General features: G+C 38.8%; 7 protein-coding genes, 1 long non-coding RNA gene and 1 other non-coding gene across 12 annotated transcripts; 4 read left to right on the forward strand and 5 right to left on the reverse strand.

The window, feature by feature from the left end:
- The first annotated feature begins 8,881 nt into the window (after positions 1-8,881).
- Positions 8,882-58,283, forward strand: LOC127621272 (KN motif and ankyrin repeat domain-containing protein 3-like). Of its 2 annotated transcripts, XM_052094795.1 has the most exons (12): positions 8,882-9,036; positions 38,208-38,289; positions 38,368-39,966; positions 41,931-42,039; positions 42,738-42,962; positions 45,247-45,337; positions 45,437-45,656; positions 47,339-47,481; positions 49,118-49,318; positions 53,099-53,197; positions 53,409-53,478; positions 54,251-58,283. In XM_052094795.1, the coding sequence occupies exons 2-11, from the start codon at positions 38,253-38,255 to the stop codon at positions 53,445-53,447; spliced, it is 2,763 nt and encodes a 920-aa protein (XP_051950755.1). In that variant the 5' UTR covers positions 8,882-9,036; positions 38,208-38,252; the 3' UTR covers positions 53,448-53,478; positions 54,251-58,283. The 2 variants fall into 2 exon arrangements, with proteins under 2 accessions (XP_051950755.1, XP_051950752.1); XM_052094792.1 differs by lacking the exon at positions 53,409-53,478.
- Positions 58,284-58,483: 200 nt separating this feature from the next.
- LOC127621273 (dipeptidyl peptidase 9-like) lies at positions 58,484-103,289 on the reverse strand. 3 transcript variants are annotated; one of them, XM_052094798.1, is made up of 21 exons: positions 103,129-103,289; positions 90,371-90,464; positions 90,046-90,284; positions 89,521-89,633; positions 89,183-89,356; positions 88,348-88,516; positions 87,222-87,332; positions 86,032-86,160; positions 85,482-85,543; positions 85,299-85,399; positions 74,925-75,102; positions 71,359-71,518; positions 69,924-70,003; positions 69,680-69,832; positions 67,846-67,981; positions 67,614-67,759; positions 64,911-65,057; positions 64,482-64,634; positions 60,848-60,990; positions 60,474-60,585; positions 58,484-59,129 (listed from the first exon to the last, which is right to left on the reverse strand). In XM_052094798.1, exons 2-21 carry the CDS (start codon positions 90,424-90,426, stop codon positions 59,037-59,039), a joined length of 2,655 nt encoding a protein of 884 aa, XP_051950758.1. In that variant the 5' UTR covers positions 90,427-90,464; positions 103,129-103,289; the 3' UTR covers positions 58,484-59,036. The 3 variants fall into 3 exon arrangements, with proteins under 3 accessions (XP_051950758.1, XP_051950756.1, XP_051950757.1); XM_052094796.1 differs by having other exon boundaries at positions 88,348-88,519; XM_052094797.1 differs by having other exon boundaries at positions 88,348-88,519; positions 90,371-90,461; positions 103,129-103,281.
- A 4,453-nt stretch (positions 103,290-107,742) lies between these two features.
- LOC127621274 (probable glutamate receptor) lies at positions 107,743-155,267 on the reverse strand. Its single transcript, XM_052094799.1, has 10 exons — positions 155,219-155,267; positions 154,907-154,987; positions 126,626-126,657; positions 126,022-126,201; positions 123,121-123,341; positions 116,936-117,033; positions 116,383-116,600; positions 112,536-112,755; positions 111,638-111,882; positions 107,743-108,743 (listed from the first exon to the last, which is right to left on the reverse strand). Exons 2-10 carry the CDS (start codon positions 154,965-154,967, stop codon positions 108,648-108,650), a joined length of 1,371 nt encoding a protein of 456 aa, XP_051950759.1. The 5' UTR covers positions 154,968-154,987; positions 155,219-155,267; the 3' UTR covers positions 107,743-108,647.
- A 2,915-nt stretch (positions 155,268-158,182) lies between these two features.
- LOC127621271 (1-phosphatidylinositol 4,5-bisphosphate phosphodiesterase eta-2-like) lies at positions 158,183-401,803 on the reverse strand. The gene is made up of 23 exons (XM_052094791.1): positions 401,623-401,803; positions 389,094-389,570; positions 244,870-245,016; positions 228,032-228,277; positions 226,597-226,724; positions 218,249-218,419; positions 212,646-212,739; positions 210,717-210,920; positions 210,109-210,229; positions 202,592-202,763; positions 199,654-199,761; positions 198,821-198,976; positions 196,298-196,396; positions 191,901-192,001; positions 191,682-191,767; positions 187,164-187,349; positions 185,525-185,632; positions 185,006-185,130; positions 183,579-183,663; positions 182,499-182,645; positions 181,683-181,762; positions 177,557-177,887; positions 158,183-161,174 (listed from the first exon to the last, which is right to left on the reverse strand). The coding sequence occupies exons 2-23, from the start codon at positions 389,263-389,265 to the stop codon at positions 159,562-159,564; spliced, it is 4,680 nt and encodes a 1,559-aa protein (XP_051950751.1). The 5' UTR covers positions 389,266-389,570; positions 401,623-401,803; the 3' UTR covers positions 158,183-159,561.
- Positions 356,703-363,085, forward strand: LOC127621275 (uncharacterized). Its single transcript, XR_007967840.1, has 4 exons — positions 356,703-356,855; positions 357,880-357,978; positions 359,875-360,101; positions 362,636-363,085. It is a non-coding gene; the product is annotated as an uncharacterized LOC127621275 (long non-coding RNA).
- A 62,081-nt stretch (positions 401,804-463,884) lies between the features above and the next one.
- si:ch211-40k21.9 (THAP domain-containing protein) lies at positions 463,885-474,224 on the reverse strand. The gene is made up of 4 exons (XM_052093704.1): positions 473,873-474,224; positions 472,026-472,718; positions 469,881-470,037; positions 463,885-464,796 (listed from the first exon to the last, which is right to left on the reverse strand). Exons 1-3 carry the CDS (start codon positions 473,959-473,961, stop codon positions 470,034-470,036), a joined length of 786 nt encoding a protein of 261 aa, XP_051949664.1. The 5' UTR covers positions 473,962-474,224; the 3' UTR covers positions 463,885-464,796; positions 469,881-470,033.
- Positions 474,225-476,908: 2,684 nt separating this feature from the next.
- On the forward strand, positions 476,909-476,980 carry trnag-ucc (transfer RNA glycine (anticodon UCC)). The gene has a single exon. It is a non-coding gene; the product is annotated as a tRNA-Gly (tRNA).
- A 19,193-nt stretch (positions 476,981-496,173) lies between these two features.
- LOC127621355 (methylenetetrahydrofolate reductase-like) lies at positions 496,174-513,399 on the reverse strand. The gene is made up of 12 exons (XM_052094917.1): positions 513,293-513,399; positions 510,874-511,123; positions 508,806-509,044; positions 507,929-508,039; positions 507,588-507,781; positions 505,254-505,504; positions 504,992-505,126; positions 504,692-504,872; positions 503,827-504,009; positions 500,762-500,863; positions 500,554-500,673; positions 496,174-498,095 (listed from the first exon to the last, which is right to left on the reverse strand). Exons 2-12 carry the CDS (start codon positions 511,110-511,112, stop codon positions 497,877-497,879), a joined length of 1,974 nt encoding a protein of 657 aa, XP_051950877.1. The 5' UTR covers positions 511,113-511,123; positions 513,293-513,399; the 3' UTR covers positions 496,174-497,876.
- Positions 513,400-514,317: 918 nt separating this feature from the next.
- On the forward strand, positions 514,318-549,888 carry clcn6 (chloride channel 6). Its single transcript, XM_052094913.1, has 23 exons — positions 514,318-514,472; positions 515,234-515,302; positions 516,743-516,808; positions 516,892-516,957; positions 517,117-517,183; positions 517,273-517,379; positions 519,964-520,090; positions 520,172-520,239; positions 521,024-521,082; positions 522,368-522,500; positions 522,888-523,001; positions 526,196-526,362; positions 526,511-526,622; positions 527,818-527,944; positions 528,304-528,457; positions 530,244-530,400; positions 530,675-530,781; positions 532,161-532,347; positions 534,016-534,173; positions 539,017-539,173; positions 543,837-543,944; positions 546,954-547,079; positions 548,045-549,888. The coding sequence occupies exons 1-23, from the start codon at positions 514,401-514,403 to the stop codon at positions 548,123-548,125; spliced, it is 2,589 nt and encodes an 862-aa protein (XP_051950873.1). The 5' UTR covers positions 514,318-514,400; the 3' UTR covers positions 548,126-549,888.
- The last annotated feature ends 10,670 nt before the right edge of the window (positions 549,889-560,558 follow it).

The raw sequence follows: 560,558 nt of genomic DNA on the forward strand, positions 1-560,558 counted from the left end.
TAAATTCCACTCAGATTTGAATTGTTGAGACAAAAAGAGAGTCCACTAAGCACTAGATGTAAAATGTCACTATCCTTAGCTGGACTGTCACTATAAAATACATAAAAATACATAAAACAAAAATAAAATTAGAGCTCACATACAGGCACACAAACAAAGGACATGACTGGCGGCCATCTTGGATTTTTGCATTTTACATAGCGGGTGTGCACGGAATAATACACAAATGAAACAGTAGAAAATCAGAAGAATGCAGTAAAATGGCAAAGGATAAAACAATGAATGTATAAGAATAAGAATAAGAATAACCAATACTAAGCAGGGTAGCTCATACAATGTGCCGTCAACAACAGGAACAGGGGAAACGTAATGTCCAAACCACTCCTATTTAAATAAACCAGTTTATTTAAATGTTACCACATGAAGCACATTATTGGGTCACCTGACAAAACATATTTAGTGGGATCATTCCAACAAAGGAACTAACATGGGCAATCTAACTAATTGGATTATGCTTCAATGGCCTTTTTTGACAAATTCTCCAACAACTTTTATCTGACCTTGAAAGGCTGGAAGGTTTCTTTGGAAAAGAAGGTTTGTCTGCTACCTCAGCATGCTTTGTGTCAAGGTGTCTGTGGAGTCAATAGCTAAAATCTCCTGACAAATTACACATAGAGGTCATGGTGCATCAACTGATCCTGTCCATGTAAATCCTAAATTAGTATTTAAAAAAACGTAAATACTGCTCATCGTATTGTCATCTTTTGGGTTTGACCCCTGAAACTGAAGGATTCAAATTTGGTGGTCTCAGAACCTGACTAATAATAACAGACTTGTAATTAACTTGTAATTACAGATTAATATGTCATGTCTGCTTTATTGGAGGGCTTGGCAAATATCAAGTCTTGACAAAGATTCTTTACAAATATTCTTGATAAATATATATATATATATTTTTTTTTATTATTTTCATAACTTTTAAATAATGTTTTAAATATAATATAATAGTTAAACTCAATACACACACACACACACACACACACACACACACACATATATATGTATATCTATACAGTACTGTGCAAAAGTTTTAGGCACTTGTGAAAAATTATGCTTAGTGAGGATGTCTTCAAAAATAATGCCATAAATAGTTTTCTTTTATCAATTAACATCATTCTAAATCCATTAAACATTAAAAGCTAAATACATTTTTGGTGTGACCACCTTTGCTTTTAAAACAGCACCAATTATCTTAGATACACCTGGACACAGTTTGTTCTTGATTCTTGGTTGTTGGGAGATTGGATGTTCCAAGCTTCTTGGAGAATTCGCCATAGTTCTTCTATCTATTTAAGCTCTCTCAGTTGCTTCTGTCTCTTCATGTAATACCAGACTGATTCAATGTTCAGTGGAGATCTCTGTGGGAGCCATGCTATCTGTTGGAGAGCTTCCTTTTCTTCTATTCTATAATATTCTATTATAATTTTTTTACAAAAGGAATGTTTGGGAGTCAAAATTTAACATTTCTTATTGACACACTAAAGCTGAACCATCTGAAGACAATTGTTTTTGTGAAACATCTTATGTGCCAAAGAATTTTGCACAGTACTGTGTATATATATATATATATATATATATATATATATATATATATATATATATATATATACATATGTGTGTGTGTATTTATATAAACACACATTAACCCTCCTATTGGGTTCGGGTCAAATTTGACCAGTTTCAAGTTAAAATATTTCATAAATAATATCCATATAATATATATTTCATAAATATGAACCCTAACCCCTAACCCTATAAATCTGGGGAACATAGGACCCTAGGGAACATAGGATCCTGGGAACATTGGACCCTGGGAACATAGATACGCTCCCGTGTTTGACGCACCCATGGTAATAAACATTCTTTATTCCTGAGTCCCGAAAAAAATTACACAATAACCGTTGATTATGTGCCATATACATATGGGGAACATAGGACTCTGGGATCATAGGACCCTATGTCATGTGTTCATTATGTGCCATATAAATATGGGGAACATAGGACCCTGTGAACATAGGAACCTATAAATCTGTGGAACATAGGACCCTGGGAACATAGGAATGACCCCTTAAACACAATCTCAGATAACAGGGAATAATGTGCACAGTAAGCTATGAGCTTAAGCAAAATACATAGATCTTCATATGATAAAATCACATTCAAGTCGAACAAAAATAATCTTGGTCACTGCCTGCAACATAGTTGGCCTATTCTTAAAAAATGGAAATGGAAAATGCATAATTCTACCTGGGCAGGTTCACTTTCATGAGGCAGCAAACGCTAAGGATTATAAACCTCCTTGGGATGCATTGATTTTTAAATGATTCAGCATTTATCTTATGTAATTATTGTCTGCACACCAGAGCAAAAAGGGAAAAATACATTGGCTCACCGTTTATCAAGCACAGGAACTTCGGCAGGCAAAAAACTAGAATCATGTGTAACAGTCACCTTAAGTCCTCTTTGCAACCAGAACTTCGTTATAATGCCGATTTGTGAAACCAGTGCTGAAAAAGCTTGATGCAGCACAACAAATTGTGTAACAGAACACAGGTGTCTCAAGATGCGTTAATAAATATTAAAGTTCTTTTAAAGTTAACATTGTCTAAAAAAATGTGATGGACCTGCACGGAATGCTGAAAAGATATGTGTTGCCTGTGGCACAATGATCAGAGATGTCCGTTAGTGCGTGTTTACATGGCCTCGAAGCACGTGTGAACAGCCTGTAACTTGCCCTTTAGCCTACTTGAAAAACTGACCCGAACCGGGCCCAAAATCTGTAGGTTTGTCGGGTACAGTCAGACTCAGATCAGGTTAAAGACCTCTATACATGTGCAGAATAACCAAATAGTGATTTTAATATTTGAATACCATGCACATCCTTATTAATAATGCATGATTTTGGATTGGTTCATAATTAAAAAGTACATAAACGTTAAAACGCTAAAAAGAAATGTCCCTTTTTCAGGACAATAAAGATAATTTGATAAAAATCCAAATAACTTTAAAGATCTTTATTGTAAAGTGTTTAAACAATGTTTTCCATGCTTGTTCAATGAACCATAAATAATTAATGAACACGAACCTGTGGAACGGTCATTAAGACACTAACAGCTTACAGATGTAGGCAGTTAAGGTCACAGTTATAAAAACTTGGCACTAAAGAGAACTTTTTACTGACTCTGAAAAACACCAAAATAAAGATGCCCAGGGTCCCTGCTCATCTGCGTGAACATGCCTCAGGCATAATAAATTACAATGTCCATACTGTGAGACGCCTAAAACAGCACTACAGGGAGACAGGAAGGACAGCTGATTTTCCTCGCAGTGGCAGATCAAGTGTAACAACACCTGCGCAGGATCTGTACATCCGAATATCACACCTGCGGGACAGGTACAGGATGGCAACAACAACTGCCTGAGTTACACCAGGAACGCATAATCCATCCATCAGTGCTCAGACTGTCCACAATAGGAGAGAGAGGCTGGACTGAGGGCTTGTAGGCATGTTGTAAGGCACGTCATTACCAGACATCACCGGCAACAAACCCACCTTTGCTGGACCAGACAGGACTGGCAAAAAGTGCTCTTCACTGACGAGTCATGGTTTTGTCTCACCAGCGTGATGGTCGGACTCGCGTTTATCGAAGGAATGAGCATTACACCAAGGCCTGTACTCTGGAGCGGGATCGATTTGGAGGTGAGCGGTCCGTCATGGTCTGGGGCGGCGTGTCACAGCATCATCGGATTGAGCTTGTTGTCATTGGAGGCAATCTCAATGCTGTGCGTTACAGGGAAGACATCCTCATCCCTCATGTGGTACCCTTCCTGTAGGCTCATTCTGACATGACCCTCCAGCATGACAATGCCACCAGACATACTGCTCTTTCTGTGCATGTTTTCCTGCAAGACAGGAATGTCAGTGTTCAGCCATGGCCAGCGAAGAGCCCGGATCTCAATCCCATTGAGCACGTTGGGACCTGTTGATCAGAGGGCGAGGGCTAGGGCCAATCTCCCCAGAAATGTCCGGGAACTTGCAAGTGCCTTGGTGGAAGAGTGGGGTAACATCTCACAGCAAGAACGGGCAAATCTGGTGGCCACACCAGATACTGACTGTTACTTTTGATTTTGACTTCCCATTTCTGTTAGTCACATGTCTGTGAAACTTGTTCAGTTTATGTCTTGCTGTTGAATAATTTTATGTTTATACAAATATTTACAAATGTTAAGTTTACTGAAAATAAAACCAGTTGAAAGTGCGAGGACATTTATTTTTTGCTGAGTTAATAACTGGCCATGTAAGACATTGCACCAAACTTTTCTTATGTCAATTGGAAAAATCCAACCAAATCTGCCAAGTGTCCTGTAGCACATAAAGACCCAAACATACTCTACCCAAGTACATGAATGGAGACGCACTTTGCTAGGCAAGCTCAATTTCAGGCATCATTGTGTTGTGAAATGTGCTCAATTCAAAACACAACGCATGTACGGCTTGCATTCTCAGCATTGTCGCAAAGCATTGTAGCGACTGGGGGAATCAATGAAGGAATCATTAACTCGGCAGGTTCCGAACAAACAAGAACTTACTGTTGAAACTCCCCTAATTACTGAAATAGCGCCAACTAGTCTCCACAAGCACAATAAATGTATTGACAAAGAGACAATGAACCATTGACAGAGAACCGCATGTGACATCCGCATGCTCACCACGTGCTTATCGTGTAGACCGGAAGGGGGAAACTTTTGAACGTAAAAATGTGTGTCTTTCTTATAAAGCCTAAAAGGGCTTAGTTTTAATGAAATATGTTGTAATCCCTGTGTGCTATGTATTTTGGTGTAGATCAAAATTAGTAGAATTGTTTAGTAGTGTAGGAGAACTCATTATATCTAATAAGAGGCTTTATATTTAATAGCCTGAGTGTAAGAATGTTAAACCCACTTTTAAAGGTACCAAATATACCTTTCTTGGTATCAAATTAAACCTTACGATTTGTCCGAGCTGAATTCGAATATAAGATCTCTGTAGAATGATATTACGCGATGTTTTACTATCTTTTGAGTCATTCAGCCCAAAATCTCTTACTGTCATAAACATGCAAATGAGCCTTGACAAAGGAATCATTCTCCTGTCCCAATGGAAGGAGAATTTTACGACCTCCAAAGGAATGTTCAGAGAAGTGCTGACCCTCACTTCATTCTCTTACTGAGAAAGAGAAATGAACCCTGTTAATCCTATATATATATTCTATATATCCATGTGATAAATATTGACATGTATCTAATGTGCCATCTCACATTTTCCCTTAAATGTGCTTGATCTATGTTTTCTTGCAAACTAATGGGTTAATGTTTCAGACTTTGCATACTATGGTTAACCAAAATCATATGTGTGGCATATTTGGTCTCTATAACTTGGTATTTTGAAGATTGAAATGACTGTGTACATGATATGTCGATAACAACAACATATTGGTATTACAAGTATATTTCCTATTTTCTTTCTTGCACATGCAATGGGCAATTTTACAACAAAGAGCAATAAACCAAATTCCCGCCTAGAACTCAAACCCTTCTTATTGGTCGAGCCAATGAGAGGTGGGACATGTTTCTAAGGGTATAAAATTGCTGCGCCCACTTCTTAGCCCTCTCTTAGCCCTCTCTCGTCTCTTCGCTCTCTTATGCTCCTCTGGCTTCCTGCCTCTCTTGCCCTCTGAGCCTTGTGCTCTCTCACTCTCTCGCTGAATGATGCCAAACTAGAAGGCCCCAAGGACTCCCAAGCGTGCGCCAGGCTACGGCCTTGACTTTCCATTCACCAAAGATTCTCTGACTCCCACTGGTTCTCTCTCATCAAGACAACATCATCAAAGATCAACTGGAGCCTCAACAAATCGCATCAGGACAGTTTAATTCAAATGGGACATGCAAGTATCAAACTTAGTCTCATTATTTGATACATTAAGTATCCTTAACCCCTTTCTAAAAAGGGCGTGTCAGAACTAATATGATGGTTTGCTCAGGCTGTTGATCTGCTGAACTTCAAACAATGCTATAACTTCTTGCCTTCCTGTATTCTGCTTCAGCCCTCTTTCCCTTGGTAAACTGTATGAATGTATGTATATGTATGTTAGAGTAGTTTAAATGTTTAGTCTAGTTAATAAAGTCTTGTTCATGTCACATGTAAAGTTGTCTGTGTCTCAAGCTCATATCTAAAGTCACTAATCATAGATTTTGACTACTTGCTCTTAATACTTAGTAAGAAAGACATTTCCCTTGCCCCGGAAATATACATTTCTATTAATTAATTAATTAATAACCAAAATTGAGTGTTCACAGGATGAACCGAGTATTTGGTTGTAATGTTAATGTAGCTACATCAAGTTAACCCGATTAACTGATCCAAATATTCATAATCGATTATAACAAGTTATGATTGATTATTAATATTTCATAGAGCTGATTCGCTACCTAATGGTGGAAGAATATAGAGCTGATTCGCTACAGCATGATAGAGCAGATTTTCTTCTTTCAATCAACAAATCACATGGCGGACACAGACAACTACTTGAGTTTAATCTTTTCAAAAAATATATACAACTTTTTGTCCCCACTCCATGCAAAAAAAAATTCTCTGTGTCTCTACCCACTCCTCAACTATTGACTCATCTACCACATCCGGGCTGCATCCGAAAATGTAGGCAGCTGACTTGTGACCTAATCAATTAATGGCTTAACAATGCTGTTTTGAATGAAGGGAACTCATAAGGAACTGGTCTCCTAACAATTTGAAAAGCACCTTATTTACATTCTGCCTCCATATACAGCCTCCAAAGGCAGCATTTTTCTGGTTTCGGATGCAGCACCGGTTTCATGGTCTCTCCTAAAAAATTATATTGCCCTCTTGTGGTCTGAGGTTTGTTTGGAGGTACGTTGGCCAAGCACTCGCGTCTGTGTTTGTGTACTTTGTAAAGTATGTTTCGCCTTAAATGTGAACGTAGTAACGTCATGTGGGGTCTCCATTCACATAGAGTATTTTTTTTTTCCTTTGCGAACTCTCTAATTCATCTCGGATCTTCATAAATACATTATCTCAAGTAGAGCACTCGTTTTGTCATGTTTCCTGAACGCTTTTGATGTCTGAGAATTTTGTGGGTTTTTTATTGTTGTTATAGAGTGAAGAAGTACTCCTTGCTGCAGACGGTAGCTACTGTTGTTGTTTGGGAAACCTTTACCATGGTGACGAAACATTATCCAGCATTCTGTCCCCTGATGAAATTGGTGCCTGTGTAAAGACCAGAAAGCTTTTGGGGCCAGTGCTTAACCAGGTTTTCGGCCCCGGAACGGCCTTTTCTGCAGTGGAAATACGCAGAACATTTTGAGAATTCAGTCAGGAACCAGTACCTGAACCATGTAAAAAAAGCCAGTGGAAAAGGTCTATTAGTCCTTTATCCATCCTTGCATGTATGTATTAGGGCTGCTACTAACAATTATTTTTTGATAATAGACTAATCTAACGATTATTAGTCGATTATTGCAACGATTAATCATTAGCTCTTAACTGACTATTCAGCTTGTGCCCGACTTAAAAGGTTGTATTAAACGTGCTTGCTAACAATAAAGAGGATAAAATCATCTTTTAAAAAATCCTCTAAATAACATTCACTGAATTACAAGGAAAAAAATCCTATTTTAATCAAGAGTTTTTGTCTTGTTTTCCATTTAAATGATCTACAAATCCTTAAAACAAGATTAATTTACTAGAGAATGCATCTTGAAGAAGTGTATTTTGTATATAAGTGTATTTTTTTAATTGTTCATATTTCTGCCAGTGTAGTAAAAACAAAATATACTCATATACAAGATATATTGTCTAAAAGCAAGTCTAAATATCTTATACGTTGCTTCTCAGGTAATTGTATCTTGTTTAAAAAAATATTATTAAGTCATGCCAAAGTGCGTGTGGAGGCTTCACGCTATTCTCCTCGAACTTCACGCAAAACTTACCACAGCTTAATAGAGCTGCATATCGCCAGTTTTCTTCACAATAAGATACACACCGTGACACATAGCCTACAGTATATTGTGATTCAATACGTTGCAAGCTATCACGTTATAATCTAGCTGCAGCAAACATGCAGGAGATACGAGCGCCCCTTTTTAGACACTTTGACATGCAAGCTTTGCTTTTAATGCCATATCCGGCTCTGCTTTATTTCACAATGAGAGTGCTTTTGTATTTACTTATTTAGTATTTTTGCATTATAATTACGTCATACTTTGTAATCTACATCATTTGAAGCTGTTTGGAGAGTTTAGAGTGTGTCTGAACTGTGAGCTGTGTCTACTTCATCTCCTCAGTCAGGCACAAGCTGCAGTGCTGCTCTCAGGCTTCATCTTTAGAGTTTCATCTGATCTCATGTTAACGCTAAATGACATCAAACGACTATTCGACAACGAACAATTTTGTCAACTATTTTGTATTGTTTAATAATTTCAGTCCTAGTATGTAGGCTATGTATATGGTGCAGTACAGTCCATAAACCAGATACCCTTTCTAGTCCAGCCATTCATCCATACATACAGTAAAAGGATAAGTGAGAGTCTGGGCCTTTGCATTTGGGTTTCTAGGGGAATTCCCGTTTGGGACGTTCAATATGTGACTGACTCAGGCGGGTCTAAATGTAGGAGACGAGCTCATGAACTTGAAGACCACGACGTAGTTACATGGGTGGGAAGAAATCAGGACCACCCACTGAATACAGAGCCAGCAGATGAGATGACATGCAGCACCGCCCATGAGCTGTAGTTAATGCAGATCATTTTAACTGGATCCCGCCACAGACTGTTAAAAAGACACTAACGCGGAATGAACTGCAACGACACTTGTAGACTGGTCGTCTGACGGCGGAAAATAAAGCAGCACATATCCGGATCATTAGAGCGCGCAAAAAAACAGTAACAAAAACCACCCAAAGGGTAAGACAAAGTTTCATGACTTCCGAAAGGTTGGACGTAGCCTGCATGTAGACCTCTGTTTTTCTTCTTCGTAGGCAATTACCAGATTTTTTTTTTCTCACGTAGTAGTTAAAAAAGTCCTTGCTTTAACATAGATAAAAGCTTTACTGTCACTGCCACAAAGTTTTGTCTTTCATGTTGTCCCGCAGTATTACATGAGAAACGTGTGCTACAGGACTTTATTTCGAGATAACATTTGTGTTTGGGCATGCTAGTTATTTAACAGCAATACAATTACTTTGACACGAGGCTTCACGTTAGGATGAATACATGTTTGTGTGTTTTTATGAAAATGAACAGCAATTACAGCACATATCCCATATTCGTTGGTGATAGATCAGTTATATAAACTCATTTATACATCTATTATCATAAAAAAAGGTAGTACACATTAAAAACAGCTAAACACAAATATGCCGCCACACATAAAATTGCATTTTTTTCATAACTCACTTCAGAAGTCTTGCCCTTCTTAACTGTATTAACTTATTAATTATGAATATGAATTACAACAAATGTTACTGTGCAGATCTGTTTCTACATTATGAACCTGTTAATTTTTCCATTTAAAGAAAAAGATTGATGCAGGCCCAATGTATTTTAAACAATTAATTAATTCATGTATTTATTTAGTTTTTTTTTTTTTTTGCATACAAATCTGTCTCTACATGTCGAACCTGGCGATTTTTTTTTCCTGTTAAAAAAAGTAGCCTATTGATGTCGGCCCAGTGTATTTTAATTAATTAATTAATCTATTTATTTATTTATTTTGTTAACTCTTTTAACTTAGGATTTTCTTAACATTTAAAATCTTTGATGTTTGTTTAATGTTTATTGCTGGAAAATAATGAATTCACAGAAAGCAAAGTTTAACTGTATTCAGACACATATTTCATGGGATGAAAAACCATGCAAACCATAAATACAATAAATGTTAAATAAAACTGTACATATAATCTGGGCCGCATTAAGGTACTCTGGGGCCCCGGGGCTTACCGTCTCCTCTGAACGCTTTAACATACATGTCCTCCCGTAAGCGTAGTTTGGGGAGAATACGGTGGTGTATGCTGTGACCAGGCCACAACTCATGGGAGTGCGGGGCCCCCCTGCAGGCGCAGGCCCCGGGGCTTAAGCCCCATAAGCCTGTGCGTTAATATGGCCCTGCATATAATATATAGTTGACATTCTTTCTTAAGATTGAATGCCTCCTTGCACTGATACTTTGTTTAAAGAGAATGAAAATAACTTTTTTCCAGCCCTATTTTCTACGTTTTTTTTTTTTTTGTGGAAAGTACCAATAGGCTATACTCATATAATTGTGCACTACTTGCAAAAGAAGTAGAAACAAATTAATGAAAAAAAAAAAAAAACAGATTATCTTCCTGAGGTACTGATCTCTGTAGACAACACTACAGTTAACAATACAGCATGCTGTTGTTGTCTCAAAAACAGCTCTGTTTCTTGAAATTAAACTTGCCTCCGAAACACTGAAGAATCACATGCTGCAGGTCTCATGATTCTATTTACAGGCCACTCGGCTGTCTGGGTCGCCCCACCACCATATACCCCTATCCTACATCTATGTATAGAGGAACATGTTTGTGTAAATTATGATATACTCAGAAAAATACTATAAGTGCCTTGTGTTTAACAAAGTTACATTAGACATGGTATATGGTATAATATAATGGTGAGTATCTGGGAAAGTCCTGCTGCTGCTCTTTATGTTCATGTGATCGTATTCATAAAGATATAAATAGTAAAAATGGATTTCAAATCAGCCATGTAACACAAAAAAATTTTGAAAAAAGGTTAAGATTCCTTGATACACAGCTTGTCTTTGAAGTTTTGCACTGCAAAGCTATCAAACAACGTATTAAACATGATCTAATAGACTTATGCTTAATCTAATTTTGGTAAATAGCTGGACCTAATTTGACTGACTTCCTTGACAACACTTCTTTGTTAATCTAAGTTGTTTACAGACAAATAGAGACTACAGTGTTCACAACAGCATGTTTGAGAAAGTTTCTCTTCCTCTAAACCACATTATTTGCCCGTATGAGGATAATACTGAGCATTGTTTACAAGACAGGGAGACAGAGCGCAGTCGGAAAACGTTAAGGCAATTTGAACGCCACAAACAAAGACACTGTCTTTCTTTTGGTGTATTTAAATTGGCTATTGATATAATTTGACCTGAGAAAATGGAGTGGAGTGAAATTAGCTGTAATGGAGTTCAGCGAGTCAGTGAATTGTTATTGGTCTTCATACGTGAATTGAAAGTACAGCACAACAGAAATTATTATTTTTGGTATGATTAGTATCTGTAGCCTGTGTAAAGAAAGTGTAACTCAGTTGTTCTCAAATGGTATTGTTTCACTGGACAACAAGTGACAACCCAACTTAAATTTTATTGTACATATGTAAATAACAAAATGTCCTTAACATTTTTTTTTTTTAATAGTTTCATGCACTTGGCAACCAATAATTAATTGCACAAAACACGTTGTGACGAGCACAATTTTTTTTTCTTGTCTCAAGTAAACCCATATCTAAAGCACTCTAGGTTGTAGTTTCTTTTACCTTGTGTAGTTTTGTTCATGTTTTTCAAGAATAAGGGAATTTTACACAACATGTAACCGTGTTGACTCAAAAAAAATAAATAAAAAATGCGATGCTTGTTCAGTTTGTTTAATAAAAATGCACTAAAGCAACACAGTTCTAGAACATTTTGTCACAATTTTATTTCATTGCATTCTATCTATTTACATTTGTAAAATGGAAGTTTACTTAATTCATTTGAGTTGGTACTACATGAATGCTTTTTGTGGTGTTAATTTATTATTGATGAGACTGGGTAGTGGATTTTGAATTCCCAGCATGCCTTGCATGGGACTCGATAGGGAGTGTTTTTGTGCAAGATGAACATGAAGGGGGATACTTGTTAACAGTGTTGGGAGTAACGAGATAAAAGTAATGCATGTTACATAATCAGATTACTTTTGAGTAATGAGTAAAGTAACAATCTTTTTTATTTTAGACCATAATATCAGAGTTACTTTTTAAATAAAGTAACGTGTTGCTTTTGTACACCTCTACTGGCCATGTATTGCGAGAAATCAGGAGTAAAATTGTGCAAACTTCGGGGAGGAGATGTAGTGCATGATGGACATTTTATTTCTATAGAGTGTGAGGCCAGAGATTATTTAGCAGAGGAGATGATTCACTTCTATTTAAATGAATGGGAGAGGGGGCCTGGGTAGCTCAGCGAGTAAAGACACTGACCACCATCCCTGGAGTAGCAAGTTTGAGTGCTGAGTGATTCCAGCCAGGTCTCCTAAGCAACCAAATTGGCCCGGTTGCTAGGGAGGGTAGAGTCACATGGGGTAAACTCCATGTTGTTGCTATAATGTGGCTCTCGCACTTGGTGGGGCACGTGGTGAGTAGTGCGTGGATCGGCGAGAATAGTTTAAAGCCTCCACAAGCGATGTCTCCGCGGTAACACGCTCAACAAGCCATGTGATAAAATGCGCGGATTGACAGTCATAGACACGGAGGCAACTGAGATTCATCCTCTGCCACCCGGATTGAGGCGAGTCACTACGCCACCACGAGGACTTAGATCACATTGGGAACTGGGCATTCGAAATTGGGGAGAACATTTTTTAAAAGTGAATTGGAGAAATTGGAACACCCAACCAAGAAGCTAATGATGAGAACAGGTAGATGACATTGATGGCTTGCTGTGCTAACCGTAGCATAGTTAAACTACACCCTTTAGTGCTTCCAACCCAAGGGCATAGCAGACGCACTGCTCCACTGCACATTTTAAAAGGGTGATATTAGTCCCCTGCACTTTTCCAAGCAAAACTCATACTGAGTCCAAATGATGGATTTGTATACAGTATTCTTTGCATCTTGTTACTTTGGGCTGATTGAGCAACCATCCAGCCAATCACAGTTGAGTTTCATGAGTCGAAACAACCTTTATGTAATAGGCCGTCAGTCAGACTGTCTAATCAACGTGGCTCCGTTAATTTCTACAAAGCTGCTTTCAACCATGCTTATTTATCCAATTGTTTTTTTTATTGGCATTGATGTTGCTCTAAATTAATAATCTAGAGATGAGGAACACACAAATGAGAGTTATTTATTGGCACATCATTCTTGATTGGCAGCATTACATGAAATGCACTGTAGAGAAAAAAAAAAGGACAATCCTTATTTAAAGCACACATTTAAGTGGAGTTTATATCAGTGTCTGAGTCTTCATTAAATTATGCTTTTTACATTATGTATGTGAGGTAATAGTTTAATGTTTTTTTTTGCCAATTTAAGCTGATTACTAGATCTGTGTTAAATATGTAAATCTATTTTTAATATCAGCACCTGTTATTTCCTCTGTTGGTGTGCATTCGACAAACTGTAGGAAAAAACAATAGATCTGCTTTGTTCTTAGAACACTTTACTGAAGTGAAGAGATATGTAGACACTCTTTTTTACACATGAAAATGTAGGGACGTTATTGAAAATAATATAAGACTATTATTGTTGTCTTCTGATAAAAGTCATGCTCTGCAGCTTACAATCTGTAGGAAAATTATAGATTTGTTTTGTTGATTCAGTGACTAATTCAGTGACTAACTCATTTCACACAAGACACTCATTTTTCACAACCTTCTGGCATCACCCGAAATATTTACTGAATCATTAAATGGATATGAACGAATTACGGTGAACATAGTCAAAACACTAAAGCCACTTAAATCCCACAATGCACAAGTACAGAGTAAAAAATTATTCTGTGCACATGCACAACTGTCATTATTGTAATTAATTCAGGACCAGATTGTGCTCAGTCTTTTTTTGTCATGTGTGAAACAGAAGCAAGTGCTACACAAGATGCCCTTTAACTTTGCAGCTAATTTAGCAGAATTTTGCAATTATTTTGCAATACTTTAATCTTTAAAATACTACAAATTTAAAAGTAAATAATATGTATAGATTAATATAATACTTGTACCATACTTATTAGAATATACTGTAATATATTAATACTGCACTGTAAGTGTTGGGTCTGTGCGAGCCACCTACTGTCAGCTGTATCCCCCTGACTGCTACGCCCCTGTTCCAACCGGTATGTATTTAGCATGATATCACTAGTTAGTACATAAGGAAATAAAAGAGATTTATTTGAGTTGTCATTGAGTAGTACATTGAGAAGTCTAATTTTGTTGGCTTTACCCAATTGACATTTACATTCCCCCATTGGCCCTTCTCAATCATGGCCTCCTAATAATCCCCATCCATTAATTGGGTCTATAACTCTCCACCAATAGCTGGTGTTTAGTGATCGTACTGGTGCACTATGGCTGCCATCGCAGTGGTGGTGGTGGCGGCTAAGGAGATTCCCCCTATACTACGTAAAGCACTTTGAGTGCCTAGAAAGCGCTATATAAGTGTAAGGAATTATTATTATTATTTACTCATTTGGCAGATGCTTCCAAAGCGACAAAATTAGGAACTAGAACTAGGTTATTTCTAAACAAAGTGTTTGTGTTGAGACTACATAGTAATTTTATGTTAGGAAAACTCATTTCAAACATGTGAAACCACTGGCCATGATTGAATAAAGTTTTGCTGAAGAGCTATTTTTGAGTTTTGGCATCTGCCTAATTGAACTAGCTCATAACAATTGATCAGTTGAATTTGTGACAAAACACCCCAGAGTTTGATGCCGTTGGATGTAGTCTGTAACCTTAACAACAAAAGATATTGGTTGATATTTTGATAAAACAGTTGATAAATCAATTTATTTTGCTATCCTAACAATGCACAATTATATGTTAATTATTTCAAGTTTTGCGCTTGCTGACATCCCTTTAGAGGGTAGGGTTTGGTAGAGAACATGTGTATTTTGAAGGGATGGGGGGGCGGTCTTGTACAGAAGTATGGCTGATGTTTGCAAAACGTCACCTTGAAACATTCAGTGGAGAATTCAAAATATGCCACAAACTTTTACTCACCCTCCTGTCTTTCTTCCATGGAACACCAAAGAGAAGTTAAGCAGAATGTTTGCATTGCTTTCTTCCATAAAATGAAAGTGAATGGTGACCAGGGGCTGTCAAGCAGCAAAAAAGGACATAAAAGCCTCATAACACTAGTCCATTTGACTTGTGCATTATATACAGTATATAGCTTTAATGTATAGTTTTTCTTTGGTTTGCCATGGATAACAAAGTGAGTTTTCAGAATTGCAGCTCAAAAAATTAGAAAAGAACTATAAAATGATCATACAATTGTGCACCGTATTCTGGATCTTCCAGTGCCATGTGATGGCTTTGTGTGAGGAACAGGTCCAAGCCTTCAATATCCCCATCCAACATAAAACTCAAATTCAAAACTCATTCGACATTCAAAATTGCTACCTCAACAAGGGTTACGACAGCTTTGAAGTCAGTGATGTCACAGGCCATTTGTTCTCATGTGTCTTGTGACCTGTTACATGCTAAGACTTTCAGAAGACTTTAAATGCAGCATAAGTCATTTGAATACTTTTATAGTGCTTTTTTTGTAATTAGTTATTGTGTTTTTACTTGTTACATCTTTTATAATGTTGGTTGGTTATATTGTTGCTATATTAATGGTAAGATTTAGGCGCAGAGGTAGGGTTAGGTAAGAAGTAAGAAACATGTATGCAATGGATTTGCTATGGCAATAAAATGTATGGATTAATTAATTCAACTTGTTTTTTTTTAAATAAGCTTAAACAACTAACCATAAACATTTATTCATCATACATTGCATGCTGGGAGCTGGCAAATCAGCAACATTATTCAATATTAAATAGTTTGTTCAGACAACTTTAAGCTTGTTGGGGCAACATTTATTGTGGTATTACTCATCTAAAGTGTTTTTAGATTCATAGTTACATTTCTTATTATTAAAAATCTAATTTAATTATGTGAAGTTACCTGGCACCTAACGTAGTTGTTTCAACAATTTTCTTTGAGTTGAGGTGTTGTTAATTCAACTTAAGTATACAAATTGTATACAAATTTTAAGCAATGTCAACTCAAAAAAGCACTTTCATATAATATAAGAGATCTTGTTCGTGTCGTTGCCATTGATTGATTTAAAACAAAAACTCAAACACTTAAAGGTGCTGTAAGTGATGTTTAGATGCGTTATAGACAAAGAACTAAACCTTTTGTGTTCAGATCATCTTTATTTACAAATGTGAGGTCATATAAGACCGTATTTCACATATTGATCTGTCATGATTAATATTGATGCATAAAAAATGTATACAAAGGATCAGAGAAATTGATATGTGTATGTTTTTACTTGGATAATGGATGAGCTTGTTGGCTGTAACTTGATTTTAAAATTTTCTGAAACTGTAAGTGGTGATTGTCAGTGCAAAATTGGTCTCCACCACCTTGATGCATGATGCAGTTGCTAGGGCGTTGCTGGGTAGTTTCAAAATATTTGCCCTTTGTTTAATTTATTTACTTAAAATGAGCTAATGTAACACAATTATTACATTTTTTGTCACAACTTAATTTCATTGTGTACAATCAATTTAAATTTGTAAAAGGATAGTTCACTTAATGTGTTAATTTGTATTGGGACAATTTAAATAATTTTCGTTGGCCATAACCAGATGTACTTGTAATGTCAGGTTCCCAGTATATACCGCAGCATGAGTAAAAACTGTGTTAATGTCTTAATATTTTTTTTTATGCAACATTTGCCACTAATCGTGACCATGTGGAGTTTACCCCATGTGACTCTACCCTCCCTAGCAACCAGCCCAATATGGTTGCTTAGGAGACCAGGCTGGTGTCACTCAGCACACCCTGGATTCAAACTCGCGACTCTAGGGATGGTAGTCAGCATCACTACTCGCAATTTATAGAATGTTAAAAAAAGTCTTTCAATGCTATGACAGGCACCAACAGAGGTCCAAAATGAAAAGAATTCCAGATTCAGTCTAATGTGCAACCAAATCCCAATAATGGCAGAATTGGCTTAGTTAGAATGCTCTATATTTAAGTATTTACCAAATTAAGCTTTTATAGCCTATATTCACCAGACTGAGGGTTTTATATATCACCAGATGAGGTTTTTCATTGTTATTAACAAGAAAGTTGGAGAAATGGTGCACATTCCTACATAGTTACAGTTTTCTTTTTTCTGCCTTCAATTTAGAACACTTGTTGATTTATCTAATACAAATAACAAAATATGCATTTGTGGCATGGGGCGTGGTCATGTGTCGGTCTGCGGGAGAGAGACAGTTGTTAAAGTTTATTGTGGTGACGAGCCTTACCACTCTCTCTCTCCCGCAGGCCGACACATGACCACGCCCCCCATGCCACAGCATTGAAGTGAGGATAAAAATATGGAAGTGAGAATATCACCTGGTGATATATAAAACCCTCAGTCAGGTGAATATAGGCTATGAAAGCTTAATTTGGTAAATACTTAAAAATAGAGCATTCTAACTTAGCCAATTCTGGCCATTATTATCAATGATGAACAGAGGCTGCTGTTATACTGAAGGAATAAAATAATATTTTGTTTTGCCGATAACACTAATTCCAAAAAGCAACAATCGGCACTGATTAATCATAAAACCAATATATGGTCTACCTCTAATTTGCACTGGTGGTGTTGTGTTTGTATGAAGGTAAATCTGTTGCAAAATTCGAGAGCTTGTGGATTTGAATTTGAGAACTTCAACAATAAATATTTGTACTTGTAATCAGTGACGGATTAGCCACCATTCTGATTGGGCCCAAAGAGGCCCGAGCTCTAAATCAATTATTTATTTATTTTGAGATACCTAGTATAAATCCAGGTAAATGTCAGCCTTATGTGAAATACCATTTGTTTGGCCATGTGCATGCTGGATTACAGCAGCGCGAGCACAGCCACTCGAGTGCATGCTCAGGGAATCTGTGTCTCACAAGTACAACGCGTTTATTTGGAGGATTACAGAGAATAGTGTATGATTTACATAACGCTTCCAAAACACAAAGAGCAGTTTACCCTGGCTTTGTACAAAGCTGATGGTTTAAATTCATATAAGTGATAGAGTTTGTGCAACAGTATGGAGGACTTTAAAATATTTAAGTTGTGCATCCATTTAATGTTTAATGATAATATGCCTTAATACCCTAAATATGTGCACGGTAACCTTTTGTAATATTTGGTTATCTGTGAGAGTTCACGAATAACTGACCCAAACCTGGCCCAAAATCTGTAGGTTTGTCAGGTACCATCGGACACAGATCGGGTTGAAGAGCTTTAAGCATGTAAAGAGTAACCGAATAGTGATTTTGATATTTAAATATGTGCACATCCCTATTAATAACACATGATTCTGGATCGGTTCATAATTAAAAAGTACATGTAAGACATTGCTCCAAACTTTTCTTCCGTCAATTTGAAAAATCCAACCAAATCTGGCAAGCGTGACACGTCACGGGGGCCTCCATGGTGTGCTGGCAATTACAATTACAATTAAATTAAAGTGCACATGACCGTGGTAATCTCAAATAATCATGATAAAAGCAAGTTATCATGGTCAGGCTTTTGACCATGCCAATTATCCAACATAATTTAATGTCTTTTAAAGCATATGTTACATATATTAATATACTTTATAACGGAAGTTTTAGATTGTGAAACAATCTGGGATTTTTAATAACCACAGAAAGTCTGGACCACAGTTTAACATCTCATCGGAAAGATGGTACTTTTTACAATATAGTGTCCCTGTCACTATACTGGTGCATTAGGACCCACACAGACCACAGGGTGAGCACCCCCTGCTTGCCTCCGTAATACCTCTTCCAGCAGCAAGCTTAGTTTTCCCCAGGAGGTCTCCCATCCAGGTACTGGCCAGGCTCAACCCTGGTTAGCTTATTGGACAACCAGGCAAGACAAATGGCTCAGGATGAGTTACACGCTGAAGTTTAAAACTGAAGTTTAGTGTTTTTTTCAAATCCTGAATGATATGCATGAGCTGTGATAGTGATCCTTGCCTCAGCAAACACCATTAAATAAATAATCTGTTAGCAGCTAGTGCATGCTACTGGCCTTGATATTTTGTTTATGCTCCTGTAAAATGTAATCAGCTGTTTTTCACAGGAAGAGTACATTTTCTGAAGCAGCTTTTAGAAACAATGGCAAGATGTTGGTATTTTTGTTGATGTTGATATACCAAATTGTGTTGTGTCAAAAAGCAGTGGATCCCTCCTGGGCTTTTTTTTTGTTGAAAGGAAATATATTTTTTTCCACAGATGTTTTCCACTTAAAGAAATGAATATTGCTTTCAACAAATTGATGTTCACACTCTAAAATCAGTGGCCAAGACTAAAGTACTCTTTATAGGCATACCTGCCAACAATCCCGATTTTACCAGGTTTCTCCCGTTTTTCCACCCCTACTCCCGCTGTAATCGCGATTTACAATTTCTCCTGATAAACTCCAGATTTTCCACATGCACACTTTGCTCATGAGAATGTAGCAGACCTTCTGGTAGAGTTGCCACCACCCGTCCTGTAAAACACGGGATCGGCCCGTATTTAAATTTGAAATGATGCTTCGCGTGTCGAATCAATACGGGACGCAAATTGTCCCATAAGTTCAGATAGTCTTTGAAATGCGGCGGGGTCTGAGACTGCCGACTGTGAGCGGTGAGGGGCTCACTGCCGATCGCCTGGAGTGGGAGAACTGCTGCCAGGGGCGGGGAAGACCCCTTCTGTTCCTTGAGAATGCGGGGGGTGTTTTCCTTCCGCGAGGGGCTGGAGGACTGCCTTTGATCCGCCAGGGGAGGCACGGCTGTCGTCCACTAGAGGGTGGAGGAGTGGCCGAGGACCAAGCTACGGCGTATCGTATTTACCGGCGAGTAAGTGTTTTTCTTTCTCTCTCTCCCTCTCTCCCACTGCTGCTCCACATTGGCCTTTTCCCTCTCTTTTAAATTTTACTGTTTTTTTTGATGGGGGGGTACTGCACTGTTACAGGGAGTACCCCCCCATTTTTCATTATTGTTTCCCTCCCCCTGTCCCCTCCCAGATTCAGAAAGGCGGGGCTGACCTGCCGGCAGACAGGGCATAAAGGCACGCACTCCCCCAGGGAAAAGGGGGGGGGTGTACGTCATGCTCTCGGGGCTTCCCGGCCTGAGAGAACAAGGGAGGAATGTGACAGGAATGTGACTTGATTATCAGGCTAATCAAGCCTCCGAGAGGGATAAAGGCCGACTGCGGACAGTGGTGCGACAGAGAGAATGTTTCCGGGCAGCTGTCCGTCTTATGTGTGTGTTTGTGTCTTTTATTTCTTTATTAAACTATTATTTATATTGTCAAGCCGGTTCTTGCCTCCTTTACATTGAACTCATTTACACTGCTTTTGGCTGGTATGGTACTGGGTAATGTCGCTTTAAAAATTATATCTCACTTTGTGCACTTGGTGATCAACACCATTGTTATTCAAAGCCATACAAAATACTTCTTGTTTTGCTTATAAAATAAATATGTGTCACAAACCCTGAACAGTTGATTTGGATCTGGCAAGAGTACTGTCATTGTTAACATGTTAAATAGCATGTTATTGAATGCCTCTTGATTTATTGTACATGATGTTAAATGCTGTGTGCTGCATGCTGCGTATTGGAATGCATTTCCTTCCATAATGCTCTGGGATTTTCTTTAGATGCTATTAAGTTGTGTGTGTCATACTTGGTCTTATTTATTTAGCTTTTTAACTGCAAGCGGTTAGTGGGATAAAAATTCTAATTTATTCTAATTTGATTGGCTTAAGAAAAATGTAACCCATTAATCAGTTAATCTATATTATTTTTATATGAGTTGAAATAAGTATAAAGAACAAGGAAAAGTAGGATAATGGTTCATTATATAGACGTCAATGTTTCTTTGAAGCAAGCAGAGATTGAACCAACTTAAAGGCCAATTCATGTTGAATGAGAAGTTAATATTTGAGTTTCTTCATAGACAGGCTTCCAACACATCCTGGACAACTGGAATTTTTTAATGCAGTTTTTCAGTCATGGAAAATGAGAAAAATACCAATTCCCTGAAAATATTTTAGTATAATGAAACTGTTTGACTAACTAACAAGATTTGTGCTACATATAGGCCTACAAAAACATAGTAATGATCGAGACTCGGGTGTCAAATACACATTCGTATTGTTTTGACACATCATTGCTTTGTAAAACAACATCAACGGTTGAGTGTCATGAATGAAGCAGTATGATTTCACAGACAAAATCACTAAATCCATTCATAAAAATGGCATTATACATGGAATGTATGGTAATTTTACATACTTGGGATTAATGTTTGAATGCACAATTAAATAAAAATTGCAATATGTGCTAGTGTTATTTATTAAGTCGTAAATGCTTCTGTTTAATGAGTAAAAATATAATCTGCATGTGCTGTGTGCTGCAAAATGAATGTGTGAAGCCGGCCACTCATACATTAAAAGCACCTCATCATGATCATCATGCATGCTTGTGTGAGTGTTTATTCCGAGCACTCTGAAGTGCACTGCACATAAATACTATATAATTATTTAGTTAAATCACAGCTTTTTGGGGTTTAGTAATCACACTGGGCCATGTAGTCAACCGCTTATTTGGAGGTGAGAAAATACTGTCAAAAACCCACAAATGCAAAAATAAAAGCTTGAAAGAAATGGTCATGTAAAATGACAAAAATAATATTAATAAAATACTATATATTTCTGCTGTATAGTAATGTTTACTGGAATTAAATGTAATTAAATAATAATAATAACAAAGCACTTAATTTAACAAAAATATCTCCAGTATTTTTTTGGATTGCACTGTAAGGATTTTGTATGAAAGCACTTGATTTGATTATAAATTATGCAATGTAATGTTGAAAAATTACTGTGTAGCGGAGGGGGGCGGGGCCGGGTCGGAATATCGCACGACCGTTCCCCAATCGGCCTGATGAGGCGCGCGAGGGATAAAGGCGGCCGGAGAGAGAGAATTACAGGCATGTCCGTCATGTGTGTTTATGTTTGTGTGCTTTTGGTTTAAGTTTTCATTAAATGTTATTTATGTTGACAAGCCGGTCCTCGCCTCCTCCTTGCCCATCCTTTAACTGTTTTACACTGGTGGCGCGCGAGGGATAAAGGCGTCCGGAGAAAGAGAATTACAGGCATGTCCGTCATGTGTGTTTATGTTTGTGTGCTTTTGGTTTAAGTTTTCATTAAATATTATTTATGTTGACAAGCCGGTTCTCGCCTCCTCCTTGCCCATCCTTTAACTGTGTTACACTGGTGCCGAAGCCCGGGAAGGAGGAGGGATATGCCGTAGTACAGTTCTCGCCACTACCGTCCACCCCAACGGAGCAGCCGCGGCCATCTGCCGGGGGACGAGGAGCCCAGCCGCCTGAACGAGGACGATGGCCGCTGACCGCGAGGGGAGAAGGGGCTCCTAGCCGACCGCCTGGAGCGGTCAGGGCCGCTGCCAGGGGCGCAGGAGTTGCCTACCGGCCACTGAAACACAGCAGGGTTTAAGACCGCCGACCGCGAGCGGGGAGGGGCTCACTGGCGACCGCCTGGAGTGAGAGAACCACTGCCAGGGGCGGGAGACCCCTTCTGTTCCCCGAGAACGCGGCGGGGTGTTCCGTCCGCCAGGGGCTGGAGGACTGCCTCGGATCCGCCCGGAGAGCCACTGCTGTTTGTCCGATAGAGGTGGAGGAGTGGCCGAGGAACAAGCTGCAGGGTATCGGAGAACTGGCGAGATTTTCTTTTTTCTTCATCCCTCTCTCTCTCTCACTGTCGCTCTGCGTTGGCCTTTACCCTCTTTTACATTTTACAGTGTTTGGGGGGGTACTACACTGTTACAGGAAGTACCCCCATTTTAATTATTTCTATTTCCCTCCCCTTGTCCCCTCCCTCGTCCAGGTAGATGGGGATGACCTGCCGGCAGACAGCGTAGAAGCCGCGCCCTCCCCCAGGGAAAGAGGGGGGGATGTACGTCAGGCCGGGGGCTCCCCAGCCTGAGAGAACGTGGGAGGAATGTGGCAGGGCGGAGGGCGGGGCCGGGTCGTGATCATACACACCCGGTCCCGTATCAGGCTAATCAAGCCTCCGAGGTATAAAGGTCGACTGCAGGGTGTTGTGCGGGAGAGAGAGATCGTTAGCGGACATGTCCGTCGTGTGTGTGTTTGTGTCTTCTTTTAAGTTTATCATTAAAACTATTATTTATATTGAAAAGCCGGTTCTCGCCTCCTCCTTTCCCATCCTTTAACTGTGTTACAATTCCAATTTTTTTTTTACAAATTTGATATAAAGACACAAATAAAATTTTTTATTATATTTTGATAATAAAATAAAATGAAACTATCAAATACAGAATTACTAAATAATGCCTGCTGATAGCGTTGTTTATTTCCCTGCGCTGTCTGTGTTGTTTTAGCAACCAATTCAAATGAATTATGCAAATCAGATAATGGTGCAGAAAAGTTAAAAAACATTTGTGCTGAGAGTAATTTGCACGGCAAAATTGCCAATCTTGCGGGTCTGTTCTTAGTGCTGTTGTGGAGGATGTAGCAGACATAACATTCAGTATGACTCACTGTGATCCTGCATTACTTGAAGCAGCTCTTTAAAATGGTGTGCATGTTTGGATATGAACGTTAAAAGTGGCTCAATTTACATTAATTAACCCATAGGTTCACTAAATAAGGTTGACTTTTATCCATTTTCACATACACAATGTTTACATGGACAACAGGGTTCTCATTTACATACACTATATAATCGGCGTATTCTTTACTCCTGTTTACATGCGGCTCGGTCAGTAAGAAACTTTCTGAAAAAACCATGGAATAAACCGTATCTTAAGTGCTTGCAAAAGTGGTCAATGATTAATGTTCATTAAATAACATGTTTTGGTAATTTCCTGCATGCTGCTAAAATGTGAAACAGTGGCTTTGTATCCTGGAAAATGAGCTGATGCCTGAATGTCACATTTGCTCTTCGTTTCCTTGTTTATTTTCTCTTGACTGGTCTTTGAGGAGGCAACTTTTGCTCCATTGATCAACTGTCTGGCACTCAGTGTCCTGAAAGACAATAGCTGCTGTTCCAAGAGAGTACAGGGTGTTATCACACCAGCTTCCCTTCAGGAAAGAGCAGCTGTGCATGAAGTAACACAACGTTATGCACTTACTATTTCTGGAATTTGAAGAAATAGTTCACCATTGGATTAGTCCCCTGTTTGACTTACTTTCTTGACTTACAGAGAGGGAAATGTTAGGCAGAAGGTCAACGCTGCGATTTCCCATGTACTGTAATAAAACAGGCCTGGATCAAGACCACAACCACCCCACCATCATATATCATTGCCCGCCTAGAGTACCCGTTCTAGGGTGACTTCTTTTGATGTAGATAATGGGGTTAATTTGAGCACCTTCCTTGATCTGGCCCTGTAATAAAAACATACAATAACGAGGGACTTTCAAATTCCTAAGAGGACAAACAAGCACGATAGTAGTAAAGTACCATAAAATTAAAGTAAGTAGAGGGGAACATTTTCAGGGACTATTAGGAGTAAAGACTTTGTGTTCCTCACACTAAGCTATCAGATGTCTTCAGAAGACTTGAAATAGAGAAGAGTTGTGCTACTTTGATGACTCTTATACAGTGCATTTTTGTCCTTTTGTCGCTCAGCAGGACAGCAAAGCCCTTTCACTTTCATTTTATGAAAAAATAAATTTTGTATTCTGAAGAAAAAGAAAGTCATACAGGTTTGGAAAGATATGGGGGGTGAGTAAATAATGAATTTTGATTTCAACTATTACTTTAAATCCTGCGATTGCAGACAAATTCTTTCTGAAGCAGCTGATTACTTAAGGCTGGTGTCAGCAGGCTTTAGAACAGATTTTTACATGACCACATACTCGTGAAACTGTGTTTTAAGTGAGATTTGTCCTTGCCCAGCGTGCAGAGTTCACAAAACATAAAATGTGAATTCAGACCTTCAACTTCCTCTGCAGGAAAACAGGAGGGAGTGCTATAAGGTCACTGTCAAAACATGACTCCCATTCACCAAACGGCACAGTGGAAGAGAAATTTGACTCCTATGTCCACAAAGCAGTGAATGTTATTTACAAATATCTTATTTTGTGGACCAGAACTGAATGAATAGGTGAACGTTAGAATGTTGATTTCTTCTGATTGGATTTAGGAAAGCATTAAAAAAGATGTACATTAATTGTCATTATCTTAAAAACCTTTTCATCTGAAATCTTATGCTTAAACGCTTGAAATATGTTTTGTAGATGAACATAGACTGCGCCTTGCTTCACTAGTGAGTATAATCACTTGCATCTGTTAGTTTAAAAGCTTGATATCTGATAGGGCTGTGCAATATAGATAAAAATTCATACCACAATATATTTGATAGATATTGCGATTTTAATTGCAATATTGGCCCTATGTTTTTCCTTGCATTTAAAATGCATGTCAGTGTTTAAAAACACATTTTAGTTGGGGGGAAAATTGTCTTTTTGTTTTTCACTCACTGGCACCTTTTTTGCCATTCTGAACTCATAAAATGTACGTGACAATGGTAACATATTTGCCCCCACAAATTACATGCTTCATGACACGTTTGGCTGTAGTTTCCAAAAGCAAGTGAAATGATGCAATCAGACAAGGTTTTTAAGGTGAATATTAGATGTTTTAATGAGTAAAACATACCTCCCTAACATAAAACTTTAGCCTAAACCTAACCAATACTGTCCTAAAAGATAAATGAGAGGTGAACAAAATAGACATCCTTATCCTTAACCAATGCCTAAACTTAACCAATAGTGTTTTAAAAGCAAATTTGACATGAAAAGCACATGTACTGAAGCAACCACTTTATACCGTGTTGCTTCTTTGGCACTTTCGCTTTACTTTCACTTTTGTTTCGATCGTCCTTGGCTGGGCTTGAGGCTCAGTCTCCGAGTCAAAATTCCAACACACTATCAGGTAAGGCTGAAACAATTAGTTGACATTATCGACAACATCAACAACAAAATAAATTTATTGTAACATGAGATCACATAAAACTCTAATAATGATGCATGAGAGCAGTATTGCAGCATGTGCCTGACTGAGAAGAAGAAAACAGCTCACAGTCCAGATGCCCTCCAAACTTTCCAAACAGCTTCAGGTGATGTAGATCGCAACGTATGAGGGAATAATACAAAACAAGTAAATACAGAAGCACTCTCATTGTGAAATAAGCGGAGCTGGAGCTGCCACTCCGCTGAAACAAAACTTGCATGTCAAACGTCTTTAAAGGAAACACCCTGGCATTACATCTTTAATGCAGTTATATTTAATGCATTATATCTTAATTAAAATAATAAGGAAGTAGGTCATGTAAATAACTACAAACTACAAAATTGTCATTTCTCTGTGCTGTGTGAAGTGTCCCGATCTAAGGGGGAGAGATTGAAACTGCTCGGTTAAAAGCTAATGATTAATCGTTGCATTATATGCAGGGATGTAGTGGAGGCTAAACGCACGTAAACGCCGTTTACGCACCTCCCAAAATTCGGAAATAGCGTTTACCCACCTCCAAAGTGGGTTTATCCACCTCTAAATTGCGTTTATCCACCTCTAAACAGATAGTTCCTAAGCCATTTTAAATTAAGCTTATGTCGTTTTAGTTTCATATTGTTCATTATTAGTTTCATAGGTTGTTAAACCTAAGACGAAGTCTTTCATAATGCGCTGCTGCCAGTGTTTCCCATGCGCGTGCATCGATATTGACTACTACCAGCTATATACAGCATGCTGACCTCAAAAATCCAGCTGTATTCTAACAATAACTTAGCTCTCCTTATTAGCTAGGCTCCTTGCATGCTGGCTAATAAGTAATAACTGACAGTGCTGTGTTGGACAGATTTATGCAGCGGTGTTCCATGACGGAGAGAGAGCACGAGAGGTACGCGTGAGAGAGAGAGAGAGAGAGGGACGAGCGAGAGGTAGCCTAGTGCTGCGCGAATGCGCTACGGCTCTCTGCAATCAAATACGATTTTAAATAGGCTTAGTAAAAAATAAAAAATACATCGAAAATCAATGTGTGGCGGTCAGCGTTGATATTGTGGCGGGCCGCCACAAATAAATGAACGTATGGGAAACCCTGGCTGCATTACTGTCAGTGTTGACCAATCAGCAGGAAGCAGCAGACTGCATCAAGATTCATCCGTCACTCACTAGCCCAAACGTCTCATGTAAAAATGGATATCCGGCAATTTTTTTTAAATATGTGGCACCAGATTCATTCTTCTGTCGTTAATCTGCACTATTTTACTATCTAAACTATTTTGATAATCATTTAGTCGGGTTGAGTCATTTTTTAAGACAAAAGTAAAAAATTATTTGATTCCAGCTTGTTAAATGTGAATATGTTCTAGTGTCTTCTCTCCTCTGTGACAGTAAACTGAATATCTTTGAGTTGTGGACAAAGCGAGACATTTGAGGACGTCATCCTCCTGGGCTTTTGGGAAACACTGATCCACATTGTTCTGACATATTATAGACCAAACAACTAATTGATTAATCGAGAAAATATTCAACAGATTAATCGACTATGAAAATAATCCCAAATCCCTAATCATTATGTACAAGTGCATTGCATTGGAAGCCCTGGATATAAGCCTCCCTCTCTATATCTCTTAAATATTTTTGTTCTCTCTGTTTTGTCATTTAGTAAACTTTATAGATTTCAACCATATTATTCCTTCTTGGGTCTCTTTAACAAGAACTTAGATTAATGTATGAATTGAATAGTGATTGTGTGACCTATGATGAGGGAACAACCAGTGATACCCTTGGTAGTACCATCAAATGATAGCCTATAGCGATGTCATCAGGATACACATACACCGGTAGGCAGTGGCCCACCTTACCGGGTGACCACGTCGTGGTCCACCAGAATTTATAGTTTACCCACCTCTTTTTTTACCACTACACCTCTGAATATATGGTATATATCAATAATAGAATAATGGTTCTAATAATCTGTAGATTAGTCGATTATCAAACTAATTGTTAGTTGCAGCCCTACTATCAGGTGAGCTAGAATGGAAGCTGCTCATGTTGGAATACAGTATGTGTGTAAATGTAGGTGGGCCTGTAATAAAAGTGTTAAAATTGATAGTTTTTCAAATGATGCATAAGAGTAAAAGTGTTTTGATATCATAACATAGCAGGGTGTGAGTAATAGAGTGAAAAATAAGTGTTTATAAAGTCTTAAACTGCAGCCATAGTAAATAAAATGCACAGTTGTTGTAGTAGGGCTGGGCGATATCAATGATAAACAAAAAAGTAGTAATTTTCGACAGTTAGGCTATATTCTACATCTAGACAATTAGATCTGGTGCATGTTGCTAAAAACGTAAAGCTGTTCGGCAAAGTTATACAAACAGCTGTCTAACTGAATCACAGACAGGAAATCAGCCTGTTAGGAAGTATTAGCAGGCTAGCAGCTACATAGCCCTGCTGTCATGGAAACTGGTAATGAGGCTTGGTAGCTGCTAGCTAGCAGCTAGCTATCCGGCTAAGATGATATCGTTGTGTACCAAACAGGACAGCACCGAAAATGCAATACAGCTATCGACAGAACACAACAACAGCTCCAACATCAACAACATTGCTGTTTATTTATGTACTATTTACAAAAAAAAAAATTATGCTGTCACAGGCAAGAAAGTGTTTCTTCTTCTTGTGATTTTAATTGCCAGTTGGCAATTCATCTTTTGGTCCATTACCGCCACCAACTGAGCTGGAGTGTGGAGCGTCACAAGGGAGTCTCAGCGGAATCAAACGTCAGCTGAAGATGATGAAATTGGCTAAATTTCATCGAAAAGAGGTCACACAACTCATGCAGGATTAAATCCTAAACTGAGTGACGTTCCCCACTCCAGCTCAGTTATGCTTTATTAATTCTTGAGGTCCAACAAACATCTGGAATGCAGTTACGCCCCAATTAATGGAATGCAATGTATATCGTGATAAATATAGGTATCGAATTATATGAAAAAAATATTGTGATTGTTTTTTTTGGCCATATCGCCCAGCCTAGTGCTTCTAGTGTTCATTTCACCAGGAAACTGCAGCAAAACGCAGAAAGCTTCATGTAAAACTCAGTATGCAAAAATCTAGTTATAGTTACGTTCGATCTGAGACTAGGTTGCTTTTTGTGCAATGTATTCTTTTTGGCGAGATCTTGTCAAAATATGACCATTTAGCACATGCTCATGTCGCACGTTGTTATGTCCAGCCTACATTAGAACTCCTTTAATACTGCTTAAAAGGCATCTCAGCATACACCAACTTGGTTTAGAGAATGACTAAAGTGTGCAGAGCTGGAATCTACGTAGACAAACAAGCTTAAATATAAGATTTTGATTCGTTTGATATTTTTTGGTCGCTTCATAATTCCTATAGTTCCATTTGTGATATTGTATTGTTTTGTCAACTTTACTGTTATTCTTAAATGTGGAAAATATTAATAAAAAAGACTGAGTTGGTTCTTTCAAACTATTGACTGGTAGTATACATATGAAGTTTTCAGACAAATGGTGGACAAGCTTTTATTTTTGTGTGGCTGGCATGTTTGTAGCATGCTGGTTGAAGGCGCAGGAGGTAGACAGGAATGTGTTTTTCTCCCTTGCCTTGTAATTAAGCTCTTAACAGCAGGCAAACATCGTGATACCTCTCAGTTCACAGCTGGAGGGACGGGGAAATCCTGCAAGCTGAAAATCAAGGGAGCCTGCATTAGGTTTACAGACTAGACTTCAGTCACAGTGACTGGAAAACTGATCAGCTTCATGGAGCGTTATAAGAAATTGAAATTTTGTTTTTATTTCTGATTTATTTTCAATTTGTCCATATATATATATATATACAGGTGAAACTCGAAAAATTAGAATATCGTGCAAAAGTTCATTAATTTCAGTAATTCAACTTAAAAGGTGAAACTAATATATTATATAGACTCATTACAAGCAAAGTAAGATATTTCAAGCCTTTATTTGATATAATTTTGATGATTATGGCTTACAGCTTATGAAAACCCCAAATTCAGAATCTCAGAAAATTAGAATATTGTGAAAAGGTTCAGTATTGTTGGCTCAAAGTGTCACACTCTAATCAGCTAAACACCTGCAAAGGGTTCCTGAGCCTTTAAATGGTCTCTCAGTCTGGTTCAGTTGAATTCACAATCATGGGGAAGACTGCTGACCTGACAGTTGTGCAGAAAACCATCATTGACACCCTCCACAAGGAGGGAAAGCCTCAAAAGGTAATTGCAAAAGAAGTTGTATGTTCTCAAAGTGCTGTATCAAAGCACATTAATAGAAAGTTAAGTGGAAGGGAAAAGTGTGGAAGAAAAAGGTGCACAAGCAGCCGGGATGACCGTAGCCTGGAGAGGATTGTCAGGAAAAGGCCATTCAAATGTGTGGGGGAGCTTCACAAGGAGTGGACTGAGGCTGGAGTTACTGCATCAAGAGCCACCACACACAGACGGGTCCTGGACATGGGCTTCAAATGTCAAACGTCTTACCTGGGCTAAAGAAAAAAAGAACTGGTCTGTTGCTCAGTGGTCCATAGTCCTCTTTTCTGATGAGAGCAAATTTTGCATCTCATTTGGAAACCAAGGTCCCAGAGTCTGGAGGAAGATTGGAGAGGCACACAATCCAAGATGCTTGAAATCCAGTGTGAAGTTTCCACAGTCTGTGTTGGTTTGGGGAGACATGTCATCGGCTGGTGTTGGTCCACTGTGCTTTATTAAGTCCAGAGTCAACGCAGCCGTCTACCGGGACATTTTAGAGCACTTCATGCTTCCTTCAGCAGACAAGCTTTATGGAGATGCTGACTTCATTTTCCAGCAGGACTTGGCACCTGCCCGCACTGCCAAAAGTACCAAAACCTGGTTCAATGACCATGGTATTACTGTGCTTGATTGGCCAGCAAACTCGCCTGACCTGAACCCCATAGAGAATCTATGGGGCATTGCCAAGAGAAAGATGAGAGACATGAGACCAAACAATGCAGAAGAGCTGAAGGCCGCTATTGAAGCATCTTGGTCTTCCATAACACCTCAGCAGTGCCACAGGCTGATAGCATCCATGCCACGCCGCATTGAGGCAGTAATTAATGCAAAAGGGGCCCAAACCAAGTACTGAGTACATATGCATGATTATACTTTTCAGAGGGCCGACATTTCTGTATTTAAAATCCTTTTATTTATTGATTTCATGTAATATTCAATAATAATTTTCTGAGATTCTGAATTTGGGGTTTTCATAAGCTGTAAGCCATAATCATCAACATTATATCAAATAAAGGCTTGAAATATCTTACTTTGCTTGTAATGAGTCTATATAATATATTAGTTTCACCTTTTAAGTTGAATTTTTTGAGCTTTCACCTGTATTTATTTATATATATATATATATATATATATATATATATATATATATATATATATATATATTATTCAGTCATGACAACTCTCGAAATATATTTAAGATGTTATGAACATGAGGTTAGTAGGTTTGGTCTTTGCAGACTAGATCTGCTTACTGAAAATTTAGCACTTTTATACACTGATCTTTGCAGCAGTATCAGTGTCATCATAAATTACAATAACAGTGTAACCGGTGCATATTATGGCCATATAGCATGTTAGCGCATTTGCGCCATGAGTTCAAAATGTAAACAAGACTAATTAAAAAATTTCGACTGCATATTTATTACTTTAAACCATCATCGAGTGGTTAAAGTTTATTTTGCTGACCTCATGTGAATTCTACTTACAGAATGAGGCATAATGTCATTGATAAAAGATTGTAATGTCACATTAGCGTTCTCATACGTAAATGTGCTTCTAAACGCAAGTGGCGGTTGTCTGAATGTTCGCAAATAGTATACTGTTGCTTGGCTGTTTATAACTTATTTTTACCTCTGAACGAAGAATGAATAAGAACTTCTCCAGAACGTGGACGGATAAACGCAGGGGCCTAACTGACATTTGCCCAGGCCCTCCGACCAGCAGGGTGCCCTGGCGAGCTGCAGGAACTTTACATTAAACAGAATTAAACGATTAGAGAATTAAAAAGAGCATTGTCGAACTCTTAACATATGATTCCTTTTAGAGGTGAGGGGAAATAATTGTGTTATACGAGCGTTAAGCAACACAAAATGGAAAACCACAACCAAGTGGATCTATTTAAAGAAAAACTCAAACAAAAAACAAAGCAACTTGCTTTCTGTAATTGCTATAAAAAGCAAACTGGTGAGAGAACCGAACTTTAATGATGTTGTGGAACACTTTTCTTGAAGGGAAGCAGTAAAGAGACCCATCAGCTAAGGATAAGAACACCTACATGTATAATATAGTGTTTAATGTATTGTCTTATGATTGCACGATCAATAGTGGATATTGATAATAAATTTAATAGTACATAAGCCGGTGTGTTGTCTTATCATTAAAATGCTGTGTGATGTGATGTGTACATTTTCCCCCATTGCGTATTCTTGTCATTAAATGCGGTTTAAAGGGCAATATACATGTAAACAATGCAGTGGAAAATGTGCTTCTACTGGTGACATACATTCATCTACATTCCACTTGAAGAACATGTCGCGACGTAATAAAGATCGCTCTGATTACATTAGAATTAACAATTTCTACACTGCATGTGCGTGACAGAACCGTTGAGATAAATGGAGAGATACTTGTCATATTGTGATGTGCCACTCATTTCCAGAGTGGGCCCTTTAATCATCCATGCCCAGGGCATCCCGACGTCTTAATCTGTCCCTGCTTCCGAAGTAGATCGAGGCCTTAGTGAGAACTGTAATAGTGCACTGCTGTAAAACTGGTTTACCTGCAAACAACTGTGGCAATTTAGTAATTTAGGGCTGCCAACGTTAATGCGTTAACATTTAAATGAATTTGTTGTCATTTGTATTATACCTTAGATTTAGAGTCATGAAAATGTATTTTAGTTTAGATTCAGTTTGTCCAAATACTGTATGTAATTTCAGTTAATGAAAATGCGTTTGTTTTAGGTTTTGTTCACAATAATAACACTGGCTGCATGCATGGCATGCTGAATTGTGCCAGTCTCCACATGGTGCCTTTACTATCAGTGGAAAAAACGGCTTTTGTCTGGTAGTTGCGATCAAACGGTATGCAGTGTGTTTTTAATTAGACGCTGTGTTCAGCAAAACTCTTAAAGCAATGTAGTGCATCTGGTTTTTTGTTCTTTGGCCCAACAGTCTGTTCATTATATCCTGTATTCAGGCCATTTGCCGCCCTTCTGCAGTTTTTGTGTTCGAATGACATGTCCGAGCCTGGTCACGTTAGTACTGTGTGAAATAGGAAGTGTCTGTTGGAATGTGCATGGGGCACTGTAAAAACTGTTATGAGTAACATGCTCTCTCTCTGCGGTGAGGGGCTTTGTTCTTTCTATATATCCATGACCTTCCGACCAACGTCGGAACTATGTTTACGCATGTCAGTGGAGGAATAGCTGAAAATAACCTTAGAAATATTATTGATGAGTTATTCATGTTTGCCTTGTCGTATCATGCCTGTTTATTTACTGGGAACTTTTAACATTTGAAGGGCTCTGGAAGCCCAGATATATGTAGTAAGAACTGTCAAATAATAAAATGCCTCAATGCAGAAAATGACTTGCAATATTTTTATTAAACATAAATACAAATAGATAATATAGCCTGGTTAGCTTAGCGAGTATTGATGCTGACTACCACCCCTAGAGTCATGAGTTCGAACCCAGTGCATGCTGAGTGACTCCAGCCAGGTCTACTAGCCCGGTGGCTCAGCGAAGGTAGAGTCACTTGGATGTTGACATGTTCACGCACTCGGTGGGGCACATGGTGAGTTGTGCATGGATTCCACGGAGAATAGCGTGGGCATGCACTACGTCTCCTTGGTAACACGCTCAACAAGCCATGTGATGAGATTCGAGGATTGACGGTCTCAGACGCAGAGGCAACTGAGATTCGTCCTTCACAAACCCGGATTGAGGCGAGTCACTACTCCACCACTAGGACATTGGGAATTGGGGAGAAAATCTAAAAAATGTATAAATAAATAGATAATATAAACCAGTGGATTCTAGGATTTCAGTCTTACGGGGATCAGCCCACAATGACACTATAAGATGTGCACATTTAATGTATTCCACTCTGTTGCGAGTGTTTTGTTTTTTAAACTGTTTTTACATTATTTAAGATAGCCAGCAAATATTCATTCAGAATATTATCATTTACTGTAATAAACATTTATAAAGTTATAAAAAAAACTAAATCGCTTGAAGAAAACAGACAAACCATATATTATTGTAACTGTATGTTTATCGGCAGTCCATTTAATCTGTCCAATATATTCCCATTTGTGCACCATTTATTAACTAAATATATTTATTAACGAGCACGAATGAATAATTTCACAACATCTATAATTTAAAGTTATATCAAACACCACCAAAACCTTTTAATAAAATAAATGTCGCATTTATTTAGTGGTGTGAATTAACACTTGATGATGTTTCTCTGACTGTTATTCAGATTTGTTCACCAATGAACATCTTTTATGTGTTTTGAGTGAGTCATTAAACCATTGATAAATCACAGTCGGTCAGAACTGAAACAAGTCTAATTATACTTATTTACAAACCTACTTGGAGAATTCAGCAGTGTTTAAGCGTCATAAGCGTTTTCCCCACAAATGACAACAAAGCATAGATAACATTTTGTGATTATACAAAAGACAACAATATTAGCCTAAAAACATTAAGTGATTCAATTATGTCCTGATGTCATTTGTAATGTCCTCACTCACTTTTACACATAATTCATCAAGAATCTTTCTCTCCTTGATGATCGTGATTACCGAATTAAATGAACAACATACCTCCTCCTCAACAAGCCACATGATAACATGGATTGATGTCTCGGACGTGGAGGCAACTGAGATTCGTCCTCCGCCACCCGGATTAAGGCAAGTCACTACGCCACCATGAGGACTTGGGAATTGGGTATTCCAAATTGGAGGAGAAAAGGGGAACGAAACATCCTTACTGAGCACAGTGTAGAAAGTGTGCAGCTGACTGGGCTGCGTCAAGAAAATTAACGGACCATGTAAAATTTTAGCAATGTGAAAATTTGGTATACCACTGCTGAATGCATATTGGGAAACACGGCTAACATACCTTTAAAAAGTACAATAGTTTTATTTTGATGTATATCATGGTACTTAATATTCATATGCAATGGTATTTACATGGCACTTTAAAGAAAACCACAGTACATGATACTTATTGCTACTTTTTTGTTGTTGTTGTTAGCAAGTTGGTGTTTTCCCTCAATAGTAGATTCAGTAGAATCAGATTCAGAGAATTCTGTAGGTGCACTGAATAGCAGAATTTGAAACCTTTTCGAATACATTTTTGGATTTATTTGCTTAAAAAATATGAATAGTGCCGCAATAACAATTTTCAGTTGTAAACCTAAATAGTGCAAACTCAGCTAGAGTGGAAGTGAATTGAGAAAATAAGATTAAAATATATAGAGATAAATGGTCATAAAATTACCCTTATTTATGGTGCATTATGAATTAGTCTAGTGCTCAAGGAAAAGGGGTGTCTTCAGTCGTTTTTAATAATAAATGGAAGATAAAATAACAATGAAAACTGAAATTCCTTCAGAGGTCAAAGATAAGACTGGATATTTTGAACAGTGTTTCCCTTAAAAACAGACTAGGGTTTTATATCTTACACACATTAGGAAATGAATATCTATTGTTTAGTAATACAGACTCAACAGTGGCTTCCACAGATGTCCCTGAATCAGAGACAGAAAATGCAGATTTTTCTGCTAAGTTGGTAAACAAAAATAATAAGAGACCACAGAGTTTCATAAGATGATTATCCATATGCAGGACCACATACCATCTAAGAGTTAACAGGTGGCCATGCGCAACTCCTACAAATGGAAAAGATTATAGTGGTTAATTTGCTCAATGGTGAAGCCTTAGCTATTTTCAGATTCCCCATTAGGTACACTGTCCAACTAACCACAATTCTCAGGTGACTGCTAAAACCTCAGCACTACGTGCACAGTCAAAACATATATTTCTATTATGTGAATGCAGAGCATGCTTTAACTAGAAACTTCCTGTTTGCTATCATTGTGGCGACCTAACAAACTTTACTCTTCTTGCAACACTACAAGGAGTCGACACATTAACCTTCAGTCTAAAAAAGCAGACAGTTACTCATCTTTGCCAACCAACCATTATCACCTGCAAAGAGACCACTTATTGGCAAGGTATGTACAAGAAGCCCATGCTAAAGGATCAAATTGTCCTGGGATGGGTTTGGAAGACAGGATTCACAGCACATGACCTGAGACTCACTAAACAAAATCATGTTACATAGACAACACTTGACGAGCAATAAGAAAGAACCGAGTTCTGTAAAGGAAGACCCAAGGACTGTAAAGGAAGACCTAAGGACTGAAAATAAACATAATTCCTAATGAGTTAATAAGACACAAGTGTACGAAAACTAGCAGTAAAGGGTAGAGACCAAATCAACAACATTCAGGAATCAGGAAGTGAGAACACAAGAACTGAAGATTACCAAAATTTCAAAAAACAAACAAACAAAAAATGACAGTTTTAGGTTCAACTTCTTGCAGGTCAATGTTTCTGACACAATGTTTTCAGTCTTTTCATGTCATCAGTCTCTTCCGAAAGTAAACAATGAAAATTATTTCTAACTGATATATAACTTTGTAATAGAGAGCTGGTATTTTTATCAGTTGTCTCATTAGACATCAAAAAGAGAATGTTGTAAATTTGAAGATGAGGTAAATTACAGTACTTTTTACTGGGTATTCCCAACTAGTTATTATAAGAAGCATTTAGATGGAGTTGAAATCCAGATTGATAAACAAATTTCACCTATTTAAAAGTACACTACATAGGATTTTTTTTAGAAATTAACAAAATATAATTATTGAGCTAGTGCATCAAAAATCTGTGCTTAAAACCACATTATTGCCTTACCCTGAGTCACTACGATAAGCCTACAATAATGATTTTATATTCAGAGCTGTTTGGTTCGATTTGGTGAGAAATTAAATGCTTCCTGAATGTCTGGCTACTTATTTGCTTAGACAAAATGTTCTTCAGATATACGTCTTGTAGGAATTTCTTCTTGCTATTTGTAGCCACATTTCCACTGTCGGGTCAAATGAGGGTGTGCTAGTGTCTGCCAGGGCCAGTTGTGTTCCCACTGTCACTTCTGGGGCTTCGTCGTGCCTCCTCAGGGCTTTCTCTGGGCCAATGGCCTTTTGCTCCGCTGATTACCCATGGACCAAACAAGGCCAGCCTGGGATTGAGGTGGTTTTAATGTCTAAGGCGGAGTTCCACTGAACTTCCCTGGTTGTGTATCACAATGGTACAGGTTCTGGAAGTAAATATTTAAAAACAATGCGGGCATAGTACATATCCGTTAAAATGCCCAGCGGTGCCCAAAGAAATGACTTTCCTTGGTTCAGTGAACATTCATAGATGGTGTGCTGGGATATAATCCTGCTGATCACAACTTATATACAACTTATCTTGTTGTTTACATTCAATATAAACTCAATATTCTAGATAACTAGATTAAATTATACCTCAGCTTAAACTTCCCTCTTTCTTGTGAAATGGGCAGGGCGTGTGACGTTGATACTGCAGCATTTCCCAAAACCTCCCCTTAATAAGCTGCTGAGTTATTGACCCGATGGTGGGAATGCAGATCGATATTGTTCTTGTGGCTTGAGGTCCGAGGCTAATGGCCCCAGCTGGCCAGTTGATTGCCCAAAACAATGTTCCTCCGCAAGTAACTTGCAGTTTTATGTTTGAAACACAGATGTCAATAGGGAGCACATAATTCCAGAGTGTGCCTTTCATGTTAAAGAAATCAACTGAAATTTCTATAGCACTTACAGTTTTCATCTTTTGTATGCAGGTGTTCTGATTTGTCTTCTGGAGGGGCACCTGAAGGCTCCATAAAATGACCCAGTCTGTGCACATAGCTTCCAAACTGCCAAGTAAGTAGTTGTTTTGCTTCTCTTAGAAAAGTACAACTGTTTAAAGATGATCACATCTATTATGCTTTTTTTTTGCAGATCTTAGTGCCCCTTTTCATTGCTCTACTGAGGAAGAAACAGATCAAGGTAGCTCCTATTCTGTACAGACACCCTATGGATTCCACCTGGACCTTGATTTTCTCAAGTATGTTAAAGAAATAGAGAGTGGGCACAGCATCCGTAGGCCTAATGTTAACACTCGTAAAGGATCAAGAGGCGACCGTGCCTACCAGAGAAATCTGGTTATTGGGGGTAGGACCAGTGGCTGGACCTCCACTGAGTCACTTTCATCAACAACAAGTGAGAATGGCCAAGCTAACCCACCTTTTCTCCAGAGCCCCATCACATCACCCAGCAAATCACAACCACTTTCTCCATCACCAATGATAAGTCCAAGTCTACCTGCTTCCTCGAAAGTGCCACCACCACCTCCACCGCGTAACCCCAGGGTAGAGCGAACTCTCCTTGAAACAAGCATTCGATTGCAACAGGAGCAAAGTCAGTTTTCCAATGGATTAGGCTCCAATTTTCTTGACCTTTCCAAAGTGAGTTCCAAAGCTGGCGGATCTAGTAGTGACTTCTCCATAGCTTCTTCCCAGCTTTCTCTAGATGGACGCATGCTACAGATTTCACCTGCTGTGCAGAACCCCCTTACTAGTGGCAGGACCAGAGCTAGTCCTCAGACTTCTGGAAGGTGCACTCCAGCCTCCAGCTCAGGAACATCTTCATTGCCTCCTGGGCAGCTTCAGACTGTTCGAGAACAGATGGCTGCTGCCCTTAGGCAGCTGAGAGAGATGGAAGAGAGAGTGAAAGGAGTACCAGCCCTAGAAAGAGAAGTGGCATTGCTCCGTGCCGAAAAGGAAAGGTTGACTCTGGAACTTCAAAAGAAAACTGAGAAACTTGATGCTACTCTCAAACTGAAAGTCTCCACTGCATCAGTAGTGGAAGCAGGAGTAGTAGAGGAAGTAAATAACCCTACTATCATTACTATAGACAAAAGATCCATTGCAGTAGGTGGTGAAATACCTCTTGAGACAGTAAGAGTCTGCAAACATCAGGTAGTCAAGGATGCTGCTGTTGAAGCTTCTGTTGAGGTTTGCCATGCAGCTGTTGAGACTGAAGACAATGCCATGCTTGATGAGGGAATACAGGCTGTAGTGGATACAGAAGATGTTGCTGTCTGGGTAATAGAATCATTTCTAGGGCTTCAAAGTGAGACAGAACGAGAAATTGATACACTGCAGCATACCATCAAATTTCAACAAGAATCAATTCAGGTTCTAGAGACCCGATTAACTCAGGTCAATCAAGACCTGGATGCATTAAGGTTGCAAGAAACAGAGAGGACATCCAAGATTATGTTGGACAAAGCATCACTAGCCAAACCAGAGACAGTCAATGCCCAAATGGAAACTTATCCTGAGGTTTGTTCAAAAACATCAGTTGGAGTGGGGGTTCCAGATGAGACTGACATGGATTACTTTTCAAAGACAAAAAATGACCAAAGCGTACAAACAGACCCTGTGGAAACTTCAAAGGAGAAAGCTGTGACACTGATAAGCACAGGTATTCAGTGGGAATCCAGTCTCTACGTTAGTGATACACAAGACAGTGAAGAACAGACCTCTTCTCCAGAGGGTGAGCACCAATTAATTATCATGTTATAGTTAACATGAATTAAAAATGGACCCTGTTTACTTTCTAAATAAATGTTCTTGGCCTCATTGTGTATAAATCATTAGTGCATGTCAAAAAGGTTTATCTTTGTAATCTTTTATCAAAATGTAATAATTTACTCTACCTTCCTTCTTTTCTGAAGTCTCCCACACGTACTGTAGTCTGTTGGTAAACCAATGTTAAGCAATAGCCAAATAGCTATAAAATGTTTTGTTTTAGGCTGCCGTTGTAAGTACTTCAGCCTTTCTAAAATCCTGCCAATAGTCAATACAGTTTGTGGCAGCGGGGCGTGGTCAAGCGCCCGTCCGGGAGAGAAAAGCGGTAAGGGCGCTCACACCTGAGCTAAAATGATGACTAACACCTGTGTCTAATTTCAGTAACATGAGGAGAGCGGCATAAAAGAGCAGCAGCGAGAGGGAACAGGGGGGGGGGGGGAGAAGCAGGGGAAGACACAGGGGAAGGGGAGAGAGAGAGAGAGGGGGAGGGCTCATCCGCCCTCGGTATCGCCGCCAAGTGGTCCTCCGCGAGCTGAACAGCTGCCTCCAGCGACGCCGGGCGGTGGCACTGGACCCATTCCGCCGTTCTCCTGGGCAGTCGTTGCGCGAATTGCTCCAGTACCACCTGATCGATGACTCCCTCGACGTCGCGGTCCCCCGCGAGCAGCCACCGCCGACATGCGTCCCGGAGCCGTTGAGCAAACGCAAACGGGCGGTCGGACTTCTCAAGCTTCATGCTCCGGAAGAGCTGGCGATTCTCCTCCGGGCTCCAACCAACCCGTTGCAGAATGGCCCTCTTTAGGTCAGAGTAAGCCAGGAGGTTAGTCGCCGGCAGTTGTTGTGCCGCGAGTTGTGCTTCCCGGACAGGAGAGGAATTAGACGGGCTGCCCACTGTTCGGGCGGCCAGCCCCAGATTTCAGCCGTCTTCTCAAATAAGTCGAGGAAGGCCTCAGGATCATCTGCTACCCCCATCTTCTGTAACGTGGGCGGGGGCAGCGTAGCGTGAGTGTCCAGGGTCGCGGCTGGGGCCGACGCAGCCTCCTGGCTGAGGAGGCTCCGGATAGCGAGTCGGTCCTCTGCCTGAGCCCGCATGATCTCGAAGAACCGCCGATCTTGATCCTGCCGGAGCTCAAGCAGGGATTGTTGGTGGCCTTGATGGAGAGTAGCGAGGGACTGGAGGATTTCCGCCAGCTGGGAGGACTCTATGGGGCGAGCTTGTTCCATAACTCATAAAAAAAAAAAATGTTCCTGGGTTTCAGCACCAATGTGACAAACGCCAAAGGAAGGGACGGAAACAGGCGTCAGCTTAAGGGGTAAGCTTTTTATTTCTCTATTAATTATACACAATATCGGTGTTGTAGGTTTTTTCCTTGGACGGATTGTCGGGCCTCTCATGCTCCGTCGCTGCTGAACTTTTATGCCGCTCTCATGTTACTGAAATTAGACACAGGTGTTAGTCATCATTTTAGCTCAGGTGTGAGCGCCCTTACCGCTTTTCTCTCCCGGACGGGCGCTTGACCACGCCCCCGCTGCCACACAGTTATTAAATGCAATTGACATTAATCTAATAAAAGTTACGTGATTAATAGCAATTAATGATAGATTTAAAGAAGAATGCATTTCAACTGGGATACGTGGAGATGCTCTTGAGAACCTTTTAGCTTTCACGTCTTGGTCAAAAAGCCCCTTGGTGCCAGGGGTGTTTCGGAAGGGGAGTAGTCCTCAAATGTGCATTCAGCTGTGGCTCCAATCTGGTATGGAATGGCCACTTTTCACGATTCAATCAATTCTTGATGGTTTGAATCCTCCTCCTCTACCTTACATTTTTTTCATTCCTCTCCACCTTCAGTCTTTGTAGGAGAACTTCATATTTTCAGAGTTGTCCACAAAATAACATTTAAAAGTTGTTGTTTTTTTTTTCAATAAAAGCTGTAGGACCTCTGAAGTCTATCATGAAGAGGAAGGATGGGAGTGGTTCTGGTGCAGCTTCCAGTGGTGGCAAAAAGAGTTTGAAGTTTGTTGGAATTTTAAATGGAGGGTGAGTTTCTAGACCATGTTCTCTAATAAGAGGTCATGCATTACAGTGATTTCACCACAATAAGGGATTTAGAGCACCAAAAACTTCCTTAAAAGCAATAAAGTCACCGCGGTACACTGAATGTTGTGATTTATTAGTTTTATAAAATGCTGGCAAAAGGAATATGATAAAAGATAAAAGAAATATAATAATAAATTATTACATTTAATAATGGTGACAAGCATCGCTGTTACTATTGCTCAAATGGAGGGTTAGGGTTTTGATTTTGGAGAGGTATGCTAGTACTTTCCTCTTAAGTGATTGGATTTTCACCTGTGGACAATAAAATGGCTGAAAAAATCCCAAAGACTTGCATTGAATATCCATATACAGACCAAAATATCACAGAGACTTTGAAGTAAGATCTTTTGATTGCAGCCATCCTAGCAATGTCTTAACATCCACCAACAACACCCTATTACTGTAGGCAACAAATGTCTGGTTAATCATAATAATAATCACATAAAAACATTATTCTACCAATTACACTAAGACTGTAGGCAGTTTACAGTTGCCAGATCATCCTATGCATCGTGCTGCATTCGTATTCCATAACGAACGTCCAATCAGATATTAAACTATCACATATTTTTGAGACCAGACTATTATATTGTTAAAGTATAATATAATAATGAGTTCCTCTTCCTAAATCCCTTCAGGTATGAATCGACCTCTAGTGAGGAGGATGAGGAAGAGGATAAGGAGAGTTCCTCAGATGGAAGTGAGGCTGGTTTGTGTTCAGACAGCAGTGTGGAAGAGGAGGCAATTCTGGAGGACACGTCTGATGAGGAGATTAACATAAATGTGGATGAAATAGACAGTGATGAGAACACAGCAGCTGGAACTGAAGATCTGATGGATCAGGCAGAGGCAGTGAAGGAAAAGTAAGTTCATTTAGATATTCCTAATGACATTACACAATTTCCCTAATGTGTGAGATGTTTTACTTATTGGTGAAAGCAGAAGACTGTTCCATAAGTTAGACAGCAACATTATGCTGCATTCTAACATACCTTGTTTAGGCCAAAAATTTGAGATGGCACCGTATGTATCCTGTGCAGATAAGGCAAGTCTTTTTATGCTGATTAGTATTGTGTATTGTGTTGTTAGCTTAGCCACATGCTAACTTCAAACTATCTATTGGAATCCCCTGTGCATGAGGAGTGCTATTTGAGTTGCTGCCTATGAAGACTGTTTCATATCAGTCCCTTATGAGCAGACTGTCACTCAAGCCAAGTCCATCACTGCTGCAGCATACAACCCTTCAAAGTGAAACAATTTCTTTGCTCCGCACAGTGAAAAAATTCAGTTTTGTCATGCGATGTCTTAATGTAACACTAAGACAAGCGGATATTTCAAGATTAAAATTGAGGCTCCAACTCCAACGAAGGTTCTGGAAACTATTGCAGCTATTTCAGGCTGATTAGTGCAGAGAAACATCCTTAACATGTGGATTACACTGACAACTGCATTTCTGCGTGTGCACAGCAGTGCGTGAAAGATGTACAGGCACGAGGCGATTGTATGGCAAAGAAAGTGTTCAGCGACCGGGGTTGGTGCCCTTTGCAGGCTGCGTTTAGGGAGTGTTGGTACTGCTGTACAGAACTAATGATCTGAATTATTTTGAAACTGAAACTACACTGAACAAAGAATCCACGCAGGACATTAAAAGCTATAAAGTAGTGAAAGTAGGCATTAATAAATCATGATCTTGCTTTGGTTTATATTTCAGCATTATATATAATGTCCCTGTGGACATGGTTCACATTTTCACCATAATAATTACTAGAAATGTTTCCAAACCTATTTCTTATTGACAGATTCATCCAGATCTGACAAGAGCCCTTAAAGGGATAATTCATCTAAAAATGTAAATTCTCTCATTATTTACTCACCCTCATGCCAGATGTGTATGACTTTCTTTCATCTGTTGAAATCAAACTAAGATTTTAGAAGAATTTATCAGCTCTGTTGGTCCATACAAAGCAAGTGAATGGGTTCCAAACGTTTCTTAAGAAATCTCAAAAATGAGAAATGTTTCTCAAAAATCACTTAAGTTTGCATAAAAGTAATCCATAAGACTCCAGTGGTTAAATCAGTATGTTCTGAAGCGATGTGATAGGTGTGGATGAGAAACAGAGAAACAGATCAATTTCACATTCTTATTCTTGTGTTTTTGGTGATTCACAGTCTTCTCTGCATATCACCCCCTGCTGGGCTGGGAGAAGAACTTCTAGCAAAAAATTACTTAAATGTTGATCTTTTTCTCACCCACACCTATCATATCACTTCTGAATATATGGATTTAACTACTGGAGTTATATTAATTACTTTTATGCTTCCTTTAAGTGCTTTTTGGAGCATCAACATTTCAACACCCATTCGCTTGCATTTTACTGACCTACAGAGCTGAAATATTCTTCTAAAAATATTAATTTGTGTTCTGCAGAAGAAAGGAAGTCATACTAGGATGGCATGAGGGTGAGTAATTGATGAGAGAATTTTCATTTTTGGGTGAACTATTCCTTAAAAGTGATAGCTCAGCCTTAATTTAATATTCTGTCATCATTTCCCTACCCTCACGTTGTTCCAAATCCATGTGACCGTCTGTTTTCTGTGGAACACAAAAGATGTTAGAGACTGACAGTCTCAGTCCCCATTCACTTTCAAAATATGGTGAAAATAAAACACATTTACTGAAATTAAATGGTGACTCAGGCAAACAGTCTGTCTAAAATCTCCATATTGTGTTGCATGGAAGAAAGAAAGTCATGCAGGTTTGGAACAACATGATGGTGAATGATGCCATAATTTCCATTAATAATAATAATAATAATAATTCTGTTATACATCAAATGTATATTATGTAATGGAATATAGGGGAGTTAATGTCCATTATGTAATTTGTGAAAGTAACGAGTTACTCGCTACTTGAGTACTCTTTTAATTGGATATTTTCTAACTCTTACTCAAGTTATGTTAGCACTTTTACTTCTACTTGAGTAAGAATTTTTTTTAAAGTAATTGTACATTTACTTGAGTACAGTTTTTGGCTACTCTACCCACCTTTTTAGACACCAATATTATTAGGTTTTGGAACAAAGCTTTATGCATTTACTGTATACATAACATATAAATATACAATAATAAATGGACATTATCTTACAGGTTTGAACTAAGTACCAAAATGCGTGAGGCTTGTTTGATTTTGAAGAACCACCTTAATGATGGATCCAAAACAGTGAAGAGTAAAGAAGTGGTGAGGACAAATGACAATTCATTAAACATTTTATACACAATTTGGTGAAAAGGCCAATAAACATTTAAGCCTGTTGTTGCTCTGTTTACTTGTACTTAGCTGTCCAGCACTCATACCATTCAGCTGGAATGGTTCAGAATATCCAGTGCAAAGATGGCCCAACTGTCACGTGTATCAAATTACCTGATGGCTTTCTCAGAGGTGTCCCCCGTCCTACTGCAACACATAGTCAACATGACGGACGGCAATGGCAACACTGCTCTGCACTACAGCGTCTCCCACTCCAACTTCACAGTAGTGGACCTACTGCTGGACACAGGTTAAATGGAATTTCACTTTTTTTTATTTTTTTGGCTATATCAGAACATCATGGTAAAATAATGCAATACCAAAGCTGAGATAATAATAATTCTAGTGCTGTCAGTCGATTTAAAATATTGAATCAGTTTTAATCGCATATATTGTTTTGTTTTTTAGCGATTAATTGCTGTTTTGAAAGTTCTGAAATGTGACTATATATATATATATATATATATATATATATATATATATATATATATACTTCTTTTCCTGTCAGAATGCATTTATTTTCATCTTAGGAAAGAAAACAATATGTAACAGTATAACGCTTTATTAACATTTTTCAAACAAAGTCTTCCACAGTGTAAAGGTAGAAATGTACTAAAATAGCACCATTTCAAGTAACATGAAACGTTTCCCAAATTCTAATAGGGAGTTTAGAAGGACTAGTCCCCTCATAGGTTGCAATGGGTATTAAATCTCTTAAACTCTTATCCTGCACAATATTAAGCAGCTGGCAGACTGTGGCTATCTGCTTTGTTACAGCAGTCGTGAAGCTGCATTCATGATTCGCGTCAGCGCCAGCGTTGAGCACCACTTTCATTCTGCATTTCGGTGAGAGTTAAGACTTGATGTGCTTCTGTGGTAATTAAAATGAACCTTACATAGGCTGAAAAATACTTGCTTTCTATCACAAGTCACATCTGGGCTTGTTTGGTACATCAAATAACGTTAAGAGGTTTTTTTCTCCATTTTAACAATGACACGGAAGCACTGTTGTGTATGTGTACATCAGTGTAATGACTCCAGTTTATGACTCTCTGTTTATGCGGGTTTATGCTGTATTAACGGTAAATGTGTTAATCATGATTAAGAAAGATTTACGCATTAACTTTTTTTAAATAATCGTATGCGTTAACGTGTTAATTCTGACAGCTCTAAATAATTCATGTATTAAGTTTAAGAACGCAACACCTTTTGTGTTCTTAAAAAATAAAGTAATTTTTTTTCCAACAATGTTCTAATACAGAAACTTAAGGAAAATGCATTTACATTCTTGCATATATATTGTTGATGCTGACTATGTACTAGCTTACTACTTACTTAAAACTGCAGTATATATTTTGCACTGCATGTGAAACAGAACGCATTTTGCAAACGTTCCACACAGTTGTATGCCACTTTGTCACATGACCTCAATACCTTCTGTACATGTTTAATTCAGCAAGTGTCATCCAGTTGCTGGATTCAATTGTTATTAAACTGTTCATTTTTTAAATAATGAGTCGAGAAAAAAAAATCACTGCATTGCTTCTGGTTTATTCGTCACATTGGAATTGGAAGGTCAAATCATTTTACATCTTATATTCAGAGTATGTTCACAATGATTTAGCTAGTGATATAAAATTACGCAGCATTGTGAATATCGCAACGATTTTAATTAGCTTTTTATTTGAATATTAATTGTGGGTGAGACAGGAAATAAAGTGAGTAGTATTTGGCTGGCCATGTGATATAATAGGGATGGCCAAATCACATGAGTGAGTGTACGTAATGTTAGACAAACTTAGTGCACTTTTAAAAACAATGGACTGATAAGCTGTTCCAAGTTACCAATGATTTGGACCACTGTAATGATACTTTTGAGTAACTTCATTAGCAATTCTCCTTCAGTGCAGTTATGTATGTGTTTGTGTTCAGGCATGTGTAATGTGGATCAGCAGAATAAAGCAGGTTATACTGCTGTGATGCTGGCAGCACTTTCAGCAGTGAAGGAGGAAGACGACATGGCTGTGGTCCAGAAACTCTTCCGTCTGGGCAACGTTAATGCCAAGGCCAGCCAAGTAAGTCACCCAGTTATTCAGATATGTTTATGATTACATTCTTGGCTAATTTGAATATGACGTTTTAATGTACACACTTCTGGACCTTATTCCGGACCCTTTACTCTCAGTCCTAAGTAATCAGTTTAAAAAGGTAATAGAAATAGAAAATAGGAAAAGACATACTTTACAGAATATTTTGTCTGCTTTCATAAATGATCTCAGCATTATAGTACTATGATGGTGAATAGAGTGGCCATTGTCTTATGTTCAGCAAATATATTGCTGCCTTTACATAACAATTGTGCTCTAAATCAGTGACTTTCAACAGGATTTGTGACATAAATCGCCAACCCAACAAACTACCAGAATTGTTTATCATACAAAAGTATGCAAACATTTTCAAAATAAGCCCAACAATATGCAAAATTATTAATATGATATAGGTTGAATGGGAAAATTGTCCATTTTTGGATCTGAATATCTCTTTTTGCTGTCAGCATACAATAATTCAACACATTGTTTGTAGTCAGAATCAACCACCATGCAACCTGTCCATGTCTTATTTGACTAGCTTTTACCAAATTACATTTAATTATTTAAATGTCTTTACTTATTTTAGCGATGGGGAAATTTAACACTTTAATTTCTGTGATTGATAGTTGACTGTTCAATGCGTAATTTGTTTTTACCACAATTAATGCAGTCTTTGTTTTTTATTTTATCTGGGGGTTTTTTGTTTTGTTTTTTTAACCAAAGTTTTTCTCCACTTTCTGTGGCTAAAAGTGGCATTTTTAAATTTACAGGTCTTGATTGCACATCCTATCACAGAAACTGATTGTGTGGAGCAGTGCACGTTTATTCATTACGTGTGACGCATTACGTGTGACACGTAAACACATTTACTGTACAGATAATGGAGACTTCACCCGCAAGTGGTAAACTGTATCATCTCGTTGCATAATCCGAAAATGCTCACTCACTGTCATCTGATTCTGAAGAGAGACCCAGCGTGTGCGCGATTGAGGGCCACAGAAATAATAGTTTTGAGATTTTAAACTTCCGAAATTAAGCTTCAGCATTCAATTTGATTTACATCTATATGTGTAGTGTCTAATGATGCATTGGCAATGTACACTTTAAGTTTATCTTGCCAAATAACCTTAATATGAACTGAATCTTCCCATTTAATCATATTATTAAAAAAATTGTCCTCTGTAAATGGCAAAATATTTTGGCCAACTTTTAACAGCATCTTGTCCACCGATTTGATGAGATGTAAACTTATGGTATACTTATATCAAAGATTTATACTTGTAAAAATGTGTCTAATTAACTCTTAAGACTATTTTAACTCTTTTAACATAAAATAAATTACTAAGTTATTTAAGACAAAAGTATAAAGTAAATATATTAATTATTATATTTTAATGTACCATGAATAACTGCGATTATTTAGTTAAAAATGTCTAATCATTTTTTTATTTGAACTCAGCATTGTTTTTTCCTGGTTGTCCGTGACCTTATTGAACAGTCTTATGGCCTATTTTTGGGTTGTGACCTACCAGATATGAACCACTGCTTTTTATTATTGCTGGTCAAAAAGAGCATTCTCAATGGATGACTCGTGAATGTGTTTTGGTGTGTTTGTGGTTAGGCAGGACAGACGGCTTTGATGCTGGCAGTGAGTCACGGCAGGCAGGAGATGGTGCGAGCGCTGCTGGACTGTTGTGCTAATGTGAACATTCAAGATGATGAGGGCTCCACTGCTCTGATGTGTGCCAGTGAACACGGCCGAGCTGAGATCGTCTCTTTGCTTCTGGATCAGCATGGTTGTGATATTACAGTCGTAGACAACGTATGTACATCACCACTTCATGCACTTTGACATACTGTATGGATTATTCCACGAATATAGTACACTTGTGACCCTTGACTTGTTTTTAAAGCATTAGAGGCACAAATCCTATGTTGTGTTGCAAGAACTATTAGATATAGAGCGCAACGGTATGGTTCCGCAAGAAAAAATCCCATTTATGTTCTCCATAGGGGAATTGATTATGAACAATCTCTTAGATTGTTAATCAATGGCATATGTTTCCATTGAAGCCATTAGTCCACGTTATCAACTCCAAAAAAGTTATGTTTAATAGTGGAATATCTGGTGAAGAATTACACTACTCATGATGGTGAGGGGGAAATCCAAATGAGTTTTGCAGTAACCACCCACTTCCGCAACACACTGTGAATGACGCAGACGAGTCAGTTTCCCTACACTCTCAAATATTTAACAAATATCTGAATATTTAGCATGTAACATAAACTCTATTGTTTCTATACTTATAATAAACACCTTTTAATCAGTTTGATATCAGTTTAGTTTAATATTTTGCTATCGTTTTTATTTTGATTACATCATTTGCAATGCTTCATGGGATTGTAGTTAATTTCCTTATTCAAGACGTTAACCTCTTCAACTCTGCAGACCAGCCGGCAGGTCCAATAGGGGTCGCTATGTTGCTAAAAACGTTTACGCTTAATTTTCAAGTCATATTGTTTGAAAGCTTAGAATCTGAACTTTTTATAGATAATCATCACTTCTGTAACAAAATAAGGCCTGAAAACATTCACGTCGCAAACCAGCACCACCTAGAGGTCATGTGGAAGAAATATTAATATAAACATATAAGTCTTTCAAATAGCAATTAAATAGACAAATCATACATTAAGTGAATGCTCTCATTCTCAGGAATGCGACTGTACAGTTTATTTTGTTGCCCTAATACCAGTTCTAAATATTTTCAAAAGAATCACAATGTGAAATTTGATCTCTGTAAGACATCGAATACAAACATCTCTTTTATGTGCCGATCACTGCTGCTGTAAGCCCCTAATAGCTAAAAACTTTGTCTGCTTTTATCATAGGCTGTTCTCTTTTTATACTTGTCTGTGAGTTTGTTTGTGAGAATAATCCAATGTTATATCTTAGATGTGCAGAACAAAATATGTGATTCAGCAGGAAAAGCATGCTAAACAAATAATCAAAAATATATGTTCGCAAACATTGATGATAAAATCGTATACATCGCAAAAGGTCTCAGCTTTCTAATGATACTCAAATTTAGCTTGTAGTCCACTCAGAGGCCGAAATATTCTATGAAACAATGGGGGTGGTACATTAATTGAAAATTAGACCTCTTTGAGGGCTAAAATGTGTTAGAGCACCACATTAGACCAATTTTTGGGTGAAACTTTTGGGTAATTTTTTGCGTGAAACATTGCAGGCGGCAGTACAGTACCTTTGTCTTTTTAAAGATTTTTTAATAACTTTTTGCTTCATATACAGTCAGGTCCATAAATATTGGGACATCGACACAATTCTAATCTTTTTGGCTCTATACACCACCACAATGGATTTGAAATGAAACGAACAAGATGTGCTTTAACTGCAGACTTTCAGCTTTAATTTGAGGGTATTTACATCCAAATCAGGGGAATGGTGTAGGAATGACAACAGTTTGTATATATGCCTCCCACTTTTTAAGGGACCAAAAGTAATGGGACAGATTAACAATCATAAATCAAACTTTCACTTTTTAATACTTGGTTGCAAATCCTTTGCAGTCAATTACAGCCTGAAGTCTGGAACGCATAGACATCACCAGACGCTGGGTTTCATCCCTGGTGATGCTCTGCCAGGCTTCTACTGCAACTCTCTTCAGTTCCTGCTTGTTCTTGGGGCATTTTCCCTTCAGTTTTGTCTTCAGCAAGTGAAATGCATGCTCAATCGGGTTCAGGTCAGGTGATTGACTTGGCCACTGCATAACATTCCACTTCTTTCCCTTAAAAAACTCTTTGGTTGCTTTCGCAGTATGATTCGGGTCATTGTCCATCTGTACTGTGAAGCGCCGTCCAATGAGTTCTGAAGCATTTGGCTGAATATGAGCAGATAATATTGCCCGAAACACTGCAGAATTCATCCTGCTGCTTTTGTCAGCAGTCACATCATCAATAAATACAAGAGAACCAGTTCCATTGGCAGCCATACATGCTTTGAAGCATGAGCAGTTCCTTTCCTTCTCCATACTCTTCTCTTTCCATCACGCTGGTACAAGTTGATCTTTGTCTCATCTGTCCATAGGATGTTGTTCCAGAACTGTGAAGGCTTTTTTAGATGTTGTTTGGCAAACTCTAATCTGGCCTTCCTGTTTTTGAGGCTCACCAATGGTTTACATCTTGTGGTGAACCCTCTGTATTCACTCTGGTGAAGTCTTCTCTTGATTGTTGACTTTGACACACATGCACCTACCTCCTGGAGAGTGTTCTTGATCTGGCCAACTGTTGTGAAGGGTGTTTTCTTCACCAGGGAAAGAATTCTTCGGTCATCCACCACAGTTGTTTTCCGTGGTCTTCCGGGTCTTTTGGTGTTGCGGAGCTCACCGGTGTGTTCTTTCTTTTTAAGAATGTTCCAAACAGTTGATTTGGCCACACCTAATGTTTTTGCTATCTCTCTGATGGGTTTGTTTTGATTTTTCAGCCTAATGATGGATTGCTTCACTGGTAGTGACAGCTCTTTGGATCTCATATTGAGAGTTGACAGCAACAGATTCCAAATGCAAATAGCACACTTGAAATGAACTCTGGACCTTTTATCTGCTCCTTGTAAATGGGATAATGAGGGAATAACACACACCTGGCCATGGAACAGCTGAGCAGCCAATTGTCTCATTACTTTTGGTCCCTTAAAAAGTGGGATTTGGACGTAAATACCCTCAAATTAAAGCTGAAAGTCTGCAGTTAAAGCACATCTTGTTCGTTTCATTTCAAATCCATTGTGGTGGTGTATAGAGCCAAAAAGATTAGAATTGTGTCGATGTCCCAATATTTATGGGCCTGACTGTAAACGTTTGTAATGTTGTGATTCACCTCGAAGCTCCATTTGTTCCAAGCTGATTTGTTCCATGGTGCACAACTCTTTTATGAAAGATTTTTTTAATCCATATGGACAAAAACATTTCAATTAATGGTAAAATACTTTTGGAACTGAGTCCAACATTGACAGGCACTGTTGTACTCTATTAGATAGATTAGAGAATAATAAAAAATTAGCTAACTGCATCAAACTGTATGTATCAACCCATTAAAATGGTTGATACTTGACTGTATCCAACAATTTAATTCTTACAAGTATATTACAAGTATTTATTTCTTTTGCATCATTGCTTTTTGACAATCTATTGAATTTATATTCAATTCAATGGATCAAAAACATACTTTTAGCTGCAGACAAACCTGTTGCTGCATGATTTCCCCCATTATAAAAGGGGGTAACATTCCTCAAAATTGTGAAACCCAAAAAGTAACAACATTTGGACTTTTCTACAGCATGACAGGTAGATGAGTAAATAATCAGATCCTTTTTTTTTTTTTTTTTTTTATATTGTTATGGTCCAAAGTAATTCTGTATGCTTCAAATCTAGTGTGACTGATGGAATTGCACTATAGAACAAAATTATATGTATTACAGAACAAATGAGTCCCATCTTAAATCTTGCTGCACTCAGTATCCAGTGTTAAAGCGTCTAACCTCATCAGTTTATTATGTGTAAAACCATACACTTTTTCTTCTGTCCTTTAGGATGGCAGTAATGCTCTCTCCATTGCCCTGGAGGCGTCCCACAATGACATCGCTGTCTTACTGTATGCCCATATGAACTACTCGAAAACACAAGGAGATGTAAGTCCTCTTACAGATGTCTTCCTGGCCACATGTGCAGCAAGAGTTGCCTGTTTACAACTCATAAAAAGTTAATCAGCAGAATACCAGGGGTTAGAGCATTGCAATTACTTTTAGTTTAACACTTCACAAGACTTGGAGTTTAAACAGTTAAATGGCATTTAGAGCCCATTTTACATTCATAATGTGGAATATCTCTGATATATAACAGATATGGTCCTCTAATCCGATTGGACAAGAATTCCAATAGTGCTGATATTGGCTGCATCTGAAAGCTGAAGGCGAGTTTAACATTTATAATTAGCATAGCATGCCCTAGATGACATAAATGGAAAACATTTTGATTAAAGATTATGAGGAAAATCTTTATTGGGTAAATGGGGTCAGTTTTGACTTCTTGCTGACTTTATCATGATTTCATCAATTTGCTATGCTTTACAAAATTACTAGTAATTAAAATGTGCAGTAAAAAGTAGGGCTGCACAATATATCGAAATATCGCAAATGTATATATATCGCGATATGCATATCGCGACGGCTTGCAATAACTGGGTCATGAACAAAAGACAGAGAGAAAATCACTCACTGCTCTTGGCTGAATAACTTTTGTAACTTTAATAAGAATCAGTATATATTTAATTCATACAGTGAAAACCAAGCAGTGTTTTATATTTACATGTGATTATTCAGTTTCTGTTGTTAAATAATCCTAATGTAGGATAACCTGAAACCCTGAACCCTGTGGTTTACACTGATGTTAAAATAACACTTCTTATGCTACAGTAAAACACTGCTGATCTTTCAGAAGCTGCAGGGATGTTTTCTTGTCACAAAAAGAATGTGAAACACGTATGTAGGTTATATAATTTTAAATATAATTTAAGTTTATTTTACACACTTTAAGCATTATCATATCGCATATCGCACTTTGCTTCAATATCGTGCAGCCCTAGTAAAAAGTTATTTTTGTTTATGGCTAGAAATACAATTATGGTACTATAGCATACCTTTCCATTAAAAAATGTTTTTTTTGCTTTGTTGTTTGTTGTTCAGGTAACACCTAAAGCAAACCCCCGGGGCCCATCCAGTCCTAGATAAACATGGCCCTCAGAGTGAGACATGGATACAAAAGGATATAAAACTAAGACTAACTAGCTTTACTGGAAGATTAACAATGTATATGTTACAAGTTTATATGTATTTATATTGTATTCACTGAGTATTAAGTCTTTATTCAAATATTTAATGCAATATACTGCAGATAGAATAATATGTCTCCACATTAATGTAAGACAGATCATATTTCTCATTCATGTCCTACAGGTAGGTTTAAAATCTGGAAACAAGTTATCTGGAATAATTACAGTTTATGTGCAATGCTATCATGATTACATGGTGTGACTTAACTGAAATGTTAGGCTATGTATCATGATGCATCATCTTATTTCAGATTTTGTTGTGGAATGCTGCCCTAACCTTCAATAATCATTAAAACCGCACACACAAACACACCGCGGTTTCCCAACAAGGGCAACCTGTGAGTGGTGTAATAACATGCTGTTTGTAAAAGGGCAGAAACAAACACCTACATTTATTCTACACGGACTCCACCCTTGTTTTCCACCACAGTGCTTTATTTTTTATCTTCAAATCTAATTGAGGCATGTGGTGATCTGATGGTGGTCTTTTAATGGAGCAGTTTTATCCTCTCATGATCTTTACTTTATCCCAAACATACATTCATTGGCAAATACAGTCCCCAAAGTATTTGAGCAGTTAAAATGTGTTAATGAATATCATTGTATTAAATATCAGAATATAAGATAACACAAGCGTGCTTTTTTCACAAAGGTACTTGGACTCTTTATGGTTGTGAAATAGTTCACCCAAATATGAAAATTCTCTCATCACCATCTCAGATGTGTGACTTTCTTCTGCAGAATACAAAGATTTTTAGGTCCTCACATTGCAAGTGAATGGTGACCAAAATATTGAAGCTCCAAAAGAACATAAAGGCAGCATAAATGTAATCCATAAGACTCCAGATGTTAAATCCATGTCTTAAGATATGATAGGTGTGGGTGAGAAACAGATCAATATTGAAGTCCTTTTGTACTATAAATCTCCACTTCCACATACTGCTGCTTTTGTTTTTGGCAATTTGCATTCTTCATGCATATCGCCACCTACTGGGCTGGGAGAATTTATAGTACAAAAGTACCTCAAATTGATGTGTTTCTTACGCACACCTATAATATAGCTTCTGAAGATTTACATTTAACCACTGGAGTCGCATGGATTACTTTTATACTGTTTTTATGAGCTTCAAAATGTTGGTGCCCATTCCCTTGCATTGTATGGACCTACAGAGCTGAGATATTCTTTTAAAAATCTTCATTTGTGTTCAGCAGAAGAAAGTCATACACATCTGAGATGGCATGAGGGTGAGAAAATGATGAGAGAATTTTCATTTTTGGGTGAACTATCACTATGGATATGCTTCTAGGACACCTGTGTGAACTTTAGGGGAACTGACTGAATACATCCACTAAAAATGCACCAGTTGGTTAGAAGTCATTGAAACAATGGCTCAGAAGATCAAAGTTATTACTGAGATAATTTGCAACTTGCGTTGATATTTCATTATCATTAATGCCATTCAAACATTTTATTTGTGACTTAAATATTCAAATACTTGGCAACAGTAGTCTTAACAGACAGACATAGGGAGCTAAACTTAAGGATACTGTCTGTTTTATAAGATTCCCTTTCCATTGATGATTGTTTACTGACCGTTAGTGTTAGGCTGGATCATTAACAGCATTAAATAATTGAACAGTGATCTTTGCACAAACAGTTGAATTATGGTTGGTCAGAAACCAGGTGTTGCGTTCAATGCCTGCTAAAACTAAACTAGTTTTTATTGTAGATTGCAAATTCAGACAGACAAGTTTTAGAAAAAAATTCATTACAGCCACATTTTATTTGCTCCGTTAAATGTATTTTAATGTATTCAATGGTTCTATTTTTTCCATCCTTTTAAGTAATATTGTCTACTGTTTCTGCTTTGTCAGTATTGTTTGAACTGTATTTTACACAGTATGTGTGCTTTGATTTAATGACTTATTGTATTAAAATAGTATCATTTTATGCAGCTTTGGCCACTTTAAGGAATATTCCGGGTTCAATAAAAGTTAAGCTCAATAGACTGCATTTGTTGAACAATGTTGAAAATCACAAAAACATTATTTCATGTTGTCCCTTTTCTTTAACCTCAATTTTTCCTTTTTGTTATTTATTTTAGAGTGGAAGTGAATGGGGACAGTTTTTGGAGGGTTTAAAGGCAGAAATGTTTAGCTTATAATTTTATAAAAGTTCTTACATGAATTCTTCTGTTTAAACTCATGTATTATTTGAGCTGTAAAATTGTTTATATCATAATTTATACAGTTGAAATTTACATAATTGTCCATAACTTCACACAGAAATGGTTTGTAAGTCATTGTATCACATTGTTTACACACATTGTCTTGTGGTTATACTTTTGAATCAGTATTGAATGTTTATGGATTGGCTCCCTTCACTTCCATTGTAAGGGCTTCACTGTAACCCAGATCTTTGCCTTTTTTTTTTTTATATACATATAAAAAAGGAGGGACAAGTCATATCTTTATGTGGTAATCAATATTACGCCACAAATGCTGTCGATCGAGCTTAACTTGAATTGAACACGGAACATTAAGTTAACTTTTGCAAAATGTACAATAAAAAGTTTAATTGTATTATGTCATGCAAAGGTCAATAGGTCGAACTGAAAAATAATAAGGAATAATGGATATGGGTTGCACTAGCAAATACATACTATATATATGGGACATTTTCTAAATACTGAACTGTCTCAAAGTAAAAAGAGAATATTTGGTCATGACATTATCTGACCCTAGATTGTGTGTTGTGGTAGCTACTTTCCAAACCACATATTACTCAAGATAGTTAGTCAAACAACAAAAAAAAAAAGTTATGGATAAGTTAAAATTACACTACAATTTACTAACAAAAAGTTGCCAACTGCGTTTAAGCTATTTAAAGAAGAAATGTCAAAAAAGTAATTACAATAATTTAAATTCAAAATGCCAAGTCAAGGATTTCAGCAACAACAACAAAAAAAAAAAAAAAGTTGAAATTAAATTTTCCACATTTTCTCTGACCCTTTAAAGTTTTTTAGACTTCTACATGTAAATGACATCTGTTTTGATTGGTAAACCTCGAGTACATGCACATTCACCACATTGTGAGTGGTGGTGGCGTAGTGGGCTAATGCACACAACTGTTAATCAGAAGGTTGTAGGTTCGACTCCCACAGCCACCACCATTGTGTCCTTGAGCAAGGCACTTAACTCCAGGTTGCTCCAGGGGATTGTCCCTGTAATAAGGCCACTGCAAGTTGCTTTGGATAAAAGCGTCTGCCAAATGCAGAAAAGAGTAATAATGTGGTATTACAAACTTAATGATTTCTAAATTAGACATTTTTTCATATTTAGTACATTAAGTACATTAAAGGAATATTTCAAGTTAAGCTCAATCGACAGCATTTGTGGCGTAATGTAGCTTACTGCTAAATTAATTTCGACTCATCTCTCCTTTTCTTTAAAAAAAAAAGCAGATTGAGGTTACATTGAGGCACTTGCAATGGGGCCAATCCGTAAACATTAAAATACGGAGTTTAAAAAGTATAGCCACAAGATGTAAACAATCTGCGTTAACATGATTTTAGTGTGATAAAATAGCTTAAGTGACTGAAAACAGCGATTTAAACAACTTTACAGGTCAAATAATGCACAAGTTGTGAAAGACGAATTAATGTTAGCATTTTTATAAAATGATAAGCTTCACATTTCTGCCTTTTTAAACACTCCAAAAATTAGCCCCATTAACTTCCATTGTAAGTGCCACACTGTAACCTTGATTTTTTTTCTCACAGAAGGGTAAGTCAAAATTATTTTTGTGGTATTCAATATTTTTCAGACTGAGCTTAACTTGTATTGAACCCGGAATATTACATTAAATGTGCATTTTGTATCATTTACCATTTTTTGGTAAACTAGGTGCCACTAGGTTTCAGCGCAACAAACAAAAATACTCTGAAAGCTCAAGAAGATTCCTGTTCTCCATGATATGAGCCCTTTACTGAGGCTCTATCTGACTAAGTAAATAAAAAGCATGATACCTACCTGATTAAAACTACATAGGATTGCACTCAAGTTCATACCAATGATAACAGACCAGGACATCATAAAAAATATGTTCCTTTAATACACACTTAAAACTGCAGGTAGTAGTGTGAGGTGTCCTTGTGTGAGAGCCACACTTGCGTGGCTAACAGTGACGCTGGAATTCATGTTGGACCGAAACACGACTGCACTCATAGAACTGAAGAAGCTTAAGTTAAATGACCAGTTAACAGGATAAGAGCATGTTTGAATGTGCATGTAGAAATCCAGTCTCTGTGTTCTGATAGAGCCACTAACTAGAAATATTAAAAATAAAGACACATTTTGGCAGCTTAACAAGTGTTTTAAGGGGAGTAGGAAAAGAATGTCACCTATCTGTGGCACATCATTTGAAATAAAAAGGTTTAATGAGGATAATGAGCTAAAAGCCTCTTCTCCATTTGTTGGATGTTGTTCCTGTTAAAAGTGTGGTGACATGCACAAATTACATTATGTTGGGGGACATTGAGTCTGTATGTGGCTGTTGCAAAAACACTCTTTCCAGAAAGAGTACGTGAGAGCAGAAGGCGGGTCAGGGGAGGAGGGGTAGTGAAAAGAGGAGGTCCTCATCAGAGGTGCTGCTGGAGGAAGTACAGTAGCATGATCTCATAGTGCTCTCCAGACTCTGGACAGCGGATGCTGTGCCTCTCATTGGGGTAGATCTACAGAGAAGACAGATCACAAAGTTATGAGAAAAACGAAAGGAATAAAATCCTTCATAAATTTCTATTTTTAATAAAACAATGAATATATTACGAGGTGCACACGTGACATGATATGTAAAATCTGAATATATTAATGTAACTAAATCTTTTAAAATGCAACTTTATGCTCAGAGAATATTTGGTCATGACATTATCTGACCCTAGATTGTGTGTTGTGGTAGCTACTTTCCAAGCTACATATAACTCATGATAGTGACCGCTTTGCGGATCCTTGTTATTCTAGCTGTCAGTTTGTTCAGATACTCAGGTGACATTTCACCCCACACTTCCTGTAGCACATGCCATAGATGTGGCTGTCTTGTCGGGCACTTCTCACGCACCTTACAGTCTAGCTGATCCCACAAATGGTCAATGGGGTTAAGATCCATAACACTCTTTTCCAATCATCTGTTGTCCAATGTCTGTGTTTCTTTGCCCACTCTAACATTTTCTGTTTCAAAAGTGGCTTTTTCTTTGCAATTCTTCCCATGAGGCCTGCACCCCTGAGTCTTCTCTTTACTGTTGTACATGAAACTGGTGTTGAGCAGGTAGAATTCAATGAAGCTGTCAGCTGAGGACATGTGAGGCGTCTATTTCTCAAACTAGAGACTCTGATGTACTGATCCTCTTGTTTAGTTGTACATCTGACCTCCCAAATCTCTTTCTGTGCTTGTTAGAGTCAGTAGTCCTTTGTCTTTGAAGACTGTAGTGTACACCTTTGTATGAAATCTTCAGTTTTATGGCAATTTCCAGCATTGTATAGCTTTCGTTCCTCAAAATAATGATTGACTGACAAGTTTCTAGAGAAACCAGTTTCTTTTTTGCCAAATTTGACCTAATATTGACCTGAAGACATGCCAGTCTATTGCATACTGTGGCTTCATTTAATGAACCAAATAGCTTTCAGCTGTGTTTGATATAATGGTGATTTTCCAAATTACTCAAGGATAAGGTGTTGCAGAGATGGCTGCTGGAAATGGGGCCTGCCTAGATTTGATCAAATTACTTTTTTCAAATAGTGATGATGTTTTTACATCAATAATGTCCTGACTATACTTCGTGATTTGCCGAAACAGCAAAATCTGTACATTATTCCTAACTTTTGGCCGCCAGTGTATATGTAAATCCTGAATATAATATCATATTTAGATTTTACATTGCATAATCAATGTTAAAAACAAGTCTGTCAAAATTATTTAAGCTTGTGTAATCTTAGCCTCACTGTTATGAAATGTGTGCAAACCAAGCACAGAAATTCACTCATAACTGTGATATTTCTATACATTTGAGTTTTTTCCCAACCTGTAGCTGATATGGCTTTCCTGCGCGGATAAGTTGAGACACTAGGAAGTTGGTGTGGAAAAAGTGCACATTTTCATCGAGGAACCCATGTAAAATAAGTAACCGGTTTGGCCTGCGGGGGAAACAAACCCAAAACAAAACAGTGGTCAGTGCAGTGAAAAGATGCATCCTGGGATTGAAATTCAATGCTAAAAATGTGAACAGCTAAAAAGCGGAGCAGTTATCTTTGATTGAATTGGAGAGATTTACCGTGTCAAAACATAATTTACTTGGCTGAAATACATGGGAAAAATGTGACAGGTATTTTTGTATGGAGCAAATCAGTGAGATGACATTTTGTGTCGAGAGAGTGCAATGCCACTGCAGCAACTCACTCATTGGGGAGTTTGTCGACGTGCAGTGCCACAGATCCTGCCTCATAGCCTTGCTGGTTATTTTCAGGCACGTCCATATAGCGTTCAGTGTAGCCAGTATCGTATGCCATCCACACAGTCACAGGAGCTCCTGCTATAGCCACCTAAAGCACAGAATGAGAACATTCTCTTCACACTTGATCAAATCACTAAATCATACAAATACAGTGCATTCAGAAAGTATTCAGACCCCTTCATTTAAAAAAATTAAATGTATGTTGTAGCCTTGTGCTAAAATGCTTAAAAAATAAATAATCAATCTACACTCCATACCCCATAATGACAAAGCAAAAGTATTCAGACCCTTCGCTATAACTCTTTGACATTTAGCTCAGTCCACCTACGACAAATTCAATTGATTGGACATGATTTGGAAAGGCACACCCCTGTTTATACAAGGTACCACAGAAAATGCATATCAGACCAAAAACCAAGCCATGAGGTCAAAGGAACTGAATGTAATGTACTTAAATGGAAGTTTGGAACAACCAGGTCTCTTCCTAGAGCTGGCCAAATGGCCAAACTGAGCAATCAGTGGAGAAGGGCGTTGGTAAGAGAGGTTACCAAGAACCCGATGGTCACTCTTATTGAGCTCCAGAGATCATATGTGGAGATGGGAGAAACTTGCAGAAGGACAACCATCATTGCAACACTCCTCCGATCTGAGCTTTATGGCAGAGTGGTCAGACGGAAGCCTCTCCTCTGTGCAAGACATGCCCATTAAGGACATAAAAAGCGCATAAAGGACTCTCAGACTGTGAGAAACCAGATTTTCTGGTCTGATGAAACAAATGTAACTGTTTGGCCTCAATTCCAAGCATCATGTCTGGAGAAAACCAGGCACCATTCATCACCTGAACAATACCATCCCAACGGTGAAGCACGTGGTGGCATCAAGCTGTGGGTGTGTTTTACAGCAGCAGGGACTAGGGGACTGGTCAGGGTTGAAGGAAATTGAACGCAGCAAAATACAGAGATATACTTAATAAAATCCTGGTCCAGAGTGCTCAGGACCACAAACTGGGCTGAAGGTTCAGCATCCAGCAGGACAATGTCTCCAAGCACACAGCCAAGACAAGGCAAGATTGGCTTAGGGATAACTCTGTAAATGTCCTTGAGTGGCCCAGACTTGAATCCAATGTAACATCTCTGGAGAGACCTGAAAATGGCTGTCCACTGTCGTTGCCCATCAAACCTGACAGAGCTTAAGAGGATCTGCGGAGAAGAATGGCAGAAAATTTCCCAAATCCAGGTGTGCAAAGCTTGTCGCATCATACCCAAAAAGACTTGAGGTTGTAATCGCTGCCAAAGGTGCTCTGAAATATCACATTAACATTCTGACCCTTTACAGTTTTTTCTTTTTAATAAATTTGCTAAATTATCAAAAATGTGTTATTTGCTTTGTCATTATGGAGTTTAGATTGATGAGAAAAAATAAATTATTTTAGCATAAGGCTGCAACATAAAATGTGAAAAAATTAAGGGGTCTGAATATTTATGAATACACTATATGAAAGCAACTTAACAGCCCTTTAAACATGATGCAAATACAAAAATACAGCTATTGTTTTTGTCTCAAAAAGTGTAAACATTTGAAATGTTTGTTTGCTTATTTAAAATGCTGCTATGATATTGTTTTGGTAATTCAATTTTCAAGGATTTGTCATGTTTTAGTAAGAATCTGTAGAGAAATGTTCAACAGCACCAGCAATTTACATCTAAATCTTGTGTATTTGACATGCCACCTGGTGGTCAAAGTAAGTTATGTTCTTATCAATGTACAGTTGAAGTCAGAAGTGTACATTCACCTTAGCCAAATACATTTAAACTCATCCTGAAATTTAACATAGAAGACATTCCCTGTCTTAGGTCAGTTAGGATCACTATTTTAAGAATGTGAAATGTCAAAATAATAGTAGAGAATTATTTATTCCAGCTTTTATTTTGTTTCATCACTTTCCAGTGGGTCAGAAGTTTATATACATTTTGTTAGTATTTGGTAGCATTGCCTTTAAATTGTTTAACTTGGGTCAAATGTTTTGGAGAGCCTTCCACAAGCTTCTCACAAGAACTTGCTGGAATTTTGGCCCATTCCTCCAGCCAGAACTGGTGTATCGGAGTCAGGTTTTTAGACCTCATTGCTCACACACTTTTTCAGTTCTGCCCACAAGTTTTCTATCGGATTGAGGTCAGGGTTTTTTGATGGCCACTCCAATACCTTGACTTTGACTTTGTTGTCCTTAAGCCATTTTGCCACAAATTTGGAGGCATGCTTTGGGTCATCGAACATTTGGAAGGCCCAACTGTGACCGAGCTTTAACTTATTGGCTGATGTCTTGAGATGTTGATTCAATATATCCACTTAATTTTCCTTCCACATGAGGTCAACTATTTTGTGAAGTGCATCAATTCCTCCAGCAGCAAATCACCCCCACAACATGATGCTGCCACCCCCATGCTTCATGGTTGGGATGGTGTTCTTTGGCTTGCAAGCCTCATTCTTATTTTTTTATTCTTATTTTAATCTCTTCTATGTAAAGCACTTCTTGCCTCAACCTTTTTCCTACAAACATAACAATGGTCATTATGGCCAAACAATAACATTTTTGTTTCATCAGACCAGAGGACATGAGGACATGGGGACAAGAACTTTGTCCCCATGTGCACTTGCAAACTGTAGTCTGGCTATTTTATGGTGGTTTTGGAGCAGTGGCTTCTTCCTTGCGCAGCAGCCTTTCAGGTTATTTTGATATAGGACTCGTTTTACTGTGGATATAGATACTTGTCTGCCTGTTTTCTCCAGCATCTTCACAGGATTCTTTACTGTTGTTCAGGGATTGATCTGCACTGTTCGCACCAAACTATATTCATCTCTAAGAGACAGAATAAGTCTCCTTCCTGAGCGGTATGATGGCTGCATGGTCCAATGGTGTTTATAATTGCGTACTATTGTTTGTACAGATGAACATGGTACCTTCAGGCATTTGGAAATTGCTCCCATGGATGAACCAGACTTGTGAAGCTCCACAATATTTTTTCTGCGGTCTTGGCTGATTTCTTTTGATTTTCACATGATGTCAAGCAAAGAGGCACTGAGTTTGAAAGAAGGTCGTAAAATATATCCACAGGTGATACTCCAGTTCATTACACCTATTATCAAAAGCTAATTGGCTAATTGTCTAAAGGCTTGACATAATTTTCTGGAATTGTCCAAGCTGCTTCCAAAGGCACAGTAAACTTGGTGTATGTAAACTTCTGACCCATTAGAATTGTAATTTAGTCAATTCAAAGTGAAACAATCGGTCTGTAAACAAGTGATGGAAAAATTATTCATGTCATGCACAAAGTAGATGTCCTAAACAACTTGCCAAAACTATAGTTTGCTAATATTACATCTGTGGAGTGGTTAAATTTTTTTTGTTTTAATGACTTCAACCTAAGTGGATGTGAACTACTGACTTCAACTGTATATGGATGGAATTGAGGGATAGTTCACCAAAAATAAATAAAAAAAAGTAAATGATGGAATTTGTAATTTTGGGTGAACTATCTCTTTAAAACGAAGACGTCACACTAGGGCAGTTGTGAATCTCACCTTAAAGATGTTTGGCCTGTGAATGAGACCCATGAGAGAGAGGAATCCACCGTAAGACCAGCCATGGATAGCAACACGACTCAAGTCTACGAACTTGTACTTCTCTGCCACAAACTGAAGCCCCTCCACCTGATCTTCAATCTCTACCTGACCCTGAAAGACAGAAAAAAACAGTAATTAGAACTAGATAAGTAACATATACCATCTACTGTGTGGTATGGTGCAATTATGTTTAAATGAAGTTAATTATTTTGAAAGGTATTCAAAGATTTCGCAAACAATGAGCACCATAAAAACGCCTGTATATTTTTTACTTTGCTCTTACGGTTATATTGAATTTAATATTTACTCTCCAAGTTCTTCATTAGAATATGTGGACCTGCTACGTGGACCAGACTTCATGCCAATAGTCAAATCAGTTCTAATTACCATTTTGTTTTTTAAGGCCCCTTCAAACTTGAGGCCTCTTTGGCATGACCCTCTTCCATCAATTACCACCACTGCATAACCCAGAGATGCCAGTGTGTTCAGACGCAGGTACTTCACACCCTTGTAGGAGTTGTTTACTAACTGCACCTAAAAATAAGAACATGTTAAGAGTACGGCCAACTTTAAGCACATTTTTATAGATGATCAGAGGTAGGGTAGAGCTGTATGAGGAATACATTGTGAGACAGTAGAAATTTGGCTGTACCATTTATAAGGCAGTTGATATATTTGTGCCACAAGTGTTAACATTCACGGTTTATTTTAGTACATTTTTGTATTTTGACGAACATGTCTTAGTAACTTTTCAGTGTTAAAAGACTTTCTTTTAGTCCAGCATAATATGCAGAGACAAATATAAGTAAGCCATTCATAGGTTCAGACACACTGTGTCTCTGTGGCTCTATGAAAATTCTGGTGTTTTACCAGTGGCGGCGGGACGATCTCTTTTGTTGATTAACGGCAGGTGAGGGGCGTATTTAGAAAGCAGCTTTGGCAACATTATTTATTTTTGCAATCCCATTTGGTGGCGCTGGTGTTGCAAACATTACGTACTTCAGTTTTAAATGTAGTCAATATATCATCAAGACATTCACTACCTTGTCAATTTTTTTTTACTTCATTTTATTTGACAATGAGGTGCAAAAACAAAAAAACATGCATCAAATTGATGAACTACTTTCAATTATTGAATTATGTATCAAGCATATTAAAGATCAATACGTTTACAATGTAAGTATAAACAACGTTTGAAAACTGCCCTGAATAAAGGAGTTCCTGAAATAATAGCTTAAAATGAATATACTTAAGTATTAGACACTTTCTACAAGTTAACTGTTGTGAATTCCTCACATTTATGTGTAGCTTTTAAGGAAATGGCGTATTCACAACGCACGTTACGCATTCTGACTAGTGCAAAACTTAAGTTTTAGTTCACCGGTTTATTGGCTTCATTGTCTGTGCAGATGTAAGTTGAAATATTACGTTTATTTTTTGGATATAAAGTGGCAAGAAAAAGTATGTGAACCATTTGGAATAAATTTGTCTTAAAGTATACATAAATTAAGGTTTGATCTTCATCGAAGTTACAATAATGAACAAAAACAATGTTTTAATTAATAACACACAAATTATTGTATTGTTCTTGTACATATTGAATACATAATTCAAACATAAGCAGTGTCGGTTATAAGAGTCAGGAGTTGGCAAAACTATTCACAAGAAGCATCTGCAGACGTGGACCATGCCTCGCAAAAAAGAGAGCTCAGGAGATCAAGAATTGTTGCTTTGCATAAAGCTGGAAGGGTTATAAAGTTATCTTGAAGAGCTTGGATATTCATCTATCCAAAGTTAGACTTACTGTCGATAAATGTAGATGATTTAGTACTGTGAATACTCTCCCTAGATGTGGCCTTCAAACCAAGATGACTGAATGCTCAATTAGGTAAAAAAGTACCCTAGAGTGACAGCTTAAGGCTTAAAGGAATCACTGGAACTGGTTAACATCTCTGAACATAAGTCTACTTTACGGAAAACATTAAACATGCATGGTGTCATGGGGGCCTGGTTAGCTCAGCGAGTAAAGATGCTGACTACCTCCCCTGGAGTTGCAAGTTCGAATCCAGAGCGTGCTGAGTGACCCCATCCAAAACTCCTAAGCAACCAAATTGGCCCAGCTGCTAGGGAGGGTAGAGTCACATGGGGTAACCTCCTCGTGGTCACTATAATGTGTGGTTCTCGCTCTCGGTGAGGCAAGTGGCGAGTTGTGTGTGGATGCCGCAGAAAATAGCGTGAAGCCTCCACACGTTGCAGCTTAACGTTAACGCGCTCAACAAGCCGCGTGATAACATGCGACACAGATTGACAGTCTCAGAGGCAACTTATATTTGTCCTCCGTCACCCGGATTGAGGTGAATCACTACACCACCACAAGGACTTAACAATGCCACATTGGGAATGGGCAATCCAAATTGGGGAGAGAAAAAAAAATACAATTATATATATATATATATATATATATATAAATTGTATATTTTTTTCTTATTGTATATATATATATATATATATATATTTAAAAAACAGGCATGGTGTCCATGGCAGGGCACAACGAAGGAAGCTGCTGATGCAGTCCTAAATTCCTTCTGAACGTTGTGCATGTCTAATTAGAAGCTACTGGAATCGATTGGTTAAGGTTATTGCTGCCAAAAGAGGATGGACCAGTTTTTAAATCAAAGGGTTCACTTACTTTTTCAACAGCACTGTGAATGTTTGATGGGATGTGTTCACTATAGACATGAAAGTTTATAACTGTTTGTGTGTTTTTAGCTTTAGCACATTGTGTTTGTCTGTACTTGTGACTTTGATGAAGATGAGATTACATTTTATGAACAATTATTGCAGATAAACAGCTAATTCCAAAGGGGTTCACATACTTGTTCTTGCCACTGTAGCCGATTAATCTCACATATACCATGTGTGAGTGAGGTAATTACCGTAACCCTTTAGTCAAGTTCATTGTACATATTGTAATAATAACAGTTAATACTGTTATTAATAGTTACCATGAAATAAGATTTTGGTCATATTGCTCATCACTTCAAAAAGGTAAAGAAATTCTTTCAAGAGTAATGATTCATCCAAACAAACCTGTGGACCCCCGTACACAAACAGGATAGTGGGGTATTTTATGCCTGGTTTCAGGTTGTGTGGTTTGTACAGCATTCCATACAGTCTAAAGCCAGACTCAGCATGGAAGCTAAAGATCTCTGGAGGAACATAATCAGCTGGACAACCTGCACAGCACAGATACAAGCCAAACTGGTTAGAGCACCAGTTACTCGTCTATTCCTGTGTGTGTAACTTACAGCTCGGCTCTTACCTGTGGCCTCCATCATACTCGCCCAGAACTCCGGCTCTTTGTGTAGCGGGTCGCTGACAGAGCCCGTCAGTTTGTAGACGTGAACACACGCCGGGGTGCTGACATTACTGTAGTGGCTAATGAACATGTCAAAGTTCTAAATTGAAAAGGAAAGGAGGGATGAAAAATAGACAGGCCAACATATATCTATTGGTCTAACATAAAGAGACAGAGTGACTGTTAAGGCCAATTCACATAAAGTATAACGTTTTCGACAAAATTATTTTACATCCAAAAACCCCCCTCAGGCAAAGTGTACAATTAGCAAATTTGTCATGATCTTTTTTAGAAACATAAGTCATATTTTCAAAGGTCAATTTGTGCAATAAACTTATCAACCAATAAGATCCAAGCTGAAATACAAATTTGCATCATACCCAGAGAGTATGATTACAGAAAAACAATTTGAACCCAAAATTGTTGCCATTATTTTGTATGTGTTTTGCACTGTTTTGTAACAGTGTTGGGGAAGCTACTTTGAAACAGTAGCTTTCTAAGCTACAAGCTACTCATGACTAAAAGTAGTTAAACTTCAGTTTACTAACAAAAAGTAGCAGACTACATTAAAACTACATAATGAAGAAATATTTTTAGATATACTGTATAACATTAGCATGGTATTATTTTCTGCAATCAGAGTTCTGATAGCAGAATTCAATAACATCACCTGATAGTTGTACATTTAATACGTGTGTCATTCCCTTATGAAAACCATTGTTTAACTACAGTAACATGGTTTAACCGTCGATTTTGTAGTAAAATCATAGTAAACACAAAATGAACCATAGATTTTATATTACTAGTTTGGTACAACCACTGTTCATTTTCCTAAGGATTAAAGGTGCAATAATTATTATTTTATTTTTTTACACATAATATACACTAATAAACTAGAACAATATTTTTTAAAACTAAATCGAAATATTGTGAAAAACAGCAGAAATTAACTAAATATTTTGCCTCAAAAATAAGGTCTGCACGGGAGCTTTAGAGCTCTTTGCACAAGAGCAACAGTACTTACGCAGCAAGTGTGAGATGGGTCACTCAAGCTAAACTTTTTGTTTCACTTCAACAGGACCACCACCGGTATTAACCACAGAACTACAACATAGCTGCACGCAAACCAGAGAACAGCACTGGTGCCAGTTCACAGCTAGAGTTCTAGCTAGAACACAGAGTTACCCGCGCGCTTCTGAAAATAGAATACAAGCAACTGATAGAATGTACTGTCGCTTGTCACTGCTGGTTAGGACAAAAACTCTGATTACCATAGAAAATATACCCTTTATTGTGTGTCACTTGCGTCAGGTTAAGACATGGTGTGACTGTGTCTGTCTGTAGCCTCCTCGACGTTTCTGTTTGATTTCAGAGTACTCCGTTAAAAAATAAGGCTGGGCATGGAAATGCATCAATTCTTCGACTACAAACTCTTCAGACATACTTGGAAGTTCTGTTCACTGTTTTTTGTGCAGCTGTATTGTGTTCTGTTGTCGCAATCGCTGTGGAGGACCTGTTTTAGATTAACAAAACGAGTTTTCGCTTGAACGCCCCAATATCGCGAGGGTGTTGCGTGAACTGGAAAAATCTAATTTTTTAATACCACAGCGCTACTCGTTGGAAAATGAAACTCGTTACCAAAAAAAGCTACACTATTGTAAAAATAGCTAAATTTCTGTCAAGCTACGGAAACATTTTGTTAAGTTAGTAGCATCGCTATTTTTAGCTAGGTACTGCCCAACCCTGTTTTGTCACATCAGATTTGGCATAAACATCTCTGTAGCATCAGCACACACACCTGGCTAACAGAGCAGCTATGAGAAAAGCCCTGCTTTGTAAGTCTGATGATTTCTCCAGGAGATTCGTAGCTAACGACATACAGATGGTGTTCCAAGGGAGTGTCTTTTGTGCCCTGGAAGTACACTAGCTTGGTATCTTCATTTACCCAGATCTGCAAATAAATAGATAAATGCACAGTGTTAAGAACGACAGTATATGGAGTATGTATTTGTATTTCGCCTTCTTTGACTAGCATAACAAACCTTTGAGCCGTGTCTGGCCAACACTTCCCACTCTCCACTGGTTAAAGCCACCTCCTCCTCTATCGGGCATTTGAAATCATCTAAACACACATGAGGAAAGCCATTCATATTAGAAAATTATTTACATTGTATCGGCGTGAAATTCGGATAGAGACCAGGCATGTGATAGGCCAAGCACAAAAAAGATGAAAAATGTACCAAGAAACATGGGGGACAGTGAAAACCCCCCCCAAACCCCAACATTAATTAATGCACTAGGAACTAAAGTGAACTAAAAATGAAAAAAATAAAAACCAATATTAACAAAGATTAATTAAGCTTGGCAATTTGGATTGTAATATTCGTTATGATGCTGTCATCGGATTGTGTCCCGCACACGGCCGCTAGATGGTACCATTAGTTTGTGCAGTACTAAATGCAGTCAACGCAGGCCGTTTTAAATGTGGATATGGCATGCAAGGCTACATCGCCATTTCGTCTTAATTCATTCCATAATGCTCCATTAACAGGTATAGAGCATTATGGAATTAATTAAGATGAAAGCGCATGTCTCAGAGGCCAAGGTTTGTGGTTTTAAAAGATTTTTGGATGGGTTTCCCCTCCACAATCCAGAAATAGAAGCCACAGAGTAAAGATAGGTCAGCACTCTTAAAAGCATGTAATATTACATTTCCATTCGTTGTCATTTTCGCATAATGTGGAAAAACATGTGTGACCATTGAAAAAAGCAGCACTTACAGTAAGTGGTCTCCCAAAAACTCATGTCTAATTTTATTCCATCCGAACCCAAGTTCATTTCCTGATCTTAACAGGGAGAAAACTCATTTAGACTTATAATTGCCTAATGTATGGACTACATCTGCAGGGCTTTATGATTATACATACAGGCGGTTCGATATACTGGCAATAAGTAGTTTATGCATGACGATACTTGTCACGACTTCACTGCAAATTTCAGGTCAGTAAAGCTGTAAATGCAGGCTATTTTTAACCTGTCAGCATCAGGGGTAACGGTTCAAAGACATTTTATATGTCACCATTTTATTTCTCTTGATTAATTCAAATAAACCTGTCTGTCTTGAATGAAGTCCTGACAGCAAAAATCAGGAGCATCAGTCTCGTGCGTTCTCTACAAAGTGTGTGTGATGCAGAAGCAGCTGTAGTTTGTGAGTGAAGTAATGAGGGAAGGTTGAATGACACTTGTTTGGGTGAAAAATGCTTATCGAGAATGCACCACACAGGATATTGTCGATAAAATGTGAACAACCGATTAAATAAACCCCCCCACCCCCTACCTTTTTTACAGATTTAAACAATTCACATGGGTCACATTTCAAGGTTGGGGGAAAAAAAAATAAAATACAGCATTCTGGAAGAATCTCATCCATAAGAGACACACAAACAGTAGTTTAAAGTTTAAAGTGCCTTGCTTGACCTTCTGAAGTGCTGTATTCTCTGGACCACTGCTGGCAGCTGGACTGTAACAGGCTGGTTATTCTGTACAAATGGCAGAAGCCTGTTTGTGACTCATTCACCCACAGGAATGTGATCTTGTCATTAGTTGTCTGAATGAAGGGGTAGAAGATATCATGGACCTATTGGAAATAAGAATACTCTTAAACACTACATTCAGAAAAAGCACAATCTCTTATTATTTCTGAAGTATATTAAAGATTAATGTTTAATACAGCCCCTTTCCCACCTAGAGTACTGGTACTCCACAACTGGAAGGACAACATTTTAGGGGAACTTTATTCCGGAAGAGACATTTCTCTCTTGCATTCGCACCTACAAAATACCCCAGTGATGACAATGTAGTGTTGACCATTTTTCTTCTGACGTTGTTTGCACGAACAGAACAATAGCAACAACAACACTGATGGAGGACGCCAGGATCTAAGCTTCGCTTTTGTTAGGGCTGTTTTACACAAATGGTGCCTGCAGGTTACGGCCTTTACACAGAGCGTGCGAGTCGCGCTATGCTGTGCCCCTAAAGGTGCAGTTAGAGGAGAGGTGCTCAGCTTCTTTTAACCACGCAGCACATACTGAACCTCAGAGGGAAAACATGTTGAAAATGCACTATAAACCAATTTATCTACACAATCTTTTACAATAAAGGCTTTTATGTCTCAGCATTAAATACTGTACTGAACTATTCACCCACTGACTGAAAAAAGATGCCTTGATGGAAGTAAAACACCCACTAACAGGAACGCAACACTTTCCTCATGTAAATTAGATTTCAAGATGTTTACCTTTATAATAGTTCTCAATTACCCACTCTCGGTAAACATATTATTTATGTCTGTTATCACAGGAAAAACTCAATGTAGTAATCAGAAATTCCTTTATTTTCAGTGTAGGGCTGCAACTGTCAGATACATTGAACATTTTCTGATTATGACTGTAAACTTGGTTCCCTGAATGGAGGGAACAAATGCTGCGTCAGTGTCTGGCACCATGGGAAACTCCTCCCAGGACTGAAAATCTCTCAAGCCCTTTAGAATTATGGCAATATTATCAGAGATGGCCCTTGATGCTCTACCCCAATGCGTGTGCCTTTGCTGGCATATAAACTAGAGCACAACACCATTTCATCAAGATTTTTAGACTAAAGGTAAGTGCATCAACTCATGGTCCCTTGAAGAGCATATGAAGCACCTTGTTCACTCCTTTCAGGGAACCAGGGTTGCAGTCGTCACCACAATGTTTCCTTTCAAGTTGGTCACTTTGACGCTGTGTCAGTAGCTGACGCTATGAGAAAATGCGTACCACCATGCCAATCTTCACCCAATTGACTTAAAACAAAACGCTCCAAATGTGAAAGCAACAGGTCCCTTAGATTGCTTGCTTGTGCCTCTGACTGGTACTGTCTCTATTGAATCTCTGGGAGAAAGACCAGCCAGTCCCACACCATCATGGTTTAGGACATAACGCTGTTGAAGCGAGGCAGCTGTCTAGTGAACTGTAGCACATAGCCTTGTTTGACTGTGTTGCAGCACCCAACTGGAGATGCCCGTAAGACCAAGCCACGCATCCGTGTAATGGGCCAAAGGACACAAAGGCTCACCAGTGTCAATCGGGCTATAAATCCCGCCCACCCTCATGGAGCGCTCGTGAAGTGCAACCGTTTTCACATGGAAAGGAGCTCATTTTGTGCATGTTTGAGCATCAAGCATTTGCAACAAGTTCTGCATGTTTTATTGGAACGTGAAAAATATCTGGCATGGAGCTAACAATACCACAAACATTAACAGTGTGAACATCTCGATCCCAGCAATCGGTGGCAGGTAGAGGAAGGGACACTCTGCGGGAACATTGAGGAAAGTTCTGGGCCTTCATCGGAGCCGGAGCGAACAGTTCTGTGAGCTCTGGTCCCGGCTTCATGGTACTCGAACCAACAGGAATGCTTGGCTTGCCCGAGAATAAGGCTTTCCGCTGAGAAGAGGGCTGGAGAGCACAATTTATTTTGCTTAGACCACGGCCACTGGGTCTTCATTTTCTGGGAAGCTGGAGGGATTGAGGCACTGAGCTTTGAAAGTGAGCGAGCGAGTCTGTTGTGCAAAAGGGCCACCTCACCTTGGGAAGATGTGCTTAATTATTATGAGTGCTTCTTAGCTCGTGTTCGACTGTACGCCAAATTGGAAGTATACTCAGGACTTAAGAGGAACAGTAGTTCCACATGCCCGAAGGTGACGAAAACACAGTAGTTCCTCAAAAAGTACCTAAAATAGGCTTTAGTGTCTGCACTTAGAAAGGGCCTTATGGAAACCTGAAAAAATTAGCTCCTAAAATAATAGCATATAATGAAGCATTAGCTCCTTTTTACAAGTTGCTCTGTAGTGAATTCCTCACATTTTGTTATTTTAGGATAATTAAGCTTAGCGTATTAAGGAAACGGCATGTTCATACCGCAAGTTACGCATTCCGACTAGCATGTAACCAAATTCACTTGTTTTCTCCCCTTTTCTCCCCAATTTGGCATCCCCAATGCATAATAGATCCTCATGGTGGTGTAGTGACTCTCCTAAATCTGGGTGGCGGAGGAGTTGCCTCTGCATCTGAGACAGTAAATCCGGGCATCTTATCGCGTTGCTTGTTGAGCGCATTACCGCGGAGACGTAGCGTGTGTGGAGGCTTCACGCTATTCTACGTGGCATCCACGCACAACTCGCCATGCGCTCCACCGAGAGCGAGAACCACATTATAGTGACCACAAGGAGGTTACCCCATGTGACTCTACCCACCCTAGCAACCGGGCCAATTTGGCTGCTTAGGAGACCTGACTGATGTCACTCAGCATGCCCTGGATTCGAACATGTGACTCCAGGGTTGGTAGTCAGCGTCTTTACTCTGAGCTGAGCTACCCAGGCCCCTTTTCATTCATTTTATTGCCTGTGCAGATGCAAGTTGTAATATCATGTTTACATTGTGGATATAGCTGATTATTCTCACATATATAGGACATGTTTAAGTGAGATAATTAATCTCTAGTAAAGTTCATTGTACAGGTGTTCAGGAGTTCTTGCAGCTCAAGTGGGCAAATCTCAGATATACTGTGACTGGATTATTTGAATAAATTCTTTCTAGATTTTTATTTAAAAAAATAAACAAGTACTTTTATCATATTTTTGTCAATGATATATTTTAATTAAATCTTTTTATTGTCAAGAGATTTCTTTTTCGTCTTGACTTCATTATCGTTGACAAAATCAAAAAAACCCTCTCTGCAAACTGGTTATAGGACATTTGAACATAAAATAATCAGTATCTGTTGTTTATAAAATAATGGCTGAACTCCATTATCAGCCAATATTAGCTGTTTTGGTCTGATTCAGCCGATATTAGATCCAGCTTTGTTCTATGCCAGACAAAAAAAAAAATAATAAAAAAAGATTAAATCAGCTGCATCGTTTATCAGTATAAAATGCAAAAAAATTAAATCACCAAAATTTCAATACAAGTGCATCCCTGTTGTTTAATTTCACCGAAGGGTCTTACATTGATCCAGATGTCAGTGAGCTCATCATAGATGATGAAGGGCTGCACTCCCTCAGGCATGGCCTCCACATGCTCCTCCCACTGTGGGTCATCCACACCCACAGGTATAAAGAGCGCGGGTGGTAACAGCACTAACTGCAGCTTCTGTTGACTGCGGTCCAGTAACACTGCCCAAGCACTGGAGAGAGACCATTTCAATATACAATTAAACCTGAAAACACACTTAACAATGCTAGATAATAACAGACTTGTTCAAACTTGGGTTGAAAACGTGTTGCACCAGGTGTGACTAAGGATGCAACGATCCGATACCTGGATCAGTATTGGCTGATACTGATGTTTTTAACCAGATCGGGTATCGGTCTGACAAGCCCGATCCATATCCAATACTGTGTGTTAATCACGGTTGTTACAATCAAGCTCCAAAAATGGCATAAAAGAATCATAAAAGCACCATTAAAGTAGCTCATATGACATGTGCGTTTTATTTAAAGTCTCTTGAAGACAAACGATATCTTTGTGAATCTCAAAAATCTGCGTTTAATAAAAAAAGTAATTGTAATCTGCATGTGCAGCACTCTTCCGTAATTGAGCGGTGCACTGTTGTGTCACACACACCGCACGGGGTGATGACGAGTTGTTTTCAGCTCTCAGAACGGAGAACAATATGTGACTGCCCTACAAAAACTACATCTCAGATGTACAGTGGCAAGAAAAATTATTAGAATTAGCTGGTTTTCTGCATTAATTGGTCATAAAATACGATTTCATCTTCACAAGTATAGTCAAAGAAAATGTGATTAAGCTAACAACACACAAACAAATATAATCTTTCATGTCATTATTGAAAATGTCACATTGAAAAGTAACAGTGCTGTGGAAAAATTAAGTGAACCCTTGGATTTAATAACTGGTCGATCCTCCTTTGGCAGCAATTTCCAGGAGCTACAGATTAGACCTGCACAACATTCAGAAGGAATTTTGAACAATTCTTCCTTAGAGAACTGTTTCAGCTCATCCATATTCTTAGGATGTCTGGTGTGATCGGTTCTCTTGAAGTCATTCCACAGCATCTCTATTCGGTTAAGTTCTGGGCTTTGACTGGGCCACTCCAAAAGGCGGATTTTAATTTTTTAAGCCATTCTGTAGTGGATTTACATCTATATTTAAGGTCATTTTCCAGCTGCATCACCCAACTTCTACTGAGCTTCAGCTGGTGCATAGCCACACTGACATTACTCTGTATGATATCTTGATAAACTTAGGAATTAATTAATGATGGAAAACGGTCCAGGCCCCGAAGAAGCAAAGCTGCCACAAATCATGATAATCCCTCCACCATACTTCAGTGTTGGAATGATGTTTTCATTTTGGTATGTGGTGCCCTTTTTACAGTGCTGCGTGCACTTCCCAAACAATTCAACCTTGGTTTCATCAGTCCACAAAACAAGTTTTTGTTGGAAAGCAGTGTCTTTCTTCCTTCCTTCATGGACACCATGCCTGTTTAATGTTTTACATATCGTAGACAGTAATTCTTTCAAGTCTTCAGCTGTCAATATAGGGTTCTTTTTTTACCTCATTGAGCAATGCGTGGTGTGCCTTTTGAGTCATCTTGGCTGGGTGGCCACTTTAAGGGAGAGAAGCCACAGTCTCCATTTATAGACAATTTGTCTAACTGTGGACAGATGAATGTTTTTAAGCTCTTCAAGGAGAACTTTGTAATCCTCTCCAGCTTTATGCAAAGTAACATTTCTTGATCGTAGGTCTTCTGAGATCATCAGTAGATGCTTCTTTTGAATAGTGAACTCAAAATGTTTGAGTGCCAAGTACCTCTAACAAACATCTCCATTCTCATTTCATTAATTGAATGCCCAGTTTGCCAACTCCTGGCCCTAATTAGCATTTCTTATTATTGTATTTTTATTTAATATTAAATTACAATTATATTTAAGTTGACTGGGTTCCAATTGTATTATTTTTTTTTTTTTAAAGGATTGAAAAGTGGACTGATATCCTATTACAACCAAAGTGGGGAAAAAAGGTCTCAATCCAGATTCAAGTTTAAAAAATGTTTAAAGAGAACTGGCTTAATTTCTACTGATAATTTTCACTGAAATGATGGTACATTTGGCTTATGCGCTATTTATATACATTTTTCTCAATAGGCTACACATTTTTTATGTAATCCTTTTGTGTTTTCTCATTTATAATTAAATAATGTGTAGTTAGTAGAGCTGTCAGAATTAAGGCGTTAACGTATGTAATTAATTATAATAGTTTAACAAGTGAATTTTTCTTAAATCGCAATTAACGCATTGACCGTTAATACAGCATAAACACTGGTGTGAAGGGCAGAACCTTTATAATGTGCCAGCTCAGAGTCATTACACTGACACACATGCCCCAGCGAAAGAGCCCTTCTACTAATAGAGCCTAAAAGCTTAGCATAAAACAGCATAACAAAGCAGTCTCAAAGAAATTCAACATCCTAGTTGACCGTTAAACTGTCTTCTATAATAGTGACGCAGAGGTTGTTATCTCGATAAATAAAAGAATCCTGAAGCTTCCCTGTCAGTGATAAACTGGAGAAAGGTGCTCTTAGCGCCATCTGATGTAGGCTACAAAACAAGCCCAGATGGGACTTTTGACAGAAATCAAGTACTTTTCAGCCTTGTTTGCAAGCGCTTTTCATGGTGAGTTCAAAATGCTGTTTCATGTTGACGCCCTGACGCGTATCAAGAACGCAGCTTCACAATTGCTGTAGCAAAGCAGATAGCCACAGTCTACTGGTAGATTCATATTGTGCAGGATGAGAGTTTAAAGGATTTGATGTCCATTGCAATGAAAATGCAACCTATGTGTGGACTAGTTATTTTAGTTAGTCAAACTCCAACTTAGACTTTGGAAAACATTTAATGTTACTTGAATTGGTGCTATAATAGTGCATTTCTATCAACATTGTGGAAGGCTTTGTTTGACATTTTTAATAAAGCATTATATTGTCACATATTGTTTTGTTTTCTTTCATAAAAGTGAAAAATAAATTTTGACAAGAAACGAATATAGTGTCAAATTTCAGCACTTAAAATCTGCGATTAATCGCAATGAACTACAAATGATTATGCAATTAATCGTGATGAACTGCAAAAAAATGTATTAATCGTGATTAAAAATTGTAATTGACTGACAGCACCAGTAGAGGTTTGGGTTTCTTTCCATAATGGGACGGACTGGGGCTAAAAAACAGCCCTGGACTTTCTCCCAAATAGGCCCATCATCCGGCCATTCGCCACTAGCCTCTTTTCTTTTACTTATTCCCATCCACGCTTTCTCCTTACGTTTTCTGCTAGCCATTCTGCAGCGATTTAACCCTTTCACATAAATGTAAAATATTCTGGCTGACTATTATTTGGACCGTTATTTACTTTATGGTTTCCATGGTGACAGCGTCATTGCTTGTCACGTGACACACCGCAGCCACAACAGCACTGAATGAATGATGATATGTTTTATGCCGTCTTTCCTTTGTTATTAAAAATATTCACACATTTGTTAGCATGTTAGCATGAAATATCTGATATTCAGATTGTCAAATAAATGCAAGTGGGTGAGTTTTGTTGTCTAAACACCTTTATAACGATCGCGTTAGTTGAGCTGTGAGCGATGGAGCCGTCATAGTGCCACAGTTCAGAGAATCGGATCTGTTGGATTTAGGCTACAACACGTTAATTCATCCACTTCTCCCAAAATACATGAAAGTAAGTGACCGGTGAACTGGGAGAAGAATAGAGTAAACTTTAAAGTTACTTTCACAATGTGTATCTGATTGATATGAATAAACGTGTCTAATTATTATGGAAAGGAATATTATTGCCGTTTCCATAGACATCAGTGTGTATTTTACAAACTCTATGCCTCTCTAAATGTATTGTATTGTTTGTTTAGTACCTACATTATGTGAAATGTAATTATATGTCTGAAACCTAAAACCTAAAAGAAACATTATGTGGTTGAAAACACTGAAAACTAAGTTGTGATATGACAGCTGAGCGTCCGTCTCTGGCTCAGCGCCAGCCAGCGTCAAGCACATTTAATATTAGCAGCTAATCACGGTGCACTGACCGTTCTAATCACACTGGTGTGTGTGTGTGTGTGTGTGTGTGTGTGTGTGTGTGTGTGTGTGATCGATGCGTCTGAAAGGGTTAATTTACGTCCTGGCTGCAGCTCATGTACAAAACTGTACATTTTTCTAAACTGACCTGCTTCCATTACAAATCTGACTGCTGCGGGGCTAATCACAAACTGGCTAGTAGGCCGACTCTTCTTCCTCAGTTTTTTTTTACACGTTGCATATAAGTGATCATATTTGTGTCCCTACTGTTGGCTGTTCATATTGCTTTATTATACTTTTTTTTGTGCCGACGGACGGCCCTCGGTTGGACGGCCGTTCTGGACTTTTCCCGAACGCACAGATTGTCAGTCCGTCCCTGGGTCACATATAAAAGAGTAAACACAATCAGTTTCACACAGGTAGGTATAGATATTCCAAACCGATTACGAAAAAATAACACTGGTATCGGATCGGGAGAAAAAAAAAATTTTGGTGCATCCCTAGGTGTGACTTCAAACACCAAAGGTTCTCACATGTCTCAACTTACCATGACATGCCAAGTTTGAATATCTGCATGTTCAATTTGTAATTGAGATTTGAGAATTACAGTTGAAGTCAGAAGTTTACATACACTTAGGTTGCAGTCATTAAAACAAATGTTTTAACCACTTCACAGATTTAATATAAGAAAACTATAGTTTTCTTAAGTCGTTTAGGACATCTACTTTGTGCATGACACGTAATTTTTCCAACAATTGTTTACAGACAGACTGTTTCACTTTTAATTGACTATATCACAATTCCAGTGGGTCAGAAGTACAAACAATAGTACACAAGTATAAACACCATGGGACCACACAGCCATCATACCGTTCAGGAAAGAGATCCTAGATGGTGCAAAAAGTGCAAATCAATCCCAGAACAACAGCAGGACCTTGTGAAGATACTGGATGAAACAGGTAGACAAGTATCTATATCCACAGTAAAACAAGTCCTATATCAACATAACCTGAAAGGCTCCTCTGCATTGAAGAAACCACTACTCCAAAGCCGACATAAAAAAACAAGACTACAGTTTGCAAGTGCACATGGGGACAAAGATCTTGCCAGGAAGTTAAAGCTTGGTCACAAATAGGTCTTCCAAATGGACAATGACCAAAAGCATACCTCCAAAGTTGTAGCAAAATGGCTTAAGGACAACAAAGTCAAGGTATTGGAGTAGCCATCACAAAGCCCTGACCTCAATCTGATAGAATATTTGTGGGCAGAACTGAAAGCATGTACAAGCAAGAAGGCCTACAAACGGGCCAAAATTCCAGCAAGTTTTTAGGAGAAGCTGGGTTATTGGGTTAACTTGACCCAAGTTAAACAATTTAAAGTCAATGCTACCAAATACTAACAAAATGTATGTATACTTCTGACCCAAGGGAATGTGATGAAAGAAATAAAAGCCTAAATAAATCATTCTCTCTACTATTAGGAGACTGGACTTCCAGTTACGGTTGCTGATGGCATGCTGCACAAGTGTTTGTAGCAGGCTTAGCATTGCTGATTCTTATTCTCATAAGTTCATCGTTTTATCCTTTGTCATTTTACTACGTGTTTCAGGTTTTTCGTCTTTTCTACAGTTTCATCTGTGTGTATTTTACCTGTTGCTGCTGGCATCTAGCTCGAGTCAGTGTTTGTAGCCTGCTAGCTTTTTTAGCATAGTTTATCCGTTTTCAGATTTTAATCCTTAACATCTGCCATTTTTCAGTGCATATCAGGTTTTTACCCGCATTTTTCTCTTATCACGATTCAACTGCGTGCATTTTACAGCGCGCACCCATTTTTCACCTCTGTGTTACACAACGTGATGCATCGATCTCAAAGCACCGCTTATCAAGAACAACCATAACAACAAACAATTGGGTGAGAAATTCAGCTTTGATTACAAATTGCATTTTACAATATATTCAAATAGAAATATCTTTTAAATTGTAAAATGAGTTCACACAATGTTTTTACTGTATTTTGGATCAAATAAACGCAGTCTTGGTGAGCAGAAGATACTTCTAAAACTTTTAAACGGTAGTGTAGGTATAAAATTAAGTAAAGTCTTTATGTAAAGAACACGTATAGTCAGATTACTTCTTTTAACTTAAAACGTGATTTTGATCATTAAGTCTCCTCACATTCATTCTATTTGTGTCACATTCCTCAGTGATAGGCCCAGGGGAGGGGTCATTATTTATTTTTTGTTGGAAAAGCACTTTCTGTATTAGCTTAAAGCCCCCAAGTTTACAATAGTTACTGTATTCTTTCAATAGTTCTAAGAAAGGGTAACTGGGTGACCTTTTTATTTTTTTATTGAATGCTAGACATCAGAATGCATTATTTTGCTCTTGTACACCTTTACTTGAATTTTATTTTTGAATTTTGAGTTTAAGAAAAAGGTGAGTGGCAGAGTGTATTACTATGTTGTTGTTATTTTTATGTGAATGAAGACTTAAAAGATGCAATTTTTTCAGTAAGCTAGGAATATGTGTTTTCAACATAAATGTTCAATTCTTTTGGTTCAGGAAGGACGAGATGACAGGCTGCTGGCTCCCACTGTTGCTGTTCATTTTTATTTATTTTTTGTTGGAAAAGCACTCTCTGTATTAGCTTAAAGCCCTCAAGTTTACATTGGTTGCTGTATTCTTTCAATTGCTCTAAAGTATTTTGGGTGACCTTTTTATTTTTTTTATTGAATGCTAGACATCAAGTTGTTGTTATTTTAATCTGAAAGAAGAATTACAAGATGCACTTTTTTTCAGTAAGCTAGGCCTGTGTGTTTTCAAGGCTTCAAAGTTTTATTGAATGCTACCTCTGACTAAGAATGCATTACTTTGCACTTGTATAGTCTTTTATTTTTGGAATTTTAAGAGCAATAAACATATTGCAATGTTAAGGAATTCATGTTTTTTCATTCAGATATGTAAATCAACATGTATAAATTGCTATTAGTCAATTAATGGGGAGATAATCGAAATCGAATCGGACTGAAAAAAATTCATCGTTAGATTAACCGATGCATCGGAAAAAATTATCGCTAGATTAATCGTTTAAAAAATAACCGTTTATCCCAGCCCTAGTTTTGTATGAATAAGTGATCAGGATGGTTTTCACATCATTTTGTAGCAAAAAATCTAGGCTACAAGATCCAGTTCTCAAAAGTCTTGTGGACAAATGTTTGTATGTATTATATGGCCTTATTTCAATTACTTAATTTTGTCTTTTCAAAAAACATGCATAAACGTTATTTTCTCAAAAATACAAACATGTACACACATGTTGCTCACACATTATTGTAGCCCAGTTTGTGCTGAATACAGTGTTATCAGACTTTAGCTATTATTATGTTTTTAAGCAACTGAAAAAAGCACAAATATCAAGGCATGTCAAAACTTCTCCAGGGCCCAAAACACCCTCAGACCCCAGAGGGTTAAACCGGATGAATATATACTTTTAAATGAATCTATTCCCCCAGGATATTATTATAAACATGAGCATCCTCTGAAGGGTCGAGGAGGAGGTGTTGCTACAATTTACAGTTACAATTTTGGTGTTACTCAGAGGACAGCAAATAAGTTTGTCTTTTTAACTAATAATGCTTAATGTGACACCGTAAGATATAAATAAATATATCTTGCTACAGTATGTAGATCACCTGGGCCTTATTCTGATTTCCTTAGTGAATTTGCAAATCTTTTATCAGATCTTGTATTTACTGTAGAAAGATTGTGACTTTAATTGATGGTGACTTCAACAGATAAAGAAAATGACACACTGGGATTAGCATTTATCGAATTTCTCAACTCTCTTGGAGTAAGCCAAAATGTGACATGACCAACTCATCACCATTATCATACGCTTGATTCAAGTCATATGGAGTTGATGTTGATACAATAGAAATCCTTCCGCAGAGCGATGACATCTCAGATCATTACCTCGTCTCTTGTATGCTGTGATCAGCTAAGGTTACTCAATCTATACCATGCTATCGTTCAGGTAGAAATATTCTAATAAATATTAGATGAAATGATTATAGACCGATTTCAAATCTCCCGATTATGTTGTAAATACTAGAAAAGGTATTGTCCTCCCAACTATGTTAATTGCTACAGAGAAATAGTATATATTAACTATTTCAGTCAGAATTTAGGCCCCATCACAGTAGAGAGACTGCACTTATCAGAGTTACAAATGACTTTCTCTTATCATCTGATCGCAGCTGCATTTCACTTCTAGTCCTTTTAGATCTTAGTGCTGCCTTTGACATGATAAATCACAACATACTCTTGAATAGGCTAGAGAAATATGTTGGCATTTGTGAACTTTGACTCTTGATGGATGTACTGTTACATCGTCTTCAACAGCAAAGAGCTAGGTGTTATATTTGATACAAATCTGTCCTTGACAATCAAATTACCAATGTTTGTAGAACAGCATTCTTCCACCTAAGAAATATTGCTAAATTACATCACATGCTCTCTGTTGCTGATACTGAAAAACTAATGCGTTCATGACCTCAAGACTAGATTACTGTAATGCATTACTGGGAGGATGTCCAGCAAGATAAATAATAATAAATAAACTTCAATTGGTTCAAAATGCAGCAGCCAGAGTGCTGACTAGAACCAAGAAATGTGATCAAATTAGCCCAATTTTATCATTGTTACATTGGCTATCTGTTCAATTTCGTATTCATTTGAAAATTCTGTTAACTACGTACAAAGCTTTGAATGGTCTAGCTCCACAGTACTTAAGTGACCTTCTACCACTCTATATTCCATCATGTTCATTACGATCACACAATTCTGGTCTGTTAATAGCTCCTAGAATATCCAAATCCACAAAAGGAGGTAGATCCTTTTCATATTTGGCTCCCAAACTATGGAATATTCTCCCTAACACTGTTCGAGATACAGACACACTCAGTTTAAGTCTAGATTAATGAGTCATCTTTTTAGCAAGGCATACACCTAATTTATCCTTTAACTCACAATTAAGCTGCATTAGTTAGGTCTGCAGGAACCAGAAACATTGATCATGATCTATAACTCTGCAATAAATTGAATGGCATCTATGCTGATATTATTCTATCAGCATAGATTTGTATCCCGGTCACAACCTCAGGATTCCTATACTGAGGTCACCAGAACTGGCTGGATCCAACTCCATTCCTGCTTCGTGTTGGACTCCACTGCTATGTGTCTCTGAGTGATGACGACTAATTGCAGCCAGTGCCAGCCAAACATCACTTCAGTCTATTACGATGGACTTCAGAGGATGAACTGATGCCAACTCCAACCATAAGACAATGGAATACATCATATGTCATTGCCTGAACCTTTGACTTATGATAGACCTCACCGAAATTACCAGCCGGTTGAACTGCGATGCACCTCACTGATCTCTGCCTGCATCACCTCGGTCTAATGATGGACTACACTCTTATAATGGAATGCATAGACTATCAATTAATTGCCAACAAAACCCTTCATCAGCCAACTAACAAAAGACAATGCATCTATGTGAAAATCTGCAGTTAATCAAAGGCATTATTCATTAATCTTACTTTGTTTCTTTGTTACAAAATCTTTGTTTAAACACTGACCCTTAACACTTACTTAAATCATTTTAAACCATGACTTGCACTATACAAAAATAATTAATATTGCTATTATTTTCATGATGTTATCCAGAGGGGAACTGGCCCCACAGTGAGCCTGGATTCTCCCAAGGTTAGTTTTCTCCATTAAACATCATCTTATGGAATTTTGCGTTCCTGGCCACAGTCGCCTTTGGCATGCTCACTGGGATTCTAAATACAATTACTATTTCATTACCTATTTTTAAACACAATTCACAATCGTATTTTATCAAATTGCACAATGATGACTAAGACATTATATAAATTACGGTTTCAATTTCCGTAAAGCTGCTTTGAAACTATGTGTTTTGTGAAAGGTGCTACACAAATAAAAATGACTTGACTATTTTTCTGACATTTCATATTCTTAAAATAAAGTAGTGATCCTAACTGACCTAAAACAGGGAATGTGAAACAATGAGCTTAAATGTATTTGGCTAAGGTGTATGTAAACCTCTGACTTCAACTGTACAAAGGTATTGTATGGCTTCAGATGACTTGGAATATACCACACAAATTGCATGGCTAACTTTTATGAGGCTTTTTCTGGCATTTTTGGAGCTTGATAACAATTATGAAAACTTACAATTTGCCATCTCTTGTCCATCCAGCTCTAGCGATGTACTCAACCCCAGGAAACAGTGTTGTGAATGGGAGAACAAGCTCTTTGTTTTGCGTGTTAACAATCTAGAAAACAAGGCATAAAACGACATTATTAGTCTCTCAACCAGACCTAAATATGAAGCGAGCTCTGGCACTGGGCACCTACCTTCCCATGCTGGTCAGTTCGAATCTCTGCTATTTTCAGGCTAATTTGAGGGTTTTTACTCCCTAAAAGCAAAGAGAAGTTCATTGGCATTGGTATCTATAGTATCGATTCTATTAAATAAACCCTTTTTGTTTTTACAAGTACCATTTATTACAACAAACCTCTGTTGTGAATGTGTATCTTTAACTAAACACTGTTATATGAACAGCCAGTCCATTTTTAAACTGATTTAAGTCTCACAAACTTTAAAACAACTCAGTTTGCTCTTTATTAATGTGTATTGTTTCATGGTTCATATTAAGGAAAACAATGTGGGAAACTCCATTTCATTCCTTGCATAATGTTTTTAAAAATCTAATTGGAAACAGCGGCTATTTGGTTGAAATGATGGTTCCTCTGATTAAATAAAAAAACCTTAAAGCCTATTCAGAGCAAATACATAGAGATATACATTGAATATTGTTGTTTGGCTATATCGCTCTATCCAAGAATGGGAACAAGTTTTCAATTCCATAACCTAAACACCTGTGTGTTGTGCATGTCTGGTTACCGGTGCGGGGGTATCTGTACACATCTGCCTTCCGCTCCTCTAGGGCTGGTGAGGGCACATGAATAATCTCCACTTCTGACTCATCAACTTCCTCATACAACAACTGCAGCGTTCTGCATCCATCTGTGTCTGCAATGCAAACATAAACAGAATGATATGGGCATGCAGGGTTCAATAATAACAGCTATAATGGTCATTATAACTTTAATAACTTTTTATATAGCACCATTTAGCAATTGATCACAAAGTGCTTCACAAAACATAAAATCAATACACTCAGTAAAGACAATAAGTTTCAAAACAATAAGTTTCAGCAGGGTGGAAACTATAAATGCTCTTTTTAGACTAGAGAGAAAGTTGAGTTGTGAAATGTACAGTATGTTTTTATAGTACAGTTACCTCTAGGAAACTGGGAACATTTTATTCTCCATTTCACGCATTTGAAAAAATGCATTAAAATAATCTAGGCAAGATTAAATAATGGCATGAAGAAGCTTCTCTGTATCCCTAAAACTCAAAACCTGTCTCACCTTGGAAATGTTCCTTAACTGATAAAAACAAGACTGAACTAACTTCCTGACGTGATATTCACAACTAAATTTGTGTCAAAATAGATACCCAAATTTCTACTGACCTGCTGAATATTCAGCACCACTTGATTAAGTGCTAACTCAATAAAAAACATTTTTTTAATCATGATCAACTCGAACAACATCTGTTTTATCAGAATTTAACTGCAGAAAATTACATGCCATCTGTTGCTTGCTTGCTTGCCTTCTTAAAGAACTGATTATTCTAGACAGGTCATTGGGACTCAACGACAAATATAACTGTAGGTCATCTGCATGGTAATTAAAATTAGTTGTATTTTCGAATCACAGAACCAAGATAAAACTAAATTGGCCATAACAGGGATCCTTGTGGGACACCACAATTTATTGTTGAAGAGGAGGACATCTCATCTTCAACAGACTCTACAAATATCCTATTTGACAGATAGGAAACAGTCTAAACCCATCCCAGATATTCCCACCCATCTCTTTGTATCCAACGCTGCAGTTAATTCAAGCAACACTAAACTGGAGCAATCAATAAGTCATTGGTAACCCTTAGAAGGGCAGTTTCTGTGTGATTTGGTCTAAAACCTGACCAAATAAAGTCAACACACCCCTACAAAGTGTTCAACAAACCTTTAGGAGCAGCCGGAGACCACCAGTATCCTGTGAAGCGATCAAACTCTTCCTGAATCACAAACGTTGCGACACCAGCAGACTTTGGGTCATCCTTGACGTTATTCAACCCTGTAAGTGTAGAAGACAAATCATAAAGCATATTCTTAGTGCTTTCCATATCACTCTTCAAGTTTTAAGAAGGGGGTTACATTTCAAATATTAGTTTTTTTACTCAAAACCAGGTCCAAGGAAAAGTCTTATCAAACATTTGAAGAATTCTAATATATTTTGTATTATTATTATTATTTTGAAACAAATTTATCAATAATAATTCATATTAAAAATATGTTTTCTGAATGGCATTTGTTTTTTGGTCCCACTTCATATTAGGTGTCTTTAAATATGTACTTATATTAAAATACATGCAATACAATGTATTTATTGTGTAACAACATCTTGTTCTGCAAAATCCTCAAGATTTACATTTGCTGCTTCAGATGTTGAGGTACGGGTAGATTTAGATGTAGGATTAAGGGTTAAGGGTTGGGGTTAGGGATAAGGTTAAGCGAACTACAGATGTAATTAAATGCAGGTACTTTTAATGCAAGTACAATACAACAACCAAATGAACAAAAGTTCATTGTATCAAATACTTAATTACATAATAATAAAAAGAGACCTAATATAAAGTGGGTCCTTTTTTAATCTAAAATGTATAAACTAAAAAATGATCTTTAGTCTAACATAAGTGTTTGATTTGATTCTGAAGCAACCCTCTCCATCATGCATTTCTTTCAAGTTTTGTATATAGCTTTCCCAGAAATACTGCAAACCTGTTGGCTTTATAGTAAATATAATAACATGGTTAATCCAGATGCTATTTAAAAATTCCAAAGATAATTTACTTAACCTGATAGCTTCTCTTGGTCTATGTTTGCAAAACCGTGAATAAAAGGGTTTCCAGAAAATGAAAACACAAATGTTCACTAACAAATTTCTACCCGTTTATTGTTTCACCATACTGGTATACATTTCCCACCCCTAGTAACAGACATTTATTACATAGAAAATTACTTTTTATCAAGGAACATCATCACAACAACTACTGCTGCTGCTGCTGTACATGAATAGATCCAACTCAAACCTTTATGACAGAAAGTAAGTCTTCGCTCCTCTCCAGTTTCGATATTCGCCACCCACAGGTCGTTATTATTAATGAAGGCAATGAAACTGGGGTCACCGGGCGAGATCTTGGGGTCCATGCGTATCCCTGTGCACTGAGTCTTTATTTCCACTGGCTTCACTGAGGCGGCCTGCTAAACATCACATGACCTTCAGGCATGGACACACAGAGCTTCACACACATATGACTGTTCACTTTTTTGCATGTCATTACAATGAATCGAGACAAAAGCTTTCAAGCTTCAAAAAGGATGCAAAATCACCATATAAGAACCACGAAAGAGGTCCAAACAACTAGTACGCAATATTCAGAGTACTCTGAAGACATATGACAGCTTTGTGTGAACAGAACTAAATATTTTGCACATGAAAATTAGTGAACAAATAATGTTTTGACTCAGATATCCTAAAGTATCAGTTGATTTGGTATACAAACCATTTGAATGATTTGTTTACAGTTCTCACTGAAAAATGATAACACTGCAGTGGTTCTTGACTTAACAGTTCACAGGAGGGGCAGAATAACGGCAAATAATTCATGCAATTACTACATTTTGTTTCTCATATAAATTTGTATTGACTACTTTTATGATACTTTATTGGTGCTTTTGTGTTCCTATTAAAGCTTCAGTCCCCATTCATTATAATAGCATGGAAAAGAGCAGCCAGTACATTATTCAATTTCTCCTTTTATCTTTCATGAAAGAAAGTCATCCATTTATGGAATGACATAATGGTGAGTAAATGGGTTTACTATCCCTTTAAATTGAGGAGAGCAGGAAAGACAACTAACTCACAATGAAACCGTTATGGCCGCCATCACGGCAATAGAAAAGGCTGTTGCTTGCTTGGAAGAGGAAAAGGCCGCTTTGTGGGTGATAGTCATAGGAAGTGATGCCAAACACCCCCAGACGCTTCCTCTCACGGAGAAGTTCCTCCTCGCGGGAATACAAGCCATGATACGGAGTCGCCTACAGTCACAAATTTAAAATACAATTGTGTACAGGATTCCCACCCTTTTTGACCAATCAATCAATTTCCATGACATTTCCAGGCATTTGTGATTACTGGATAAGGGTTAAAAAATTCTAATGAATCAATCTCTCATCAGTGAACCAGTTCAAAAGAAAGATACCTGAAAGTGATCTAACATCTGTTTCCATGATAACACCAAGAGGGCTTCTTTTCGTATTTTTTTGGGAATTTCAGAGTAGAGCAATGAGTTTTCTCTGCTACCATAGGGCATTCCTGAGTATGACAAAGTAGAAACATTAAAGAAAAAATACATTTCAAACAAAAATGAAAAAATAAATCTATGCAAATCATCGAACAATTAAGGGTGTGTTTACACTTATGTGGTTTTTAAAAGATCCAAACCCACACCTAGGGATGGGAATCGTGAGAAATTTTACAATTCCGTTTTATATTTAATATTTAAAAATAAAAATGACATTTATTGATGTGAATGAAGTTACAACTACACTGGACGCATTGTGTGTTTCATGCTTTGGAATCAGTAGCGTGGCAGTACTGCTACTGAATTGCACTGCAGGAAACACTGTCAGAGTATTTTAGTGTGGTGTGCTGTCCGCATATGCAGAAAAATGCCGTTCAAGAATCATTGATGGAAGCTAAATGCAACCGGTTCTAAATAAGATACCTAGGTAGTAGAGGCGATGCGAGTGAGGGCCAGACTCATCGTGCTTCTGAACAAACTGGAAGTCGTGCGGCGCCTTGTTTATGATCATTCCAGAGTACTTGCGGCTGCCGTGAATGATGTCACGTAAGCCATCCCACGAGTGCTTCTCCACAAAAAACTGGGATGGAACGTCATCCATTTCCACAATCTCTGTGCTGTCTGAGATGTCATTGACTGCAGTCATTCTGACAGCTGCAAAACTGAACACAGCAGCAACCCATCAGTCAAACAGTCAAAAGCAGTTTAATATTAAACTGGAAAAGAATATTGGAAAATAGTGCCGTACCTTTTCCAACTACCTTCAGTTTCGTCTTCAAGTTTCACCCTTTTTCTTCTATACATTAACCGGCACACAAACCTCAACAAGATCTGGCAACCTGCTGAAGAGAAACAATTATTTTGTATTAATCATGCACTTGAAACAAACTTTGCCAAAAGTAACTTCATTTTAAATAATAGGACTGGGTAATATAGCAATATGGCATAATTTTCAGCCTACTGATGCGATTCAATATATATCTTGATAATTTTGTGTTTGATCTGAAATGATATAAGGCAAAAACCTTATATCAACCATGATTCAACCAAACAGACATTGTAGCAAAGTAGATTCAAAATGTTTTTGTTTGATATAAAAATCTATTTAATTAAAATTGAAGGCCTGTTTACAAATTTTTTCTCTAAATGAACACAAGAATAATATTGCGATAGTAAGGTGAATATGAAAATGAGAAATAATAAAGAATTTTCACACAGAATTTCCCAAAACACTATAAAAGTACACAAATCTCTCCTGTGCTTGCGTTTAATTTAACCCTTCTATTGTGTTTGGTCACTTTTAACCAAAATACATTTTTCTGATGTTATTAAAATGGTTATATAATAGTTTATCTGAGCGGTACAAGACTTTGTGACTTTTCCACAACATGTCATCTGAACACACACAAAAAATGTGGACATGATTTCATAAATCTAAGTGACACCTTTGCGGTTCACAGTCAAAAGAGACCTACCAGAGAAAATGAATGGGTAAGACAAAAAAAAAATGCAATTTATTTTTTTTTAAATGGTCAAATACAATATCTAAATTAGCTACAGAAAAACAAACACAGAAGTAAAAGGGTGAGACTTCACAACAGAGTTTAAAACATACACCCTCCCCACACACTCAAATGAACTGGTGACACTATAAAACAGAGCAATTTTATTTATTTGTCAAAGAAAATCAATAAATCAGCCACAATGAACAACACACACATAAAGAGAACACATATAAATAAGTGGGTAAGACCATAAAACACCTATAATGTAAGCACATAGGGATGGGTGATGTGACCAAAATCTTACATAATGACATCACTAATTGTATATCACAATAGCGATACATCACAATATAGTTACATTTAAAAATAAATAAATAAATTACTACAAATTGGTTTACAAATTAAATACATATATTGTAATGCCAAGTTTTGAAAAATCCAGTAATTTAATTAAATACTTTATATATGATTCCTCATAATTTTCTCTTTATTTTGAACTTGACATAGAATTGGTAAGTAGTCAACAAGTGGTAATCAACCTTACCACAATGCAAATTTTACATTTCAGTCTGATGTTGTTGACTAGTATTATTATAATAAAACTTTCCTCAAGAAACTTGGCATCTTCTGAAAGCAATGCAAAATGGAAATAATTAATGAGTAAAAAAAATATTGCTCCTATCCTTGATAAAAATCACTTCATTAAGCTCTTAAAGTCATCTCTGTAGACTATATTTGAATATCTGAAAGCAAAACCTGTTTGTTTTCTAATATCGAACATCATTCCCACTGAATTTTACTAAGGATGATGATGTGCAGTTTAAAAAATCCAAATGACATTTAATTGTTGGCGCATGACATTGTTTTAGCTGTTTTCCTCATCAGTGTTGGTTAGAGTGTCAGGCTCTCTTGCAGTTTGAGATGTTTGACTTCATATTGTTTTAGGGTAAAAAGCTCAAAACTCAAATGTGTCACGCAAGTTTTGAAGTTGCGCCACAATAGAGAGAGAAGTGCCAGTGATCACACGCTCTGCGTTCTCCTGTCTGTGGAGCACAATCTGGAAGCCTGCTGGAGTGGACTCGCGTGCGTGATACACAGCTGTGTGTGTGAGATGAGAAGCATATTTAGAATGCAAGAAGAATGTAATTGAATTTGCTTCTGCGGTTCGAAATTTCACAAGGTGGGCTGATAAAAAAAAAATAAAAAATTGTCAGTACCTGAAAAACCCTGTTTCTTCATTTCTCCCAGTCTCACATGAAGCCTCCGACAGAATGTGTAACGCATACATGTGACGTGAATAGAATGAAGTGCACATATTTTGCATTACCGCAATACAGATGATAATCAAACATTTATACTGCTTGGCAAATTTCTACAGGTTTATCATACTGGTATATCACCTTTCCCTAATAGCACACACACAAACACCAAAATATATGGGTAAGACTGACACAACCAGAAGGCAGAACACAACACGCAAGCACGCGCACACACACACACACACACACACACTCAAGCTAGGTCTGCTTGATTATGGCAAAAATCATAATCATGGTTATTTTGGTCAATATTGAGATCACAATTACTCATTGACTTTGACATCATGCATTTACTGAACTTTAAAAAAAAAAAAAAACTTGTCTTTTTAACAGTGGATTTCCTTGAACTTGAGGAGGCTATTGTCATATGATCATTATTTTATGTCACGTATGGTAGTCAAATAAAGGAAAGCCTCCATCACAATCATTTACAGTAGGGATGCTCACACGTCTATGGAATGAGATCTACTTTTTCATCATGTTATTGCAGCGTGATCTTCCATGTACAATAAAGAGGCTATATCTATATTATCACAATACCAAAATTTCAGTAGTTGATTCTCAATACCAGCTTCAAAACCACAACAATTAATAACACTAACTAATATGTTAATTATAGAAGAACGGTTTCAAGTTCTTAAGTAATAATTCAAGACTAGTAAACAAACAGTAATTAGATAATAAAACAGCAATGAATAGAAATAGATTACAAATAATAGAAAAATAAAATACAAAATTCAGTGCTTTTTAACAGCTTTTTTAAATATTCCAAGGAAAAATTCAGAATGAAATGCAACAAAAATACTACTGGTCTTTACGGCATGATTATAATACATTCATACTATTTAAATCTACTAAAGTTACTCAGTCAAGAGCAGTGAGTGTTTTCTCATTACGGTTGTTTGATAATTATAATGACACACTAGACAGCAGCAGGTCTATTAGCTTAAATTTACACTTACAAGTCTGACATTTTAATACAAATCTGCTTTTTTTCTCTCCGCAGTTTACATTCACTTTAGACATCACTCTCTGTGTTTACATGAATACCTCACCAAGATGGGCATGTTGGCAGAATTTTGAAATGTATTTGACCATTCAAGTGCACATTAGCGTGAACTTTTCAGAACAAACGCACATGTTCAGCGCACACATATATACCGCCTGTCAATCAAACAAGGTGCAGCTGTTACTAGATCGTTAAATAATTATAAAATGATTCAATTCAATTCAATTCAATTTTATTTGTATAGCGCCTTTCACAACACACATCGTTTCAAAGCAGCTTTACAGAATATAAGCATTAACAGACGATAAAACTGTAATGTCTATAAAGTCAATTAATCATAATTATAAAATGATGTGCTCTGGATTACATTTAACAGCAGAATATGAACTTTCTAATAAGTGACACAGGCCTAGGCTGACACAAATTTTGTCTAAATGCCGCTATTGATCTGATCAGCTGCACGTGTGTGGCGCGCTCCAAATGAACGTGACAGTTTAACAACATGGAGAATGATATAAAAGACAGCGGTAATTTTCCCAGTAAGATTGTACACAGTGTAACAGTAGCTCAACTTCATCCATCATGCAGGTATATACCGTATTAAGACCATAACTGGCCTCGGCGTATGCATGTTGATGAACGGTCGCCTTTCTTTTCTTTTTAACCATAAATAAACGTTAGTTATGGGCGCTTCATTTCATATCATGGAGAGGCTATGTATGGGTGAATCAAACATATGCTGCTCCTTTTGCCATGATGATTCAGATAGATGGCTAATTATTGCTTTGTTCTGTTATGCGTTTCAAGTGTACTGCATCTATAGCCAACATTTGGAAAGCGATCGTTTTGACAAACTTTGCTAGTTGAATTGTAATGATAAATTATTTTATATTGCTGCGCTGCTCAGCGTGAATCGCTAAATGGTGCCTCTCTATCTGCAGGGGTTTATGAATATTCACACAAATTGTTTGATATACAAGGAGTACTTTCTAGATAAACTTGACTTGATCATTTATAGATATTGATTTCTAGATAACTTTCTAGATAGACTTGCTTAGATAAAATGTATACCAACACTGGCAAAGAAGTCCTCTGCAGTTTTCTTATTCTATGAATTCTAAACATCTGGGTTTATAAGATTTTAATTTATTTTACATTTACACTCCATTGACAACTTTCCACTGTGGTGCATTTGTAAATTTTTCTTGCTCACCTTTTTTTCCTATAATGAAAAGAACTTGGCTTTCTCTAACCAGGTTGCCTGGCATTCTAATAAAGAACATACATACAATTTGAATCATGTTGGAGTACACTTAAAAGTTGAAAAAAGAAATTGAATCATGAATCCTCCATAGGTTTGATAAAAATCGAGATCTTTTTTTTTGCCTAATCACCCAGCCCTAGTTTCAACTAGGTTTATACAAAATTTAAGTTACATACATTTGCATATGCAAATGAAAGTGAAATTAAGAAATGTATTTGTAAATAATGAACTATATAATTCTATGGAAAAGATCTGAATGAAGCTTCCTCAAAATTTGTGTTCCAAGGAAGAAAGAAAGTCACACAGATTTGAATGGTGAGTAAAAAATATCCATATCGATTGTTTTGTGCCAAAGTGATAAGAAATAGATACATGCAACAACCGTTCATAACTCTGCACTTTCAACCCTGGCAAGAATTTTCCTACTCTGCGGTCATTCAGAGAAGCTTTTTTTCTCAGAACTAACAAAGCACTGGCATGAGGAATGTTCAGCTGCATTTCTGAGCTCTGTGTGTGAAGAGAAGTTGGTGACAGAGTGATGTCACTGAGGAGAAAGTAGTATTAGTACTAATATTCCTAATCTATTTAATAAATGCAAGTAAATAATAATAATATATGCCTGTCCTTTCTTATATGTTATAATTAGATCTTTCCCGTGCCATTACTTATAATAAATGCTCTTTTTTTTTTTCCTTTTGCATTTTTTTACTCACATTTTATTTATTCTTCTTCTGTTTATTCCTTACCTTTGAGACTCAGTGAGTGTACCCTTACATTGTTTAATTTGTGCACTATTTAGCAATTTATTGAAGAAATACATTTTGTACTGTTCTACATTTGTCAATAAATAACTTTTTTTTTTATGTGGCCTAGAGGTTAAAGCTCAGGGCTGATGACGTGGAGGTTGCTGGTTCAAATCCTTGCAAGAAACAAGTCGTGAGCTATTGACATTGTGCCCTTGAGATGTCAACCTGTAGAGATTTTTCTATACCGTCTATATCGCAAATGTAAATATCTTTGCGCGACGCTCCTCCTGGTGGCACTTGTGTCTGACAGTGAGAGACAAACATGAAGAAAGATGAACACAGAATGTGGGACGACTCCAAATCTAGTTAAACTGGGGGGGAACAACTTTATTTTTAGCATTAAAAGGTGCCGTTTTCTCAAGTTCATGGATGAAATGGTTTCTGAGGAGTGTGCATGGGTGAAGAGAGTGCATGCCTCAGGTTCTAATCACTTCACATTCTGAGAGAAAATGAGGAAGAGCTTGTAAATAAAATGCTGCGTTCTCCGTGGTGTGTAATGGACCCTACGCTTAAAGCCCAGCCACTTTTTATAGTCAACCGTAGGCTTTATAGTTGCCAAAAAGGTTATCAGTATCCAGTGGAAGGCTAAAAATCAAGGGGGCTAAACTGGGACATAATTTCAGTCCAGGAGTCTCGCACTCATCCAGGCCAACCAATAAACCAACAACAAATTGAAAACCACAGCTGTTAGGGATGATTTAACAATATGTCTACACTTTAGCATGTAACTACTAAATGAAAAATAACATCAGCTGTGTGAGCTATTAATAATGAACATATACTGTAGGTGCGTGACAGCACATCCAGACTGCTCTTGTCTGTATCTTTAACTCAGTGGTTTTCAACTGGTTTTGCTTCAGGACAGATTTTACATTGGACATCAAGTGGCGACCCACCATAGATTAAACATAACCTGTATTTAATGTATCCTGGGTCGCATTTCCTTTTATGTTGCATAGTTTTGTTTGTGGTTTTCCAGTACAAGGATATCCATCAAGTGACATTATTTTTGTTGTTGATGCCAACAACCAAATCTACAGGAAGTTGGCTCTCCGCCTTTTTAAAAATCGAAGAGCATATTTATTTATATGAGGCCATTATTATCCTGTTTGTTTCCTAATTTCAAAAATAATTCAAACAGAACATACATATTACACAGAAGGAAAGGCTCCTCATTACCATGGTTAGGTCAGTGTAGCTAGTCTTAAATAATAGTAATAACAACAAATTATAGCATTTATTAAAAATAAATACTAGCTGAAACACATCTTGAAACTTTAACTACAACTGCCACTGTTGATATAAAATTAGGTCTAATAGATTCTACCTTTTAGATTATTTCATATGAAACTATAACATTTTGTCAAAATATAACAGTAATTTTACTCAGGTAAAATTGCGAAATAATTTTGTAAAAGTGAATATGTGTAATGGTTTTATTTTTTAGCACATAACACAGTGTTGCTCTTTTTCTCCTCAGTGCTGTTTGGTATGTACGGGCTGTCTACATTTCGAGAGGTTCAACAGTAATGCTTTAAACTAGAAAAGTCTCACTAGAATTGAAATTGGTCACATCAGTTTTGATGTCTGCACTCCGCAATATCGAGGGAAGCCCAGTTGTTGCACGCGTGTGCCAGAGAGAAGAGCGGATCATGATCGTGTGAAAGTGCAGATGAGAAGTCTTTAGTTGTTTGCGAGATTATCATTAAATCTGCCTCTGCAGTCCTAAATAGGCTATCACTTGGGAGGCCGTCGGAATATTTTAAATGGGAAAACCATGGCATTGTTCTTTCCCTGCTGTCCGCGTCCCAGTCCGAATAGACCAGTTGAGAAACACTGCTTTAACACACACACACACACACACACACACACACACACACACACACACACACACACACACACACACACACACACACACACACACACACACACACACACACACACACACACACACACACACACACACACACGTCAGACCCCCCTCGCCTCTCCCTGACATTTTCTCCACTGTGTGTGATGCAAGTTGAGGAGTCTGACAAGCAGACAAGGGGGAAAGGTGATGCACACATGCATGTGAGATTCTCCATCCGGTTGCATTTTTTTCTCAATACCGTAGTTAAGCAAATGTACATGGTTTGATAACTGTCAAATTTCATACTGTGGTCATACCGGTATACCGCCTGCAACCCTATATATAGTGCTGACTAGAACCAAGAAATATGATCATATTAGCACCATTTTATAGTCATTGCATTTGCTAAAAAATTCTGTTAACTACATACAAAGCTTTGAATGGTTTAGATCCACAGTACTCCAGTGACTTTCTACCATGCTATATTCCATCACATTCATTACGATCACAAAATTCTGGCCTGTTAATAGTTCCTAGAATATCAAAATCCACAAAAAGAACACTGTTCGGGATGCAGACATACTCAGTTTAAGTCTAGACTGAAGACTCATCTATTTAGCCAGGCATACAACTAATATATCCATCAAATCACAATTAGGCTGCATTAGTTAGGTCTGCCAGAACCGGAAACATTTCTCATAATCTATAACTCTGCAATAAATTGAAAGGCATCTATGCTAATATTATTCTATTTGTTTCCCTTTCTCAACCTCGGAATATATTCCAGAGCCAGCCAGATCAGCTTCATTCCTGTTTGGTGTTGGACTCTACTGCTACGTGTAGCTGAGTGATGAAGAAAACTACAGCCGGTACTAGCCAGACATCACTTAAGTCTTTTACGATGGACTTCAGAGGATGAACTGATGCCAACTCCAACTGTAAGACATACTACTTCATATATATATACTTCATATGCCACTGCCTGAACATTTGATTTAGGATGGACCCACCAAACCTCACAGAGATGACCTTCCGGTTGAACTGTGATACACATCATTGCAGGATTTGATCTCTGCCTGCATCACCTTTGTTTATTGATGGACTACACTCTTGAAATGTAATGCATAGACTATCAATTAATTGCCAACAAAAGCCTTCATCAGCCAATTGCATCTATGAACTTCTGCATTTAATCCAGGATGGACTTCAAAGACATTAGTCATAAATCTTACAGTTCTTACAAAATCTTTGTTTAAACACTGGCCCTTAACACTTACTTAGTTTAATAATTTTAAACCATGACTTGAATACATAAGTAATATTGGCTTTATATTCATGCTGTTAGCCAGAGTGGCCCCCACAGAGAGCCTGGATTCTCCCAAGGTTATTTTTCTCCATTAATAAACATCTTATGGAGTTTTGTGTTCCTTGCCACAGTCACTTTCGGCTTGCTCACTGGGGTTCTAAATACAATTATATTTAACTATTTAATTATTTATTTTTATAAACAATTTACAATAATATTTAATCAAACTACACAATGATGACTAAGACTTGATAGATATTACGGTTTCATTTTCTGATAAAGTATGATTTTCTGTAAAGCTGCTATGAAACGATGTGTATTGTGAAAAGCACTACACAAATAAAAATGACTTGAATTTATTTTATTTATTCAATATTCTTAATTTGATCCAGTATGATGTGAGAGGATTTATCTGTTTTTCATTTCAAATAAAGCACCACAGTTTTGTTTCTTTTTCTTTCTACCATCAAGGATGATACTCAGAGCATCTAGAGACTAGAACTGTGTGTGAGAGACAGTTTGAAACTATGATCCAAACTAACAAATTAACTCAAAACATACTTCCAAAGGCGTAAAGTAAAAAAAGCAGAAACACTTAATTTTAGATTCTATTCAGATATTTACAATGAACTCAATAGCAAGTATAAATTGAAAGGAAAAATGAAACAAAAGTGTTGCCTAATAAAAGAACAAAGATAAGCTAAATAAAGACAGCTAAATGAAGGGCAGTGGATTCTAATGAAACAAAAGTACATCAAAAATAAAACTGCCTACACTACTAAAAACAGAGGGGTAACACTCCCTACCTACCGTGGAGAGAAAATAGTCATGACAATCTGAAACATTATAACATAAAAAATTTAGTGAATGACCCCTTCAAAATTACACCCAAAGGACACAAAACAAAGCTATATATATAACAAAACTCTCAACAATTTATGGAAAGTGAATCCAAAATATACAGTAGTTTGGCTGATTTTAAAGGTTACAAAGTAGTAAAACCTGCTTGTTAAGAAATATGAGAAACACAATTTACAATGATTTCACATGCCACGTAAACCTCTTTTTTAATTTGGGAATATATGGTGTTGCTCTATGGATGGTGAAATGATCAAAAGACTACTGGGATGGGCATTTATTGTTGAATTGATATGAAGCGGTTTCTTGTCCCTAAGGTCATGGGGAAAAATTCAGGACTGGATAAAAATATCTTGATATTGATTCTTAAATCCCAAGATTGATCTTGTACTATATACACAACTCTCTTCAATGCGAGTAAATCACTCGCATGAGAGACCAAATCATGACTAAAAATGTCTGTGATTAGTCACTGGCTGGTAAATGTTCATATTTAACTCACCAGTGATTGAGTAGTATAGTGCAAGTAGTATTCAGCATTCTTTCCAGGCATGTTGAGATTTCAAATTTGATTTGACTCATTTCGTGAAATGTGTCCACAGATGAGATCCACGCAATTACATTTTTATTAAATAATGTCTCTTAATATTCTTTCAGTTCTTAGTAAATTGTTGATCAAAAACATGAAAACACAACCATTTTATTCTAATCACGAATAGCAGGTAAGGAAGCCACTCCTCTCTTGTTAATATGCACTCATTTACAGATACTCTCTAAAGAACTGATGGTTTTCTTAAAGAGACAATTCCTTCTAAAGATTGGCACTGTCCAAATATACAATGTAAATACTTGTAAATAGTGTAAGTTATGCATTAATCAAACATATTACAAAATATATACAGTATAATAACATATTTATTGATGGAATACATGGATTTGTGCATTTTGAAAAAGCTTAAATGTGACCAAAATGATGAAAAACAAATAAAATATAATTTGTAAAATGTACATTTTTGTAATGTACCTAGTAAAAAAGTCCCCTGTATAATTAACAGCATTAGCTGGGAAATAATTTCTTTCATTTTTCATTTCATTTGCAAGCAAAAATTTATATAATAACTGAAATATACCAATATGAACTGATATTGAATCAAAATCAGAATCGAGATCCTGTGAATCAGAATTAAATCAGGAAATCTGTTTCAATACCCAGCCCTATTACAGATGTATTCTAACAAAAGCCGATCTTAACAGTTTTATCAAGTATAAACTCACTAAAATTGAAAAACAGTGCCTGCTCTGAGGCGTTGTAAAGCTAATGTTTCCTGTCAAACCGGTTTGAGTGTCGCAAGTCAGACAGCGGCTTGGTCTCAAAATCAAATGTGCTGTCTACTTAGACAGCAGTTTGGGGCATCATAGTTTGACTAGGAGCATTTAAGCATTATTAGGCATCATAGGCGTGTTCTGTCCTTATAATTTGATTTGGGTATCTCAGGTTCAGGTTTTTCAAAATGTCTGATTCAATCAGGGCATTTGTTGTATTTTCCATATATTTGATTCTATTCAACAACATAGCTACACTCCGAACATTTCTTTGGATTTACATAGGTATGTTCCGATTTGGCTGTTGTAGGTGCATTCCAAACATTGAATTTGTTCACTTGCCAGACTGCAATATAAAAAAAAAATCCCAAATGGCCAACTTTTTGTTGAACTGAGCTAATAACTAGAATTATGAAAGTTGTCCGGCTTGATGAGAACTATATATGTACCAATTCTGCTGACTAGGTGAAAATGGGGGTGCTACAGATGCCGTCTTACATGTCCATTTTAAAGGGGGTGCTACAGATTTTTACCAACCGGACAAGTAGCCTGATTAAAATGTTAATAACTAAAACAATAACCATCTACATTTGTGATATAGCCTAGGCCTGTGTCACTAATAAAAAATGTCATATTCTGCTGCTGAAAATAATCTAGAGCATGCAATTGATTTTTTTTTTTACTTGGACAAGGGAATGACAAATGTACTTGTCCATAGGACAAGCACATGACAACGCTTAATGTTGAGCCCTACATTTTTTGTTCGATATGAAGACATACGCATAAAGTACAATAAAAAAAACATTTACCAAATAAATTCCTAGATGTGCATCAAAAGACACGTGACTGAATTTGCTCATAACTGGACTAACCAATGGACCAATTTCATAAAACATTTCAAATGTTGCCAATTTTGTGCAAATTACCCCAGAAGGGATGATTTTGTTCTCTTGAACAAATGGAATAGAAATGTTGCTGTATTTGCAAGTTATTGTTGCGATATTTAGATTTCTCACAAAATTCAATTCGAAACTTGGATGGAACCATAGCTAATAGGTGCTTTCCGAACATTCGATTAATTTAGCAGTGCACTGTTTTGAATTGTTTTTCTATATAAACATGGGCTAGATGGACGTCTTAACCGTTGTGTCATGTTTTTTTTTGAGTGTCTAGATAAAAAAAAATATTTACATAAAATGTGTCTCAAGACACCTGCAGTCTGTTCTAATTCATTTCGCTGCATCTAGCTTTTTTTCATCGCAGGAACGTGTTCGGTCTGAACTGAGACCCTTATGCCTAAAAATGCACCTTATTAACCTTATTCACAGTAGTGCCATCTTTATATTTTTTACAGAAATGACAACGAGGCAGTGAGGAATAGTTGTAGCCTACTGTCTCTTCAATGGGTTATACTGATGTATAAAGCGTTCTGCTGCCGAAACATTTTTTTAAATATCTGGCAAAACATTTTATCAACATGAGTTGTGAAAAAGTATAGCTTTTTGGTAGCTGTAAGTCTGTCCTTCTCAGCCTCGTTTTCATTCACGTCAAAAATCAAAGATGGAGTTACTGTGAATAAAGGTCTAAAACGGCATACTAAGTAGATAGCCTACAAGGGTTTGGGACAAAGCCATTATGTTTTTAGCTCCATTACAGCTAAATGAACAGCTGTCACTATCGGCTAACGCACATTTACTGAACAATTATGTGGTTTATGAGGAATAGATCTATGATTTATGTATGTTATGTGTCTGGGTTCATATGTTTTCAGTCTGAATTAGCTGAAGTATGTAAATGGCATGTTTGATCTGACAGATGTGTTTTTGTTTGTGCTAATAGTTAGCTGAGCTGCTAATGAAACAGACGACGGAAAGTCAAGTCAATTTCAGTATTACACCTGATTACACTTATATTAACATTTATGGAGCATGTTTTTAGATGCCTCATCTCATATAGACCAGGAGTAATAATAAGAATGATAAAATAAGAAGGTAATATCATGTTAGCACACTATATCTGCGCTATTTACCAGCATCAGCTGATAGTGTCAAACACAAAAGCACCTTCATCAATTCTTCATCATCAATGCATGACACACGATGATATTTATGAGTATGTGTCAGTCAGTGTTTATGGAGATGATCAGCTGGTTTCAGGTCTGCTCGGCCTCTACTGCAGACGGGCCGCTCACATAATACCGTATTATTATTATAAACACTATTATTGAAACTAATAATCGCTCAACATCACACGCGGGTACTTACAGGTAGACCCTCAAAGATCAGCTCTCATCTGTGACGTGTTGATTTCTTAAGTGCTTTTGCAGGTAATAACAGAGTCCATAAGCCAGAGAGCAGCACAAAGCGACAGTCATGAGTGCTGATGAAAACCAACAGAACAGACACACCGGAAGTGCTACCAGACTCCAGCTTCCGCCTGTTCACATTAGAGTCACGATCGTGTCTAGAAGGGATCCCTCTCTCGTCAATCTCGCGAGATTCTTACACGTCGTTAATTTGAAGTCGCACAGCTAGGGGTCGCTCGTAAAAGATCATTTTAAATGGTCTGTTTTGATGATCAGTTCAAGCTTGAAAATAAATAATTTTTATAACTTTTGCTCTACGTCTGCTACTTTCTGTCATGAGATATTGCTGGTCACTGGTGAAGTAAATCAGTCAGCTCAATTAATGAGAGTCCGTCTGGGTGTTTAAGCGGTAACATATTTGCTCCTTGTAAAAAAAAGTCCTGTATTATAATCCATTTAGAAGCAACTTTATATTTTAATAAACAAAGGTTGGAAATGAACAAAATATCCACAAGATTTGTTTGACATTTTCCATTTTTAAAAGCGATAAACGTCTTAAAAGAGCAGCTAGTTTTTTTTCCAACACAAACACTTTTTAATTCATTAATCAATATTAATATAAATTAAGTCACAATAACATAATCTAAAATGTAAAGTCAAATGTGCCTTAAAGGTGGAGTAAAACATTCCTGGAAAGACATTTGATATTTGAAATCAACAGCCAAACAAACACACCCCTCCCTTCAGCAATAGTATCAGAAGCTCCGCCCCAAATTCATGCATGCGCCTTGAGTGGATTGGTCAGATCGACTTGCCTATTCCAAGCTCATACACAGAAAGGACCGCCAGCGGGTCTTGAAGAGATATTCTCGGAATTTGAATTAAAATGATTTACTCCACCTTTAACATTAATTTATGTCAAAATATTACTGTATCCAAGAAACATGGGATGCTATATGAGATTTCAAGAAGACAACAAGATTTCTTAATAATAATTCTGAAAAATTCTAGACTATTTCAGTGCAAATAGGCACACTATGTGGCAGGTATTTAAACCTTAGTGCAAACAAATAATATAACATTATCATCATTATAAGTTTCTAATACTTTCCATCATTAATACGCTAAGATGCGAGCAAAAAAGCACAGGCGAAATATATATATATTGCGAAATTATGCGAGTTGCACTCCGCCAGTGTCTAGCGCTGCTTTGAAAAATAATTATATTTTTATATTAATTATATAAAATATAATTTTATAGGTAATCTAGAGATAATCTAAAGAGATTACAGTGGTTATTACAAATTTAGCCATGCATTTCTAATCAGTACCAGATTCCAATTAAGAAGTTACCTACCCTGCACTGCTTCCATTGCATAATTTTTAAACATCTTTATGGTCATTGTTGTTTTTGTGATGTTTCTTCCATGTTTTAAAATAAGAAATGTATCTCTCCGATATATTTATTTAATTCAGTTTTTATAACCTAAATGTATAAGATGTACAATTTAAGTATTTTGCATTTATGACACTTTCAAAATTAAAAAGTAAAAGTAAAAATCAGATGACAGCTGGGAACATTTTAACTTGTTGTGGGGTAAAAAGGCCTCTTTTCCTGATTTTCAATTTTGTGCTAATTAAATTAACAAATGTTTCCATTCATTTACCCTTTTAATGTGATGGATGATGCATCATGATGCATGTTGTAATTTATCAGTAAATGCACACGGCTCTTAAAGGAATATTCCAGGTTCAATGCACAAGATTAATTACCACAAAATTAATTACCACATGACAATTTAGTGTCAACAAACCCTAAAATGATATTAAAAACTAAAGATTTAAAGAACTTTACAGCTCAAATTATACACAAGCTTTAACAGAGGACTTCAGAGGAATATAAGTGCTTATAGCAAATTATAAGCTTCACATTTCTGCCTTTAAACCCTCCAAATACTTGGCCCCATTCACTTCCATTGTAAGTGCCTCACTGTTACCAGGATTTTTGCTTCTCTTAAAGGAAAAATACATTTTTATGGTAATCAGTACTATGCCACAAATGCTGTCGATTGAGTTTAACTTTTATTGAACCCGGAATAATCTTCTGTGGGTCTCTTTTTCCTTGACGGACTGTGGACGACTTTTTACGACAAAAGAAAATGCATACTCTAGAAAAATAAACTGGAAATCGTTTTTATTTGTGGCGAAGTGAATATAAATAAGCTAGTATACTGTAAGTGTGAACTTGAAAATATGAAGTACATTTTACATTTGTACTCAATTCAATTATATAAAATTGATGTTCTAGTTTACAAGTAAATATTATTTATGATTGTTTACTATCTTTACAATGCATCATGTATCAATCGTAATGTAGAAAACTGTGTCATATTTGTTTGCTAATTTGAGCAAAGTCAAATTTACTTTTTGAAGCTGGCGTTCTTAGCATGCACCTGGATTGGATAATTAATGAGCTTGCATGGTTTCATTGTTTACAAGTGGATTTACATTGGTTTTTTTGTTGATTTTGTTGTTAAGTTGGGTAACTTCTTGTTTTGTGAAGTTTGAAGTTCATTTTCTACAAAAAATTACCCATTTATGATAATAAAAAAAAGGATCTGTTGATTGTTACCATCATCGTGTTTTGTTTCTTTTGCCATTTTGCTTTTTCAGTGTTAAAATACTTTCTTCTATTCCAGCTTAATATGCAGAGACAACAATAAGTAAACACTTCATAGACCAATTTTCTCAGTTACACTATAAATAAATAAATAAAAAACAATTATAAAAATAATTAAATGCTAGTACACTTTTATAAGCATGGCTTGATTCAGTGCTACATTGCTTGAGTAAAATGTACAAAGAGTGAGCAAAATGTACTTAAAATATAGCATTGCAAAATATGGTCTATAAAATGTACTAGCAATTTCTGAGTGGAAATTGTTTCCTATTTTTATTTTATTAAGTAAATCCCACTTTTATTTTCAGTGTACTGCCAGAGAACCTGTTTCTTATTCTTTGAGCTGGACACAATGAAAGTCCTGATCTACATCTAATAGAGAAACTGAGGAATAATTGTAGTACACACAATTACCTGAATAAGCAGGAACAAATCTACCAAAAACAATGGGGCTAAAAATCACACCTGGGCTGTATGTATAACAATTCTGAGAAATGCTCTTAAGAATAGTCTTAAGTTTGACTTAAGAGCAAAGAGTAGGACTTGTAGAGTAGGACCTTTTTTATAAAGATGCTAAAAGCAACTTTCAGTGAAGTCTAAGACTGATTCTTAACTGCTGACTGAGGTGACATTAAGTGTTGTGAAACAATGATGTCGACCCAAAATGGCTGCCCTCAAACATTGAATAAGCCAATATTGAGCCTGCAAGGGTAATATGTCCCAGCTGGTATGACAACATTCATTCATTCATTCATTCATTCATTCATTCATGATTTAATACAACACATTAAAAAACAATATTTTGATAATAGGTTATTTTCTGTTGATTCATTCTTTGATTAACCAAATGAGAAACCAAATTAAATTTCCTGTATTTTTCCCCCCATATCTTGCCAAATGTTGTCCTCAAACATTAGGCAACTTGATGGCAACAAAAAAATCTAAATGCAAAATCTTGCAATATAAATTGTAAATACTTTTCACGTTACCAAAACAAAATTTTGCAGAGTTTTAATGTAGAAGGGGGCGATTTAAATCACAAAATGGAACGATAATAAAACACTTATGTGGCAGGGCAGGCGGGGTCGTGATTCTACACACCCCGTCCCTTATCAGGCTAATCAAGCCTCCGAGAGGGATAAAGACTGCGGAGGATGGTGCGGGAGAGAGAGATCGTTAACAGACATGTCCATCATGTGTGTGTTTGTGTCATTTATTATTAATAATATTATCAAGTCGGTTCTCGCCTCCTCATTTCCCATCACACACACACACACACACACACACACACACACACATATAAATGATCTCTCTCTCCCGCATAACCGAGAGGCCTTTATCCCTCTCGGAGGCTTGATTAGCCTGATAAGGGACCCGGCCCGGCCTCCCACAACTTATTACAGGGACAATCCCCCCGGAGCAACCTGGAGTTAAGTGCCTTGCTCATGGACACAATTGTGGTGGCTGTGGGGATCGAACCAGCAACCTGGTAGGCTTAAACAATTTAGGAGCGGAGATCAAATCTGAACACTTACGAACATTTATGAATTCACATGTCTAAGAATAAGAGTAAAATTATGTCAGTGACAGGAACTGAGAGGGGTAAGAGTGGGAATGGAATCAGGAAAGTATCCCACGAGCCGGTACTCAAACTCGTGTCATCCACAATGCATCAGCACCACCATTATGTGTGCAGCACTCTAGGCTACGGCTCAGACAAATGACATCATTCTTAGAATTTTTTCACACTTAAGACTAAAATTATACTCGAAGTGGCAATGCATATGACCTATGATCAACATGCCAATCTGGTACATACTCAAAAGACTTGGTGTTAAGGTGACAAAAGTGGGTCTACAGAACATTGAAATGTGAGAAATGAACACTGCAAACTGCAGGAAATAAATATGCAGATAGCATATTTCAGCATTTTTATTTTTTGTTAAGAAAATTCTCTAACAAAAGCAGTGGCACAATAAAATAAGGGTCAGAATTTTTTTCAAGACTGTGTATCCAGTATATAGAGTCATTGCAGAAAGAAAGTATTCAATAATTTGCATGTTTTTACTTAATAACTGAACAATACAGATCATTAAGTTCTCAATAACCCCAAAATAAACATGCTGAATATAACAACTTTGTCAGAGTTCTGGTCATTTTCAAACTCTTAGGTATTCTGCTCCAATTAAACTTTTTTAAACATAAATGCAATGTAAATAATATTGTATTATACAACAGTTAGTTCCAGTCCTCTAATCTGATTGGACAATGGGCATTCCAAGAGTTCTGATGTTTAGTATAACAGCACTGGGACACTTCATGGTTTGTAACACTCTGCTTGTCTGTGGTGACATGCAAAGCTTTATGCTTTGGCTTCTTTTGGAATTATTTTCATTGCGCAGAGAACAAATGAAAGAACTAACTGGATACATTTTGTCTGAAATATATGTTAATTTACATTAATTTCTCTATTACAATACTGTTGTATAAACGCAATAATCACATTCACCACTGTGCTGTTGTATTGAATATCAGCACTACTGTGTGATATCGCTTAAATTAAAGAACATGTTATTAATGTATCATTGAATTATTGTCGTATCCTTCATTTTCTCAGCTAACCCTAAATTAAACTAAACCTTAGATTTGTTTAATTAAATAGGGGGAATTAATAGTGCCATATATGGTCTATAGCTAATGAGTATTACCCAGCCGTATTAGTAATACGTATAATAACTTTGTACTAGACATACTGAACATTAAGTGATTAAATGAACGTGTCAGTGCTTTGATGAGGTTCAGGCTTTGCTTTTGTCAGAAGATTCCGATGACATCACCACACCACCTCTAAAGCGCTGGCTGAGCTCAGCAGACAACACGGAGCAGCAGGATGTCTATGAGTGAAGAGGATGTTGAAAGTCATTTTAATTTCAGAATCTGTGCATCATAGTCACAACTGACATTCCTCAAGACATCAGATGGCCACTTCATTTCATTTTTGATTAGTACATTTCAATATTCACCTATTATCAAAGTGGTTTTAATTGAAATAGGACACTTATAGCACTGTGAAATTTAACGTAATGTCTCAATAAAACATTTTTCACACTCACTTTTTTCACACACATTTTTCAATGTCCAACAGTGTACAGTATATACACATGCATCACAGGAGATTTAGGTCTTTTTTGCCATATTTGTTCTGGAAGTAATGAATATTCCTACCACAGTGTCATTTCCAGCACATCTCAAATTCTGTATAGTGTTTAATAGGATTCTTTTGTGGAATGAACAATGTTTTTGGAATAAAATGACCAACTAATTTGTCTTGCCAAGGCAAATTTCATAGATAACATTTTATTTATTTATTTTCACACCTTTGCATTATTTTGCAAAATTACAGCTTGATTGGAAATGACGCCCAACAAAAATATTCTACTTACAAGTGATATTTAACTTGAATATGCTTCTCAAATTTCATCTTATGCATACTCTTCAATGACACATTTGTTGACTTGGTTAACAAGTACACTAACATTTGAAGGGCAAATGTGTTTATTGTGGTGGAAGTTACACCACGACTGTGGGACAGGTATAATTTAGCATTAGCATTTATTATTTTTTTTTATTTATATATATATATATATATATATATATATATATATATATATATATTTTTTTTTAAGAAATAATGTCCACACAACAAACATTGAAATGGTTTGTTTATCTCAATATTTTTTAGATTATAATATTTTTTTTAAATTTAAACATTTATATTTTTATAATGGATTTTCATAATATTGAAAGTCTGGGTCTGGGACAAGGCAAAAACTATCAAATCTGTGTATGCATTGCATTAGAAAAGTAACAATAAAATAAATGATGGCCTGGTATCGGAAGCCATTTAGCTGCCATTATAAAAAATATATTTCCCACTCTTTTTAAGGCACAATTTTCCAGGACATTTTACAGGTATGTGCCCAACGGGTGAAATATTTAAGCAAAAATACACGAGACCATAATGTATATTAAGGTTATCGGATTTTTTTTCCATTTTATTACCAAAATAGAATACAATTTTATTTGTGTCTAATCAAATAAATTGTTTAAATCCCCACTCCCCCATTTTACACTTCCATTTAAAATCAAGCTTTTATTTTTTGCATCTGTGTGTTTTTGACAGTAGTTTCTCACTTCCAGATAAGCAGTTTGCTACATGGTCCGGTGTGATTATTAAACTCCAAAAATCTGCAATTTAATTAAATAATTATATAGTATGTATGTATGTGCTGCTTTGTCTTCTACTAAACACACAAACAGCATTTTTAGTGTATTAGAGGCTTCACACATTCCTTTTGAAGCACGCAGCACATACAGATCATATATTTATTCAATTAAATTACAGCATTTTGCAGTTTAATAATCACACTAGGAAATATTGCAATTTACTTTGTTTAATGGTGCAATCAAACATTCCTTTTCATCACAAATATGTCAAATTCCTTAACATTCCATGTTTTATAGCTAATGGCATTATTATGTATGGATTTAGTGATTTTCTGTGTTTTTTGAAATCACAGAAATCATAGGGCCCTACATGTGCTAACCGTGGATTAAGTGGACTCCAGTCATTTAATTATTACATATTAATTCACATCCCGAAGTGTAAAGGCCACCCTACCACCTCTGGGTATGAATTAATTATAATTTGTTTTTAAATCAGCAGTCTGACCATCATCATTGAATGTACGTGACAGGTCTTCATTCATGACAGTCAACAGTTGATATTGTTTTATAAAGCACAGCTGCCGGCATTGACAAAGCAATACTAATTTGTGTATTTGACAACAGATATCCTGAGTCCCGATTGTTACTATTTTTTTTGTACATGTAGCAAAACCTTGTTAGTAAGTCAAACTGTTTCATTACACTACATTATTTTCCAGGATATTTCAGTATTGTTCTCATTTTCCATGACTGGAAAACTGCATTGCAAAATGCCAGGTTTTCCAGGACGTGTGGGAACCCTGACAAGTATTTCCGAGAGTTGTGTAATAAGATAAGATTTACACTCACTGACATTTCTGCAAATAGCTTCTAACTATTATATAACTATATTGTGGTGGTGGTTCAGATGGTAATATCATGGTACTTTAATATACAGTGCCAAGGTCTTACATGTCTTACATGTTAGTGTGTCAATATGAAATATCAATTTTAGATTTCCAAACATTCCTTTAACAAATAGAATGGAAATAGATCAAGGAGTCCTGCAAAGTCAGTCTGACATTACACAATTACAGAAGCAATTGAGCCATAGATAAATACATAGAACTGTGTTCGCCAAGATGTTTGGAAAATATATCTGCCAACAACCTTGAAAATCTGTGCACATAGTAGTCTAGATGCGGTTTTAAAGGCATAGGGTGGTCACACCAAATACTGAATTAGTGTTTTATTTATTTTTACTGCACTTTGTATAAAGTTAACTGACAAATAAAAATGATTCATGGCATTATTTTTGAAAACACCCTCACTATACAAAATTTTTCACAGCTGCCTAAAATGTTTGACCGGTATATATAAATACTATAGTGCTGAATGAGAATCATGTTAATACACAGTACCATTGTATCGACATGGTACTTCAAGATCTTTAAAAAGAATACTGTAATATGGTCCAAAAGTTTGTGGTATGGTATAAAAAAATGTAAAAAAAATATATATTTTTGAAAAACAGTATATTACATGGCAGTTTTTGGTACAATGGACATAATATGCAACTCACCTGCTTAATGTTAGCTATGTTGCGTGATTTTGCAGCCAGTTCCATGAGAGCCACGAAGAGTCCCAGTCCCAGACCCAGCGCCAGTAATAAGAAGATTCCCTTCAGACTGGCAGGCGTCAGTGGAGAGCTCTTGCCATTTTTAGCCACACAACTGCTCGCCCACCACTTACTTCGGAAATAATCCAGATCACCAGACTCACTCAGATGGAGAATAGCAACACTGAGGTTTTTTATCAAAGGAGAACCTGAGGACATCCACACACATAGTAAGACCTTACAAAAACATGGATTTAACATTGTACAAATCACTCTTTTGTTAGTGCATTCCCCTGAAATCACTGTAATGAACGAAAAGATGCATAAATTCAAATGTATAAGTAGATTAATTCTTATAAAATCAGCTTAAAAGCAAACACATGTACAGCAAGCACAAACTCACAAATACTGTATATTATTCATTAAATAACATTCTCCACTGAACATTGTGCATCATTCTGTATTTTGATGGGCTCTTTAATTACATTTGTATTTTGTTTACAGTTTTTACATGGACATTTAATTTCAGAATCAGAATCAGCATCTGAATGAGCTGTATTGCCAAGTCTTCTCAAATACACCTGGAATATTTTTTTTGGTGATTGGAGAAACAAGCAAGTGCACACAGAACTTTACAGTGAAACACAGAATATAAAACATGGTAGGAGTATAAGTAGACATACAAAAAAAATAGGACATATATCATAGAATGGCTTATTTACATGTGCAAATGGTAATATATGTGCAAGGTATGGGTATGTACAGTTTTTGAATTAAATATGAGTGAATTTAGTATCTGTAAAGCTATTTTGTTTTTTCCCTCTCTATCTGAAGTGTTTGAGGGATAGTGTAATGTACCCACCCAAAGGTGCAGCAATGCTGTAGCCCCTCATGCTGATGATTTCCGGGGCTCGTGTGAGGTTACAGTACTTCGCCACTGCCAGATCCAGAGACACAGACTCGCCAATGAATGCATAGTTTCCTTTTAGCGCCTTGCGAATGCCTTCCTCCGTACTGAGAGAAGCACTTTGGGCTTTCTTCATGTGCTCGTAGATTCTGTGGAATGTCGGGTTGTTGGAATTCTGTTCAAAGGCAGATAATAATTGAAGAATGATTGACATCTGTTGAGAGCACATCATATAGTTGTGGACACAGTTTTCATCATTTTGTCCTTTATACAGAAATGACTGTTAATCTATATAAACAGTATATATATCTGTACAGCTATAACAGATCTTATAGAAACGTTTGTGACTTATTTGCCTTAAATCTAATATTTTATCCAAGGATGTTTTAATTTTTTATCAAATTAATTAAGCTGCTGATTAAATAATCAAATAAATCATACATTTCCTGAAACTATAACTAATATATATATATATATATATATATAGGGACGCAATAATGTATTGGCTGCCAATTTGTATCGGCCAAATATTGACCAAATTAAAGCCATCAGCATATCAGTTATTAGCATGTAAACAGATATGAAAAACTATATTTTTATTTATAATGAATTAATAACACAATTAATAATCCAAATATTGGATTTAATTTCATATTTCTTCTCATTCTCATTCTGCCATAAATGAACGTGACAGTTGTGAAAGCGGCACTTTCCTATAGACTACATGAGGATAATCTGAAAAGCTTTAAAACTAACAAACTGTGACTCTAAGATCGGTATGATATCCATTAATGCTGCATGATTGATCGAATTAAGATTGAAATCACAATATGTCCTTGCCATATTACCAAACCCTAAAAGGTTGCATTTTAAAATATAGTCTGCATTCAGTGCTTCAGTTAGGGCTTTTTTTATTTTATTTATTTTTCTTACATTGTGGCTCTTTTAAAAATTTTGGCCTGTGATCCAATCCATGTTTTAATGGAAATAATTTATTGTCAGAACAGTAAAAAAAGCTTTTGTACCACTTAGTAACTTAATTCCTTGTTATATCTGTGCATCCCTAATAATAAATACAGTAATGCAGATAATTCAAAGACATTAAATTGTGACACGTGAGTTAAGCACAGAGTTCGTCAATCTGTCTGAATTAGATTTGGTTTGTTCTTAACCGAATGCTTAGCGTATGCATACAGTTGAACGGTCAGCCTTTCAAAGTATACTCCATATGACTGGGCATGCATCCACATGTGGTTGGCACATGCACGCTATGAGATATTGGACTATTTCTCTTCAAGAGTTTAGACATAAACACGTCTTCATAGTCCTTCAGCCTCGAGTTATACAAATGCAGGTATCTCCTGACCTCATCACACACGCTCTTAATGTGCACATCCACTGTTGTTGTTTCCACCTTCGTCTCCGGTTGTTTACATATTCTTGCACTTCTTCGTGAAAGCAACGGCTTTATTGTGAGTGTTGCCACCAAGTGGACCCACAAATTGGTGTAAAAATTCCAGGCGCATGCACGTTCAGAGTACATGCTGTTAGAAAACTCGGGCCACAGACAGACAGACATGCTTTTGGAGCATCTCACTGTGTTAGCATCGCATTTCACTTTTTAGGACTTTGTCAAGTTAAATGTAGTTTGAAATGTAAAAAAAAAAAAAAAACGGAAGACTGCACTCTGCTCCGAACCGCTGTCTTTGAAGAGCTGCCAGTTTGTTGTCTTTTCAGCTGTGTGTTGCCTGTACTGCTGGAGCCGAAATAACTCGCAAAAACAGATATGGTACTTAAAGCTTGAATTGCTCCATTGGATGGACTATTTCTTATTACAGAATTTACGTACGGTTAGGAGGTATGATAAAGTGACTGAATTAATGTGTTAAATCGACAGCCTTAATTAATGAAACCACAGTCAAAGCCATTAACTTGTGTTTAACTAGTATTGGGTATAAAAGTATTGGGTATCAAGTGTATGAATAAACTTGAGTATAATGTCGAATGAGTGGTGCAATAGTAAAAGCGCTGGACTACAGGTCCAAAAATAGTGAGTTTGAGTCCAGAAAAGGATGGTTTTAGGGTTCCTGTAGCTCTTCTTGTAGAGAAAACTTATAAAAAAAATATATATACCTTGAATGCACTGTAAGTTACTTTGGATAAAAGTGAAATTACCTGAAACTGATAAGGGTCATTCCTACAATTTGGTGGCATTTATTTGCCCAGTACAAGTTGTGGTATTTCTATCATTTGTTTTCACCTATTTTTACCTAAAAAATAATAATTAATTTCTACAATGGTTTCGGATACCATTGTAGAAATTAATTATTCACAGTCAGCCATGATTATTTTAAATCAATGAGTGAAAGTGTCAAATAACAGGACAGTTACAGAGATAAAGCTAGATGTATTCAGTGGGTCATGGGATTCTAACATGGCAGCCCCCATGTGCGGACCCTCTCCATGTTGAATAAAACAGCTTTTATAAGGTTACTGATATGACTGGAGTCTTCATTTTAATGTGAGTTGTCATGATTTCCTACATATATTGCAAAATTACAATTAATGTCTTTAGGAGTTTACATTTTTAATAAGGAAATCATTACGGAGGTCACCTTTAATCAGAAATGAGATTTATTGCCAAGTGTTCTAACGTTCACAAGGAATATATAGGAGAAACAAGTGAACGCAGAACATTACAGGGAGACACAGAATACAAAACAAGGCAAGAGTAATGTATTTGCAAGGTAGGGGTATGTATGGTTATTGAATTAAATATGTGAATTTATATATGTATTCACATTATTGCACTATGGGAGTCCTGAGGCAGTTTAACCGTTCATGTGGAAGATGGCCTGAGGGTAGAAACTGTTCTTGTGCCTGGATGTCCTGGCGCTCAGTGCTCTGTATCACCGACCAGAGGGCAACAGTTCAGAGATGGAGTGGGCAGGGTGTGTGGGGTCCAGAGTACTTCTACACTTCCTCACTCTGGAGACGTATAGGTCTTAGAGGGTGGGTAGGGGGGCACCAATAATACTCTCAGCAGTCCGGACTGTCAGTTGTAGTTTCCTTCTGTCTGATTTGGTGGATGACACCAAACCAGACAGTTATAGATGTACACAGGACAGACTAAATTAAGAGTTCAGGATTACATTATTTGTACTACTAATTTTACAAATAGTGTAACTGGAGTAATTTAACACTGATAGTCAAGGTTTTTATGCACATGCCTAAATGTATCCACTCTGTTATGCCATTGAAGATATATGTTATGAAATGACACACACCGTGGAGGCGACATAAGCCATTAACCAGAATTATTTCCATTTATTTAAAGTACATAACTCTTTATGTTTTCCTTTATTGTGGGATGATAGTTATATGTGGTAAAGCATTACATGTCCACCCCATTATGGGAAGAAAATGGGAAAATGTATGTAATTTAAAAAGGTCAATATATTTATGTTCACAGAAATTAATTCAGCAATAAATGTACAAATATGTTCACCAGATATCATTTACAGACCATGTAGTGGATAATTGTATTAACGTCCACCCTGTTATTGTCCAGGCTGACCCTGCCTATTTAACCAAATGTACATCAGATTTTTTTTTGATCTGATAAAGATCAAAATTAGGCATTGAGCATGGCATATAAAATCTTTAACATGTCCCTTTAACGCTGACAAAAATATTTATAAAATTTCAAAAAGCAGAAGTGTAGAAATTACTTAGAAATGCGTTGATATATAAATATGTCATTGAATGTGAAAAGATGATAATGACTTAAGTTCTGTCCTACCTTGAAGAAGGCAAAAGATGAAGAATCTTTAATGGTTCCATACTCGATCAAGTTTTGATTGGCAAGGTCTTCAAAGCTCTTGATTGACAGTTGATCGTTGTCTGTATGCAGCCATGAACTGAGGTTGGCAAAGTAACAGGCAAGCAGCAGTATTGAAAACAGCCACCAGATGGCGGTAATAACCCGTCCTGACAGGGCCTTGGGGTGAGGACCAGCACCTATCACACAAGCCAAATTTAGTCAACTTTTACAGATTCGCTTTTTGGGGTAACCAGTGGAGTAAACAGCAGGGTCAGACCCCCCACTCCCAAATATCCCTATGCCCCCCCAAGCATCAAATCGTATTGTCATACTGTTAGGATGCTGATGAAATGTGCTGGAACTGAAGATGCACAATCAAGCTGGTCCATTGGAATTAAACTGGTCCAAACACATTAAGCTGTTCCAGCAGGGCTGACTGTATCTATGAAGTTGATTTGTTGTATTGTTTCTCTCATTCAGAAGGGTGTATGTGAGGGTGTCTTCATAACCTCACTCACCAAGGGTACATTACCTTGAAGTGTCAGCGCTCCAACAGTATACCAGAAACTGTGTGACAGTGTGAAGGAATTATGTTCTTTCTCTGGTTGCTCCCATTCACAGGGGCTAATCCTAAAAAACAACATCATAAAACACATATTTCACAAGCCTATGACTGTTATATTATCCTATAATCTGCTTCTAATGATGCTCTACCACATGAACCTCAAAGCTTTATTGTTTGTGCCACTTGCATTGAATAGTTATGTAGGGTTGGGGAGTAACAAAATACATGTAACAGGATTACGTATATAAAATACAAGATATAAGTAACTGTATTCCACTACAGTTACAATTTAAATAATTGGTATTTAGAATACAGTTACATTCAAAAATTATTTTGATTACTGAAGAGACTACTTTGCATTTTATGGTCATTTGTTTCATTTAATATTTAGTCCTTTCAGATGGAAAACATTTATACATATAAATGATGCGATCCAAAGTGCATTTGAACAGCAGTGAAACACTTTCTTATGATGTGTACATTCATACCAGCAGACAGAGAAGTAAGTTTGAAATAAGTTTGGAGCAGAAGAAATAGAAATAAATCTTGTGTAAATTGTAAGCTTTATGCTAAGCTAAAATGCTTTCCCCTTCTGTCACTCACTCAACATTGTGTCGATGATGTGACACTAGGGGTTGCTCTTTTACATGCACGTTACCAGATACGATCATATATTTCTATCAAGAAAATTTACGTTAGATCAAAATGTATTTTTTCTAGTACGATCTTTGATATTAGGGTAAAAGTCGTATTCTCGATAATAATTTTTGTATTGTTTTCCTGTAAAAATATCTAAACAGCCTTAAAAACAAGATCAATTCGATTTATCTTGTTTTAGAAACAACACTGCATAAGATATTTAGGCTTTTCAGAGAATGTATTTTTAAAATGTGTATTTTGGCTAACTGTGAGTTTTTATAGTCAAAACAAGTGAAAAATTCTATCACTGCTGAAGAAGTAATCCAAAGTATTTAGAATACGTTCCTGGCCTTGAGTAATCTAACAGGATATGTTACAAATTACATTTTACAGCATGTTTTCTGTAATCTAGTGATATACATTTAAAAAGTAATTCCCCCTGTAGTTATGTTACCATTAACTTCACTTTGAAGTTGCTGTACATGGTTTTAATGGGATAAACTACATGAAACATGGCAGATATCACTGAAGCAGGTGTCCTCATAAAATCACACCTGTCTCTGAGATAGTGCTAAACAGCAACAAAAAAAAAAAAAAAAGAGTCTGGTGGCTGGCCCACACTTTTTAAGCCAATTTGAAAACTTGTCGAACAGAAAACACTATCTGGCTGTCAATCTTTTTGTGTGTTCATGAGTTAGCAAAATGTAAGTTCCATCATGACAACTCTCTGAAAGAATTAACATGTTAATGTGGGTATGACATATTGATAGGATACTGGTCTTCATCTGTATGCTGATGCTGCAATGCAAGTATGGGGACTTGCTACTGCTAGAACATGCACAGACATACTGAGTCAAGCATGTTGCTGCACAATTAGAAAAACACAAGACATGCTGCATCAAGCATATATGGCATGCGGAATCAAGCATGTATGACATGCTGCTGCACAATTAGACATAAATACAATCCCTATGTATAAGATCTAGACATGGCAAGGTGGAGGGTTTCGAAAGACCAGGGCTTATAAAACTAGTGACTTAGCCTAGCTATGTGTGGACTTATTATAACTAATGACTTAAGATAGGGATGTGTGCCAGTGCCTGATGTGTGCAAGACGCACTTCAGTGTGTCATAGTCAAAAGCAGATCTTACCGTGCAAGCTGATAGAAGAAAAATCCCCAGCAACCACCAGAGCAATTTGCATTTTTTTTTTTTTTTGTTTGTTTACTTGCAAACGGAGCAAATTTAAATGTTAGACAAAGAGAGATTATGCAAGTTAATTGGCAACCTGATTACACATCAAAGGCTCTATCAGCTTACACCATGTGAGCATTTTGGCTTAACATATTAAATGTGAGCGAGGTAATTGGCTAACAGATAACATCAGCTTGCACCATTCAGAGTTTCATGCCTGAACTTGGTCATTTAGCAAATTGGCTAAAATCACTTTTTATAATAGCTACAAACAAAAATTACTATATATTATGAATGTTTTTCGGGGGTATATGGCAACATGGTAACACTAATAATATTTAATAATAATATTTTAAAATATAAATTTTTATTGTATTTTTTGATCAATTAAATGCTTTGGTTAATAAAAAATCAATTTCTTTCAAAACATAAAAAATATCTTAGTGCTTCCAAACATTTGAAAGGTAGTATAAATAATATAATAGGCTATATAAATATGGTAATCACTCAGTATATGTAGTATTCCATTTCTGTAGTGTGGCAATGACAGGTCTCCACGATTATATAGGAAACAAACTACAGAGGTCACTTGTATACATGTGAATAGAATAAATAATTTCACTCAATAAGGTAGCTGTAGTCCCGCTTTACAGTTGGAAGAGCAAATCACATTCCTGATAGAAGCACCATAGAGCTGGAACTCCCGCCTTACATTTAAAAGAACCAATTGCCTGTTGATTTACTTGAGAATGTGCATGTGCAGTAGCTAGGTTAGCCTGAAAGATTGCAGATCCCTTTGAAATCAGTAATTTCAATGCTGTGTCACTGATGCTTTGGGTTATGTCCAATGGTGTAATCAATCTCTGAAACTATTTATCTTGCCAATTTTAATTGGCAGATAGCGTTTTGTGCTCTGCCTCCCCATGTGTATCATCGTGAATATATACGGTGATCTCCTCAGAATTTCTTTTTCAATGTACCTTTATCTCTCCCTTGTATTCTGCACTACTACAGAATTTTTCTGTACTGAATCGCCGTCAAGATCTGCACCTTTACAGCAGGTGGATCGGAGTTCACATCTACTCCCTTGGAGCTCTGGTGATGGCTACATCCTACATCTGCTGCTGAATGTCAGATGTTTGGAATTTCCTCCTGTGGGACAACGGACAGACAAAACCGGCGCTTTCTTTGCCTCACAGCGATTATTCTAAAGCTGTGGGCCTCAATGGAATGTATCCTTTGAATTATTGGAATTATTGGAATTTCATTGGAGTTTTCTGTAGCGTGTAACATAAGCGCTACAGCCTAATTGCATTTGTGTGTATTTTTATAATGTTTACAAGTATAAAAGAGCCTTTTGCTGAATGATGTATTTATAAAGATAGCATTTTGTAAATGTTTCCACAAGCACATGAAAACAAGCACATATCCCTCTGTCTGACGGGCACGAGTGCTGTTTTATGTAAAGCTCTGCCGATTGTGTTCACTGTGAATATCAAGACACTTTGCTCTCGGCTCGGTTTTCATTCAGAAAGATGAAGCTGGTCCCTCTCCTCTCACCATACTCCTTCTGCAGCTTCCTAAGAACCGCAAGAGGGAGGTGTGTGAGGATGGGATAAAGCACAGATTTGAGAAGGATTTATCACTGACTCAGCCCTTCGTGCCTCCCACATCAGGTGTCTTTGCCTGTTCAGTACAAGCACTGTGATTGCCTTGGCAGAGCCCACGCTGACACTGCGCTCGCCAAGTTTTATTGTATTTTTAATTAAAAGGTGGAGTGGTCCATTTTTGGGGTGTGCTTTCACCCTCTGTTCGGACCACACCCCGCTCCAGTGGCTTCATCGCATGAAGAATGCTAACGTACAGTTCACCCGTCGGTATCTAGCTCTCCATCCTTTTAAGTTTGATATGGTCCATAGGCTGGGGGTGCAGATAGCTGTGGCAGATTTCCTCTCTAAAAATGGGGGGCAAGTCACAGGCCGTATGATTGTATGTGATGAGTGTATGTGGTGATGTGGGCATGAACGAGCTGGAGAGAGATAAAGGAGCAGCCAGAGCCACAGTAGGGGGAGAGAGATGCACAAAGCTGACTGTGTGATTCTGATTGTGCTGAAAAGCCATTAGTATGTGTGTTACACTGAAAGAGTTTTTTAAATAAAAAGACTCATGTTGGATTTTTATTCAAGCTCCCGCTTCCTCCTTAATAAACAGAGCAAGAGATCTGTCACATAGATCTATTTGCATACCCAGAGACAATGCCTTGTCACCTATGGTATTTCCTGGCTCATGCTCTGCTGTGTCTGGATGCTCTAGACCACAAATGGCTAGCCGGACACAAGTATGCATTCCATCCCATCCACTTACTTCTGAGGACAAGGAACCTGTACTGCTATTTTCTCCTCAATGTCCCAACTGTGTTTTCCACAGTTAATAGAGCTCTTGAATTCCCCTCTGTGGAGGATTCTACTGAGCAGGGATCTGCTCATGCAGGCAGGGGGCACGATTTGGCATCCACAACTGGAATTGGGGAAACTTCACATCTGGCCCCTGAACGGTGTCCATTTTATGCAGAAGGGCTCTCAAAACCAGTACTCGACACCATATTATAGGCCAGAGCCCCTTCGATGAGACGTTTATACACCTTAAAATGGAGAGACTGGGTTTTTGCTGACTTGTTTTTCTTGAGGCAAGGTACCTATAATGCGCTTAACAGCCCACACTTCACTTTCAGCAAGAGCGCTTGGATGCAGGTCTTACTCCGTCTAAACTTAAAGTGTATGTCCACTAGGTGGTTGAGACCATCTGGCCATGTTACTTATCTGGTTTGGGACTTAGTACTTGTATAAAAAGCCCTCATGGCACTGCCGTTCGAGCTGTTGGATACTGTGAGTTTACGCATTCTCTCATTAAAGACAGCACTGCCTCTCGCTTTGGCTTCATTTAAACGTGTCGGGAACCTTCAAGCAATATCAGTTAATAACTCTTGTTTAAAGTTTGGACCGGGTTTGTCAAAAGCTGCTCTTAAACCCAGAAATGGTAACATGCCAACAATTTTGACCACTCCCTTCAGAGCGCAATTTAATTCGGAAGAGGTTAAGAGGCTTCACACACTATATCCCATAAGGGCATTACATGCAGATGCTGATCATACAAGGCAAATGAGGCTATCAAATCAGCTTTTTGTGTGCATAACAGGTCGCTTCATGGGCTTGGCATACAGTGCCCCATTGGAGTTAAAGCTCACTCCACTAGAGGCATGGCCTCTTCATGAGCATGATCTAATGGTGTTTCCCTTGAAGAAATCTGTCTAGCTGCAGGTTGGGCTTCCCCCAGCACTGTTGCTCAGTTTCACAACCTGGATGTCACCTCTCTCTCTCTTCCCAAGTGTTTATTTTGAAGGAGAGCTAGACTGTGTATTCTGTTGCTTACTACCAGCTTATTTATACATGCTCATTCCATAAGCCACAGTCAGCTGTCACCCTATATGAATTTCCACTACACATTCGGTTAGTGCCTTCACAATACATATTCACATATGTTAGTGATTTAAATCATCCTGCGATGCTGTGGTACCTGAATCGGCTAGCATCCTCACCATGTTTCATCATTTTACTTCTCCCTTCTTATTATGAAACGAAGAGTCGATTCTGTGGGTGTCAACTACCCTTTTGGCTACTAGGTATTGTTTTGTATGTGAATCAGTAGTACAGCATGATTGCATACATTCCCCAAAGCATCTGTGATACAGCATTGAATAGACAGACTTGAAAGGGAACGATAAGGTGACATTTGTAACCACAGTTCCCTGAAAGAAAGGAATGAAATGCTGCGTAAGCTAGCCACGCTACTGAATCATCGCTACAAGGACCGAGTATCACTCTGTACCCTTCAGTCAAATATACTGAGTAGATAGCGCTGTCCGTCACAGTACTTATGCCCGATCATATGCACAGGGAGGCGGAGCACTAAACGGTATCTGCCAATTAAAATTGGCGAGAGTTTAAAGCGTTTCAGAGATTGGTTACACCTGCGGAGATAACCCAAAGCATCAGCGACGCAATATTTTATTCCCTCCTTTCAGGGAACCGTGGTTACAGTCATAACCTTATTGTTTTTTTAGCATGTAATGTAAAGAAGAAACATTTAGAACAAACCATGATTATCAGATTTTATTGCATATGTTATATGAACTTAATATTGTTGTGATGAGATTTTGGTCTTTCTCTCTCTATTCAAGAAGATTGGAGCTTTATTTGTACCTAGTGACCTGACTTGCCTGAAAGGGACTTTGGTATATCTAAGAGTAAATTCTGCCTTACCGTGCCACTAAGAAGATACAGACAGAGGTCAACAGGTAAGCGACCAGCACACCGATCCACATCTCAGTGGAGAAGAGGTTGATCAGACTGAGGTAGTCTTCAGAGACCAGATCTTTTCTCAGGATGAAGCTAATGCCAGTCTGCATGTAAGGTTTTGTCATGTCCACTGCTGCCTCACGTTTTGCCAGAAGTGTGAGCGGTGCCACAGCGATGTCTGCTTCCTGTAGAGACCAACAACAACACGCAAACAAAGAGGGTTTTTGCAGAACTAAGGAAAATTAAGCTATTCCTGAATATAAAAGCCACAAACTCTCATTATCATTGCTTAACGTAATAAATTATTACAAAATTGAATAAATAAAAGCGAATATTAATTTTGGGACAACCTAGGTGAAAATTCAAAGATCCTGATATTTGTTTTCCCTTTCCTTTCCATTTTTCTTTTCCTAATTTGTTTTTCCAATTATACACACATTTACTGTATTTAATTTTTCTTCTCATTTAATTTGAATTGTTTCATAAGAGGGGCTCTATAATAAATAGCCTGTGCTAACAATTGTCTAAAGTGATTTGCAGCGAAAAAAGCGTCTGGAAGTTCAATTCAATTCAATTTTATTTGTATAGCGCCTTTCACAACACACATCGTTTCAAAGCAGCTTTACAGAATATCAGCATTAACAGACGATAAAACTGTAATGTCTATAAAGTCGATGAATCATCATTGTGTAATTTAGATAAAATAAGATTTTAATAGTGTTTAAAAATAATTAAATGATAACTATATTAATAACCCCAGTGAGCAAGCTGTAGGCGACTGTGGCAAGGAACACAAAACTCCATAAGATGTAGATTAATGGAGAAAAATAACCTTGGGAGAAACCAGACTCACTGTGGGGGCCAGTTCCCCTCTGGCTAACATTACGAATGTAATGTAAATATTAATTATGTATAGGTAAAATCATGGTTTAAAATGATTAAACTAAGTAAGTGTTAAGGGTCAGTGGTTAAACATCGATTGTGTTTGATCTGTATGATTAATGACCAAAGTCTTTGAAGTCCATCTTGATTAATTGCAGAAATTCACATGGATGCAACTGTCCTTGTTAATTGGCTGATGAAGGCTTTTGTTGGCAATAGTTAGTTTAAGCATTCCATTTCAAGATCGTAGTCCATCAATAGACCGAGGTCTATTGATGTCCGACTTGGGACAAGGGAAAACACTAAGCCTCATGGCCCATTTCTATTGGCCGGGCATTCACGGGGATGCTCGCCAGTGGTGTGCAGCATGCCGTGAATGTCAGCTGGTGAATCCGCCAGCTGCTCCAAAAGCACAATTGTTTCCCCTCCCATGATTGAGGTCCCCTTCGAATTAGTTGCATGGATCTCATCGGGCCATTAGAATGGATTGCACGCTGACATCGCTTTGCGCTAGTCCTGGTGGATTAAGCAACGCAATATCCAGAAGCAGTGCCTCTGTGCAACATCTCAGCACGTAGTGTTGCAGAGGCACTATTCAGAATAATCTCCCGTGTTGGGATTCCGAAATAAATTTTCAATGATCAGGACACTGCTTTTATTCCATGTACACTACTTGAGCTGTACAAATGATTGGATATTAAATTGATTCGGACAAGTGTATACCATCCACAAACGGACGGCTTGGTCAAAGGATTTAATAAGACCTTAAAGAATATGATTTGGAAATTTGTGCACGAAAATGCTCGGAACTGGGATAAGTGGCTCAAACCCTGTTATTTGCAGTTCGAGAGGTCCCACAAGCCTCCAAAGGGTTTTCCCCATTTGAATTGTTACATGGACATAAGCCCCTGGGCGTGTTAGACGTCATGAAGGAAAATTGGTAGGAGGGACCTTCACAGAGCAAAAATTAATTTCAATACGTTCTTGACCTGAGCTCAAAACTCCACACACTGGGATGACTTTCACAGGAGAATTTGTAACAGGCGCAAGAACGTCGTCCCGGCTGTATAACAGGGGAGCTCATCTACGGGAGTTCCTGTATTTGTACTTGTATTGCTGCCCACATCGAGCTCGAAATTACTCGTGGAGTGGCAAGGGCTCTTTGAGGTCACACGGCGAGTTGAGGAAGTCAACTATGAGGTAGTGCATATGGATAGGGGCAGGGCATGTCAGATTTACAAAAAAATTATCTGATGTGCTTTCGCCTCTCCCTGGCTGCACTAAACTCATAAAACAGCACATCGAGTGGTTTTTAGTCATTCTCACTGCTTACACGACACAAGAAACAGGTATTACAGGAAGAATTAAAGGCCATGCCTGATTAGGGGGTTATAGAAGAATACCACAGTATTTGGGCCAGCCTGGTGTTTCTGGTACCTAAGAGTGTTGGTTCAGTCTGGTTCTGTGTGGATTATAGGAAAGTTAACGTGGTGTCAAAATGTAACGCCCTGAGTGGAGGTGAGGGCGTGGTCGAGCGTTCGTCTGGGGAGAGAGTAAGCAGTAAGAGTTTTCACTCTGATGAGTTGCTGGTAATTTCCGTTTCTATGTTCGCAGTGAGTGACGGGGAAATAAAAAGGGGCAAAACCCTTTTTTTGAGGGAAAAAGAGAGCCCAGCTGACAATATTTGAGTATGTTGGCCATTACCATTTCCATGAGATTACCGTTTGAGTGATTTATGTGAAGCTATACCATTGTGCCGTCAAGCAAACATGTTATGTGTTATTAATAAATGTACCTTTGAGTTGGATTCACTGTCTCCTGCTTCCTCATTCCTTGAATCTGTTACATACACACTGTTGTAACCTAATTTTCAAATACTATTAGCTTCAAATCCAAATAAAATTTCACTGGAAGATTGTGTCACACCTGGTTGGACACAATAAGGTTAATTTAAAAAAAAAAGGTAACAGTTTGTGAACTCACGCCTCTGATAATCTCTCCAATCATGCCGTTCCAGTTGCCACTGTCATCAGTTTTGCCATATCGGCTGTCCTTCACCATGTGAACATCATATTTAAAGTCCAGTTTCTTAGAGAGAGCTGATAGCAGGTCAATACAGAAACCTTCCAGCTCAGAGCCTTTAGACATCACATACGGTTCCTCCTGAACAGAATTGTGGAAAATATTATTCAGTTACACATCATTAAAAATATCAAATATCAGAGTGGTATATACAGTGGCATTTATGAAAAAGCTTAAATTTAGCAGTTTTTTTATTACAAATTTACAACCCTACATATCAACTTGATACTGATTGAAAGATCAATATGAATTTCAGAATGTATTAGTTTTAGGTATGTCCCCCCATTGTTTTAATGACAGCATGCACTTGCACTGTCATGAACAAAACCTGATAATCCACGTTATATAGAATGTTACCAAGAGTGTTTTGGAAAACCTGAATCCCACAATGACCTCTACGAGCCTGCTGCTCAACTCTCATAGTGAATGAACTGAAAATGTCTGCTCCATTCACTTCTTGCCAATGGATAGTGGTGATAAATAAGATTAAATTGATTTAACTCACCTTGATCGTTGTCACCCTTAATGGTTGTGGTCCTAAAAACAAAACATTTATTTAAACTTATTATAAATCCATAATATCCCACACCACTGTAACTGTAATTAACTATAGGGAAGAGCATATTAAACGCTTAACTCAGTCTGGCTTAATATTGTCAATTGTAAACAAATATAACAGCATAGATGCTGTTACGCTTGAGTAATGAGGCTGACGAGGAGGTGCGGATCCAAACGCAGTTGAACTTTATTTAACTGAATAAACAGGGCAAAAACACAAAGCAACAACCCACGATTGGGAAATGAAACAAACTGAATGAGCTGACCGAGGTTGACACGAACAGGGAACTCGGGAAGGAAAGAAACATCAGGTTAAACGTCAAACGACGATTGACAAAGACTGAACAAAGACACGGGGTATAAATACACAGACAGGGAAAAAAGGGACCAATGGAAGAACAGAACTCAAACAAGATAACAATGTGATTAACAGAAACCAAAGGCAAATTAACAAGGGCAGGTGAAAACAATGAACAGAGGAAAACACGAACGCTAACAAGGACTATGGAATTACATAAGGGACTAAAGTGAAAACTGAGAAATGCAAAAGTGACAACAAATGGTAAACAAAAGGGCAACAGAGAAACAAGACAGGGTAATCGTTACATAGCACCCCCTTTAAAGATCGGATTCCAGACGATCCTAAAAAACACACAACAAAAGACAAAAGTCCATAAGAACAACATGAGGGCACCAGGGGCAAACAGACAGTACAAGTGGGCACATAGGTAGACGGGCAGACCAGGGGGGAACACTGGGCAGGCAGGAAGTCCGGGGGGGGGCCATGAGGGGAAATGAGACAGTTCACGGGGGTACAAGGGGCACTGCGACAGTCCACGGGGGCCATTAGGCAGTCCAGGGAGGTGGAGAGGGTAGACAGGTAGACCATGGAGGCCGAGAGGGCAGGCAAGCAGTCTATGGGGGTGTGTCAAGGGACCAGGGTCAGGTGGCCTGGTGGACATCCACTGGGTAGGGACTAGGTCAGGAGGCCAGGAGAGAGGACTCAGGACGGGAACAGGGGCAGGAGGCCTGGGTGGAGGCCACAGGACGGGAACAGGGTCAGAAGCCCTGGGAGGAGGCCACAAGACAGGGACCGGGTCAGGAGGCCTGGGAGGAGGCCACAGGATAGAGGCCGGCTTCGGTGGCCTGGGAGGTGGTCGTGGGCCAATGGCCGGTTCAGGGGACCTGGGAGATGACCACAGGGCAAGGGCTGGTTCAGGGAACCTGGGAGGTGTGGCCACTGGGGGAGCTGGCGGAGCCGCGTGAGGCGGAGCCAAGGAGGACCTCTGAGGTGGGGCAGTCGAAGACTTGGGTGGCGGCGCCGCAGGAGGCATAGGCAGGGCCGCAGGAGACCCTGGGGGCGGAGCAGTAGAAGGCTTGGGAGGCGGCGCCGTGGAAGGCTCGGGAGACGGAGCCGAGGGAGGCTCGGGAGGTGGAGCCGAGGGAGGCGATGGCGTAGAAGGCTCAGAAGGCGGAGCTGAGGGAGGTTCAGGAGGCGGAGCCGAAGGAGGTTCTAGAGGCGGAGGCCTGGAGGGCTCTGGAGGTGGAGCCGAGTGAGGTGGCGCCGTAGGATGCTCTAGAGGCGGAGCCCTAGAAGGCTCTGGAGGCGGAGCCGTAGGAGGCTCGGGGGCGGAGCCCTGGAAAGCTCAGGAGGCGGAGCAGAGGGCGGTGGCGCCGTAGGCAGTTCTTGAGGCGGAGGCCTGGAAGGCTCCGGGGACGGAGCTGAGGAAGGCACAGGAGACGGAGCCAAGGAAGGCTCAGGAGACGGAGCCGCAGGAGGCTCTGGAGGCGGAGCCGCAGGAGGCTCCGGAGGAGGCTCGGAAGGCGGAGTGTGGATGGCTCAAGAGGCTTGAAGGGTGGAGCCCTGGGAAGCTCGAGGGGCTTGAGAGGCGGAGCCCTGGAAGGCCCGAGAGGCTTGAGGGGCGGTGCCCTGGAAGGCTCGAGAGGCTTGAGGGGCGGAGCCCTGGGAGGCTCGAGAGGCTTGAGGGGCGGAGCCCTGGGAGGCTCGAGAGGCTTGAGGGGCGGAGCCCTGGGAGGCTCGAGAGGCTTGAGGGGCGGAGCCCTGGGAGGCTCGAGAGGCTTGAGGGGCGGAGCCCTGGGAGGCTCGAGAGGCTTGAGGGGTGGAGCCCTGGAAGGCTCGAGAGGCTTGAGGGGCGGAGCCCTGGAAGGCTCGAGAGGCTTGAGGGGCGGAGCCCTGGAAGGCTCGAGAGGCGGAGCCCTGGAAGGCTCGAGAGGCGGAGCCCCGGGAGGCTCGAGAGGCTTGAGGGGCGGAGCCCCGGGAGGCTCGAGAGGCTTGAGGGGCGGAGCCATGGTAGGCTCGAGAGGCGGAGCCCTGGAAGGCCCGAGAGGCTTGAGGGGTGGAGCCCTGGAAGGCTCGAGAGGCTTGAGGGACGGAGCCCCGGAAGGCTCGAGAGGCTCGAGGGGCGGAGCCATGGTAGGCTCGAGGGGCGGAGCCCCGGAAGGCTCGGGAAACTCGGAAGGCGGAGCTCTGGAAAGCTCGGGAAACTCGGAAGGCGGAGCTCTGGAAAGCTCGGGAAACTCGGAAGGCGGAGCTCTGGAAAGCCCGGGAAACTCGGATGGCTGAGCTCTGGAAAGCTCGGGAAACTCGGATGGCTGAGCTCTGGAAAGCTCGGGAAACTCGGATGGCTGAGCTCTGGAATGCTCGGGAAACTCGGATGGCTGAGCTCTGGAATGCTCGGGAAACTCGGATGGCTGAGCTCTGGAAAGCTCGGGAGGAGGAGCCCTAGAAGGCTCGAGAGGTGCTGGCTCTAGGATGGGCACGACCACTGGCGTTGGCTCTTGGACGGTCATGGCTACTGGCACTGGCTCTTGGATGGTCATGGCTACTGGCACTGGCTCTTGGACGGTCATGGCTACTGACGCTGGCTCAGGGACGGTCGTGGCTACTGACGCTGGCTCAGGGACGGTCGTGGCCACAGGCGCTGGCTCAGGGACGGTCGAGGCTACAGGCGCTGGCTCAGGGACGGTCGAGGCTACAGGCGCTGGCTCATTGACGTTTGAGGCTTGCGGCACTGGCTCATTGACGTTTGAGGCTAGCGGCACTGGCTCATTGACGGTTGAGGCTAGCGGCACTGGCTCATTGACGTTTGAGGCTAGCGGCACTGGCTCACTGACGTCTTAGGCTACAGGCTCTGGCTGGGTTACCGTGGTTGACGAGGATTCGGGCTCGCTCACGGTGACATGCGTGGGCTCTAGCTCGCTCACCGTGACATGCGTGGGCCCTAGCTCGCTCACCGTGACATGCGCGGGCCCTAGCTCGCTCACCGTGACATGTGCGGGCCCTAGCTCGCTCACCGTGACATGCGTGGGCTCTAGCTCGCTCACCGTGACATGCGCGGGCCCTAGCTCGCTCACCGTGACATGCGCGGGCCCTAGCTCGCTCACCGTGGCAGGCGCAGGCCGGGAGGTGGAAGCCCGTCTTCTCTCCCTCCTCCGAGCAGATGCAGTGGGCCGCGCTGGCTCGTGGAAGGCGCCTGGCGTGGGGACGGGCTCGCTGACAGGTGGGGCTGGCGCGACGGGAAGCGCCAAGGACGACTGGGGAGTCACCACAGTGGGGGGAGAGGTGGAATCCTCCTCGGCGAAGACCACGGTGTAGGGTGAGCCGCAGACCAGTAAGGTCGCCTCCAGGAAGTCGTGGAGAGTCCACCCAAGCGTTGCCGGCGGTAAACGCTCCCTGAGCGAACTGTGTAACGTGTCCCTGAAGAAAACCACCAGGGCTGAGTCCGGGAAGTCCGTGAACTTCGCCAGCGCGAGGAAGTCGCTGATGTGGTCTTCAACAGGGCGGCCTTCTTGTGTGAGGTTGAGCAACCGGCAGTTGGCCCGTATAACTGCTGGATCCATGGGTGGTCAATCGTTCTGTTACGCTTGAGTAATGAGGCTGACGAGGAGGTGCGGATCCAAACGCAGTTGAACTTTATTTAACTGAATAAACAGGGCAAAAACACAAAGCAACAACCCACGATGGGGAAATGAAACATAAACTGAATGAGCTGACCGAGGTTGACACGAACAGGGAACTCGGGAAGGAAAGAAACATCAGGTTAAACATCAAACGACGATTGACAAAGACTGAACAAAGACACGGGGTATAAATACACAGACAGGGAAAAAAGGGACCAATGGAAGAACAGAACTCAAACAAGATAACAATGTGATTAACAGAAACCAAAGGCAAATTAACAAGGGCAGGTGAAAACAATGAACAGAGGAAAACACGAACGCTAACAAAGAGACTATGGAATTACATAAGGGACTAAAGTGAAAACTGAGAAATGCAAAAGTGACAACAAATGGTAAACAAAAGGGCAACAGAGAAACAAGACAGGTAATCGTTACAGATGCCAAGATAAAAGGTAAAAAATAGTACAAAAAAAGTAAAAATCGCAAAAAATTTTTTTTTATTAATTCATATGTTACCAATACATTGTAACATTTCTGTGGATATGTGGGTGATTGCCAGGGCATTGCTGAGCAGTTGCGTTCTGAGTGGTTGCTAATGGATTGCTTGGTAGTTGTTAGGGTGTTCTGGTGGTTTCTTACTGGCCCAAGCCAAGAGGCAAAAATCGTTATCTCTGATTGCTTAATAGAGTGCAACCAGGGTTGGGAGTGTTACTTTAAAAATGTATTCTACTACAGATTGCAGAATTCATGCTGTAATTTGTAATGTATTCTGTTAGATTACTCAAGGTGAGCATCGTAATCTGAATACTTTGGATACTATTTTTTTCCACTTTTTTTGACTATAAACACGTCAATAAAAAGTGAAAAGAAACATCTATAATAATTTACATTAAAAGGACTGTAGCGCAGAAGAGGGCAGGGCTGGGCCAGAATGACGCATACCCAGACCCCAATCGGCCTGATGAGGCAACCGAGGGATAAAGGCGACCGGAGATTGCAGTTCGAGAGAGAGAGAGCTACAGGCAGTTGTTCAGCATGTTTGTTTGTTATTTGGCTTTTGCTTTAAATTCACCGTTAAATTATGAGTTACACCTTCAAGCTGGTTCTTGCCTCTTCCCTTTCAACCCCTTTACATTGGTGCTGAATGTCAGGAGGGAGGAGGGATGCCTGTCGTAGAGTCCTCGACACTACCGTCCACCCGGGGGAGTGCCGCTGCCATTCACCGGGGGACAGAGTAGCCCGACCGCCCGGATGTGGAGAACGACCACCATCTGCAAGGTGAGGATGGAATGGACTCCCTGACCGCCTGACGCGATGGAGCCGCTGCCAGGGGTGCAGGAGTACCCTGCTAGCTGAAATGCGTAGGGGTCGAGGGAAGACCGCCGTCCTTGAAGGGAGGAGGGAATAAACTACCCGACAGCCTGGAGCAGTAGGGCCGCAGCCAGGGGCGGAGGAGTGTCCCCAAGGGGGGCCAGAAACACAGAGGGATGTTCTGTCAGCTTGGGGTCAGAGGTTTAACTCTGATCCACCCGGGGAGGAGTGGCTGTCATCTGAGAGGGTGGAGGAGTGATCGAGGACCAAGTGACGGCGCATCAAAGAACCAGTGAGTGATTTTATTTTTCTCTCTTTCATCCTGTAAAAGGGTTAAAAATAGCATTTTAGGAGGTTGCGTGGCGCCATGTGAGGTTCGGACATGTGAACGGCGAGCTCTGCTCACTTTCCAAGTTTTAATACTTTTTGTGTCATAAACCGGTAATATTAGATACACCCTGATACATAACTGTTCTAGGTAAACAATATGTCTAATAGTTCAAAATCCTCAGGCTCTGGAGATATTAAAAGACATTTATGTGCTCAAGCTGAAGCCCCTGAGCAGCAGGCCGAAAGCCTGGGAGTCAATTTGGAAGGTGAAGTGAAGGAAATTCTGATCAATTGATGAATGTGTTGGCAATGCTGACGAAGGTCATTGATGACTTGGAGGATCTTGCTGTAATGCATCAATCGATCACTGCCATGAAGATGAAATTCACTGAGATGGTTACAAGAGTGGCGGGTATCGAGAAACTGGAGTCATCGGAGAGGGAATTAGCTGCTAACCCACCAGCGACTAAGGCAGACTTTGAGCATGTCTGGGAAAAGTTGGAAGACTTGGAGTAACGTAACCGGCAAAACGACATCCAAATTGTTGGAATTTCTGAAGACAAAGAAGGCCGAAATATGGTGAAATTCCTAGACGGGCTATTCCCGAGTCTGCTCGACATAACAGGCCATAAGCTGGAAATCGAGCGAGCTCACAGAGTAATGGCTCTGAGATCTGCGGAGGGAGACAGGCCCCGATTAATTCTGGCCAAATTTCAGAGATCATCCGATAAAGATCTTGTGTTACGCAAGGCTAGGAGTAAAGGAAGGCTTTCTTGGAAGAACCACAGCATTTAATTTTCCCAGACTTTGCAAATTCGACAAGAGAGAAAAGTGATCGATTCAAGGAATGCAAGAAACTCTTACATCAACGGTCGCTTTTGTTCCCGGCAAAAATGAGAATAGATGCTAACAATGGATGCAAAATATTGATATACCCACAGCAAGCAATGTCCTTCATAAAGTCAATGGAGTGAGTATGTCATTGTGTGATATTCACTTTGCAGCTGAGTGGGCCTCACTCACTAAACATTCACTTGACTGTCTGATGAAAATGAGTGCCTTTTTGTTTCTTTTTTTTGTGCTGGTTCCACCTAGCGGCTGGAGTTTATTAGTAGAATAACACTCCTTCATGACAGTTTGTGTATGAATCTGCACATTCTTTGTGTTTGTCCCACCTATTGGCTGGAGTTTGTTTTATAGATTATCTTTTGTTGTGTAATTCTGTCTCACAAAATTTGTATAGAAACTCTGGACTTGAGCAATCTGACAGCAAAGTTGTTGCAGGGGCTCTCATAGGTGTACATGGACTGTTTGAGTTTAGAGAGATGGACACTAGTTGGCGCTGTCGTGCATGGGGTTAATGCGCATGTTTTTTTGTTCTGGGGGATGCTCGGGGTTTGATTGTTGCACTAATGTTAGAATGTGGTCGTTATAATTTCTGTTTGACACACAATCTATTTTTTTGTAATATGTCAAAATGTAAAATGTTAACATGAGCAGATTGTCTATCTTCACGTGGAATGTGAATGGGTTTGGGCACCCCATAAAAAGAAGAAAGGTTATTTCTTTTCTTAAATGTAAGAAAAATTATATAGTGTTTCTTCAACAAATGCATATTTCCACCTTAGGAAGCTGAAATATTTGGGAAGATACAGGGTGGACATGTTTTCTTTAGTGCTGGATCAAGTAAGAGCAGGGGAGTCATTACATTGATGAGTGACATCTACAATTCAAATACCTCAAACAGATTAAAGATATATTAGGAAGAGTAATTATTGTTTTAGCAGAGATTCAGGGGCAAGGGTTGATTTTGGCTAATATTCACGCACATAACGCTGATGATCAAGGCTTTTTTATAGATCTCGAGGGGATGTTGCAAGCTACTGGCACCCCCCATGATATAATATTGGGAGGAGACTTGAACCTTTTGATGGACTCAGTCCTTGATTGTAGTGAAGTAAATGTGTATACGTCCCCTAGCCTAGAGCAACAGTGACGGTTCACAGCATGTGTAAAAATGTTGGTCTTACAGATTTTTGGAGACTGTTGAACCATCTGGTAGGGACTATAAATGTTTTTCATCAGTCCATAAGATTTATTCTAGAATAGATTTAAATATATATATATATATATATATATATATATATATATATATATATATGTTCCTCATTCCATCTGTTGTTGATTGCTCAATTGGAAATATCTTAGTCTCAGGTCATGCCCTGGTGAGTTTAGAGGTGTTGCCTCATAAGGAGAAAAATAAATCATGTAGTTGGCTCTTTAATATATCCCTTTTGTAAAAATAAAACGTTAAAGGCCGAAATCAATGTTTAAATGGAGACCAACTGGTCCTCAGTATCCTCTGTGGGCATGGCTTGGGAGGCACTTAAGGCGGTTCTTAGGGATCAGATCATACGGTATGCCTCATTCGTCAAAAGATCCAAAGTACGAGAACTTGTGGAGTTGGAAGGGAATATTAAAAGTGCAGAGGCAGAGCTGAAGTGCTGAATGTCGTCTGATGGCCTCAGAGAATTGATCCAATTTAAATACAGATATAATACTATTTTGTTGCGGAAGGTGGAGTCATACTTTGAGTCAGGGGACAAAGCAGGAAAACAGGAAAACAGGAAAACATCTGGCTAGATATATAAAGCAGAGAGATTCTTTTTCTACCATTCCCTCAGTGAAATCTGCTGATGGTGAAATATTTACCTCAGCCATTGATATTAATAATGCTTTTAAAGAATTATATCTTGATCTCTATAGTTCCACCACTTCTTCTACTGATGAAGATATTAGAAACTTTGTGAAACCATTAGAACTCCCTAAACTGATGAATGAGTAAATTATTCGGAGATAATCTTGGAGGATCTTGGCAAGGTAATTTAGGCTTTGCCTACAGGCAAGTTTCTGGGACCAGACGGCTTTGCCACTGAATTTTTAGATCTTATTCTACAGAACTGGCTCTACTACTCTACTACTTCTGCCAACCAAGACACAAGCTGGATCAGTCTGATTCTTAAAAAGGACAAAGATCCAAGCGAGTGTAAGAGTTATATCTCCCTGATCCAGCTAGACATAAAAATATTATAAAAAAATTTGGCTAACCAATTAGGTAAAGTTATGACATCTCTTATACATATAGATCAGGTGGGGTTTATTCATGGCTACAGCTCTTCTGATAACATTAGGCGTTTAATCAATATCATGTTGTCAGTGGCGAATGATCAGACTTCAATCACTGCCATCTCGCTTGATGCCGAAAAGGCATATGATATGGTAGAATGGGATTATATTTTTAAGATTTTGGAAATGTACAGGTACGGGAATACTTTTATTGGTTGGATTAAGTTACTTATAGACACCAGGTAGCGGTGGTACAAATAAATGGAGTATTTTCAGATTGTTTTACACTGGATAGGGGCACCTGGCAGGGTTGCCCTCTTTCCCCATTATTGTTCTGCCTTGCCCTGGAACAATTAGCAGGCATGGTAAGAAAGGAGGATTATTTTCCAGGGGTGTTGACGGGAAGTGTGACGCATAAGCTTTTGCTTTACACAATGATATTTTATTATTCGTCTCTGACCCTACTAGATCTATGCCTTACCTCCACAGAATTATTATTTCCTTATCTAAGTTCTTGGAATACAGAATTAATTGGTCTAAATCCAAAGCTTTGGCTCTGACAGTATACTGCCCGGTAACGGCTTTTCAGCCTGGCGCCTTCCAGTGGCCCAAACAGGGCATTAAGTATTTGGGTCTTTTATTCCCAGCAAATTTGTGTGATTTAGTTAGAGTTAGTTTTGACCCTTTAATAAAAATTATTAAAGAGCGATGTGGGTAAGTGGGCTTCATTACATTTGTCTATGTTTGGGGAGGTTAATGTAATTAATATGAATTGTATTCCAAAATTCAATAACCTGCAGTCTCTCCATATCGATGTCCCCCTCGCTTATTTCAAGCAATTTGATAGCATATAAAATGTATGTAATGCATGTAATAGTAAATGTCCCAGACTACATTTCAGTTAGTTGCATAGTTCGATTGACAAAGGTGGACTAGGCCTACCCAAGAGTTTGTTTTATTATTATGCATTCGGTCTCAGACATATGGTGCATTGGTTGCTTCCACCTGAGAGAGCTCCTCCCTTTTTTTGTATTGAACAGGAAGTTCTTGCCCCTATGTCACCATTGCAAAGCCTTTCTATCAAACTAATCAAGGAAGTTAAGTTATACCCCATTATCTCGTGTTTGCATTTGATATGGACACAAATGTTCAGAGTGTTTAATTCTGACATTTACTTAAATATTGCCTCAAGCATATGGCTGAACCCAGAATTATGTATTAATAAGTCCCCTTTCTGCTGGTCAGAGTGGATTGTGAGGAAGGTTAATACACTCGGTGACCTATATGAAAGTTGAGTGTTGAGATCCTTTGAAAATTTGGTTCAACATTTTGGGATTCCCAGATCTCAGTTCTTTAGGTATTTACAGCTGTGCCGCCTACTCTGTACTATCTTTGGGAGTAGCATGCACACTAAAGCAGCTGATTCTCTGGTGATTACTGCCTTTGGAAAAGGTCATGAGGAATCAGTGTATTACTCCCTGCTAATTCAGAGTCTGGGGGAAGGAGCATTAACTTCTGTCAAGAGATTATTGGAGAAAGATTTAAACTTGGTATTGGAAGAGGGAGCATGAGCTAGGATTCAACAAAACGTCAAGTCCGCAACTAGAGATGCAAGGGTTCGCCTTATGCAATTCAAGATTTTACATAGATTCTATTAGACCCCCTCTAGATTTTATAGTCTTAGTCTTAAAGACACTTACACCTGCTAGCGATGCCAAACAGAAAATGGAAATACAACCCATGTTTTTTGGTGGTGTGTTACAATTCAAGAATTTTGGTTGAGGACTCAGAGTTTTATGTGTGCCATATTGGGCACTCAAATTTCATTGTGCCCCAGACAAAGAAATATGGATATATTTTTTGGGAAATGGGGCAGCTATTTGGCATTCTTGGAGGGTTCTCGGGGTGGAGTAGTGGAGAGAGAGGGGCGGTTGTTAATGTGTATATATAATTTATTTTTCTTTATTTTTTTTTCTTTGTGAGAAAAGTGAGAAAAAGGAGTGAAATGTTGATTCTGTGTGTAAATGTTTTTCTTTTCTGTGTTCGATGTATGAATAAAAAAAATGTTAATCATAAAAAATAAATATAATTTTTGCTTAGCACAAGGTTAATTATTTCTGCTTCTCCAAACTTACTTCAAATTATATACACCTGTTAAACCAGAGGTTCTCAACCTTTTTCTGATGAATGCCCCATTACTGACATATTTAATAGAGCTGAAGTAGTGATATGATAATATGTATTATGAATCTATTTCTGCATAAAGTACAGTTTTTGTTATTATATTAAATTCAATGGTGGTCATATATCATTCTGTGCCAAATTAAAATGGTTTCCTTGTCTTGCGCCATGCATCTCACTGGTTCTGACAGTGCTGCAATGATCAGAGGTGAGCATTTAAGAGCTCGAGACCGGTCTGTGATAAAAAAAACCCCACCTGTCTGTGCTCATGCTGCTCTGTAAATTGAGCCGTATCCACTTACAGAGCCATACAGGTGCGTTAGCGGAGGTTGTAAGGTTGCATGTCTATTTGACGCTGCTAAACCAGACACTTCACATGCGTCGCTAGACTTCAGAATCAGATGAACTGCGGTACAAATGCATACCAACCCGTATAATGCAGTCTATATAAACTTTTTAATGCAACTTTTATGCAAACAGGAACTTGACAATAGATTTGATTAACATGACTGATAAACGGCCCCATTTGTAACCTAACTCACCCATCTGTACTAATTTGCTCTCAGCACCCCCTGGCATCCTATGAACGCCCACTGGTGGGCGGTAGCGTCCCTGTGAGAACCCCAGTTTTAAACAGTGTGAAAGCGCACTCTGTTTGCTTGTATGTATATAATACATTATAAGAAATTGTTTCACCGCTGTTCAAACATTCCTCGGATTGCATAATATATACGGATAAATGTTTTCCAACTGAATAGACTAAATATTACATGAAACAAATGACAATAAAATGCAAAGAAATCTCTTTAGTAATCAAAATACTTTTTGAATGTAACTGTTTTCTGATTTCCAACAAATTGTAACTGTAGTGAAATAGTTACTAATATTTTGTATTTTAAATACGTAATCCATTACATGTAATCCACTACTCCCCATCCATGAGTGCAACAGTCCCTGTTTGTTTTTTCCATAGGGGAATTTTTTCAAGTGATAACTTATAAACCTTTAAGACAGACCTACTGTCAGCGCCGCGGTAATTCATTTATGGTTTACACTTCTGCTGATGCCATCAGTCAACATTATTTTAATTAAAATAAATAAAATACATTTATTAGCAGAATTTCTGTTGAAGAACTACACAACCCATGATCCTGCAGAGAAAGATCCACCAATCAGAGAATCATGGCCAACAAAATGCGACAAAAGTGCCCCGCACTGACAGCCCAATACCATGATGCACTGTTAATGATGCAATCGAGTCGGTCTGCCTACACTTTTAAACTACTTATATATTTGTATATATCTGAATAATTTGCAATACAATTAAAATATACTGTTATAAAAAATAAATTTAAAATAAATAGTTTTATATTTTTCTATCGTTTTTAATTTTTTTGCATGATTCACAATGCTTAATGGGAAAGTAGTTCATTCACTCATTAAAGATGTTAAGTCTTATACCTTTTGTCTTATTTTCTTATTTGCATCAAATCAATGTTTGTAATGTTGTGATTGATTCACCTCGCAGCTGGTCAGTTTGGTTAATGCATTAGAACTCTTTCATGAAGGAGTTTATGAAATTCCCATTGAATAAAAGAATGGGAAAAATACTTTCAGAACCGTGACGAATAAAAAGTGGACGAGCACTGTGCTCTATTGCAATATCAATTGCGTTTGTAGAACAACAACAATGCAGGATTAGTTACATGTCTAAGATTAATACTAAAATCCCAAACCCTCAGTATGAGCAATAATAATAGTGATATTTGCCTATAATTCTAAGAACATAATATAATTCCTATTGTTTCTAATTGGCAGTTAGATGTCAGGGCTTTTTTGAAAGCTAATCAAATTTTCCAGTCAGTGATTAGAAACAGGCGGAGAACACCTCATGGGTATAGTAAACAGAAAAAAAAAAATCACTGCTTGTCTTAATTTCACGAGGGCAGTACACTTGGATGGCATTTCTGGCTGCTAATTAAGCCTTCCATCATGCTGTGATGTACTTTGCAGTCTACTTCAAACAGCCACTAATATTCCCAAATTTAGCAGATGCAGACAATGTACCACTTGTGTTAAAGCTTCTGCCTCACGACCACTAATCTTACTTTGACCAAATGAGACTTAAAAGGAGATAGCTGCGGATAAACAAAAGCTTGCATTTTAGTGTGCACTGCCTCCTGCAGCGGAACGGATGCGTTAAGAGTTTGTGAAAGTTCCAGCAACTCTCTAAAGAGAGTGCTTACAAAATGATGGGAAAGTGCCCCCCCTTGTCTGGCTAAAGAGTCTTAGTGCTCTTGTAAGTTGCTCCCGTTATTGTTTTGACCGTCTTTTTTCATGCAGAGTAGTTCACATTAACCAGCAGACATCTTGATTCGTGAGAGATTTATGTGTATGGGAATTCTAAAACAAGAATGAAGGTTTAATCTTTCATTTGGTCTCAACTTCAGACAGCATGCACACAGACTGCCCGCAGTCAATTTACTGACATAAAACTGGAAATTTCTTTCCCAAACCGGCAAGCTCTAATCTCGATGGCTGACTTTACCAGATTGATCTCACAAAAAATCGGTGACAGGAGGTCAAAAGTTTTGACTGTGTTTGCCACAAGTTTGCAGCTCTTCACCAGTAGTGGTGAACCACTGGCAAAACTTTGGCAACAATGGACAATTTGCCTCAAGTTTGTCGCAATGCACATTTGCATGTGAATATTATAAGTGGCGAATTTGCTAATTTTCGTAAGGGTAGTGAATAAACTACTCATCCCACGAAGCATTTTGAATCACGTAATTGAATCTGAAATGATAGTAAAGTATAAAACTATACTAACTATACAAGCTATTGATTATAAGTATAAAATATTATAGTTGAAGTTTATTGCAAACATGCAACTCTAATATAAAAATACAGTATATAAGTAGTTGAAAGTGAAGGGAGACCGAATCATCTGTGTCATTCAGTAACTGCTGTTTAGGAGTGATTGCAGAACCCTGATGTGGTCTATAACAAGTTGGACATTTTCACACGACTTTCAAATTACATTGCTGTTCATTCATGATTTTTTAATTAAATGTGTGTTTTAAAAAAAAAACTTAAAGGGATAGTTTACCCAAAAATTAAAATTCTCATTTCATTTACTCACACTCATGACGTCCCAGATGTGTTAGACTTTCTTTCTCCTGCAGAACACAAATACATTTTTTCGTAGAATATCTCAGCTCTCTAGGTCCATACAATGCAAGTGAATGGGTGTCAAAAATGTTCCCTCAAAAAAGCACATTAAGGCAGCATAAAAGTAATCCATAAGACTCCAGTGGTTAAATCCATATCTTCTGAAGTGATATGATTGTTGTGGATGAGAAACAGATCAATATTTAAGTACGTTTTTCTCAGAATTGTTCTCCCAGCCCAGTAAGGGGCGTATGCATGAAGAATGTGAATCACCAAAAACACAAGAAGATTAATGTGAAAGTGAAAGTTAAAGTGGAGATTGACAGAGCAGGGAGGAGAATTTATTTCTCTAGAAATTTATTATATATTTCTAAAATATTGATCCATTTCTCATCCACACCTATCATATCACTTCTGAAGACATTGATTTAACCACTGGAGTCCTTTGGATTATTTTTATGCTGACCTATGTGATTTAGGACTTGAACTAGGTGATCAAAATTTGGGCACCTATTCACTTGCATTGTATGGACAAAAACGGCTTAATAAATTCTTCTAAAAAAATCTTCATTTGTGTTCTGCTGAAGAAGGCAATCATACACATCTGGATGGCACAAGGGTGAGTAAATGATTAGAAAATTTACATTTTTGGGTGAACTATTCCTTTAACCAATTAAAATAAAATCTAAATTGTAAAAATGTATTTTCATTGACAAAACTGTTTTATATAGAATATACATCTAATTCTTTGCATCCAGATACACATTCTAAGAGGGAAAAGTTATAGTTATGCAACTGTTTCAGCAATCATGAATAAGTCCTGCTGAAATTCCGTCTCTTCTGTGTCACTCAGCAGGTGTCCATCTGTGTCACAGCATATCACTGACACTCCTCATCCTCCCATTCAAGCCATGAAAAACTTACATGCCATAAAAACTTAAGTCACGCCATGGCTTGCCCCACATTAGTAACTACTTGGTTAGCAGTAGCTAATTGATTAATCCCACTCATTATAGTGAATGGCAGCAGTATTCAATGGACTAGACTGCTCCACGCCAGGCTTGATGCCATGAGAGAGTGCCAGCGCAGTGCCATGCCAGTGTCTGAAACAAGCAGTGTCAGATTAATATTGGCTCTGTCTACATCCTGCTTGGTCTCAGCCTCAGATGCCACACCCCTGGTCTGCTCACAGTCTGTTCACAAACTGTTGGATGTATGTTGCACAAAAAACACCAATCCCTGATCTGATTGGCTAGCTTTATGCAATTTCCTTAACTCAGGTGGCTGTAACATCTGAGGTTGTTATCCATCCTACCAACCACCAGATGGAGCCCTCTCCCGAATAATGATCTTCACCTATTTCTTCATTGCTCATTTCCTGTTTATATATAGCCATGCAGTTCCATTGTTCATTGTGAAGTATTGCCAGTTTACCATGCCTTACCAAGCGTTTTTCCCCATTGCCATTGTTTCTTGATTCATGTTATAACCATTGCCTGTTTTTCCTCGATTTACTGCTTCTTGGATTACCCTTTTTTATTTGCCTGGTTGGACTGCCTATTTGGTTTACTGGATTTATCTGCCTGTTTTATGACTATGTCTCACTGCCTTATGTTTTGGATTGTTTACTTGTCTCTTTTAATAAACTTCCTGCACATGGATCCTAACACCGTCTCCATGGCCAGTTCGTTACAGAATACTTCGCCTACTATGGATCCAGCATAAGTCTCACAGCTCTAGTCTGCATTTGCACACCAGTGCGAGGGTTATCAAGACCAGCTGAAGAACCTACGAGCCGCCAACAAATGTTTGACTCACTACATTCACTCACTGCCAGTTCCCCATGCTGAACCGGTAAGCTTTGCTCTTCCTGACAAGTTTGATGTTTCTGCTGAGAAATGTAGGGTTTTTGAATCATTCAACCTGAATAATTTTTTCAAGACACCAACAAATGTACCTTTTTGATGTCTCTGCTTACCGGTAAAGCACTTGATTGGGCCACCGCTGTTTGGGTACTCAAATCCAGACCTCGTTTGACTACTTCGTTTTCCAAGACGTTTTCGAGTATCCAGCGGGTGGTCAAGATATCTCTGTTCAGCTGCTTCATTTTAGCAGCCCCATTTTCACTCTGCTTCTAAGTCTGCAGGCTCAGTACCGGCACAGGCATCCACTGAATCACCTGAACCTTAGCAAGTTGTTTACACCGTGTTTCTATGGAGGAATACCAAAGTCGATGTTCGCTATTACTGTGGTGAACCAGGTCATCTCAATGCTGCATGCCCACACATGAATCAAGGCTGAAAGTGAGTAACGCAAAATTTGTATCACCTATCCTTCAGTTATTTGTTGCCTGTAGAGATCTCCACTGGTGATCATATAAAATATTTTACAGCTTTAGTGGATTCTGGGGCTGCTGTGAGTCTCATAAATCAAGAGATCATACAAGAACTCAATATACCCACCATTCAATTCATTACAACACTTAATATCACCACAGTTGACAATGCTCCCATTGGTACTGGTATAACCCAACAGACTGTTCCCTTAACCATCAAGATTAGACTATTTCATTTGGAGAACATTTCACTGTATGTCATAAACTCACCCAATCACATTCTTATCCTGGGTGATCCTTGGCTGGCCATCCACAACCCCTCTATATCCTGGAACCAGGGTGAGCTCACGCATTGGTCCAGATTCTATCCTGAACAATGTCTCTGTGTTGCTGTCTCCATGCCTTGTCTTACCACTAGCATAGAAAGCCCTGAATTCCAAACCGTAACCATGATTGCCGAGGAGTATGCAGAATTCAATTACGTTTTTAGTAAAGTCAAAGCTACTCAACTTCCTCATGGTCCATGGGGCTGCGCTATTGAAATTCAGTCTAATACAGCTCCACCAAGAAGCAAGGCTAATCCATTGTCACGCCCCGAGACCCTAGCTATGGAAACTTGCATTGAGGAAGCCCTTGCCTCCTTTTACATCCGTCTCTCCAACTCTCCAGCAGCTGCAGGTTTTTTTCTTTTGGAGAAAAAGGATGGAGGTCTACGTCCATGTATCGACTATTGAGGCCTGAACTCTGTCACCTTGAAATACAGTTACCCACTGCCACTTATCCCCTCAGCTCTTGAACAACTCTGTGAGGCTAAGATTTATACTAAGCTTGTTCTAAAAAGTGCTTATAACCTCCTCAAAATCAGAGGAGATGAGTGGAAAACTGCATTCATCACCACCAGGGGGCACTATGAATATCTGGTCATGCCGTATGGACTTGCTAACTGTGTTTTCCAGTCTTTTTGTCAATGAGATTTTCAGAGACCTACTGAATCAGTGTGTGGTGGCCTACATTGAGAACATCCTCATCTACTCTCAAAACAAGGAACAACATATCCAGCATGTCAGAACAGTCATATCATGTCTCCAGGAATATCAACTATTTGTCATGGCAGAAAAATGTGTTTCATATCTCCCATACCATGTTCCTATGTTACAAAATCAGCCACCAAGGTGTAGAAATGGATGTATCTAAAATCACAGCAGTTACCGAATGGCCTCGACCTTCCACAATCAAGGCACTACAGCGGTTTCTGGGCTTTGCCAATTTCTACTGCTGCTTCATCAGAAACTACAGCATTGTTGCAGCACCACTCACATCATTGCTCAAGGGAAAACCCAACAAGTTGCCATGGAACGATGCTGCATACCAAGCCTAGTCAAGTCAAGCTTCACGACCACTCCTATACTGCTAAACCCCGACCCCAATCTTCCTCTCACCGTTGAAGTAGACTCCTCTGATTGTGGGATTGGAGCGTTCCTGTCACAACGTCACGATACCCCAGGCAAGCTTTACCTTTGAGCATTTTTCTCCAGAAAGTAGCACAATGAATAACTTTCCATGAAGGCAGCACTCGAAGAGGTTAGAGGGGGCAGTCCATCCATTTCAAGTTATCACTGATCACAAAAACCTTGAATACATCAAGGCAGCCAAGAGACTGAATCCACATCAAGCCCGATGGTCATTGTTCTTTACCAGGTTCAATTGTACTGTCACTTACCGCCCTGGCAGCAAGAATAGCCAAGCAGATGCACTTTCACACAGACATGATCCACCCCACATCCAACCTCATCCTGGATCAATCCTACCACCATCTGTCATTGCACCAGTTAGTTGCGATATCATGGAAGAAATACAATATGGACAACAGCACGATCCGTCACCACCTGACTGCCCACCAAGCCAAGCACTTTGTACCACAAGCTCTACGTCTTCGAACTATCCAATGGGTTCACACTTCATTGAACACAGGACACCCTGGCATCCAAAGGAAAATAGCTCTGGTATGTTATTCTTTTTGATGGCCATCTGTAATTTGTGATGTTACAAACTATGTGAAGTCTTGTCAAGTGTGTGCACAATCTAAGACAATCAGGGAACTTCCCGAGGGATTACTCTAACCACTGCCAATACCCACCAACAATAATGTAGGCTTGTCCCTCTCAAGGGTTTACCAACAGCTATGGAAACTGCTAATACTCTATTCCACCAAGTATTCAGAGTCTATGGATTACCAGAAGACATTGTGTCCAATCGAGGTTCACATCCCGAGTTCAACTATCAACCCCCAATATTCCCTTGGTCAGGAGAACCATCTACAGTGCCAGCGGTGGACAATTGAATTAGGCAGAGCTAGAGGGTGTGGGACAGCGCACATGTTCGGCTACAGTGAGCAGTCCGAGCGCAACACTTTCAGGCTGACCTGCGGAGGTGCCCTCACTCCAGAGGAGCCATCAGCCTGGACAGTGATTATCCACAAGGGATCTCAAGCTGCGGCTACTCTGCAGGAAGCTCAGTCCAATGTATGTGGGTCCATTCAGAATTATCCATTAAATAAACCCAGTTACTTGCCGATTAGAGCTTCTTGCTAACTTTAAATTTGATTAAAATAAGAAATAAACAACAACAGTGTTTTTTACACCGCCTATTCGATATATACCATCTCGATAATTATGTATTTGCTCTGAAAATACTAAGTGATATTTTTAATTACCATCATTTCAAGCAAACAGGCATTCTAGACAAGCAGAATTAAAATGATTAATGCATGAAGTAAAAAAAACTTCCAGTAGTTAAAAATAGTGAAGGCATGTTTTCCACTGAATCAACATGATTCAGAAAATATTTCATAATTTTCATTTATGTGCACAAATATACAACATTACAGAAATAAAATGCAGTATTTACCTACAGTACATATAGTTTTACTAAAACATGCTTTCTGTGAATTAATTAGGTGTGCAAATACTAACTGGACTTATTTTTGAACTCTGAATAATTATTGTATTATTTTGAGGATTAGATTTGTTTTAGCCTATGCAATAGTAATTTATAGCATGCAAATCAATTCATGAGCCCCACGTTTGAAAGGAGAAAAGCGCATCACTCACTCATTCTGAAGCACACACAAACCATGTAGGCTGTTCATTAAATTTTTTTTGTGGTTTAATAATCACATTTCCAATAACGATTTTGATGTTATTTTGATTACATGTGCAGCCCTGAGGAATTATGAATTTAGTCTAATGATGCGCTCCATTTTATTTAGCCAAATAAAAACCACTTTAAATTTGTGAAATTCACAATTGGTGAATATAATTTTTATCACCAGCAAAATCATTGTGATGGCCTAAACAGGTCTGTGTTCATTCTTTGCAGATTTCTTGTGATTTGCTTTGTTTTAGAAAGAAATTGATCTTATTGTTCTTATTGAAACTTCACCTCTCCCTAAGAGCTGGTTGATATGGGCAAAAATATTATCACAATATTCTTTTTATTGTTTGATATACATTCAAATTTGCACTTTAAAAAAAAAAAAATTATTTCCAAGTTGCAAGCAGAAAAGGGTAAAAAAAAAAAAAAAGGTCTATTCAAAACTGCATTGGGGGCCAGAGCAGTAGTGACTGAGGGATCTTTTATCAAAATATTAATTATTTTATATAGTTTATCAATCGAGTCTTTTCAGGGGTGGAGCCAGGAGTTTTTCAAAAGGGTGGCCAGGCAGGGGCAAGCGATCAGCCTGTGGTGGCACAAAAATATTCGGGCAGCATTTTTATATTGTCGGATTGTGAATGCAATGATTTGATACAATGATACCCAGGATGGAGAGGTGTGCGCAGATATTACGTTTGTGCCAAAAAATGACCCAAAAAATTACTAAAACCGCAATTGCGAGTTCGGTGGCCAGGCTTCGGTCCATGGTGGCCATGGCCAACCACTAGCTCCACAACTGGTGCAGTTGGATATGAAGGTTAAAAGATCATCTGTTAGTTTTGAAGCATAAAGACAGCATATCATATTTACATTCAAATAATTTTTATATTTCGTTACATTCAGAGACCCACGTATGAGGGCATACAAGCCCTTGTGACTGAAGAATGATACTAATGTGGGATTCAGGGGTATCCCGTAAAAGACAATTTAGAAAATTTAAAAGTCAGAATGTACCATTTTTATATTTTCAATAAAGTGAAAGACTACACTACAAACTAGTAATTTGATTGGCTTTCTTAATTTCACATAATTAGTATATTATTATATAATTAGTATAGTATATATTCACATAAGTTATGTGTTTTATTATTAACGACTCGTAACATGCTGATTAATAACGTTAAATTTGGAAGTAAAAAAATTGTGGTCTAAAGGCGCTCTGGAACCACGTTAACTTATGCACTGCCTCATGTCTACTCGTATACAAGGAAAATCTTTAGCAAGGCAGCTATCATTAGCAACTTCATACAGTCTGAGAAAGCCGAACCGCTTGCTTTTTAGACATGCGCCCGATCGTCTAGATGTAGAACACAGTCTAAATATAAAAAAATGACACAAAAGCTTATCAATATCGAGGATTTTTTTAATTGCGTTTAAATCTCAATATTGTTTTATTACCCAGCCCTACTCTCCCTCACCTCAAACGTACTGTGCTACAAAAGGGTTTAAACATTAGCATAGACATTTAAAAAAGTGGAAAATATTTAGTTAATACTTAGTATTAATGTAAGTTAATGTTACAGCATTTTTATTCACATTTGCCAGATTTTAATGCTAGACATTAATTATGTAGCATAGTGGCCTGGGTAGCTCAATGAGTATTGATGCTGGCTACACCCCTAGATTGGCGAGTTTGAATCCATGGTGTGCTTAGTGACTTCAGCCAGGTCTCCTAAGCAACCAAATTGGCCCTATTGCTAGGGAGGGTAGAGTCACATGGGGCAACCTCCTTGTGGCTACGATTAGTGGTTCTCGCTCTCAATGTGGTGTTTGATAATTTATGCATGGATTGTGGAGAACAGCATGAACCTCCACATTTAGAGTCTCCACGGTGTCATGCACAATGAGCCACATAAGATGCACGGATTGACTGTCTCAGAAGTGGAGGCAACTGAGTGTAGTCCTCCTCCACCCAGATTGAGGTCAGTAACCGCACCACCACGAGGACCTACTAAGTAGTGGGAATTGGGCATTCCAAATTGAGAGAAAAGGAAAAAAAAAACGATGCAGTGTGAGAGGTCGACCAATATATTGGTTTTGCTGATGATCTACTGTTGATGACATACTGCTCATATTTGTTATAAAACAATGTTTCAGCGTTTTCACCTAAAAAAATCTGGTGCTGGCCAATGTATCCTGGAATGATAAAGTTTGCCAGACAAATTGGTAAAATCTCATTTCGGTTTTTATTTTGTGCCACGGTGATGGACCATGCATAATAATGCGACATAGGCTAATAATGACACTAAAGTCAAGCTATAAACATTTGTTCATTATAGCTGATATTCTGTTATAAAAAAGTCTGTCATGAAATTAGCGTCTAATTTAAAAAAAATTCAACAATGATGGCAAAACAAAACAACTATACTGCAATTTGTCACATACTGTTTCTTTCCATCTATAAATAAATATTAAATAAAAAATTGTTAGGTTTATGTCTCTCTATTTTTAAGAGGTTTTTTCATTGCACAAAAGCGTTTTGCTGCGATGTGAACAAATGTGTCCAGTGTTTCTCTACAATTTGAGATTCAGATAAGACTGTTGTCATTCTCTCCAGAACATGACACCGCAAGGCTGTTTCTGAAGTGAGAAGCTTTCTTTTGTTTTCTTCAAGAATTTGATTTCACAATAAACTGCATCTGGGATTTCATTCAATTTGGACTATTGTAGCCTCTGTCTTTGCCCATCACAGTAAGGAAAGACTGAGTTAAAAACAAAAACAAAAAATTCAATAAATCAATTTTAAAAACTATCGGTCGATTAATCAGTTTTCAGCTTTTTCCACTCCTTAGTTATGAGAGGTGTGTAGTAACTCGTTACATATACTTGAGTAAAATTTTGGGGAAAATGTTACTTTTAGAGTAGGTTTAAAAGTGGGTAGCCTACTCTTTACTCTCACTCAAGTAAATTTCGAATGTGTGTTGTGTTTTTTTTTTTTTTTTTTTTGGTACTTTTACTTCTTTACAATGTGTTATGTTACTGTCTTTACATTACTGGGTTTAATTTGAATGAATGTGTAATTTATTGAATGGGACTTTTACAAGAGCGGAAGTTCACTGTGCGCGATGAGACGCTTCCACTTTGATGAGACTCACTCAAGTCATCAGTGCAGCAGCATCAAAATCTTCAAAACTTTCTTCGCTCCACACAGTGAAAAAAAATAATAGTTTCATCATGCAATGCCTTCATTTAACACCAAGCTGATATTTCAAGGGCTTTATGCCCAATAGACACATAAGCAATAACATACGTTTAATTTTAGACATGATAGATTACAGCGACCTCCTTTCGAATGATAGCTTCATACTATTTATTGACTTTTATAAAGCTTTTGACACCATCGAGCATAAATTTATATTAAAATCTATTTCCTTTTTTGGCTTTGGTAACTGTTTTCAAAAGGCAATTCAAACCTTATATAATGGGTGTTCTAGTTCTGTTAAATTGAAAACAGGCACATCAGAAAGATTTAGTATATCACGTGGTATTAGACAAGGCTGCCAGGTGTCTCCATTTTTGTTTCTCTTAGTTGCTCAGACAATGGCTACACACATAAAAATGTCTCCCTTTTTAGGAATTAATGCTGTTGGTAAAAAGTTTAAAATTTGCCAACTTGCAGATGACAAGTCTTTTTAAGTGACCGTAACCAAATTGGGACTGCAGTAAATAGTATCAAAACATTTAGTGAGGTATCAGGATTGGTAATGAACATTAATAAATCAGTTTTGTTCCCCCTCAAAAATTGCAATCTGGCCAGTCTTGATGGAATACCAATTAATGAAAAAGTGACATATCTTGGAATTGTACTTTGTAAAAATATAGAGGAACGTCATAAGTTAAATTTTGATCCAATTGTTAAAAAAAATACAATCTAAACTAAATTCATGGTTAATGAGAGACTTGTCTCTATTTGGCAGGGTCTTAATTTCAAAGGCAGAAGGTATATCACGCTCCGTATATGTTGCCTTATCTCTGGATATCCCAAAAAATACAATTAAAGAATTGGATAAAATACTGTATGATTATATCTGGAGGAAAAAACCCCATTATCTCAAAAAAGATGTTATCACAGGATGTAGAGACCAAGGTGATCTGGAAGTGTTGGATTTTCATACTATAAACAATACTTTTAAAATTAAATGGATTATAGAATTCTTGAAAAGCCCTGACAGCTTCTGGAATGCTTTTCCATCATATTTGTTCAATAGTCTTGGTGGCATACATTTTCTACTGAAATGTAATTTTTCTATTGATAAAATTCCCTTGAAATTAGCTGACTTCCACAAACAAGCCCTTCTATCTTGGATATTGATTTATAAACACAACTTTAGTCCACATAGATACTTAATTTGGAATAACAAAGAAATCCTTTATAAAAGGAAGTCTCTGTTTTGTCGGCCATGGTTTGATAGAGGAATTCAGTTGGTAGGACAGTTACTGAACAAAGATGGTTTGCTCATGTCATATTCAGAATTTCTTCAAAATTTTAACTTCCCAGTGACACCAAAAGAATACGCAGTTGTATTTGATGCAATCCCTACAGGTTCACTTCAAATTCTAAAACACATATCATTCACAGATATTAGTGTTGAATTTAATAGAATTTTTATTGGGGATACAGACATTACAAAGAAAAAATGCACCAATAAATATATTAGAAATGAAATTTCGTGCTCGGTTCCACCTGCTGCAAAGTTTTTTTGGTGTTCAACCATGGGTGATTTAAATTGGAAAAAGGCAAATACTACTATTCATAAATACTGTATTAATAATAAAGTAAAAGAAGTTTCATTTAAAATTTTACATCAAATTTATCCTGTTAAAGATACGTTAAGAAGATTTAAAATAAACTTAGAAGAGTCTTGTGTTTTTTGCCAATCTAATAAGGAGACTATTTTTCATTTATTTTATCACTGTATGTACACAAAAACATTTTGGTCTGATTTGGAAGAATATATAATCACAAAATTGAATGTAAACATCAGAATCAATATTTTTGATGTCATGTTATACTTTGATTTTTGTGGTTTGTCGAAAAAATTAATTTTTGTTATTCAACTGTTTATTATCCTCGGAAAATACCATATTCACAACTGTAAATGGTCTAATTCACAACCTTGTTTTAAGGCATTTCATCTGGACTTTAAATCATATTACAAAACAATAGAGAACATGCAAAACATGAAGGCTACAAGAACATTTCATCTCTTGAAGGAACTGCATAATTTTTAATTTTCCCCTTCTATAATTATATTAATTGATTTGTTATTGTCCTCTGGTCTGTACACTGTACATTTAATTTTTGTTGAACAGGTTACAGTATTTGTAATGTTCTCTGTACCTATTGTCCTGTGTATTGTTCCTTAATAAAAAAAATAAAAATAAAAAAAAAAGCTGATATTTCAAGATTAAAGTCACAGCTCCAACTTCAGGTAGCATGCTGAGGTAAGTTTTGGCTACAATTCTAACGCGGGCTTTTCTGTGTAATGAGATGGTGATTCTGTTACTGGGCTCTTATAACATCAGTTTTTACGTGTCCATTTTTAAATCAGTGCAGCAATATATCAGTGTGCTTTGTCCCGCATGCCATAAGCAGTATTTATTCATTTACTCCGCAGCCTCGCGGGGGTACTGGAAACTATCGCAGCTACATCAGGCGCATTAACTGTATAAATCCATATAAACATCCAAGTTAATCACTGCCATTCGCGTGATCGATAACTGGAGCGCGAACAGCTAGGTGCGCGGGGCGGAAAGGCAATTTTCGCGACGAGAGTTCCTGTGTCCGCAATCGTTCACTCATTCACTATTTCCTATATAGTAAATGGCAGGTGGTGCACTTCATCTCAGCAGTAAGTGAACGAAATTAGTGAATTCGGACGTGAGTGTCAGAGCTCTGGGGCTGGTGCAGAAACGTCACATATGAAATTATAAAATACTTGGACCTTATTTGTTATTCTTAATAAATAATATATTTATACAATAAATCTTCATTCTGTTTTGTAATTTTTTTTTTTTTTATATGTACTGTGCGTTAATATAAAGGGTAAACACATTTGATCAAATAAAGAGTACATTTTCTGTATGTTTTGTCTCTTTATATGTTATGATGTTATTTTAATCCAGTAATGATTTGTCAAAGTAATTTACTACATTCAGAATAAAATAAAACATTGCAGGAGTGAAGGAAGCATTAAACTCCCAGCTTGTCTTCCCCATGGTGGATTGTGGGAAATTAACCATCATTGAGTGTACTTGAAATGTACACTTGAAATTAGTGCATTGAGGATAAGAATGAGTAAACAAAAGTAGAGAACGAGTGGCTCACTCAGAATTCAGACACTCCTACAAAATAGCAAAATCTCGAAATAGTGCACTATATAGTGGATAGGGGGTGGTTTCAGACACAGCGAGTGTTCCACGATCAGGGTTGGTGCCCTAGGCTGAGTTCTCTGCATTTAGAGAGCAGCGATACTGAGTATTTAGAACTAACAATCTAAATACTTATGACACTGAAAACAGTAACTACACTGAAATAAGAATCCACACAGGACTTTAAAAGCTATGAAATAGTGAAAGAAGGCATTCAATTTCAACATTATATATAATGTCCTTGTGGGACATTTTCATGTTTTCACTGTAATAATTAAATGTTTCTAAATCTCTCTTCTTATTGACAAATTCATCCAGATCTGACAAGAGCACTTAAAGGGATAGTGCACCCAAAAATACAATTCTCATTATTTACTCACCCTCATGCCACCCCAGATGTGTATAACTTTCTTTCTTCTGCTGAACTTAAATGAAGATTTTTGGAATAATTTTTCAGCTCTGTGGGTCCATACAATGCAAGTGAATGGGTGGCAACATTTTAAAGCTAAACAAACAAACATAAGTCAGCATACAAATAATCCATGAGACTCTAGTGGTTAAATCAGTATCTTCAGAAGTGATGTGATAGGTATGGATGAGAAACAGAGAAAAGGATCACTTTCATAATCTTGTGTTTTTGGTGATTCACATTCTTCTCTGCATATTGTCCCCTGCTGTCTAGCAAAAATGACAAATATTGATCTGTTTCTCTCCCACACCTATCATATCACTTCTGAAGACGTGGATTGAACCACTGGAGTCTTAAGGATTACTTTAATTCTGCCTTTATGTGCTTTAGGAGCATCACAATTTTAGCCTACAGAGCTAAAATATTCTTCAAAAAATCTTCATTTGTGTTGTGCAGAAGAAGGAAAGTCATACACATCTGGGATGGCATGAGGGCGAGTAAATGATGACAGAATTTCCATTAATAATAATCATAATTCTGTAGTACATGTTCAATGTGTATTATGTAATGGAATATAGGGGAGTAAACATCTGTTATGTCATTTGTGAAAGTAACAAGTTACTCACTACTTGAGTACTCTTTTAATTGGATACTTTCTTACTCTTACTCAAGTCATTATTTATGTTAGTACTTTTACTTCTACTTGAGTAATTATGTTTTTGAAGTAATTGTACTTTTACTTGAGTACAGTTTTTGGCTACTCTACCCACCTCTGTTAGTTATCAGTATCTGCAAAATCCACTATTGGTCGACCTTGAGGAGTAACTAACTAATTCCACGTTCACAAAATACATTTTACTCTGAACAATTTTCTCTATATTTTGGCCTGAGACTGCGTTTTTGACAGCAAAAATTTAGCTTTTCTAAAACGCTCTGCCAAGTGGATACATTGGAAACCGTGGATACAAAACGCAGTCATTGCATAGAGATATCTGAAAACAAAAAGTATTTGTTGTGATGTGTTGCAGTCATGTCATCTATTCAACTTAAATTAATCAAGAGTGCAGCCCATGTTGTAGCATTGTTGTTGTGCCTTCTATTCACTTTTATAGCATTGTTAAGGATAATTGTTACTTTGTACAACCTTCACATTGCATTACTTCAAAGGTAACGGTAAGTTTACTCTGAATTTCAGTCTGGTGACGGAACATGAGGACAACTGCATTTCAGACCGTACATGGAATGGCATTTTTCAAATTTTTTACAATTGGGATTTCATGCGTTTCAGTTTAGACGAGAAACTTTTGGAAAACTCTTGAAAACGGCAGTGTGGAAAGAGAGCATTTCGAAAACGGTGTATCCGGATTAATTTGGATGGTGCCTAAATGTAGAAATGCAACCATGTTTCAATAGCATGCCAGTTTGTCAGCTCTTTTAAAAAATTATTTAGCTTTTCTAGTAAAGAGCTTCTTTCTCCAACTAGAAGAAATGTATCATGACAAAACGTTACATCAGACAGTTCATAATTTCATATAAAGTGCCTGCAAATTTTTAATTTTTTTTGCAAAGTATTTAATGTTTTTCTGCTCATATTTAGTAAATTAGTGTCTAGTTTTATGTGTTTTATGTATAGTGTAATTTTTATGTAAATGTAAAAGCTTCCACTATGAAGTAGTTAGCTTTGTTTTGATGGTAGGTTGTAGTGTAGATAACTAACTTATTTTTAAGAGTAGCTTGCCTGTAGTTTAACTATTTTAAATAATTATTAGGTTGTAGCGTAGCAAGCAACAGCTTCAAAGTAGCTTCCTCAACACTGAAACTACAGTATGTCTGATTTTGATATTATGTAATGACATTACCTGCAGCGCAGACCCCGGCCAGCAGTGCTGATGTGATAAAGATGATTTCTAATGATGCCATATTACTGCCAATGAGTTGCCCTAGAAATACATTGAATTGCACTTAATGTATCAAAGCATACTTTATTCAAGAATCTGTTACAGATATGCAATTAGCATTTCCAAAGTAGGTCAACTGACCTCTAGAAAAAGTTTGTGTTTTTTAAACTTTTATTGTTTCCAGGTTTATTTTTATATTTATATCACAGATCAAAATGCATCAAGTTTTTGGATAAAAAGTTTAAATTCAAATAAGAAAAAATTCATGCTTACCCTAAACTGTGGTCAACCCCTCTTTATTGCACAATGCACAAAGTAGCTCAATATATAAACGTGCACAAACCCGCAAGAGTCTGGAAACAGCCAATAAGAGTACAGGGGAAGTTCTTGAGTTGAGTAAAAAGGGGTGGCCATGTCTGACCACAACAAATCTACCACGATTTATGGCTAGGCAAGCAAGATGAGGGGGATTGAAATTTGAACAAAGAATAACAAGCATGTGATCCAGCAAACAAGGGATTTGAGGGCCATGCAGTGCACCGGGCATGCTGAAATGATTTTGTGCAGACGCTCCAAGAAAAGCCAATGGTTAGCTGAGTTTTTATTGTTCGAATTCCTTTTGCCTCCCTAAAATGGCCTGATCATAATTTATAACCCCATAGAATGAACACTGGCATGATACATACAAGGTTTTCAACTCCTACAGCATGGCTCCATTACAAAGAAACTAAAATGTCTCTAAGGCAACCTAAAAACGAAGACTGAACTACCATGATAAATATGCATCCAAAGTGAGTGCCTTTGCCTCTTGAATCCTAATGAAGAGAACTTTTGTTCGGGAGACAACTGCCTACAATCACTGTCACTCAAACAGTCATGTAAATCCCAAGGTGTTTTTTTAACCACGCAGAAGGATTCAGCTATGGTCCTCTCACCAGCCATTGTATCCGTGGTAACCATGGCCCTCGGCATGCCCCTGCTTTTATCCAGCACATCACTCATAAGTGACCATGAATAGGTCTTAACAGTAGTCATGGTGTGATCAAGGGTTAAAACAAGGGGGCTAATCTCGGTGCATGTCAGCAGCCATTTATAGTCAAAACTGGCACTGTGAAAATGAAAAATAATGAACAGAAGGCCTTTTAATGGTGTTTTGGTTTGAGAAGTAATTGGACATCAAGTGTAGGGCAGGGTTTATTACAGGACATTTTTTCTCAACGGGAGTCCACAGTGCAAGGCCAGAGAGGTTCTGTAGGGTATGCATGAATAAAATCTGTTCTTCTCAATATAAAGACCATAATTACCGCTCAGGAGGCGACATTTTTGGACAGAACTTTTCTGTTTCCTTTATAGAGATATTAGCATTAAAGACACAGTATGCAATTGCTGAGACAGTGCCACTGATGCCCAGAAACTAGACTGTGTCTAATTGCAGAAATATTCAGATGGGTGTGTTTAATGTTAGGAATATTTAAAATCTCCACTTTCACATTTAAATTATTTAAAAAGTACTTCAATACCATATCACTTCTGAAGATATGGATTTAATCACTGGAGTCAATTACTTTTTTATGGCCTTTATGTGATATTTGAAGCTTCAATGTTCTGGTTACCATTCACTTGCATTTTGAGGACCTACAGAGCTGAGATGTTTTTCTAAAAACCTTTGTGTACAGCAGAAGAAAGAAAGTCATACATATCTGGGGTGGTATGAGGGTAAGTAAATGATTAGATAATTTGTATTTTTGGGTGAAGTATCCCTCTAAAACCATTAGTTGCAGCGTTTTCAGGAAACCCAACCCATAACGGACATTTTAACAATTCAGTCATTCTACGTCCCTCTGTTACAGATATTTTTTTTGTAGTGCAATTCCATTCGACATGTCATTCACCACCAACCATATTTCATTTTAAATATTTGAATTTAAAATTGCAAGCATATTTTTTATATTTTCATAAAAATCAGTTGATAAAATTGAATAAAAAAATTTAAATTACAAATTATATAGACTTTAAGAGACATTGCTCATTTGTATTTACACATCACACAACATGCACCATCGCACCCTTACCCTTCTGGCTATCAGTTCGAGAAAGCAGAATAGAGGCCTAGTGTAGCTAATTATTCCTGAACACCAAAGGGGACCTATCTGGACTATTTTTAATTACTTTGCATATAAACATGCACTACACAGACATCTTTGACTGTTGTCTTGTATCTCGACACTTTTAAAATACGTGGTGTGAAGTTACAACTCTAAAGAGGAAAAGCCATTCTCTTTCATTCAGCTGCTCTGCCTCTTGTTGTTTTGAGCACAAACGTGCCATGATTGCATTTTTTTTGCATTAAATTGTTGGAGTATGTAGACTTGATGGACGTCTTTGACCATTTTGATGTTTCTGGCGATGTGGGCCTCTGTGGGCTAATGTGTTTGCATCATTTCACCTTGCTTTGGACTATATGTGTGGGTTTTCTTCAGCTCATTTCAGCATGGATTGCTTTGCAAAAGAGCTGTTATTGAAGGATTGGGCAGTTAAAACACTTGGACCTGATCAAAAACGTAAGTAAATCATTTCATTCATGAATATTTCAAATGTCATGACTTTCATATTTAATGGTGCTTTTGTGTGTACAGTAGGTGAACAGTTTAATATATTCAGATGCAATGTGTTGGATGTGCATTATGTGTAAACCCTATAATGTAGTTTTATACTGTTGTTCATTCTCTTCCGATTGAGTTTCAAATATGGCTGAATTTGAGGGGCTTTACGATGTTAGCCAATCACAACTGTGGACATTTACACTGAAGTATAAAGGAGGCGCCAACGCCAGATTGAGGGCCAGAGACAGGGGTGACAATGAGCATATTACTACATTATGACTGTTTTGGTGCAAAAATGCAATAACATTATCAGTGGACCTAAAGGAAAAATATTATTTCATGACCCCTTCCAAATATCTGACAATCCATCGTTCTTTCTGACCGGTCAATTACGCTGACTTTATGCTTGTGACGGAGCGATATCAGAGTGGTCTTTGAGCAAGAGAAAACAGTCTGACGCTCTGACTTTCAGAAAAACTGTGCTTCTCAAGGCAAAAACATGCTCCCACTTCTCACATACACTGTTTGGGGCCCCCCTACATATCAGTGCAGAGCCTGTGTGTAAGTCTGGCCCTGGTTAACTTGTACCAGCACAAATACTACAGCAAGAAAAGAAAAAGATATACTGTACTTGGTAAAAATTTATTTCCCTCTAGTTGAGTAGCTTTATTTAAAAAATTCATAAAAGTTATTAGGGCACTGACATTGAATAACATCTACATAACTCTTCACACCAAGACTCCAATAAACTGTACATTTATAAATCATAAAACTTTTCAAACTTAAGAATACAGTAGACTATAGGTGAAATAATGACATACAGTAAAATTCAAAAGGTCAAATACTGTACATAATGTGAAGATAAACAGTGAAGACTGAGTACACTTTGAAACATAATTGTTTAGTTCATCCTGTTAGATGTAATTTAAGTTAAAAGCTAAAATAATTGAAAATAGCACTTATTAATTTCACTAAAACTATTTAAAAAATAATATAAAACATTTTAATTTCAATGGACAATAAATTATTGTGACATTCCATGCTTGGTTACAAAATTGTTCTCATACAATTAATAGTAAAGACACAATGCATTTGTATTTGGCCGCAAACTAATAAATATGTAAATTCAGGGAATTATTTTTAATTGTGGTTTATCAGTAGTGCTTACAACTCAATATGCATTTTATTATCTATGGCTGCAACTGATAATTGCACCATCCACCATGTCCTAACCAAGTATGACAGTACAAAGAAATTTCCAGTGACTGTAGAAATCTTGTCCATAGACATTTAAAAAGAAAATGCTGTGTGACACGACACATTCAGAGGTAATCAGAACACATTTGAAGTTGAATATACAGTTACGTGGAGAGAGGTTTTGGACTAATGAAATTGTGGACAAGACTACCTAGCACGATGCCACAGAAATAGACAACAAATGGCTGAAAAATGTCCTTTCATTTGTCACAGTTTGTTAGGACAAAAACTCAGAATTACATAAAAGTTTTGCACCTGGTTAAGACATGGTGTTCTTGGAAAAAAAAAAATACTTATCATATTACAGTACTGCAGATGCCACTAGCATAGTCTAATTTTAGAACATTTCAGTTTTGTATTTTATTCTAAATTAGGTGCAAACATATTTTTAATATACTAATGCAAAAAACTCCTATGCTCTTGCAACTTTGGCTTTTTTCAACAAGTGCATGCTCATTTACAAATAATCTGTACAAACTAGCAAACCGTTGCATCCAAAAGTTTAAAGCTTTATCCACTTTGACTGCCCATTATTCATGGTTGGGAGAAGGTCAGCAATGTATATGAAAAAAAAATATATAGATGTGCAAATTATTCTATCAAGCTAAAATGGAAGGTGTATTACAGTAGGTGCACTTAAGACATGTCAACATTGGTTTTACAATGAAATATCTTTAATGAATGCTAGATGGATGATTGTGTTTGGATTTTGTGTTTGTCAGCTACCCACAAAACACTCAACACACTCTTGTTCTTTCACAGCCTGAGCATGAAGAAGACCTCATTGTCCGGGCTCAGCGGGCTTTGTTGGGGCGGTCCTGGAGGAAGCTGGCTTAAGAGGTCCAAGCTAGAACAGGGACTGTGGGGTACACTACAAGCTCCTTCTGGATTGCCACGCTCTTCGATGGGGCTGCCAGTCATTATGAGGCTTTGCAGCCGATGCCTCTCCTGGGCTTGCTTTGCACGGTTAGCGATGTATCTCACCCGGCTTTGGCTCCGCGAGGAGCTTCTACGCAAAGGGGGCGTCCTCTCCTCGTCCTGTTCCACCTCAGCCTCACTCCTGCATTGAGCAAAGTCTTTGCTGGTGAGGGGCTCCACATCAGTGAGCTTCTTGAGCTGCTCTGTTAGGTCATTCTGTGGTTTCTTTTGAAGTTGCCCTCGTTGGCGACTGGGCCTCACAATGAAACTGCGGCTAATGCTGCGGTACTTGCTCTCAAAGTTAGAGACAAAATCGTCTGAAGTGAGATCTCCAAGACTCTTGGATTTGGAGCTGCTGTCAATGTCTTTTGCTAAGGGGGTGGTTAACCTCTTGGAGCCAGCAGAAGCGAGGGTTGATGACTGCATTAAGCCCTCCATGTACAACCGGCTCCACGTGTGGCGTCTCTGCATGAGCCGGTTGGCGTCTTTCTCTGTCACCAGAGGCCTGGGCTGTAACTCGTCCTCTGGCTCGCACATTTCACCATCTCGGAGGTTGGGGTTGGACTTACTCTTGCTGACCCTTGGGACATTGCGTGGCACAACAGTTGACCTAGGCTGGATGCTCTTGTTGGCCATCGGCACCTGGTTGTCCGAGTAGTCCCGGGTTGCATTGAGGAAGGTAAGGCTCTTCCTGGAAAGGTTGGGCAAGGACAAGTCAATCACAGTGTCATTGGAGGAAATGCTGGAAGACGATGATACACTGTCCCGATGGCTGCTGGGGTCGAGTTTGCTCCAGAGCCTGTCGTTCAGGGTGGCGTCGATTGAGACCTCCGGGACTGCAGACGGTTTGTCCACTTTATTTACTGCCTTCATTTGTCCTTCACTTTTGGTCCTCCTGACTGGAGTTCTCAGTCCTTGTGAGGAGCTTCGTCCAATGTCTCGGTCAAACACAGCCTTCAACACCTCAACCCTCTGAGAGCTCTGAATGATGGCTGTTTCTTTTACAGTGTCTATCTTTAGAAACTTTCTTGAATTTATTTCAGCAATGTTGGGTTCAATGGTTGTGTTTCTCACAACCTCAGCATCTGCCTGGTCAGGTGGTGGGGGTGTATCACATCCAATGTCAAGGTAATTCATGGAGAGTGAAGAGTTGATGTGGCTGTTCCCCAAATCTTTGCCACCACTGCTATATGGACTGAAACACTGGGCTAGCCCAGATAGTTTCAGAATGGCCTCATTGTTTTTCACAGGGCTAAGATTTTCCCCATTGGAAGAAGCTGTTATTGCTATGAATGGTGAAGACAACATAGTGGAGTGACTGGGACAGGGTGACGAGGTATCCACAGGACTATTTGTGGAGGTCAAAGGGTTATTCTCTGGAATTTCCTCGTTAATGGATTCCAGACATGAGGCGTTCATTGAAGAAATTGGACTCTGCAATTCAGAATGTTCTGTAGGAACATGACAAGAAGACAAGGAATTAGAAATAAATATGGATGTAATGACAATTGAAATGCTTTTTGAGAAAATTTAAAAAAGAATGAAACATAAATATATAGTGACACAAAATACTGGACATTTTGGACACAAGACACTCTTAAAAATGCATGAATGATCAGAGGTCCTCAATACTGATCCTCAAGAACACTGCACGCTTTGGATGTTTTCCTTAGGAGCATCTTCTTATGAGTTAGGGTTAGTATAAATCAGGTGAGATTAATATAGGCAACATACAAATGTGCAGTGCTGGGGGACTCAAAGACCAGAATTGAGGACCAGTGCAGTAGATAACAAAATATCAATCTGTGTGGCATCTACAAACAAATGATGCTAGACCTTTTCTCAGAACTAACTTCACACTTCTGAGCCAATAACTTTTAATGCGCAAAAGGTGTGACCAAGTGCCATTTAATTTTGAGGTTCTACTCCGGTTATTCAACGTCATCCTATTATATTGTCCATCCCCTCAAGCACCAATGACAGCACATGTCACATATGAAGTTGCTAGTGTAAATAGACTGAATGCAATGAATTAGAAGAATTGAAATTATGTTTTTCTGTGCATTAACGTGTCCTTGATGAATGTAAGGCTTATTTCTATGACAGCGACATGCCCCTTTTATACGCATGGGAAATTTGATTTTTGTCAGCATTTGGATGCATGCTCCACTAAATTAAGTTATTATTATTAATAATTTTCATTTACTGACACAGCTAGTAAATCATGGCTAGTATAAACAGTGATTGTATCGGCACACTTCACTTCTACCGGTCGATTTTGATTTTGATTTTTTTATTTTATTTATTGAAACAAACAATATTAAACCAAAAATATTTCAAAATTCAAATGACACTTCAAATGAATTGAAAATATTATAAAAAATGTTTTATTATAAACATTTTACTCTCTCCAACTTGTTCCACCGGCCCCTTTTGCAGTGATTAAAAATCACTCTATGACAACTGGTAGAAAATTACTAGTCAAAATTAAACATTACAATAAAATAATAATTTAAAAAAATAAACCATGACCTCTAGAATGTTTATCACCAGTCTCATAATTTTTGTTTTGTTTCAGCAAATGGCTTCAACAGCGACTGAATGGACATCATTGGATGTTCTGTACTTTCAGAATTCGGACATGAACTTAATTATCAACTGCTGGTGAAATCTCCAAACTGCAAATGCAGGTACTGAATTATGACTTTGCACTGAGTTAAGACGTGGTATTGAAAGGTCTTGGCACAACGACCAAATTGCGTGACTTATTTACATACAATACACCCACAGTAGCTCAAACACTCCCACCCACACAAACTGCACTTAGAATTAGCGCTCATGAAAATTGTATAAGATGTTTCCCATGGTCGTAGCAAGTTGCACTGCGCTTTGCGCACTCACAAAAATAGAGCCGCAAATATCTATTATTTTTAAATATTAACCCTAACAAAATTCTGAAATGTTTGTGCAAAATATCTTTAAAATAAATGCCACTTGTTTTGATATTTTGTTATGGGCTATATCATAATGCAAAAAAAGATAAACAATGTTGCAAATGAATTAAATTATGCAAATATTTTTTTACACAGCACATTTAGTGCAAAAAAACAAACATACAAAAAAGGAACAATTAAGCACATTCTGATGAAACTAAATACAGACACCAATGTGTTGCAAACATGTAACATGCATATCTAAACATTTTACTGTAGCAGAAATGGAAAACTGAATGAAGATTTTAATGAATGATTTGATAAAGTTTTTATTTATATTACAACAAAACTGGGCAAAACACCACATGAATAAAAAAAGAATGTAATAAATTATACTGCAAAACCTAAGGCACATAAAACATACATTATATATGATAATATATGATTTTATATTTGATATGATGTATATATCTTATATAAAAAGAGAAAATTATTCAGGAGTAATTACTTTAGGCCTAGATATATATAAAAAAAGCCCCTTATCATTTAAAAGAATATGAAAAGACAATACACTTGTTAAAATTCTCAAAATATGTTTACCTGGTTATTTGTCAGCCCCTCAGTTTTGCACTAGGGACAGAAAGCATGCAAGAAGAAAGGAACAAACAGGCAATTTAGCAGGAGAAGTGAAGAATGAAACAAAAGGATTCAGAGTAAATGGGAAGGATAGATTACACCAGGAAAATGTACTGACAAAACCTGTATGTTCTGCTATGTTCCAATATAAATATTATGGGAAGGTCAAAAGAGTTAATTAATTCATAAAATGAACATTCTGTCATAATAATGATTCTCTTTCATTGCATCTTTTGTCCATACAATTATAAGTGACTGAGACAAACATTCTGCCTAACATGTTTTGTATTCCACAGAAAAAAGAAGGTCATACAGGTTTGGAATAACATGAAAGTGAGTCAATGACACAATTTCAATTTTTTTTTTGTGAACTATTCCTTAAGCTTTTAAAGATATCTAAATTTTTGTCAGGACTAAGAGGATTAGCAAACATGATGAGGAGCTGAAAACAAACAATGTGAATGATACCTTCAGGAATACTAATATGCAGCTGCACTCTGTCATACATAAATCACATCACACATATCCCCCACTCACACATAAATATGCACATACACAGTAAGTGTATAGTATTTTTCCCATACAGTAGACTTGAGAATGTATGATCTGCCCCAGTGGTGAAGCCAAGCATCTGGTTTATGTTAGCTCAAACACAAGAGACAAGAACACATCCATAAGACTTACATAAGAGTCTTGTTACTGTGTTGCAATATGTTTACAAGACATGTTCACAATGTTAAAATTCCCTGATATTTCCAGGAGCATAGAGGACAATGTTATTGCACAGAGGTTGCTTTTTCATAGCTTAGGAGACTTAATGGAGTTCTCATTTATGCTTCATTTAAGAATATAATTAACTTTGATGTTCCTCCTAAAATTCTTCAGAAGAAATAAAAGTAGATACAAATGAGACAACTGTAGACATACAGCGAAGGTATAGAGCTATACATTTTATGTGGCTTGCTTAGCCCAGGCCATTGTGTCTTTGAAGAATTTGTTGAGAAATTTGTTTAAAATGAGATCTCAGATTTTAACTTCCTGTTACATGTTATCTTGGCTAATCTTTTTTTAGAGGAAATTCTGAGAAGCAGGAGTCTCCATTTGCTCCCCTCTAATCTCATTGCAGTCTATGGGAAACAAATGAGAGAATTTTATTTCTCTTTGGAGGATGTTTTTTGTCAATATTCTTTTTCAAAAGTTATCTAATTAGGTTTCATTAAACTAAGGGATTTTTAGATCATGTATTTTTATATTTATAAGAATTGGCAAAAATTTGTTCCTAGAAATAATTCACAAATCAATTGCTTCAAAATACCAGAGAAATATGGATGGATCCCCTCATTGTGTAAGTTGTCCACACTGCCACTGTGCAGCTACGTTTGTATCTAACTCTGGGCCCGTAGTCACCAAAAATCTCCTAATGCAAAAATGTAGGAGCAACTCTGATAAATTAGGGCGTCTCCTAATTTTCACCTAAGAGTAATTCGTGAAGCATTTTACTGCTAAAAGTAGTTCCTAAACCCCAGACAGCTTTGAAGTACTTCTGATGCATAGGGGGAAATTGCGGGGGGGTCAGGACCCCCCTATCTGAGGGTTGTCCCCCCCTAAAATATCATTAAAGTATGTGTATTGTAAATAATATAATGATATATTCTTAAAATAATTGTTTAAGAAATAAAAGAATACAAACGCAAATGGGGCAACAACAAAACAAAACTTCAAAAATTGCTCTTGAGAATTGTTACGTTTATTGTCCCCCCCAACATTTTGATGAAATTTTCGCCCCTGTTCTGATGACTTCTAAATCCCTAAGAATGACTCACAAACAATCCGAAGCATGCTGTCTTCAATCCAAATTAAAAAAAATTTTATTATGACATTGACCGTTTAAAAAGGTATTGCCTGAATTACAATTGAGTTGATGTATTTTAATATTATAAATATTATAATGTTGAAATTGATCTTAAAAAAAGTGTAACCTGAATCGCAAGTGTGTTTTCAATATTGTAAACTTTGTTAAAGATGCAGGTAGGTTACCTCTCCAACTAATTGAAAAAACAAATTACACTGGAAATAAAAGTTGACATCTCTGTTCTCCCTGCCCACATCAAAATGAAACTGTGTAGGCTGTGGAAATTTCTGTTATCCTTCAGAAGAATAATCTATATATATACTGGAAGCCAAACGTTTGGAATAATGTACAGATTTATTTGTTTCTGAAGGAAATTGGTAATTTATTTCACCAAAGTGGCATTCAACTGATCACAAATTATAGTCAGAACATTACTGATGTAAAAAACAGCACCATCACTATTTGAAAAAAGTAATTTTTTATCAAATACAGGCCCCATTTCTAGCAGCCATAACTCCAACACCGTATCCTTGAGTAATCATGCTAAATTGCTAATTTGGTAACAGAAAATCACTTGCCATTATATCAGAACATTGTCTTTGTGTTTGTTTCGGAGTTGCCACAGTATGCAAAAGACTGGCATGTCTAAAGATCAATATTATGTAAAAAACATCATGTTACTGTTGTAACCTCCGTTCCCTGATGGAGGGAATAAGATGTTGTGTCGATTGTAGTGACACAAGTGGTCTTTCTTGAGAGCCTCGCGTACCTCTGGATTTGAGAAAAGGCCAATGAGAAATTGGCAGACAGAATTTGCATGTCCCGTTCCCGGAAATACGGGTATAAAGGGAAGCGTATGTGCCTCTGTCAGTCAGGTTTTTGCACTGAGGAGCCAAGAGTAAGGTTCGGCCATTTACAGCGGTAGGTCTAGTGTCTAGTGCCCATTTAAAAACATCATGCAATAAACCCTGTTACGTAAGCTGTTGACACAGGTGCAAGCAAGCTGCTGCATGCTAAAAGCAACTGTATTGGCCGCACATAACCCTCCCCAACGCCCCAAAAAAGTGTAATATACAGTTCTTAGATTTCCAACACTCCTGAGGGGGGGAACAAGTGGCATGACTATCATGGGAGCAAGCCGGCTGTGGCTATCTTAACGCTATAAAACGGAAGGCGTTCCTATTACCTAAAACTTTTCTGTTTTAAAAGGGGGGAAAAGACTCTGCGGAGACCACATCCTGCCCAGGCTGGGGGGAGGTTACATGTGGCCAATACGTCACATGGGTTGTCAAGCCACACGTGGAAGTGGTGCGGTGGTAGGTCCTACCTAGTAAGGGAGGAGCTCTACAAACACAGCAGCCAGGGCAGAGAGACATTTTCAAAGGGAGACGTGGGTCCGCCAACAGGGGGACCGTACCGCGGAAAATATATCACAGGGAGTTGCCTGAAAAGGGAATTAGGCCTGTGGAGCCCTATACCAGAACAGAGCACTTGAAGCTCATTGTGGGTCTGGACGCAAATTCCTCCGCTGAATTTGCAGGCCAGAAGGCTAGGGAGGAGCCATCCAGGGAGCCGAGTTAGTGGGATCTCCTGGGAGAAGAGCACACATGTTCGCCACAGTGGAGGGGAAAGTTCACCGTTACCGAGTTCTACCTGCTCGTACCTGATAAAACACTGGAAGAGACCGACTCAACCCTGAGATTATAGAATCTTGGGTGTTGTCTGCTAGGGAGGGGGTGTTTGCCAGTGCCCATGAGGATGCCACACTTCTTGTCAAGTGTGCTCGAACCTGCAAGTGGGCGGGTACGGCCCGGGTCTGGTTGGCCAGGGAGATGGCGTCGACGACCCAGTGACAGCGTTCCCTTTCAGCTGTCCGCCAAATCAGACAAAGAGCTGCTCAGAACATCTAAGGCTATGCGTGTGGTCCAAATAGATACGCAAAGCACGTACCGGACACAGCAACGAAAAGGCTGGGTCTGCCTCCTCCCGGGACAGTGCTTACAGGTTCATGACCTGGTCCCTGAAGGGGGTTGTAGGAACCTTGGGCACGTAGCCCGGTCGCGGTATTAGGATAACATGAGTATCTGCAAGACCGAACTCCAGGAAAGTGTCACTGACAGAGAAAGCTTGCAGGTCCCCATCCCTCTTGATGGAAGCTAGCGCTATCAGGAGGGCCGTCTTTAAGGAGAGGGCCTTGAGCTCTACTGAGTCAAGCAGCTCGAAGGGGGTTCTCTGAAGGCCCGTGAGGACCACTGAGAGATCCCAGGAAGGAAACTGGCTTGGCCGGGGAGGATTCAGTCTCAAGGCGCCTCTAAGGAACCTGATAATCAGGTCGTGCTTACCCAAGGACTTAATATCCACTGTGTCGTGGTGGGCTGAAATAGCGGCTACATACACCTTCAAGGTCTCTTACAGGAATGAAAGCACTGACCGAACTGCACATCTCTGCGGGTCTTCAGACAGAGAATAACACCAATTTGCGAACAAGCGACACTTTAGGCCGTAAAGCTGCCTGCTAGATGGAGCTCTGTCTTGGTTGATCATATCTACAACCACCAGTGGTTGGTCACTCAGATCTTCCGCATCCTGTCCAGGGGCCAGACGTGGAAGTTCCAGAGGTCTGGGCGCAAATGCAAGAGGGTGCCCTGTCCCTGGGAAAGAAGGTCCTTCCTCAGGGGAATTTGCCAGGGAGGTGCTGTTGTGAGGAGTGTGAGAACCAAGTCCGAGTGGGCCAGTAAGGGGCCACTAAGGTGACTTGTTAGAAGAATTGAAATTATGTTTTTCTGTGCATTAACGTGTCCTTGATGAATGTAAGGCTTATTTCTATGACAGCGACACGCCCCTTTTATACGCATGGGAAATTAGATTTTTGTCAGCATTTGGATGCATGCTCCACTAAATTAAGTTATTATTATTAATAATTTTCATTTACTGACACAGCTAGTAAATCATGGCTAGTATAAACAGTGATTGTATCGGCACACTTCACTTCTACCGGTCGATTTTGATTTTGATTTTTTTATTTTATTTATTGAAACAAACAATATTAAACCAAAAATATTTCAAAATTCAAATGACACTTCAAATGAATTGAAAATATTATAAAAAATGTTTTATTATAAACATTTTACTCTCTCCAACTTGTTCCACTGGCCCCTTTTGCAGTGATTAAAAAATCACTCTATGACAACTGGTAGAAAATTACTAGTCAAAATTAAACATTACAATAAAATAATAATTAAAAAAAAAAAAACCATGACCTCTAGAATGTTTATCACCAGTCTCATAATTTTTGTTTTGTTTCAGCAAATGGCTTCAACAGCGACTGAATGGACATCATTGGATGTTCTGTACTTTCAGAATTCGGACATGAACTTAATTATCAACTGCTGGTGAAATCTCCAAACTGCAAATGCAGGTACTGAATTATGACTTTGCACTGAGTTAAGACGTGGTATTGAAAGGTCTTGGCACAACGACCAAACTGCGTGACTTATTTACATACAATACACCCACAGTAGCTCAAACACTCCCACCCACACAAATTGCACTTAGAATTAGCGCTCATGAAAATTGTATAAGATGTTACCCATGGTCGTAGCAAGTTGCACTGCGCTTTGCGCACTCACAAAAATAGAGCCGCAAATATCTATTATTTTTAAATATTAACCCTAACAAAATTCTGAAATGTTTGTGCAAAATATCTTTAAAATAAATGCCACTTGTTTTGATATTTTGTTATGGGCTATATCATAATGCAAAAAAAGATAAACAATGTTGCAAATGAATTAAATTATGCAAATATTTTTTACACAGCACATTTAGTGCAAAAAACAAACATACAAAAAAGGAACAATTAAGCACATTCTGATGAAACTAAATACAGACACCAATGTGTTGCAAACATGTAACATGCATATCTAAACATTTTACTGTAGCAGAAATGGAAAACTGAATGAAGATTTTAATGAATGATTTGATAAAGTTTTTATTTATATTACAACAAAACTGGGCAAAACACCACATGAATAAAAAAAGAATGTAATAAATTATACTGCAAAACCTAAGGCACATAAAACATACATTATATATGATAATATATGATTTTATATTTGATATGATGTATATATCTTATATCCATCCATCCATCGTCAACCGCTTATCCTGTGTACAGGGTCGCAGGGGGCTGGAGCCTATCCCAGCTAACATTGGGCGAAAGGCGGGGGACACCCTGGACAGGTCGCCAGTCCATCGCAGGGCCACACATAGACAGACATACACTCACACCTAGGGTAATTTTTTTGGAGACACCAATTAACCTAGCCTGCATGTCTTTTGGATGGTGGGAGGAAGCCGGAGTACCCGGAGAGAACCCACGCAGACACGGGGAGAACATGCAAACTCCACACAGAAAGGCTGGGGCAACCAGGGTTTGAACCCACAACCTTCTTGCTGTGAGGCGACAGTGCTAACCGCTGCACCACCGTGCCGCCCTTATATATCTTATATAAAAAGAGAAAATTATTCAGGAGTAATTACTTTAGGCCTAGATATATATAAAAAAAGCCCCTTATCATTTAAAAGAATATGAAAAGACAATACACTTGTTAAAATTCTCAAAATATGTTTACCTGGTTATTTGTCAGCCCCTCAGTTTTGCACTAGGGACAGAAAGCATGCAAGAAGAAAGGAACAAACAGGCAATTTAGCAGGAGAAGTGAAGAATGAAACAAAAGGATTCAGAGTAAATGGGAAGGATAGATTACACCAGGAAAATGTACTGACAAAACCTGTATGTTCTGCTATGTTCCAATATAAATATTATGGGAAGGTCAAAAGAGTTAATTAATTCATAAAATGAACATTCTGTCATAATAATGATTCACTTTCATTGCATCTTTTGTCCATACAATTATAAGTGACTGAGACAAACATTCTGCCTAACATGTTTTGTATTCCACAGAAAAAAGAAGGTCATACAGGTTTGGAATAACATGAAAGTGAGTCAATGACACAATTTCAATTTTTTTTTGTGAACTATTCCTTAAGCTTTTAAAGATATCTAAATTTTTGTCAGGACTAAGAGGATTAGCAAACATGATGAGGAGCTGAAAACATACAATGTGAATGATACCTTCAGGAATACTAATATGCAGCTGCACTCTGTCATACATAAATCACATCACACATATCCCCCACTCACACATAAATATGCACATACACAGTAAGTGTATAGTATTTTTCCCATACAGTAGACTTGAGAATGTATGATCTGCCCCAGTGGTGAAGCCAAGCATCTGGTTTATGTTAGCTCAAACACAAGAGACAAGAACACATCCATAAGACTTACATAAGAGTCTTGTTACTGTGTTGCAATATGTTTACAAGACATGTTCACAATGTTAAAATTCCCTGATATTTCCAGGAGCATAGAGGACAATGTTATTGCACAGAGGTTGCTTTTTCATAGCTTAGGAGACTTAATGGAGTTCTCATTTATGCTTCATTTAAGAATATAATTAACTTTGATGTTCCTCCTAAAATTCTTCAGGAGAAATAAAAGTAGATACAAATGAGACAACTGTAGACATACAGCGAAGGTATAGAGCTATACATTTTGTGTGGCTTGCTTAGCCCAGGCCATTGTGTCTTTGAAGAATTTGTTGAGAAATTTGTTTAAAATGAGATCTCAGATTTTTTTTTATTGCAGACTTCCTGTTACATGTTATCTTGGCTAATCTTTTTTTAGAGGAAATTCTGAGAAGCAGGAGTCTCCATTTGCTCCCCTCTAATCTCATTGCAGTCTAGGGGAAACAAATGAGAGAATTTTATTTCTCTTTGGAGGATGTTTTTTGTCAATATTCTTTTTCAAAAGTTATCTAATTAGGTTTCATTAAACTAAGGGATTTTTAGATCATGTATTTTTATATTTATAAGTATTGGCAAAAATTTGTTCCTAGAAATAATTCACAAATCAATTGCTTCAAAATACCAGAGAAATATGGATGGATCCCCTCATTGTGTAAGTTGTCCACACTGCCACTGTGCAGCTACGTTTGTATCTAACTCTGGGCCCGTAGTCACCAAAAATCTCCTAATGCAAAAATGTAGGAGCAACTCTGATAAATTAGGGGCGTCTCCTAATTTTCACCTAAGAGTAATCCATGAAGTATTTTACTGCTAAAAGTAGTTCCTAAACCCCAGACAGCTTAGAAGTACTTCTGATGCATAGGCGGAAATTGCGGGGTCGGGGGGGTCAGGACCCCCCTATCTGAGGGTTGTCCCCCCCTAAAATATCATTAAAGTATGTGTATTGTAAATAATATAATGATATATTCTTAAAATAATTGTTTAAGAAATAAAAGAATACAAATGCAAATGGGGCAACAACAAAACAAAACTTCAAAAATTCCCCCAACATTTTGATGAAATTTTCGCCCCTGTTCTGATGACTTCTAAATCCCTAAGAATGACTCACAAACAATCCGAAGCATGCTGTCTTCAATCCATATTAAAAAAAAAATTTATTATGACATTGACCGTTTAAAAAGGTATTGCCTGAATTACAATTGAGTTGATGTATTTTAATATTATAAATATTATAATGTTGAAATTGACTTAAAAAAAAGTGTAACCTGAATCGCAAGTGTGTTTTCAATATTGTAAACTTTGTTAAAGATGCAGGTAGGTTACCTCTCCAACTAATTGAAAAAAACAAATTACACTGGAAATAAAAGTTGACATCTCTGTTCTCCCTGCCCACATCAAAATGAAACTGTGTAGGCTGTGGGAATTTCTGTTATCCTTCAGAAGAATAATCTATATATATACTGGAAGCCAAACGTTTGGAATAATGTACAGATTTATTTGTTTCTGAAGGAAATTGGTAATTTATTTCACCAAAGTGGCATTCAACTGATCACAAATCATAGTCAGAACATTACTGATGTAAAAAACAGCACCATCACTATTTGAAAAAAGTAATTTTTTATCAAATACAGGCCCCATTTCTAGCAGCCATAACTCCAACATTATATCAGAACATTGTCTTTGTGTTTGTTTCGGAGTTGCCACAGTATGCAAAAGACTGGCATGTCTAAAGATCAATATTAGGTAAAAAACGTCATGTTACTGTTGTAACCTCCGTTCCCTGATGGAGGGAACAAGACATTGTGTCGATTGTAGTGACACAAGTGGTCTTTCTTGAGAGCCTCGCGTACCTCTGGATTTGAGAAAAGGCCAATGAGAAATTGGCAGACAGAATTTGCATGTCCCGTTCCCGGAAATACGGGTATAAAGGGAAGCGTATGTGCCTCTGTCAGTCAGGTTTTTGCACTGAGGAGCCAAGAGTAAGGTTCGGCCATTTACAGCGGTAGGTCTAGTGTCTAGTGCCCATTTAAAAACATCATGCAATAAACCCTGTTACGTAAGCTGTTGACACAGGTGCAAGCAAGCTGCTGCATGCTAAAAGCAACTGTATTGGCCGCACATAACCCTCCCCAACGCCCCAAAAAAGTGTAATATACAGTTCTTAGATTTCCAACACTCCTGAGGGGGGAACAAGTGGCATGACTATCATGGGAGCAAGCCGGCTGTGGCTATCTTAACGCTATAAAACGGAAGGCGTTCCTATTACCTAAAACTTTTCTGTTTTAAAAGGGGGGAAAAGACTCCGCGGAGACCACATCCTGCCCAGGCTGGGGGGAGGTTACATGTGGCCAATACATCACATGGGTTGTCAAGCCACACGTGGAAGTGGTGCGGTGGTAGGTCCTACCTAGTAAGGGAGGAGCTCTACAAACACAGCAGCCAGGGCAGAGAGACATTTTCAAAGTGAGACGCGGGTCCGCCAACAGGGGGAATATACATCACAGGGAGTTGCCTGAAAAGGGAATTAGGCCTGTGGAGCCCTATCCCAGAACAGAGCACTTGAAGCTCATTGTGGGTCTGGACGCAAATTCCTCCGCTGAATTTGCAGGCCAGAAGGCTAGGGAGGAGCCATCCAGGGAGCCGAGTTAGTGGGATCTCCTGGGAGAAGAGCACACGTGTTCGCCTCAGTGGAGGGGAAAGTTCACCGTTACCGAGTTCTACCTGCTCGTACCTGATAAAACACTGGAAGAGACCGACTCAACCCTGAGATTATAGAATCTTGGGTGTTGTCTGCTAGGGAGGGGGTGTTTGCCAGTGCCCATGAGGATGCCACACTTCTTGTCAAGTGTGCTCGAACCTGCAAGTGGGCGGGCACGGCCCGGGTCTGGTTGGCCAGGGAGATGGCGTCGACGACCCAGTGACAGCGTTCCCTTTCAGCTGTCCGTCAAATCAGACAGAGAGCTGCTCAGAACATCTAATGCTATGCGCGTGGTCCAAATAGATACGCAAAACACGTACCGGACACAGCAACGAAAAGGCTGGGTTTGCCTCCTCCCGGGACAGCGCTTACAGGTTCATGACCTGGTCCCTGAAGGGGGTTGTAGGAACCTTGGGCACGTAGCCCGGTCGCGGTATTAGGATAACATGAGTATCTGCCAGACCGAACTCCAGGAAAGTGTCACTGACAGAGAAAGCTTGCAGGTCCCCATCCCTCTTGATGGAAGCTAGCGCTATCAGGAGGGCCGTCTTTAAGGAGAGGGCCTTGAGCTCTACTGAGTCGAGCAGCTCGAAGGGGGTTCTCTGAAGGCCCGTGAGGACCACTGAGAGATCCCAGGAAGGAAACTGGCTTGGCCGGGGAGGATTCAGTCTCAAGGCACCTCTAAGGAACCTGATAATCAGGTTGTGCTTACCCAAGGACTTAATATCCACTGTATCGTGGTGGGCTGAAATAGCGGCTACATACACCTTCAAGGTCTCTTACAGGAATGAAAGCACTGACCGAACTGCACATCTCTGCGGGTCTTCAGACAGAGAATAACACCAATTTGTGAACAAGCGACACTTTAGGCCGTAAAGCTGCCTGCTAGAGGGAGCTCTGTCTTGGTTGATCATATCTACAACCACCAGTGGTTGGTCACTCAGATCTTCCGCATCCTGTCCAGGGGCCAGACGTGGAAGTTCCAGAGGTCTGGGCACGAATGCAAGAGGGTGCCCTGTCCCTGGGAAAGAAGGTCCTTGCTCAGGGGAATTTGCCAGGGAGGTGCTGTTGTGAGGAGTGTGAGAACCAAGTCTGAGTGGGCCAGTAAGGGGCCGCTAAGGTGACTTGTTCCCCGTCCTCCCTGACCTTGCACAGCACCAGTGCAAGAAGGCTCACTGGGGGAAAATGCGTACTTGCGCAGCCCCCGGGGCCAGCTGTGTGCCAGCACGTCTGTCCCCAGAGGGCCCTCCATTAGGGAGTACCAGGGCAGGCAGTGGGAATTGTCTTGGGAAGCAAAGAGGTCTACCTGTGCAATGCCGAACCGGTCCCAAATCAGCTGGACCGCCTGGGGGTGGAGCCTCCACTCTCCGCTGAGTGAGACCTGTTGCGACAGCACATCCGTTGCCAGGTTGAGGTTGCCCAGGATATGGGTGGTGTGCAGCGAGTCGCTGCTGACTCCAAAAGGAAGAGATGGTGGGCAAGTTGTGACATATGACGAGAGCGCATGCTGCCTTGATGGTTTATAACGGTTATATAGAGCGGTTAGTTTCTAACAATTGCATCCCTTATTGCACGTCCAGTTAGTCCCTCATTCAGAGAGAATGACAAAGGCATCATAAATGTTATCACAGAGAGGGATATTTAGCCTTTTTATGATTTAAACACATGCTCAAAATATGTGAGCCACAATGCTGTCTATTCTACCTGTTGTTCTTTACATAGTAGCCTACATTGTGATATGTAGTTCCATTTAGATTACTGGTAATCTTGAAAAGTTTGTATCTGGATCAGGGCGATCCAATCCAATGTTGCTTTGAAAAAAGTAAGATAGATTAGATTACCTGATACTGGGTAGCAAAACGTGGGATTCACAAATCCGGTCATTCTGATCCAGATTAAGTTTTTTAAACAACTGGGCCCAGGACACACTCTTAATCCGACAAGATAAAATCACAAACAGGTAAAACAATGATAACAAAACACTCTGCAACATGTACAGTTGTCAGATGACAATAACTAAAAATATTTTGTTATTGTTGTTTTATGATTTTTGATATTTAATTGTAATAATTTGTAATGATTATTGCCCAGATTAACAGTTAGATATGCATTTGTATGCATTCAGTAATTTGTTGCATTTATTATTTAATTTAATTCTAAACAGTACCTACTGAAAATATATTATTCATTTGCAGTTTATTTATTGCCATTTTGTCCAATACTGTCATTTGTTTTGCCACTGTCAATTTCCTGCATGCATATTGTCAATGTACATTTCCTGCACACCAAAAGCTATGCAATTAGTAAACCCTATTTAGTACTACAGTATGTTTTACAAATAAAAAAATATTAGTAGTATCAAGCACACTGTTGGACTAATTTGCACTTAGGCAAATTAACAAACAGTTGGCACATCGAAATTTTGAACGTGTACTTATATCCGTTTGCTGCATTTGTGAATGTCACAAAGCATAAATATAACTTTAGCCTACCAAGTAATTACAAATCATATAAAACTACATTGAATCTGGTGTTTTTATGAAACTGGCTATAATTTATTTTCCTGTATTCTGTATTTCCACGTACATTCATCTCCGCAAACTCTGTGGAATGGTGCTCACAGAGATGGTGCTTAAGTTTCAAAGTGTTTCCTACCTGAGCCGAACAACAAACTTTACAGACTGTGTAACCATCAACATGATGGTGCCTCATGGGTCTTCAACATACCCAAAGTAATCCCAGACAGTGGACTTCAACTGCTTTGGTGGATGAAATAAAGCTTCAAGCTCGGACATGTCTGTATGATGTGCTCATGCTGCGCTCTGATAGTGCTGCACTTCTGATGTGCTAGTGATGCGCTCGTGACACCTGCATGTCAATGTAACATGAGGAAGGTGCAACTTAAAGACTTCTTTTATCTCGCCAAGTTTAAATGATGCTGTGTAAATTTAGCTGATTCTGTATTAATTAAACTGATTTGGATTTGAGAAAAATTCGGAAAAAATCTGTCTTTTATATTTATGCAATACCGTCAATTCGAAGATTTCAACGGTATGATAATGGTCCGTTTTAAAATTGAGGTATATTGTGAAACCTTGAAACTGTTACATCCCTAGTTCCATCACAACCTACAGAGATCTACCCAAGACTCCTATTGTTTTCGATTTTCTTATTACTTTTACAGGATGTCCCTATTGACATGGTAGAGTCCTAGTAGAGATCAGCATTTAATAAGATGATCCACACCATCCGCAAGGTCTTAGGAGGACAAAGGTATTTCTTGGGTTCTATCACAACCTACCAAGATCTATCTATTAGGACTCTTAATATTTTTGTTTGTCTTGTTACTTTTACTGGGGGTCCCTAATAAAATTGCAGAGTTCTAGTGAAGATCAGCCTTCAACTAGATGATCTTCACCATCCGCAAGGTCTTTGGAGGGCAAAGGTATTTGTTGGGTTTCATCACAACCTACAGAGTTCTACCCTACTGAGGCACTGGGAAAGATTTTTATTTGGGATCCATCCAACTAAGAACACCTTATCAAAACAAGGGGGATTTATAGTGGATCTCTCCATTTTCTGGGCAAACAGAGCATTCATCTCATGCTGCAGTGTCCCTGCAGCTTGTATTCGGTTCTCCATTCCCCATGGTGGGAACATGGCAGGAATATCAAGAATTGCCAAACTGTCACAGCAGTTGGAGTTCACGGTCAGATAAGCTCTTGACATCATTCACAGATCTAGTCACGTAGCAGTTGCTGCCCTAGTTGGGTGGGGCGGGGCATTGTCTGCACAGGCTAGTTTTGTTGTTTGTTATTGGAGGAGTTGGAGTGGATGGGGAATGGAAGAGTCGCCATGGAACACTGCAAGTGCCAAAAATTTGAGAACCCCAAGAAGGGTCCTCAAGAGGCTGACTGGGTGGTGCACCCAACGTTTGCCTGACCTTTACCCTTGATCTAGATAAGGGTACAGGCTTGAGTTGAACCTTAGAGTTTGGCTTGGGGTTTGAGTCAGTTTGGGCCAAGGCTCTGGCTGAACATGTCTACAAGATGTTGGAGACCTAGATGCCCTTTCAGGCCTGACGGGAACCTGTGGTATGTTGGGTACTGGTACTTGTAACCTTCCTCTCCAAGACAGGTCTTTCGTTGGAGCCAATTGCACACTTTATGCAACTGGAATTCATCCCAACCTGCCTGTTGATTGCTACACATGCAAACACACCTTGCTTCTTGTCCAATAGATCTTGGAGCTGCAACTTGTTGGCTTGCTTCAGAGGTTCACTCATTGTTCCCCTGTTTCGGTAAGGTTTGGCACAAGGCTTGTGATTAAAGAAAGCACTCTTACCTTTACTGTCGTCAGGATGAAGCTGCCCGTTGGTGCCATGGCCCCAAAATTTTGCTGACGCTGTGTCTCCATTGTTTTGGACCATTGGCCCAGCTTCTGATTCACGCTCCTCACTGGCGCCCTCTGAGCTGCAGTCTTTTGTATCAATGGAGATCTCTGGGAAGTCCCTCTTGACTTTGGGTTGGCCCTTGGTGGGCACACTGGCTGTGCGGCGCAGGAGGTGAGCACCGAAGGTGGGCTTACGGCTGAGCAGAGCAGCAGCATGGCTGTCGAGAGATGCCTGCTTTGGGTTTCTGTGAAACAGACCTTTTATACCACTGACTGCTCGCACCTGCAACGTGACAATCAGAGAGGCAATATGAATCTAAGACATGATAATGGAAATCACCTAAACAAATATGTAATTTAGAAACTAAGAACAAGGCTATATCTGTTCATTGTATCTGTTTACAATATACAACTATTTATAAGCAGCAACTATTTCCTCAAACTCCTTCACAATTAATGACAAGTTGCATTCTTCCTCACACTCTTAAACCAAAGTAAAACTGCTAATCATATTACTTGAATGACCAAACTCGTGCCCAGCTGAAAAAACTAAAACTTAAACCAGTCAAAGGCAGTTTGCTGGTTTAGCTGGTTTAACTGGCCTCTCAGCCTGATCAAGCCAATGTTCAGCTGGTATAGCTGGTCTCCAAGGATGGTCAAGCTGGTGTTTAACTAGTTTAACTGGTTGGCGAGCTGATCTTTCAGCCTGAACAGATGACAAATGCCCCAAATCCCTCCAAAACTATCTAAACCCATCAGCCTGACTAGTAACACTAGCATGGTGGCAAGCTAAAACCACCAAACTACCTAAGGCTTTAAGCAGTTTTTTTTCATCAGGGTGTAGAGAAAAAAAGACAAAGATATATAAATCTTTCACACCAGCTACAATGATCAAAATACATAATTTGATAGTTTTATTAGGAAACAGAATGATAATTTCAAGTTAGCACAGATGTTGGAAATGTGACATTATTGAAAAAACATGGGTGATCAACACAGATCTTTAGAAATGAACATGAATACAATGTAGGGAATGTATGGTGGTAATGTGAAAAACTTAAAAAATGTAAGGTGAAAGGTGAGAAAACATTCATGTCCATCAATATATAAAAAAATGACACTGGGCTGTCTGTTTTGATGCAGGCTAGATTCATTTCACCTTGTTATGGATGTTTGAACCTCTATTAGATTACGTTTTGATCCATTAAGAAACTTCTACAACTTTAGTCTAGTAAAATAACCTACTATGAAATATCGAATACTTGAAGACATTTAAGGCTTATTTGCTCAAAACAGAAGACCACCAAGCTAGATCTAGCCATGTGCTCTGTTTTGTAATCTGCACAACACCCAATGTCATTTCATGGACCACATCCAAGTAGATCCATCCTTAGAGACTCTCAGGCTTTATTCACACTGCATATTCTGATTTGGTTTGCAACTAATAATCTTCAGGATCAATGATCTTTAGGACTGACTGTATGTACTGTAAATTTGCAACTGATGAAATCTGGTCCATGTATTCAGACAGTGTAGTTCTATCTGTATCTGGTGTATCTACATCAGTTGCCATAGTAATAATTTAAGCCACAATACAAATATAATTTACTTTTTTAGGCACAATCTACAGTCATGTTTTTATCAAACCACACAATGATGACTCGACATAAGCATTACAGCTTAATTTTCTGTTATAATAGAATTTTCTGAAAAGCTGCTTTGAAACATTGTGTGTTGTTAAAAGTGCTATACAAATAAAAATGACTTGACAACAATGCCAAGATACTTTTTCATACAACAAATGAGATTAGCTGTTAGTGTGAAAAAAGAGGAAGAAAATATGGTAATTTTGCCTATTTTGATAATTAACTAACGATACACATGAGAAAACTTCAGCAATAGAGATATTTTATGCATTCATGCATATTCTGTACAAGGTAAATATCATGTAGTACGCTATATTAGTATACACAGTATGTGAACATCACACAGTTCGAAAGAGAGAGTGAAAATGAATTATTTCAGCTTCAGACAATATTACACAATTTGTATGACGTACATACACGTTGTGTCTCGAATGAAGAAACTATTACTTAATAATGACTAACACATAAATTTAAGTTAAATATATTAAGTTCAAGCATTTTTTTTTCCATTTATAATGCATTTATAGAATTCTTGACCTTGGATGCCAATCCACATTATAAAGTTGACTAGGTCTAAGAAACTATTTACCTAGCTTCAGAGAAGGATGAAATAAAGTACCTGCTAAACCGCAGCTTTCACAGCAGACCATCATAGTCCCAAATAAATAATAAGCAACACACTCTATAAACCAAGAGTAGCGTGTTTTTCTCATCTCTCAGCATCTCATAAGCTTGAGTGCTCTGTTACTGCGAATGGCAGCCTAGAGCCGATCATGGACTTGAAATGCCCTGAGTTCAGTGAAATAGGAGTGATCTATGTCTCCCGCTGTAGGGACACTGACACTGGATCTGCTGTAGGGGTCAATGAGAATGCAGCCAAGGTAGGCAATCACAGTTATGACACAACTCATGTTGCATGAGTTGCTAAGGTGAATGCTAGCAAATGAGTCCGGGTTTAACTGGTCAGTTTGGGGGGTGTGCAAGAAGCATGCAGGGAGCTGATTGGGTCTCACTACACCTGAGTTTTGCACGAGGATCCTAACAATTTCCTGCCTTTATAGACAGCACTAAGATGAGTGCACTGAAATCACAAACATAAAGAGAAAGAGAAGTAAGAAAAAGAGAAAGAGAGAGTAATAGACAAACAACACACATAACATTTGTCGTCCACACCGAATGTATAGGGGACAAATTATGGACTAAAGCATGATATGTAATTCAGCAGTGAGAGTGTTTACAAAATCATATACCATTTTAAATGTACAAACAAACAGCAAAAAAAAACAAGACGCTGTTACAATTGCAGGATATCTTATTAAGGAATAGTTCACCCAAAAATGAACATTCTGTCATCATTTAATTACTTCATATCATTCCAGTCTTTATGCGGAACACAAAAGTATTTTTATGGATATTGTAGGCCAGCTTTTCAATACAGTGGCAGTTGATAATGACTCATTTTAAAACTCTGCAACCTCATGAATTATTTATGCAAATTTATGATGTAATGTCTATAACGTCTCAAAAACATGAATAGCCAACACTCCTGGAAAAAACTAAATTTTTATAGCTCGGTATTATTCAAAACTGCGATGGACTGGCGACCTGTCCAGGGTGTCCCCTGCCTTTCGCCCAATGCTGGCTGGGATAGGCTCCAGCCCCCTGCGACCCTGTACACAGGATAAGCGGTTGACGATGGATGGATGGATGGATGGTATTATTCAAAATGTAAATCATAGTCCCGCAGACCACATCTGTGGACATACATTTTTAGGAAAACTATTTGGCTACCAAAAACTAATTTTGGCTACCAGTTACAAATAAAAAAGGGGAATGGAAAATGCACACAGCAGTCATGCTAAGGGTCTCAGGAGGTTATGAGTATCCTGTTTTAAGCTTTAAAGTGAGTCCCTATCAACTGCTATTTTATTGAGAATACGGACCGAAAAATTGATGAAATTTCTCCTTTTGTGTTACGTAGAAGAAAGAAAGTTATACGAGTTAGGAAAAACATGAGGAAACAAAGTAATTCGAGATTGGAACAAAATGAGGGTGACTAAATAATGACCGAATTTTCCTTTTTGGGTGAACTACTACTTTCCTTTTTGGGTGAACTATTTCTTCAATTAAGTTGTCAATTATAGTTTGTTAATGTTGACAATGTATGATACATATCAGCCATGCTAAGAACATACTGTGGCGATCGAAAATAAATTCCTAATCATTATTAAGTCTTGTATTAACTGACTAGAATGAATAATAAGAACACTTTCACATTTTGTGTTTTAGCACATTATCTGAGTTATTGACAGATTAACATTAGATATGCCCAATACACAATGAAGTGATTAAAGCCTTTGTAAATACTATTCAACATTAAAAGTAAAAAAGTAAGCCAACTGCTCTCGCCAAACAATGCATGAGTTGCCCACCTTACTAGTGATGTCATTAACTGCAACATGAACAAAGATGGAAGCTTCCTCCATGCCTTCCAAATGCACATGCCGATAACCTGAAAAACAAATATTTAAACTAATAAAACAAAAGAAAGTGTCTGATATACTGTACATTGATTTAAGTTTCTTATTTAAAGGGATAGTTTATCCAAAAATGAATCATAATTTTCCCACTGTCATGTTGTTCCAAACCCATATGGCTTACTCCCTTCTGTGGAACACAGAAAAAGATGTCAGGCAGAATGACTGCACCATTCACCATAATTGCATGTTTTTTTTCTTCCCATACAATGAAAGTGAACGGTGACTGTCATTTTGCCTAACATCTTTTGTGCTCAACAGAGGAAAGAAAGTCGTATGGGGTTGGAACAACATGAGGGTGGGTAAATGATGACAGAACTATCAATTCACTGGTTAAACAATGCCTTTAAAGGAAATTGGATCCCACTTTATATTAAGGTCTTTACTAATGTACTAACATTAAAATACATAAAATACAACGTATTTATTGTGTAACTACATGGCTTTCTGCAAAATTCTCAGAAGAATTACATTTGCTTTTTGATCGAGGTTGCTGTATGGGTAGATTAAGGAGTAGGATTATGGTTAGGGGGTAAGGGTTGGGGTTAGGGGTTAAGGTTAACAGTGTAACTACAGATGTAATTAAATGCAGGTACTTTAAATGGAAGTACAATGCAACAACAGATATATACATCGTATCAAATGCATATAGTAATTAAAGACACCTAATATAAAGTGGGTTTAGAAATTGTTTAAAATGAAAGATGGTACCAGGGATCATGCTGTTAAAGGCAATGGTCCTCTGGCCAATATAATCCTGTCCAATTGGGTCGTGATCCCAAACTAGGAAGCGTACAAGAGCAATCTCTGGCATGTGAAGAGTGAAGACAAGAGTCTCTTCCCACATCGGATTAAATCCTAAGAAAAAAACAGAGAAAAAGATTAGTGAATTTATGCAGAAGAAATGGAGTGAATGAAGGAATCGGAGGTGTCAAATTACTTGAAAAATTCACCTGTCTATCTCACTTTCATATAATCACCTGCTTGACCTTCCCAAATGAGACAACACTGGCCACTTAACTGAAATTGCTCTCCTCACATTGACTGAATAACTTAAAGCAGCCAGACTGTTATTACCTTTGATCATATATATACTTTATGGACATGCACTTCTAAGCAAAGGTGTGCTTAGTATTTATTTTATGTCATCTTGGACATTGACACCTAGTGGTGTGGGTGCAACACAACAGTTTTCATTTACAGATGCCATATAAGGTTACTGGTATGACTGAAGACTTCATCTCATGTGAGTGCTCATGATTCTATACATATGTTTCCAAATTACAATATAATATCTTCAGGAGTAAAACTTTTTAAATGAGGAAAAAAATATGGAATGCACCTTTAACAGGTTTGGCTTTTCCATTCATTACAGTGAAGACCGTATTCAAGAGACTTGTGTGCTTCCTTTTTTATTTTCAATGACAAGATTGTCTTAATGGTACTTTCCCCCCAATTTGTATATTTGTGTATATTTTTATAATTACTTTAGGGTCACTTTGGAAAGAAAGCGCCTGCCAAAAAGATAAATGCAAATGTCAATGTAAGCCAAGTTCATGAATTATGGAATTGTTTAGTAGCAACGGGATAGATGTGGTGTGAGTATACATAAATTTACAGCACCTCTTCCAAACAAACACACATTCAGATGTAGTTTACACTTCGAGTAATGACTTCAAAATTTAAAGACACTTTAATGACCAATTCACCAACAATTACAGGTTAAACGTTAAAAGTTAAAGTGTTGTTTGTGTGCGTGTTGTAAAAGATGTCAAGGGATCTGGCTCTCACCATTGTCATCAACCACTCTGGTTTGATCCTTGCAGCAGTCGACTGGTAAACCGATAATCTCAACTTCCACAAATGGGTCAATTATCTAAAGAGAAATGTTCAGAGAGCTTTAAAACAACTCAAAATATCTAACTGTTGGGTAAGATAAAGGTTTCAGAAAGACATCTCTAAAAATTCTTGGTTTCACTTAAATTCAAGGAACGGAATAAAAGCAAACATATTGGCTATCCTTCAAACTCGGCATGTCAAAAAATATAAATAAATAAATCAATTATTGATTGGCACGTTATTTTATCCATCAATTTTTGAGGCATCGATATATTATCATTAGCCGACATTTAAATTAGAAGCCTAATTTGCATGCTTTCCAATTCACTCAGTTTGGATTCTGTTGGATTCTGTTAAATCCAAACTGGATTCTGTTTGAAATAGGGTTGGGATATTCAATATTCTGTTGAAATAGGGTTGGGAGACCACAATGGGGGGATTAAACATTCACTGAAGCAGGTCGCAAGGCACAGGTATCACAACATATGACAGGTGTTTTACAGCTTCTTGCACAGGATGCATACACACAAAAGTTATTTTGAACTTCTTCAAGAATGAAAGAAACATTGATGAGTTTGCAGGCTAGTGTAAACTGGTTTGACAGTCCAAACTGAACGATTAAACATTATTAAGCAATTTCTCTCTATGTACTTTGAAGAGGTTCCATTCAAGCTGTCAAACTACATAAAGACATACTTGTAACTGAAAACACATTCTGTAGGCTATATGAAAGATGCAAATACACAATATATCATCCACTGATGGCTAGCGTAAATAATCTTTGTCCTTTGAGAATGATTCAGGTCGAATTTAATGGAAAAACATGCTAAGTTCATTGGTGTGTGTACGTATCTTCATAGAAAATAATTATTTATAATTTTAGAACGCGGTATGTCATCCACCAGACGCATCTGGTGTGCGACACCCTTTAATTTACACTGCCGCTCACACTATACCAAAGTTGTACTGTGAAATATGTTTAAAGAGACAAAGACTGTTGTGCAACAAGCAGCCGTATTTATATAAGAATAAATGCTGATATATATCCATTATCATCGGTTACATTTTCTGATTATCGATGCGCGAAAAAGGCATCGATCCCAAGCCTATAGTTCACCCAAAAATATAAAAATACTCATAATAATCATGTCATCATCTACTCCCTCTCACATTGTTTCAAACTGGTTGAAGGAAAGTAAACGATTACTGAATTTTCATTTTGGTTACACTATCCCTTTAAATGTGTTGCAAAATCTATTTCATGCTGTCTTCAGGTAATCATTTAATTGCACAGTACAGCGTATCATCTCACAGAACCAAAATGTAGTGCACATTAATATCCAGTGAACTTAAAAGTGTGTGCTCAGGTATTCAGTCACCTCTCCTCGGTCGCCAAGCATGGAGTCTTTGGGTTTAGGTAACTGCTGACCACTGATGATCTTAAGAATCAGCTGTTTCTTCAAGCGGCCGGGTAATGGATCCTCAGCTACTGGATTGAAGGAACCTGACAGAAGAAAGGAAAGGAACGACTTCATATTCAATCTCTGAATGTCAACAACTCTTTTAGGAAGTTCACAGTTTGGCTTCCTAACGCTATTTCAAGTGTTAATAGTTTTTTTTACATGGTATTGTGAAAAGTCTTATTAGATAAATAAAGGGCACATTATTAGATGCTACACAACAACATTTTACTTTTTTTATACTGGAATATCTGCTGTTTAGTGTGTCAATAGGAAATACACATTTTAGATTTATATTTCATGAATAAAAACCTACATGCCATTATTTTTCACAATATCCTCACTATACAACATATTCACAACTGCCTACAATTTCTGCACAGTACTGTAAATAAAATTAATGACCCAAAACAAGCAAATGTTTTTGAAAATACACACCTTCACAAATGCAGAGAGGTTTCTGGATGTAGCCACAGTTGCCGTTGCAGTAGAACTTGGCTCGGTTGAGCTGCAGTACTCGGCCCTCCGACTGGTAGTTCAAAGCCACTGCACAAAAGCATAAAAACTATAAAATTATTCAAAAAATTAAAAAACATTATTTCACAACAATAATTACAATTATACAACAGTTAGCTCCAGTCCTCTAATCTGATAAATAAACTCAGATGAACTGCAAATGGTTTACATGACTATTTACATTTACATGAAACACCTTTATACAAGAATTTACTTCACAACTAGATTTATAGGAATGGCATGTTGTATAATAAACATATAACCTCAAACTTCTGTAAATAAAGTCATGGATGCACCTGCCCACCAACATCTCAATGTGTTATGTGCATACAGTAGGTTTGATTCATTTCATTGCCATTTTTCCAGATGTGTAGGAATTATTTTTCTCTCTTACTCAAGAATTTTTAAAACAAATTATTAACCCTCCTATAGTATTCGGTCATTTTTGGCCAAAATAAAATGTCCTAATTTAATCAAAATGGTTTCCTTTATCTGAGCAGTACAAGACTTTGTGACTTTTCCTCCATTTGCCATCTGAACATACAAAAAAACATTTGGCATGATTCTATAAATATATATATATATATAAAAAAAGAAACACCTTTGGTATTCGTGGTCAAAATTGACAGATCATTGAAAATGAATGGGAAAGACAAAAGAACAGTGCAATGTTTTTCTATGTAGAATACAATAAATACATCCACAATAAATAAAAGCCAGAATGCAGAAAAATGTAGACAAGTTACAGTGTGAGACTCTAAATAATCCTCAGTGCAAAACATACACACCCACTCACACACACACACACACCTTCTGGTCATTGTTGGTATTACAAGTCATCTGTTGTTTTTCAGCAGTCTGACATATTTTGCACTTTGACTTAATACTCATTTTCTTGATATTATTATGCATTTACATTGAGTTATTACATTTGTTCTTCCACATATAATCTTTGATAATGTCTAAATATATATCCAAAAACATGTCTTGTAACAAAATATAAAATTAGGTAACAACAAGCCATCAGACTATACAGTAGGTGGCTACAGCCATCTACTGGCTGTTACTGGCATGACATGTTTTTCAGGTCATGGTATTTGTATTTTGTTTACCAGATGGCAGCAATCTGCCTCCAATTTATGTCACATTCTCATATTTTATTCACGTTTCAACCTATAGAAGTGTAAGTTCTGAATTAAAAAAATAAATACATTTTGTTTGCTTGTTTGAATATGCAAATTAATGGTAAAATTTACATGTAAAAAAGATCAAAATAGCATAAAATCCCAAAATAAATGAATAATTTTATTGTTCTTACTTCAAGGAAGAAATGGTATCATTATCATAATAATAAAGGGTTATACATCTGACCCTTCCAGTCAAAATTATCACAAATACCAAAGGAGCTGCCATTTTTCAATACCATAGGAGGGTTAAATAAAAATAAAAATCTGCAGTGCTGCAATGAGTAACAGGTTCCTAGTATGTTTGAGAAATGCTGTTTATCTGCAATAAATGTGTCTCTGCAATAAATGGTTGTTTGTGGGTGGGACTGGTGTACCCAGATGGCAGCCAGCATTCCAGAAGGGCTGCGGGTTGAAGTTGCTCGAGTCCACACGGTACGGGGAGGGGTATATACGTGAGAGCTGTCGCTGGTTGAATCGTATGAACTGCACAGGCTTCTGCTGCATGAGCTGATGGGCTTTGGTCTCACTCATCGACGACACCTGCCAACTGCTGCTGCCCACTGCAATGCAACACAACACACATGCATCAGATACAATGACATACTGATGGACTGCACTCCAAATTTATTTGTGGGACTTAAGCCATATGAAGAGTGAGTGACATTTTGGTGTTAAAATACTTTCCCTTATTCCAGCTTCATAGGCAGAGACAACTATAAGTAAGCCATTTGTCATAATTTTCTCAAAACCGTAAACACTGTCTCTGGCAACATAAAATTCCTGTTTGTGTTGAGCCAGAACCGCTCTACCAAGGGGGAGCCTAAAAGGATAACAAAACAAAGCATAACGCGGCGGTACACTGGTGAGGAGACAAGGCCGATATCTTTGAATGCATGTCTATTGAGGGGATGCTGGAGTGTGCTGAATAGATTTGGCAATTTATCCAAAGCGACTTACAGAGCCCTTATTACAAGGACAATCCCCCTGGAGCAACCTGGAGTTAAGTGCCTTGCTCAAGGACACAGTGGTGGTGCCTGTGGGGATTGAACTGACAACCTTCTGCTTAACAGTTTAGTGCTTTAGCCCACTACACCACCACCACACATTTGTGAGGAAACAGGTCATCACTTAACAAATTGACTGCCTGTACACTAATCTTCAACGTGTTTTACACTACACAATCCTTTTGGAGTTATTAAGTGTGGAGTTTACTATGATAAAATAGCTGAGAAGTCATGGATGATTTTGTGACACGTAGGTGTCAGTTTACAGCTCAACCCATTCGTATTTATTTATTTATTTTGTATTAATGCTTAAAGAATACATATTAAAAACAGAATGAACAAAAAATGTAAAAACGGGAGTATTTAAATATAATACATTTAAACTTAAAATAGATACACTTTAGAGAATTCCAGTAAATTACAAATTGGAAATGAGTTGCAAACACAATGTTTTCACAGATTTTTTGTTCTTAGACAAGTCAACCAATGTAAGGTATTGCTCAAATTCCTTTTAAAAGACAGCAAAGAGAGGTCTTGAATACTTCGCAAATGTGTGAACTTAGCAAGCAACAGAAGCAAATTTATTATATAAAACTATTTATTATATAGTCCTTTTTTTTTAGATTGGTCACAGTCCACAAATCCAAGTACCACATCCTTCCAAAATAATGCAAACTCATAATAAATGTAACTTTTAATAAATCCTGAAATATCTTGACAAAACTTTTTAGTAAATAGACAACGCCAAAAAAGATGAACAACAGTTTCAGCAGATTCACCACTAAAAGAGCAATTGGAACAAATATATTTTTTTATACTTTCTCATATAATGGTTTGCAGGGTAACACTTGTGAATTATCTTGAAATAAATCTCCTTTGCATTATTTTTCAAAAATAATTTGACAAAAAATAAAGTAACAATATCCTGTTGAAATAATTATTAGACTAATCTATTATTATTTTTACAGAAAGAAGCAAAACACAATCTGCCAACAGGAATATCAGCCAGATCAAGTGAGATTTGGTAACTACGAATCAGTATATTTCAATAAAGCAACCTCACCTGATGGAATAGAACCAAAGACTCTGAAGAATCTGTCACTCACTCAACGTTGTGTCAATATAGGGACACTAGGGGTTGCGCTTGGGAGCCCCAAACACCTCTGATATTTGAGAAAAGGCAAATGATAATTGGGAAGTGGAATTTGCATGTCACACCCCCGGACATACGGGTATAAAAAGGAGCCAGCTTGCAACCACTCATTCAGATTTGTTCTTCGGAGCCGGGCGGTGTTGAAGAAATCCACTGCCGTTCCATTCACCTCTGACGAGAGCAAAGCGAGAGTGTTGAGACTGCTGTTGGATATACGGAGCATTACAAAGGGTTCTCCCCCTCTCTTACAGATAAGTGCAGAGAACACCCCTGGGCACTTCAGCAGCCACACTTGAGCATATTAAGAGAGTATATTTTCTCTAAAAGAGTAGCACTGATGGAGAGCATCTTTTTATAGATGCCTTTCCGTTTATGTGCAGTTTCTGGATGCAGTCGTTATCTCTCCGCCTCTGATGGCCACAATTGCTGTCTTAAGTGCATATGCCGTTGGCAACGTTCGTGGATGGTGTATGTTCTCATTGCGAGAGCATGACCACGGCAACGTTGCGGTCGCGGCTTTCTTTCTTCAGATTGTAAGCCACTCCAGCTGCTCCCCGTCCTGGTTTTTCTGAGTACGGGCACAAGGCTGTGATTGTTAGCGTGTCAGGTGGCTCGCCCCAGGGTGAGTTTAATGTCTCATTTGGGGCTCAGGAGGAGGATGAGCTCTTTATTGCAGCATCGGAGTGTGGGCTGTTACAGTCGGATTCTGAGGCCTCGGCTGGGCTCCCACCTTTGTGTGTGGTCGCCCAGTCTGAGGCCGTCACGGAGCTGATGGCCATGCTCAAGTGGAAGCCTCCACCCTGCCCTGAGCCCTCGCGGCTGTGCTGCTCACAGCCATGCTCTGCCCCAGTTCAGTTCTTCCCGGAGGTGCATGAGGATCTCCCAAAGTCGTGGCACCTTTTACTGCCCGGACCTGTCTTCTGAGTTCCTCCGCTCTCACTGCCCTCGATGGTGGGGTGGGCAGGGGGTACACGGAGGTTCCTCAGTTGGAGCAGGCGATTACCTGTCCTAGGTTTGTAAGTCCACTTCATCCCTGACGGCCAAGGCTTACAATACCGCTCGCCCACCATCTCCTCCTTTGGAGTCAGCAGCTACTGAAGTCATTGCGGGCCACTTACATCCCGGGCGAACTCAATCGCGCAGTGGATGCACTCCAGGGGAGAGTGGAGACCACCCCCAGGTGGTTCACCTGATTTGGAGTTGATTCGGCGAAGTGCAGGTAGACCTGTTTGCTTCCCAGGAATCCTCCCATTGCCCGCTGTGGTACTCCCTGGCCGAGGCCCCCCCTCTGGCCCCGGGGTTTGCGCAAGTATGCGTTTCCCCCAGTGAGCCTGCTTGCACAGACTTTGTGCAAGGTCAGGGAGGATGAAGAACAGCTTGTGTTGGTAGCAACAGAAATATAATTGTGCCACCATATTAATTTATTTCATTACAAAACAAACATTTTATAAAAAAAAGTTTTTGAAATTGATGACTTGGACCAAATTATAAAGAAAAGCAGCCAATAAGTGCCCAACATAGATGGGAACTCCTTCAATACTGTTTAAAATGCATCTCAGGATGATACCTGAGATGTCTACAAAATTAGGCAAAGGGTGACTACTTTGAAGATGCTAAAATATAACAAATTAGTCACAACATAATTCCCTTAGTTCCATTTATGTTATTCCATAGTTTGGTGAATTTACTATTATTCTAAAATGTGAAGAAATAAATTATAATAACAAATAAGAGTTCCAAAACTTTTGACCAGTAGTATGTATATTACATATATATATATATATATATATATATATATATATATATATATATATATATATATATATATATATATATATAACGATTCATTTGACCAAAAATAACGCGTCAAAAAAATTTACGCAATTTACACACCATAATAAGGAAGATTCCTGAGAAATGCAAGCTTGTAGTACCACCTGTTTACTCCAGAGGGCAGTAAGTGAAATTTCAGCTGTATGAGCAACGCACAGTTTATACAGTGAAGAAAACACTTCAGTAGGCAGAACAACGCAAACATGTGTTACATTCTTGCATTCAAAACACTTGAAGGAGCGCAAATGCGAACTAAGGGATCTGAAGATGTGTTTAAATATTGAGTATTAAACTATATTTAACTTGAAACAGTGAACTAAACATTTTATGTTTATATGCAACGCACCCGAGATGCTACACAAGCATGTTTGACGCAGGTGTAGATTGACGGGCTCTTAAACAAGCCCTCATAATAAATGCCAATGATTGACTTATGATCAATAATATGGTAGTAAACAATACATTGTATTCTAAAGCCGCTGTTTGTATTGTCTTATCAATGATTAACTCTTCTGCTACAAGAATGTAATGCATTTTAATTATCTGAATATTTTTATAATGTATATATATATATATATATATATATATATATATATATATATATATATAAGTTTTTAAATATTTAAAGATAACTATGTATAATTATATATTGATATAAATATGTATAATCTTTATATATTGAATTATTGTTATATGAGGGGCATTCTCAGCTAATATTTGTATATGCGATTAATCGCGATTAATTAATCGGGACACCATGTTATTCATTTTATTAAAAGTTTTAATCGATTGACAGCCCTATATATATATATATATATATATATATATATATATATATATATATATATATATATAGTATTGTCATGATCCCTTTAAGAGATATTCTCCTGTTCTCGCCTCACCTTGTGCCTCTAAGTCCAGCATGCCCACAGATTTAGTGTAGACCAGATCTGAGAGCGCTCGCGACAACTTCATGGTCTTTTTCTTTCTGTTAGATTGAATAAAAGCTTTAGACATTAAAGCTGAAACATATTCACACAACATATTTATCCACATTTATGACAATATACAGTATTCTGGACAACAGACACAAATCCACACATGATCAAATCCAGTGTTACCTGCTGTGATGCGGGGGGCCTTTAGACGCCCCACTCGAGCTCTCTTGATCGGTATCTGTGTCCTCAAAACTGGAGGATTTTCTTATTTTTCTCGTCTTTTTCTACAGCAAACAGGTGGAGGTGAGGTGATGTAGTGATAATACATTATAGTGGTTCTGTGTTTACAAAAGTACATGTCTGTGTTTACAGTTGTCAATTTTCCTACTCAGCATATGTCAGGTTAATCATTTTACATTTTATTTGGTCTATACAGTTTATGGTAACACTAAGTAACTTTCATGTTTAATTTATTAATTCATTTTGATTTACAATTTTTTGGGACATCCTATCTAAAACATCTTGGTTACTGTCATAACCTCCGTTTCCTGATGGAGGGAACGTGATGTTGTGTGGATGTAGTTACACTAGGTGTCTCTCTTAAGAGCCTCGGTTACCTCTTATCTTTGAGAAAAGGCCAATGAGAATTGGCAAACAGAATTTGCATGCCCCTCCACCAGACATACGGGTATAAAAGGAGGGAATCGTACATCTGTTCAGACAGGTTTTGAGCGGAGGAGCCGTAAGTAAGGTCCCGGCCATTTCAGCAGCTTTGTAATGTTATGGCAAGAGGGACACAAAGTCTTGTTTCCTCCATCAAGTTCCTCTTCTGTCACTCACTCGTCGTTGTCGATGTAGTGACACTAAGGGTCTCTATTTAAAAACGCCACAACCGTGAACATGTTACGTGGACTGCTTCTGCAGGTGCAAGAAAGCTGTTGTGACTGAAAATAGCAGGTGCATCAGACTGCACATAACCTTCCCCAACTCCCCAAGCGACGTCATATAGTTCCCCACATCCCTGAGGGAGGGAAGCAACGTAACTAGCCTGGGAGCAGGCCGCGTCAGCAGCAGACTTTTCTCTCTCTATGTTTTCTCTCCATAAAGTGTTAGATGCAGCTGGGGCCATCTAACACTATAACACGCATCGGGGAAGGCCCTGCAGAGACCACATCCTGCCCAACAGGGGAGGTTAACATGTGGCAAATACGTCACATGGGCTTACCAGCCACACATGGAAGTGGCACGGTAGTAGGTCCTACCTCAATGGGCCTCTACAAACACAGCAACTGGGGGGGCAGAAGGAGCTCTGCCCAAGGGAGACGCAGGTCCACTGACAGGGGAAAATACATCACAGTAGATATTGGAATAATCAGAACCTGTAAAGCACCTATTCCAGCACAGGCAATTCGGTGCCTGCGGTGGGTCTGGCTGCGAAATTCCTCCGCTGAGTTCAGAGCCAGAGGGCTAGGGAGGAAGGACACCCAGGACACGCAATACACCCAGCCAGCTGTTGTCACCGAATTACTGAATTTTACATATTCGGACCTGTCAAAACACAGGACAAAACCGGCTCAACCCAGAGATTGTAATACCTTGTGATGGTATTGAGTGTTGCCTAGCCCGCCGCTCTGCAGATGTCTGCTGGAGAGATGCCATGGCCAGTCCATACGAGGATGCCACACACCTTATAGAGTGTGCTCAAACCCGGAAGGGTGTCTAAAGCTCTGCGTGCGATCCAAGTGGGTGCGCAAAATACGCACCGGACACAGCAATGCTAAGGCTGGGTCTGCCTCCTCCCGGGGCAGTGCTTGTAGGTTCACTACCTGAACCCTAAAGAAAGGGGTCGTAGGAACCTTGGGCACGTAGCCCGGTTGGGGTCTCAGGAAGTCGTGAGAGTCTGCTGGACTGGGCTCCAGGCAAGGGTCGCTGACAGAGAATGCTTGCAGGTCTCCAACCTTCTTGATGGAAGTAAGTGTAATCAGGAGGGTGGTCATTAAAGAGAGGGCCTTTAGTCCGACTGATACTAGCGGCTCAAAGGGGGCTCTCCGAAGGTCCAAGAGGACAACGGAGAGATCCCATGAGGGGAACAGGCATAGCCTAGGAGGGTTCAGCCTCCGGGCGCCTCTAAAGAACATGATGATCAGGTCATGCTACCCAAAAGACTTACCGTCCACTGCATCGTGGTGAGCTGCTACGACAGCTACATAGACCTTCAAGGTGGAGGGGGACAGCCACCCCTCCAGCCTCTCCTGATTATTCCAAGGGAGCACTGACCGACTGGGCACCTCTGCGGGTATTCAGATTGGGAAGAACACACATTTGTTAATAAGTGCCACTAGGCATAAAGTCTGGTAGAGGGAGCTCTGGCTTGAGTGATCGTGTCTTTGACGTCTGGTGGTAGACCATTTTAGACCTTCCACATCCCGTCCAGGGGCCAGACATATAGGTTCTAGATGTCTGGGCGTGGATGCAAAAGGGTTCCCCATCCCTGAGATAGAAGGTCCTTCCTCAGGGGAATTTGCCAGGGAGGTGCTGTCACGAGGAGCGTGAGATCCGAAAACCATGTCCGAGTGGGCCAGTAGGGGGCCATGAGAATGCCTTTTTCCTCATCCTGCTTGACATTGCACAGAACTTGTGCAAGTAGGCTCACTGGGGAAACTTGTACTTACACAGCCCACGGGGCCAGCTGTGTGCCAGCGCGTCTGTGCCAAGGGGGGCTTCTATCAGAGTGTGCCAGAGTTGGCAGTGGGTGGAATCTTGGGAGGTGAACAGATCTACCTGTACTGTGCAGAATCAGCTGGACCAACTGAGGGTGGAGTCTCCACTATCCGCTGAGCGTTACCTGTTGTGACAGCGCGTCCACTGTGGCGTTTAGAGTGGGATATGAGTGGCATACAGCGACCTCAGTCAAAGGAGGAGATGGCGGGCAGGTTGCGACATAAGTGAATAAGTGACGGCAGGAAGGGGTGAAGGTCACACGGTATGTGCTGCGGTGCCATGCCCATCTCGTGACTCAAGTCTGAAGCAGTGCTGAAGCCAGTGCTGAAGCAGTCTTATATACATCAACTCGAGCTGCGCGACCATCGCTGAGGATGCCATATGCCCCAGGAGCCTCTGAAATTGTTTCAGTGGAACCACTGTGCCCGGTCTGAATGTACTCAGGCAGTTCAGCACCGACTGCACGCGCTCGCTCGTGAGGCGTGCAGTCATTGAGACTGAGTCTAACTCCATGCCGAGAAAAGAGATGCTCTGAGCCGGGGAGAGCTTGCTCTTTTCCCAGTTGACCTGAAGCCCTAAAAGGCTGAAGTGCGTGAGAAACAAGTCCCTGTGTGCACAGAGTAACTGTCGAGAGTGTGCTAAGATTAGCCAGTCGTCGAGGTAGTTGAGTATGCAAATGCCCACTTCCCTTAACGGGGCAAGAGCTGCCTCTGCGACTTTCGTGAAGAAGGGAGGGGACAGGGACAGACTAAAGGGGAGGACCTTGTACTGATACGCCTGGCCACCGAAAGGGTCTGTGACGGGGTAATATTGAGACGTGAAAGTACGCATCCTTCAGGTCTACCGCCGCGAACCAATCTTGATGCCGGACGCATGTCAGAATACATTTCTGTGTCAGCATCTTGAACTGGAGTCTGTGTAAGGTCAGGTTCAGTCCGCCATGACACTTTTCGATGCAGTGGCGAAAATTTCATCCAGCTCGGGTGGTCCAAAAGAGACATCAGACTGGCCGTAAGGTGAGCCGGTCTCATCATGGACCCGGACGGAGGCAGACGAGCGTGCTGGGGAGTGGGTTGTCCATGGGGTTTTACCTGGCTAAACCACGAACGATGAACTCCCGAAATCGCCCCCAGTGTCAGCCGCGCCGGCCCTACATCCGTGGGTAGAAGGTGCGACATGGTTGCGGCTGGAGTGGCTTTCCCCCGGAAGAAGAAAAGCCACAACCGCAACATTGCCATGGTCATGTTCTCACAATGAACCATCCACAAATGGTGCCTCAGTGTGTTCTCTGCCCAGACACGTGAGGCAGTGCGTGTGGCCATCTGAAGCAGAGAGGTAACGACTGCAGCCAGAAATAACACAAGGACGGAAAGGCATCTTGAAAAAGACGCATCTTTAAAAAGATGTTCAAGGGGAGACGCACAGGGGAGTAGACTGCACTTATTTGCACCATATCTCCAACAGCATACGCTCTTGTAGAGGCTAGTGGAACACAACCGCTCGGCTCCAAAGAAAAAATCTGTCTGAACAGACACAGCTTCCCTCCTTTTATACCCGTATATCCGGCGGAGGGGAATGCAAATTCTGTTCGCCAATTCTCATTGGCCTATTCTTAAAGATAAGAGGTAACCGAAGCGCTCAAGAGAGACCCCTAGTGTCACTAGAGTATTCCAGAATGCCGTGCAATTATGCATATTTTATTATTCATCATTCATTAAGTATGAATAATTGATTACACAGATATGCATCAGCGAAGAGAGTACGTATAAGACACAAACATATTTTTTGGTGTATGTTCAGCTTAAGAGGAAATGTTGTTGTTTTAGTGTGTGTGCATACATATGCACAGTAATCTATACCTTGCGTTTGGAGAAGCTCCCCATGAACGATCGAGCCAGACGTTTGTTGCCTCCAATGTTGGCCTCATCTCCAGTGTCAGTGCCATCTTCCTGCTTTCCCTGAATTCAAAACACATTCATTATACTGTAGCATAGCCTACTATAAAGTCCATTGAAAATCTGGGCAGGGGCATGTGGAAGAAATATACAGAAACATGCAATAGACACTGATTATGACAAAGTCAATTTTACACAGTCACAATTATAATGAACAGAATAACACAGGATTTTCTGTAACACTTTACAATGAGGTTATATCTGTTAACATTATGTGATGCAATATTAAACATGTACAACCTAATGCTGGGTAAGTATAGTTAGTTTATGTTATAAGTTAACATGAACACTGAACGACAGTATATTTAGATGTTAACACTAACCAATATTAATAAATGCTGTAAAACAAATTGTTCATTGTTAGTTCAGAATCAGAATCAGATTTATTGCCAAGTACGCTTACACATACAAGGAATTTGTCTTGGTGACAGGAGCTTCCAGTGTACAACAATACAAACAATACCAAAAACCGCAGCAAGACATAGGTAATTAAAACAAAAAAGAGAAGAAATAAATAATTATACATAAACGTACATACACTCACCTTCATACATACCCACATACACACACACTTTGTGCAAATCTATTACAATCTGTTATATAAGAACAAAAATAGAGTATATTATGTACAGAGCAATGTAAGTAATGGCAGAAGGGGATATGTTGGATAATATAAATAGACTTAAACTGTGTATTGCACATAATTATTGCTCAATGGGGCAATTGAATGCCCCATTGTACATGCTACATGCTAACTCTAATGCATTAACAAATGTAAATGTGTTTTTGTAAAAACCTTATTGTAAAGTGTTACTGAAATTCCATGATAAACATTTGATAAAGACATTTAGTGGTTTGTTCTTGATTAAAGCAGAATATATGCATACAAACAGATGCTTTATAATTAATAAAAGAATGCTTGATTTAAAAAAGTCTGGAAATGGATGGAAAACCTGTACATTTTTAACCATGCTCACTAGGTGGCGCAAACAACCTGTTAAAAAAATAATTTGAAGGGTCATATGGTGGAAAATTTGATTTTTCTTGCTTTCTTGAAATTAAATTAAAGTATGTACTATGTAGACATATTCTAACATTCACAATACAAATCTGCCTGCAGTTCACTCACACTATTTATGAAAAATAAGCTGCAACACAATGAGAACATTAATACATGACCATCCATATTTACACATAAACACCTATTCAGCATTTAGCAACTTGCCCATGGAGAATAGGCTAACTTTGCCTTCCAGCATAGTTCACAATATCACAACAGAGGTTATTTACTTTACAGAAGTCCTAAAGGTACAGTAAAAAAACAAACAAAAACAGCCTGCTTAATTGAAAGTGTCAGGGAGAGTGTGGAAAATGGTCAGGAGAAACTAAATACTATTGTCTTTGGTGCAAAAAACTTTAAGCAACCTTGCCAGGAGCACAACAATGGGCCGTCAAGGAGAGAGGTGTAATAGTGCTGTTTGACTAATAAAAGCCTTTTGAGTATGTGCTCAAATAACCACACACATCTGTACAAGGGTACAAGGAACTTTATGAGTGAAAGGCAAAAGGACAGTTAGGAACTGAAGTAAATTATGATACCTTTCAGTGTTGGGGAGAAGTTATCAAAAGACAAGGGCTTGCTACTTCCCTGAGCCAAAAGATCCCACCCCCATGTCTCTACAATGTTCTGATGCACTTATATAGGTGTTGCTATATGGTTGCTAGGGTGCTCCGGATGGTTGCTAGGCAGTTGCCAATGTTTTATTATGTAGCTAGGTGTTGTTAGCATTTCTTAGCATGTAGCTAGGCATTGCTTGCATGGTGTTGCTAGCATGTTTTAGCATGCAGCTAGGCTTTGCTAGCATGTTTTAGCATGTGGCTAGGTATTGCAAGCATGTGGCTAGGTATTGCAAGCATGTTGCTAGGTGTTTCTAGCATAATTTAGCATAGTGCTAGTCATTGCTAGCATGTTTTAGCTTTAGTTAGTTAAGATTTTAACCTCCTTGACAGATTTCAGGAAATCACTGATAATAATAATATTAATAAAATACTTTTATGTATATTTTGTTTTGAGACGCTGGAAAACCATTCAGGGCTGCAACATTTCACCATTGTTTTTATACAGTAAATTCTGAATTTACAACACAATTCAAAACACATAAGTATAATAAGAAATTATGTATTATAAGCAAATGAATGAACAGTTAATTAATTATTTTAACCATATACAACATCCATCTATCCATCTATCTATCTATTCATCCATCCATCCATCCATCCATCCATCTATGCATTTGAACATACAGCACAGTGCAGACATCTGTAAATGCTGCTTTTGTGTGTAAATCAGGTAATATTTACTGTCCTGTTACAGAGTAAGACTGTTAATGTTGCATTATAACTTATGTACAGAGTGGTAACGTTTACCTTCAAGGCCGACTTATCAAGAGGTTTTCCTGTGGGCGGCAATGCAGTGATGGTGAAGCTGTCTGGATCTTCTCGGTCACGAATCTTTGATTCCTTCATGAGATTATCCAACTTTTTCTTTGCAACATTTTCGGCCTGTTTCCTGTTCATAGATGTCTGAAAAATGAGAGCGAGCGAAATAGAGACAGGGAGTTAGCTGTGTGAAATTTTAACCTAATTTTACACAGAATTCATGACAAATGTTTACTTTCCAAAATACCCCCTTTATTTTTAAATGGAGCACTTAGACGGAAGGAGCTTTCATTCCAAATGTATGAATCTTTCAGGTTTTACTAAAAGCCTTGTGCATATGATTGAATTGTACAGCTGAACTAAGAGCAGAAGGACTTCTGAAGAATTGACAGTTAGGGTGAATCTCATGAAAGCTTTCAAGAAAATATCTGGGCCATATTTCAGCCCAAACTAATAAAAAAATATATGAAGAAATTATATTTTACTATACAAAAAACAAGAATCATATTTTTAGCACAATTTAGACTGTGCACAATAAGATATTTATTAATGAAGTACATAGGATCAATGTTGATTTGTGTTGACTTTAAAACCAATATCAAGATAGTTCTGAGACAGAGAGAAGTCTGGATATAATGAGAATTGCGTTGTTTTTGGAGGCCCCCATCGACTTAGCGTACACACCAAAGGCCCTGGTATTCAACTTTCTTTCGGGCCGTGCGGACTGAGGCTTTGGCTGTTTGAGGCCCCAGAGGTTGCCCTTTCTCTCCAGAGAGACATAACTCAGTAAAACAGCACTGTGGCAGGATAACATCACTTACATCTCCGTTCATGAGCTTACAGTCGTCTTCCATCTCATCTGCACTATCTTCATCTGACACGTCCCCCTCCTCCGCATTCTCATCTATGTTTGGAGGCAGTTTTTTACCCTATGAAACCCAAACAAACATACAGAAACATGTAAAGATGTTTAAATGCATCTAATTCATATCCGCACTAGTGAAATTATGTGCACAAAACAGACTGTAAAAGACCCGGGAACTGATTCCACTTCATTAATTTGCTTGATAAAATAATTTTTAATGAAAATATGTGCCCTTAATGTTTTTATTATGTAGTAACAGTTTTTTAAAAGCAAGAAGGCACTCAAGTTCATGCTATATCGTGAATATAGTAACTCTGCTGCGCATCATGCCTTACAATGGCCTTTTGCTGTGACAATATTCACAATATACATCACATTGCTTAAATATATTACTTAATTGTTGCACGCTCACAGTGCGGACAGCTTTGTTGATTATATGTGAGCCTTCTAGTTGAGTCACATTACATGTGACACGGCATTGTAGATACAGTTTAACACATCAGTATTAGGTTTGATGTTGCATTAACAATCCATTGGTAATAAAGCAATCTGTATATCTGTGCTCACTATAGCCACATGCATGAAGATCCACAGCCTGTGCCGAGCAATTTATCAATACCACCGGCTGGCCCAGTTTGCAGTTCAGGATTTACTCTCTATTGGGAATGTCAGTCTGCCTTCCAATTATAGCGCCAACTCGCTTATTTGCAGAGCTGCTCCATCTACTACCCGGTTTTCAACCCTCACACTTTATTAAAAGCACAGGAGAGGTGCTGCACTACAGCAAACACATCTCAAGTCATTAACATACTCCTCTGCTGTTGCTTTAAAAGCATCTCTGATGGAAAAAAAAGTCAAGCAATTGCACAAAATAAAGAGAAACACAAAACAAAACAAAATACTCATATCTGAATCTGATATTTTTGTAATACAGTGGCAAGAAAAGTATGTGAACCCTTTGGAGTTAGCTGGTTTTCTGCATTAATTGGCCTTAAAATGGCATCTTCATCAAAGTAACAAGTACAGTCAAACAAAATGTGCTTAAGCTAACACAAACAAACAATTATAATCTTTCATGTCTTTATTGAACACATCCCATTAAACCATCACAGTGCTGTGGAAAAAGTAAGTGCACTTTTGTATTTAATTCCCCAGCGTGAGTTTGGCGATGGGGTTATGTGGCGAGCAGGGCGGGGCAGAACGGCGTCTGGGCAAAGCGAGGCCGGGAAGATAAGTGGTGAATGAGTTCCACCTGTGTGCCACACCGGTCTCATGTTCCAGTGAGGGGCGGCAGGAGTATTTAAGGATAGGAGAGACGCATGAAGCTGTGTGTGTGTGTTCGGCTTGTCTGCGGGTAAGCAGCATGTGAAGTTGTTTTATGTTATGTTTAAGAAATAAAAGTCTATGTGTTTGTCAAGACGGTCCCATTCCTCCTTCTCCTTACGGATGACAGTGGCTCCTCCACTTCCCGGCGTACAGCAGCGGTGAGGACTCCACGACAGCGCATCCTTCCTCCTTCCCCAATTTTGGCACCAGTGTAACAATTCAAGGATGGGAAAGGAGGAAGCTAGGACTGGCTCGACAAACACGTAGACATTTATTTCTTAAACATAACATTAAATAACTTAACGTGCTGCTTCCTCGCAGACACAATGAACACACACACACACACACACACACACACACACACACACACACACACACACACACACACACACACACACACACACACACACACACACACACACACACACACACACAGCTTCATGCTTCTCTCTCTCTCCATCTGCCGCTGTCTCCTCTCCTTATATATTCCCGCCACCCCTTACTGGAATGCGAGACCGTGTGGCACACAGGTGGAACTCATTCACCATTTAACTTCCCGCCCTTGCTCTACACAGATGCCGCTCGGCCCTGCCCTGCCCTGCCCTGCCCTGCTTGCCTCACTGGTAATTATTACCAGCAATAACCTCGACCAAGCATGTGCCTTTGAGTCATCTTGGCTGGACAGCCACTTCTAGGGAGAGTATCCACAGTACTAAATTGTCTCCATTTATAGACAATTTGTCTAACTGTGGACAGATGAATATCTGCTATTCAGTTAGTTATCTAAGTTATCAAAGAGAAATAGCATGGTTCACGTCAGCAGATGCTTCTTGTGAATAGCAAACTCAAAATGTTGAGGGCTTTTTATAAGTCAAAGTAGCTCTAACCCACAACACCAATCTTGTTTCATAAATTGGATGCCAGGTTTGCCAACTCCCGACTAAAATAGCTTTTGTTGATGTCATTAGCCTAGGGGTTCACATAATTTTTCCAACCTGCACTGTGAATTTTTGAATTATGTTTTCAACATGTACAAGAACAATACAATAATTTGTGTGTTATTAATTAAAATATATTGTATTTGTTCATTATTGTAACTTATGTTTATTACAAATTGATATATAAATGCAGGTAATTCCAAAGAGTTCACATACTTTTTTTGCCATTGTATTTAAAATAATGTTGCACTCATTGTAATTTAATACAGGGTTCCTAAATGTTTTTTTCATCTGAACCCCAATTGCATAAACTATATACTTGAGATTTTAAATAGTGTTAACCTTTTGAAAACTAATTAATTTGATCAAATTCAATCTTTGAATGTTCACTTATTACAAAATATTTCTATGGATATTTTTCTCATTCCTATTATAATAACTTGTTACATTGTTTAACAGTAGTTTGACAACTCTATATTTTAAGTTTTATAAAAAATGTAATTATTAAAAACAGCATTGTGTAGGAATTGTGACTGTCAAATAAAGTCATTTAAGCCGACTTACAACATGTTTATCTGAATGAAACCTGACCATTTATTATCCGAAATGAAAATGCATTTGGACGTTCACCTTTATGAGAATTTTGCCTTTCAGGGCCTCGGGTGAAGGCAGAAGTCCAGACTGGTCTGTGGGAATGAAGGACACGTCCAGTTTATCACCCAACACTTCAGTCAGATACTGAGCCATCTTTTTCTGTTGTGGGACACTGCAGTGATTCTCGATGGACAGAATCACTGGATACCTAAGAAAACATAGCACATAAATGCACTTCAACATCTGTGATGATAGTGAGGTTAAAACACTTACTACAGAGGAATGGAAAGACTAATACTGCATGTTGTTCAAAACCCATCTGACTTTCTTCTGTTTGAAACAATAGCAGAAGTTATGCAGAATTTGTGTATGTAACACAGTTAAAGGATGGGCAAGGAGGAGGCGAGAACCGGCTTGTCAATATAAATAATAATTTAATGAAAACTCAAAAACACATAAACAAACACACACGACGGACATGCCCATAATTGTCTCTCTCTCGAACAATCGTCACCGGCCGCCTTTATCCCTCGCGTGCCTCATCAGGCCGATTGGGGACCAGGCGCGATATTCCGACCCGGCCCCGCCCCCCTCTGCTCCACAGTGTACAATGAAAATGAATGGTGATTGAAGCTGTCAGTCCCATATATATCTATATGTAGATACTGCATTCGGCTGGTCTGGATATGTCAATGGCGCCACAATCTTGAAACAGTCAACAAGGAGATTTCAGCTGTTCAGCATTTTATTTCTAACCAAATTACATAGTTTCACGGCACATCAACATTTTATTACCATGTATTTATTTATTTGGTTAGTAGCCATGTAAAGGGGTTACAGAAATAAGCATAACCCTATAATGTACTTAAAGGTAATTAAATTAATTGAAAGTCAGTAAATTGAATCTGATTACAAGAATTTAAAATGTAATGCATTACAGTTAATTTTTGAATTACTTTGCAATTGGATTACACCCAACACTGTTTATAATATACAGTATATGGATACAACTTAGTGTTTGAATGATTGGTACTATATGATTTAGTAAAAAACAAACATATGATTTGAATAAATAAATATATTATGGATATTTTTGGAGCTAGCTTTATTTATGGATATGACCTGTCCAGCACGTTGCGTTTATGATCATTTGTCCCACTGATGTCATTAAAAACTCAAAGCATTAGGCAGTGCACAGATGATCAGCATTATTTCTGAGTGTATTACCAATACTCTGTTTAACAACAGGGGTTCTTAAACCCAAACTCTGATAGACAGTAATTGCATATTTCTGCTTATCTTCACCGCTACAGTACATCAATTCTGATCTATTTTCCTGACTGACTTTTCGTCTTGTTCTGACTGAATTTTCTGTCAGGACCTCTCGACCTGAGGGTGCCGCGTGAGGTTATGTCATCTTATTAAGTGTGACTCAAAACTTGCCCACATAATGCTTTGTTGACAATCCTCAATCTATCTGATTATAAAAGTTTAAGGATGGGCAAGGAGGAGGAAGGAACAAGCTGACAAGTTAACAAAGTTTAATGATATATATGAACTTAAAACAACATAGAAGATTAAACATAAGACGAACACACATGCAGCGCAGCCACGTGCGTCTCTCTCTCGAACTGGTGCCTTCGGCTCCCCTTTATCTCACTCTCCTGCTGATCAGCTGATTCAGCACCGGCCGTGCACCATCACGGCCCGGCCAGGCCCTCCTCCCCGTCACATTCCTCCCCCACCCGATTCAGGCCGGGGCACCACTGGACTGACTTACCCCCCCATCTCTAGAGGGGAAATGCTGCCCTTCCGGCCATTCCGTCAGCTGGTGGTCCACCCCGCCTCCTGTGAACCTGGAGGAGTGACGAGGGGAGGTGTGAGGAGAGGGAAAGTGCAAGCGGATACACAGAGATAGAGAGAGAAGATAAGATCCCCTTCTTTGGCAGACCGCAGAAGTTCCTCCGGCTTTAGGCACCACTGTAAAAGTTTAAGGATGGGCAAGGAGGAGGTGGGAACTGGCTGCCCAGTCAACGTAAAGTTTAATGGTATAAATTAACTTAAAACAAAATAGAACATAAAACATAAGACAAACTCTCATGCAGCACGGCCGTGTTCATCTCTATCTCTCTCCAACTGGCACCTCTGGCTCCCTTTTATCTTGCTCTCCCACTGATCAGATGATTCAGCGCTGGCCGTGCACCATCACGGCCCGGCCACGCCCTCCTCCTCGTCACACTTATACTTTGTCATCTTTTTATTTGGCGAGTGTGCACGTGAACAGCGGTGTGTGTGATGTCAAGTGACCTGTTGTCCGCATTTATATCAAAGTCTATCAAATTATATTGCGGAAAACAGCCGAAAAACAGTCACGCCAGGGCAACAGCGTGAAAGTGTGCACTGAACAGAGAGCATTTGCTCTTAACAATTTCATTTACTTTAACTTAGGAAGAAATACATACACGTACATCAAAATACATCGTGAAACAACATGTATGGCTATGCGACCCAGAGTTTAAGAAACGCTGATCTACAAGATAGTCTGAAGTTTATGGGAAAACAAATCTATGTGTTGGCTGTAAAATACTCAAGACTGTTGCAGGCCGCATCTGTCAATTCACTTTCATGTGTTTACGGATGACTCTTGACCTTTACAACATGGCGGACTAGGGACAGCTGCTAATGTGTTCCTAGTCATATGTGTTTGAAACAACACGAGGGAGATTAAATAATGACAGAATTTTCCTTTTTGGGTGAACTGTCCCTTTAAACCACAATTTCTACCTTACCTAACCCTTAAAAAAAATTTTTTGTAACCTATACAAATTATGTATTAGTAACCTGTAGATTTTTGTAGCTGATAAAATATATTATTGACTGATTTCCTACAAAGTTTCGAAACTTGTATCACTCTACACCCTCTTTCTTTCACACACATGAAAAATCTTTTCAACACAAATCAATATTTATAGCATGGTGAGGACCTTGACACATCAACCTCCAATCAATTCACATGAAAGGGATTAGCCAATCATAATAGAAGTCATACATATAGAAGTCTTAAAGGTACAGCAACAAACAGAATTCTGAATTAAGCAACTCATGTCTCTACACCTTATGAGGCCAAAAACTATTTTCAGTAGTGAACAGACAGGAAATATTACATGAACATATAGCCCTGGATACTGTTGACAGTCAGATGTTTGTTGTACCGTCTTACTGTCATTGCCATTTATACTTAAATTAGAGTTAAAATTACAAGCCAAATAGTCACATATCACATCTGACATATGAGTGGTGTTGAGAGACAGCATCTAAAAATAGCTTTTCGCTGACTGCGACCTCAGGAACAACGACAGCAGGCGGCTTAATTGGATTATCACCTTTAGCAACAGCAACACCAGGAAATCTTAGAGAGGGAGGAAGTCAAGTAGAAACACACACGAGGACATTCATGTTCACACGGTGTCTGGACCTCTGCTCGCCAGCTTGTGAGAATAGGACACCAACAAAACTTCAACACTGCTATTCTGGCCTGGCATTGAGCAACATTCCCTGCCTGTCAGGAAAGCTAGACTTGAGGATAAAACCTCAATTTGAGAGCGCAACTGTCAAATTCAAGCTACTAAATCCAGAAAATGGGCATAAGCGTACAGTGTCATCATAAGTACAACATTTACGATTCTCGCAAAAGTCCATGAAATCCAACACTAGGAGATGTTGATATAAAATTTATAGAGGCCGATACCAGAGAATATTTAAACCGAAAGGTGCACTTGTATTAAAATAAATGGAAGAAATGGGAACACCCAATATGGCGGATGTAGAAAACTCGAAAAAAAAAAGGAATGTGTTAGCAGCATTATAAATATTTAACTAATTTCTATTTAACCATTTCCTTGTATATACAGCATATACTGTACATATTTTTTCACAAATAAAAGCCTATTCTGTTATATTTGTCACAAAAAGCACCATGTTAAAACACTTATTTATTTATTTATTTTCAGACATGGTCTGTGATAACCCAATGTTTATGACATAGTAAATAGTGTCATAGTAAAACCATGGTATTTTTTAAAGTACCTTGGATTGCCATGACAGTATCATGAAATATGAACATGATCAATCATTTAGTACCATGGCATTACCCTGGTAACATGGTGTACGGTTTGAAGGTGCTATAAGAAAGTGCGAGCGAATGCTACAGGGTCCTTACTCTTGCGCCCCTGCTGCCCCCGTTCTGTGCACGTCAGTGATCTTCACAAAGAATTTGTTTTTAAAATATTAAATTAAACCCATTTAAAATAATAATTTAAAAATGTAATTATTTTATTTTATTTCATAATTTATTCCTAATTTAAATTGTTATATGTAAATTTGAAAAAATTAAATTTTTAAAAACATTTATTTAATTAAATAACAAACAAAAAATACATGTTTTGTAACTTATTTATAATTTACTCATTTATCATTTTAATTTAATAATGAAATGATATAACTTAATACCAAATACTGCCAGTTTATCGGATATGTGTATTTAATAATTATAATAAACTTTATTTTATATAGTGCCTTTAAAAGTAGCTTCTCAAGGCGCTTTTTATAGTAAAACAAACATAAATAAATACAAAACTTAAAGATGAAACACAATAAAACATGCATAAAAGAATACAAAACATAAATATTTATGAAATGTCTAAACATACATATTAAAAATACAACTATAATAAATCAGAAAACAAAACTAGATAAATTGAGTGATAAAAGACATCACTGAAATACAATAAGTGTCCTGAGATACCTCATCGGTATATATATATATATAAAATAAAAATCTAGGGCAAATAGTTTTACTAAAAATGTATGTCAACATATGTGGACACTGGGACTAAGTTGTGACATTTTAAGTAATTACTTTAATACCAAGCTATTGAAAGTCATATTTTTTTCACCAAATATTTATTATGTGTCCAGGAGTGTTGGATATTCATGTTTTAGAGACATTATAGACATTACAGCTGATTATCTATAAAGCTGAATAAATATTTCTGATTAAAAGTAATGGCCAGAATCCTCCAATCACTGCCAACAATGTTAAAATAACATCTGAATCTATGTACTGATTATCATTGTCCCATGTCGAGCACCTTCATTGATTGCATGCTCAACCCTGATCCTGCCCATGCAACTTAATCTTGCACATGCACTCACATGTTCATTGCTCTTTTCATGTCTTTTATATGCCCTGTCAAAGTTAGACAGATCTCCAAACCCCACTTTTGACAAAACAACACATCCGTGAGATGGTTTCATCAAGAGGCATGGCTAGCAGTACATTTTATTTGTCACAGCACTTCCAGTCAGCCAGCTAACTTTGTCATACCAGGAGAGCTGAAAAGACCTGTTATTTTTCCCTATTTTTTGCACTAAATCAATCTTAGGTGTTGATCTGCCCTGCTGTTTAATTCTAATTTTTTCCTCGTAAGGAAGACTTTCAAATGGCTTCGCCAAAATCAGGTCGACAATATTAGCACCGTCTGCCATCGTGCGCAGTTTCACCCGTACAACGCTAGCCTAGCCTACTGTATGAATGAATGAATGAACGAACGAACGAACGAACGCTCTAAAACAAAATATATTAAACTTGGTAAAACTGAGACAAGGAATGTGGTGTATAATTGTGTGAAATGTATTATGCAAATTGACTAGCAATTTCGCCAAACAAATATAAAGAAATAGGTTGCAGCAGTTTGTCTTTCGACTACACTTGTGAAATCCGTGATGGGACTGAGCGCGAAATAGCTTCAGTGACTTCTTATAGTACAGATTCGCTGTCAATCAAAAGGAGATGCAGTCTTTCGACAGATCCTCCAATCAGAAGCCCGGGAGTCCGGGCCAGCCCACTCCCTCATTCACCCCCAGAGACGCTGAGCGTCCGTGGGCGGGACATAATCGCAGCATTTATCCAATGACCGTCTATTTTCGGAGCACTGAAAAAAACTGTTCAGAGCAGCCCCATGAGCTCAATGGACGCTCGGCTTCAACAGGGAAATGCACTGACGCTACGGGAATGTATGAGAAGTAAATCGAGTCAGCCGACCTGCTATATGTAATGTAGCTGATTCTGAACGAACTCGTCTTCGAGATGAACGTGTTCTAATGCATTTTTAGTCAATAAATTGTTTACACAATAGTACATATTTGACCATTATTTTTTTGACATTATAGGGGAAGCTGAGCTTCCCTTGCAGTCTTAAAGAAATCCCCACTGTTTTGCATGAATACATTTATTATCAATTTGAAAACAGTTCAATTTGCACAGTGAATATATAGGAATGGATTTACATATGTTAATGAATAGAACCGTATTGTAGAGTGATAACAATATATATATATATATATATATATATATATATATATATATATATATATATATATATATATATATACAAATTAAGCTTAATTGCCCCAAAGATGTGTTCATTTTTAAAACTAACATGTTTTTTCTTGTCAACTTTTGAGGGAATGCAGTCCTAATTTCCATATACAGTATGTGGACGCATGAAAAATTAAAGGATTTTTTAAAGCGGCATATAAAAAAAAAATAGAAATGCTAGTCTATACAAACAAACAGGTTTAGGTAAACCTACACTACAGAGACACTTATGTTGGAGCAGCGCCCATAGTAGCTCTTCCTGAACAGTATTCAGTCAGTTTTAATTCATTGAAATGATGCATTGCATATAGCAAAGCCAAAATACAACGTCCACACATGTGAATGGAGGGTCACACAAGGTTAATGCACTTTTCCTCCATCAATTGACCTTGAATTAACTACCGTATATACAAATGAATACACAAAAAGTTGACTTTGCATGTTTCAAGAAGGCTTTGATCAACTTTTAAATTTGAAAAGCTTTTAGATTTAGAGTATGTTGCTAAATAAGGTGAAAACGAGTAAACAGCTGGATAATTTTTTTAATTTGATTTATTTATTTACGGGTTTCAACGTGCATCATCATCAACACTGTGCATTGTTGAGTATAGTGAGTGCTGTGCTCGTTGAAGCAGCGGCGGGTGGCAGTGCAGGCTGAGCAGCAATCTGAGAGTACACGGTGAAATCCCACAAAGCTGTCCAAGCGGTTTGGCTCACTTTCACCTGTTTATAAACTTGTGTAGGCTCATAAAACCATGGAATATTCCATTACAGCCTGATCTGAGGGGGAAGGGGGTTGCTTGCATCTATGGTGCTGAAAATAACAGCGGTATCAATCATATCGGTGTTGTAACATCGATATTTAAAATGTCAGCACAATTTATTTAGCATATTGCATGTATTTTTAGGGGGTCTCTGGCTGCTGGTGGCCCTTGGTGGTTGCCTACCTATGCCTAGTGCTAAGTCTGCCCCTATGCTTTGGGGTGTATATTGTTATAAGATCAGACAAATACTGAGGAGACAGTTATACAGATATACAGTATATCAGTTGATCACTTCTGTCTAATAACCCTCAATTCATATCGATTAATAACAAACATCAGTAGTCTCTTACTGGTTTTTGATGAATGCATGTTTGTTGATGGTCTCAATGACATCTTTAAAGAGGATTTTGGAGGTCAGTGTGTAGCCATGATGTACGATTGGTTCTCCATCCTGTCCATCCCAGCAGTCCACTAAAGAATGATACAAAAGTATAAAAGGGTTTGTTTGACTTTATTTTCTTACCTTTATCAATATCTAAATACTGTTGATAACCTTTAAACTGATGTGTGTAATTTTCTTGATGTTACAATACTTTTAGTCCCAGTTTTACTATTCCGAGTCAACTGTGAGCCAGTTTCGTTGTTTTCGGAATACTGTTTGGTGATACAACTGGAATAGCAATAACACTGCCGCTTTAAACATTTTAATGTCATGGAAATTATATCTTAAGAAAGAAAAACATTCTGCTGAGTTCATTTAAATTTAAAAAAAGTTCCATCTGTCTAATATTCTACCTACCATTCATCGTTAATAACTAAAGCTGCAGCTTCTTATCCATTTTACCACTTAATTATGTACTAAAGAAAATGTAAACACATATAAATATTGTTACAGAATGTGTAAATCCAAATGCAGTGATTGGTTTGTTTAGAAGCACTACAGACAGGGCGCTCTCACCTTCCACACATCTACAGCCGGCCTGCAGAACCCAGGCGTACATATCCACCCGTGACTGAGACATGAGCTGGTCACCCATCAGGTACGTGTTGTGTGAGGAAGCGATGTAGTAGCTGCTAAGGGGTTGAGTCATGTCTTGATTCACCTCATAGTGCTCGGGGTTGAAGATATCCCCCGCAGGACTGCGCATGTAAGTTGTAAAACCTGTGATGTACAGTAAGAGCATGAGCTCATTGTGAATTCCTGTCACAAATGCACATACAATAGAGTGGGGTCCAAAAGTCTAAGGCTACTGGTGTAAATATATGCATACATTATATTTAGAATTTTCAAATTTAATATTACATTTACAAATTATATTTTCAGCATAATAATTTGAGTGGAAAGTTGAATGTGTATTTCAATATTTGGTATGTCCCCTTTTTGCTTTAATGACAACATACACTCGAGTTGGCTTTGACAAAACCTGATGATCATGTTATCCAGCATGATTTGAGAATGTTCTAAAGAGCATTGTGTGTGCCTCAATGGAAGCAAAGTATGTACAAAGGTTTTACAAGAAAATTCAATAAATTCTTAATTCAATAAAGTTAAGCTCATTCGACAGCATTTGTGGCATAATGTTGATTACCACAAAATTATTTTCATCCCTTCTTAAAGAAAAAAGTTACATTTACTTCACTGAAAAATTTATGTAAGAGCTTTTATATAGTTAAGCTTCACATTTCTGCCTTTAAACCCTAAATTGGCCCCATTCACTTCCATTGTAAGTGCTAAAACGCTTGAGTCCTAATAATTATCTAATAATCCCAGACTTTCAATGTGATCTCAGACTTTTGGAACCTAATGTATATTATATTTGAGCTGGTTGACTTCCTCTCAGATACAAGATGTGAAAATAATGCCATATACACCGAACTTTATGAGGAACACCTGTATAGATACTTATTCATGCAATTATCTAATCAGCCAATAGTGTAGCAGCAATGCAATGCATACAATCATGCAAATAAGGGTCAGGAGCTTCAGTTAATGTTCAAATCAACCATCAGAATCTATGGAGAATGGCCAGTCTTGTTTGAACTGACAGAAAGGCTACGGTAACTCAGATAACCACTCTGTACAATTATAATGAGCAGAATATCATCTCAGAATGCACAATATGTCAAACCTTGAGGTGGATGTCTACAACAGCGGAAGACCAAGTCAGGCACTTTCTTAGGACCATAGTGTTCCTAATAAATTGCTCAGTGAGTGTAGTCTTGAAAATAACAAAACAACCTAAAGATCTAACAAACAACAACAAATCAATTAGTAGCTTTGTCTAAATTACAATGTGGTTACAATGAGATGAATCTCTTTAGACCTCTTTAATATTGTAATTGTTTCCCTGAGAGAGCAATGGGACAAAATGTAGCGCAAATGGAGTCTTTTGCTTCACAGTTTTTTTCTCCTGAGAAAGGAATCCCAGTAATCTCACATGTATATCCTCTCGAGTTTCGGTAGAGATCTTTACAATGTCTGAAACTGTGCACAGATTTGCCAAGATACTAAAGTTTCCAATCAAAAGAGATTTCAATATGAACTCAAATATTTCTCATTAAATCCTTATAAAACCTAATTATCAAAAGACTTTTAGGAGAAACTCCATTACTTGAACTATGCTATTCACATTTATTTGATCTATTATTATTTTTCCTAAGGAATTTATTGAGAAGTATCACAGACAAAGTTGATACTTCAATGAATGTCTATTATCTGAGCTATGCTATCCAAAAATAATTTTATAACTAAACATTTACTGTATATTGTCTAATTTGCGTCTATTTTTATATATACTAAGGCTTTTTAAGGAGAAACAGGATAACTGATAACTCTTCTAATCTCTGGAAAAGCAACCTTTGAAAAATAAAATTAAAACGTTTATACCATCAATGCCCAGAACGCCCTGTGTCTGGTTTTCAGGACAAGGCTCAAACTTGGACACAACTTCGAGGCAGTGCTCTTTTGTCACGTTGGTCATCTGAAATAGAAACAAACACAAAGTGATCACATTAAAAATCTGGTTACACATATTAACATATACATACGTAATTAAACATATTACATACAAAATGTGTAATAAATAACACAATTGGGAGCAATCCTTACACAAGACTAGCCCATATTTGCTCTGGAATCCAATTGTTAAAGCTGACAGCTTGCGCCTAAATGGACTGATTAGTCGATCAGATTCCCATCCATGCCAATCAGTGTCACATTTCTCCTCCAGCTATTTTAATGTGTGTGTGTGGGGGGTGACACTGCCAGCTGTGGTTACACTGCACAGCACTTCAACACATTTGTTGATGATCAGCTGCCAGTGGAAGTTATATGGATTGGTCAGCTTTATTCTCAGCAGTATTTTAGTCAGCCGATTACTAATGATGTTGTGTGATGAGGGCCACTTTCTCCTTCCTGCTCGTAATTACTTGAGACAAATTAGACTAAAGTGTTACACTGCAAGAAATACATTTCTTAATCAGTATTTTTGTCTTGTTTTTCCCAGTAAAAATATCGAAACATCCTTAAAAAGAGGTACATTTACTTGAGAATAAAAACTACATTAAATATTAAGACTTGCCAATTTATTTTTCTTATTATTATTTTAAGTATGCACTTTACTAAATATTGTTTTATTTTTGCAAAAATGAACCAAACTCTAACATCATTTTGTTTCAGAGGAAAACGTACTTTGTTTTAAGAAAGTTTTTACTGGAAAACAAGACAAAAAATATTGATTTCCAATTGCATTTGGGTCATTTTTGACCCGATAGAGGTAAATCATAATTTTCAAATATCACATCGTTTTTCATATGGGAACCAAACTTTGTCAAGACTACCAAAATGAATATAACAATTTTTGTATTTATTTATTTTTCAGATTTTATGAAAATTATTTAAGAGATATAACCATTCTTATACAATTGTTACATCTTTGGACAATTTTGATATTATGCAGATATTTTTGCACATTTAATAATTAGATTTTTCTTAAAAATACTTTAACTTACATTTAGCATCTTTCCCATGCTCTCACACTCACATTTTTATTCCCAAAATGGAACTGCATCTTGTTTACAAGCATGCACACACATACACATACTGTCTCATGCACACACAGAACTGACAAAACAGATGTAAAAAACATAACAAATAAACTATATCAAAGGAAGAACTGTCTAAAGGGAGATGTGGCAAGAGTAAAAGTACAAGCATACATAGTCTGAATAAAGGTCCAATGAAGAAAAGTCCACACTCTATAGACTGATCTAATAATGAACCAACTTGCAGCAGAATCACAAATAAACATTCAGCAGTTAACATGCATACAAGTACAGATGTTGTGTAGTTGTGTTGTATAGTTGTTTTGATTTTGTTTGCTTGTAAAAAAAATATTTGGTTGCATAGCTTTTGACTGCTGAGTTGTTTTTCAGCAGTAATGAGTAATTAAAGATGCTGTAAGCGCTTTCATCTGTTCTCCTTCCACGTGTCTGAGCCGTTTGGATTGGCCATGCCGACTCTTTCCAAAACCCAGAACTCCAAAGATACCAAAATGAGCTTTATTGAGAGCAGAAACAGTTGTTTAAAATAACGACAGCAAAATAGCACCTTCAACTGACAACTGTTATGAGCAACATGGCATACATATGCATTAGCCTCAATAATTTGCTGCAACTACAATATTATGAGAACGCACAAAATGATTGACAGGCAGTAAGCGTCATTGACAGACACATTTTTGTATGCTGTATACAGAGTCTAGAGCTGTCACAGAGACTGGTGAGATGTCTCAGGACACTTATTTCATGAATATCTTTCAGAGAGTAGGAAACATTTTTGCATAATTTTCCATGAAAAAAAAGCTTACAGCACATTTAATTAATATGGCAGTTTATAGGAGAATTACTAGAAATTCTCACTTTAAATTTGTATATAAATTGAATGCAATGTTATATACAAATGAAATGTCATATAAACCTTGATAATAAAAAAGAAACACATCTTCACATGTATTACATTGGTTTAGCTGTAGTTAAAGTTCTACATTTTTTCATAAAAAAAAATAAAACTGACATCATACATAACATTTATATTTTGAATGCAATAGAATGGTTAAGAATATGTAGAGTAGTATGGTGAAAAGGTAATTCTGAGCGGTTTTCTTGAGATGCCAATTTTCTCAGTTATGATACTAGACTTCATGGTGGGCTTTTTCTGTTTTTAATTTAAATGTGAATAGCTTGCTGATATTTAGAAGGCAGTGCATGGATGCAATCTAACTTTTAAATGGGATTTTACTGATTGTTTGAACAATACATTAGCTTTCTGACAAGGAATTAAATGCCACTTGAATCAAACATCATGTGGATTTTTGATTTGCCAAATGAAGTAATGAGAAAATTGACCAAAGGGTAAATTCACATGTGAGGTTACTTAGATTAATGAATGCTGCCTAATGAAAAAAATTGAATAAATGTCATTTTATTTAAAATATTCCTACATATCGACATATTAATACACTTAGGTTGATGCTGGATTGAAGTCATAATCAGATGTTGGGTGAATGTCACGAAAAAATTTACAGGTCACATTTTACCTCAAAATCTAACAACAGAAAAAAATAACATTCCCCTTCTGTCACTCACTTGACATTGTGTCGATTGTAGTGACACAAGGGGCTTCTTTCGGGAGCCTCGGATACCTCTGAATATGAAAAATGGCCAATGCCAAACTGAAATCCCACTCTGTTCCACCCTACCTCTAGAGAGCTTTCCTGTTGGATCTGCGGCGAATTGCCAGCGGCTTTCTCCCTCCTCTGCACTCTAGAGCAGTCCACGACCCTGGGCGCTTTGACAGTCATCTAAAAGAGCATACACTCCTCTAAAAGAGTATTATTTTCAGAAAGGAAATAAAAGAGTTACACTTTGACGTTGAACGTCTTTTTAAAGATGAGTCTTTGTTAAGATGTCCTTCCGGATTTGCGTTTTTCCTGGATGCGGCAGATACCTCTCCGCTTCTGACGGCCATAGGCGCTGCCTTGTGTGTCTGGGTCGCGATCACACGGAGGCAGCATTTGTGTATGGTTCCTGTACTCATTGCGAGAACATGGCCATGGCATCGTTGAGGTCGTGGCTTTCCTATTCCTCGCGGCTCGTCTCACGGCCAGTCTGATGTCTGCGTTGGAGCCATTGAGCAGGATAATGACGTCGCCGCTGCATTGGAGAGCGTTGCGGCATCTGATGTGGAGGACTCAGCTGGGCTGCCGCCTTCGGGTTTCCCCGCCCAGTCAGAGGCTGATGCCCAGATGTCCGATATGCTTGCCCGGGCCGCCATGAGCGTGGGGTTGGACTGGAACCCTACGTCCTCCCTTCAACTCTCACGGCTAGATGATTGCTTCCTCGGGTCAGGGCGCCGCTTGAAGCCACGCCCCCCTGGTTCCTTTCTTCCCGGAGGTGCATGACGAGCTAACAAGGTCGTGAAGGGCACCTTTTACTGCCCGGTATCGTGGCGGTCCCCCAGGTGGACAAAGCAGTTTCGGGGCACTTGTGCAACCACTTGGTGGGATCACCCCACACTCCCCTACAAAGCCTGTACGACAACGTCGTTACTGAGAGCAAAAGCCTACACAACCACCGGACAGATCGTCTTGAGGGTTCGAGCACACTCTACAAGAAGTGTGGCATCCTCGTGGGCCCTGGCCAACGGCACTAGCAGACATCTGTAGAGCAGCGGGCTGGGCGACAACCAATACCTTTGCGAGATTCTACAATCTCCGGGTTGAGTCGGTTTCTTCTCGTGTTTTGTCAGGCCGAGCATGTAGAACTCGTTAACACAAGACTGACTAGGTATACTGCTTGCGCTAGTGCCCTTCCCCTCACTGGCGATCACGTGCACTGTTTCTCCCAGGAGAGTCCACTAAATCTCACGCTTCCTGGATCTACCACCGCGCCACTTCCACATGTGGCCTGAAAGCCCATTCGACATATTTAGCCACACTTTACCTCCCCCCAGCCTGGGCAGGATGTGGCGGGTTTTTCCCCCAGATAGAATAGGAGTCGGAAAAGAACGCCTTCCCTGATGCATGTTATAGCTACATGGCCCCAGCCTCATCTAACACTCTATGAGGAGAAACATAGAGAAAAGGCTGCGGCTGCTCCCATGCTTGCCACGTGGCTTGTTCCCACTCAGTGTAGGTGGTGCTATTGAACAGGGACCCCTTGTGTCACTACAATTGACACAACATCGAGTGAGTGACAAGGGGAACGTCTAGGTTACTAGTGTAACCCCCGTTTCCTGATGGAAGGAACGAGACGTTGTGTCCCCCTTGCCACAACACTGTACCAAGCCGCTGTAATGGCTGAACCTTGTTCTCGGCTCCTCAGTGCAGAACCTGACTGAACAGAGGCACATCCCGCCTTTTATACCCGTATGTCCGGGGGCGGGACATGAAAATTCTGTTTGCCAATTTGGCATTGGCCTTTTTTCATATTCAGAGGTATCCAAGGCTCTCGAAAGAAGCCCCTTGGGTCACTACAATAGACACAACATCTCGTTCCCTCCATCAGGGAACGGGGGTAACACTAGTAACTATTCATAATGATGAAATAATGAAGCATATTTTTTTTAGCTCCATTAAGATTTTGAAGACTTTTCATAAATGTTTTTTCTCATTACCTTAATGTCCGGAATTTTTACTTTTGAGTTTGAATTTTACATTTTAAATCGAATAAAGAGTTGCATTACTGTAATATGGTACTTTTTACTTTACTGCAGTAATTACTGAAATAATGAATTTACATTAAATAAATACATAAAAAATTTATGTTTAAATAAAATATAACAAAATTAAATAAAATGCAGTCCAAAAATTAATGTACATGAATTTAACAACACAGTAATTTTTTTTTAAATGTATCACAATATGGTAATGAGTATTGGAGGGAAAATGTGTTGGAGACATGCAAACAATATAATGTTGTCAAAACCCTTGATGATCCAAAATAATTTAGTTTTAAATTATTTTCTTTAAGCAAAAATTTGAAAAATCAGAATGCACAACACGTCGAACCTTGAGGCAGATGGGCTACAACAGCAGAAGACAATGTCGGGCACTTTATTTGGACCATAGTGTTGTAATTTCTAATGTCTTTCTTGATGGACATGTTCTTCTTGGTTTTGTAAGATGCACTCTGATATGGACACGCTCTTTAAAATTATCAGGTTGGATAGTCTTAGAACAGTCCTTGTTAATGCCTTGTGTTTCAGATTGCTAAAAACATTTAATACTTAAGATGCCCTTTTGCAATGCTTTATTAAATTCTGTGCTGTTCTTCTGAACCATGAAAGAGGAAATTTGATAGTGAGTCAGGACAGTTTTGGGGAGAATTGCCGATGGTCACATAAGCGTTGAGAGATCAGATTGTATTTTCATCAATTACGTTCTGTTTAACTTACTAGTGGATTTTAACCTGTAGCCAATAACACCTTACCTTTTGTTCGGTCTCTAGGAAGCGGATGAGGTCATCTGTATCCAGGTGGTCTTTATGATTGCTGTAGGTAAGCATCAGCAGATACAGGTCTCGTCGCGTTGACATCATCTTATAGAAAGTGCAGAACTCCTCGAAACCCAGAGTGCCCTGGTTATCATCAGTATCTGCTTCCTGAAGATCATGGACAGAGAGAACTGTATTGAAACAATATCTATGTCTATAACTGATATTCGAAAAGATGTTTGAAACAATGTTTATTTTTACAATTCCATTAGGTGGTGCTAGTGGCTAATTACACACTTCAGCTTTAACTTTAAATTTATTGAAAAAATATTTAAATGTATACAAATATATACAGTATGATAATGTACGACAACCGACATGATTATGCTGTTCATATTCTTCACGAGAGCACTACTAAGCTCTTTTGGAATGATTCCAGTTTCCATGGTAATAGCAACTTCTCTGATTGGTGGATCTCTCTTCTGATTTATGGGTAGTGCAGTTCTTGACTGGGAATTTGTAGTGCTCAAAGGGATAGTTTACCCAAAAATGAAAATTCTCTCATCATTTACTCACCCGCATGCCATCCCAGATGTGTTTATCTATCTTTCTTCCGATGAACACAAACAAATATTTTTAGAAGAATATCTCATCTCTCTAGGTCCATACATATGCAAGTGAATGGTAGCCAGAACTTTTAAGGTCCAAAAATAATACAAATACATCATAAAAGTAACCCATACTCCAGTGGTTAATTTTTTTTTTTTTACTATAAATCTCCACTTTCACTCTCACATTCTTCTTCTTCTTCTTGTTTTTGACGATTCACATTCTTTGTGCATACTGCCACCTACTGCGCAGGGAGGAGATTTTAGAGAAAAAAAGCAATGAAATATTGACCTGTGTCATCAAAAACAAGAAGAAGAATGTGTGAGGGAAAGTGAAAGTGGAGATTTACAGTAAATAAAAGTTAAATATTGATCTGTTTCTCACCCATCATATAGCTTCTAAAGATACAGATTTAAAAACTGGAGTCTTATGGATTACTTTTGTGCTGCTTGTATATGCTTTTTGGACCTTCAAAGTTCTGGCCATCATTCACTTGCATTGTATGGAACTACAGAGCTGAGATATTCTATTAAAAATATTTGTTTGTTTTCCGCAGAAGAACAAAAGTAACACTGGGATTGCATGAGGCTGAATAAATAAAGAGTGAATTTTCATTCTAAAGAAAAAAAAAACAGACAAACAAGAAAGTCATACAGGTTTGGAACAGCATGACGGCTAGTAAAAACAATATTACTTTACATTTTTGTGTGAACTATTCCTACAACTCCAGATAATCTATGGGAGATTGTTCCTACAATAATTGTCCTGTAAATTGCTTTGCATATTTAAATAGTAGTATATTGTTGGTTAATAATAATATGTATTGGTTAAACATGAAATATTTTTGGTGATATTATGTAAAACTGTATTGCACAAAAAATTATTGCACAGTTTTCAGTAGATCTGCTTCCTCATATCCGCCTCCATTAATCACTGATTGTTGGCAGAAATGAAAGATAAACCAGCAGCTTTTCAGTCAACTATTGAAACTGAAACCTCTCATTCCACAGCAGCACTGCCACACTTAAACCTGCCATGCTGTCAAGTAAAAAACAAAACCAGAAAACAACAGTCTCCCCACACCACATAACAGCTCTCGGCCCGTAAGAACAGAAAACTGTTTTCTCAGCTCGTTGAATCCACGGCTCAGACACCCGCATTGAGCCAGAAAGCTGCTGAGTCTAGCATACACTGAAAGGCTTGCGGTGAGCCGGGCGTGGAGGATGCAATAAACCCTGCGCTAAGCATCTGAGGATTAGTGCTTTGTAGAAGAGAAGTGTGAAAACAGGTCATAAACACTGAAGATGCTGAGAAAAGCCGTATTCACAGTCCTGCTGAAGAGGAGATGACATCACTTTCCTTTGAGACAGAGATTTGATTTGGTACCTACATTACAGAAACTTCATTTTCTTAATCAGTATATTTTCCTTTTTCCAGTAATATCTAAACATCCTGAAAACAAGACACATAAACTTGAGAAGCAAAATTGTATTTGATTTTAAGACTAGTTTCAGGGACTAGTTTAGGGACATATTACAATGAGGATAATACTGCGAGAACGTCAGTCTGGTAATATAGGCAAAATAACATTATTTTCTCCTATATTTAATAAGTCACATTTCCCATTTATCTAGCCCATCACATTCAATATAATTCAGATTTGTAATTGTTTTTTTATAAAGGTTTGCACCATATGTGGAAAAATTTTTGTGATGAATGAAGATGAATGTCAAAATCAAATTAAATTGTTCTTTAGTAGATTTACATTAAAACAATGAAAACCAAGTGACATAAAGTGACATTCTGTAAAATGTTTTATACAGCATTAAACAAATAGAAATCTAAACTAAATGTCGGCTAAATTAACACGTTACATGTGCAAAGTGATATCTCAAGAGGAAGAATTTATATTTCCCCCCACTTCTAGTTTCCAACTCCCCTAACACCCACATATTTCACCCCCTGGCACAGTAGCTTTTAGAGGGCGCTTACCGGACATAGCAACAGAATCCTCCATTGGGAGGATTGCTCAGCATGCGCTCAGGATGTTTTTTTTTCTTAGACAGAAAACATTTGTACACAAAAAGTATGCTTATTTAAATCAATTAATTTAAGTATTGGACGTAAAATAAATGAATAAATAAATGGAAATTCGCATGTTTAATCTCCAGAAAATAATTTAACAAAATATTTATGCAGTAATCAAAAATGTACAGCGCTGAGAAAAGTAAAAGGTGCCACATGACAACACCATTTCAGCACTGCTCCAGAAGACGTGGGGCAATAATTTAAATATGAATTATGATACTGAGGAAATGTAATAACAAAGTATAAAGTTTAACTATTTTCTATGTAGTAACATTGCCCATATGTTGGTTGAGACATTTCAGATTTTCTAAAATTGGAAGGAACATGTCCATACCATATCTAAATCTGCACCTATGGTTGTAAGTGATTGCCAGGGTATTGCTATGCAGTTGCTAGGGTATTTTGGGTGGTTGCTATGCAGTTGCTAGGGTGTTCAGAGTGGTTGCTATGCAGTTGCTAGGGTGTTCTGAGTGGTTGCTTAGGCATTTCTATGTGGTTATTACAGTAGAGTGCTCTGCATGGTGGTTGCACCAAGTCAAAAGTCTATATATCTCTATATCTCTAAAATCTCTGTATATTCTTATCTGTAGATACAGCTAGGCTCCTTCCTTCTATGGAAGTTTTTACATAAATTTGATCATTTATCTTAAGTCATTTATCATAAATTTATCAAAAATCACAAGTCTGATCACTTAAAAAAGTAATAGCACACCTCTTCTCAACAAGCTGCCCAATTTGACATTTCAATGATATCATTCACAATGGTAGAACAAACAGTACAAGGTTTTGTTCAAATCTCGAACCCTAAGCATGAGCAATAATAATAGTGATGTAATAGCATGCGCCACAATCAATACATTTTTTTAATAATAAATACGATTCTATATCAAATAAATACTACTGAATAATAATAATAAAAAAACAAGGCTCTAAACAGTAATAATAAAAAATGTATTATATATTGATTCCAGCTTAAAAGTAAAACAATAAACTAGCAGAATATCCCAGCATACAGTGTGTCTGTGAGTACTGCCTTCACACAGGTTGTTAGCAAGGCTTATTCCAGAGAAAGCAGGGCCAAACCTTCAGGTGACAATACTCTCACATCACACACACAGGGCCAGATTGACCTCCTGTTTATCACTGTGTCTGACACTACAGGCCATCTGTGTCCATTTACAGCAGATGGGTGAACACTGATGGAGTGTGAAGCTCAGCGACCAGCAAACAGCCGAGGTGAGCTCTAACACATACTCACATAGAGTAATCCGCACGGCCTGGAACAAGACTTTTCAGCACAGTGGGGGTCACACACACCCTTATATAAAATCTAGAATTCTAACAAACTTGCTGAAAACCATTTCTGCACTGCTCTAGAAGGCAAGGGAAAATATAAAAAAATACTATCTCTTCTCCTTAAGTGCTCCTGCCACCCCTCACTGGAACGCGAGACCGGTGTGGCACGCAGGTGAAAGCCATTCGCCACTTATCTTCCCGGCTTCACTCTACCCAGACTCCGCTAGTCTCCGCCCTGCTCACCAAAGACTTCTCATGTGAGATGGTAGAATTCTTTCGTCACACCTTAAGCTTCTTATGTTACACAGTAGTCTCTTAGGTCACACGTCCGACTTCTTACATCACATGGTAGTCTCTTATGTCAGACGGTAGATTTCTTACGTCACAAGTTAGATTATTATGTCAAATGTTAGGCTTCTTACATCATATGGTACAATACTTACTTTACATGGCAGTCTCTTAAATCAGACGGTAGATTTTTTTACGTCACACATAAGATTTCTTATGTTAGATGGCAGAATACATTTTTTACGTAACGCGTTAGAATTAAATCAGACGTTATAATTCTTGTCACATGGTAGACTTCTTGTATAACATAATGTAAAATTACTAATCTAGAATTACTAATATTATATATTTAAATATGAAAAAACTAGTCCTACCTGACCTAACCAGGTAATTAGTCTGAAGAATTGGGTGTCTTTGCTTAACAATTACTGTATTTTCTGGAAAACCATCGCACCTCAATATAAATTGCATCTGGTAAAAACAAACAAACACGTCGTTCCCCTGTATATTTCGCACAGACAGGCTTACAGAGGGTGAAGAATTACCTCAATAGTTTTTCATACTTTATTATGTTTTATGAAAAGTAACAAATAATCCATCTGTTTATAACATATGTAACTGTTTGCTTGCGCACGTAAATAAACCCAATTCAGTCTGAATAAAATAATATTCTTGTTTTATTGTTAACGACTGTTGATCAAGGATATTTCTGAACCCTGTTTGCTATGAATTAATGGTCCGGTTTTACTGATGAAATGTTATTTTGTGGGGATGTGAGGAGTTGCATTTGACAGAGTACTGGTAATCCTGTTTGTTAGCACAATAATAAGTTACTTAAAAGTGCTTCTACCATCTCGATGACTGATGTTTTTATTTGTCTGTGTCAAAGCATACACTATGTTGTGGTGAGCAGGGTGGAGCCAAACGGTATCTGGGCAGAGCGAGGCCACGAAGATAAGTGGCGAATGACTTTCACCTGCGTGCCACACCGGTGTCGCATTCCAGTGAGGAGCGGTGGGAGTACTCAAGGAGAAGAGACAGCTGCAAATGGGAGAGAGATGCTCGTGGCTTGTCCACGTTCTTGTGTGTGTTTTATGATTTGATGTGGCTGGCTGAAAAGCAGTGCGTGCTTTTGTTTCTTTATACACTGAAAAGTGTTATTAAATGTCTATGTGTTTGTCAAGCCGGTCCCAGCTTCCTCCTTTGCCATCATTAATTGTTATACTGGTTTAATTTAATTAATGGTATACATTAATTGTTATGCACCATCCAAGGAGTCCTCGCCACTGACTGGGGTCACGACGCCGAGGGAGTGTTCGATCCGGTGGCGCTGGAGCCCAGCGTCAGCGTCAACCACAACCGGAAGGAACGGCTAAGGGGTCCAGTGCCATCACCTGGCATCACAGACGGAAGCAGGACAGTGGGCCGAGGACCACTCGACGGCGTATCTGGGCGAGTGAGCTCCTCTCTCTCCCTCCCTCTCTGCTTTCTTTCTCTCTTTTGTTATTCCACACCAAGATATCTACCGTCTCACTACCTGTCAGAAATACAGCTCTCTGCGGTAAGACTCGCGGTGGTGGCTTGTGTGTTTACATCAACACGGAATGGTGCAAGAACTCTATGCTAGTCTCTAGTTACTGTTCATCACTGTTGGAGCTTGTGACTGTTAGATGCAGACCTTTTTATCTACCACGGAATTCACCACTGTTTGCATAACCGAGTTTACATTCCCCAGCGCTAACGCTGGAAGCACTCTGTGAACTGTATGGGGCTATGAGCGAACTGCAGAACGCTCACCCCGACAGACTGTTTATTGTCGCCGGAGATTTCAACCATGCAAATCTCAAGACAGTGCTCCCTAAATTTCATCAGTATGTGGACTTTGCAACGAGAGGGCTGAACGGCTTGATCTTGTTTACACAAACATCCCAGGCGCTGCATCGGGCGGAGCCCCGCCCACACCTCGGCTACTCAGACCACATCTCTGTTATGTTAATTCCAGCATACAGACCGCTCGTCAGACGCACAAAACCGCTTCAGAAGCAGGTGAAAACCTGGCCAGCAGGAGCCATCTCTGCTCTTCAGGACTGTTTTGAGTGTACTGACTGGCACATGTTCAGGGAGGCTGCAACATATGGCGATTCTACCAACTTGGAGGAATACACAGCATCAGTGACCAGCTACATCAGCAAGTGCATTGATGATGTCACTTTCTCCAAGACCATCACCACATGCTCCAACCAGAAGCCGTGGATGACTGCAGAGGTGCGCACTATGCTGAGGTCCCGAGACTCCGCCTTCAGAGCAGGCGATAAGGCAGCCCTAAGAACAGCTAGGGCCAAACTGTCACGGGCAATCAGAGAGGCAAAGCACGCACACGCCCAGAGAATCCACAGTCGCTTCCAGGACAGCGGTGACACGCGGCGCATGTGGCAGGGCATCCAGGCCATCACCAACTACAGGACAACATCAGTTGCCTGTGACAAAGATGCCTCCCTTCCAGATGCGCTGAATGACTTCTACGCTCGGTTTGAAGTGCAGAACGACGTGATGGCAAGGAAGTCCACCCCTCCTCCCAACGACCAGGTGCTCTGTCTTACCACGGCAGATGTGAGGAAAACTCTACGTAGAGTCAACCCACGGAAGGCTGCTGGACCAGACAACATTCCTGGCAGAGTGCTCAGAGGATGTGCAGACCAGCTAGTAGATGTACTTACCGACATCTTCAACATCTCTCTGAGCAGCGCCGTCGTTCCAACGTGCTTCAAGGCCACCACCATCATCCCCATGCCAAAGAAGTCTTCAGTGTCCTGCCTCAATGACTACCGTCCCGTCGCACTTACACCCATCATCATGAAGTGCTTCGAGAGGCTCGTCATGAGGCAGATTAAGACCCAGCTGCCCCCTCACTAGACCCACTGCAGTTTGCGTATCGTTCAAACCGTTCAATGGACGATGCCATCACCACAACCCTCAATCTGGCCCTCACCCACCTAGAAAATAAGGACTCATACGTTCGAATGATGTTCATAGATTTCAGCTCAGCATTCAACACAATCATTCCCCAGCACCTGATTGGAAAGCTGAACCTGCTGGGCCTGGACACCTCCCTCTGCAACTGGATCCTGGACTTCCTGACTGGGAGACCTCAGTCAGTCCGGATCGGGAACAGCATCTCCACCACCACCACACTGAGCACTGAGGCCCCCCAGGGCTGTGTGCTCAGTCCACTGCTGTTCACTCTGCTGACTCACGACTGTGCAGCAATGCACAGCTCGAATCACATCATCAAGTTCGCCGATGACACGACCGTGGTGGGTCTCATCAGCAAGAACGACGAGTCAGCATACAGAGAGGAGGTGCAGCGGCTGACGAACTGGTGTAGAGCCAACAACCTGTCCCTGAATGTCATTAAAGTGCAAAAGTCACTTTATATAGGTATATATATAGGTTTTTTTATATAGGTATTTTATTTCGTTGTGTTGTCTCATGTGGTCCTGTGTTGGTCCTTTGTTGTTTCATGTAGCACCATGGTCCTGGAGAAACGTTGTCTCGTTTTGCTGTGTACTGTACTAACTGTATATGGTTGAAACAACAATAAAAACCACTTGACTTGACTTGACTACCGTCTGACATAAGAAGTCTACCGTGTGATGTAAGTATTTTACTGTGTGATGTGAGAAAATCTACAATCTGACATAAGAACTCAAACATGTGAAGTTAGAATTCTACTGCCTGACGAATTCTACTGCTTAACTTAAATTTACCAACTCAAAAAAGAAGTGAACTTTATAAACCTTTTCCAATTACTCCACGCTCATCAATTTCTAGCCAGTTAAAGTTCATTTCTGACAAATGACATTGCAGCCAAGCTCTTTATTGTGTGAATAATAGATGAGGTATCTTTACTAGAAAGGTTAATTTGGCAGTACATTCTGCAGTTAATTCAGCAGTTTTACAGCAATTTCACTGGATTTATTTGAGAAATTGGCTATAGTCTTTATTAGTCAATAGTAATGTTCCGGTGACAGCCGCTAATCACAACGACACAGAGGTCAGTTTACCTTAAACATCTGCTTGACCTTCTGTCTGGGCAGGTTAACATTAAGCTTGTGCAGAAGCTGCAGGACTTCACTGATGCTGAGGCAGCCATCTCCATTCTTATCAGCCTCCATGAAGGTCTGCTTTAGCCATGTGATGAGTAGAGTTAAGGGTCTTTGAACACAGAGCAATACAGCACTTCCACTGATAACAAGACAATACAACAGGCCTGATATTGTTTCATGATGTGCTCCATTGAACATATGTTATATGTTGTGGTTCTTACTGGTATTTGTCAAGCAGAGTCAAACATTCAAAAAGCATTTTCACCTCTAACTTGACGTGTTGAGGGTCAAAAGAGGAACACCTGTGGCATGATATATATCTTTTATAGTCATGCTGATATTATGGTTTTTATATGTAGTAACCATATGCAGTAAACTGAATTTTCATCACACTTCTCACTTTAATGTAGGCTAACCAGTTTTGACGAGAAACTAACTACCTTACTTAAAGGTAGATGTGCTACTAACTTACCTACTTAAAAATGGTAGCCTAACAGAAGGTAGCTTGACTATAGCTTGGTAGCCTAACAGTAGCTACAGTATCTACTTTTTCAAAAGGTAGCTTGACTATAGATGGCTATATTTCAACAGGATAACTTGACTGTTGCTGGGTTATTTTTTATTTAAAAAAGGGAAGCATGCTAGCTACTTTTTCAAAAGTCTTGATTTAGCTAGCTTTGTTTTCAGAAGGTTATTTTAACAGTGGCTAACGTGTTTCAAAAGTGTAGCTTAACTGTAGCTACTTTTTTCACAAGTGTAGGTTGACTAAAGCAAGCTGCTTTTTCAGAAGGGTAATGTAACAATAGTTAAGAACGTTTTCAAAAGAGTAGCTTGACTGTGACTAGCCACTGTTTCAAAAGGGTTGCTTGATGTTAGCAAGCTGTTTTTTCAGAAGAGTAACTTAGCAGTAGCCAACTACTTTCCCAAAGGTAGCTTAACTGCAGCTTTTTAAAAAGGGTAGCTTGACTATAGCTAGTTACTTTTTCAGGAAGGCAGCTTAACAGCAGCTTGCTACTTTTTCAAAGGATAGCTTGCTAGCTACTTTTTAAAAGGGTAGCTTGATAACTACCCTTTTCAGAGGGGTAGCTTGACTGTTGCTAGCTATTTTTTTTAAAGGGTAGCTAGATTGACTATAAATAGCTCCTTTTTTAGAAGGGTAACAACAGTAGCTAAATACTTTTTCCAAATGGTAGCTTAACTAGTTTAAATTACAACCACTTTTTACTTTAACAAGTTACAGTTTTCAAGTATTTTCCCCAAAACTGAATGTAAATAAATCTGGTACTTCCAACATATTTGTGTTCCCTAATCCACTTATGAGATCTAATGATTCAGCATTATCTTCAATGTAATTGTATACAGCTTCTGTGATGGGAGTTCCATTAAGAAGGATATTGGTCACGAGTGCGTTGTCGTTTGGCCAAACTGTCTTCATCGCTGATTCCTGCCATAAGGTACTTAAGGCCAGTAATCCAGGTGCGAGCTTCTTCTCCTGTACCTGACACAAGGTCAAGAGACTCCATGTGCTCGCCATAGTAGATGCTGAAGCAGCAGTTGGGGTCAAAGCTGCCGTCAGCATATCGCTGGAAAATCTCTGACTGCTTCCCCTCACACACTTCCCGAATGGAGTCAATCGAGACTGAGAGGAAGAAGAAACACTGTGATTTTATAGAAATAAATGACATTTGGCACTTTTCATGAACAAGTTAAAAAACAGTGCTTTTTTATTAAAAAAATAATTTTTTCATCCCAGTTACCAAAATTTGGGACAGGTCTAAAAATGGTTTAAAACTCTTATTTTTATTATCTTGCAATTTGCAAATGCATTTTAGCCCTTACAGAAGTGCTCATCCATAGACATTCAGTCTAATTTTCAGTTCAAGCACCACCCTTGTTGTTTCACTGAATATCTTAGCCTCTGAGTGGACTAGAAGCTCAAGCTAAGTTCTGATGATTTGTTTTGCATGCTTTCTCTTCTGGATGGCATATTTGTTCTGGACATCTAATACATAACAATTGATTATTCAGACAAGAACATTCACAGACAAGTAAAGAAATGCTAAATGTATTTAGAAACTTCCTAAGCAAAAGCAGATATAACATTTTTGGCTATTTGGGGCTTACAGCAGCTGTTATTGGAGAATAAACGAGACATTTGTATTTGATGACTTACAGAAATCTTATTTCACTTTATGATTCTTTTGAAAATATTTTGAACTGTGGTATTAGGGCAACACAATTAACGGGGCAGCCACATTCCTGAGAATGAGAGCTTTCATTTTATATATGACTCGTCTATTTTGGTGCTATGTGATGGAATTTTATTGGGGATGCTAATTTTCAACATTAATGTTTTGAGGCCTTATTTTGTTATTTTAATTAACATAAATGCAATAGTGACAGTTATTTTCTGTATGGTACTTTGAAAATAATAATGATAACAATTAGAATAAGAATAATCATTGGACACCAAAGTGTATTGCATCCATGGAAAGTGCCATTTATGCTGTAGTTGTGCTGTTCATTAACATTCTACTTACATCAAGGAGCAATTGTCTGAAAGAGACAATGTTGCACCAAGTTCCCAATGCTACAAATGTAAGTAATGAAGTCTCTCAAGAATAGACAAAGTAAATAAGAAGAGCAGATGGCTATCTCAGAATAAACACTCTAAAACACCAGTCTGGATCATTTACAAATATTTAATGAATTAGTGCGAATCTAAACCAGCTCCTGATAGAAGCCATACATGAAAAGGGTGCAGTAATAGATTTCTGCACTGCAATACAACACAATTTGATAACTGCAGAGTGACAGTAATATTCAACATGTGCCTATTCTGTAACACTCACTTTAGAAATGTAACACCTTCACAAGACAATATTTAGTGAAAACATGGTTCTGTTGTTTGTGAACTGTCTGATCCACATAATGTACATAATACATAATAAGCTGCACTTAAAAATGTCTGTGTGTAATAACAATATATAAAAAAACATCAAAACAAGTGTCATCTTCAAACAAACGATGAGCTTTTCTCAGAACTGTGCAATATTTCTTTAAAATAAATGTAACTAGCTTTGAAATTATGTTAGGTTTGTTTTGCTGTAATGACATTCATACTTTTTAAAGATTGGCTTTAGTGTCAAAATACTTTTTGGTGCCACTGAATCTGTATATGGAATAAAATATTGCTGAAGAAATTTTTTATAAAAGGTTAAAAGTATATAACATGAGAAGAGTGCTGTTGTGCTGAATATCAGCATGGCTGTAAAATAATAACACAATGCAAAATTGGAATCTTAATGGCCTCAGTTATTTATTTATTTGGATTTTTGAGAATATGACATATTCTTCAGGTTATTCATGAGATTCACCCATGTAGAATTTATGTGACAGGCATTCTGCAGAATTCTGCTGCCACTGATTCCAGGCAAAGTCAAAGTTATGAATAGACATGATTGGTTTCCATCTATACTAAAGCAGGGAAAACATAAGTATAAACAGAATAAAATATGCCATATGCGCGTGATTTCCAGTAAGAGACAACTAGGCTGCTAAATAATGCAGTAAATATTTATAGCAAAAACTGAGATGGTGCTGTGTTGTTGCACATTGTCTACATAGGGTGGACCAGGGCTAGTCATCACATGGGGAAGCTGTCACATGGGTTATATCTAGTCCTGTTAGGTTTTGATACAAATGTCTAAATACACAAATGTGTGTTTTCTCTAACAGAGGTTTTGTGTGTTGAGATCTTGAATATTTATGTGAATTTTATTCTCCAAACTAAAATTCCAAAATCATAATATTTTTGGAATAATATTTGGGTAAAAAAGTGAACACAATAAAAGTACATTGACGTACATTCAAGCTATGGCCAATTATATAACAAAGTTAGGTTTTAACCTAAAGGTTGTAAAATGTGTTCCCTCTCGAGAGGTCTCTCCTATTGCGTAAGTAGCTTACGCTATGGGAAAACTCAGTTTCTCGAGAAATATTGAAGTCTTTATGTAAACGCATTGCAGCTGCACGGCAGACAGCAATGAGCCGAGGCAGCTTCGGTCATTGGCTGTGCTGCGGCAACTTGCTCGAACCAATGACGGGCGACTCTGAACGCGCGACCAATGGCTAGCGCTTTGCACCAGCGGCTCAGAGCCAGCCAAGATTAGCATGGCTAAGGCTATATATTAGGCGCCCGTCATGAGAGTTCTTTAGATTTAATCTCCTTCAGCAAAGACCTTCTCTTCGCTGGATCCTCCGGATTGTTGGAGTCTTTAGCCCGCTGTCGGAAAGCCTACAGCAGGACCGCTAAGAGGACGCCGGCGCCTTCAGCCGCCGAAGCCTTCTGCTACGCCATCCGGCGTGCATCGCTATATCCTTTTACTGCAAGCGCTCGCCTCTGCAACGCTTTTGATTGAGTAAAAGTAACTTTTCAAGGCGTTGTTGCAAATGCCTTCAGCCTGCGCCTCGTGCAGAGGCCCTCTTCCTGATGGGGATCGTCACATCATTTGCACTCGCTGCCTGGGACCTGACCACGCAGAAGCTGCTCTCACTGAGGCGGATGCCCGAATGTGACTCCCTGGGCCTCACCGAGGCTGCGTGCTTGCTTTGCCGCCTTCGCGCGAACGAGCCTGCTACCACCGTGCTGCCGTCCCCTCTGTTCGAGCCGCGCAAGAAAAAGCGCCGCTCACGGAGGCCGCCAGAGCACGTAGACTTCAGTGATGTCACGCCGGGCCAGTCCCCGCATGCTTCACCACTACCCGAGAACTCCCCGCCGCCAGTCCATTTCAACGCAGGCGGACCAGCACCCCTCCTACAGAGCGGTGGGTCTCGTCTCGTTCGGCGGGTCAGGGTACGACGGTGAAAAGGATGACAGCCTTTCCATTGACGCTGCATCCGACGACTGGCCGGGCTCGGCCTTCGACCCCGCGCCGTCGACATTAGCGGACATGAGCACGGGCACCAGCATGGACTCAGAGATCGTCCGCATCCTGTCTAAAACGGTAAGAGAGTTCACTGAACGCTTCACTGACGCTCGGAAGGATTCGCAGGCTATGCGTCACTTCCTGCCCAAGCGCTCCAGCTCGTCACAGAGCCGCCAGAGACCGCCTCAGCAGCAGCAGCGAGCCAGGGCGGCGCCTCCCGTCTCCAAAACGTGTAAAACATTACCCAGTCCCCTTACAGGCGGCTGGAAATGTCTGTACAGCAGTCAATGGGCCAGTCACAGAACTCACTCACCTGCAATCAAACGCCATTTTAACGGCAACACACAGAAATCACATTTTCTGCCTGTGTCACTAAGGGGTCACGTGTCCACACTAAAGTGCGCATTCCCACATATCAGTACTGTCCAAACAGTGCCAAATACTTCCCCAGCTCGAGCTGGACGCCCCATAAATGTAGATCGTGTGCCTATTGTCATGTATGCACCACTACACACAAGCACTGTTCCCACAGTTATAAACACTTCCCCAGTAAAAGCGGGAAATACTATAAAAGTAGCGTGCGTGCCTGCTGCCATGCATGCACCCCTACACACAAACACTGTATGCATAGCCAAAAAAAAACCCTCGCCATGGCGGAAGACTTTATGAAAGTGGCGGCGTGCCTACTACAGTATATGCACCCCCACCCATAAGCGCTGCCCATACAGTTTCAAACAGTTCGCTGTCTCATGCCGCAAACATCACAGATGTGATGCGTGAGCCAAGAGACTCCCCGCTAAGAGCGGGAAGCTTTATGAATGTGGCGCGCGTGCCTATTACGATGTATGCACCCCCACCCGAAAACTATGTCCATACAGTTTCAAGCATTTTTCCGACTCATGCTGCAAGCATTTCGGAGATAGCGCGCGTGCCTGTACTCTCACACGCACCCCTGCACTCGCCACTCAACACGGCTGCTCAGCGCGCACCTGCGCCTCTGAGAGCTGTAAACTCAGTGTTAGCACAAGGCAATTTGCCGGTGGAGCCCATACGTCACTGCGACAAGCCCCCAGAAAGCATTCAGCCCATATCTGTGCGAGCAAAAGCCTGGGAAAAAATCCCTGACATGCCGAAATGGGTTTTGAACATAATAAAACACGGTTACTCACTTCAAATCGCTCGCAGACCACCCCACTTTTCAGCGGTGGTCGAGACGAAAGTGAGGAAAGATGTGTCACATGTTCTACGCACCGAGGTGCTCAAACTGATAGAGAAGGGCGCTATAGAAACTGTTCCTCCCTCTATGAGCTGGCAGGGTTTTTACAGCCGCTATTTTCTCGTCCCAAAAGGGCGGTGGCCTCCGCCCCATCCTAGATCTCAGACATCTGAACAAAGCTTTAATGATTCGCTCGTTCAGAATGTTAACAACCAAACATATCCTCGCGCAAGTTCAGCCCGGGGATTGGTTTCTATCAGTGGATTTGAAAGGCGCTTACTTTCACATTCGATAGCGCCTCATCACAGGCCTTTTCTGAGATTTGCTTTCGAGGGACAGTCATACCAGTACACAGTACTACCATTCGACCTATCATTGGCCCCCGTACATTCACGAAATGTATGGACGCGGCACTTTCCCCTGAGACAGCGGGAGTCGCGAATACTGAATTACCTCGACGATTGGCTAATCATAGCACAATCAGAGGGTCAGTTAACGACGCACAGATCTTGGATTATCAGCCATCTAGAATGCCTGGGTCTGAGAATCAATTTTGCAAAGAGCGTGCTTTCCCCAGCCAGAATATCTCTTTTCTGGGAATAGTGCTAGACTCAGTGCAGATGACAGCGCCTCTCATCAGAGCGCGCTCTCTATTCGACGCCTTGCAACATCATTCAGAACGGGCGCGCACGCCCCCGTCAAACGATTTCAAAGAATGCTCGGCCTCATGGCCTCGGCATCAGCTGTACTCCAGCTAGGATTGTTGCACATGCGTCCTCTCCAGCGCTGGCTCAAGAGCCGTGTCCCCACTCACGCGTGGCGCTCGGGCCACTTTTTGATCAGAGCGAATCACGGCTGTATAAAAGCCCTAACGCCCTGGAAAGCCGTCAACTGGTATCAAACCGGCGTGAGTCTGGGCGTGAATACGCGGAGAAAAATGATCACGACAGATGCCTCCAAAATAGGATGGGGGGCCCGTTACGAGGGCAGGCCTGTCTCCGGCTTTTGGTCAAACCCGGAAAACCCGGAAATCGCCAGGGTGGACTCAGGTCGAGCTCCCTGCACTCTATGGCCAGGGAGCTCATCTTATGGTCACAGCACCACCTGCGCTCACTGAGAGCAGCGCATGTGCCAGGCGCCCTGAACCAGGGAGCGGACATGCTGTCCAGAGACCAGGTTCTCCCAGGAGAATGGTCTCTCCACCCCCTGACGGTTCAGTGGTTATAGCAAACCTTTGGCGAGGCAGAGGTCGACCTCTTCGCCTCCAGGGAAAATGCGCACTGCCCCCTTTTCTTCTCAAAGAGCACGGACGCGCTCGCCCAAGTCTGGCCGAGCCGCCCCTTGTATGCTTTTCCCCCGATCGCGATGCTACCTCAGGTCATCAGTCGGATCAGGAAAGTGAAGCCTCCTCGTGGGCGTGGTCGAGTGGGATACCCATTGAAGATATTTGTGCGGCGGCAGGCTGGGCCTCACCTTCGACATTTATCAGGTTTTATAACCTACAGGTCCCCTCATTGCATTCCAACATTCTATCAGCCTGACTATAGAATGGACTGGAGTATGTATATGCTGAGCATTATCTCCTCCCTTATAGGTCCGTCTCTGACTGACTTAAAGGATTTTTTATGCATATCAGTACATAAAAAACTCAGTACATAAGATATGTGCTTGTGTTTGTACTATGAGCACCTCACCATGGACCACCTTGTAAGGCGCTCTATACTATCCCATTATGTAGCTCGCCGTTGGCCGGCTTGTTGGATAATCACTTTGCTTTAAGGCTCAGGCATCCGCCTCTGGCTTTATAGAGCGAAGTCAGCACGCACGGCGTTTTGCATGGTGTTCCCATAGCGTAAGCTACTTACGCTAATAGGAGAGACCTCTCGAGAGGAGCGACTCGGTTACTAACGTAACCTCGGTTCCCTGAGAGGAGGAGCGAGTATTGCGTAAGCTGCTGTGCTTGTGCTTGGTCAGTTCAGCTTCAGTCGATTGAACCTAAAGAACTCTCATGACGGGCGCCTAATATATAGCCTTAGCCATGCTAATCTTGGCTGGCTCTGAGTGCGTGGCGTGGCGCGCTCATTGGTCGCTGCGTTCAAAGTCAGCCCGTCATTGGTTCGAGCAAGTTGCCGCAGCACAGCCAATGACCGAGCTGCCTCGCTCATTGCTGTCTGCTGTGCAGCTGCAATGCGTTTTACATAAAGACTTCAATATTTCTCGAGAAACGGAGTTTTCCCATAGCGTAAGCTACTTACGCAATACTCGTTCCCTCCTCTCAGGGAACCGAGGTTACGTTAGTAACCGAGTCGTTTTCAGGACAAGGGTATTGTCCTGGCTAACTGTCATTTTAACTGGGGAAAGTTGATACACACGTTTTGTATTGTATTGCTTTGCATTGGGGTCCTGATCACCATGTGTGGGTTTATTTTGCGATAACTGGCTGACTGTACTTTATCATGCTTATTACATGGCTACTAACCAAATAAATAAATAGCTAAGCAGCTGAAATCCACCTCCGGTTTACGCCAGAGTTCTGTTGGTCTTAATTTTGTAATTAATGAATGCCTGACTGCTCATTATGCATTTTATTATAAGACTACGAAATGCACATGAAACACTGATTTGAGTTAATAGTATTTTTATAAAAGTTTACATGTAGAGATTGCACAGTGATCCAAAAAGCAGGAAAGATGGCTCGCAATACCCGGAGAGCGCCTGATACATGGATGTGTAGTTGTTACTGAGAAATATCAGACTGCTAGATGGCGCCTTTGACCAATCAGAATAGAGTATTCCAGAGAGCCATGTAATAATTGGCTCATTCTATAATTGACAAAAAAGTGCTTTCTCCATAAACAACTAGTTGTTTAAGTTATTTCTTCAATGTAACATATCTACATGCTCAAAGTTTAAGCATTAAACACCTTTTTGATATTATACGGGAAAGGATGTTTCCCTTGTGAGTTTGTCAACTGTTACTGACAAACGTCTAGGTTACGAATGTAACCTCCGTTCCCCGATGGAGGGAACGAGACGTTGTGTCAGAGAAGCGACACTAGGGGTCTCTCTTGAGCCACTGAATATACCTTTGATCTATGAAAAAAGGCCAATGAGAAGTTGGCAGTCAGTATTTGCATACCCCGCCCCCGGACATACGGGTATAAAGGCGAGGCAAATACTAGAGTTCATTCAGGATTTTTCTGAGGAGCCGGAAATGCTCAAGCGAGGGAAAGGGCGTATATGCAAGCGATTCACCCGGTCAGCCCATCAGTGTGTTACCGAGTTCTACTGGCTCGGACCTGAGAAAACACGGGATGAAACCGACTCAACCCTGAGATTGTAGTATCTCGTAAAGGTGTTGGGTGTTGCCCAACCCGCTGCTCTACAAATGTCTGCCAGGGAGGTACCCCTGGCCAGTGTCCACAAGGACGCAACACTCCTTGTCGAGTGAGCTCGGACCCGCAAAGGGGGGGGCACGGCCTGAGTGTGATAAGCCGCTGAAATGGCATCTACTACCCAGTGGGAAAGTCTCTGTTTGGAGACAGCGTTTCCTTTCCGCTGTCCCCCAAAGCATCCTCCCGGGGCAGCGCTTGCAGGTTCACTACCTGGTCTCTGAAAGGCGTGGTAGGAACCTTGGGCATGTAGTCCGGTCGCGGTCTTAGGATCACATGAGTGTCTAATGGACCGAACTCCAGGCAAGTGTCGCTGACAGAGAACGCTTGCAGGTCCCCGACCCTCTTGATGGAGGCAAGCGCGATCAGCAGGGTGGTCTTGAGAGAGAGGGCCCTGAGTCCAATTGATTCTAGTGGCTCAAAGGGAGGTCTCTGGAGGCCCGCGAGGACTACCTAGAGGTCCCAGGAGGGGAACAGGCTTGGCCGAGAGGGATTTAACCTCCGGGCGCCTCTTAGGAACCTGATGATTAATTCGTGCTTACCAAGGGACTTGCCATCTACTGTGTCGTGGTGGGCCGTGATAGCAGCAACATACTATGAGCCAGTCGTCGAGGTAGTTGAGTATGTGGATGCCGGCTTCTCGGAGCGGGGCAAGAGCTGCCTCTGTGACTTTCATGAAGACGCGAGGGGACAGAGACATGCCAAAGGGGAGGACTTTGTACTGAAACGCCTGGCCGTCGAACGCGAACCGTAGGAAGGGTCGGTGTCGCGGCAGAATTGAGACGTGGAAGTACGCGTCCTTCAGGTCTACCGCTGCGAACCAATCTAGGTGCCGGACATTTGTTAAGATAGACTTTAGCGTGAGCATTTTGAACGGGAGTTTGAGCAGTGCTCGGTTTAAAACTCGCAGGTCCAAGATTGGTCGTAAGCCGCCGCCTTTCTTGGGTACAACGAAGTAAGGGCTGTAGAAACCCTTCTTCATTTCGGTTGGAGGGACAGGCTCGATCGCGTCTTTGAGTAGAAGAGTAGCGATCTCCGCGCGCGGGGATTGGGCATGTTCGCCGTGCACTGCGGTAAAGCGGACGCCCGCGAAGGCAGCATGACGGGTTGGGAAGTGAAAGCCACGCATCCAATCTCCGTGCTAGGGGCACCAAGGGGACGAGTATTTTTGACGTACCCGGCGGAGCTTCGCAGCGGGGCGGAGCAGGTAAAGTGCCGTCGGGGGGCAAGGGTGCGTCCCGAGGCTTCGGTGCTGAGAAAAGACTCAAAGCACTTACCTTGCTCCGCGCACCCGGCAGGGGGTGGGTTAGTGACTGAGGAGGAGGTCTTATGGTGGCGTCCTCTGGACTCGTCAGAACCGGCCGGCCAGGGGTCAGTCGTGGGTCTGAAGGCGGACCTGTGGCCGCGTCCAGCGTGCTCCGGGACTGTTGAGATCTGGGGGCATTTTGGGTACCGAATTTGGGTACCACTGCCCCGGTTAAGGGGAGCGGCAAATGAAATGTATTCAAAACAAAATTCTCCTCCCGGCCCTCCACCGGTGGAAGGAGCAGTCTTACCATCTCCGGAGCTAACGTCTTGGGCTCTGGGTCGTCCATCTCAGGAGCGCCTGGGAGCCTTCCGGGTCCTCGAGGGGGTCCATGAGACTGGGGGCATCGACTTCCTGCAGGGCGCTCGACGCGTGGGCTGAGAGCTGGGCCCAGGTTGAGGCGGAGCAGCTTGTTTCTTCGCAGGGGGACGCCCTCGGCGAGCAGACGGGGCATGGCCCGAGGCAGCAGACTTGTGGCGGGGCAGGATCTGGGAGATCGTCTCCGTCTGTTTCCTCACCGCTGAGAACTGCTGGGTTACGGTCCTCGACGGTGTCACCGAAGAGGCCGAACTGGGAGACTGGGGCGTCGAGAAAGCGAGTCTTGTCGGTCTCACGCATCTCGACCAAGTTCAGCCACAGGTGTCGTTCCTGGACCACGAGGGTGGCCATTGCCTGCCCGAGTGACTGCGCCGTGACCTTCATGGCTCTGAGGGCGAGGTCGGTCGCTGAGCGCAGTTCCTGCAGCACATCGGGATCAGGGCTACCCACGTGCAATTCTTTGAGCGTCTTGGCCTGGTGGACTTGTAGGAGGGCCATGGCGTGCAGGGCGGAAGCGGCCTGTCCAGCGGCGCTGTAGGCCTTCGCTGTCAGCGAGGATGTTGTCCTACAGGCCTTGGAGGGGAGTACAGGGCGACCCCGCCAGGTGGTAGGGTTTCCGGGGCATAGGTGAAGCGCAACAGCCCTATCCACCGGGGGAATCGCCGTGTATCCGTGGACCACTCCGCCGTCGAGGGTAGCGAGAGCGGATGAGCGAGTGGCTTTGCGAGAGGTGAAAGGCGCTCTCCACAGCGACGTCAGCTCATCATGCACTTCCGGGAAGAACGGGACTGGGGGGGGGTGGCCGTGGGTGGCGCCCAGACCCCAGGAACCAGTCATCCAACCGCGATGGCTGTGGGGAGTTTGGAGGGTTCCAATCCAAGCCCACACTGGCGGCGGCCCGGGAAAGCATGTCGGACATCTGAGCGTCAGCCTCAGCCTGGGGGTGCTGGCCCGAAGGCGGCAGCCCAGGGGAGTCATCCGCGTCAGATGCCGCGCTCTCCAATGCAGCGGCGAGCTCATCCGTTTCGAGCTGTAGAGGATAGGCAGGCTGGCTTTCTCGGTTGAAAACAAGTCGCGACCGCAACGTTGTCATGGTCATGCTCTCACAGTGAGAATATGAACCATCCACAAACGCAGCCTCGGTCTAATCACTTCCCAGACACACGAGACAAGGCCTGTGGCCGTCTGAAACGGAGAGCACTCTACCGCATCCAGGAACTACACAGCGGCGGAATGGCATCTTTATAAAGACGCGTCCTGAAGAGGACGTTCACGCTCGCGGTGTTTGCTCTTTTAGAGGAAATTACTCTTTTAAATAAAATCACTCTTTTAAGAAACTCTTTCGAGTTTTTATCTGCGCTGTCGAAGCGCCCAGGGGCAACAATGCACAGCAGTGCACAGGATAGGAGAAAGCCACTGTTATGCGCTGTCAAATCCAACAGCATGCAGATCGTCAGAGGAATACACGGGTGTGTGTTACTCGTAGCAGACAGCATACAAGATCGGCTCCGAAGAACATTTCTGCATGAACTCTAGTATTTGCCTCGCCTTTATACCTGTATGTCCGGGGGCGGGGTATGCAAATACTGACTGCCAACTTCTCATTGGCCTTTTTTCATAGATCAGAGGTATATTCGGTGGCTCAAGAGAGACCCCTAGTGTCGCTTCTCCAACACAACGTGGAGAGAGCGACAGAAGGGGAACTGCATGCCACTATAGACACTGATTAAATTCAGCACTTCAAGTTAAACACATAATTAATGGTTCTTTTGTATATTCTGCCATAAGTGCAGTCATTCTTTTAAAATAATTGTAAGAATTGTATGTTTTGCAGATATTCATGTGATATTTTCAGCAAGATCACTAGTGACACTAACAATTTTTATCATTTTGGTAGTTTTAAGAGATATTATGCAAAACTCTAACCTTTGTGAAAGATTATGTAAGATATACCTTACAGGATATCAGAAGCATAATTCTTGTTATTTGAAATATAAAGAAAATCAGCTGTAACATGGTTGACAGTGAAAGTAATATAGTACACAAAATACAATGACACTATCTACATAAGAAGATCTCTGTTTCAAATTGCAAATTATATGGCTACTTATTTCTATATATAAATATCGAGTTAATTTCGTTAAATCAATTAAATGTCCTTTAATCCCTAATCATCATGATTCACTCGCATACACACACAAGCATGCATGAGGGCACACACACCCTCAGTGTCCTTTGACACATACAGGCTTAAAATATTACACACACACACACACACACACACACACACACACACACACACACACACACACACACACACACACACACACACACACACACACACACTATGGAAAATAATTAATTATCTTCAGTGGATACAGTAGGGTCATGTTAACTATGTTACCCAAGAGTTGACCCTTGGGTAGCTTAGATGACCAATTCCCCCATTTTCGCCTCATAATTTCAATAGTAGGCCTTGCCTTGCCAACCACATGTCATTTACTTGATCAGGTTAACCTAAAATTTTAATATATATTTGAGTTAATATCATAAAAATATTGCAAACCATAACAACGTACCCAACATAATTGATGGTCAATTAATATACTCCTTGACAACATGCTACTATAGTTAAAATATTGAATAAAATGAAAGGACACTCGCCATTATGAGTTCAAAATTAGGAAAAATACATCACATGATGCTGGTCACATGGTTTTGGGATATACCATTTTTAAGTTGCCAACATAGTTGACATAACTTTTGTAGACCTGAGTAATATAAGATATTTTCTTTATTAAAATGTCAAACTCAATCTAAAAAACACAATCCCAATTCAGAAAATTTTGTGATTAAAAATTATAATAAAAACAAAAAAGGAGTGATTTGTAAATTACAGGTGAAACTCGAAAAATTTGAATATCGTGCAAAAGTTCATTAATTTCAGTAATTCAACTTAAAAGGTGAAACTAATATATTATATAGACTCATTACAAGCAAAGTAAGATATTTCAAGCCTTTATTTGATATAATTTTGATGATTATGGCTTACAGCTTATGAAAACCCCAAATTCAGAATCTCAGAAAATTAGAATATTGTGAAAAGGTTCAGTATTGTAGGCTCAAAGTGTCACACTCTAATCAGCTAAACACCTGCAAAGGGTTCCTGAGCCTTTAAATGGTCTCTCAGTCTGGTTCAGTTGAATTCACAATCATGGGGAAGACTGCTGACCTGACAGTTGTGCAGAAAACCATCATTGACACCCTCCACAAGGAGTGAAAGCCTCAAAAGGTAATTGCAAAAGAAGTTGGATGTTCTCAAAGTGCTGTATCAAAGCACATTAATAGAAAGTTAAGTGGAAGGGAAAAGTGTGGAAGAAAAAGGTGCACAAGCAGCAGGGATGACCGTAGCCTGGAGAGGATTGTCAGGAAAAGGCCATTCAAATGTGTGGGGAGCTTCACAAGGAGTGGACTGAGGCTGGAGTTACTGCATCAAGAGCCACCACACACAGACGGGTCCTGGACATGGGCTTCAAATGTCAAACGTCTTACCTGGGCTAAAGAAAAAAGAACTGGTCTGTTGCTCAGTGGTCCAAAGTCCTCTTTTCTGATGAGAGCAAATTTTGCATCTCATTTGGAAACCAAGGTCCCAGAGTCTGGAGGAAGAATGGAGAGGCACACAATCCAAGATGCTTGAAGTCCAGTGTGAAGTTTCCACAGTCTGTGTTGGTTTGGGGAGCCATGTCATCGGCTGGTGTTGGTCCACTGTGCTTTATTAAGTCCAGAGTCAACGCAGCCGTCTACCGGGACATTTTAGAGCACTTCATGCTTCCTTCAGCAGACAAGCTTTATGGAGATGCTGATCTCATTTTCCAGCAGGACTTGGCACCTGCCCACACTGCCAAAAGTACCAAAACCTGGTTCAATGACCATGGTATTACTGTGCTTGATTGGCCAGCAAACTCGCCTGACCTGAACCCCATAGAGAATCTATGGAGCATTGCCAAGAGAAAGATGAGAGACATGAGACCAAACAATGCAGAAGAGCTGAAGGCCGCTATTGAAGCATCTTGGTCTTCCATAACACCTCAGCAGTGCCACAGGCTGATAGCATCCATGCCACGCCGCATTGAGGCAGTAATTAATGCAAAAGGGGCCCAAACCAAGTACTGAGTACATATGCATGATTATAATTTTCAGAGGGCCGACATTTCTGTATTTAAAATCTTTTTTTTATTGATTTCATGTAATATTCTAATTTTCTGAGATTCTGAATTTGGGGTTTTCATAAGCTGTAAGCCATAATCATCAAAATTATATCAAATAAAGGCTTGAAATATCTTACTTTGCTTGTAATGAGTCTATATAATATACTAGTTTCACCTTTTAAGTTGAATTACTGAAATTAATGAACTTTTGCACGATATTCTAATTTTTCGAGTTTCACCTGTATATTCAACCTTTGCTATATTGAAAGCACTACAACGACACATTATATGATTTTTTCCCCTTGTGAATTTATTTATTATTATAATTTTTTTAAATGTACATTAATTTAAAATCCGATTATTGCAACACGCTTTATTTGAGAGGGAAATTTTAGACTAATAACAATTTGACGAGTTAAAATAACTAGGCAATGTGAAACAGGAGATGTTAAACAGGTGAAGCAATCGTGTCACAGTATATAAGGAGCCTCCAAAAACAGCCTAATCCTTCAAGAGCAAAAATCATTTGAGACTTGTCAGTTTGCCAACAGATAAATAATAATCATTAATCCAGCAGAGAACAATGTTCCCCAAATACAAACTGGAAGGATTTTGGGCATTTCATCCTCTGCAGTGCACAATATAGTTAAAAGATTCAAGGAATCTGGTCAAATCTCGGTGCATAAAGGGCAAGACAAAAACCACTTCTGAATGCGCATGATCTCTAATCCCTCAGACATCGTGAACATGGGCTTGGGATTACTTAAGTAAACCTTTGTTAGTCAACATTACTCACCGCTCTATGCACAGATGTAAGTTAAGACTTTACTATGAAAAGCAGAAGCCATACATCAACACTGTCCAGAAGCGCTGCCGACTTCTCTTGGTTCGGTTTCATCTTAGATGGAAAGTAGAACAGTAGAACTGGGTTTTTTGGTCTGACGAGTCAACATTTCAAAATGTTTTTGAGAAATACAGCTGTTGTGTTCTCTGGGCCAAAGAGGAAAAGGACCATCCAAGCTGTTATCAGCATCAGGTCCAAAAGCCAGTGTCTGTATGGGCCAGGGGTGTCAGTGCCCATTGCATGGGTAAATCACACATCTGTGAGGGCAGTTAATGCAGACAGATATGTACAAATTTTGGAGCAACATATACTGCCATCCAGCGCCATCTTTTCCAGGGACGTTCCTGCATCCCCACTTACTGCCCGGATTACAAGTGCATGGCTGTGTGAGCAGAGAGTGTGGGTGTGGCCTCCCTGCAGTCCAGACCATCTCCGATTGAGAATATGTGGCACATTATGAAGCACATTAGATGGCAATGAAGACCCTGTACAATTGTGCTGCTGAAGACTTAATGGATGGAGGGTTAACAAACTTGTCTTCAGTGCCCAAATTCTTAATAAGGGTAATTAGAAGAAATGGTAAACTGTCCCAACTTTTTTGGAGTATGTTGCAATCATCTGATTTGAAATCACATAAAAATAAAAAAAAAAAACAAGGAAATTCACAAAGAAAAACACAATATAATGTGTCGTTGTTGTGCTTTCAATATAGCAAAGGGTGAATATAATTCACAAATCACTCCTTTTTGTTTTTATTAAACATTTTCAGACAGTCTCAACTTTTTCGGAATTGGGGTTGTACTATTATTGTACTACTAAGTGTTTAGAATTAAATAAATAAATAAATATAGATAATATTGACTTTTTGTAATTCATTATTTTGAACTTAAGATCCACTCACTTCGAAAAACGGATAATGCAAAAACAGACCATTAAGAAATATCATGGCAATCTCAAGGAAAATGTAACATGGGGTGCACAAACATATTTGTATGATTGTATAACATGCTTTCCCTTAAAGGATAAAATGGGATATTTCTGAAGAAAACGGTTAGAAAATACATAATTATCATCAATGGACGTTAAATGGACCCTAAAATATAGGCCCCATTTCCACCTGGTATTAAGATGCATTTAGGGTGATCCGATCACATGTGGTCAGGTGAAACACATAGCTGCTTACACATGGTCACTTAAATGCGTCTCCTGTGACCACTTGCATTTGGATTTGGAGGGGAGGGTCTCTATTTCACAACGACATACATCAATCACTATGTCAGTGTGTTACTGATAATAAAGCGCAACAAATTCAGAAAAGACAAAGAAAGCTTAAAAACAGCATATTGTTTCTCCCAGGTGCGGTTGAAATTTTATCTAAGTACAAACTCAACACGTCAAGCAGAATTATCCATTATTTTAGTGGATTACTTGTATTAAAGGAGCTTCAGGTGTTTGTGATTCTCATCTGTTTTGATATCAGATACACTAAAGAAGATCCGTGAAGCTCTCATGATTGTGAATGTATCTGCTTTTTGAAATTTTACGACCCTTAGAAATATTCACAAGGGTAAAAAGTTTGATGACCAGCCCTCATTTCCTGTAATTTGGTGTCTAATGAATCGAGGTGACTGAAATCTTTCTATTTAAGTGCTAAGAGTAATTGAGTGAACTTAAGAAGCTGATTAATTCCCTGGGCTGTGGTGGATTGCTCGAACTTCATCGCCATGCGAGACACAATGAGCTCTGTAATTTAGACATGAATCATCAGCAGCACTATTGAAGTGTACGTTCACCTGCGAGGCGTAAAATAGCTTATGAGAGCTGAACATATTCTGAGGAAATAGAGAAAGAGATACTGGAATTGTATAACATACAGTATATTACATTCAAATGATATTTATAACATGAAACTAACACTAACAGACACAAACATCACTGATGGAGAATTCAAGAGATTTCAAAGATCAAAGTTATCTTCAAATTATTTCAAAAGCATATGATTTGGCCCTTGACACCTACTTTTGGCTTTCTCGTTCTTTCTAGAGGGCCTCCAGCGGATGCAGGACTTGTGTTCGTCTAAGTAGAAGAATCGCACCAGACCTTTAGATCCTCCTCGTAGTTTCACCATCTGAGTGCCAGTCTGCATGGAGCTCATGCATTTCTCCACTAACACAAGACAGAGACCAGAGAGAAAGAGAGATTCAGGTCTGAATCATGTAATTGACTAAATAAAAAAACAAAAGCATTCATATAAAAATTCATTATAAACCAATTAATAAAATGATAGTAAGAACAACACACCTGATATGCCATGCAAAAATATCATGTGACATACATTACAAATGTTTAATTACAATGTCACAGAAATCTTCCCACTGCAAACCTGGGGATCACGACATGGTTTCTTGAGCTACTTATTTTAAAGGTGTAAAATAATTAAGGATTAATTTATGCGTTCACACTCGCAGCTTAATGAAAGAAAACTAAATCATATGTACTGTAAGTGTTGGGTTCTGCAATTTGTGTGGATGACACACATTGCTGAATATACTGTACATTGTAGCATATGCAGGCTACAGTTGAAGTCAGAAGTTTACATACAACTTAGCCAACTACATTTAAACTCAGTTTTTCACAATTCCTGACATTTAAACATAGAAAACATTCCCTGTCTTAGGTCGGTTAGGATCACTATTTATTTTAAATGGTAAATGGTCTGCACTTATATAGCGGCTTTTTAACCTTAGCGGCATTCAAAGCGCTTTACATTGCGTCACATTCAACCATTCACTACACTGCCATGCAAGGCGCTAGCCTGCCATTGGGTTGCAACTTGGGGTTCAGTGGACAAGGACTCTTTGGCTTGTGGAGTAAAATGGGCCAGGAATTGAACCGCCAACCGTGCGATTAGTGGACCACCCGCTCTACCCCCTGAGCCACAACCGCCCCTTTATATTTTAAGAATGTGAAATGTCAAAATAATAGTAGAATTCTTTATTTCAGCTTTTATTTATTTCATCACATTCCCACTGTGGGCCAGAAGTTTACATACACTTTGTTAGTATTTGGTACCATTGACTTTAAATTGTTTAACTTGGGTCAAAGTTTTGGGTAGCCTTCCACAAGCTTCTCAAAAAAGTTACTGTAATTTTGGCCCATTCCTCAGTCCGAACTGGTGTAAATGAGTCCGGTTTGTAGGATTCTTTGCTCACACACCCTTTTCAGATTGAGGTCAGGGCTTTGGGCTCCAATGCCTTGACTTTGTTGTCCTTACATCATTTTGCCACAACTTTGGAGGTATGCTTGGGGTCATTGTCCATTTGGAAAACCCAATTGCGACCGAGCTTTAACTTCCTGGCTGATGTCTTGAGATGTTGCTTCAATATATACACATTAATTTCCTTTCTCATGTTGCCATCTATTTTGTGAAATGCACCAGTCCCTCCTGCTGCACATTACCCCCAAAACATAATGCTACCACCCCCATGCTTCATGGTTGGGATGGTGTTCTTCAGCTTGCAAGGCTCACCCTTTTTCCTCCAAACATAATGACGGTCATTAATTTTGTTTCATCAAACCAGAGGACATTTCTCCAGAAAGTAAGATCTTTGTCCCCATGTGCACTTGGAAACTTTAATCTGGCTTTTTTATCCAAGATGACAAAAAGACAAGTTACTGAGTGCACCTTTAAAGCAGGTCATTCAATTTTATCGCCGCAAGCATAAATCCCATAAGTTAAAGTTTAAGGTTAGAGTCTAGATGAAACTAGAGTCTCTAGTTTCATCCGATATGCCATAATTTAAATTTGAACGATCAATCACGAAACACCACGCTGTACTGTTAAACACAATGTACACTAATGTGTACTTGAGCACTTTTTTCCTTAGAAATCTCTATATGCAATGTACATTTTCACATTTAGAATCAATCGGTTCATCCAAAAGCTGAAAAACATTCCTTTCAGAGGATTTATATGGAGTTAGGATAAAAATAATGTGCATTTCAAACTGTTCTGGTACCAGTACAGACAGAGAGCACACTGGAGGTTAAGTCATTCACTAAATAGGGAGCAAGGGAGCATCATTTAGCCTTCCAATTCACTACTAAAATCTAACCAACAGTTCAGTTTCAGGCTGCAGATGATGTTTGGACCACTTAGTATGTTTGACAGACATGGGACAGTGGTAATCAGTACATAGATTCAGATAATGTATAGTTTTATTTTAACATGGTTGGCAGTGATTGGATGATGCTGGCCATTACATTAAATCAGAATTAATTATACACATTTCTGATGTAATGCCTGTAATGTCTCAAAAACATGAATAACCAACACTCCTGGAAACATAAACATTTTGATAAAAAAAAGACCCCAATGTATATCATGTGTAAAATAGTCCCTTGAGTATATCATGTGGGGGTTCCATGCGTAAAAGGTTGGAAAACACAGGGAAACACAAGGAAAATATTATAAAGAATAAACGATCCAAGCACGAATGTGTGACTGTACCACTGGGTTCTTAGAGTGGAAGAGGAAGAGAGGAGATGCAGGAGTAGATGCACTATGTGGCCAAAGGTTTGTAGACATCATATGTGCTTGATGAACCTTCAATTTCAAAACAAGAGGCATCAATTTCCCTCTTTGGTGCAATAACAACTTCCACTCTTCTGGGAAGGCTTTCCAATATACTGTATGTAGTGACATGGCTGCAGGGATTTGCTCTCATTCAGACACAAGTGCAATGGGGCCTGGCTTTCAGTTGGCATTCCAATTCACCCCAAAGGTGTTCAGTGGGGTTCAGGTCTGGACTTTGTGCAGGACAGTCAATTTCTTCCACATCAGACACAATAAACCATTTCTTTATGGACTTTGCTTTGCGCACATGGGGCCTTTTCATGCTGAAATAGAAAAGGGCTCTCCCCAAACTTTTGTCATGAAGTTGGAAGCACTGAATGCCCTAGAATGCCATTGTTTAGAGTAGAATTATGATGCATCTTCACTGGTACTCTTAACAGAGTAACCAAACTCTTTAATTAGAAGGGGGTGTCCACACATTTTTGGCCATATAATGTACTTTCAATGATTTAATAATACACGCAGGAGTGGACCAAACACTAAAGCTAACATCACAACATAACCATTAACCGTAACACATCAACCATATAAAGTAACACTTTAAGGACTGACAAAGGAATTGAACAAAACAGGAGGGTATTTATACAAACAATGACTGATGAAGGAATGGAGGACAGGTGAGGAGGATTGGAAACAGATGGAAGTGATGAGGGCAGTGGATTCTGGGAGATGTGGTCCAGGGGAAAACTTCAAAATAAGAGTTCTTAGGAAAACACGAGGGAAGGAGTCTGTGACAGCGGCAAATATATTTTTAGCGTTTCACATGGCTGAGGTTAAGTTGCCTGCTTCACTGAATATAAACATTACCTGAACATTTTTCAGCATTTGTCTGTGTACGTGTGCAATTCCCAGAGGACTGAACCATCCATTAAAATATCTGACAGGCCTCTGAATCAGCCCTCAGCTCAATGTGTCAGGCAATCATTACTGTGACCTTTATGAACCTAATCCAAAACATTTCATTTTGAAACATCCCCCTCCCTAAACAACTACACTGTATTTTGACAAGATTAAGTGATTCATTCTTCATATTTCTGCTCTAATGAAAACAAATGCTTGCTGGAAATATTCTTGACATGAGGCTGTAAAATGATGAACTGTCTGAACTTTTCTAAACTGCTACGAGATACTAAACAAAATAATCAATTAGAGTTTCAAAAAACAAAACTCCATACAACAACATTCCCAATTTTAATTTCCCCTCACAAAAAAAGTGCTGAATGATTATGATTTTCATGTACTATGGTATTACATGGTACCCTAAGGTACTTAAAAAAATTAAAATGGTACTACAATGATACATGTCCAAATAATTATGTTCATACCATGGTATGATCCATGTCAAAACATGGTACCACAATACCACAGTACATTTCCAAACCAAATGGTATTATGATGATGCATGTCCAGAAACATGACATTACAATATTACACTTTCTAAATCACCATGGCAGTACAATGGTATGGCAATACTATAATATGTTTCTAAAAACATGATATTATCATGGTACATGTCCAAAATGTTACTGCCATGAAACATGTAAAAAAAATTGTCCAGACCATAGTAATACCATAGTATCACCAGTATTTCCAAACAATACTGTATAATCATGATACCATGAATAACATGGAATTTCCACGGCACTATGTAAAAAAAAACAAAAAAACAGGAAATTACAATATTACAATGTAAAAATAACAATTTTAGTAACATGGTACATAAATCATAGTCTGTTCCAAATTTGAGCGAGCTGCCGCAGTGTCTTCTGCTTACATAGGCAGCAGTCTTCTATGGCAGTCTCTTTACTGAAATTATGCCTCACAAGAGACCGATTTAGACACTCTACATAGGCGGCAGCTCCGCACATCATTCAAATAGCGCTCCACATGCACAGCATGTGCGAGACTCAACTAGCAACTGATTTTAATACAGGAGACGTGAGAGAGGAACAACGCGATACTCTAATGAGCATTAATATGCATAGTACAAAAACATTTTGGGTAAAATGTTCAGTTTTCTATGTTTTGTTTTAACAAAACCTTTAAGTTTTAAGTGGATTATATGTATATTTATAATCCAAATATCACTTGTTTCGTATGCCATCTTGGATTTATTTTTCCACCGAGCTCATCGCAGTGCCTTCTGGGATCACCTGGGGAAGGATACATTCGATGATACCCTAACATTTGACCAAAATTAGATATCTCCGAAGGAAGCTGTCACGAACCCCGCTCCCTCGCTCCGCCCCCTCGAGCTTCTACGCTCGTTCCGCCCCCTCGAGCTCCCACGCTCGTTCCGCCCCCTCGAGCTCGCACGCTCTTTTTGCTCGCTCGAGCCCTCACGCCCACTTTGCTCCTACTCGCTCACATGCTCGTAGGCAATCTCCCTTCCTCCAGTTTCTCACGCGTTTCCAATCCCCCAGAACATTATGACCACCTGCACTCGCGTCATCTGCACTCCTGCACATTAGTTTCACCTGCACTCGTCTCATCACCTGTCATGATTTACACCTGCACTTGCCCCTATATATATCACTACCCTTTCGTCTCACGGTTGTTGGTTATTGTATTTAGTTTCCCGTGTCTTTGCCCCCGCTAGTCTCGTCTAGTTTTGATCACCTCTTGAACTCCTCTTGATTACCCCCTTAGCTTGCCAGCTCCTCGTTCCCCTAGTACCCCTGTCTACTCCCTTTGTTAGTTTACCTGCCTCTCGATCCTGTTTACCCCGGCTTTGACCCTCGCTCCCCTGGACTACTCTTCACTGGATTTGCCCGTTTGTACTTTTGCCTGCTTTTATTGTTAACAATAAAAGCAGTTTTTTGACTTACATTGTGACTGTCTCATCTTGTGTGTGTGTGTCCGGGTTACAGAATAACCAACCTCACCGAAGACAGTCACAATGCATCACACGGAGAATTCGCGCAGCTCACTAGAGCGAAGGTTTTCAGCGCACTCTGCCCCAGGATCTACCGGTGGGAGTCATGATCGCGCGCTCACAGCCCAGGGCCAGCAGGTACGTGCGATTTTTGATTTTTGTCACCCTGCGTCACCTGTGTCTGCCCCTGAGCCCGTTTATGCTTCCCATGCATATTTGAGCGCCGTGAACTCTCCACCCCCGGAGAGGTTTTTTGGCTCTTCGGACGCTGACCAAGGGGTTTTTATGCGAGGCAGCGGTTGTGTAACTCATAACCCCGCCCTCGACATTAAGGAGCCAGCGGCCCGACTCTTGGGGTTGCATCAGGGGAGTCAACCTTTGGAGGTTTTTGTTATGGATTTTTGTGCCCTGGCGTACCAGGTGAATTTTGATGAGGTGGCTCTGAAAGACATTTTTCAATGTGGACTGAATGAGCCAACCTCATCATTCATGCCAGGTGGTCGCTGATCTCTCAACCTGGCTCAGTTTATTGACCTCGCCCTACTGTACGCTGGTTCCTCGTTTACTGTGGGGGAGGCAGAAACTGGACCAGCATTCCATACCACGGCCCCCGTCTTGAAGCCTACCACGGCCCCCGTCTTGAAGCCTACCACGGCCCCTGTCTTGAAGCCTGTCACGGCCCTAGTCCCGAAGCCTGTCGCGGCCCTAGCCCCGAAGCCTGACACGGCCCTAGCCCCGAAGCCTGACACGGCCCTAGCCCCGAAGCCTGACACGGCCCTAGCCCCGAGGCCTGTCACGGTCCCAGTCCCGAAGCCTGTCACGGCTCCAGTCTCGAAGCCTGGCACGGCCAGCGAGTCAATGCCCATGCCCACCACGGCCAGAGAGTCAGCGCCCATGCCCGCCACGGCCAACGAGCCAGCGCCCATGCCCATGACCGTCCCCATGGCCACGTTCCCTGTTGGCCGAGGACGCAAGAGAAGGAAGAGGGCCCCTTCTCCCCAGTCTCGTCTTGTGCTCAAGACCTCTGCTCCGCCCCCAGTGTCTTCCACGGCTCTGCCGGGTTCTGCTCCGCCCCCAGAGTCTTCCACGGCTCTGCCGGGTTCTGCTCCGCCCCCAGAGTCTTCCACGGCTCTGCCGGGTTCTGCTCCGCCCCCAGAGTCTTCCACGGCTCTGCCGGGTTCTGCTCCACCCCCAGAGTCTTCCACGACTCTGCCGGGTTCTGCTCCGCCCCCAGAGTCTTCCATGGCTCTGCCGGGTTCTGCTCCGCCCCCAGAGTCTTCCACGGCTCTGCCGGGTTCTGCTCCGCCCTCAGAGTCTTCCACGGCTCTGCCAGCCTCTACTCGCCCCTCAGAGCCCTTGCGGCCTCCGCCTCTCGAGTCTCCCAAGGCTCCTCCTCCCAAGCCTCCCAGGGCTCCTCTCAAGCCTCCCAGGGCTCTTCCTCTCGAGCCTCCTAAGGCTCCTCCTCTCGAGCCTCCCAGAGCTCTACCTCCCAAGCCCCACAGGGTTCTGCCTTTCAAGTCTCTCGAGCCTCCCAGAGCGCCGCCTCTCAGGGCTTCTCCTCCCGAGTCTTTCAAGGCTCCTCCTCCCAAGCCTCCCAGGGCTCCTCTTCTCGAGCCTTCCAAGGCTCCTCCTCCCAAGCCTCCCAGGGCTCCTCCTCTCGAGCCTCTCAGGGCTTCTCCTCTCGAGTCTTTCAGGGCTCCCCCTCCCAAGCCTCTCAGGGCTTCTCCTCTCCGAGTCTTTCAGGGCTCCCCTCCCAAGCCTCTCAGGGCTTCTCCTCTCGAGTCTCTCAGGGCTCCTCCCCCCTCAAGCCTCTCAGGGCTTCCCCTCTCGAGTCTTTCAGGGCTCCTCCTCCCCTCGAGCCTCTCAGGGCTCCTCCTCCCCTCGAGCCTCTCAGGGCTCCGTCCCTCGAGTCTTTCATGGCTCCACCCCTCAAGCCTTCATGGCTCCACCCCTCAAGCCTCTACGGCTCCGCCTCCCGAGCCTCCTAAGGCTCCGCCTCCCGAGCCTCCCACGGCTCCACCTCCCGAGCCCCTCACGGCTCTGCTCCCAAAGACTCCAGAGCTTTCTATGGCTCCGCCTCTCGGGCCTCCTACGGCTCTACCCCCCGAGACTACAGAGCCTGCCAGGTCGTCGCCTCGGGGACCTCCCACGGCGCCACCTCCATTGGCTCCACCTCCAGAGCCTTTCAGGCCTTCGCCCCTAAAGCCTCCTTCGGATCCACCTCCAGAGCCTTCCAGAACCCCACCTCCAGAGCCGCCTACAGTGCCGCCTCTGATGGCACGCCTTTCACGGCTCAGCCCGGACTTCCTGACCCTCTCCCTGTCCTGTGGCCTCTTCCCTGGCCTCCGGACCCTATTCCTGTCCGGTGGTCACCTTCCAGACCCCCGGACCCAGTCCCTGTCCTCCAGTCGCCTTCCAGACCCCCTGACCCTGTCTCTGCCCTACGGCTGTCCCCTACATCTCCCGACCACCCGCCTGTCCGCTATGTTCCCCCAGACCTTGCCTTGATACTGCCCATTGACCCCACGGACTGTCTCATTTCCCTCTGTGCCCCTTGGACTGCCCTCAATTTTGTTTGTGTGTTTTGTGGGTTGTCTGTTCAGGGTTTTTTGTTTGTTGGGTTCGTCCAGCACCACTTCCTCGCAACCGAGCACGGCCGTCAGGAGCCGTCCGTTTTAGAGGGGGAGTACTGTCACGAACCCCGCTCCCTCGTTCCGCCCCCTCGAGCTTCCACACTCGTTCCGCCCCCTCGAGCTCCCACGCTCGTTCCGCCCCCTCGAGCTCGCACGCTCTTTTTGCTCGCTCGAGCCCTCACGCCCACTTTGCTCCTACTCGCTCACATGCTCTTAGGCAATCTCCCTTCCTCCAGTTTCTCACGCGTTTCCAATCCCCCAGAACATTATGACCACCTGCACTCGCGTCATCTGCACTCCTGCACATTAGTTTCACCTGCACTCGTCTCATCACCTGTCATGGTTTACACCTGCACTTGCCCGTATATATATCACTACCCTTTCGTCTCACAGTTGTTGGTTATTGTATTTAGTTTCCTGTGTCTTTGCCCCCGCTAGTCTCGTCTAGTTTTGATCACCTCTTGAACTCCTCTTGATTACCCCCTTAGCTTGCCAGATCCTCGTTCCCCTAGTACCCCTGTCTACTCCCTTTGTTAGTTTACCCGCCTCTCGATCCTGTTTACCCTGGCTTTGACCCTCGCTCCCCTGGACTACTCTCCCGGATTTGCCCCCTTTACTCTCTTTGATTCCCTGGCTTTTGACCCTACGCTTCCCTCGACAACTCTTCACTGGATTTGCCCGTTTGTACTTTTGCCTGCTTTTATTGTTAACAATAAAAGCAGTTTTTTGACTTACATTGTGACTGTCTCATCTTGTGTGTGTGTGTCCGGGTTACAGAAGCTCACTAGGTTTTTGAATAGACCCACGATATTACATTGATACATGTGCAACTAACACAAATGGAATTACATGCCCAAAACACTAAGATAGTTCCATGGTACCATGTATAAAAAACATGATATTACTATTGTAGGTGTCCAAGTACATGATATTATCATGGTACACATTCAAACAAACATGGTAATGCCATGATGCATGTCCAAAATACATGGTAATATCATGGTATGTTTCGAAAAATGGTATTGTTGTGAGAAAATACATGTCAAAAACATGGCATTACTGTGGTACCATGTTCAAAACCATGGTACTACCATGTTTTATGTTCCCAAAACATAACATTACAATGGTACAATATCAAAATCACCATCTTATTACCATGGTATATGTCCATAAACACAGTATTACCTTGGTCCAATAAACAATATGCTAATACCATGGTGCCATGTCTTAAACATGGCAACACTATTTTAGTGTCACGAACTCCGTTCCTCTGCCCCATCTCTGCGTCTCCCCGCTTCGTCACGCACACACACGCGCACTCCCTCGAGCTTACTCGCTCGTTCCGCCCCCTTCGAGTCTGACGCTCTCTTTCCTCCCACGAGCACTCACGCTCTTGGTGCTGTTGCGAGCTCTCGCTCGTGGGCTATCTCCCTCCTCTGACCCACATGCACGCCGGCGGCCAGAACATTATGACCACCGACACCTGTCTATATCACCCCTTTATTATGTACACCTGCACTCGCGTCATCTGCACTCCTGTTCATAGTTTCACCGGCACTCGTCTCATCACTCCCTCATTCGTTACACCTGCACTCGCCCCTATAAATACACTGTACTTCCGTTTCACGGGTGTTGGTTATTGTATTTAGTTCCCTATATCGTTGCCCTGCTAGTCTCGTCTAGTTTCGCCCCCTGCTAGTCTCGTCTAGTTTCGACCCTCCTCTTAGCTTGCCAGCCCCTATCTCCGCTTATTCCCTCGCTCCCCTGTTTAGTCCTTCCCGCCATAGTTGTTAACTGTTTTCCCGTCTTCGACCCCCTTGTTTGTATCTTTGATTACCCGGCTTTTGACCCTCGCTTCCCTCGACTACTCTCTCTGGATTTACCCTGTTTGTACTTTTGCCTGCACTGCTTTATTCACGAATAAAGCAGTTTTTCATCTACATTGTGACTGTCTCGTCTTGTGTGTGTGTGCTCCGGTTACAGAATAACCAACCTCACCGAATAGACAGTCACAATGCGTCACGCTGAGTATTCGCGCAGCTTCGCTAGAGCGGAGAAGCACGTCACATTCGGCGCGAGGAGCTACAGTGTGGAGAGAGGACCGCGCGCTCACGGGCCGGGGCAGCAGGTATGCACTATGTCTGATTTATGTCACCCTGTTTCACCTGTGTCTGCCCCCGAGCCTGTTTATGCATCCAGTGCATTTCTGAGCGCCGTGCACTCTTCGAGCGCTCTCCTAGAGTTTTTCAGTACAAGGCAGCGGTTGTGTAACGCATAACCCCGCCCTTAACATTATGGAGCCAGCGGCTCGAATCATGTGTTTACGCCAGGAGTCAACCCTTGGAGGAGTATGTCACTGATTTTTGTGCCCTGGCCAACCAGGTGAATTTTGATGAGGTGGTTCTGAAAGACATTTTTCAGAATGGACTGAATGAACCAGCCTCATCATACATGCCTGGTGGTCGCTGCTCTCTCGACCTGGCTCAGTTTATTGACCTCGCCCTGCTGTGCGTTGGTTCCTCGTTTACTGTGGGGGAGGCAGATACTGAACCAGCGCCCTACACCACGGCCCCCGTCTTGAAGCCTGACACGGCCCCCGTCTTGAAGCCTTACACGGCCCCCGTCTTGAAGCCTGTCACGGTCCCAGTCCCTATGCCTGACACGGCCCCAGTTCCGGGGCCTGTCACGGCCACAGTCTTGAAGCCTGTCACGGCCACAGTCTCGAAGCCTAGCACGGCCAGCGAGTCAACGCCCATGCCTGCCACGGCCAACGAGCCAGCGCCCACGGCCAACGAGCCAGCGCCCACGGCCAACGAGCCAGCGCCCATGCCCGCCACGGCCAACGAGCCAGCGCCCACGGCCAACGAGCCAGCGCCCATGCCCGCCACGGCCAACGAGCCAGCGCCCATGCCCGCCACGGCCAACGAGCCAGCGCCCATGCCCGCCACGGCCAACGAGCCAGCGCCCATGCCCGCCACGGCCAACGAGCCAGCGCCCCTGCCTGCCACGGCCTGTGAGCCAGCGCCCATGTCTGCCACGGTCAGCGTGCCAGGGCCTGTAGCCTCGACCGTTCCCATGGCCACGTCCCCTGTTGGCCGAAGACGTAAGAGAAGGAAGAGGGCCCCTTCTCCCCAGTCTCGTCTTGTGCTCAAGACCGCAGAGGGTCCCGCAGAGTCTCCCACGGCTCTGCAGACCTCTGCTCCGCCCTCAGGGTCTCCCACGGCTCTGCAGACCTCTGCTCCGCCCTCAGGGTCTCCCACGGCTCTGCAGACCTCTGCTCCGCCCTCAGAGTCTCCCACGGCTCTGCAGGGTTCTGCTCGCCCTCTGAGCCCTCCCGGGCTCCGCCCTCAGAGTCTCCCACGGCTCTGCCGGGTTCTGCTCGCCCCTCTGAGCCCTCCCGGGCTCCGCCTCACGAGCCTCCCAGGGCTCCTCCTCTCGAGCCTCCAAGGGCTCCTCCTCACGAGCCTCCCAGAGCTCTACCCCTCGAGTCTCTCAGGGCTCCATCCCTCGAGTCTTTCATGGCTCCACCCCTCAAGCCTCTCACGGCTTCGCCTCTCGAGTCTCTCATGGCTCCACCCCTCGAGTCTCTCATGGCTCCACCCCTCGAGTCTCTCACGGCTCCGCCCCTCGAGTCTCTCACGGCTCCGCCTCTCGAGTCTCTCACGGCTCCACCCCTCGGAGTCTCTCACGGCTCCACCCCTCGGAGTCTCTCACGGCTCCACCCCTCGAGTCTCTCAAGGCTCCATCCCTCGAGTCTTTCATGGCTCCACCCCTCAAGCCTCTCACGGCTCGCCTCTCGAGTCTTTCAGGGCTCCATCCCTCGAGTCTTTCATGGCTCCACCCCTCAAGCCTCTCACGGCTCGCCTCTCGAGTCTTTCATGGCTCCATCCCTCGAGTCTTTCATGGCTCCACCCCTCAAGCCTCTCACGGCTCGCCTCTCGAGTCTTTCATGGCTCCATCCCTCGAGTCTTTCATGGCTCCACCCCTCAAGCCTCTCACGGCTTCGCCTCTCGAGTCTTTCATGGCTCCACCCCTCAAGCCTCTCACGGCTTCGCCTCTCGAGTCTTTCATGGCTCCACCCCTCAAGCCTCTCACGGCTTCGCCTCTCGAGTCTCTCAGGGCTCCACCACCCCTCAAGCCTCTCACGGCTTCGCCTCTCGAGTCTCTCAGGGCTCCTCCGCCTCTCAGGGCTCCGCCCCTCGAGTCTCTCAGGGCTCCTCCCCCTCTCAAGCCTCTCAGGGCTCCCCCTCTCGAGTCTTTCAGGGCTCCTCCCCCTCTCAAGCCTCTCAGGGCTCCCCCTCTCGAGTCTTTCAAGGCTCCCCCCCTCAAGCCTCTCGAGCCTCCCAGGACTCGGCCACTAGAGGCTCCTATGGCTCCCCCTCCCGAGCCTCCTACGGCTCCCCCTCCAGAGCCTCCTACGGCTCCACCTCCCGAGCCTCCCAGGGCTCAGCCACTAGAGGCTCCTATGGCTCTGCCTCCCGAGCCTCCTACGGCTCCCCCTCCAGAGCCTCCTACGGCTCCACCTCCCGAGCCTCCTACAGCTCTGCTCCCAAAGACTCCAGAGCTTCCTAGGGCTCCGCCTCTTGAGCCTCCCACGGCTCCACCACCCGAGCCTCCTACGGCTCTGCTCCCTAAGACTCCAGAGCCTTCTAGAGATTCGCCTCTGGAGCCTCCTGCGGCTCCGCCTCTAAAGCCTACCAGGGCTTCACTCCTGGAGCCTTCTACGGCGCCACCACCCACGGCGTCACCTCCCTCGGCTCTGCCTCCAGAGCCTTCCAGGGCTTCACCTCTGGAGCCTCCTACGGCGCCACCTCCCCCGGCTCTGCCTCCAGAGCCTACCAGGGCTTCACTCCTGGAGCCTTCTACAGCGCCACCTCCCACGGCGTCACCTCCCTCGGCTCTGCCTCCAGAGCCTTCCAGGGCTTCACCTCTGGAGCCTCCTACGGCGCCACCTCCATGGGCTCCACTTCCTGAGCCTTCCAGGCCTTCGCCCCTAAAGCCCCCCTCGGCTCCACCTCCAGAGCCTTCCAGGCCTTGCCCTAAAGCCTCCTCGCTCCACCTCCAGAGCCTTCCAGGCCTTCGCCCTAAAGCCTCCGTCGGCTCCACTTCTAGAGCCTTCCAGGCCTTCGCCCCTAAAGCCTCCGTCGGCTCCACCTCCGGAGCCTTCCAGGACCCCACCTCCAGAGCCACCTACGGTGCCGCCTCTGACGGCTCCGCCTTTCACGGCTCTGCCCCCTGAAACCTTTCCTCACTGGGTCTTGCCTGCTCCCCTTGTGACCGTTCCTCTACCTGTCCTGTGGCCTCTTCCCTGGCCTCCGGACCCTATTCCTGTCCGGTGGTCACCATCCAGACCCCCGGACCCCATCCCTGTCCTCCAGTCGCCTTCCAGACCTCCTGACCCAGTCTCTGCCCTATGGCTGCCCCCTAGACCTCCCGACCACCCGCCTGTCCACTATGTTCCCCCTGACATTGCCTTGGACTGCCCATTGAACCCCATGGACTGTTTCATTCCCTTTTTGCCTTCTGTTCCCCATGAGATCACACTCTCGTTCTGTTCCCCATGAGATCACACTCTCGTTCTGTTCCCCGCGAGATCACACTCTCGTTCTGTTCCCCGCGAGATCACACTCTCGTTCTGTTCCCCGCGAGATCACACTCTCGTTCTGTTCCCCGCGAGCTCACACGCTCGTTCTGCCCCCTGCGAGCTCACAAGCTCGTTCTGCCCCCTGCGAGCTCACACGCTCGTTCTGTCCCCTCGAGCTCACACGCTCGTTCTGTCCCCTTGCGCTCCTCGCAGCCGAGCGCGGCCGTCAGGAGCCGTCCTATTCAGAGGGGGGAGTACTGTCACGAACTCCGTTCCTCTGCCCCATCTCTGCGTCTCCCCGCTTCGTCACGCACACACACGCGCACTCCCTCGAGCTTACTCGCTCGTTCCGCCCCCTTCGAGTCTGACGCTCTCTTTCCTCCCACGAGCACTCACGCTCTTGGTGCTGTTGCGAGCTCTCGCTCGTGGGCTATCTCCCTCCTCTGACCCACATGCACGCCGGTGGCCAGAACATTATGACCACCGACACCTGTCTATATCACCCCTTTATTATGTACACCTGCACTCGCGTCATCTGCACTCCTGTTCATAGTTTCACCGGCACTCGTCTCATCACTCCCTCATTCGTTACACCTGCACTCGCCCCTATAAATACACTGTACTTCCGTTTCACGGGTGTTGGTTATTGTATTTAGTTCCCTATATCGTTGCCCTGCTAGTCTCGTCTAGTTTCGCCCCCTGCTAGTCTCGTCTAGTTTCGACCCTCCTCTTAGCTTGCCAGCCCCCTATCTCCGCTTATTCCCTCGCTCCCCTGTTTAGTCCTTCCCGCCATAGTTGTTAACTGTTTTCCGTCTTCGACCCCCTTGTTTGTATCTTTGATTACCCCGGCTTTTGACCCTCGCTTCCCTCGACTACTCTCTCTGGATTTACCCTGTTTGTACTTTTGCCTGCACTGCTTTATTCACGAATAAAGCAGTTTTTCATCTACATTGTGACTGTCTCGTCTTGTGTGTGTGTGCTCGGTTACAGAATAACCAACCTCACCGAATAGACAGTCACAATGCGTCACGCGGAGTATTCAGCGCAGCTCGCTAGAGCGGAGAAGCACGTCACATTCGGCGCGAGGAGCTACAGTGTGGAGAGAGGACCGCGCGCTCACGGGCCGGGGCAGCAGGTATGCACTATGTCTGATTTATGTCACCCTGTTTCACCTGTGTCTGCCCCGAGCCTGTTTATGCATCCAGTGCATTTCTGAGCGCCGTGCACTCTTCGAGCGCTCTCCTAGAGTTTTTCAGTACAAGGCAGCGGTTGTGTAACGCATAACCCCGCCCTTAACATTATGGAGCCAGCGGCTCGAATCATGTGTTTACGCCAGGAGTCAACCCTTGGAGGAGTATGTCACTGATTTTTGTGCCCTGGCCAACCAGGTGAATTTTGATGAGGTGGTTCTGAAAGACATTTTTCAGAATGGACTGAATGAACCAGCCTCATCATACATGCCTGGTGGTCGCTGCTCTCTCGACCTGGCTCAGTTTATTGACCTCGCCCTGCTGTGCGTTGGTTCCTCGTTTACTGTGGGGAGGCAGATACTGAACCAGCGCCCTACACCACGGCCCCCGTCTTGAAGCCTGACCACGGCCCCGTCTTGAAGCCTTACACGGCCCCCGTCTTGAAGCCTGTCACGGTCCCAGTCCCTATGCCTGACACGGCCCCAGTTCGGGGCCTGTCACGGCCACAGTCTTGAAGCCTGTCACGGCCACAGTCTCGAAGCCTAGCACGGCCAGCGAGTCAACGCCCATGCCTGCCACGACCAGCGAGCCAGCGCCACGACCAACGAGCCAGCGCCACGACCAGCGAGCCAGCGCCCATGCCGCCACGACCAACGAGCCAGCGCCACGACCAGCGAGCCAGCGCCCATGCCGCCCACGACCAGCGAGCCAGCGCCCATGCCCGCCACGACCAGCGAGCCAGCGCCCATGCCCGCCACGACCAGCGAGCCAGCGCCCATGCCGCCCACGACCAGCGAGCCAGCGCCCCTGCCTGCCACGGCCTGTGAGCCAGCGCCCATGTCTGCCACGGTCAGCGTGCCAGGGCCTGTAGCCTCGACCGTTCCCATGGCCACGTCCCCTGTTGGCCGAAGACGTAAGAGAAGGAAGAGGGCCCCTTCTCCCCAGTCTCGTCTTGTGCTCAAGACCGCAGAGGGTCCCGCAGAGTCTCCCACGGCTCTGCAGACCTCTGCTCCGCCCTCAGGGTCTCCCACGGCTCTGCAGACCTCTGCTCCGCCCTCAGGGTCTCCCACGGCTCTGCAGACCTCTGCTCCGCCCTCAGAGTCTCCCACGGCTCTGCAGGGTTCTGCTCGCCCCTCTGAGCCCTCCCGGGCTCCGCCCTCAGAGTCTCCCACGGCTCTGCCGGGTTCTGCTCGCCCCTCTGAGCCCTCCCGGGCTCCGCCTCACGAGCCTCCCAGGGCTCCTCCTCTCGAGCCTCCAAGGGCTCCTCCTCACGAGCCTCCCAGAGCTCTACCCCTCGAGTCTCTCAGGGCTCCATCCCTCGAGTCTTTCATGGCTCCACCCCTCAAGCCTCTCACGGCTTCGCCTCTCGAGTCTCTCATGGCTCCACCCCTCGAGTCTCTCATGGCTCCACCCCTCGAGTCTCTCACGGCTCCGCCCCTCGAGTCTCTCACGGCTCCGCCTCTCGAGTCTCTCACGGCTCCACCCCTCGAGTCTCTCACGGCTCCACCCCTCGAGTCTCTCACGGCTCCACCCCTCGAGTCTCTCAAGGCTCCATCCCTCGAGTCTTTCATGGCTCCACCCCTCAAGCCTCTCACGGCCGCCTCTCGAGTCTTTCAGGGCTCCATCCCTCGAGTCTTTCATGGCTCCACCCCTCAAGCCTCTCACGGCCGCCTCTCGAGTCTTTCATGGCTCCATCCCTCGAGTCTTTCATGGCTCCACCCCTCAAGCCTCTCACGGCTTCGCCTCTCGAGTCTTTCATGGCTCCATCCCTCGAGTCTTTCATGGCTCCACCCCTCAAGCCTCTCACGGCTTCGCCTCTCGAGTCTTTCATGGCTCCACCCCTCAAGCCTCTCACGGCTTCGCCTCTCGAGTCTTTCATGGCTCCACCCCTCAAGCCTCTCACGGCTTCGCCTCTCGAGTCTCTCAGGGCTCCACCACCCCTCAAGCCTCTCAGGGCTCCGTCCCTCGAGTCTTTCATGGCTCCACCCCTCAAGCCTTCATGGCTCCACCCCTCAAGCCTCTACGGCTCCGCCTCCCGAGCCTCCTAAGGCTCCGCCTCCCGAGCCTCCCACGGCTCCACCTCCCGAGCCCCTCACGGCTCTGCTCCCAAAGACTCCAGAGCTTTCTATGGCTCCGCCTCTCGGGCCTCCTACGGCTCTACCCCCCGAGACTACAGAGCCTGCCAGGTCGTCGCCTCGGGGACCTCCCACGGCGCCACCTCCATTGGCTCCACCTCCAGAGCCTTTCAGGCCTTCGCCCCTAAAGCCTCCTTCGGCTCCACCTCCAGAGCCTTCCAGAACCCCACCTCCAGAGCCGCCTACAGTGCCGCCTCTGATGGCACGCCTTTCACGGCTCAGCCCGGACTTCCTGACCCTCTCCCTGTCCTGTGGCCTCTTCCCTGGCCTCCGGACCCTATTCCTGTCCGGTGGTCACCTTCCAGACCCCCGGACCCAGTCCCTGTCCTCCAGTCGCCTTCCAGACCCCCTGACCCTGTCTCTGCCCCTACGGCTGTCCCCTACATCTCCCGACCACCCGCCTGTCCGCTATGTTCCCCCAGACCTTGCCTTGATACTGCCCATTGACCCCACGGACTGTCTCATTTCCCTCTGTGCCCCTTGGACTGCCCTCAATTTTGTTTGTGTGTTTTGTGGGTTGTCTGTTCAGGGTTTTTTGTTTGTTGGGTTCGTCCAGCACCACTTCCTCGCAACCGAGCACGGCCGTCAGGAGCCGTCCATTTTAGAGGGGGAGTACTGTCACGAACCCCGCTCCCTCGTTCCGCCCCCTCGAGCTTCCACACTCGTTCCGCCCCCTCGAGCTCCCACGCTCGTTCCGCCCCCTCGAGCTCGCACGCTCTTTTTGCTCGCTCGAGCCCTCACGCCCACTTTGCTCCTACTCGCTCACATGCTCTTAGGCAATCTCCCTTCCTCCAGTTTCTCACGCGTTTCCAATCCCCCAGAACATTATGACCACCTGCACTCGCGTCATCTGCACTCCTGCACATTAGTTTCACCTGCACTCGTCTCATCACCTGTCATGGTTTACACCTGCACTTGCCCGTATATATATCACTACCCTTTCGTCTCACAGTTGTTGGTTATTGTATTTAGTTTCCTGTGTCTTTGCCCCCGCTAGTCTCGTCTAGTTTTGATCACCTCTTGAACTCCTCTTGATTACCCTCTTAGCTTGCCAGATCCTCGTTCCCCTAGTACCCCTGTCTACTCCCTTTGTTAGTTTACCCGCCTCTCGATCCTGTTTACCCTGGCTTTGACCCTCGCTCCCCTGGACTACTCTCCGGATTTGCCCCTTTACTCTCTTTGATTCCCTGGCTTTTGACCCTACGCTTCCCTCGACAACTCTTCACTGGATTTGCCCGTTTGTACTTTTGCCTGCTTTTATTGTTAACAATAAAAGCAGTTTTTGACTTACATTGTGACTGTCTCATCTTGTGTGTGTGTGTCCGGGTTACAGAAGCTCACTAGGTTTTTGAATAGACCCACGATATTACATTGATACATGTGCAACTAACACAAATGGAATTACATGCCCAAAACACTAAGATAGTTCCATGGTACCATGTATAAAAAACATGATATTACTATTGTAGGTGTCCAAGTACATGATATTATCATGGTACACATTCAAACAAACATGGTAATGCCATGATGCATGTCCAAAATACATGGTAATATCATGGTATGTTTCGAAAAATGGTATTGTTGTGAGAAAATACATGTCAAAAACATGGCATTACTGTGGTACCATGTTCAAAACCATGGTACTACCATGTTTTATGTTCCCAAAACATAACATTACAATGGTACAATATCAAAATCACCATCTTATTACCATGGTATATGTCCATAAACACAGTATTACCTTGGTCCAATAAACAATATGCTAATACCATGGTGCCATGTCTTAAACATGGCAACACTATTTTAGGTGTGCTATTATCATGTTATATGTCCAAAAACAAAGTAATAACATGAAACAATATATGACAATACGTATATATGTCCAATAAATATATAAACCATGGTGATGCTGATTATGAATTATGGTAATACCATAACATGTGTCCATAGCAAATGTCAAAATATGGTATTCCTATGGTACCATATCTAAAAAAATTGGTATCACCTTGGTACAAATCCAACAAACATGAAATTACAATGGTACCATATTTCCAAAACACGGTAATACTACCCAAAAACATGATACCTTTTTGGAAGTATCATAATGTTGCAATGAAAATAACTAAAGAGAAAACTCAGACTTCACTGCAATCCACCAAATTGCCTTTCAGAAAAGAGATGAGTCTGCAGGCTCTTGTTCTCCATGATTTATACACTTATGAACAGCAAACGTGTGAAGTAACACTTACGTCAACAGCAGATCAGGCTTTATAAAAGCAGTTTCATCAGAGAACAGATTGCTGTTACATAAACAACATATGAGCAGAGAGACCATTATATAATAATCACTGATGAGTTCACTATTGTATCTCCATATCTTAGTATTAATGCTGAATTAATAAAACAGAGCTCATTTGAGGCGGCTCTTTTTTTGATAATTATACAGGAAGCAGTGCATTGCCACTGTATTATAAGACGATTTCAGCTGATCACTAAATCCTAGTGTGAGTGACTGGTTTGTATGCTTCTGTGAACACTTTATTTCAAAATGATAATACATTAATGGTCAAGCAAACAAGGGTAAAATCGCTTGTCCAAGGACAAAATGGTGATATAAGAGTAATTTGGTCATCTGTACTCTTTAAATAAGTGTTCCAATTATAATTGAATTATTCTCTTATCGTGCATTTTCCAGCGTGCATCTGCTTTCTATTTTTATTGCGATTAAACTGCATGCATTTTACAATGCGCACCCGTTTTGTCCTCTGTGTTGCATGGATAATTGCATTGATCTTAAAGCACTGCTAATCAAGAACAACCATAACAACAAACAATTGTATGAGGCATTCACATCGATTCAAACCCTTGCTGCTCGGGAAAAGTGGTTGGGTGACGTCTTCGAATCATACTCGCTCAACAAAGCGAGACCACTCTCCCGTACCTGTTAGGGTTTCCAATCGATTCTGCACCCACTGAGAATCATGTTGGTGTCTGACATCAAATCAAAAAGTGCTTGCTAATGCTAAATGTAGATTTTCTAAAATTATTATTCTTGTCGGCACTAACTATGTCCAGATTCACCAGTTGGAGATCACGAGAGATAATGTTAAGTGTGTGAACTTGCAAAAACAATGACAGAAAATGTTATATGCTCTGGCACTTTCCTGCTTGTCGTGGTGACGAAGTTTATAGTAGATTAGTGGCTTGATGTCTAAGTGGTGTCTGGTAAATATCATAGGATTTATAGACAATTGGAAGAGTTTTTGGGGTAGATGTGCCCTGCTAAAGAGAGACAGACTCCTTCCCAACAGGGAAGGTGCCCCACTTCTCTCTAGTAATTTTTCTCATAGATTTAATAGTGATAGTATTTGACTAACTGGGGCCCAGGTCAGGAAGCAAACAAACTGGCTAATCTGAACGTCTGCTAGCTGCCTTGAGACGTCACACAGGTCACATAAACTACAACACATAGAGACGGTATCACCTAGATAACATATAGAGACTGTGTCTTTTCCCCAAATTACCAAACACAAAATCCTCACTAAAGTATTTAGAATTTTTTTTATTAAGGTAAAACATCATAAAGTTAAATAATTTAAAGGTAGGACTACAAAACATTAGATCTCTTTTAACCAAAGCACTATTGTAAATGAAATGATTACAGGTCATAGTTTGGATGTGCTCTGTTTGACTGAAACCTGGCTTAATCTAGATTAATATATTAGTTTAATATTATATAATATAATATTTAAAATATATTAAATTAATCTACTCCCCCATGTTATTGTTATAAACATTAGGGATGCACCGATACCACTTTTTCTCTTCTGATCTGATTCTGATATCGGAAATCTCAGTATCGGCCGATACCGATCCGATACCAGTGTTTTTTTTTGTGCACATAATCAGTTTAGAATTTCTTCACATTATTGTGTGGAACTAATTGGGAGTACTCTTTAATATGTTAGAAACATAACCTCATAAACCTCTAACTACACATTATTTCATTATAAATGTATAGCTTATTAAGAAATCAGACAAAATGATACAGGACCAACTCACTGCATAATAATATGCTAGATTTAATTCTGTCATATGGAGTTTATGTTGATACAACAGAAATTCTGCCAAATAGTGATGCAAACTCAGATCATTACCTCATCTCATGTATGATGCGATCAGCTAATATTACTCAATCTACAACATACTATCGTTCAGGTAGAACTATTCTTTCGACCACTAAAGATAGCTTCACTAAAAATCTTCCAGATATATCTCATATACTCAGTAAGCCACAAAGTCAAGAAGAACTTTATGTAATAACAAAAATTATATAGTCTTCTCTAGCACTCTTGATAGTGTTTCCCCCTTTGATTAAAGCAAATTAAAGAAAAAAACCCTGCACCATGTTACAATGATCGTACTCATGCTCTCAAGAAAGCAGCTCAGAAAATTTAACGCAAGTGGAAAATACCAAATTAGAGGTATTTCGCGGTGCATGGAAGGATAGTGTCTGTAGCTACAGACAGGTACTGAAAGCTGCCAGGTCAGCATATTTTAACAAACTCATAGAAAATAACCACAACAATCCTAGGTGTATATTTAGTACTGTGGCTAATTTGGTTAGGAACAAATCCTAAACTGAACCAGATATTCCATCACAGCACAATAATAATGACTTCATGAATTGCTTTACTGATAAATCCACATCAAAAGCCACAACATGAATGTTAAATCCAATACCAACTAAGCTTTTAAAAAAAACAGTAATCTCAGAAACTTTTCTTAATATTATGAACTCCTCACTAACCTTAGGACATGTCCCAAGAAACTTTAAAATGGCAGTTATCAAACTGCTTATGCCACAGCTTGATCCTGGAGAATTGGCTAACTTAGACCGATTTCAAATCTCCCATTTATGTAAAAAATAAATAATAGGTAGTGTCCTCTCAACCATATTCATTTCTACAGAGAAATAGTAAATATGAACAATTTCAATCAGGATTTAGGCCCCAACCCAGTACAGAGACTTCACTTATCAGAATTACAAATGACTTGCTCCTTATGGAGGACAAAACATGCAAAAATAATAAATAAATACATAAACAAATAAATGTAATAATAAGAAAATAACTAAAGGAATAAATGGCTTGATAAAACAAATATAATTAGTTTTTAATTAAAGTTATTCCTGAATTTATTTTTGTATGACTTTTTTTTTCCTTTATTTTTTATTTTCTCTTTTTATTTTTATTCTTTAAAAAAAAATGTATGCTTTCATTTGTTTTTGTTATTATTTATTTATGCATTAATTTATTTTTATATTGATTTATTTCCACATTTATTTATTTTTGTATTTATTCTTACATTTCTGTCTCTTGTATGATAATGATGTGGGTGGGTCTTGTTTACCATTGGCTTATTGTAGATTGAAGCGTGTGCTTGATTACTCTTGACATGTTTTGATGTGACGTTATATCGCGTGTAAACTATAGCTATTTGTGGGGCTAAAAACATAAGAGCTTAAGTCAATCCAAGATGTATTGGTTATACTACCATCACAAAATAAATGGGGAGCTGTTTCTTCAACAAAACCACAAAATGAGCAAGTTTCATTAATGATATGATTTAACCTTGTCCTTTTCTTTTTTTCTGAGTATATAACTTCATACTATTGATTTCTGTTGTTATGATTGTTCATTGCAAAATATACAACCATACTTCATTTCCCTGATCGTTTATGTATGCAATAAAAAAAATTAAAAATCTATAGCTGACTCTTCAAATATAATTAGAGAGTTGCACGACATGCGAATTAAGTCGATAACCACGCATCAAATAACTATGTTTCATTTAGAGTAGTGGTGCTTATTTATGTTTTAGGAAGGCTGTATGCTGGTATGACTGTCATAGCACATCCTGGATTGTTAAACTCTCTGCAAAACGTTTCCCTGCATATTCAAAATCTGTGCGAGTCAGAGGGTGCTAAGGTGGGACGTCCATCTGCTCCTGATAAGTACTATTGAGCGCTCATCCAATGATGCACTGGAGCTCCACAAGGACCGCCTCCCTCATTTCCATGTTGCACACAGAAAAGTAAAAATAAAAACATGTATAAATAAATGTATATATATGTGGCAATAAATAAATATAAAAAATTAATTAACACATAAATAAAAAAATATGCAAAATAAATGAATAAATAATCCGTTCCTGCTTGTGTCGGAATCCACTGCTAAATGATAATGACTAAATGCAGCCGGTGCCAGCCAGACATCACTTCAGTCGGTTACAATGGACTTCAGAGTATGAACTGATGCCAACGCCAACCATTAGACATGGGATACTTCATATGCCACTTCGTGAACCTTGGACTTGGTAAAGACCACACTGAAATGACCAGCTGGTTGAACTGCAATGCACCTCACTCATCTCTGCCTGCATCCCCTTGGTCTAATGATGGACTGCACTCCATCATTAATACATAGGCTATTCCCCTGGAAGAAGGACAGCCGTGACCGCAATGTTGCCATGTTCATGTTCTCACAATGAGAACATGAACCATCCACGAACACTGCCTCAACGTGATCGCTGCCCAGTTTCATGAGGCAGAGCGATAACGACAGCATCCAGGAACTACACAAAGACTGAAAGGCATCTTTAAAAAGATGCTCACGTCAATGTGTTTTGCTCTAATAGTGGAAATATACTCTTTTGCACGAATATATACTCTTTTAGCACTGTCGATGCGCCCAGGGGTGTGTTCTGCACTGATCGTGCAGAAGGAGAGTAAGCCACTGGAATGCTCCGTACATCCAACAGCATACGCTTCTTAGAGGTGAATGGACTGGCAGTGGAATTCAGCTCGCTGACATACAACCGCTCGGCTCCAAAGAAAAAAATCTGAAACAGTGGTTGCGAGCCAGCTTCTTTTATACCCGTATGTCCGGGGGAGTGGAATGCAAATTCCACTCGCCAATTCTCATTGGCCTTTTCTCAAAACTGACATGTTTCTTGCCACAGTCACCTTTGGCTTGCTCACTGGAGTTCTAAATAAATTAATTATTTAAATATTTATTTTTATACAAAATTATACAAAAATCATATTTAATCAAACTACACAATTTTGACTCTAACACTTTATTTATATATATATATATATATATATATATATATATATTACAGTTTAATTTCCTGTTAATGCATGATTTTCTGTAAAGCTGCTTAAAACAATGTGTGTCGTGAAAAGCGCTATACAAATAAAAATGACTTGACTTGATTTGACTCCTCTCCTGAAACACAGCCAGCACCATCTTTTGAGGAATCTTTTGAAACTTCTTTTCAATTCTCTCATTATTTGCTATTATTGCCGTAACCTTTATTACAATACTGTTAACTGCATGAAATTGCTGTGTTAATTAGTGGCAACCATTTTCATAAAGCTGCATTACCTACAACAATAGCCTAAAACAAGGCTTAAATCATGGAGATGGGGCTGTAATTAAGAACTGAGCTGTCAATAGCTGGGATTCCATCCACATATTTTTACCTGTGGATATCAAATAAAGACTACTGGTTACCAAGATGCAAATAAAATCCCCAAAATTGAGGTGGATAAAAAAAATTCAATGACAAGAAATGCACATAAACTATGATGGAAACACATTTACTGAATAAACTCCTATAGACTTTATTAGGAATACGTGATGTGCATCAAAATTTGTTGTTTCCCAAGACCGTAGTTCCAACGAACATTCACAAACAGCATCGAAAAGTTGTGTGATTGGAACAACAGCTCTCAACCTGTAGTTAGAAGCATAGTTTCTCATTAGATTGCTGTGTGGACATCATTTGACATCTTTCATTCTATCAAGACTTTGATCACGTTTACATGCATCACGTCACACAAACACGATTAAGAGAAAATACTTTATCACACACAGCTTTTGTAGGAGAACACAGCTTATGTGTTCATGTTAATGCATATTTGAAGTTCTTATATGTTTTCGAGGAGTGTGTGGATGTGCGTATGTTCTCAAGTGCATCGGAGGCAATCCCGAAGTCTGATGTAAAGGGAAACTCCACTATTGCAGTGCAAATTATTTGTCGCATTTACATAGTGCACGTAGCTTTCGTGTCTTCAGAAGCTTTCACGCATTAAACACCTTTCTGGAGTACATGTAATTGAGCTATTATAATTTTATATTTGCAAGTTATTACTCCACTCCTTCAGTAATGTCATTAAGGCTCAATCAATGTGGTTCGAATGATGGATGTGTGTCATAGTTACTAGTCATCACTAGCTAGTTCATTTCTCCAGTGATGCATCATAGAGTTCTATGGTGGTTAAGCAGTGAGTTACGTAGTTGTATGGGAAATGCACTCCTGGTCATCCTGAAATAATGTGCTTAGAAAATCTAAAGGCTGCATAGAATTTGCAGAACAAATTAGTCGAACACAAATGGCATAGACATAAGTAAGTAGAGCACAAACATGCGCTGTTGCTTCTAGACATGAGACAAGTTCTTTACAGTGTTTTGTCTGTATTTTATGAATAAAATAGTCACAGTGTCTACAATTTCTCCGGAAGTGATGATTTTGTTCTTTTGAACACATGGGATGGAAATGCGGATTTATTTGCACATTGTATTTGCAATATTAATTTTCTTTTTATTCAATGCAATTAAATTCGTAATTTGGATGGAAACATAGCTATTTTTTAAATACTACATTTAAAATAATGTGTTTAATATACAAGTATTAACATTAGGTTTACATTCAATTGTATAACAAGGGCTAAAATTGTACTCTCTCTTTAAGAATTGCGGCAGTTCAAGGAGCGTTGTTCACAGAAGAGTTGCGGTCCAGCATACATTAACAAGAGAGGAATCACATGGTTCCTTCATCCATATTATTCATCCCATATTATTTGTGATTAAAATACATTTTACTTTTTAGTTTTTGAACAACAGCTGACTGTAAAGAAAATAGAGAATATTAAAAGACAAATTATTCAATGAAAGTGGAGTGTGCGGATCTCATCTTTAATGTACATACATTACACAGAAGAAATGTTCCATTTTAATATCAACCACTTGTGATTTTCCAGGTATTCCATTACTTACATTTTAAAAGCTAAATTCAAGTACTTTAAGGACCTTGTACGAATGACATGTCATTTCCTGTATGATCACATGGACAGAAAATGTTGCAAATTTTAATTTTGCCACAGTATGTTTTGTAATTTATTTTGGTTTGTGATATTTCGAAATTCGATATAGTGTCCCATCCCTATTTATTAGCCATGACTACATTGTTTTCTGGCCTATGTGACATCAGTCAAAATGGAAAGCTGTTTAAAATTGGCAGAGCAAGTTATTACATTGACAAACATTTATTCTCTTTGGAATAACATGCACTGATTATCTGTGCAAAGTAATTCAGATAATGTGTATTCAGAAAGTAAATAAGCTCGGTTCTCATTTCATGATGACTTAAAAAATGAAATAAATAAATAAATAAAAATTTATGCTGATTCAAAAAAATATCAAGAACATTTTATCTCCAAAAAATTATGCCAACTCAAGAACCTGTGCAACAACAAAAAATTATATACAAGATGCTACAAATAACCATTGAAAACCCTTTAATTTTAATAGTGTTGAATTAAAAACACTGTAAAAGTTTAAGTTAAACGTTTAGACACAGTGTAGCTGTATTCTACAAATGCTCTATGAAGTTCTACTAAATAGTCCCGGCTCAATGCACCATTAGTTTGCCTGCTTTCTTTCCTTGATATAGCTGCAAGAGCAGAGGTCTGATCCTTAATGCTGAACATACACAGCAGGATATTCAGAATCAATAGGGGTTAAGCCCAACCACTTTTGATTGCATGAACAGCAGACGCAGCAAAAACAAAAAGTATGCTTTTGTGAATGTATCCCATGTTGTTAAAAAGCAGCCTAACAACATTTCCCATGTGGTACATCGTCAAAAACCCTCCTTTAGAGGGTCTGAAAGGGTTGCTATGGAAACCAGTTTCAAGGTTGAAGCATTAAAAAACTTGAATGGAAATTTGAAAGGGTTATCTGAAATAGATGAAATAGATTAACAGGTATATTTAAATGAAAAATTATTTTAATAATGGCACAATTGCAAAGAAAACACTTTTTTTGTTTTGTAAAAACACCCAATCAAATTAGAGCTTGCCAGATCAAGAAAGTGCCTTCCAATTTCATTTGCAAATGCATCAGATGGGTTAGGGAGTGGTCCGTGGGCAGGTCTAGTCATGTTACTCATTGAGCATCTTGAATTCTGAGATTGTACGAGAATGTTCTTGGCGACAATATATTACTGCAACCCCTTTCTGAGTTAACGATTGGTGCCATTCAAGCAAGATCCTTTAAGAGAACTGAGCCTCTAATGCTGCCAAATTGCAGGTCAGAGGGGCTCGTCTAGGATGTGTATCTCTTGCGCTTCATCCATCAGGGAATACAGCTTAGAGGGAGTGCCCATATGTCACTCCTTGTACAAACAGGTGCCGTTCCAACATGTCACACAAAGAAATCAGGTTTCTTGATGTCTAAATGTGCCTACAAAGCCAAATGCCACAGTGGTGCATTGTAAACAACCTAGAAAGTACTAGTAACTAATATTGTGTGACAGCAGTGGTATTCGTTTGCTAATTTACATACATTTTTCTCTACCCACATGCGATTTATAGTTTTGCTCTCTAAGCTGATATTCTGTTAAGACTTCTAAACAACCGTTCTGGGTTGCGTTTCCCAAAAACATTGTTAGCCACGTATGGTCGCAAGTTCCATCGTTTATTCGGGGTTTTGCGGAAAGTGGCGTTCGGAAACGTCTTGTAAATAGAAAGTGCTTTATCACACACGGTTTCTGTCGGAGATCACAACTTTAATGTGTTATGTTAATGCATATGTGGCGTATTATATATCTGAAGAGTGCATGTGCATGTGCTCAAGTGTGTCAGGGAAACGCCGAAGTCTGATGTAAAGGGAAACCCCATAATTGCGATGCCTTGTATCTGTCACATTACAAAGTTCATTTTGTTTCTTTCTTGCATTAAATAGCTTTCTGGAGTATGTATAAATGAGCTATTACAATTTAATATTTGTGTTTTTTTATTTGAAGTTATTACTCCACCCTCTGAGTAATGACATGAACAACAGTTCAGCCAATGTGGTTTGAACAATTGGTGTGTGAAATAGTTACTACGGTTTGGGGAAACAGTCCTGACAAGCTATTTTATTTTATGGCGCAGTTACTCACTTCAATCTGGTTAGTGGAAGACAAGTCTCAGTTGTCTCCAATTCTGAGACAGTCAATCTGCACTTCTTATCCTGTGGCTCGCTGTTCATGACACCGCAGAGACTCACAGCATGTGGAGGCTCATGCTACTCTCCGCAATCCACGCACAACTTACCACGCACCCCATTGAGAGCGAGAGCCACTAATCACAACCACGAGGAGGTGACCCCATGTGACTCTATCCTCCCTAGCAACCGGGTCAATTTGGTTGCTTAGGAGACCTGGCTGGAGTCACTCAGCACACCCTGGATTCTTACTTGCGACTTCAGAGGGGGTAGTCAGCGTCAATAATCGCTAAGCTACCCAGGCCCCAACCCAGGCCCACTTTTTACGGTTTTATTAATACCTGCAACTTTATATCACGACTTTTCCAGGCCTCACAATGAGGTTTACATGCAAACCATTATGCTGATTACTCTCTAAAATCATCTTATTAAAAAAATTTGACAAGGCAAGAAATCGTGTTTACATGACATTTGAAATAATCGCTCTTATCTGTACTTTTGACATCAAACTGTGAAGAGGCATGTGCTCAACACGTGTGCATATTGGATGAGCTGGGAAGAACACAGGGAAAGGTGTTAACATGGGTGACCCGACACAATAATCTCTGTCTGTCACTCGTTGCTTGTCGCGAATGCGGCTGGTTAGGACGATAACTTTGATTAACATGAAATAAAGTTACTATTTATCGCTTGTTGCGTTATCGTCTCATGTCTGGTTAGAACAATAATAATAATTGACCATCTTTTGGCTATGTTAGCAATAAAATAGACCATTCCTGACTCTCAAGCAATAGCCCTGAATCCATGAGAGCTATCTACAAAGCTACTGTGTACAGAGATTAACCATTGAAGCAGGGTTAATACGACCCCTCCCAAAAGGACATGAGTTATCCACTAAAGTAAAGCACTTCAATAAATCATTGCCGTTATTAATTTGAAGCATATAAACAATAACAGTTACAAATATAATCAGTCTAACTTCATTCCAACCTATTTATCCAGGTCTTACCAAACACGCCTAGCTTCCATTTGGATCCATACACAGCACTATCATAATCCAACAGGAGTCGTGACAGGCTCAGCCTATGGAGAGACTTAGAGTAGGCATTGTCCACCACTGGTGTCGCTGGCTTGGTAGCAGCAGCTGGCTTCACTTCAGGGGCCAGGGTAGGGAGTAACACAGCAGAAGTGACAGAACTGGCCAGCAGGACAGCTGCACACATCCCTCCAAGCTGTTTCTGACTTACTGTCCTAGTATTCTTATTCAAGTTTTGGTTCCTGTCTATACATTCTCAAATTCACAATTTCAAACAAATGTCTAGACTGGCCTCCATCCAACAATGTTTCTCCAAACAAAATCTGATGACAAGAAAAGAAAAATGGTACGTCCAAAGCTGCAGATTTGATACAGGCATCAGAAGTGTTTTAGCTCATCTTCAGTCCTCTTTCTGATGGCATGCTTTAAGAGATGCTGTACTTTTTTTGTTTTTAAGAAAAGGAGGGTATTTGTTTGTGGTATTCAACATCATGCTACGAATTCTGTAGATTGAGCTTAACTTGTATTGAACCTTTGGAATATGCCTTTAAGTTTATTTTAGTATAACTTTTTTAAATAATTTTGAGACATTTTGTGGCCCATTGGAAGTTTGCTGAAATGCCTAGTGGGCCACGGCCCTAATTGAGAACCACTGGTCTAGAAAACCCACAGGAAGATCACCAATTATATCATACCAATTATTATTTTAGCATCAATATTGCTACTGCTTATACTTGGGGTTGAAAATTTAAACAACCCCCTAACCTAAGTACAAAACTTCTGCAAATAAATCATCCTGCACCATTTGTGCCACGGGCATGAATGATACTTCAAACAATAGTGCTGTCGTGTAGTAGTTAAGTTGGTAATTGGAAGATTTATGGCTCAATCTCTGCATGTAGTGAGCTAAGAGCCATCAACATTGCACCCTTGATCGAGACATTTAACATCAGTTTACTCCAGGGGGTTTGTGCCTGTAATAGGTTAATGCTGCTCTGTAGTGACATTGTGTAAAAGGCAACGAATTCTATCAGCCCTAGTTGTGTGGCGATAAAGTCAGATGATGCTGAACTATCAGTGTGACAGGTGGGACAACATTATAACCCTCAAAGTTGCTGCATGGTACTCATGAGGTACAGCTGGCAATCTGTGCTCTCAAGAAAGCACAGACTTTGGATTCAGGGGTTCTGCTTGGCAGCAAGCTCTTGGAGGAACTGTTCTCTTGGAAGCTCACCTTCAGCAGATGGGGCATATGGCCATCTGGTTAAACATTCATTGTTGTTTGCCCACACACACTGCAGCTAGTGCCATGACGCCTTCACCCAATGCTGGATTCAAAGCGCAAGATCCCAGATTGTACACATTGTCCTAAATGAATATGATGAAAATATGGAAAAGCACAGTGCACACTGTGCAATCTTTTGTGTCCTTTACGACTCTTGCTTGTCAGATATGTTGCTTGTTATGTATGATATGACCACTGAGAGAGCTTGTGTAAAAGAAAAAATCAGACTGTGTGTGACATTAACAGTCTTTTACGCCAGAATGTACAGTATACCTTTCACTCTGCAAAACTATTATCTTACTTTCTATTTTGCCATGGTTTCCAGTAAAAATATCTAAGCATTCTTAAAGGGATGGTTCACCCAAAAATGAAAATTCTCTCATCATTAAAAAGCATAAAAGTCATCAATACGACTACAGTGGTTAAATCTATATCTTCAGAAGCGATATTGGTGTGTTGAGAAACAGATCAATATTTAAAGAGATAGTTCACGCAAAAATGAAAATTCTCTCATCATTTACTCACCCTCATGCCATCTCAGATGAGTATGACTTTCTTTCATCCGCAGAAGAGAAACGAAGATTTTTAGAAGAATATTTCAGCTATGTTGGACCATACAATGCAAGTGAATTGTGACCAGAATTTTGAATCTCCAAAAATCACATAAAGGCAGCATAAAAGTTATCAATGCTAATCCAGTGGTTAAATCCATATTTTCAGAAGTGATATAAGTGTGGGTGAGAAGCAGATAAAATAGTAAGTCATTTTTTTATCACGAATCTCCATTTTTACTTTCACTTTTACATTCTTCTTTTGTTTTTTTGGGGGCATTCATTATGCATATCACCATCTACTGGTTTAGCTGGTTAAAGGGGGGAGATTTACAGAAAAATATTACTTAAATATTGATCTGTTTCTCACTCACACCTGCCATATTGCTACAGAATATATGGATTTAACCACTGTAGTCTTATGGATTACATTTATGCTAATTTTGTAATTTTTGAAGATTGTAAGTTTTAAGTTGTTTTTTAAAAGTTTGAAGATTTTTAAGTATTTATGCTGTGTAGGAATTCAGGCATCAGTGTGTGTGTTTACATATACAGCAATTCGCTCCTATTCAATCTAATTCCTTCACAAAAAAACCTTCCAATTAGCATGCCCTAAACTTTCAAAGTCAGGGCAATGCAGTATTTCCCCACTGCAACATTTTGATGGCGTTTAAGTGTGCTTACCTCATTAATACAAATATTTTGACATGACTTGAAGCCACCTTTACATGTGCATGATATACTAGTGCGGTATTTCACAATGTGCTCCTGGGGGCCCTCCAGCACAGCACATCTTTAACTTACACACCTGAATAAAACTCCTCATTAGTAGAGGGTCTTACTGTGGTTTGTTAGATTAGTGAGACACCTCAAATGTGCAGTGCTGCGAGGCCCCCGGGAGCAGGATTGATTTTTTTTGTGCACACATATGTGCTGTAGCTGAGCAGCTTCCTTGTGATTCTAAAGCTCTGTACACTTCCATTTTGACTACACAGTTGAACGCGAGACTGTCAAAATAACCTCAATATATCTGTGTGCGCATGCACAGGCTGTTGGCTGACTGCTATGAGATACCAGACAATTTCTCTTCCATGAGAAAGACATAAAGATGTCTTTATATTGCTTCAGACTCGAGGTGTATAAACAGAGATTTCCAGACCTCCTCACACATGGGCTCTTGACTTGCACATCCACTGTTATTGTTTCTACCTTCATCTCCTGATGTTTAGCAGCGATTACATGTTCTTCTAGAGCTTCTTCTTGACAGCAATGGCTCAAATGTGAGTGTTGCCACCTTGTGGACCCACTAAGTAGTGCAAATAATTCCAGGCGCATGCACAATCTGCGTGTTCAAAGACGCATGATTAGAAAAATTGGGCTTAAAATTTGCATCACGCATCCTAAAAAATAAGAACAAAAACAAACATCTTAAACCAGACTAAGTTGCTTTGCTGGTGTCCCGGCCTGGCCAAGCAAGTGGCACAGAAATCATACACTTCAGCTTTAAGATATAATTCATACAGAAGTTCAGAGAGGTCATTGTTCAGAACTTTTTTCAAATGAAGAGCTTTTCCTCATGCTCTCTAGATAGCTAATTAGCTTCCAGTAAAAGGCACTTTCTGAAATGTAATGATTTAAATTCCCTTTTGTGAAATATTGCATAACAAAATGTGTAATTGGTTTGCTATTGGCCTAAATTAGCCATCGTTGAAGGTTGTTCTGTAGAAGGCTACATTGTTAATGAGACACTGGACATCATATTTTTACCTCAGAAAATTTGTCTTTGTCATTCTGAATTGAAAATTGGATTCAGATAATTGATGAGCGTATGACAATAGTGGTATATTCAGTATTTTTGAATAAAGATACAGATGTCCACTGTCATTTATAAAACTAGAAAAAAACTATGGTGCGCCTTGGTTCTGCTACATAATTATCCATTATCAGCCATGTACTGTATGTTTGGAACAACACAATTCTAGCAGTGAGAATATTAATGAATTATAATATTTAAAAGCAGATATTTTTACACAAATGTAAAAAATATACACTACAACGTTACTACATGTGCTGACCCCTTTCTATGCATGGGATCAGGTTAGACATCAAAATATGCAAATAATGCAGGGCCCATATTAGAGTTATGGTAGTGATCAATATATACACAAATGCACACATTACGCCTGCATATTCAGATTTATAAATATATTTTCAGAGCATTTTAAGAAATCACAGATAATTAAAGTGATAGTTTATCCAAAAATAAAAATCTCACATGATTTACTCACCCTCATGCCATCCCAGATGTGTATGGCTTTCTTTCTTCAGCTGAACACAAACAAAGATTTTTAGAAGAATATCTCAGCACTTTATGTCCATACAATGCAAGAGAATGGTGGACAGAACTTTGAAGCTAAAAAATAAACACACAAAATCAGGATAAAATTAATCCATAAAACTCCAGTGGTTAATCCTGTATCTTCAGAAATTATATGATCCATGAGAAACAGATCAATATTAGGTCTTATAATCATAAATTCTTCTCTCTGCCCAGTAGGTGGTGATACAAATTGCCAAAATGTAATATCATATCTCTGGAGTCATATGGATTACTTTTATTCTGCCTTTATGTGCCTTTTGGACCTGAAAAGTTCTGTCCACCATTCACTTGCATTGAATGCACCTACAGATCTGAGGTACACAAACAAAGATTTCTAAAAATCTTTGTTTGTGTTCGGCAGATGAACGAGAGTCATACACATCAGGGATGACATGAGGGTGAGTAAATAATGAGAGATTTTCATTTTTGGGTGAACTATTCCTTTAAACTGGGATTAAACAATTGAGTTAATTGACCAATCACATTGAAGTGGTCCAAAGAATCATGTCATAAATAATTATAAATTCTGAATACGTGCATATAAATCAGAATATGTGTAGAAATACAAATATATTATTTTAAATCTGAATATATGAATACAAAACCTGAATATATATACTGGCAGGGGCGTATATTCCAGAGGGATAGGCGGTAGTTTACCCCCATAATCAAAACAAGTAAGTACCGATTGACACTATGGAACCCCCCCCCATTAACTCTCCATTAATTTGCCAGTATTGAGCTTGTGTTCTGTCTCCTTCAAAAGCAAGGGCCAGTTTTGATTAACTCTAATTGTATGTGAGATGAAAGTGAAATCACATAACTCTCCCCTTTACTCACACACTCACAGGAAACGCTCCTGTTGGATCACAAGTGTCAGAAGCGCCATGGAGAGGGTGGCCTCCAGTGCAGAGGGAACAGGAGTCTGGCCGAACAGATGGCGGCACAGGGGAAAGGATACAGTGCCCTGCTGGTAAACTATCCCTGGGCGAAAGCTTTGGAAAGGGGGTGGGCTCAAAAAGTCTGGTTTAGCTTATACTGTGCCTGGAGTCTGTGGACGAGACTGACTGCTCCCATTAAATATGAAAAACTAACAATCTCATATGTACTGTGTGTTTACCGCATACCCCTGTTTGCATTTCTGCTGCTTATAAACAAAGCAAAATGATCACACGTAAAATCGACATTTTGCTACCGAATGTTCCATTACCCAGAGGGTACTAGAGCTTTACTGATGGTGCTGTGAGGGTACTTACAGCAAAAAAGGTTGGGAATTACTGGATTAGGGGGTATGGATTCTAAAATATACATTCCTTTTAACTTAATTAGCTAAAAACAGATCTCATTACAACTCAATTTTGGCACCACCCTGTAGACATTTCACCCAGAAACAAGTACAACTTGAAATTTCAACAACAAGAAACAAGTTGCTACAGCCTGGAGATCTCGAATCAGGGGCGGAAACTCCAAAACAGGGCAGGGTAGCTCCATAATGGGACAGATTTACTCCAGAAGGGGGTTGGGCCAACTAAAAAATGGGGCAACACATCCACACATGGTTAGGGATAGGGAAAGGGTTAGGTTAGGGGCTCTGTAAATCTTTGCTGGTGGTTTGGAGCTCCCGCCCCTTTTTGGAGCTCGGCCTCCAGCTATATCCTTCACGAGAAATATTTCACACGTATTCATAGATTACATTACTCTGACTTCACACCACAAGCAATCCTATTATGTAGGTTCTTTCTAAATTATCAGAAAAACTTTATTCAGGATGGCTGTGTGATTATGTCGGACATATAACATGTTGCTTGATGGATGCATATTAAAATATGTAAAATCCTGAGTTTATCCTGAATCCACCGATACTGATGGAAATTTAAAGAAGGCCAAATCTCCAGTAATCTCTCAGAAATGCGCTGTTTCAACCCCACAAATAACACTTTTTGGGCATTTTCAGCTCAATTTGAGTGAAGCGCCCATAGACAGCATTTCTTCTCTCCACTGCCAAAAGAACCCGAAAGTGCCGGAGCGGAGCATTTTTCTGTAAACGGTAAATTCATCTGTGAGTGGGGGCCAATTAGGAGGCCAGGCTTCTGTCTCGAGAACAGCCCCTGCATGTAGTGTGCAATCATTTGTGTGCAGGGAGAAAATAAAACGTTTGGGTTGTCACAGTAAACCAGAATGTCACATTCTACACGTCTACCTGTGACTACAGCTCACAATTCTAGCACACAATATAAACTGTGTATAAGCATAGCAAAATGTTTCACTATCATCAGCATAAAGCACACCTCCCACATACAGCTTGCATTGTTTCTGTGACAGCATTCTTTCTGCCATATTCAAGAAAAAAGTACCAACCATCTCTTACCATATCAACAAAGCAGAAAAAGGTTTTGGTATTCTTTATGAACTAAAGATTTATTTTTAGGATACCATATAACACTTAAAGTAGATGAATAATTAATAGATTCATAGTCAATGTGAAATCAAAATGAATCCCATTTACTCTCTTAAAAAACATTTCAGGTATTATAGTTTTTCAGACAAACTTGACTTTTTAGCTGATGTCACGTAAGCCACGCAAGTTATTAGTATGTTAATTATTGGAGAAGTCCTCCACAATGCGCTGCAAACTCACATTCAGATCTGGTTCCATTCTGAAATGGAACGTCCACTTTTAACCATCCAATCAATTCCTGATGAAAAAATCAAGCCAACACAATCACACAGGTATCGACATGTTGCTACTGAATGTTCTGGTACCCTGACACACTAACCCCATTCTGCCAGGTTACTGACAAGCCCCATCATATTTGCATCAATTCAAATGTGTTTAGCTTTTTCTGTGGCACTACTGATATCACTGAACCCAACCTCAGAGACATGGGTTCTGGTCCCGCGGAAACCAGGAAGTAATGGTGTTAATATAATCAATGATGAGCATTATTAAGAGGTAGGATTTTTGCTCTAAGATTACATTTTTACTCCACTGATATTATGGGTTTGGGTTAGGGTCATCTTGACTGTATTCATAATTTGCAACTAAAAATACAACTCGCTTTTGGCGGCACTCTATGGACATTTCACCAAGAAACTGGAGCTCAGATGTGCTCATAAATTCAAAAACATTCAGCTTTGGCCACTGGGGGCAGTGATTCCAATTTTGGTAAGCACACAACTTTCCACCTACTTTCACCGAATTCACACTGGGATTAACACTCATTCTAAATTAAGCACCATCTTACAATTTTAGAATGTAATTTTTTACTCTGCAATACGTCACATTATGGAAATAAAATGGGTTTTTAATGCCATTTCATGTTGACTTTAATACCCATTTGTTTGATTTAGATTTGACTAGTTGAAAAAAAAAAAATTCTATATGTACATTTATACAGTATATATCTGCTGTACAATTCCTCATACCCTGGTTTATAAGACAGACACTTAGTATTGCCCTTAATATTGCAATATTACAAGACATAAAAGCTCCTGGAATTAATCTGCACTTAAAACTAAACAGAAATATCCAAGCAAATACATCACAGAAGCCTTAAAAATAACATAGCTGGAACACTTTAAAATATGATTATGATAAGAAGACGCACAGCAGCTGTATAGGAACTTCAAATACAACTGGTAAAGATGTGCACTTTTTAAACAGAACTGATGGTTGATCAAAGATAAAAAACTCTAAGGAGTGGTGCTTTTTGTTCTCCACTGTGTAAAATTTAATGATACCGTTGCTGAGCTAAAAACACCTTTTCCCTTCTCTTATCTACTCCCTACCTGAGAGAGATGTCATGATAGGCAGGAAACACTGAAGAATGCTTGATCCTCTCAAAGCACAACCGAAGAGGCAGTTCAGTGTGATGTAATCAAGGAATAAGCTCACAGGAACATTGAAGAATGTGTCAAGAGTTTTCACTTTCAAAAGTTGAGCAATATGAGCAAAGTAATGCTTCTCATCTTTAACATCTTTCCAGTGGGGTATTTTCAGTTTGTACAATGCCTCTAGTGTTATTCAAATTGCCAGTGTATGACATCCTCAGCACTGAAGAATTTTTCACAGTGACTTTCTAATGAAATAGTAGCGTGAGGTCTTCAAAAGCTATTACAGGCATCTGCACACAAACAAATGGAGGTGATTTCTGCTCTTTGTATGTGGTCGCTGCTCTGGGTCTAATTTGGTAGGACTTTGACCTTTACGGATTCATTAATTTTTACTAAGAGTGTCATTTCTTTTTCAACAAGTCTGGCCCTCTCTAGTCTTGCACAAGCCAGATTGACTTTGAACAAGAAACACAAAATGAACTTCTAATAAATGTACTACAATTGTTATTCACTCAAGCAACGGCTTTCTGTAATAACATTAGCCAAGATATCTAGACCGTTTGTTGCTACAAACAGTGAATCGTCCCATTGTTAAATATCAGCACTTTTGATTGATTGGACACCTTCTGTCCAATCAGATTAGCAGACCAGTACTAACCGTGACAACATGATCATACAGGAAATTAGCGTGTTGCTTCCGAAAGTTCATGTAGCCTGAAAATGACCCTCTATCCCTACTGATCACCGCAAGCACTCACTGAGACACGGGTATTGGTCTCATGGGAACCAGGAGGTAATCGCATTCACATAAAACTATGGTAAGTGGTATTTTCAATCTAGGATAAAATTTTTACTCCACTGATGGTTTGATTTAGGGTTGGAGTTTGGGTTAGGGCGTAGATTTCATAAAATATGCATTCCTGTTTACTGTATTACATCATTTAGAAAAAAAATGTTTCTCACTTTTGGCGCCACTTTGTGGAGATTTCACCTGGAAACTGGAGATCACATGTGCTCATACATTCAACAGCACTTCCGGCTTTGGCCACTGGGCAGATTTCTTGTTGATTAGTACATACTGTAGGCGTGGACGTGCTTATGTCGATTATCTGCCTCATTTTTATGAGGAAAGGGCCATTCGTCTGTGATTCGTTTCACATTATTGTGCCGCCTCTGGTACTGAAATGGTGAACCCTCAAAAATAAAGAAAAGTGTTTAAAAAAAACTGTCAGTTAGGGAATTATAATCGGAGGGGCTGAGTATAAGCAGCTTGTGTTCTTCAGACGGGAGTCACGCCATGACCACAGTGTGCAAATGCAGCTGACAGGAAGTTGGCAAGGGCAACAGGTACAGGATAAAGAATCTTGAGAAGCGTGACAGTAAGACATGAAGCAGTGAGCATGGCTTGACAAGATGTAGGCTGCTCATAACTTCAGATTGTCAGAGCCCCTCTATTTTGGATTGGTGTGGTAGAAGGCAATGATGCTTGCAGTGTCCTTTAAACCTGTGTGTGCAGTGAGCATCATTAGAGAATCACAGGTAACCCTGTGAAACACTGCAGTCGCAACACTGCAGTAAAATTAGACATTCAACACCCCGTTTTCAACAATAAAACCCTGATTCTTTTTCTATATGTCTTTCTCTTGCAGTTTACTTCATCTTATTGTTGCACTTTTATTATGGTCCTGAGCTAGTTTAAGACTGTTCTTAGTGTAATTCTAAACCGAAGAGACAGTTTATGTTTATGATTGCAATAACCATTATGACTACAATTATAATGATGAATATGACTTCAAAAATGGATGCTTACAAAATTCCCAAGTCACTACAATTATAACAATTACACATACAATTATGACTATGATTATGAATACAATCAGCAAATATTGATGCATTCACAAATCATTTTAAAGCCTCATAAAGACATCATTATTATGATTACAATTACAACTACTATTACACAAAGTTATGACTACAATGATACTTACGGTTAAGACTATGATAATAAATACAATCAGCAAACATTTTCATGCTTTCACAAATAATCCTCTTAAATCCTTCATGATAAGGATTACAATTGCAACTACAATTACAAAAACGATTATGACTACAATTACTCCAATGAGTATGACTGCAATTATGAATACAGACAGCAAATATTGATGCTTTCACAAATAATTGTAAAACCTCATAAATCCTTCATGATACAGATTACAATTACGACTTCAATTACAAATAAGTTTACAACTACAATTAATCCAATGATTATGACTACACTTATAAATACAGTCAGCATACATTGATGCTTTCACAAATACGTTTAAAACCTTATAGTCTTCATGATTACAATAATAAATACACATATGATTATGACAATTTTTATAATTACAATTATGGCTACAATTATGAATACAGACAGCAAACATTGATACTTTCACAAATAATTTTAAGTCCACATAAAGCCTTCATGATAACGATTACAATTATGACTACAATTACACCAAAGTGTACGACTACAATTATGAATACAACAGCAAACATTGATGCTATCACAAATAATTTTAAAGCCTTCCTGATTATGACTGTGATTACAAATACACCTATGATTATGTCTATGACTACAATTACAGCTATGATTACGACTATGTTAATGAATACAATCAGCAAATATTGATGCTTTTACAAATCATAAAGCCTTCATGATTACAATTAAAATTACAACTACAATTACATATAAGATTATGACTACAATTACACCAATGATTATGACAATGATGAATACAATCAGCAAATATTCATTCTTTCACAAATCAATTTAAAGCCTCATAAAGCCTTCATTATTATACAGTTACGACTACAATTACGCCTTCGATTATGGCTACGGTTATGAATACCATAAGTAAACATTGATGCTTTCACAAATAATTTTAACCCCTCATAAAGCCTTCATGATTACAATTATAATTATGACTACAATTACGACTACAATTATACCTACGATTATGGCTACAATGGTTTATAGTTGACTCTGCATATTAAGATGGAAAACAGGAATTTATCATTGCAAAAATAACACATTTCAGCTTTATGTCCTGAGAGAGTTTTCATGATTATGGTTTTTTGATGCATTTACAATACATTCCTCATGATAACGTCCTCATAGAGCCTTCATGTCATTTGGTGGCCATTGTAACACACTGATGTGAGGTGGCAAATCCAGCTTCTTAAGATAGTGAATGGTGTGTTATACCATATCTGAAAAGATATCTATACCCTGAATAATTAATTTTTTGCACATAACTGTTTTGTTTGACGGTTCTGCTGCTGATGCTTTTTTCACATTAATATAGTGATGCAATTAAAAAAAAAACAATATTCTTTGCACTGTCCTCCTCTGGCGAAAGCAGCGTCTCATGTCTAGAACACTACAGTAATCAAATCACTGCCCAATATCAACCCACTTTCATTCAGTAACTTTGTAAGTAACTTTGGGAGTTAGGATAAAATTACATAATCTTAAACTGTAACAATCCACACGAGCACACACTGTAAAAATTTTTTGTCAGGTAACCAGGGAATGTGGCTCATATGAAAACAAATATAGTCAAAACTATTATTCAGTATGACTGAATCAACCTGACACCACATAGATGTTGTAGACAATGAAAGTGAATGGTGACTAAGGCTACCAGGGCCTAACATTCCACCAAACATCTCCTTTTATGCTCCAAGAAAGAAAGTCCAGGTTTGGAACGACATTAGGGTGAGTAAATGATTTTCTTATTTGGATGAACTACCCCTTAAAGTAAAAACAGCAAATTTTCACTTTTCACACCGCACTCTGATAGTCTAAAAGAAAAGATCTGAAAGTCATAATTTACCCAACAACCCGAAAACATTTTTCAGTGCATTTGCTATAGAGTAGTGCATAAATAAAATCATATATGCAATGGCAAAAGAAAATGGTCCATTGGGAAAGAAAGAGGTGTTCAAAAGAACTCAAAAACAGCCTGCAATATCTTTTTTGCCATCTTTATCTTTTTGTTCTGCGACAAAATCTTCAAAAGCTTACCTTTCTCTGGACTAAGAGTCCTAATATTGCTACAATCCTCCATAATTGAAATTCAGAAGCCTCCATGTGCTAATGAGAGGTGGCGAGATTTGTGCAGCTCTCCAGGAGAACAATCCCAGGAGCTTTTCCAGAAGAGAACGGCTGAATCCTCAGATTCTTGCATCTCATCCTCTAGATGGGGAAGCAAAGCACCTACTTCTGTCTCTCTCTCTCTCCCTCCTGCTTTGTTTCTTTTCTTTGCATCCACCTCCCTTCCTTTCTCTCCTCCTCCTCCCTCTCGACTAGCGCTCTTTCCCTCCACTCGCTGTTGAGAGTACAAGAAGAGCTCGCTCAAAGAGGAGGTCCATGTGCATGGACGGGTCAGTGGTGTCTTGGCACCTTAACAAGGATGGTGGGATACAAGTGAGGAATACAAGATAGAGGATCAAGAAAGGACCAGAGAACTTAAATCACAAGAGAAAGAAAGACAAAGAAAGTGTAGCGTAATGTGATTTGCAGAAGTTGAACATCTCTATTCATCTCATGTTTTATTCAATGGTGCTCTGCTCAGAGGGAGTGAATGTGTGTGTCTGCTAAGGAAAGAAAAGCTTCGGAGTCACCGAGGTGAAAGGAAACTAGGGACACGGAGAGAGTGCTGAGAGAGAGGGGTCGAAGAAGCAACATTTAATGGAATAATTTGGGACCTAAAAACTACTCTACATAGACTCGTATGCTGTTATTTTATAGCTTGGAGCACAAAAGGAGAATTCTGGAAACATTTTCATGCAGCTCCTTTTCGTACCACGACAGTCCATAGTGACCACAACTGTCACGCTCCGAAACTTACCATAAAAGCACCATAAAAAGTAGTTCAAATGGTAGTTTAGCGTGAGGAACAGACCATAATTAAGTTGCTATTCTGACCTGGTCTCATATCACATTACTATACCTAAATTTTTGCTAAATTATTTTTACGTGGCTCATTGTAGGTACAGTTGAGGCCAAGAATATTGGCACCCTTGGTAAATATGAGCAAAGAAGGCTGTAAAAAGTATCTCATTATTGTTTATACTTTTGATATTTCATTCAAAATACTCAAAAACCCTATCCTCTAATGGATATCAAACAATTGCAAATACATAAGCTTTATCAAAAAACTATTTTTTTTTTGTCAATATATGTGTGGCACAATTATTGCCACACTTTTATTCATTTATTTTATGCATCCTCCCTTTGCCAAGATAACAGCTCTGAGTCTTCTCCTATAATGCCAAATGAGGTTGGAGAACACCTGGCAAGGGATCTGAGACTGTTCCTCCATACAGAATCTCTACAGATCCTTCAAAGGTCCACACTGGTGGACTCTATATGTTCAGTTCACCCCACAGCTTTTCTATGGGGTTCAGGTCAGGGGACTGGGGTGGTCATGGCAGAACCTTGATTTTGTGGTCAGTGAACCATTTTTGTGTTGATTTTGGTGTGTGTTTTGAATCATTATCCATCCACAAAGGTCCATCCATGGCCCATTTTAAGCTTTCTGGAAGAGGCAGTCAGGTTTTGATTTTTTTATCTGTTGGTATTTGATAGAGTCCATGATGCCATGTATCCGAACAAGATGTCCAGGAAATTCTGGCATAAAAAACAACCCCACAACGTTAAAGATCCACCACCATATTTAACCGTGGGCATGAGGTACTTTTCCATATGGCTACCTCTCTGTGTGCGCCAAACACATCTCTGGTGTTTGCTGCCAAAAAGCTGTATTTTTCTTTCATCTGGGAATAGATCCTAGTCCCATTTAATGTTCCAGTAGTATCTGGCAAACTGAAGATGCTTGAGTTTGTTGTTGGATGAGAGCAGAAGCTTTTTACTTGAAACCCTCCAAAACAACTTGTGATGTAGGTGACATCTGATTGTAGTTTTGGAGACTTTCTGACCCCAAGCTGTGATCCTTGGAGAATTTTTGGCCACTCGAACCATCATCCTCACTGTGCGCAGAGACAATATAGACACACGTCCTCTTCCAGAAAGATTAATATCATCTCTAGTTGATTGGATATTCTTAATTATTTGCCCTGATGGTGGAAATTAGTATTTTCAATGCTTTAACTATTTTTTTTATAGCTTCCCATTTTGTGAAGCTCAACAACATTTTGCTGTACATAATAACTTTATTCTTTGGTCTTATTCATTGTGATGGATGACTAAGGAAATTTGGCTTATGTGCTACCTCATATTTATACCCCTGTGACACAGGAAGTCATGGCTGAACAACTGAATGTTCCTAGTCACCCAGGCATACTAAACATTTTTAAATATGAATGTGTTAAGGTTTAAGGTTTAGGGTAATGTCGGTTTTGTTGATTTAAAACTCGATAGAGCATTAACCTTAAAAACCTCATCTGTCTGGAGATGATTTAACTAGCTTTTAGCACCAAACAGTGGACTTTTCACCTCAGATCTTCTGCGATACGTGCAATGAAACATGTAATATAATTTTGCAAAAATATTGTCACATCCACAGAATTTTCCCTATTTGAATGGTCCTTTTTGGAGCTTGACAAACATGGTCATAACACCTTTAATAAAAATACCAGCATATGGATTTAGAACAACATTAGGGTGGGTAAGTGATGACAGATTTTTCATTTTTGAGATAACGTTTCTTTAAAGCAGAAGGAAAATAACTAAATGAAAGCAAGATATAACCATATAAAATTGGTAAAGTGTATAAAGTAGGAGCTCTTACAGCACATCGCAGATTTCTTCACATCACAATGAGACTCATTCAGTTGCTTAAGTACTTTAGAGGTTGATAATGCTTTTTGTCTGGCACACATGGGGTACATGCTTCAAATAAAAGCTTTGCAGACATTGACGCTTTCAGTGTTTCAAACACCAGTGTACTTATGATGCAATGGCACGTTATACATGGGCACCAAGAAACAAATCACTTATACATTTTTGCATAATTTCTCACATTTGAGCAGAGAATACAGTACAATGCTGCCAGCTGTTTGTCTCTCCATTCAAGAAGACAGAGACAAATTGACATTTAATGCAATTTTCTGTTATTCTTAAAGTGGTTTAGAAAATTTTTTGAGGAGGCATATTGCATAAGATGTTATAAGCATTTAAAAAATGAGATTATCTGTCTGTATGTTATGTTCTCTCTTTATTCTGGTACTTATATAGAACTGTGATTGGAACCATTATTTCTAACAAAAAAATCAAGAAAACTATTTTCTTGAAGCGTGTATAAAAACATTATTATAAATAAATTCCTATTGCATTCATAAGGCCTTAAAATACACATTATAATCAGGTTTATGTTCTCATAAACATATTGTAATGCATTATAGATTATCTTGTCATAAATAATTGTAACCACTATTATAATACAATTATAATACTTGCATATTCATACACTGTAAAAAATGGTAACCTGCAATTGTTACCTAGAAGTTGCACTCAGAAATTTTATTTCTAATTTTAAAAGTTTTACTCCTAAAGAAATTAATTCTAATGTTTAAACACACGCACACACGCACACACACACACACACACACACACACACACACACACACACACACACACACACACACACACACACACACACACACACACATATGTTGGTCTACCTATCATTATTAGACTTTCCATAGACATAATGATTTTATACCGTACAAACTCTAGATTCTATCCCCTAAACCTAAAACAACCCCTAAACCTAACCCTCACAGAAAACATTCAGCATTTTTACATTTTCAATAAAACATCATTTAATATGTCTTTTAAGCTATTTAAATTATGGGTACACTAGAAATGTCCTCATAAACTACATTTATAGCGTAATACCCTTGTAATTACCAGTTTGTAACCTAAAAAATTGTCCTCGTAAACCACATAAACATTTTATAATTTATAATTGGTTACAATTATAAATACAAATATTTAAAGCATACGAATAACTTATGACTTACCAAAATGCATATCCTATTGTGTTTTGAAAACATTCCTATATTAACCAACATGTAATTTTCCTCATTTATGTCATAATGAAATAACTCCTTATGTCCTGTCATGACAACCAACATGAAAAGCACCTCTTGATAAACGACACTTGTATATTGTCAAAGACAAACATTTTGTCTCCTTTTGAGATACTATCACCTAAGCTTTATCTGCCGTAAACCACAAACACAAGCCAGGTCCTATATTGTATGTGCAAAGCAATTAACAAGAACAGAATGGGAAACAAATAGGACACAATGAGGGAAAGAGATTAAGAAAGATAAGGTTGGATGGTGTCGAGAAAAAGACATTCAGAAACAAAGACAATCCCCAAGTTGCAAATTAACTACAAAAACAGAGCAAGACTGCACTCCAAAAACAAAAAAAAAAACAAATGGTCAGGTAAAAAGTGTACTTGTTGTGTAAAAATTGGTAACATCCAAGTCATCTAGTGCATTTCAAGTCAAAATATTTTTTATATGACAACAAACCTGACTACATTCGGTTACACCAACAATAGTCATAATTAAGGGTAAGATGACATAGAAATGGCACATTAGGGCCGGTTGGGATGCTCAAACAAACAAGGCCTCATTTCCCAAAAGCATCGTAAGCCTAAGTAGATCGTAGAATCCATCTTATGATTAATCTTAAAAAGCATCGTAACTTAAGTAGTACTTGAAAATGCTTGTAGATTTATGAGTGCTCTGGAGTAATTGTACAGCGCTAAGAGCTTCGAAAGGACATAGACTTGTGCAGACACCTGCAGGATAATCACAAAATTACACTTTACACAATTTAAATACCAATAGCTACACTTTATGCTAAGACTTTAATATCAGGATATATATATCGACACATCGACAGATCCGGTTGAAAGGGCACGTTGGTGCGTGTGGTGGCCACTCCTTTCTCCGGCTAATCATTTGGCTTTAATGTTTAAATTGGATATTTATATATTTTTTAATTACCTTACAAGCTTCATAGGTAACCAGTCCGTACATGTCGCCCATGTTTTCCATCGTGATGTGGAATCGCGTTACAGTCTTTGGACTATTGTTGCTGTTTCTGGGTGTCTGCGGACCGTTAATCATCAACAGTTGTGTGATCCAGGACTTACACAATAGTGATATTGATATTTGCATGGACTCCTCTACAATGGCCTTAAGGTACACTTTTCGCCAGCTGCTGAACCTTAATGGGAATCATGCTTTGGGGACTGAACCACGCGCACTTTGCACTACCTACGGAATACTTCGCCTAAAACGTTACCTACATCAGTCATCACGGAGTGGGTACTTATGTTCGTCTCAAAATAATGTTTTTTATCTGACTGTCTTGCGTAAACCGCTGAAGTCGCCATGGAGACCTACGGGGGTTAATTTTAATAATTTGGCAGTCTTGCGTGAGGAGGCTGCACCAGCCTCGGCTGCACCGGTACGATGGCTGGAATCTGCACTGATAAATGTGTGCTCGATTAATAACAAAGCTTTGACTGTATGTGATCTAATTATGGATCAAAACTGGGATCTCATATGCTTAACAGAAACCTGCAATAAAGAGTCTGATGGTCTACCCCTTAATGAACTGACTCCTGAGGGATATGGATTATGCGATCTTCCACGTTCAACTGGAAGAGGAGGTGGTATCATTGTGCTGTTTAAACAGCCTCTATGACTGTGTTCTGTGGATATCCCTTCGTTTACCACATTTGAATGCCTCGCCTTGAGTGTTTCTGCTTCATCATCTACGGTCATTGTGACTGTGTACAGACCTCCCAAGGGTAACAAAGAATTTACATCAGATTTTGCTGAACTACTGTCTGTGTTGGTTTTAAAATTTCAGAAAATTTTAATTCTTGGTGATTTTAATATACACATGGACAAAAAAGATATTTCATCAACTAGAGATTTTACATCTTTATTAGACTGCTTTGAGTTACATCAAGTTGTGGATTGTCCTACACACAACAAAGGCCACATGTTGGATCTTGTGATTCAAAATGGTACACTTGTGTTTGGGTTGTCTGTATCTGATTTTGGGCTATCTGATCACTTAGCCATTCTTTTCAACTTGGAGTTACCTGATTTACTCACTACTACTTCCCGTATTATTTATTACCGTAAGTGGAGATCTATTGCACCCACCGACTTCTCAGACTTTATTGACTCTGCTATTAGTTGTATTCTACCATCTGATGCATTGGATGATAAAGTAAATTGGCTGTACACAATTCTTTCATCTGGCCTGGACACTTTTGCTCCTCTGATGTCACGTGCTGTATCTTTTAAACGATCTGCCAAGTGGTATAACGATGATCTGCGCGCAATGAAAACTCAGTGTCGCAAAATGGAGCGCAGATGGCGCTCTACTGGTCTAACTGTGTATCATCTGGCCTGGAAAGAAAGTTTGGGAGAATATAGGACTGAAATTGTTCAATTATGCAATAAGTTTCTTGTGTTTTTTGGCAATAAGATTGAGGGGATAAGAGATCAGATTACTACCACTAATACAACTGTTACCCCAAAAATAAGTAACATGGAATTTTCTGGGGTTTGTTTTTCAGAATTCTCCATGTTAGATTCTCAATCCCTGTGTAATGTGGTTCTAAAAATGAGGGCTGCCACCACAAGTGTTGATCCCATACCAGCTGGGTTGTTTCAGTCATGCTTTTCTTCTTTGTGTCCGGCTGTATTGAGTATTATAAATGACTCACTGTTTTCTGGTGTCATGCCATCTGCACTTAAAATTGCTGCTGTAACCCCTGTTCCAAAAACAAATAGCCGTGACTTTGAGAATCTAGCAAATTTTCGTCCCATCTCTAGTCTCCCTTTTATTGCTAAAATCTTAGAACGTATTGTTGCTTCACAACTGCTTTCTCATTTGTCTGCAAATAACCTTTTTGAGCCTCTTCAATCTGGCTTTCGTAAAATGCATAGCACTGAGACAGCATTAGTCAAAGTCACAAATGACTTATTGATGGCTTCCGATGCTGGTTGCTTATCAATACTGATTCTGCTTGATCTCAGTGCTGCTTTCGACACTATTGATCATAGCACTTTACTCTCGCGCTTAGAGTCTGTCTTTGGTGTATCTGACTCTGCTCTGAGCTGGTTTAAGTCTTATTTTTCAGATCGCAAACAACTCATTGTGCTGGGTGGCTGCAGATCTGAGGCTGGTATGGTAAAATTTGGTGTTCCTCAGGGTTCAATTTTGGGTCCCTTACTTTTCACTCTTTATATTTTTCCTCTTGGCCAACTCTTGAGGTCTCTAGGTCTTGATTTTCATTTTTATGCGGCCGACACCCAGATATATGTTCACTCAAAATCTGATGTAAATGTGGCCGTATTACATCTTTCTAACTGTATCACAGTTATTAAAAATTGGATGTCTGCTAATTTTTTATGCTTAAATAGTGACAAGACCGAGGTGATTCTTATTGGTTCGCCCCACTAGTTACGCAGAGTGCAACCTGTAGCGTTAGAAGTGGATGGCTCTGTAATCCAGTTCCAATCAAAACTAAAAAACTTGGGAGTAATTTTTGATTCTAATTTAACATTCGATCTTCACGTACGTAATACTGTTAGAGTTTTTTTTTTTCATCTTAGAAATATATCCAGATTACGGCCCATGCTGTCCTTTCCTGTAGCTGAAAAATTAATTAATACTCTGGTTTTTCTAGAATTGATTATTGCAATGCCTTGTTAGCAGGAGCATCAAAATCTATTCTGAATAAACTTCAGTGGGTACAAAACTCTGCCGCACGTATTCTGACTAGGACAAGACAAAGAGATCATATAAAACCTATTTTAGAGATCCTGCATTGGTTACCTGTTAAATTTCGTGTTGATTTTAAGATTCTGATGTTGACGTACAAGGCATTGAATGGACTCGCTCCTCAATATCTCGCCGAGCTTTTAATGCCCTACATCCCAACACGTAATCTTCGCTCTGCTGATACCGGTCTTTTAGCTGTTCCGGTAACGAATCTAAAAACAATGGGTGATAGGGCATTCTCTTCAGTCGCCCCAAAGTTATGGAACTCCTTGCCTTCCGAAATAAGATTTGCACCATCTTTGAAAAGGTTTAAAACATCCCTTAAAACGTATTATTTTACGGAAGCATTTGGGTAAAGGTGCTATTAGTGGTTGTTAATGAGATGTATTTTATGGTTTTACTCTGTCTTGATATTTATTTATTTTTTATTTTTTGTTGTTTTTAGGTTTGTAATCTTGTGTGAAATATTTTGTATTGTGTGATCGTGTCTCTTTATGTAAAGCGCTCTGAGAATTAACTTTTAAAAGCGCTATACAAAATAAAGTTATTATTATTATTATTATTATTATTATTATATGTTTTATTTATTTTTATTTTAACAGACAAGTCAAATAATAATAATAATAATAATAATAATGAAATGCAAAAAAATAGATGGATCTAAATGGATGAATAGATTAATTAGTAAACAAATATCGTTATTTGTGTGGACTAGTTGGACTAGTTAGTAACAACAAAGTTGTGACAGGATTAATGCAGACAACTGTATAAATTAATAAAAAAAAGTAATTAACTTCCTGCCATGCATGAAAATAGTCCATATATATTGTCTCATCATCCTACATTTACTAATTTGGCAGACGCTAATATCTCGCCAGCACGACAAGTTGTGTAGCACCGCACATGCAGCATTACTGTCACCGTAATCACTTTTAGGAGTAATCCGCTTTATTGGTGAATGTCCCTAAAGCGCATCTTCCAAACGTCACCTTTCACATTTCAGCACTGTCACACGGACAGCGACTCTCTTAAGTAAAACTTAAAGTGTGTAGTTGCACGTTCGGGTTTCATGTTTTACGAACGTTCGTAAAAATGATTGTAGAAAACGCTCTCAACGATCATTCTTTATTGGGAATCGCAGCCCAGAGCAATATAACGTCATAGAGCCACAATGTTTTTATGCATATTAAGCTTGGATACAAAGTATTTTAACATTCAAAACATTACAGACATCAACTTTAAGGTATCAACTGCATGTAACCCCTTTCTCCGGTATACTTTTGACAACTGCTACTTTTAAATGAAGCCAGAATGCTTGGATGCGTTCACTCTAAAGATGGAAAGCAAAGCCCAGGAGAAGTGCCGTAAGAGCGTGCGGCAGCATTAGGGGCCGTGGTTCTGACAGAGGCAGCAGTCTGCCTGTGGGAATCACCCACAGTTTAATGAAAGTAGGTCAGAAGAGACTGTACTGCACTGGACCATCTGTGCGTTAAATACCACTTTAGATGGCTCTTTGTTAATTCAACTGATGACATACAAGTTTGACTAAATGCACTGGATAGTCTTAGATGAAAAGAAAGAAATGCTTTTATCATTCACTCCCCTTATGTCATTCCAAACCCATATAACTTTCTTTCTTCTGAGTAACACAAAAGGAAATGTTAAGCAGAATGTAAGCCTCATTCACCATTGTTACATTATATGGAAAATGAAAGTGAACAGATACTCTGAAGGTGACGATGAGTCTAACATTCTGAATGTAATCTTTTTTTGTGTTCCATTGAGGAAAGAAAGTTATTGGAACACATGAGAGTGAGTAAATAATGATATCATTTTCATTTTGTGGTGATTTGTGGTGATAAACCTCATGGTCTGTTGAAAATGACTTTACTGTTTTATGTTTAGGGTCCCAGAGGCCCCATTGATTTAAGTGTAAAAATAATAATAGTAATTTTGAAATTAACATCTTATTTCCACTTCAGATTCTTTTAATAATTTATTCTGACCTAATAAAAACCCAATAGGCAAATATTATTAAAGCTACAATTCTGTTGAAGTAGACATGTACAGAAATGTGACTGTTATCCAATGCAGTAACATTGTTTCTGTTTGGGGTATATATATATATATGTATGTATGTATATACTGTATAAGGAGTGTATCTCTACATGGTATACACCCGTCATTTTTCATATTTGAGGTCTCTGAGACCCAAATAACAGTATGTAATATTTCATGGAGAACATCTGAAGCATGTTATCAAATTGAAATTTTGTTTATTATCATTTCACATGAGAGTAGTAAAATACACTGAGTATAAACCTTATACGTAATTGCAAAATCTGTTTTTTCAGGCTATTAAAATGGCTTTGGTGTCTCTCAAATCCAAAACAGGACATTTAGAGATTAAATGAAACCCACTTAATTCAATTCCCTCCTTTGTATTACCATATTGATATGATATTTATAACACACTACCATTAAATTGCATTCGGTAGAATTGTTATTGCTTTAAAACATGCATGAGTTGTAAATACTACATTGTTAATGGTGTTTGCTAAGGTAAGCATTTTTCAATCACCAAAACATGCACATTATTACTATTTTTTCATGTGGATTTGAACAATAGAATGATACTTAAACCAAGCAGTTTATTGAGGAAAGATGTACTGTTACTTTTCTAAGCAATCAGACTTCCAATTTTTCTTGCCGGCTAAAAAAGACTGGCAAAAAGATATGGAGATGGACTATTAAGAAGACTTGAAAGTAAGCTTTTTTCATTTGGGCTGGAAAGCAACATTCTAACAACACCTAGAACACCATAGCAACAACCCTATCAACAGCACTTCAAAAATCACTTAAAACACCTTAGCAATCAAACCTTGTTTTTCTAGATATTACCTATCAAAAATGGTTAAAAAGTTCCTATAATCCTCATTTAATTTCTGAGGCCGTTTTTAAATCTGTTAAATCTGAATGGAGCATTACCTCCTCCGTGCGGTTCAAATCAATGTGAGATAGACCTGGCTGGGTGTGTTGGCGATGGATCCTCTGTCTTCCCAGGCTCTGGTACAGGAAGATAAGGCATGAAGGAAATGGATGAAGAGGGAACAATAGCGTCTTTCACCAGGTGGATTTTATCTTAAACTCAGATTCAGTGTCTGAAGCAAGGGCTCAACCTTTTTCTACTCCAGAACATACAACCAACCCGACACATGAGAGGTGGGGTCAAATCGAACACATATAAGATTATACAAGAACATTAACACATCTACTCTACTATAGTCTTGCATAGCCAGAGGTTTGACTGTCTGCATAAAGTCTGTTCCAGTTCATAGCTTAATCTGGCCAAGAACCGCTAACTTAGACATGTCAAGCAACCAAGTGTTTCTTTTAAATGATGTTTCGGGGCAGGGAAATCTGAAATTAATGAGATGACAAAGTAGTAGCAAATAATACTCAAAGTAGGGTCTAAATTGTTTCAGCAGATGTTGTACTGACATACTAATTTCTGACAAGTAGAATTCCCCATCAGAAATTTTTCCATAATTTCAGTCATGAACACATGGCTCCTCCACTGTCACGATTCTCTGCATGGCAGCAACTCACGAATGGCCAAATTGTCTCTCTAAGAGCACCATGGCTGGGCTCTGATCGCTTTTGCTTGTCCACACTTTTCTGCCAGCCTGCCCGGGATGACCCATTCTTCCCCTGACCTGCTCACAGATGTACTACCTCCGTGCCTCGAAACGTGTCAGGAAGTCAAGTACCAAGTTGCAAGTGTCTCGTGTCATGAAGGTGGGTGCTGTCCAAGGTGCCGGGCAATCTCTAGCCACTTACTGGAGCACAGCGATAACAAGTGCTCCTTTGGCATCACTGACATCAACACACTCAGCCTACCGTACTCTTGCATGTGAGTTGTTGCTTGTGTCATTAGAAAGACTGCCTCTGCCTGCTCCACCTAGGCTAACACTTATGCCAGCATTCTTGGTGTGTCGGGTATGACATACTGCCTCTATTTTTCAGGGCAGAGAGTCTGCAAGAACACAAGAGGGCCAACTCCTCTGAGCGTACCCACGTCTCACATAGAATTGTATATCTCCAGCTATGGATATCAAGCTCTCAGACTCAATGGAATTTTGAGGTTAGCTTGCTTCCTCCCATCCGTCGACCCCCCAGGGATCCGGTCCCTGCTGTCTCATACGCTCGCCTTGAAAGAGGCTGCTGAGCTGACATGTGGGCTTCTGGGTTTCACACTGGCTCTGGTTACCTCAGCGACACACCATCGTCAGCCACCAGTGTCTGCATCTAGTGTGGACTGAATGCTTCTTAGCTCCGATATTAGAGGTTGTGTTGCACTTCCTCCATGCAGCTGCCAAAGTCTTGCAGAATCCATCCCTTCCTCTAAAGAAAGGCTCCTGGCCATGTAAGTATTGGTTCTGCACTACGAGAAAGGGCAGCTGCGTGCGTCAGTGTGAAGCCGATCAGCATGGCTTGGGAGATGGACGCTCATCACACGGGCCTCTGCCTCATCCCTCCGGCTTGGCGCCTCCACATCATTGTCGTTTACTAGCCCCAGGTCTTCATCTTGATGGTCATGGAGAGCCCATTGAAGTTCTTCAGCCAGGCAGCACACACCGTAGAGAGTTCTCGTGGCTACATCCCATGTAGCTTCTCATTGAAGACAGGTCAGGCAGATTCGTGAACACACAGCTCTTTTTTCCGAACACTACAGAATAAGCTGGTCACTCACACTCAATACCTCACCATTTGCAGGGGACAATTGGTCAAAAGCCCTTAATTTCTGCAAGATGTTAACACTAAATGACATTTCCCACAATGCGTTACAACATAAACTTTAAGTACAGAAAACACACAATTATGCTGGGACACCACAATATGAATCTCTCGTGACTGTATTACATCATTTACAACAAAAAATACAACTCGTTTTTGATGCCACTCTGTGGATAACAACACTTCTAGCTTCGGCCAATGGGGCAGTGGTTTAAATTTCAGTAAGGACTGAACGATTTCAACTAAAGAACTTTTGACCTGCTGTTGCCAAATTCAGATCAGTCTGGTTGCAAGAGATTAACCATTATACTGTATATAAACATGTATTCCATTGGTGACGAACAGTTCGGTTTGCTTTTATTACAGGAACTATCCCATTACAATTTGTTCACTCTGGTTCACGGAAATTACGTAAAGCCAGCCAATCAGATTGGAGCTTGTGAAGTTTGTGTGCAATATAATTCAACCTCTCTCTGCACTTGTCAGGTAAAATCTAAACTCTGAAAACAGAGTTGAAATGTGTGCTTATTAAATACATAAGCACACATTTCATGAATGGTATTGCCTCCCTGTTATTGTCCTTGCATATGGCCCAACTCTGATCGCACAGTAAAGTCCTGAGGCCGCTCAGTGGAGACAGCCTGACCCATATTTCCCCCAAGACACAAAAAACAGGGCCATTGTTTTTCAAAGGTGCATCATCATATAATGAAGTGGTAAAGTCCCAGCAGCAGCATATGCTGTAATATTTATAGGCATTCCAGGAAAGCCTATTCAGCTGATAAAGTATAAATGAAAACGAAATATGTTAACTCTGTGAGATGTATAAAAATGGTCCAATATAAAAGTCTTTATCCCCAGGCACTGGGGTTTAATGAAATCAGTTCTTTACATTCATTATAACTTACATTCTTTTGATATGCTATTGCATGTGTTCTTAACCATTCTCAGCCCAGGACCCAAATGTGACTTTTTGTGTTTACCTGGGACCCACACTTACAAAACCGTGTAACATGCTTTTTTATATCCATTCATTTATTATCTTTTTTTTATGACTAAAACATTTCTGATTTAGACAGAAATCATTGTTATTCTTTCACAGACTCAAAAAACATGTTATTTGAAATTAAAACTTTGAACAAGCACACAAATATGCACACTCTCAAATTGTATAAATAAAGAAATACAATTCTGTTGAAACTGATAAAAATTTATTGCATCCAGTTTGAAATTGAAAGCATCATACTCACGTATTACATCATACTCACTTATCAGACTCATTATTATTCTTGGTGATTTCAACAAAGCCAACATCACCCATGAACTGCCAGAATACAGACAGCACATTACATGCCCCACTTGGGACAGAAATATACTGGACCACTGCTACAGAACATTAAAGCATGCATATCGCTCAGTCCCTAGAGCAGCTTTGGGATTCTTTAATCACTGTTTGGTTCATCTTCTTCTGACCTACAGTCAAACTTAAATCAGCTAAACCTGTAGTAAAGATGTAAAAAGATGGACCAATGCAGAGCTGGAACTACAAGCCTGCTTAGACTGCACTGATTGGAGTGTTTTTGAAGCTGCAGTCACCTATCTGGATGAGCTCACAGATACCGTGACATCATAAATCAGTTTTTGTTAGGATATGTGCATTCCTACTTGGACTTATTTAATGTTCAACACAGACAAACCATGGTTTACAGGAAAATTCAGACAGCTTCATAATGCCAAAGAGGATGCTTACAGAAGTGGGTATAAAATCTTGTATAATCAGGCCAAAAACACAAAAAGCATACACGCTTAAGAAATTAAAGTGGCTTAAAGAAGCTGCTCTGACAAGCGGAACGATGAGTTTTCAGCCTGTATCATAACGACCCTGCTTCAGTGTGTAGAGGCCTGCAAGACATTACTAACATCAAGACACCATCCCCAACACTGTAGGGAACCAACAACTGGCTGACGAATTGAATATGTTTTAATGTAGATTTGAAAAGCCCAGTCTCACACCCCACACCCACTCCGACCTTCACACAGACACCAACACCTTCTGCAACATGGAGTCATGAAGTCATTTGAGAGACTGGTGTTGACCCACCTGAAGGACATCACCAGACCCTTTCTAGACCTTCAATCTGCTTAAAGAGCAAACAGGTGTGTGGATGATGCAGTGAACATGGGACTGCATCATATCCTGCAACATCTGGACAGACCAGGGACATATGCAAGGATCCTTTTTGTGGACTTCAGTTTGGCTTTCAACACCATCATCCCAAAGTTTCAATACCAGCTCTCCAAGGACGTGTGCTCTCCCCATTACTTTTCTCCCTGTATACCAAAGATTGCACTGCCAATGACCTCTCTGTCAAGCTCTTGAATTTTGCAGACAACACTACTGTCATCGGCCTCATCCAAGATGATACAGAAGAGAGTTTGAACGGCTGGCCCACTGGTGCATTCATAAAAAACTGGAGCTCAACACACTCAAAACAGTGGAGATGATAGAGGACTTTAGGAGGAGCACCCCAACTTTGACCCCACTCACCATTCTAAACAGCAATGTGGCAGCAGTGGAGTCATTCAGGTTCCTGGTCACTACCATCTTACAGGACCTGAAGTGGGAGACCCACATTAACACCATTGTGAAAAAGGCCCAGCAGAGGCTGTACTTCCTTTGACCGTTGAGGAAGTTCAACCTGCCACAGGCGCCACTGATGCAGTTCTACTTAGTAGTCATTGAGTCTGTCCTCCAGCACTTCAGTAATTGTCTGGTTTGGTTCAGCTATGAAATCAGAAGACTACAAAAGACAGTTCGGACAGCTGAGTGGATTATTGGTTGACCATTGCCCTCCCTTCAAGAACTGTACACTTCTAGAATGAGGAAAAGGGCTGGTAAAATCACTCTGGAACCCACTCACCCGGCCCACTACCTTTTTGAACTGTTGCCTTCTGGCCGACGCTACAGAGCACTGAGCACCATAACCGTCAGGCACAAAAACAGTTTATTTTCCTCAGGCTATCCATCTCATGAACAGATAAAATTATACTATAATTTCATGCAATATACAGCCTAGTAAATTAAATTATTTAACATAACCTACCTCTTCTGCATTACATTCCCTTGCACTGTATATAGCAGATTTTTATATATTATGTATATATTTTGTCTTATTTTGTATTTCTATATATACTTATATTTCTATTTGCTCTTTATTTATTATTCTATTTCTTTTTTCTTTTTTTTTACTTGTATTATTTGTGCACTGGAAGCTTCTGTCACCAAGAAAAACCCTTGTATGTGGAAGCATACTTGGCAATAAAGCTCATTCTGCTTCTTCTTCTAATATCAAGGCTTCTAAAATTGAATAAACACAGCTCTCAATTTATTTACACAGACACAGAGAGAGAGATACTGAATAATACTCCTCTTCAACACATGAATAAATTAAAAATTTTTTTTAAAATAAACACCAAACCACAAATTTATGAATTATATGCTTCTACTTGGACAGATTGACAGATGTGTATGAATGGATTTTTGGTCCCCAAATCTTTACACATTTGATCAGTTTCATTTCTTCATTCACCAGCCACTGTGACTACATGGCAAAACATATCATTTCCCACCATGTCTGTAATAGTGAGCAGTGCTGAGTTGTGAAAATACTCTTTGTATTTGTTTGCTTACCGCAGCATGTTGTTCTCTCACACCACTGGGTCATACGTTCACAGAAGTGAAGACTAATTGGAACTTAGGGGAAGACCAGAGCAATTACAACGCACACACATACACACACGCACACACATGTTGGTGCAGCTATCCTTATGAGGACTCTCCATAGAAATAATGTTTTTTATATTGTACAAACTATAGATTATATCCCCTAACCCTACCCCTAAACCTAACCCTCACAAAAAACTTTCTGCATTTTTACATTTTCAAAAAAACATTGTTTTTGTTTTGTATGTTATTTAAACGATTTGAAATATGGGGACACTAGAAATGTCCTCATAAACTACATTTATAGCATAATACCCTTGTAATTACTAGTTTGTAACCTTTCACTGTTACTGCGAAAATACAGCTCAGGGGAGAAAGAGCAAGAGATGATAAATGAGCGCCACAGATTTACACCCATAATCAGTGACCTGTCTTTCAGAAAACGAAATGTTACACTGAAGAACAAAATGAATTAATGCAAGGGTCAAACACAGCTTCCAAGAGCAGAATTTCCTACACTTTTGTAAAAAAAAATTATTTCCCCTGAAGTCCACTTAAAATGTCAGTCAAGGTTTCTTGAACCAAAAATACAGAATTAGAATTAGACTGCTAGAGTTTGACTGCTGTACCTTTAAGTCTTTCATATGGAAATGTTACGATTGGCTAACCTCTTTGTTAAAATCAAATTACCAATGTTTGTAGAACAGCTATATTGCTAAATTACGGCACATGCTCTCTGCTGCTGATGCCGAAAAATGAATTAATGCGTTCATGACCTCAAGACTAGATTATTGTAATGAAATTACTGGGAGGATGTCCAGCAAGATCAATAAATAAACTTCAATTGGTTCAACATGCAGCAGCCAGAATGCTGACTAGAACCAAGAAATGTGATCATATGAGCCCAATTTTATCATCGTTACATTGGCTATCTGTTAAATGCCGTATTCATTTTAAAATTCTGTTAACTACGTACAAAGCTTTCAATGGTCTAGCTCCACAGTACTTAAGTGATCTTCTACCACTCTGTATTCCATCATGTTCATTACGATCACACAATTCTGGTCTGTTAATAGATCTTAGAATATCAAAATCCACAAAAGGAGGTAGATCCTTTTCATATTTGGTTCCTAAACTATGGAATAATCTCCCTAACACCTCAGTTTAAGTCTAGACTAAAGACTCATCTATTTAGCCAGGCATACATCTAATTTATCGTCCTGCCCATAATTAGGCTGCTTTAGTTTAGTCTGCCAGAACCAGAATCATGATTTATAACTCTGCAATAAATTGAATGGCATCTATGCTTATATTATTTTATTTGTTTCCCTGTCTCAACCTCGGGACTCCTATCCTGAGGTCACCAGAACCGGCTGGATCCAGCACCATTCCTGCTTTGTGTTGGACTCTACTGCTACGTGTCGTTGAATGATGATGACTAAATGCAGCTGGTGCCAGCCATATATCACTTCAGTCTATTATGATGGACTTCAGAGGATGAACTGATGCCAACTCCAACCATAAGACATGGGATACTTCATATGCCATTGTCTGAACCTTGGATTTAGGATGGACCCAACCGAACTTTACCGAAATTACTGGCCAGGTTGAACTGCGTTTCACATCCCTGATCTTTGCCTACATCACCTCTGTCTATTGATGGACTATGATCTTGAAATGGAATGCATAGACTAACAATTGCCAACAAAAGCCTTCATCAGCCAATTAACAAGGACAATTACATCTATGTGAACTTCTGCAGTTAATCCAGGATTGACTTCAAAGACATTAGTCATTAATCTTACAGTTCATACAAAATCGATGTTGAAACACTGACCCTACTTTACATAAGTAATATTTACATTATAGTCATGATGTTAGCCAGAGGGGAACTGGCCCCCACAGTGAGCCTGGTTTCCCCAAGGTTATTTTTCTCCATTAATCAACATCTTATGGAGTTTTGTGTTCCTTGCCACAGTCGCCTTCAGCTTGCTCACTGGGGTTATTAATACATTTATTATTTAATTACTTATTTTTAAACATGATTAACAATCATATTTTATCTAATTACACAATGATGATTCATCGACATTATAGACATTACAGTTTTATCATCTGTTAATGCCTGATCTTCTGTAAAGCTGCTTTGAAACGATATGTGTTGTGAAAGGCACTATACAAATAAAATGTACTTGACTTGATTGTGTGGTTCACAATGCCGTTCATCAGGGTGTGTCAAGTTGATGTATACTAAAAAGCTGTTGATATGCAGTATGTTGGTGGTCATATGTTAATGTGCTCATGGTTGTGATGCCATAAAAATGACGGTTTCTAAACTAGCCATTTTCGTAGCTTAGATTCAATAAATGGTCTGGAAGGACTTGGAGACCTAAAAAATTTGAGGAGGAAGTAAGAGAAATCCTGCTTTCTATACTATGACCCCTTAAAACACTGTAACCTACAGTAGAGTAAATGAAGCTTTTAGTTTCTCATTAGGATATGGTTGCCACTTTTAAAGTTATAAAATACGTGACACTCTCTCTACAGTTGTAGCACAATGTAAGAACTTTTATAACGGTCCCTTACCCACCGTAGGCACATTTTACAACGAATATCAAGGTTTAATGAATGATCTTGAACAATTTTGCAGTGATGCCATCGGACCAGCTCAAATATGAGACAAATCATTCACACAAAGAGCAAAACGAAAAAACTAAATGCAACCATTCACTATGAGTGTGATTATACACTTTATTGATCCTACTGAAAAGGAAATTTCCTCCAGTAATTTAGGTGGCGCAATGCACTTTCAGTTTGTCTGATATCTGCCATAAACCACAATAAAGAAAGCCAAACTACTAAGACTACATTTCAGTTCAAATTTATATGCCCTTTCCTCACTAACTTCCCCTAGAGATGGCCAACTCCCTGGTCAGTGCCTTACTGAGGAGCTGATTGAGATGCACCCATCATATTTGGAGAATGATGCAATCCCAGATTCAGGTAAAGTTTAGCTTTCAGAGACTTATATAAATCTTGTCTGTTACTTTATTTACAACTGTAAATGGTTTCCCTTCCATTATACACTAGAGTTGTGTGGGGTGGGGGTAGGTTAAGTGCAATCTTGTGAGATATAATAGTCTAGCTGCATTTTGGGAGATGGAGCTGCCTGTAGCTAACATATGTGTAGGCACGCTCCCTTGATCAAAATTGAGGCGTTGAGGGTCTGTCAGAAAACTCCCTTGTCCACTTAACAAAGTGGAAAAGACTACCAAAATGGCAACAGGGATTCCCCTGAGGCAGAGTGGTCGACCACGGAAGATACATTTCCCCCATATGCATTGAATTATGGCAGGAACCACTGGCCTGTGTCCATACCTGCCACAGTTAATGAGCCAGTGTCCATGCCTGCCATAGTTAATGAGCCAGTGCCCATGCCTGCTATGGTTAATGAGCCAGTGCCCATGCCTGCCACAGTTAAAAAGCCAGAGCCAGTGCCTGTTGCCTCGACCATCCCAGAGCCAGTGACTGTAGCCTTGACCGTCCCAAAGCCAGTGCCTGTTGCCTCGACCATCCCAGAGCCAGTGCCTGTAGCCTCTACCTTCCCCTTATCTACGCTCCCTGCTGGCCAGAAGCGGAGGAGAAGGAAAAGGACTCCTCCTCCCCAGTCTCTGCCTATGCTCCCAACCACAGAGGTTGGTCCCCAGTCTCTGCCTATGCTCACGATCACGGAGGTCGTTCCCCATGCTCATGACCACAGAGGTCATTCCCCAGTCTCTACCCAAGCTCTTGACTACGTAGGTCGAGCTCCCCAGTCTCAGCATGTACTCTCTTCCATGGTTCTCAGGCCCGAGCCTTCGACGGCTCTCAGCCCTTGAGCCTCCCATGGCTTCTCCCTCCATGGTTCTGTGGCTCGAGCCTTCCATTGCTCCGCCTTCCTTGGCTCTGCCTTCCACGGCTCCACCTTCTATGGCTTTGCCCCATCGAGCCTCTCACGGCTCACCAATGTTACACTTATACATTTATAAATACACAATTCTTCAGCAAAAACGTATTTAATATTTGAGCTGTAAAGCCATTTAAATTGTCATTTTTACAACCATTTTAGGGTGTGTTGACATTACATCGTCACGGCAACAAAGTTGTAAAATTGGCTATAACTTTACACAGAAAAGGTTAGTAAGTGAGTATATCACTGTGGCAGGGCGGAGTGCGGGGCCGGGTTGTGATCCTACGCACCCTGTCCCGTATTAGGCTAATCAAGCCTCTGAGGTTTAAAGGAGTGTAAAGGGATCAATGGAAAGGAGGAGGCGAGAACCGGCTTTTCAATATAAATAATAGTTTTAATGAGAAACTTAAAAGACAACATAAACACACAAATGACGGACATGTCTGTAAACGATCTCTCTCTCCCGCACGATACTCTGCAGTCGGCCTTTAAACCTCAGAGGCTTGATTAGCCTAATACGGGTTAGCCCCGCCCTCCGCCCTGCCACAGTGATATACTCACTTACTAACCTTTTCTGTGTAAAGTTATAGCCAATTTTACAACTTTGTTGCCGTGATGATGTAATGTCAACACACCCTAAAACAACTTCCTAGCAACCACACTGGCTTACCATAGCAACCAAATAGCAAAACACATATCTCTGCACCAGAAAATTTTAGAGACTTCGGGGTTGACTTATTTCACTCAGGATAGTATCTCCCTGGTAACTGCCTAGCAATCATATGTGGTTACCCTAGCAACCATGGAACAACACCAATATCTCTGGACCAGATCAGACCAACTTGGGGCAGTTGGTGGGACATTGTGCTGAAAAATTTTGCCACGGCAAGCACCACTCACATTTTCTTCAGGAAATGTACCTATCTAGTGAGTGAGTGTGAGTGTGTGTGTGTGTGTGTGTGTGTGTGTGTGTGTGCGTGTGCATGTTTCTGTGTGTCTGTCTGTGTGTCTCTGTAGGTTCCCACACTACAGAGGGTAAAGAGAGCGGGAAAGTGGGAGCAGACGGCTTCTTGGTGCTTGATTGTATCAATGTAGCAGGTGTATGCATGTGTATGTCTCTCTATCTGTGTGTGCTCTCTCTCTCTTTCTCTCTATCTCTCTCTATGTGTGAGTGAGTGAGTGTGTGTGTGCCAGCATGTACGCATGTTTCTGTGTGTCTGTCTGTGTGTTTGCGGGTCAAATTGACCCAAACATCGTATGAAGGACATGAATGTGTGGGGGCATGTGTACTCAACGATTTTGTTTTTCTTTACATGTTCTTCACAGAAATTAAGCCAAGTCCATGGAGTTTCAGGTTGAAAAATTATTTTTCTTTTATTAAAAAATGTAAATGGTTAAATTTGTCCAGAACTCCACATAAGAGTTAACCTTAAACATAAACAACCTAAAAAAAAAATAAAGAAATAGGATGTGCAAATGACATACTGTAAATAATGGGATGTGCGAATTACAATAGGGAGCTGTGGCGGAAGGGAACATTTGCTGTACTTGCTCTCTCACACAGCGAGTGTACAGCGTAATAGGGTTCACAAACATCCCTAGCGTGTGGATCAGTCCTCGGCCGTAGCGAGTGATGTGCTAAGCCGGTATGTTCGGTAGATAAGGCAGAGCTCTCTGCTCAGCACTATAGCCAATCATACTAATTGTGTTCAGCTAAACTGCTGCTGCACACTCATTAGTTTCTAATTCGGATAATCAATTATATGGATTATAAAGAGATTTTAGCATTTACTGTGCGGTGTGGTTACTGATGCTCGGTCTGACAAGCTCACATAAATAAAGGGCTGAATTGGAGATTTATGTGAAGAACATCATTGTTGGTGGTAAAAATGGTGGTAAAGAGGTAAAAATGCAACAGGAAAACAAAAATACTAGATTTTTAAATTTTCTGAAGAAAATGAATGGTGTTTAACTGGGCAAAACTCTGTGCCACAATGCTGAGAAGTTGTGGGTTGCTGACAGAGTGTTGTTATTCGGTTGTTCTCAGTAGTTTTTAGCATGTTGCTAGGTAGCAGGGTTGGGAGGGTTACTTTTTAAATGTATTCAACTACAGATTACAGAATACATGCTGTAAAATGTCATTCTGTTAGATTACTCAAGGTCAGTAACATATTCTAAATACCTTGGATTACTTCTTCAGCACTGGTAGATTTTTTTCACTTGTTTTGACTATAAAAACTGTCAGTACAGTAAGACAAAATACACATGTTAAAAATACATTCTCTGAAAAACCGAAATATCTTATGCATATCTTATTCACCGCTGCTTAAACGCTCTTTAGATTGCATCATTTATATGTATAAATGTTTTCCATCTGAAAGAAGTAAATATTAATTTAAACATGACAAAAAACTTTTTGAATGTAACTTTTTTCTAAATACCTATTATTTCAATTGTAACTGTAGTGGAATACAGTTACTTCTATTTTGTATTTTAAATACGTATTCCCATAACATGTATTCCTTTACTCCCCAACCCTGGTTGCTAGTGTGTTCTGGTTGGTTGTTTGGTGGGCTATAAGTCTCTAGGAGGTAATTCACTAAGAAAGAAGGGCTGCTTACTTGAATACCTCATTTACTAAAGGAATTATGCAGACCAGGCAACGGGACAAACACGCCCACCACATGACCTTTTTCCATTGCTCCACAGTCAAATCTTTATGCTCCCTAGCATATTGAAGTCTTTTTTTTCTGATTACCGTAATTTCCGGACTATTGAGCGCACCTGAATATAAGCCGCACCCACTGAATTAAAAAAAATATATTATTTTGAACATAAATAAGCCGCACCTGTCTATAAGCCGCAGGTGCCTACCGGTACATTGAAACAAATGAACTTTACACAGGCTTTAATGAAACACGGGTTGTAACAAAAATAAATAGACTTTAACGAAACACGGTGTGGCAGCGGGGCATAGTCAAGCACCCGTTCGGGAGAGAAAAGCGGTAAGGGCGCTTACATCAAGTGCTGAAAACTGTCACACTGGTGCCAGTGTGACAGTTTTCCCAAGAAGGACACGTGAAGCAGGGCACTTGACGTTCCAGGTAAGGCTTTTAATGGCCACAGCAATGTTTACCATCAATTTTATAAAGTTTCTCAATTCTTGGTCTTCTATGTGCCAACACTAGACTGACGTGTGTCTATCTGTCTGTCACTCACTCACTCTCTCTGCTGCCTTTTTATGCCGCTCTCCCCACGCTTACTGAAATTAGACACAGGTGTTAGACATTAGCTCAGGTGTAAGCGCCCTTACTGCTTTTCTCTCCCGGGTGGGCGCTTGACCACGCCCCCGCTGCCACACACAGCTTGTAACAAAAAATTAGCAGTACACAGTAGCCTAGCAAGAAAGTCATTGGTCACTATCTTCCTCAGTGGTTTCTTGTGCACATGAAACCACTGAAGTCATCTCCTTCGTTGTCGGAGTTGAATAGCCTCAGCTTTAGTTGTCTTTTTGCACTGAGTCAATTCATCACGCTGCTGTTTCCAACGTCTCCCTTGCAGCAGCTCTATTTCCTTTTCCAACAGCCAGATCAATCGCCTTGAACGTGAAAGCTGCATCATATGCATTTCTCCGTGTCTTGAGGGTGACAAAATGACTACCGTAATCAGAATGATGGGAAGTTTGAGCGCGCTCGATTTAATCTAAACAGTAAACCAAAAAGTTGTTTGACCTTAACCCGTTCGTCAATTTTATTGGTCTAATGAAAGCTTAATGCCGGCAAAAAACTGAGCACGTCACAGATTGTTTTTTTTTTTTTAAATAAAATTTGAAAGGGGGAAAAATCCATATATTAGCTGCGTCGTTGTTTAAGCCGCGAGGTTCAAAGCGTGGGAAAAAGTTGCGGCTTATAGTCCGGAAATTACGGTAGGCTCCCTAACAAGTGGTTTTCTTGTGTCCACACAGCTGTTTAGTCCCAATCCTGTAAGTTCTATCAGGAAGACTTGCAGACTTGAGTGACATTTAAGATGACATTTATTTGATGAATATAAAACAGAAAAGTAATGTCTCTCTTTGGCGTAGGCACCGTCTGGCGGTCCGAAGAAGTTGTACTCGGAACCGTCATATCCTGCCGGTGATAGGAGGCAGGGGCGAGGAGCCTACCCCCCTGCAGGACGGGACCCAACTGGTGGTGGTGGTGGTGGGGTGGTGGAGGTTGCCGTGTTAGCACACTGAAACAGCAATGTGATAGATTGTGAGCAGACTTATAAAGCAACGGCTTACATGTGATTAGCTGGGAATTAATCACATGTAAGCCGTTGTACAGCTTACAGCGAATGATGTACAGCTGCTAGTCTTCCCGCTTGAACTACATTGCGCTTACATTTCTCATCACATTGTGTGTGTGGAAATACTCTTACTTTCACTATTAAACATAGCTGTGAGTTCTACTGTCGATTTTTTATGACATGACTTCACCAAGCATTTTAGTGATCTCTGATATCCAGTAGAGAATATATTGGAGCTTCAGCTTACGATTATGAGGGTTGTGAATGTTTGCTCTGACAAAGATTAGTTTTAATAATGCTTCTGAAATTTGATCATGATTTGCTTCGATTTAATTATTTTGAAACAATTCATGTATACTGTAATTTAAAAAATATGGTGAAGACACAAATGTAACAGGAGGGACAATTTACAGGATTCCTACCCATGAACAATTCATTTCCAAAACAGTCTTATAACAATTCTTAATAATTTGTACGACATGGCGAAATCGTCAAATGTCATACGTCTTGCCTCTTATGAAAATTAACAACTTTTATTCACATACACACCAACCCATCATTTAAAAATGTCAAATCGATTCAATACACAAATAACATTTTCACCCAGAGCTGCGTTTCCCAAAAGCATCCTAAGCCTAAGTAGATCACTGAACCTATTGGCACCAATTGTCTCTATGATCAACTTAAGCTTGCAATGCTTTTGGGAAATGCAGCCCTGATCTCATGAAAATTACATGACTGTGGCGACATCTGTTCTCCCAAACAGATGGTTTTAAAATGTAATGCTCTATAGAGTTTTAAATGAACAAATCATACCTCCCTAACCCAAATCTTTACCATAAACCTAACTCATAGTGTCATAAAAGCAAAAGTGAGATGATAGAGCATAAATATTAAAGGGACAGTTCACCCAGAAATGAAAATTCTCTCATCATTTCCTCACCCTCATGCCATCCCAGATCAGCAGAACACAAACACATTTTTTTGGAAGAATATCTCAGCTCTCTAGGTCCATACAATGGCAAGTGAATGGTGGCCAGACCGTTGTAGCAACAAAAGTCCCATAAATGAAACATCAAATTAATCTGTATGACTTCAGTGGTTAAATCTATATCTTCAGAAGCGATATGAATGGTGTGGGTGAGAAACAGATCAAAATGTAAGTCCTTAATTTACTCTCCATCTCTTCTTTCACTTCTACATCTGAAAGTAATGTAGAAGTCTGTGGTGCCTGTCTAGTTTCACTTTCATATCTGATGCCTGTGATAGTTTAACTTTCGGTATCTGTATTTGATAATTTATTGCAACAGAAAATAGGTCAAGAATTTTAATTTTGGATAAGAAATGGAAACATAATACATGTAATACATGGATATTATTATAGTGTAACTGGAATGGGCGTCTCAGACATGAAGGTTTCAGGAACTATAACTGTCACAATACTTTTCATTACCATCATTCCATAAAGCAACCAGCATTATATCAACTGCCTCTCATGTCCTTAATATTAACAGTGAATTTCTTGAGTAAGCCAGGCGTATGCGGTGCGAGTTCTGACACTCGGGAGGTCGTGAACCCCTGTACACGTTACGAGTCAGTTTATCTGATAATCGTACAGGTGCAATCGTACATGTCACGACTTAATGACCTGGTGAATTCCAAACAATCACACAATTTTTGATGCTTTTTTTCATTAGAAGAATGATTGCTTTCCTTCCTTGTAGCTTATGATTTAGAAATAAAAAAGAAGAATGGCATGGCCAGGGGCTGCATTCGCTTAAATACATAAATTCTATACATTTTGCATGCTTTATTATCACGCAGTACTGGCAGCAACACACTGTCGTCATGATTGATGTATGCCGTTAGAAGGCACAGCCTCCCTTTGAAATCTGAATTTGTCAAATATCGGAAAGCATTTTTAATGATTATACTATAAATATAGTGGTTGATTGACAGGTGAACTTTCAACCTAGAAGTCCTTTGTTTCACCAGACTTGCACTCGGTGAGTTGAAAATATCTCTCACATATCCACTATCGTGTATATACAATTTTAACAGATTTTATACCCCTTAATTCTTAAGGGGGTATAAAACGAATGCATGTATGACTAATAATAATAGACCATGATGGAAATTTTAAAGATAAAAATAGTTTTCTAGCGCAACCCATATGCAAATGTTTTGTTTGAAGAGCAGAGAACAGCATGACTGTTCAGTAGAATCATTCCCAGTGATGTGGTCATGAATAAAATAGGAAAAAACACTTTTAACACAACCATGTGTAAAACCTTCATGAACACTCAGTTTTCATTGATTGTGTGAGTTGTAACACCTTCTACTGATTGGTCAACTTCAGGTAGATCACCAAATCGGCTCGTTCAACCGCACACAACTCACAAATTCAAGCCGAGAGCACCCACGCTTGTTAGACAGTTTTAAAAATGATTGGGAGGTCGTGAGCTGCTAGTAAGCTGCTCGGCTCCGCTCGTAATTCCTCTCACATGATGCGAGCCGTGACCACATGAGCTAACGATTTCCACACGATCTCTCCCGACTGGAAAAAAAATGGTCGGGAGCTCGCATACGACAACCAAAAATCTCACCTTGTATGCACACTTTTACTCTGATGATGATGATGATGATGATATTTCTATAATTACATTTTATTAAGAAATGTTTTCAGAAGTACACAGGTGTTTAAGTGTACTTATACATGTTTAATATTTTTACCCTTTCTTCCCTTCAAAAATCATCAGCAATTTTATGACACATTCATTCCATATGTTACTGTAAATGATCCTATGTGCACAGCAGCCAAACATTATGCAAGTGTGAAATAATGTCTCTTGGGTGTTCACAACAAAACAGGCTGTGCACAAAATACCATTTGCCAAGACACTCATTTGCATTTGTTATGTTTTAAAGTTGGCAGTGTGAGAATTTATGCTCAATATACTGTAAACAGTTAAGAAAATCTTCTAGACAATCACAAAATGTGACAAAATTAAAATAAATAGCTTCATTTATAAGAAAATGATATGAACAAGGGAAGCCAAATGTGAAGGTTGAAATTTCTGCTGCTGGGATCAGTCTGTGCTAACCGAATTTCAAAGCACTGCCCCCAGTGGCTGAATAGGGTAGTGTTGTTAAATGTATGGAAACTCCAGTTCACAGATTGGTGTTAAAAGCAAGTTTTTATTTATTTAAAATTGTACATGATGCAAAACAGTCAACAGGAATGCATATTTTATTAACCCAACCCCATATCCCAAACACTAACCCTAAACCTAACCATCAGTGGAGTAAAATTTAATTTTAAAGCAATCACACTCACAATTGTTTATGTGAACGTGATTACTTCCTGGTTTCCGCAGGACCAGAACCCACGTCTCAGAGATTCAGTAGTTCATATTTTAATGTAATCTTGTGTTGAAGCAGTAAACATATTTGTCTTGCTGTCCATATACTGGAGGGATCGGAGCTCGAGACTTGACTCGAGTCCTGATTACCCCCCCGGACTTCACTTAATTACATAAATAATAGGTGGAGATGGGGTGGAGGTGGGATGTCAGGAGAGTTGTCACAGGAAGCAGGTAAGCAGCAGCATATATACTCCTGCATGTGGGCTGTGATTTGTCAGATTAAAATTAGCATGCTCCTCCCAAACCTCTGTTAATTAACTCCATTAGTGCTAGAAGGAAATGAGAACACGCTTGAATTGATGCAAAAATATCTGATAATAATGAACACTAGATTTGAAAAAAAAAAAACATTTTCCTAAGTGATGCAATTTGGTCAGGATTCGGTTCTATTGGACATTACAAAATTATTATGGGTCATAATTATTTTCAAAAATATGCTGAAGACACACTTACATAGTTAATATTTTATGAATTTATTGAATTGAATTGAAATACTTTAAAATTTTTATAGTAAATATTATAGTAATTCTAGCCTGTTATAAATGTTTGTTTAGAGTACATGTACTGATTTTCGTCAATCTGAATAAACTCAATCCGATTGCAGTACCGTTTGTTCACATGTACTCTAAACAAATATTTGTTGACATGTCCATTACATGTATTACAAACAAAACTTCTATGCATGCGAAAAGTGTCAGTCATATGTATGTTCTGAAATGACAGAAGACAATTTTAGCGTCTGGTAATTTAAATTACAATAGGAAAGTCGTTCATTTAGGGATTTTTTTTTTTTACTGTTTTCATCTTCTGGGTTTAAAATCAACATCTCACTGGACATGACGTTTCCATATAATATAGCACATCATCGCATCTCATTTGGCTCATTTGAGGTGAGCAAGTTCTCAAAACCAATTACCAGCAGGTGCGTGCTATCTGTCGTCACTTGCTGTGATGTAATGGCGACGTTTGTCAAAAATGCTCTTGCGAGAGCAAGGTGGTCCGAGTTTTTAGAGCAAAGAGGCGCAGTTGCATTCTCACAGCTGCGTGAACTGCAAGCACAAAGGAAAAAGACTTGCTGACAACAGCTTAATGTTCATTGGCTTAGACAACTGTGATGTTTTGTTCTCTTCTAAAAAATATTTATCCTTTTTATCTGTGATATTGTGTTTAATTCCAAAAATAATTTAATTCCATTCCAAAAGAATAGATTCTTCGATTCCAATGCATTCAGGAATCGAGAATCGACTCTGAAGCTTCGGAATCGATTTGGTTCATGGGCATGATATGACTGTTTTCTTTTCCTTGACCACTAAACAACTGCAGATTAACAATCATAATTTCCCAGATAATTTTTGTAGTAAGTCAGCCATCAGTAAATTCGCTCCGTTTGTACATCTGAAGTAATCGCACAAACCCTTCAACACATCAGACAGCTGCTTTCCAGACCGATATAGTCTGCTGGTATTTTACTTTGGATTAAATTAATATCAATAAAATGCCAAATTTGTGACAAATAACTAACATACTACAGTAACAACTTCACCGATGAAACAATATCAGATTTAGTTGCATTCAGTTTCGGGAAGCTACTTTGAAACTGTAGCTTGCCACAAACTACCCATAATTTGAGTACCAAGTACCAATAAATTGGTTAAAGTTAAAGTTTAAATGATCAATGGACTGCACATGTAAAGTGATTGTAATGCTTCTGCTCTTCATCTAGCACTTGACATTTTAAATCCCGTTTTCAAACTTTTTTAACGTAATGCAAAACATTTTTTTTCATTAGCCTATATTTGACACAATTTTACATTAGAATAATTCTATGAAATCGAATTACATTTAAATACACACTATGGAAAAAACTTTTCCATTGCTTGAAAAAAAAATCCAGTTTTATTTATTTATTAACTGATTTAATTAAACTAAAATGTATTGTTCGAACTTTTTATTCTGTGACAAAAGGTAGTGGACAATTGCATACTATTATAAAACATTTTCTAAACAAGAACTGATGATTGGAAACAGGCAATTTCACTGTAGGCAAAATAGTGCTTTTAACATTATTTGCTGTAGTATACTACTAAACGTCCCTCAAATTCATCCTATCCCGTTAGAAGGCACAGCCTCCCTTTGAAATCTGAATTTGTCAAATATCGGAAAGCATTTTTAATGATTATACTATAAATATAGTGGTTGATTGACAGGTGAACTTTCAACCTAGAAGTCCTTTGTTTCACCAGACTTGCACTCGGTGAGTTGAAAATATCTCTCACATATCCACTATCGTGTATATACAATTTTAACAGATTTTATACCCCTTAATTCTTAAGGGGGTATAAAACGAATGCATGTATGACTAATAATAATAGACCATGATGGAAATTTTAAAGATAAAAATAGTTTTCTAGCGCAACCCATATGCAAATGTTTTGTTTGAAGAGCAGAGAACAGCATGACTGTTCAGTAGAATCATTCCCAGTGATGTGGTCATGAATAAAATAGGAAAAAACACTTTTAACACAACCATGTGTAAAACCTTCATGAACACTCAGTTTTCATTGATTGTGTGAGTTGTAACACCTTCTACTGATTGGTCAACTTCAGGTAGATCACCAAATCGGCTCGTTCAACCGCACACAACTCACAAATTCAAGCCGAGAGCACCCACGTTTGTTAGACAGTTTTAAAAATGATTGGGAGGTCGTGAGCTGCTAGTAAGCTGCTCGGCTCCGCTCGTAATTCCTCTCACATGATGCGAGCCGTGACCACATGAGCGCCAACGATTTCCACACGATCTCTCCCGACTGGAAAAAAAATGGTCGGGAGCTCGCACGACAACCAAAAATCTCACCTTGTATGCACACTTTTACTCTGATGATGATGATGATGATGATATTTCTATAATTACATTTTATTAAGAAATGTTTTCAGAAGTACACAGGTGTTTAAGTGTACTTATACATGTTTAATATTTTTACCCTTTCTTCCCTTCAAAAATCATCAGCAATTTTATGACACATTCATTCCATATGTTACTGTAAATGATCCTATGTGCACAGCAGCCAAACATTATGCAAGTGTGAAATAATGTCTCTTGGGTGTTCACAACAAAACAGGCTGTGCACAAAATACCATTTGCCAAGACACTCATTTGCATTTGTTATGTTTTAAAGTTGGCAGTGTGAGAATTTATGCTCAATATACTGTAAACAGTTAAGAAAATCTTCTAGACAATCACAAAATGTGACAAAATTAAAATAAATAGCTTCATTTATAAGAAAATGATATGAACAAGGGAAGCCAAATGTGAAGGTTGAAATTTCTGCTGCTGGGATCAGTCTGTGCTAACCGAATTTCAAAGCACTGCCCCCAGTGGCTGAATAGGGTAGTGTTGTTAAATGTATGGAAACTCCAGTTCACAGATTGGTGTTAAAAGCAAGTTTTTATTTATTTAAAATTGTACATGATGCAAAACAGTCAACAGGAATGCATATTTTATTAACCCAACCCCATATCCCAAACACTAACCCTAAACCTAACCATCAGTGGAGTAAAAATTTAATTTTAAAGCAATCACACTCACAATTGTTTATGTGAACGTGATTACTTCCTGGTTTCCGCAGGACCAGAACCCACGTCTCAGAGATTCAGTAGTTCATATTTTAATGTAATCTTGTGTTGAAGCAGTAAACATATTTGTCTTGCTGTCCATATACTGGAGGGCTCGGAGCTCGAGACTTGACTCGAGTCCTGATTACCCCCCCCGGACTTCACTTAATTACATAAATAATAGGTGGAGATGGGGTGGAGGTGGGATGTCAGGAGAGTTGTCACAGGAAGCAGGTAAGCAGCAGCATATATACTCCTGCATGTGGGCTGTGATTTGTCAGATTAAAATTAGCATGCTCCTCCCAAACCTCTGTTAATTAACTCCATTAGTGCTAGAAGGAAATGAGAACACGCTTGAATTGATGCAAAAATATCTGATAATAATGAACACTAGATTTGAAAAAAAAAACATTTTCCTAAGTGATGCAATTTGGTCAGGATTCGGTTCTATTGGACATTACAAAATTATTATGGGTCATAATTATTTTCAAAAATATGCTGAAGACACACTTACATAGTTAATATTTTATGAATTTATTGAATTGAATTGAAATACTTTAAAATTTTTATAGTAAATATTATAGTAATTCTAGCCTGTTATAAATGTTTGTTTAGAGTACATGTACTGATTTTCGATCAATCTGAATAAACTCAATCCGATTGCAGTACCGTTTGTTCACATGTACTCTAAACAAATATTTGTTGACATGTCCATTACATGTATTACAAACAAAACTTCTATGCATGCGAAAAGTGTCAGTCATATGTATGTTCTGAAATGACAGAAGACAATTTTAGCGTCTGGTAATTTAAATTACAATAGGAAAGTCGTTCATTTAGGGATTTTTTTTTTTACTGTTTTCATCTTCTGGGTTTAAAATCAACATCTCACTGGACATGACGTTTCCATATAATATAGCACATCATCGCATCTCATTTGGCTCATTTGAGGTGAGCAAGTTCTCAAAACCAATTACCAGCAGGTGCGTGCTATCTGTCGTCACTTGCTGTGATGTAATGGCGACGTTTGTCAAAAATGCTCTTGCGAGAGCAAGGTGGTCCGAGTTTTTAGAGCAAAGAGGCGCAGTTGCATTCTCACAGCTGCGTGAACTGCAAGCACAAAGGAAAAAGACTTGCTGACAACAGCTTAATGTTCATTGGCTTAGACAACTGTGATGTTTTGTTCTCTTCTAAAAAATATTTATCCTTTTTATCTGTGATATTGTGTTTAATTCCAAAAATAATTTAATTCCATTCCAAAAGAATAGATTCTTCGATTCCAATGCATTCAGGAATCGAGAATCGACTCTGAAGCTTCGGAATCGATTTGGTTCATGGGCATGATATGACTGTTTTCTTTTCCTTGACCACTAAACAACTGCAGATTAACAATCATAATTTCCCAGATAATTTTTGTAGTAAGTCAGCCATCAGTAAATTCGCTCCGTTTGTACATCTGAAGTAATCGCACAAACCCTTCAACACATCAGACAGCTGCTTTCCAGACCGATATAGTCTGCTGGTATTTTACTTTGGATTAAATTAATATCAATAAAATGCCAAATTTGTGACAAATAACTAACATACTACAGTAACAACTTCACCGATGAAACAATATCAGATTTAGTTGCATTCAGTTTCGGGAAGCTACTTTGAAACTGTAGCTTGCCACAAACTACCCATAATTTGAGTACCAAGTACCAATAAATTGGTTAAAGTTAAAGTTTAAATGATCAATGGACTGCACATGTAAAGTGATTGTAATGCTTCTGCTCTTCATCTAGCACTTGACATTTTAAATCCCGTTTTCAAACTTTTTTAACGTAATGCAAAACATTTTTTTTCATTAGCCTATATTTGACACAATTTTACATTAGAATAATTCTATGAAATCGAATTACATTTAAATACACACTATGGAAAAAACTTTTCCATTGCTTGAAAAAAAAATCCAGTTTTATTTATTTATTAACTGATTTAATTAAACTAAAATGTATTGTTCGAACTTTTTATTCTGTGACAAAAGGTAGTGGACAATTGCATACTATTATAAAACATTTTCTAAACAAGAACTGATGATTGGAAACAGGCAATTTCACTGTAGGCAAAATAGTGCTTTTAACATTATTTGCTGTAGTATACTACTAAACGTCCCTCAAATTCATCCTATGAGATTACATCTCAAGCGTTTTACATTGGGATGTGAATGTAGGCCCATGTTTCTTTTTAGAGTAGACCTATTAATAGAAAATACAGTTGCTTTAAGGCTTGTTTGAAATGCCAAACGCCTCGCCTTGAAAGTAGACGAAAGCAGGCGTCTGCAGTCAGGAGAGGAGTGAAATAAGTGCAATTAAGTTGGACAGTTCTCAATTCTCGCAGTGGATCACCCACCTACAAGATCAAAGGCAGATATTTAGAAATGTGTGCTCATGTGCTCTTGCTGATATAGTGGATGTCATTTGAATTGTGTTTCTTTTAAATGAAAATCAATATGATGAACAAGTCATATGCAATGTGCCTGTTATATAATTTGTCCTAAAAGCCTTGTCTTTTTCATCCATTTTCAGTTTAATGAGGACACGTATTTAAAAAAAAATTGGAAATATGATAATCACATATCCCATACAGCGATCACACTGTCAGAGTGTTGGGAATGTTAACACATAGTTTCTACCCATACAAACATGATATCAGAGTTAAAAAAGCAAATATTTTAAAGGAGAACAAAACATCTTGGTTGTTTAAGCCAATGAGCGTTAATACTTGCAGTTAGCACAGCTGGGTAAAAGCAATTCTGCCACCTGCCTCCAAAGACTGTGGGCCGCCTTGCTCTCGCTAGAGTATTTTTGACATATGATGCCATGACACCAAAGCAATTTGGACAGATTTCTAACCAGCATGCACCGTTTCTGCACAGAACTTGCAGAAGAGTTTGCAGTCAACTCTTGGAATTGATTTAATCTAGATCCACTACAAGCATTTATTTTACTCCTCCCCTGACTGCACCCACCTACTTTCATCTACTTTCAAAGTGAGGCATTTGGCATCTCAAATAAGCCTATGATTATTCATGCCTTATCTAATGAGAAGGCACTATCTCATTATTATTCATGACACCATGTGACATTTTCATAAGACGAGCGCTTCAATGAGTGAGTGAATTGCATGGCCGGCTCCACGGGCAGGCTGGACTCCGAATAGGTTTCCTCTGGCCCTTGTCTCGGGCCGTCGAGAGGTGAGCATGCAGGACTTTCTCCTGTTATAGTGAGCGGAGCTATTATGCCAGAAGTGCTCAGGAGCGTAGACAGCCCCCAGCCCACTATAGCCTCTTTCCCACCATCGGTTCTCGTTGCAAAACTGTCACAGCCATTGACCAGGAAAATAAAAAATGGCACTCCATGTCAAAAATGTTGACGATCCCTGCCAGAAAGCGTGTATAAATATTGAATGTGCTACACTAACTGCATATACAGTTTTGTAATGTGAAATATAACAGGTAACACTTCAGGTAATCTACAGCCATGTTAAACAGCTTCTGGCAAGCAAGCATCTCTCTGGAGGTCTGCTTTAAAAAAGACTCCAGTGTGATAATTTGTGACTTCCTTGTTTGTCAAGCTGAGGAAGGAAAATGTGTCAAATAAAGAGCTGGTAATGAGGTGTCGATGTATTCCCCCCAGCAGACACCTTCAACACCATTAAATATAGGCCTTTTGACATCATAATGGATTACAGTGTTTTCATTTCTGTTTATTGATTTTGTTTTTATTTATGAATTTTGTATGTATTTATTTATTTCTTCATGATATTTAAATCTTTTCTTCAAACTGAATATGTTATAAGGCAAGTAAGGGATATGTAGTAATTTGGTCATTATTGCAAAATAAACCTAGATAGGGAAATCAGAGAAACCCACATTTGATTAATTATGCAAGAAGAAAGAGAGTGCAGAGTGATACAAGAGACATGAAACTAACAGAGCTATGTCGGTAATCGGTTGCCGGGGACAACGGTCAATTGCACAGTTTAGCGCTCATTATGCCGAAATATTTGTGTGGTGCAATTTACCGATAAGATTCAATTAGATACTCCAGAGAGTCATGTTATAAAGACTAGTACTGTTTAAATAGTTTCACTAACAGTTAGCCTATTGCATAATTTATTTAGTTGATTGCACTGTGTGTACTAGTTGTGAGTTTGCATAGCAAATATGGGGTTAAAATAATGGAAACTAGGGCCTCTAAGCTTCAATATGGCAATATGATGCTTCTTAAAGGAATATTCGGGGTTCACTATAAGTTAAGCTAAATCGACAGCATTTGTGGCATAATGTTTATTACCACAAAAATGATTTAGACTCCTCTCCTTTTCAATAAAAAAGCAAAAATCGAAATTACAGTGAGGCATTTGAAATAAAAGTTCATGGGGCCAATTTTTGGAAGCGAACCCCTTAAATTCAAATGATTCATCATATACCTGAATTTTAAGCGTAAACTTTTTTGCAATATAGCAACCAAAGTTGAAACATTTTCTATAACTTTACACAGAAAAGAGTAGAAAGTGATTTTATCACTCTAAAAATCATGTTAACACACATACTGTTTTTGTCTTGTGTCTATTCTTTTGTAACAGTCAGTATTTGAACATTTACAAATTGGCACCATTCACTTCCATTGTAAATTTCTTACTGGAACCCAGATTTTTGCCTTTTTTAAAGTCCAAATACATTTTTTATGGTAATCAACATTATGCCACAAATACTATCAATTTAATTTAACTTTGATTGAACCTGGAATTTTCCTTTGAATTAAAATAAGACATTGATGTTATGATTTTTGTCAAACAATGTTCTCTAGAAGCCACATGATCATGACAGAATCTTTGATATGCTGTATAGTAACTTAAGCAGTCATTTATTTTGGGCTTTATATGAGTGTTATATGATAGAAGGGCATTAATGGTTTGCTATATTTAGATCTGGTAACCTATATTCAATGATAACTTTATTATAAACTTTATTACATTGGACCATTTATGAACATTCAATTAGTTAGACATGTAAATACTGTATTTCAATGTACATTTTTTACTTTTAAGCAGAATATTTACTGATGACTTCTTAATGAAAGTGAATAATGAGTTACATTTCAATCTGTTTCTTACACAAAGCTGTCATGTGGCTTCCAAAGACTTGGAATATAGTGCACGAGTTGTATGGATTGCTTTTTATTGACACCCCATGTTCGCTATATGATTTCATTGTATGAAAATTATACAAAATTCTGCAAAAATGTCTGCTTTTGTGTTCCACAGGTTAAACATGGAGTCATATAGGTTAGGAACAACATGAGGAAGAGTAAAAAATGAAAGCGTTTATATTTTTGGGTGAACTGTTCCTTTAACGTCTGGTCGTATGTTCCTTTAACGTCATAGTATGTTATGTTTACATTTTTAGAAACTGTCATCTTTTTGCACTACTGAGTACTGGTCGGCGCTGCACTGTCTATTGTCCTGTTCATTGTCAGTAATTTGTTGTACTGTCCTGTACTTTTTGCACATGTTTGCACGTGCACTTTATATAGGTATATGTAGGTTTTTTTATATAGGTATTTTATTTCGTTGTGTTGTCTCATGTGGTCCTGTGTTGGTCCTTTGTTGTTTTTATGTAGCACCATGGTCCTGGAGGAACGTTGTCTCATTTTGCTGTATACTGTACTAACTGTATATGGTTGAAACGACAATAAAAACCACTTGACTTGACTTGACTTGGTCCACAGAGTTAAATGAGGTCATTCACTTAGCATATCACATTCAAAAAAAGCGTAAAAGCTACCCATGCGGGGTATATACAGCATCTGTGTTACTTTGCTAGCACTGTGCAACTGTTTAAAGCTCATTACTTATAGCTCAATAAGATTGTATACACTGTAGGCAGATGTGGCATCCCAACAAAGCTGACATATACTGTAAATGAGATTTCTAGGAAGGTTTGGGACTACATTTTCACTTTAATTACCTGCATTCATCTGAAATGCACAATAATGCTCAAGAATTCCAGTTTACAGATGACAGGTTGAAGGCAAACTGTGTGAAACTGCACTGAACTACATTAGCTTTGTTCCAAAACATAGCGAGCTGCCTACCTAGACAGCATTTTAATGACGAGTCTGAAAAACATCCTGGTCTGGTAGAATTGCATTTTGATACCTTTATTTTTTTCACAATGCTTCTTATGTAGTTTGTTGAACCTATTGCTGCAGTTTCTTGGTGAAATTAATACAAGAGGCGCTACACAAAGCAATTACTTTTATTCACTTTTACACAAATCATGAGTAAAATGGCAGATATGGCAGTTTATAAACTCGTAATTTACAACCTGTTCCTCACACAAAGATATCTTCTGACATCTAAACACTTATAATATATACTAATATTGCATGACTAGTAATGCGATACATTTTAACATTTGCATTACATAACCAACTACATAATCAAGTTTGTTCAACTAATAGAGCCGTTGTAATATAAAGTGCCTGGATACGAGTCAACGTGTGAGCCGAAAGTGTCATAGAAGTTTCAGTAATCAAGTTTTTCATCCCACATTTGCTTTCTGACACTATCGGTTAAGTTTAGGTTTAAGCTTTAGGGTAGGGAGGTCAGGTTTTTTTAATAAAAAATTAAATGGACTATTAACCAGTTTATCTGTTTAGGAGAACATATAAATCTCTTTTAACGACACACAGTTGACGTTTCCCCTAGGAACTGCCGCATGTGTTAGGAACCACATAATATCCCAATAAATAGTATCGCAATATCTTCCAAAGCTTTTTTTTGGCATCTATTAAATCTCCACTACAGCTCTGTTGTTGTTGTTGGCCTGTTTCTTTGGAGTCTTGTAGCCTTGGGTCACCTCTGATCTCTCCTCTAGAGAGAGGGTCCAATAGAGAAAATAACATGCTCACTGCAATTTTGAGCCTTATTTTGAGGAAAGATTGTTTAGAAGACAGATGGAGACGGTACACCACACACACCATTAAAAACTGTATGGAGGTGTTTGTGATGAGCAGCATTATCTGAGCCGGGATGAATGTCTCAGAATGAGAACATGCAGCTCCACACATTAACTGAGATCTCACAAATTAGTTTCTCAACAGCCACTTTAATTCGAGGTGATGAGCTGTCAGGTAGGACATACTCCACCATTTAATGACACTAATGGAGTGTAAAATATCCCTTTAGACCCTTGACTGCTGAGAGAGTCTGTTCGTCTGATATTTAATAACCTTAAGCAGATAATGAGAACATGGGCAGGTTCTTTCTTTTATTTCATAGACATAACTAAGAAAATGAAGCAGAATATAAAGTTCTGCTTGTGGAAATCTGCTTTACTTGCTGCTACATGTCTCAAACGGCACTAAAAGTTAAAAAGATAGGGTACGGTTTATTAAGGGATGCGGCAGTCAGTCCACAATATAAACACAAGAATTCAGCAGCCCCTAAACATTTGTTAGACAAGCGCAAACACTTGACATTCAGCAACACATTACCATTGCATTATGCCAAAACCGCTACACAAATGACCAGTGTAAGTGGTGGAGGTCTCATTAGTGCTGTGGTGGGAGAACAGGGTTTTTATAGAGAAGATATTTCTGTCAGAGATTTTTCATCTATATAGCTATTCTGAATGAAAGCAATTAACAGAAACTCTAGCGTCTGTTACTCATCACCCACAGAACTAAAGACCTGACTGAAGACAGAATGAGTGAATGTGGAATCAATGACTGTGTGTGAGTGTGTGTGTGTACATGTCATTACAGTGCATTGAAATTCCTCTTCTTTTTCTCCTTTTTCTTGTCTACAATTTTCTGCTCTCCAACCACTTACCGTACAGACTCTGAAAGAGTAAAGTGTTGTATCGTTACTAACTAAAAGAAGCAAGACAACCATTTTAAAGCTGAAGTTTAATTTCTGCATCAATAGCAACATCAATTGTAATGATTGTTTTCAAATAGGTTTCCAGAACACTGTATTTTACTGTAAGCTGGGAAAGGAGGAAGTATTTTAACACAGAAGAATTACACACTTGTAACACACATGCCATTTTACACACATGTCTGTAGCATGGCAATAGCCCAGATGTTTTCAAAGCAGAGTTGCTTATCCAGTAACCAGCTATTTTCTCCAACAAGTAGCAGTGTAACGTGACAAAATATTTTTTCATCACATGATATTGCATGCATAGCTTTACAGCCAAGTGAACTGAGGTAGCCTACTGTAACAGTCAAAATAATTGGAGGATGATTGGGTGATGGATGGATGGTTGGATGAATTGATGGTTGGATGATGTATGGATGGATGAGTGGATGAATGTATAATTGGAGGATGGATGGAGGATGGATGGAAGGTTGGGTGGAGCGATGGATAGATGGTTGGAGGATGGATGAATTAATGAATAGATGTACTCATGGTTGGAGGATGGTTGGATGATGGATGGCTGGCTGGTTGAAGAATGGTTGGATGGATGGCTGATATATGGATGGATGGTTGGATGATGGCTGGTTGATGGTTGGATGGAATAATGTATTGATGGATTGATGGCTGTTTGGAGGATCTTTGGATGAGAGATGATGGATGGATGGATTCAATGTTGGATGGATGGATGGTTGGCTGGTTGGAGGATGGATGGAAGGATAGATGGATGGAGGTGTGGATGGATGGATAGATGGAATGCTAATGCATGGATGAATGGATGGTTGGATGGATGGAGGGATAAATGGATAGAGGTGTGGATGAATGGATGGATGGTTGGATAATGGGTGGGTGGATGAATGGATTGGTGATGAATCTATGGATGGATGGATGGTTGGAGGATAGATAGATAGATGTATAGATGGATGGATGGATATATATATATATTCTCCAGAACTGCAGAATTTATATTCATAAAATATCATAATAATATTAATTAATATGCATGAGTATTCATATAATATTGCCATATGCTAATGCCAGACTTTTAATCACAATAATCTTTATGTAGGAGTCAGTGGTGGATTTGGACAGGATCCTTGTGTTAACACTGGAGGGAATGATATGTTAAAATCCCTCATCTATCTATATATAGTCATCTATCCTTTCTGTGAGGTTGTGCGGCTTTAATATTATATTTCGTGCACAGCTAATAATGTGCCAACAGAGCCCTGCCCCAGTTTGACCTCTATGAATATTGGTTTGATGTGACTGTGAGATTGTGGCTCTGGCAAACTTATATGCATTTAATTGAACAGACCAACACTTAAAGTTAAATGAATAGTTACCCAAAAATGATAATTCTGTCATTTTTCATTCCTCATTACCAAACCTGTATGACTTTCTTTCTTAAGTGGAACACAAAATGAGAACATGTGAAGAAGTGCTAGTCACTCATTCCCAGGCAATTATAATGAATGGGGACTGAAGCGTTCAAGCTTCAAAAGGACACAAAAGCACCATTAAAGTATCATAAATGACTGCCGTGCTATATTCCAAGTCTCCTGAAGTCATATGATATCTTTATGAAAGAATCTGACCAAAATGTATGTTGTTATTCACAGAAAATCTTTGCATCCACTCTAATTTTCCTTGTGTGATCGTGTCGCATTCATGTCTGATTCGTCAATGAATCATACTTTTGATTCAGATATTTTCAATGAATTGGTTGGTTCAATGAATTGGTTTGGTTTCCACAGTTCTCAAGTTCACAGCTCACTGTGAATAACATATCAAATTTAACACAAAGCTATTGTTTGGAAATACAAGATTTGGAATATTCTTAATGGGAAAGAAAGATATGTAGTTACGTTCTAAGAGTGACAGTTCAAACCAAAGCAGGCTGCTCTTGATAATACGCTTACTGATGTTGGGTGTGTGTGTTGATTGACTCGAGCTGAACACGTGTACAAACAATGTCAACATCCACACCAGTGAGAATTCAGCATGTAATGTTGAGTGTGAATCATTTATGGAGCCCCTGAAGTTCCTCAGGATCTGTAACTTATTTATCAGCGATCCCCAAAATACACACCACTGCTTTCCGAATTTCAAAGTGCTCTTCTGAGACATGAGAAACAAACATAGGAAAAATGGAGAGGGGGGAGTTTGTAGAGCACACTGCCTTTTTATTTCTTGTTAAAGCATCTTGAGCCCTGGGCCAATTCACTGAAAAGAACTCACAAAAATAAATAAATAAAATTGTGAATTGGGCATCGCTAGTTTGGATTCTACACAGCTGACAGAAATACAGGACGCACTTCAAAATCGCTGATATTGTCAGTCAGAGAAATGTTTGTCAGATAAGTGAAAGCACTCACTTATTTTATATATGAAAGTATATTTTTTGAAGGGACTCGACGGGTTTCAGGGTAAAGTCAGAGTCCACACTTTTTTGAGTTCAAGTCAAGACTGAGTCCAAATGGTACAGAATCCATGAGAAGACTGAGACCATAAAAATATGATCTCAAGGTCGAGACCGAGTATGGTCCAAGTACTACAACACTGGCATCTCATATCTATGTTACTTAGATACTGAAGAAAAACAAACAAAAACATGAAAAGCAGCTCTTGCTTGGTTTCATATGACAATGTGTAGTTAAAGATGAAATATTTGTTACCTGTTTTGTATCAGATTGTGACTCCCTGAATAGGAATAGATTCAACCGTTTGGCTTGGGTCCCTTCTTCAATGTAGTCCTATGAGGTTTGTTCAATTGTTTTATCATCTACTTGGTGAAAACAGTGACACAAATGGTGCAGAGCAAGTTACGTGACATATTTATAATACTTAGGTTTAGGGGTTTTCAAATCCCTGAGTAACAGTAAACATAATGCTTGTGCTAGTAAACACCATTGAAAATCATACCAGTTAGAAGACATCAATGTGCAATATCAATTGCAGATGACCTATGCGTTAACAAGAAAAATACAAAACACTGGCTCCAGGTGACAAGAATAATTGAGCAAGCAATATTTCTGCTGAAATTCCATCATTCTGGCAAGCGGAACATATTATCCACCTTATTTAAGGATTCATTAGCTTTGCCAATGGGAGTCAAAACTGCAAATCCATTTCAGTGCAGGATTGGAGGCAGATATGGCATCTTCAGAGGTGCCGTTTTGTGCTTTCTCTCCTCTCCACAAAGCACTCAGAGGCTTAATAAATTACACAGAAAGAGAGCTTTCAGTTTCACTGACAGAAATATCAGCCTCAAATATAGCACTGCTGCATTGAGGATGTGTTTGAACAAAGAAACCTCCAACAAACATTAGCCTATTCATCTGGAGACCAGCTAATGCAATTCTCTTGGTGAGAATCTCAGCCCAGAGTCCAAAGAATTCCTTTGAGCAGCAGAATATATTTCAGAGATTTATGATTAGTGACAGTCAGGGTGTCAAATTGAATCCTTTTCATCCTTTTCTGTTGACTATTTGAAGCGGTGGACACCAAAACACACAGGTGTTTGTGAAATTTGAGCACAGTTAAGGTCAACTCCTCCATTTCTGCCTTTTCAATAGGTCAACATCCAGACTCAATGAGATTAAGAAAATATCAAACGTTTGGTGAGGATCTAGACGTTGCACTATTGATATATAGCATATTGATTTGGAAAATGGCCAAATGCTTCGAGAATGAAATAGAATGACTGTGTTGTCTATATTTTTTATATTATCTGCATTTGCCGCTGATAGTGTTGTTTATTTGCACATGCTGTCTGCATTGTTTTAGCACCCAATTCACTAAAGAACTACAGCATTACTTCCTCTACAGCATCACTCTACAGCTCATAAATACGGCTGTAAGTGCACTTGACTACAGAGCACATTTAGATGTATGCCTGGTTATACAGAAAAAAATGCAAGCTAATTTATTAACCAATGTTTCAGTTTACCAGCCATTTTCAAGGTACATTTTCACCACAATTTCACTAAAATCATCCACTGTGGTGAAAATGTACCTTGAAAAATGCTGGTGAGCCAAACGTCGGTAAAATAAATGGCATGGATTTTGAGTTGTGCAGTTTTTCTGTATATATTTATGGCATAACTTGGACCTCAATTTTAAAGATGGGTGTTTACTTTGGTGTCTTTTATTTGCCTGGTAATAACACTTTTCTTCACTATTTTATGATCATCTTTAAAAAGCATACTTTACATAGAAAGAAGGCATGTTTGCTCTTAAATGAATTACAATGATTTAATATAAATAAGGTGAAGTGCTATTTCAGAGTTAATTGTGTGTGGTTAGTGAATAATACGCAGTGTGTGCTAAACTGATGCAACTTTTCAAATTTTTTCTAATTAACGTTGTCTAAAATAAGTGTTCATTTAATTTCAACCATTTTGTTAATGTCCCATTTGCTACCATTAAATTTTCAAATGCACGTATCTGTACTGTGTACAAAGCAATTAGTAACTGTAATCTAATTACTTTTGTAGTCAGAATTAGTGTATTGAATTACATTTTACATTCAAGTGATCAGATTACAGTTACTGATTTTCATTCAAAGTTAAAATTCTCTCATGATTTACTTTTCCTCATGCCATCCCAGATGTATATTACTTACTTCTGCAGAACAGAAATTAAGATTTTTAGAAGAATATCTCAGCTCTGTAGGACAATACATGCAAGTGAATGGGTGTCAAAATGCCTACCCTTCAAAAAGCACATAAAGTCAACATAAAAGTAATCCATAAGACTCCAGTGGCTAAATCCATATCTTCAGAAGGGATATGATAAGTATGGGTGAGAAACAGATCAATATTTAAGTCCATTTTTGCAATAAATTCTTCTCCATGCCCAGTAGGGGGCGTTTGCAAGAAGAATGTGAAAGTGGACGTATCAGATCTGAAGTCTGAAGTAAATACTGAAGACATGCATTTTACCACTGGAGTCATATTAATTACTTTTATGCGGACCTTTGTGATTTTTGGAGCTTCAAAATGTTGGCACCCATTCTCTTGCATTGTAATGACATACAGAGCTGAGATATTCTTCTAAAAATCTTTATTTGTGTTCTGCTGAAAAAAGAAAGTAATTCACATCTGGGATGGCATAATTGTGAGTAAATTCTGAGAGAATTAGAAATTTTGGGGGAACTATACCTTTAATTACTTTTAAGTACATTACTTGGGTTCCATTGCTAATTAAAATATAATAATAATCTGTTTTACACATAAAGACATGTATAGCATGTTTTAAAAATATGTCACATTAGATGAAGACTCCAGTCCTTGCTGAAACCAAATAAAGCTGTTTCATTTTACATGGAGCGGGTTGCCCCCCCATGGGCGCTGCCATGTTGACAGCACGTGACACTATGTCATGCAATTGTCTGAGGTACTAACACTAATAATGTGACAATAATAATAACATTTACCTTACATAGCGCTTTTAGCCAATGATCAAACATAAAATTACATGTAAACAAAACAAGCAAACCAAACAATATAACAATAAACACAATATACATACTGTACAGACAATAACATAGTCCAAGTCAACAGACAGCCCAAACAGAACAAGTGCAAGTGGAAATATAAAATGTCCAAACCATAGGTCTCTGCTGGAGTCATGATACATACTGCTACTATCTGTAGCTCTCACGGATTACGGTTAAAGGGTGTGACCTCAAACGGCAAGAGCGAGCACAAGCTGGTGTTCAGCCGGCACTGAGAGCTTGCGAGACGCAGCTGCCAGGTCACAGTCCAGAGCAAAATGACATACACAAATTCATTTGGATTGACTGCAACCATGTCCATTGTAGGGATGTGTATATTGTGAGATGGATAAAAACAGATTATAAGTAGCAAAATAGATGATAAACAAGCATTCACCGTTAAGCCGCAGCAGTTAGTAAGCAAACTTCCAGTATCCAGGATGACAGTGTCAGTATAGAGTCCAAAACCACAAGTACTACTGGGGACGATGGGACGAGAAAGTACCAGCTAAAATCTTACTGAGTGCACCTTTAAAAAATGAATTGTTCATATGTAAGGGAGAAAAGTATGGTGCTGAAAGAATACTTGCATGTGACATTGAACAAGGAGGAAATACAGACATTATTTTGAATTTGTTAAGCGGAAAAACAAACGTTCCTCTGAAAATTGTTTTAGAAAGGAACTTAAAAGTACATTTATTAGTAATGTGATTACTTTTACTAAAAATGTAATCTAATTAAAATTTTTGTTAAGTGATAAATTATTTGTAGTGGATTAAGTTTTTCGAGTGAATTACCCAACACTGTAGATATCTAGATATCAGCATCGGTATTGGCATGGTTTAAAATCCCAGATCAGTCATTGCACCTGTATATAGCTCTTAGGCTACAGAAGAAACTTGTTGGTTGTTACAGATTCAAGGAATGAGAATGAGAAACACATAAATCACAAACATTGTGTGGTGCCTAGAGGACTACCTTGTGAGTATACCTTTAAAAGACCTCAGGCAGTTCAACTGATCCAATCTTTGGTAAATATTTTGAAATATGACGGCTAGCTGAAGAACTTTGAGAGTTTGAAGGGACATCAACACTAAAGGCAAATTTGTTGGTATGGATAAGCTACTGCCCGAAGCGCAGGTGAAAAGAGCCAAAGCTTCAGTCTCTCTGGATCATGCAAGGGTAATGTGTGAAAAATTCAACTTTCGACCTGTGAGGATGCCAGCTGAAAGAATCTTAGCACATCTTAGCACATTCATACAACTATAGGTTGAGTAGGGGGCTGGGGTAGCAAAGGTGAGCAAAGATGCTGACTACCACCCTTGGAGTCGTGAGTTTGAACCCAGGGTGTGCTGAGTGACTCCAGTTAGGTTTGCTAGAAAGGGTAGAGTCAGGTGGTTTGTCTTCCTCTTGGTCACTATATGGTGGTCCTCTCTCGTTGGGGCGTATGGTGAGTTGTGAGTGAATGCCACAGTAAATGTTGTGCGAGTCTCTGCGGTAAGGCGCTCAGCAAGTCAAAGTCTCGAAAGTGAGGTCAACTGAGATTTGTTCTCTGCTACACGGATTGAGGCGAGTGACTTTTTTAACTTGAGTTGCCATATCTACTTTGGGTATTTGATCTAACCAAAAAGTCGATGTTCCCATTTCCTGCCACCGATGACCATTTTCAGAGTCCTGTGGCAACTCCGCGCATGTAAAAGAGTTCTTGTTGATGTTAACTCAAAGCTTTAACCTTCAAAGAGCTCACTGACCTTTCTGTAGCAGCACAGGCCTTGACCTTTCTGTACATGAGTGTGGGTTAATATCAGTGCAAACCAGCCCTGACAGAAAGGCCAAAAGCCATGAAGATGCACTTTATTACTTACATAAATAGTTTATGGGTAACAAATGTGTTGACTCATCTGAGCTGGCTTTAATTGAATACACTATTGGTTGTACAGCTTTATGAATTCATTTCACATTTATGATGAAGAAAACCAAAAGCAAACAGATTTCAATTAAATACAGAAGACTGTAAATTATCCTTCTTATCACACAGCTACTTAGCAAATACATATTTAAATGGACATGAACTAAGATTCAACTTTTTTTGTTGTTGTTTTCTAATCTGATTGCTTTTTGATTACTATTGATTATTTTGATGAAAATCTCACTTTAAATCTATTAAAGGAATAGTTATAATTCTCTCATCATTTACTTACCCTAGTACCATCCCAGATATGGATGACTTTCTTTCTTCTGCTGAACACAAACAAAGATTTTTAGAAGAATATTTCAGCTCTGTAGGTCCATACAATGCAAGTGAATGGTGATCAGACCTTTCAAGCTCCAAAAATAACAAAGGCAGCATAAAAGTAATCGATACTACTCCAGTGGTTAAATACACCGTATGTCTTCTGAAGCAATGCAATCACTTTGGGTGAGAAACGGATCAATATTTCAATCCTTTTTTACAATAAATCTCTACTGTCAATTTCAGAATGAGATTTACAGGAAAAAAGGACTTTAATGTTGCTCTGATTCTCACCCACACTCATCAAATCGCTTTTAAAAACATGGATTTAACCACTGGAGTAGTATTAATTTATTTTATGTTTCCTTTATGTGATTTTTGGAGCTTGAAAGGTCTGGTCACCATTCACTTGCATTGTATCGATCTACAGAGCTGAAATATTCTTGAAAATATCTATGTGTTCTGCAGAAGAAAGAAAGTCATACATGCCTGGGATGGCATGAAGGTGAGTAAATGATGAGAGAATTTTCATTTTTTGGTGAACTGTCACTTTAAGTACTAATTTTCACTCATTTCATGAAAAATTTGTAAATGAACTCAAACAGCTATTTGCTTTTGAAGTCAGGAGTGATAGATAATGTAATCCATATGTAATCATATAATCCAAATAGTAATCATAATCCGGTATGAATTACAAGCGTTTACAAGCATTTATTACTGTAATCTGATTAATAACTCAGATTACATGTAGTCTATTACTACCCAATACTGGCATTCTGTATGAGATTACATAAATGTCACATAAAAAAAAAAAAGTAACTTTGAAATCTATTATCACCGTTCAGGCTGAAAAAATCATTTCCCAAATTGTATTTTCATTATTGTGAAATATTCAAATTTTATTCAACGCCAAAATTCTCATTACTTAATAAAAATATTGATCTAATTACTTTAGTGAGAAGGAAAAATGCGATATATTATATAAATTGTACAGTTGTAAAGTAGAATTGTAAATATATACATCATGGTAGTATTTGTTGCACTACATTTAAATAAAAGAAAAATAATAATTGTGTCAAAACAGGATGATTTTATTACTATATTACAAACACAAATGTAAAAGATGCTTCTTTGTATTTATTTTTTTAATGTATGTAACAGAAAGTATACAGAAAATAATAGAACAATGTTGGACAATTAAAAAAGTACAGATTATATTCAGATTATTATATATATATATAAAATATTTTTTTTCAATGAAGAGGGTATCTTTATATTATTCAGCAAATCAATGAAAACAGTAAAAATGTGTTTGATTTAAAAAAAAAAAAAAAAATTCATGACAAGAAAAAAAGTAAAAAATCAAAAAGCCCAGTAATTGTCTGGAATGGGATTTTTTTTTTAATGTTCATAAAAATTACATTTACTCATGTCGGTTTATTATTGTGGTGTAATCGATTTTAGATAACCCCACCCCTGAACAGCACATAAAACAATACAACCTGTGATTGGTCACTTTATGTTGGTCACACGGTCTCTTCCTGTCTAAGTGGGTGGTTCTTGGCCAATATAAACTGCAATCTGTGGACCACAGACTAGTATTACAGGCAGATAAGAGAGTTTCGACTTTGTTCGTTCAGCAAAATTCAACAAATTTTCAAATGTTTGCTTGATGTTTCAATTCAAAACATGTCTTTAATTCATTGTTAGACACTTGAGGTCAAAACCAACTACAATCAATTTCAGCCAGTGAATGAAACATCTTATCATTCCAGCACAGGAAATGCCCTCAAGCTGCGAAAACATCTCGATTAATCAGCCAGCACCTGCGTTTAGATTCACAAGTCATGTTGTCTCCTGTTTATGAGAGAGATAAATAATTATGTCTATCTGGCTTTCTCTTTTACGCACATACATGCACATCAAATCAGAGCTATTGTCAGACATAACATACACACTCATCACTGTTGTAGTTAGCTGAAGGTAAATTCCCAGATTCCCCTGTAGCTTTATGCCTGCGTGAGCTCAGGAAACATCTTTGCTATGTGTGTTTGAAGAGCAAAAGACTGTTTGACAGCACACTTCATTTACTTCCCTTTCTTAGCGTGCAAAATACTGTTTTAAATAGACTTTAATTGAAACGATGACAGAACGACCCATTCTTGTGGAAGTTTTATGATTATAATTGCTTTAAATCTTTTTATAAATAAATAAATCATTTTGCCCAATGTGATAGCACTTTTGAACTTCTTTTTAGAAACGTTACACCAACGGATATGGCTGAACTCAATTTCAAGCAGCTTTTCTAATCAAATACGTGGAGATGAATGCATAAACAGAGATATAGGTTGCATGCGCATATAATATGTTGCAACCTAGAGGTGTGCTATTAAATGATAATGTGTATCTTTTGAATGGTAATGCCGTGCAGGTGCACTTGTGCAAGACTCAAGCAATTAAACACAGCTGTATGCTAACATGCTCATTTAAACGTTAGAAGCAAAAATTCCAAATGTATACAGAAAATACACCAGAATGAGGCAAATTAATTTATAAATAGTAGTTTATAATAGAAAAGTGAGAACAGACATACAGCAGCCCCAAAATAACTATTTAGACAATTCATGTTTTTGCATGATATAAAGATGGTTCTTAGGTTTTCAATAATGAAACAATAGATATCCTATTCAAAATTATGACAAAAAGTATTCTGAAACTTTCTTGTTGTGAGATGTTAATGTAACATATCCATAGTTAATGTGATGAACTACCCCTGTGGTTACTCTGTTAGGACACTTGTGTAAACTTGAGGAGGCATGGCTTCATACATCCACTAAATATTGCAAAAAAAGTCATTGTAAATATGGCTCAGAAACATGAAGTTAGTTCACATAAAGAGCTCTAGCGTCAATTGTCTGCATACTCAACTTGCTTTGATAATTTACGCAATGAAATTCCTACATTTTTTATTTTTTTAAGTTATTTAGTGTCCAAAAGTGTCCCAATCATTTTGTGGCATTGTATTGCCGGATGGGGATTTTTACCCCCAGATGACATTTATTAGGATCAGTGTTGGGTGTAAATACATTTTTCATTGAAAAAAGCAAAGTAAAGGATTACTCTTAATGTTTCAGTAATTTAATTACAGTTTACTTTCAGGGCTGGACTGGTAATCTGGCATACCGGGCATTTTCCCGGTGGGCCAATGCGCTTTGGGGCCGCTGATAAGCTAAAATGAGCCGCCGCGTTATGTTACAATTTATGTTTTCTAATTTAATGCAACCCCCTAAATTCTTTGGCCAGTTCATGAATGTATTATTTCATTTTATATGATTAATTTGAAAGAATTAAAAGAAAAATTTCATGTCTATCCTTGTATTTTTCATCTGGTGGAGTTTGACAAGGGTTTTAGAAAGTAATAAGTATTAAGTTACGCAATTACTTTTCAGACAGAGTATTTAGTACAGTAACCTTATACTGTAGAAGATTCCATTAGTAGTAAATAATTAATTACTTTTTTAGATTAACTTACCCAACACTGATTAAGATACAGGCTGCATATATAGAGCTTTCATTGTAAACGCCGGAAGCCAAACAGAACACAATAGAATGAAATATTCACAGATATACTCCAAAACATCATCAGATCAAAAGTTCTGCGTTTGACAGACGGTACACAGGCAAGACAATTCAGGTTTTTACATCAATCAATCTTGCATGCAATGTGCAAACAAAAACCTGTGAAAGCCTCTGGCAAGAAAGCCCACATAACACACAAGTGGCATTTACTATGTAATAGAGAGTTTTAGAATAAACAAAAGCCAAGGTGTTCACAATTCCTTTTTTGAAGCAGAAGTTACTCTTAGACTGTAAAACTTAACCTGCAATTGTTACCATACCGTTTCAGGTTGATAATTATCAGAGATAGCATACAGTATGTGGACCCTCCTGTATATGACCCATTTACTGTGTACAGGATATGTTTAACACAGGTATTAATCTAGTAATCCATTGATTGTTTTCAGTTTCCATTTGTTATGTAATTAAATACAATATATGATAAAATAACATGTTCAAGTTCATATGTACTGTGGCAAGAAAAAGTATGTGAGTATCCTTTGGATTTACCTGCATTAATGTATACATTTGTCTTGTCTTTAAATCTGGTTTGATCTTCATTTAAGTTACAATAATCAACAAACACAATCTTTTTTAACTCATAACACACAAATTATTGTATTTTTCTTGTACACATTGAATATATAATTCAAGCATTCACAGTGTAGGTTATGAACCCCTAGGTTAATGATGTCAACAAAAGCTCATTAGAGTCAGGAGCTGGCAAACCTTGCATCCAAATAATGAAATGAGATTAGAGGTTTGTAAAGCAAGTCAAAGTCAGCACTCAAAAAGAGTTTGCAATTCACAAGAAGCATCTGCTGACGTGAACCATGCCATAAAGCTGGAAAGGGTTACAAAGTAATCTCAAAGAGTTTAGATATTCATCTGTCCACAGTTAGACAAACTGTCTATGAATGGAGACGATTCAGTACTGTGGCTACTCTCCCTAGAAGTGGCCGTCTAGCCAAGATTATACAAAGGACACACTGCAAAATGTTCAGTGAGGTCAAACATAACCCTAGAGTGACAGCTAAAGACTTGAAGGAATCATTGGAATTGCATCTGTTGGCATGGTGTCCATGGCAGGACACCACAAAGGAAGCTGCTGCTTTCCAACAAAAACATTGCTACGTGCCTGAAGTTTGCCAAAGGCCACCTTGATACTCCACAACACTACTGGTAAAATGTTTTGCGGACTGAAGAAACTAAGACTGAATTATTTGGGAAAAACTTGCAGCACTACTGATGCTATCATCGAGGGATAAACAAATGACCAAGTTTATAAAGAAATCCTACTGGATAATGTCAGGGTGGCTGTCCACCATCTGAAGCTCAGTAGAAGTTGGGTGATGCAGCTGGACAATGACCCTAAACATCAAAGTAAATCCTCTACAGATTGGTTTCAAAAAAAGAAAATCCACCTTTTGGCGTGGCCCAGTCAGAGCCCAGACTGTAACCCAATAGAGATGCTGTGGAATGACCTAAAGAGAGCTGATCACACCTAAGAATATGGCTGAGCTGAAACATTTCTGTAAGGAAAAATGGTAGAAATGGAAAATTCCTTCTGCACGTCTGCACATTTTTTCATGCCACTGTATGTCTCATATGTAACTATAGAAATTTGTTTTACAGCCAGTGCTTTTATCCCAAGTTCATGTCACTATACCCACTACAGGGACAGTCCTTATGCAACATGAGGTTAGATGTCTAGTTCACAAAAAGGTCACAATAGTTATAGACCCTGGACCATATTTAAATGGGTTTGAACCTGCAACTTTTCTTTATTCATTATGTTTCACCACTGCCAATAACATATATAGCCACATGGAGTAATATAGAAATATAGTGTCATGATATATAGCAATATAGAGTACAAAATGTTTAAAATTATGAAAAATACAAATAAAAAGTATATTTTCCTAGTATACTGTACATATGTTTATGTGTTTGTGTTGGTAGGGTTGTTGAGACATTCCATATATCCTTTGTTCCACTGTCACCCAAAAGTACTACTTCATCTTCAATGTGTGTGAAACTCACACAAATAATGAAATATATATTAACCATTTAAAAAAATATAAATTAATAATACAGTACAATTATCATTACATTTAATTTTCCTACTTTTTTTTTTTTTTTAAAGAAATAGCACCAATACCTCACCTGGTTCTTCTTAAACCCACATTTGCATTTTTGGGGGGTAAAGTTGCATATGCATTCTTGGGATAAAATATGGTCCACATCAGACAATACCTTGTGTCTTTATTGACCAGGACCTCATTTGACCCCCTGTACCTCATCCATTTTTTGGAGTTGTGCCCACACCTCTTTAGTATTTCTCAATCTATCTCTTATAAATAGTGTAACACACAAATAAATGCCATCCATCCATCCATCGTCAACCGCTTATCCTGTGTACAGGGTCGCGGGGGGCTGGAGCCTATCCCAGCTAACATTGGGCGAAAGGCGGGGGACACCCTGGACAGGTCGCCAGTCCATCACAGGGCCACACATAGACAGACATACACTCACACTCACCTCCACATCCACATCCACACCTAGGGCAATTTTTTGGAGACACCAATTAACCTAGCCTGCATGTCTTTTGGATGGTGGGAGGAAGCCGGAGTACCCGGAGAGAACCCACGCAGACACGGGGAGAACATGCAAACTCCACACAGAAAGGCCGGGGCAACCAGGGTTTGAACCCACGATCTTCTTGCTGTGAGGCGACAGTGCTACAAATAAATGCCAAAATTGAATAAATTGTTTATATATATATATATATATATATATATATATATATAAATATGAGGTTGGGAGGGTTACTTTTGAAATGTATTCTACTACAGATTACAAAATGCATGCTGTAAAATGTTATTTCTAATATATTCCATTAGATTACTCAAGGTCAGTAACGTATTTTAAATACTTTGGATTACTTCCTCAGCATTGGTAGATTTTTTCACTTGTTTTGACAATAAAAACTGCCAGTACAGTAAGACAAAATACACATTAAAACATTATTAAGATTAAAAATACATTCTCTGAAAAACCTAAATATCAGTGTTGTTTCTAGAACAAGATAAATCAAATTGATCTTATTTTAAGGATTTTTTGATATTTTTACAGGAAAAAAATACAAAAATTATTATCAAGAATAAAAATGTTGTCCTAATATCAAAGATCTTACTAGAAAAAGAAATTATGATCTAACGTGAATTTTCTTGATAAAAAATATGATGGTGTCTGGTAACATTTTAGCTTATCATAAAGCTGACAATTTACACAAGATTTATTTATATTTCTTCTGCTCCAAACTTATTCTCTGTCTGCTGGTATGAATGTACACATCATAAGAAAGTGTTTCACCGCTGTTCAGATGCACTTTGGATCGCATCATTTATATGTTTAAATGTTTTCCATTTGAAAGGACTAAATTTTAAATGAAAAAATTACAATAAAATGCAAAATAATCTCTTCAGTAATCAAAATACTTTTTTAATTTAACTGTATTCTAAACCCCAATGATTTAATTGTAACTGTAGTGGAATACAGTTACTTATATCTTGTATTTTAAATACGTAATCCTGTTACATGTATTTCGTTATTTCCCCAACCCTGTATATATTTATATATACAATGGTTTAAGTACCAAAAGTAAAGATTAGAGGCCCTATATGTAATAGCTTTTTTGCACTTACATAAACTATATTTTTTAATGATTGTTTAATATCTATATAAGTTTATTATCACAGGATATCTCAATCTATCTATTTCTTTGTTTATTACAAGAGTAACGAGTACTATATTCATACAAATGACTACTGTATCACATTCATTTTCTGTGCAAAAATTGTGAATTACATCTATCCCATATGTGTGTACACTGTTTCAGTTATTGACTTGATTTACATTGGACATTGCTATTTGATGAAGAAACAACACTGAAAAAAACTATAGCAAGTTTAACACATGAGCAGTATGATTTGACTATTGTCATTATCTTATTTGTAACTCAATATGTGTTTGGAAGGCAGTTGCATCTCATGAAATTTCAGCGTGAAAGTACTGAATCCTGTTCTAGATTAGTCTTGATTTGATGATATATCTCTTTGATATATGAAAATAAAAATATCAAAATCAATTTTATTTTATTATTTTCTAATGGTCTTGCAAAAGAATTTAAGATTGTACACTATTGGGGCATTTTGTAGATCCATTTCTGATAGATATAAGTGCCGGGTCTCTAAAGACCCACATATATAAGAGTGTTTGGTGAATATCCCATGTATTCAAAGGTTTGACAGGCAATGTGTCTAAACTGACCAACAACACTCTATGCTGGCATGTTTATTTAATATGATATTATATTTTCTTAATTAAAAGAACTTTGGTCCTCAGAGATTTAGAATCTGTCACTTTCTGTTGTCAATATTCAAAGCAAGTCTCACAACATTTGAGACCTAAAATATTAAACAAGTGTATATTTTTACTTTCCTGTGTACGAACATGGTTTTACAAAAAATATATAGATATATATTCAAAGATATATATATTCAAAATGATTTATGATTCACGGCTAAATAAAGCAGACAATTACGACAACTGTTGAGTTGGATTTGCTTTAAAATATATAATAATAATAATATTTTCAACCTAACTGTTCACACATAAGTCACACTGCAAAAAATCAGATATGTATCACATATGAGCATAATATAAGAGTCAGACAGTTTTTGCTGCTCACACGTATGCAATTCTTTGTAGTTTTTGTTGTTTTGGCTTTTTGTCATTTTTAAATGACAGCAAATGTAGATATAAAGTGCTTAAATGAAGCCTTAGTGTGTGAGCAGTCAGTTATGAGGAGCTGTCCACACAACGTGGTGCTGAAACAAAGATTCACACAGTACTCGTCTTGCAAGCAGCACATCCACAAAAATTAATTGCCACTAAAAAAGATCTAAAGGTTTAATTTTGTTGTTCTACGCATAACCATACATTATTACATCTTGTTGTAACTTCAGAATGATTATGAAATTTACTTTATAAACTAGACTTGTAGCAATTTTGGGAACGGTGGATTGCAGAAAACTGTGCAGCTGTGAATTATTAATAATGCAAACCTTAGTGAGTGCAATAACAATTAAGCACTACAGCTTGAAAAACTGACTGTCAACACCCATGCTCTTTGAATTAGGATAAATTAATGTGGGATTAATTCGGCAGAAAAAAATAATATTAGCATATTCTTAATTCATGGGCCTCTATGCTACATGATGATTTTCCGTGTGACTATGCTGCTCCACATGATGGCACTTGACAAGAATGGTGCACATTGGGTTCAAGTTTGGATGGAAAATGTTTTTGAAGTAACACCAATTTCCTGTGTGATTGTTTTGCACACTTAATTATGGCTTCAAAAGACTTGAAATATAGCACTTAAAGGAATATATAAGTTAAGCTCAATCGACAGCATTTGTGCCATTATAATGAATACCACACAAATGTATTTCAACTCGTCCCTCTTTTTCTTTAAAAACAAAAGCAAATTTGGGGCCTGGGTAGCTCAGTGAGTAAAGACGCTGACTATCGTCTATCTGACTATGAGTACTCGTGACTCCAGGGCATGCTGAGTGATTCCAGCCAGGTCTCTAGGGAGGTTAGAGTCACATGGTGTAACCTCCTTGTAGTCACTATAATGGGGTTCTCGCTCTCGGTGGGGTGCGTGGTGAGTGATGCGTAGATGCCGCAGAGAATAGCGTGGCCCTCCACATGCGCTACATCTTGCCCTCAACAAGCCATGTGATAAGATGCGCGGATTGACGGTCTCAGACGCAGAGGCATTGAGGCGATTCACTACTCCACCAAGAGGACATTGGGAATTGGGCATTCCAAATTGGGGAGAAAAAAAAGGCAAAATTGATGTTACAGTGAGGCACTTACATTGGAACCTTTTGGAGAGTTTAAAGTAAAAGAATGTGAAGCTTATAATTTTATGAAATCACTTAATTTCATTCTTCTGTTGAAACTTTTATATATATATATATATATATTTATTTTTTTTAATTTTTTTTTTTAGTTGTAAAGATAATTAAATCATCACAGTCAATTATAGTAATTTTTAAGTTTTTGGGTTTGTTGTCATTACATCGTCATGGCAACCAAAATGTCAAATTGGCTATAGAATATAGTAAGTAAGTGATATACTTTTGAAAAAGTGAGTATTTTAATGTTAAAAAATTGGCTCCATTCACTTCACCTAAAAAGTGAGTAATTGCATGTCGATTGAGCTTAACATGTATTGAATCGAGAATATTCCTTTAAGTCTCAATAAAGTCACATTGCCTGACAGTTATTATCCACTGTGTATGGAAAAGAGCAGCTCTTTAATTTATCCTTTTGTGTTCCATGTAAGGAAGTCATGTGGGTTTGGAATAGGGCTGGGCGGTATGATGGTTTATACCATGAAATGGTACAAAATCTGTCAAACGATTATAATAAGAGCGATTTTTATCAAATTTAGCTGATGTTAAACATGGCTAATGAATTACTGAGTTGAGTCTTTTGTTTTTACCTCAAGTGTCGCATAATGTGAAGCAGCTGTTGTACTCACGGCAGACACATTTTGCTATAAATAACCTTACATTTAGGTTTGTATCCATCAAGTTCCAACTAAGAATGTAAACAAGATGAATATAATGAGATGAATTTCTAAAGTATGTTAAATTGGCATTACTACATGGTTATGTAATATAGTAACATTTTTGGGGTAGAATTTCCAGCCAAAATAACAAAATTGTGCTATATACTATGATATAACATACTCATACTGTGAAATTAGATTTTGGTGTCATAATTGTTTGGTAAACTGTCCCTTTGGACAGTGGATTGGGTTGTCAGGCTGTGTTCATGCACAAATTGCAATTCTCTTGCTCTAATTATGTCAGTTCTAGCATAAAATTACCCAAATGTGATCATAACTGAATGCAGGTACCCATAAAAAAAAACAACTCGAGCTGAAACACTTCAATGTTGTGCAACTAAGTAGGACAGAAATGCAAACATTATTTCATTCATCCCTGTTTCTCATAAAAAAAATCTAATTAAAACATAAACCGCAGCCACTGGAGGCCAGTTAGCAGGCATTACACCCAGCAGAATTACATTTTAATTACATTTGAAAAATGTTTATAACAACATTGTTTGAACAAGTAGTTTTGTGTGAATGCCTTGGCTGTAACCAAAATTCTCTGTAACCTCTTAGACTCAAAGACCTGCCAATGTTCTGATCCTAAAAGACATTTCTTTAATATGGCTTGGATATATACTCGGAACCCGTGTCTCGAATATTGCTTGGATATTGCACATGTGAGCAAGAGTTTCTGGATGAAATGTCCACAGAGTGGCACCAAAAGTGACTTTAGTTGTATTTTTAGTTGTAAATGATGTAATGCAGTCAACAGGAATGCATATTTTATTAACCCCACCCTTTTTAGACCAAAAATACAACCTCAGAATCGCGGTCACCATTGTTTATTTGAACTCCATTACTTTCTGGTTTAAACGGGACCATAACCCATGTCTCATGGAATTTTCTCTGAACTATTCCTTAAAGTAACAACTGCATCTTTTACAGTGCATGACTACCTTTATTCTTTATTAATTCATAATCATAATCACAGGTGAGATTATAGCAACAGAGTTTGTGTTCGACAAAACATTTCTTATCTGTTTGCTGTCACAGATGGGACAACATTTCATAAATCTAGAAACCAACGCTAAAAAGCCTTTCAGTAGAAGAGGACAACCACTGCGAAAGCTCATTTACTGCACAGAGACTCTAAACTTCACCGCAGGTCAACTGTCTCATATTTTCATTAACAGACCTGTAAGTCTTCATACAACGATGTCAGACACACAGTCAAATGCCGGAAGCAACAGCTGCACAAGGGATCCAGCTATACAGCACTAATTAAAAGTAAAGGGACATCAGGAGAATACGAGCCAGCATACGCTGAAACAAGGCAATAAGACACTAAGAAAAACCAAGAGAGTGTTCAAAGGTACGTACTGTGCTTCTGAGGCAGCGTGCCGATGTTCTCCATGCTCCTCTGAGTGTTCAGTGCACATGTGTGTGAATGAATGAGTGAATGAGAGAGATCTTTCCCACTCGTGTGTGCTGCCTGGCTCACACCAAGAGTGGCAGTGTAGAAACAAGGGGGACGGGGTTATGATGTTATGTGAGAGAGAGAGAGATAAGAGAGATAAGAGATAGAGAGAGAGAGAGAGAGAGAGAGAGAGAGAGAGAGAGAGAGAGGTATTATAATAATAATAATAATATAATTAACACTGGGTAATGATACAGATTTCCCGATTCAATTTAATTCTGATTCACAAGCTCAGATTTCGATTTGATTATGATTTACTTGGGACATTTTAGCTTTTGAAAAAATTTACATATCCATGTATTCAATCAATAAATATGGGGTCTTGAAATTGCATATATATATACACACATGTATATACAGTAATTTGTTGCATATACTGTATTGTTTAAATGCTATTTAAAAGTATTTACATTTATTTGTAGAGCACAGTTTTACTGTACTGTCTCTTTAAGAATAGTGTCAGTTTAGCGACCTTCTCACAGAGCTGTTTTAGATAAGTGCATATTACCGAGTGGAGTTAAATGGCTTCTTTACCACTTCCGTGGTATGTGTGATTAGAATTAAATGTTTTTTTTCTAGGGCTGTCAATTTAACATTTAAATTCAGTGCGATTAATTATTATGAAAAAATAACGCGTTCAAAAATAAATGCAATTAATCATGCCCCCGGACCATAATAAGGGATATTCCTAACATCGGAGCAATTCAAGCTTGAAGTACCATTTGTTTTCTCTGGGGGGCAGTAAGTGAAACTCCAGGACAAACCAAACATACCAACAGCAGACAGCACAAGATGAGAACACATTCTCACCATACTATAGAGCTCCTTGGTTCAAACACAGCTAGATGCAAATCCAAATGCAGGGATCTCAAAATATGTTTTTCTAAGTTCCAAACTACATTTAACTTGACAGAGCAAACTAATGTATGTTTATGATGTGACACAACCAAACTGAGATGCTACAAAAGCATCTGTCTGATGCAGGTGTACATCGATGCGTCCTTAGAAAAGCCTTTATAATAAATGATTGCAGTAGGACAATGATAGGCTTATGTTCATTAATTTGGAATTAAACACTATATTGTGTTATGAAACCAACTTTTGTTTTGTTTTATCAATCCTTTACTCATCTGCCACAATAATTTAATGCATTTTAATTATCTAAATTATTATTTATGATAATATATATATATATTATTTATGATTATTTAATCATATATTTCATTATTGTTATTTGAGGGCGTTCTTGGCAAATATCTACATATGCGATTAATTAATCGGCATACTATGTAATTAATTAGTTTATGCATTTTAATTTAATACATTTTTCTTTAAAAATATTTGACAAACTACTGCTAAGAACAGAAATATATTAAAATTTGTCAAAATTACTGAATGACAAATGGATTGCGAGGATCTCGTCTTTACACACATTACGCAGAATGAGTCAAACCAAATTTGTATACTCAACACACAGTGAAAGGATATCAGTGCTAAAATTCTTTGCCAATATAATACTCTATCAATGGTGAATGAAAGCTGAAAATGTACCAGCCAGTAGCCTATAACGCACATTCCCCTTCTCTCACTCACTCGAAGTTGTGTCGATGTAGTGACATTAGGGGTCTCTCTTGAGAGCCTCGGTTACCTATTATCTTTGAGAAAAGGCCAATGAGAATTGGCGAACAGAATTTGCATGCCCCTCCCCTGGACATACAGGTATAAAAGGAGGGAAGCATGCATCTGTTCAGACAGATTTTTTTCTTCAGAGCTCAGCAGTTGTGTTTCAGCGAGCTGAGGAAAACCCACTACTGTTCCACATCTAAAAGAGCATACGCTGTTGGTGATATGGCGCATTTCAGCTGCTTTTCACTTCTTCTGCACGCCAGTGCAGACTACTCCCCTGGGCGCTTGTCTGAAAGAGTAAGACACATTGGCATTAAACGTCTTTTTAAAGACGCGTCTTTTTCAATATGCCCTTCTGTGTTTGTGTCATTCCTGGATGCGGTCGTTACCTCTCCGCTTCTGATGGCCACGGGCGCTGCCTCATGTGTCTGGGCAGAGATCACACCGAGGCTGCATTTGTGGTTGGTTCATATTCTCACTGCGAGTCACAGCTTTCCTTCTTCTGGGGGAAAGCCACTGTAGCCGCCTCCCTGGGTCGTGCCTTCTACCCACAGGTATAGGGCAGGAGAGGCTGGCACTGGAGGAAATTTTGTGAATTTAACGGCCGCGGTTTCACCAGGGGAAATCCCTGCGGTCCACCCGTTTTTCCAGAATGCTCATCTGCCCCTGTCCGGTCCCTTACCTCACTCCCGTTCCTTTCTTACTTAGGTCCATGACAAGCTGACAAAGTCATGGAGGGCACATGTTGATCCTCTCAGACATCACAGTGACAGTAGTGTATATAAATCGCCCTGCAAATTCCCCTGAGGAATGACCTTCTTTCTCAGGGACGGGGCACACTCTGGAATCCGGGCCCAGACCTCTGGAACCTCCACGTCTGGACGGGATGTGGAAGATCTACATGGACTACCACTCAAGCCAGAGCTCCCTCTATTAGGCAGCTTCATGCCCTAAAGTGGCACTTATTCGCAAACTGGTGTTCTTCCCGATCTGAAGACCCAAAGAGGTGCGCAGTCAGGTCAGTGCTCTCATTCCTGCAGGAGAGGCTGGAGGGGAGGCTGTCCCACTCCACCTTGAAGGTTTATGTAGCCATCATAGCGGCTCACCATGACGCAGTGTACGGTAAGTCATTAGGGAAGCACGACCTGATCATCAGGTTCCTTAGAAGCGCCCGGAGGCTGAACCCTCCTAGGCCATGTCTGTTTCCCTCATGAGATCTCTCTGTGGTCCTCTCGGGACTCCCTCTCCTTGAAGACAGCCCTCCTGATTATGCTCACTTCCATCAAGAAGGTTGGAGACCTGCAAGCATTCTCTGTCAGCGTCACTTGCCTGGAGTTTGCTCTGGCAGACTCTCATTTCATCCTGAGACACCGAACGGGCTACGTGTCCAAGGTTCCTATGACCCCTTTCAGGGATCAGGTAGTGAACCTGCAAGCGCTGACCTGGGAAGAGGTAGACCCAGCCTTAGTGTCCAGTACATGCTTTGCGCATCTATTTGGATTGCACACAGAGCTTTAGATACTCTGAGCAGCTCTGTCTACTTTGGTGGACAGCGGACTCCGGGTTGAGCCGGTCTCGTCCCGTGTTTTGACAGATCCGATTTTTGAACAGGTGCTCCAAAGGTTCTGATTATTAAAATAATCTCCTGTGATGTATTTCCGCGTCTCCCTCTGTCGCTGTGTTTGTAGAGCTCCTCTCCATTGAGGCAGGACCTACCACCGCGCCACTTCCATATGTGGCTGGTGAGCCCATGTGACGTACTTTGCCACATGTTAACCTCCCCTGCTGGGCAGAATGTGGTCTCCGCAGGGTTTCTCCCCCCTAAAACAATAGGATAAGAATGCCTTCCCCGATGCGATAAAACCCCTGATCACAATTTTTATTTTGCGAAAATGACTGGCTAGATGTACAGTATGTCTTACATGTACCATTACCACTATATAGTATATAGTATAGTACTCGTACATTGTTATAAGATTTTCTTTTCATACCACCCATCCCTAGTTTGAAAAATATGAGGGTGAGTAAATTATAACACTATTTCCATTTTTTGGGTAAACTATCTCTGTAACAGTGGATGGGATGAGAGAAAAAAAACAGTGAGAGAGAGACATGGAGGGAGTGAGGGAAAAATAGTAGAGCATAATACAATGAAGCAAGAGTGGATAAGCAGAGACATCAATAAAAGGGTGCTGAGATCAAGAGAAAAGGTTGATCCAGAGAGAGAAAGAGCATGAGAGAGGAGAGAGAGAGAGAGAGAGAGAGAGAGAGATGGTTAAGGTGAGTGGAGAGAACGAAAACACAAGACCTGAGATTGCAGGGAAAATGATGTAAGCAGAACAATATAGAGAAATAGATAAGGGGGAGGGGGATGTGATATGATCTGACATAATCAGAGAGGAAATGCAATTATGTGTATGTCCTGTAGTCCTACAAAATCCATCATCCATCTTCAATATATTTGCAAGATTACATTTCTTGCTCTTTACTTAAAGGAACCTTAAACTAACAAAAAATGGAAATTCTGTCACCATTTCGAAAACTGTATTACTTTCTTTCTTATGCAGAACACAAAAGGAGATGTTTTTATAAATATATTGTCCATCTTTTCAATACAATGGCAATAGGTATTGTCTCACTTTAAACATAAAGAAGAACCCATAAGTGTCATAAAAGTGGTCCATGGGATTTTGTGCATCATATTTCAAGTGTTCTGAAGGCATGCCATATTTTTTGTTAGAAACAATCCACAATATATGTTGTTGTGCAGTGAAAACCTTGACAACCTTTCGGGCCAGGAAAAAATATTGATTTTACAAAATAATCCTTATATCGATTCTTAAAATCCCAAGAGCGATCTTTTCGTTTCAGTTGTGACTGAGAAGAAAAGTGGCTAAAAAGTTTAGTCCGATACCCTTTCACTGCATATTGAGTAAACATTTTGGTTTATCTCGGTCTGTGTAATGTGTGTCCAAACACGAGATTTACACAATTCATATGTCATTGAATAAAGTCTCTTTTAATAACCTCTCTGTACTTTACAGTTAGTTGTGGATAAAAAAGACACATTTAATTCCAATCACATATTTGACTCCACTCTTATTAATGCACTCAAAACACATCTGTGTGATGCTCACTGAACTGCCGCTATTCTTAAAGAGACATTACACTTTTAGCACTTGTTCCTCATTTATATAAATTATTGTAAATAGTAACAATTATTCATGTAAACAATTAAATGCAACTATATATATATATATATATATATATATATATATATATATAATATACAAAACGCATAAATGTTTCTTACTAATGATTGACACATTTACTGTTAACAAAGCACTGACCAGCATAAGCACTTTTTGGCAGTGCAGAACCTTTGTAATGTATCCGCCCAGAGTCATTACACACCAAAACACACACAACAGCACTTCCCTCTCAGTGATAAAATGGATAAAGGACCTTTTGGTAGAATGGGACTTGTGGTAGAAATCAAGTATTTTCAACCAATGTATGGTGCATTTTAATTCCGTCAAGTTTGAGCTATCACAAAATGCATAATGAGACATTTTTGTTTGCAAGCACTTTTCATGTGGAGTTCAAAGCGATGCTGGATGCTGGCGCTGACACCCTGATGTGAATCATGAATGCAGCTTCACGATTGCTGTAGGAAAGCACACAGCCACAGTCTACCGGCAGATTATTATTGTGGAGGATAAAAGATTAGGAGATTTAATGCTCGTTACAATGAATATCCAACCTATATGGAGACTTGATCTTTCAGTTGGTCAAACTCCCACTTAGACTTTGGGAAATGTTTAATGTTACTTGAATTGGTGCTATTTTAGTGCATTTCTTTATACTGTGGAGAAATATTTTGTATAAAATATGAAAAAACATAATATTGTTACAAATTGTTTTATTTTCTTTCCTAATATGGAAATAAATGCATTTTTACAGGAAAAGAGGTATATGGTTTTAAATTTCAGCATTTTCAAAATTAGCGAAAAATTATGCAATTAATCACAATTACAAATTGTAATCGACTGACAGAACTAATTTATACTGTATATTAGGGCTGTGAATCGAGTTAAAATTTATTACTAATTAATTGTTTTCTGTGATTAATCATGTACATTAAAACATACATTAAATATATAATAATAAATAATAATAATAAATATATTGACTTTATACTTTGTACTTTATACTGTATCTCAAAGAACGCACAATAAATTGGTTAGTCATCCATTATTTTAATATGTATACATTAAAATTTCTTTGTGGATAGAGTTAATTTGTAGTAAAGTCTGTGAGACAAGTATGTATAAATGCCATAAAATCAGTGGGCACGCTGTAATTAAAAGTTTCCACTTTACTTTTTTCATTATAGATTATATAATTATACAGATTAAATTCATAACAAGCTTTATTGGCAAAATATAAGCTTTTATATGGCCAATGCATTATTAGACACTATACATACAGATAGAAAACAAATTGAATGCTGAAGTTTAATCTGATGAAGTTTGAAATCTCAAAACTATTATTTTCTCTAAATACCGTTCAATGATTTTGACCCTGGTTCAAATGACAATGAGTGAGCGTTTTCGGGTGATGCAAAGAACCACATCACCTGGCTCGCCACCTCATTTTTTTAAATGCATTAAACAGTCTATGATTAATTGAAGAAACTTTAATTTAACAGGTTAAGTTTCCCAGCCCTAATATACTGTATATGCATTATAATATATGCAATTTCAAGACATCATATTTATTAATAGAATACAGGGTCAAAATAATATTTTTGTAATTTACCAGTTTAGAAGGTCCCTGTATAATTAACAGCATTATGTAAGATAATTTTTTTTTCTATATGTAAGCAAAATGGACATCATAACCAAAATCTGAGTTATATTGAATCAAGAGCTTGTAAATCGAATTGAATTGGGAAATCTGTATCAATACCCAGTCATAGCATCCATTGCATGTTCGTGTGAGAAAGTTGGTGTTTAGCACTTAACAATGATCCTTTTCAATGCAAAATATGTTCTGCATAAGCAAGAAAGTTATACATGTTTGGAACGACGTGAGGATGAGTAAATTATGACAGAATTTTCATTTTTGGGTGAATTATCCCTTTAAATTGTTTAATAATCCCCCAAAATTGACAGTATTTACATTCTTAATACACTTCTCTGGTCTTCTTGTGAACAATGCATTTTATTCTAAAGAAACAATGTTTGTCTTTGTAATATTTGATCAAAAGGAAATAAGTATGACATGTATTAAGAAAGTAAAAAGGAAATACATTTTGATTTCATGTTGTAGCTCTTTTTTCTTTGATTGACTTTCTGAATTGCAGGTGTTTATTTGTAACTTGCTCTCAGAAATCATGAACCAACCCCAGCAGTATTTTGCCCATCAGATATTTAGAGTCATGCGGTTTCTCTTGATGCTATTGGTATTTTACGTGTCACATCTTTATCAGCACTACAAAGCAGCATACTGTCAGTGAAATAAACATTCAGCTCATCTCTTCCCAGCGACTCTGAAAGATCTGCTCCCAGACCAAGTCGCTCAGGAAAGAGTAAACCTGCACAAGTCTCATATCCACAGTGACAGCAGAATAAAGAAACTGCACAATCCAATGCATGGCTGACACTAGAAGGCAGGGCAAAAATGTGAAATATATTCTATGTTCCAAAACCTAGTGAGCTGCCCTGCTGCCCTGAGCTGCCCTCCTGAATGCTATTTTATTCATCATCTTGGGTGAATATTTTCACTGGCCAAAACAAGGTAATGTTTGGAGTTGTTTGAAGCAGCCTCCTGAAGTGTGGTTATGATTATTTACAATACTGTCTAAATACACAGCTCATTAAGGTTCTCAAAAGCTTGTGAGGAAAGGAAAAACAACTCTCTCTGGGAGATTATCACAGTGACATGGTGGACAGTTTGAAGACCAGGGGGAGAAAGTTGGAGAAGCATGAATATTGTAGCATAAACAAACGAAATGAGCTAAATTCTATTCCCTTCTGTTCTATTGGTTTTTAAGTCCTTGGGTAGCAATTTAATCCAGCAAAGCAGAAAGCATCCCTCTACTCCATAGCTCGATCCCTCAAGAGTGCTTTAATATATAGCTGAATATGAGGTTGCCGCCACAGAACTTCTCTGCGCCTGGAGTTTCTCCACTGACATCTCTGGAGATGGGCTGGAAAGCTGCTCTCAATACATGTCATTACATTCTCACCCAATTGTGCTCCTGCTAGCAGTCAGTATCTTTGCATTTGAACTTAACGCTCTTTAGAATTCAGTGGAAAGCAAGGTCATTTCCCGCACGCTAGTAATTACATAGAAAAATCTCACGCAACTGCACAGACAAGTATCCCCCTGAATTTAGAATGAAGTAGCAATGGGCAATTTTCCCTGGTCCCTCATTGCCACCATTTATGAAGTATTCATGTATTCGCACGGATACGCCTTGATCTCAATCGTGTTGTCAGACAGCATGAATCATGTATTTTTCATATCGAAGGAGCAGGTTTGAATTTAGATGGACAAGATTTCTGGCTATTAATTTAATAGAAGAAACAACAAATCAAAGGAGAGAAAATAAATTGGGGCAGTTAGATTATCAAAGTGTTATATTATTCATGTTATCAAGTTATTAATGGTGTTTGCTTTGCCAAGCATTGCTAATAGAATTGCTCATGCTGCGGGTTAGGGATTTTTCAAAATCTTAAGTATTAAACTTTGTTGCGTAACTCAATTTCTGCCTTATTTAATGAAATAAATCCATAGACCAACACTGAAGGAGGGAGCTGAGTCATATCTAGAGAACAGAATTTCATAGATATGGGGGTGGGCTCTTTTGACTTTGCTCCAGTAAGTCAAAAACACCCTAGCAATCACCTAGCTATGCCCTAACAACCACCAAGAACACCCTGACAACCACATAGCAACAAACACACTACCACTCAGAACAACTTGGCAACCACATAGCAACACCCTGGCAACCACCCAGAACAAGCTTTGTGGTGCCAAGAATAGGCAAGCACCTCTCACATTTATTTCTTCAGAAAAGATCCAAATCTAGATGTCATGGTAGTGTGAAAGCATGACACTTTTCATCAAATTGATTTGTGCATGTATTCTAAAATTAAATCTCATAAAATGCTTTTTATGAAAATTTAAGAAATTGCTGTTTATGTATATGCAAAAGCTCAAGTGTTTTTAAGAAAACAATGGAGGGGAAAGCTTATACATGACAAAGAAATCATGTATCTTCAAACATAAAAAAGAACTATTATAAAACGGATAGTTTTGTTTCTTCTATCAATCAAAAAATGTTCCTTCTAAATCAGGGGAGAAAATGTGGATTCCATCTGGGCCTGATCATTGGTAAATTGAAAGTTTATTGAAAATTGGTGTCTTTTAATGTATATTATTTGTCACCCTTTTAAGAAAGCCAATTAGTATGTGTATTACAGTGATTTTAACCATAGGTAGTCTTTGCGTCATGCCTTACCCATGGTAAAATCACCGAAACGCATGGCCTCATGTGTCTTCGTACTTGAAAGTCCAAAAAGTACAGTTAAACACCACTTGAAGTCAAACTTCCAATTTGGAAACTCATATGGAACTCAACTCCCTGTTTGACAAATCATGCACATGCATCTCGACAAAATTACTTTTTCAGCAAATAAAATTCATCTATGTGTCAAAGTTTCTACATTACATTATAATAAAACTGATTTTGCAAATGTTTGCAGAGACAGGTGTGTAAAATACACTAAATCATGATCTGTTTTGGTAATTGTTCACATGTAGAACAAACACTAGCATTGCATTGCATCATTTGTCCTCCCCAATTTGATTGCAAGGAGTTGTCTCTGTACACCTGTTAAGCTAATTGCAGCGCTGCAATTTTGTTTTCTCATAGGCTACGTCATCTTCTGAGTATCGGGAAATAAAATACCTGTATGGTGGGAGATCTCTATGGCGGGCCGGAAGGTCCAAAAATAGGACTAATGATTTGTCGTAGGAAGTCACTATACTATAGCCACTAGCTACTGACTTTCCCACTGATAGGCCAGCGGTGGATCTGTATACGTACCCTCCTCACACAGCGAGCGACTCACTTTCCTCACACAGCGGGCGACCCATTCTCCTCAGCGAGCGACTCACTCTCCTCACACAGCGGGCGACCCATTCTCCTCAGCGAGCGACTCATTCTCCTCACACAGCGGGCGACCCACTCTCCTCAGCGAGCGACTCACTTTCCTCAGCGCGCGACTCATTCTCCTCAGCGAGCGACTCACACAACGGGCGACTCATGTTCCTCAGCGAGCGACTCACTCTCCTCACACAGCGAGCGACTCACTTTCCTCACACAGCGGGCGACTCACTTTCCTCACACAGCGAGCGACTCACTCTCCTTACGCAGAGAGTCATGTACATTGGCCTAATATTATAATAAAATCATACCCTTTGCAAATCCTGTGGTGGTGCAATAACTAAATACTTCAGTAAAGTGTTTAATTTGTATTTGTAAATGTAAATTTATTTTGAACCAGTATAAAGTCGTTATTTATAATAATTGTTTTAGGAAACACGTACCTCCCGACCCTTGCCGTAAGAAATTATCAATTAACAATTATTATTGTGCAGTATACATAGAGAAGATGACTGGGAATCTTCTAATTAACGTTATACTGAACAATAATAATTGTAAATTAATAATAATTATATATATATATATATATATATATATATATATATATATATATATATATATATATATATATATATATATATTTTTTTTTTTTTTTTTTATATATATATTTTTTATTAATTGTGCAGTATACATAGAGAAAATGACTGGGAATCTTCTATGTAACGTTATATTGAACAATAATAATTGTTAATTAATAATAATAATTTATATATATATATATATATATATATATATATATATATATATATATATATATATATACATACATACACATACATGCATACATACATATACATACATACAACAATAGATGGCGATGTGCGAGTCGGCAAAAACAAAATTGAAAGTGTGCTCAACAGTTAAAATTGTGCTTCCAATAAGGTGGCGCATCGTCATACAAGGGGGTATAGATGGATTCAGCCGTAAAATAATGTATTTGAAGGCTTCCACCAACAACCAGGCCGCAACAGTTTTGGAGGCATTTTTGGAAGCTGCTGAGCAGTTTGGTTTGCCAAGCAGAGTGAGGAATGATAAGGGTGGTGAGAATGTTGATGTGGCTAGATTTATGTTGGAGCATCCTCTTCGTGGACCAGGTAACATGCATTTTGCCTCTCAATTTATATACAATGGGGGTAATGGAAAGGGAAAAGCTGGCCCCAAAAAAAGGCTGAGGACCACTGAGAAAAGTTTACAATGACGCTGGAAGATGTTTGTAGCCAAATGTTCATCTGGTAGTGTGCATATTTATACACGCTATTAGACCATTTCTTGTTGTAATATGGACTGTTTGTTTTCTTTATTCCTTCTGTTTACAACTTAGAGAAGACCAGCTATATTACTGGAAGAAGTGTCCACAACCAAAGAATTGAGCGTCTGTGGCGGGATGTCTGGTGTGCCGTCACATCAAATTATTATGCAGCTTTCCAGTATCTGCAGGATATTGGAGCACTGGACCCAGACAATGAAAAACACCTAATCTGTCTACACTATGTCATGGTGCCTAGACTGAATATGGACCTTGACCTGTTCAGACAGGTGTGTATGGGGTCAGAATTGTTGCAATATTCTAAATAAATAGATTAAGATCCACAAATAAATTTAAAGAGTTTCACAAAAATTAAATCATATTCACAAATAAATAAAATGAGATTTATTAGGCCCATTAAATTGGTACAGAAAAAGATGTTTGGATTTCGTTTAGAATTAGACCATTAGACTATCTATCAAGCCAAGCCACAGTATTTTATGAGCCTTTGAAAATGCCGTAGAAACGAGGAACAACGCGAGAGGGCTTTACTGATCATGATGCTCGGGATCTGTGATAAATTTGTGTATAATCCTGAGTTTATATTTTCATCGAAATCAGTGAATCAAGATAATGAAGCCTTAAACTACAATAGTCTTTTGGAAACAGGGTGTTTTAACCACACAAACAACAGCTCAGCTCAGTTTGAACAAAGTGTCCATAGATTTCAGCTCCTTTTAGGGGTACAAAAGGAATCTGTTCCCACCCTGAGTGTAAGCCTACGGAAGCGTATTGCATTCACTTGAAGAAAAAAATCTACTCTGTTTTTCTGAATTAACGAGTTAATTATCTCAGAATTATGAGATATATATTTCTTGAAAAACATTTTTTTCACTCTGTTTTTATGAATTAATATCTCATAATTCTGAGATAATTAACTCGTTAATTCAGAAAAACAGTAGATTTTGTTTCCTCAAGTGAATGCAATACGCTTCCGTATAAGCCTAATTTGTTGCAGCAAAAACCTGCTACGGCTGGTCAGCTCAATGTGGCCTTTATTTGATTGGCTTGAGTAAATGGTGGGTGGAGTCCACTTATTTGTGGAGTTGTCTGCACTTTGACTTGAAGTGTTTTAAAATCCACAGATGCATGCGTGGATTTGCAAATGAATGGCAGCCAGAGTTGTGTTTGTGACATAAAACGAGATTTGAAAATAAAAACAAATATTTATAAATAGGTTTTATTTATTTATGAATTTGATCCTTTTTTTTGTGAATCTCTTTCCATTTATTTGTGACAGTTCTCACCCTATAGGTGTGGGACCGACATCCCCTCTCATCAGAAGGCAACAAATCTCCGCAACAGTTGTGGGTTTCAGGTCAACTGTTGAATACAGATGCTCCAGCTGATCCAGTAAGTTGGATGAAAACAACATTAGATAATTAGGCAGGTTTTGGATTAGTGTGACCACCTGGTTATTGTTCTGTTGCAGGACAGTAGATGTGATTTTTGTGACTTGTGAGATCAATTTACTACTATTATACTATGTAAATATGGATTTGCGTTATTTGAAAAGCTTATTTTCCACCCTGTTGGATGATAACATTTTAAATCGCAAAAATAATCTCAATTAATTGTGACTGGCACTCAATGTTTGTTACTGAACAAACAGTAAGTAGTAAAGTAGTAAATAGTAATTTGAAATAATTTAATAACATTGTTAAATGCAATTTATCCTCAGCAAAAATAAATCTCCATGTTAAAATAAACTAAAATAAACCCTTAAAGGGACAGTTCACCCAAAGATGAATATTGTCATAATTTACTCACACCTCATGTTATTTCAAACCTGTATGACTTTTTGTCTTCTGTTGAACATAGAAGAAAATATGTAGAAAAATGTTAGTAACCTAACAGTTTTGCTTACCATGAACTTAAAATGTTTGGGCAAATAAAACATAATATATCTTGTATTCCACAGAAGAAAGGAAGTCATGCGTTCGGAGACGTGAGTGAAGCATGTCAGATTTTTGGGTGAACTAACCTTTTAGAAGTATGTCCTGGTTAGGGTTTAGGGTTAGTGATGTCACTAACACGGGAGGAATGTTGTGTAGTCCCTACCAGCCGTTTGTTGTAGTCCTTTTCTTAAAAGCAAATATCTTCCTTTGCTTTGAACTTTGAGCATTGTAACTTTGCAGATGTTGTTTATGCTCAAACAGCAACATTTCACACTAACTAAAGTTAGAAAAGTGAAATCACAATCAACCACCCCTTTAACAAACTGAAACCATCTGTGACGTAATGAAGCTAGGAAGCAAGTTGCAAGTTGACAATTAGTTTATTGACAGTCAAATTGAGAAGATAGGGGAAAAGTCCGGGGTGATGGTCTAGTGGCGCAGAGTCTCCAATGGTCAGATGATCGTGGTGAGAAGAGTGAAGAGAAGTGTAGAACAGACACGGCGAATCCGGGTAACAGCAAACCGGACACGAAACAGGGACAACGAGAGAACTGGACTGGAACTCTGAAGAGCGAACAACACCGGACATCACAAACAACGATCTGACAAGGAGATGAGAGAGTGGTGAGAATTTAAAGGGAATGGGAATGAGTAACAGCTGGTGAGAGGAGTGATTGCGGCAGAGCGCTAATCATGGTACAAACAACACGCCCACACATTCACGCACCCACACAACACACACTAAGAACAAGGCACGAGACAAGGAAGAGACATAGGATTAAATACCGTGACACCATCACACTTAAAAAAAAAAAAAAAAAAAAAAAGTAACTTTATTGTTTTTTTTTTTTTTTTTTTATATCTTATGATACAGATAATTCTGGTCCTTGATATTGATTGGCTGATCTGTGATCGAAGCCATTGAGCCATCAGTCACACCTGTGACAATTACATCAGCATACTGTGCCACTGTGTTGCTTGGCAACCATTCTAAATGCTGCTGAAGATCTAAATTACATAGAAGAATTATTAGTTATTAATAAATTACAGTTTGTTTGCTTTGTGTTTATTTTATGGAAACTTGCATTTTATTTTGGAACTGCTAAGGGGTTTAGGTACTCTGCACTACGGTGTGCCTGAGAACATCCTTTAGCTTTAAAATATCTGTAAATGACAGCAGCATATATATATATATATATATATATATATATATATATATATATATATATATATATATATATATATATATATACATTTATTTTTGTGTGTAATGATTTGGTTCCTTTTTAACAGTAGTTATTCCAAACTAAACTCCATCCTTCCCTCCCCTTATTTTATTTGGTTGTAACAGATGGATTTCACTAACTTTGGAGTGGACTGGGATGGTCCTGTTCCTGCAATGGATTGTGGTGTTGTTGCAGTTCCTGAGGCCCCCGCATCCCTTCAGGAGGTTGTACTGGAAGAAGTCACCCACCACATCCATCCCCTAATGTCAAGTCAATGTTTTGGCTTAGATCTATACTTCGAGGCACTAAGATTGAGTGAAATGGTCACTATTTAGGGGCCCAAGCTGTGTAGGTGAGCATTATGCAAATGCAATAAGTTGTGATGTGTGAACCTCACTGAAAATAGATTTGAAGTCCAAAGACTTTTTGAGCTGTTCAGAGTCGACTTTGAATAAACTATTTATGAAGCACTTTTAGCTTTACAACTTTGCATACTGTGTTCATTCACATACAGCTACGTTACACACTGCATGAATGGTATTTTTCAAAAATCCATAATAGGGGCACTTTAATTGATAATTACAAATTAAATAGAAAAATATTTTGTTTCTCAATACGAATTCATGTAAGGACTGCTGCTGGCAGCTGCTCTAACTCAAAATGGAGACAAGTTCTCTTTATTTTGGGCTATTTGCTCTGTGTAAACCATCCCCCAAAGTTTAACTTGCAGACACGAGTTAAATTAATGTTTAAACTCAAGTACTCATTATGTATTACTTTTTAAGTTAATTTCCATAAATATAACTTCATGGGGCATTCATGTTGAATGGTTTTATCAAATAATTATGTTTTAAAATAATAGACAAAAACACAAACCATACAGTTAACAAATGTGATATTTACAAAAACATAATGGTGTATGTAACTTTTAAATGTGTTTTACCTATTTTGATACCAATGTGAATCAAATGGAAGTGTCACTTTTCAGATTATTCTATTTTAAGGATAATTTATAAAATCTACAAAAGCTTTACAGATGTCTATTTTAAAGTGGCTTTTTAATGCTTGTTTTGCATATAAAATTTCTTGAATATCTACAGGTGAAACTCGAAAAATTAGAATATCGTGCAAAAGTTCATTAATTTCAGTAATTCAACTTAAAAGGTGAAACTAATATATTATATAGACTCATTACAAGCAAAGTAAGATATTTCAAGCCTTTATTTGATATCATTTTGATGATTATGGCTTACAGCTTATGAAAACCCCAAATTCAGAATCTCAGAAAATTAGAATATTGTGAAAAGGTTCAGTATTGTAGGCTCAAAGTGTCACACTCTAATCAGCTAAACACCTGCAAAGGGTTCCTGAGCCTTTAAATGGTCTCTCAGTCTGGTTCAGTTGAATTCACAATCATGGGGAAGACTGCTGACCTGACAGTTGTGCAGAAAACCATCATTGACACCCTCCACAAGGAGGGAAAGCCTCAAAAGGTAATTGCAAAAGAAGTTGAATGTTCTCAAAGTGCTGTATCAAAGCACATTAATAGAAAGTTAAGTGGAAGGGAAAAGTGTGGAAGAAAAAGGTGCACAAGCAGCAGGGATGACCGTAGCCTGGAGAGGATTGTCAGGAATAGGCCATTCAAATGTGTGGGGGAGCTTCACAAGGAGTGGACTGAGGCTGGAGTTACTGCATCAAGAGCCACCACACACAGACGGGTCCTGGACATGGGCTTCAAATGTCAAACGTCTTACCTGGGCTAAAGAAAAAAAGAACAGGTCTGTTGCTCAGTGGTCCAAAGTCCTCTTTTCTGATGAGAGCAAATTTTGCATCTCATTTGGAAACCAAGGTCCCAGAGTCTGGAGGAAGAATGGAGAGGCACACAATCCAAGATGCTTGAAGTCCACTGTGAAGTTTCCACAGTCTGTGTTGGTTTGGGGAGCCATGTCATCGGCTGGTGTTGGTCCACTGTGCTTTATTAAGTCCAGAGTCAACACAGCCGCCTACCGGGACATTTTAGAGCACTTCATGCTTCCTTCAGCAGACAAGCTTTATGGAGATGCTGACTTCATTTTCCAGCAGGACTTGGCACCTGCCCACACTGCCAAAAGTACCAAAACCTGGTTCAATGACCATGGTATTACTGTGCTTGATTGGCCAGCAAACTCGCTTGACCTGAACCCCATAGAGAATCTATGGGGCATTGCCAAGAGAAAGATGAGAGACATGAGACCAAACAATGCAGAAGAGCTGAAGGCCGCTATTGAAGCATCTTGGTCTTCCATAACACCTCAGCAGTGCCACAGGCTGATAGCATCCATGCCACACCGCATTGAGGCAGTAATTAATGCAAAAGGGGCCCAAACCAAGTACTGAGTACATATGCATGATTATACTTTTCAGAGGGCCGACATTTCTGTATTTAAAATCCTTTTATTTATTGTTTTCATGTAATATTCTAATTTTCTGAGATTCTGAATTTGGGGTTTTCATAAACTGTAAGCCATAATCATCAAAATTATATCAAATAAAGGCTTGAAATATCTTACTTTGCTTGTAATGAATCTATATAATATATTAGTTTCACCTTTTAAGTTGAATTACTGAAATTAATGAACTTTTGCACTGTATTCTAATTTTTCGAGTTTCACCTGTAAATGCCACCTCTGATGCAGATTGTTTTCTCTGCAGTGGGAAAAATATTTTTGTTGATAGTCAATTTGGTTGGTAAAAGCCATATAGTGACTTAATGTATATCATTTGACATGAAAGATGACAGTTGGGGTGAAATTGTCTTTTATAAAGGTAAAAAAAATGCAATGGAAATCATTTTAGGTTGATTCTGATCTTAATTACCATCTTTCTCTTTTTGTCTCTGTTGTGAAGCTTTCTGAAATTGTATCATTGGCCAAAGAGGCCCAGGTTGATGTCAAGTTCCAGCTGCCCATCTAATAGAACAGACCTACAAGCCACCTCACTAATCAAACCATCTTATATGATCTAAATCTAAGCCCACCATCTGAGCTAGTCTTCTCTCAGACCCTCCAATAGAGTTCTACACAATTCAGTGTCCTGCTCAAGCTTCTGTAGACTGTCGTTTCTGTCTCTTGGTTGTTCTCTGTGCATTCTGTTTCATCAGTGCTTTCAGATTGTAAAAGCACACGTGTTTCTGCATGGTGCCACTTTCATTTCATCAGATCAACCTCATCCAGTGCAGAGCCCCATCAAATCAGTCCACTAACATACTGTTAAGGTTTTTTTTGTTCCATTGGTTTAGATCGGCTCATTGTTACTACTGCTTTTTGTTTTGTCAATGTTATTGTTTGCTTGATATCATAAGTGGAGGATGTTTTTATGTGGGACTGTATTTATACTGTTGAAATGTATATGGAGAGATGATTCTGTTGATATATAATGTCTCTGAAACACTGGTACTATTGCCACATATATATATATATATATATATATATATATATATATATATATATATATATATATATATATATATATATATATATCTATAAATGACATTTACAACATACATGTAACACTTTACAATTCAGTTATTGCACCACCACAGTATTTGCAAAGGGTATGATTTTATTATAATATTAGGCCAATGTACATGACTCTGCGTAAGGAGAGTGAGTCGCTCGCTGTGTGAGGAAAGTGAGTCGCCCGCTGCGTAAGGAGAGTGAGTCGCTTGCTGAGGAACATGAGTCGCCCGCTGTGTTAGGAAAGTGAGTCGCTTGCTGAGGAGAATGGGTCGCCCGCTGTGTGAGGAGAGTGAGTCGCTTGCTGAGGAGAATGGGTCGCCCGCTGTGTGAGGAGAGTGAGTCGCTTGCTGAGGAGAATGGGTCGCCCGCTGTGTGAGGAGAGTGAGTCGCTTGCTGAGGAACTTGAGTCGCCCGCTGTGTGAGGAGAGTGAGTCGCTTGCTGAGGAGAATGGGTCGCCCGCTGTGTGAGGAGAGTGAGTCGCTTGCTGAGGAACTTGAGTCGCCCGCTGTGTGAGGAGAGTGAGTCGCTCGCTGAGGAGAATGGGTCGCCCGCTGTGTGAGGAGAGTGAGTCGTCCGCTGTGTGAGGAGAGTGAGTCGCCCGCTGTGTGAGGAGAGTGAGTCGCTTGCTGAGGAACATGAGTCGCCCGCTGTGTGAGGAGAGTGAGTCGCTCGCTGAGGAGAATGGGTCGCCCCCTGTGTGAGGAGAGTGAGTCGCTTGCTGAGGAGAATGGGTCGCCCGCTGTGTGAGGAGAGTGAGTTGCTCGCTGAGGAGAATGGGTCGCCCGCTGTGTGAGGAGAGTGAGTCGCTTGCTGAGGAACTTGAGTCGCCCGCTGTGTGAGGAGAGTGAGTCGCTCGCTGAGGAGAATGGGTCGCCCGCTGTGTGAGGAGAGTGAGTCGCCCGCTGTGTGAGGAGAATGAGTCGCTCGCTGTGTGAGGAGAATGGGTTGCCCACTGTGTGAGGAGAGTGAGTCGCCCGCTGTGTGAGGAGAGTGAGTCGCTCGCTGAGGAGAATGGGTCGCCCGCTGTGTGAGGAGGGTACGTATACAGATCCACCGCTGGCCTATCAGTGGGAAAGTCAGTAGCTAGTGGCTATAGTATAGTGACTTCCTACGACAAATCATTAGTCCTATTTTTGGACCTTCCGGCCTGCCATAGATCTCAAGCAGGAATATCCCATATGGATGAAACGTAGCATAAGCATTAGCATTGCCGCTTGATGCAGTGACACTTTAACCAATAATTTGTTTGAGAGCATACAAATAAACAAATATATTCATTTGACTTGAGGTAAAATATGCTTTTCCATTAAGATTTGATTTATTAACCTCTGCATTGCATGGAGATTTGTACTCAAGCACTTACAAAAAATCTAGAGTTCTGGCAAACTAGCTGCAAACTTGCCACAAATTCACCACTGGTTATTCTCACATGCAAATGAGCTTTGTGAAAAACAAAGGTTTGCTGTAGGTCACCACTACCGGTGAAGAGCTGCAAACTTCTGGCAAACATTTGCGGAAAATCACAAGCCCATTTGTGAAAATACAGGTGGAACATTTTTGGCAAGTTTGCAGCAAGTTTCTCTAGATTTTTTGATAGGGAGGTCCCAGCAAAGCTAGTTTAGTTGGACGCTGGTCCACTTCATTGCTGATAATTGCAACTCCACACAGTGCCATCTCCTCTTATTCCATTTTGTAGACCTTACAAAAGCCAGCAGCCACCATTGTGGAGACACAATGTATGTATGCTTGGTTGAAAAAAAAAAAAAAGCTAGTATTCAGTTGATCTCTGGACAATGAGGTGCAGCCTAATGTGTGAGGCTGTGAGCTATTCAGCTGGGCTAGATCAGGTCTGTTTGCAGCTCACGGATCATATTTGCCTGAGCTCATTAAGTGTTCGTTCAAGGCAATTAGCTTGGATAGAACTCCTGGCAAACCTCAACAGATTAATAATCATTTCTTAAGCCTGGGGTGTGGGCAGTAGCCTACATATTGCTGGCAAGAAGATTATTATTTTTCAGATGGCCAGCCTTGTATGCTTTTAAATGTCACATTATGTACTGTATGATGAGGACCACAACTTATTTTCAAAAGCTCTTCAAAGTACACTGCAAAACAACCTTTTCTTTTTCAGCATTTTGACTTATTTTCCAGTAAAAATATTTCAACATTAAATGATACTGATAAATGTACCGAGAAGCAAAATTTTGTTAATTGTGTCTTAAGACTTATGTAGCTTTACATTTTGAATTTATTTATAATTTATTTTTATACATAAACCACACAGAAACTAGTCTCATGAAATATACTTTACTAAAACGACATATTTGCAAATTGACTTTTATGTGCACCGTTCTACATTTCATTGAGGTTTCCTGGTGAAATTAACACTAGAGGTGCTACAACAACTGTCCGTTTCATACACTTTCACACAAATCAAGACTACAACAGCTGATTATGACTATATAAACAATCAAATTTACTTACATTTACTCACAAACCTACATTTACTCACATATACCAGTGAAATTAGCTTCCATGCTAGCTCACCTCATAGAGACTTTAGACTCAGAGGACCAAGGCTCGAGCCCAGCCAAGCACATAAGCTGACACTTTAGACGGAAGTGTCATAAAAGCGACACAAAATGACGTGCTTGCTTCAGAAAACGTGCTAGTCATGTCGCATTAGCTTTTTCCACACTATCGGTTTGGTTTAGGATAAGGATGTCGTTTTTTTAGTGCTCATTTGCATTTAGGACACTATTAGTTAGGTTTAGGCTTAAGATTTATATTAGAGGGGTATGTTTTACTCTTTAAAACCTCCATCTAATGGGGCTTTTCCACTGCATGGTACAACTCGACTCAACTCGACTTTTTGCTGGTTTTCCACTGTGGATAGTACCTGGTACCTGATAAATTTTTTAGTACCACCTCGGTCGAGGTTCCAAGCAAGCAGAGTCGATACTAAATATGACATAAAAATCCTGCAGATCACTGATTGGTCAGGGAGAATCATCACTACCAGCGTCACTGGATTTCCGACACGCGACATCAACCCGCTAGTTTTAAAGTTAGCAACAGCAATAACAGTATAATTTGTTCACGCAACTTTTGAATTGTGAAAAAAAAAATGGCTGTGTGCAAAACTATGCCTTGGTCAATAAAAGAGGTGTAGACGGTCCACTCGTTAGCGATGAGCAAAACTAAAAAGTCTCTCTGGAAGAGTCTCCGCTGTTGGCCGCACATGGCTACCACCGGAACTACCAACAGTGTAGGGAAATGGTGAAAGAAAAAAACTTAAAAGTGACTACAGAACCATCAAGGAAAAGTGGAAGTGGTTTGAACAAATGGACGCTATCTTAACAGGCAAGCAATGGGAGGGAGAGCGCCCTGGACCATGGAGGATGGTACATTTTGTTATGTTAACTCTATACTCTGTTTGAAAACTTCACTTTACTTAGTTGACTAGCTACTGGAAGCTTGATTCTAAAACAACCAGGCCAATTTAACTGTTACACTTGTGTAAAATAACCATGCAACAACTGCTTTGTGCAGCACAATGAGCTAGTAGCTAACAGCTAGCGGTTGTGTTATTGTTTTGGTCAGTTTGTGTGTGTTTAAGATGATGTCACGGCAGTAGAGGCGGCGCAGCTATGACGATCAGCCTATAATCCCACCCACGTTGAGGGGCACTGCAGTGGAAATGCAAGCTCAGAAAAGTAAAGCGAGCATAGTTGAGGCGAGTCAAACCATAACATGCAATGGAAAAGTGCCTTAATATTCACCTTCAAAATCTTGTCTGATTACATCACTATTTGACTCGCTTTAGGCGCCCCCCGATGGATTTTACTGGGAAACTGCAGCCAAACGTGTCATGAAACATGTAATTTCTTATGCAAAAATTTTGCCACGGTCATGTAATATTCATGAGATCAGGCTGGAAAAAAGTTTAAAAATAAACTGAATTCTAAATATATTTTCTGAAAACAACCGTTAATATATTCTGCAATTTTATTCTCAAATATATGTATCTTGTTTTAAGATTTTTTTTTTATAGCTATTTTACTGTAAAAGTGTTACCATGAATATAAGTTCACATGAGTGTGTTCAGGCATGCGCGTGTGTAAATGTACTGTATATATGTGGGTCATGTGTGGCATGAATTACTTGATCCGTGGCTAAATTGCATTTCCTGGTTGGCCTATCTTTCATTATGTGATCTAACGTGACTGCTATTTTAGCTGCATTTCACTCTTTCATTTATCTTTTATAACCATTGCAAGGTAACCTCAGTGAGAGAAATGCAGAAGATAGTGTGAGGGATTCATAAAATGACTTAACAATTCATAAAGTATTTGTATAGCTTATTGACCTTTAGACTGATTTTTTAATTAGATTTGACTTATTCCTGTATTTGTTTATTTTTACTGACTATACTATTTCACTAAACCTACCTAATGGATCCAAGTCAACTCAAATGTCACAACTACAGGGTAAAGTGGGAATATTAATGATTTATGAGATATGACATGACATGGTGGGGGTTGTGTAGGTCTAGGGATCTGGGCTGCTAAAGCCATGGCTGTAAATGTAATCATTCTACTGTCTGCATAGATTACTCTAGCAGTATCATACCTGCAATTCTACTGTATGACAGTCACTCATGTTGTATAATACACATCTCTTGACCCTGGGGTCTCCATTAACATTTAGATTATATATTACCACATCCTCAAGACTAACGACTGCCTAATGACTGTGCTTCAGTAATGATCTTAGCATCTTAGGTTAACCATTTGGTGAAAGTATTAACGTCATTGTAGTTTAATACAAGATTCTGAGAATAAAATGTGACACAGGCTCTGTGCAAACAAATCTGCTGAACTACTTACATAGGCAGTATTGAAAGCCATCATAACCAAGTTCCTGATGTGAATGTATTTCCAAAAAGTCACAGGTAACATTGTGCTGTTTTCTAAGCATTAAATTAATTGTAATCCTTGGCCAGGCTAGAAGACCAGAAGCTGGTTGCACCAGCTATATGTACATTACAACTTAGCCTAGTTGTTGTGTAAATGGGCAATAAGTCACAATTTATGCACTATTAAATATTTGAGAGTTGCACCAATAAACTTAGGTAGGATATAACCATATGTATGAACTAAATATTTATGGAAGACTCCAACCCTGAGTAATGGAGGGAATAAAAAAGCAGACTGATATTGTTTGACATCAATGAGCTAATGTTTTGCATGACAGGCATCAATTATTTCAATATACAGTATGATGTTTACATTTATGAGAGAGAGAAAAAACTTTCTTTTAAGCGGGTCTTAAGCATGAAACCAGTCTAAAAGTGCCGTTTTCAGGGTGCGTCATCCTGTGTCAAGTTTTAACACATTTAAATACATAGGATATTTAAATGAATAAATATCTATTTTTCCAGCATGTTTTATTAGTATTTATTTATCACTCTTTATTTATTTTAGATACAGTTCCTATATATTTTTATTTACACAGGGCAAATATACTATTTATCAAATCTAATTTTATTATGTATTCTATTTTAATGGGGATATCATTTATTAAAGCTAACAGTTATGTGAGCAATCAAGGTTTGAACATAAAAAGATACATTTGAAGTTCACTGCATTTTAACACTTCTGTGTACAAATTGGAAGGCTGTGCATTGGATCAATACCGGTAAATGTCATATTATGCGTTTACGGATCACTTTACGGAGAGCTTATGACCTACTAGCTAAGTCTTGCCTTAAGAACAGGTGGTGCAACCAAATTAAGCACTGACTTAGTTACAAACACTGACTTAGTTATGGACAGCTGGTCCAACCTTACCCAGCTATACTAGATAAGACCAGATTTGCTAGGCTGGGAGACCAGGTAGACCACTAAAACCTACTTGGCCAGGCTATGAAACCTGCTAGACCAGCTAAGACCAGCTTTGTCAGGCCGGGAAATCAGGTTGACTAGCTAAGACCACCTTTTCCAGGCTAGGAGACCAATTTGAACACGCCTGCTTGGCTTGCCTGGGAGACTAGCTAAGATCAGCTTTTCCAGGCTGGGAGACAAGTAGACCAGTAAAATCAGCCTGGCCAGGCTGAGAAACCAACCGGAACAGCTAAGACCAGCTTGGCCAGGCTGGGGAATATTTTTAGACCACTAAAAGTAGTTTGGCCTGACTGTGAAACCAGCTAGACCAGTTTGACTAGGCTAAAAATCCATTTAGACCACTAATCCAGCATGGCAGGTTTGGGAAACCAGCTAAACACCAGCTCGGCCAGTCTTTGATACCAGCTAGACCAGTTTAACACTAGCAAACAACCTTGGCTGGTTTAAAATGACATTCTCAGCATTCACCAAACTTTCCCTACATCATCCTTTCTGAAAAAAACAAAACAAAACAACAACAACATACGGTACAAATGTCATCAAGAAAGATGTTGCTCTTTTGTAAATGCAGCAAAATGGTTTCCTGCTTCTACAGCAGACAAAAACAACACCAAAAGATCTAAAGTATGATTTCACCCCCCGGAAGAAGGTTTCCCATTCAACTGCACATTATCCCTCATCCTCTGAGCTCCACGCTCTTCAAAACAATTGGTGGAAAAAGAGCAGAAATGGAGCTAAATCACTTTCCTGAAAAAGCTAGTGAGATAAGCCGTATTCTCACTAGTATCATCTTCAGCTCATAATGTCTCCTGTGCTGATTTACTGCTGGAATGACTCCAGGCATAACAAACTAGGACCTTTTTCCAAACTATAAACACATATTTACTGTCTCATCCAACAAAACAACATTACTGTCTTTAGAACCAATATACAGAAAGAAACTTCAACATGGTATGAATGAAAATTCATTGTTTGGAATGAGCTCTCATGCTAACTGAGAGCTGTAATGTACTGTATGTGGTGGCAATAGAAGCTTCAGAAGGAAAGCTCATAGAATGCTCACAGACTGGCTGAGGCATTTTTCACACAAATATGGCAAAGCTTAACAAACATCAAGCTCTGATTGGCTTATTTAACAAATCAGAAGCACATTTTGTATTTACAAGGTTGCTACAATGAGCACTTATGAGAAAGAACTAGGACTAATTGCTGAATCTCACAGTATGTGAGGTTTATTGGCATCAAACTTTTTATATTTTTGAAAAGTTTTGTTTGAGTCAAATGTTACATTAAATTCATATAAGTTTGATGTGGGATATTCCTACATGATATATTTGCTTTCTAACAATATAGCATTCTTTTGTCCAATGATGGTATAAAGATGCAAAAGGGAAAAGCTGCTGCTTGTGGCCATGCTGCTGCCAACTAAATATCACATAATAAAACAAACTGATGGCCCATTCCTGTCTGAGCAGTGCTAATTTTGTCACCACATCCTATATCTGTGAGATTAATCAGTTATATCAGAATCAGAATCAGAATGAGCTTTATTACCAATTATGCTTACACATACAAGGAATTTGTCTTGGTGACAGAAGCTTCTAGTGCATAAACAATACAAAATAAGACTGAAATAATAATACAAAAATAGAATAAAAGTAAAAAGTGAATAGAAAATACAAGTAAATATAGAAATACACAATAAGACTAATATATATATATATATATATATATATATAAAATGTATGTACAAATACAAATAAAAATCTGTTATATACAGATGCAAGGGAATGTATGGCAGAAGAGGCAGGAAATATTGGATACATTTAAATAAACTTAGCTGTGTTTTGCACATAACTATTGCTCAATGGGGCAGATTTAACTATTCATGATATGGATAGACTAATGTAAAAACTGTTCCTGTACCTGACGGTTCTGTTGCTCAGTGCTCTGTAGCGCCTGTCAGAAGGCAACAGTTATAATAGGTAGTGGGCTGGGTGAGTGGGGTCCAGAGTGATTTTTCCAGCCCTTTTCCTCATTCTGGAAGTGTGCAGTTCTTGAATGGAGGGCAGAGGGCAACCAATATCCTGTCAGGAGTCCAAATTGTCCTTTGTAGTCTTCTGATGTCCTATTTCATTGCTGAACCAAACTATACAGTTATTGAAGTGCAGAGGACAGACTCAATTACTACTGAGTCAAACTGTATCAGCAACATCTGTGGCAGGTTGAACTTCCTCAGCTGGCAAAGGTAGTACAAACTCTGCTGGGCCTTTTCCACAATGGAGTCAATGTGGGTCTCCCACTTCAGGTCTTGTGAGATGGTAGTGCCCAAGAACATGAATGACACCACTGCTTCCATTGTGCTGCTTAGAATGGTGAACAGGGTCAGTGTTGGGGTATTCCTCCTAAAGTCCACTATCATCTCCACTGTTTTGAGCATGTTCAGCTCAAGGTTGTTTTAACTGCATCAGTGAGCCAGCTGTTCAACCTTCAACAACCTCATTGTCATCTTGGATGAGGCTGATGATACTAGTGTCATCTGCAAACTACAGGAGTCTCTCAAATGACTTTATGACCACAGAGGTCAGAGCAACGAGTCTGTAGGTATTAAGTCACATTTGAAGCAGCAGGAAACTTCGTACTGCTCCAGTGATCTGTTGAAGATCTGTGTGAAGATGGGGGCCAGCTGGTCAGCACAGAATTTTAGACAAGGGGCGAAACACCGTATGGGCCCTGTTCTTTCCTTGTCTTTTGTTTCCAGAAGACACTGCACATCTCCTCTTTACAGATCTCAAGTGCAGATTGAGCAGCAGGAGGGGGGTTGCAGGAGGTGTTGATGTTTGTGACAAGTGAAGGTCAGAGCGGGTGTGGGGTGTGAGACTGGGACTTTTAAATCAACAGTAAAACATATTTAAGTCGTCAGCCAGTTGTTGGTTCCCTACCGTGTTGGGGATGGTGTCTTGAAGTCAGTAAAGTCTTTCAGGCCGCTCCACACTGATGCAGGTTTATTAGCTGAAAAATAGTTTTTTAGCTTATCAAAGTTGTTTTTTTAACCATTCTGATTTCCTTATTCAATGTGCTCCTGGCCTGATTGTACAAGATTTTATCCCCATTTCTGTAAGCATCCTCTTTGTCCTAACGAAGCTACCTGAGTTTTGCTGTAAACCATGGTTTGTCATTGTTGTATGTTAAATAAGTCCTAGTTGGACTGCACATGTCCTCACAGAAACTGATATATGAAGTCACAGTATCTGTGAGCTCGTCCAGATTGGTTTCTGCAGCCTCAAATACACTCCAATCATTGCAGTCAAAGCAGGCTTGTAGTTCCAGCTCTGCTTCATTGGTCCAACAATTTACAGTCTTTACTACAGGTTTAGCTCATTTTAGTTTCTGCCTGTAGGTTGGAAGAAGATGAAACAGACTATTTTGGCAGTTCATGGGTGATGTTAGCTTTATTAAAATCTCCCAGAATAATAATAAGCGAGTCTGGGTATAGTTATTCCGTGTTTGATCAGCCAGCTTTTGCAGCGCTGCATTCACACACGCTTGTGGAGGAATATAAACACTCACCAGAATAAACTAGGAAAACTCCCGTGGCGAATAGAAAGGCTTACACTTGATAGATCGCTTCCCAATTAGGACAGCACATCTTCTTTAATGTTGTTACATCTGTACACCAACTTTCATTGATGTAAAAGCATGTTCCTCCGCCTCTTGCTTTCCCTGTTAACTCCGCAATGTGATCCGCTCTGAACAGCTGAAAGCCTGGCAAATGTAACGCGCTGTCCAGAATGGTTTCACTCAGCCAGGTTTCTGTGAAGTACAAGGCAGCAGAGTTTGAAAAGTCCTTGTTTGTATGGGTGAGTAGATGTAGTTCATCTATTTTGTTGGAGCGGAGAGTCGCTATATGAATACTTGGCAGTTCAAAAGCCACGTTGATGGAGCTTGTCCAGTGCACCGGCTCGCTTCCCTCGCCTGCGTCTCATAGTGCGCTAAAACAACACAGCTGCGCCTCCAACTAAAATGTCCAGCAAAATGTCTGAATAGTCCAAAACCAGGAAAAGATTGTCTGGTATGTGCTGCTGAATGTTCAACAGTCTGTCCCTGGTAAAACTAACTGGAAAAAAATTACTAAACACAAGAAAAACAAACAAAAACAACAAAAGAATTTAAAATATATATATATATTTTTTAAACTACAAAGAGAAACATTTTATATTTATCAGATGAAGGCAATGGATTTTCTTGGTTTAAATGAAGAAATTTACTTCAGTCCTTTTCTTTAAATAGTTTATGTATTTTTCCTATTGCGGTTATAATTTATATTAAATACGTATACAGTTTTTTTCTCTCTCTTTATTGTGACATCTTTTACTATGATATAAGTACCTAGATATACCCCACCTAGTGGATTTCTGACACTAAATTATGTGTATTAGTGATTTCTTCTGAGCAGGTGTGCCCAATTTAGCAATAATGAAGTGAGAGTCTTTTCTTAAGTCACTTTTGTATGTTGTAGTCTGCACCCTGAAGAAGGCATTTTTGCCGATATGCGTAGGTTTGCAGCCCTCTTTTTTCCACAGTTTTTAAACTGTTATTGTTATAGCCATTTACAATAAAGGCTTTATAACTATATTTTTGGAATATCTGGATGTGTGCCTTGATTTTCTTTTTTTCTTTTTGAAAAACAACAAAAGCATTGGAGAGCTCCACACTATGCGCATGCCATCTATGGAACCATTTTGCATTGGTGTGATATCACCTCTGACCCCTCTGTTAAGCTCCTGAAGTTTGCAAATGACACAACTGTCATCTGCCTCATCCAAGATGACGATGAGTCTGTATACAGAAAGGAGGTTGAACGTCTGGCTCACTGGTGCAGTCAAAACAGCCTGGAGATGAACACGTTCAAAACAGTGGAGATGATAGTGGACTTTAGGAGGAACACACCAACATTGACCCTACTCACCATTCTAAACAGCACTGTGGCAGCAGTGGAGTCATTCAGGTTCCGGGGCACTACCATATCGCTGGACCTGAAGTGGGAGAACCACATTGGCCCAGCAGAGGTTGTACTTCCTTTGCCAGCTGAGGAAGTTCAATCTGCCACAGGTGCTACTGATAAAGTTCTACTTAGCAGTCATTGAGTCTGTCCTCTGCACTTCAATAACTGTATGGTTGGTTAAGCTATGAAATCAGACATCAGAAGACAACAAATGACAGTTCGGACTGCTTAGCGGATTATTGGTTGCCCCCTGACATCCCTTCAAGAACTGTACACTTCCAGAGTGAGGAGCGGGGCTGGAAAAACACTCTGGACCCCACTCACTCAGCCAGAGCACTGAGCACCAGAACTGTCAGGCACAGGAAAAGTTTCTTCCCTCAGGCTATCCATCTCATGAATAGTTAAAACTGCCCCATTGAGCAATAATTATGTGCAATACACAGCTTAGTTTATTTATATTTATCCAACATACCCTACCTCTTCTTCGATTTTTGTAAGGGACTGCCTTGCTACACTTAGGCTACGCCAGTCACCGCGGTCCAGGTCCGGACCCTGGATTGATACCATCTGGACAATAAGATATCATGATGATGGTTGATGACCTTCTCATCTTCTCTAGTGAGCAGCGCAACAAAACAACAATGCTGTTTACACACCAGATCTGGTCTTTCTGCGCTGTATTCTTGAATATTTTTCTGTAGCACAGAGCACTCTTCATTTATGCCCTGTCCCACTCTGTACGCATTGCCTCTTTTCTCCGAATATGAGTAGGCATGTGGCGCTGCATAAGTTATATTGATAAATATTGATATCGAACGATATGAAAAAGAATATCATAATAATATTTTTGCCCATATCACACAGCCCTAGTCAGAATGCATAACTTACAGTACATTGTGAATATGAAGTTTCCTTGAAAACATGCTACAGTTCAATATTCTAAAGGTCAAAGTTTAGGGATCCCCAACAAGCAGAGTAACTTCTTGAAAGTTGTTAATACTTAAGTATATTAAATATTTGGTTAAAGTTTGGTCTCTTGAAGATTGGCACATGTTTTTTTGTAATTTGTCATCAACTATTTTTTTATTTTATTTATGTTGACTTAAATCAAATGCCATTTTAGTCAGAGTAAAATTGACTAAAATAAATTAACATGACATGATATTGACTACATTTAAACATTTAACTAAAACATCACTAGAAATCAACAGATTCTATCTTTCATCAAACAGTTGAATCGTTTGAGTATTTTAATGAATTTCTCTGGAAATGCTCCCAGACATAACAAAAAAAAATAATACTCATTGTGGGCAATTCAGTAGTAACAGCAGGGCTGCCTGACACTGTTCTCACGCTCTCATGCCACACGTCCCTTTTCTCATGCAGTGATAACTTCGTGGAGCAAAGAGAACACTGACAGCGCACAGACAGACAAGACAGATCAGGCAGCACCGTGATATTCAGTCCAATCAGGTGGAAAGTAACAGCACAGCGTCTCTCCCTCTCCTCTCCTCTCGCGCAACATTTTTATGAGATCTTTGAAAAATGCTACAATGGACAATTGAATGTGCAGTTCAATTTTTCTTCTTCAGTGGTTTCCATTAAAGGGTTTTCTGAGAGCTAGTGTTTTCTGTCTTAATTCCCCTGAAAAGAAAAGGCTTCTACACATCAATCTTTCTTAATGTTCAAAGAAAGAGCATTAGCACGTATGCTAGTATCCTTTCCCTGAAGTGCTTACTTACGTACATCCCGGCTATAGTAGGCCATTAAGCCAACATATCTGTGTCTTAAAGCACTGTATTTCTGTCTTAATGTGCCCTTTAGTGCATCACATAAACACATAAAGCTTGGGCTATTTGTGGAAAAAGTATTGTGGATTTACACTGGTGGCCTACCCCATTATCCTGATTAGCCCTGATGGCTTCTCTAAGTGAGCTATAAAGCCTGTTGTTTCTATTGCTCAGCACAACTATACTATGCTATGTATGCATGATGATCAGATACACCGCATGTGTGCTCACTGATAAGCAATGATGGACAATTTCATTCCTAATGCTCATCGGAGTACCAACAACACAACTAAACACATGCACATACACACCCCCCACATCAGCACACAAAAGACACTTTTTTGATACTATTTGAGTGTAAATCACAATTCAGTCTTCACTTTTGTATTAAGTGATATTAGCGCTAACAGTTTTCACTTATGCTTAATGGCTAAACAAGCGAGAAAGCTAATGCTACTGCATTTAGTGGCATTTGTACATTAAAATTAAGCGCTGTAACCTGACTGAAGTTGTTATTGATTCCTGTAATGTTTGCTTCTAGCACTGTATGAAATATTTGAGCATTCACCGTTATCTGTGCTGAACCGACAATGAAGTGAGCCGCAGAAAGGCTTTTCACACTTGCTTAAGGCCACGTTTAACCCTGGCTCAAGTAATCTTTCACACTTGTAATTTTGAAAAGGGGGTTAGTGGCGCTTCTAACCTTGGGTTATGAGAGCTGACAAAGGTGTACATACAATGTGAAACTGTGTGGTGCTAGCAACTGACAATAAATCACATATTAAATGGTGTTTTTCAAAAACTTTCAGATGCCGTGATTAGTTTCAGCGACTGTCGGAAACATTACAAATTTCCAACAGTATGGAACATGGAGCAAGATTACCAGCATCAAAACAGGGTCCTAGCATACACAGAGTGTTCAACTAATATTAGCATATGGTTCCCGCTTGGTTATTTCCTTCTGTTTTTGTCAACCAATTCTTAACTTTCTAGAAGCTTTCTCTTTAGGTTCTATTTTTATTTTTTAACCATATACCTTCCCAGTATGTTTCCATTGGTTTGTGATTACTGGATACATATTTTTAAAAATCATTACAATTCAGACCGATTCGCCAATGAATCATTCAGACCAATTAGTGAACTGGTTTGACTGATACATTGAACAAAATCAACTCAAGAATGACTTGCTTATAAATCATACATAATAATGGCTTGCAAGCACGTTTTACCCTGCTGAAAAAAAACATCTTAAACCAGCCTAAGTTAGTTTGCAGGTCTTAGCTGGTTTAAGATGGTCTTCCTGGCAGGGCAAGCTGGAGCCCAGCTTCTATTAGGTGGGTGGCCAGATTGTCTAACCAACTGAAAACTGCCCAAATCATCTCCAAAAGCCAACAGACCAAATTTCCATGACTTTCCCAGGCCTGGAAAACACAATTTTATAATTCCTTGATATTGGTGTTCCTTGACCATGCTTGAAAATGCTGCGAAAATCCCAGGATAGACAATATATTTATTTATTTTATTTAAAATTTGACAGCAGCAGTGGTAAGTCTATTCAAAAGAAGCTTAATTTAACCATTAGATCATCATATATTAAATTATTTTAAAATAAAATAATTTGAATGAGAGAGTATCTAAATTGATGGAAAATCAATTCAACACCACATATACTGTCAACCCTATGACCATCAACTCAACTCTAAAAACAAATATAAATGTAGCCAATTATTGGTGAAAGGAGGAGTTCAGTTCCATAATTCAAAATCTCCTAGCAATGTCCAGCTCCACAGCTGTATGCACTGCAGACAACAAAACAAAAACACTTTAATGACAAGTGCGATAGATTTAGAGAAGAGGGCCACTGAAGCAGATCCAAACAACAGATAAATGAGGGTATCTCAGCCACAGATGTGCAGAACTGTAAACTGTGAAGTTAATGTATTTCAGAAAATCCAATCTGTGTGCCCTGTGCTCTGAAATTGCTCTTTTAAAAGACAACTGCGTTTAACGGGCATATGAAGCCTTAGTATTTTTTATAAAAAACTAGATTTTATACTGATTCTAATTCCTCTTAACGATTCCGTTTCCGATTCTGAATCCTCTTAATGATTCCACTTCCTTCAGACTGGCCTCAGCAGCCTGTTATCAAATAATGAGTAATTAATAAAGTTTAATTAAAATATTTTATACATTTAATTAGATAATGTATTAATTAATATTTATTTTATGTAAAATACCACTAATAACAACAAAACTCATAATGTGTCTCTTTAACTTCACATTGTCATAACGTTTATCCAATAATTACTCTGATTTAAGACGCACATGCATTAACTAAACTTAACACAACAATTGTTGCTTCGAGTGTCAGACACGATGAAATGAATGACTTGTGGTTCAGTAAGTTTTTCATCTAAAGAGCCGTCTGATAAGAGTAATTTATTCAGGAGCAGTGCTGTGTATTTTGTGGAGTAGATTCAAAAGAACTGACTCATAAGAGTCAATTGTTAAAGAATCAGTCTACACTGGTCACGCTGTCTGTTTTGCAGAGTAGATTCAAAAGAACCGACTTTAAAAGAGCCATTCGACCATGAATAGTACTATACTGGTCGCACTGTATGTTTTGCATGGTAGATTTAAAAGAACAGACTCAAAAGAGTCATTTGTTTGGGAATCGTTCTACACAGATCACGCTGTATGTTTTGCGGAATAGATTCAAGAGAACCGACTTTAAAAGATTCTTTCGACTGGGAATGGGACTATTCTGGTCGCACTGTATGTTTTGCATAGTAGATTTAAAAGAACCTATTCAAAAGAGTAATTTGTTTGGGAATAGGACTACACTGGTCACTCTGTATGTTTTGCAGAGTAGTTTGAAAAGAATTGACTCAGAAATGTTATTCATTCAGGAAGCAGACTACACTTATCGCTATGTAGGTTTTGCGTAGTAGATTTAAAAGAACCGATTCAAAAGAGTCATTTGTATAGGAATCCGATTATACTTGTCTCGCTGTATGTTTTGCAGAGTAGTTTCAAAAGAACCCGACTCACACAGTAAGTGTTAATCACTTGGGAATCAGACTACACTGATCGCACTGTAGTAGCTATGTCTTGCAGAGTGCATTCAAAAGAATTGACTCATAAGAGTCAGACAGACTGTTCAAGAATTGGACTACACTGGTCTCGCTGGATGTTTTGTGAAGTAGATTTAAAAGAACTGACTCAAATTAGTTATTCGTTCGTGAATCGGACTACACTGGTCACGCTGTATGTTTTGCGGAATAGATTCAAAAGAACCAACTCAATGGATCAAATGTTCGGAAATTGGACTACACTGTTTGCGATGTATGTTTGATACATTCAAAAGAACCAACTCATTTGTGTCATTCATTCGGGAATTGGACTACAGTTCTCACGCTATATGTTTTGCAGAGTAGATTAAAAAGAACCAACTCAAAAAAGTCATTCGTTTGGGAATCAGAGTACACTGGTCACGCTGTATGTTTGCGAAGTATATTCAAAAGAACCAACTCATAAGTATTATTTATTCGGGAATCAGACTACACTGGTCACACTGTAAGTTTCAGGCAGAAGTTCAAAAGAACCGATTAATCAAAGTAATTTGTTCGGACATCGGACTATATGGGTCGCCCTGTATGTTTCGTGCCACTGAATGGTAGCACAGAAAACACTGTCATGTTTACATGAGTATGAAAGCTTTATGTCCCATTCGCATCAGCAGAGGAATGCACATAAAAAAACATTAACACCCAAAAGTCATAAAATATTTGAAACAGTCCCGGTATTTTTTCTTTTTTTTTAAAAGGAACCACTTCATTCCCAGGTACCGTACAAAGTCAAATTCCACCATTGTGGCAGGAAGCACCACTCACACATTCTTCAGATGTTCTTCATCTAGTTTTGCAGTACTGTTGGAAATATGGTTTGGGTCAGTACCAATCTGGGTACTGAGGGAAAGATCAAGGAGAAGTTATTTTTGTCCAGTAATATTCCCTTGAATGTTTCTCTGGATGCAGGAGCTTTATTTGAATAAAACTGGTGTTCTCGGTTTGTTAAATAATGTGAGGGCGCATGAGTCCTGGGAAATCAGTGGCCTACTTTAGTCTTGTGATTATTCGGGCTCTGCGGTACATAAATAACCATCAAAGACTTTTTTCAGATTTTTTTGATTAATGGCTCTGGAATACATTAAACAAAATTGCTTCCTGTACAATCAAGAATATCAATATGAAGATGGCCCTAGTGAAAATAATAAATAAATAAAATAAATGCAAGTGAGAGAAAGACAAGGTGTATATGGTTATACTAAGACATTGAGGGACATTTGTAAAGCATTCCACATCCGCGAAACAGCTTTTACTAAGAAGCAGGACAAAGGAAAAGAAGGATAGCACTGGATACAGCTAGCACCAGGGAAGAACAGGGGAAATTATAACAATTGTAAAATGTTCTTTCATAGCTCACAGATTACTACAAATATTCCTAAAGAAACATTTATATGTGTAAAAAGTAACTGTACCTTTAATAGATGTATCCTATAGGGATTAAGGCTTGATCACAATATCAAAATAATTTCAAAGTTCAAAGTAATATCATAGTTTTAATACTTATTAATATTAATGTAACTTTTTGACATGTACAGTATGATCCTTATTAAGCTGTTTGAAATAATGTGTTTAAAGAAAAAGTTTAAGTGTGACCTAATACTTTTTAACCCTATTTAATGTATCTACTGTATATATTGTATCATCTGATGAGTCAAGATCTCAATACATTGCATGTTTAATTCATAATACATACATACATACTGCATACTGCAAAAATAGTGAGGTAGTATTGTTGTATCCTATAATGAACATAGCCAGAAACTGACTTGACCAAGACCACAAAAGGACTAACTCTGCCCTCTATTGGATATTAGGAGTAGGCTTCTGAATATACTGTACCCCATTCATATATTAGAGGAACAGTTCATTCCAAAATTGACATTTTGTCATTATTTTCTCACCCTCATATTGTTCCAAACCTGTTTGTTGTTATTTCTTTTATTATAATTTATTTCTTCAGTGGAAAACAAAATAAGAATTTTGAAGAATCTTCATAAAGGTCTTTTCCATACAATGACAGTTCAAAGTGATCACGCCTATTAAGCTCCAAAAATGAGTAAATTGAACACTAAAAAGCACCATAAAAGTAGTTTTGCAAAGACTGAAATAATCTTCCAATCTTTTGCTCTATAAGTCCAAATAAGTGCACAAGTTTTAAGGACTATTTTTGAAGGCTGTCAAATTCAAATTTAAATATTCAATTTTTATATCTATTTTTATAGATAAAAATGCTCATTCGAATGCTAAATTGAGCATTCTCATTTTGGATGTGTGCCAAGCACTTACAGTGACTTACTATTGCATTCTTAAGCTAAGACACATGCAGTGCATCGAATGAATCAAAACGCAGGTGTCTCGAAATGCGTCTTAAAGGGATAGTTCACCTAAAAATTAAAATTCTCTCATCATTTATTCACCCTCTTTCTACTTTCTTTCTACTGCAGAGCACACATTGAGATATATCTCACCATAAACTATCAAACAGTCATGACATATTAAATATTCATGAATGAAATGGTTTACTTATGGTTAACTCCCAATCTTTAAATAACTTGACACAGCATCTTTTAAAAGCAGCTCAAGATATGTATCAAGTGGTCAGATGTCTGTCTGTGCATATTTATGTAGGAAAACATTCAAATCCAGACACGCACATGAAGGTAAGTGTCCTGTGTAAGTCCACTTAGGATGACTAGTCAGTGGGCGGGACAAAGGGTGCAATGACGGACAAACAGGCATTGCATATGCAAATGTAGTTCCACAAATTCCAAACAAGCCTTTTATGCAGTTTGGTTTGAAAAAAATGCTTTTTATCCATTCTGAAACTTACAGTATGTTTTTATAGAACAATGACCTAATATATGTCAAAAGATCAGAATCAGATTAATATTTAAGTCAATTTGTGCTCTAAATTCTTCTCCCTGCCCAGTAGGGGGCGTATGCATGAAGAATGTGAATCACCAAAAACACAAGAAGAAAATTGTGAAAGTGAAAGTGGAGATTGACAGAGCAGGGAGGAGAATTTAGAGTAAAAATTGACTAAAATATTGATGTGTTTATCACCCACACATATCATATTGCTTCTGAAGACATTGATTTAACCACTGGAGTCTTATGGATTACTTTTATGCTGACTTCATTTTTCGTAACTCCATGTACAGCACTTTGGTACCCAGTGCGGTTTTTGAAAATGCTCTATAAATAAAATTGAATTGAAAATTAAATTGAATTGAAATATGTGATTTTTGAAGCTTAAAAATGTAGACACCCATTCACTTGCATTGTATGGACCTAAAGAGTAAAAATACAATTCTAAATATCTTCAATTGTGTTCTGCTGAAAAAAGAAAGTCATACACATACGGGATGGCATAAAGGTGAGTAAATGACGAGAGAATTGTTTTATTTTTGAGTAAACTATTCCTTTAAAGGTTGAATTATCTTTTAAACTGACACAGCATCTAAAAAAAATGCATCGCTCCTGCATGAGATGCTGAAAAAACAGCGAGACGGGCCGCGATAGTCAAAGACGTCAGTCTAGCTAGAGCATGCTTACAACGGAAAAGACGTGTTCAGGCTGAGCAGCCCCTTAGGTGGAGGTCTTTAGCGGTTGCGTCTCGCTGCATTAGCTTTAGGTGCATACATACAACTCTATTTAATGAAAAAAAACTGCGGTACTGCTGGTTTTATGAAGCTTGAGGCCACGTCCACACTCATACGTTTTCCTAAAAAAATCATCTTTTCCCCTACGTTTTGGCCATCCATCCACACTCAGAAGGTGTTTTGATAGCGAAAACTGAGCTTTTTGAAAATGCTCTACCAAGTGGATACATTTGAAAATTCTGTCTTCGCAATGGAGTGTGGACAGGGAAAATGGATATATCTGAAAATGATGACGTATTTGTTGTCATGTGATGCAGTCATGAAGAAAATTGTACTTTGCACAACCTTTGGCGACAGAACACGAGGACAATTGAGTTTCAGTTTGTACTTGGAATGGCGATTTGTCACATGTAGTAAGCAGTAATAGGAACTAAGTTTAAGTGTGAACGAGCAACTTTTGGAAAACTCTTGAAAACGGCAGTGTGGACGGAGAGTGTTTAGAAAATGAAAACACCGTTTTCAAATGTATTCGGATTGTAAACAATGGCATGACAAAGTGCTGTTTGGTTTATATTGATTCTTTGCACCCTCTTGTGGACGTAGGAGACAACGTTGATTTAAAAATCAGATGTCTTGAAGATTTTTTTCCCCCTACCTGAAATAATGTCTTTAAAATTGAAATATAATTTGAACTTTGGTGATATTTTAGTTAGAAATTCTGTTGAGAGTCCTACTACTTATATAGTGCTCTTTGTCATTATTTTATCTTAACAGCCATGGTCACTATGAAGTGTTGTTTTATGGAAAAGTTGTGCATTAAGATTCCTTAAAATTTCAAATATTTTGTTTTATGACAGGAATGGCATGAGGGCGAGTAAATTATGACAGAATTTTAATTTTGGGGTGATATATTCCTTTAAAATCAAAATCTTTGCTTGTTTTCTTTGAAAGCTTTTAACAAAGACCACCACAAATACTGTCTGTCTTGTAAAAATCCTGAAAGAACCTGAAACTCACTATGGTGTTCTTAAGATGCTGCATAAAGGTGTGTCAACAGTGTTACATTTGCGTTAAAACCTGAAAATATGACAAAAGTATTTTCTAACAGGAAGTGACATCAAGCCTAGTGTGTAATCAATGTGAGCACCCGACGAGCTGCAGGGAACCTGTAAGAGAGAGCAGTATTGTCATGAGATGATGATAAATGGGGGCTGTGCTTTTATTTTCTTTATAGTTGTTTTTTCAACAAGCCCTAGACAGAGACCTGCTGGGACAAGTTGACAGTGGAATCCAAGGTGAAAAGTTTGACATCCCTAAGTTTAGAAGTGAACTATAGATTCTGCCTTTGTTAAACAGAGATCAAACTTTCGATGGTGCTTTTGTATAAAGAGAAGTGAAGCTTCAAGAACAAGAAACATTTCTTTCTTACTGATTCTATCCTTGACACAACATGTGGTTGCAAGTTAAGTTTAACAGATTACTCTGAAATACCCAGTCTGTATGAATGCCTTGTCAAATCACACATGATCTTATAATGATAAACATTTTAATATGAATGACTGATGTATCCACAATCAAATTAGACCTATTGTGCACTATAGACTGTTAGACTTCTTTTGCATGCACACAACTCTGAATTCCTTCAAGGAAAGTGTAACTGATCTCATGTCAGCTTTGAAGTGCACTTTCAAATAAAATGTGTCTTAGTGTTATGGAATCCTGATGATGTTGCAACATGTTTCCATGTACGAGTTAACTAGTTATAAGCAGTAATTGGCATTTGAGACAGCAAACACATGTACGCTTAAATAAGTGCAATGCAAGAGAACTGGTCATGATAATTAACTGCCCATCATTTACATGTATGTGATGCAGGAATTAGTATCACTGTGGATTTATAATCACAAGAGGTTAGACATGGAATTTAATACTCATGTAGTAGAGTTCAGTTTAACTTAATTGATTATTAAAGATTAAATAGAGGAATATCATAATTTTGTAGAGCAAAATGGCAAAATATCTTTGTAATTTAGCTTTTTAAGACCGTTCACTAACAATTCTGTATCCTAACAGTACTATTCTTTTCTATTCCTTAAAAATCAACCAGGAGATCTGTTGAATGCAATTGAATGGAGAATCCTCAGACTGCTTCATAAACTGTGTGTTGAACATTGGACCAGACGACATTCCATGAGCCAGTTTATGGCAAACCCCCTCTCTTTCAAGGCAAAGAAAATGTGCTCCATTTTGATTGGACCATTGCAGGACCAACACAAACAAATGTCAAGCACAGCCATCAGATAAGATGCATAGATAAAGGAACAATGCATAGATAAATCTTTAAAGACATTGTTCTAACTAATTACTTTAAAATATGCAAATGTTCCACACAGAGAAGGGAGGGTGAGCCACACTGGAAGGGCCCCCTATGCTGTCAGCAGCCAATTCTAACCCTGAAAAAGGTATAAACTATCGTCCAGATGACCACACCTTTGTCCTGAGTCCCTGTCCAGAGGGTCATTAACAGAATGCACTTCTAAAACACCGTTATTCTGGTCTCACTCTAGGAGAGAGAGACAATAACATAATAATAATGAACATTCTGAACCTATGGCCTGAGTGGTAGATGTAACAGATTACAGTCCATCCAACATGCTAAGTCTCACTTCATGAGAGAGATCATCCAACGTTCTTAGTCTCCATCCGAGAGACAGAAGACTACGATCAAGTACCAAGTCTCACTACAAGAGACTATTACAATGGCAAGTTTGGAATCCCTATACCAGGTAGACAACTACAGCGATAAGGTTTAGCTCTGGCGAGAAAACCTTCTCTTCAATTTTTGTGCATCTATGTGTTCCAGATGATGGGTCTTGCACTGACATAAGGGCTGTATATCTGCATTGTCCAGAACCCACTCGGCGCCAAGACTGTTAAAATGGATTCCAGCTCTTTCCCCAGTGGAAGACGTTGCTATCACTGAACTCAACTATCGATCAAGGAGAATGTGAATATCATTACTAAACCTCTTTCCATGTAAATCATACAATCAGTTTATGATTTACTAATGTTCTTTAGAATGCATAACCTGTGTATCAAATGTCTAGCAAATAAACTTTGAGTTATTTGTTTAAATAGGAATAAGGTTTTCACCTTATTAATTAACAGAGAAGAAGCTATTTATCTTTCCATAATATAATAGTCATGGCTAGTCAATTCAACCTCGTACATCTTTCCATCCTATGCACTTTATTTACCTATTCATTTATTTGAGCATATTAGTACCATTTTGTATATTTTGTTAGTTTAATACAACTCTGTGTTCCTTGCATTGAATGGTAAATGGTCTGCACTTATATAGTGCCTTTTTAACCTTAACGGCATTTAAAGCGCTACACACATTCACGCACACATTCATACACCAATGGCGGCAGAGCTGCCATGCAAGGTGCTAGCCTGCCATTGGGAGCAACTTGGGGTTCAGTGTCTTGCCCAAGGACACTTCGGCATGTGGAGTCATGTGGGCCCTGCGATTAGTGGCCGACCCGCTCTACCAGCTGAGCCACAGCCGCCCCTAATTGATGATACAGAGCTCTAAAGAGTTGGGCTGCTTTCGAATCCTTCAGACTCCCTCCAATTTACATCATTTTTATTTATTGAATGGTTCATTTGGATAATTTTTTAAATTTTTTAAGGTGAAACTCCTTAGTTGGTGCCCCGAATATGGAGGAAGGGGCCATCTGATATTAATAATCACACACACATACACCTTAAGTTAAGTGTGTTCAAAAATCACTACATATTTTGATGTCTTGTGTGAGGCCCAGTTCATTTCAATTGGTGCCAGGGTGATTCTCACTGCAACTGCTTTTGTGTGGTAACAGTTTATCTTGTAATGAATTGTCTGACTGGGTGCTAATTTTTAGTATGTTTGCCATGGTATAACCAAAGTCTTTTTAACAAGTCTGTCCACTGGAATGCTCTCAGGCAGCCGTTTTTCTGTAAACAAGTGGCATAAAAGTGCAGCTTTTATCTACTTGAATGGGGGAAAGACTGAAATGGTTGGTTAAGATTATGATCAAAGAACATATTTCAGATAGGCAGTAAAATATGACAACACTGGAATCATAAATTGTGTTTCTTTTCCCTAGATTACAAAAAACAACAACAACAAAAAAACACCTTGTATAGCTAATCTTCACGTTCATGCACAATAGAGTTGATAGACAGCTGATGCCTGTATCTAATAGGTGATTGGCTCTGTTACCTGTAAGGCGGGAATTCCTTTCTACATCCGTTGACCAATGGGTGATCCAATTTTTCCCGTTCATTTTAAAAGGAGTGGCCCGTCTCTTAATTTTCTCTGGTATAATTCAAGGTGATCAACAGTGAATTTAAAATGACTTAATTTAGAATTAATTCAGATTAAAACTCTTGTTGTTGCTAAACTGACTCGAGATAAGTTACAGCCTGCATTTAATACTGATTCAATGCCTCCTAGCATCCAACCACGTTTCGAAGCAGTATGACGTAATGAAACCTCGTTTGCTGAAATCACTTGACTTGGCTAGTTTGATACTCGGTCTGAAGCACTGGCTCGAAACATAAGATTCATAAACATTTCTATAACTGTTTCAAAAGTGCCCATCACTTATTGTAGGAGGGGAGTAAATACTGCTTTAGTACAAGAAATGGTACTAGCTTTTAGACTTTTTATTTATTTATTTTTTTATAAAGTAATATTGGTTTTTATTTGCTTTTGAACACTATTTATTTGCACATATTGCATCTCTGTAACTTTCTTTTTGGATCTTTGGATCTTTGTATCTTTTTGGAACGCCATTCCTGCTTCCTGTTGAGATTCTCCTTCTCTATCACAGGCCCATACAATTTTTAATCAAATAAAATGTGTTTTTACTCCACTGTGACTATTAAAAAAAAAGCAAGTCAAGCAGCAAATGAAAATCTCAAGCGTTTACCATCTAGAAACAACCTTCTAATCGTCTAGCCCCAACACAGTACTTCAACAGGAAATTAATTAAACACTGGACAGAATGGTTCATCAAGCCATTTCATAAGATCTCTTTTTTTTTTACTAATGCTAACATTACTCTGTCCTCAAGAGCATCTTTCCACTGTTAGAGACTGTCTCCTCAACGCTCCAATATGCAGTCATCACTCATTGATGCCTTAGGGGATTTGCCCAAACCGCAAAACACAAGTCCTACATTCCAAACTGAATGTGTGAGGACTGTCAGAAGCTGTCTTTATTTGATTTAGACTATGTACTTTATGTGATAGCTGAGAGTGATTTGAGATAACCTCACGTACATGAAAGAGTCAGACACACCCATTAAACTCATCTTGGAAATGGAAGACAGACAACCACTGTAAACAGTGTTGCAAGCAGTGACATTCATTAAACAGTTCACCCGAAAATGAAAATTGTTATAATTTACTCAAATCGGTGTGACTTTCTTTCTTATGCAATACACAAAAGTGACATTTTAATGAAAAAATGTCTTTCCAATACATTGGCAGTGGACAGTGTTTCACTTTTAAGCTTAACAAGTACGCAAAGCTATCATAAAAGTAGTCCATGTGGTGTGTGCATCATATTTTAAGTCTTCTACAGAAATACAATAGCTTTCGGTGAGAATCTACCCGAAATTTAAGTAATTTTTCAGATACAATCTTAACGTCCGTTCATGAGCGCTATGAGAGAAGCTCGTTCACCATGGCTTGCAAGTGTAATCACATGATAACTTGTTGTTTAGTTCTAAAAACAATGCAAGTTCTCACGATAATGCGCAAACAGCCGTCAGAAGACATTTGGAAAATAGACTACTTTTATTATACTTGCTGTTCCTTTGATGAGCTTTAAAGTAAGTCACTATCAACTGTCACTGTATTGCAAAAAAAAAAAAACTAACCCTAACCCTAACCTAAACCTAACCTAACGCTAACCATAGACCTAGATATTCATTAAAATATTTCCTTTTGTGTTTTCACATTAGAAATAAAGTCACATGGCTTTTAAAATGACATGAGGGTGAGTAAATGATGACATAATTTACATTTTGGTGTGTACTATTCCATTAAGAAGATAACACATAATCAGCCATAAAAATGAGAGTGACATTTTTTTTGTAGAGTCTTGGTGAAGAATCTTGATTGTTTTGATACACGAAAAAAACTCCTTTAGTGTCCTCATACATTTGTTTACTCCAACTGCAAATATAATGGATTGCAATCCCAAACAAATCCTAAACAGTTAATCAGAATAAGACTCCAAACACTCCAAAATATGCAAGTATTCCTTCATGCAAACATTCATCCCTACAAGAGCAATTCCACCACATAACCACTCAGCACTATTAATAACTTTTCACTTAATAATAACAAACTGACTCACCCACACTGATGTAGTTGGCAGCCAGGAAGAAGTTCCAGTGTAAAAGTGTGCTGCTGCGGAACGAGTCCGTATCATTGGTAAAGCCCACAGATCGCATGGACATATTGGGAGAATCTGTACAGATACTCTGACTGCCAGGGAAGAGGGACGTGTTCACAGATACTGTATCCATATCGCTTAGTTGGTTTAATTCAATGGAAACCTTGGGACTGCAGTCTCATATAATATTTATTTCATGTTGTGGCCTTCAGGTTCAATAAATCCTTGACAGCGTTATCTGTTGTTTTCAAATGTTGCTGTTCTTGATAAAACCCCCTCTGAGCTCCTCTCGCCTGCTGCGGGATGTTCACTAGATGTATGGGTTTAGGAGTGATTAGTGTTGGAGGTGTGGTACAATGTCTGATGTAGTTCCACAGTAATTCCCCTGTAGACAGAGGTCAGAGTACTGATAGCCTGCAGCAAGATCAGAGTGCACACCTGTTGACACAGTGCAAATGCAAGAGTTTAATTGGAGGGACACTGTACAAAAATATCATAAACAAAGACTTAAACGATTCAATGATTGACTAAACCAATCCACTCACTCTTGAGCATTGCAAAAAAAGTACTGTAGCAGTACCATAGTACAGTATCAGAAGGTAATACAATGATACTTTGATATATGCCGAAGTACTGAATCAGTACTATATTCATATACCATGGTATTTACACGGTACCCCAAGGTACTTCAATGAATAACAATCACACAATATAAAAACATAGTATTGCCATATTAGCATGTTAAAATCATGGTATTTTAATGGAACCATCCTCAGATGCCATGGTATTACCATGGTACTATATCCAAAAACATGGTATTTCCAAGGAACATGCTTAGAAACCATGTTAACCATGTACCATTTAAAGAAAACATGGTAATGCCATATTACATCTCCAAAATGATTGGTATTACCATGGTTCCATGTCAAAAAACAACAACAACATGGTATTACCATGGTGCTATATCAAAAACTTGGTATTTCCATGGAACACACTCAGAAGCAATAGTATTACCATGTACCATTTACAAAAACACATGGTATTGCCATGTTACATCTCCAAAATACTTGGCATTACCATGGTACCATGTAAAATAACAAAAACAACAACATGGTATTACCGTGGTACCATATTTTAAATAAAACATGTTAATGCCATGGTCCCATGCCCAGAAACCATGTGTCATGAACGCCGGTGAAGGCGCCTCCTCCCTCAGTCGTCAGAGATCGCTTTCACCCGAATTCTGATCACTTACACTCATTTCCCTTCTGCCCGCATACCTAGGTCTGATTAATCCCCAGCTGTTTTGTGTTACCCTACCCTATTTAACCGTGCCTGTTTAGTCCTTCTTTGCGAAGTCTTGTTTGCCCCGGCGACATTACCAAGCAAGTTACTCTCGGACTCCCTTACTGGTTATTCTGTGTATCGATCCAGTCTGTTACTTAGACCCTGCGTGTTTGCTGCCTGCCTTGTTTACCTCCTGCCTGTTCCGTACTACGTTTGTTTGCTGCCTGCCCAGACCTCTGCCTGTTCCGTTTACTCTGTTGCCTGCCTGCTATATTCACTGTTTGCCTGTCCACGACCTTGCCTGTACGACTTGTGTTTTGTTATTAATAAACAACCGCAGATGGATCCCAACTTGCCTGAGTCCTCGTTACAGAAGACTTCGCCGCCCATCGATCCAGCGGTAATCACTCGTATGTCCGAGGAACTCTCCGCGCAGGCAAGCGTCCTCACCGCACAGCAACATCAGCTCGGGCGGCTGACGTCAGCCATTGAGGAGATAATGCGCATCGTCCAAGCCTCTCAACATCCCATTTCCGCGCCAGCACCCGCACCCGCGCCCGCGGCGGACCAAACCAGCCAAGCGGCCGCGCCCATCTCTCCTTCGCAAGCCACGTCCAACCCTCGACTCGCACTCCCGGAGAAATACGATGGAACACCCTCGAAGTGCAGGGGCTTTGTGATGCAGTGTTCCATCTTTTTGTCACAACCGGCTCTATATCCGACTGACGAGAGCAAGATCCTCTTCATCAGCTCTGTGCTGACGGGCAGAGCCCTCGACTGGGCTACCATGATTTGGACCAATCAGGGTTATTCACAGTTCACATTCGACTCATTCATGCAGAGTTTAATTGAGGTGTTTGACCACCCAGAAGGCGGCAAGAGCGCTGGGGAACAGCTCCTGGCACTCCGCCAAGGAAGTCGTTCAGCGTCTGACTACGCTCTCACTTTCCGCACCCTCGCCACTCAGACCGGCTGGCTGGAGAGCACACTCAAACTCCTTTTCCTTATCAACTTCATTGATACTGATTTCTGTAAACAACATAACGTAACCCTGACAACCTGCTGTCCTCCTTTAACAGTGGCAGCGCTAGACGGACGTCCCTTGGGTTCGGGCAGAGTGAGTCACACCACCACCGACCTCTTCCTGCAGGTGGGAGTGTTACACACTGAGACCATACGCTTCCACGTCGTAACTTCCCCTCACCACCCAGTCATCCTTGGTCTCCCCTGGCTTCGTCTTCACAACCCTCACATCTCCTGGCGAGACGGTCAAATCGCACAGTGGGGCTCCGAGTGCTCGGGAAAATGCTTAAGGCCCATTCTCCCCACCACCGTGGGGTCCGCAAAGATCCTGGGGTTGCCCGACCAACCCACCCAAATACCTCCATCATATGCTGATTTGAGGGAGGCATTCAGCAAGACCAAGGCGTCCCAGCTGCCTCCTCACAGACCTTTCGACTGCGCCATTGAGCTCAAGCCAGGAGCCACTCCGCCCGAGGTCGGATCTTCCCCCTGTCCGAAGCAGAGTCCCTCGCCATGAAGGCTTACATCGAGGAGGAACTGGCCAAGGGCTTCATCCGACCATCCACTTCTCCGGTGGCAGCCGGGTTCTTCTTCGTGGGCAAGACGGACGGCTCCCTCCGCCCGTGTATTGACTACCGGGGTCTGAACGATGTCACGGTCAAGTTCCGATACCCCTTGCCACTCGTCCCCGCGGCTCTGGAACAACTGAGAAGTGCCAAGATCTACACCAAACTGGACTTGCGGTCCGCCTATAACCTAATCCGTATTCGAGAGGGGGACGAGTGGAAGACCGCCTTTTCGACCACCAGCGGCCATTATGAATACTTGGTGATGCCGTTCGGGTTGTCCAACAGTCCCTCCGTGTTCCAGTCTTTCGTCAACAAGGTGTTCAGAGACTTGCTCAACCGCTGCCTGATCGTATACATCGACGACATCTTGATCTACTCCAACTCACTCGAGGAACATATCTGTCACGTGAGAACGGTCCTCAATCAGCTGATCACGCACCAGCTGTACACCAAGGCAGAGAAGTGCGAGTTCCACTTGAAGTCGGTAGCCTTTCTGGGGTATGTCATCAGCCCGGAGGGGGTGGCCATGGATGACAGCAAGGTGCGAGCTGTCCTGGAGTGGCCACAACCCACCACAGTGAAGGAGCTCCAACGCTTCCTGGGGTTCGCAAACTTTTACCGCCGGTTCATCCGTAGCTTCAGTACTGTCGCCGCACCTCTGACCTCAATGTTGAAGGGGGGGAGAACCAAGCTCCACTGGTCCACCGATGCCCTCCAGGCCTTCGCCCAGCTTAAGGAGCGTTTTACCTCCGCCCCCATCCTGCATCATCCCAATCCGGATCTCCCTTTCGTGGTGGAGCTGGACGCCTCGAACACCGGCATAGGAGCCATTCTCTCCCAGTGCCAGGGAGACCCCCCGAAGTTGTTCCCCTGCGCCTTCTTCTCCCGCAAACTTTCTTCGGCCGAACAAAATTATGACGTCGGCAATCGGGAGCTCTTGGCCATGAAAGCTGCACTGGAGGAGTGGTGCCACTGGCTGGAGGGGCCAGACACCCATTCCAGGTCTTCACCGACCATCGAAACCTCGAATACCTCTGATCTGCCAAGAGACTCAACCTCAGGCAGGCTAGGTGGGCCCTGTTCTTCACCCGGTTCAATTTCACCATTTCCTACCTCCCAGGGTCCAAGAACGTCAAAGCCGACTCCCTCTCCAGGCAGCACGAAGCCAATTTCCTAAGTCCCTCTGCCGAACCTATCGTTCCCCCCGCGCTGATTCTAGCCCCTGTCCAGTGGGATCTCATGTCCGACATTACCCGGGCCCACGCCACAGCTCCGCCTCCACCCGAGTGTCCACCAGACCGGACCTTCGTGCCCCCCAATCTCCGGGAGAGGACGCTCCACTGGGTGCACGACTCCCCGAACTCAAGACACCCCGGCATCTCCGCAACCACGTGACTCCTAAGGAACCGCTTCTGGTGGGAGACACTACCCAAAGACACCGCCGACTTCGTCAGGAGTTGCCGCATCTGCAACCTCACTAAATACCCTAAACAAGCTCCGGCCGGCCTTCTACTACCTCTGCCCGTAACCCAGCGCCCCTGGTCACACATTGCTGTAGATTTTGTTACCGACCTACCCAACTCCCAAGGTAACACCACCATTCTCACGGTCGTAGACCGTTTTTCTAAGGCTTGTCGCCTAATACCCCTGCCCAAACTACCCACAGCCCTTGTAACCGCCGAACACCTGTTCCAGTGCGTGTTCCGCTTCTACGGGCTGCCAGAGGACATAGTCACCGACCGAGGGCCCCAGTTCACCTCTCGGGTATGGAAAGCTTTCTTCCGTCTCCTTACTTCAGGATACCACCCCCAGTCCAATGGGCAAACAGAGAGAGTCAACCAGGAGATCATCAGATTCCTACGCACCTACTGCCACCACAACCAGTCTGACTGGAGCAGATTCCTTCCTTGGGCCGAATACGCCCAGAACTCCCTGCTCAAACCATCTACCAACTTGACCCCCTTCCAGTGCATCCTGGGCTACCAACCCCCTCTTTTCCCTTGGTCCGACGAGCCCTCTGAGGTCCCGGCTGTAAACGACTGGCTTCAGCGCAGTGAGGCAGTGTGGGAACAGGCCCACGTCCACCTACAACGGGCCATTAACCGCTCCAAGGCACAAGCCGACCGCCGCCGCCGCCCCGGCCCTGAATACGCTCCAGGCCAATGGGTTTGGCTTTCCACTCGAGATCTCCGTCTCTGCCTACCATGCAAGAAGCTCAGTCCTAGGTATGTGGGTCCCTTTAAGATCTTAAGAAAAATTAATCCTGTAACCTTTCGTTTACAACTCCCCACTGATTATCGTATCTCTCCCACTTTCCATGTCTCCCTATTAAAACCGGCCGACGATCCGAGGGCTGAAGAGAAGGTGACCCGCGGCCCCCCTCCCCTGGTAGTGGGCGGCGACAAAGCCTTCCTGGTGCGGAGCCTGCTTGACTCCAGGCGTCTCCGAGGTCGGATCCAATACCTGGTGGACTGGGAGGGGTACGGGCCGGAGGAGAGATCCTGGGTCGACTCCAGCGACATCCTCGACCCCAACCTCATCGCCGAGTTCCATCGGGCCCACCCGGAAAGACCAGCCCCGCGACCTCGGGGAAGACCACGACGCAGGTCGCGTCTTCGCGTCAGGAGCCGCTCACGGGGGGGGGGGGGCTCTGTCATGAACGCCGGTGAAGGCGCCTCCTCCCTCAGTCTTCAGAGATCGCTTTCACCCGAATTCTGATCACTTACACTCATTTCCCTTCTGCCCGCATACCTAGGTCTGATTAATCCCCAGCTGTTTTGTGTTACCCTACCCTATTTAACCGTGCCTGTTTAGTCCTTCATTACCAAGCAAGTTACTCTCTGACTCCCTTACTGGTTATTCTGTGTATCGATCCAGTCTGTTACTTAGACCCTGCGTGTTTGCTGCCTGCCTTGTTTACCTCCTGCCTGTTCCGTACTACGTTTGTTTGCTGCCTGCCCAGACCTCTGCCTGTTCCATTTACTCTATTGCCTGCCTGCTATATTCACTGTTTGCCTGTCCACGACCTTGCCTGTACGACTTGTGTTTTGTTATTAATAAACAATCGCAGATGGATCCCAACTTGCCTGAGTCCTCGTTACACCATGGATGTACAATATACTATCTACTATAAAAAAAAAAAAAACATGACATTGCCATGGTACCATGTCAAAAAAACAACAACTTTGTATAACCATGGTACCATATCAACAAAAATAGACTCTCCGTTGTAGCATCACACTTGAGTTGTTTCACTGAAATCAATATCTCTTCTAGAATACTTCAGCTACCTCAATATCATCTGTTATACCGAATGAACACTCTTAATTCTCCAAGTCAGTGAAAGCACAGTGAAGTGCTGGTTGTCATAGCCACTACATGTTAACATTCTCTAGAAGTGAAAATAAGAATATCTACCATCTACCATATAAGAACTTTATCTACCATCTAAATCTGAATCCTATTACACATAATAAAATATACAGACATCATGATGTGTATGTAACAGGACTTTCCACAGGAAAACACATTTTTACAGTGCACTTCAAATAAAAGCATTGTGTTGCCATGATAAATGTCCAAAAATCATAACATCAGGAATGAAAGGAAGCTTTCAGAGTACTCTACTGATTCAACGCAAATGATGAAATCATGCAACACATATCTTTGATTTTTCTGTCTGTCTCTAAAGTCACAAGCAAGTGACACAACACAAGTTGAACACTCGCATTACAATCAGTGCCGATCTCTGACATGGTATCTTTCAGAAACTGCACATTCTGCTCTTTTAGGAAAGAGACTTCTGCGGTAGAGACATGTCAACTGCCTCCTGATCTGAACAATAGCAGTAATGTTAACTTTGAGTGCTTGTTGGGTTTGACTGTGACATGTTGATACTTGAGGGTGCAGGATGGGACGTGTCATCAATGTAACACCTGGCCTCAGGTAACAGACAAGGCGATGACAGGGGAAACCGGGGGAAAACCAGAGATCCCCTACCTTTAAAATGCCCCTCTGAGTCTCTGCTAAAACAAATTTGTCTGGGTTAAGACCCACTGAATTCCTCAGTAGACAAAACAATAGATGCCTGCTCAGTTACACTTCATTTGATGTCTATATAATGGATTATAAAGGTATTCTGACTGCATTATAATATAACACATTATTTTAATTGATAATTGTAATGACAGTTATACTATATTATAATACCTATTCATGGTTATACCTTAATAGTGTAATGCCTTATAACACATGATACTGTATAACATAAAGTTATATAAAATAAAGTTTTAAGGCATTATACTCTTTAAATGTGTAATCATGAATATGTGTTATAATGTATTATTAATGTGGATACAATTATTTACAAGAACATAAAACTGATTATAAGGCATTTAATACAACAGTTAGTTCTGCTCCTTTAATCTCTTTTACCGTTATGTGAAAAAATACTGTATTACAGTAATGAGAATCTAATGAGAATTATCATTGGGAATAATAAGAATTACAAACAAATCTCAAATGTAATATGTTCAGACACATTACAGTAATGAAAATTTGGGAGGAAATATGCTTTATTGTCATGAAAATAACTGATAAAAAAATATATATATATATAAAATAATCATTTGAAAATTATATAAATAAAATAAAAAATAAAAACTTTCATGTCCAGGTCATTTTTCAACCCAAAATTAAAAGAAAGTAAAAAAGAAATTAACATATATTTTGTTTAAATAAAAAATACTTTTTGAATTGTGAAATAAATGTTATCATAATAAAGAACTTTGTCTTGAAAATTTGGATAAACAAAAATATATGTATTACAGTAATGACAAACTAATGACAATCACCATTGAGAATAATAATAAAAAAATACATAAAACTTAGAAATTGGAAGGAAATGTGCTTAATTGTAATGAAATAATGCAAACAATGCCACAAAAATTTATTGTTTCTTTAAAAATAGGTTTTGTTTGTTTTTATAAAATATAATTTTTATTTGTCTTCCTTTTTAATTTTAATGAAATTTGACCTAGAGATTCCTTGAGATTCTATACAATTAAAAAATTAAAGTGACAACAGAAAATAAGAAAAAAAAAAAAGAGAAGAAGAAGAAGGGAACTGGCAGTGGAGTTAATTGACTTTAAATTACGGATGTACCGATACCAGTTTTTTTAGAATGAGTATGAGTACCGATACTTACTGAGTACCTTTTTGGTACTCACTGATACCAAATCCATTACCTATTTTGTTTTTTTTCTGAATGCCATATCAACATCTCAGTTTTATCATCAAAATTATGTTTAAAGTTTTAATTAATTCATTTATTTAATCAAATGAAATCAAATGAAGATGAGCAATTCATCTTCAACATCATATTGTATTGTCTTTTATAAGTGCAGAACATCACTGCACAATCTAAAATGCAACATTGGAGTTATGTTTTGTCAAATAAAGTGCTGCTTTAGAGAGCATCGCAGATGTGAGATATTGCATAAATATAATACAATTATTATGTATTTATCTTATTATTAGTAGTAGTAGTATTACAGTGAATATCACATAACTACACAGTATTAATCTATTTTGTACTTTTTCCATTTAAATTGAGCTTTTATTTTGGCAGAGCTTTTATTTTGAAGTGTTTCTGTGTTGTTACGATGCTAGCTTTTCATTTAGAAAAGCCGGTTGATACATGACTCAAAGTGATTATTAAACCACAAAAGGGCACTATTTAATAAAATAACTATAGTCTGTATGTGCCTTGTGCTACAAAGTGAATTAGTTCTCTGCCTCCTGTCATCTGCTATAAACAGAGCGTGCGATGCTCATGATGGTGTTTTCTGTGTATCAGTCAAGGAGCTCCAAATGGTATAAACTCTTTGTGTGTTTATGTTATTACAACACCGGCTCCACACATTCACATTCATATTGTATATAGCATGCAACACATGCAAACTATATATTTTTCTCATTAATTCACAGCTTTTGCATTAAATAATCTCATTAGGACACAACATGATTTTCATTTGTGCATTTTACTAGCACAAGAACATGAGCGCAGTTTCGGACCTGATTCCGATACCAGTATTGGTATTGGCAAAGATTCAGAATTACTGTGTATAGAGTCTCTCCCACTGACTACAGGTTCAAAGCAGAGGCAGAGACAATTAAAGCTCAGTTTTATAGGAGCTGAGGAAGCCATGTAAGGTGCACCACCTTACAAAACATCAATTCGGGCCCCTGGCACCTCTTTAAATCTGCTACTGAAACACACACAAAAGCCACTGTGTGTGTTCAACCTGAGCCCAGTGCGAACAGGAAACACAGTGAGCATGTAAATGTTGCTCTTTTATTCCCTGTCAAACAAAATATAAGTAAGACAAAAGGAGTGCCGATATCGATCGAATGTGCAGATTATTTGCTTTCACATGAGTAAAGCCATTGTTTGAAAAGCAATAACAAAGACACATGGTTTGTCTTAACATCTCCAAAGAACAAGTCAGCAAACAACACAATGCACACAATACTAACATAACATGAGATCTGGTCAATCTGGCTATACCAAACACACACAGTTTTCAAGTCTGATTACATGCATGTGTGTTGACTCTAGCTGTGGTTTTGTATGTTGGATTAAATCTCCTGATTCAAAACTTGCTTTTTTATATATATATTCTTTCCTCCAAACTAAAATTCCAATATAATTTTGTATTTATGAAATAGCTGTTAAATTAGTGAACACAATGAAACCACTCTGACCAGGATCAACTGTATACTGAAGGCAGATTTTAACAGAAAGATTAAACTGTGTTCTCAGGAAACAAAAATTGTCTTTGTTTAATGTAGTTATTTTGCTTTGATGGCATGTACAGCTATTTGAAATAACTGAAATAATTTGGCGAAGTGATATGGAACCCTTATGCGGTCAAGGCCTGGAACTTCTTCATAGCCATTGATTTATTGAAAAATAATAGCACACCTTAGAATGTTTGTCAACCAATCAGAATCAAGCATACAACAGCCCTGTGTTATAAGCTGTTATTAGAACATGAATAACATGGTGACTTCAATGCAATTCTTACCAAACACCTCACATATTACATCTTTAATGACACTTATTCAACATTAGTTACCTATGAAAATGCACCTTAATGTAAAGTGGTAACAAATTGTCTTATCCACATAAAACCATAAAAGCAATAAACCATTTATTAAGGAGTTGCCAACATTAGAAAGCTATGTATATAATGTTATTTATGGTTTATGGTAATCAAGATAGATTATATGAAATATGTTGTGAATTAGCATGAAGAACTGAAAAGTGTTTTTGCAGATAACTTTAGGTAACTAGGAGTAGTTAAGTTAGGATACAACTCAGTATATCACCATTCTATTGGCATCAACATGACAAGGAAAGTGACAACACAAGTGAGTCAAGACATTAATTGAATATAAATATAATATATATGTAATTAACATAAACGCAAAATGGACAATAGAAAAATGACATCAGTAATATGATCATCTATTTTTGATACATTGTTACATAAATCATGAATTATGGCATTTAAAGTTTTTAATTATTATAACTATGAATAACTGTATTCATTACATATTTATAACATGTAAGTTAAATTCCTCACATTTTGCAAATATTGGATGAAAGTTGCACTTTTTATGTATGTTTCTATAATGCATATAAATGATCTATAATGCATTTATAAATGAATAATTAATCATTAATTAACCCCTTTAAAAACCCTTTAAAAAGGGAATATTAATGTGAAGTGTTTATTACAATAATTACAATATTTGTTGGCCAAAACAATGGTTTGATATTTGTTTATGTGACCATTTACATTTTTGCTCATGAATTGAACAATGAATTGTTTTGTGCTTCATAATTGTTTTAATGTTTAAATTTAGCTCAAAAGCCTTTAATAGACAGTTTGATGGCAGGTTCCAATATGACAACCTACCCCATATAGTGTGACAATGTGCCCTGCTATGGGTCAACATGTCTTCAATGAACTATATCTTTTTTCCTGACTAATAACAGCAGAAAAATATGTATTTTGTGCCTTTATAGAAACTGAAAAGTATTTCACTGCAGTAAAAAGATGTGACAAAAATCCCCACGGTCTCTCCTATAGCTTCTACTGACTTATAGCTGCTTCTCTTTCTCTATCTGTTGTCCACGTGGAAAGATCATAGCTTATGTGTGTTGACAAATTATACTGCATAGCAGCTGGCAGGTTGGTGACTGTCGATCCCTCAGAGTTGCTCACTACTACACAGAGATGATGACACAATAGAGCTTTTATTTCAGTTTCAACTGACCGGTTTGCATTGTGACTCAGTTTGCAGTACAGGACTGTCTCATACACACTGACAAAACAAAATCTACTTTAACTGGAAATAGTGCATATTCAGTGTAGGAAGCCAGCAGTAAAGATGAATTATTGTCAATGCACATAAACATTTAATATGACATGGATAGGAGGGTGTTCCCTGTTAAATTACACCGTTTAAGGTTTCATTTATGACTGTCTAATTCATGTTTTTGCCCGAGGCACGGGTCAAGATAACAGACACAGTTTCAATCAGGTTTCTCCTCTGAGGTATGCATACTGTAGAGCATACAACATATACATTGTAGACGCGGTAGAAAATACAAGGGTCAATCTCACGAGGGTCATTTTACAACAAACAAAAAAACAAAACAAAACATGCTTTATACAATGATTTCTATGCGGTTATAAGAACATGAATAATAGGGTGACTATTATTCAATTTTATACAATTCAATTTTACCTCACATGCTATAAATGCTTAATAACACTTATTCAACATTAGTAACCTATGAAAATCTTAATTTAAAGTGGTAACAAATCATTTTGTCCAGCATTTTTTAAGGAGTTGCCAACATTAGAAAGCTATGTATTTAATGTTAATTATGGTTTATGGTCATCATGCTTTGTTATATTAAATATGTTGTGTATTAGCATGAAGACTAGAACTTTAGAAAAAGAATATGAAAAAAATGAAAGGAATTATGTTTTGCACAAAAAGGGAAGGCTATTTTAGGACCATTAATATACTTTGCAATGTGATATTATGTTCACATTCCTCCAATAAAATGATTATTATTATTAATGCACTGAAGTAATGAGAAACATTATTGAAAATAAAAGGTCATGAAAATGTCACAATGAAAAATAGAGTGCTTAATGCAATGTCATTTCTTATTTATGTAAATGTATTCATTGAGATTGAGACATGAGATTCACCCACAAGACATCATCCCATCAAGGTTAAGAAAACAACTGACCCCTCAAAAGTTCATTGCGTCTTCAGTATTTTTCTCATTCTTTCAGTCTACCTGCAGCACCCAGGTGAGAAGTGTTGAGTTTCAGAACACAAAACTCTGAGAGAAAAATGCACAACTGAAACGAACAAACTAACTTTCCAATCTGTGGTCTAGTTCTGTGTATGTTAACAGTAGCAAACATACTTTTAATAAGTCAACTTGTCCAAGCACAATCTCCCTTACTTACTTATTGCAAAATGTTGCAAAGAAAAAGTATTGTGAAATATCATGTTACCTTTGTGAAAGAGGAACAGAAGCAGGTAGTTCACAGCATGAGCTTTAGATGATGTGATAGTGAATAAAACGCTTCTCTAGGCACCAGATTTACAACTTAGATCTCTTCTGTACAAAGAATATGTGTTTTTTCATTGCAGAGAAAAGGCTTGAGGCACACAGCTCTACAGGAAAGGTAAAGGAAGTTGTCATTTGAAAGCTCTTCGTAGACGGTGGGTGTTCCCTTATGGAGCAACAGTTTTCCCTGTGTCGACATTGGACAAGTAAGGGCAGAGGAATCTTTGCACATGTGGGCGGGATATGGGGTGGAGTACGCACAGCTTGAGTGGATGAGAAATTGCCTACATTGTCAGCCAGTATTACGATTATTTTGACTTTGGAAAAGTTGAAAAGTTTTTAAAGAGTTTTAATAGCTTATAATAGACATATTTAGTTTGAGTTACTTTTTCAGACTTTAGGTCTAGATTTATTTCTCTTTATGGGTGTTTCTTCCACTTTGGATAATTGCATGTTGCAGAGGTTGATTTTTATTATTACTAACATTTGTCAACTTTTGTTGTTATATGAAGGTCTCATTGTGTGATCATGTTGTTACCAGGCATGGTCATCAGTTAATTTTGGCACATTTTTAGTTTTAGCCTTGTCCCAGACCCAGACTTTCAATATTAAACTATGGAAATCCATTATAAAATGCTAATTATTACATGTTAATCTAAACAAAGAATGAAATAAACATAAACCATTTTAGAAAATAGTGTAGCCTACTTGTTAACAATGTCAACAAATGTGTCAGTGAAGAGCATGACTGACAATGAAATGTGAGACAAGTGACATTTGAAGGAAACAAAGAAAAATTAAGTGAAATATCACTTTTGAGAAGAATATTTTTCTGTGGTGAGAATTTTCATGAAGAAATGTTTTTTTTAAATATATATATATATATAAAAAAGACAAATCTAATGCGGTACATGTCTGTACACTTTTGGTCATTGTAGGCCAGAGGTGGGAGGAATTCACACATTTTCAAGTCACAAGGAAGTCTCAAGTCTTAACCATCAAGTCTCGAGTGCAGAGCAGACAAATCAAACAAGTCAAGTCGAGTCTTGATGAGTTTCAAGTCAAGTCGTGTCAAGCCACAGTACTAAAATAAATAGAGGTTAATTTTTGAACTTATATATATATATCTATATTTACATAAAAAAAATTATAGTAATTGTATAACACTAATGTGTGTGTGTATATGTGTATATATATATATACATATATAGTAAATTGCGTTAATGAACATGCACAGTATTTTTATCGTGGGCACTTAAAAATACTGTGAATACTTCTAGATACCTTATTATCCAAATTTTTTGAGTTTTAGAATTAACCTGTTAAAATGTATAACTGTGTGTATGCTGTTCTAACAAAAATTGCAGACGTGCTGAATGAAAATGCAAATTCGATCTCTGACAGTAGGTGGCGCTTATGCAGCAGAAATATAGCTGTTACCCTGGTAACGCCTGTACACAAAGCAACCCTGCCCTTATAAACAATACTTTATTAGGCATTAAGCGGAGGTAAGATGAAAAGAAAATGTCATTGAAACTTTTCTGAAGACAGTCAGTTCCCTTCAGAGAGACATTTATATAAAATAGTCATAAAGGTTTTGCATTCAAGGGTTTTAGTTAAAGTCATCAGAAGTCATAATCACTATGAGAGCACTTGGATTTCGTCACAAGTCATTCTGTATATTTTATAATACTTGTCATGTTTTAAATAGTGTTGTGACTGCAAAACTGCCTGTTATGGTTTTATATGGCCAACAAATGGTTATAGTATATTGATGACTGTTGAGAAGGTTTAGAAAAGGCACACATACATTTAGAGGCAATGTCGGGTCATTTCAAACTTGTCGCGCTACAATACATGAGATTAATCTCGAATCATTTTAATTTACTGACAAACCTCAAACATTTTTTTGGATAATGAAATTATTTAATTACCTTCCCTTGTTGTCTGATGAAATTCGAGGTTGTGGTGGTTGTATCCGATATTTTTACAGTGCATATTGTGCATCTGGCAAATCTTTTTTATTTACACGGTCCAATTCGAAATCTTTATATCCAAAGGAGATTATTTTGGGAACTCGACAATCATCAGTCAAAGTCAAATAATTTTCTTCCTTTAGTCAAGCAAGTCACAATTCCTTAAATTAAAAGCAGCATTAATTTTGTGGTTTTTAATTAAAGTGTAAACAAGCTTTACATTATCATGCGGTGCACATTTTGAATCAGAGAATTTCTGAAATTTTTTGGGTCATTATTTGGCACAATTTAGTTCTTTAGGGGTGAAATCATCTCTGTACTTAACTTGACATTTGTGCAATCCGACAATATAACAATGCTGCCTGAACATTTCTGTGCCACCACAGACTGATCGCTTGGCCCTGCCTGGCCACCCTTTTGAAAAACTCCGCGCTCCATCCCTGATCTCAACCCCTTTTGACTTGTTTGCCTCATTGGACTAAATTACTGTGTCATTGACATTGCCTGATCCATGACCATCCATGATGACCTTCACTTTGCCTATTTACTCTTCTGAATGCGCTAATAAACATCCACACTTAGATCCTAATCTTTCCGTGTCATCAGAAGAGTTAAAGTCCTGCTGTTAAATCCCGGAAAGTTGAAATTCTATATATATATTATTTTTTTTCAATGTAAGTTCGATCTGACGTTAACTAGGGCTAGATACAATCTCTGAAACAGATGAAAATGAACAGTTAAAAACAATTAAAATTTCAGTCTGCTCCTCACACAAAGCTATCATGTGACTTCAGAAGACTTGGAATATAGCACATGAGTCATGTATTTTTATGGTGCTTTTATGGTTTTTGACAGCCCCTAGTCTCTATGAACTCTTGTTTTATTTGGCAAGAGCTATGTAACTGTTCTTCATATTTCTGTTTTTGCTGAATAAAGAACAAAACAAAATAACACAGAGGCTTGGAACTACACCAGGGTGAGTGAATTATGACAGAATATTCATTTTTGCGTGAACTATTCCTTTAAATTTACCTCATTTTGAATGAAGAGACATGTTTCTCTTTGAATAGACCAGGTAAATGGGTTAATGGTAAATCAGTTACGTTTTGGACACATTAAATGGTGTTATGCAACCATGGTAATATGAATTTAATGACTAATCTTGCTCTATGGGATCTTTATATGGAATCAACAAAATGTGCAGTGCTCAATGGAGCAGTTACTGTTCTTGATATTTGGCTCTGAAACATTAAGCAGCTGCTGTCTGCTGTCATAAATCAACTCCAAAAGGGTTCAAAGTCCTTTGAAGTGACTTCTAATAACAGCATATGATATTTTTACTGCTCCATTATGGCAAAGAAAAATTACTAAATGAGAATGTATGACAATTAACTAGACTTTATGCCTTGTAAGTATTCGAGTGAAGGTGTAAAACTGCTTGTCTGCTTCTTTTGCCACATAATATCATAGTTCCATTATAAATTCAGTTCCGGTATAGGGAACTGCAGAAATACCTAGTCCACGCATGGGAAACAGACCATAAAAAGACCAAATTTGCATTTCATGACTAACTTTTAATCGATTATTAAAATTTACAATAATAACTTTCTCATTGAATCTAAAGATGAATGTGTTAATTAAGCTGAATTCTACTGGTGCAGTTGTTAATACAGTCTTTATGTTTAAGTAGATGCATTTACCAGACTGACATTACCTCATAACTCATTGATTCATGATCATCCTACCTCAGTTGGCTCTAACGCTGCTAAATCCATGCTCAGGTCTCCCTAACTGCCCTCTGCACGACCTCACTTCTCTCTGCAAAAAGTGACATGTGAGTCTCAATGAGAAAGCAAAAGACCAGCCCTTACTCTAGTGCAAAGAGTAGGGCTATGAAGGTAAAATAGTGCCTACATGATTTGCATTTGAAGAGTAAGAGTAAGAAAAACCTGCAATCAGTGATGTGCAAGCACGTGTATGTATTAATATTTCAGTTTAATATTTAAGAGAGGACAGATACGGAGCGACACTGAGCTTATGAAGAACAAACAGTCTGTCACGTTATTAATCCAATCAGGTCAGAGTAAACTGGTCAACGAAAACCTCATTTGATTGGTTACTAGAAGCAGGTAGACCTGCCTTCCCCCTCACACTTGCAAAACTCTTTTCAGTGTGAATTTTGTGCCAAAAGTGTGAGCGCAACAAAGGGAAGATGGAACAGTGTATATCAGATTATTTCTGGAAAATATTTATGCCACAAACACAAGACATTTACAGGTTTGCAGTAGTTTATTTTACACATACAGACTTGATTCTATGCGGTCCATCTGTTTTGCTGTTCATGACACCCTTTCTTTTTTTTTGCCATGTTTAGGTACAAAAACAGTGCTAAAAGTGTAACGCGAAAAAAAGATAGAAGAATACACCCCAAATTTACTTTTTGTTAATACGAAATTACAGATTCACAACATATGAATTACACTTATGCAAAGCATGCTTGCAATTTGATTTACACTTTCACAAATCGTACTCTGTGCATGCAATTTATTTAGGCACTATTTTACCTTCATATAGGGCTGCTTCATTGACTGCAACTGTAAGTAAACAAGTCTTCAGCAAAGCTGAACAAAAAACTGCAGTCTGACCCTTAATATGGGTTTCGTGATCAGCCTTGTGAAAGGGTTGAATAAAGATGTTTTGTGTGTGTTTTGAATTTTAATGGTGCTGAATGATCTAAGTGCATTAGTGTAACAAAGAAACAGGTTTTACAACCTTGTAAAAGAAGCTGGTTCTGTTAGCAGCTTACCAAGAAGAAAGCAAGGGAGAAGAAAGTGGATAAAGAAGGATTGAGCACAAATACAGGCTTATAAATTGTCTTATGTTGAAATAGAAAAAAAAAAAACAGAAAAGAAAATATCATTAACAAAATGCTGTATTTAAAATCTTGAACCATAATGGTGCTTGAACCACTTACCACATTTATGTATTGAATCAATGGCTGTGTTAGGAATATTACCACTTTTGCTAATTCACCAATGTGCATACTGTCGCCAGGGACAATTTAGCCAGAGACGGAGCACTGGTATAAAAATGAATGGGAGGAATTGGAACACCCAATATTGCAGATTTAGAAAAGGAAGTCCCGCCTTACACTTAAAAGAGCCAATCACCTTTTAGATACAGACATCGCCTGTCAGTCAACTCAAAAACGCATGTGCGCATTAGCTGGACCAGCTTGAAAAAAGTGTTTTTTAGCCTGATTAATGATACGATTGTTGTCAGATTTAAATGCTGATTTGAATTTTTTTTTTTTTATTGTAATCTTGACCAACCATTTAGGAGATTTTTGTCTACATATACTGTAGATAGGAGCTTTACGTTTATGCCGCATGTATTCATGGACAATAACTGGCCAGAAATGTTCAAAAGATGGCCACCGAGCGAACTGACTTGCCTTGAAGGGGAACAATTTGTATCGCATACTACTCTTATTATTTTTTGCATAGACAGTGATAGCAGTAGTAGTAGGAGTAGTATGGTTAGGATGCCATTCTGAACTCACCCAGGGACTTTGGCATAGCACAGTAAAGAAATGTTCTGTGTGTATAGAGAATAGGCCTACTATTAAAGGGACAGATCACCCAAAAATTGTCTCATGATTTACTCACCCTTATGCAATCCCAGATGTTTATGAGTTTTTTTCTTCTGGTGAACACAAATAAAAAAATTTAGAAGAATATTTCAGCTCTGTATGTCCTCACAATGCAAGTAAATGGGTACCAATTTGTAGTAAAATCATAGTAACCACAAAATTAAACATGGTTATTATATTAACACCATATTACTGTAGTAACACCATGGTTAATTGTATTCAAATGGGAGCTTCTGCCAATAAACCTGGTTATACCATTTTAATATAGTAAAACCATGGTTAAATTTACCCGGATCATACTTCTCTCTCAACTCTCCGACCTTGGCCAAAGATTTATCGGCTGTAAATCTTGAAAGACAATCTGAACCAAAACTGCAACTTCAACAGATCTGATAACAGTCACTTTGACATGGACAAAAAGCAGCATGTGTACATTAAATAATCCAGTATTAATCATATTTAATGTAAATGCAGTGGATGTTGGTGATAAAAGCTCACATTTATTCAGGGCCAGTGTGTACAGGATAGCTGTAGGGTAGTAGCCCAGCGAGGGAGGAAATCGGTCAAAGAAAGTGAGACACACAGCTATTTATTTGGAATTATTTTCCAGATCAACACATTATTAACCTATTTCTAACCAAACTGCTCTCCTTCTGTTTAGGCTTTAGATGGTGTTTAGCTTTTATGTGGTTAGTTCCCTTCAGAACAGCCTGAAAATCGCTCCCTAAAGTATAATGCACTATGTGGCATCCACAGGCTATAGGGAGTAGCAAATGAAAGAGAGATTTCAGGCACACCATAGTTCACATTTATTTAGTTTATTTGTTCAGTTTAAGATTCATACACTGCTACCTGGTCTGTCCTTTGGTATTTTTTATTCTTATTCAATGTGACCCAGGATTAAATAAACTAAATAGGCATAACAGAGAGAGTGAATTCACCTTGTTACATTACAGACAATTCTCAATTTCTTTAACAAAAGTTATTGAGTCATATCACCAGTCAATCAGTCCATGACATCAATTGAAGATTTACCGTTCTCAAGTGCAAGTTAACGAGATCCTGTATCTTCAGAATCTGATGCTGTTAAGGGACTATTTTATCATTTCAGAGGACTCCTTGCAGTTCGTAGGTTCTGACAAACAGTTTTCTGTCAAATCAAAATTGCGATGTATGGTTATGCTTTTATTGATGATGTCTGGAAATGTTCAGCCCAATCCTAGGCCTATTACCTCTGTGCAAAGTTTACCTACTCCCTCAGATTTTACAGGACTTGGTTTCATATATTTAAATTTTAGGAGTCTTGTTCCTAAAATGGATATGATTAAGATTTGGTCAAATATGACAAACGATGACAAAGTTTTTTTTCCGAAATTTGGCTTAAGAAATAACTGATGAATTCATTTGTATTATTGGTTACATTGTCTATAGAACTGATCGGGTCGGTAAGTTAGGCGGGGTTGCCATGTGTGTTAAATCGAAGCTTATTAGCTCTGAAACACAGTCAATCACTAAAGATGAACAGTTTGAAGTCATGGCCGTCAAAGTGAGTGTATCAAAGGATTCTCATACCCCTGTGGTTGGCTGTTATAAAACTCCCATCTGCCTCAAAGGATGCTCTTAAATCAATTTCAGGTATTGTACATAATTTAAATGACTCTGAATTCATCCTTATGGGTGATTTAAATTGGGATTGGCTTTCAGGGACAACGTTTTAATGCACCAACAAGGCCAAATCCCAAAGTACAAAATAAAACTGCCTTGCTTGATTTAATTATAACAAATACATCTTATAAATACACTTCAATTGGCATCTTTTGCAATGACGTTAGCAATCATTGTGCTATTGCTTGTGTTAGGAATACAAAGTTTCCAAATGTAAAACCCTGCTTCATTTTTAAAAGATATTTTAAAAGTTTTGAAGAGCAGGCTGCATGATTTTTGCTAAAATTATCTTTGCAGATTTACTCTGATTCCGGATGTTAAAATGGCATGGGAATATTTTCTTTTAATCTTTATCTCTAACAAATATGTTCCCATTAAGAAGTTTAGATTCAGTGGTAGGGACCATCCCTGGTTCTCTGACAGTCTTTAATAACTAATTCATTTAAGAAATAAATCATGGGCACAAGCTAGATTTACAAACTCCTCTGCTGATTGGACAACATTTAGAACCCTAAGGAATAAGTATACCTTAATGATCAGAAATTCCAAATCAGAGTTTTATCTTAAGTCAGTAACAGAGAACCTAAATAACCCATCAACATTTTGGAAATGAATTAAAAGGTATACGTTGCTTCAAGCCTCCCTGAACTAGTTCTGGTTGGTTCAGAGGAAATAAAAGACAAGGCCGCTATTGTCAATCAGTTTAACAAATACTTCATCCATGCTGGGTCTGTATTTGATAGCACAACTGCAAATACCTTAGTCCCTTGTTCTATCACCATAGAAAATGATGGAAATCAGGATTTGCTTGATTTAGTTTGTAAAGTTCTGAAAGACATGACCACAAAAAGTCTACAGGTCCAGACAATCTGGATCCTTATCTTTTAAAGGTGTCGGCAGATATTATTGTTGAGCCCATTGCTTATATTTGAGTCTTTTGACAAAATCAATAATGAAAATGTGGAAAGCTGCTTATGTTCACCCCTTACCTACAGGTGGAGACCCCTCAGATTTGAACAACTACTGTCAGTTTTCCAAACTTTCAGTCCTGGCTAAGATCTTTGAATCACAGTAACTGTGCAGTTAAAACTGTTTTTATCTGATAATAATATTTTAATAATATTGGTCACAGTACCATTACCATACCACTGCCGGCGCTGTGACAAATGATCTTACTGGTGCCATGGACAAAACAACATTTGTGGATCTAAGGCGTTTGATTCAGTGGACAATGAATTGCTGCTGAACAAACTTAGGAATGCTGGTCTTGGTTCTAAGGCTGTTAATTGGTTCATAAATTATATTGTAGATCAAACTCAGTGTGTCTATGCAGAGTGCCATGAATCTGTTTTTCTTGAGATAACTTTAGGTGTCCCCCAGGGTTCCATTTTGGGACCTCTTTTGTTTTCAATTTTTAGAAATGAATTGTGTAACGATATTCAAGCAAAATTACACCTGTATGCAAATGTAATTTATACAAATGCTCCCTCCATAGTACAGGCAGTGCAAGAGCTTCAGACTGCATTTCAGTCATTACAAACTGCTCTGCTGAGTTTAAAATAGTTTTTGAATGCTCAGAAAACAAAGTTTATGGTCTTCTCAAAAGCTCATTTATAGCTGCTTGATGATGTTAGAATTCTGATGTCCGATGGTAAATCCATTGAAAGGGTGTGCTCGTACAAGTATTTGGGTATAATGATAGACAACAAGCTTTTATTTAATGTACATATTGCTAATCTAGTTAGAAAACTCAAAGTAAAAATTGGCTTTTATTTTAGAAATAAACCTGGCTTTACTTTTAATGCCAATAAAAATCTTGTGGAAGCTATGTTTCTGCCTGTGATTGATTACGGTGATATATTGTATATGCATGCAGCCTCCTCGATGTTACAAAGCCTTGATTCAGTGTACCATGCATCTCTACATTTCATTACAAATGCAAAGTCTCTTACCATTGTATTCTTTAATATTTAGTGGGTTGGACATCATTGGCCAATCGCAGACAACAGTTTTGGTATATTTTTATCTATAAAGCTATACTAGGTAAACTTCCTACCTCTGTACTCTTCTCTGTCTCAGCATTGGTAATTATCAACTGCGCTCTTCCAAGTGGTTTCTTTTTAATGAACCCCGGGTTCTGACAGATCTGGGGAAAACTGCATTTCCTACTATGCTCTTTTGACATGGAATGATCTACAGAAGGAATGATCTTCTCAAATTAAACATATTTATATCTGTGACAGGGAGGAGTGCGGGGCCGGATTGTGATGCTGCTCACCCGGTCCCTTCTCAGGCTAATTAAGCCTCTGAGAGGGATAAAGGCCAACTGCGGACAATGGTGTGAGAGAGAATGTTTACTAGCAGCTGACCGTCGTGTGTATATGTTTGTGTCTTTTTGGTTCAGTTTACCATTAAACTTATTTATATTGTCAAGCCGGTTCTCGCCTCCTCCTTTCCCCTATATCCATTTACACTGGTGTCAAAGACCCGGGAAGGAGGAGAGATATGCCGTAGTGGAGTTCTCGCCGCTACCATCCACCCCAACGGAGCAGCCGCGGCCGTCTACCGGGGGACGGAGGAGCCCAGCCGCCTGGAAGTGGAGGATGGCCACTAACCGCGAGGGGAGAAGGGGCTCCTAACTGACTGTCTGGAGCAGTCAAGGCTGCTGCCAGGGGCGGAGGAGACCCCTACCAGCCACTGAAATCCGGCGGGGTCTGAGACCGCTGACCACGAGTGGGGAGGGGCTTACTGCAGACCACCTGGAGTGGGAGAACCCTGGGAAAGAGGAGGGGATGTACGTCATGCCCGGCCTAAGAGAATGAGGGTGGAATGTGACGGAACATTCCACCAGGACCCTTATCAGGCTAATGCGGATGGTGGTGCAAGAGAGAGAGAATGTTTCGGGCAGCTGACCGCCGTGTGTTTATGTTTGTGTCTTTTTGGTTCAGTTAACCATTATTTATATTGTCAAGTCGGTTCTTGCCTCCTCCTTTCCCCTATAACGCTTTACAATATACATTGATGAATTTAAGGGCATCATAATGAATATGGTGAAGGAGGCATGTGAATGTTTTATGATTTCAATGGGACTTCCTGGTAAAATAAATTTAAAAAAAATTTGTAGTGAACTATTTTATGGAGATTTAACACATTTGAAAAAATATAAGCAATTTTATTGTTGTTAGTTTAATTAGCTATCGCTTACCCACAGGCTACATGTAACCAGGGGTTGCGTTAACTGAAAATTCCCCATCATTGTTTCTGACAATTTTCTTTTATCTATTTCAAATTAATTTAGTATTAAAAAATTTAAAATTAAACATGTTTTGTCCCTCATTTCAAGAATCAGTGTTTTGTATTATTATTATTATTATTATTATTATTATTATTATTATATATGAATGAACCTTTATTAAATCTATTGTTCATTTCTAATAATATTTATATATACACTACTGGTCAAAAGTCTGAAACTCTTACTCATTCTTTATTATAATTATTTTAGAATTATAGTAAAGTCATTAAAACTATGGAATAACATAAATGGAACTAAGGGAATTAAGTTCTGACTAAACAAAATCCAAAACAAAATCAAAACTGTGTTATATTTTAGCATCTTCAAAGTAGTCACCGTTTGCCTAGAGTTTGCAGACATGTACACTTGACATTTTCTCAACCAATTTCTTGCGGTATCTAATGTTGATGAATACATATTATTATAACTGAGGGAGCACATGTCTGCAGTTAGTAATTATCATAATATATGCTGAACAATCTCCATATAAGGACTTTCTGCACAGTCTATCCTGTACAACCATTCAGATTCACCACACTCTGAAAAGCAATACAAATCAACAAAAAAGGCCCAGAATAAGTGTGATCAGCTGCATTTTTATGCAGAATCTGTTGCAGACAATCATTTGTATTACTCTAAAATAAAGAAGACTTATTTTAGTTGATTCAAAATTTCCTCTTAAATTTAAAAAATATATAAGTGTGAACTTATTGATGAATCATGATTCCTAGATGAAAAAGTTTGCATGCAGATTTTATGCACAAACACATGTGTGAGCATGCTTAGTGAATGACACCCACTACATTTATTATCCACACTCAGGGGTGCCGCCAGGAATTTTGGGCCCCATGACAAAAAAATCTAATTGGGCCCCTTCTGCGCAGCTGTTGTCACCACATCTCTAGGGCCTAACTTTGCCATCAAAAGCTTTACATAACTCTAATCATAACTTGTTTCTTGTAGTTCAATACTAGTTCTAGCACAATATTTACTGCTGTTGATTTGTAAATGCAAGTCTGCATACAGTATGCAGTTCACTCTTTGATGCAAGATTAAAAGCCACCATAAAAAAGGCAATCCTTTACAGTCTCAATGTATTTTTATTGTAAAATTAATGACAGATTATAAAAAAAAGAAAAAAACTAAATATATATTAACTTTTTGGTTAATATATGGGCATGGACAATGATTTAATATGAATATATTGCTAAAAGTTTCCCTGCACTGATTAAATGTTGACGAAATGTAGGCTAACACCTGCAGCTAGCTAACTTATTTTAATTTGGGCGTAGTTCTCAGAGTAGTTCGTGTAGTAGTCTCCTTTTATGTCCTGAAATAAACTGTTTTTTGGTGTCGACAGCTTATAAAAAAATATTTCTGGGTTATTTAGCTTGTTTGCTGTATACCTTGTCACACAGCAGCTTTTAGACATTGTTTTTTTTTTTTTTGTTATAAGTCATAAATGACAAGGAGGCAGTCTCTCGCAATGCAAAGTCAATGGAGATTGTTCCGTGGCCTAAATACGCTCTGTCTCTATGGACAACAGGTTAATACCACTCACAGACTAAAGTCTACCCACCTTTCTTGGTGAAAAACTGGGTTACTGATTGACACCCTTTCCTTTGTCTTTCCTCTCTCTCTCTTTTCTCTCTTTCCTTTTTTGAAAACCAGATTTTCTTATCCTACTCAACATTGTAATCTGTGTTTCTGGCGCATCGACTGTCTGCAACTAAACACCGTCATTCACTCACTGATGAGCGCGCTAAGGCAGGACCAAACCATTTCATGCAGATACAGGGGGGTGGTCGGTCAATATGGATGTTTACTTTTTGGTCAATGGGGATATTTAACTTTTATTGCAAAAATAAGTAAAATCAAAGACATAATTAATTTTATTATTATTTGAAATATACTCAATGATGATGGTTTATATAGTGTATAATATAATAATAATAATAATAAAAATAAAAAAAACGCTGTTTCCCGCTTCCTCAATTCATTGAAACATTACAGTATGGTAGTAGCCTATGCCATTCCAAACTCAGCCTGAGCCTTTTTGCTGATTCAATCTTTTTGCTCTCATCTCAACAGAAAGGGTGAAAAAACTGGTGCGTGCTAACTCAATAACTCACAAGATGAAATCTGATGAAACCGCACAGTGTTTTACTTTTTGTCACAATTATTTTTTTTGGTGCATTTATGACCATTTTAGTCTGGAGCTCTGCTTACTCATATACCATGGTATTTACATCATACTCAGTGGCAGCGTTTCCCAACCTTTTTGGGCAGACTGCCAGGACCCCCACAGCACCATCAGTAAGGCTCAAGAACCCCTTCATCTACACGAAACCCAATATGTGTACCAAAGTCTAAAAATAATTTAACGTAATCATTAATATTGTAATATACCTGATGAAACTGTAAGTTTCCAGTTTGGATGTTTATTTATCAACAATTACAAAACCAAAACCAGGCCAAATGAGATTATTTAGAACAGACAATTGCAGTTAATTATTGAGAAAACCTTCTGCAAATTTTATTTGATCATTATATTTTCATAATTTTAGTAATTTTGGAAGTTATACAGTAGTGGCCAAAATATTGGCACCTTTGGTAAATATGAGCAAAGAAGGCAGTGAAAAAAAATCCATTGTTTATCCTTTTGATTTTTCATAAAAAAATTTAAAAAAATATCACAAAAATCAAACCTTTCATTGAAGTAAAACAATTGAAACAGGGGAAATATCTCATTATTAAATAAATATGTTTCTCCAAAACGCATTGGCCATAATTATTGGCCCCCTGTTATTTGGGGTGGTCTTCTCTTATAATACCTGATGAGGTTGAAGAACACCATACAGAATCTCTACAGATCCTTCAAATTCAGAGGTCCATGTTGGTGGACTCTCCTCTTCAAGTCACCCCACAGGTTTTCTATGGGGTTAAGGTCAGGGGACTGGGATGGCCATGGCATAACCTTGATTTTGTGGTCAGTAAACCATTTTTGTATTGATTTTGATGTGTGTTTTGTATCATTGTCCTGCTGGAAAATCCAACCACTGCCCATTTGAAGCTTTCTGGCAGAAGCAGGCAGGTTTTTATTTTTTATCTGTTGGCATGTATCCGAACAAGATGTCCAGGACCTCTGGCAGAAAAACAGCCCCACAACATTAAAGATCCAGCACCCCATTTAACCGTGGGCATTTGGTACTTCATCTCTGTTTGCGCCAAATCTATCTCTAGTGTTTGCTGCCAAAATTCTCTCTTTTTGTTTCATCCGACCATAGAACCCGGTTGCATTTGAAGTTCCAGTAGTGTCTGGCAAACTGAAGATGCTTGAGTTTGTTGTTGGATAAAAGCAGAGTTTTTTTTTCTTGAAACCCTCCCAAACAACTTTTGGTGATGTAGACAATGTCTGATATTTGTTTTGAGACTTTCTGATCCCAAGACCCAACTCATTTCTGCAATTCTCCAGCTTTGATCCTTGCCATTTCTTTGGCCACTTGAACCATCCTCTTTACTATGCGTGGAGACAATATAGACACGTCTTTTTCCAGGCCGATTCTTAAGATCTCCAGTTGATTGGAACTTATTTTCTTATAGCCACTTACCATTTTGTGAGGCTCAACAACCTTTTGCACATCAGAACTATATTCTTTAGACTAACCCACTGTGATTGATGAATAAGGGATTTTGGCCTGTGTGTTACCTCATATTTATACCCCTGTGAAACAGGAAGTCAGTTTCTTGTTCCTAGTCACCCAGGTGCACTAAAACATTTAAAATATGAATGGTAATATACTTCACATATATTTTACTCATAAGAATTTCTAGGGGTGCCATTAATTGTAGCCAAAGTATTTTGGAGAAATGTTTTGCTTCAATTAATGTTTATCATTTTGTGAATGTTTTGAATGAATGATCAGAAGGATAAACAATGCAGATATTTTTTTCACAGGCTTCTTTGATCATATTAACCAAGGGTGCCAATATTTTTGGCCAATCCTGTGTGTGTATGTGTGTGTGTGTGTGTGTGTGTGTGTGTGTGTATATATGTATGTATGTATATATATGTATGTATATATATATATATATATATATATATATATATATATATATATATATATATATATATATATATATATATATATATATATATGTATAAGTTTAAGTCAGAAATAATTACAGAAAGTAAGAATATTATAAAACACTATTCTGCAATGTGTTGGTTTTCGTGTATTGTTGAATATTACTGCCATCTGATATTTCTTTCTCTTATTGTAGATGAAATGCCCACTCTGTCGAGAGAAATTCCTACCTAACAGATTGGTCTATCTGAGATGCTACAAGTAGAATGTGCTCTGATATTGTGTCTCAATATCCATCATTGTTTGGAAAACCATGTAATTAATGTCTAAAGATTGTATACATGAAAATGCAAATTACAGTCTGTATATTTTGTACTAAATAGACATAGAGTTCTTATTTCCAATGATTACTGATTATTTCATTTCATTGTGCAAGTTAAATTGTAATTGTAAGTATAATTAATTCATTGTAATTGTAGTTTTTAAATAAAAAATATTATACATTTTTGACATTTTGGTTTTAGGTTGTTCATAGCTGAAAAGGGAATATTAGTAAAGCACAGATAGAACTGATTATAAGTTTTATGTTCCCCTTCTGTCACTCACTCGATATACCTAGTGACAATAGGGTCGCTCTTGAGAGATCTGAAACACCTCAATCTTTGAGAAAAAGCCAATGGGAAATGGCGAGTGGAATTTGCATGCCACTCCCCCGGACATACGGGGTATAAAAGGAGAGGTCAGATTTTTTCTTTGGAGCCGAGCGGTTGTGTAAAATCAAGCTAAATCAAGCTAAATAACACTGCTGTTCCATTCACCTCAGAAAGAAGTGTATTCTGTTGGATATATGGCACATTCCAGCGGCAATCTCTCCTTAGCGCCCCTGGGGCAATCTGTCCTTAGCGCCCCTGCTCTAATTTTTCTCTATTAGAGCAACACATTGACATGAACGTCTTTTTAAAGATGCCTTTCCATCTTTGTGTGATTCCTGGATGCGGTCATTATCTTTCTGCCTCTGACAGCCACAGGTGCTGCCTCACGTGTCTGGGCCGCGAACACACTGAGACAGCATTCGTGGATGGTTTATGTTCTCATTGCAAGGACATTACCATGGCAACACTGTAATTGCCATGGCAACACTGTAACACTTTAGCTGCCCCCCCACCCCCCACCCGCTGCACCTTCTACCTACAGGTAGGGGGGCGGCCTGGCTGGCGCTGGAGGAAATTTGGGGAGTTCAATGGGCGCGTCTCGCCAGATAAATCACCGTGGACCTCCCATTCCCCAGCATGCTCGTTTGCCCCCGTTGAGTTCCGAGATGAGACCAGCTTGCCTCATGGCTAGCTTAACCTCTCTTTCGGGGCTTGCGAGTATGATGAGTTCTAGATCGCTGCATCAGAGAGTGCACTGGCGATGTCGGACAACAAGAACTCGACTGGGCCACACTGTCGAGTGTCGAGTTGGACTGGATCCCTCCATCTCCCCTGAGCCCTCGTGGCTAGATGATTGGTTCCTGGGTTCAGGGCGCCGCCGATGAACTGACGAAGTAGTGGAGGGGCACCTTATGCTGCCCAAAACTGACTTCCAGGTTCGTCCGCTCTCACTACCCTTGACGGCGGGGCGGCCCACTCGGGTTCATGCATATGAGACAGACCGCTTCAGCACTAGCTTCAGACTCGAGACCCGAGATGGGCATGGCGCCACGGCACACATCGCATGGCTGTTAGGCCCCACTGCTGCCACTTATTCAGCCCTTGGACAAACAGCGTAGTGTTTCTACAGGCAGGATTTCCCCTACAGCAAGTGTGCAGATGCATCGCGGTCACCACAGATTCCTCCAAGTCGGGTTGGAACAGGCACGCAGCTGCTGGTTCCTGGACAGGACCACGGCTGTGTTGGCACATCAACTGCCTAGAGTTGCTGGCTGTACTGTTCGCTACCTGTGGAGGCTATTGCTGTTGGTCCGCGGAAAGCATGTGTTGGTCTGGTCCGACCATCAGCGGAGAGTGGAGACTCCACCCCAGGTGGTCCAGCTGATTTGGAGTAAATTCGGCAAAGCACAGGTAGACCTGTTCGCTTCCCAGGAATCCTCCCACTGCCCGCTCTGGTATGCAATGACGGGAGCCCCCCTCGGCACAGCTGGCCCCGGGGGCTGTGCAAATACACATTTCACCCAGTGAGCGTACTTGCACAGACCCTGTGTAAGGTCAGGGAGGACCATAAACAAGTCACCCTTGTGGCGACGTATTGGCCCAACCAGACTTGGTTGTCCGACCTCACGCTCCTCATGACAGCACCTCCCTGGCAAATTCCCCTGAGGAAGAACCTTCTTTCTGAGGGATGGGACACCATTTGGCACCCATGCCCAGACATCTGGAACCTCCAGGTCTGGTCCTTGGACAAGACGTGGAAGACTTAAGTGGTCTACCGCCCACAGTGTTAAACACGGCTCCGCATTCTGCGGCTCCCTTGCTCAAGCCTCTCACGGCTCCGCCTTCCATGGCTGTTCCCCTCGAGCCTCTCACGGCTCCAGAAAATCGAGTTCCCCTTCTGTCACTCTCTCCACGTTGTGTCAGAGAAGCGACACTAGGGGTCTCTCTTGAGCGCCGATATTCACCTCTGAACTATGAAAAAAGGCCAATGAGAGTTGGCAACCAGTATTTGCATGTCCCGTCCCCAGACATACGGGTATTTAAGTGGCGCAAATATGGGAGTTCATTCAGAAAATTTCTTCGGAGCCGATGGTCGTGTCTGCAATTGCTGCGTGTTACACACCGAGTTCCTGTCATTCCTCTGCTGCATGCTGTTGGATTCCACGGTGCACAATAGCGGCTTTCTCCTGTTTGCAAGGCTGTGCATTCCTGCCCCTGGGCGCTTCGACAGTGCAGATCATAAAAGAACTCTCACGAGTCCTTTTTTCATAAAAGAGTGATTTTTATTTAAAAGAGTAATTTCCTCTAAAAAAGCAAAACACAGCGGCGTTGAATGTCCTTTTAAGGACGCGTCTTTATAAAGATGCCTTTCCGCCCCTGTGTTGTTTCTGCGGTAGAGTGCTCTCTGCTTCAGACGGCCACAGGTGTTGTCTCGTGTGTCTGGGTAGCGATCATACCGAGGCTGCGTTTGTGGATGGTTCATGTTCTCACTGCGAGAACATGACCATGACAACGTTGCGGTCGCGGCTTGCTTACAACCGTAAGCAAGCCACTCCAGCCGCCCCCAGTGTTGCTCCTTCTTCGATGCGGGGACGATGCGGTTGGTGATGGAGGCGATTTGGGGATGGCAGCGGGTGCATCTCCACCGGGTACGCCCCCTCGGACCACCTGCACCCCAGCACGCTCGTTGATTCCCGTCCGTGCTCGAGGCGGCGGTGACTCACCTCACAGCCAGTCTGCCGACCCTCTTGCGATGGAAGCAGATGAGCTCGCCGCGGCATCGGAGGGCATGGTATCTGATGCTGAGGACTCCCCTGGGCTGCCGCTTTCGGGCCTGCACGCCCAGGCTGAGGCCAACGCACAGATGACCGACATGCTTTCCTGGGCAGCCAACAGCGTGGGCTTGGACTGGAACCCTCCATCCTCCCCACAGCCATCACGGCTGGACGACTGGTTCCTGGGGTCTGGGCGCCGCTCACAGCCTCGCCCCCCCGTTCCGTTTTTCCCGGAGGTGCATGATGACCTGACGTCTTCGTGGAGAGCACCCCTCTCCACTCGTCACACCGCCACCTGCTCATCCGCCCTCGCCACCCTCGATGGCGGAGTGCGCCACGGGTACACGGCGATTCCCCAGGTGGATAGGGCAGTTGCGCTCCATCTATGCCCCGGAAGCCCAACCACCTGGCGGGGCCGCCCTGTACTCCCTTCCTGGACCTGTAGAGCAACATCCTCGCTGACCGCGAAGGCCTACAGCGCCACCGGACGCGCCGCTTCCGCCCTGCATGCCATGGCTCTCCTGCAGGTCCACCAAGCCAAGGCACTACGCAACATGCACGGGGGTGGCCCTGATCCCGACACGCTGCAGGAACTGCGCTCTGTGACCGACCTTGCACTGAGAGCGACGAAGGTCACAGCGCAGGCGCTCGGGCAGGCGATGGCCACACTGGTGGTCCAGGAACGTCAACTATGGCTGAACATGGTCGAGATGCGTGAAGCTGACAAGACTCGCTTCCTCAACGCCCCTGTCTCCCAGTTTGGCCTCTTCGGCGACACCGTCGAGGACTTCGCCCAGCAGTTCTCCACGGTGAAGAAACAGACGGAGGCCATTTCTCACATCATGCCTCGCTGCAAGCCTGCCGCCATGGCCCATGCCCCATCTGCTCGCCGAGGGCGTCCTCCTGCGGCCAGAAGACAAGCTCCTGCTCCGCCCCAACCCGGGCCCAGCTCTCAGCCCCAGCGTCGAGCAAACCGTGGGAAGCGCACGCCCTCTGTCTCGCGGACCCCCTCGAGGACCCGGAAGGCTCCCTGGCGCTCCTGAGACAACGCACCCAGAGTCCAAGACGTTAGCTCCGGAGGAGGTAAGACCGCTCCGTCCCCCGGTGGAGGGCCGGGAGGAGAATCCTTTGTTTTTTCATTTGCCGCACCCCCCAACAGGGGCTGCGGTACCTAAATTCTCAATAAAAGAGCTATTTTCTTTGTCTCAACAGTCCCGGCTTCCTGGACGCGGTGTCCCCGCCCTCAGCCCCACGACTGTTCCCCCGGCCGGCCGGTTCAGACGAGTCCAGAGGACGCCAGCATCAGACCTCCTCCTCAGTCACGAACACCCCCCGCTGGGTGCGCAGAGCAAGGTAAGTGCTTTGAGTTTATTCTCAGCACCAGAGCCTCCGGACGCTACAGTGCCTCCCGACGCCGCGTTACCTGTTCCGCACCGCTGTGAAGCCCCGCCGGGTACGTCCAAAATACTCGTCCCCTTGGTGCCCCTAGCACGGAGCTTAGAGGCGTGGCTTTCACTGCCCAGCCCGTCACGCTGGCTGCACTGGACCATTCGACTCGGTTACACAATTCAGTTTGCCAGGTCTCCGCCCCCCTTCGTGGGCGTTCATTTTTCCGCAGTACATGGCAAACATGTCCACTCCCTGCGCAAAGATATCGCCTCCCTTCTAATCAAGGACGCGATAGAGCCTGTCCGTCCAACCGAAACGAAGAAGGGTTTCTACAGCCCTTACCTCGTTGTACCCAAGAAAGGCGGCGGCTTACGACCGATCTTGGACCTGCAAGTTTTCAATCGGACCTTGTCCAAACTCCCGTTCAAAATGCTCACCCAGAAACAAATTCTATCTGGCGTCCGGCATCTAGATTGGTTCGCAGTGGTAGACCTGAAGGATGCGTACTTCCACGTCTCAATTCGCCCTCGACATCAACCCTTTCTACGGTTCGTGTTCGACGGCCAGGCGTATCAGTACAAAGTCCTCCCCTTCGGCCTGTCTCTGTCCCCTCGTGTCTTCACGAAAGTCGCAGAGGCAGCTCTTGCCCCACTCCGAGAAGCCGGCATACGCATACTCAATTACCTCGACGACTGGCTCATACTGGCCCACTCCCAAGAGTTACTATGCACGCACAGAGACCAGGTGCTCAGCCACCTCAGCCGTTTGGGGCTTCAGGTCAACTGGAAAAAGAGCAAGCTCACCCCGGTCCAGAGCATCTCTTTTCTCGGTTTGGAGTTAGACTTAGTCTCAATGACAGCACGTCTCTCCAACGAGCGTGCTCAGTCAGTGCTGAATGCCTCGCTTCCTTCAAGCCAGGTGCCGTGGTCCCTCTAAAACGATTCCAACAGCTCCTGGGGCATATGGCATCCTCCGCGGCGGCCGACTCCAGACTCGAGTCCCGAGACGAGCATGGCGCCGCGGCACGCACAACGTGAAAGTTACCACTGCCTGCCGCCAAACCTTCAAACCCTGGACAGACTTCTGCTTTCTACGGGCAGGAGTGCCCTTGCAGCAGGTGTCCCGATGCGTTCTGGTTACAACCGACGCCTCCAAATTGGGTTGGGGCGCCGTGTGCAACGGGCGCGCAGCCGCAGGCCGGTGGAACCAAGGCCCGCTGCATTGGCACATCAACTGCCTAGAGCTACTGGCTGTTTTTCTTGCCCTGAGGAAGTTTCTCCCGTTAATTCGGGGCAAGCACGTCCTAGTCAGGACAGACAGCACCACGGTCGTAGCTTACATAAATCGCCAAGGCGGAGTACGCTCCCTCCACATGTCACAGCTCGCCCGTCGTCTCCTCCTTTGGAGTCAGCAGCGACTCAAGTCACTGCGCGCCACTCACATCCCTGGCAACCTCAATGTGATAGCGGACGCGCTGTCAAGACAAAGCTTGCCTGGCGGAGAGTGGAGGCTCCACCCCCAGTCGGTCCAGCTGATTTGGGACCGGTTCGGCAAGGCCCAGGTAGACCTGTTTGCCTCCCAAGAAACCTCCCACTGTCCGCTCTGGTATGCCCGGACAGAGGCTCCCCTCGGGGCAGATGCGTTGGCACACAGCTGGCCCGCGGGGCTGCGCAAGTACGCATTTCCCCCAGTGAGCCTTCTTGCACAGGTGCTATGCAAGGTCAGGGAGGATGAAGAGCAAGTCATTCTGGTGGCCCCCTACTGGCCCACCCGGACTTGGTTCTCGGACCTTACGCTCCTTATGACAGCCCCTCCCTGGCGAATTCCCCTGAGGAAGGACCTTCTTTCTCAGGGACGGGGCACGCTCTGGCACCCGCACCCAGACCTCTAGAACCTCCACGTCTGGCCCCTCTACCAGGCATCTTTACGCCCTAAAGTGGCATCTGTTCGCAGACTGGTGTTCTTCCCGAGCTGCAGACCCACAGAAGTGCGCGGTTAGGTCAGTGCTTGTATTTCTACAGGAGAGGCTGGAGAGGAGGCTGTCCCCCTCCACCCTCAAGGTGTATGTCGCCACCATCGCGGCTCACCACGACACGGTAGACGGCAAGTCTCTTGGTAAGCACGACTTAATGGGCTATATGCATGGAACGTTAATGACAACTTCCGGAATAATATAAGCCAGCTCAAAAACGTCCGGTGAAACGTCACTTGCTGTAGCGGCATATTAAATTTTATGATAGACAGTGTAAATATAGCCTGTAAGGCGATATCAATCTTTTTTTTTGTAACAGTTATTCAAAAATAAGTGAACGAAATGAAAAAGACGTTTAAATTTCAGCATTTTGAGTGGACTTCAGCTGGGCACTGGTGCGTCCCTCATTGTTCATCCTCAGCTAAATTCAATTCGGCTATTAGTTTTCAAACTTACCCCTCCGATGACCAACAACGGCCCCCCCATGGTGCTGTAACCTTTGTTTCTCCCCTCTTTGCTGGCTCAGTAAGTGACAAGCAGATCTTTGAAGAGTCAGGAATACTTATATCACTTAGGGATAAGGCAATAATGGTGGACATAGGCTTTCTCAACCCTATCTGAGGGTTGTCCCCCCCTAAAATACAATTAAAATATGTGTATTGAAAATAATATAATGATATATTTTTTAAATAATTGTTTAAGAAATAAAATAATACAAATGCAAACGGGGCAAAAACAAAAAATCCATTGGTGTCCCCTTCAAAAATTGCTCTTGAAAATCGTTATGTTAATTGTCCCCCCAACATTTTGATGAAATTTTTTGCCCCTGGGCTTTCTTAAGGATGACTGTGTGCCCTGTAAAGTGTACAGGCCTGCATTTCTTTCTGGGAGACCTCAGATGCCTGCACACGAGGTCAGGGAGACCCAGACTATTGCATATCTGAGAGTGCACGTTGAGCGCCTTATTCGCCGTTTAAAGGAACACAAATTCTTTGACATGGTTATCCCCCTAAATATGTTTGGTAACATTAACCAGCTCTATGTAATTGCATGCCTTCTGTTAAATTACCAGAGCTTTTTGCTTTAAATTGCTGGGTCTAAATGGATGCATCAAGACCAGTGCGCAGTTCTGTTTAGTATTTATACTATTTTACTGTTGTTAGCTACTGCTTTTGTTCAATGATAAAGAATGGATTTACATCTCTACAACTTCAAACAGGGATCTGTATTTTCCCCTCATTTTCAGTTTCATGCTTCCAGTGAATAAACCTACATTTGTTTGTAACTGCCTTTTTTAAAAGACTCCCCAAAGCATTGTGTATTTTATTGTGGCCATTACAAACATCATTTAAAAAATACTATTTTAGGTACTAATGAGATATTACCTCAAACACTCACATAAATAACATTTATAGGAAAATATGTAATTTAATAAATTAATGATGACATGTTCAACTACATAACATAATTTGTATACATTGTATACTAGAATTCTATTCTATTAGAATATATTTGTGGCAGATGACAAAAGTGAGCACATGAAAACTGCTCAGAAATGTAATGAATACCAAACTATTTGAACTTTGTAAAAAAAACTGATTGAAAGTTAACCATGGAAATTGACAAGCCAAAAGCATATGTAGGTAAAAGTAATCAACCTTTTGTTTGATTGTTTTTATGACTCTCCTGTCTCTAAATATTCTTTGAATAAACCATTTAATAAATGCTATTCCCATTGTTGTTGTGGGTGGAGCAGTTTCCCTTGGCATTCCTCGGTAAATCTCATTCACACGCAGAACTGACATGTCTGGAAGGTCACAGGTCCGGTCACAGGCCCTGTTGTACAAGTTACTCCTGAAAATATACACAACTAAACAGTTAGACAAGCATGTATGTACTGTTTGTTATTATCATAAATTATTGCTTTTCATGTCAAATTTTACTTCAGTGTTGTGTAGCTCTATGCTACAGAGATGTTGTGTGTGTGTGTGTGTGTGTGTGTGTGTGTGTGTGTGTGTGTGTGTGTGTGTGTGTGTGTGTGTGTGTGTGTGTGTGTGTGAGCGTGTATTTATCACTTTGTGGGGACCAAATGTCCCCATAAGGATAGTAAAACCCGAAATGTTTGACCTTGTGGAGACATTTTGTCGGTCCCCATGAGGAAAACAGCTTATAAATCATACTAAATTATGTTTTTTGAAAATGTAAAAATGCAGAAAGTTTTCTGTGAGGGTTAGGTTTAGGGGTAGGGTTAGGATTAGGGGATAGAATATAAAGTTTGTAATGTATAAAAACCATTATGTCTATGGAAAGTCCCCATAAAACATGGAAACACAACATGTGTGTGTGTGTGTGTGTGTGTGTGTGTGTGTGTGTGTGTGTGTGTGTGTGTGTGTGTGTGTGTGTGTGTGTGTGAGCGTGTATTTATCACTTTGTGGGGACCAAATGTCCCCATAAGGATAGTAAAACCCGAAATTTTTGACCTTGTGGGGACATTTTGTCGGTCCCCATGAGGAAAACAGCTTATAAATCATACAAAATTATGTTTTTTGAAAATGTAAAAATGCAGAAAGTTTTCTGTGAGGGTTAGGTTTAGGGGTAGGGTTAGGTTTAGGGGATAGAATATAAAGTTTGTACAGTATAAAAACCATTATGTCTATGGAAAGTCCCCATAAAACATGGAAACACAACATGTGTGTGTGTGTGTGTGTGTGTGTGTGTGTGTGTGTGTGTGTGTGTGTGTGTGTGTGTGTGTGTGTGTGTGTGTGTGGACATTCAGTTCAATTAGAGGTTCATCTTAAGTCTAATCAAGACTAGTCTAAAAATACAAAGTACAATTTTACATATCCAGTACATATTTTAATTCATGTAGCAGACATACTGCCCATTACTACAGATTACCTGATCACTTCAGCCAATCTTCTCTCTTTGGCCTAGCTGACAACACCACCATCTCATTTGTTGGACCAGGCTTAAAGCCCGGTCAAGAAATTTGTACAAGTACTTATTTACTTTGTATAAAAAAATTTTAGCTCATATGATCATATTTTCAGAAGGAAGGATGCTGCATGGAGCCTTGAAAGTTGATGCGATTTATGTGACATAACCAGGAAGAAGTGAGACACATAATGTTGAAATCATCACCTGGGTTCTGGGTTTGTGCCACTGCAGCTCAGACCCTGTGCAGCTGTGAGTAGGGGGACAGCCGTTACTCCCTGCTGGCTGTAATGTGAGGTCTGGTAGAGCAAATCTGCAACATGATTGCATAGTGCAAGCCCTGCCACACATGAGCAATGACAGGTCAACAGCTCAACGGGTTTAGAGTCTTTGAGAACAACCTGTAAAAAAAATAATAATAATAATTATCAATTGATACTGTATCTCATGTGTTTTGAGATTCAGGTAAATAATTGTATTGAGAGTGGCTGAGATTACTGAAATACATATTTAATAACAGAACTACATGGAGTCACAGTGTAGCTAATTATGCATTTTAAACATGCTTACTGTGTACAATGTCAAATGCTGGCAACCTACCTGCCTCTACTCTCTGGGAATTTTTACCTGTGTCCACGATGTCTACTACACAATAAACAGAGTGTACTATGTACTGTTGAGTAAAATACTTTTTGAAACACAGTGTAGGCCCTAGTTGGTGCACGGTTCTGTTGGTGCAACATTAGGCTGTAGGTCCAAATAGCATTACAGTCACTATCTATTTTTCAGCCTATTTTATACTGGCACATGGAATTCCCAGAAAGCAGAACGTATTAACATTATTGAACCTGCTCTCATTCCCCCACACTCAAGTTGTGTGGTCTCTCTTTTTTCCTCATCGACCTGAAGCAGCTTGCCCTCACAGACACCTCTCCTGCCTCATTCTTGTCAGAAACTGAGGCAACAAATTAAGCAAGGACCACATAGCAAGACAAAATGTTATGCTAGTGCCAAGCCAGGTTATGTCAAGGAGAGTAGCGGGAGACAGATCTATATATCTAAATGCTGCCAACTTAGTGGTTATATTCTGTTTACCAATGCTAATGTTAAGCTATCGTTGGTCTTTCAACTTAACAGTAGCTAACTTACGTTCGATAACGTTAGCTAAGTTAGCTGTCTATAGCTAGCTTACAGAACGAAATAATTATAGTGTACTTTTGCTAACTTACCTTCGTAGTCATGGATATAGCTGGATATAATACATCCCTTTTCACGTTTGCTTGATGAAGTCTTTGAATTTGAATGAATCAGGCGGTGTAAATCATCATTTGTGTTGACTCGAGGTAGATCCTGCAGGCAGCGCGTATAGAACATCTTCAGGAATGACAGTTGACCGGAAATGCCTGAGCTGGCTTATCTAAACCAGGAAGTAACCGTGCATATAGCCCATTGTCAGGTTCCTAAAAGGTGCCCGGAGGCTGACTCCCTCCCGACCTAACCTGTTTCCCTCCTGGGATCTCTCGGTCGTCCTCTCGGGCCTCCAGAGACCCCCCTTCGAGCCGCTAGACTCAGCTGGACTCAGGGCCCTCTCTCTCAAGACTCCCTGCTGATCGCGCTCGCTTCCATCAAGAGGGTCGGGGACCTGCAAGCGTTCTCTTTTAGCGACACTTGCCTGGAGTTCAGTCCGGCAGACACAGACGTGATCCTAAGACCGCGACTGGGCTATGTGCCCAAGGTTCCTACCACACCTTTCAGAGATCAGGTAGTGAACCTGCAAGCGCTGCCCCGGGAGGAGGCAGACCCAACCCTTGCGTTGCTGTGTCCAGTACGTGCTTTGCGTATCTATCTGGACCGCACACAGAGCACTAGATGCTCTGAGCAGCTCTTTGTCTGCTTCAGGGGACAGCGGAAAGGGAACGCTGTCTCCAAACAGAGGCTTGCCCACTGGGTTGTCGATGCCATTTCATTGGCTTATCACACCCAGGCCGTGCCCCCCCCTTGCGGGTCCGAGCCTACTCCACTAGGGGTGTTGCGTCCTCATGGGCACTGGCCAGGGGCACCTCCCTAGCAGACATCTGCAGAGCAGCAGGGTGGGCAACACCTAACACTTTCTCTAGGTTTTACAATCTCTGTGTTGAGTCAGTATCGTCCCGGGGTCCGCATACATAACCTAGAGGTTTTCAACTCGAAACATTTTGGTGGTGTTTATGCCCACTTAACTCGTTAATACCATATTTCTGACATGACTTAATGCACCAACAATCCAAGAATTCCAGAACTTTTTCTAAGTTTTTGCTTTTCATACTATTTAAAAAAATCACAGTTAATCATTAAAGGTGTAATTTGTACTGTCCTGTGGTATGGCACTTATAAGATTATATAAGATACATAAGATTTGTGCTCGTAGGGTGATAAAACGGAAAGAAATCCTGAGCCATATCTAATGACCAGAATATGTGGGAGGGCTCTTTTGATTTGGGCCAGTAAACAAACACCCCAAAAAACACATTGCAGTGCTCAAGAAGAGTGACAATATTGATTTACATGGACAAGCACCACTCAAAAACATTAGTTTTAAAGGGTTGTAAAGGGTAAAAGAGTTCATATACTGGCTCCAAATGAGTTGGTTGTACAGTAATCAGCTTCTAATCTGTTGACACTATGTGTGCTCTGTAGTCTGAAGGTTTCATTTATACAGATCATGTGTTGAAGATTACAAAAAATGGAAGCATTAGCAAATATAACATGCTGCCCAAGGGGGTATGTGATTTTTGTAAATGAATACTTCACGAAAGAGCTACAGCTTAATGATCAACATGATTGCCATCTCATTATCCTCATGTAGTTATATGATTATTTATTTTTTTTAATTGTCAATTGTCACTGCAACAAGTATAAATGATTTGATTTTTAATTAAATCATTTGCAGTTGTTTTTCATTTATAACAGGTCTGAAAGTAGAGGATTTACATCCCTTGCAAAAAAAGTATTTTTGATGTACCATGATACGTAATGGTTACCATATCCATGTTCAGTGGTATTAACAGTGCATGATATTTCAAGGAACTATAAAGAATACTTTGATTTTGCCATGTTAACATGTCCAAAAAACTTGGCTAATAAAGTGCTTTTTTTGTAAGTGGTTGGTGTTAAACTGACAGAAATAAAATTAAGTCAAATAACGAGTCCATATTTAAGCCCACAAAGAAAATTCTGTCATCATTTACTGACCTTAATTTTGCTCCAAACCCTTTTGATTTGATGTCTTGTGTACACCACAAAAGCAGATGTTTAGTTAAACTTTCTTGCTGTTCTTTTCCATACATTAAAAGTGAATGGTGAATATTACACAAAGGCACCACAAAAATAGTCCATACAACTCATGTGCTATATTCTTAAACTTCCAAAGCCATTCAATATATATATATATATATATATATATATATATATATATATATATATATATATATTTATTTATTTATTTATTTTTTAACTTTGATGACTAAACCGAAATTTAAGTAATTATTATCTGAAAATATTCACCTGCATTGTAGCTCACAAATCTCATTTGCGCAATTTGAATATGTACTTAATTTAAATGTGCCTTGTTGGGATCAGTTACAAGACATGCTAGAATTTTTTATTTGGGCACCATTGACATCAAACCTGGCATGACATATCTTGACACGCCATATCTGAATATACGCAAAAAACAATTTTGATTTGAAAGCTGCGGTGGAGGGGCAGATTTTCAGAAAATAACAACTTATATTTCAGTCTGTTTCTCACACAAAGCTATCGTATGACTTCAGAAGACCTAGAATACAGTGGCAAGAACATGTTAACCCTTTGGAATTGCCTGCATTTATGTATAAATTTGTCTTAATTTGGTTTGATCTTCATGTTACAATAACGAACAAACACAATCTGTTTAAACTAATAACACACAAATTAGTGTATTTTTCTTGTACATATTGAATAAATTATTGAAAAATTCACAGTGTATGTTGGAAAAAGTATGTGAACCCCTAGGCTAATTACATCAACACAAGCTAAATAGAGTCAGGAGTTGGCAAACCTTGCATCCAATTAATGAAACAAGATTGGAAGTGTGGGTTAGGGATACTTTGACTTTGACTCAATTTTGAGTTTGCTATTCACAAGAAGCATCTTCTGACATGGACCATGCCTTGCAAAAAAGAGATCTCAGAAGCTCTATTATCCAGAATTGTTGCTTTTTATAAAGCTGGAAAGTGTTACAAAGTTATCTCAAAGAAGATATTCATCTATCCACACTTAGACAAGTTTCCTATAAATGCTACTCTCCCTAGAGGTGGCCGTCCAGCCAAGATGACTCAAAGGGCACACCACAGAATGCTCAATGAGGTAAAAAATAACTCAAGTGAGTGACAGCTAAAGACTTAAAGGAATCATTAGAACTGGTTAACATCTATTTTCATGAGTCTCCTATATGGAAAACATTTAAAAGGCATGGTGTCCATGGCAGGACACCACAAAGGAAGCTGCTGCTTTCCAACAAAAACATTGCTGCACGCCTGACGTATACCAAAGACCACCTTGACACTGCACAAAGCTACAGGGAAAATGTTTGGTTGACTGACAAAACTAAGGTTGATTTGTTTGTGAAGAACACGCAGCAGTACGTATGGCATAAAAAAGGGCACCACTTTCCAACCGCGACGTATGGTGGAGGGAGCATCATGATTTGGGGCTGCTCCATGGTCTGGACCGCTTGCCATCATCAAGGGAAAAAATGTATTCCCAAGTTTATCAAGATATCTTACAGGCAGGTGTGTAAAGTAACTAATTACAAATACTCATGTTACTGTAATTGAGTAGTTTTCCCAGGAATTGTACTTAAAGTAGTTTAAAAATGTTATACTTATACTTTTACTTGAGTAAATTTTAAGTGCTGTAACTATACTTTTACTGTGCTATTTTCCCACCATTTGTGTTCACTACTTCCCTGACCTGAGTTTATTTTTATCTATCAACGTGATTGGCTAGGGAGTGTCTTGTGACACCCATCCAAACTTAATCAGACATAAAAAACTTGAACTGCAGCTGTAGATCTGGCGCCAACTGTGGAGGATGCCTTAAGCACAGTTAACACCTGAACATCACGGCCACACCTAAAAGGGCTTTTCGCAGTGAAAAAGGCCAACTGCTTGACTGTGTCATGGGAGTTTATCTTGCTCAAGCCAGATATCAGTATTAATCCTGCCTCTAATTTGGAATGTGGAATGACCTCAAGAGCCGTTCAAACAGACAGCCTAAGAATATGGCTGAGCTGAAGCAGTTCTGTAAGGGAGAATGGTTCAAAATTCCTTATGAACGTTGTTCAGGTCTAATCCCCAGCTTGGTTGAGGTTATTGCTGCAAAAGGATGATCGACCAGTTATTAAATCCATGTGTCACTTCACTTGTGTTCAAGTTCACTTACTTTTTCCACAGCACTTGTGAATGTTTAATGGGACGTGTTCAATAAAGACATGAAAGATTATAATTGTTTGTGTGTTGTTAGCTAAATCACATTGTGTTTTTCTATACTTGTGACTTATTGGGTGAACTTTTCCTATGAACTGTGTAAATCAACCCACTTTTAATTTGTTTAAAGGAATAAGACATTGTTTTAAAATTATGCTAGATCTAAGCAGATCTGTCTTGAGACAGCAATCTCAAGATGTCAGCAAGAAACAGCATGTCGCCACCTGAGGAAAGTGCAGATGAGTTGTTGGACCCTCTGTATGCTTTAAAAGACAGTACAACTTCAAACAAGAACACACCGCTGAGCAGACTTTCCATACTAGCGTTTGGATCTGAGCTTTTTCTTCAACAAAAAACTCTACAGCAAGGAAGCAGGTTGCACTTTTGATCTTCCTCAGCAAACTGTGTGGAAAAAGGATATGCCTTTAGTTTCAGAGAACAGCTCAAAGTATATCAGGATAGATACATAAACCAGTGGCACTACAGCCCTCAGATGTTGTAACACAGCAGCCAAACACAAGTGTGTGCAATGGCAGACCCTTGACAGTGATTTCACAGGGAATTCCTCATTATCCACAATTTCAAAGAACAATAGACAACCAATCTGCTTGAATTCTGGAGAAATTGCTTATAAACTTCTCAAGGAAGTGCTCAAGTTTCAAAGGCAAGATAAACAGCTTTCATCCTCTACATTTCATCAGCTTCCAAGTCTTCATGGATGTCAGCACACTTGCATTGCTCGATGCTACACTTCAACACATACAAACATACAGTCATTTTTGTGGAACATCAAGCAAACTGCAAATCCACATCAACAGTTTTCTCTCCCACAATGCCTGTTGTCTGTGAAAGAGAAAAGAACAATAGCGACCTTCCAACAGAGAAAATCAAAAGACAATCAGGAAATGAGCTGTGCCAAAACTGGAATGCAAAATTCAGCTATTGTCATGTCCCAAGTGTTCCAGTACACAACAAATCTGAGGAAAATTATGATTTTGTCATATTTCCAGTTAGAGAGAGGTTTCCCAGGCCTGATGCCCACAAATTGACCTTTGATATATCAGCGATCAAACTGCAACCAAGATTTTATACTCAAGAATTATTTGAAATGCAAGAGATATTGAGTCAAATGCACCTACCAGGCTTTCAGTCAGTGGGTTTGAAGAACCAGATGAAAAGATCACAAAGAGTTTCTCTTAGAGAAGCGAGCAAATGGATACAGGTAAAACAGGTAGTAGAACTGAAAAGATGTCTTATGGGCAGTCCCTTACATCAAAACAAAAAAACATCACGGTTTCAACACACCCTCAGATGTCTGCTCAGGTAGACTGACATCCTTTTGATGTAATTTTATAAAGGTCTTCACAATAGTTTGCATTCCCTTGTAATAAGTGTTGTGTTCCCTCACAATATTTTGCGCTCCGTTACGTTAAGTTTTGCATTCCTTCGCAATAGTTTGTTCCCTCACATTAACTTTGTATTTCAACACAATAGTTTGTGTTCCCTAATAATAGTTTGCACGTTTTCACTACAGTAACCATATTTTAACTTAATATTTGTATTGAAACTATAGTAATAATACAGAAAATTGAAAACTACAGATGTAAAGATGTTGTGGTTATTATGGTTTTACTACAAATACAATAGTTTATCTATGGTTACTGAATTAAAACCATGGTTAATTTACTGAGGGCATGCAAAATTAATTCTGTAAAAAAAAAAAAAAAAAAATCCTGACATGTCCTCTAAGGGGCTCCATACAAAAAATATAGCAAGTTAACGCAAAACTTTTTGTGAGTTGACCACAAAACTATTTCAGGAAAAAAAATCCCTCCCTGTCCTCTAAAGGGCTCCTTAACTTACTGTGATCATTTCTTTTTGTTTGAAAAGCTTGCAGTGACACCAAAGATTTATCATTACAATTCTGATGAAAGTAAATTAGAAGTAAAGAAAATCTTAGTATCTGTGTCGAAAATCCATGCTTGTCAAAGCATAATAATCTTCTAGGAAGAGCGATGTTTGTCCAATAATTGTCCAACATGTTGTGACCTTTACAGTTTAAAGTAGGATTTGGGGCTTGGCCAGGTAGATATGAATCAAATTCTTTGTTGTTAGGTATGTTTGTAGTGTGAGACGTCAGCCCGTTGGCATCACTGTTTTATGTGTGGATTCAATGTAGCTTCCAAGATCTGTATAGGTTCTGGCTGCAATTGCACTGTCGGAGATCATGGACCAAAAGAGTCAGATTACTCTCTCAAGCCTGTAGTTAACCTCACCGAAATGACCTCTGCCTGCATCACCTTTGTCTATTGATGGACTACACTCTTGAAATGGAATACATAGACAATCAATTAACTACCAACAAAAGCCTTCAGCCAACTAACAAAGGACAATGCATCCATGTGAATTTCTGCATTTAATCCAGGATGGACTTCAAAGACATTAGTCATTAATCTTACAGTTCTTACAAAATCTTTGTTTAAACACTGGCCCTTAACACTGACTTAGTTTACACATTTTAAACCATGATTTGCACTCCACTCAAATGACTTTGTTTAGTGTGTAATGTAAAATACATTTTAAAATGAAATAATTAATCAAAATATCAGACATTTTGGATGCCCCCATTCATAACAGATACATGATGTAACTCTTCAATGTACAGTAACTGTAAACTAACTGTTTATAACTTGTACGTAACGGTTATGTAGTATATATTTGTAATTGTACTTAAATGTAACTTTTATTGAAATTAAACATCAAGGTTGAAATTAAATAATAGGCTTTGAAATGTAAATTATAATGTATAATTTATTACAAGGCACAGTGAAATGTGATGACTGAATATCATGGTGTCAGACAGTTGTTTAAACAAGCAAACGATGTAATACATTGAGCCAAGTCACCATTTCAACACCATGTCTATTTTATAGGAATTAACATCTGACACATTCTGTTCCAGTGGAAGAATTACTGTGAGACCAGACATCTGGTGAAATCATTCCTTGACTGTCACTTTGAGCTCACATGGCTGCTTTAAGAAAACGACTCACTGATCCCAGCAGATCTTTGGTTGTGATGAGCAGTAGACATTCCACCTACCTCCATGAGCTCAGAACAGCTGTGATTCACCATCAGTAGGAGTCATTCTGTAATGTGGATCAAATATAAAGTAACCTCACCATGAATATGTCTGACTCACAGAACACATCTTGATCCCCGTTCCCACATGCAGCGACATTATCGCTTAATGTCGCTAGTCTCTGTACTGTATGTAGCTCCTGGGTGTATCTTTGTACAATCTTATCGCAGATGTGAATTATTGCTGGTAAAACTAAGGTATTCTTATTTCACATGTAATTTGTTTTCTTGTCATTAAAAATCAAGATTCTGCAGGGTAGAGTATTTTAATATAAACAGCAGCAGTGCTCAATGGATCATTAACAAGATGAATGATCAATTAATGTATAAATAAATCAGACTGCTGACAGTTTCTTTTCCACATGTCAAGTTTTGATATATCAATGTACAGCTGTGGCCAAAAGTATTGGCAGTGACAAAAATTTTGTGTTTTGCTGCTTAAATATTTGTAGATTCTTTTTTCACAAGTTTCTATGGTATTCTGGGAAAAAAATTATAAGAATTTCACGAGTTTTAAAGACTTTTATTGGCAAAAACATTCAATATGTGCAAAGAGTCAATATTTACAGTGTTGACCCTTGTTCTTCATAACCTCTGCAATTTGCTCTGGCATGCTGGATATCAGCTTCTGGGCCAAATCTTGACTGATGACGATCCATTCTTGCCTTATTAGTGCTCTGTTTTAATAACAATTTGTGGGCTTCTGTTTGTCTACTCGCCTTTTGAGGATTGACCGCAGGTTCTCTATGGGATTAAGATCTGGGGAGTTGCCTGGCCACGGATCCAAAATTTCAATGTAATGATCTCCGAGCCACTTCATTATCACTCTTGCCTTGTGACATGGTTCTCCATCATGCTGGAAAATGCACGGATCATCACCAAATTGCTTCTGGATTGTTGGGAGAAGTTGCTCTTGCAGGACGTTTTGATACCATTCTTTATTCATGGCAGTGTTTTTGGGCAGAATTGTGAGAGAACACACTCCATTGGATGAAAAGCAACCCCACACATGGATGGTCTCAGGATGCTTCACTGTTGGCATGACACAGGGCTCATGGTAGCGTTCACCTTTTCTTCTCTGGACTATCGATTTTCCAGATGTCCCAAATAGTTGGAAGGGGGCTTCATCAGAGAAAATAACTTTACACCAGTCTTCTGCTATCCAATCCTTGTACTTCCTGTAGAATTTCAGTCTGTCCTTGATGTTTTTCTTGGAGAGAAGTGGCTTCTTTGCTGCCCTTCTTGACACCAGGCCATTGTCCAAATGTCTTTGCCTCACTGTGTGTGCAGATGCACTCACACCAACCTGCTGCCAATATTGAGCAAGCTCTGAACTGGTGGTGACACGATTCTGTAGCTGACTCCTCAGGAGGAGACAGTCCTGGTGCTTGCTGGACACTCTGGGATATCCTGAAGCCTTTTTCACTGCAGTTAAACGTCTCTCAATGAAAGTCTTGATGATCCGGTAAATGGTTCTTTCAGGTGCAATATTCTTTGCAGCAATTTCCTTGCATGTGAGGCCATTTTGATGCAAAGCGATGATGGCTGCATGTCTTTCTTTAGAGGTAACCATTGCAAACAAGAATACAATGATTGGAAGCACATCTTCCCTCATTTTATAGCAATCATTCTGCTCTTATAATCCAATCAGAATGATAGAGTGATTTCACCTGACTAGTACTCATTCACACCTTCCCAGGTGCTGCTGATATGATTAGTGAAATGATGTTAGCTGGTCAGTTTGTGCCAAAAAACAATGATATTTGTTTTTTTTGTGACAAAGTAAATTTTTTTGGCCAATGAATCTTTTTGCAATTATTTAAAATTCATCTGGTCACTCTGCACAATAATCTAGAAACAATGTGAATCAACACAACAACTGAAGCAGAACACTTTGCGAACACAAAATTTATGTCACTGCCAATACTTTTGGCCACGGCTGTACTGTATGTGGTTACAGACAAAGCAGGCGGCGTAGTGAGAAGGGGAAGAGCAGGTGGAGCTGCAGGAAGGGAAGAGCCTCCGTCGAGGGGGTCTCCAGGATCAATGGAGTAGAGAGCAGAAGGTCAGCCCTTATAATTTCAATGATAAAATCCTGAAGATACTGACAATCACAGTCTAAATGGACCAGCATCTTCACAGGGTCATTAACTCCTAACCATAACATGGTTCTGAGGGATCGCTCATGCCAGTTCATTTGAGCGGCCAGTTTAAAAAAATTAAGCAGTAGTCTGTACTCAGAGTGGACCCTTGGGAAAGTTTCCCAATTTTTTCTGCTGGTTCCATAATGTATGGTCGGTTCTTCTGTCAGGGTTCTGTGAAGGAAGAGATGAGCGAGTGAGGATCCAAATGCAGAATTTTTATTGTAAACAAAAGAGGATACAACGATGAAGGTAAACATAGAAAGTAGTAGTAGTAGTAGTAGTAGTAGAAGTAGTAGTAGTAGTAGAAGTAGTAGTAGAAGAAGTAGTAGTAGCAGTAGTAGTAGTAGTAGTAGAAGTAGTAGTAGTAAGTAGAAGTAGTAGTAGTAGAAGTAGTAGAAGTAGTAGTAGAATGTTGGGTAATAATGCACCACATACAAACAAGAACCAACGAAGGAACATAGAACATGATGGTATATGAACACATGAGCTAATGAGAAGACGAGGAACACCTGGGATACAATTAGGGCAATGGACTGGCAAATAGACATAACAGAGGAAGATACAGAACTTCAAACTAAGAGTCTGTTCAAAGTTTCAAAATAAGAGTCCTTTGGGGAAAACATAAGAATGACGTGACAGATTTGCAAAGTTTGACGGCTTCTGTTTCACTCTCTGTTGAAGCTGACAAGCCTGAAGTTGACGAGCTGGTTTCAGTGTTTATATCGATCTATTTAAAATTGCGCCGGACTTGCGTGAAAATGTACTCTTATGTTTGGATAAACGACAGCTTATTTTAATAAAGTAAAAGTGTTATGATTATATTGTTACTGATATTTTAAAATTAGTATTTGCTGAATATAAGAACTTGTGCTTGGTTAAAACTGTGGATATAATTTTATTGAAAAAGCCAGTTGAAATCCATATGTATCAAACATGATACAACCGGTTTTTGAGATATAACTCTCAATCACCATTCCATTCATCACAACCACACACACAAAAAAAAGACAAAAATTCACAGAGCTTTTTCACAGAAAGAAATCTGACGTACTTTTTATTTAAAATATTTCTGTGTATTTTCATATATGCAGCCAGCTCTGTCATTGTAAAGATCTCATTATTTTACATTTAAAGCTACTATGATTTCATCTTACCATAAGTTCCTGAGACCCAGAGAAATGTTTTTTAAAATGTCATTATAGTGTTTGGTGCATAAAATACATATGATAAAAAAATGTATTGTAAAAATAATAAATTATTCATATTGTATTTAATGTGCTGAATTGAACTGGGATACATTTCAATCCATATTTATAGGCCAAGGAGAGGACGTTGTCATGGCCAAACTCTCAAATATTTGCTATCTCTGAAAAGCCCAGGGAGTCCTCTGATAATACCCCAAGATTTACCATGGTAGCAAGTATGGGCTAAGAAAAACGTAAATAATAAATGTCCTACACAAAAATGAATTGCTGGGCCTCAGGAGGACAATGACCTTTAAAGCCTAATGTATAAAATATGACACATAAAAAAAAATAAAAATAAAAAATAAAAAAAACACAAGTGCATTTTTTTAACAATTTCCTTTTATAGTTTGTTTAATTGTACTAAAAACAGTTTAATGTAAAAACAAAAAAAAAAAATTCTGTCAATTCTTTCATATATCAGGCTTTACAGAGTAAAAAAAAAAAAAGAGGGGAAAAATATTTGCCAATGGAGTAAGAAAAATATACTTCCAAGATGTATACTTGTATAGTCTTACAGTAAGAATATAAAGTCTTATAAGTGTTATTATGCTGGCCTGACAAAGAAAACATACTGTTATTCAACATACATTTAGGGTTTTTCCAAAACTCTTCCAAAACTTTTCCAAAGATCAAAATGATCAATTGTACCTCCTCCTAAAGCTTTCAATCTACATCAATCAAATGTGGCATAGACATTCAGACTGTTCTGACTTAGTGTGAAATGTTCAAAATCCCATAGACATACATTGACAGAATTTTCAAACAGGCCAAAAAACTCCAACTGTCAAAACTGTCTCAGGACACACAAACACACACGCACGCACACACACATATGCAAGGCCTCTGTTTCATCTATATCTTCTGACTAGCAACTAGCTCAAAGCAACGTCTAGCAACCAGCCACAAACTACTCCCAATGACGAACAACAGAACAAAACAGTCTAGCAACCAGCTACCTTAAGGCTAGCAAACAGCCAAAATACCCTGGAAATACCCTAACCTCCAACAAGCTAACAGTCTAGAAAGAGTTTCTGGGTGTCTGCTGTTTGACTTCAAGCTGTGTTTGTATCTTAAAACATTTAAGATTTTTTTTTTTTACTTTCAGACAAGGCTTTGTACAGTACAGTACAGTAAAGTGTGTTTCACTTTGACAGTCTGTGTGGGCTTTATAAGCACTGGCTGCAGTGGAGGCAGGTGTGTTTTCGGCAGGTCGCAAACACACAGGAAGCAGCAGGAGCGGTGTGCATGTGTGTGGTTGGACAGGTGACTCAAGAGCAAAGCCTGGACACTGTGAATATTAGCCTGACAAAGACAACAGCTGACTAAACATAAACACATGTACATCAAACTCTTTTATTTCAAAAGAGCAGGAAAAATCATGTTTTGAGCTGGTAAGAGCCAGTCTGCCTTAGTTTAGTCCTAAAACCCAGAAGAGAATTATCATTTTTGAAACATGTGTTCCTCTAGAATTTGTAATGGGTTTTAGAAGAGCATTGTTTTTGTGGTTAACATTACTTGAAGAGACATTTAAAAAAGTGTCTACAACATACAGTAAATTACATGCTACAAGATCCCTGTTGTAGTTAGAAATAAAAAAAATAAAAAGGAAACACATGGCAAATTAGCCTTCCGGGTTGGCTTACAAATCAATGTCATGACTGAACTGCTCAATTGATTTATGATTAGCTCTCATTCTAGAACCTTGATAGCATGCCATATGTTGCTCCAAACCCATTTGACATTTGTCTTGAACACAAAAGGAGGATTTTCAGGAATCAATGCTCTTTTTCATATAGTGAAAAAGGGTTGTCCAAGCTAAATAAAAAAAATTATAATAAAAAAAATAAAAGTATCATACAATTTGTGCACAATTTGTTCCAAGTCTTCTGAAGTCATATGATAAGGGGTTAAATTGATTGAAATCTCCATGACACCTAGATTAAGCTTCTAGTCCACTCAGAGGCCGGGATATTTGACAAAACAGTGGGGCAGGTGTGTGGGATCACAAAATAGACTGAATGCCTATGGAAGAGCAAAAGGCGAGTGCTCAGCTGCGTTACGTCCTGTTCACAACAAATCATTTTTTTTTTTGTACGAATGTTCATTTTGAACAAGCTTTTGTACCACAATAATGGATTCCGATGACACTTCATACAGAGTCAGACAAATCATACTCCAACAATTTGATTTTTTTTTACTACGATGAAAACTGACTGACCAATGAGATAAGAGATTTTTGTACAAAAAAAATAGCGAGTTTCAGCAATTAATTTGGACTAAGCTCGTAGGAAATCCCATAAAACGATTAGTTAAATGCAATGTTTTAGAAAAATAAATTGCTATTTTTATTGCAACTATAATATAACAAAGTATTGCAATTATTTAAATAAAGAAGAGAGCCAGTTTTTATTTTATATTATTTTTAATATACAGTATGCATCCTTTTTTATACTAAACTTTTATTCTTAATGTACATATTATTCCACGTGTATTAGATCACTCTACCTTTTGTTATATTGTCTAGGCATTATAAAAAGAGAAGTTGGGTTCTGGAGATGTGATGAGTCCATTTGGAAGAGACTCGTAGATAAATACATGTTCAAATATAAATAGGACATATATTTATGCAAAAGCGCTCTTTACTGATCTCACTCATACAAAAAACCCCAGAAAAAACAGATGAAATACTCCTCAAATTGGATCAACACCATGGAAAGAACATAACAGTTATGCCAAATTAGGTAAATAAATTATTTAACAGCTTTCAGTATATTAAATGAGCAATATGTAATGTTGATATAAAGCAATTAAAATGGGTACTGCAGTCCAAATTGAAAATATTGGAGAGAGTTGTCTTCCCTGCCCCCTCCTCCTAAGACTTGAAACTCACACAGATTGCCAGGCTGAGGGCACGCAACAGGAACGATCAAACTGACAATGGCAAACGACAAGCCTTAAATTGTAAGTTGATCAGCTAATCTATATGTTTGTAATGTTTTTAGCTCATGTGGATCACACAGGCCAAAACAAAAACAGAAATCCGACCCGGAACGGACATTTCAAATTAGAATAAACTGGCTTTAGCATTATTTTTGGAGAAACCAGTATTTCAACTTGTTTTCTAAATCTCTGATAACGTATTATGATCATTTTATGCTTTAGTACAGTAAATATATTACATATTACACCTTTAATCTCTAACAGCTGAAGGGTACAGACAGGAGACTGGTATGACAACAGCACCGATTACCTTTTTCAGGAATGAAATAGTTTTTCATTTCATACTTTTACAGACTCTATGTGAATAGACATTCCGTCAGACGTTCACCTCACAAAATCATCACGGATTTGATGTGAACAGGCCTTTAGAGCGCCACCTGCATCTCAGATCTGTATATATTGTGATTAAAGGTGACAGAGGAAAATGAATTTTTTCTAGTACTTGCTGCAATCTAGTGCAGTGAACTTACACTTTTAACAGGGACATAGAGCAAACAGAGCCTGAATCACAGGGTTTCAAAAACAGGATGACAAATAAATAAATGTTCATTATAGTTGTAAAAATACTGTATATAACATTATTTATGAATTATTGGAATATTTTTTCTGTAAAATGAGACCAATATTCTAATCAAAGGTAGCCAAAAATACAACATGTAAAACCAATAAATTCACACCATGCTATTCGAAGTACATGATTTAAACTATCCAATCACAGTCCCCTATCAATTGATGTCCAGTTAGTGAACTGATTGAAGAGTCAGTTTGAAAGAGCACACAGATGAAATTACAGCTGGAAAAATGCTAAGGAAGCATGCATGTACATTTAATGAGGAGTTTACATTCAAAAATAGTTTACATTTTTTTTAAAAAAGGAGTCACAGACAGAGCCTAGTAGTGAGGTGTGAGATTTGTGGAGCTCGCTTTTCCATCGCCCATGGCGGCCGCACCCATATCGCCCAGAATGTGCATGCAAAAAAGCATATGGATGCTGCTAAAAGTAAGTGTGCCACACCAAGTTCCGAATCTGACAAGGTGCATGCAAGTGAAGGACTTTTTGCTTATTCTGTTGTGCACGGCCATGGATTTGCACATTCATGACCTGAGAAAAGTCTTGCAGGCCAGGCTGGAGAAATAATAATTAGGAGTGGTGGTAGCGTAGAAAGACATTCAGAACAACCTCAAACACTTCTACTCCAGAATCCCCACTCTCAGTTTGACTGACGAAATCATGCTCTTTGATGATTTGGCTTGTGCGAACAATATTGTCACGCAGTGGAAGACGGATGTGTCTGCGAGATGGACAGACGTTTTTCGTGAGCTGGTGAGCAAGACCATCATCTTCGGAGTCTTAGCCAAGGTCATGGAGTTTGTTTTATGATACACCCTGCACTCCTGGAATTGCTATTTCCAGAAGGGCCCTGCAGGTGCTTTCCAGATGGACATTAACAGGTGAGTGGAAATCATAATCATAAAAGATTTAAGAAAAATACCCTCGTCCAGACAGGTGTGACTGACAGACTGGGACCAATAAATCAGCACCTAACAGTGACAGCACTGTGCCTGAGGCCTTTTTTGTTTTTGTTTTGATTTTATCCCCTTTCCTCCCAAATTTAGCATGCCCAATGCCCAATGCGCTCTTCTTTGTGGTGGCGTGCGACTCGCCTCAATCTGGGTGGCAGAGGTTGAATCTCATTTGCCTCAGCTTCTGAGACATTCAGCCCGTGCATCTTATCACAGGTCTTACTGAGCACATTACCATGGAGACTTAGCACGTGTGGAGGCTGCGCTCCATCGCAGAGCGAGAGCCACCTTATAGCAACAACGAGGAGGGTAACCCATGTGACTCTACAAACCCTAGCAACCGGGCCAATTTGTTGCTTTGGGAGCTAGGCTGGAATCACTCAGCATACCCTGGATTTGAACATGTGATTACAGGGGTGGTACTCGGTGTCTTTGCTTGCTGAGCTACCCAGGCCCCACAAGGCCTTTTTTAAAATGTACATGAGGGACGTCCACTGAGTTGAGAGACTTAGAGTAATGGTGCTGTTTGGCTGTGTGCAGTAACCTTCAGAAAGTGGAGAGATGTGACAGAGATGTATGACATGACGAAATGTCTGGAGAGGGAGCGCAACCTGCAGGATAAGGGTAGACTGCAGACTGTGTTTACAGCATGTAGTCAAAGTATTTAGGCAACGAAGGGGTTAAGGATAATGCAGGAGAAGCGTGATATGATAGGTGTGGGTAAGAAACAAATAAATATTTAAGTCCTTTTTACTCTAAATCTCCACTTTCACTTTCAGCTTGTAACATTTATATTAGTCATTTTGTAATCTTGTTAAAATATCCCATCAAGCCTGCTTAAACCACAAAGGATCTCATAGAGGAGAATAAAGTTTTAATTTGTATGCATGGTATACAGTACTGCAGGTCTCAAGTCATGTGTTATATTGACAGAATTGACATTTTAAATGTACATTATGCATTAGGCATATATTAATGAATTAAGCATCACTTTTATATAATGCTGGCTTTTACAGGCCTCAAAAGTGTTACATTAATAACAGCTGATAGAATTACACTCCCATTGCATCAGCAGCACACTTCATGATGCTCTTTGATTTAAACAAATGTTAGATTGTTTACTTTCTAATGATATGCAGTATTGATGCACATGCAAATGGTCTCTTTTTTTATATTGTGATAAAGCAGGATGTGTTTAATTTTGCATGAGATGTCCTAACAAGATTTTTACATGTTCCGACTAAAATGTGAATGGTGCTTGCCCATACAAAACGTGTTGCCACAATAATAGTGTGTTCTGCCAGGGTGTTGTTCTGAGTGGTTGCTAGGGCATTTTAAAGAGGTTGCTAGGGTGTTCTGGGTGGTTGCAAGGATGTTGTAAATTGTTTACTTGGGTGGTGAGAACACCACAGAAGAGAGTTTGGATCGAGGTGTTGACACAGAGAGAGCAGCACTGCCCCCTGCAGGCTTATACAGCACAGCACAGGCACATTTCATGTATTCAGTATTATAGTGGCCTGCCTGTTCTGTTACGCCAGCTACATAATTTCAAAACGAATCTATATTTTACAATAATTTCAAAGCAATTGTAATAAAAGCCATTCTGCTTTTTTGTTTTACCCACTGTAAAATTGCTGAAGAGCATGGACCAGACCTAGAGAGAAAGACTCATGATTGCGGCTACTGTCAATGCAGAGCTTAGAGATATATACATTATTTTCATGACAATTACTGGTAAGCACATTCCCCCAATTCTTACTACCCTCTTGCAAATACATAAATCATAATTTAATAAATGTAATGTGAAAAAATAGTGATTTAATGGATACACTTTACACTAAGGCTATATCTATTAATATTAGTTAATGTAATAGGTATTATGAACTAACAATAAACACAATTCTTTACCACATTTATTAATCTTGGTTAATCCTAGACTCTAAATATGCTGTTGTTCAGTGTTAGCTCACGTTACTTCATAATGTCTTAACTAATGTTGACAAAACAACTTTAAATGTAAAAAATGTATTAATACATACAGTAATTAACATTAAACATGATTAATACATTCTTTAAAAGACTTGTTAAGTTTAGTATCCCTGTGATTTGTGACATCATTTAGAAGGGCATTTTTGGAGCAATATTGTATGTAAAATCACTGTTTGGATTTGATTTGAGACAGGTTCACCTCAAATACTCTCTTATAAAAATGTCCTTTTTTTAATACTGAAAACTGAAGAAGGCAAGCTGTTTCCATATCAGTAGTCAATTAATTACAAAAACATCTGACTACAGGCCGATCTCTGTAGAAACAACTGGAGAAATGATGAACTGACTGTGTCTTTCAGGATGTGAAAAGCTCATACCCAGATGCACTGTAGTGCTGTTCAGCAGAGGGTACAGTAACACATGCAGCTCCATCAATTTACAAAGACTCGAAAGTTTAGTTCACCCAGAAGTGAAAATCTTGTCATAATTTACTCACCATAATGTCATTCCAAACCTGTCAGGGCTCCAAACTAAAACATTTACATTGGCTCCTAAACTGAAACATTAAGGAGCCAAATGGATTTTTTTAGTACCCAAATCACAGATTTTCTCGAATTAGAAATTCTGCCAGAAACAAGATAGAAAGCCAAAGACAGCTGATAGCACATTAATCGGAGGTGTAATAAACAGTCTATATAATTGAGAAGATAAGTTGCATTCCCTATTGTCTTGTAAATGTTTACACCCCTTTCATAAATTACACAAATATAAGAGATACATTTTTTTATTATTATTTAGTACTGCTCTTCAGAATCTACATGACAGATATTTATATAGCCTCAGTCTTTCTTTACTGTATCCGGATGGCCCCAGACACAGAGACTAGAGTGCAAACTGAATGAAGTCCCAGATGCAGTTTATTGTGCTACTCTAATACCAATCAATAATTACCAGAAGAAAAAAAGTGGTCCACTATACGGGACTGAGCTCAAAGTTCTCTCAGTTCTTTCAGGAAGACTCGCAGACTTGAGTGAAATTTAAGATGACATTTATTTGATGAATTTGTCTCTCTTTGGCATAAGCCCCGTCTGGCGGTCCGAAGAAGTTGTACTCAGAACCGTCGGAGATAGGAGGCATGGGCAAGGAGCTTACCCCTGTGCAGGATGGGGTGGTGGAGGCTGCCGCGTTAGCACACTGAAACAGCAATGTGATAGATTGTGAGCAGACTTATAAAGCAATGGCTTACATGTGATTCGCTAGGAGTTTCCTAGCTAATGGTGCGATGATGTACAGCTGCTAGTCTTCCCGCTAGAACTACACTGCGTTACATTTCTTTTCGGGTGATTCATGAAAAAGATCTTGTTCAAAAGAGTAATTTGTTCACGCTTCTCTCACACTGGGTTTGTTGTCGAATGCGGTGCAGTGAGCTCATCAGAAACAGAACGGTTGAAAAGAGGCACGAGATACACTGGTGGTGTGCACTCTAAATATGAATTCAATAACTCTCAAGATAATATCTGATGAAACCGCATATGAACACACAACCCGACTGCCACCAGTGGCAATTCGATTTTAAATTATTATCTCAATCAATTATTTTTGGTCAATTATCCATTATTTCGATGACGACTGTGGCAAAGAACACAAAACTCCATAAGATGTTGATTGATGGAGAATCCAGGCTCACTGTGGGGGCCAGTTCCCCTCTGGCTAACAGCATGAATATAATGCCAATATTACTTATGTATAGTTCAAGTCTTGGTTTAAAATTATTAAACTAAGTAAGTGTTAAGGGCCAGTGTTTAAACAAAGATTTTGTATGAACTGTAAGATTAATGACTAATGTCTTTGAAGTCCATCCTGGATTAACTGCAGAAGTTCACATAGATGCAATTGTCCTTTGTTATTTGGCTGATGAAGGTTTTGTTTGCAATTAATTGATAGTCTATGCATTACATTTCAAGAGTGTAGTCCATCAATAGATGAAAATGATGCAGGCAGAGATCAGTGAGGTGCATCATAGTTCAACCTGCAGGTCATTTCGGTGAGGTTTGGTGGGGTCCATCTTAAGTCCAAGGTTCAGGCAGTGGCATATGAATTATCCCATGTCTTACAGTTGGAGTTGGCATCAGTTCATCCTCTGAAGTCCATCGTAAAAGACTTAAGTGATGTCTGGCTAGTACCAGCTGTAGTTTTTCTTCATCACTCAGCGACATGTAGCAGTAGAGTCCAACACCAAACAGGAACGAAGCTGGATCTGGCCAGCTCTGGTATATATCCCAAGGTTGAGACAGGGAAACAAATAGAATAATATAAGTGTAGCTGCCATTCAATTTATTGCAGAGTTCTAGATTATGAGAAATGTTTCTGGTTCTGGCAGACCTAACTAATGCAGCCTAATTGTGAGTTGATGGATGTATGCCTGGCTAAATAAATGAGTCTTCAGTCTAGACTTAATCTGAGTGTGTCTGCATCTCGAACAGTGTTAGGGAGAATATTCCATAGTTTAGGAGCCAAATATGAAAAGGATCTACCTCCTTTTGTGTATTTGGATATTCTAGGAACTATTAACAGGCCAGAATTTTGTGATCGTAATGAACTTGATGGAATATAGAGTGTTAAAAGGTCACTTAAGTACTGCAGAGCTAGACCATTCATAGCTTTGTATGTAGTTAACAGAATTTTAAAATGAATAAGAAATTTAACAGGTAGCCAATGTAACAACAATAAAATGGGGCTAATATGATATATTTATTGGGTTCTAGCCTACTCTGGCAGCTGCATTTTGAATCAATTGAACCAGTTTATCTATTGAACTTGCTGGACATCCTCCCAATGCATTACAATAATCTAGTATGACTCGTACACTAAAGTCTTCTGGCTTCACGACTTAACGATAGCATTGTGTGAGGAACAGACCAAAATCTTCATCTTCATCAAAGACATATGTATAGACAAACACAATGTGCTTAAGCTAACAACACTAACAGTTATAATCTTTTGTGTCTTTATAAAACACTTCCCATTAAACATTCACAATGTGAAAAAGTAAGTGAACCCTTGGATTTAATAACTGGTCTATCCTTTGGCAGCAATAACCTCAACCAAGCATTTCCGGTATCTGTGGATTAGACCTGCACAATGTTCAGAAGGAATTTTGGACCATTCTTCCTTACAGAACTGCTTCAGCTCAGCCATATTCTTAGGATGTCTGATGTAACTGGATTTCAGCATCTTTATTGGGTTACGGTCTGGGCTTTGACTGGGCCACTCCAAAAGGTGGATTTAAAGACATTTGAAGACATTCTGTAGGGGATTTACTTTGATGTTTAAGGTCATTGTCTCGCTGCATCACCCAGCTTCTATTGAGCTGCAGCTGGTGCACAGCCACCCTGACATTATCCAGTAGGATATCTTAAATATATTTTTCCCCTCGATGATGGCAAGCGGTCCAGGCCCCGAAGCAGCTCTGACATTTGTTGACATCATTAGCCTAAGGGTTCACATACTTTTTTCAAACAACACTGTGTTTGAATTATGTATTCAATATGTACAAGACAAACAATAATTAGTGTGTTATTAGTTAACACAGATTGTGTTTCTTCATTATTGTAATTAGATGAAAATTAAACCAAATGTATACATAAATGCAGGTACTTCCAATGTTTAAAACTAAAGGATATTGAACTGTAAGACTGATAATTGACTGCGGAAGTGCAAATGCTTCATTTATACGAGTGCTTTTACATTGTTGAAAGTGAAAAAGTGGATATGACATCATTTAGGAACTTTCCCTTGGGAAAAAATCATTCGAAATAATCTGACAGATGAAACATAAATCCAATAAATACACGATGACATGCCTTGCCAAAGTTTTTTATGCGTTTAGGGTATTTTTTACAAGAAATGCTAACCAATGTAGCCTTAAACATTGTATAGATATACTTATCTACAAATAATATATTTTCTACCTCATTCTATGAACAGACTCCACATATGATCAGAAAATGATGTCGTTGAGTACACACTGTGGGGTTTCGAAGTTTGAGCAGCAAAAATTGTTTTGTAAATTGACAAAAACCTTGTGTAAATTGTCATTTGAACATTTAGCTCTATGCTAAGCTAAAATGCTATTTCTTGCCTTCACATGCATCTGTTACCAGGCACGATATTTTATATTGAATTCTATGAAGAAAAGTCATGTTAGAGCATAACTTTTTTCTCTAGTAAGACCTTTGATATTAGGGCAAAGATGTACTACAAAAATGATATTCATAATGACAATTTCAATCTTTTCTTCCTGTAAAAATATATATAAAAAATCCTTAAAACAAGACAAATTTATTGAGTAGCAAAACTACATAAGATATTTAGGGTTTTTTCAGATAATGTATTTTTAAAGTGAAGTGTATTTTCTTTATTTACTTGTTTATAGTCAAAACAAGTAAAGAAATCTGCAAGTGTTGAAGTAATCCAAAGTATTTAGATTACATTACTGACCTTTAGTAGTCTAACAGAATACATTACAAATTACATTTTACAGCATGTATTCTGTAAACTGTAGCAGAATAAATTTTTTAAAAGTAACCTTCCCAACACTGTGCACAACGAACTTGATGACAACCATTTGCTTATTGGCCAATAAGTATTCAATATTAACCATTACGGTTTTATTCGAAAAATCATTAATATTGGACAATAACCAGGGGGTCTGGGTAGCTTAGTGAGTAATTTATTGAATGTTGCTCTGACCCATTGTCAGAGGTGGCTCTACCTTGATGGGTATGGACTTAATCCGAGCCTTGAACTGCTCATTCCAATTCAATACTGCTCTTCCATCAGATGATATGCAGTTGTCAGTGAGACTAGTAAAGCTCCAGATGCTCTGGTGGGCTGTGTGAAAGGCTATATTCATAAGCCTACAATCTGTCCTGATGCCATTCCTGCTCATCAAAACTCCTAAGACTTCCTTTCTCAGTCCGACAAGTTGTGTCCACAGAATTGGACTCACTGTTACAAAGAGGCATCATCGAAACGTTTCACTCTTCTCAGTGGGTTTCGCCTATTGTGGTTACTGCAAAGAAGGGGGCTCAAATATGCCTGTGTTTTGATCTGCGTGAACTGAACAAGGCTCAGGTCATTGACAGTCACCCTCTGTTGCACATGGATGAACTCCAGAGTGAACTTAGGGGAGCATCACTAATAACTACATTTGACCTAGTGTTTGCTTGTCATCAGCATAACTTGCACGAGGACAACCGGGACATCACAGTATTCATAACTCATGACGGCCTCTTCAGATACTGCCAAGTACCGTACGGTCTTGCCTCTGCACCATCAGCATAACATAAAATGAAGGGAGCTGTGCTGGAAGGCAGAGAATGAGTGCAGAACTATCTGGATGACATAAATGTTTATGGCGTTACTCAGGCCATTCATGATGCGACATGTCATGCAGCATTTGTCAGATGCGGGACTGCAACTGAATTGGGACAAGTGTGCTTTTCGGCAGTCTTCCCTAAAGTTTGTAGGGCATATCATTTCCAAAAACTGACTTTCTCTGGATAGTGAGCACATGAAAACAATAATTGAAGCCCCTGCCCTGCATGACATAGCTTCTCTACAATCATTCTTGTGACTGATTTTGTAGTACAGTAAATTCGTGCTCAAATTTCCTTTTTAGCGAGGCCATTGCGCACGCTTCTGAGAGACACAATGGACACTAATTTGAATGGACTAGGCCTGCTTATTGCAGCTTCAAAGAACTGAAAACTGCTTGCTGAAAGTCCGGTCCTCACATTATTCGACCCCTCTCTTCCCACATTTATATCGCGGATGCTTCCGACTATGGCGTGGGGGGGAGTTTTAACACAATTGCACCCTAGGGGTCTGGGTAGCTCAGAGAGTATTAACGCTGACTACCAAACCTGGAGTCGTGAGTTGAATCCAGGTGTACTGAGTGATCTAGCCAGGTCTCCTAAGCAACCAAATTGGCACAGTTGTTAAGGAGGGCAGAGTCACATGGGATAACTTTCTCATGGTCGCTATAATGTGTAGTTCTTGATCCACACACGCTATGTCGCCGCGATAATGCTCTCAACACACCGCGTGATAAGATCCGCGGATTGACTGCCTCAAACATGGCGGCAACTGAGATTCGTCCTCCGCAACCCGGATTGAGTCACAACACCACCACGAGGACTTCAAGCACATTAGGAATTGGTCATTATAAATTGGGGGAAAAATAATAATAATAATAAAAAATTATAATATAAAAACACAACTGCACCCAGACAATGTCGAAAGAACTGTAGCATTTACATATAGAAGCCTTATGGCTGATAAAATAAAGTACTCTACAGTCAAAATAATGCGTCTAGGCTGTAGAAAAGTGGAGACCGTAATTGAGGGACTGGCACTTTATGCTCAGAATGGATCACGGAGCACTCACTACACTACTCGCAATTAAAGGAATCTTTCATCATTGACAATATTCATATATTAAACCTCACATATTTTGTTATTTTGATTAGATAAATCAAGTGTTCTAAATTTAAGTGAGGGCATGCAATGCAGAAAAAAAATTGTGACTATGCCCTGTAAGCACATATCGTGTCTCTAACTTCATAGCTTGTAAATAATAAAATGCTGCATTTATACAATGCGTGTATATGTACAGTGCATCCAGAAAGTATTTTCCACATTTTGTTATGTTACAGCCTTATTCCAAAATTGATTAAATTAATTATTTTCCTCAAAGTCTACAAACAATACCCCATAATGACAACGTGAAAGAAGTTTGTTTGAAATCTTTGCTCATTTATTAAAAATAGAAAATGAAAATAAATCACATGTACATAAGTATTCACAGCCTTTGCTCAATACTTTGTTGAAGCACCTTTGGCACCAATTACAGCCACAAGTCTTTTTGTGTATGATGCTACAAGCTTGGCACACCTATTATTGGGCAGTTTCTCCCATTCTCCTTTGCACTACACCTCAAGCTCCATCAGGTTGGATGGGGAGCGTCGTTGCACCGCCATTTTCAGATCTCACCAGAGATGTTCAATCGGGTTCAAGTCTGGGCTCTGGCTGGGCCACTCAAGAACATTCACAGAGTTGTCCCGTAGCCACTCCTTTGTTATCTTGGCTGTGTGCTTCGTGTCGTTGGAAGATGAACCTTTGCCCCAGTCTGAGGTCCAGAGCGCTCTGGAGCAGGTTTTTTGCATTCATCTTTGCCTCGATCCCGACTGGTCTCCCAGTTCCTGCCACTGAAAAACATCCCCACAGCATGATGCTGCCATCACCATGCTTCACTGTAGGGATGGTATTGGCCGGTGCCTGGTTTCCTCCAGACATGACGCTTGCCATTCAGGCCAAAGAGTAACATTTTTGTTTCATCAGACCAGAGAATTTCGTTTCTCATGGTCTGAGAGTCATTCAGGTGCCTTTTGGCAAACTCCAGGTGGGCTGTCATGTGCCTTTTACTGAGGAGTGGCTTCCGTCTGGCACTCTACCATACATGCCTGATTGGTGGAGTGCTGCAGAGATGGTTGTTCCTCTGGAAGGTTCTCCTCTCTCCACAGAGAAATGCTGGAGCTCTGATAGAGTGACCATCAGGTTACTGGTCACCTCCCTGACTAAGGCCCTTCTCCCCCAATCGCTCAGTTTGGCCAGGCGGCCAGCTCTAGGAAGAGTCCTGGTGGTTCCAAACTTCTTCCATTTACGGATGATGGAGGCCACTGTGCTCATTGGGACCTTCAATGCTGCAGACATTTTTCTGTAACCTTCCCCAGATCTGTGCCTCGATACAATCCTGTCTCGGAAGTCTACAGACAATTCCTTGGACTTCGTGGCTTGGTTTCTGCTCTGACATGCAGTTTTAACTGTGGGACCTTATATAGACAGGTGTGTGCCTTTCCAAATCATGTCCAATAAACAGAATTTACCACAGGTGGACTCCAATCAAGTTGTAGAAACATCTCAAGGATGATCAGTGGAAACAGGATGCACCTGAACTCAATTTTGAGTGTCATGGCAAAGGCTGTGAATACTTATGTAAATGTGATTTTTTATTTTTATTAAATTTGCAAAGATTTCAAACAAACTTCTTTCACTTTGTCATTATGGAGTGTTGTTTGTAGAATTTTAAGGAAAATAATGAATTTTATCCATTTTGGAATAAGTAACATAACAAAATGTGGAAAAAGTGAAGCGCTGTGAATACTTTCTGGATGCACTGTGTGTGTATATATATACACTCACCTAAAGGATTATTAGGAACACCATACTAATACTGTGTTTGACCCCCTTTCACCTTCAGAACTGCCTTAATTCTACGTGGCATTGATTCAACAAGGTGCTGAAAGCATTCTTTAGAAATGTTGGCCCATATTGATAGGATAGCATCTTGCAGTTGATGGAGATTTGTGGGATGCACAATCAGGGCACGAAGCTCCCGTTCCACCACATCCCAAAGATGCTCTATTGGGTTGAGATCTGGTGACTGTGGGGGCCATTTTAGTACAGTGAACTCATTGTCATGTTCAAGAAGTCATGGATCCATGTTCTCATTCTGTTTATGCCAAATTCTGACTCTACCATCTGAATGTCTCAACAGAAATCGAGACTCATCAGACCAGGCAACATTTTTACAGTCTTCAACTGTCCAATTTTGGTGAGCTCTTGCAAATTGTAGCCTCTTTTTCCTATTTGTAGTGGAGATGAGTGGTACCCGGTGGGGTCTTCTGCTGTTGTAGCCCATCCGCCTCAAGGTTGTGCGTGTTGTGGCTTCACAAATGCTTTGCTGCATACCTCGGTTGTAACAAGTGGTTATTTCAGGCAAAGTTGCTCTTCTATCAGCTTGAATCAGTCGGCCCATTCTCCTCTGACCTCTAGCATCAACAAGGCATTTTCGCCCACAGGACTGCCCCATACTGGATGTTTTTCCCTTTTCACACCATTCTTTGTAAACCCTAGAAATGGTTGTGTGCAAAGGCGAGTCTAGCCCCTTTTTAGGGGTGCTTCAGCACCCCTAAAACTTGGAGTAAGAAATGTTGTTATTCTAAAAATGTTGTTCGTCTTTGACAAGGTTAAATAATGTCCAAAACATACTCCGCAGATCGTGGTTTAAAATGTACGTGTTAAGGATGAAAATGAAAACACCCCCGCTTAGCAAATGGTGTCATCCTCTTCTCTTCTTCTACTTCTCCTCTGTACCTGCACCACTCAGCACGACCGTCATCCAGCGCAAAACACAGGCAGAGTGAGAACCCGTTATGTAGTGTTGTGAATCAACTAAGTTGCTCCAAAGCTGTGTCTCACACTTCTTTCCTTTTACCTAGAGTTGTTCCGATTCCGAAACCATATCGGTGAGTACTGGAGTCAGTATCCTGAATCACCATGGTACACCTATAATAAGTGTTTATTTTCGGACTATTTTAGTCCAGCGAGTCGCCGCCGCTGTGGAGTAGCACAGGACCTGGGTGACTCGTCCATAGTCATAAATGGAGAGAAGTAGCGCCGGTTACAATGTTCTTCCGCAAGACGCGTGCAGTTCTGTTTATTAACTGCTAGAGCGTGAAACAAAAACAGCAGCGCGACAAATAAACTGCGTACCTGTGTAGTGTGTACGTGTGTCTCTGTTGTTAAAGTTTATCGTTAATTTGATACTCATTTTAACAATCGGGAGTCATGTAAACATGACATCACGTGTGTCTTTTCTGGTCAGTCGTCATAGAAACATGAAGCCCTGGCGTTTGGACCAGAGTGAAAACAAACATATCACTGTATACCACCAGTATGTGTGAAAACACTCACTGTGGCTTTTTTACGGTGGACGAGACAGCTCAATGTGCTGCAACCTAAAGAAGACGCATGCAAATAGAAAAAAACGCATGCAAATAGAAAAAAACGCATGCAAAAAGAAAAAAAACGCATGCAAATAGAAAAAAACACCAGCAAATTAAGAAAACATCTTCATCAGTTTCACAGCACACGTGTACTCCAAATACTCACAACACAACAAAATACAGAAACGCGCTGCAAACGTTCACAACACAACCAAATACAGAAACGCGCTGCAAGTAACACAGACCACAACGGAAATGTTTCCAGGGGAACCAAATAAGTGACGAACCCGGCTGGGACGTGCGTGCTTACAGCAAATAACTGATATTGACAAGAAGTGAAAGCCTATATATATATTTTTTTATAAATAAACTATAATATTAAAATAATATTGTAATATATTGTATATAGAAATAATATTATAATATTATATTGTAATATTATACTTTTTTATAGTTCTTCTACTCTTTGCTTACAGCTCAAAATTCTACTTTATTTTATTTATTTTAACTTTTTTTCCGCAAAACATACAGATATTAATTTTTTATGACATACAACTTGTATACAATATACAAAATGTATTAACAATACGTTCAATGTCATCAGAAATGAGAAAAGAACAATGAGCTGAAAACTAAAATAAACAAAAAAGATAGAGAAGAAGAACATGAAGGAAAGATATTAATCTTTACATCAGTAACACCAGAGCCATTCTCTCCATGGCTCTGAGTTACACTATACAAATTGTTTCATGTTATGTTTAAATTTTCATAAAGAATAGTTTCATAAGAAGTTGTAGCGTAATGTAGGGTCCAATGTTTTAAAGTTGAGACACTGACACACAGATGTATAACGGATATATAAAACGCATATTTTAACAGTTTTTTTGTAAAGTAAAAATAAATGTATTTGCAACCGTTATGTTAACAGCATTACATTTCTTAGGCGGTGGGCCGAGTCCGTCTATCTCGTTTAGTTTTTGATTTGATAGTTACCCAGCAGCTGTCTGGCTCATTTTTTTTATTTGTCTGTATGAATAATTCACAAAAAGATTACCGATTGTTTCCAACGCCAATTGTTGCACATTAAAGTATAAAAATATATTTAATTTCGCTAGCTGATCACAAACGTTGGCCGGAGTGAGATCCAATCAACGCTTGTGTTGTTACCTTGTTGAATTTATTTGGCCAATCACGTTATTCGTTGAACCGGCGCCGCGTGACTCGCGTCAGTCTGAAGCCAAATGAGTCTACACAACCCAACCTGGAGAGACCGGTGTGTCTCGGCAAGACAACGTCAAGGTAAGATTTGTTTTACAACGATTATACACCCCTATATCTTAATGCTTTTCATATAAGTTGTATTTAAGACTGCAAGCTATACTTCGTCGTGAATATATGCGTTGTCGTTGATGAGAACAGTAGCCACGAAAGAATGTTGGTAGTGGAGCAGTAAAGCTAGGTCTAACGGTATGTTGCTTAGGCTAATCCAAATCATTCGGTACATACACAATGAACTAAGCAAAGAGTATTCAAATACGGGATAATTACGGGTAAATATTTAAACGGGAAGACAGTAGGAAATAAGTTGACAGGTATGTCCAGGTTGGATTGGTTTATAGCAAGCTACCTAGGCTACAAGTAAGCTAGACTAATTATCAGCTAAAAAGAGTGCAAAGCAAAACAAAGATACAACTTTATAGTGGTAGTCATGGAGTTATATAAGCCATTTATGGTTGATTGTCACAGTTTGTACAATGAGGCAGTGGTTCAGCTACATCTGTCAGTGGTTGTGCTTCACCTACATAACAGAACAGGTATAAGATGGAATATGGTGGAAAAATATTTTATTTAAAGATGGCTGTTTTTGAGCTATTTAACAAAATTATTTGTGGTCAGAATTGCAGTAGTCTTGTCAAGCTCGTTTAAGATGGTTAGCATCTTAATACAAATGTCAAGATGAAAAATGTGATTTAAAATTATCTAGTAATGTGTGCTTTCTGTGTTTATTTATCTGAATATAATTCAGTTGTTTATCTAACACACAGACACGGACAGGACAACATCATATCTCTCCACACCCAAATGACTACAGAGGTGATCGTTGACAATCATCACATCAACAGCACCATGAATGGAGCAGGTCAAGATCACGGAGTTGCTTAGTATCCACATCACAGATGACCCATCTTGATCTATCGACACCATCAACAGAACCTGGCCAAGAAAGTCCAAAAACCTCTGCACTTCCTCCCACAGTTGAGGAAGGCTCATCTCCCACAAATCCATCCTCTTAACTTTCTATAGGGGAATCGTAGAGAGCCTGTTCCTTCCACCCCCACCCTCCAATAACCTAAGGGCAGCTGATTGACTCTTGCACAAATACACTGGTAGTTTACACTATGGTGCTGCTACATTGGTTTATTTTTTTTATTTTTAAATTTGCTATGAACATTTGACCCCACTTACACACATATTGCACTGCCTTTTGCTACTTGTCATGTCATCCACTTGCACTGAAATACTATATTAATTAGGGATGAGTCACGATTTTCGAATATTCGATAAGTTTATTTTATTATAGAATATTGAATAGGATGTCTGGGATGATTGTCTTTAAAAAATCCCCATGTTTTAGTTGTGGTTATAAGTTGCAATCCTAAATTCACATAATATTTTTATACATTTTATTAATATATTCTTAATATTTGTTGTTTTTGTTTCTATGTTTGAGCTTACATATCTCAATATTAATAACAGTCTGGTTAATTTTGAGTCTTGAAATGTAAACTCTCAAGGGTTGGCTTTCTAAATATATGTTGGTTATGTGTATATTCAGAATGACTTCTGAGCAGCAACCTTTTTATTTTGGGGATGTCATGAATGCATCACTTGCCAAAATTGGGGCTGACTAGTAAGGGGTTAAATGTATATAAATGAAACGTTTTATATAAAAATTATACATTTGATACAAACCTTCACTGTTGTTAGCTGCATTTTCTATCTTCTTACGTGCTCTTCTTATGTGTTCTTTGTTGGTGAAGAGCATGTAGCATTCTCTGTGAAATCCAACATTAGCCGGCACATCTTGGACGTCTTCGAATTTAAGTTAAATGCCAATACGGCTTTTTCAGCTACTGTACTCTCTGTGGTTTGCAGGTTCACCCATAAATTTGTACATTGAACAATCTTTACCCAACTTGTCTGGGAAAGGGGGTTACAGGGCTTTTTACATTTGAGGCTAAATGGATAAAACACCTCATTTTTACCTCAGTATTACTGAACTACAGAACTAAATTTACATTTTTAATGATTTACAGCAAAATTGTAATTTCAAGAACGCAGCTTCCTGGTCATCTGTGTTCATTATTTACATTGGTTGTCAAGGAAACGGGAGGTTTTCTAACGTTATGATTAGTACTCCTGCTTATTTGCCGGTTTAAAAAAGTAAGAGTTTGTAAGGACATTTTGCGTCAAATGTGCAAACAACAAAGTTGGAAAGAATGTCTGTAGTACTTATACGATTTTATTACATGACCTCAGCAAAAAAAGACTTACACAGCTGTGAGGTAAGTATTAAATTCATAATTTCGAGGTCCGGCCCACCGCCTATTTGGTTGTGTTGTGAGCTTTTGCAGCGCGTTTCTGTATTTGGTTGTGTTGTGAGTATTTGGAGCACACGTGTGTTGTGAAACTGATGAAGATGTTTTCTTAATTTGCGGGTGTTTTTTTTTATTTGCATGCGTTTTTTTCTATTTGCATGCGTCTTCTTTAGGTTGCAGCACGTTGAGCTCTGTCGGCCACCGTACGTTTTAAATGAATCGATATTCATTCCTAGATTTATATCTGTTATTTTTCAGTTGTGGCTGACTATCAAACTAGACAATAAAAGAAAGTTTAATGTTTTTCTTTTGCTGTATTTATTCATTCCTCACACACAGAGGATTTAACCTGAACCAGGCTTAACTCCTGAACTCCTAGCATTACCCTCTCTCTCTCTCTGTGTGTGTGTGGCCTGCCAGTGAGCAATGGACATACGACAGTTCTTTAAAAGAAAAAATACAGATTCAGGTGAGAGATTAGGGACAGTCCATAATGACCTCTGTCTTGTTTTTTTATTTTATTTTTGTTCTTCTGAAAAGTGTTAAGCTAAAGTAACAGATAATGCAAACCAGCTATCTGTTGTTGTATCAAATTACTTATCTAGGCAATGGTCCCCTGCTTTTATTTATTTTATTTATTTCAAACCCACAATGGAGAATACAGCTTTACTTGTGAAAGGAATTTGTGATTTAAAAAAGTGTCTAAGCCCAATAATAATAATAATAAAGACATTTAAAATGGCACGCCTGTGTGCCTTTTGATCATATACTTAGAATCTGTAAATGGTCTCCATAACATTTTTGTGACATGACAAACTGACCTCAACTCTCCTGCCTACAATATATTTGTGTATGATTGTCAGTGCCAAGGGAAAGAGAGGGAGATGGAGAAGGAGAAAGGGAAAGGAGAGCATGCAGGAAGAACCAGGTGAGGAAACAACAACAATAAATTGACATATAGTGAATAGTGACAAGCAAAACAGTAACTACTCATACTCCTATACTAACTTATAGGCATTAAGTAGCCTATATTACATTTACTTTTTGTAACATTATTTTACACCACATTTTTTCATAATAAAGGAGGAGGAAAACAACAGGGAGAGTCCATAAGGGATGAGAGGGACTTGACTAGTGAAAGAAATGAAGAGACAGCGGGAGTGCAACATAGAGACCACCAAGCCAAAGCAGCAGAGACAGAAGAGAGCTGTTCAGAGTTAGGGGATAAGGACACTGGTCCTAAACAGTTAAAGCTGTCTCAATACCCTCATACTCAGTTTGGCACACAAAAAAAGAGCCTTTCAAGAACCATTTTTTGTAAATAATTTACAGAAGATGAATTACATTTTGTTGTCCAAGTACCTGTTACTTTGTTCAATGACAATAAAATTGAATCTAATCTAACCAATCTGATGACTGTTGATACAAAAGGAGGCACATGGAGTTAACGGTCAGGAAAAGCAGCTGAGTGAAGAAGGTTTTGTGTTTGTTACAGGGGGCTGTTTGTGTCAACTCTCTGGTGCTCTGAAAAGGTCTAAAAAAAAAAGAAAAACAAATCTGGATTTTGGAGTTAGTTGAACCAATGTTAAAATGATAAAGTTATTTTTCAATAGACATATTTTTTGTTTTTGTGTGAAAAGAGGGTGGGTGGTGGCAGTGGGGCTCATTGGGTGCTCAGCACCCCTAAATCTCTGACCCTAGAATCGCCCCTGGTTGTGTGTGAAAATCCCTAACTGAGCAGATTGTGAAATACTCAGACCGGCCCGTCTGGCACCAACAACCATGCCATGCTCAAAATTGCTTAAATCACCTTTCTTTCCCATTCTGACATTCAGTTTGGAGTTCATGAGATTGTCTTGACCAGGACCACACCCCTAAATGCATTGAAGCAACTGCCATGTGATTGGTTGATTAGATAATTGCATTAATGAGAAATTGAACAGGTGTTCCTAATAATCCTTTAGGTGAGTGTGTATATATATATATATATATATAAATGATCATGTGTTTGTGAATGGTGAAACACCCAACAAGCCACTTGATTTTTAACAAAGAGCTACTTGTGGCTCACGAGCCATAGGTTCTGGCCCCTGTAGTGAAGAGTAAACATAAAATTGCTAAAAAAAAAAAAAAAAAAAAGATATATATATATATATATATATATATATATATATATATATATATATAAACTCTTATTTAGCACTACATTTACTCAATTTCACACAAAACTAAAAAATTATTTTAGATTTTAAATGGTAGATAGCCGTTTCTTCAGATTTCTGTTTATTCATCAAATTGTTGTAATTTATTTGCACAAGAAGAAATTGTTAATATATTAGGAAGAAGGAAATAACAGCAACCATGAATGGGATGTCCACAGTAGCAGTCGCATTTACTAAAAAAATACAGAATCAAACCAACTGTACATACAGTGCATAGTGAATAAGACATTTACTTATAGCACAGGTTAAACACTTTTACATTGGGCTGCATCTGAAAACGCAGGCAGCTGACTTGCTACCTTGCTGCCTAATCAGTTAATGGCTGAACTGACATCTGTTATGAAAGAAGGGAACTCTTAAGGAAACTGGTCTCCGATCAGTTTGAAAAGCACCTTATTTTCATCCTACCTCCATATACAGCCTCTGGAGGCAATATTTTCCTGCATTCAGAAGCAGCCTTGAAGTTGCATTCATGAGCTTGTGGGAGTCCAGCGCGAGCCTCAATCACCTGACAGTTTAAATGGCCTGGATCGCCTGCTTGGATTGTCATGGAGTGACTGTCATGATTTGTGAATGAGAGGAACTTTTGATCCTGAAGTTTTTGAGTCTGGCTGATGGAATATGCTCAGAACAAAAAATGTAAAAACACTATTCCTGTATTTCACACAAGTAGCACATTTTTTAACATTTTGGGGGCCCCCAAGCAGATTTTCAAAATTTCCACCACTGTGGGCCAGGACCTGAACTGTGAGAAAGGTGAGTCCAGGATCAGGCCAGGTTGTATGCAAATTGTACAGCGCATGACTCTATTTGCAGGAAATTGCCAGAAAGACTGTGTCTATACAATAACAGCAAAGAATATTATAGATAGTGGTCTGTTGACATATCCATGACTCTTTAAATCTTGTGAACCTTAAGGAATGTTCTTTTGCGTTTTCACTTTCAGTCAAAGATGGATGGATTCTTTAGCCAGATGGAGCAGTTGGTCATGGAGCGAAAAACTATCTCAGATTCACTTCAAGATTCAGGATATCATGGACCAGTGACTGGTGAGTTGTGTGTTTTTGAGTGTTTCCTAATAGTGTAATGTGGCAGGGCGGGCCGGGTCGTGATTATACACATCCGATTATAATCAAGCCTCTGAGAGGGATAAAGGCTGACTGCACAATCCTCCGCTGTCAGCCTTTATCCCTCTTGGAGGCTTGATTAGCCTGATAAGGGACCGGGTGTGTAGAATCACGACCCGGCCCCGCCCTGCCACATGCAAGTATGTGGAACTCATGGTAATATATGTTGTCATAGTCCTCATTTTGTTCTCCCCTCCTCTGAGATCTCAAAGAGATGGTCTGGGTCCCAAGACCATCAAACAGGTCCATGAGGAGGCTGGATTCTGGGGAAGAATTCTGCTTTGTTCTAGGCCTCCAAGGTAGAGACACATCAGAAGAGACCCATTCTCTTTCTGCTCAAGCCATGAGATATCTTGCATAGCTGTGGTTGTTTTAGAAGTGGAGATTATTTTTTACTGGCATCTATAGAATCTTTGAGTGCGTTTTTTTTTTATTGATACAATTGATCATTTCAGCTTTAAATGTGATAAAGGAAGCTCTGAAAATAACACCTTGCTATATGTCATGGGTTATATACTTTGCAGGTTGCTAGTCTATGCAGCTTAGGAGCAGTAGAACCCTCAAACCCTCCATAACAGAACCAGAGGGCTCAGAACAGGCTGCGATGAAGGCAAGATAATTCCCTATTGCCTTAGTTGAGCTTTCAACAACAGCACCCGAGAGTTGGGATCAGCCTTCTCCTGAGAGTCTTTCCACGCCCTCAACGCAGTCTGAAAAGGCAGTGGTGGAGGCAGGAGAACTTTCAGGCCAGGACCTATACGTTACAAAAGCAAAGGCCAAGCTAGCACCAGAGGATCCCTCCACACAAAAACTAGAGGGCTCAGAACAGTGGTAGAGGCACGAGGAAACATTCCTTTAGTTGAGATCTTAACAACAATATCAGAGCGCTCACTGCCATCCTCACCTCAGAGTGGAAGCTGCAATGGCAAGACTGGGAGTTGGCAAATTGTGCTGAAAACCAGATGACCATAGTGGTGGTGATCATAAAGGCCATTTCATTTGCATTTGTAAAAAAAAATAAAAGTACCAGTTGTATATAATTTAAAGCACCTGTTTTTTATGTGCAAACTCAAATTAAACCATTTTAAAGTCTGCTTATATAGTGTCTCAACAGGCATAAGGAAGGTCTGTGTCCATGTATGCAGACCCGGCGCCAGACACAAATTCACGGACGGGCATTACATTTTTTTCAGGGGGGCACAACTGAGATAAACATAATTCCCTAATAACATTAAATGATATGACCGATTATGAATTGAATATGTATGATACAATGATAATGATCGATAGTAGCCTGTTACATAATGTACTGACGCTATTCAAATTCATAACTGACGCTAAAGATTTGTGCTGTTTAGGCTCGCGCAGCCTCTCGATGAAACAAATAGGCCTAACTGCAGCTCACACAAAGAAACTCAGTTAGCATACTGCGGTAAAAAATTCAAAATGTGTAAGTTAGTTTTTATATTTATAACATGAAGCAACACCATACAACCAAGTGCTGAATACCATCACGATTGAAAATGTAACACTGATTTCGACAGTTCAATAAACAAGTAATTCATATTAAGTCACTTGCATTTTAGATGCAATATTGACTTTTTGTTCTATTTTAAAACAAAGATCCCAGCAGAAACAGAACGCATCTCACAGTCAACCGTGTTTTCATTACTAAATGATTCAGTGTTTTAAACGAATCGGTTGAGTCAAAGATTCAATGACCCATTCATGAACGACTACTTTATTCTTGATGAATCAGCTGTATGAACGTATCGTTTGAACAAATAACTCAATGACTCGCGTAACACCGCAGCCGCTTATCCCTTACCGCCATCTACTGGCGGTTTAGTTTCATGTTTAAAAGTGTCATTCTTTCAACTTTTCTTATTTGTATATTTAAAAAAAAGATTTAAAACAATCTCATAACATTATTTAATGTATATTATTTAATGTAAATGATTTAATTTGATCGGTAATAGTCCTATAGTATCTTATTCTAATTTAATTTTTTGATCAAATAAAGAATTTAAAATGAAAGAGGATTCATTAAGATATATAATAATATATTTAATAAGATTAGGGGAAATGTCCTTTTATAAAGGTAAAAATATCACAAATATGCAGATTTAAATATGTCAAAGCTGATTGAAGTGTTGGGAGTTGGATCGATCTCTTGTGAACTGCTACACCCTGGGTCTTCTCCCCTTACCTCGCTGCTCTCTTCTGCCAACTATGGTGGTCTTTGATTAAAGAAACGCCGTATATCCATGGTAACTGTCACACGAAAGAGCTCAGCATAGTTGTTTAAAAAAAAGTAACAGCTATCGTTATTAAGCGCTACTATGCTTAGGACACAAACAAACATTCCCGCGCTCACTATCGACAAACCAGTCAAATCCATTTAAAAATATTATTTTTTAAATCAGACCAAACACATTTTTAATTTTATTCAGGAGTTTATTCATCATGTATATACAAAACGACAACTTACCAACTTGTAACGAAAGTTACAGTAGCCTATTGATAAAAATATATAAATAAAAGTGCAAACAAGAAGCAAGGACTGGTGGTTGGTCGACTCGATTTGATGGTCGAGTGCGGGCACGGCGGTAATGGGTTGCGGGAGAATAAAACGATTCGAGGGACTCCCTATCTAAATAAAACATCCTAAAACAAATACATTGTTATTCATCTATTGCACAAAATCAATAAGAACATCTAAACAAAATAACGATTTACAGTCGCAAGCATAAGTAGCCTAGATGTTCTCATTATAACGTGTTTTTGCAGCATTGTGCAATGTAGCCAATCACAGACATATGTGTTGATTTCTAAAACGCAATGGCCAATCAGATGCATTTCAGATAAAATCCATTCACCGTTCAAAACGTTGGAGTTTTTGTTCAGTGCTGAATTCTGCATGCTGCATAATAAAAGAGCTTTGTGAGATCGCGATGAAATGAGATGTGAGACGTGACGTAGAGTTGATGAAGGGAGACAGGATCGTCCAGGGCGGGCACTAGTGACTCACAGGGAGGGCCAGGCCCCCCAATGCCCGCCCATGGTGCCGGGACTGCATGTATGGTATGTTGAATGAAGAAAAATCATGGCATAAACAATATCACTGTTTCTGTGGTCATTATTATTATTCTCAAATCTTGGAATTCTTTCAGAACTTCAGGCACAGGGCTCCATCTCTTTTCTATATTAAGATGTAAACAAGATTTAGTCAGTGACAATACCACCTTCAGGACATCCAATGCCCTCAAGAGCAGCTTTAAAGGTGAACAGCTTGTGGATGCTTGAGAGACCTCCCAGTGCACAACCAGGTATGGTGGTCCCAGTCCCAGTCTCTAATACACCCCCTCCCTAGTGAAAAAAACTATACTTTATTGTATTTGAAATATATTATTTTTTTTCAGTTGTATATTGCAAATATACTAACAAAAGTTGCACTATCTTTAAATATATTTAAAGTATATTAGCATCATGCTTTTACCAATTTTCACAATACAACTTTTTAACACACTTTAAAATAAGTGTACTTTAGTATATTATCTAACAATATACTTTAAGTGAAAATTCTGTTTATTTTTTAAAAGTGAATTTATTTGCACTTTACTTAAAAATATATTTTAGGTGAGTGGCCATCAGGCGCAAGTGTAACAATGAGCATTTCATCAAGAAAAGATAAAAATGCGTAGTTTGTGTGTGGCCGCCGTTCCAAAATTATATATTTTTTTGTTTGTTTCTTTCAGCATTCTTTTCATTTAAAAGCATGGTTGGTGTAACTGCCTCCCATCGGCAGTTTAAATTATAGCTGTTTATCCTGCTATTTGTGGTACCTATAGTAATAGTAGTTTGGAGGCAGAACTAGTCATTGCGGCGCTAGTGTTCCGCCCGTAACTAATTGTTGAGCGAAGCGCCTAAAAAGACGACAGAAAATAAATCAGCAACAGCTACACAAAGTAATAAACATGTAAGAAGACAAACCTAGAAGAAAGAATACGAGGAGAAATATAAAGGCAGATTTAGCCCCTCGTAAGAGACAGGCAGCCATATGTTTTGATTGAAGTTTATTTGGTAAAGGTTGCAATGGTAAATTAGATTAATATCACAGTGGTGATTTCTTTTGGCATGTTGAAGTGCAATAACTTGACACGCTGTGTGTATGGAATCTTTAGTGCATAAATGTTGTTTCAAATTGAATTATTGCTTTAAAGGCAAGTTATAAGTTATACTGTGAAACGTTTATGGTGCCTGATACTGTGATATACTGTGTTTTCTGACTGTTTTATAGCCATGTGGGGCTTTAAATGTAGACGAAGGACATTCACACATGCTTTTATTCATTTTATTCCATGTTAGTATTTCCATTAACCCAGTTCTCACGGGTTGTTTGTATGGATTAAAGTCTTTTAACCATGACCACGTGCCTCATGTCTGTCAATGGAGGGAGCTACAGTTGGTACATTTTGTTATGTTTTACAATTATAAAACCATGTGAGATTTAAATAAACACTGTCTGTTACTGAAGTTATGTTATTGTAATGGCCTTGAAAACAAGTGCATTCAGCATTGGGTGAAAAGTCCCCCAAGAAATTCAGCCTTCAGTATGCAGGTAACACATTTAAAATACTGTCTTGTGTAAGACGATGTAATGTTTAAAGTATATTGTACAAAGTATAGCTAAGTAATAACAGTTCATTATTGAAGATTTTTGAATAAGCCAAAGGTGTTACTGAGCATATACTTTTTACTCAAATATTATACACCTATGGTATATTGCTTGTATGTTTTGAAGACACTCACAATTAATTTGTAATGTCCTTGTAACACAAAGTACACTTTAATATCAATAATCAAACATGTAATTACCCTACACAGGCATATACTTAAAGTATACTAAGTACGCTTGAAGTTGTTCCAATTTAGCACACAAAAGTACACTAAATACACTTAAAGTTATGCTTTGCTGCAATGTAATTACAACTAAAATATACTTAGTACAACATTAGTTGTTCCAAAATAGCACACTTCAAGTTAACTAATCATTAACACACTTGAAGCATACTGACAATTAGTCTGGCTTCAAGTATACTTAGAATATTTAGTTTTTCACCGTGGCTTACTTAAGTGTGCGCTTAAAGCATTCTACTACACTGTCTGACCAAAAACAAAATTGCCATTTGGGTTTAAGACAGTGTGATGATCTGGGGTTGCTTCAGTTGGTCAGGACTCAGCAACGTTATGCGGCAATAAAATGAATTCAGCTGACAACCTGAATGGCCAGGTTATCCAATCAATGGATTTTTTTCTTCCCTGACGGCACGGTCATATTCCAGGATGGCAATGCCAATATTAATTTGGCTCAAATTGTGAAAGAGTGGTTCATGGAGCATTAGGAATAATTTTCAAACATGAATTAGCCACCAGAGTCCTGACCCAAAACCCATTGAATGTCTTTGTGATGTGCTGGAGAAGCCAGTAGATGGCGGTAAGGGATAAGCGGCTGCGGTGTTAAGCGAGTCATTGAGTTATTTGTTCAAACGATTCGTTCAAACAGCTGATTCATCAAGAATAAAGTAGTCGTTCATGAATGGGTCACTGAATCTTTGACTCAAGAAGGAGTGGTTCGAACTCTTCAGTGGTCAATACAAGATCTCAGCCAAAAATTAATGCAACTCTGGATGGAAATCTTTGTTTAATAAATGTTTTCCTCTGGTACAAAGTAGAAGTAAAAACAGAAATATTTCTAAGCCATGGTTTACACCTGCATTAAGAAAATCCTCCATTATTAAAAATAAGTTGTATAAAAAAATCTCTCATTAGCCCCACACCGTTAAATATTGCGTACTATAAAAAATATAAAAACAAATTCAGCAAAGTTCTAAAAGATGCCAAGAAAAAATATTTTTCTAAGAAGTTGGGAAATTCTTGTGAAAATATAAAGAAGACCTGGAATGTTATATGAATTATTAAATAAAAAACAAATAACTCGAGGAATTCCAGGTCAATTATCCGATGGTATAGAGAATTATCAAAACCCCATCGATATAGCAAACGGTTTCAATGATTTCTTTGTGAATGTTGGTCCCTCACTGGCAAAAAATATTACGAATACAGGAAAATTCACTTCTCAAATTTTTGATTTGCCATATCCTTGCTTAAATGAATTTGATCCTCCAACTTCTAATGAAGTGCTTGAAATTATATTAAAGATGAAGGACACAGCTCCAGGACATGATGAAATTAGAGCTAGTCTCATAAAGAAAGTAGTTTGCTATATTATTGAGCCTGTAACTTATGTTCTCTCTTTGTCACTCAAAACAGGCGTTGTACCAAGAGATTTCAAATTAGCTAAAGTAATTCCCTTGTTTAAGTCTGGGAATTCACATGTATTTAACAATTATCGACCTATTTCACTATTACGTTTCTTTTCTAAAATACTCAAAAAATTAGTTTATAAAAGGATATTAAAACACTTGACAGAAAATTTGACCTTATATGATCACCAGTATGGTTTTAGAGAGAACATGTCTACAGAAATGGCTCTTCTACAGTTTGTCGATAAAATTACAAAAAATCTGCATGAGAAAAATAACACTATTGGTATATTTGTAGACTTGTCGAAAGCATTCGACACTGTAAATCATAATATTCTTTTAGCAAAATTAGAAAATTATGACATTAAACATATAGCCTTAACTTGGGTACAAAACTATTTGGAAGAGAGAGAGCAATTTGTTTATGTTAACAACCTGAGCTCAAATAGGAGACAACTTTTATGTGGGGTACCGCAGGGGTCCATTTTGGGACCTCTATTATTTCTAATTTGGATCAATGATTTAAGAGTTGTACGTAAAAATGTTATGCCACTCATGTTTGCAGATGATACATGTCTTCTATTATCTCATTCTAACATTGACACATTAATAAGAGAAGCAAATGAAGAATTACAAAATGTTTCTAAATAGTTTAAAGATAATCAACTCTCTCTTAATATACAAAAAACTAATTTTATGATTTTTAGTAAAAAAAACAAAGGAGATTACCAGGACATAGAGGTATCAATTGATGGTTTAAAAATTAGCCAAGTAAACCAAATAAAATTTTTAGGTGTCATTGTCGACCAAAAACTAACCTGGAAATATCATATTCAACATGTTTGCAGAAAAATAATGAAATCTGTTGGTATATTGCGTAGAGTTCGCTCTTTAATTGATATTTCATGTATGAAAACATTATATTACAGTTTAATCTATCCCCACATTCTGTACTGTAATATTATTTGGGGCGCAACATGCAAAACATATTTAAATAAGATTTTATTAATACAAAAGAAATTCTTGAGAATTATGAGTAATTCAAATAGATTGTCATCATCTGTTCCGCTATTCATAAAATATAACATCTTGACAATATTTAATGTTAACATCTATTGCATAAATATTTTTATGTATAAGTATGTGAATATGACAAAAATTATGCCCAGAGCTTTTAATAATTTTTTCATTTATTCTTCGGATGTTCATGCCTATTCCACAAGGCGTTGTAAAGATTTTTATCTTCCTTTTTGTAGAACTACAGCTAATCAATCTACACTGAAATACAGAGGGCCTTCCCTCTGGAATCATTTAGACCCCGTTTTAAAGACTAAAATCACTCTAAACTCTTTTAAAAGAGAGCTGAAAAATTTTTTAACATATAATTAAGTTTATCTTGTTAATTTGTTATATTAAAATGATTGATGTATTGATTGTATTGTCTTGCTTGATCATGTAATTTTATGTCCATTTAATGAGATTTTGGGGAGGTGGTTTTATAAGACCTCATGGTCTTCTCACTCTCTCCCGCACAGTATGTTTTTTCTTTCTGTTTTTTTTCCGTTAATGGATTTGTAAAGTAGTATTTTAAATGTTATATGTGCAAATAAAATAAATAAATAAATAAATAAATGTTGTGACGCCGCATAAGGTTGTCGAAACAATGCCATGACGAATGCGTGCCGTAATCAAAGCTAAAGGCAGTCAAGCGAAATATTAGAGTACGCAACTTATTTTTGGGCCAGGCACCTTTACTTGTGATCAGCAGAAGAAAGAAAGTCTTACATATCTGGCATGGCGTGTTATTGAGTAAATGATGAGGGAAATTTCATTTTTGGGTGAACTATTTCTTTAAGGGTGTGTAAACTATTTGAACAGGGTAATTTGTGTTTTCATTAATTATGTTGTGCAGTATTTGTCAAATAGCTTCATCTTGGCAGAACTAACTAAATTAAAGCATTTTTATGTTCCCTCTTTTTTTCAATGATTCACATCTTGCAGATTCTGCAAGGGGTGCATAAATTCATGTGTAAAACAGTAAAAGTAAATAATGTAACAACCAAAATCTGTACAGAACATACACTATAAACATCTAAACATTTCAAACTTTTCAACATGTAACAAAACCTTGAAAGTCCAAGGTGAAAACAGCATTCCAAGATGTGTGAGATTTGTCCGGTCTTGGATAAAATGGCCTGGTTTGAAGGTTCAAGCCAAGGGTTTTGAACATCTCTTTGCTCTGTATGTTGGATTAGACTGGAGTCCACAATCCAGATCCTTTCAGCTGTGTAGAAATGAAGGGTGACATTCATTTTCAGAACAAAATATTACCATTTCCTCCTCTAAAACATTTACCGTAATTTCCGGACTATAAACCGCAACTTTTTTCCCACGCTTTGAACCTCGCGGCTTAAACAACGACGCGGCTAATATATGGATTTTTCCCGCTTTCAAATTTTATTTAAAAAAAAAAAAAAAAAAAACATTCTGTGACGTGCTCAGTTTTTTTGGTGGCATGAAGCTTTCATTAGACCAATGAAATTGCCGAACGGGTTAAGGTCAAACAACTTTTTTGTTTACTGTTTAGATTAAATCGAGCACGCTCAAACTTCCCATCATTCTGATTACGGTAGTAATTTTGTCACCCTCAAGACACGGAGAAATGCATATGATGCAGCTTTCACGTTGAAGACGATTGATCTGGCTGTTGGAAAAGGAAATAGAGCTGCTGCACGGGAGACGTTGGAAACAGCAGCGTGATGAATTGACTCAAAAAGACAACTAAAGCTGAGGCTATTCAACTCCGACACCGAAGGAGATGACTTCAGTGGTTTCATGTGCACAAGAGGAGGAAGATAGTGACCAATGACTTTCTTGCTAGGCTACTGTTTACTGCTAATTTGTTGTTACAAGCCGTGTGTGGCAGCGGGGGAGTGGTCAAGCGCCCGTCCGGGAGAGAAAAGCAGTAAGGGTGCTTACACCTGAGCTAATGTCTAACACCTGTGTCTAATTTCAGTAAGCGTGGCCACACCGTGTTTCGTTAAAGTCTTATTTATTTTTGTTACAAGCCGTGTTTCGTTAAAGCCTGTGTAAAGTTCATTTGTTTCAATGTACCGGTAGGCACCTGCGGCTTATAGACAGGTGCGGCTTATTTATGTTCAAAATAATATATTTTTTTAAATTCAGTGGGTACGGCTTATATTCAGGTGCGCTCAATAATCCGGAAATTACGGTACACCCTTCTGTGAATTGCAATTTAACTGCACTTCTGTCTTATTATTTCTTATGCAAAAATACTCTATATCAGGGATATTTAAATGTATATTTCACCCAAAAAGGAAAACAATCTGTCATTACGTTTATGTTGTTTCAAATGTATTACTTTATATCTTGAAAAGTAAAATGTTGCTGACCTCAGTCACTATGCACTTCACTTTCATTTAGGGAAGTTAATGAATAATCTTAATTTATCATTTGAACTATTAAGCTTATCGATCATCAATTAATCAATTGAAAGCTTGCACGGAATGTCATGTCAGCAATAGAATAAAATACACAGCTTGTAAAGATGAAGAGGGGTCAATGTAGGGATGGGCGATATGACCAAAATCTTATATCATGATGATATACACTCACCATCCACCTTATTAGGTACCGTACACCTGTACATCTACTTATTCCTGCGATGATCTAATCAGCCAATCATGTGGCAGCGGTGTTATGTATAAAATCATGAAGATACGGGTCAGGAGCTTCAGTTAACTTTCACATCAACCATCAGAATGGGGAAAAAAGGGATCTCAGTGATTTAGACCATGGCATTATTGTTGGTGCCAGATGGGCTAGTGTGAGACAACAGCCTCTAGTCTAGAGTGTAAAGAGAAAATGTTACCGTAGCCTTTTGGTCAGCTAGAACCAGTCTGGCCATTCTGCATTGACCTCTGTCATCAACAAGGCATTTTCAAACACAGGACTTCCACTTGGTTGTTTTTTGTACCATTCTCTATGTCTCTATGAACTCAATTTGGATCTTGACAAACCCAGTCCCCATTCCTTTTCATTTTGGGTGAATTTCCTTTAACCTACACAATAGAAAACCCCTACCTGCAACAATACTTACCTTACTTTCATATCAACCGATACTTTTTTTTTGGTGTTTCACAGAATATTGAAACAGTTATTTTTCAATATTTTTTCTTTTTATAAAATACCTTTCCAAATATAGCAAATGTGCATGCTTGCTTACAGATATTCTATGTTACTGTTGCTTACCTGCAAAGCATTTCTCTTTCGCTTCTGGAGTGCCGGTTAGAGGAGAGTAAAGACACCTTTTTCTTTAACCGTCTAATCTGGGCACCACGCATTTTCAACCGTTTCCTGCAAGCTTTAAGCTTCTCCTGGGTCAAGGCCAGAATGCGCTTCAGGGTCTCTGGCGATTCATCCACTGTGCAGTTACGATTCGTGTAAGAACAAACTGAAGGTTTGCGGCTAACTGAAATGCCACATTGTTCGCTGGGGTAAATCACAGAGGTGCTGCTCCCATCAACCATGTCAGGCTCCAAAACAACTTCCTCTTTATCAAATTCCACAGTTTCAGTGCAATCTTTTTTGCAGTAGGAGTCCTCGTTATATGCATAACTATATGTATAACTATATGTATGATCTAAACTAAATCCATGACGTGGATCATTGCGTCCTCTTGCTTCTGTGCTAACTGGTGGAGTCCTTTCCAAACTCGTCTGTCTTACCCTAGTGCATCGTACCTTCTTTTGCAAATGCTCAGGGAATGAAAAGATGGTGGGCACAGCAGTTTTAGTGAGGCGCACTTGGCCTTGCCCGTTTGTGAAGAAACAGTTCTCTTCAAAGTGCAGGGAACATATACGGGAAAATGGAGTTGGCTTCCAGTTGTCCCATCGGAGGTTCACCAGCCAGCGCTGAAGCCTACTGCTATCACCTAAAGGGAATCTGTGTGTGTGTGTGTGTGAGTGTGAGAGAGAGAGAGAGAGGGGGTTGCTTTCTGCAGGACATGGGTCAATGACATGACGCTACATTTTTTTTGTACAGAATCTATTAAATTGTAAAAAACAGTTACTTGAATACATTTCTTCTATGGTGAACATGTTTTCAATAACTGAATTCAGTCATTTTGATATTTTTTTCTGGGTTTTAAATTCCAAAAGTCATTCATGTCATTAACAGCTGTAATTCTTGAAAAAGAAATGGTGGCATGACTAGTGCAGAATAATATTTTATTATTATTTAAGCAGTCAAACATTTTATATGATTAATATTTGAAAAACTCTTGTTTAGCAAATCAAATTCTAGTGGTGTGACCAACATGTAGGTAGTCATTGTGTTGTCATGTGACAAAACAAAACCTTTTTAGACCCTCAACACTGTTAGTGTGGTGTAAAAAAAAATATTTTGTCCTATCGTTAAATTTGAATATTTTGACATTTTTATAAAAAGGCACATTTTGTTCAAGTAATTTGTTGTAACCCCAAGTTAATGTCTTGATATTCTTGACTTAAAAATTCATGATATTTGTAATAAATATTTTTCAGATCAAGTTTGAAAACTTTTTTTAAACGAATTAAGTTGTATTCACTCAAGGTGCAAGGGAAATATTTGAATCCCTTTTACTTGATTGTCCACCACATGACAAATAATCTAAAATGCAATAAACGTTTTTCAAATATCTGTGAAGCCAACATGAACACATATATTACATTTCTATGAATGTTTCTGAGAGTATGACTTCTCCTTTTACAGAAATTATTCAACAACAACATTCATTATTTTTAAGTTAAATATTACTAACATGAATATCCAATAAGTCATACTGTAGGCTGGATGTGTTGTGTTGGAAGTTTTAGCACACAGTTCAACTTTACAGTTACATCTAATTCAAGTACGAAATGAATTCACTGCTTAATTTCTATCAAATAACTATTCTGCACATGAAGGTTTAAAAGTTTTTTTTTTTTTCTCAAAGGTCAGTTAAACTGGTCGACAACTGACATCTCCGTAAAAATAAACAACCAAAGCAAAGATTTTACATGAGAATGTGGCCTGGACGGTCAGATTGGGCAACAGAAGTGAAATAACACCAAACCTACCGATGAAACTTGACACTGGAGCCTCGCGAGTAGCGATTAGTGCATTTGTAGGCTGAACACGACGGCATGTTCACTTTTAAAACACACATCAGGTAAACATTACAGCCGCTGTCCTGAACAACCGAACTTCTGTGTCTTCTTCTATGGTTAAAACTGGTTTCCAAGCCAGTTTATGGTGGATTTACGCTGTCTACTGGGCTGGAGTCACTCTGGAGCATTGCTTGTGGCGGGGAAAAGAGTTACCTGATAGGGTTTTTCCACATTAGCACTTATGGTGCGCAAAGTTCGGTTCTTTTGGATAATGTTACAGATGCAGTTGTAAAAAGCTGCCGCTTGTACTCACGCTGATGACGTAATCAGACCGTGGTTCTGACCCAAATAATATGATGTGAACACAGGCCTGTGCGGCTAGCGGGAGGGGGAAGAAAAGAACTGGGGTTCGGTCCAAGCAATCGAACCAAGTTTGAAAGCACCCTTGTTTGAGATTTCCTTACTTGTGATCCACAGAGGAAAAATAAGCATACCTGCCAACACACCTGATTTTACATGGTTTCCCTCGATTTTCCACACCTCCTCCCACTGTACTCCCGATTTACAATTTCACCCGATAAACTCACGATTTTCTCCATTCCCTCTTCGCTCATACGGGATCATAAATGATGCATCCCATTCCATATCGAATCAATACGGGATGCGATTTGTCCCGCCACGGCTAAATAATTATCGTTAATTTAACATTGAGAACAGTTGGAAATGTTTTATATGGTGGGTAAGGGGTCGTCTGAAAAAGTTTTATTGTGCTAAAACTGTGGCACAATAAAAATATTTTTTATTATTATTGTTATTATTATTGAAAAACAGGTTAAATTAAATGTTCAATAAGATTACACAGAATGTCTGAGTCATAAAGACAAGATGTACAGGTGAAGGAAATCAAATATAATTTATTGATTAATCTGTGAAGGATGTGATAACCATGGACTGTAAAAAAAAAGATGGACCACGCCCCTTCGCTCTTTTCCATTGGTGAGAACTGAAGCCGCCAGTGTCCCGATATGGCGCTGACATCTTGGGACTTGAGTCTGCACAGTTGCAATTTCGGGACCAGACCTGCGCAGTAGTGAGAAGGAAGTAAAGCCGCGAAATCAAGGCCCCGCCCTCACTCTCGCTGAATCAATCGCAAGCACACGCCCCTGCACTTTTGACTTTTGACGGGGTGAAATAATTAATTATAGAAATTTAGATATTAAATTTAAAGCTCCAATCTCCTCAGTCCTCTGAAGATCCGAAAAAAAGTCAGTTGGTGCTTCAGTGACTACATCGCTCAGAGAACCTGTCAATCACAGCTGTCAATCATGATGTCACAGCACCGTTTTTATAGCATAAAATAACTAACTAAAAACAAACTTATTTTGAAAACAAACCCTTTAAATTACATCAACGTGATAGAAACTACAGTAAATGACAGAAACTATCTTTGGAAAAAAGATATGTGAAGTGTAATTTAATTGTTTAGTTGGTCTCACGTCCCGTTGAATAACATGGGGAGGCGGGGTTTATGACCTATACTAGGACCAGTCACCGGGGGGCGATCGAGACGTTTTGGCTTCACTTTTGACCAATAGGGGCTGGCTGCAGACTACGGGGCGAGTGGAGCTCCATTCAAAAGCGGAAATACGTCACCTCCACTGCGCCGGAGCGCATATATACGTCACCTCTACTGCGGCCTTATACTGTCTATGACTACGACCGAGCGCATATATATATATATATATATATATATATATATATATATATATATATATATATATGTATATATATATATATATATATATATATTTTTTTTTTTTATTTATTTAACCGAGCGCATATATACGTGACCTCACCTAATCTTCACACACAATATCAAAGCAGTATACTAAACTTTTACGAAGTGGAGGTGACGTATTTCCTGTTTGAGAGTTGAGCTCTAATCGCCCACAGTCTGCAGCCAGACCCTTTATTACGCAGTCTGCGTGGCACCAAAAACTCCACCGGCTGCTGTGCCTTCAACACGACACCATTCATAGACAGTGTTGTCACGTGGTACCAGTTACTTTTCTCCTCGCTCTAAAGAATGGATCAATCACAGCGACACGGTCGTTTATGATTACAAGGAGTACAGATTCCTGCAGCGTGTGAGGAAACAATCCTTTGAACGGCTAAAAAAACCGTCGTCGTTTGAGCTGCTCACTTTTCTATGAAAAATCTATTCACATACACAGCATTCAAAATGCAACTCCTAAATCTCTAACATTCGTTTTACTTATATGAGACTAATGATTCCCCGTAGAGGCTACCGAGAAGGATCAGTTCAAACAGGGTCTTCATAAATACTTTGCACCATATCTATCAGTATTTGTGCATGTAGTCCAACATAATGAGTCTTTATCTTCATATGGAGCACATACTAATCCAAACGTAAGACTTTCAACAAGACGTCCAACCTCTTCTAAAGCATAATATACACTACCGGTCAAAAGTTTTGGAACGCTTGACGAAATGTTTCTCATGATCTTACAAATATTTTGATCTGAAGACGTATGGTTAAATTTTTTAAATTAGTTTTGTAGACATACAGTTATATTTATATATATATATATCAGTTTTTTAAATGTATGACCATATAACAAAGAAAACAAGCCAATAAGTGTCCAACATAGATGGGAACTCCTTCAACACTGTTTAAAAAGCAACACAGGGTGATACCTCAATGAGTTGGTTAAGAAAATATCAAGTCTGCAAATTCTAGGCAAAGGGTGACTACTTTGAAGATGCTAAAATATAACACAGTTTTGATTTATTTTGGATTTTTTTTGTCACAACATAATTCCTTAGTTCCATTTATGTTATTCCATAGTTTTTATGACTATACTATCATTCTAAAATGTGAAGAAACAAATTATAATAAAGAATGCGTAAGTAATTCAAAAATTTAGACCGGTAGTCTTCTCTACCAAGGGTCGTTTTTCTGACAGATTCATTCAATGTATACAAGCGTTGGTGGTATAGTGGTGAGCATAGCTGCCTTCCAAGCAGTTGACCCGGGTTCGATTCCCGGCCAACGCATAACATTTTTATTTCAAAATATGAAAGTTGTAAATAAATCTGTGACATTCCTTTCAAAAAGCTCACACTGCAATGAGGAAAACGGAAACTATCTCATGTTGTCTGAATATAGCAAGCAGTTAAAATAAAAGTTACAATTCAAAATTGACCTTAATATGTTCCTAGTCGAAGGGACCCTTTCACAAAATTTGATTACTTTTTGTTACATTAAGCATACTTTTTTGTTTTGTTACTTTGTTACATTATATCATTCATGCAGTGGGCTCTTTGTTTTGGCATTAGGCATAATATAGTCAACACTTCTGTGATGAGGTTTCTAGATGCTTAAGGGAGTATTTTATTGTCTTTGTGTTGTCTCTTGGAGTTTCGTCAGCGCATATCAGTATGTCAACAGCGTGAAGGTAAGACCGTGTGGATTCATGAATTTAACTTGCTTTAAAAGCTCCCGCTTTGCTTTCCATTGGTATGACATCCCCTGAACACTTGAAAATACGAATGATAATGTTTGGCAACTCTATAACCTGTAAATCCACTTCGCTAGCTAATTACACTCAACACCATAGAACTCTGCCAGACCGGAAGATCAAAGACAACATTTTCAAGATGGCTATGCATTAGTTTCTTTGGCGCATAAGAAGAATTTACTGAAATCAGGGGTAAAAATACGTTCTAAAAAGCCGAGCAATGGTATACTGTTTGCGAACATTCAGACATCCGTCACACCACTGTGGGAGGCGTTAAAAAGTACATTTAAATATGAAGATGCTTGGTAAAGCCTTAACTAATATGATATTAAAATGTGTTTTAAACAATGTAACACCAAATGACATCAAATACATGTGAAAATTTAGGCCTACAGTTAAAATGTAAATTAATAACTTCTTCAACATGGTGGTGGAAAAAACGATGTATATTTGAGCAGCATCTCTGAACTTTGAGGTTTGAACCTTGAAAGTTATTTTCCGCAACTTTTTGTATTTTAAAAATACATATTTTAACACTGATAACACCAAATACATGACATCAATGGACAACACTCTTTTAAAAATATTTAAATACATTGTTTGCTTTGCTTTTTTGCACACTTGTTAGGCCTTGTACTAATGCTTGACCTGAGAATACAAAACGAGTAAAAAATGAACACATAGGCCTAGTGTAAATCATGCAAAATATTTCAGACCGGCTTTACATTAACGCATGTTGTGTTCTTTCAGATAAACTGGCATAACTGCATTTTGATAGAAATAAATAAGTAATGGAAAAAATTATTAGACATAGAGACAAAAAAATTATAATAACGCCAGGCCTCTTTGAGCTTCCGTTACTAATCCATTATTATAAGAAAAAGCCCACACACTGTCGTATATAGCTTTTAAATATGTAATATCTTACAGCGTTTCGGACCTTCTTCATTCATTCTATCAATTTCTTTGAAGATTGATTGATTGAAGGACTCAAAATCTTGGATTTACTCGAGAGGTCTCTCCAGTGATACTAGCGATGCACTACACTGCTCCAGAGAGGTGGTGAACGTCCTCCTGTCGGCATGAAGTGAAATTGTTTTACACTGAATCTTCATGTCAAACCATTTTTATTGACCTTTTGGACTGTTTAATTCACAAAACAACCAATGATGAAAGCAAAGATGACTGTAAGTTCCTCTTTCTTCTTAGATGCAAGTGTTTGCTAAATCAATATTTTACAACGTAAATGCACTTTTATTACTGTTCGCATATATGTTAAAACCTTCCTATTATCATTTACTAGCGAGTCTGAAGCCTTCCTTATAAGGAAAAGAGGTAGAATAAAAAGCTTAATGCATATTGTGTAGTCTAATAGAACCCATCACCTTGCAGTGCTGGCAATTGAAACAAAATCTAGAGGTGTGCATGCAGACCACAACACTCTGGTGCAATAAACACATGACAGTAACGATCAACATAATTGTTTTTATCATGAATGTGTCATTATGAATAAAAATTTTGTTCAGACTTCACAAAAGAAGAATTTACCAAAATCAACAATAACAATTATAAATAAACAGAGAAACCATTCAAGCTCATGAATTTTTCGAAAAGCAAAGTAAAATGTTTAAGTGAAATTTACAAAAATTTGAAAATAAATATGATAATGTTTTCTACTTTAGGATTGGTACATACTGACACATTGTAAATATACCAAAGAATCATAAATAATATTTATTTATAAGAGCAGTGGTTCACATACGTTTTCCAGGGGACACCTATTTTTACATTCAAAATCCAGGACGACCCCCCCAGACTTCCGGTTTAGCGTCTGACATGTGAGGTCGTAGGATCGGAAGTTCTGCAAACTAATTGTTATATTTACTCTCTATATAAGTTATAACCACTGATCTATATAACTGGATTGCTCATAGAATTCTAAACTGCCAGCAGTAGGTGAAGCTACCGGAAGTGCTCTGGCGGCCATTTTACTATTCCCTACCGACAGAGGGCATCGCGGCATTTAACCGCGAAACAACACTCACTTAAGGATGCGGCTAAAGTGCCCACAGTTTGTAATTTATGACTATGTACATATTAAGCACACATTAGTCGTTATCCCCATGTAGAGTGGGTATAACGATCATAATCTTTAATAATCAACAGTAAAAATACAACACCAAAGTGTATTAATACCCCTTTTTAATTAAGCAAAGTTATCCATCTGCAGATTGTTACAGGATGCAATGTTTCTCTGCCTTCATAGTTTAAATCTGTTGATGCTCATTGTTCATAATGTTGACAAATTATACAACTGCATAATTTACAACATTATTAACCATTTTTGACTAGATTATATAGTAAATGTGAACTAATTTAGGGGGGGGGCGCGTACATGCACATCAACAAGTTTTAAAGTTGTTAATAAAAACGACTAGCTTTGTGTTGATATTGTAACTAGACAGTACCTCTTCAGAATAAATCCAGAACAATCAAATATAAAAACGTAGTATACACACAAGTTCATACACACACACACACACACACACATAAATTAATTTACCTTTACTTAATGGAATTATCCATTTGCATTCATTTCTGGAATATGTACATACCAGCTTGTGAGCATTTAATTATTTCAACAATCCCCTGATCTTTTAAATCATAATTAGAAATAAGTTTATTGACATATGCACTCAAGGAAATCATACATATTTATTTGTTCAATAACAAAAGCTTCCAAGTACACACAAAAATTTACTTAAACTGAACAATACAATAGAAATTAGCAGATATGTGGGAACAAATCTGCTAATGGATTTAACAACAATCCCACATTATTCAGCTTTCAAAAGAATGGTAGCAAGCCATCAGAGCTAGTGGCAACAGTTCTCCACCGGATAGCACAGTGACACTGACGTTCAGCCTGAAACAGAAGACACAGAGAAAAATATCACTGTATGTCGTCCCAGTTTGTCCATGTTCAAAGAGGCTGTGGTAGGGCACATAGCATGCTTTGCAGTTAAAACCACTATGAAGATGATTCTGTGCACTACCTGTTTATCAGCACTCAGTGTCAAGAGCTCTTCCCAAGATGAACACACTGATCGACATGAAGTCCTGAGGTGGATTTATAAGACTGTCAGACAGCATCCTGAAAGTCTGCAAGACAGCTGAGAGATTTCTTCAACAGCACACACTCACAAGGCCCATCTCTGTCCCCACAAATGTTCTGGATCTCCATGGTGGTTCTGCATTCAAGGAACTTGAGGCAAACATGTTCAACCTAGAACCATACAACAATCACATCTTCATACTCAGTGCATTGCAGAAAGCTGCACAAACATCAGCCTCCACTTCATTGCCAAGGAAACATGTGCTGCATCACACTCCAAACGGCTTAAGAAAACTCTGGGCAAGCTTGTACAGCAAAATAGAAGAAAAAAGAAAAGTTTTATATAAAGATCAGGAGCCGGTTGCACCAGCTATACGAATGTTTAAACTTAGCTTAGTTGTGGCGTAAATGGGCATGAAGTCACAATTTACGCACTACTAAATAATTGAGCATTGCACCATTAAACTTCAGTACGACGTAACCCTAAGTATAAACTAAATATTTACAGAAGACTCAGAGCAGGTGTAACTGATGGAATAAAAAAGAAGACTGATATTTTATGAAATCAATAAGCTCATGTTTTGCATAACAGGTATCAATCAAATAATTGTGATGATGACAATTAATTGCCTGTTTTAGGTGTTTCATAAATATGATGAATAATTACCATACAAACTAACTAATTAATTTATACAAATTTTTACAAGCTTGAGTCATAAAATAAAATAAGGGTATGATTTCCTTTTCAGGCTGCAAAATCATATGAATGACAGTGAAATATAAAAGTATAAAATGTTAATTAAAATAATATCTTAATTATCAAAATATGTTTCTCAAGAGAGCTGCTCTTGTGACATCTGCAGTGACGGTTACGTGAGCAAACAAGGTTTGTACAGCAACCGTAACAAAATCAAATGGAAGTTCACAGCTTTTTAATACTTCTGTGTACAAATATGAAGGCTGCTTATTGGATCAGTGCATGTAAACGTCATATTATGCGACTACGCATCACTTTACGGAGAGTTTACAACTTACTAGTTAAGACTTTAAGAACAGTTGGAGCAACCAAATTAAGCACCGACTTAGTTGCAAACTAACTAGTAGTTACGAAGCCTTGAACTTTATACCCCAACTTAAGACCTTACGCACAGCTATTTACTCAACCTCATGTCCTTCCAAACCTGTATGACTTTTTCTGTGGAACACAAAAGATGACATTTAAAAAATAAATTTTGTCCATATAATGAAAGCCGTTGGTGACCAAAACAAGCTATTTTGCTCACCATTTACTTTCCTTATATGGAATACAAAATGCATTTTTGGGGGTTCTGCAAAAGAAAGTCACATGGATTTGGAAGGACATGAGGTTGAGTGTATGATGACAGAATTTACATATTTGGGTCAACTTTTCTATTAATATTAAATGTTATAACTATCTGAAACAGTAATTTTATGAGACTTATACTGCATGTTGCAAAAGTATCTTCATTGCAAATAAAAACAGATAGTATAATATTTTTTACTCTGTCAGCCTGGCTTCACTGAAGAGCTGTTTTAACAATGTCTCCTCATACAGCTTTTCCTCCTGTTGCAAACCAATTCCAGTTTTATCTGACATTCAGTGGGATGTTTATTGAAATCCAAACGGCAAACTCACCTTGTTTAACTTCAACAATATCCATGTGCTCCTTGTCAGGGCTGGACTGGGAAGAGAAATCGGAACGGGATTTGACATAACTGGCCCAAAAGTTGTTGGGGGGAGAGTGTTCGGCGGCGGCTCGTTGTAGCTTATCGCGGCCGACACAGCGGCCCGCTCGGTTCTCCCGATGGCCAGTCCACCCTGATCGACCCCAAAGTGCGTCGGTCCACCGGAAAAATGTCCGGTAGGCTAGATTACCAGTCCAGCCCTGCTCCTCGTCTATTCCAATTGATCATTTTATAAATGATGCCCGTGAGCTGGACCGTATTCAGGCCTGCACTGCAAAAAGTACAAATCACACACAGAGAATTAATGCAAGCCCACATTATATTCATCATAACCGGTGTTGATCTGCAATTAGATATTCAACTTGACCAAAAAAGCTAACTTGGTGAGTTATACTGTTATTCATTGTGGTTATTTTCCTAAGTTAACGTTAGCTGCATAGCTAATATTCATTTATCCTAAGAAAATAACCACAATGCACGTTCAACGTAAATAAAAGCTACAAAACATATGTATTCAGAATAAAAACTTTAAAGCCTGCAAAAAAAAGTCTACTGATATCTTACCTCAGTTTCTTAAACTTGTTTCTATTGAGGTAACACGTGCGCCGCTGAACGTAATGCTGCTGCAATAAAGAGTAACATAACACGCTCACATTTAGAATAAGCAGGGGGAAAAAATGAAAGTCAAACTAAATAATGAATTACATATTTAGGAAGATTGCATTGTGATGCAGTGTATGCAGACATAAAACATTTTTTTTATGTGACTGGATAGGTAAAAATTACTCACCAAAACAGACGATTTCCCATTGAGACCCATAGGAATACAGAACGTTAGGGAATACCAAGATGGCGGCGCAGAAGCTTCACTGTTGTGACGTCATTAGCTATCCAGTTATATATATAGATCAGTGGTTATAACCCACTTAACTTACTCATCACTGCTGTTAAATTGTTTTGTGCGATATTTCTGAGCTTTGCGCCTCAATGTCAAAAGTTCCAGCTTCAGTCTTTTGAAGCTGGAGTTTACCAAAAGTTTGACGCGCATGCAGCGGAATTTCGGAAAGATATATCATCCCTGAGAGAAGAAGTACATAATTCACTAACGGTGGTAACTTCAGAAGTGAAAGCGCACGAGGATAGACTAACTAGTCTGGAAAATGCTACGTCAGAGTGGACGACTAGTCTGCAGGCACTTGAGACCACCGTGACCTCCTTACGGAACGAGATTACCGCTCTTCAGGCTAGGTGCACAGATTTGGAATGCCGCTCCCGTCGAAGCAATTTGCGTCTTGTGGGTATTCCCGAGGGTATGGAAGGTACACAGCCAACAAAATTTATCTCAGAAGCACTGCAAGAAATATTCAGCCTCCATGATCCCCCGCTTCTTGCCCAAGCCCATCGTACGTTGGCAGCGCGACCCGCGGAGGGTCAGAGACCGCGGGCGTTTGTCATATGCTTTCACCGATTTGACGTCAAGGAAGACATTCTGCGGATGGCCATTCAATCCAAACAGCTCAAATTCAAAGACAGATCTGTCCATATTTTCCCTAATTTCCCCCCTATGATCGCCAAAAAGAGGGCAGCGTATTACGACGTGAAACGAGTGCTGAAGTCCAGATCGAGTGTGAAATATGGACTGAGAAGTCTAACTGGCTTTCGAATCACGTATGAAGGTACTGAGCACAAGTTTGATACCCCAGCTGAAGCGATGAACTATGTGAAAAGGCACATTGTGACCCCATAAGACAAGAGGACACGATCTGTTTGGCTGAGGTAATAGAAGGGTCAGCTGGTTGAAGTAGCTGCCTGACTTTCAAAGCTTATGGACTAATGTTTGCTGAAAAAATACCAGGTTATTCTTTCTACCTGCTCTATATCTGTTAATGTTATATTACCAGCTGTGTCATTTTGAGTTAAAGTTAATTATTCTTCTCAAGAGTTATCGCATAGTTAAAAATAATAGGTGCTGAGGCTATTTTTCGCTCATTAGCCTATTATAACAATATTTAAAATTTCAGTTTCTGGTTTCTGTCATAACCATAAATGTGGTTGTAACATGATTTAGTGGTTTGCAGAGTCATGTTCGAGTTTCGTGTTAAAGTGACTCGGGCGTATTGTTGGGTGTTAACCCAGGGAGGCGTACACTCCGTTAAGGGTAGTGTTAGCTTTGTTCATAGGGTGGGAGGGGGAAAGGGGAGTAGGGTGGGGATGGAGGGATGGCTGGTGTTGCGGTTTCAAAGCTGAGCTCATCTTTAAGTTCATTTATTCTTCATGGTGTTCATTTTTGGGTGTCCTTTATACATGGATGTGTTACTGTCTATTTTAGGTCTCTGTTTTTTTTTTTTTCGTATTTTGTTAGTTGGATTTCGTTTGTTTTCATTTTCTCCCGGAATATTTTAATTTCATTAAACACTTTAGCATGGCAAATTCTTTGAGATATGTTAGCTGGAATTGTAAGGCTGTCAATAATCCTGTTAAATGCAGCCGAGTCTTAAACCATCTGAAGAGCTTAAAGGCAGACTTTGTTTTTTTGCAAGAAACGCATCTTCGTTCTGCTGACCACTTTAGGTTAAAAAGGGATTGGTTAGGGCAGGTTTTCCATTCAATATTCTATTCTAAATCTAGAGGCTGTGCAATTTTAGTGCATAAATCTGTCCCATTTATAGTCTCTGACACTATTGTTGATCAGAAAGGGAGATATATTATTGTATCAGGAACACTTTTCTCGACCCCCCTGACTCTTGCAAATGTTTATGCACCCAATTATGATGATCCTACGTTTATTTCTTCTTTTCTGTCTTGTATTCCTAATATTCACTCACACCCACTTATTTTGGCTGGGGACTTTAATTGCGTTATGTCTCCAGGTATTGACAGATCTTCCAAAAAACCATAGCTCTATCAAAATGTGCATCAGTTATCCTCAATTTTATGCAAAAGTACGGTATATGTGATGCATTCCGTCACTTGCATCCCTCTGATAGGAAGTATTCATTTTTTTCTCATGTTCACCAGATGTATTCTCGTATTGATTATTTCTTTCTGGACCATAAAGTTCTTCCATATTTACAGGACTGTTCTTACCAAAGTATCGTAATTTCTGATCATGCACCTATTATATTAGAGCTTAAGATTCCACACCAGCCCCCTAAATACTGTCAATGGCGTCTTAATCCGGGTCTCCTATCTGACAAGGATTTTATTGAACTTGTTTCTTCCAATATATCGAGTTTTATGGATGTCAATACCACACCAGGCATGCCATACTCAACCATTTGGGAAAGCCTGAAATGTTATTTGCGTGGTCTAATAATTTCTTATTCATCCCATAAAAATAAAGAAAGGAAAAAAAAACTAATAGAAAAATCCCACTCTATAGCGCGTATTGATAGCCAGTATTCTTCTGATCCCTCCCCTGGGCTTTTTGAAGAGCGTCAGTTATTACAGGCAGAATATGATATATTATCAACCGAAGAGGCTGAAAAACTGATTCTGCGTGCTCAACATAGGATTTATGAGCAAAGTGATAGAACAGGGAAGTTGCTTGCTCGGCAGATTCGTGAGGCTGAAGCATCCCGTATGATTCCCCAACTTAAATTACAATCAGGAGCCATCACAGCAAACTATAAAGAAATAAATTCTGAATTCAAAAAGTTTTATGTTGACTTATACTCAGAATCCCCACCAGATGCTTTCACAATGAACACTTTCCTTAATGGAATTTAATTCACCGCTATTAATAAATTGTCCCATGACTCCTTAGAGAAGGACATTCAGGTGGAGGAAATTGAAGAATCTATAGCATCCATGAAATCTAGTAAGGCCCCAGGGCCTGACGGATTTCCGTCCGAATTTTATAAAGTATTCTCTAAATTGTTAAGCCCAATTTTACTTTCGGTTTTTTCAGAAAGTCTTCAAAATGGTTATTTGCCTGCGGGTCTCTACCAAGCGATTATTTCTCTGCTTCTAAAGAAAGACAAGAATTCACTTGAATTCATATCGTCCCATCTCTTTGTTAAATTGTGACTATAAGATCTTAGCAAAACTCTTATCTATCTGTCTGGAAAACTCTATGGGTCAAATAATTTCACATGACCAAACTGGATTTATTCGAAATAGACATTCGTTTTGTAATATTAGGCGCCTTTTTAATATATTGTATTCTTCCCAATCAAACAATCCAGAGGTGGTTCTGTCACTCGACGCTGAAAAGGCGTTTGATCGTGTTGAATGGAATTATCTTTTTCAGATTTGAGGAAATTTCGGATTTGTCTCTTGGATCAAAATGTTATATGCAGCCCCTAAAGCTTCTGTACGTACAAATAATGTTCTTTCAGAATATTCCGAATTACAACGGGGCACAAGACAGGGTTGTCCTCTCTCCCCATTGCTATTTGCCATAGCCATTGAACCCCTTGCAATTGCCCTGCGGTCCAGTGCACAGGTCTGTGGTATTACCCGTGCAGGTATAGTACACAAGGTCTCTTTATATGCAGACGACCTTCTTCTTTTTCTGTCTAACCCTCTTATTTCAATTCCTCGAGTCTTTTCCATTCTGAATGTCTTCAGTAGTTTCTCTGGATACAAACTAAATTTCTGTAAAAGTGAACTGTTCCCATTGAACTCATCTTCCCTTCAGATTTCATATTCAGATTTTCAATTTAAGGTTGTCAGAAATAGTTTTAAATACCTGGGGATTCAGGTGACTCGTAAATACTCTGACCTATTCAAAGCCAATATTAGTCCTCTTTATAATCATGTGAAGTCTCTCTTCATGTCCTGGCAATGTCTCCCTCTTTCTTTGATAGGAAGGGTGAATATCATCAAAATTATTGTACTTCCTAAATTTTTATATATTTTTCAATGCCTCCCTATTTTTAATCCAAAATCGTTTTTCACAGTTCTGCGACAGAATATTTCTTCTTTCATATGGGATAAGTAAAAAAAAATTAATCAGAGTCATCTTATGAAACCAAGGTGTTTGGGTGGCCTGGCTCTGCCAAATTTTCAAACATATTATTGGGCAGCAAACATTAGGAATTTGTTATGTTGGGTGCAGCAGGATTTGCAATTAAAGAAGTCTCAGTGGGTACTATTGGAATCTGCCTCTTGTACTACAGCAACTTTGACATCTTTATTATGTGTACCAATTCCCTATAAGCATACTACTTTAGTAAAAAAAAAACCCCTGTTGTTAAACATTCATTAAGGATTTGGTCTCAATTACATTTGGCGTTGGACCTTAAGGACCCTTGTACTACAGCGCCTGTTTTTTGTAATATATTATTTCCACCCTCTCTGATGGATGGGGCTTTTAATATCTGGAGGGAAAATGGCCTATCTACAATTGATCAACTATACATAGATAACAATTTTGCTTCATTTACGCAACTCCAAGAAAGATTTGACCTACCCAATTCACATCTATTTACAGGTGAAACTCGAAAAATTAGAATATCGTGCAAAAGTTCATTAATTTCAGTAATTCAACTTAAAAGGTGAAACTAATATATTATATAGACTCATTACAAGCAAAGTAAGATATTTCAAGCCTTTATTTGATATAATTTTGATGATTATGGCTTACAGCTTATGACAACCCCAAATTCAGAATCCCCCACACTTTTTTTTTATTTTTATTACAAAACATAAAATTTAAATTCCTATTTGATTTTATTTGTTTATTTTTTGTGTGTGTGTATGTGTGCATATAATTATGTTTGTCTTTTTATTTTCATAATCTGATTTAATGTATACATCATGAGTGTACTGTATATGTATCTATATTACTTACACTATATTACATGTTATTGTTACTCTCTGTCAGACCCAAGATGAAGCTAATAATAAAAAGTGAACAAAAAAAAATCCAGAACGACCCCCTATCCTGCAAACACAACTTAATGTTATGTGTCATATCTCTTGTAATAGGCAATCTGTATATGATGAAAAGACATGGATAATATCTTGTGCTTTTCCGTTAGAGCTCAAGCCCTGGAGTACTCAATCGCGCGCCCATTCTATTCATTCATGTTTCATTTGTTAGTCTTTTACCACAAATCACACACTCAATTTGCACTTTGTCCATTGCCTCAATGAAACCAAATGCAATCAATTTGCATGTCCCTCCCCCGGACATATGGGTATAAAGGGAGGGAATCATGCCTCTGTTCATTCAGGTTTTGCACTGAGGAGCCGAGAATAAGGTTCGGCTATAGCAGTGGCTCGGTTCAGCGTCGTGGCAGGGGGATACAATGTCTCGTTCCCTCCATCAGGGAACGGAGTTTACAACAGTAAACTAGACATTCCCTGTCTGTCGCTCACTTCAACATTGTGTTGAGTGAAGCAACACTAGGGGTCCCTATTCATTCACGCCATGCGCTGAACCATGTTTGTGCGCTGCTGATGCAGGTGCGGGCAGGTAGTTGCGTGCCACAGCAACAGGCTGCATCAGACTGCACGTACCCTTCCCCAACACCCCATAAAATTGTCATAAACTTTTTAGGTTCCCAGCATCCCGAATGGGGGAACAAAGCAATGTGCCAAGCATGGGAGCAGGCCGTGCCAGTCACAACTTTTCTCTCTCTCTATGTTTCTCGCATAGAGTTAAAGCGGCTTGGGCCATCTTAACGCTATCACACACATCTGGGAAGGCGTTCTTTTCCAACTTCTATTCTTTCAGGGGGAAAAGACCCAATGGAGACCATCACCTGATCAGGCAGGGGGAGGTAAAGAGTGGCGAAATACGTCACATGGGTTTTCAGGCCACATGGAAATGGCACGGTGGTAGATCCTACCTGCTGCGAGGGAGAAGTTGCTACAAACATGGTGACTGGGGGGCAGTGGGGACTTACAGTCCAGACCTGCACTCACGGTGGCCCGGGCAGGCATAGCGGGACCTGAAGGTGGCAGCCCAGTCAAGTCATCAGCATCAGACACCGCTGTGATGCTCTCTGATGCAACAGTGAAATCATCATCCAGCTTGCGGGGTCCAAGGGAGTAAACAGACTGGCCGTGAGGCGAGCCACTCTCACTTCGAGCCTGAACGGAAGCAAACTCCCCAAATCACCTTCATCGTCGGCCGCGCCGGCTCCAGTCCCTTAGGAAGGAGGCACGGTGAGGGGGGCAGCTGAAGTGGCTTTCTCTCGGAGGAAAGAAAGCCACGACCACAACATTTCCATGGTTATGTTCTCGCACTGAGAACATGAACCATTCATAAAATGCTGCCTGCATGTGATCGCAGCCCAGGCACGCGAGGCAGCTCTTATGACCATCAGAAGCAGAGAGATATCTGCCTCATCCAGGAACAACACAAAGGCGGAAAGACATCTTTAAAAAGACATTCAACACCAATGTGTATACTCTTTTAGAGAAAATATACTCTTTTACTCTTTAAGGAAACGCTGTCGAAGCGCCCCAGGACAAAGCTGTGCTACCGTGCAGAGAATGAGAAAGCCGCTGATATGCACCGTAGATCCAACAGCAATGCTCTACAGAGGTGAGTGGAACAGTAGTGATCTCAGCTCGCTGATCGCGCAACTGCTCGGCTCCGAAGAAGAAATCTGATTGAACCGAGGCATGATTCCTTCCCTTTATACCCGTATGTCCGAGGGAGGGACATGCTATTTCTGTCTGCCAGATTCTCATTGGCCTTTTCCCAAGTTCAGAGGTAACCGAGGCCTTCAAGAAAGTCCCCTAGTGTCACTTCACTCGTTCATGAACGTCGAAGTGAGCGACAGATGTGGTACCCTCATTTACTTTTTACCACTTATGTTTTCCTCTTCTCACTGAAGCTTTGCCATAGTCATTGCTTTCATTTGGCTAGTTAGTCTGTTTGAGCTTGGCGACCCCCTGTGAAGCTCTGGCAACCCCTAATGGGGGTCGTGACCCCCAGGTTGGGAACCACTGAGGTAGAGCATTAATTTTTACATGTTTGAATTAAGTAGAATTTACTTATTATTTTTCAAGTTCATGCTTTAACTTATCCAATGTAGAAAGTACTTTATCTTACTGTTATATTTACTTCAACACGAAATAATTGTTTTCAGTGTAGTTTCAGAAAAAGCTGATTTTTGTTTTATTTTATTGTGGGCTGTTTATTTGCCTGTTCCAAAGTATATTTGTATATCTCAATAATATGTAGTGCTCAACTGTGTATTACCTAAATGTGAGTGGTTTAAACTCTTTAAATGATTGTCTACAGTTATAGTATAGTGGCTTATTTAGCTTCAGTTTTAGCTTTAATAATGATCTGTTTATGCAGATGCATGCATCACTATTACTATTTGTTCATACTCAGGGTTATGCATTTGAACAGATTACATCAAATCAAGTCCTGCACATTGCATTTCTTCCTGACCATATCAATAGGCAGCTTGTAGCCGACTATAACCTTTAACCAAATCTATTCAAGACACCTTAAATCATTCTATTTGAAGAACAGTCTGCTTTTATCTGCTTTTAGTAAATATTTGAAATTCTTTTTTAGACCACAACTAAACCAGACATATTGATCAGTACAATAAAATTCTTCCCTCAACAGGCTCTCAGAAGTATTCTAGCTAAAGTAAGATGTGGACTTTAAAGGATTCCCCTCCCCCTGTCTGATGACAGTCCCAAAGCCATTACCCCTGTGGATAAATTTAGCTTCACTTTGGCTGCATTTCCTCCCAAGTAACATTAAACGCTGTTCAGAAACATTTTAGAACAATGTGCTGACCAACTAGTAGCAAATTCTATGATATTCTCTGTAGAGACCACACGATTTGAGGTATCATTCATGCCCTTTGCAGAGACCCCAAAGTGATATTAGTCCTCAATGCAAGTGTTGATAGATAGTTTCCTTCTCAAAGAAACACAATTCCCAGAACTTCCATGAGACATGTGTGAGACAGTTGGCAGGGAGCAGTTCATAGGGTTCACTTATGTAACCAGTCCTTTATTAACTATAAAATGAAGTGTTTCATGTTACAGGCCATACCTCCTGCTCTCATGCGCAATGAGCATTCAGCTTATGAAAGTATGATAAACCTAACTCTCACCAAGCAACTTTTTAAAAGGTTTTAAAGGTACTGTAGCTACTGTATGTCAATGAAACATAAGTAAAAAAAAAAATCAAAATTTGTAACGAATAAAATTAATGTCAAAAAGATTCACATGTATGATATTTGGTGAGTAATATTTTATTTCAGACGGGCGGGATAATTATATGGATGAAGTAACTGTGCATCATATCAGCAATTGCAGAACGGGGTATTCGATCACTTTTCTTGCATCATGTTGGATGCTTCCAGTGTAGAAAGTATCACTGATTATAATGGGAGCAAATTTGTTGTGTCCGGCGTAGACTGGGTGCAGGGTTACACATGTGCAGAGAAAATTTGACATTCTTTCAAAAGAGAGAACTGCAGAGAGTAAAAGCAGAAGAACTAAACACAATTCTGTAATAATAACTATGTTTAACTGATGATGTTTCGCATGCCTGCTCGAGCACAGATGAGGTCAAGTTCATGCTATGACTTCAGTTGGCCTCCTTCCAAGTGTCATGTTTCATCTGATGAGAAGATAAGACACAGTATGTGTAGTCCAATGTGTGCAGCTGTCAAAGTGACCTCAACATAACATCTGCTGATCAGCAAACAAAGTCCTACTCTCCTATAGTTTGACTTTACAAAATCAGCCATGATCTGTCCAACAGTGGCATGGACATCGATATATAGGTGAACTCCAGTCCAAATATAATCGTAAATGCATGAATCACAGGCAAACAAAACATTCTTGGACTTGGACATGAAGTGAGTGGGGATAGAGTGTTGTTTATTGAGCTATATTTCCACCAGAACAAAACTGGTCAGACTGCTCTACTGATAAAAGAGAAAGAAAAAAAGGGCCACGTAGGAAAAGATATACAAAAAAATCAAACAAAAGCTTTCAGATCTATGAAATTTGTCATTGATTACAATAGTAATCACACATTGCCATTGTTACCAACCAATTATTCCTCAGCTATAAATTCTCTCATGACATTAAAAGACCATAAGGGTTGTAAAGAATTTCTGAGACATATCTCACTCTAAATCAAAAGAAAATAAGCATAAAGACAATGAATCCTATATTTAGGACCATAACAATTGCATTTAATTCACCATTGAAGGAATACTTCACCCAAAAATACAAATTTTGCCATTATTTACCCTCATGTTGTTCCAAACCTGTGTAACTTTCTTTCATGGGACACAAAAGGGGTGAAATGTAAAACTATGGTATGTTGTGGTCACTCTTTTTAGTTCAATTACAGTGAGCACAGGAGATTTCAAGCTTTAAATAGGATGTAAAATCATCCATATAACTACTAAACCAACACAACAGCTTTGTGTGAGAAAAAGACTGAAATTTAAGTAATTATTCACTGAAAATTTGGGCATCTGCCCTCGTATCCCTTGGCGCGCATGAGAGAAGTAACGATGACCAATTTCAAAATAATAAATTAGACTAATTTTGTAAACCGGATCAACTTATTCAATGAAAAGATTAGACAAATCACAAATTGGATATTGCTATTTCTCTCATGAACTCATGATCATGCAAAGTGAATAACACAAAGTTACTGTATTGTATGTCTTTAGAATACTTGGAATATAACGCACAAGACGTATGGACTACTTTCATGGTGCTTTTGCATCCTTTTTGAAGCTTAAAAGCTCAATTTCCAATTAATTGAAACTGCATTAAAAAGAACAACCAATGTTTTTGAAATGACATGAGGGTGAATATATTGTGAAATCATTTTTTTTTTTATTATTGGGCAAGCTATTCTTTTGGTGGTGAAATACATTTATTTGTCTCATTATGTGCTCTGAAAAATTACTGAAAACACATTTGGTTAATACTGTGCTTCATAACAGTTAATTACTTTTTAATTTAGTTAATTTTACATTTGTGTTTGGTGTTTGTAGAGAAGCCATTATCTGTAATTGTATCTGTATCTCTTCATATGACAAAATTATCTGTCTCTGTCTCTGTATTCAGATAGATTCTGTCTCTGTCTCTGTATGCACCCTGGGTGTGGGCAGGGCTTAAACCAGAAGCGCGTCAAAAATAAATGAAATGCTCATTAGTAAATGTTCATTTTACATTTATAGTTTCTATTAGTAAAACATGACTTATATATGCCTTTTCATAATGATAGCCTAATAATAATAATAATATATATATATATATATATATATATATATATATATATATATTTACCAGATGAAGCTGTATTTGTAGGCTACATTAACTGTGGAATATGTTGATAACTGTGGTTTCCCTGGTATTTCTGATATAAAATTTTCATTTGAATGTGCATGTATAACAACATTATTCTGAAAGCAGGAAATGCCAAGCACACATTTTTCAGTGAATAAGAAATAAAAATTCAAACATTAACGAAATTAAAATAAAATCAATATAGCCTACAAACAGGAGAAAATCCTGTAAATCTATCAGGAATTTCTATGATTAGACCCCATTATTTAGTTACAAATAATAATAATAGTAATAATAATAAATATTTTGTGCCCAAGCACAACTTGTCCATTTCTACCTGGCGGCTTTCATAAAACAATGCAAGGTGTACATGCATTTGGCATTTGAGATTATTCTAAAAGATTTTGAAGCAATATGAGTAAATATAAGAGGAATATTTTAAAGGCTGTTGTAAGAACAAGACTAAACATACTTCTAAATTTTGATCTAAATCACACATTGCACACAGAAGATAGGGGACAATTCCTGTTTCCCATTTTTCAGCATTAATTTAATACCTCACCATGGCAAAACTGTTCGATATATCAAAATCTGTTCGTAATTTAGCATCTTCAGTGTCTTGGTATAATGTTGTCTAAATGTGATGACAGTCTCATGAATCTCCTAGGAATATCAAAAAATCCAAAATGGGTGACTTCCTATTGGTTGGACTTAATGATTATAAATCTGAAAGTTGTACAGCTTGATGGGCACTATATATGTATACATTTTGGTGGCTGTAGGTGAAAATGGGGGTGCTACAAAGGCCGTCTTACACACCCATTTTAAAGGGGGTGATACAGAGCACCCCCCCCCCCACGCGTGGACATTTGCCCATACCTAATGGCCAACGACTTTGACGTGTGCAAAATTTCATGACATTTTAAGCATGCCAAGTGCCTCAAAAACACCCAAATATAGAAAGGAAAAATAACAATTAATGTGTTGCCATGGCAACAGTATTTAAGATATCAAATATCCCTTTACAAATTTACATCAGCAGTATCTTGACATTATTCAAAAGAGTTTTGAAACAATTCATGTAAACATAAGAGGGCTATTTCAAAGTCTGTTAAAAGTGCTGTACTTCCTGCTGTCAGTTGGTGATGCTATGACCGTCACCCATAATAGCCGCATAAATGTGATCAGCCCCCATTACCAAAAATAATGCTGAATTTTCATAAAAATTATACAATGTACACAGAAAATTATACTTCATGTTTCACATTTTTAGGCATAAATGTATTGCTTTGCTATGGTGACACCGTTCAAAATATTAAAAATCTGCTCACAATATAGCATCTACAATGTCTTGGCATGATGTTGCACAAATTTGGTTCCAGTCACATGAATCCCCAAGGAGAACTATTTAAAGTTCAGAGCTTGCGATATTAAGAAAATCCAAAATGGCCAACTTCCTGTTGGGCGGAGCTAATGATTATAATTATGAAAGTTGTCCGGCTTGGTGAGAACAATATATGTACCATGTTTGGTGACAGTAGGTGAAAATGGAAGTGCTACAAAGAACAACTTGCATGCCCATTTTAAAGGGGGTGTTTTAGAGCCCTCCCTGCACGCCCCCTCCCCCCTGAGATTTTTGCCTAGCCCTAATGTCAGAGGACTCTGGTGTGTGTGCAAATTCTATGAAATTTTAAGCATGCCAAGAGACTCAAAAACACCCAAATATAGAAAGGAATACTAACAATCAATGCGTTGTCATGGCAACAGTATTTAAGATATCAAATATCCCTTTAGAAATTTACATCAGCATTATCTTGACATTATTCTAAAGAATTTTGAAGCAATTCTTGTTAACAGAAGAGGGCTATTTCAAAGTCTAATAAAAGTGCCATATTTCCTGCTACCAGTTGGTGGCACTATGACCATGACCCATAATAGCCACATCAATGTGATCAGCCCTCATTACCAAACATACAGCTGAACATTGTTGCCGACCCCTTTAGCGACATTTTTTCAAAAAAGCGACTAGCGACAAATCTAGCGACTTTTTGGACAAACCTTAGCAACTTTCCAAATTCCAAATATCGCCAGTACTGCAAGCGTGAGGTCTTACTTCCCCGCTGCGTCTGCTCTGTTCAGTGAGCGGCTGAGAGGAACAGCACATTCCGTTGACTGCACGCCAGCGGACATAGACATGAATGAGCTGCGCATGTGCACGCTGTGTTAGCAGGAACCAATCAGTGATCACATAGCAGCTGCCGTTGTCTAACAGAAAATATGTAATTGAGAACCGTTTTAATGGACATTCGGCTATATACTTATATAAAAACAGTATGAGCACGGTTTAGGGGAGATAACCGTTATTATAAACTGAAGTAGGCTACAGTACCGACAAATTAGGCAGAATGCAAATACGACGCGATGACATCATTAATATGCTAATGACGCATGACGTCATCTGGCGACATTTAGCTACTTTTCGAGCAGGCTTTAGCTACTTTCCATTGAAAATAGTTGGCAACACTGCAGCTGAATTTTAATCAAAATCACACAATGTACACAGAAGATATAATAATAATGATACATTAGTATCTTAAAATATTTAACAATTATATATATATATATATATATATATATATATATATATATATATATATATATATAAATAAACGAAAAAAATATTCAGATAATTATTCTGTTTAAGGACCTGTCAATGTACAGCTGTGTCAAATATATATGCTTGTGTAGTGTCTCGGGTGCGCTGCATCATAAACATACATTTTTAAGGTCACTGTGTCAAGTTAAATATAGTTTAATACTTGGAACACATATTGAGATCCCTTAGTTTGGATTTGAGCTCCATCAAGTGTTTTGAACGCAAGAATGTAACACATGTCTGTGTTGTTCTGCTGCTCAAGGGTGTTTTTCTTCACTGTATAAACTGCATTGCCACACAGTTGAAGTGTCACTTACTGCCCTCTGAAGTAAACAGGTGGTACTACAAGCTTGCATTTCTCAGGAATCTTCCATATGACGGTCCGAGGGCATTGCGATTAATTACGTAATTTTTTTTAACGAGTTCTTTTTAGTCAAATTAATCGCACTGTATTAATGCCTTAAATCGACAGCCCTAATATATATAAATATATATATATATATATATATATATATATATATATATATATATATATATATATATATATATATATACACACCAATTATGGTGAATGTAGGTGAAAATGGGGGTGCTACAGAGGCTATCATACATGGCCATTTTCAAGGGGGCCACTTTAGAGCCCCACCGCACACTTTCCCCCATTTGGTCAACTTTAAAAGATGGATAGACATGCTCCGATGTGAAATCATCACTTCAGGTCAGGAATTGAACATCGTGCTCAGGTTAAGGATATAAATGAATACATGAGAATCACGTGTGAATCGTGTGATACATTAACATAGACATTTCAACAAGTCGAAAGTGTATATGATGTCAGATCTTGGGCTATGTTCAGACTGCAGGCAAATCAGATTTTTTCTCAAATCAGATCTTTTCAGGCAGACTGTCCGCACTATTAATTGCAAGTGATCAAATCAGATTTTTACGTTCAGACGTAACCAATCTATCTGCATGGGTTGCTTTGGTAATGACGTAGGCGTACCCACGTGACGATGCTTTAAAAAAAGAGGCAGTAAAAATGGAGGTGCATCATCTCGCTCTACAAATTAACGCCCTGTCCAGTCGTGGTGCAGAACTCCTCCGTCGAACAAGAAAAACTCAGCGACGGAGGAGACTGGTAAATATTGTGATGTTCCATGCTGCAGTCACCGATTTTTGATGTCATCATTGTGTGTCATGTTAAGAGTCCGAAATGAGCAGCCAGACACATCTGAAAAAAAAATCTGATTTCAATCGCATTTGAAACCATCTCCCAAAAACCAAATCAGATTTCATGTGGTTTTCAAAAACTCATCTGGATAAAATCTGGATATACAAAAACTAGGATTTTTGAGTGGCAGTCTGAACAAGGCCTTAATGTTACACTTGATAAGCTCCAGACATGCTAAATTAACAGACTGAAAAAAAAAAAGAGTTGAGAACGCTCATCCGATTTGAAATCACAACGTGTGCATTTTCATTCGTAAGGTTTACATAAAATGTTTTTTTTAAATGCGCTTTATCCTTGTGCCTCTTGGATAATCATTCATATGAATATATTTTATATTATTCAGATGAATCAGTTATTAATTTTGAAGTCATTATTCGTGCCTCTCCGAATAAGGTATTCAGCTTCGGGCACATCCCAAGTTTGTCTCTGGATGAAACAGCAGCAATGACAGACTTTTGTGCTCTGTGATGCTATGATCCGCTTCTCTCGTCCAGAGATTCTGGAGGCGAGTCCAGCAGCGCAAACATGTCTTCAATGACCTGCCAAAGGCAGTTGTCCAGAGGGAAGTCGTTGTCCACAAGGTTGACGAGGAAGTAGTTGTCATGGATGTACTGAATGATCATTTGCGATGGTGATTCGTCCTCGTACAGCTTTGCCCACTGTTCAATCCACAAAGCAAAGGCCTCGTCCTGTAAAACAGACCCAAATTATCTTTTACTACAGCTCAGCTCTGCTCTTATCAGCAGGATAAAAATGGTGAGTGCACTCGTAAAAGTGACAAGGTTGTTTAAACTGGGAGAATGTGTATATGTGAGGACTTTGGAAGTGTCACATGTGGATGGTGTAATTTAAACACCTCCTTCAACACCTACTGTAAGAATGTAATGAGTCTCAGGCTGAGCGGTCAGATCAGATTTCAAGTAGTTTATTTTTTCATCATTCAGGAAAGAAATGCATAATAACATCATATTAGATGCAGAATATTGTCTTCATCTGTGTCTGATTTCACTCATGTCTTCCTCATAGAGCAAACTATGCAACACTCACTATAGCAGGAGTCAGCAACCTATTGAATGTGTGCCAGAATTGGCACGCGGAGGGGTAATCACTGGCACGCCATCAACGGCGAGAGAGGAGTAGACTATTTTATTTATACACTGGTGGCCAAAAGTTTGGAATAATGTACAGATTTTGCTCTTATGGAAAGAAATTGGTACTTTTATTCACCAAAGTGTCATTCAACTGCTCACAGTGTATAGTCAGGACATTAATAACATGAGAAATTACTATTACAATTTGAAAAAAATCTTCTTCTTCTTAAACTACTTCAAAGAGTTCTCATCAATAAATTCTCCACATGTAACAATGACAGCTTTGCAGATCCTTGGCATTCTTGCTGTCAATTTGTTCAGATACTCAGGTGACATTTCACCCCACACTTCCTGTAGCACTTGCCATAGATGTGTCTGTCTTGTCGGGCACTTCTCACGCACCTTACAGTCTAGCTGATCCCACAAAAGCTCAATGGGGTTAAGATCCATAACACTCTTTTCCAATTATCTGTTGTCCAATGTCTGTGTTTCTTTGCCCACTCGAACCTTTCCTTTTTGATATTCTGTTTCAAAAGTGGCTTTTTCTTTGCAATTCTTCCCATAAGGCCTGCACCCTGAGTCTTCTTTTTACTGTTGTACATTAAACTGGTGTTGAGCGGGTAGAATTCAATGAAGCTGTCAGCTGAGGACATGTGAGGCATCTATTTCTCAAACTAGAGACTCTGATGTACTTATCCTCTTGTTTAGTTGTACATCTGGCCTTCCACAACTGGCTCGTTAGAGCCAGTTGTCCTTTGTCTTGTAGTGTACACCTTTGTATGAAATCTTCAGTTTTATGGCAGTTTTTAGAGAAAGCTGCTTCTTTTTTTTAACTTTTTCAAACGTCTGTTTTTTTACATCAGTGATGTCCTGACTACACTTTGAGATCAGTTGAATGCCACTTTGGTGAATTAAAGTACCAATTTCCTTCTGAAAAAGCAAAATCTGAAAAATATTTTTTTGCCATTTTTGACTTAATATTGACCTTAAGACATGCCAGTATATTGCATACTGCCAACTCAAAAACAAAGACAATGTTAAGCTTCATTTTATGAACTAAATAGCTTTCAGCAGTGTTTGATATAATGGCAAGTGATTTTCTAGTACCAAATTAGCAATTTAGCATGATTACTCAAGGATAAGGTGTAGCAGTGATGACTGCTGGAAATGGGGCCTGTCTAGATTTGATCAAAAATGACTTTTTTCAAATAGTGATGGTGCTGTTTTTTGGCCTTTTTTTCTGTCTTTTGGCCACCAGTATATAAATTCCACACCTGCATTCCAATCTACATTTTGATGTAATCCTTCCTCATGATCACACAGTGTGTTTTCATGAGCTGAATGGGATGCTAAACAAAAAGTTAAAATGTGACAAGACTGCAGTATACCCAACAGACTCGTGCAACGCGTGCAAGCCATTCATGCTTCACTTTCGGTTAATCATGCAAGAACATTCGCGTTTCATACTTTTTTTTTTGCTTTCAGAACAACACATCATGAAATAAGGTAAACACCACTATTAATCCTAGCATACATGTACACCAACCTTAAACCATGGTCACACTCAAAATTACATTAAACAATTAAAAGAAAAACATAAACCCACATTGTGGGGTTCAAAAATCTATTCAAAATATAAACTAAACCTGGAAATAAAGTTTTAGGATTGTGCAGGTAAGACTCATCGAAAAGGGATAAATAGTTGAATGTCTTGTGATGCGTGAATGGCTTGCAGTGCAGCGTGAGTCTAGTCACACTTTAATAGTGTTTAGCCTCCCTATCAGCTGGTGAAATCACGCTGCGTGATCATGAGGAAGGATTACATCAAGATTACCAGGAAAATAAAAAATTGCACTCCATGTCAAAAAAGTTGCCGACCTCTGCATTTTAGAGTGGATATTAAATAACGTAAACAAGCAAGTGCGCTTTTTCTTCAGAACATTGATACTGATACAATATCATACAAAGTTCCATGTCGTTTAGGATACTGCCTTAGAAAGCTGCTACCTATGTAGCCAGTAGACAAGAAAAGAAAAGATGCTGAAAAAATCATCACCTTCCAGTACATGTAGCTGACTGGATCCACCACAGTGGGCTGAATAATTTCCCGTCCAGGAAATATCCCCCACGTCACAGCGTTGGGCTGCATGTCAGGGGCATTCGTGATATTCCTGCCCTAAAAACAAGATTTCAAAATGTCAATGGAAAAACTGTATATTATAAAATGTAGGGAGGTTCTTTGAGGGGGGTACCTGGTGATTTACCTGCACATTGACAATATGGTAGTTCACACGAGGTTCATATTTCTTTAACACTTGCAGAAGTGCAGTAACATTCTCACTTGATGTGAAAAACTCCAGGTACGCCTGTTGATATTAAAAGGTAAAATATATGATGAATAAAGGGGGGTGGTAAACCAATTCCAAAACATCTAAGAGTTAACCATCATGTTGTGTTCCAGTCATTTTGACACAATTAATTCTTTAGGCTGGATTTAAAAAAAATAGACAATTTTCATAAAACGTTATTGGTTTATGGAATTTTTATTACTCCTGTGGTGTTCCTGGGTATAAATGACTGGCCATTGGAAATTAATGGTGAGATTATAAAAAAAAGAGAACAATTGAGCATTCAGGAACATGTTGATCCATTGGATGAGCACATACAGTGGCAACAAAAAGTATGTAAACCCTTTGGAATTAGATGATTTTCTGCATTAATAACTGGTCAATCCTCTTTTGACAGCAATGACCTCAACCAAGCGATTCCGGTAGCTGCGGATTAGAACTGCACAACGTTCAGAAGGAATTTTGGATCGTTCTTCCTTACAGAATTGTTTCACCTCAGCCATATTTTAGGATGTCTGGTGTGAACGGCTCTTTTTAGGTCATTCCACAGCATCTCTATTGGGTTAAGGTCTGGGCTTTGACCGGGCCACTCCAAAAGGTGGATTTAAAAAAAAAAAGTCCATTCTGTAGTGGATTTACTTCGATGTTTAGGGTAATTTGCTGCATCACCCAACTTCTACTGAGCTTCAGCTGGTGCACAACCACCATGACATTATCCTGTATCTTGATAAACTTGGGAATTCATGTTTCCCCTTAATGATGGCAAGCGTTCCAGGCCCTGAAGGAGTAAAGCAGCCCCAAATCATGATGATCCCTCCACCGTACCTCACCATTGTGATGATGTTTTCATGTTGGCATGCAGTGTCCTTTTTACACTATACGTAGTGCTGTGTGTTCTTCCAAAAAAAATTAATCCTTAATTTCAAGAGTCCACAAAATATTTTCCCAGTAGTGTTGTGGAGTGTCAAGGTGGTCTTTGGTTAACTTCAGGTGCATAGAAATGTTAGAAATGTTAACCAGTTCCAATGATTTCTTAAAGTCTTTAGCTGTCACTCTAGGTTTTTTTTTTTACCTCATTGAGCATTGTGTGCTGTGCCCTTTGAGTCATCTTGACTGGATTGCCACTTCTAGGGAGAGTAGCCACAGTACTAAATTGTCTACATTTATATACACAATTTGCCTAACTGTGGACAGATGAATATCTAAGCTTTTCAAGAAAACTTTGCAACTAGGTCTTCTGAGATATTTTTTTTGCAAGCCATGATCCACATCAGCAAATGCTTCTTGTGAACAGTAAACTAAAAATGTTTGAGTGCTTTTTGAGTCAAAATCGAATCCACACCTACAAACCAACTCCTAAATTAGCTTTTGTTCAAGTCATTAGTATAGGGGTTCACTTACCTTTTCACAGGACTGTGAATGTTTAATGGAATGTGTTCAACAAAGACATTAAGTATTATTATTGTTTGTGTGTTGTTATCTTAGGCACATTGTTGTTTGTCTATACTTGTTACTTTGATGAAGATGATATCAAATTTTTGACCAATTAATACAGAAAACCAAATTCCCAAGGGTTCACATACGTTTTCTTGCCACTTTATGTGCATGTACGCTTGTACAAAAAAGTCTTCGGACATGTGTACACACACATACACGCAAACACACACATGTGTGTTGAGTGCCTTTTTGTGCATCGTCTTTCCATGTACACTTTAAGGAACATTTCAATATCTACACATCATTTTATGTTGTGTTTGGGCTTGTTTGAATCAGGATTGTCTTCTGTAGGGTATGATATTCCATTTTCAATGTTATGTTCCAAGTATATTTCAAGAAGTAATAAGAAAAAACATAACAAAAATACATGTTTATTATATTCATGTTGTTTGGTCTCAGAGTGAAACAACTTGCTTATTGTATTCTACTAATAAATATACAGTACTGTATATCACATGGCTATCTCATCTTTTTTAATCCCCTTTTTCTTCCAAATTGGAATGCCCAATTGCCACTACTTAGTAGGTCCTCGCGGTGACGCAGTTACTCCTCTCAATCTGGGTGGCGGAGAACAAGTCTCAGTTGCCTCTGCTTCTGAGACTGTCAATCAATGCATTTTATTACATGGCTTGTTGTGCATGACACAGCAGAGACTCACAGCATGTGGAAACTCACACTACTCTCTGCAATCCACGCATAATTTACCACATGCCCCATTGAGAGCGAGAGCCACTAATCGTACCCACAAGGAGGATACCCCATGTGACTCTACCCTCCCTAGCAACCAGGCCAATTTTGGTTGCTTATGAGACCAAGGTTGCTGGAGTCACTCAGCACACCCTCGATTCGAACTCGTGACTCCAGGGGTGGTAGTCAGCATCAATATTCGCTGAGCTACCCAAGAAGTTGACAAAAAGATATAAGGCAATATCTAGTGATAATATATGCAATATGAGAGATTTATAAACAATTTTAGCTGGCCAGTCATTTTTGACCAGGAACACAAAAGGCACAAACAAACACAACACAAGGGTAAATACATTTTTAGATAAAGTTTCTCAAATCACCATTTTGTTTGTCAAGAGCTACTAAGCCAAATAACCTCTGAATGCAGATTCATTACATTCAATTGTAAGTAATTTAAAAGGATAGTTCAATCATGATAAAAACTTTGAAATTCTCACACAAAGCTAACATCATGATTCAGAAGACTTTGAATACAGCACAAAGTCATATAGACCTCTGTAAAAGCACATTTTCATGATGCCTTTTTTGGAGCTCGACAGCACCCGTCCCCATTTATTTTCAATGTATGGAAAACAGCAGTGTCAACATTCTATATAAACTTGTGCTTTTGTGTTATAGGCAAGATAGAAAGTCATTCAGGTTTGGAATGACATGAGTCAGCATGAGTAAACAATGAAAGAATTTTAATTTCTGGGTAAACTATTTCTTTAACAGTGTTTAATAGTGTTTTGTCTGACCTTCTGAAAGACATATCCTTCTGCAGGTCCCCAGCCCACGATGGGGTCAGATGAGGCTTTGCCGTTAATGTTGGGCTGAGAGTTAATAGTGAGCACACCTCTGCGGTTCACCTTCTCTAGCTCATCCTTTAACAGATTGGTCTCTGGAGCTAGAGGATCATCGTTCCATGGCAAACACATCACCTACAGGAAGCAATTAGATATCATATACAAATTCACCGGTGGTGGTGTAGTGGGCTAATGCACACAACTGTTAATCAGAAGGTCGTTGGTTCGATCCCCACAGCCACCACCATTGTGTCCTTGAGCAAGGCACTTAACTCCAGGTTGCTCCGGGGGGATTGTCCCTGTAATAAGTAAGTCGCTTTGGATAAAAGCGTCTGCCAAATGCATACATGTATATGTAATCTATAACTTGCAGGACATTCTAAGGGAATTTAGGACACATATAGAATGAAACAATGACATTGATTTTTCTGTCATTCTCTTTCAATAGCAGTTCACACAGCCATTACCGGGTCCTATTTAGAGCAGCTACTATTTCATTTAGGTTTCTTCTTTTAAAAATGTTGGAGACAAAGGATTTTCATGACATTTGCTTCCAACAGCAGTTCTTAAATGTTTGGATTCTTACGCCGATGTGGTTGAAAAACTGTAATACAATACTCCGATAGTGTTACTATATCCACAGTGCTATGACAACAGAAATATTTGCCTATTTACCTTTCATAATGTGGCAAAAAAACAAAACAAAAACACATACAGGTTTGAAGTGATATTAGGGTGAGATAATAATGACCAAATTCTCATTTTAGGGCAAACTATTAATTTAAGTGGAATCATTCATTTCCATACATCACTCTACCTTGTGTCCATTGCGGTTGGGTTGGCCGGTGATGTAGTCAGTGAAGACTTCATAAACACTCTGCTCACTGGTTAGTTCCTCTCCCCACATCTGCAGCAGAGCTTCTTTAGAAGACTTACTCTTCAGGTAGAACAGGTAATAGTCGGTCAGCTCACCAAAAGCAGGTGAGGAGGAGTTTCCCCTAAAAATGGCAGACACTTTAATTAACTTGATGAGATTTGTTTGGCCTCTACATATTAAACTACTCACACAAACAGACTCAAAGTCTTGTGAGCTGAGAAATGTGATAGAAAACTGTACCATCTTCCATTGGGGAAATCGTCCCAATCCTGTGTTCTGTAGATGTAGCTCTTGGGTCGAGAAGCCCAAAAGATCGGTCTGACATCTTCTACCTTACGCTTTGGATGAGCACTGATAGCCCAGGGCAGAGGTCGCCTAAAGAACATATTTGTTCAGTGTAAATTTGAATCTCATGACCCCCCCCCATGTAGTATTCGACATTATAAAGAAGAAAGAAAAAAAGACCAATCCTGCCTTTATGACACATCAGTCATTCACTCACCGTGGATCTTCTGCCCATAAACCCAGCTGTCTGAGCACCTCCATGGTGGCCACTTCTCTATTGAGTGTGTAGAAGTGCAGTCCTGGCACCTCACCGCTGTTCAGCAGAACCTTGCACATCTCCACTGCCTGCTGGATGCCGTAGTTCCTGATGGCAGCGTCATTATCTTTAATGGGCTCAACAACCTGTGTGATCTCCTCTGGCACTTCCAGTTTGGAGAGTTTAACCAGCTGACGCAGAGAGTGATACCCCTGAGCAGGAAACGCAAGATATTTACTGCAATTTCATACCAATTAAACCCCTGCTCCTTAAGTCACTATAATATTCTGGTCTCTAGATATGGCTCTGGTCCCTGTTTCAATGCAAGTTTAGTACATTTTTTCACCAATTTTATTGACCACCAGACACCTCTTAACAAGCTCCACAATGTGCAGTATCAGTCATGTCTCACTGAATTCATTAATATCTTCTTACTGCGAATAGCAAATTTCTATTGGTAATCAAAAACTATGTCAATAGTAACTAGGTGTCCGTATACATAAAAGATTGCCGTATCATCCAGTGCCTAAATGCCCCTTTAAGGTTAGAGGTTTGGTCTTTAAAAGTGACTCCAGTCAGGTCTCCTAATCAACCAAATTGGCCCGATTGCTAGGGAGGGTAGAGTCACATGGGGTAACCTCCTTGTGGTTGTAATTAGTGGTTCTCACTCTCAATGGGGCGCATGGTAAGTTGTGTGTGGATCACGGAGAGCAGCATGAGCCTCCACTGTGTCATGCACAATGAGTCACGTGATGAGATGCGCGTATTGACTGTGTCAGAAGTGGAGGCAACTGGAACTTGTTCAACACCACCCGGATTGAGGTGAGTAACCGAGCCACCACAAGGACCTACTAAGTAGTGGGAATTGGGCATTCCAAATTGGGAGAAAAGGGGATAAATATTATATATATAAAAAAGTCCCCTAAGTATGAGAAAAAGTAAAATGTTTAATTCCTTAGCAAATAATTGCACTAAAGTTTAGGTGCAAGCAGTAATTTTTTAAAAATGTCATATTAGACATACACTGATGCATTTTTACAAAATATTCAAATAGAAAACTGTTCTTTTAAATTGTAAAAATAGTTCACACAATGTTTTTACTGTATTTTGGATCAAAAAATGCATTCTTGGTGAGCAGAAGAGACTTCTTTTAAACGGTAGTGTAGGTATAAAATTAAGTAAAGTCTTTATATAAAAGAAAGTGTATACTCAGATTACTTATTTTAACTTAAAACTTGATTTTTATCATTAAGTCTCCTCAGATTCATTCTCTTTCTGTCACATTCCTCATTGATAGGCCCAGGGGAGGCGTCTTTTGTCTCTTCATGTGTGAATCGCAATCCATATTCATGATCATTCTTGCCTCCTCGCAAATGACCTTTCAACACTAAAATTGTCTTACAAAAGTTCAATTACTATATTGTTTTGTATGAATGAGTGATCAGGATGGTTTTCACATAATTTTGAAGCAAAAACTCTAGGCTACAAGATCCAGTTCTCAAAAGTCTTGTGGACAAATGTTTATTATGTGTTATATGACCTTATTTCAGTGACTTAAAATTTTAGTTTTTTCAAAAACCGTGCATAAATGTTATTTTCTCAAAAATACAAACATGTTCACAAATGTTGCTCACATATTATTGTAGCCCAGTTTGTGCTGAATACAGTGTTATCAGAGTTTAGCTATTATTATGTTTTTAAGCAACTGAAAAAAGAACAAATGTCAAGGCATGTCAAAACTTCTCCAGAGCTCAAAACATCCTCAGACCCCAGAGGCTTAAATTTTGATTTTATATAAATATGTTTTGCTTTACTTTGTTTGTTGTGTGAATCAATGAAAATGTTTTTTTGAAAATGTTATTTTTTTTTTTAGGTATGGCCAATTCAAACGCAATACCCTATGGGAGTGGTCAATTCAAATTCCACATTCTATGGGTTTGAAAATTCGAATTCAGTATACGATGGGTGTGGTCAATTCAATTTAAATTCCAATTCAACATTCTGTGGGCATGGCTAATTACAATTCAATATATGGGTGTGGCCAGTTAAATTCAAATTCTAGTTACCAATTTTGTGGGTGTGGCCAATTCAATTCAAATTTAAATTCAATATCCTTAGGGTGTGGGCAGTTCAAATTGCAATTCAATGCAATGTGGGCGTGACCAACTCAAATGAAATACCTGATGGGTGTGGCCAACTGAATTCAAATTACAATTTTTACATCTCGTGAGTGTGGCCAGATCAATTCAAATTAAATTTGTATATCCTGTGGGGTGAGTACATGTATCTTTGTACCTGGATGGGGAAAATTCCTGGCAAAATGGGGCAGGTGATACCAATGGCCCGACAGTCTTTGACGAACTTGAGGAAGGTTTCTGCTCTGAAGAAGAGCTGAGTGACAATGAAGTGTGCACCTGCATCAACCTTCTCCTTCAGGTGCGTGAGGTCTTCTTCATAGCTCTCTGCCTCAGGATGACCCGTGGGGTAACCTGTCATTACAGTCGTGGAGGGTTTGAAATGTTCAAGGATCATGCAGAAATCATGATGAACAAACATGACTTACATTTTCTGAAGAACAGTAATACTGATGCTTGCCTCAACAAACACCATTCATTCTCTCTCTGTGTGATTCTCACCTGCCACACAGATATCAAAGTAGTCATCAAATTCACAGCGAATGTGTTTGACCAGATCTGTGGCAAAGTTGAAACCTCCGTCTTCCTCCACCCATTGTTCACCAACAGGATCTGCAACAACAGAACAATTTCTTTTACAACCAACTTACTTTCACTTCTCTTAATTTTGCTAAGTTCCTACAAATCCCTTGTCCTTTAACTTTTAGTATGCAGTATGTTATGTATTGTGCTCACTTCCATTTCCAGTGTTACAAATTACCCAGAAGTATTATCCAGCTTTGATTTTTAACATCTCCTTCACTCATTATTTGACTGGACTGCCAAGAGTTAAGACTTTACATTAAAAAAAGAATAAAAAATGCAAATCTATTTATTTTCAAGGTGATAACTGGATGCTACTTGCCAAACATAAATATGCAACATCATAAGGTCATGTGAAGACAACGTAGCATAATGCAGTTTAAAACGTACAGTGCAAAATACTGGATTCTAATTGGTCATTTGCAGCATTCTGTGGTCAAATATTTTTGTATAATGAATGGTAAATGGTATAATATACTGTTGTCCAAAGCAACAGATTTTCTTCATATATGTGCTAGTTTCATGTCTCTTGTATCTTTTGTAATATAATCAAATAATTTCAACTAAATTAATATTTCATGTCCATGTATTTATTTGAGAACTACTGGATAATGAACACACAGCTTGTCAATACTGTGACTAGTGTTACATTATCGCTTTCATAATGTATACTGTTTCACAAACTAAAATAGTGGGCATCATACAGTGAATACTGTACAGTACAGTATGCTGTAAGCAGTATAACTAGTATTCCACTCTGAACATAACCATGTTGTCTTTTTTCTTTAAGTCGTACCTCCCCTTAGAGCCATGATATTCTTTAAGCCGAGCCGCTTGGCTTTGTTTAAATGTGCTGTGATCTTCTCTTTCGTTTGATTGCAGCATGTCAAATGCAGGACACTCTCCAGGCCACAGTAATTGACTGCTGTGCTTGCTATCATCAAAGAAGACGTTTCTTTGTCCGAGCCCGGATCTCCAGCGGGGTGCCAGGTGATGTCAATGAAGAGAGGACCGCCAGAACCCATGCGGTCAAATCTAACGCACAAGGACAATATATTGCAATTAGTAGCACTTAGTTTGGTGAATCTCAAAGAATTATGTACAGTTCAGGGTTATTATAGTTTTTATTACATTTTTCCTTGCAGTTTGGTTTAAATGTTACACTATTGTGATAATAACTATGCAGGAAGTTAAGAGGTGTGACATACAAAATGTGTCAAAAAATGTGTCATTTAAATATGCTACATTTTACTTGGTCATCTTGGGTTATTGCGATTTAGTGGTATGTTCATATTTAATGAAGTTTTTTTATCATTGATATGCTGTGTATCAAAAACTAAAAATATAGTCAATTTACTTTGATTTCCTTTTCTAAAATATATTTAGATAAAAAATTATCACATTTTGCAAAAGAAATTGAAGGCTGTGGACCATTAAGAGGACCATTAAGATATTGTAACATTATTTTAATTACATTGTAATTAAATTAAATTGCATATACAGTATATATATATATATATATATATATATATATATATATATATATATATATATATATATATATATATATATATATATATTAGTGTGCAAAAGTTTTAGGCACTTGTGAAAAATGTTGCATAGTGAGGATTTCTTCAAAAATGGTGCCATAATTAGTTTTCTTTTTTCAATTAACATCATCCAAAGTCTAAGAAACATATTATATCTAGTAAACACACAATATTTGGTGTGACCAACTTTGCCTTCAAAACAGCACCAAATCTCCCAGGGACTCCTGGACACAGTTTTTCTTGGTTGTTGGCAGATAGGATGATCCAAGCTTCTTGGAGAATTCACCACATTTCTTCTATATATTTCTCAATTGCTTCTGTCTCTTCATGTAATCCCAGAATCAATGTTCAGTGGGTCGGGCTCTGTGCGGCCACGCTATCTGTTGCAGGGCTCCCTGTTCTTCTATTCTATTCTATTTGCAGAAGAAATGTTTGGGATTCCAACATTTATATTTCCTATTGACACACTAAAGCTGAAGATATAAATAACCATCTTAAGACAAATGTTTTTGTTAAACATCTTATTTGCCTATGACTTTTGCTCAGTACTGTGCCAAGCCTGCCAGATATATACACAGTGCTGATGTAGGCCATATCACACTCTTGCTCATGTGATATTGCTTAATTTTATATATAAACAATACTGTGCAAAAGTCTTAGACACATAAGATGTTTCACAAAAACATTTATCTTAAGATAGTTATGAATATCTTCAGCTTTAGTGTGTCAATAGGAAATATAAATATTAGACTCCCAAACATTAGTATTTTAAATAGAATAGAATTGAAGAACAGGGAGCCCTACAGATAGCATGGTCCCATCAGACCCCCTACTGAACATGGAGTCAGTCTGGGATTAAATGAAGAGTTAGAAGTAATTGAGAGAGCCTAAATAGATAGAAGAACTGTGGCAAATTCTCCAAGAAGCTTGGAACATCCTATCTGCCAACAACCAAGACAAACTGTGTCCAGATGTACCAAGGAGAATTGGTGCTGTTTTGAAGGCAAAGGTGATCGCACTGAATATTGATTTAGCTTTTTTAAGTTTATTGGACTTTGCATGACATTAATTGATAAATGAAAACTTTTTATGTCATTATTTTTGAAGACATCCTTACAATGCAACATTTTTCACCAGTGGCTAAAACCTTTACACAGTACTGTATATATATATATATACTAATTCCACAGTGCTCTGGACTATTTGATTCTGATTGAATCAAATATCACACAGACATGTCCTTAACGGGTTTTGTGAGATTCGCCCAATTACAAAAACGTAAAAAAAAAAACAGCCTTTTCTTTTCTTGCCTACCTAGAGATGAGATTGACAGCTCCAGAGGTCGTGCGAGGTGGGAAGAACTCAAGGGAGAACCAGCGGTCACCGGACTCTGTCCGCCGTTTCATTTTGTCCCGCAGGCGGTCAGTACGGTCAGCGTCCAGTACCGGTGTGGAGCACCTGGAGCTCTCTTTAGAGCTCTCTCCACTGTTACTGGCCCCACTCGATTCACTCTTAGATGACTGCCAACCAACGTCTGCTCTTTGGTTCACCATGTTTCCTGTGCCTGTGGTTGAACAACACAATAACAAAACATCACCTGATCTCATGGAGCTAGGCTAATGTCAATTGTGTTGTAATGTCTCAAAACACCTTTGTGTTTTTTAAAGGGATAATTCAAGCAAAAATTATGATGTTGTCATCAATTACTTGCCCATTTGAGTTTCTTTCTTCATTAGACAACAATCAGAGATGTTAGACAGAAAGGTCACACTGCTCTTTTTCATATAATTAAAGTGAGTTGTGACCAGGGGCTCTGAAAAAACTAAATAAACAGTATCGTGCACTATATTTCAAGTCTACTGTACTGAATCAAACTATAGCTATGTGTGAGGAACAGGCAGAACAGTAAATTGTTATTCACTGAAAATCTCCCCTAGCTCTCAAACATCATTAGTGCAAAATGAAAAGCACATATTTAAATTTGGTGCATGAGAAAAGATACAAGATGGCATCATCGATGCTAAATCAGCGCTAAACTTCTTGATGCAACATATTTTAATATACTGTCCCTGAATGCAAATGAGATTTCGGACCCAAAGTGATAATAAAATTATCAGTGAATAACGTCTTTTCTTTACATAAAGCTGGCTTCAGAAGTCTTATATAAAGCACACAAGTCATATGGACTACTTCTATGGTACTCATGGTCACCATTTACATTCATTGTATGGAAAAGAGCAGTGTCAACATTATGTTAAAAGGATAGTTCACCCAAAATTTAAATCCTCGTCACCATCACCATTCACTTGCACTGTATGGACCTACAGAGCTGAGCTATTCTTTTAAAAATATGCGTTAGTGTTCTGTAGAAGACAGAAAGTCATACACATCTGGGATGACATGAGGGTGAGTAAATGATGAGAGAGTTTTCATTTTTGGGTGAACTAATCCTTTAAACATCTCTTTTGCGTTCCACGGAAGATAACAAGCCTAACGGGTTTGGAACAACATGATAGTGAGTACATTTTGACATCATTTGTATTTTAGGGTGAATTATTTATTTAAATCCCAAAACAAGCTAGAGTGATGAAACTTGCTATGTTCAGAATATAATGCTAGCTTACTACTTAATGAATACTGTGCATTATACACTATATCCTGAATACAATTTATAAAAATAGTATGTGAAGAAGTATGCACTATTCCATGGACTACATTGTTGTGTGGCATCAAATAATAAGCTTGGCATTTACATATTCAGTTTTGTGTACATTTTGACATTTTTTATTATGTTTTGTCTTAACTTCTGACAGTCAATTCAAATAATAAGTCATGAAATGAGTCAGTAAAGATATGTTTAAAAACTGCCATTCATTTGTCACTTGATAAATGGAAGGTCAAGTCGAGGTCATTGTTATATGGGATACAGTAATCTATGCAGTGTTACATGTGTTGAGAAAAGTTTTCTTTCTGCTTTAGAAAAAGTGAACTTGGAAAGACATTTCAAACGAAAACCTCAATTTAAGATACAGTGGAAAGAAAAAGTATGTGAACCCTGCACCAAATTAAATGACTTTATAATCTTTAAAATATCTGACATAAAACAGTTGCTTTATAGCAATGCTGTTAGGTTATTACATTGATATGTGCACTTAAATATAATGGTATGTGTTACAAATATGTCCAACCTCTGTTTTTCTTTCTTATTATAAGTCTATTAAAGGTAAAGTTAAACCTACTGTTGGCACATATGCATGTTACTCAACCAAAGGAAGGCTGGTAGATTAGTAGTTAAGAGTTATAGACTCGAAGACAATGCAAATGTAACAATTGCTGTCAGACTCCACTGTATCATAAAAGTGAATGGTTATTAGCAGTCTACAGAACGATTGATTAATATGATTACGATGTTATATTATCTGAATGTAATGAAGTCTATGAGTTATTTGACACATTTAAGGTAGACACGTGCTTTAAATAATAGGCGGTATTTAAATAAATGTGTTGTAAACCAAGCGATAATAGCGTATAGAGTGGCATGTTAACCCGTTTTAGAAATAATTTGAACATAGTTTGATATTGTCCATTGCAAGAGAGGGGGTCTTATCCGGGGGGCATCCGGATCCGCACGACTGCACAGGTCTCTGAACTAGTAGTACCGAAACCAAAACAATCACAAGGGCCCCATGCCAGGATTCTATGTAATAATTTAAAGATGCCATTCATTCATTACCTTCGAGCTTTACCCGAGTCTCCAGAAGTTATGTGTGGAGATGCTTCTGTCCCAGGGTGGCGCTGTACTACCCGCTGAATCGGACAGAAGTGCGTGTCTCGCAAGCCTGGTCAAGAGAAGGGTAGTGTTTACATATGGCACGCCCCTTCATCTAAGAGATACGCCCACACCAGATCAAAACGCCTTCCTATTGGATGTAGGGGTTGTCATCATCTATGGTGGTAACACAATATGTAGTCATTAATATTAAATGAGATATCATGCTTAAGACAAAGGCACATGTGCACAGGTCCACAAAGAAAATGATATATTTTTTTTATATTATGTAATGTTACATTTTTCGTATTGTGTTCAATTATTTGTTTTAGTATAGTGCATGTTATCTTTAATCTTATCTATCTATCTATCTATCTATCTATCTATCTATCTATCTATCTATCTATCTATCTATCTGTCTATCTGTCTGTCTGTCTGTCTGTCTGTCTGTCTGTCTGTCTGTCTGTCTGTCTGTCTGTCTGTCCGTCCGTCCGTCCGTCCATCCATCTATCTATCTATTCTTGAAGTTTTATATTTTTGTTTAGAAAAACAAAATACTCATATCCAGGAAATTTATTGTAAAGCAAATTATATCAACATTTTGACAATTTTTTTATTTATTGTTTTTTATTTGTGTGCTTGTTGTAGCAAAATGTTGATACATTTATAATTTACATATACATATGGTAACATACAGTATTACCTATGTCTTGATGCTGTTTTTGGTATTGTTTGTATTGTTGTAGACTGGAAGCTCCTGTCACCTAGACAAATTCCTTGTATGTGTAAGCATACTTGGCAATAAAGCTGATTCTGATTCTGATTCTGATACTGAATTTAACCGCTTTCATTTTCATTACTCACACAGCAGTGACACAGAAAACAGCAGTATGCGTTAAACTTACGCAGTGATTTATTGCTTGAATCCAGTGTGTTTGCGTGATATCTGCGCAGCTGGTGAGCGCTTGAATGCGTAAGCTGTGGTCTGTGTTGGTCATGTGATGCGCGTGAGCTGCTGCTGAGCTGAGCTGTATGTATGTATGTATGTATGTATGTGTGCGTGTTGTAGAAGATGGCGTGCAGAGGATGCTTGTGTTGTAAATTCTGCTGCAATGAAGGCGAAACCAGAACACCAGAGGAGCTGGTATGACATCATTTATTTGTATGATCTGTTCTGTATAGCAGCCCTGCTAATTTAATAAACGAGCACGCTTTCTGATACAATAATGATGCTTCTCATGATGTTCTCCATCCAAACTCACTGGCAGTCATGTGTACATTAACAATGAGTTTAACAATTAAAGATAAAGACTGCCGAAAACTCAACATGTCGGTGATTCAAACAGTGTTTCTGCATTATCACGGAGTGTGAGTGTGAGTGTGAGGGTGTAACTGTGGCTGTGTTATAAAAACCTAACCTCCCTATCTAGACGGCGTTTTTTGGTATCATGGGCCAGTACAGCAGTTTGGGGTATCATATTATTTTGGCAACACTGGCAGTGCTCTAAAATGCTGTCTTGATAAGCAGCTACTAAACTATTACGTTATTAAGCCATTAAACACAACCTTTATTTCCTATAATAAATATAGACCTGATTTAATGTTTTTTTAATAATTATTTTTGATATAAGATATTATTACATTTATAGAGGAGTATGTTGCATCTGCATTGTGTGGGTATAATGATGTGAAATGTCAGAAATGTTCTGGCTGGTGTTATGAGTCAGTCCATTGTTTGCAGTCATTACTGGCCATCTGTAAAATGTAGGCAGTGTCCATCTTCCAGCCTGTTAAACCAACATGCTCAAAAGGAAACACTAAGATTGGTATTATCACTTTCTAAAGTATGTATTTTAATATTCTGAACCTATTAACTTGATTTTATGGTTGACTTTTCCTTTTTAGACAATACTGGGTGAAACCAGAGAAGAAGATGATGATGATGATGAAATACTGCCAAGAAAAGACTATGAGGTAAGTGAAGAATGGATATATTATACTTTGGTGGTGTATGCTCAATACCCATGGGCTTTGTTTTTATAAAATATTTTATCAACATTAAGAATTGAGGTTAAAATGTATCTATTTGTGTATATATGTACATATATACAGTATATAATATGTATAGCGTTAGGGATGTCCAGATATATAATGTTACTTGTATTGGAATCTTCTCTGATACCTTGGTCATGTGTACTGGTGCTTGTAAAAATGCTCTTGATACCAAAAACCAATACCATCTAGGGTTGAAATATCACAATACCAAAAATATGAAAACGATACCATTTTACAGTATGTTGCCATTTGCAAAATCTTACGAGATGTGAATATTTTTTAATTAAATCATTGACAATTTGAAAATATAAATAATCGTGATCAATAAGTGTGATCATTAAACAACAAACGGGTGTCATTTAAATAAATAATTTACAGTCCCATCCGCAGCATACTACAGAATGAATGAGAGGCGCCACCAAGGGCATAGATTTGGCTTGAATATTTGGGGGTTTGTGCTTGCTTGTTTTGATTATTGGGGGATGAATATTGGCATGTTGTAAATCAGCCATAGCAGTCTTGTGCATGAAGAAGTCAGATTTATTTATTAATATTTTCATCAATAATGTAAAGCTCTGTTGTGCAGAATTTTTTGGCCCAAAAATGTAATTAACATTTTTGTTAAAAATGTATTATATTTCCATTTGATTAAAGCAGCATGTTTTAATCATAAGATTTCATTAAAACATTTAACATGGAATCCAGGAAAATTTTAAGACTTTATGTAGTTCTTTTAATCAAGTCATTTTCTGTGTAATTTCATAAAAAAATCAGAGGTTTATATTTGTTGCACAAGTATCAATTTGGTATGGAGACCGAGGTACCAGGGCTGGTATCATGCCGAAACCAAAATTTTGCTATCGGAGCAACCCTAATACCATCTGATGTACGAATGTCATTCCTTAAACATTCAACGCACAAATTAAAATCACATAATGGCCTAGTGTGATTATTAAACCGCAAAGCAATTTGCCCGTGTTGTGCCGACACCAGCTGCTCATATCTTTTAGAGATCATTGGCTCATACACGGAAAATAGTTATTATAGTTATGTTATATTCACTATTACTACTAGGTATCATATTAAAGTGTATATGTAAGACATGTATTTGGTGCTTTAAATGTTCACCATTCTTTCACTTTTTCGTTTTCAACGGACCTGTGTTGTGACATATTTTTTACAACGTACATATATTCAGCAAAGTCTCAATTATTATATGATCATAAAAGTTGCCAGCTGCTGTTTAAAATAATTGTAGGTGTTTCTGGAGTGTCACATGGCAGTACATGTCACTACGTATTATAATTTATAATAATAAGCTTTAATCTGTTGTTTTTAATTTTGTTGTCCAAATTACAGAGTTTGGATTATGACCGGTGTATTAATGAGCCATACTTGGAGGTTTTGGAGGGGTTAAACAACAAGGTAAACTGTGTGATCTTTTCATTTATCATAATACTGTGATTCCATGTTCCATGTTTCAAAAATATTGTTCTCTTCTCTTACAGAAAGCCAGAAAGTATGAAGCAATAAAGTGGGTTTTGGTATTTGCAATCGGAGTGTCCACAGGACTGGTAAATTTTGGGATAGTTAATGCATCAAAAATCTGTTTAATCCATCAAGAGAATAATGCATGATGTTTTTAAGCTCTGTTGAGTTTTCTACACGAGTATTCTTACATATGCATTAAGAATTGAGGGCGTCAGAATGATTAAGTATTTCTCTCTTTTCAGACTGGCCTGTTTGTTGATTTCTTCGTTCGGCTATTCACTCAGTTCAAGTTCAGTTTGGTTGGACGATGTATCTTTTCTGCTTAGTGCTGTTTTGTGTTGTGGCTGGTGGAATTGTGCATTATTTGCTGAAAGGAGATCCTTGACTCTGTTGTTCAGCTGTGGAGGAATGCAGTGAGAATGGCTGTCTGGCTCTCTCATTACTGGAGCTTCTCGCTCTCAATATGCTGTTCATATTTATCGCCAGTGTTCTGGTGCTCATTGAGGTAAAAGCGGATGTTATAGAGTGAAATCATTACACATACAAGTGGGAAAGCACCTTGCACAAATCTCAGATTTAAAAATGAAAAATATTGCAATTGTTAAATTTGACACAGCCTATATTCAACAGCTGATCATTTACTCACCCGCATACCATTCCAGATGTGTATGACTTTCTTTCTTCTGCTGAACACAAACAAAGATTTTTAGAATACATACAATGCAAGTGAATGGTGGCATACATTTTGAAGCTCAAAAAGCTCATACAGTTGTGCTCAAAAGTTTGCATACCCTTGGAGAATTGGTAATGTGTGTGTGTGTTTGTTTTTGTGTGTATATATACACACCATTTTTAAAGAAAACATGAGTGAGCAGGCAAAACACATTTATTTTATTTCTTATGGGATTCATAGTCAACTGTAGGTTATAACAGAATGGCACAATCATAAAATAAAACATGGCAACGAAGAAAAAAATTAAATGACCCCTGTTCAGAAGTCTGCATACCCTTAGTTCTTAATACTGTGTATTGCCCCCTTTAGCATCAAAGACAGCGTGCAGTCTTTTGTAATAGTTGTCTATGAGGCCCCAAATTCTTGCAGGTGGTGTATCTGCCCATTTGCCTTGGCAAAATGCAGGTTTTGCAAAGTCTTTGGTCATCTTGCATGAACCGCATGTTTGAGATCTCACCAGAGTAGCTCGATGATATAAACGTCAGGAAACTGTAATGGCCACTCCAGAACCTTCACCTTTTTCTGTTGTAACCACTGGAGGGTCAATTTGGACTTGTGCTTAGGGTCATTGTCGTGCTGGAAAGTCCAAGAGCGTCCCATGTGCAGCTTTCGTGCAGAAGAAAGCAAATTGTCTGCCAGTATTTTCTGATAACATTCTGCATTCATCTTGCCATCAATTTTCACAAGATTCCCCTTGCCTTTAGAGCTCTCTCTCCCCCTAAAGCTCAGTGAGCCACCACCATGCTTCACAGTGGGGATGGTGTTCTTTTCACTATAGGCCTTGTTGACCCCTCTCCAAACATATGGTTGTGACCATAAAGCTCTATTTTGGTCTCGTCATTCCAAATTACAGTGTGCCAGAAGCTGTGAGGCGTGTCAAGGTGTTGTCATGTTGTAACCGGGATTTTTTTTGTGGCATTGGCTCTGTAAAGGCTTCTTTCTGGCAACTCGGCCATGCAGCTCATTTTTATTCAAGTATAATTTTATTGTGCTGTTTGAAACAACCACACCGTCTTTTTCCAGGGCAGCCTGTATTTCTTCTGAGGTTACCTGTGGGTTTTTCTTTGTATCCCGAACAATTCTTCTGGCAGTTATGGCTGAAATCTTTCTTGGTTTATCTGACCTTGGCTTGGTATCAAGAGATTCCTGAATTTTCCACTGATTGAACAGTACTGACTGGCATTGTCAAGGCTATGGATATCTTTTTATATCCTTTTCCATCTTTATAAAGTTCCATCACCTTGTTACGCAGGTCTTTGACGTTTCTTTACTGCTCCCCATGGCTCAGTATCTAGTCTGCTCTGTGCATCCACGTGAGAGTTAACAAACATATTGACTATTTATGCACAGACACTAATTGCAATTTAAAAAGCCACAGGTGTGGGAAATTAACCTTTAATTGACATTTAAACCTGTGTATGTCACCTTGTGTCTGTAACAAGGCCAAACATTCAAGGGTATGCAAACTTTTGAGCACAACTGTCTTCTGAAGCGGTCCAATCGATTTTGGGTAAGAAAAGACCAAAATATATTCCTTTTCACTGTACATTGCCATTGCAGTCTCTAGCAACAATCATGATTTCTAACTTGAATATACTTCCTAGAGCTTGACACTCTTGCACAGCATGCTATATGTCGCTAGGAATTGTAATTGAGCTTAAAATTATGATCGCCAAGGAGACTGCAGATGCCAAGATGTACAGTGAAAAAAGAGTTACATTTTGGCATATTCTCACCTAATTATATTACTCTAGAAGACATGGATTAAACCACTGGAGTCTTACTGATGACTTTTATGCTGCCTTTGTGCTTTTTGGAGCTTAAAAATGTTGGTCACCATTCACTATGGACCTACAGAACTAAATATTCTTCTAAAAATATTTTTTTTTCTGCAGAAGAAAGAAAGTCATGCACATCTGGGATGGCATGAGTAAATGATGAGAGAATTTTAATTTTTGGGGGAACTATTCCTTTTAATAACGCATCTCTGAGATTGGATTTCTATTTAAAACGTAAATCAAAGTTCACCCTATTTAATTTATTCTATGTTTCTGGTCTTATTTTGCACAATTATTCAGTGAGCTTAATATGTTTTTGTATATATGATCTTTCAAAATTAGTGCGATTTTAAAATATTGAATCACGATTAATCGAATAATTTTTGCATACTGCATTGAATTTATTTCCAACAAAATTTCCCACTAAAAGCAAAATGCATTGTGAATGTTTTATATTGTATTTAAATGTTATGCACAAATTAAAATTGACCTTCTTACTTTCAAAAGCTATAAAAATGCTAATGTTATATATATATAAATATTGTAACATTATATACATTTCCTGTGTGATGTCATAGCCTGTGGCAGCAGGGTCGGGTATCCCAGAAATTAAAAGCTACCTGAATGGAGTGAAGATTCCAGGTATTGTGCGGCTGAGGACTTTTGTATGTAAAGTCACAGGAGTGCTGTTTGCAGTTGCTGGAGGTAATAATGCACAAATGACAAACAGAAATTGAAATGGATGGCAGTTATGCTAGTTGTATGGCTAACTTGCTTTTGTTTCAGGGTTGTTTGTTGGTAAAGAGGGACCAATGATCCACAGTGGAGCGATAGTAGGGGCGGGACTTCCTCAGGTATTGCTCCATCTGCTGTTTATTACTCTGCTCAGAATTAGGATCAGAATTTAAGAGGGGTTCAAGGCAAAAATGCCTCAAGTTCAAAATGTAATTCCAAATGAATTCTCTTGTTTTTATTTGTAATATCTGACTTGGTTCTTAATATTATAGTTCTAGTTATTGTATACATATTGTGGCATAAAGTTTGTTTTAAATGGTTAGAAAAAATATGCCCGCATATAAAGTTAAAAAATGCCTGTGAAAATCAAATCCAGTGGGCAAATATTGCCACTTCATGTGAAAGTTAATTTCTGACACTGGGCAGTATATACACTGATTTCGGTAATCAAGATCACTAATATTAAGAATATATTTCAAAAGGCTGTAATGTTGTGCTGTGAATGTTAGTGATTTATTTAGTGATTTGATTCATATATCATCTTCATTGTCATAGTCAGTGTTGGGTGTACCCGATTACTAAGTAATTAGTTACTGTAATCTAATTACGTTTTAGTCACAAAAGTTATGTAATACATAAAATAAGGATGTGCGACAATGAACAAGGAGGAAATATAGATTTTCTAGAGAATATTTTGAATATGAGCAGAAAACCAAAAACTTCTAGGAAAAGTAATTTAGATAGTAAAATAATTAGTAATGTGATTACATTTTTGGTGAAATGATCAGTAAAGCATTTTAGAGAATTAATTTGTCATTTGAAGTGGATTACTTATTTTGAGTAATTTACCCAACACTGGTCATAATTAATTTCTAATAAAAAAATGCTTATTTGTCTGTTTAGTTTCAGAGCATTACATTTAAGAAGATCCGCTTTCACTTTCCCTATTTCCGCAGTGACAGGTGAGCGATACGTCACACCAAACACTAAATTATTGGTAATAACATGCCATTAAAGAAACTATGCACCCACAAATAATCATTCTGTTATCATTTACTAACCCTCATGTCGTTCCAATCCTGTATAATCCTTTACTTGTGTGGAACACAAATGTAGATGTGAGTCACCATTTGCTTTCTTTGTTTGGAAAAAAGAAGAATGGAGACTGACTGTTCTGCATAACATCTCCTTTTGTGTTCCACAGAAAAAAGTCATACGAGGTCAAATGTGGTCAATTATTTCACGTTCTCTATAAAGAAGGGCCTGGAAATTCTGTGATTAATAGTTGAGTGTTAACGTGTAAAAAAAATGAATAAATAATGCGGTTAATGCAGTATTTGTTTTTTTTTGTTTTTTTCTCCACTTCCTAGAACTTCACTAAAGTTTTTAACCACTTCCTGTGGCTAAAATTGGCACACTCACTGAGGATTTTATGAGGAACACCTGTACACCTACTTATTCATGTGATTAACTGATCAGCCAATCGTGTGGCAGCAATGCATAACATCACACAGATATGGGTCATTAGCTTCAGTTAATGTTCACATCAACCATCAGAATGAGGAAAAATATGAGCTCAGTGATTTCGCCCGTGGCATGATTGTTGGTGTCAGATGGGCTGATTTGAGTATTTCTGTAACTGCTGATTTCCTGGGACTTTCACACACAACAGTCTCTAGAGTTTACTCAGAATAATTCCAAAAACAAACCAAAAAAATCCAGTGAGGGGCATTTCTGTAGACAGAAAAGCCTTGTTGATGGTGTAGGGTTAGGTCAGTGGAGAATGGCCAGACTGGTTCAAGCTGACAGAAAGGCTACGGTATCTCAGATAACCACTCTGTACAATTCTAGTGTGCAGAATAGCATCTCAGAATGCACAACATGTCAAACCTTGAGGCGGATGTCTACAACAGCTGAAGACCACGTCGGGCACTTTATTAGGACTATAGTGTTCCTAATAAAGTGCTCCGTGAGTGTGTTTATAAATTGCCAGGCAGTAAACACTTGACTAAACTGCACATTCTAGCACAGAAACTGGTTGTGTAGAGCAGGGCATGTCCTGGGAATATAAACACAGGAGCAGATTTATTGTATGGAAAATAGAGAACTTTACCTGCAAGTTTGAGCCAGATGTGGGAGAGAAATGGGCAAGCTGCCGTATCTCTTTGCATCGTCCGAAAAAATGCTCACTCACTGTCGATTCACAGCCCTATTTGAAAGTGATATTGGAAGTCTTTGTGTACTCAGGGACAAGAGGGATTTTGTGTCGGCGGGTGCAGCAGCTGGAGTTGCAGCTGCATTCGGCGCACCCATCGGAGGCACACTCTTCAGTCTGGAGGAGGGCTCATCTTTCTGGAACCAGGCCCTCACATGGAAAGTGGTATGTGAATATGTGTATGGTTGTGGTCACATGTTGCTGTCTACAAAGAGAGTATTGCTTAGGCCTTGTCCGCACGTATTCGGATATTTTTTAAAAGTTTCCATTTTCTATTTTTTTTTTAATTCCTGTCCTTAGGAAATCTCTGTATGATAACGGAAAAACGCTTTAAAACGCTCGCAGACCAGGAGTTAGTGATATTGTGCCATCAAGCTTTTATGTCAAAAACCACAGAAGAACTTTATGGGCATGTTTATTGAAGTTCTCAGTGTATGAATACGCAAAGTAAAATCAACCATGTGGACGGGCCTTTAGTTCACATTTATCTTTTCTTACTTTGTGAATATTTCATTGTAATGGATCATTTTCTCTCTCTCTGTCCCACATCAGCTATTCTGCTCCATGTCTGCAACTTTCACACTCAACTTCTTCCGTTCTGGAATCAACTACAATAAATGGGGATCATTCCAGCTGCCTGGCCTGCTCAATTTTGGAGAGTTCAAGGTAATACAAAAAAATTTAAAGGTAGGGCTGTGATACAGATTTCCCAATTTAATTCCAATTCATAAGCTCTTTGTTTGTTTAGATTCCGATTCATATGGGTATAGTTCATTTATAATGTTCATTTTGCTTGCATATCAAAGAAGTTATCTCAGCTAATGCTGTTAATTAAACAGGGGACCTTCTAACGAGGTACATAATGAAATATTAATTTTACAAATTTTCATAATTTGGTTACATTTTAGATTTTTAATTGCTAATACGTATTCCATGTAGATATTTTGTTACATGTTTTGTGGATAATTTTACAAGTATTTACATTGATTTGTAGAACACATGCTAAATGGTACTGTCTCTTTAAGAATAGCAGTAGTTCAGCGAGCAACTCGCAAACTGTTTTGGTTGAGTGCACATAACGAGAATAGAGTCGAATGGCTTATTTAATGTTTCGTTTTTGTTGGTTTTGATAAACAGTTGACTATAAAGAACAGAAAGGGTATTAAAAGAGATATTGTTTAATGACAAGTGGATTTACCAGCCAGTCACTAATCAGACTCATTTTAAGTTGCATTCCACAAAATTTGGTCACATATTCGAGTGATTTATTGGCATTGTAGAGGGTTGCCTCAAAGTAAAAGATCTTTTAGATCTTCAAATGAAAACGCCCTATTTAACGGGCCATATTCTACACTTTCTGCAGCGTTGACATAGTATTAAAAAAATAATTGTAATTTTCTCATCATTTACTCACCTCCTTTCTTCTGCTGAACACAAACAAAGGTTTTGGAAGAATATCTCAGCTCTGTAGGTCCTAACAATGCAAATAAATGGTGGCCAGAACTTTGTAGGTGCAAAAATCATAATAAATATTAGCAATAGCTATCCATATGACTCCAGAGGTTAAATCCATATCTTCTGAAGCGAAATTATAGGTTTATGTGAGAAACAGATAGACATTTAAGTACTTTTTACTGTAAATCTGCACTTATACTTTTACTTTCACATTCTTCTTTTGTTTTTGGCTTTCAGAATCTACAGGGCAGGGAGAATTTATAATAAAAAAGGACTTGAATATTAATCAGTTTTTCGCCCACACCTAGCATATTGATTCTGAAGTAATAGATTTAAATAGATAAGTAATCGATTACTTTTATGCTGACTTTATGTGCTTTTTGGACCTTCAAAGTTCTGGCCACCATTCACTTGCATTGTATGGACCTACAGTGCATCCAGAAAGTATTCACAGTGCTTCACTTTTTCCAAATTTTGTTACAGCCTTATTCCGAAATGTATTAAATTCATTATTTTCCTCAAAATTCTACAAACAATACCCCATAAGGACAATGTGAAAGAAGGTTGTTTGAAATCTTTGCAAATTTATTAAAAATAAAAAAACACATTTACATAAGTATTCACAGCCTTTGCCATGACTCTTAAAATTGAGCTCAGGTGCATCCTGTTTCCACTGATCATCCTTGAGATGTTTCTACAACTTGATTGGAGTCCACCTGTGGTAAATTCTGTTTATTGGACATGATTTGGAAAGGCACACACCTGTCTATATAAGGTCCCACAGTTAACAGTGCATGTCAGAGCACAAACCAAGCCATGAAGTCCAAGGAATTGTCTGTGGACCTCCGAGACAGGATTGTATCAAGGCACAGATCTGGGGAAGGGTACAGAAAACTTTCTGCAGCATTGAAGGTCCCAATGAGCACAGTGGCCTCCATCATCTGTAAATGGAAGAAGTTTGGAACCACCAGGACTCTTCCTAGAGCTGGCCACCCAGACAAACTGAGCAACCGGGGGAGAAGGCCCTTAGTCAGGGAGGTGACCATGAACCTGATGGTCACTCTGACAGAGCTCCAGTATTTCTCTGTGGAGAGAGGAGAAACTTCCAGAAGAACAACCATCTCTGCAGCACTCCACCAATCAGGCCTGTATGGTAGAGTGGCCAGACGGAAGCCACTCCTCAGTAAAAGCCACATGACAGCCCACCTGGAGTTTGCCAAAAGGCCCCTGAAGGACTCTCAGACATGATGAAGCAAAGATTGAACTCTTTGGCCTGAATGGCAAGCATCATGTCTGGAGGAAACCAGGCACCGCTCATCACCTGGACAATACCATCCCTACAGTGAAGCATGGTGGTTGCAGCATCATGCTGTGGGGATGTTTTTCTGCGGCAGGAACTGGGAGAGTAGTCAGGATCGAGGCAAAGATGAATGCAAAAAAACCTGCTCCAGAGCGCTCTGGACCTCAGACTGGGGCAAAGGTTCATCTTCCAACAGGACAACGACACGAAGCACACAGCCAAGATAACAAAGGAGTGGCTACAGGACAACTCTGTGAATGTCCTTGAGTGACCCAGCCAGAGCCCAGACTTGAACCCGATTGAACATCTCTAGAGAGATCTGAAAATGGCTGTGCGCCGACGCTCCCCATCCAACCTGATAGAGCTTGAGAGGTCCTGCAAAGAAGAATGGGACAAACTGCCCAAAAATAGGTGTGCCAAGCTTGTAGCATCGTACACAAAAAGACTTGAAGCTGTAATTGGTGCCAAATGTGCTTCAACAAAGTATTGAGCAATGGCTGTGAATACTTATGTACATGTGATTTTTGTTTTTTATTTTTAATACATTTGCAAAGATTTCAAACAAACTTCTTTCACGTTGTCATTATGGGGTATTGTTTGTAGAATTTTGAGGAAAATAATGTATTTACAAAATTTTGGAATAAGGCTGTAACAACAAAATGTGGAAAAAGTGAAGCGCTGTGAATACTTTACAGATGCACTGTACATAGATAGTTTTTTTTCCTTGTGTTCATCAGAAGAAAGTAAGTCATACATTACTGGGATGGCATGAGGGAGAGTAAATTGAGAGAATTTTCATTTTTGGGTGAAAGATCCCTTGTACTATATGTAAATGTTAGCAGTCATATGCTAATGTGCTAATAGTTCTGACATTTTAACAGAGGTATGCTTTGAACTAATCCTGTTTTCTATAATACAGTATGCACATTTTTTATCTCATTGACTATTAAGAAATGTTTTGTTTCAATCTGAAATCTGTCATTTTAGAGTCAAATAAGTTGTAAATGCTGTTTCATGTTGACTTAAAAATCAGGAATGAACTCTTGGGAAAACTCATCTATACAAGTCTGTGGTAATATGTTATTTATTTGTTTACTGTCTGCAGTGTCTAGATGGAGATAAGACGTGTCATTTGTGGACGGCAGTAGATTTGGCATTTTTTGTATTAATGGGTGTGGCCGGAGGTCTGCTCGGCGCACTGTTCAACTGCATCAACAAACGACTCGCAAAATACCGCATAAGAAATGTGCATCCCAAAGCAAGATTCATCAGGTGCAAATGAATGTTTGGATTTATACAACATGCGACGTGTTTAATGTTAGACTACCCAAACTACTCAAAACAACTTTAAGGATTTAGAGAGTAGCTATCCAATTTGCATGCATATATAGGTGTAATTGTATGTTTGTTTGATTGTCAGGGTGTTGGAGAGTCTGTTGGTGTGTATGGTGACCACACTAGTGATCTTCATTGCCTCTGTGACTCTTGGGGAGTGTCGAGATTTAGTCCCCACTTTGACTAACTCATCACAGGTCAGACTGACACCACCTTCCTATGTTTCCTTGTATATATAGACATATACAGTATATTTTAAGACTGTCCATTTAACTTGTTAATTCAGTGTGATTAATTATATATAAAAACTATATATACGCTGACCATATATATGTACATATATATATATATATATATATATATATATATATATATATATATAGTTATTCTCATTTATTCATCTAGCATTTTTTGTTCATCTACTGAAAGTCCATTGATTTGTACAATATGTGTCTGCTTCTAAAACAAATGTCCTGTATGATTTTCCTTTTTGATTAGTAGAGCAGTTGTCCTCTCTCAAACTTAATCTGTCAGCAGCTGAATGGACAGATTTGGCCTCTGGTATTGAAACATTCCCCTGTTATTGTGTTAGTTTCATGTGTGGGTGCAGTGAAGCCTTCTCTAACCATTAGATTGTATATATACAACATCACACTGAAAGTGTCCCCTGTGTAAACCGCAGCACTGGTGAAGTGCACCAGCATTAGACTAAAGCTTCAGAGCATCGCTGCTAATATGTCTCGCTCAAAACCTTCTAAATGTTTAGACCTGTACCCAAGCAGCACAGATTTATAGATTATTTAAGAACAAGATCTTATTTGCTATTGCACACCTCACTACTAATGATACATAACTGCTTGACTGGAACAGCACTACATGGAGTCAAAGTGACTTGTGCATCATATCCCAAGTTGTCTTAAGGCACCCAAAACATCGAATGATAAACGGAGTGAAATTTCAATGATTCTTGTGTCGTGACGTTTGGTCATGAGCAGGGCTGGACTGGGCAAAGAAATCAGCCTGGGATTTTACATAGCAACTGGCCCAATAGTTAACGTTCGCTGTCCTTTTCTGCATATCATGGCACCATTTTGTGGTCCGTTCTGCATAACGCAGTGGCTCATTTTAGCTTATCTCGGCCCGTTTCGCGGTTCTCCCAATGGCCAGTACTCCTCTGGTCGGCCCCAAAGTGTGTCGGCCCACCAGGAAAATGCCCGGTATGCCAGATTACCAGTCCAGCCCTGGTCATGAGACGCACAAGAAAGAACCAAAGAGGTTTGATGTCAGCCAGTCCGAAATGCAGCTTGCCATTTTGAGAAAGCTGTTGTTGTTTTTTTGTATGCAGTATACATGAGTTTGTCAATGAGACTAATGCAGGAATGGTTTGTTTAGGGGTCTGTAAATGAGGAGAACTCAACCATTCGACAATTCTTCTGCTACAACAACACGTATAATGACATGGCCACTCTGTTCTTCAACCCTCAAGAAGTGGCAATTCACCAGCTTTTCCATCAGAATGGTTAGAGAGTTACACACAATAATATACAGTAACCATAATGGGTTGGGTTTATGATATTATTATTATTTTTTTTATTTTATTTTTTTTCAGTGTATTATGCTGTTTTAAATGTGTAAATATCAGATACAAATATGTATTAAATATAATATGAGGCAGAATGTTAATTATAAAATATCTAACAACGTCTGGTTTATACATTATTGCTAGAAAATCAGTTTGTCTAGGTAGATTTGGAATTGGATTCCCAATTGTTGTCCTTCATAGAAATTGAGCTGTATGCATGTAGCTGTACATTTACTGTGTTTTCTAACCCTCTGTCTTTTTGTCTCTCTCTCTCTGTCCTCTGGTTTTGTTCACAGCGACATTTAGTCCGGTCACTCTGTCACTGTTTTTTGTGTTGTATTTTTTTCTGAGTTGTTGGACATACGGTGTCTCCGTCCCGAGTGGTCTGTTTGTGCCGTCTCTTCTCTGTGGAGCATCGCTAGGACGCTTGGTGGCCAATGTCCTCAAAATGTAAGATTTATACCTATTTATAAAGTATATAACCTGTTTTTCTTTTGTTATTTTAATTAGTTTTATTCCCTTCATTTGCTGTGAAATTCTCAAGTATTTTTAAAGGTGAACTCTTCCTGATTCTTGTGAAACCTGTCAAGAAAATGTTCATATTTAGCCACAAATTTCCCCTATAGACAGAGTGAGCCTGGTTTCCCCCAAGGTTATTTTTCTCCATTAACCAGTATCTTATGGATTTTTGTCTTCCTTGCCACAGTGCCATTTAGCTTGGTCACTGGGGGTCTAAATACAAATATTATTTACCGATTGATTCGATAGATCTTTTGCATTTTTATCAAATCGCACAATGCTGACTAAGAAATGGCAGATATTACAGCTTAATTTTCTGTTATAGCATACATTTCTGTGAAGCTGCTTTGGAACAGCATGTGATGTGTGTTGTGAAAAGCACTGTACAACTAGAAATCAATACCAAAAAGATCATGAAGTTACGTATATTTTGCATTAATAATATGAAGCGTACATTTAGGAAAGTTACAACTTTTATCATTGTGACATTATTTTCATTAAAAGTCAAGAAAGTGTCTCCCCTAGCACACTTTCTTGACATGTTTTGTGTTTGTTGTGTTAACACTTTTCACCATTATTTATTTATTTCGCAAGTTAAATCGTCCAATTATCAGTGGGTATTGAAATAAAGCTTCATCTCATATTAGTGTATAATTTAAACCAATGTTTTTTAAATACTACTCTACTATTTCCATTTCATTCTGTTTAAAAGTTTATTGGCAAATAATTTACTTGGAGTGCATTTAAAGGGATTTCATTTTAAATTCTCATCATTTACTCACCCTTATTCCTTATGCTCAAACTCGAATACATTTTTTTCTTCTGTGGAACACAAATATTTTTTTTGATAGATATATAGTATATACTGTAGTTTTTGTGAAGTCAAAAAGGACTTAAATGCAAGATTAAAGTCCTTTTCCACAGTTAAAACACCTTTTGTTTTTAGCTTTTTTTACTTTGAAAGTCAGAAAAAAAATCATACTTACACACTTTGAGCATTGTATGATCATATATCTGTATGAATCATAAAATTACATTTTGAAACCTCAGACCTCTTTGTCACATACTGTTTGTGTTTTCATGTAAATTTAGTTCTTGGAAATTACTGTATGACTTCATTTTTAGGTTCATAGATTCAGTCTCTCATTCCGTACACTTTCTTGCGGTAGTTGTATTGTAGTTAGATGTAAAAATAAGCAGCCTATCTCAAATACGACTTGGAAGTATTACAGGCAAGTTTTTTTTTTAATCCCTAACTTTAATTCATAACCAACAGGAAAGAGTTTGAAACTTATACCCATGGTTTGCTTGCGTCTGTGAAGTTAACTGTAGTAGGGTGTCCCATATATTTTATTATGTTTCCTAAGGGTGCTCACTTGTTCTTATGCAAAGCCCACACTGGTATATCATACTTCAGAGCAGTTTGTTTCCTAACAATCAGTGCAACATTTTACCAATCGTAGCAAATGATTGGACAGATTTGTAAAATTGGTTATATTTTGATGTGCGAGTCATATCTAGAGACAAGAATATCACAGAGACTTGAGGTTGGGCTCTGATGATTTGGGCCAGTAAGCAACCACCTATAGCAATAACCCAGATCACCCTAACATCAGAGTTTGCGTTGACAAAGTAAATGTAAAAATAAAAATAAATCACAATCACTGGGCCTAATAATGTTGCTAATAATGTAAATTAATATTGTGTGTAATTGCAGAAATTTCCATATGCAAATATATTCTGGGACCTTTGCTTTAATTGGAGCAGCTGCCTTTCTTGGAGGTGTGGTCAGAATGACCATCAGCCTGACGATCATCCTAATCGAATCCACCAATGAGATCACATATGGACTTCCCATCATGATCACGTTGATGGTAGGAAAATAGACATGCGTATACCAACTGTAGATAACAACTGTTAATAATAGCTATAACTGTCATTTGAGTAGGTAATAAGAATTCACACACTTCACAGCATCCCAGATATCATAAGAGCGTTTTTGAAGGTTAATGTAACATTCTTTGTAGATCTCCTACCATTTTGGCAAAATTTAAATTTAATGAAGTGGAAAAAATATTAAGAGTATAATATTGTTAAACAAAATATTTCAGCAAAATTCACTGCTAACCGGTGTTGTGTTTTTTTCAGGTGGCGAAGTGGACAGGAGATTTCTTTAATAAGGGAATATATGATATTCACATTCATCTAAAAGGAGTTCCTCTGCTAGAGTGGGAAACAGAAGTCGAGATGGACAAGTGAGAGATCCCACCTGTGTTTATATACTACCAGTCACACCTAATTATCCTTTATTCTTTCCACATTTCCACATTCCACAATCTGTTTTAACTAATAATCTGTTCTTGTACATACTGAATATATCATTCAAACATTCACTGTGTAGGTTGGGGAAAGTATGTGACCCTCTTGGCTAATGACATCAACAAAAGCTAGTTGGCAAACTTGGCAACCAATTAATTAAATGAGATTGGAGGTGTGGGTTATAACTACTTTGACTTATAAACATTGTGCAAACATTTTGAGTTTGCTATTCATAAGGAGCATCTCCTGACATGGGCCATGCCTTGCAAAAAGCTCGAAGAGTTTAGATATTAATCTATCCACAGTTAGACAAATTGTCTATAAATAAACAAGATTTAGTACTGTGGCTACTCTCCCTAGAAGTGGCTGTCCAATTAAGATGACTCAAAGTGTGCATCGCAGAATGCTCAATGAGGTCAGTAAGAACCCTATAGTGACAGCTAAACACTTGAATATATTATCTCTGATCATGAGTCTACTATACGGAAAACATTAAACAGTCATGGTATCCATGGCAGGACACCACAAAGGAAGCCACTGATTTCCAACAAAAACATTGCTGCATGCCTGAAGTTTTCCAAAAACCACCTTGATGCTCCACAACACTACTGGGAAAATATTTTGTGGACTGATGAAACTTGGAATTAATGGTTTGGGAAGAACACGCAGCACTATGTATGGTGTAAAAAGAGCATTGCATATCAACATGATAAAATCATCCCTACGGTGAAGTATGGTGGAGGGAGCATTATGCTTTGGGGCATTATCGAAGGAAAAATGAATTGGCAAATTTATCAAGATATCCTACAGGATAATGTCAGGTTGGCTGTACATCAGCTGAAGCTCAGCAGAAGTTGGGTGATGCAGAACGACAATGACACCAAACATCAAAGTATATCCACTACAGAATGGCTTGAAGTCCTTAAATCTGTGAAATAAAGTGTGAGAATGATGTATTGACCAAAAAAATACAATCTTATACTTGAGCTTCTTCAAAGTCGCCACCCTTTGCACACTCAAGGTATTCTCTAACTTCATGAGGTGCATCCTGCGATGCTTTTTAAACGGTATTGAAGATTGAACCCTTGTTTTCTGCTTTTCCCTTCCCTCCTATCTGATTATATCTAACTTTTATATCAAAAGGATTTTATGATCATGAGAATCACAAATTCAATCCCAACTTTAAACTGGTAGTGTTTTTTAAATATTGAGCCACAGTTTGCAGCCGGTGTCCTTTTTTCCTTTTCTTTTTTTGTCTTTAAAGGTCTCCTTTTCTGACTTATTTCTCTTTCTGTTGTCCCTTCATTTCTCTTAGACTGACAGCTAGTGACATCATGGAGCCCAATCTGACATATGTCTATCCTCACACTCGTATTCAGTCTCTGGTCAGCATCCTGAGGTCCACGGTCTATCATGCCTTCCCTGTCGTCACCGAGAACAGAGAGAACGAGAAGGAGTTCATGAAGGGAAATATCCTTATAAGCAACAATATCAAATTCAAGGTACGTCATGACATGTTATTAATCATACCAGTGTTCATCTATATCAATGTAACCACAAGATGGTGCAAATAGTCTACTGGAATGTTTTGCCTTGGTTGTGTTCAGTAGAAAATGTGTTTTATTGGTGGTGTTGCATGAGGAAAGCATCACTGTTTCTATTTCTCACACAAAGCATTTGGAGTTTGTGCACATTTACATTTATTAAATTAGCATATGCTTTTATCCCAAGCGATTTACAAAAGAGGAATTCAGCAAAAGTATTTAGTCCTAACCAATACAAATTTTCAGATTTCTCAGAGAAGTCAATTAAGAGAGGAACCCAGTGATGGAACAATGCAGTGATAATTTGTTTTGTTTTTTTGAAGAAAGATGATCCCTAATAATAAGTATTTATTAGTGGCATGTGACTCGTCCTGCACCGTTTGTGCTACCGAGATGAATTCTTTTCACCAGGCTGATGATGTCAATCCCATAGATTTAAATGAAAGGAAGGACCTGAACCTAATCTAAAAACCAGAATGTGCTCTTTTGACATTTGAATAATCTTGCAACCATGTAGCAATGCGCTAAAATCTACTGTTAAATAAATACATGTAAAACGACGTGCATATTAATTAACCTCTAGTGACTTTAGTTCTAAGATAAAAGATTATTTGTTAGTAATTTTGTTGTATCAATAGTCATCTCTGTATGTACAAAGAGGAATTATATCTTACCATTTTTGTGAGGTGAAAATGAGGATCCACTCTGACAGTGTCAGTCACCATCTGGAAGTTCCTTCAGCAAACAACGCAAGGAAACACTCGGGCATGTTTATAATTTTTAGACACAAAAAAAATCTTATTTGATCATTTATGAAAAATGGGACATATAATGGTCAAAATCTTGTGTTGTGTCAGTGCAATTAAATAAATCTAGTGTTCTAGTTTTAAAGAAATACCAGGAATGCTTTGTTGTGTTGGCTTTTTACAAGAACATTTTAGTATACACAGACAACCTTACAGAATGTAAATATTAGGGATCTCAATCAAATTAATTACACTGTGTCCTGATTAATTAATCGCTTATACAAATATTTGCTTAGCCCCTCATATAACAATAATTCAATATATAATGATGAAATAATTATACATGGTTATCTTTAAATATTTAAAAATTATTAAATATAGTTTTATAATTAGAACACATCTTGAGATCCATTAGTTCAGATTTGCACTCCAAGTGTTTTGAACGCAAGAACGTAACGCATGTTATTGTTGTGCTGCCTGCGGCCTGCTGAAGGATTGTTTTGTTCACCGTATAAACTGTACGTTGCTCATACAGCTGAAGTTTCACTTACTGCCCTCTGGAGTAAACGGGTGGTACTACAAGCTTACATTTCTCAGGAATCTTCCTTATTATGGTGCGGGGGCATTGCGATTAATTGCGTAAATTTTTTTAACACGTTATTTTTAATAAAATTATTCGCACTGAATTAACACATTAAATCAACAGCCCTAGTAAATATGGAAGACATTTTCTTGCTGGTATTTATGCAGGAGTAATAATTAACATTTCCTTGCAAATCCAGTAGTTGTTTTATTGTTTATAGGATTGTTTGTTTATTTTTTTAAAATGCCTAATACAGTGAAATAATGTTTTATGTAATGTACCTTTCACCTCCTTCAGAAAACCAGCGTGTTGACACGTGCGGGTGAACAGAGGAGGAGGTGTCAGTCGATGAAATCATACCCTTCCAGTGAACTGCGTAACGTGTGTGATGAGCAGGTTGCCGTGGAGCTGGCTGAGGAAGGCCAGGACATCCTTCAACAGATGCTGGAGAGGAGGTCAGCTAAGTGACCTTTTGACATTTTACCTTTGACGTATCACTCTGTTCCTTTGAAAACAATTAATCTTATTATGAGAACAGTGAGCCTAACATAGGCATGCAGTTTAACTTGTCACTCAAATATTTAAAGGTGCCATTATCTAATTTTTCTTTTCACAGAAATCTGCTTATGATGTTAGTCAAGGTTTCTTGCACCAGAAACAGTCATAATGTTATTATTAATGACTATTTTCCACCCTGTCTCTGACCCTACTAATTAAACCGACTGTTTTTGTTACTGTACCCTTAAGACTTTTATATGTATGGGGGTATCTCTTCAACTTGAAAGTAAAGTCTCATTAAAACACTTTTATTAACTATGTCCAATAGTGCATGAAATTACATAACTAGAGATTTGTGCCATTATTTTTATTTTGTATTTAATTTTTTATAAAACGTCCAACTACAGCATTATTTCCAGCACATCTCAAAATCTTTGAGTTTTTATAGAATTCTGAGGTGGAAATGACGCTGATGGAAATTACATTTTTAAATGTTTTGAAATAAATTAGCTGACTACTTTGTCTTGCTAAGGCTAACATTTCATAGCTAACATTTCATCTATCCTAAATACAAGTAAACAAAAGTATTTTCACACTTTCTGCATAATTTGGCCAAATTGCATCTTGATTGCAAATAATGAAAAGTTGATACTTTTGTTGACTTGGTTAACAAGTAGACTTTTGACAACTTTATTAGGCAAAACATTGTAATAATAGAGACAACTATTGGTAAGCCATTTATAGGTAACATTTCTTGAAACCTTTAACTCTTTCCCCGCCAAACACGGAATTTTCCGGGTTTTATGAAAAAACGCTTCCCCGCCAAACACGGAATTTTCCGGGTATCCGTGTTTTAGGTGGTATACGGTAAGGAAGACCCGCTCGCATGTTTTGAAAGAGTACGCAACTCTTTGATCAAAGAAACAGACTGCGATCGTCTCAAACGTGAAGTGGAACACCATACTAATACTAAAGCACTTGTTTGATAAAAATGCCTTTTTCTCAGCTTTTTGTCCGAAATATTGTTTTTGACAAAACCTACCTCTGTTCAAGTGGCAATAAAAAAAGAACAAATGAAGATAAAATAAAATCGTTTTTTTTTGCCTAAAAGCAGAGGCTCAGATCTTTATTTTGATATATAGCATCTTCATATATTCATGGAAGAAAATATTCTGCGGGCCATTTAAAGTTTAGCGAAAATCTACAAAAACCCTGGCGGTGGCTGGCAACTTTTTTTAAAAACGCTGGCTGGGAAAGAGTTAAACACTGTTTCTGTTGCACTATGAAAATTGCTCTGTTTGTTTTGAGTGACCCGCTTAGACCGGCCCCAACAACTTTACTCAACAAATAGCTAAAGTTGGGGATGGGACTATCTCTTTGTTTGACCAACGTCAGATGAGGGGCATATTCAGAAATCTGTTTTGAAAACAAAGTTAATTTTGCAGTTCTGTTTGATGATGTAAGTGTCGCAGAAATTACTTAAGATTGGGACATGAAAGTGGCCCAATTTGAAGAAACACTAATAAATCCCTTGGGCCCACCACCCATTGGAGAAACCGCAAGAGTCAGGTGCGCTGCCATATGGGTGGCAGTGAAGGCCGTGGGCCTCGACGGACCAGACCCGGGCAGCAAAGGCTAGCTCTGGGGACGTGGAATGTCACCTCACTGGGGGGGAAGGAGCTGGAACTGGTGAGGGAGGTGGAGCGTTACCAGTTGGATCTGGTGGGGCTTACATCAACACACAGTTTTGGCTCTGGATCCGTACTCCTGGATAGGGGATGGACTCTATTCTTCTCTGGAGTTTCCCAGGGTGTGAGGCGATGGGCGTGTGTGGGGATACTCACGAGCCCCCGGCTGAGCGCCACTACGTTGGAGTTTACCCCGGTGGACGAGAGGGTCGCCTCCCTACGCCTATGGGTTGTGGGGGGGGGAAACTCTGACTGTTGTCTGTGCATATGCACCGAACAGCAGTTCAGAGTATTCGGCCTTCTTGGAGACCCTGAATGGAGTCCTGAATAGGGCCCCAGTAGGGGACTCCATAGTGATGCTGGGTGACTTCAACGCACACGTGGGAAATGACATGGACACCTGGAAAGGCGTGATTGGGAGGAACGGCCTCCCCGATCTGAACTCAAGTGGATGTTTGTTATTAGATTTCTGTGGTACCAGAGCACCCTAGGCCGAAGGTCGATGATCGATTTTGTAATCGTGTCGTTGGATCTGAGGCCATATGTTTTGGACACTCGGGTGAAGAGAGGGGCAGAGCTGTCAACCGATCACCATCTGGTGGTGAGTTGGGTCAGGGGGTGGGGAAAGACTCTGGACAGACCTGGGAAGCCCAAGCGAGTAGTGCGGGTGAACTGGGAACATTTGGAGGAGGTCCCAGTCTGTGAGATCTTCAACTCACACCTCCGGCGGAGCTTTTCAGGCATCCCTGCGGAGGTTGGGGACATTGAACCGGAGTGGGCAATGTTCAAAGCTTCCATTGCCGAAGCCGCGGTGGAGAGCTGCGGCCTAAAGGTTTTAGGTGCCTCAAGGGGTGGTAACCCTCGAACACCGTGGTGGACACTGGTGGTCAGGGAAGCCGTCCGACTGAAGAAAGAGGCCTTCCGGGGTTTGTTGTCCCGGAGGTCTCTGGAGGCAGTTGCAAGGTACCGACAGGCCCGAAGGGAGGCAAAGCAGTGGGTGTGGGAAAAGTTCGGAGAAGCCATGGAGAAGGACTTTCGGTCCGCACCAAAGTGCTTCTGGAGAACCGTCCGCCACCTTAGGAGGGGGAAACGGGGAACCATCCAAGCTGTATACAGCAAAGATGGGACGCTGTTGACCTCAACCGAGGAGGTTATTGGGCGGTGGAAGGAACACTTTGAAGAACTCCTAAATCCCAACACGCCCTCTATGCTAGAGGCAGAGCTGGAGGCTGATGGGGGATCAGATTCTATTTCCCTGGGGGAGGTCACTGAGGTAGTCAAACAACTCCACAGTGGCAAAGCCCCGGGGATTGATGAGATCCGACCAGAAATGCTGAAAGCCTTGGATGTGGAGGGGGTGTCATGGATGATGGAGGGGGTGTCACGCCTCTTTAACCTTGCGTGGAAATCTGGGACAGTGCCTAAGGAGTGGCAGAACGGGGTGGTGGTTCCCCTCTTCAAAAAGGGGGATCAGAGAGTGTGTGCCAACTACAGGGGTATCACACTTCTCAGCCTCCCTGGTAAAGTTTACTCCAAGGTGCTGGAGAGGAGGGCTCGGCCGATTGTCGAACCTCGGATTGAAGAGGAACAATGCGGTTTTCGTCCTGGCCGTGGAGCAGCGGACCAGATCTTTACTCTGCAAGGATCCTGGAGGGGGCCTGGGAGTATGCCCATCCAGTCTACATGTGTTTTGTGGATCTGGAGAAGGCGTATGACCGGGTCCCCGGAGAGACTGTGGGAGGTGCTGCTGGAGATGCGGGGTGGGGGGTCCCTTCTTAGGGCAATCCAATCCCTGTACGTCCAAAGCGAGAGCTGTGTCCGGGTCCTCGGCACAAAGTCGAGTTCATTCCATGTGGGGGTTGGTCTCCGCCTAGGCTGCGCTTTGTCACCAATCCTGTTTGTGATATTCATGGACAGAATATCGAGGCGTAGTCGGGGTGGGGAAGGTGTGTGGTTCGGTGGGCTGGGGATCTCATCGCTGCTTTTTGCAGATGATGTTGTCTTCGGTCCGTGACCTTCAGCTCTCACTGGATCGCTTGGCAGTCGAGTGTGAAGCAGCTGGAATGAGGATTAGCACCTCTAAATCTGAGGCCATGGTTCTCAGCAGGAAACCGATGGAGTGCGTACTCCAGGTAGGGAAGGAGGTATTGCCCCAAGTGAAGGAGTTCAAGTACTTCGGGGTCTTGTTCACGAATGAGGGGACAATGGAGCGGGAGGTTGGCCGGAGAATCGGGGCAGCGGGGGCGGTATTGCACTCGCTCTATCGCACTGTTGTCACGAAAAGAGAGCTGAGCCGAAAGGCAAAGCTCTCGATCTACCGGTCAATTTTTGTTCCTACCCTCACCTATGGTCATGAAGGCTGGGTCATGACCGAAAGAACTAGGTCGCGAGTACAAGCAGCCGAAATGGGCTTCCTCAGAAGGGTGGCGGGCTTCTCCCTTAGAGATAGGGTGAGGAGCTCAGTCATCCGTGAGGAGCTCGGAGTAGAGCCGCTGCTCCTTTGCGTCGAAAGGAGTCAGTTGAGGTGGTTTGGGCATCTGGTAAGGATGCCCCCTGGCCGCCTCCCTAGGGAGGTGTTTCAGGCACGTCCAGCTGGGAGGAGGCCTCGGGGAAGACCCAGGATTAGGTGGAGAGATTACGTCTCCAAACTGGCCTTGGAACGCCTCGGGGTCCCCCAGTCAGAGCTGGTTAATGTGGCTCGGGATAGGGAAGTTTGGGGCCCCTTGCTGGAGCAGCTGCCCCCGTGACCCGACTTCAGATAAGAGGTTGAAGATGGATGGATGGATGGACTAATAAATGACCTCAGTGTGCCAAATGAAGTTGCTGTGAATACTGAATAGGTGTTGATATCTACGTATGGGCATTCATATGTTGATGTGCTGATTTTGTGAAGGTATAATCATGATGATTTCTGAACATGCCATATTTAAAATTTCAACAAATGATATTGGGGAGCTGAGGAATATTTGCATTTTGAATGTTAGTTTATCTGCATCAAACTCTTTAATTAAAAAAAAAGCAAGAACTCCTCTTTTGCATTATATGTGTTTTTAAATGATTCAAGCATAAATGATTTCACTGCTATTTTGTTGCATTTTGTTGATGTTGGCAGGCATGTTCCGTACCCAAACCTTAACCCTGACCAGTCTCCCAGTGATGATTGGACTTTGGAGGAGAGGTTCCGCCCGCTCACCTTTCACGGGCTCATCCTTCGATCACAGCTCGTCAACTTACTGATCCGCGGCGTCTGCTATGCTGAGAACCAGTCGGTCAGTGTCACTCCATAAACAAACCCCCAATATATCTATCTCTCTCTTCTTTGGAATGGACAGGACTAAAAATTATCAACCAATCATTGCATTTGGTCCGAATGTAATGATAGGATATCCTTGTCTGGCAATCTATATTTGCATACCGCCGCGCAACTTGTTCGCGTAGACAATAATGCGTCATCTGCACGTGTTCCTTGATGCTGTGCAGAGTGAGTGCGACCAACCAAGCTCTCATTATGAAAACTCTTAACATGCAAAAAAAAAAAAAATGTGATGTTTTTAATTTTTTTTTTAAATGTTTTTTTTTAAACAAAATAACCATAAATACGTAGTTTACATTCGTAATTATTGTAATGTCTAACCTGTGAATGAGACATGAGGTAATCTGAAACCGTTGTGATCGATTCCACCAATACGTATCTCCTCCTGGCGCTTAGACTCTAGTATGTGTGTGTGTGTGTGTGAGCGTGTATTTATCACCAAATGTCCCCATAAGGATAGTAAAACCTGAAATTTTTGACCTTGTGGGGACATTTTGTCAGTCCCCATGAGGAAAACAGCTTATATATCATACTAAATTATGTTTTTTGAAAATGTAAAAATGCAGAATGTTTTCTGTGAGGGTTAGGTTTAGGGGTAGGGTTGGGTTTAGGGGATAGAATATAAAGTTTGTACAGTATAAAAACCATTATGTCTATGGAAAGTCCCCATAAAACATGGAAACACAACGTGTGTGTGTGTGTGTGTGTGTGTGTGTGTGTGTGTGTGTGTGTGTGTGTGTGTGTGTGTGTGTGTGTGTGTGTGAGTGAGTGAGTGATATAGGAGGCTTGGCTTTGGAGACACCTCTGAAGCGAGGGCGGGCTCTATGCTTTCAAAGCTAGCTTGCTAACTGCTAGCCCCTCTCTGGATTACACCCCCTAGCTTTAAAGCGTGATATGAGCGTGACACGATTATCTGTGTTCCGCAACTGCTTTCGGGTCCTTGAATAACGTGCGTGTAAGGGCAGTCTTTGGACTTTCTGGTGCCCTCCTAGGGCAAGATGGTGGCCTACGCAGACTGCATAGTCTGCTTGTATGGAACGGTGGTACTGAAGCAACATATAGGATATTTAGATATTTGCTTTCAGAGAATGTCTCAGAGAATGTATTTTGAATATAAGTATATTTTTTCACTTTTGCCAGTTCAGTAAAGACAAAATATACTTTTATTCAAGATATATTCTCTGAAAGAAAGTCTAAATATATTATATGTTGCTTCTTGGGTAAATGTTTCTTGTTTTAAGGATTTTTAGATGTTTTAAAATATCTCCTTTAAAAATATTTTCTTCTGCGGTATAGCTGCTAAGTAAATGTACGGAAGGAGTTTTAGATATTTAGAATGGGATAGAAACCAAAAAAGACATTTTTCATTATATAACGTGCTAAGACTACACTTTCACCTTTTTAGGGTCATTTCGATTCATCTTTAATTCACAAAAATCAAACTCTTCTTAATTGAGCTTGAATATCTGATTTTCTTCACGATAAGATACACACTGTGATAGAGGTCGACCGATATTGTTTTTTTCAGGCCGATGCTGATCTTTTGAAATCCGGGTCGGCCAATGGCCGATTAATGCTGCCGATTTATTTTGGCCGATATTTGGCCGATATGTGCTTGTTTTTAACCTCTTATTTGAACCTTTTATTTGAAAGATAAAATGTAACACACAAAATTACTTAAGATAGACAACATTTCTCAAACAATACATTTATTGAACACTTGACCAATCTGCACTTGTACACTTAAATTAAAAATGTATAATGTAAAAACATATTGTATAAATAATGTATAACAAATATATTAAATAAACAAAGCAGGTGTTACGAACTGCTCCGAGACACGAAGGTTGAGATCCAAATGCAGCTTTAATTAAGGGGCAATCCAGACACGTAATCCAATATTCAGAGCATCCAAGAGAAGCACAGGCATAACTAGGGATGGGTATCGTTAAGGTTTTAATGGTATTACTACTCTTACCGATACTGCTTATCGATCCGGTACTTTAACATTTATATATATATATATATATATAAAATTTTATTTCAGGAAGGTCTACTAACATTACTGTTCAGGTGTGGTCTAAAAAGAAATCTAATAAAGTAATCAATTGTAAAATAACACTGCATAGTTTATCATAGATAGATTAATGCTCATTAATGCAGAAGTTATTCATTCAAAAGCTGTAAGTGATTTTCTCTTTGACTTTTGTTGTTTGATTCGCAGTGGCTCAATCGTCACATGTTTAATAGACAGCTTCCCCTTTAAGACCGAGTTAAGATCTAATAAGCTCCTGATGCAGCATATTTTCTCCCCAACTATTTCCATAACTACGTCCATTTAAGACAAACTCTGTTTAAGTGAATCTCCAAGCCGGTCGTTTTGACATATTTTTGTGTATAGTTGATCGTTTAGACGCATGAAACCCAAAGTAGTCTATACTTGTCTCTTTGCGGTGTGTTTCGGAGCGCGTGCCGCCTTGGGAACGGTAGCCTATCTCTTGCGCTCTTTTTATTATTAAACGCGTCCCGCAATTTAGCAACAGTAGCTAGACTGCATTTTACAACAATCACCGATCGTGCTGATTCTGACGTTAAGTTTGAGTTTTAGGGAGAAATGTCAGTGCACCGCTGTGAAGGGAAGGAAGTTGTGCTAGACAGAATGCGGCTTATGTATAAATATTCTTTTTATAATCTTTGGAAGGCGAAATCTAAAATAAAATCAGACTAATAATCACAGATCTAAACCAGGCTAGGTTTGAATGTTTAGTTCTGTCACTCATTATGCTGGGCTCGTGTTGGGCTCGTTTTGTGCTCGCTGTGGCACAGCGTGAGCGAGCTCTCTCTCTCTCTCTCTCTCTCTCTCTCTCTGACTGCTGAATAGCTAAATTGCATCACAGACAAATGGTTTCATATTATTATACATAGAAATGGCTGGCGATATAAAATAACTTTCTCTTTATAGCAATAAAGAATGTATTTTCTTAATTTCTCCAGTACCGACAGCAGAACCGATAAAGTCCGAGCTTACCAAAGCCAGTCCTTCAATAGCATATACTGCGTTGGTATATTTTTATTACTTATTTCTCTGCATTGAGTGACAACCCTCTCAAATATAAGACACACAAACAAAACAAATAAAAGTCTCAGATTCACTGTCTGTAATTGCAAAATTCTTGCTTGCTTATTGTGACATGATAGCAACCCTTCTGCTGTGATAATGCAACTTCAACTACGCTCTCAATATCCAAAGTAGCCGAACGTCATGTCAACTATCGCGTTTGTCACGTTTTTTCTTGAAGTTGGCAGTAACGTATCAAAAGTTTTTAATTAAATCTAAAGAAGTTATACAAATGTAACGCTTACTGTTTTCTCCAAGGAACTTAGCTCCTTCCTTAGGCACTGGATGAGGTCTGCTCACTCTGCTGGAAAATGACTCTAGGGGCAAGTGTGCGTCGAACACGTGTTCCACAACAACACTAGGCTGCCCACAGATGTGCCTGCCTAATAATCGGCTTGATATGCGTGGATATTGGCCGATGCCGATTATGTAAAAAATGCAAAAAAATCGGCCGATTAATCGGCTGGCCGATTAATCGGTCGACCTCTACACTGTGACATATATTATGATTCACTACATTGTGGGCCATCACGTTATAATCTAGCTACAGGAAGCATGAGCGAGGTATGAGCGTCTCTGTGCGAAACAGTGTATCAGCCGGGAGAAGTTTGAAATTCTCTCACGCTTTTTTTTTTTCTTCACAACTTGTATAAGTGACTCTGAATGCACAGAGAAATGCCAGTTTTTGGAGTTTGTGCTTATTTATAAAACCTACTTCCTTATTATTTTATCTTTAATAAAGGATGCTTTAAAGATATAACGCTGGGCTGTTTCCTTTGTAGATGCTCTGAAAGGCATGTTTTGCTCAGGTATGGCTCCTTTTTATTTCAAAACGACATTGTATTTACTTTTTTTGCATTATAATTTGCAAACTCCGTCACCTTAATCTGTTTGGAAAGTTTGGAGTGCATCTGGACTGAGCTGCGTTTTCTTTCTCTCCTCAGTCAAGCATGAGCTGATGTGCTGCTCTCCCGCATCATCATTGGAGTTTCAAATTATCTCATGTTGCGTTAAATGAGATCAAATGACTATTCGACATTGGAAATGTTTGTTGACGTTGTGGATAACATCGACTAATCATTTCAGCCCTACCCTCAACTGACAAATGTTATGAGCAACATGGCATAAAAATGGCATTAAGCCTCAATTCGCTGCAAATACAATACTATGAGAACATGCAAAATGATTGACTGGTCGAAAGCATCAGATATCTCACAACACTTATTTCATTAATATCTTTCAGGAAGTAGGAATATTTTTTGCATACCTTTCCATGAAAAATTCACTTATAAGGCTTAATAGGAATACTACTAGGAATTTTGTACCAAATTACTGTATGTGCATTTTTTAAGCTTAGTTTGATAAAAAAAAATTATAAGAATTTTAATAAATGTTATTGAATTGCAGTTCAATTGTATTTGTTTGGTAATGGTGTTATATTTTTAAACAAATTAGTCTTTTGTGACCAGTCTCTCTCTCTCTCTCTCTCTCTCTACTGTAGAGCGCCTCACAACCACGACTCTCTCATTCAGAGATGACAGAGGACTACCCACGATTCCCTGACATCCATGATCTTGACCTGGCTCTTCTCAACCCACGCATGATTGTGGTAAACATCTCTGACCTATCAAACTCTGCAGAAGAATGACTGGATGCTCACTGCAGTTCATAAACTAGTGCCCACTGTGCTGGAGATGGGTGACTCTTTAACTAGGGGCAAAATCTTCACTCAGTGATGTGCTCCCTTCACTTCTCATTTCTATCTGAACCAAAGATAAACTAAAATTATTTCTAAATGACCACGTTTACGCCTGGTATTAACAGGCATCTCAAATGTGTCTCCTGTGAAAACTTGTTTTCAGATTTTGAGGAGAGGGTCTCTGGCATAGTGATTGGTGTATTTTGTCATGAAATCTGTGCATTAATGCATGATGATGAAGCTTAAAATGTTTAAAAGACAAAGCAAGCTAAAAACTTTCACACTTTTTTTCCCTATTATACCTGAATTTAATCTAAGCACAAACGGTAATTTCGAGGAGAATTCTCTGTCATTCTACACTCTTTAAAACGAGGGAAAAAGTCATTAAACACAATACAAATTAGAGCTATTACACTGTAATATTGCATGATGGCATCACTGCAGTGTTTATATAGTGTCCCACAAACACCCTACTATAATAACCCTTAACTCTAAACCTAACCCTAACCTTCCCTTTTAAGAATTAACTATGGTTTTAGCACAGTAACCATAGTATCACCATGGTATTTTGTTATAAAATCATTGTAACTATACAGTTAAACATGGTTACTATATTATCACCATATAACACCATTGTTAATTGCATTAAAACTATGGCTTCTTCCAAAAACATTGTTAATACATTATTACTAGAGTATAACCATGGTTAATTTTACCTGGATTAAACCTTTTTCTCATCCCCCCGACCTTCACCGTGACCAAATTAAATTAATTACATGATATGCCGATTAATTCATTGCAATTAAGCGCATATATAAATATTCACTGAGAAATAATTCAATATGATTAAATAATTTTAAATGGTTATATTTAAATAATTTTAAATAACATATATTATAAAAAATTATTCATAGCATTAAAATGTGTATTATATTATTTAGGGATGTCCCGATCCGATACCTAGATCGGTATCGGCTTCGATATTGACGTTTTTAGACGGATCGGGTATCGGTCTGACGAGCCCGACCCAAATCCGATACTCTGTGTTAGTCATGTTCGTTACTGTCAAGCTTAAAAAATGACATAAAAGAACTGTTAAAACACCATTAAAGCGGTTCATATGACTCGTGCATTTTATTCAAAGCCACTTGAAGACACGCGATAGCTCTGTGAATTGCAATAGGCTGTGTTTAATAAGTAAACATATAAATGCACACGCAGCTTCAGCCCGTTAGTGAATGTTGCTTCGGTTTACACACACACGCGCGGCTATTTATAGCCTTCACACGTGCACAATATTTGAGCGCTACAAACGAACAAACGAGCGAGCGAAAGCGGGGTATTTATGCAGTCATTGATTAGCCACTAATGATATGCAGGTGCGTGTAATCAGAACTCAGGGAGTGCCAGTATCCAGTATGCTAGTTAATAATAAAGTGTTTCTTAATAAGCTATACATTTATATTGAAATAATGTGTAGTTAAAGGTTTGTGTTTCTTTACATATTAAAGAGTACACCCAATTATTTCCACACAATAATGTAAAGTTATTATAAACTGATTATGCAATAAAACAACACTGGTATCGGATCGGGATCGGTATCGGCCAATACTGAGATTTCCATTATCGGAATCGGATCGGAAGTGGAAAAAGTGGTATCGGGACATCCCTAATATTATTGTTGCAGACGAATAAAAAATTGATAAGACAACACAAAAATTGGCTGTAGAAATCAATATATTGTTTGTTTCCATATCATTGAACTTAAGCCAATCGTTTGCCTACAGTTCACAGCAATTCATTTTGCAACTGAATTTGTCAATTAGTCCGAGATTTATTATATGGGCTTGTCCAAGAACACGTCAATGTACACCTGCCTAAGGGTACTTGAAGAGGCTTTTGAAGCGTATCATTTTGGTTGCGTCGCATCATAATCATAACGTTTTTAGGTCCAAACGTAGATTAAAAAATTTAAAATCACGCCTTCCCTGTGTTCGGATTTGCACTCCAAGCTGTATTTGAAAGCAAGAATGTGTTCTCATCTTGTGCTGTCTGCTGTCAGTACAGCCGTGGCCAAATGTATTGGCAGTGACATCAATTGACAAGCAAAGTTTTCTGCTTCAGTTGTTGTGGTGTTGATTCACATTGTTTCTAGATCATTAAATTGAAATTTTGGATCCGTGGCCAGGCAACTCCCCAGATCTTAATCCCATAGAGAATCTGTGGTCAATCCTCAAAAGCCGAGTGGACAAACAGAAGCCCACAAATTGTGATCAAATCCGAGCACTAATAAGGCAAGAATGGATCGTCATCAGTCAGAATTTGGCCCAGAAGCTGATATCCAGCACGCCAGAGCGAATTGCAGAGGTTATGAAGAACAAGGTTCAACACTGTAAATATTGACTCTTTGCATATATTGAATATTTTTGCCTTTAAAACTTATGAAATGCTTATCATTGTTTTCCAGTATACCATAGAAACGTGAAAAAAGCATCTACAAATACTGAAGCTGCAAGCTTTGCGAAACACAAAATTGATGTCACTGCCAATACTTTTGGCCACGGCTGTATGTGTGGTTTGTTCTCTGTATAACTGCACATTGCCTATACAGCTGGAGATTCGCTTACTGCCCCCTGGAGAAAACAGGTGGTACTTCAAGCTTAAATTGCTCAGATGGTAGGCTATTTTCCTTTATCATCCTAGGGAGCAGAAAGGTTTGTCTAATTGAAAAACGTTTGGATGTATGTTATTGGTGTGTGTTTGCTTGAGAATGGCTCTTAATTTATATTAATTGGTTCACAGGAAGTGCTAAAGTGCTCTTGCTGTGAAGTGAGCTGTACAATAATAGTTTGTTCAGTGATCTCTCCCTCAAACTTAATTAGACTCGTTACACTCAAGCAGAAACTCTTTTTTTCACAGGATGTGACTCCTTACATGAACCCCTGTCCATATACTGTCTCTCCAAATACGCGCGCCTCCCAAGTGTTCAACGTTTTCAGGACAATGGGGCTCAGACACTTGCCTGTCGTCAATGCAGTGGGAGAGGTAAGTGTTACATAGGAAACAAATAGTAAACATCCCTAGAGTTTACCCAAAAGGAATGTCATCATTTACTCACCCTTATGTTGTTCCAAATGACAATCTGAATAATTTTCTTTCTTTAACACTTTAATGCTTGGTTGGGCCGTGTGAAAAAAGATTCGTCAAAATATTAATAAATACAGATTTGACTAACACAAAATAGGTGTCGTTTGAAAGCTTAGAAGCTGTATTTTACCATGCATGAAGGCATTATGAACAAAACTGAACAAGTGCTTTGAAATTTTACTCAAAGAAAAGTATGTCTATTACAATTATGTTGGTGTCTCTTATATGCCGCCTTTTCCCTAATAACTTCATGAAAAATAAACGGAACCTTAAAATATCACATACCAAACTCATTCTGTGAAATCTTATTACTGACATCAGATCTCCATGCTATGCAAACCTTTAGTCATCATTGTGTTTGCAGGCGTAATAAGTTTGTGTGTACAATTATTATGTACATTTGTTTGATGAGGCTTTTGGACACTATGAAAAATTATATTTGTAGTGCTATAACTTTTGATTGCTTTGTCGTATCAACACAACATTTTTCTCAGATACAGTTGACAAAATTGGGAACAAAAAAAAAAGCAGTAGACTTGAATGCTATATTCCAAATCTTCTGAAAACATACAAGAGCTTTGTGTGAGGAACGGAGCAAAATTAATCATTATTTGCTGATAATCTTAAATTGAAATCTGTTTCTCACACAAAGCTATTATATGACTTCAGAAGATTTGGAATATAGCACAAGTCTTGTAGATTACTTTTATGGTTTTTTATGGAAGAAAGAGTTTGTAACTACCTGAGGGTGAGTAAATAACAATTTGGTTTTTAGTTTAACAAAATTATAATTTTGGATTCTTGGATAAAACTTGTGTATAAATGATATAAAGTGATTTTTATGCCATTTACATCTCTTTCAGATTGTTGGAATAATCACCAGACACAATCTCACCCATGAGTTTTTAGTTGCTAAGCTCCGACAGCATTACATCACAATCTAAGATGCCAGCCGTGCCATCTGCGATCAAGCCTGCAACCTTGAGTGACGGCTCGTGTATGATGAGCCGAAGATTCTAGGGACCCAAACCTGAGACTAGATCCACTTTGGACCTGAAATGTTTCCTAGTTACTGTTTGAATCACTCTGGTTTGGTACCTCAACCATCCATAAACACACATACACACATCCATCATGCTAACACTAATGCAGGTGAGGTACCATTAATCAATACATTTCAGCACAGCATCCTGGATATCCGATACTGAAAATGCTTGCTGCCTAAGCTTTACCAACTTCACTGTAGCACTTTTATTTGTTATCGGTTTCCAACTTTTTCTCATTTTGAGTTCTGAATGTTTTAAACCGTGTGCACCATTTCTGTGTATTTATGAACGTTTACTTTTGCTCAAAGAGTGACATGAACCACTAGATCAAGATGATCTTTTTTCTGGGAACACCTTACTGTCAGTTAGGAAAAGAATCCAGATGCAACATTAAAGTATTAGAAGGCCTCTTTTTTTAGGAACCATCCATAAAATATATGCACATGTTCATAGATGATAATTTCAGTTAATCATGTCGTAATGTATAATGACTTAGACTTTTTTTTTCTAGCGACAGGTTTGTTCTCTTTTGATTTACAATGCAAGTTGATTGAATTCCAAGTTAACATTTTTGGGTGAATCTCATGTAAACGGGTCCTATTTCACCCCACTAAATAGCCCAATTATTTTTTATTTATTAAGACATTACATTTTGCATAAAGAAAATGAATCCTATTTCAGGACCATTAAGATGTTTTGCATTGTAAAATTATTTCCATGACATTTAAGCACATTTTAACCCAACATTTAAAAATATTGTAATACAATTTTAAAATCAGTATAAATAATAACGAAGAAACATTAATTTTGTGGCATTGTTATACATTTTTTGCAGAAAAAATATCATCTATACATAATTGCACATATTTTGTCCATTCCATTGACATGTCCTGATATTATTGACCTCAGTTTATCAGGGATGAAATTTCTCAGGGTGTGTTTGCAATGAACTAATCAAACCACCATAAAATCACATTCATGATAGGAATCTGAATTACAGGGATATGATAGTAATATGCTTTTTTTTTTTTTTTTTGTAATGTAACTTACAGTCATGATATTGATGTCATAAAATTATTGTGGTTTGATGCAGCTTTTTGATTCTGAGGGACTTTTAAAAGCAGTCTAAATAGTATTAGAAGAAATGATGGCACATTTGTACACCAAGAATTCCATATTTGATATTGTTCATCATAATTTCCTTTTTTATTATTATATTATTTAAGATGGTTTCCACTGAGTATATTTTTTCAAGCATATGCTGCAAATAATGTTATTAATGCTTTTAAAATATCAGTTATCTATATTGCCTTTTATTCTCCTTATTATTGACGAGATTGTCAGTTTTATTTGATGTGTCTTTTAAAATGTATGTTTTCTAACATACTGTTTATTTGAGTTTTCTGTTAACTGAGTATGCTGCCCGGTATGGAGAGTTGACTAAATCTACCATCCGTCTGTTATAAGAACGTCATAAAGCATCATGTTAACATTATCTGATATCGTCATACTTATCTCTCTAATGTCAATACTCCGTTGTCATGTCATGCGTCATTCGGGTCAAGTGATGGATTTTAATATATACACTTGTAAGACTTGAAATTATGGGTTTAATAATTTGTATTGAATTAATCTGAATTGGCTGACTTGACATAAAATTAAAACCATTCAATCTGAACCTTAAACGAGGCAAGGAACAAGTGTACAAGAAGATACAGATCAATGAAAAACACCAGAGAACTGTTTAAAAGTTTAGCCATTAACAAACTATTTACTGAAGGCACCTTTAATCTGGATTTATACCTTGATTACTGAGCCAAACTAGGTGAAAATAAAGAGCTAATGCCATTGCTCAGAGATTGAGAGCTCTAATGAAAGTTTAATTACATGAGTGTCAAATTAAATTTAATATATACTGTACAGTTGAAGAAGTTTACATACACCTTCGCCAAATACATTTAAACTCATTCAATTCCTGACATTTAATCATAGAAAACATTCCCCGTCTTAGGTCAGTTAGGATCACTACTTTATTTTAAGAATGTGAAATGTCAGAATAATAGTAGAGAGAATTTTTTTATTTCAGCTTTTATTTCTTTCATCACATTCCCAGTGGGTTTGAAGTTTACATAAACTTTGTTAGTATTTGGAAGCATTCCCTTTAAATTGTGTATCTTTAACAAATGTTCTGTGTAGCCTTCCACAAACTTCTCACGATAAGTTGCTGGAATTTTGGCCCATTCCTCCAGACAGAACTGGTGTAAATGAGTCAGGTTTGTAGGCCTCATTACTCACACATGCTTTTCAGTTCTGTCCACAAATCAGATTGACATCAGAGCTTTATGATTGCCACTCCAATACCTTGACTTTGTTGTCCTTAAGCCATTTTGCCACAACTTTGGAGGTATACTTTGGGTCATTGTCCATTTGGAAGACCCATTTGTGACCGAGCTCTAACTTCCTGACTGATGTCTTGAGATGTTGCTTCAATAAATCAACATATTTTTCCTTCCTCATGATGCCATCTACACTGTGAAGGTACCAGTCCCCCTGCAGCAAAGCACCCCCACAACATGATGCTGCCACACCCATGCTTCATGGTTGGGATGGTGTTCTTCGGCTTGCAAGCCTCAACCTTTTTCCTCCAAGCATAATGATGCTCATTATGGCCAAACAGTTACATTTTTGTGTCATCAGACCAGAGGACATTTCTCCAAATATTAAGATCTATGTCCCCATTTGTACTTGCAAACTGTAGCCTGGCTTTTTTATACTGGTTTTGGAGCAGTGGCTTCTTCCTTGCTGAGCAGCCTTTCAGGTTATGTCGATATAGGACTCATTTTACTGTGGATATAGATACTTGTCTACCTGTTTCCTCCAGCATCTTCACCAGGTCCTTTGCATTTGTTCTGGGATTGATTTGCAATCTTTGCACTAAAATATGTTCATCTCTAGGAGACAGAATGTGTCTCCTTCCTGAGTGGTATGATTGCTGTGTGGTCCCATGGTGTTTATACTTGCATACTATTTGTACAGTTGAACGTGGTACCTTCAGGCATTTGGAAACTGCTCCCAAGTATGAATTAGACTTGTGGAGGTCCACAGTTTTGTTTTCTGAGGTCTAGGCTGATTTCTTTAGATTTTCCCACGATGTCAAGCAAAGAGTCACTGAGTTTGAAGGTAGGCCTTTAAATACATCCACAGGTACACCTCAAATTCAGTACACCTGATATCAGAAGCCTATTGGCTAATTGTCTAAAGGCTTGACATTATTTTCTGGAATTTACCAAGAAGCTTAAAGGCACAGTTAACTTGGTGTAAGTAAACTTCTGACCCACTGGAATTGTGACAGTCAATTAAAAGTGAAACAATCGGTCTAAACAGTTGTTGGAAAAAATGATTGTGTCATGCACAAAGTAGATGTCCTCAACGACTTGCTAAAACTAATTTACTAATATTAAATCTGTGGAGTGGTTAAAAAAAAAACAAGTTTTAATGACTTCAACCTAAGTGTATGTAAACTTCTGTCTTCAACTATATATATATATATATATATATATATATTAGCATGTTTTCTTTTGGTTAATTTGAAAGGTATGCAAGCACATCTGTTTTTTTATTTGAGTAGAGTGAAATAGGGGAAATTATGTCGAGTTTTGTATGTTTTTCTTAAACTGCAGCCAACGCTTCGTAGCATATTTTCTGAAGGTACAAGTAAAATGACATAGTGTAATCAAATTGCCTAGTTTTTAATTCAAGAGTTTAAAAACAGGCTTGATAATGTCACCAGCTCTGTTGTATTTTGCCAGATATTCCAATCAATTTCTAATTCCAGATAGAGTGTATGATCACATTTAATATTTTATGTATAATAAATCCGTACAGCTATACATTTTCTGAAATACTACAGACGTCGCTTATCTTGTACGAATCAACGGTAACCTGACATTATAGACGTCTGCAGTAATAATGACTTTTTTTACGCAGGAAAAGGCAAACACACTTAAACTTGTGTGGAAATGTCTGATGGGAGATCCCTTTTGTCAGTAACTTGCAAAATGGGGTGGATGTCAGGGTACTGACATGATCACAACTCAACATATTGCAACTGAAAATGTTGGATCGTTTATTTGATATACAGTGGCAAGAAAAAATTTGAATCCTTTGGATTAGTCAATGTCACAAGTATAGAAAAACACAATGTGCTTAATCTAACAACACAAAGAATTATAATCGTTCTTGTCTTTATAAAACACATTCCATTAACCATTCACAGTGCTGTGGAAAAAGTATGTGAACCCTTGGATTGAATAACTGGTTGATCCTCTTTTGGCAGCAATAACCTCAACCAAGCGTTTCCGGTAGCTGCGGATTAGACCTGCACAATGTTCAGAAGGAATTCTGGACGATTCTTCCTTACAGAACTGCTTCAGCTCAGCCATATTCTTAGGATGCCTGGTGTAAGTTCATTCCACAGAGACCAGAAAAATCAGAGACAAGACTGTTTATGAATGAATTAAATGTATAGTTTAAAGTTTGATTTACTCTAGGCTCATATATCAAGTCAAGATTTATTTCTAGAGCACATTTAAAAGCAACAGAATTGCACCAAAGTGCTGTACAGTAATATATATATATATATATATATATATATATATATATATATATATATATATATATATATAAATCCAGATGCAAAAATGCAAGCTGACAACATTAATAAACAACATGCAGCATACAAAATACACACCCTTAGATTTACAGTGACAATGAAGGACAGATAAGAGAAGTTGATTACACAATCTAAGTGATCTTTGGGGAGTACTTTGTACTTCGTTGCGACACCAGATAAAGCCACATAGACCACAATTTTAAAATCAATTCTATAATTAACAGAAAGCCGATGCTAAAATGGGAGAAATATGATCCCTCTTTTTTGTACAGGTAATAAGTCTAGCTGCCTCAATTTGAAGATGTGAAATATCAGTTTGAATTGATCAACAGACTGATGTACAGAGAATTACAGTAATCCAAACATAATGTAATAAGAGTATGGATTGCATTCTCCAGATCTTTTGGAGAAAGAAACTGTTTTAATTTAGCCACAGATTTTAGATGAAAGAAACTTCCATTTACCACTGCTCTAATTAATCCAAAATGTATTTACCTCATTTATTATATACTCAAGCTTATGTTATGTTGTTTAAACAATATTTCCAGTTGAGAATTAAAATGAAATAAATGCCACATTTTAGGTTAAATGAACAAAATAGTATTACAATAACGACATGTCAGTGTTAAAATGTCAGTGAAAAACTCAATAAAATTTGCAAAGTCCCTATGTGGCTTAGTATGGTAATACAAACTACCAGCTGCTGTATACTTTTATATTCCATTCAAGTCAAGTAAATATTTCTGCTTTTTAAAATACAGTATTAATGCATTATAACTAAAATGTGCCTAAAAACCAAACAATAACGCGTTAAATATGATGTGTTTACACAGAAAGTGAATGTAAACTTTTACATTCAAATTGTTAACAATTTGCTCAATCGCACTACTATATTTCATTCACTGTAAGTCAAGTAAGCATTTCTGTTTTCTTTCATCTGCAAGATTTCATTTCGGGGTACTAACAGACATTTTTTTGGCAAACATAACTATTCAGTTCTGATGCCATCATGGTTGGGGAGTAATGGAATACATGTAATGGGATTATGTATGTAACTGTATTCTGTAATTTTTGGTAATTAGAATACTGCTACATTCAAAAAGTATTTTGAGTATTGAAAAGATTACTTTGCATTTTATTGTCATTTGTTTCATTTAATATTTAGTCCTTTCAGATGGAAAACATTTATACATATAAATGATGTGATTCAAAGTGCATTTGAACAGCGGTGAAACACTTTCTTATGATGTATTACATTCATACCAGCAGATAGAGAATAAGTTTGAAGTATGGAGCAGAAGAAATAGAAATAAATCTTGTTTAAATTGTCAGCTTAATGCTAAGCTAAAATGCTAATTCTATCCATCTTCTTTCAAATTAAATTTTACAGCATGTAATCTGTAATGGAATACATTTCAACAGTAACCCTCCCTACCCTGTATGCCATTGAGAGAAGTATTTTAATATTTTCTTCAGTATGTGTAGCATTCATGAGGCCGTTCAGACCAACGCAGTGCAACGAATAGAGTTGAACAGGTATCTCGATACAAGTTTTTAACAGTTACTGTTCTTTTTTGGACAAAAGTATGTAAATGTTGTGGCGCTCCTGCATGAGACACCGAAAACACATGGTGCAGTGGTCATCCATTTAGTTTGACACATTTTAAACATGACAGCACCAATGGAAGTTTCCCAAAGATACCTCTCAAAGATACGTCTTTTGTTTCAAATGACTGTAGGTAAATATCCACTTAATCCAACGGTTGGTTAGTTCTCTGTTTCTGAAATATCCCAATGCTGTTTCAATGAGTGAGAAATCGGTGCAAATTATTCAGTGTGATAGCAGTCAGAACGAACTGGACTTAACAGCGAATCAGATCTGGGGCCGTATGTGTAAAGCCGCTCAGAGTAAATTTTTTGTCTTTAAGTGTGTCAAAATTCTAAGAATGACGTCATTTTACTCTTATTCTTATTCTTAAGAATAAGTGTGATTCATAAAGTTTCCTAAGTGTTAAGACTAGGTCTCAGCTCCTAAATTATTTAAGAGAGCTGGAGAGGTCTCCTAACCAGTTAGGAGTAACAAGATGGCAGCAGAGAGGAGGAGGCCGCGCAGTTTCCAACAACGTAAGAATGTGTTGGAATTATATGATGGCAGAGAGTTGATCAAACGATACAGGCTTGATCGTCAGGGTATTATTTTTGTTACTGACCTAGTCAGAAATTCAATAACTTCTCCCACTGTAAGAAACAATGCCTTAACTGCAGAAATGAAAGTTATAATGACTCTGCGTTTCTTGGCGACTGGAAAAATGCAGCAATGCACCAGTGATGACTTAGGGCCATCACAGTCCACAGTTAGCAGGGTCTTAAATACCACTGTTGCTGCACTAACCACACCAGACATAGTAAGGCAGTTCATTGACTTCCCAACTGACCTTCAAACTATACGGCAAAAGCAAGCAGATTTTATGAGGATTGCGGGTTTCCCTGGAGTTGTTGGAACCATCTATGGCACCCATGTACGCATCATTGCTCCAAGTATAAATGAGGAGACATACATCAATCGAAAAGGATTCCACAGCATCAATGTTCAAGTCGTATTTGATGCCAATTACAAGATCCTCGATCTTGTGCCAAAATGGCCAGGGTCAACACATGATGCTCGGGTTCTTTCCCAGAGTGGCCTCACTGGGTTATTCGAACAAAATTATGTTCAGCCCTGGATGTCATCTGCTGGGAGACTCAGGTTACCCTTTAAAACACTGGCTTCTCACCCCTTACAGAAGACCTCAAGGAGAACAGCAGCTCAATTATAACAGGTACTGTACTGGACTGAACTGTAGACAAGATACCAATTTTGTTCAATGAGTGCATTCTTGACTTATCTGACCTATGTTCTTTTATTGTTTTTGCATCATGAAGAGCACACAAAGTAACAAGAGCCGTGGTGGAGAGAGGAATTGGACAGCTGAAAAGAAGATTCCATGTCCTTCATGGAGAGATTCGACATTCACCTGAGCGTGCTTGTCGCATTATTATGGCTTGTGGCATTTTGCACAATATTTGCAAAGCTCGTAACCTCCCATTGCTTGATGATGATGATGATGACGACGATGAAAATGACGATCAGGTGATGATGACAGTGATCATGATTATGATGAGAATGATGACAAAACCACCGAACACACATTACAAAGCATTTCGGGGAGAGCATCATTCAGGGACTGCTTTGCTAACTCACATTTTGGGTAAGCAAACTTGTAGACAATAAGTAACAACAAACTAATTTTTCCTTACACAATTTTATTACACAAAGCATATGTACAATCATTGAGTATTCTTAATTCTTTTCCGTTTTAGTGAGTAATATTCATTTTGAATTTCCAGCAACTTAATTTGCAATTTGAGCTTTTTTCTTTTAAGGGACTCAATGTCATCCTCAGTGGCTGCGCCCTGTGCAAATCCAGTGTCTTGTGAGGCAGAAGGCTCATCTGGAGGACACAGGGAGATGTCCTGAGATGATACAGGAGAAGATGCATCTGATGTACCGGCTCCAGAATTATCCACACTACATTCACATGCAGAAAATATTAAACAGTGCAAACATGTTTATTCAATTCAGTGTGGTGATTGAAATACTATCAATTTATTAAAAAGGCACATTACATGCATACATTATTACATGCATAATTTTCTTCTTACCATCTTTGTAACTCCTTCAATTTGAGAAGTGCAGGGTCTGGGGCATCTCCATGTGCCACAAATAGAGGCCACAAATAGAGGGATTGGCCGTACCAAGTATCTCCTCTACTATTTCGCCAATCTCAGACAGAGGTTTACATGGAGGTCCCCCACCTGTTTGACAAGAACTCAGCTGCTGACCACATGGAGACAATCATTTCATATAAAATGGTTTAATAAGCTAAAATAAAATGTATCTGTGGCTCGCATGCTTTCTTTATATGCTGCAATTTCCTTGCGTGTTGTTGCCAACACATTGTACCACCTTTTCTCATAATACTCTGCTGAACGTTTTGTCCGAGGAAATGCTGCATTTACTGTCATTACAATACGTTGCCATACGTTTTTCTTTTCTTTGCTTGTTAAAGTCGGACTGAATTTTCCTCTTATCACGTCCTTCCATTTAAGGACTGACTGCACTAGAAGAAGATTTTCTTCCTTGGACCAGTTTGGTTTTCTTTTTGCATCTATTTTTTACCAATTTGCAACTTTTGTCTTTCCTTTATATACAGCTGTGAGTGCAATTTTTAATTATGTGATTCATCAGCTTAATTACTTCAATAGCATCACATTTGTCCATTTAATTAATGTGTTGAAACTCTATTAAAATTGTGTGAAATAAATGCATGTACTTATTTGTAATCTTTTTGCACAAAGCAAAAACGAATTATTCTAAATAAATTGAAACATTGAAATAATTGTTATGTCTTAATTAAATAATGAATTAATTGTGTCATGCTGCTGTGACCTCACCCTTGCAGGCTCACTATTGGCTGATTCAGAGGTTCAGGGCGGACATTTTGGGTTCACATCATTGTAGTCCTTAGTTCACAGCACTTAAGAATCAGTCTTATACTTTACTGAAAGTTGCTTTTAGCTGCTTTATAAAAGTCTCCTACTCTTAGAAAAGTCCTACTCTTTACTAAGTATTTTCTGACACTTAAGTCAAAGCTTAAGACTATTCTTAAGAGCATTTCTTAGAAGTTTTATACATACGGGCCCTGACCTTTTTTGATATGCCGTTTTGCCAATTCACTTGAACCGACTCAATAGAATTATTTGTTTGTGAATCAGGCATCATTAGTTCTGATTCTACAGCATACATATCAAGATCGCTGATATTGTCAGTCAAATAGTCATATAAGTCAAAGCTTTCATGGTAGTTTTGAAAAGAGACTCGACTGGGTTAAGTCAGAGTCCACACTTGTTCGAGTCCAAGTCAAGACCGAGTCCAAATGCTCAAGAGGCCATGACGAATACTACAACACTGCTTTTTCTTGCAACTGTATAGACATTTTTCTAGTTTAGACATTAGCTTAACATCTGGGAACATGGCAAAAATGGCAACATCAACTCAAACCAAAATTATGAAATTATGTAAATTCACCCATATGCTCACTTAATTGTGATATTGTGACAAAAGCACACAAATGAGATTTTTATCTTTAAAAATGATGAGTTATATATATATATGTATTGCATAGTAGTAATGTGATATCTCTTGTTTAAGTGTGTTATGAATAAAAAGTATCTGCACCTGGTGTTCAGTCAGTCATATTCACAGAGGAGTTCAGTGCTGGATTTCACTACTGTCTTTATGGCTGGGTACGTGGAGTTAAACACGTTCTGACACATGCATGGAAACCTCCTAATGTAGGCTGATGTGTCGGACATGGGCCATTTGAGCACAGATTCAATTTCCACTAAGGAAACAAGCCTAATCATGACACTCCTCAATGGCAAATCAGGACATTGTCATTTTTTCCCCGTTTCACTTCACATGTGATTTTGGAGGTTACTGAAGATGCTAAATCATAACAAACAAGGAAGGCAACACAGTCAATTTTAATGGAACAGTGTGTGTTTTTTAAACTATCTTTTCCAAAGATGTGGTGGTGGTGTAGTGGTCTAAAGCACATAGCTGTTAATCAGAAGGGTGCTGGTTTGATCCCCATGACCAACACCATTGTGTCCTTGAGTAAGGCACTTAACTCCAGGTTGCTCCAGGTGGATTGTCCCTGTTATAAGTGCACTGTAAGTTGCTTTGGATAAAAGTGTCTGCCAAATGCATAAATGTTCACATTTATTATTTATACTCCACTAATGCCAGGGTGAGAAGGTTTGATTGCTATAGCCAGTCAAAAAGAAAGTCTCCCCAAATAATTCTGTGCATCAGCATATATTTAAGCTAGTTATTACATGGGGAAGTTGTCACAAGGTGCTGCAAATAAGAAACTATTCAGTGAGGTCACACACTGATGTTGGGTGATGGTGCCTGGCTCGGTGTTCCAATTCATCCCAAAGGTGTTCAGTGGGGTTCACATCTGAGCTTTGTGCAGATATCCAGATAAAGTGAATAACAGAGTGCAACAGTGTCTTCAGCCTTCAGTGTTTGTTTTGCAACTTAGCCTTCAAGCACATTGCTTTCAATGAAAAACGTCTGCTGTGATAGACTGAAGCAAGTGGAATTCAATTATTACATTTATGTTGGGGTACATTTTTGTCATAATGACATGTTTGGGTTTGATTTTGGTTTCATTTGAACTTAGCAACATTTATTAGTTTGCAGTGGTTAATAAATAATCCATTGTTTTCTGTTCACATTCTGCTCTACTGAAGTGACTCACTTTTGTTCAAATTATTCTGATTGCTTTTTGTAAAGAAAGGTCCCCTGATGTCTGTCGTAACAAATCCTGCACTCGTTTTAACATTCAAACATTGACGCCTCAAGAAGCATTATGACATCAGCGATGTTAAATGCCATTGGCTCTTGCATGTCTTGTGACCGATGATGACCACATTTTTGTAATGTAATTTCACGGAGGGGAAATATATTTAGTGATAAAACCCTGAAGTTTCACTCTGTTCCACACACAAATCTATCCTATGATTTGGAAAACATTTAAAGTGCTTTTTCATAATTTTTTCAAAATATATTATTTTAACTGTACTTTTATCTGCTTGTTACATCTTATATATAGTTAAGAAGTGGTTAGGTTTAGGTGTTGGGGTGGGGTTAGGTGCTCATAAATATCTTTATAATACTGTGAAGTAACAAAAATGGTTGTGACAAAATGTATCTGCTGGTAACATATTTCATATTGTTGAAAAGTGGTTTATTTTTTATTTTTTTATTTGACCTTTATTTAACCAGGATAATCTCTCTGAGATTAGAAATCTCTTTCACAGGAGCGTCCTGGCCAAGAATGGACAGCAGTTACAGTCACAAAATTACAAATCAACAACAAATATAAAATTTCAACACTTAAAAACAGTTGCACATCATTGAGTCTTCTTCAATGGACCGAATAATAGTTTTGAAATGTTCCATAGGCACCAGTTTAGGTTTAAGGGTTGGGTTAGGTGATCTAAAATATCGATATGATAGTATAATGTAACCAATGTAAATAAAATTGCGGTTATATACATGCAGTAATATCCAAAGATTGAGTGAAGCCCTGACCGTTTTTGATTACTCCATCTGTCGTGACTCAGCTGTGATCAGCAGTAACGCTGAAGCTGTTAGTTTAACTCTATTTCTCAGCTATAGTGAAGTAGTAAGCAGAGCAATAAGCACTCTTGGAACACCTCTCGTCCATTCAGATACAATTGCAAAAATTATTTGCATAAAAAATTTTTCCAGACTTTTAGTCAGCTAATTTAAATCAATAGTTTTTTAATTCCAGTCATTTTTAATGGAATTGTAGTTCCTTTTCTCATTGAAGACATTAAGTACACAGTCTTGTACCTTTTGTTTTTGTATTTTGTCCGATTTTCAATTATTTTTGTTGTTGCCTCAAATCAGTTTATTTTGTGATTTACCTCAAAGCTGGTTGGTTTGGTTTGTGGTTTGAACTCTTTAATTTTATTAAATCCCTGTGGAAAAAACAACATAGTCTCATAACTTAATTTGAATGA

The sequence above is a fragment of the Xyrauchen texanus genome, chromosome 27 (genome assembly GCF_025860055.1).
Source record: "Xyrauchen texanus isolate HMW12.3.18 chromosome 27, RBS_HiC_50CHRs, whole genome shotgun sequence".
NCBI classification, from domain to species: domain Eukaryota; kingdom Metazoa; phylum Chordata; class Actinopteri; order Cypriniformes; family Catostomidae; genus Xyrauchen; species Xyrauchen texanus.

Coding starts and splice junctions, on each gene's coding strand:
- LOC127621274 (XM_052094799.1), bottom strand. CDS start 154,967: ATGGCATCATTAGAAATCATCTTTATCACATCAGCACTGCTGGCCGGG. Junction 123,342..126,021: donor TTGGAGAGATTATCAGAGGC/GTGAGTTCACAA, acceptor TGGTCTCTACAG/GAAGCAGACATCGCTGTGGC. Junction 117,034..123,120: donor TGTATCTTCTTAGTGGCACG/GTAAGGCAGAAT, acceptor GTTGTTTTTTAG/GATTAGCCCCTGTGAATGGG.
- LOC127621271 (XM_052094791.1), bottom strand. CDS start 389,265: ATGGATACAGTATCTGTGAACACGTCCCTCTTCCCTGGCAGTCAGAGT. Junction 199,762..202,591: donor AAGGCAAAATTCTCATAAAG/GTGAACGTCCAA, acceptor TGGGTTTCATAG/GGTAAAAAACTGCCTCCAAA. Junction 181,763..182,498: donor CTTTAACAGCATGATCCCTG/GTACCATCTTTC, acceptor TTTGTTTTTCAG/GTTATCGGCATGTGCATTTG.
- LOC127621273 (XM_052094796.1), bottom strand. CDS start 90,426: ATGTATAGAAGAAAAAGGGTGAAACTTGAAGACGAAACTGAAGGTAGT. Junction 88,520..89,182: donor GCGGCCATAACGGTTTCATT/GTGAGTTAGTTG, acceptor TGTGATGTTTAG/CAGGCCGCCTCAGTGAAGCC. Junction 65,058..67,613: donor TTGTGTACGGGGGTCCACAG/GTTTGTTTGGAT, acceptor TCTTATTTTTAG/GTGCAGTTAGTAAACAACTC.
- si:ch211-40k21.9 (XM_052093704.1), bottom strand. CDS start 473,961: ATGTGTGTTTTAAAAGTGAACATGCCGTCGTGTTCAGCCTACAAATGC. Junction 472,719..473,872: donor TCCAGTGTCAAGTTTCATCG/GTAGGTTTGGTG, acceptor ACACACACACAG/ATTCCCTTTAGGTGATAGCA.
- LOC127621272 (XM_052094792.1), top strand. CDS start 38,253: ATGACCCAGTCTGTGCACATAGCTTCCAAACTGCCAA. Junction 42,040..42,737: donor GTTGGAATTTTAAATGGAGG/GTGAGTTTCTAG, acceptor AAATCCCTTCAG/GTATGAATCGACCTCTAGTG. Junction 47,482..49,117: donor TTAATGCCAAGGCCAGCCAA/GTAAGTCACCCA, acceptor GTTTGTGGTTAG/GCAGGACAGACGGCTTTGAT.
- LOC127621355 (XM_052094917.1), bottom strand. CDS start 511,112: ATGGTGAACCAAAGAGCAGACGTTGGTTGGCAGTCATCTAAGAGTGAA. Junction 505,505..507,587: donor CAGGAATTTTCCCCATCCAG/GTACAAAGATAC, acceptor TTTCCTGCTCAG/GGGTATCACTCTCTGCGTCA. Junction 500,674..500,761: donor ACCATATTGTCAATGTGCAG/GTAAATCACCAG, acceptor TCTTGTTTTTAG/GGCAGGAATATCACGAATGC.
- clcn6 (XM_052094913.1), top strand. CDS start 514,401: ATGGCGTGCAGAGGATGCTTGTGTTGTAAATTCTGCTGCAATGAAGGC. Junction 515,303..516,742: donor TGCCAAGAAAAGACTATGAG/GTAAGTGAAGAA, acceptor TCCAAATTACAG/AGTTTGGATTATGACCGGTG. Junction 520,240..521,023: donor TAGGGGCGGGACTTCCTCAG/GTATTGCTCCAT, acceptor TTGTCTGTTTAG/TTTCAGAGCATTACATTTAA.